This window comes from Sarcophilus harrisii, chromosome 6, assembly GCF_902635505.1.
Source record: "Sarcophilus harrisii chromosome 6, mSarHar1.11, whole genome shotgun sequence".
In the NCBI taxonomy this organism is placed as follows: Eukaryota; Metazoa; Chordata; class Mammalia; order Dasyuromorphia; family Dasyuridae; genus Sarcophilus; species Sarcophilus harrisii.
Genome location: NC_045431.1, coordinates 27,495,709 through 28,042,840, shown reverse-complemented (window position 1 = coordinate 28,042,840; position 547,132 = coordinate 27,495,709). Strand labels below are relative to the sequence as shown.

Here is a 547,132-nt window from a genome sequence, read left to right as displayed (position 1 = left end):
CCAAAAGAATATTATATGACCTTGGGCAAGTCACTTAATCCCAATTGCCTCAGCCAAAAAAAAAAAAAGAAGAAGAAGAATCTTACACATCTTTGTTATCCTAAGGCAGTGTGATATAACAATATCGTATTGGACATAATCTGTTTTCAAGTTCTTGCCTTATCAGACCAGCTATATTTCTGAACTTTAATTCTCCATTTTGTTTTTTACAATAGTAAATACTATTGTAAATAGTATTTTACTTTTCCAAATACACATAAAGATAATTTCCAATATTCATTTTTGTAAGATTTTGAGTTCAAATTTTTCTCCCTTCTCCTTTCCCTCCCTCCCTCCCCAAGATAGCAAGCAATCTAATATAGGTTAAATATGTACAATCCTTTTAAATATATTTCCATATTTGTCATGTTGCACAAGAAAAATCAGACCAAAAGATAAAAAACCACAAATAAGAACAAGCAAACAAAAACAAGTAAAAAAAGGTGAAAATACTATGCTTTGATCTATATTCAGTCTCTATAATTCTTTCTCTGGATATGGATAGCATTTTCCATCCCAAGTCTATTGGAATTAAAGGATGATAATTCTTGAAACAATTATCTTCCTCCTAAAGTGGTTGTAGATATACATAATACATATTTATATCCATATATACCCACATATATATGTTATGAACATATATATGTATAAATGCATATAAATGTAAATTCTTATTAAGGATACAAACAAATTTAAGTGACTGTTTTAATGTGCAGCTTCTACCAATATCTGCAGGTTTTTTCCACTCTCAGCTCTCTCTTATTTCTGACCTCTTCCTTTCCAATGCTCAGTATTCTACCCAAACAAAAGACCCTTCTGCCCATTTCAAATACAATCCCCTCCACAAATTTCTGAAGAGAAATTAGGAAAAAAAGAACCTGTTTTTATATCCCTATCCAAATGAATAGTTCTGCATCTAGGACACCAAAAAGACTGCTTATAAGTACCTCTCTCCCTCTTTTCAAACTGCTAATCTGAAGTCAAAGAATTTTGTTTAACCTTAGCACTTCCCTTGACCTCCTGTCTTTGTGTTTCTAACACCTGGCATATAGTAGGCACTTATAATAAATGCAAATTGAATTGAATTGTAGAATTTTAATTAAATATTAGAGAATCATGGTGATGGCGTGGAGAGAATACTAAATTTGGTTAGGTTCCATAAATGCTAACAACAATGAATATCTCCTTCTAGGCAAATCATAGTTTTTATCCTGGTTCTTTCCTGCACTAGTCAGACTTGATGCCAGTGTTAGGAATAACTAGGGGAACTACAGGAAGCACAGACTAATTCAGAAGATATTTTACACCCAGCCAAAAAATCCTATAAGAAGTGTATTTCATCATAGAGGACTAAGATTAAAAAGGTCATTCCATTTAATCTGAGATTAGCTCCCATTTAGTGTTCTTATTTGAATTATTATAACCATTGTGTATCTCCTTCTCCAAGATCTGCTTTCTTCTTTCTGACTTAATTCATTGAAGTCTTTCCATTTTTTTCTGAATTTCTAATTTTTTTTTGTTTTTTATGGCACAACAATATCTTTTTTTTACATTGATTTGTTATTTCATGATTTGTTCAATCAGTCCTTAATAAGTTCATGTTCTGTGTCCATTTTTTTGCTATTGCAAAAATTACTGTTGTAAATATTTTGGTGTGTATAGAAAATTTATGTCTTTGAACCTTGGGTTTTATGCCTAGTAGTGGGATTATTTTTCACAAACTGACTATCTTTTTGTGGTGCAACTAATGATATATGTCCTAGCATAGTAGAAAGAGCATTGGATTTGACATTTAAAAACCTGAGCTTGAGTCTAGACCCCAGCTACTTATTACCTGTGTTCCTGAAATAGATCACTTCACCTCTCTTTAATCTTTTCACCTACAAAATACATGAGAAAGGGCTATATGATCTCTAAGATTCCATCTAGTTCTAAAGTCTATGATATTAATAATTTCCTCTTTTATTTGTTTTCAAAATTCATATCACTACATTATATGTCATGTTTTCTAAAGTTGGATACATATGAATGCATCTATAAATGTCAACTTCACGAGGTAGAAAAGTCATGATTTATCATGATATCTTAACAGGAGATGGGAAGAACAACATGCTTAGAATCAATATTGAAGAATTGTTCTAGATCCATTCTGAAAGACTGTTGGGAACTATGTTGACTTATATTCAATTGTTATGCTTGCTTTAAGTTAAATTTAAATTAGTTAAATCAAGCCACGTCAAGTCTACAAGCATTTTTCAAGCTTCTACCATGTGCCAGGCCTTGTACTAAGCTCTGGGAATAGAAATAGAAGGAAAAAAGAATATCTCTGCTCTTAAGTAATTTACATTTTAGTGGAGTAATACTACACATAAGAGGGGTAGGATAGGTAATGGCAAAGTCCAAAGGTCCAAAGCAGAGCCAAGAAAAGAAGTAAAGGATGGCTGCTCTGAGTCATTCCTTAAAATGAGGGATCTCGGAGGAACTCACCAATGGGAAAAGGTAGCAGTAAGAGTGAAAGGATGTGTCAAAGTAAGAAGGCCTCAGAATAAAGGGAGCTTCCAGAGCCAACAGGCAGCTGAGGCTGGCAGTGAAATCTGGTGAATCAGAAACAGAGATGGGAAAGAGAGAATCTAATACAGTGGGCTGTTACGTTTCAAAATGAATGAAAATTTAAGGAAGCAGGGGTAAATGAAAAACAGTCAAAATAAACCATTGAAATGCTATTTATGGATATTGAAATATCAAACTCATAAATATGTGTTTTGTAGAAATTAAGGCAATAAATTAATTTTGTTGTTTCTGATGGGGTTAGCCTATTCATAATTAATGCTGCATGGTGTTATTAAAGAGAATATAAATTAGTAAGAATATTAAAATGTGTTTTAAAACAGATACGGGGGTAAAAGAAATATTTGAACAGTGAGGTTTTTTCCTGTTAATAGGGCTAGATATTAAGCATGTTTAGCCAATATGTACTAGAAGCTTGTATCATACATATAGATTGGGAACATCTGGGATCAAGGCATCTCTTTTTAATAAAATATATTTTAAAAATCTTGAAAACACAATTATTTTTTATTTCTTAATTATAAAAAGTAGTTAGCTACTATTTATTGGTAGAAATAATCGTTTTCCTTGCAAACATTTAACATTAGGCTTTACTTTTGCCTTTTAGTCTTTATTAGAAAATAAATACAGTAAGAAATGATCAAATCCTACCAACCAAATAAATCCCATTCCTCTCTATATTTGGGAAGATGCCTTTTAAAGTAAAAATTCATTTGTAAAAATTCCAGTGTTACATGTATATACAATATAACATTTAATAAGCTTAAAATTACACTATGATTTTTTTTAACATCCTCTAAATAACTGTAATATTATTAGTATAGGGAATGCTATGGAGAAGGGAAGAATTATGACAAAACAAGAAATAGAGAACATTATGAAATTCAAAATGGATAATTCTGATTACATTTAATTAAAAATTCCCCAACTGATTAATGGTCAAAGGATATGAACAGATAGTTTTCAGATGAAGAAATTAAAGCTACTTATAGTTATATCAAAACATGCTCTAAATCACTATTGGTTAGAGAAATGCACATTAAAACAGCTCTGAGGTACCACTAACCACTTATCAGATTGGTTAACAAGATAGAAAAGGAAAAGGACAAATGCTGGAGGGGAAGTGGAAAAATGGGGACACTAATGCACTGTTAGTAGAGCTGTGAACTGGTCCAACCATTCTGGAGAACAAGGTGGAACTATGCTCAAAGGATTCTAAAATTATGCAAATCCTTTGCCCCAACAATACCACTACTGGATCTGTATCCCAAAGAGATCGGAGGAAAAGGGAAAGAGGACCTATATACAGAAAAATATTTCTAGCAGCTCTTTTTTTGTGATGGCTCAAATGGGGAATGGCTGAACAAGTTGTGGTATGCAATTGTGATGCAATACTATTGTGTTATAAGAAATGACAGGAAGGGGTAGCAAGGTTTCTTTACAGAAATCTGAAAAGACTTAACCAAACTGATACAAAGTAAAGTGAGCAAAACCATGAGAACATTGTACACAGTAATAGCAATAAGTCATGAAGAACAACTGCAAAAGATTTAGCTGTACTCATTAAGACTGATCCAAGACGATTCCAAGGGACTCACCGAAAAAGATGTTCACCTCCAGACAGAGTTGATGAACTCTAAATGAAGATTAAAGCATATTATTTTTAATTTTATTTTTCTTTCTTTTTTTGCAATATGGCTAATATGAAAATGTTTTGCATGACTTCACATTTATAATGGGTCTCATATTGCTTGTCTTCTCAATAGGAAAAGGAGGGCTAGAGGGAGATACTTTGGAATTCAAAATTTAAAAAATTAATGTATATACACAGTATTATTTTCTTGGTGTTATAAGCTCAAAAGTAGTGTGATGCAGCTGCTAAAAGATTAATGTGATCTTGGGCTTCAGTAAAAGAGACATAGTTTCTAAGTGTCTCTTTACACTCGGCCCTGTTCAAACCATATCTAGAATAGTTGAAGGACATTGATAAAGTGGAGAATGTCCAACAAGAGAAAACTATGATGGTGAAGAGTTTTGAGTTAATATCACATGAGGATTAGGGGAAGGAACCTGAAAGCGTTTAGCTTGAAAAAAGCCCAAGTAGTAGGATTTCATAGCTATGGTGAATTTGGAAGGTTTTTGAATGGGAGATCAGATTTGTTCTGATTGGTTCTGGTGGACAGAACCTGGAACAAAGAATAGAAATTGCAAAGAAGTCAATTTAGGCTTGACATCAGGAAAAAAACTTCCCAATAATTAATTAGAGCTGTTCAAAAGTTGACTATCTTGAGTACAAAAGAGGACTCTGGCCTTGGGTGAATCTAGGCATTTATCGTAGAGGCAGAAATTATAAAGACTACTCCACTAAATTTCTGGTTACCACCCTTAATTGATTCACTTAATGAAAAGCATTTTGGTCTTTGATGTATCATCTCCCTTTCCAAGGGGCTTTTCCCAGGAGTTTGAAGGACTTTGGAGGAAAATATTGTTTCTGAATATTTCTAGAGAAACTTAAAAGGACTTTTTAAATATGTTTCTATATAGGACTCAGCAGAGTGTCTTGAGTGTAGTAGCAATAGATGTAATTAGTAAACAGTTGTTGAATTGTTGGATGCATTTTAGAGATAATTAGTACTTCACAGAAGAGGAAACTGAAGCTTTGAAGAGATTAAACATACTTAATGACTTGCTATTTAGGGACCTTTCCTGGGCTTTTCCCAGTTCTGTCTCACTTAAATCCAGTTCACCTGAAAGTCAAGATATCAGCCTCCTTGGTCATCTTGGAGCAGTATAATCAAGCAGCTTTGGTATACATAGAGAAAATGTCAAAGGGAAGTGTTCCTCGATCATCGTCTCCTTTTTTGTCTTATCAGTAAAATGCTATCCAAAGAAACTCTCATCCTACAACCATCATTGGAAATTTCTAAATTTAATCTACGAGTGATGAACATGTTTTTATTAGTATATTTTATTATGTAAATTTTCTTGATAAATGTAACCACAGAGAAAACAATTCAACTATAACTCTACCAGTATGGCATAAAACAAGATATATGTGTGTGCTCATATCTTTGTGTATGTATGTGTATGTTTGTATGTTTATATATATATATATATATATATATATATGTGTGTGTGTATTATATATACACTTATGTATATTTACATGTGTACATTTATATGCTGTACCTGTTTGTGTGTTTAATCTATGTATATTTATATATTATAAATGTTTATACATGATGCATGTTCATGTATGTTTATATAGCATATATGTTTATATGTTTGTTTATATATGTACATATGTGTGTACACATATCTTTATGTGTACACTCACACAAATGCATATATATGGATATATTTGCCAAAGGTGTTCACCCTTGTCAAGCAGGATATCCTGAGCAAAGTCCAAAAGGAAGTATTTCTCTTTTTTCTTTCACTTTTTTTTTAAGCTCTTGATTTTCAAAACATATGCATGGATAATTTTCATCATTCACCCTTGCAAAACCTTGTATTCCAAATTTTTTTTCCTTCCTTCCCCCAGTGTTTCTTTTAGATGGCAAATAATCCAATATACATTAAACATGTGCAATTTTTCTATACATATTTCTACAATTATCATATTGCATAAGAAATATCAGATCAAAAAGGAAAAAAATGAGAAAGAAAATAAAATGCAAGCAAACAACAACAAAAAAGTAAAATTACTATATTGTGGTCCACACTTAGTCCCCACAGCCTCTCTCTGAGTGCAAATGACTCTTTTCTTCATAAGTTCATTGGAACTGACCTGAATTATATTTCATTGTTGAGAAGAGCCATGTCCATCAGAATTGATCATTATATAATCTTGTTGTTGCCATGTACAATGATCTCCTGGTTCTGCTCATTTCACTCAGCAGCAGTTCCTGTAAGTCTCTTCAAGCCTCTCTGAAGTCATCCTGCTGATTGTTTCTTTTTTTTAAATTATAGCTTTTTATGTACAAGTTATATGCATGGGTAATTTTACAGCATTGACAATTGCAAAACCTTTTGTTCCAGTTTTTCCCCTCCTTCCCATCCCCTCCCTCTGATGGCAGGTTGACCAATACATGTTAAACATATTAAAACATAAGTTAAATACAATATATGTAAAAATGTCCATTCAGTTATTTTGCTGTACAAAAAGAATCAAACTTTAAAATAGTGTACAATTAGCCTGTGAAGGAAATCAAAAATGCAGCCGGACAAAAATAGAGGAACTGGGAATTCTATGTAATGGTTCATAGTCATCTCTCAGAGTTCTTTCACTGGGTGTAGCTGGTTCAGTTCATTCCCGCTCCATTGGAACTGATTTGGTTCATCTCATTGCAGAAGAGGGCCACGTCCATCAGAATTGATCATCATATAGTATTATTGTTGAAGTATATGATGGTATCCTGGTCCTATTCATTTCACTCCTGCTGATCGTTTTTTACAGAACAATAATATTCCATAACATTCATATTCCCTAATTTATTCAGCCATTCTCCAGCTGATGGGCATCCACTCAATTTCCAGTTCCTTAAGAACAAAAAGGGCTGCCATAAACATTTCTGCACATGTGGGTCCCTTTCTGTTTTTTTAATGATCTATTATCTACTGGACAAGTCCAGTAGAAACACTGATGGATCAAAGGGTATGCACAGTTTGATAGCCCCAAAAGAAAATATTTCTAATAAATAGTTGTCATTGAGTCAATTGAAATAAGTACAAACAAGCTCTCTCCAGGAAAAATTTAATATTCTTGAGCCATTTTTCAGTTGTGTCCAACTTTTGTGACCTGGTTTGGGATTTTCTTGGCAAAGACACTATAGTGTTTTTCTTCTCCAACTCATTTTATAAATGAGGAAACTAAGGTAAACAGGAATAGGTAACTTGCCCAGAATCACACAGCTAATGTGTGTTCAAGTCAACAATTGAACTCAGGAAGGGGAGACTTCCTGATTTTAGGCCTGATAATCTATACACCGCACCACCCAGATGCTCTCTTGACATCCAGAAAGGATCTCTAAGTGTTCTCATTTAGGTATCACATGGTGCTAATTTGATTCACCAATAGATAAGCATCTAAACCTGGAATGCTATTGGACCTCCAAAATGAAATTTATAGGAATTCAAAAGAGATTGAAAGGATAAACTGTACAGGTGAGGTAAAGATGATGATTATGAGAGTTGGACGCTAACATTTTGAAGTATAACATTTATGAAGCACCTAGGTGGATTGCTGTGCTACGTTCTGTGAAAATAAAAATTAAAAAAGTTTCTGTCCTCAAACAGACAAGTAAACAGATAAGTATATTTGAGATATTTTAGGAGGGAGTAAGAGCTAATCATGAGGATGAGGAGTGTGGGTTTGGTCAGTAAAGGCTGAATTCATATGGCCTACCTAGTTCATAGGACTATAAGACTTAGAAAGAACTTATTTTATTTTATTTTATTTTATTTTTTAAGATGCTGTGGCAGCAGTATAAAGTATTTTTATTTTAACACAAAGTGTTCTTTGCTAGGTACAGAGGAGTATGGTTTGTTTATATTTAACATGTTAGAATTCAGCTTCATTCACAAATCATTGAATAATGGGGTCTACAAATAAGTTACTTGGGTTTCACAGTTCTTAAGAAGCACTGACCCTTTATACTGGTGAAACTCTAAATGACTTGTTAAAAAAGTTCACAAGAGAACAAAAGATAGCTCAGGATTTAGTATCCATGTCTAGAAAGAACTTTAAAAGTAATCTAGTTTGAACTCCTTATTTTATTTTATTTCCTCATTTTTAGTTAGTCCTATGTATTTGAAACATAATATGAGTATTTTTATATAACAAGTAAGGAGATATAAAACGAGGGATTATTCCGATGAAATAATCTGTGGGAGAGCTGGGTGGATGGACACACTATGGATAGGGCTGGTAGCCGAAATCGGAAAGGTTTTTGATCAATTCTTGCTTCCAACACTTATTAGCTGTGTGGTCCTGGGCCTGTCACTTACCCTCTAACTCAATTTCCTCATCTATTAAATGGGGATAATAGCAGCCCAGCTCCTAAGGTGGCTTAATGAGATCAAATGAGATATTTGTAAACTGCTTCCCCGCTCTTATTTTCCTTTCCGTAATAGCTTTAAAACTCTCTCGTTGTAGGAGAGCATAACGCTGTTCCCTCGCACATCCCTCTTCCGGTGACCCAAGCAAGGAAGGGCTTCAGGGAGTCCGATTCTGCGCCGCCTTTGGGGCCCGGGGTGCAAAGGCGCTGGCGGGGTTCGCCGTCGCTTCTCCGGCCCAGTCACAAATGAGCAAACAGGAAAACAGAAGGGCCTCTGCCCTGGCGCCGCCGGCAGCTGTGGAAGTGGGGTCTGAGCATCTGCTGCTTGGGCTGACCCTGGGTGGGACCTTGTCTGCGTCCCAGAGGGGATGGATTGGAGCAGGGGTTCTTAGCCTGGGCTCTGTAAACGCGCTTTCAAAAATGGTTCCCGATGAACGCACTTCGACACGGCCGGTTTCTCTGGCAATGCCGTGTGGTTTGTTTTGTGCATTTAAAAAAGGTTCCTGGCTGCCCCGGCCGGCCGGCTGCGGCGGGGAGGGGCCAAAAACGCCCCAGCGGCCAGGAGTCCCGATCCGAGCCTTAAAGGCCTGGGCTCCGGCACAGCGGCTGCCTCGGGGCCTCGCCGGCCTCCCACAGGGAAGCAGCGGCGGCGGCGGCTCCGGCCCTCGGGCTCTCCTCCCCCCGCCTCGTTTCTTCCTTTAGACGCCTCCCTTCCCGACGGGAGCCCAAAGCCGGCGTCGGAGCACCGGGACCCACAGGGCAAGGGCTCCGGAGTGCCCGAGCTCCCGGCTGCGCCCCAGTCCCGCCTCTCCCCGGCGCTTTGTTTATTTCTTCTGCCCCGCCCCCTTTCCCCGCGGCGCTCGGGACGCCTCATGCAGGGTTGGGACCCCGCGCATGCTCACTAGCCATGACTTTTTTTTTTTTTTTTTGGTGGGATGGGGGGAGGGAGGGGCGCGCGCCGGAGCTGCTGCAATCTGTTGCGCCGGCTCCGGGAGCCGGCAGATCCGGGTCTCGTGGCAAGCAGTGACGTGGGCAATCGAATCAAAACAGAGGAGGAAGGCGGCGGTGGCGGCTTCGGGGCTGGCTAGCTGCAGCGGTCGCGTCGGCAGCAGCGGGGGCTGGGGGCCCGGGACTCGGACTGTCTTCCGTTCCAGCTCCTGCTCGGCCTGGCCGGGGTCCCGGGACGGTGAGTCGTGGCCGCCGCCCCCGGCCCGCTTGGGCAGCCGTCGGAGGGCCCCTCCGCCCCCTCCCCCTCCGGCCCGCAGCCTCGAGGCTCCGAGCAGCTGCAGCGCCCGCGCCCGCGGCCTCCCCGCGTGCGCCTCCCGCCGCTGCTCGGGGGCCGGAGGCTCGGGCCCCCGCGGGGCCCCGCCAGGCGCCCCTCCCCCCGCGGGGCCCCGCCGCGTCCGCCCGGAGGCTGGGCCCCGGGAAAGAGTTCGGGGAGCGGGCGGCGGTGCTATTTTGTGTGGAGATAAATAGCAGTGAGCGTGTGTGTGTGTGTGTGTGTGTGTGTGTGTGTGTGTGTGCATTTAGGCCGGAGGGGGAGAGAAAAGGGTTCCGAAGGGGAGGGGGGAAGGCAGGAACGCCCCCCCAAACCCTGACATCCCGGGGGGAGGCTTCTGCCACGGCCCCCCTCCTTCCCATCGCTGGGTGGGATTCCTTTGTTGGGATTTATCAGACACGAACGTTCTCTCCCGCTGTCTGTCTGTCTGTCTGTGCCCCTCACTCTGTCCCTATTCTCGTTTTCTCTTCCCTTCTCTTCTAATTCTCTTAACTTCTCTTTCCTTCTTTCCGTCTCTGTCGCCTCTCTTTTTTCTGTCTTCTCTCTTCCTCTTAATTGTCTCTCTTTTCTGCTGTCTTTTCTTGTGTCCTCTTTTCTCTCTCCTCTTTCTCTCCCTCTTCTAATTCTCTCCTCTCTGTCTTTCCTTCTCTCTCCTTAAATTCTTTCTCTTACTCTCTCCCTCTTCTAATTGTTTCTCTCTCTCTCTCCCTCTTCTAATTCTCTCCTCTCTCTGTCTTTCCTTCTCTCTCCTTAAATTCTTTCTCTCTTACTCTCTCTCTTCTAATTGTTTCTGTTTCTCTCTCTCTCTCTTTCTCTCTCTCTCCCCCTCTCTTTTTTCTCCCTCCCTCCTTTAGACTATAGAAAGCCAAATGTATGGTAAATCCAAACAGCCCGGTTTTCCTTTGATCTCACGAACGTGACCCTGTTGAAACATCCTCCTTTTTTGAGGGGTTTGCTGATGTGGAAAACCTCATCCTGCTGTTTTAAAACAATGACTTTTTTTTTTTTTTTTTTTAGAAAATGGGTGTTTTCTAAACCTCATTTAATCTTGGCAGAAAAAAAAAACCAACCTATGGCTTATTAGCTGTAGACGCTGTAGGGGGATTTCAGTTACTTGAGTTGCAATAGAGGATATTCCCTCTGAATAGCAGAAATTGTATTTATTAAAGCTCTCTTCTGTTTGCGTATCCTTGCAGCTTTTCTTTGTGTGATTAGCTTCAAATGGGATAAGTGTCTCCTTTTCCGTATAAGAGGATTCCAATAATAAGCTTGTCAGTACTTTTAACTAATAGAAGTGATAGATCAGGCTTACTACTAAGCACACTCCAGAGTGTAACATCAGTCAACAAGCATTTATTTAAATTCGTTTTTATTTTCACTTGGGAATTTTCTTCCAAATTCTTCCTTTGAAATTCATTGAAAAAGCAAGCAAGAAAATTATAAATATTTATAGTCAAGTGAAAACAGCATTTATTTATTAATCATCTGCCGGGTGCCAGGCACTTTGCTAAGCTCTGAGGATACAAAGAAAGTGCCCTCCAGCATCCCCCCCCCCCCCAAGGTTGTACACCATCAGGAACCTTCTCATTCTTCCTAGATTTCATTGGTCTTGGTATTCACACCTTATCAGTACCCTCTGATCCTCTGATTTGGAAGACTACAGGAGAGCAAAGGGCTGCTCTCTAAAGGGCCATCTCTCCATTTCCCATCTGCTTGCGCTCCTTTGGACACCATCCTCCTACACCCTCCCCGGCTTCCAGCTTCCTTTTCTTGGCTACTTTCATAGGAATCTAACCTCATTGGTCAGAGAGTAGTTCCTGGCAGGTAGGAGAAGCTGAATAAATATTTATTGACTGATGAAAACTCATGTTTTAGTAGAGGAGATTACGTGTACTAACAACTACGCATATACAGGATAAATTGGAGGTAATTTTCTCTGGGAGTGGGGAGAGACTTGAGAACAAAATGCCATTGTCATATCCCCAGCCCAAGGTGAGAGGACCTGCCAGAGCCAGAGGTAGGGAAAAAGAAAGATGTCATCTCTTGGTGGGGGGGGGGGGTCTCCCAGTCTCTAACTTTTTGTCAGTATATTTATGGATTCTGCCTTGCACTGGTCCCAACGTTACACACGGTGTGGTCTGCCCCTCCAGGGCCCCAGGCTGCCTATGGTCCCAAGACTGGATCCCATCCCTTTGTGTCCTTAGCTTATTCAGGAGAGGCTGCATTACTGACCCAGTGCTGAGAATTTCCTTTTAAAGAGAGGAGGGCAAATGTTCTCAAAAAGAGCTTTTTAGTCAACTTGTTTGCTACTGTATCCTTGTAGATACAAAGAGAAATTGGAACAAAATGGGAAAATAGTAAGATTGTGTCTTAAATCCAAGAAAAGATGATGGGTCCTTTTAATTGGCCTTGCCCTGAGCTCATGAGATCTTTACAGAAACTCTGTTTCTCTAGGATTCTGTGAGCCTCATCTCAACATAGGAATATATTACTTTCATATCATGACATATGTTACTTTTTATATAGACAGAAAATTTGATTTTTGATTGGCAAGAAATGGTGGAATTGCCTTTTTTTCAATTCCTATGCTTTTATGCTACCATCACTTTAGTGCTTTTAGCCTATTTGTGAATACCCTTCAGTGTTTGATCTAATGAGCCAACATGTAAAAAATTAACCTAGACATATTTACTTCCAGTTTCTATGTTATCTTGAATAAATTCTGTCTCTTAACTGAACAAACCTGGAAAGACCACCGCGTTAGAAAAAGCGACACAAAGAACTTGCATGTTAACACTGAACCTTGGGAAGAGAAGAATCGCCGATGGTTGGCTACACAGTGTCATAGGGCTGTGTTGTTGGCCCAGTGCAGTAGCTGATGGTCACCGAGGGATGCTTGTCCTCTTGGGTGTCCCCCAGAGGGGTTTTAAAGCTATAACCCCAAATGTCCTAATCTCTGTTAGTTACCTGTGGCATATCCGCAGTATGTTTATCTTTGTTCTCTCTGTTCAGCCTTATCTTTGTGACAATATGTTCCAGAAGTTTATGGATTTTGTGGGCTAGCCCTTCCAATTCTTATTTTATTTATCTCAGTGTTTAAAGGGGTGCCCCTTGTTCCAGTACTTTGAGGTTTGGTCCTGATCTGAATTTATCTTAGCCAAATGATTTTTTATTCCTTCTCAGCCTTCACTTCTCTTGATTGAAGAGTTCTCATCTTTTCACTATATTTTGTTGACCTCTGCTTTCCTGAATTAATAGAGTTGCTCTTCTCTGGATGGTTTCTACTTATGTTATAACTTCTAGGCGAAGGGGATGTCCAGGGTATTTCAGATAGGAAATTACACTCTGTTTGGTAAAGGGGAGGTTTAAGGATCAACGTTTAGAAGGTGCTAACTTCCTTTTACAAATGAGTACATTGAGGCGCCGAATCACTGGTACCAGTATGTGGTGGAACCATGCTCCCCTGTTTTTAACAACAGAGCTATTTCCACTGCGCATGTTTTCTCTTTTCGTTTGTAACACTTCTCTTAATACTGTTTTCACTTGGTTGGACAGACATTTGGATAAGTATCTTAGAACAGTTTGTTTGACCTCCGCAGCCATTTCCCACATTGTACTGATAGATGGAATTCATCATTCTGTGTATATAGTTCAGTTCCTTTTATATTTATTATATATAATATTATATATATTTATATTTTATAAAATTTAAAAAAATGTATTGATGACTTTTTGGTTTTGGATATTTTTTCTTTCTTTGACTACCAACTTTCTCTTTTAACAAAGATTCCATGCAACAAGTCAACACTTCTACTTTTCTGCCTTTCTGCCAAGTAAAAGGAAGTACATTTATCATCCTTTCTCCAGGACAAACATTAGTCTTAAATTTATTTTGTATCAGTTTATACAGATCTCATGCTTACTTAAATTCCTTATTCATCATTTTTTATGCCATAATTTTAAATTATATTTATGCACTGTTTTGCCTAGCTTCATTTGATGATTGACCATTTTTTTCCCAGTTTTTGGCCTCTGCAAAAAAAAAAAAAAAAAAAAAAAAAGGCTTCTATGACTCTTTTGTTCTATATGAGAGCTTTCTATCAAGGTTCTAGAATTATAGATCATTTGGTTAAAGTATAAGAATTGTTTAATGCCTTTATTTGAATAATCACAAATTATTTTCAAGATAATTGAGCCAATTCACCATTCTACCAACAATGCCTGTCACATTTGTTTTCTTATTAGTTCCGCAACCTTGCTTTTTTTTTTTTTTTTTCATTTTTTATTATTTTTGCTAATTTGCTGTCTATAAAGTCAAAATATTTCTCATAATTGATGCGGAGTAATCTAGCATAAGGTATTGACGATTTGCTTTTCTTTTGAAAACTACTTGTATCATTTGTCTTAGTCATGTCTGAAGATTTGAGGCTTTTCATTTCTTTTAACAATGATTCATCTTTTCCCACCTTTGCATTGAAGTCAAGGAGGGTAATCATTGATTGAATTTGGAAAGTCTTACAGAGTTCCGCATGGAATTTCTCTACCTCTTCATCTTGAGCAATTGATAAAGTACAATTAATTTCTTGATGGTCTTTTTGCAAGTAATTATACATATTGCAATAAGAGAAGACCAGATATCCCCTGATAATATTTTATAACTTTTAGGTATATAACAAAAACAGAGAGTTCCTTTCTTTGCCTCACGACTGTCTCATAACTCTTATTCTGATTCCATATTAGCAAGAATATGAAAATTGACAATTTACTTCCTCTGGCAGCCTGTCCTGCTCATGAATCCTTGGATAAGGAGCTCGCATTTAATAGTCAAAAATTATTGAAAAGCCCACACTACAATTCTTAACATCCTCTATAACTGAAGAAACAGAAGGGGAGCACAAAACTTTGAGGAGCTATAATGTGAAGGTTGTAAATGATATATAGGTTGGTATTTTTATGTTGCTAGATAACCCAGCAAAGATCACTGGTTAGCACTCCAGTTACTTAAGTCTTCCTGTTTTGTAACTGTATTTTTGGTAAGCCTATATTGTATCTATATTGACTCCTAGGTATTTTATGCTTTTTTTGTATTTATTTTTAATGGTATTTCTTAATTTCCTCCTTTTTTAGTTATTTAGAAATGCAGAAAAATTTTCTAATAATATTTTGCATCCTGTACCTTTACTAACGCTATTAATCATTTGTATTTACTTAGAAAATCACTATCATCTGAATGCTTCTACTTGTGTGCTAGAGTGGCTGTGTATTAACTCTATTATTAAGCATAGGAGCCACAGAGTTAGAAGGGGCTCTAGACATCTTTAGATCTCGCCACCTGATTACTAGATCCCCTACGTTGAAGGGGGGAGATGGCTTGCACTTCCCACAGTGCCCTCAAAAGTCTGTCGTACTCTTATTTCCCACGTGGTCAGACAGGCTACTCAGTTCATCTCTTAGAGATAGTCGCTGCCTTCTCCACTCCCAATTTCTTAGGGCTTTGGCCTTCAGCCCACACTCCATGAGATTTGCAGCTTTTCACTTACATGACTATCATAAGCCTCCTGGAAACCTCTCCTCCCTTTCCTTTTTTCATTTTTCCAATAAAACAATAATTAAGTATGGATGAGGGAAAATCTGCATTGCAGATTAAATTTTTAAGAATAATTTAAAACATTTGTTTTGCTCCAGACCCCTTCCCTCAACTAAAATGTGTTGGTTTCATTGACAGTCTGTGGACTTGGAAGGCTGATAATGAAGACTAACTTAATTACCATATATAATGACATTTACTTAATCCTGATCCTTCTTGATCTCTATAATGTTATTGAGGCATTTGTTTGGTTTTTTAAATGTAATGTTTGCCTGTAAAAATTCACCTGCATACTTATAAAATCTTTAAATGGAATATTTTAATTCGTTAATAATATAATAAATTTCAGTTTAAATGTACTGAAAATAAGTTGTATTTGTGAATTTGTGAAAAATGTTAAAATGTGGGAATAGTGGATTATCATGAGGGATAATGGAAATTAAGGAGTTGATTTAAAACAAAACAGAACAGAATACTTTGAATGATTTCATTAGTGCCTGGGACTGAAAAATTGGTATGGTGATTTAGTAAGCACAGCCAATTATGTACTTCCATTTTGATTTACGATATCTTTGTGAAATATCTTTGTTACTTAACAGCTATTAAAACCAGGTGTTGAAATAAATGAACTTAAAACTTCACCAGCTTAATTGATGCTTATTTAATCAGGATCAGATCTTGGAATGACTGCACAAAATGTTCAACATGTTTTTAAAATGAAATATATTCATTCACATTGTTTTCACTTAAATATTAATATTTAACAAGTTTCTTATATTTTTAAATAAAATGTTTTCAAGTGTTCATTTTTATCTCCTTTTAAAATTTGTTTTTTTGGTCTTAAGTTTTATAATGTATATAATTGATATAAATAAATGTACCTATACTTAGAATATATGCTCAGCCATTTTTAATTGTTGGGGGGTGTACAGTCAAAAGTTAGGAGACAGCTAGATAGAATTCAGTCCTCTCGCTTTTATAAATGAGCAAACTGAAAGCAGGAAAAGTGAAAATCAAAACCACATAGATACTAAGTGACAGAAATAGAAATGATACTGCATTGCTAGGAAGTAGCCCGTGCTAAAAAGCTGTGGTTAATGTCACAGTCCTATGTGATTTTCTTTCTAGAATTGCCTTTTCTTAAAGATAGGTTGAAATGATGAAAGACATATAAAATAATCATTAATGGGGAGATCCACCTCTCCTTGTAATAATGAAAGTATAGCAAAGTCTGACACAGTGGAAACAGACAATATTCTATCCTACGATTTGTCTTTTGCTTGGTTTCCCAAGGGAGAAGAGCATGTTTCATGATTTTCTCCCCTAAGGCTATTATTGGTATGTTGGTTACTCAGACTTTAAGCCTCATATATTATATGAAAACTTACTTAGCTAAAGGAAAGTCAAAATGTTTGTTAAAAACATTTTTATGAAAAGATGCTAAATTTATTCATGGCAAAAGTGAGATAACATTAAAAAGAACCAGTCTAGATTTCTATTAAATCTGAATTTTATATGCAATATTTATACTTCATTTTACCTTGTTTTGGAAAAAGTTTCTTTCTTGTTAATTATTTTCATACTGACTTTTTCATTTCCTATTTTTTCACATCTAGCTTCACAGCATGGAAATATTTATGTACATATCATATATGCAAACACACCTATATACAGAAAGTATATTTTTTAAAGCAACAGAATGAAACTAGTCGCTTGACTGAATTCAATTTTAAATAGCACATATGCAAACTACCAGACTTTTTATAGATAACCACATTGACTTAAACTGAGGTAGGAAAAATAGGACAATATTTTGAGGTGTTAGGGACCAGACTTAATGGTAAATATGCTTGCTGCTGTCATGTTTGATTTCACAACTTTTTAAAACATATAATTATTTGCGTTACAAGCAAATAAAGTCATGACTTCCTTGAAACTTAATATTACAAACAGATACTTTGCTCCACTCAAAGGATATCCTTAAATGTGACTGTCAAATACTTTTTCCTTTTCTTAACTTTTCCTCAGCCTGTTCTTTTAAGACTAGAACACTTTTCCCTCTCATCCTTTACTTTTTCTTTTACCTATCCTTTAAGAGCCTGTTCAAGTGCCACTTAATCTGTGAAAGTCTCAGGCTAAAGAGAAACATTGAAAGATGGCAGAATTTACTTTTTGTTGAAAGGAGTAAGAACCAGAATCTACCAGACTTTTAATAAGTCTTTGGTGACTTAAAACTTGGATTGGTTTTTGGGCTCTGAACAAGATTCCAGGTGACGCTGATCACTCCAGAGCCTATCTCTGTTGCTGCTGACTCAGCTGTAGATACTGGGCACCTTTCCACCTTCCTTCAGCCTCCTCTGCCCTGGGATGGTAGGATGGAGGGTGGAACCTGCCTGTAAGGAGGCCAGCTTGTAGACTTTCCAGCTCCCTCCACTTTCCAGCTGCTGTTCTGCTTGTTTTCAATTCTACAGAACAAGATGGGGAGCTTGACTGGGGATCCCCAGTGTCTCCTTCCTCCTTAGCCTCCCTCCCCCTTCCTAGCTTTTTGTCTTCCTTTATTTTATTTTATATTTTTAACATCCACAGTGCTTAACACAGGGATTGGCATATGTTAGGGCCCAGGGGTCCTCAAACTACAGCCCGCTGGCCAGATGCAGCAGCTGAGGATGTTTATCCTCCTCACCCAGGGCTATGAAGTTTATTTATTTAAAGGACCACAAAACAAAGTTTTTGTTTTTACTACAGTCTGGCCCTCCAACAGTCTGAAGGACAGTGAATTGGCCCCCTATTTAAAAAGTTTGAGGACCCCTGTGTTAGGCTTTAATAATTTTTTTCTAAATTGATTAAATTTTATTCAGTACTCATGAGTTTATATGCTTTAATAGTTGTTTTTGGTTCTTAGCCAAAACATATCCACCTCACTTTTGAAACTTGTGATCCTACAGTTAAAACTGTTATTAACTCAGCATTGAACAAAATCTAAGTATAATATATTGAAAGCTCTCACACCGATAAAAATAACTTTTTATTTTAGGAGGCTAATAACTAATTAAAATGTTAACAATCTCCACGAAATAAGCATATTTCAGTATAAAACTTAAAAATTAATTTCCTAAAATCTAATTTTGTTTATCAAATAGGAATGCTTTTTAATTTTGTAGCGCTTGATAACTATAGTATCATTCTTTTAGCTACTTATTACATATTTCCTTTGTGGCATTGGGAAAATCTTTTAAATTCTGTGAATGTATGTTTCATCACATGTATAAAATAGAAGGAAAGACCTGGAAGTTTTAAGTCCCTTCTAATTATAAAACTGATATTTCACAAGATAAGTGCTGAAGACCTTTTGTTAGCAACTTTTAAGTTCATAATCTTTTCCCCCCTTTTGTTTAGCTTTTTAAAAAATTTCCATATTTGTCATGTTGTGCAAGAAAAATAAGACCAAAAGAGAAAAAAAACACAAGAAGGGGGGGGGGGGGGAATGGTTAAAATACTATGATAGTCTGTTTATTAAATAAAATAAGCACTAATTTTCCTGTTAAAAGTTTAAAAAAAAATTCTCTATTTTGAGTTAGGAGGGTCCTCAGAAGTCTCTTAGCTTAAATTGTAGAGAACGAGGGATTTCCTTTACAACATTACCAATAAATTGTCATCCAAACCCCGATCTTCAGCAAGGAGGAGGCCCATGCTCCTTTTCAAGCAAGCTTGTTCCATTTTGAGGCAATTCATATTGGAAAGTTTTGCTCAGTTTCAAGCCTTAGTCTTCCTTTCTGCAGTTTTTTACCATTGTTTCTAGTTTGATGCTGGAGCCAAGCAGAACAAATCTATTTGGTTCTTTAATCATTACTATTTAGGACCTGAAAGCAGATTCCAAATCATCTCATCTTACGTAAACACCTCCAGTTGATTAAATGTCGCCAATTCCTTGAGTTTACCATTGTGTGCTGTGATCAGCTGTCACTCATTCTTGGTGTCCTAAAATGAGACACACAGAACTGAAAATAATATTCTAGGTATGCGCTCTAAAAGGCAGAATTCAAGAGTATGCTTCCTTGTTCCGGACACCATGCTTGTGTCTGTTGTCCATTCAACCCTAGGTTGCATTCTTTTTAAATTGCCACTCTGCTTTGATTAAGGGCAGCTAGATTGCTCAGTGGAATCCTGGGATACTTTTCTTCCCGAGTTCAAATCTGACTTTAGATAATAGTCATTTGTGACCCTGGATGCTTAATCATGTCTGCCTCAGTTTCCTCATCTATAAAATGAGCTTGAGAAGGAAATGGCAGCAATCCACTCCTTTATCTTTGTCAAGAAAATCTTAATTGGCGCCACAAAGAATCAGGTGTTGTGACTGAACAATAACAAACAACATTGATTCATTTGATTCTTGCACCGTGGTCATATTCCATTACTTTCACATACCATACATGATTTATCTACCAGTTCACCAGGAGAACACGGCTATAATTTCCAATTTTTTGGCTACTACAAAAAGAATTGCTATGAATATTTTTGTACACATAAATTCCTTCCTTCCTTTCTCCCTGCCTCCTTCCCTCCCTTTCCCCATTTGGTTTATAACCTTAATAGATGATATAGGTAAGTCCAAAGGTATTAGATTTTGGTAACTCTAATTTAAATAAATTGGGTAATACTGTCATTTTTATTATATTGGGTTGACCTACCCATGCACAATTAATATTTCTCCAATTATTTCTTTTTATTTCTGTAGTGTTTCATAGATTTATATAGTTTCTCAGGGAATCATAATAGATACTCTAATAAAGCTTCTGTGTTACTTTGAATGGAATTTTTTCTTTTTAAATTTTGTTAGAAAAAATGTAGGAATACTGAACATTGATGTGGCTTTGTTTTACATCCTGCAAATTTGCTAGATTTTTGTTTCCTATTTATGCTTGTCCCTTACTTTCTTTTTTTCCTTACCTTTTGCTATAGCTATATATATATATATAGCTATATAATGCTATAGCTAGTATTTCTGGCATTGTGTTGATAATAATCATTGGCATCTTTGCTTCACCTTGTATTACTGAAAAGATCTTTATCTCCATTACATAATCTCCATTATGAATAATGCCAGAAATATCTCCAACATCAGACTATTTGGGAGTGACAATTGATAGAATTTCACAATGTGATAGAACATGATTATCTAATTAAAATAAAAGTTCATCAAACAGGAAGGTTGTCCCTTAAAAATGACAACATTAAGATATTGTTAAATCTCAGAAAATCATTTCATAAACCATTCAAGCCTGTCGGGGTAAAGAGAGCAATGACTTTTAATTAGATTAAGGTATTTCTTAAATCTTATAATGATTCTTAATACATTTTCTGGGACCTTAGTATAGGTTCTTGAACTTTACCCAGTTTTCTAAACCAAAGGGGTTAGGCTTTTGAGAAAAAGACTAGAGTATTTAGTTTCAGGCATTCTTTTCTCAGATGGAAGTTTTCTTTGACGTAAGTCTGGAAAAAGCTTAAGGTTGAAGAAATGTTTATTTTTTATATTTTTTAATAGAAAAAAGGAAGAAATAATTCTCTTGCAGTTAGGCTAATATTATTAGTATTAGTAAAGTAAATAACAAAAGTCGTCTTTTTTCTTAGCAGATATATCTTGTATATTTTTTCCTTTATATTTTTACAGCTTTCTTGATCAGATTTGTCAGTCTTTAGGCAGGTCCCATTTTTTTAAAACCCTTATTTCATTAGAGGCACTCGGTTCCTGGCCATGAATTTGTGGTTTCAATATTTTGGTCCAGAAATCCAAGCCCTATTAGCAATTTTTAAAATAATTGCAACACTTCACTAATCTGTTTTATTTTCTTAAAATCCTCCCCTTCAGTGAGGAGTAATGAAATTACTACCTGCTCCAGTGTGGTTTTGGGTGATATATCTGTCCATTCAACCAGAGTCATCCCCTCCTTCGTTTTGAGCTCCATTTGCTTTCACTTCTCCCTCCCCCATAGCCATACCCATCTATTTGCCAAGTCTTGTCATTTGTACTTGTCAAAATAATTTACATCCGGCTTCTTTCCACAATCGCCCTATCATCTATTATTATTATTAGTTATTATCCATATAAATTGCTGGAAGTGGTTGTTAGGATTGAGAAATTTTGGCAGAAGTTAAGACTTTTTATGGATCTGTTCCCCAGAGTGACAGTGTGACCCCTCATTGTTAATGTCAGAATAATATTTGCTCACTTTGGTGCCTCTTATGGTAGCAGAGGTCTCCATTAGTAGTACCTGGAATCCTAAGGATCTACTGCTTTGTTGCTCTGTTGCATTTTGGAAAAGCTTTAAACCTGCACATAGTTCCAGAGATATCTTGTTTCTTTTTTCCTATTTAAAATAATCATAATGTTTTTTGGGGAAAAAACTCTTCACTTGTTTCAAAGAATCCTAATTCCTTTCATTTTCTCCAAGCTTTTATCTCCAAGAATTGCTTATATTTATTTTGTATACATTTACATATATTCATGTTGTCTTGCCCAATAGAATGAGAAAATAGGTACATAATAAATGTGGAGATTACACAATCCTTAAAGAAATGATTGGCCAATTGATTCTATTTTCAGGCATTCTATTATTGTTTACATGTTTTTCTCCCTTTTAAAAATAGTATTATTTTTCCAAATATATGCAAAGATAATATTCAATATTCACCTTTGTAAAACCTTGTGTTTTAAATTTTTCTTCTTCTCTTCTCCCCTCTTCCACAAGATAGTAAGCAATCCAATATAGATTAAATGTACAATTCTTCTAAGCATATTTCCATTTTTGTCATGCTATGCAAAAATATCAGATCAAAAGGGGAAAAATAAAACCAAAGAACAAAAAGGTGAAAATACTTCATTAGAGGTTTTAAAGTTCTGTCTCCAGATGAGGATGGCATCACAAGTCTATTGGAATTGCTTTGAATCACCTCATTGTTGAAAAGAGCCAAGTCCATCAGAGTTGATCCTCACAGTCTTGTCATTGCTATGTACAATGTTCCCTTGGTTCTACTCACTTTACTTCATATCCTTTCATATCTCTCCAGGCTTTTCTGAAATCTTCCTGCTGATTGTTTCTTATGTAACAATAATATTCCATTATATTCAAATTTCATAACTTATTCAGCCATTCCCCAACTGATGAACATCTACTCACTTTCCAGTTCCTGGCTGCTACAAACATTTTTGCACATGTAGATACTTTTCCCTTTTTCATGATCTCTTTGGGATATAAACCTAATAGACACACTGCTGGATCAAAGGGTATGGAAATTTAATATCCACATTGTTTTCCATAATGGTTGGATTGGATCAGTTTACAACTCTACCCAACAATGCAATAGTGTTCCAGTTTTCCCACATTCCCTCCAATATTAATGATTATCTTTTTCTATCTACTCAATCAATCTGAATGCCATGAAGTGATACCACTGAGTGTTGTCTTAATTTTCATTTCTCTAATCAATAGTGATTTTGTACATTTTTTCATAGGATATTATTTTAATTTCTTTGCTGAAAGTCATCTGTTTCTATTCAATAATTAAACTAACAAATAATATGAGTATATCAACAAATGCAGAAAAAACATTTGACAAAATCCAACATCTATTCCTATTAAAAACACTAGAGAGAATAGGACTAAATGGAGTTTTCCTTAAAGTAATCAGTAGCATCTATTAAAAACCATCAGCAAGCATTATATGTAATGGGGATAAATTAGAAACATTCCCATTAAGATCAGGGGTCAAATAAGTTTGCTATTCAATGTTGTATTAGAAATGTTAGCTTTAACAATAAGGGAAGAAAAAGAAAATTAATTAGAGTAGATAATGAGGAAACCAAAGTATCACTCTTTGCAGATGATCTGATGGATGGTATACTTAAGAGAATCCTAGAGACTCAACTAAAAATCTACTAGAATTAAGAACTTTAAAAGTTGTAGGATACAAAATAAATCTACATAAATCATCAATCATGAATTACCAATTAAGTCTACAGCAAGAGATAACAAAGAGAAATTCTATTTAAAATAACTGTAAATAATATAAAATATCTGGGAGTCTACCTGCCAAAACAAAGTCAGGAACTATATGAACACATTTACAAAACACTTTCCACACAAAGTTAGAACTAAACAATTGGAAGAATATCAAGTGCTCATGGGTAGGTTGAGAGAATATTATAAAAATGACAACACTACCTAAATTAATTAAACTGCTAAGAAATTACAGAGCTATAAACAAAATTTCAAAATTCATCTGGAAGAACAAAAGGGCAAGAATTTCAAGGGAATTAATGGGAAAACAAAACCAAAAACAAACGAAGGTAGTCTAGCTGTACCAGACATAAAACTACATTATAAAGCAACAGTCATCAAAACCATTTAGTACTAAGAAACAGAATAGTTGATCAGTGGAATACGTTAGGTTCACAAGACACAATAGTGACTGTAGTAATTTACTGTTTGATAAACCCAAAGATATTATAGCTTTGGCTAAGAAACATAGTTGAGCAGTGGAATACATTAGGTTCACAAGACACAATAGTGATTGTAGTAATTTACTGTTTGATAAACTCAAAGATTACAGCTTCTGGGATAAGAACTCACTATTTGATAAAAATTGCTGGAAAACTGGAAAATATGACAAACTAGGTATTGACCAACACCTAACATGCTATACCAAAATAAGGTTGAAATAGGTTCATGATTTAGACTTAAAGGGTGATAACTGTAAGTGTAGTTAAAAAAAAAAAAAGATAGTTTAACTCTCAGATCTATGGAGAAGAAAGGAATTTATGGCCAAAGAAGAACTAGAGAACATTATGATATTCAAAATGGATAATTTGATTACATTAAAAAGGTTTTGTACAAACAAAGCCAATGAAGCCAAGATTAGAAAGCAAGCAGAAAACTGGGGGGAAAAATTTTACATCCAAGGGTTCTGATAAAGGCTTCATTCCAAAATAGAGAATTGACTGAAATTTATAAGATACAAGCCATTCTCCAATTGATAAATAGTCAAAGGAAATGAAAAGACAATTTTCAGTCTAAGAAATTAAAACCATTTCTAGTCATGTGAAAAAATGCTCTAAATCATTATTGATTAGAGAAATGCACATCAAGAAGACTCTGAGGTACTGCTACACACTTTTCAGATTGGCCAAGATGGCAGGAAAAAATAATGATAAATGTTGGAAGGGATATAGGAAAACTGGGACTTTAATACATTGTTGGTAGAGTTGTGAACTGATTCAACCATTCTGGAGAGCAGTATGGAACTGTTCCCACAGGGCTATCAAACTGTGCATTACCCACATGTACAAAAATGTTTGTAGCAGCCCTTTTTGTAGTGGCAAGGGACTGGAAACTGAGTGGATGCTTTTCCATTGGGGCAGTCCCAATAGACTTGTGAATAGAGACAGCCTTCTGCAACCAGAGAAAGGACTATGGGGACTGAATGTGGACACCTTTTTTTTGGTTGTTTTTTGCTTACTTATTTTTTTCTTTCTCATTTTTTTTTGTTTGGATTTTTCTTATGTAGCATGATAAATGTGAAAATATGTAAAGAACTGCACATGTTTAATCTTATTGGATTGCTTGCTGTCCAAGGGAAAGGGTGGGGGGAAGTGAGAGAGAAACATTTCAAACACAAGATTTTGCAAGCGTGAATGTTGAAAACCATCTTCAAATGGATTTAGAACATAATAAAAAAATTGTTCATATCCTTTAAAATTGAAAAATTTTCTCCAGCTTTCTGCTTCCTTCTAATGTTGGCTGCCTTGATTTTGTATAAAATCTTATTAATTTAACATAAATCAAAATTATCCATTTTCTATTTCATAATGGTCTTCTCTTCTCTTCTCTACAAATGTGACTTAAACTATCCCTTAAATATTGTTTTTAAATTTTGAATTCTAAATTCTCTCTTTCCTTTGCCTTTCATCCCACATACTAAAATGGCAAACAATATGTCAATTATACCCGTAAAATTATTAAAAATATATCCATATTAGAAGTAGGTAGGAGGTACAGTAGATAGAATACAGGTCTTGAAGTAAGACCTGACAGTAGGTATGTGATCCTGGGCAAGTCACTTATAATTCCAGTTGCCTCCAAAAAGCTGAAATCAAATATATCCATATTAGACATGTTGTTTTCAAAAACAAACAAGAAAATAAAGTGAGAAAATTATCATGAATTCTTTAAAATTCTCTTGGATAATTGGATTGATCAAAGAAGTCAAATCTCTTACACTTGATCATCTTTATAATTTTGCTGTTACTGAGCTTAGTGATCTTCTGACTCTCACTTTGCATCACTTCATTTAAGTCTTCCTAGGTTTTTCTGAAAGCATCTGCTCATCACTTCTTACAGCACAATAGTATTCCATCACAATCCTGTGCCACAGCTTCTTCATCCATTTCCCTGTTGATGGCATCCCCTCAATTTCAATTTCTGGGCTGCCATAAAATGCTGCTGTAAATATTTTTGTCTATGTAGGTCCTTTCCCCCCCTTTTTTTGATGTCTTTGGTATATAGAAATGATATTGCTGGGTCAGAGATTAAGCAGTTTTATATAGCCTGTCTGTTTTTCTTATCTCTTCCAGCTTGTCATTTCTGATAGGAATGAGAGAGTACCTCAGAATCATTTTAATTTGCCTTTTTGTAATCAGTAGTGATTTAGAACATTTTTTCAACCGGCTATAGTAGAGGTGAGTTGAGGTTAGCATACATACTCTGAGACCTTGAAGGATCTTCAATGGCAAACAAAACGGACATTAATGGGACTAGCAACCTCTGGTTCTAACCATCTGATTAATTCTGCCAAGCCACCCTTCAAACCTGAAAGTTGTGAGGGCCATAATATTGTGAGCTAATGTGTTAGCATAGTCTTTGCTGGGCTGAAGACCTTACTGAACTGAATGTGCCTGATTGCCAACTTGAATGTGAATGTTGAATTTGCCAAAGTGAAACATCTGAATATTGAGAACTGAGTATATATATGTTCTCTCAATTCTCGTCACCAGAGGTCTTGATGGAAATCTAATTAAAGTTAAGTCTGGGGTATATTTTGATGATTTTAAAAGAATGAAAGAAGAAAGGAAGAAGGGCAGGTGGGGAAGAAAAGGAAAAATGGGGAAAACTTATCTCTCATAAATGGAGTCTGCAAAGTAGAACTCTATACAACAAGAAAGGGGAAACAGAAGAGGCTCTCATCTGAATTTGGAACCAAAAGACATACAGAGTGAAAATAATAAGGGGTGGAGCAATGCACAGAGAAGTGCATTAAATTGAAGTCCCAGCAGCCTGTCCCTTCGTTTTCAGAGGGCAGTCAAGATAGAGAGGTTTACAGCAGGGTCGCATATTAGTACAATGAACTCACACTGCCATTTGATACAGTGAAAAGCAAGAGTGAAGTTTAAAAAATCTTTGAATTTTTCATATTATTATGAAAAAGTAAATTTTATGAATTATATTATTATGAAAAATAAGTATCTAAAATTTATTAAACTGAGAGAAGCACAAAAGATTACAGAATTCTTGGGAACTACTAATGAAGAAAAATGTTTTTCATGTTACCAATTTTATTTTGTTTACTTATTTCATAATTATTCTTTTAGTAAAAGTATCTTATCAGAATTAATGTTTTGTTATAAAGAATTGTGTTCATCCAAAGCAATCCCAATAGACTTTGGACAGGAAATAACATCTGCATCCAGAAAAAGAATTAAGACCACTGAATGTAGATCAACATATGCCATGTTCACTTTTTTTTTTCTGTTTTTAAAAATCTCTCCTATGGTTTTTCCCGTTTGCTCTGATTTTTTTCCTCCCAACATGATTCATAAAACAACATGTATTAAAAATAAATTTATATGGAAAAAAAGAATTGTGTTCAGAAAATTGTGTGTATAGCAATATCTAGCTAAAGATTATAGTTTTTAGTGATTATAGGAGCATTGGTTCCATGTATCAACATTTCGTGTTTTTTTTTACTTTGATGCTATTTCCTAGGAGCTTTATTCCTTCCAAAATTGAAGATTGACTTGATCTTATCCCATGTAAGGTTGAAAGAGTTTAACCTGCTTCAATATCATGATTGCTTATTCATGTTTACTATTTTATGCTTCTCTTGTCTCCTGTGTTTGAATGTCAGATTTTCTACTTAGTCTTTTCATGAGGAGAGTGTGTAAGTCCTCTATTTCATTAAAGATCCTTTTCCTTTCAGGCTCAGTTTTAGATGAATAATTCTTGGTTGTAAGCCCAGATTTTTTGTCTTCTGGAATAGTTATCCTTTCCATATGGTAGGGTTCCAGGGTATAGTATTCCCATGATCAGGGAAATCCACATAAAATTTAGGTCTTCCCTTTGTACTAGAGAAGTCTGATTTTTTTTCTTCTCTTCTTTTTATGGAATGTTACAGTATCATCTTGTAAAATTCGAGTTAACTATGTGGTCATAGACCACATAGGTCATCTGCTGGCCTTTGCTAGTCATCTGTGGTTTCTGCAAAACTCCCCCAAAATTCCCACTTCATTTCTTAAACTGCCTCCTGATATCAAAACCATCATGGGAAAAGTCACTCTGTGGCTTGGATAACTATTCTAAACTCGTTACCCCTTTGTAATGGCGGTAGTAAAATCTTTTGAGATCCTGATGGTGGGGACTTTGTACTTGAAATCTTTCTGTATTTTTTTGGTTAGCGAAAGCTCTGGATTTTTACTATATCATATTTAGTAATTTTCATTTTCAGGTTTCTTTCAGCAGGAACCAGTGAGGTCTGGGTAAATTTCTTCTATGATCTCGATTCTAAGATCTTGAACTATAATGTCTAGGCTCTTTTATCAGAAAACAAGTCCAATGAATCTTAAATTATCTTTCTTCAATTTATTTTCCAGGTATGTTTTTGCTATAAAATACTTTAAAGTTTTCTTTTCCTTCAGTCTTTGGATTTTGTTTTCATGTTTTTTCATTTGTCATGGACTCACTAACTTCTCTTTGGTGATTTCTGATTTTCAGGGAGTAATTTTCTTAGGTAAACCTTTGTACCTCTTGTTCTTAAGCTGTTACTCTTTCCATATCACTTCTTTTTTCATTTCTTCCTCTACTTCTCTCATTTGTTTTTTGAATAAATTTTTGATATCTTCACATATGTACCTATGTTTGAATATATATGTTTACAAATATGTGTGTGTCTGTATGTATGTGTATATATAGTTTGTATATGTATATACATATCTCATCATAGCGTTTCATACACATCTTCTTTTTCTTCCCTTTGTTCAAATATCCATGACTTTTCAGTTCTGAGTGGGGGGGGAGGGTTAGGATTCAGTGGTCTTTGTTGTCAGTACTTCTTCATTGCATTTCTGGTGATTAGTGATAGTTGAGGGAAAGGTTTTTTTTTTTTTTCCCATCTTAACAATTTATTTTTCCTTTGCATTGATTTTATTCACTGTAAAGGCTTTAGCATTTTGTATAATATAATTTTTCTAGTTTGTCTCCAGTGACTATCTTTATCCCTTATTAATAAATCTCCCATACTTTTGAAAGGTACTCATTTTCTTCACTAATTTTTTTTTTTAAATTATCAAGTTGGGTACCCATTTGGAACTTCATGTGATAAATGAAATATTTTTCTAAACCTAGTTTCTTCTGACTTGCTTTCGACTTTTCCCAGCAATCCTCAAATAGGGAGTTGTTGCCTCACTCAGTAGACAGAGGTTCCTGGTTTGGTAACCATTGGGCTACTAGATTTTAATATCGTTCCTGGTCCTTCCTTCACTCTTCACGCTTTCTTACTCTTATCTTATTTTGTCTGGTTTTATGAATTACCATTTTGATATTTGATTCACACTAAATCTGTAAATTAGTTTATATAGTACTTAAATTATATGTCGTATGTTTTTGAGGTGAGAGGTAGAATTTTGAGATTGAGAGAAGCAAAAATCATCTATTTTATCTTGGAAGATAATTTATTTAATCCTAAATGTCTCTTTTTTTTTTTCCTGAGGCATTTGAGATTAAGTTACTTGCCCAGGGTCATACAGCTATCTAATTCTCATTTTATAGATGAGGAAACTAAGAGTGACTTTCTGAGATCAGTAGCTAGTATAAAGACGTATTGACTTCCCAATCTTATACTATACTACAGTTTCTTCTAAATTTTCTTATTGATAACATTAATGTGGCTTGAGATAGATTTTTTTTTGAGGAAATAAAGGAATAGTTTTGGCAGTAGAAGTAATTTTACATATTAGTAGACTGTAGTTACATTCAGATTTTTTCTGTGTACTATATGTACTCTTAACTTTTATTTTTAACTACTTATTATTAAAGGGCTTATCCATATGAAAAGTCACTAATATTTGACCCCTCCCCAAAGTATTTCTCAATAATTTGACCTTAACAGATAGAACAGTTTTGTTTGCTGAGTTGTAGCTGAACTTTATGGCTTGAATTCGAAATTCAGATATAAAACACCAGTTTAAGGAGAGCTATCCTTCTTGGAACAGAGAATGGTCATTATATGCTTATTTCCACTTTTCATGCTTTCTTTGCAGTTTTATTCCCTTTCAGGTACTTTAGGGTCCAGGGATATTATCCTTCTTGTCCTTCCTTGAAAAAGCAAAAATAACAAAAACCCCACTTTCTTCTAGACTTTTAGGCTTTTTTCATTGGCTGTCTACCATGTTGAAAATTCTCTTTCCTCTCTATTCCTTTGGCTTTCCTGACTTCCTTTTAAAGTCAGCTAAAATTCTGTTTTCTACAAAAAGTTTTTCCCAGTTTCCCTTCATGCTGTATCTTCTCTGTATTGATTATTTTCAATTTATTATGTATATATTGTATTTCTACATATTTATTGATATGTTGTCTACTTGGGGTAGACTCCAAGTCTGTCATATCTGGTTGATCATCACAATCTTTGTTACTATGTACAGTGTTCTCTTGCTTCTGCTCACTTCACTCAGCATCCGTTCATTGAACAATCATCTGGGTAGTTCCTACCATATGCCACACACTCTGTGCTTAGCTCTTACAAATACGATTTTATTTGATCCTCACAACAACTCTGGGAAGTGGGTTTTATTACCCTTATTTCACAGTTCGGTGAACAGAGGTAAACCAAGATAAATGACTTGCCCGCAGATATACATCTGAAACCAGAACTCAGGTCCTCCTAATTCCAGTCCTAGCATCCTATCTATGGAAGCACCCGGCCAGTTGCCTCTCATTGGGCATAGAGAAAAGACAACTGGAACACCAAAAGATGTAGATGATAGTTGTAGGTATTCCCTTTGGTAATACAGAAAGCAGCCTTGTTTGTCCAGGAGTTCTTGTTCAAGTATTCGTTTCATTTTGACGTAGGATATTTCCCCAGTATATTGGATATTGCAAGGATATCATTGGCTTTTAGGGGGTTGACCATTAGGTTTCTTTTGCAGAGTTATAATTATAGGAGACTGTTTTTTTCTTTTTTACTAAAGCTTTTTATTTTCAAAATATATGCATGGATAATTTTTCAACATTAACCCTTGCAAAACCATGTAGGAGACTTAACATTCTAAACATCAAAGAAATTTTGGTTTTGGGAAATTTGGGGAAATCTGTATTTTGATAGATATGTAAAAACAATTGATCATTTTCATTGATTAATTGATCATCCCCAAAATGAGATTATCCTTTATATAGGGACTCTCATTAGACATTTATTTCTCAGTAGAATTTAAGAATTCAAGAAAAAACAGAATATAGAATAAGAGGAAAATTTTAAAACTGTTCAATCCAGGTATAAATGTTATGCTGTTATCCTTAGATAGCTACAAAAATAGGTAAAATGCCAAAATCACTGGAAAAAAATAAAATTAAAGGTAGTATGACAAAATTTTAGAAATAAGACAAGGGAATACTCTAAAACTTTAAAAATATCTTCATATTACATAGACTATATAACAAAATTAATTACTCTGCACTACTATCTTGTAATAAACTTTTTTTTAATCTTTTCTTTCTGATAGGTATAAACAGTTTTATTGCAATCATCCTTGGTAATCATGGCAGAAGGTGGATTTGATCCCTGTGAATGCGTTTGTTCTCATGAACATGCAATGAGACGACTGATCAATCTGGTAAGATGAAAGGGAAATTGTTACCCTGAGTTACCTATACTTTTTTATTTTGATGTATAATTTCCATATTTTGGCTATGGATGTGCCATCCTGACTAGCAGTGGCCTCCAACTGGTGGGAGGCTATAGTTGAACAAATTAGGCTCGAGATAAGAAGGTCGGGAATCAAAGAGAACTTAATTTCAAAATGAAGAAAATAGGTTTTCAGACTAAAGTCCCCCTGAGAAGAGGACCTCCTTATATTAGGTCTGAAGTAAAGAGTTCCCACAGCAGGTGCTTTTGAAAAACAGATGTTCTTGGGTCCTGTGGGAACAGTTCCTAAGTTGATTGTCTCAAGTCTGAAGGGTCCTTCAACTGGGTACAAGACTAGAGTGAGTGTGGTAGGAGCACTTCCCTCAATGGTTACCAGCTCTGGAATTGCAAGACTGTCAGCATGTTGGCTGCCTCTGACTCTTGGGTCCCTGGGAAATAGGGAAGCTCCAACAAATCTAATGAGTTATCGATTTATGTGAAAATCACAAATCCCCCAGAGATACTGATCCAAACAATATATGCTGCCAGAGGGTGAGATGGGAAAGTGCAAAGAATTGTTGTTAGTCAACCTCAGGTTCAGCCTGCTTGCTGGGTCTTAGTGCTGGAAAAACAGGGTGTGTTTCCTCATATCTTGACTGGAGAGTTTTATAGGCTTATATTGAAATGTTGCCTTCAATAAAAGCCATGATGTATATACTCTGTGATTAGTAGATTTATTAATAATTAAATATCAATTCATTTTCTGATAGAGCTAGCCAAAATGTTCCACATTCAGTCTGTGTCATTTCATTCAAATAACCTTAGAAAACTAAAGTTTATTTGTACTCTTGTTGTCAAATTATTGTCTTAATTTTAATGTGTACTATAGCAAGATCTGTATAACAGGTTTCCAAGTCTGAGTTTGTGACTTACTAGCTTTACTTTTAGTATATATTTGTTAGAAAAGGTATTTGCAAGGACTATCTCATGGAGAAAGGGTTAAACTTGTTTTATTTGACTCCAAAAGACAGAACAGGAAATAATGGTAGAAGTTGCAAAGAAGTCAGTTTAAATTGATAGAAAATACTTCCTTTATTCCGCCATCTTGGTTCCACCTCCAGATTGATAGAAAATACTTCTTAACATTTAAAGCTGCCCCAAAGTTCTATAGACTTCCTAAAAAGGTGGTAAGTTGGAGGTTTTTGAGCAGAGACTGGTTTTTATTCACTCGTGAATATTTTATAGTAGAGACTCATTTCAGATATGGTATGGACTGAATTAAATGGCGGGCAATTAGATTGTTCAGTGCAGAGAGCACTGGGACTAGAGTCAGGAAGACCTGAGTTCAAATGTGGCCTTAGACATTTATGAGCTGTGTGACCTGGGGAATTCTGTTGGCTTTAATTCACCGGAAAACAAAACAGCAAACCACTTTAAAATCTTTGCCAAGAAAACCCCATGGACAACATTGACTTGCTATCGTCCATGGTATCACAAATAGTTGGACGTGACTTAATAACAATAATGAAATTAAATGGTTATTGCTGTCCCTTCCAACTTAATGATGTGATTTCTGTGGTTATGTATATATTGAACCATAGTTGGAAACCTTAGGAGAGGGTAGGTTTTCTTTTCCTACAACTGACATGGCAAAAAATAAGTTGTTTTCAGTATCAAATACAAAATACACTGAACAAATGAGGGTCTCAGAAAAATTAAAAGTATCTTCATTACTGGCTGAGTTGGAGCCAGGATTTTAGAGGAGTCCACATACAGTATCACAGTGTAGGATGTGGGATATAGACTATACCCTAAAAACTAATAGTGGACACATACCTTATCTAATTAAAATTCTTAAAACCTCTATAATCTTATCCTTTGTCAGAAAACACTTGATATTTTGAAAAGACCATTCCTCCAACTTCTTAAAATAAAGATGAAAAATCACTTTCAGAGGAAGAATACACTGCTATCAGCACATCAGTGTGTAGCTAGCAGGCTGAGAATTAGGACTCTTACGGGTAAAAATCTATCAAACTGAGCAGTTGGTCAGAAGTGATTCTATGTAGCATTGATCAGATTCTACTCCAAGACATTCCAAGGTTACATTCCCTGTTTTTGGCCACAGAATATTCTGTGACATCCTCACAGAAGATCCACATCCTGGATGAAATATTGCTGGTGGGTTTGTTCATCATTGCGTGTACAAATACATAAACACTGACTTATCAGCCTTGTCTCTGAAAAGACTCCCTTAGTATATCTTATCTGTGTGAAGGACCTCCACTTTAAAGCAGAGAAGAGATGAAAGAAGTTCAGTTACCTTAAATAATAATACAAGTATTAAAAATAATTATTGTGTAATTAGCATTTTTGTACCATTTTTAAGATTTACAAAGTGCTCTCTCAATGTTTAAAACAACCCTGTAATACAGGTTCTTTTATTATCTCCATTTTACAGATGAGGAAACTGAGACCAAAGAGTTTGGGTCACAGAGCTAGTAAGTGTCGGAGGCCATGAACATCTTTCCTCCGTGATAGGCTGGCACTCTGCCTCTGGGCTACTGGGGGGGGGGGCCACAAAGTGAGTCCAAGGGATGTTAGTTTTTAGCCAAGTGATCTTGGATTCTCCCATGAGTTGTCCTGTCCACATGTCAAATTGAACATGACTAAAACAAGATTGGCCGCCTTCCTCCTTCCCTTCATACCACGCATTGTGTCTGTCTTTCCAACAACCACGTGAGGTAGGGGTATAGATTAATTAACTGAGTCTAAAAGTAAACTTCAAGAGATCTGGAAAGGTTGAAAGAGACAGGTTATGAAGAGCTTTTAAGTCCCAATAGTGGACTTCAGGTTTGATTCTCGAGATAATAGCCACTAGAGTCGTAGATTGGTGTAGAAAGCTCCCTTCACCAATATGGATCATTCGCCTCCATTCTATAGTGTAGTGTAGTTGGTGAACGTGGAGAAGAAACAGTTACTGCAGTGATAAAATCAAGAGTAGGACCATGTGTGTGTGGAAAACTGAGAAGTTAAGAGTATTGAAAGCAGCATGATATTCATGTTGAATCCTCAAGTATGACAGCAAAACATAGAGTGGAGACAGACTGAAGCAGGTACTAAACTCTTTGAGATATAATGGGGAATATTCCAAGAGTTTGGTAGCCATGAGTATCTACATTGGATGCTAAATTTTGATAGTGTGAAACTCAAAGGAGGAGAGGTTACTTAGTGAATGTGGTGGAGGGAGAGTCTGCTGGGGACCAATGGAAACTAGGGATACCCTAATTTCTCTTTTTTTATTATACTTTTTATTGACAAAACATTTGTATAGGTAATTTTTCAACATTGACCCTTGCAAAACCTTCTGTTCCAACTTTTCCCCTCCTTCTCCCACTCCCTCCTCTAGATGGCAGGTAGTCCCGTTCATGTTAAATATGTTAAATACAATATACATATACATATTTATACAGTTGTCTTGTTACACAAGAAAAATCAGATTTAAAAAGAAGGTTAAAAAAAAATCTGGGAAGAAAAACAAAAATGTAGGCAAACAATAACAGAAAGAGTGGAAATGCTGCGTTGTGGTCCACACTCATTTCCCAGTGTTCTTTTCTGGGTGTAGCTGATTCTGTTCAATACTGATCACCCAATTTCTCTTTTAATGGCAGAAGTTGTAGAGGGGGAAAAGAGTAGCCAGCACAAGGTAGTGAGGGAAGCTGTCTTAGTGAGGAAAGGAGAGGAAGGAAATGAGTTAACTGTTCTGGAGGCATTCCAGAGGACACGGTGGAAGGAACTACCATGTTAAACGTAATTATTAAGTGTCCTCTAGGATTTTTGTTCTGTTCTTTTTATGTCAGATTTATAATCATGATTCAGGAAAACTTTAAACATTACCTCACTGCTGGGCTCATGTTTCGCTCTAAATTATATGTAATGTTTTAAATTTTCTTGTAAATTTCATGTTTTGACTACTACACCCTTTCCCAAGAGAACTGTTTTGTACATTTTGTCACCTTTAAGAAATCCAAGTTGTATTGCCAAGATTTGAGAGCCAGTGTTGGAAATTTGTGTTTCAGAGTTATTTGAACATTAGTTGTTAAAAATTTTGAGAATAAGTAAAATATGCGGTCCTATTTCTTCATTGGTTACCAAGACTTTGGTGCATAATCTGTATATTTAAATTGCTAAAGGAATAAGGTGATTTGGAATGACTAATTTGGAACAAGTCTTTCTGAGAAACTTTTCCCCCCCCCAATAGGTATTTTTTCATCCAGAATACTTTAGGGGGACCATAATGATAATTTAATGTTTACATAACCCTTTCCTCAAGTAACACTGTGAGGTAAAAATAGTGCAAATATACTAATTTGAATCTGTTGGTTAAAGTTGTTTCTGGCAGAAAGGGCAGAGGGACCTAGAGATGGGACATGAGGAAGGCTCCCAGCTGGGGTCAGGAGTGAGGAGTAAAGACCCTGGCTCGCTCCCATCCAGTCAGATGGACGAAGGGACCCCGGGGCAGGGGCTGAAATCTGTGAATCTGTGGATTTGGGTTGTTGTCATCCTGCAGAAAGATGAAGTTCTGGAGCTCAGAGCAGCCAGGTGAAGAATAGGGAAAGAGCAATGCTGTCTTGGTAAACTTAGTCTAGCAGCAGTTAAAGTAACAATCCAATAGCTAACAAATAGTATTTCTGTAACACTTTAAAGTTTTCGTAATGCAGTGGCAGGAAGCAGTGCAGCAAGGACCCCTCCCAAAACTCCTCTAGATGCTGAGAATGCACAAGACCCAATCCTGAAGGGGGAATGAGTCGTGATTCCATCTTCAGTCAATATGAGGAGGCTCATGGGATAGCGGCTGGTGTGAACCCCACCACATGTGCAGCAAACCAGTCTTCAGGGAGATTGTGTGAGCCAGGGCAAGCAGGGGTCCCAGATCCGTTCTGAGGCACCTCCAGACCTGTCAGGGAACCACAGGAGAGATAGGTACAAATTAGCAGTTCTGTTGCCCACTACTCAATTCCAGACCATAGATCTGAGGCAGTCTGAGGAGGGGATATATGCCCATTTTGCCAATTGCCTAGTGGTTTCAGGCTCCAGTCTGAAGCCTTAGGGAAGGGATCCCATACCAAAGGAGAATGTGTGTCTCTCTGAGCCAGAAGAGCTTTCCAGCTGGCTGCTGGTGACCAGGTATACCAGTGGGCTGCTATTGCTCAGACCCCAAACCAGGTCAAGAACTGGCAGAGAGCTTAGACCTGGGCTGCAGCAATTAACTTTTGCTCTACATCACATCATCTTGGAAGTGATGGAAATTCGCAGATCTGGAGCCTGAGTTCCCCTGAGATTCCAAAATAACATGATACTCAGTATCCCAAGAAAACACAGTGAGACCAGCCCAGACCTTCCCTACAGAAGTGCATCGAGCCTGGCCTTAATAGCAAGTCTGAAATCAGAAAGTCAGTACAAAAAAAAAAGCATCATAAAAGCCATGATGGGTGACTAAAAAGATAAAAGCAAAACCTTAAAGGAAAACATAGATTGAGCACAAATTTAACTTCCTGAAAGAGAAGCAAGAGTTTAAAAAAATATATGTTAAAAATGTTTTTGTCAATGAAATTAGAGTGCTAGAGAGGAAAAAATGGAAAAGAAATGAGTCACCAAAAAAGAACCAGAAAGGAAACTGACAGCCTGACACAAGAGGTATGAAACCAATCAGCATGTTCCTTAAAAATGGGAATGGACCCTCATTCTTTTTGTTGTTGTTCATTTGCATTTTGTTTTTTTATTCATTTTCTTTCCTTTTTGATCTGATCATCTTGTGCAGCAAGATAATTGTACAAATATATTTACATATTTTGGATTTAACACATTTTAACATGTATAACATGTATTGGATTACTTGCCTTCTAAGGGAGGATGTGGGGGAAAGGAGGGGAAAGATTGAAACACAAGGCTATGCAGGGATCAATGTTGAAAAATTATCCATGCATATATGTTGAAAATAAAAAGCTTTAATAAAAAAAGTGAGATAAGAAAAAATTAAAATTTAATTAATTTTTTAACAGTACTACCCTTAAATATTTAAAGGTTAATTAAATTTTTTAAAAAAATTGGAATGAACCAAAAAAAGCCAGTGACTACATGAGAAAACAAGAAATATTTTTTTTAAATTGGAGAAAATATTAAGTATCTCCTAACCAAAACAACAAACTGATCTGGAAAATAAATCAAGGACATAATTAAGACTCATTAGGCTGTCTGAACACCGTGGTCACACAAAAGCCTAGATGTCATTGTTTGCTGTTGCCCCTTGAAGAAAACTAATGACATCATGATGGGTGATATCTTGAGTCATTCTTGAATCATGGAATGTCTTCAGCCTCCCTCTTTCTTCCAGTGCCCTCAAAAATCTGGTGGCAAGAGAAAAAAAAAAAGTCAAGCTGACTGATGGTCTGGGGGTGCAGTGGCTGGCTATGGTGCCTCTGAAGTCTGGCTGAGTTCTGCCTCTCCACAGTCCCTGCTTCTACCTCCTTTAAGCCCATTGGAACAAGTTGTTCTCATCTGCCCATTCAGACTCAACATATTTTTTAAAATTTTGTTTTTTAATAGTAGTTTTTATTTTTCAAAATACATGCAAAGACAATTTTCAGCATTTATCCTTGCAAAATCTCGCGTTCCAGATTTTTCTCCCTCCCTTCCCCTACTGCCCAGACAACAAGTGATCTAATATAGGTTAAACATCAGACATAATATTTTTAAAAATTGTACAAGGAAACTGAACCCTTATCTTAGAACCAGAAGGTAAAGGGGAAGTAGGATTCTACTGGGCCTCTTCGAAAAGAACCCCCAAAATGAAAACTCCCAGGAAAGAGAATATCAAAATGAGAAGCTTTCTGGTCAAAGAAGAAGTACTGCAAACAGCCTGGAAGAATTCAGTCACGGAGAAGCCACAGTCAAGATCACACATATAATTTTATAGCCACCAACCTACAAGAGCAGAGGGCTTGGACTATGATATTTTCAAAGACAAAGGAGATGATAGATTTATAACCAAAAAATTACCCAGCAAGACAAAACAGAACCGACAGCGGAGAGGAAATGGACCTGTAATGAAACAGAGGACCTCCAAGAATTCCTGATGAAAGCACCAGAACTGCATGGAAACTTTGAGAGTCAGCCACAAGAGTTAAGAAAATCATAAAAGGTAAACATGAACATTAAACAAGGAAAAACTGTTTATATTCTAATATGGGAAGATAACATGTTTCTCCTCTGAGCCTTGTCATCAGGGATCATAGAAGGAGTCTGATATTAAAAGAAGAATAGAAAGAAAGGAGAGGAGAAATACAATGGGAAGTAGGGAGAAGTTTAGGGAAAATTGTCTCATATCAGCAGAATGCACAAAATATAAACATTGGTACAAACAAGGAAGAGATGGGTAAGATATTGAGTATACTAAGACTTTTTGGGATACCCTGTATGTTCTCATGGATCCTTCCCCAAACCACAGGAGGTGGGAGTCATTCTTATCTTTTCTTTATGGATTAGTTTGCTGAGGCTGAAAGGTGTTAATCCCAGAGTCACTGGCCAATGGTTCAAGCCAGTGATCATCCTGAGGTCTGTCTTATTCCAAGTCCAACATTCATACCCACTGTTGCCACCTGGTGGCCTCATTGTAGGGTAAATTATAGATTAAGGAGTAGGGAGCCATTTCAGTAATTTAGGGGTCAAGATGTTGGGAGAGGGGCCTAGTGGGCATGACTGTCAGAATGGAGGATTTTTTTTTAAGCCTTTTAACAATCTCTTTGAATTACTGTATAGTGGAAGCCATTGTGACAGTTGAAAATAAAAGTAGAGGAGTACCAAATGTTTGCTTGTTTAGTAATGATAATAAATGGAGACCTGACAGAACTTAAGAGAATTAGTTTTCCAAAACCCTGGCTTCTGTGATACTTAGAGAAAACAATTTAAATTCACACCATTTTGAATGATTGTCAGTCCTCAATAGATGTTGATAAATACATTTAGTGTGTTGCAAAGTCCCGTGCTAATCCTGGTGACACAAAGAAAAGCAAAAAATGGTCCTTGGTCTCAAGGAGCTCCTAACCTTTTTTTTTAATAGCTTTTTATTTACAAGTTATATGCATGGGTAATTTTTCAGCATTGACAATTGCAAAACCTTTTGTTCCAATTTTTCCCTTCATTCTTCCCCCCTTCCCCAGATGGCAGGTTGGCCAATACATATTAAATATGTTAAAGTATAAGTTAAATACAATATATGTATACATGTCCATACAGTTATTGTGCTGTACAAAAAGAATCAAACTTTGAAATAGTGTACAGTTAGCCTGTAAAGGAAATCAAAAATGCAGGCGGATAAAAATAGAGGGATTGGGACTTCTATGTAGTGGTTCCTAGTCATCTCCCAGAGTTCTTTCACTGGATGTAGCTGGTTCAATTCATTACTGCTCTATTGGAACTGATTTGGTTCATCTCATTGTTGAAGAGGGCCACATCCATCAGAATTGATCATCATATAGTATTGTTGTTGAAGTATATAATGATCTCCTGGTCCTGCTCATTTCACTCAGCATCAGTTCGTGTAAGTCTCTCCAGGCCTTTCTGAAATCATCCTGCTGGTCATTTCTTACAGAACAATAATATTCTATAACATTCATATACCATAATTTATTCAGCCATTCTCCAGTTGATGGGCATCCTCTCAGTTTCCAGTTTCTGGCCACTACAAAGAGGGCTGCCACAAACATTTGTGCACGTGCAGCCCCTTTCCCTTCTTTAAGATCTCTCTGGGATATAAGCCCAGTAGTAACACTGCTGGGTCAAAGGGTGTGCATAATTTGATAATTTTTTAAGCATAGTTCCAAATTGAGGAGCTCCTAACTTAATAGCATCTTTAACAAATTAAAAATTAGTAAATTTGATCCACTCTCCTTATAAAGCCACTTTACTTTCAAGGATCATCCAAGGATAAATCCACTGATAAATATCATTCAGAAAACAGTCATCTTTTAATTTTATATTTTTGTAGTTAGTGAAATCTCCTAGCTCTGGAATAATAATAGTACTAGTAGTGTTGTCCCAATTTTATAAATAACAGAAACTGAAACTCAAATTCAAATGAAGTCCTTGGTCACATTCTTAATAAATACTAGAGATGTAATTAATAATACTCTAGTCCCTTCTCTAGGGAGACTTTAAGACCAAGATATCTTTATCCTTTTTATATATCATCCCTTAAGAATCAGGATTGTTGTCTTAATAGAAAGCTGAAGATTCATTGATATTTCCAAACAGTGTCTTTTAGACCCCAGAGTTTTCATCTGTAGTATTGTCTTATGACTAAATACTGAAGATATCTATCATTCTTTCCCTCCCTTAATTGATGAATATATTTTTATTTCTTTAAATATTTCACAATTACATGTAAGATTTTCTTATCATTAATTAAAAAATTTTTTGAGTTTCAAATTTTCTTCCTCTGTAATGGGCTGAGGCTTGAGTTGATGCACTGAGGTCCCAAGCACGTGAGGCTAAATAGTAATTGGACTATACCCTATTGATATAAATGATTGGGTAAAGAATGGCCCCTGCCCACTCTCTGTGCAAGTCCTGATGTATTGTATAAGAAATGACGATTTTGGTGGGTGGAGGCAGAGAGACAGGAAGAGAGGCTAGGAGAGATTGGGCCTGGGTTCCATGCTCATAGCTGCTGGTCGTGTGGCTGCTGGTCTAGCTAGCTTCTTGACTCAGCTGCACACATTACTATCGCCCATTCTCTTCCACCTCTGATCTTTCTTCATTGAGAATAAAGATTGACGATTTTCCCCTAACCTGAATTCCTGACTCCGGCTGATTTTAAAATACGCGGTCTTCACATTCCTCCAATCTCACTTTCCTTTAAGAAGGCAAGCAACATGATATTGATTATACATGTGAAATCATGTAATATCTATTTCCATATTAGCCATGTCACAAAAGCAAGTAAAAAGAATATTTGGATCAGTTTACTCTTCCAAAAGTATATTCATTAGTGGCCCAATTTTTCTACATCTCCCTCCAGTATTTGTCATTTTCTTTTTCTATCATGTTAGCTAATCTGATAGATGTGAGGATGTTCTCACATTTCAGAGTTTTACTTATTTGCATTTCTCTAATGATTTAGAGCATTTTTTTATGTATTGATAGCTTTGATTTCTTCTGAAAACTTCATATCCTTTGAACATTTAACAACTGGGTAGGACTACTTTTTATAAATTTGGTTCATTTTCTCATATACTTGAGAAATAAAACCTTTACCAGAGAAAGTTGCTGTAAAACTTTTTTCCCTCTAGTTTTCTGTTTTCCTTCTAATTTTGGCTACATCAGTTTTGTTTGTGTAAAAACTTTTTAACCCATATAATCAAAATCTATCTTACATTCTGTGATCCTCTCTTTCTCTTGTTTGGTCATAAATCTTCTCCTTATCTATAGATTTGACTGGAATATTTTTCCTACACTTTACTTATGACTTCACCCTTTATATCTAAATCATTTAAACACATTGATCTTATCTTGGTATACAGTGCGAGAAGTTGGTGTATGCTTACTAATTGCCAGAGTCGTCTCTTTTCTCAGCAGTTTTTGTGCAATGATGAATGCTTGCCCCAAATATTTTGGATTATGTTTGGTTTTATCAAACACTGGATTACTGTGGTCATTTATTATTGCACCTAATCTCTTCCACTGATCTACCACTTTATTTCTTATCTACTAACAGATAGTTTTGATGACTACTGCTTTGTAGTAGAGCTTGAAATCTGGAATTGCAAGGCCACCTTCCTTCACATTTTAAATAATTGATTTCTTTGATATTCTTGACTTTTTGTTCTTCCAAGCAATTTTTTTTCCTAGCTCTATAAAATCATTCTTTGGTGGTTTGAACTGCTATCCTTTTTAGAGAATAACTCATGAAAGTCTGTTTTGTGCCTCCATCTGCTGGGTCTTGGTGAACCATATTGGAAGGAAACTAGAGTTTAAGTTATTTGAAGAAGCATTCTTATTTTGCTTTTACCTCACTGGAGGGATGAGATAAGATCTTTTAATTTTTGCTTTGACATCTATTTCATCCACATCGAGTTGGGACTTTTAAATTTAACAGCAAAGGTGATTCCTTCCCCTCTCTCTCCTTTAAAAAAAAAAGTCGTGTTTCTAAGGGCCAAGGATGAGGTTTGCATAATTTGCTTTGTGCAGCACTATTCGCAGGTTTTTGCTCCTTAGTAAGTTATGCTATAATGATTGTCCTAAATATTTTTGCATTTAAAAAGATTCTTGGTTCCATATGAAAGCCAGCTGAAGCAGACACGTAAGAAGTCTGGGAGGAATGATAATGTTTTCAACTTGCTCACCACAGATATTTGAGGGTTACTTTTATCACTATGAAAGTCCTTTCATGAAAGATTTACCCCCCCCCCCCCAAGGCATTTGGTGTTAAGTGACTTGCCCAGGATCACACAGCTAAGGGTCTGAAATCAAATTTGAACTCAGGTCCTCCTGACTTCAGGGGTGGTACTCTAACCACTGTGCCACTTAGCTGCCCCTAAAGATCTTAAAATAATAGTTTTATGTATTTTTTATATTACCCAATAGATTTTTTTTCTTCCTATTGATGTAACTCCATTCCTCACTACTATCTTCAATATCCTGATCAGTTAGCCTAACTGGGCCTATAGCAGAAATAACTTGCAGCAGCACATGGGGTGTGCTCCTCTGTCAAAAGAGGAAGATTTTGGACTTTGCTGCTGATTTCTCAAATATAGTTGGCTCTCATTTCACTGATTTTTAAAGTAGCTTACATAGAAATGACTAAAGAAAATCCCTCAAAGAGCCAAAAAAGGCACAAAGTACCAAACTGTGATTAGGAACATTAAGGGATACTAAGTTCAGTGTCAATATAGGGGGACTTGTGCATTTAATCCAAGTTGACTCAGAGTCACAGAGCTCAGTCAGTGACTGCAATCCTAACCCATAAATAATACTGTCCAAAGAGATTACCTTCTAAACCCAGAAGAAGGTTGTTTTTGTTTAAAAAACAAACAAACAAACAAAAAAAAACTTTACCCTGTCCCAAATAATTGATTTCTCTTTTTCGGAGTTCACTTTACATCCGGGATAGTTGTGAGTTTGGGCATGGGACTCATTCTTTTTTTTTTTAAATGTTTCTTCAGAATTATTCTTTATTTCAGAACATAAGAGGAGATTAGAACATTTGTTTCACTATAAGTATGTCAAGCCTTCTGGTTGTTTCAGAATGATCCTTTGGCTAAGGGCTTGTGTAAGGTGTTCCTAATACAGCTTCCAGAAGATGTCACATTCTGGCTTTTGGCAGCCAAAGTAGGAGAACTGGCCCTGTGTTCAGGCCATCTACTATGCCTGCTTGTCAGCAGGTGAGATAGTCATGAATCCATGGGACTCATTCTTGCCTTTAAATGAGTGGGTTGAAAACTTTTTCATGTATCAGTTACAGAAAAGTGGTGAAGACATTAAGCAAAAATGACTTGCTTAAATTGTCATTCAGAAGTTTTTCCTTCTGGGAGATGACTAAAAACCATTACATTGAATTCCCAATCCCTATATTTATGCACACCTGCATTTTTGATTTCCTTCACAAGCTAATTATACAATATTTCAGAGTCTGATTCTTTTTGTACAGCAAAATAACGTTTTGGTCAGGTATACTTATTGTGTATCTAATTTATATTTTAATGTATTTAACATCTACTGGTCATCCTGCCATCTAAGGGAGGGGGTGGGGGGGTAAGAGGTGAAAAATTGGAACAAGAGGTTTGGCAATTGTTAATGCTGTAAAGTTACCCATGTATATATCCTGTAAATAAAAGGCTATTAAATTAAAAAAAAAAAAAGAAGAAGTTTTTCCTTCATAATGAAATACAGAAGTTCTTTCTTGAAACTAGAAAGAAATCTTCAGAGATTGAATCCTGAATTTGTCATCAGTGATATACTTCCGGGGCAATGCTGAAGGAAAAGCCCAACCCCTGGCCAGTTATGGAAACCTTGGGCAAGACTTCGTGTTCAGTGTTGGTGTGAGGGCTGTTGGATATCATATTCTTAACGTAAGAGATGTACCATCCCCTGATACCTCATTCTCACCATTTCAGGAGTGATTGCAGATTAAATAGAGCAAAGATTTGGGTTGTAAATAATTTAGGGATAGGTTTGTATTTTATTCTCCATGACAGTTCAGTAAAATAATTAATTTTCTGAAAGCTCCAGAGGATCATTAGGATATGAGTGAACATTAAAATGCAAATGATTTAATGTAAAAATAATCATTTTATAAAATAAAAGCAAAACTCCTTTTAATATACAGTTATCACATCATTCTGTTTCTATAGCACATTTTATATTCATCCACTTCCCTTGCTAGTGCCAGCATCTTAGCTTAAGTCCTAATGGTCTCTCATTAACTTGCTAATTATTTTCCTTGCTTCTAGTTTGTTAGTTGTGTTGATATTTTCTCTGGTTCGGACAGGTTGCCCCTGTCCTATTGCTTCTAGGTTAACCTCTCATCCTGGAATCCGAGGCCTTCCACCGGTGGCTTTTCTCTCCTCATTCCATGGTGCTTCATTTCACATTTTCTGCATTCTGGTCAAACTTGTGCAAACTAGTTGATTCTTTTTTTTTTTTTTTCCCTGAGGCAATTGGGGTTAAGTGACTTGCCCAGGATCACACAGCCAGGAAGTGTTAAGTGTCTGAGGGCAGATTTGAACTCAGGTCCTCCTGACTTAGGGCTGGTGCTCTACCCACTGTGCCAGCTGCCCCCTAGTTGATTCTTTAGATCCAACATTCTATTTCCTACTTCTCTGCATTTCCAGAAGCTCTCCTTTATGCCTGGAACGCACTTGTCCTCACTGATACTTGCCAGAAGGTCTGGCCATCCTCTCTCTAAAGCTTTCCTTGATTTTTCCAGTGGTAAATGTTTTTTTTTTCCTTTAAATTATCTAATGTTTACTTATCTTTTTTACATTTGGTACTATATCTCTGCTTTCTAACCCAAGTGGAGAGTATAAGCTCTTAAGGACAAGCATGTTTTTTATCATAAGCACATTTGAAAGTCACATATTACTGCCATACCGAACAACACTTACCAAAGTCAGGAATATCTTGATACCGTTTTTTAAATGGGGCAGGGGAGGAGTTTGCAAACACTAGTTTGCAAGTTCATATGCTTATGAATCTTGTATTGTTTTCTTTGTGCATGTGTCTGCCTTTCAGCATTCTCAATTTGATATATCTTAAAACTTCATATGGAGGTAGTTCTTAATAAATATGTCAGGTTTATGCTTTTCATGAGCATAAGTAAATAGAGCTTAATATTGTAATGAAATTCAGTTTAATTGGATAGTGGATCATCTTCATGATCATTGTTGAATGCATGATCATTACAAATAAATAGTAAGTAATTTACATAAATGTCTATAATTAGTATACTAATACTAATAGTATACTAATATGGTATATTAATAGTAATAGTATACTACTTAGTATACTAATACTAATTGTATACTAATATCCAAAGCATATACACAGCCTTTTTTTTTTTTCTTGTAGCTTCAGTTGTACATTACCCTTAACCAGGGTGAAACAAGTTTAACTTTGATTAGGCAGCTAGGTGGCCTACTTGGATAGAAATTTATCTTACCTCACAGGGAAATACTTCATTGTCTATGGTACCTTTTAACAAGTTAGATATGATAGCTCTTTGGAGAAAATTGAAAGGGGATAGAAAAAAAAATCTCTTTTTTTCAATGGTACCTGGCACTTACATATAAATTGACCATGTATTAAGGCATTTAAAACTTCACAATCACATGCAAAAAGGCACAAATATTAAATGAATCTTTATGATACAATAAAAATTTCGTGTAATAAAGGATCATGGAAAGAGATTGAAAATAATTTGAAATTTAATAATCGTAAAGAATGAGTGGGTCAAACAATAAATCATAGAAACAGTAATTTTTGTCAAAAAGAGTGACAATAATGAGATAATATACTAGAATTTTTAGGATGCAGCCAAAAGAGTAGTTAGGGGAAATTTCATATCTCTAAGTGTTTACATGAATAAAATGAAGAACAGATCAATGAATTGGGCATACAATTCAAAAAACTAGAAAAGGAAAAAATTAGAAATCCCCGATTAAACATCAAATTGGAAATTTTGAAAAACAAAGGAAAGATTAATAAAACTGAAAGTAAGAAAACTATTGATCTAATAAATAAAACAGTTGGTTTTACTTTAAAAAGAGTAAAATAAATCAACCTCTGATTAAAAAAAGAAAACCAAATTATCAGTATCAAAAATGAAAAGGATAAATTTTAACCATCAATGGAGAGGAAATTAAAGCCATAATTAGGAGTTGTTTTGCGCAGCTGTATGCCAATGAGTCTGACAATCTAAGTGAAATGGACAAATATTTACAAAATTATAAATTCCCCAGATTAATGGAAGAGGAAATAAAATATTTAAATAGCCCCATTTTTTGGAAAAAGAAATTGAACAGGTTATCAGTGAATCCCCTAAGGAAAAATCTCCAGGGCCAAATGGATTTATGAGTGAATTCTAACAAATATTTAAAAAACAATTAATTCCATTACTATAAAAAATATTTGGAAAAATAGGCAAAGAGGAGTCCTACCAAATTCTTTTTATGACATAAATACAGTTCTAATACTTAAACCAGGAAGAGCTAAAACATAGAAAATTACAGACCAATTTCCCTAATGAATTTGATGCAAAAAAAAAATATTGAGAAAGAGATCATAGCAATTTATCACCAAGATAATGACCAGGTGGGATTTACACTAAGAATTCTGGTTCAATATTAGGAAAATTGTCAGCATAATTGGCTGTATCAATAACACAAGTAACAAAATCATATGATTTTTCTCAGAAGCAAAAAAAAAAAAAGCTTTTGATAAAATATAACACCCATTCCTATTAAATAACACTAGAGGGCATAAGACTAAATGGAGTTTTTCCTTTAAATGGTAAGTAGTATCTAATCACACCTAGCAACAAGCATTTTATGTAATGGGGATAAGCTAGAAGCATTCCCTATAAGATCAAGATTAAAACAAGGATGTTCATTATCACCACTATTAGTTAGTACTGTATGAAATGTTAACTTTAGCAATAACAAAAGTAAAAGAAATCGAAGGAATTGGAATAGGCAACAAAATTATCACATTTTGCAGATGTGTACTTAGAGGATCTTAGAAATTCTATCAACTGAAAAACTACTTTAAAAAATGAACAAGTTGAGCACCAGCTCTGAAGTCAGGAAGGATCTGAGTTTAAATCTGGCCTCAGACACTTAACTAGTCCTAGCTGGGTGAAGCTCGGCAAGTTACTTAATCCCAATTGCCTCAGAAAAAAAAAAAAAGAAGAATTTTAGCAAAGTTTGCAGGATATAAAATAAACTCCCATAACTTACCAACATTTCTTATGTTTTATCAACAAAATCCAGCAGGAAGAGATACAGAAATCCTTTTAAAAATAACTTTAGAAGTGCAGTTAGATAGTGCAGTGAATAGGGCACCTTCCTGGAGTTAGGAAAATCTGAATTATTCAAATTTGTCCTCAGACAACGAACACTTATTAGCTGTGTGACCTTGGGCAAGTCACTTAATTAAAATTGCCTAGCCAAAAAATAAACAAATAAATAAAATAACTATAGACATTATAAAGTATTTGGGAGTCTAGGTTCCAAGACAAACCCAGAAATTTTATGAACACAATTATTCTTTTTTTTTTTTTTAATAGCCTTTTATTTACAGGTTATATGCTTGGGTAACTTTACAGCATTAACAATTGCCAAACCTCTTGTTCCAATTTTTCACCTCTTACCCCCCCACTCCCTCCCCCAGATGGCAGGATGACCAGTAGATGTTAAATATATTAAAATATAAATTAGATACACAATAAGTATACATGACCAAAACGTTATTTTGCTGTACAAACAGAATCAGACTCTGAAATATTGTACAATTAGCTTGTGAAGGAAATCAAAAATGCAGGTGTGCATAAATATAGGGATTAGGAATTCAATGTAATGGTTTTTAGTCATCTCCCAGAGTTCTTTTTCTGGGTATAGCTAGTTCAGTTCATTACTGCTCCCATTGGAAATGATTTGGTTGATCTCCTTGCTGAGGATGGCCAGGTCCATCAGAACTGGTCATCATATAATATTGTTGTTGAAGTATATAATGATCTCCTGGTCCTGCTCATTTCACTCAGCGTATGAACACAATTATAAAACAATTTTCACAGACGTAAAGTCAGATCTAAACAGTTGGAAAAATATCAGTTGCTCATGGTATACAAGCTAATATAATAAAAATGACAAGTCTACCTAAATTGATTTACTTATTTAGTGCAATACCAATCAAACTATCAAAAAGTATTTATAGAGCTAGAAAAAAATAGCATCAAAACTCATCTGGAAAAACAAGAAAGAGGGGAAAAAATGTAAGGGAAGGTGGCTTAGCTATAGCAGATTTAAAATTAGATTATGCCATCATTAAGACTATTTGAATACAGGCTAAGAAATGGAGTTGTAAATCAGTAGAATGTTAGGTATAAGTTAGGTACACAAGTTAAGTACTATACCAAAGTAAATTTCTAATCTACTGTTTGATAAATCCAATGACTCCAACTTCTAGGATAAGAATTCACTATTTGACAAACATTTTTAGGAAAACTGGAAAATAGCATGGCAGAAATTAGGCATAGAACAACAATGTCATACTTTATTCCAAGATACCCAGTATGAGTATGTGATTTAGAGATAAAGGGTGATACCATAAACAAATTAGGAGAGCAAGGGATACTTTATCTGTCAAAATTTGTGGCAAAGGAAAGAATTTATGCTCAAACTACAGAAAACTTTATGAAATGCAGAATGGATAATTTTGATTTAATGTCAATTAAATTAAATATTAAAAAGTTTGCACAAAACCAATGCAGCCAAGATTAGAAGAAAAGCATAAAGATGGAAAACAATTTTTACAGCAAATCTCTCTGATAAAGGCCTAATTTTTCAAATATATATATATAGAGAGAACTGAGTCAGATTTATAAGGATATTGAGGGCTGAAACTCTTGAGTGGTTGCACTGAGGTCAGTTCAAGCACTTAGGGCTAATTATTGATTGGATATACTCTATGGGTTTATGTTTGGAAAATGGTCCTTCCCATTATCCTGTGCTGGCTCAATGATTGGTGTTTACAGAGGATTGTAGCAGGGACTTAGGGGTGGAATAAGACTAGCCAGAGTCTCTCTTTGCGATAGATGAGGAAAAAGGTGGTTGCAGAGATTCTGCTTTCATCCTATCCAATCCTACGTCTAAAGATCAAGAATAAAGACTAAGGACTTTTGCTTATCCTGACTCTGGCTGATTCTGGGGTGTCCTGGATGCTAGCATGGTCGTCACAGGATGTGTCATTCCCTAATTGATAAATGGTCAAAGGATATGAACAGGCAGTTTTCAGGTGAAGAAAGCTGTGTCACATGAAAAAAATGTTCTAAGGCACTATTGATTAGAGAAATGCAAATTAAGATAGCTCTGAGGTACCACCTCACACCTATCAAATATGGAAGAAAAGGAAAATGATAAATGTTAGAGAAGATGTGGCAGTATTGGAACACTAATGCATTGTTGGTGGAGTTATAAACTGATCTAACCCTTTGATCCAGCAACATTACACTAAATCTGTGCCCTAAAGAGATCATTAAAAAGGGGAAAAGATCCACCCACACTGTCTAAATATTTGTAGCAGGATTTTTTTTTCATAGTGGCCAAGAATTGGAAATTGAAGGGATGCTCATCAGTTGGGGAATGACAAGTTACGGGGTGTGAATATGTATTGGAATACTACTCTGCAATAAGAAATGATAAACAGGTAAATTTCAGAAAAACCTAAAAAAAAGAGTTGTATGAAGTGATACAAAGTGAAATCAGCAACACCAGAAAACATGGTACAGAGCATCTACAACATTGTGTAAAGATCAGCTGTGAATGATTCAGCTCTTCTCAGCAAATCAGGTCCTCTGGAAGGCACATGCTAGCCAGATAAAGAAGTGGTGGACTCTGAACGCAAATCAAAGCATATTTTTTGCTCTCTTTTTTTCTTTCTCATGATTTTTCCTCTCTTGTTCTGATTCTTCTTTCACAGCATGACTAATGTGGAAATAAAATTAATGTGATTGCACATATATTGTCTCTATAATATTGATTGTTCTTTTGGGGAGTCGGGAGGAAAGGAGAGGAGCAAGAAAACTTTGGAACTCAAAATCTTACAAAAGTGAATATTGAAAACTGTTTACATGTAATTAGAAAAAATAAAATAATATTATTAAGGGGGAAAAGTTTAAAGTGAAAAAAATTATAAAATCCCTTATAATAGTAATTTCATTGCTCCTCATAATGTAATGTTATAAGTATATTAGTCATGACAAATTTAGAGCTACATGTTGGAGAAACTGAGATGATATAAAAACAAGACATGAATAAAAATTTATTTTTTGAAGAAGTCCCATGATTTGCCTTTTAAACTATTTAGTGTCAGAGATGGGATTTGGCCCCTGACTTACAGTGTTTCGTTACACTGCACCTCCTCTCTCACAAAATTATAGCCATAAATTCAGAGATCAATTGTCACCAAGTACTTAATAAAAGCATCCATAGTATGTGACCTGCACAGTGCTAGGCAATTGAATTAATAATACAGGGAATGAAATAATCACTCCATTCAAGAAGTTTACATTTTAATGGAGAAGAAACTAAGTAGGAATAAAAACATATTGCATTAACATAAAGTTAATAAATGAAGATACATGCAAAGTAGTTAAATACAAGTTTGAGAGAGAGTGCATTAGCAGTTGTAGGGATTAGGAAAAGCTTCTTGCAGAAAATGGATTTTTAACTTCATCTTTTTTTATTAAATATTTTTTCCTTATTAACATTTTTTTCCTCTCACATTTTCTCCCTCCCTGCCAAGGAGGGGAAAAGGATTCTTGCATCGGCCATGTCCAAAAAATGTTTAAGCAGTCCTTGTCATCATTGATTATGGCACAGTAGTATTTCATTGCATACATGTACTGCTCTCTAGTTGATGGGCATCTTCTTCATGTATATCGCTTCACCCCTCCTACAAAAAAAGAACTGAAGTGATAATTGTGGAAATATGTGTAGAAGAATTGCACATGTTTAACATATTTTGGATCACTTACCATCTGAGGCTGAGGGTGGGGGAGAAGGAAAAAAAATTTGGAACACAAGCTTTTACAAGTGTGAATGTTGAAAACTATCTTGGCATATGTTTTGAAAATAAAAAGCTTTAAAATAAAAAAAGCTGAAACACATATTTTTGTGCACATGTTCTTTTCCTCCTTCTTTCCTCTTTGGAGTAGAGGTCTAATACTGGAATGACTTCTGGTGGTTTTATTACCGTTAGGGAAGGCATAGTTCCAAATTGCTTTCCAGAATGCTTGGTTCAATTCGTGGCTTCCCCAACATTGATTATACCTGTTTCTCACAGTCCCTGCAGCAGTTGTTACTTTCTTTTAAAATCTTTAATCCAGTAGGTGTCAAATAGAACTTCAAATTTGCTTTTAGTTACCATTTTTCTAATTAGTGATTTGGAGTATTTTTTGGTTTGTTGACAGTTTAAGGATTTCTTTCTTTTGAAACTTGCCTGTTCCAACCATTTATTTACTGGGGAATCATTCTTCTTATACATTTGATTTAAAATTTTATGTAGCCTTTATAAACATTTGATATTCTTCTGCCCCCTACATGCGCACTTACCAGTTCCAAGTTAGGCTGGCTATACAGCTCTTTCAAGCTTCAAAGTATACCCTTGAGGGGTTGGAGATAATTTTTCTAATACCAGTTCCCATTCTAGTGTGTTCTTCTCAATATTAACCTTCAGTAATTAGAATCCTAGCTTAATAGCCAATTAACATCAATTAACTTTTACAAAGTCATATTTACTGCAAAGACAGAGCAAGAAACAGCGGTTACAAAGCATTTCCCTCCAAACCAAGAAAGTCATAATCTCCGTCTATTGCTTCAGTGCCTAAGAAGGAATGGTTTTATATTTAAAACATTTGCTACAAAGTACTGAGCCCACCATGTTCCCTTAGAGATGTGTCATAGCTGATGGAAGAGTCCTTGTTTGGGCTCCCACCAGCCTGGTTTATGTCCCGGGGCCTGGCCTGTGTATCCTGCCACTCCAGGCACGTACTTCAGCTCTCAGACTGTTGGCTCTCACTGTTCTGACCTTTCAAAGGTCACAAAGTTTTGCCCTTCTCCACAAAGTAGGAAGACTGAGCAGTGACAGCAGCCATGGGCTCACGGACTTCTTGGCCGTGGCCTTGATGGGGCAGGAAGGGCCACCCACCAGTGGTCAGTGTCCATAAGACAGGCCGTCTGCATGGGTGCAGAATTGGACCCTTGTGCTAACTGAGGCCAGCCAGCCCTGTGGGAGGAGCTTGTTAGCCTCTTCCTGGTCCACACCAAGCAGAACACGTGGCACAGGCTCTGGGGATGAGCTTCTTGGCCAAGGGCTAGGAAAGACTTTCTCCAGGGACCTCTTGCAAGTCTTTTTGTTTTTTAAAGAGTTTTGACATTTGAGGAGAAGGAGTTTTGAGATAGGAAAGGGAGAATGCAGAGTACTGTAATGTGTGCTGCACTTCTATTCATGTGTCAGGTTTATTCAGTGTTTTACTCCAGGCAGCCCCCTGTGAGGGTAGTGCAAGTAGAGCCTTTTCTTTTTAGAGGGACTAGGCAGACTGGGAGGGATGCTGGGACTTAGCCACATCCACACCAAGCACACTCTTGCACTATTTGTCTCATAAAAGAACAAACCTGGATTGATGTCCTGTAGGAACCAAGAGATCAGCGTATTCCTTACTGGTGTCCCAGTGGTTTGATTGAACAAATACCATAATGGAAATTGTATGCAGCCCACGGTGCTTTTGTGGAAAAAGGATTTGTCCCTTATAGAATATTCAGACATTTAAAAGCCATTTTTAAACTTGGCCACTAACTTGCCTTTCCTCCTCTGTTCGTTTCAGTTGAGGCAGTCCCAGTCCTACTGCACAGACACAGAATGCCTTCAGGAATGTGAGTAATCATGCTTGTGGTGGGGGGGTAAGAGAGGGGGGACCAGTGGGGAAAGCCGCAGGGATGAGAGAGAAAGAGGTGACATCCCCTGGTTAGATGCCCAGCAAGAGCCCAGATTGGGGTAGTCTTGGCATTCTGGGATGTCTCAGCCTGGAAAAAGCCTGATCTGACACTGGCCTTGTTGATTGTTGCTTTTCCTCCACTTGGGCTTCGTAAGAAACTTCTATATTACATCTGGAGACAGGGCGTTTGTCTGAATGTGTGCTCTGTGTGCAAGGGATTAGAACCACGGAGGGAGGGCACGTGTGGACTGCCCTTTCGGGGGTCTGAATGGGCCTGACTTCAGTGGTGGTTGCAGTGTGACGGAATGGGGCCAGAACTGGAGTCAGAATGCTAAGATAGGTGAAGAATCATTGAACTTCCGCTCTCAGGCTTGTCAGGAGCAAAGGAGGTCACGTGACAATTTAAAGTTCACAGGGTTTTTCTAAAAACACCCCTTCCTTTTATGGAAAAAGCATCAAGTTCCCAGTGCTATAGGTCTGCAGAGGTGCTCATACCATTATTATCTCATAGGAAGAATTGTGCGAGACAACAGAATGTCTTCAGGATGACTTGGCAGAAGGCACCACACACAGATTAAACAAAGGCTCCATTCCGTCACCTGCTTTATTTACCGGTTGTTTGTGTTCCTTGCAATTCAGAACATCACAAGTCCACAGGTCATATCAAGATAATTTATGTTTTCAGTTACCTTTTCCTTCATCACGGAATTACAAGTGAGGTTTGCATTTGTCTACTGCAGGGGAGTGGCCACAAACTCTAGGAGAGTTAATGCAATCTCATTATTAGTAATGACTTTCTGAAGAAAAACTGGATTAGTAAAGGACCTGAGAAGGGAAGAGCTCTGAATCTCTCCCCAGATTACTGGTTATTAATGACTTGTCACATTGCCCCATGGCTAACTAATACGACAAAGGGTTTCCAACTGAAGGAAGACAATGTGAGGAGGAAAAGGGAAAGGTGGATAGTGCTCTGATACAATTAAAGGGGAAAACTCCCTGTGATAAGTAGATCTTACAGGTGAAAGGTGCAAAGGGAAAAAGTAGGCAGCCAGGTGGCATAGTAGATTGAACACCAGCCTTGGAATGAGGAAAACCTGAGTTGAAATCCAGCCTCAGACACCTGGCAGTAATAGAGTGACCCTGGACAAGTTATGAAACCCCAACTGTCTTGTGAAAAACCCAAATCCCCAAAACAGTACTTCATAGGTGGGCCTCTGTCTGTTCCTCTGGAAACATCTGATGTAGTCCTGTGGTTCTGGGGTGGTCTCAGAGCAGCTCTTCTCTCTCTGTCTCTCTCTTTTAAATAGTGTTTTATTTTTCCAAATTCATGCAGATACTTTTCAGCATTCACCTTTGCAAAACTTTGTTATAAAATTTTCTCCCTCTTTCCCCCAGTTACCCTTCCCAACATAAAACATGTGCAATTTCCATATTCATCATGCTACACAAGAAAAATCATATCAAAAGGGAAAAAAATGAGAAAAAAAAAACAAATAAGTGACAAGAAGAAAAAAGTTGAAAATACTGTGCTGTGATCCACATTAAGTCCCCACAGTCCTCTCTCTAGGTACAATTGCTCTCTTCATCACAAGACCATTGAAACTGGCCTGAATCACTTCATTGTTTGAAGGAGCCAATGGCATCCATCAGAATTCATCATCATATTATCTTGTTATTGCCATGTACAATCTTCTCCTGGTTCTACTCACTTCACTTGCATCAGTTCATGTTAAGTCTCTCTACATATCTCTGAAATCATCCTGCTGGTCGTTTCTCACAGAACAATAATATTCCATAACATTCATATGCCATAACTTGTTCGGCCACTCCCCACCTGATGGGCATCCATTCAATTTCCAGTTCTTTGCCACTACAAAAAGGAGGACAGTTCTTCTCTAGCTCAGGTCACCTGCAGAAATTGCTTCTGCTAAAAATTTCCTACAAATTTGATTTTAGACAAATTTAAATTTACTAATTACAATTAAATTTGCTAATATCCAGGTCAGGGGATGACCTTATGTTTCTTACTAGAAAATTGAATTTGAAACCTTTTAGACCAGAGAGTTTTCAATTTTAAATTGGCTAGTTGTCATGTTGAGATACACACACACACACACACACACACACACACACAGTTCAGATGCAAATAGAACATTAGAATCAAATTTTTATTTATTTCCCCATTAATAGAAGGAGACTTGTTAAGGGACAGGTCAGTTCTCCAAGACCCTCCACAGCTATGGATCATAACATCTGAAGGAGTTGCAGGGCAGCCTTTGCTGACACAGGTGCTGCGGACTGGGAATGAGATAAATTGGAGGCAGAAGATAAAACTGGAGAGAGGTCAAACAATGCAACGGCCTCTCAGAGAGGTCAGAGAACAGCAACTGCCTCTTAGTCTTTTTGTATCATCCTCTCCCAAGAGGAGATCCATTCTGAGTTGGATCTCCAGCAGGCACTGTCAGGTGGTTCCTGTGTATTTCAGCAGCTCTCCCATAAATTCCAACAGAGACTCCTTTACAGAATTAATGAAAGAACACTTTTATTTTTTTTTATTTTTATTTTTTTTTATTTAATAGCCTTTTATTTACAGGATATATACATGGGTAACTTTACAGCATTAACAATTGCCAAACCTCTTGTTCCAATTTTCACCTCTTACCCCCCCCCACCCCGTCCCCTAAATGGCAGGATGACCAGTAGATGTTAAATATATTAAAATATAACTTAGATACACAATAAGTATACATGACCAAAACATTATTTTGCTGTACAAAAAGAATCAGACTCTGAATTATTGTACAATTAGCTTGTGAAGGAAATCAAAGATGCAGGTGTGCATAAATATAGGGATTAGAATTCAATGTAATGGTTTTTAGTCATCTCCCAGAGTTCTTTTTCTGGGCATAGCTAGTTCAGTTCATTACTGCTCCATTATAAATGATTTGGTTGATCTCGTTGCTGAGGATGGCCTGATCCATCAGAACTGGTCATCATCTAGTATTGTTGTTGAAGTATATAATGATCTCCTGGTCCTGCTCATTTCACTCAGCATCAGTTAAGTGTAAGTCTCCAGGCCTTTCTGAAATCATCCTGTTGGTCATTTCTTACAGAACAGTAATATTCCATAATTTTCATATACCACAATTTATTCAGCCATTCTCCAACTGATGGACATCCATTCAGTTTCCAGTTTCTAGCCACTACAAAAAGGGCTGCCACAAACATTCGTGCACATACAGGTCCCTTTCCTTCTTTATAATCTCTTTGGGATATAATCCCAGTAGTAACACTGCTGGATCAAAGGGTATACAGTTTGATAACTTTTTGAGCATAGTTCAAACTACTCTCCAAAATGGTTGGATTCGTTCACAACTCCACCAACAATGAATCAATGTCCCAGTTTTCCCACATCCCTCAACAATCATCATTATTTTTTCCTGTCATCTTAGCCAATCTGACAGGTGTGTAGTGGTATCTTAGAGTTGTCTTAATTTGCATTTCTCTGATTAATAATGACTTGGAGCATCTTTTCATATGACTAGAAATAGTTTCAATTTGAAAGAACACTTTTAGAGAGATGGATTCTATTATAAGAATGAATTCATTTAAAAGTTGCCAGATTAACCAGTTATAACAAAAGGTTCTGGGGTGAGATACATAGATACATTAAGTGATCATTTTAAAAATAAGGCATATCAAGTAACATATGTTTTCATTTCCAACTTCTAGCTTTGTTCAAATGAATAAGTCCCAGCAAAAGTGGATATCTTTTGATGGCATTTGCAAGATAAACCCACAAGCTATTCTTCTTCTCAGACTCTGTACTTAATTCCTTCAGGACCAGATTTTGGCTTAAATCAATTCCAGATTTATAATCTCTAATGGTCACATTTTAACTTGTAGGACCTAGTACATTTAAAAAAAAAAAAAAAAGATTATCATCCATAAAAATCTATATTCACTCTCTTTTTTTTTTTTTTTTTAAGACATATGGTGACAGTTCCTAGGTTTAATTTCCTGTTCTGTTTCTTTAAGGGAGCTAGAATTCACTGCCTCTATCTTTTGAGACTTACCATCTCCCCATTCCCATCTTCCTGGAAATTTCAAGTTTTGTATATATTAGGAAATACATACAAAGTTTTACAAAACAGTTTAAAATCAGGCCTGCTGTAGATAAATAGGTTAGCTTAAAGGATTTTGGGCGGCCTAACAGACTCAAGGAATTTGATTTAGTGCTCAGTTTTACCAGAAAAAACTGAGCTTTCAGAGTTACTTTAATAATTAAATAATTGAACAAATTTGTATAGTAATCACAAACGACAATAATCTATATTTTTATCTTACTCAATATTTATCCAGTATTAGATTTAATAAGGCAGTCCTCCAGATTTATCCTGAAAGGTGGGTGGACATGATTTAATCAGATAATGTAACTTTACTTTTAGACTATTGCTGAATACACACTGATTTCTAAAAATCTTTTCATTTGCAATTTCTAGTTATTAATTGAAGTCAAATGATTACATGTTAACCCCTTAAGCTTGGAGCTGGATCCTGAAATCTTAAAATATTGACACTAACTCAGTTACTAATCTACTATTGATTGTTATTTTTTTCATATCAGTCATTTAACAGTTATATGCATAATCCAAAAGAACTAAAGAAATGTTCACATTTTAAATATCTCTAAGACAATAAGTTGTCAGATTAATGTTAGATTATCAGATTAATATTAATAACTGAGATAACTTGATTTAAAACCACACAACTAACAAGTTTCTTGATATAGTATAATAACAAATAATGTTTCACTCCAGATGAGACCAGAATAAATTCACTTATGCCAAATGCTATCATAAGAACCTCAAGTTATAATTTCATTTATATAGTAGTATATTTTACACAGTCTAGGAAGGTAGCAAATTAGGGAAATATGGGGAGAAATTATCTGACATTTATAGATAAGGGAAGAGTTCATGACCAAATAGGTAAAGAGGATCATGAGAGATAAAATGGATGGTTGTTAAAATTATATTAAATGAAAAAGGTTTTGTAAAAAATTAGAAGGCATTTCGAAAACTGGGGGAAAGTTTTACAGCAAGTTTCTCTGATAAAGGCTTAATTTCTCAAATATTTAAGGTACTGAACCAAATTTGTAAAAATTAGAACCATTCCCCAAGGGATTGTCAAATATGAACAGGCAGTTTTCAGAAGAAGAAATCAAAGCTATCTATAGTTACATGAAAAATGTTTTCAGTCGCTGTTGATTAGAGAATTACAAATTAAAACAACTTTGCACCTATCAGTTTGCTAAGGTGACAGAAAAGGAAAATGACTTGCTAGAGGGAATGTGGACAAATAGGCCCATATTAAGGCAGAATTGTGAACTGATCTAACTGTTTGGGATAACAATTTGGACCTGTGCCCAAAGGGTTGTAAAACCATGTCTACCCATTGATCCAGCCATGTTACTACTAGGATTGTACTCAAAGAGATTAAAAAAAAAAGGAAAAGAGCCTTTGTGTACAAAAATATTTGTAGCTGCTCTTTCTGTGGTGAACAAGAATTGGAAATCCAGAGATGCCCATCAAGAGGAAAATTACTCAACAAATTGTGGTATATGATCGTGGTGGAATACTATTGTGTTATTGAAATGACAAGTAGGATACTTATGGAAAAACCTGCAGAAATTTATGGGAATTGCTGCAAATGAAGCATGCAGAACTAGGAGAATATTATACACAGTAATAGTGTATTGAATTATGTTAACTTAGCTGTTCTCAGCAATACAGTGATCCAAGACAGTTTCAAAAGACTTAAGATGAAAATGCTGTCCACTTCCAGAGGAAGAAGTAATGGAGTCTGTGTGCAGACTAAACCATACTTTTTTTATTTGCTTTTATTCTTCTTAGGGCTTGGGGTTTTTTTGATCTGTGGTTTATTTTCCAATATGGCAAATTTTTTCATGGATCTAACCAATAAATTGCTTGCCTTCTCAAGAAGGGAGGAGGGGAAGGAAAGGGAAAATATATGGAACTCACAACTTTTAGAAAGAATGTTAAAAGTTTTTGTTCAAACAAGATTACATGATCAACTGTGATGGACTTGACTTTTTAAAAAAAATTTTTTTTTTAATTTAAAGCTTTTTAGTTACAAAACACAAGAATGGGTAATTTTTCAACATTGACCCTTGCAAAGCCTTCTGTTTCAAATTATCTCCTCCTTACCCCCCAGATGGCAGGTAGTCCAATACATGTTAAAGATGTTAAAATATATGTATACATACATATTTATACAGTTATCTTGCTACACAAGAAAAATAGGATCAAGAAGGGAAAAAAAAAAACTGGGAAAGAAAGCAAAATGCAAGAAAAAAATAACAGAAAGAGTGAGAATGCTATGTTGTGGTCCATACTCAGTTCCCACAGTCCCCACAGTCCTCTCTCTGGGTGCAGATGGCTCTCTTCATCACATGACCTGGAGCTGGTCTGAATCATCTCATTGGTGAAGAGAGCCACATCCATCAGAATTGATCATCGTATAGTCTTGTTGTTGCCCTGTACAATGTTCTCCTGGTCCTGCTCATTTCACTCAGCATCAGTTCATGTAGGTCTCCCCAGGCCTCTCTGACATCATCCTGCTGATCATTCCTTACAGAATAATAATATTCCATAACATTCATATACAATAACTTATTCAGCCATTCCCCCACTGATGGGCATCCATTCGGTTTCCAGTTTCTGGCCACTACAAAGAGGGCTGCCACAAACATTTTGGCACATACTGGTCCCTTTCCCTTCTTTATGATCTCTTTGGGATATAAGCCCTGAAGTAACACTGCTGGATCAAAGGGTATACACAGTTTGATAACTTTTTTTAACATAGCTCTAAATTGCTCTCCAGAATAGCTGGATCCATTCACAGTTTCATCAACAATGTATCTGTTGGACTTGACTCTTTTGGAGAGAGCATTCAGAAAGAGAACTGTGGAGATTGAATATGGATCAAAGAATAATGTTTTTACCTTTTTTTATTGTTTACTTGAGGTTTTTTTCTTTATCATTTTCCTCCCTTTTGACATGATTTTTCTGATGCACCGTGATAAATGTAGAAATTTGTATAGAACAACAGAATGTGTTTAACATATTGGATTACTTGCTGTCTAGGGGAAAGGGTAGCGAAAGAGAAGGAGGAAAATTTTGAACACAAGGTTTTGCAAGGGTGAATGTTGAAAATTATTTTTGCATGTATTTTGAAAATAAAAAGCTACTATTTTTAAAAGTTTTTGTTTACATGTAATTGGGGACAATAACATGAACATTAAATTAGAAAAAGAAATGAAGAATGCCATTAAAAAAAAATCCTGGGAAAATTAATGCAAAGTGAAGTGAGCAGATGTGGGAGAACACTGTCCCTCGTAACATCTGTTTTGCAGTGAGGTTTAACTGTTAAAGACTGAGCTACTCTGATTGATTCAGTGATTCATGACAATTTCAAGGGATTCATGATGAAAAAATGTATCCATGTCCAGAGAAAGAACGATAAACTCTGGGTGCAAACGAAGCTTTATTTATTAATTTTTTTTGGGGGGGGGGGGCAGGAATGGGAGTGGATGGGAGCCACATGAATATGAATTTTGCATGACTTCATATGTAGAATGGGTTTAATATTTCTTGCCTTCTCAGCATGTGGGGGAGGGGGGTTGAAGGGAGAAAAAGAATTTGGACCCGAGTATAAAAGTAAAAAGCCAAGTGATGGTCTGAGAATAATTTATTCATCGCCCTATGGGAATTATGAGCATGATCTCATAGATTTCTTGGGTTGTTTTAGGGGTTAATGTTCAGATCAGTTACACCAGTTGAAAAATAATCTTGAGTGCCTAGTATGGGATTTTTTTTTAATACATTTGTGGTATTTTGTGACCTTTTGAGCCAGCCACAGCTGGGAACCAAATAAATCCCCATTGTTTTAAATGAAAAGTCTCTTAATCTAAATTACATAACATTGTTGTTCTGTCACTTCACTCGGATCTAAATCTTCCATGACCCCATCTGCGATTCCTGTGGCAAAGAGATTGGAGTGGTTTGTAATTTCCTTCTGCTTTGGCAGAAAAGGAGACTGAGGCGGGGGGGGGGGGGGGCGGGGGGGTGATTTGCCTTGACCTTGCCGGTGTCCCCAGCCCCAGGCCCAACCCACCTCCCAAGAGGCTCTGTGGCACTGCAGCCTCGCTGGCTGGCTTCTCAGAACTCATTTTGGCGTCTGGCCCCGTCTTCGTTTGGCCGTGGCTTCTCCTGGTCCACAGGCCCAGGGTGGAGAGCAAGGGTGGCACAGCGTGGCCGACCGACACCAGCCTTTTTAGCCTCTGCTCTCTTACAGTTTCCAGTGTTGATTTTTGAGTGGATCTTGTGGGTTTTACAGCTCTAAGTTTTCTCAAGTGCCCGCACAGCCCGGACAACTGCTTGTCAGGCTCGGGCCGCAGACGAGCTCATGTCGGGGGGCGCAGCTGAACTTGAGGAGGAAGCCCCTGGTTCTGGCGGTCCCAGTGAGAGTTAGGGAAATGAACATCGGAAACGTGAAGCATTCTCCTGGATGTCTAGTCACAAGTCCCGGTTTAGAAGGACCATGCACAGGAACGGCTCCCCACCCCCTTCCCCACACCTCAGAAGGTTTCCTTGGGATGGGTGCCGGCCGCTCCTGGAGCCGCACGGATTTGCCCCAGTCTGGGGGCTGTTATGCTGGCAACCATTTTCATTTTGCCCAAAGCTACAGCCTTTTCCCAGTCTCCATGGGATCTCTGCATTTGACCCTGTAAGACACAGCCTTCTGGACAGGCTTTCCTGCATTTCCTTCTTCCCTTGCTTAATCACAGGACTTGGCCCTTGGCATTATTAATACAATCTCAGCCTTATGTTGATACTTCCCTATTGGGCTTGTAGCCCCCTCTGCAAAGTCCTCACCCCAAGTTTAATATGTAAAGAGGGCATGTCCTGGGGCTTCCGGTAAACTGTGGAGGAACCATGGTCCCTTTCCATTGTCGCCATTGCGCTCCCCCATTTTTCTGCTGCTCAGGCTTCTTAAGGGCCCCTGCTTGGGCCTCTGACCTCCCTGTTTGCTCCTGCTTGGGTCATTGCACCCAGCTTGTCTGGGCCATGGTTACCTTAGGGACCAGGACAGCCTCTGGAAACTTTGCTGGTCAGTTCTTAGCCATTCTTGTGAAACTGATGGCCCTCCAGCACTCCTTCCCAATCTACTCCAGAAACATAGCCAGGAAGAGGCCTCCCTCATGGAGGTATCGGACTCTTACTGCCATTATTCCTGACTGTGAATCCCTCTCGGGCTTAGCCTAGTCTCCTTCATTAACTCTTTGGAGCGTCTGGCTTAGAGAATCATGACAGCTCAGATTATTGAGGACCTTTCAGGCTTGTGAAGTGTTTTACCCTTGTTTTCTACTGTGATGTGCCCATTGGCTCATCTCGCTACACTTGACATTGAGGTTTAAAAGACTTGTCCAGGGCCACAGGGAGAGGAAGGTCTGAGAAGGGGTTAAAGCCTCTCTGCGCCCCAACACAATCCATCGTGTAATTAGTCTTTTTAAAAAGTCATTCATACTGATCTAGACCTCATCAGTACTACTGATGCTGAGTGAAAGGAACAGGACCAGGAGATCATTATAAACTTCAACAACAATACTATATGATAATCAGTTCTGATGGACCTGGCCATCTCCAGCAATGAAGATGAACCAAATCAGTTCCATTTGTTCAAGAATTAATAGAACCAGCTACATGCAGCGAAAGAACTCTGGGAGATGACTATGAACCACTACATGGCATTCCTAATCTCTCTATTTTTGTCCGCCTGCATTTTTGATTTTCTTCACAGGCTAATTATACAATATTTCAGAGTCCAATTCTTGTGCAGCAAAATAATTGTATGGACATGTATAGTTATATTGTATTTAACTTATACTTCAACATATTTAACATGTATTGGTCTATCTGCCATCTGGGGGAAGGGATGGGGGGAAGGAGGGGAAAAATTGGAATAAAAGGTTTTGCAATTGTCAATGCTGAAAAATTACCCATGCATGTAACTTGTAAATAAAAAGCTATAAAAAAGTCATTCATACAAAGAATGTCAATACAGCCTTATTTAAAAAAAAAAAAAAAAGCTCCACAAAATTACATCTTTTTTTGTCAAATATTGGGGGACTGCTGGGAAGCAAAAAGACTAATATTAAGTTGCACATAGATTTTACTCCAAAAATCCTAATTAAACTGATTAAATCTTAGCAAATTGGAGAACACACTTTTAATGGGAGAAAAAAATCAGGTTAATATATGTTCTTTACAAAACACATTTCTAGAAAATTTCCTTTTACAACAACTATTCTTTTGATTAAGTTTGCACATTTAAATACATTTAGTACTTTAAATGCATTTAAACAAATAGTCACAAAAATGTGGTTATTGTGTAGTTGGCTTTTAAATGGATATTTATTGGCTTGGTGGAAGACTGGTCATATTTTTCTTTTGCTCACTCAAAACCCAGGGAATACCCATCTTTTCTCCTCTTTGACAGTCGTAGACCATTTTATTCATAATCCTAAGAATATTTACATATAACATTATTTATGTCTGTAGGTCTTTTCAGTGGACCTTAAGGTTATGTCCAATCTTACAGACATTAATTGTAGAGCCAGGCACCTTTGGTTTTTAGAAGCAGGATTCAGTCATGCACCAGATCTTTTAGACCAACCTTACCCAATGGCCTACCATGATCTTCCCCCTGTGTTCTTTACATTACCTGCATCAGAGATTCTTAATGGTTTTATGCTACGGACTTTCTCAGAATCAAGTTTTTAAATAATTAAGGAAAGGGTTAATTGCAATTAGAGATTAGTGAAAATAAAAATGTAATGTCTTCCAATGGAAATTCATGGACCTCTTGAAATCTTTCCCTAACTTTATGAACTCAGGTTAAGAAGCCCTGAATTTGAATCTCTCCCCCAGCAGCCCGGCATTTATTTATGTTTGTTAGCGTCTCTCATGTGAGTTTTGTCATTTAGTTCCTTGATGACAGGAAACATCCTGTTTCTTATGTATCCTACCACAGTGTAGAGCACTGTACTGGGCACATAAAAAATAACCTTACCTTCATTTCTTAGATTGGAAGAAATTCCATGGAATCGACAGCATCTTAGAGTGAGCAGGTGGGCAATCAGAATGACGCCATCTGTGTAATATCCATCTCATTTGAGTTTTTATCATTGAAGTCTTTTTTGCTTTTAATGATTAAAAATGCTAATTTTCTTGGTTACACTTTAAGTCAGAATACTCCATTAGAGACACTTGGGTGACGCAGCAGATGGAGCTTGGAGTCAGAAATCCCTGAATCCAGCTGTGACCTCAGGCATGTAAGGTCATTTAACCTGTCTGCCTCAGTTTCCTCAACTGTAAAATAGGAATAATAATAATAATACTGACATTCCTAGGGTTGTTTTGAAAATGAGATAGCATTTGAAAAGTGCTTAGCATTGTGCTACATAGTGCTACGTACAAAGCAGGGGACTGAAAAATGCTTATTTCCTTTCCTTTATTTCCTTCCATTTTAGAGCACTGGTAAGAAGCAAATGGTAGGTCACTATTCAGCCCAAACTTTAGTATGTTAAAAACATATGTTAGTCTGCTTTGGGTTTTTCTAAATGTAGACATAATGGGTCATTTTTTCTATGTTTCTTTAGTATGTTTATGATGTGATCCTTTTATATCTAGGTCACCTCTCTGTTGAGAACTCACCTTGTTATAAAATGTTGGGCCAAATCTTAATTTCTTTCAAACTTCTGTCCACTTTTCACAAAGCTTTTCATCAGGTAGTGAAACCTTATCCCAGCATTTTCAAAGCTACTTCACTTCCTAGCAGAACCTCTGAGTTGTTGGAGGTACCATTTGGTCTGGCACTGGCTTCCACGAAGTGAGGGGGGAGGAGAGAAGAGGGTCTGTTCCTCATAGGCCCTATATTAGAACCCTGCATTTCCCCTCCTCTGCCCAGGCCCAGTGGTTGGAATTGGTCTCCAACTTAATATCACCAAATGATACTGAACATAGAACTCGGATCCTGGGATGGCGCCCACTACTAGCTGCTAATCCAGAGAGCTTTGGGGCTGGTTCCATCTCCCTGAGGTTGCTGATGCTGGAGATCCCCTTCCCCCCATTTCTGTGATCGCCTCTTTTTTTTAATCACTCCTGCTGTAGCTTCACTTTTCAACTCCATAGTTTGTGCTGTAGAATTAATCAGTTAAGTCTGTATATTTATATTGTCTCCTACCTTTGTACTTCTTAACTTTGCTCAACCCTGGATAACCCTTCCATTTGACTTCTATTTTGTTTGAAAGGAGAGCATTTCAGTAGCTTAAGGATTAGAATAAGAAAAGATTTTTTTAGTTTGGGGTTTTTATTATTTATTGGGTTTTTTAAAGGTAAAAAAGACTACTGAAAATCTTTATAGGAAGACGACAAGGCAATGCAGAAAGCGAAATTAGACATTCAAGAGAAATGGATGGTTGAGAAAAAGTAGCAAGAGGGAACATAGCCTTTGGGAGGAGGAAAATTCAGGTGATCCTAGGGAAATGTACATAAGAAGGAGGGGACAGAGGCTAGAGGACAAACACACTAAACTATAGAGGCTGTTAAAATAACAAGTACCAATTTTTTTCCTTTTTGATCTAATTTTTCTTGTGCAGCATGATAAATGTGGAAATATATGTAGAAGAATTGTATATGTTTTGTTTTTTGTTTTTTTTTCATTTGGCAAAAATAAATCTTTAATGACTTTAAAGTTATCTTCTCAATCCAATACACATGACTATTTGAGGTCATAGATTGAATCAAGCAGGTCCTATCCTGTTTGACAATGAAAAGTCACATTTTCAGCCTGTGACCCATTTGAAAACTCTATTGGATAGAATTAGGTGGGGGAAGGGTGAGAAATTTTTTATTATAGCTTTTTATATACAAAACATATGCATGGGTAATTTTTCAAGATTGACCCTTGCAAAAATTTCTGTTCCAACTTTTCCCCTCCTTTCCCCATCCCCTCCCCTAGATAGCAGTAGTCCCATACATGTTAAATATGTTAAAGTATAAATTAAATACATATGAGATTTAGAAAGATGGTAAAAATAACCTGAGAAGAAAAAATAAAAATACAAGCAAACAATAACAGAGTGGAAATGTTATGTTGTCGTCCATACTCTTTCCCAGTGTTGTTTCTCTGGGTGTAGCTGACTTTGTACATTACAGATCAATTGGAACTGATCTAGATCCTCTCATTGTTGAAGAGGGCCACCTCCATCAGAATTGATCATCATGTAGTGTTGTTGTTGAAGTGTATAATGATCTTCTGGTTCTGCTCGTTTCACTCAGTATCAGTTCATGTAAGTCTCCCCAGACCTTTCTGAAATAATCCTGCTGGTCATTTCTTACCGAACAATAATATTCCATAATATTCATATACCACAATTTATTCAGCCATTCCCCACCTGATGGGCATCCACTCAGTTTCCAATTCCTTGCCACTTTACAAAGAGGGCTGCCACAAACATTTTTGCAAATACGGGTCCCTTTCCCTCCTTTAATATCTCTTTGGGATATAAGCCCAGTGGAGACTCTGCTGGATCAAAGGGTAGAATTGTACACTTGCTGTCTAGGGAAGGGAGGTGGGGGGAAAGGAGGGGAAAAAATTTGGAACACAAGGTTTTGCAAGGGTCAGTGTTGAAAACTCTTTGCATATGTTTTGAAAATAAAAAGCTGTTAAAAAATTTAAATGATAATATAAAATGAGTACCTCTGGATATTTTAGGATGAGAACCTTTAAATATGAGGGGGGTTAGAATGCTGTTATTAAAAGGGGACATCATAACAAAGCTGCTTTTTTCCAGTAATAAAAATGAAGTCATAAAACGTGAGATCAAAACTGAATCACTGGCATTCCAAAATCTTCGTCACATGAAAGACGGATTTCCAAGGAATGATTCAGATCAGGGAGGCTTCCTCTGTAATGAGGAACATTCGCATCTCTGCCCATCTCGTCAGACACAGAGACGGCCGAGCCAAATGGACTGTTAGCACGTCGGGTGTGGGAAGCTGGGGCTTCTCACCAGCCAGCACACAGCCTGTTAGGACTTAACTTGGATTCCGTGCCTGCAGAACACTGTTCCAAGTGCTGGAGAAGCAGCAAGGAATCTTGGATAAAGGGCTAGAGCTATCAAGAGGCAGTACTGCCTGCAGGACTAGAAAGCCTGGCACAGAGTAGGAGCTTAATAAATACTTGTTGACTGACAATTTATTTCCTGTTTTTTTACTTTATTTTTCAATTAAGCAAGTGTTTTCTCTTCTTCCCCCATATTTTAAAGGACCCCCCCCCCTTTAAAAAAAACTAAACATACAATCAGGCAAAACAAATTTTCACATTGACCATGTCCAAAAATGTTGTTTTATTTTGCCTTTTGCAACTATCTCCTCTCTAATCAGGAGCTGGGTGTCATAAATCAGTTCTCCCAATTTGGTCATCGCATTGATCAGAGATCTTGTCTTTCAAAATTATTTGTATTTACAGTTTTACTGCTATATATTGTTTTTATACTTTATTTTACTGCAGTATTCATCAATTCATGTACGATTTCTCTGAATCCATCCATTTCATGATTTCTAATGACAAAGTAGAATATTACATTTTTATAACATAATTGTTCATTCATTCCCCAATTGATGAATATTCTCTTTTTTTTTATTTATTTAATAGCCTTTTATTTACAGGATATATACATGGGTAACTTTACAGCATTAACAATTGCCAAACCTCTTGTTCCAATTTTTCACCTCTTACCCCCCCACCTCCTCCCCTAGATGGCAGGATGACCAGTAGATGTTAAATATATTAAAATATAAATTAGATACACAATAAGTATACCTGACCAAAACGTTATTTTGCTGTACAAAAAGAATCAGACTCTGAAATATTGTACAATTAGCTTGTGAAGGAAATCAAAAATGCAGGTGTGCATAAATATAGGGATTGGGAATTCAATGTAATGGTTTTTAGTCATCTCCCAGAGTTCTTTTTCTGGGCATAGCTGGTTCAGTTCATTACTGCTCCATTATAAATGATTTGGTTGATCTCGTTGCTGAGGATGGCCTGGTCCATCAGAACTGGTCATCATCTAGTATTGTTGTTGAAGTATATAATGATCTCCTGGTCCTGCTCATTTCACTCAGCATCAGTTCGTGTAAGTCTCTCCAGGCCTTTCTGAAATTATCCTGTTGGTCATTTCTTACAGAACAGTAATAGATGAATATTCTCTTAATGTCTAATTCTTTCCTACAAGCTGCTATAAATATTTTTATAAGTGTCCTTGGAGCATAAACTTAATAGGGGTATTGCTGGGTCAAAGGGTACTCAAAATCAATTTACTTTTGGGGAATCGTTTCCACATAATTCTATCAATATATAATTCCAGTTCATTATTGTGGCTATTTCCCTTTAGCCCTTCCAAATCAAGGAACTAGCTTAAAGTGAAAAGAAAATTGTAGGTAGGGTTAAAAAGTGAATGAGACAGGTTGAGGCATACCATTTTCACTTTTTTCTTGTTTTTTCTTGTGGTTTTTCCATTTTGTTCTGATTCTTATTTCACAATATGTTTAATATGAATGTACAAGTAAAACATCAGGTTGCTTGCCATTTTGGAAAGAAGGGAAAGAAAGGGAAGAAGGTAAAAAATTGGAAATCAAAATCTTATAAAAGTGAATGTTGAAAACTGTCTTTATCTGTAACTGGAAAAATAAAATACTATTGGGGGGGGTGGAGAAAAAGTGAATGGGAGATGAGAAAAGAGAACAGAGAGTAAAAACAGTTTTTTTCTAGGAATTTGAAAGAAAAGAGAAAAGAGATAAAGGACAATAGACCTTAAGATAGATGGCAGAGTCTTTTCATACTGAAGAACCCACAGTCTTTCCTTCATACCATTGATCTTCAGGATTTTCTTCAATTTGGTTTGATTGGGTTTGTTTTTTAAATAAATTCTTTATTAAAAAACTTCTGAATTCAACAAAAAATAAATCAGTTCCATTCTCAGATTGAACTACCTTCTTCCTTTTTGATAAAGATATTAAAAAGAAAGTGGTGGGGAGGGTGAGAATCAGTTTAGCAAAACCAAACAATACCTCTTCAGTCAAGTAAAAGACATGCATTTTGTTAGCTTTTCTCTAGGGCTTTTGGCACATAATGTACTTTTAAATTTAGATTTTAAAACTCAATTTTAAATATTTCCATTTCTGAACATATTATCCTGTTCATTTTAGTTAATTGCATAAATTTTTCACAGATCTTTGAATTAGGTAAAAAAAACTTCTGTTGTGGAAAGATCAGTTTTTTCCCCTCACTAGTCCTTGTTCCATAATCATTTTCTATATACAATATTTTTTAAAACTGAAGTAGAATTCTGCTAGTACATTATTTATATTTACAAAAATATAAATATTATATTAAAGATATTGTTCTTTTTCAAATGAACTTTTTTGTTTGTTTGTTTTTAGTACCAGGACCTAATTCTTCTATTGACCCTGGCCTCAGTGTTACCATGATAATAATGTTCTGGGTGGCCATTGCAATGATCTTGTTCCTAATGAGACCTTTTAATCTGAGAGGATCCATCATATCTGGAAAACCAACCAGTCCACATAATGTAAGTGTTATGGATTAGGAAACCCGATTTGTTTATGTGTTGTTGCAGGGTGTGGTGGGTAGTTGGTGTGGTTAGGGGGAGAGATGGGAAGGGGAACTATAAAATATCTAAGTAAAATGAGTAAAAATGAGATTTAACTTTTATGTGGTCGTTTCTTTTATTAATGTTGTAATTTCCACTTGTCTTACAAGCATTAAGCGAGCTGACTTTGCCAGGGTGCCCATTTAAAAGACCATCTCCATTTTTATTTGCAGACTCAGCAGTAGAAATAGAAATTTTCAAAGCTGCCATTTTTTCAGGATTGTAGAAAGTGTCATTATTAGACTCAATATTCTGGCTCAATTTAACTTTTTCCATTTTGTTCAAATAATTTATTTCCCTTAGCAGATTTTTAAATTTTGCATGACAGTCTTGTACTTCCTGGCTTTCTTAGCCCCCCCTCCCTTCACATGTGATATTTAATAGTCAGTATGACTGGCCTTATTTCCCCCTCTAGTATTATTAACATTAAGAAAGAAAAGTTACAAAACTGCCTTTTATTTGGGAATGTTTATTTATGGACGATGCTAAGTTATTACTGAAAGTAATCACCTTAAAACCATAGTTTTTTTTATTTGTAAAAACCATAGGAAAAGTCCAATGGAAATTATTTTTTTTCCTTGTCAGTTCTCCCTATTGTGTTAGAATTGCCCATCCTGTAATTTCTGAAAAAGTTAATTTCATTATTTATTGGATTTTTTTTTTGCCAGGGACAAGACCCACCAGCTCCTCCTGTGGACTAGACTTTCTATGATAGAAAATGAAACAGCTAACACCTTGCACGACCAAATGAAAGAAAGCGACCAGAGTACTCTTAACCCAATTAGTACTATTTTTCCCTTTGCATTTACAGCATAGGATGGTATTGTTTTCATGAGTTACTAGAAATTTTACTGTGATCTGATTTTTTGCTTCCCATGTTGCCATCATTCCTATTTAGAGTTTATGCTTTTTTTTTCCCCTTAAAGGAGTCACATGGGATTCTGGGGTTTCTAGACCTTAAACATTCCACTTATTCTCTTTGTAACGGTTATGATTTTTGTGTGTGTGTGATAATTTCTGGCCTAATTGAAGGAGAATTGCAATCTCTGCATTTAAACTGATGAAATGGTTTTGATAGTTTTGTAAGATTGAATTTTTTTTGCATAAAGTATACTTTTGAAGTTATTTGAACTCAGCTGGGAAAATTAGAACCACATTGTATTTATACTCAATCTGAGAGTGACCCTCTCTGTGGATGGTGGTCTTCTCCCTATCCTTCAGACTTTTTAACCTGGAATTTTTACCATCAGTAGCAGAAGCCCATTAGAACTGACTTGTATGCTTGGAAAAAGAAAGAAGAAATTTTATGGTTGTTTACTAAGCTTTTATTACCTTCCATGAAATTATTTTACATGAAAAAGTTCAATAAATGTAATTGATAAATTACATATTTAACTGTCCCATTATATAAAATATTTGTAAGCCACTGAGCACTAGTCTTAAAAGGTTTATAAAAAACAAAAAATGAACCATTCCTAGGTATGCTAGGAGTAACCTATATTTTAATTTAAAACTATAATTTATTGTTTATGATGAGAACCTATTAAAATTGAAAATACTTTTTTGACTTCTTGGTTCCAGGTTTTTAGAACTAAAACTTGGATTACTGCTTTTCCTTTCTATGAGCATTTTCAAATATGGTTTTACTTGCTAATTCTCTTTCCTCTTTGAAAATTATTTTGACTTTGTTGCCATTCTAACCTTTTAACAAACCTCTATGAATTCTTTGTTGATTCCAAGGTGATATGGCAGATGGAGAAGAATGAGAGATGCTTGTTTTCTCCCCTGATTGTGAGTCCTATTTTAGCTAATGGGAGGAATGCTTTGTGGATATTAATTTAGGAGCATTTTTGAAATGTACAGAAAAATAAACAGTTTTATGTTTTTCTTGGTCAGTTTGGAAAATGAGTGAGAATAATATAAAGAATATGTGTACATGGCTGCCTCGGTTATTGAATTTTTCTCAGTAAGTGAGAACAACTTATGGGAACCTGGAATGTACACTTCTATCCAATATAAGACTTTTTTCATCATAAATGCAGTATCAGCATAGCCTCTCGTTGTATAGACTTGCACTTGTTGTATAAGGTGAATAAACTTCTCTATATCATTGTACTGTGTAATATAGTCTCTGATATAGTCCTGTGACACATAAGGGAGTATTTTTTTTTTTTTTTAAAGATTGAATTCTAGGCCATCTATACTCTGTAAAGTCATAATTTTAAATATACAATCTGATATTCCTAACTTGAATTCTTTTTTGTACATCTTAGTTTTCTGACCAACTTAGGGAAATACAACCAGCTCTTAATTACTTCTGCTAATAGAGGGGTGTCCTATTCCAGGAACTCTTAATTCCCCAAAACAATGGTTTCCCTCTGCTGTGATCCACTGGACAATCAGACTCTGCTTTCCCAACTTTTAGAGAGAGAATCAGGTGGGGCAGTGGCAGTTGAGATGAACGGTGGGGACCTGGTGCCCCTCATCTGCTCCCCCCTCAGAGCGCCGGGAGGCCTGCCGCTGTCAGATACCATTATCCAGTGTCAGCCTGGGCCCTGGAAAGGAGGGATCCCGTCTTATTCTAAGACCTTCCGGCCTGCCTCCAGTTGCTTTTCCCCCCCTTTTCTTTGTCTCAGGTTGCTTATCTAAAGAATAACCACAGCAGTTCTTATCTTCAGAGTACTGACACTAATTGTGTTGCTTCTAAGTCAGGGCAAGAGATACAGATTATTTATTCTGAAAACAACGCAACAGACGTAACCCTTAATGCTTCTGCATGATTGAGGCCTTTTTGTTGAACAAACTAGCAAGTCATTTGCCTTATAAGCATTAGCTCTCAAGACCATCACTACAGTCCTTTTATTTTTTGAATATTCTGGGGGGAAAAAGATTAGAGCCACATCTTTTAAAATCACCAGTGGCACTTAAACACTGCATATAGTGTGTTGTTGAGAGGTCATTTTGTTTGTCACCGCATAATTAGTTTTATTTACTCAAAACGATGCTTTTGGCTTTACATATGGGAAAAAACTAAGTTGGAAATGTTTTGTAGTCAAAAGTTTTATGACGTTCCAGGCCATGATCCCATGTTCAGCAAGTCACATTTTTAAACCTGCAAAAATTCTCTGAAAAAACCGTCAGAGACAGTCTATCACAAGGTTGTTTTTAGTGTCTTTTGTGATTTGTGAATTGAAAGTGTACCATCGTGTTTATATGGAATTTATATAGCTCACATTTTAGAAGGAACCTTGGAAGAGATTAAATATTGAAAGTCTTTCACTAATCAGATTTGTTTTAAAAACATTGCCAGCTGAATTCTCTTAAGGCTGGAATTCCAGCAACCTGAAAAAGTAATGAAGAGAGAGTTTACAGTTAATGGATTAAATCTTTGTTATTGCAGTAGTAGGTTTAGTCTCTTAATATATTATATTCTTAAATGAAGAATTATGTGTGTTTGTTACTATGTTTGGAGATCACTTTGTTTAAAAAACAAAAAAACTAAAGGAAAAGTTGTCATGTGATGTACTAAATGTTAATCGCTGATTTAAAATGTCTAAATTATGCCAAACAAATCATGTCTGTGCCATCCAGGGTTTCCTGTTAATCTTTTATTGAGTACTTGGATTGGGGTAAAGGGCTTGTACTATGCACTTTTTATTAATGAATAAATAGACAACATTAGTAACCCTCTTGTTTCTGTTTGGCTTTTGTGGTGATAGTTGTTCGTTTTAATTTGTTAAAAATCAGCATCACAGATGCTAATTGTAAATTCTACTCACCTCTTGCTAACTGAAATCAGAGTATTTAAGAATGAGAGTGTTTTTACATGTTAATACATTTTATTCTTGGAAAGACCTCAGCCTAGGACTTTGGAATGAGATTATTTCTTTTAATTATCCCTAACCTTTACTATGGAACAAGCAAAAATCGACTTACATGTGCAAAAAAAAAAAAAGTTTCTTTCAATATATGTGTGTTTTAGCAATAAACAAAGGACAGAATATGTACTAGCTCCTGTTTTTAGGAAAAGATTTAAATTTTTTACTGAGAAGCTAAGGGGAAAAAAAGGTCATCATGACATCCTAAGACTTGCTTAAAGAATAATCAGGAATTCTACAATGTAAATGAATTCTACAAATTGAGATTTTAATCTTAAGAATTTTTTCATCTCAACAAGCAGTTAGAAAACAACTCATTTCAGTAGAAATCCATTATTTTGAAAGGCAACTACTATGGATATATTTTCTTGGAATTCTCAGGTTTCTGTGACAGGTGTCAAAAATTTTCACATCTGTAAATCACACCCGTTAATGTCACCTCTGTGACAACTTAAGAGCTTCACAAAACTGTTTAGTTTAAAACCAGCTTAAGGATGTATCATGAGGAGACTGTATCATGTATTACACCAGCGCACCAAGACTGCTCGCATCAAGCGAAGGCCAGACCGCCTGCTGACCTGACAACCAGAAAGCAGAAGCTTGTCCACTTTTTTTGGACTTAGCCGCCCTTCACACATCATCCCAAAGGCAATTGGAAGTGCTCCACACAACAAAAATCTTCGTTTTGAGGATTGTGGGAATTCAAGTATGACATTTTCTCTAGAGAGAAAGCAAAGGGGACAGAAGGTGTCCAAGGAGGGCACAAAGGCTAGGACTTAGAACTTCAGGCAGGCTCACCTACAACATCTCTGGCCATAGGATCCTAGAATAGGGCAAGAAGTAAAACCTGGAAAATAAGAGCTTCATCCTCTGCAACCCTCAGGACCAGAGTAGATTAATGCCTGGTCTAGTTTTTTGTTGTTTTTTTTAATGTCAGTAAGCATTAATTAAGCTCCTCCTGTGTGCCAGGTGCTGTGCTTTCAAGTCACTCCTATAACCCAACTAAAGAAAAGCATCAACCAAATGAAATCAGGTTTCTCAAGTAAGGATAAAAATGGATAATGGATGGATCTTTAAAAAAAAAGTATTTCCATCACAGAAATGATTATATATCCTTTGTGATGTATATCAAAAGTCCAAAAACAATCTTTGTTTTTAATAGAACAAGATGTGTGTGTCTGACCAGGGAGGTCAGAGAACTGAGGCTTCTCAGCACGATCTAGAAGGCTTCCTATTTCACGATTTATTCTCTGCTATTTTCCTTCTAGTAAATTCATGACATTAATGCAAATCCTAGGGAGAAAAATCTTGGTTAGTCCCGGTCCCCCAAGCATTTCATGACACTGTACTTGGATCAATAATAAATCCGTGTCCCTTTCCTTGGCACAAATGAACGAGCTGAAGAATATAACGGGTACTTAGCCAGTTGTATTGTCAGAGTAACATGGCCACGAGTTCGTTGTTCAAGACAAGAAGGTATTTTCTACCATTTCACTCCCTGCTGTTTATGCCTTTTCATTTTATACCTTCCATGCTAGCTCCGCTTCTAGGCTCCCACCCACAGCTAAAGGGGAATGCAGTTGTTAGCTGATACTTTCCGCAGGGACCACCAAGCGATGGAAATTCCCAAGTCGCTACAGGATAGACCTGGGGGCTATGGAAGCAGCAGGGGCGTCTGGGACGTTATGGGGGCACAGAAAAAGCGCTTCTCCCTTGTCTTGGATTGTTGGACGTGCTTGGAAACAGGCCGGGCCAATCCTGAGCTTCCCTTGGGGCGTCCGCTGGGAGCCCTTGGGCGTCCCCTTAATTGTAGATGCTCATAATTTGCCGAGTGAATGCACGTTTTTGGAACCCCAAGTACGAGGAAAACTCTGGAAGCCGAAATGGGTTTGGCTTTTGTGTTCTTAGTGCCCGGCCAGGGTTTGCCCCGGTGTGATACCTGACCGTCCATTATTCCGTCCGGGGGCCACCGAGGAAAGCGGCAGGGACCGTACGGGAACAGCACCCCACGGGCCGCAACCTCGTGGCTCCGCGTCACACAGGACCTGGGGGTTCTTTCTGCCTGTCCTGCCTTGGGCCTTTTTATTCCTTCCTTTGGATCTCTCACTCGTTCTGGGCTCTTCCCGGTTCCCGCTGTCCCGACTCCTACCCGGGCAAGCTCCCATGGCCCTTTAGGGACCGGACCCCCCAATTCTCCCCTCCTTGTGTCCATCCCCAGACCATGACTAGCTTCAGGGTTTCGCAGCGCCCCGAATCCTCCCGCGGCACCCGGAATCCCGCCGCAGCACCCCGTGGCCGCCAGAGCACGGACGCGAATGCTGGGTGCGGCTCCCCCGCGGTGGTTTCCCCCCCGGCCCCGGCCCCGGCCCCAGCAGGCAGAGCCCTGCCCCACTTCGGCCCCCAGTGCACCGGAGTCCGGCCTCCGGGGGCAGATTAGCTGGGGATCCTTCCCGCCGCCAAAGGCCCCGACGGCCGCGGACAAAAACGCCCCGCATCGCCCGCCTCCCGCGCTCATCTGGGGGAGACTTTTAGGAATAAGCGCCTGGGACCGGAGCCGAGGCCCGAGGCGGTCCCCGAGGGCGGCCGGCCCCGCAGCTGGAGCCTGCGCCGGACCCCGGGGCCGTGTCCCGCGCCGCCCCGGCCCGTCGCATTCTCCGTTCCCTGCCCCCCCCCCCGCCCCCCCCAGCCAGGGCCGGGCCTCTGCGGCGCTCGGGCAGCCGGGGAGAAGAGGCCCGTGTGCTGGCTAACGTGCTCAGCCCCAGGGAATCCCGGGCCGGGCGCTGTGCGGCCCGCGTGCAGCTCTCCTCCCCCTGGGGAATGGAGCCTTCCTCCTCCCTCTCCCTCCGCTCCCTATCAACCCCCCCAAGGCTGCTTCTGTGTCCTCGCCTCTCCCGCTGCGGCCCTGCTGCTGGGCCTTCTCCTTGCCCAAGACAGCGGCTGGCATCCACACATGGTTCGCAGATAGCTCTCACAGGCTCCGAATCCCGCTCCGCTTGACTGATAAGTCCTCACTCTGGACGCCACCACTTCGTTTTTTAAAAATTTTCCTTAATTACACCTGAAACTTGTTCAGGATCATTTCTTAAAATTTTGAATTGCAGATTCTCTTCCTCCGCCGCCCCGGGCCCTCCCATGTGGCCCGGAGAAGGCAAGCAATTGGATGCTGATGGTAGCTGTGGAGTCACGCAAAACGTCGCCATATTAGCCGCGTTACAAAAGAGCCCGAAAAAGTGAAAAGTTCAAAAAGCGCGCTTTGCTTTTCATTCAGACTCTGGTTCTTCCTCTGCGGGTGGATGGACATTTGTCATCCTGAATCCTCCGGGGCCTTGGATTACGGGTTGTCTAAAACAGCCAAACCTCCGACAGCCGATCCTTGTGCAGCTTCGCTGTTACTGTGTGCGACGCCCTCTTGGTTCTCCCGCTCACTTCTCTTCACATCAGTTCGTGACTTCCCAGATTTTGCTGAAACAACCGCCCCCCCCCCCCCCCTGCCGCGTTGCCATTTCTTCTACCCAAGCAGGGCTCCCTCACAGCCCTGCGCTATGCCTTGTCCGTGCACCGCCCGGCTGAGGGGCGAACCCTCCATCTCCAACTCTTGGCCACCCGGGAAGAGCCGCCATCAACATTTTCCGCCGATCCGTCCTTTCCCCCTGTGGTTTGTTTAGGACGCGGCAGACTTAGGGGCGACTTTGCTGGGTCAGAGTGTGCCCTTTCCTACCCCCTTTAGCATAACTCCAAGCTGCTCTCCAGAAGGGTCGGATTAGCCCACGACTCCATCCGCAGCGAGTGCAGCGGGGGGAGCCCTCCCCAGCTCAGTTCTCTCTGGATGTCTCCCGTCTCCCCAAGAACATCTTTGCCTCGCCCCTTCCTCACCCGCCCTCTACGTTCTGTCTTCTTCTCCCAGGAAAAAAGTATCCTTAACACAGAGACTCGGGTTTTTGCTGCACGGGTATCTCCAGCACTCAGCACCGCGCCTTCACTTTTTAAAATTATAGCTTTTTATTTCCAAAATATCTGCATGGAGAATTTCTGACATTCACCCCTGCAAAACCCTGCGTTCTGGTTTTTTCCTCCCTTCCCCCCCTCCAGTCGGCAACGATCCGATAGATGGCTTTTTGTTTGTTTTTGCTGAGGCGATTGGGGCCAAGGGACTCGCCCGGGGCCGCACAGCTCGGGATCCAGTGATTGTTAAACACAGCCCCGCACCTTTAATGACCCTTATTCTGAGTTATCATTTCTTATGACCCTGGGCCGCTTGTGCGACAGGAATCGAGGCTTTCTCGCCTCTAAGCCCCACCCGGCCTCGGACCCCACCCGGCCATCGGGTATCGACTCTCGGTGTCAAAAGCAGCAAAGGGAGCGGGGCCTCGAGCCGCAGGCCCAGTCCTGGTCCCCGGCGCGGGAGGAGGGCGCCCCCGGCGCGGGAGGAGGGCGCCCCCGGCGAGGGCTCCGGTCCCGGGCCCTCGGCTACTCCAGGCCTGGACCGGTCGCTTCCCGACGCCAAGCCCTCGGTTCGGTTGAACGTGGGGAGTGACTGAGTAAACGTCCCAGGAAAGCGCGGCTTGCCCCTTCCCAGCAACCCGAGCCCGGCCTCCGGCCGCCTTTGTGCCCGTTTCCCCATTAAAGCGCGCCCCTCCCCCGCGCGCGCCGCCCGGCGTTGCTATCTGCAGGCCCAGGGGGGCGTTGGGGCGCCGCTGACTGACCCATTCATTCATTCTTCGCCTCAGTGACCGAGTGAGTCTCAGCACGTGAGGCTCTGGCTCCGGGGCCTTTTCCGCTCTATTCCCGGTTTTTCCTCACGTGAAGCCTTTTCTTCCGGCCCCGCTGGTCCCGGGCACGCCGGGCCTCTCCCCCTCTCTCCCGCATTTGGGGCGGGGCTACCCCTGAGGGGGCGCTCTCCTCACTCCCACCCTGAGAAAGGCCGAGCACCTTCTCCCGCAGGCCCTTCTGCCCCTGTGGCGGCGAGGTCCCTCCTCGGGGCGCTCGGGCTCAGACCGCAGTCAGGGGCGGGGGGAGGAGGGCACCACAGTGCGCGGGAGGGGCTGCCCGACTGGTAGTGGGGGAGAGCACTCATGGGGGGTGGGGTGGGCTAAACACGGGGAATCCGGCTCCGGGAATCCCGGCTCCGGGACCCGCGACTGTGCCTGGGGACCCCTGACCATCTGAGGAATCCGACGCGAGACACAGTTGGATCTGGGATCAGAGGAGGAGGAGCACCTAGGAGCAGAGGAAGAGGAGCACCTGGGATCAGAGGAAGAGGAGCACCTGGGATCAGAGGAAGAGGAGCACCAGGATCAAAGGAAGAGGAGCACCAAGATCAGAGGAGAAGGAAGAAGACCTGGGATCAGAGGAGGAGGAGGACCTGGGATCAGAGGAAGAGGAGCACCTGGGATCAGAGGAAGAGGAGCACCTGGGATCAGAGGAAGAGGAGCACCGGGATCAGAGGAAGAGGAGCACCGGGATCAGAGGAAGAGGAGCAACAGGATCATAGGAAGAGGAGCACCTGGGATCAGAGGAAGAGGAGCACCAGGATCAGAGGAGAAGGAAGAGGACCTGGGATCAGAAGAAGAGGAGCACTTGGGATCAGAAGAAGAGGAGCACTGGGATCAGAGGAGGAGGAAGATCTGAGATCAGAGGAAGAGGAGCACCTAGGATCAGAAGAGGAGCACCAGGATCAGAGGAGGAGGAGGATCTGAGATCAGAGGAGCACGGAGAATCAAAGCTCCTTAGCCAGGGAAGCGAGGACTTAGCTTCAGTCTTTATCCATAGTTGATCTTGATTTCTCTCTGACCCAACCCAGTGCTGTATCTGTGATCACCTGCCTAGCAGTAGCAACAAGCATGAAGTCAGAATGATAGAGAGCAACCTTTTAAAAAAATCCGGAGACTAGGCAAGTGGTGTCTTGGCGGAAGCCTTAATCACCCAGAGCAAAGACATCGAACTTAAATATGGGCCCACTAGTCTGTTTGTGGGATCTCTTCACACTGACTGAGCTTTAACATATGATGTATAATATAATGGATTAGCACATATTTTGACATGTTTATAATATATTGGATTACTTGCCATCTAGGGGTGGGGGGGAAGGAGGAGAAAAATCTGAAATACAAGGCTATGCAAGGGTCAATGTTCCTTTTTCTAATGTCCATCCTCCCCGCTGCTGCCTTTCCTGTTGTGTTTCCTGCACCAGTAGGCCATGTCCAGCTAAGAGCATCTCACTGCAAACACAGTCCTGGCATATCTGGTATGAATATATTCTAGAACACAGATGTCACAAATAAATTCCTCTTGAGTAATTCAATCATATTAAAAGCAACTGGGAAAAATTCAATAATTTACTAACAATAATTATCATTTAATAGTGTTAATTTCATCTTCAATAATTTGGTAATTTAATATTAAATTGTATACATTATGTAAGATCAAAGCATAGTATTTTCACCTTTTTGTTATTTTTCTTACTTTTCTATCCAATTTTTTTAGTATGTGCAAACATCTATATTTATATGAATTTATTATATAGATATGAAATAATATTTTATAAAATTATATATTAATGTTGTTGCTAGTCAGTTGTTAGCTCAACTCACTATGATCCCACTTGAGGGGGTTTTGTAGTCTTTTATTTTCAAAATATATGCAAAGATAGTTTTCGACCTTCATCCTTGCAAAACTTTGTGTAACAAATTTTCCCCTTTTCCTTAACCCCCTCCCCTAGAAAGTGAGTAATTTGATTTATATTAAATGTGTATAAATCTAATGTATTTATTTCCACATTTATCATGCTGCACAAGAAAAATCATGATCTAATTTTTCTTGCACAGCATGATGAATATGGAAATGTTTAGAAGAGCTGCGTGTTTAACATGCTTGACCTAAGAAAGAAAACCGAGGAGGCACAAACAAGGCAATATTGATGCCATCTTATTCAATTTAATACATAGGTTAAAAAAATAAGCTGTATATAATAGGGATCCATTATTCCAATTATATACAGCTTATTTTTTTTCTTTTGTTCTTGATATGTGGAATTGTTTGTTAGTCATAAAAAAGTGATCTTTCTTGTTTCAAAAAAAAATATATATATATATATATATATACACACAGCTGTGTCCAACTCTTCATGGCCCCATATGGAGTTTTCTTGGCAAAGATATTGGAGTGATCCCCAGATTCTGGAATAAGAACTCCCTATTTGAGAAAAGCTGCTTAGAAAACAATACGACAAAAGCTGGGTACATCTGTATGTCAAGATAAAGTTTGTGATTTAGATATAAAGGATGATACCACAAACAAATTAGTAGAGCAAGGATTTGTTTACTTGTCAGATCTTTGGAGAAGGGAAGCATTTATAACCAAACAAGCTACAGAGAACAGGTGAGATATAAAATGGATAATTCTGATTACATTAAATTAAAAAGGTTTTATACAAACAAAACCAAAGCAACTAAAATTAGAAGAAGAGAACTAGGGAACCATTTTTATAGCAAGTGTCTCTGATAAAGACCTCACTTCATAATTTAATCAAATTTAAAATACAAGTCATTCCCCAAATGACAAATGGTTAAAATATAGGAACAGGAACTTTTCAGATGAAGAAATAGAAGCTATCTACTGTTATATCAAAAAGTGCTCTAATGCAAATCAAAATAACTGAGGTACTACCTCACACTTATCAGATTGGCTGATGTGACAGAAAAAGAAAATGATAAATATTGGAGAAAGTGTGAGAAAATTGGGACACTAAGTCCCTGTTGGCACAGTTGTGAACTGATCCAGCCATTCTGAAGAAGAATTTGGAATTATGGCCAAAGCATCATAAAACTCTGTACTTTTGACCAGCTGTGCCCTTACTGGATCTGTGTCCCAAGGAGATCATAAAAGAGGGAAAAGGCCGTATGTGGACAGAAACATTCATAAGTAGCTCTTTTCGAGGTGGCTGAGAATTGGAGAGTGAAGGGTTGACTAAACTCTTCTCGCTTGGTGATTCAAGACAGTCCCAAGACACCTGATGGAAAGAATTGATGGGAGTTCAAATGTCCCCTGACATTTACTATTTTTTAGTCACTCTATTTGTATTATTCCAAACTTCTTCCACACTATCTTTTTTCCTCTATTGGCGAATCTTTCCCTTGAAACAGGGTGGTTAATAAACCCTACCAAAAATCTCCCATGGCTGATAGCCCTATCGTATTGAATTGGCCTTAAGTCGGAACGGCAATATTGAGTCTGTTGAAAATTGTGAGCTTGTTGAATTCTCTAGGAAACATCAATATTTTATGACACATCAAGATGACTCCCACATGCATAACCTAGCACCCTTCCAAAGTGACTCTGCCATCATATCCACAAGAAATGAAAACAGGATGTGGGTGGGGAGAACCCTGGGGACGATGAAGTCTAGACTTCTAGGGTCATGCATTACTAATTATGAATGTACCACTCCTGGAAACTGCTTTTATTGACCTCATAGCACAGATTCATCACAGCGGGGTCTCTGGTGGTTTTTGTCTTCAGATCTCAGGCAGTTCAGCATATGAGCCCAGCACATGAAACACCTCCAAGTTCATACAGGGGAAAACGTAATCTCAGATGCAAAGAGAAATATGAAAAGTTAATGAGACTCTTGCTTTTAGACTTTTTATTCAGACTCTTTTTTTCACGTGATCTGCTCTTTTCCAATTCATTTCTATTGACTTAAATATTATCCATGTACTTGGATGATACTTAAATGCTGAGATATATACATATAGGTAAGCATAATACAAGGAATTGGGAGAAGAGAAATATCACTTAACACCTGGGAAGGGTGGGAAAGGGGATCTTGGAAAGCTCCAAGAAGTGACACCTTGAGCTAAGCCTGGAAGACAGATAAGGTCAAAAATGAGTCTGTTCAGGGCTCAAAAAACAAATTGTGCAAAGGGACCAAGCCTGGAGACAGCGTATTTAGTTTCAAGAAGTTCTAAAAGGCCAATCTATCTGAAAAGTAGTTTATGGGGAAATATGAAGAATGGGAAGAGAGGTTAGAAGAAGATGGCTGAGGACTTTGAGTTCCAATTTGAGAAGTATGTAATTTTATTCCAGAGTTAATAGGGAACCAATAAAGGTTTTTGTTGTGTTTTGGGTTTTTTTTTGAGGAGAAAGTGATATTTTTAGGTCTTTGGAATTTGCTGGAAGCTGGCAATGAATATTTTCTCTTGGGTTCCCTCTGAAATGAAGTCAATTATTTCCCCCAGGAAGAAGTCACAAAAGCTGGAATCTGGCTCTACTACTTAATTGTATGATGTGGGTTAAATCAGTGAACTTCTCTCAGGCTCTATTTCCTAATCTGCAAAATGAACATATACTGCTTGAGCAACCTGCCTCCCAGAACTGTGAAGATTAAATGAGGTCTATAAGGGTACTAAGCAAATTTTATTGTGCTATAAAAATTATGGCCCTTAGACTATCTCTCAGAATTCTTAATCATCCTCCCCACCCCTAGGCTTCTTTCCATACATTTGTATGGAAATTACCTTTATTCCAAACACTACTGTGCAGTTCCATGTGAAACTGCCCTTAAAGAAGAGTCTGGATCTTTTGATAGCACAAGGTGCCTTATAAAAAAGAAGCATTTTAGCTTTTTTCTCCATGTCTAAGACAAACTTCTCCATTCATGAGATGCTGGTGACCATTGTGCCAAGGGCAGCTCTGGCACAGAGGACCAGGGCACATTTTCAGTGCGGTAGGTAAGGGGTGTGCATGTGTGTGTATGTGTGTGTGTGTGATCTCTGGGCTCTGGATCACACCATGATTCCAGCTTTTGTGAGCACACTGCCCATCAGTGCCCTCATACATGGGGGAGCTCACCCCTGCCAGTCAGAGTCAGAAGCCCCGGGTCCCCATCTAGGCTGCACTGTCCGAGTGGCCACCAGCAGGCAGCTTTGGTCTCTTCATCCACAAGAATGAGAAGGACCTGGATCATTGGTTCTCAGCCTTCTTGGATGGATTTCAGCCTCCTTGACCTTAGATGGGAAAAATATGTCTCAATTCCCACTAATATCTAACTAAAGTTCAGTATTTCCTTCAGTTATGGTTATAGGCCACAAGGCACTTTGAGAAGAGGCCCCCGTGTTTCATCGGATGGCCAAAAATAGTTAACATCTCCAAGATCTCTTCTAGCACTGGCAAAATGGATAGGTCCTGGTTAGTGTGAACCATGGATCCCCTGAAGGACTCCCATTTGTTCTTCTTTGCATTGTTTGAAGTTAAAATTATGCAAAATAGAATAATTGGTTCCAGCACAAATCAATCAACCCATATTTATTAAAGGCCTCCTATCAGGTAGGCACTGTGCTAGGGGTACAAGAAGGGACAAGAAGCCTCCACTCTCTGTCTAGTGCAGATCCATACAAAGCAAGTAATATACAGGATATGTGGGAAATAACCAACAGGGAGAGAAGATACTGGAATTAAGGTTAGGAAAGGATTTCTGTAGGAGGTGGATACTGGGGCTGAGATCAGTGAGGAGGTCAGTGATGGGAGTGGAGGAGGGAGAGTGCTCCAGGTGGGTTAGGAGCCGGTTGGATCAGAGATTGGGCCTTAGAAAGCGGGGCAGAGAGCACCAGGAAGGGAAGGGGGCTAGGTTCTGAGGTTCTTTAAACATCCAACTGAGCATCTCCTACTTGTTCCCAGTGGGGTAATAGGAGCCATGTGAGGTGGATGGCGGGGCAGATGGAGAAAATCATGGACTGAGATGGGGAAATGGGGGCAATGGCAGAATCCAGGCGAAAGAGCAATATTCCGGGGATGACAGGTTGAGCCAGTGGTTGTGGGCTAGAGGGCGTGGGAGCATGGCTGACAGGGATGGCAGAAGAGCAGGAGGGCGAGGGGGGCATTGGGAAGTTCGAGATGTGTGGGAGGCACCCGGAGAGGTCAGCTGCGGGGGAGCAGAGAGGGGCCAAAAAGGAGTATGGGAGGGACGGTATATGAGGACAGCGTGTGAGGGAGGTGTGTGAGGGACAGTGTGCAAGGATGCTGTGTAAGGATGGCTCAGGCACCTCCCAGAACCCCTGAGCCTCGGCTCCCCTGGCTCTCGGCTCCTCCAGGCCACCTTTCCTTCACAGACATGATAAGCTCCCTGCTGCTCTGTCCAGGCCCATCCCGGCCCGCCATATTGCTCCGGCCCACCATCTTTCTCCAGCCCACCATCTTCCTCTGCTCTCCAGGACATCCCAAGGCCTTTCCCTCAGTGCTCCAGGAGGCAGTAGGACAAACAGAGGGAATTTCTATCTTGGTCTAGCCGGTTTGGGCAAGGTAAGGACTTTCTCCATAGGGTAGGTGTTTTACCAACAGTTTACTGCACATAGCCGGGGCAAAGTTTTTGTATCTCCTTCAGCCACAGGTGTGCCAGTAAATGTTTAACAACTAGCTTTCACAAAAAAAAAAAAAAGGATGTCACCTTCAACGTTTAATCTATTCTTTTTCTCTAACTTCCTTAGATTCACCAAAAAAAAAAAAAAAAAAAAAATCAATCAAGCCCCAAGTTGTAGCATTTTCCATGTCCAAAGTGTCAATGTTTATGCTGAAAATTTCACAATCCAGCCAGTTCAAGCTACCTCCAGCGCTGGACCTTCAACCCTCAAGTGCCTGGGAATTTCTTCTATGTATTAATATTCTCCAAGAACATTTTTGCGGAAACTCACAAGTCACCACCTTGGAGTCTGCTCTTTGAGGCGTAGTTTTCCCCCAGAAGATGCATTTTTGGTGTTACTCCCAGAATGAAATGCTTTCTTTAGAACGCCCCACTGCCAAATCTTGTCCTGTCCTGCCACTGTTGATAGAGGCAACAGAGTGTCCCAGGCAGAAGATGTCCAACCTCCATTCAAAGGCAAAGGGTCCTTCTGCAAAGAACTTGAAGATGTAACTAGAAAATGTATCAAATCCTTGGGCATCCACCAACCACACACTCATTATAGAGGAATTATATGACTACCACTGTCAATCAAGAAACATTTATTAAATACCTACTACGTGCCAGGCACTATGCTAAGTTCTAGGTAAGTTCAAGTCTTTACAGAAATAAAAATGGATTCAAATAGACAGAGGAGCATTAATTATCCACCAGGAGGCTGAGTCAATGGGCAGCCAGATGGCCCAGTGGATAGTGTGCCAGTCTGGACACTGGAAGACTCCTCTTCCTGAGTTTAAAGTTGGCTTCAGACATGACTGGACAAGTCGTTTAACCTTGTTTGCCTCAGTTCCTCATCTGTAAAATGAGCCGGGAAAGGTAATGGTGAACCACTCCAATATTCTTGCCAAGAAAACCTCAAATGGGATCATGAAGAATCAGGATTGAAAATAACTGAACAAGAACAATAGGGTAAGTCGAAATAATTAGAAGGACAACATTAACTCAAATTAGCTTACTATTCAAAGCCGTACCCATAAAACTACCAAAGGATTACTTTATAGAATTAGAAAAAAAAAATGAAATTCACTTCGCAGAACAAATGGTAATGAATGTTGAGGAAATTAATGAAAAAAGTGAGAGAGAAATTATTTGGTACTGGTTAAGGAAAAGAGAAGGTAATCACTGGAACAGATTAGGGACACAGCATCTGGAAGCCAACGGATCTAGTGACCCACCTTCTGAAAAGCCCAGACGTGGGGGCTCACTCTGACAAAGCGGAAAGCAGGCTGGCCAAAACCAGCATTGCAAACATGGCGAACCAACAGGCTCCATATAGGATAAGTTAGAGATAATTGCAGAGGAAAGGCACTAGCTTGAAGGGGGAATGGAATTTTATCTTAAGACTTAAAGGAAGCTAATGAGGTTACAGCAGGACACAACTGAAGGGACACTATCACCACCATCACAAAATAAAGGAAGCAAGGAAAACCAGAAGGAAAAAATTACATCTTGATTTTCATTCATCTCTAATGGAAATTTAGCATTTAGAATGAATGTAGATTTAAAACATTAGTGACTGTCACCAACAGAAATGTCAGATATTTTCATATCACATTACAGTTATTGAATATATATTTATGCTTTATGCTTTGAATGACTAGTTATTAGCACTTTTGACTTGTCTATATTCTAAATGTTTTAAAATGTATTAATAAAGTACATAGATCATTACATAAAAATTTTAAGAAGTATCTTATATTAACCAATATTACTGATATATATTTGTTATGTGTTATATATTTATATATTACATATATGTGTTATATATGAATGACATACATAATATATAATATAATCTAGATTAATATATATAATTCTATATGCTATATATAATATGTAAATACTTACAAAATACATTATATTATAAAAATACTTTATAGCTGTATTTCAAGATCATTGGTTTCTTTTGAAATTCTATGCATTTTATCATATACATTTAAAAACCTTATTCTGATTCAAGCCATTCTTCAAATGATAAATGGTCAAAGGATATGAACAATTTTCAGATGAAATTAAAACCATTTCTAGTCATTTGAGAAAGTGCTCTAAATCTCTGTTGATCAGAGAAATGCAAATTAAGACAACTCTGAGGTATTGCTACACACCTCTCAGATCAGCTAAAGTGACAGGAAAAGATAATGATGAATATTGGAGGGAATGTGAGAAAACTGGGACACTGATACATTGTTGGGGGAGTTGTGAAGTTCCAAATTGCTATGCTCAAAAGTTATCAAACTGTGTATATATACCCTTAGATTCTAGCAATGTTTCTACTGGGCTTATATCCCAAAGAGATCTTAAAGGAGGGAAAGGGACCCACATGTGCAAAAATGTTTGAGGCAGCCCTTTTTTAGTGGCTAGAAACTGGAAACTGAGTGGATGCCCGTCAGCTGGAGAATGGCTGAATAAATTGTGGTATATGAATGTTATGGAAGATTATTGTTGTGTAAGAAATGACCAGCAGGATGATTTCAGAAAGGCCTGGAGAGACTTACACGAACTGATGCTGAGTGAAATGAGCAGAACCAGGAGATCATTATTGTACACGGCAACATCAATATTATACGATCAGTTTAGATGGATGTGGCTCTTTCCAACAATGAGATGACTCAAACCAGTTCCAATGATCTTGTGGTGAAAAGAGCCAGAGAAAGGACTGTGGGAACTTAAGTTTTCACTCTTTCTGTTGTTGTTTGTTTGCATTTTGTTTTCTTACTCATTTTTTTTTCCTTTTTGATCAGATTTTTCTTGTGCAGCAGATAATTATATAAATGTTTACATATATTGGATTTAACATATATTTTAACATGTATGACATAGATCACTTCCATTTAGGAGAAAAGGTGGGAGAAGGAGGAGAAAATTTGGAACACAAGGTTGTGCAACAGTCAATGTTGAGAAATTATACATATGTATGTTCTGAAAATAAAAACAAACAAAAAAATCTTACTCTGAGAAGGAATTCATAGGCCTTGTCAGTCTGCCAAAGGACTCAAGGGTCTCACACACACACACACAATTAAGAAGCTTAAGTTATTTTCTACTGCAGGGTTTCCAATCTGTTTTTGGCGCCCATCACCCCGTTTGATTTTCAGTAAACTATGAATTCCATTCCAAAAACATTTATTAAGTACTTAATAAATGCCCGGCACTGTGCTAGTTTCTGGAGATACAAGGAGAAAGTCTCATTTCTCAGGGGGACTCCATCTCATGGGGAATGTTAGTGTAATTCTATAGAGCAGATGAACAAATCTATAAGTCCCCGCAATGATGCGCTAGGCCCGGTGCCTGACGTTTAGTAGATAGATGTTCACTAAACTGAAAGTTTCCTAAAAGCCAAATGGGGGCCCAAGGGCAGCCTGCAATCCCAGCTATAGAAAGTAACTTCCTAGGCATCATAACTATGAAATGGGCCCTATGATAGTTACAATCAAAATTCATGATTCCGCACTGACAGCAAGACTAACGTGCTGACGTAATTGCGGCGCACGTAGAAGCTGCTGCACACATGTGCGTTCTTGACATCTGGGCGGCGCAGCGCAGGGCGCGGGGCTCCTCGGACACTGGCTACCTGAGGGATACCCGGCGGGTCCCGCCTCTCTGCCTGCCTCAGTTTCCCCACCCCCGCCGGGCCGGGCCGGAGAGGGACAAGACCAGCCGCGCTGACGTCTCTGCCCAGAGAACGGGGAAAGGGGTCACAGCCAGAGGGGCACGGCCGGAACGTACAATGTTCCTGTCAGTACAATTGCGCAAAGCCTCTATAGCGCGTGAGTGTGTGTGACTTTATATGTTACACTTAGTCTTCATACATACAATTACGAACAACATCCCGTAGTCTGCAGTTCCTGTGCTCTTAGTCACACGGACCCTCCGGACGCCCAGGTCCGCCGCAGGACGGGCGCTAGGTCCCTCCCATCCCCCCATCCCCGCCCTGCGTAAGCACGTAGGACCCCGGGAGCATTCCTTCACGTGCAGGGGCGGGGCCCTCCCGCCAGAGAGACCCCGGGGAGCCGCCCTCGGGCGGCCGCGCCCTCATATTCGAGGGGGAAGGGAATGCAATGGTGGGCCCTTCCCCCGAGCCTAGGCGGAGCCTCGCGGCTCCGCTCCCGGGGGCTTGGGCGGCTGCCGGGTGCTTCGGAGCGGTGACTCGTAGTCCCTAGGCCGCCGCCCGCCGCCAGGCGAGCCCGGGGGGCCCGAAGGACCGCCCGCCCCATGCGTAGAATGGGGAGGCGGGGCCCCAAGTGGCCGCCCACGATTGGTCACTGTCCCGGAGAGGGGGCGGGCCCAGGGCTCGGGCTCCGCCCCTCGCGGCCCGAGCGAGCGTGCGCGCCGTAATGGCTGCGGCGGCAGCGGGGGAGGGCCGAGGAGGGGCGGGCGGCGGGGCTGCGAGGCCGCCCCCGGCTCTGGGCACGAGCCTTTAAATTCCCGGGCCGGCCCGGGGTGCCAGCTCGGGAGTCTGCGGCTGTGGGAGGCTGAGCGAGCTGAGCAGCCCCCGTCTGTCCGTGCCGAGGCCGCCGCCGCCGCTGCTCTGCGACCCCCTGAAGCGTCCGCAACGCCGCCTCCGGTAAGCTGCCAGGCGGGCCGCTACGGCCGCCTCCTGGGCCCGGCCTCCCGTCACCCTCCTTGCTCCCAGCCTAGCCCCGAAGCATCCCTAATAACCTCCCCTTTGGAAGAACCGAGACCGCCCCGCCCCCTCCTGCCCCCTCCCGGAGACTGAGAGATGCCCGCGTCCTCCCGCTTTGATTGCCTTTGCCCGCTTTGCCCACCGCTAACCTTGCGGATTCTGCCACCTCCGAGCGCCCGGAGCAGGTCACGGGTTTGAGGAGCTCGGTTCTCCTTCCGTCCGGCCCCCTTTGTTCCCGTTAGAAGACCCTTCGCCCCGGGGGCCGGCTTTGCTGCCTCCCTCCCCCGCAGGAGCCGGCTCAGACGCCCCGCGGCCGGCCAGGCGGGCTCGCGGTGCAGCCTCTCGCTTTGCCCCGGGGAGGGGGAAGCCGCGCTGCTGGAAACCTCGGCGCCCCCAGACTTTGGCGGGGGGACCGAGGAGCTCCCGGGGCCGAGCGGCTCTGACACGTCCGGGCCTTGGGTGCCGGAGAGACCGCGACGTGCGGCTCCCCCAGAGACGGAGCCCGGGCGTCCGCGGTGTCCCCCGCCAGGCTCCGGGAGGGAGAGCCCCGCCCCGCCCGCCCCGGGGCTTACCTGTTAGCGCCGGGCCGAAGTGAAGCAGCCCCGGCTGGGGGCGAGTCCCCCCGCCCGGCGCAGGCACGCGAGTCCCGCCGCTGTCGGGCTGACTTAGATCGTGCCCGGCGGGGACAGCGGAACCACGGCCCGAGCCTGGTGAACAGCGGCGGGTGCCGGCACAGAAGCTGATGTGGGGAGCGGGGAGCGAGGGGCGGGTGATGGGGAATAAAGGCACTTTCCCTGAGCATTTGTATGGGGCGCCGCGGGGCTCAGCTGGCGGAGCAGGGGCGGCCCAGGGGGGACGGCGGGCAAGACCGTCTGCAGCCCCCTCCCCCTTTTAGGGCGGGCAGAGTGCCCGAGGGAGCTGGGTCTTCTCTGAAACTGAAGGGAGCAAAGGATACACATTTCCAACGGACTAGGGGAGGGAAACCGTGAGGGGAAGTGATTGAGTTAACTGGAGGTTGGCTGAGAAAGGACCAGGAAAAGTGGGATCAAGTAAAGGGAAGATAAGAGTATGGCAAAAAAAAAAAAAAAAAATAGGCCGCCTTCTAGTTTTAAAAATCTGAATTTCTGAATTGGAAGTTACAGTTTTTGGTGAAATGCAGTAGTCACAATGGTGACTAATTGGCTGCCCCGAAGCAGTGTTGCGTTTGGCTTCTCAGAAGAGTTAAGTCATTGTCATCCACAGTATGCATTTAATATCCTAGTGGAAAGACCCCTGGACTGGATGTCCTTGAGACCTGGCTTCAAATCCTGTCTTAGCCTTAAGTTCTGCTTCCTGATAACAGCAGCCTCATACAGCTGATTCGTGGGGCAAGTGAGATAATTCCCATAACGTACTTTGCAAAACTTAAAATGCTATAGACTTAAAGCTATTATTAAACACGTCTTAAAGCCCACCTAAACCACCAGTGTACTGGGAAGAGAAGCAGTGATTGTTACATGAGAGCCTAAATAGCTATTGATCTTTGCTGTTTTTTCATTGATTGATAAGACTGGCTGAAGTGGTTAGTCCCTGTACTGCTGCGTAAGTTTATTTGACAAAGGACTGGGCCACTTGGGGGAGACCATTCCATTCCTTCCTCGGCAGGGTTAGGCTTTGTGGCTAAGCCTTGTGTCAGGTCTGTTTGACAGTTGTTTATTTATGGAGTCCTCCAAATCAATGACCATTTGGCTTAGCAGGGAGGTGACGATTCTGCCCACAGAGTAGCTGTAGGATCATGAATTGCTGCTGTTATTAGGCTGACTTTGTACTCTATCTGGTCTGGTTTGAGGGATGCTAGGAAAGAAACCTTCCTTCTTTAAGATTCAAGCACCTCTTAATTTATCAGTGTGAATACCTTATCCACTGATGCAAATTGAACCACCACAGTGACCTGGATTTTTAATAGCTATTCATCATTCTGTGGACATCCCTGGAGGGATCAGGGAAGGTTCAGGATCTCACAAGTGTGCTGATGTTGCCCATCTCTGATGTTAAAGGCACAAAGAGAGAGGCCCTGGCTGTATAATCATGGAATTTGGACCTTTCAGATTTAGACTGAATGAGGATGGCAGGTTTGGGGCCTAATTCAAAGGTAGCTGTAAGATTCTAGGTTCCCCCAAATCAGATTTTTTTTGAACCATTACAACTACTGAATCTGTCTTCTATCTTGATCTCTGTCCTGAGCTACAGGACTAAGTGCCAAGCAATTAGCAAAAATCTCCTAACTTGTCTTCTTGGATTTAGTCTTTTTCCTACTTCAGATCTTCCCTGAATACAAAATATTAGTCTGTCAGGAACCTTTCTGTAGTTCATCCATTAATTAATATTTATTAAGCACTTGTCTTATGGCAGGCACTCTAGGACTTTGGTGTACAAGTACAATGAATTAAACAGCCTTTACTCTTAAGAAGCTTATTTTCTAATGAGGTAGGCAACAAATATATCAATCAATCAATCAATCAACATTTATTCAGTGGCTAGCCACGTGCCAGGCACTGGGCTAACAGGATACAAAGAGAGGCAAAAGACAATCCTTGGCCTGAAGGACTTTATAATCAAATGGGGGATACAGCATAAAAACAATATATAAAGCCCACTACACGGGGGATAAATGAGAAACAATTAAGAGGGAAACTCTGAAATTAAGAGAAATTAGGGAAGGCTTCCTGTGGAAGGTGGGATTATAGTTGAGACTTAAAAGAAGCTGGGGACCTTAGTAGTTGGAGCAGAGGAATCAGAGCCTTCCAGCCATGAGGAACAACCAGAAAAAAATGCCCATAGCCAAGAGATACTATGTATATGTGGAATAAATACAAAGTAATAAATGCAAGGTAGTTTGGGAGGGAAAGCAGTGGTGTCTGGAGGGAATCAGAAAAAGTTTTGTGGAGAACAGGGCTTCTTAATCTGAGGTCTATCAAATATTTACATATATATACATACATACATAAATATACATATATATAACTTTCAACATAACTTAATTCCTTTTTAATGCTCTGAATTTTATTTTATGCTTTTATAAATTTCATTCAAAAAAGAGGGGATCTGTAGGCTTCTTATTAGATGGCCAAAAAGATCCCTGAGATGAAAAAGGTGAAAAACTTTTTGTTTGTTCCGTCATTATATCTTGAAGGAAGAAAGGGTTTCTGTGAATCCAAGTGTAGACTTGCAAGACTTGATGGATAGCAAAGGCAGGGGACAGAGGAAGACTATTTGGATTGTAGATTATTTAGTGACAAGTAAAATTCAGTGAAATGTGTTGTAAAGGGCTTTAAAAAACAAACAGAAGAATTTTATCCTAAAGACAGTAAGGAGCTGTTGGAATTGATTTGTAGGGGAATGACGTGGACTAACTAATTCCTGCTTAAGGAAAATCACTGAGGATAGTTTGGGAAGCAAGGGCTGAAGTGGAAAAAAATTTGAGGCTGAAAGTTGTTGCAGTGATTAAGGGAAGGGGTGCTGTGGACCCTGAACCAAAATGGCAGCTATGTGGGTAGAGAGAGAGTGTTAGTTACAAGAGATGGCAAGATTTTGGTAATTGATTATTATGTGGGATAAGGGAGAATTAGGAGTCAAGAAAGCGAGCATTTATTAAATGCTCATCATGTGCCAGATACTGTGCTAATAAAAAGCAGTATTCAACTTAATGCTGAGGTTACAAACCTGAGGAACTGAAAGAACAGTGGTGCCTTTGATAGAAATAGTGATGCTTGGAAGAGGGAACCAGTAGTTCTACCTCCTCACGTCCCAGCTGCTTTCTAGCTTTCCCAGCAATTTTTCATAAGTAGTTTGTTTTCTGGGATAGTAATCGTTGGCCTATTGAGTTCCATAGTTTCTGATTCTCTTTTGTCTAGTCCAGTTCCTTTGATCTTTTCTGTTTTTAACCAATACCTAATGAGTCTGATGTGTGTTGCTTTATAAACTAGCTAAGACTATAATTTGCAGAGTAGTTGCTACTCTATTGATAGTTTTCTCACTGGAAATTCCCTGCAAGTAAATGGAGAAAAATTTTATAACATGATCAGCCTGAGTGTTGCGCTGATGAAAATTAATGAATGTTTAAAAACAAACAAAAAATCCTAAAGCAAAACTTCAAAGCATTCTGACAAAAATTAGGCTTAAATTAGTATCTTAAACTACATTTCACATTAAATTCAAAATGGCTACATGGTTTCAATATTTTAAGATTATACCATTTTAAAAAATGTAGGTAATGAATTAGAGACCATTATTGATCACAAAATAGAAAATTTTGATTACATCAAATTAAAAAGCTTCTGTACAAACAAAACTAATGTTAACAAGATTAGAAGGGAAGCAACAAACTGGGAAAACATCTTCACAGTTAAAGGTTCTGATAAAGGCCTCATTTCCAAAATATATAGAGAGCTGACTCTAATTTATAAGAAACCAAGCCATTCTCCAATTGATAAATGATCAAAGGATATGAACAGACAATTTTCATATGATGAAATTGAAATCATTACCACTCATATGAAAGAGTGTTCCAAATCATTATTAATCAGAGAAATGCAAATTAAGACAACTCTGAGATACCACTACACACCTGTCAGATTGGCTAAGATGACAGGAAAAAATAATGATGATTGTTGGAGGGGATGCGGGAAAACTGGGACATTGATGCATTGTTGGTGGAGTTGTGAACGAATCCAACCATTCTGGAGAGCAATCTGGAATTATGCCCAAAAAGTTATCAAACTGTGCATACCCTTTGATCCAACAGTGTTCCTACTGGGCTTATACCCCAAGGAGATACTAAAGAAGGGAAAGGGACCAGTATGTGCCAAAATGTTTGTGGCAGCCCTCTTTGTAGTGGCTAGAAGCTGGAAACTGAGTGGATGCCCATCAACTGGAGAATGGTTGGGTCAATTGTGGTATATGAATGTTATGGAATATTATTGTTCTGTAAGAAACGACCAGCAGGATGAATACAGAGAGGCTTGGAGAGAATTACATGAACTGATGCTAAGTGAAATGAGCAGAACCAAGAGATCATTATATACGTCAACAACGATACTGTATGAAGATGTAATCTGATGGAAGTGGATTTCTTTGACAAAGAGACCTAATTCAGTTTCAATTGATCAATGATGGACAGAAGCAGCTACACCCAAAAGAAAAAAACACTGGGGAATGAATGTAAACTGTTTGCATTTTTGTTTTTCTTCCCGGGTTATTTCTACCTTCTGAATCCAATTCTCCCTGTGCAACAAGAAAACTGTTTGGATCTGCACACATACATTGTATCTAGGATATACTAGGACATATTCAACATATATAGGACTGCTTGCCATCTAGGGGAGGGGGTGGAGGGTGGGAGGGAAAAATCGGAACAGAAGTGAGTGCAAGGGATAATGTTGTAAAAAAAATTACCCTGGCATGGATTCTGTCAATAAAAAGTTACTATTAAAAAAAAAAAAAGATTATCATCAACAACAACAACAAAAAAAAAAATGTAGGTAGATGAATTATATGTGTGTATGTATGTGTTTGTGTGTGTATATATATAATCAACTAGTTCCCAGTTATTTGTTAAATTTTATAATATTCATTTTTAAAAATGCCGAATTCCAAATTCTTTCCTTCCTACTCTTCTCCTACCCCTTGAGAAGGCTAGTGTTATATCAATTTTTCATGTGAAATCTTGCAAAACATTTCCATATTAATCATTTACAGAAGAAAATATACACACACCTGAAGAAGAATTAAAAACAAACAAAACATGATTGAATCTGCATTTAGAGTTCATTAGTTCTTTTTGGAGGTAAATAACAGGAAATGAATTCTTAAATAAAAAATAGACTGAATTACCAAAGATGAAGTAGACAGTTTTGATTTCATGAAAATCTCTGCACAAGTAAAATGAATACTTCTAAGAAGAGAAGTGATTGAGAGGAAAACTTTGTATCAAATTTTTCAGATAAAGTTTTTGTATGCAGGATACATATGAACCATTCACATAAACAAAATCCATTGCCTATTAGAGAAATGTCCAAATGATATGAACAAACAGTTCTTAAATAAATGTAAACTCCTGATAATCATGTGAAAGAATGATCTAAGTAACTAAATAAGAAAATTGCAAATCTGAACAATCTGAGATTGTTCTTTGAGAGCAACTAATGGGTGAAGCTGACAATAGACTTGGAGGATCTGTGGAAAAGCAGACAAACTAATGTATGTTGGTGTAGCTGTGAATCAGTATAACTATCCTGAAAAAGCAGTTTGAAATTATGCAAATAAAAAGGTTAAAAGATGCATGGTTTTTGACCCAGAGATACAGTTAACTTGTAACTCAGAGGCATAATTAACAAAGAGTCTCCAAAGATATAAAAATATTAATAGTAGCACTTTTTGTGATAGCAAAGAACTGGATTGGAAGATGCCTATTAATTGGGATAGCTAAAAAAATTTGTGGTACCGAAACATGTAATATTCCTGTGCCATAAGACAAATCCAAAATCGCATACATGTCATGGCATCACTTCCCTAATGTCATGGTCCTCTTTGAGAGCAAAGGATGAAACAAGAAGAAACTTTGAAAATTTGAAAAACAACAATGAAAGACCGGAGTGGAAAGATTTATATGAACTAATGCAAAAAGAAATTAGCAGATCCAGGAAAACAGTTTACACAGTACATTTACAATATAAATGGAAAAAAGAGCACACAAGAAATATTTGAAAATGAATGGTGCAGAAAACAACAAAAAAATCCATAGTCTTAAAGAAGAGATAAATAACAACTCCTGTTCTGTTGCAGAGGTGGGAGGTCCAAGAGTATGTAAATCTGCATGTGCAAGATTATTTTTAATGAATTGATTAGTTTTGCTACTTTATTTTCTTTTTCAGTTAAAACTTTTTTTTTTATAGTAAAAGGTGGTTTTTTGGGGTTTCATAGGGGAAGGAATACAAGGAGAAATCTAGGTGATATAAAAACACAAGATGCCATTAAAAATTTATTTTTTAAAACACATAATAAGTTGATACTTTTGGGAAAATTTATGAAAACCAATATCCTTTTGGGAAGATTTATAAAAACTAATATAGATATTGGTGATATAAATCCCTTGAAAAAATTATTTAATTCATTAGGTAGTCAGACTTTACTGAATTGATTCTTGCCTACCAAACTTATAAGAAACTGTATGTTATTTTATTCATTTATCCTGATACTTTTATAAGTTAGGTCATAATATTTGTGACCTGTCTGCTCATTTTTGTCACCAAAGTCTTATCTGAAAAATGAACTAAATTTAGGGTATTATTTATGAGAACCAGGACAAAAGCAATTGAATGCAATTTCAGAGAAGTTGTCATGAAACTAGGGCTTTCATATATATGCAAATTTCATATGTACATGTGTGGATACATACATCTATATACACACCCCCTTTTCTATAGTAGATATAAACATGTCAGGGTGACTGAAGAAAATTTTGGGCAGCTGACCTGGAAATACAGTAATGCATTTTAAAATTAAACTTTTTCTGCATTTAAGTAATAGATATAAACCAGTTTTCACACCTTAAAACCTAATCCTTTCCCCTTCTGATTCTCCTTGCTGCTTTTTCTTAGTCCCCTTTGCTACTTCTTTACCAGTGGTTTGCCTGCTAACTCGGTACTCCCTAAGGTTCTGTCCTGGACCTTTTTTTCCCCTCTCCCTCTTATCTAATGGGGGATCTCATCAGCTTTGAGGGTTTCAGTTATTATTTTTAACTAGATTACTCCCAGATCTCTGTATCTAGCTGCCAGTGCTATCCCGAGTGATAGCCAAATACATGCATCTGCCTTTTGGTCATCTGGGCCCAAAAGTCTGTAGGCACTTCAGGGTTGATGTCCAGATCAAAACTGATCCTTCCTCCAAAGGAGGAGGGCCTTATTTCCCCTTTTGGTCACCTAAGTCTTCCTCCTCAGTGTATGTCATCCTCAATTGTTCTCACAGCATATGTTCAATCAGTTGCCAGATCTGGTCATTGCTTCCTTCTACATATTTTCCCACTTGTACTGAGGTCACTGCTTCCGTTTCTCCCTAATTCCCTCCAGTTCAAGCTCTTAGCACTTGTTGCCTGGACTGTGCAACAGCCTTCCATATGGTGGCCTTGCCTCAAGACTTTCCACTCCTGTGAGTCACTAGGTCACTTTCTTGGAAATCTAATAATTCTGGTCGTAAGTCAATATCTTCATTTCTTACCTCATTTTCACAAAATAAGACAAATATGTACTTTTTCCAGTTATTTTTTAATTTTTCCCCTAAATTGTAATATTTATAATTTCTTTTGTCTTTCCTTTCTAGTGTAATCATGTTTGAAATCAAGAAGATCTGTTGCATTGGAGCAGGTTATGTTGGAGGACCTACATGTAGTGTCATTGCACATATGTGCCCTGAAATTAGGGTCACAGTTGTTGATGTTAATGAATCTAGAATCAATGCATGGAATTCAAACACACTCCCAATTTATGAGGTAAAGTATACTAAAAATACATCATCTTCTGCCCAGAAATTTTTTTCTTGTTGCTTTTGCCAATCCACTTAACATTTCCTTTAGAAATTATTATCTAAAATTGTAGCAGAAAATATGATATCATTTATATTAAATCCACTAATTTGAGAATCATAGTTGATGATCTTGAAAATTGCTTCATTGGAATTATGAGAAATTATACTGTTTTGGCAAATTTTCAGAGATTAAAAAAAAAAACAACCTTAATATTTCCAGATATTTAGCAGAACTATGTGTTTCTTATTTTCAACCTTTTTTCTCCACTCTGAGGTATTTGAGGTTAAGTGACTTGCCCAGGATCACATAGCTAGGGAGTGTTTAAGTGTCTGAGGCCAGATTTGAACTCGGGCCGTCCTGACTTCAGATCTGGTGCTCTATCCACTCTACCATCTAGCTGTCCCCGTGTTTCTTATTTTCAATCCTTTTAATAAGGGATAAGGTCTTTCTTCCAGTGTGATCTGGAAACACAGCAAGGAAATAAGTAAATATTACAATGTAGTACTTCCTTTGTATATTAATATAATCTTTTTGCAAAGAAATTTCATTATTCACAGTGTTTTCATAACCTTCACAGTGTCTGAGTATATTCTCTATGAGATAAATATTATCCCCCAGCTTCTCTGTTAGCCTTGCCACTTAATTTTATGATTGAAAATTGCATGAATCTGTAAAAGAGCATCCTCCAAATTGTAACCTTGTTAAGGACTTAATCATGCACTATGCTAGTTCTTCAGGATTGGATTTTATGTTTTTAAAAATTCCATCTTTTATTAGACTATTGGGTTTGGTGGGTATATAGTGTGGTGGTTTACATTTTTTTTTTTTTTGAGGGGCTACCATTAATTATAATACTACTTAAAATGCCTCCACTTGATATGCTTTGTGCAATGACAGTTCCAGTATGTCTCACTGCCCATTATCTTTATATTCTTTGAATTTTTTATATTTCTGAGGAAGAGAACACCTTATTAATAGTTTTCTAACTGATGACATTTCTACCCTGATCACAAATTATGAAATCCCTGCATTCTTAATCTGTATTCTTCTTGTTATCTAAGAAATGAAAGGCTTTTATGCATTTAATCAGAAAGGGCAAATATAAACTATATAAGAGTGAATAAACATTTATAGGAATAACTTTACGATGTGCTGGGTATTCTGTTGGGTTCTGGAGGTACAAAGAGGAAAAAAAAAGACAGTCTCAGTCACCTAAAAGCTTATCTTCTAATCACTACAACCAGCCTAAGGGAAGAAGGATTAGAGCCAGGAGTTTGGGTGTGGGGAGTCATGGTAAGTGGAGGCTGGAGAGCAAATGGAGCTCACTTTTACAGTTAGCACATTGTAGCCTTTTTGTGAAGGGGAGTGGAGATGGGGAGGGCAGGTGGACCGGATCTTGTTGGATGGTGAGCTGGGATAGAAAGCCTACTCTGGGACCTGCTGGATGTAATGAGTGGGTAAATTTTCATTCTACCATGGGAGTGGATTAGCAGGGGTTGGGGTGGCAGGAATAGGTCTCAGGATCTGGGTCCAGAAGATGGAGGATCTTGCTGGAAAGGAGAACTGCACCATAGCAGATGACAAGATTCTCCTATAGTTTAGGCCTTGGTTTACTAGTGGATGGTTGGATGGGATAAACATTTTTCTTGGCGTAATTAGACTTTATTAAGGTGCAAACAGAAAAGCACATCCTTCTTGAAAGTTAGTTTTTTTAGACTGCTAATTACTGGGGTTACTAATCATTGAATATTGAGGTTACTTAAGACAATTTAGGCTTTCAGAACTCAGGCTCAGAATCACTGGGTAGGGATGTGTAAAAATCAGACAGAACTTTCATTAAAATGACATGTGTTTTTAAAACTTCACTTTATTTACCTTGATGTGTCCATTCTTTGAGATTTCTATAATGTAATGTATAATATTGTTAAATGTTAAAAGTTCCAAATGGCAATGGAACAGTTCTGTTCAGTATATGCTGAGTCTGATGTACCTGTAGGACTTTCAGGCCAAGATGACGCATGTTTGATTATTGCACAGGAAAGCACTGACAGCTAGATATAGAGATATGGGAGTAATGTAGTTAAAGATAATAATTGAAACCTTCAAAGCTGTTGAGATAAGCAGGAGAAGAAAGGATCCAGAACAGAGCCCTAAAGAGCATTCATAGTTAGCAGGCATTCCACTGATAAAAGCCCTTTTATAATATATGGTTTTTAAAGTTATCTTTTACTGTGAACTACCACTTCCAGTAAGAAACATTTCTATCGAGTGAATCATTTGGGCCCTTGTTTGGAAGAAAAAAGAGTAAACATATATCTTTAGAATGTTTTTTGGCAAAGCTTTTCCTGTAACTTACAGATTTTTTTTTTAATGGCCTTCTTGAAATTCATTTTATAGAGTAAGAAAAGTATTTACAAATCAGAAAGACTAAATGGCAATACCTTATTAAAGAACTAGTTGAAGATCCATCTCACTTTCAAAGATAACTTTTTGGTCATCTTTAGTTATTTCCTAAAATGACAGTTCTCTCAAGATTCCCTTTAGATTAATGCATCAATTTGTTATAGACTCTTATATATATTCCCCTTAGGTGAGGGATAAATTATTAAATAAAAAATTCATGACAGCAAGTCTATATATACCGGCCTCAGTAAATTATTGTTTGGGGAACTTTTATCTTCTTTGATTTTACTTTATCCTTGTTCTCATTTGAAAAAAGACATAGAAAAACACATCTAATAATGCTTTGGGTACCTTTCTATTTACAACTTTATAATAATACCATTTAACATCTCTATGTATACAAACAACCAACAAATGAGGCTATTACAAGGTTTGGAGCTTAGGTTTTTAATTTAAACATCACAGCCTCATGTCACAAAAATCATCTTTGCTAAAAAGTATGATTCCCATATTAAAATTATATCAAATAGGGTTAGTATGGTGGTTGTTCCTAACCTCAGGTTTCTATTATATTAGTAAAAAAAATTATCCTATTATGACATTATAAGATGGTAATGAGAGAATAAAGTAATGCTCTTAAGAAGTTCCTAAGTAAAATAGTGCTTATTACTTTCCCTTATTGGTTAATTATTGCTTAGTCATTGCTTAGAATTTATAGCTGCCTACTGGGTACCAGGGATAGTACTGAGTGTAAGGGATGATTTTTCTTAATAATAGCTTTTTATTTTCGAAATATGTACAAAGATCGTTTTGATCATTCACCTTTGCAAAACCCTGCACTCCAAATTCTTTCCTCCCCCCTTTCCCAGACCCCTCTCCTAGCCAGCAAGTAATATAGGTTAAACATATGCAATTCTTCCAAACATATTTCTACAATTATCATGCTGTACAAGAAAAATCAGATCAAAGGGAGAAAAATGAGAAAGAAAAAAAACAAGCAAAAGCCAACAAAAAAGATGGAAATATTATATTGTGATCCACACTCAGTTCCCACAGCCCTCTCTCTAGGTGCAAATGGCTCTCTTCATCACAAAACCATTGGAACTGGCCTGGATCTGTTGAAAAGAGCCACATCCATCAGAGTAACCTCTATTCTTAAGTAGCTTACATTCTAAGAGGGGAAGAGCACCGATACTTAAGCATTTACAGAATTAATAGATAACAAATATGAAATAGTTAAGGTAATTTGGGCAGAAAGGCATTAAATTGGAGGGAATTGCAAAGGTTTATTTGCTATTTTTTCAAATAAAACCATAGAAAGGATTTTTAATTGGGCTGGGCAATTTGCTTTTTCTTACTTTGCAAAATGAGAGACAAATTCTGAAAAAGCTGCTGTATAAATACTAAGGGCTAATTATGATTATATGATGAATTAAAAATTCATGAAGAACTTCTTATATTAACACTTAAAGGCAGAGTAATGCTGCTTCTTATACTTTCCTATTATATCATCTTCTAATTTTCAAAAAAACAGCAGTTCTTTTTTGAGATTTCATGTTGAATGAAGAGAAGAATCATGTATAGTGGGTAAAGGGCCAGTCTTGAAGTTAGAAAGATCTGAATTCTAGTCTCTTATCTCTCACATTTTAGATGTATGACCACAGGCAGGCTTAATCAGCTTTCTGACACTACAGAAGACTTGCTGTTTGGAATTAGTGGAGGAAGTTTCCACACACCAGTGAAATCAGATATTCAAACAGATTTTTTAAAAAGTGTAGTTCTTGGTATGCTGATTTTCTTGTTGGTGGAGAAGTTTAATACCCTACAATTAGTATACTTATGATACCTTTTTAAAAAAAATTTTTTAGACCAACTATAAAACTGCAGTAGAAAAATAAAAACTTGTTTTTTATAAAGCAAGTGGGAATAATTTTCCTAAGGTAAAATAGCTTCAGAATTATGGAGGGGTGGGGGAGCAAGAGATGCAACATGGATGTTGTTCTTGATCTGTGGCGATTTGGTATCAAATTTCATTTCAAAACTTGGGTCTGTTTCTAATTCATGTTTGTCTTGTAGAAAGTTGTAGTTCTGTCTTCTTAGATGCTGATAAATCTCCACAAAATGGAGTGGGGGAAAAATTGTCTTGTTAGGATATAACAGAAATTTAAAGGACATTAATGACTGTTTCATAATCAGTATTTAAGGTCAAAGTTTAATAACATTCATCATGACAGTGCAAAATCCAATGTTGACTTAGAAAACACTGGTCTTCTGATTGGTTTCATAGATGTGAGGACTTTTTTTTTTTTTTTTTAAATAGCTGGCTCTAAAAAAAAATCAGGTACTTTTAGCAAACAGTGACACGACATTAAAGTTAATTGTTGCCCTTTTATTTTGGAAATTCATTTTTATTTTTATGGGCAAAGTTCTCTTATGAATTTTTTGTTAGCCTATGCAAACATTGATTTAATTTCAATGTAAACATTTGATTAAGCTTATGTTCTAGGTGTTAGAGTTCGAAAACCAAAGCAAAACACTCTGGGAACTTACAGTTAAGCAGAATGTTGGAAATAAATCTGGAATAGGGAACCATTACATATTGTCAACAGCAAAACTGGCTAAATAGGATCAGACTAGATCAGAACTGAAGATATATAATCATAAAGATCAATTTTGGCTAGAAAAGGCAAGATAAAATGTACCTTTCTCCTTTCCTTGGAGAGATGGGAATTGGGGAAACGGGATCTTTGGGTATCAGATAGTACATTCATCATCACTTGTGGTTAAGGTGTTAGTTGATTTAGTTACTTGGTTTTCTTTGTTAAAAGAGAAGGCTGAACTTTTTCAACATACTGATCTGTTGTGCTTATCTTTTTTCCTGTTTCTTTCTTTCTTAGTTTCTTTTAAAAAGAGTATTTGTTAAATGAGCTAGCTCTCTGGGAGGGGGAGAGAAGCACACAGTATGATGATGTCAAAAAACAAAATGATAGAAACTTATTTTAAAAAAACACACACACAAGCCAAGACTAGGGGGATGGAGGAAGGATGAGCCTGGTGGTATTGCCATGATATGGAAACTAAAGGTTTCAAATTGCTAATTTTAACCAAAAACTCCCTGGCATTAACTTTATGAGCTTTTTAAGAAAATAAAATTTGTTTATAATATTTGTTTCTCCCTCCCAGCCAGGACTAAAAGAAGTAGTTGAATCTTGTCGGGGGAAGAATCTCTTTTTTTCTACTGACATTGATGCTGCAATCAGAGATGCTGATCTTGTGTTTATTTCTGTAAGTATTTTTCTTTTTCTGTAGGATATGTACTGCATTCTCAGTCCTTTATAAAAATTAATAATAAATCACTGATGTAAGGGATGATGTAAGTTTAGCCTTGTGACATGTTTTATTTTCTGGTTTTGGGGATTTTTTATTTTTATTTATTTGTTTTAGTTTTCAACATTCATTTTTTTTCTCAATAGTATTTTATTTCTCCATATACATATAAAGATTTCAACATTCATTTTTGTAAGACTTTTCTGTTCCAAATTTTTTCTCCCTTTGTTTCTTCCCCCAACCCAAGACTGTAAGCAATTCATGTACAATCTTTTGAAAACATATTTCCATATTATTCATGGTGTGAAAAAAAAACAGAACAAAGTGGGGAAATTACAAGAAAGAAAAAAGAAAACAGTGAAAATGGTGGGCTTCAATCCACATTCAGTCTCCATAGTTCTTTCTCTGGATATGGACGGCATTTGCCATCCCAAGTCTATTGGAATTGTTTTGGATTTAGTCTGTTTTCTGGTTCATCTTTTATAATAAGCAGATCATCTTCTCAAAAGACATTAGAAAATCAAAGCAGGAGGGACTTTAGCTCTGTAATTAATTCATCTGGTCCAGGCTTATTTTCCACGACACTGCAGCAGTAAGGATATCGTATCCCCAAAATCACATGGCAGGGCCAGATTTAAACAGTAGGGGATGACCTCACTTCCGCCTATATCTGTACAAGAATGTCTTCTCTGCCCCTGCTGACTGGTGGGGTCATGAAGTCTTTGCTTAAGTAATCCATAGTGAGGAGGGGCATACCAGCTCTGAGGGTGGCCAGCCCATTTCACTTTGAGATGACTCTGATGTCATCAAGATTTTTTTCCTTATGTTCAACCAAAATGTGCCCCTTTACAGCTTACAGAAGCAAAGCATGTGGGGTATAGAACTGAAAGGGGGCCTTGAAGGCGTTCTAGGCTCACAGCTATAAGAAATGGAGGATCCGTGAGCTCACCCCGCCTGGTGGGTGTCAGAGGCAGAATTGGAACTTCGGGCTTGGAGTCCATCAGTTGATGCCCAGTGTGACGTACCTGCTGTGCCCACCAGTTATTCCTGGCTCTGCTCTCTGGGGCCGAGTAGAACCAAACTAATCCCCACTCTTTGACATGCCAGCCCTGCTCATTTTTGAAAATTTCACAAACTTTTATGTGATTATTAGGCCACTTTATCCACTCTGTCACTGCCTAAAGACAATGTTACTATTAATTTCCTTTGAATTAATTGAGATTTATAGAGGTTTGAATTGATAGAGCTTTATATAATTACTAAATAAAGTAACTGCTAGCTTGTTTTTTCCCTTCTCAAGTGGTTAATGGAGTTACTGCATTTATGAAACATTCTTAAAGGTCAGGAACATTTCCACGGTGCTTTTTTTCTTTCTAAACCTTACATTTTCATTAGGTTAACACACCAACAAAGACTTACGGAATGGGAAAAGGTCGGGCCGCCGATCTGAAGTATATCGAAGCTTGTGCCAGACGGATTGTACAGAACTCCAACGGGTACAAAATTGTGACTGAGAAAAGCACTGTCCCGGTCAGGGCAGCGGAAAGTATACGCAGAATATTTGATGCAAACACAAAACCCAACTTGAACTTACAGGTATGAGAAATGGAAACCTTAGATACTTCTTCTCTTGCCAATAATAATAAGATAATTTAAATAATACTACATATAGTAATAAATAAAATCTTGGTTTTAAAACTTTTCACCTCTCCCTTGATCTTAGGTGCTCTCCAATCCCGAATTCTTGGCAGAGGGTACAGCCATCAAGGACCTAAGGAACCCTGATCGGGTACTGATTGGTGGTGATGAAACCCCCGAGGGGCAGAAGGCCGTGCGGGCCCTCTCTGCCGTCTATGAACACTGGGTTCCCAAAGAAAAGATCCTCACAACCAACACCTGGTCTTCAGAGCTTTCTAAATTGGTTGGTATCGGTTTTATAAATGGCACATAAAACTTAGTGCTGCGTATTGCTCTCTCGAATCCTGAAACACCATGTAGAAACTTTTTGCGCGTGATTAAAAGACCATCTTTGGAATGTCGCCTTCTTTTACTTTGGAATAGATTGGTATTACTAAATAATTTTCACTTGGAATAGATCAAAGCAATGATTATTGTTCGATGGCTTTCCTCTTGCTTTGTTTGTTTTTCCTCTTTTATTCCCTTTTTATCTAAAATCATTTTTAGCACAAACCTGTCTCTAAGATGACCTGGTTGATTTGGCTCCATAGTTGTTAGTGTCCTCCCTACATTACTATAATCTTGCTTTTGCATCTCTTTTTTTAAATGCAGTCTCAGTGAATTTGTTACATACATTCTTGTTTTATAGTAATCTTTTTTTTTTTCTTTTTTTCAGGCAGCTAATGCTTTTCTTGCCCAGAGAATCAGCAGCATTAACTCTATCAGTGCCCTATGTGAAGCAACGGGAGCTGATGTAGAAGAGGTGGCAACAGCCATTGGGATGGACCAGAGAATTGGAAATAAGTTTCTGAAAGCCAGTGTTGGTAAGTAGATAATATTCTCACAGTTTATATGGGAGAGTGGTTTCTGCAAGGTACCCCAGTAGCTTAATGTAGTTTCATCTTGCTTAGGACTTTCAAGGTGAAATAGTGGCTATTGAGCATTATACTGTAAGTTTGGACTAGTTATATAAGGATGAAAATATTTCAGCATGTTAGCATTTGTAAGTGGTAAACAGGCAGGAAATATATGAGGAGATGGTTTGGAAACAGGTTAAGTATGAAGTTGCTTTCTATGAAAGCATAGAAAAAATGCTGAAAAAATGAAAAAAAATAGCTATTTAATCCAAACATGGGCCTCAGTTTCCTCAACTAGCAAATGATAAATTTGGGTTAGAAGATTCTCATTTAACTATAGCTTCTATGACCAAGTTGCAGGGGAGGAGGACCTACTTTCTATAAATGTTACCACCAATTTTTGTATCTTTGGCTGGAATGTAGGCTATTAATAGTCTTGTGGAGTAGTAAAAATTTACTGGTATTTTGGGAGGTATGTGTATATGTGTGTGTGTGTGTGTGTGTGTGTGTGTGTGTGTATTCATGTATGTATGTACATAGCCTCATGAAAAATTGAGAATAATATTCTTAAAACTATAGAACAGGGGTCCTCAAACTTCTTAAATAGGGGGCCAGTTCACTGTCCCTCAGATTGTTGGAGGGCCAAACCATAGTAAAAACAAAAACTTTGTTTTGTGGGCATTTAAATAAAGAACTTCATAGCCCTGGGTGAGGGGGATAATCGTCCTTAGCTGCTGCATCTGGCCCGCGGGCCGTAGTTTGAGGACCCCTGCTATAGAACATTGGTGACCTTGTAAAGATTTCCACTTACCCATGCCATCTCTCTCCCTCTATAATTTGTCTTCCTCCCTATATTTCTGTAATAGGAGTCTGGATTAATTTTTTCCTAGCTGAGAAGTAGTAGAAAAAAGAGCCAATTTTAAATAGATAGTCCTAAAAGTAGCCAAAATAAAACCTGAAAAATAGTTTTATTCAAGTATATTGTTAACTGGATGTGACCCTTACATATTTTATTTACAAGATTGAATTTATTGGTTTAGAATTCTGTTTTGGGGTGAAAATGTTTGGTTTTTAATTAAATTTTTTTTCATCAGGCTTTGGTGGGAGCTGTTTCCAGAAAGATGTTTTAAATTTGGTTTATCTTTGTGAAGCTCTGAATTTGCCTGAAGTAGCTCGTTATTGGCAACAGGTATGAATACTTGTGATGATTAATGGCTTTGTGATTCTGTCTCAGGAGGCCTGAAACCCTTTAAATCTGAAGTGTGTTTTGACATATTAAGTGCCTCACCTAAGGAGTGATATAGGGGGAAAGGAAGTAGAAAAAAATTGGAATACAGAATCTTGCGGAAATGAGTGTTGAGAACTATCTTTACATGTATTTGGACAAATAAAATACTATTGAGAAAAAAAATAAAAAGCAATATAGTTTTACTTATCAAGCTTCTAAACTTGTAGTATCTCTTTGTTGACCCATGTTAAAATTTTTGACAACTCATCATCCCTCTTCTAATTTTAAAATTGAACTTGTCACCAAACATTAATTACTTCCAGTTAATTTTGTGAAGTACCAAAAGTTCAAAACTCTTGTGTGTGTGTGTTTTTAGCCAGATGGGCACAAAACCATTTATTTAGTTTAGCCATAAGTCATTTACTTGTTTATTTTAGAGAAGCAGTTTGCAGTAATGGAGAGAAGATTGTCTTTGTCAGAATAGGAGTCCTGGTTCTAAGTCAGGCAGGTCACCTCGCCTTTCCATGGTTGAGTTCTGCAGTTTACAAAATGGAAATCATAATCCTCTCAATATCTCTGTCACAGTTGTAGGGAAAGTGCATTTTAAACTATAGATCATATTATATAAATAAGGCTGTTACTATTACTGTAATTTAATTTTGTTTCCTAGTGCTTCTAAATAGGGAAAGAATGAGCCTAAGGATTGTGAACCTAAAATCCTTAAAGAAAACTTGGAGAAATTTTTTTCCTTGAATCTTCCTTTTTTATTTATTTGTTTGTTTGTTTCTCAGATTTCAGCCAAAGATCTGGAGTCTCAAAAAATATACTTCCAACTAAAATTTTTCCCAAATAATCTCACCCAGTCTTTGCAGACAGTAGTTGCTATTAATTTGGTGTCCTGCATCAGTCCTTGTAGCACATCAAACGAAACATCCATATCTGAGTCTCTTTGGGAGCTTTTGCCTCATTTCTCAAACCTGCAGGTTATAGGATTGTCCTAGAAGTTTAGAATATGGTAGCAAAACCCACTCTCTGCTCGTCGTCAAATAAATGCATTTCATTTAAGAAGCACTCAGATGTATACTGTGTGCCAAGATACTGACTGATGAGTTGGTGGTGGGCAGTGCAGTTGAACTAGACAATTTTTGGCTAGAGGAATTAAGGAAGTCTTCATGGAAAATATTACAGTAGAGAATGCAGTTTAGTTATATGGAATGGTTTGCATCAATGGACAATTTGTATTTTATCTGGTAAGGATTGGAAAGCCACTGGACAATTTTGAGCAGGAATGTGACCCAGTCCCATTTCTGCTCTGGGAAGATTACTTTGAAAAATGAGTGAAAGATGGTGAAAAGACACATGAAGATAGAGAAATAGAGTGAGGATAGTATGAATATAGAAGAGTATGAGAGCCAAAAAAAGAGAAAGTTAAGTTAATTTTGAGGTGTTTGTTCGTAAGACTAACTTTATAACATTTAAAACGGTCTCAAAAATAAAACACTGAGTAATGAGTCATGTTATCATATTTTTACTATAATTATGCATACAATTATAGGTTATAGATATGAATGACTACCAGAGAAGAAGATTTGCTTCCCGGATTATAGACAGTCTGTTTAATACGGTCACTGATAAGAAGATAGCTATTTTGGGATTTGCATTCAAAAAGGACACTGGAGACACAAGGTATCTGTTCATTAAAATCATATTCCATTTGGGAAATATTCTGGCTCTTCAAAAGAACCTGGCTGCATGGCTCAATATTTACAACTGGATTAAAACATCACCTGTTATATTCTCAGTAATATTATTTTGAATTTATTATTTTTTGTATATTTGTGCTCGTAGTTATAATCAGAGTGACTAGAATAGTGACTTGCACAGTATTGTTTGGTTATTGATACATAACAATGTTGGTTAGCTTAATTTTCAGATTAAATCTAGTTCAATTAAAAAACATTATCTGTTAACTGAATATTGATGTGTTTTTCCCCCAGAGAATCCTCTAGTATCTACATAAGCAAATATTTGATGGATGAAGGTGCGCACCTCCATATTTATGATCCTAAAGTACCAAGGGAACAAATAGTTGTAGATCTCTCCCATCCTGGTGTTTCGGAGGATGACCAAGGTGAGTCTTTGATTCTCAATAGTGAACATTTCTTGAGGTCAGCTCTAGATCATATTTATTTTTTTCCCAAAATCCCTTTGATAGTCAATCTAGTTCTTTCCATGAATTAAATTCTTAAGTATCAGAGAGCTTTTGCACCAAAATTAATTTTGTCATTAAAGCCAAAACAGTTTATAACATAATGAGTATTGAAATTGAAATGGATTATGATTTGAGTTTGCAATTTAAGTGTTTACCAAATAAAGTGTCATTTCACACAGGGTAAAAATTTTATTAATCAACACGTGTTTATTAAACATCTACTAACCATGGGCTATGATCTACCCCGATAATTTATTTTTAATTTTTTTTTTTAGTTTTCAGCATTCATTTTTGTAATAATTTGAATTCCAGATTTTTCATCCTCCCTTTTATCTCCCTCTCCCCTTCTCAAGATAGCAAGCTTTCTGATTAGGCTGTGCATGCACAATCATATTAAACATATTTCCACATTAGTTATCTTGCACAAGAAAAATCGGAACGAAAGGGAAACTACCCTGATCATTTCAAGGAACCTCCTTCTGCCTTCTTATTTCTACTCTTCTCATGTTTTCAGTGTCCCGACTGGTGACCATTACAAAGGATCCATATGAAGCATGTGATGGAGCCCACGCTGTTGTCATTTGTACTGAATGGGATGTGTTCAAGGTGAGGTGACACAAACTTAAGACAGAAAAATGTGGGGGTGCTCTAATTCCAGTTGGCGTTGTGGTGGCTACTACATTTCAATGCTTTCCTTTGGGGCTTTACAGGAATTGGATTATGAACGTATTCACAAAAAAATGCTGAAGCCAGCCTTTATCTTTGATGGTCGACGCGTCCTCGATGACCTTCACAACGAGTTACAAACCATTGGCTTCCAGGTAAATCAGTCTTGATATTTTTTTTTTTTTTAAGGTTCTGGGACTTAGGATTTTTTTCTTTTTAAGCATTTTCTTTTTCTGTCCAGTGTAACACAGTGGCTCTTTGTACTCGGGGCGTATTACATTTGGTTTTCCAGGCTATTTCAATCCTTGGTTCAATTTAGCTATGGGGGATGGAGCTAACGTGGTCAGTGTTGCTTTGAATATGTGGTGGTGAGTGCCAGCATATAGGACTGGAAGCCCCTAAGTTAAACCTGGGATTTAATTCAGGTTTCATCAGTTAATAGCTATTTAAACTTGGATAAAATCAGTGACTCGTAGGATATTAGTACTTGGAGTTTCTTTGGAGATCCTGTAGTCCAAAGGTGTCAAACTCACATAGAAACATACTAATCCATACTAGATGATCCACCCTGTAGGCTACATATCGACTTTATCTGTGTATATGGTACTTTTCTTTTGTTAAATATTTCCCAATTACATTTTCATTTGGTTCAAGGTGCACAGGAGAGGTGCCCAGGCCACCAAAGCAGATGTCTCTGCTCTAGTCTAACATAGTCTCTCTGACTGAGCCTTCATACTATGTTCTGTTGTTAATATAACAGTGTTCTTTTCCCCAGTTAACAGATGAGGAAATTTATCACGGCTCATAGAATCTAGAACCAGGAAGGATGTTTAGGGTTGGGTCCAGCTTCCTTGTCCTGTTGCAGATGAGGAATCTATGGTTCCTCTAGGTCATTTGCCCTGGGGTGGGAGAGGTAGTAGGGCCCGCCACCAGCTCTGTCCCCCTTTCTTCTACACCGGATTGAATTTCCAGACGGATGCCCTGATGACTTTGCTGGTAAGCCTCGGAGCCCAGGTGTGGCCCAGGGCTTCCGTCTCCCTATCTGGCCTCCTTATCTCCACATTATGGAGCCCCACAGATGGTCGTGATCCTCCAGCAAAAGCTGAGGATAGTCCGGGTGTCCTGGAGGCTTCCATGCCTTAAAGCTGCACTGAGAGTTCGGGACCCCCTCAGTCAGAAATCCCTTTTTAAGCTACAAAGCACCACAGAACCCTCTTACTTCAGGGGCCATTCCTTCCCCTTCCCTACTTAAGCAGGTTTGTTCGGAGCTGGGGAAGCACTTTTCCAGCTTCCCTGGCTGGTGATTACCAGTGCCCACTGCTCCTGTCTCACCCAGATCCCCACTACTATGCCTGGGCATCGGGGACCGGAGGATGTCTGTCAGTCAGAAAGCATCCCTGAATGCTTCCCCATGCTCAGGGCTGACAAGGATCTGGTCCAGGGCGAATAGGACCCGAAGCCAAGAGGCCGGGGCCAGGTAGTTGTTAGCTGTTCCAAAGGCAAACTTCCCATAAATGTCACCTTCGTGAACGCTATTCCTTGCAGACTCTTCCTGAGCTTTGGGGGATCTAGTTTTTAGAGAGACAGAGTAATGAGCTAGTCCCAGCAGTTGGGGGAAGTGTAATTCGTTGTTGGAACTGAGGATCTTAATTTCTTGAACCACCCTTGTGGATGTTTTCAGGAATAAGCATAATGAGTATTTAAATTGAGGACTATTTCATGTGTTCACTTGAGACCAAAGCAGTGCTTGTATAAATTTTCTTTTTTTTTTATTAGGAGTTTGAGAAGAGGGATCCTTGTGCATGTGTCCATATAGGAAAAATACAACTTGGCTTTGATTCAGAAACATTGAGTGAACTAGAATAAATGAACTCTTTGCTTAGCCAGAGAATATGAACAGCTTATTTTGCATTTAGGGAAAATTAAATTTTGAAATGTTTTCCTCTTACATTCACTAGCTTACAGGATTTTCTTTTACCATTATAGGTTTAACATTTACAAGATGTATTTTCCAGTAACTCTTTTATCTGCCTTTTTTTTTTTTTTTTTTTTTTTTTTTTTTTTTTAATAGATTGAAACAATCGGCAAGAAGGTATCTTCAAAGAGAATTCCATACGCACCTTCATGTGAAATTCCAAAGTTTAGTCTCCAGGACCCGCCGAACAAGAAGCCAAGAGTCTAGGTCATGTCGTCGCTGCATTTTTAGTATTGCAGAATCATGAATACCCATATTATGTTAAATAGCAAACCAATGAAGTGTTTTTAAGGAAACAAAACTTATTTTTTTAGTGATTCAAATCAAGTTTTTAAAAGCTACATGGCTGGTAGCATACCTAGTCATCTTAAATCTAGAATCTATTTTCTCTATATTTTTATAATATTTTGTCAGTTGTCGAATGAGCAATTGGGAAATAATTATGTTCTTAATGGTATCGATTTTTGTAAAAATTAAACTTCAGATCTCTTATTTTAAAATATGTTCATAACTTGTGCTTCAATTTTATACCTTTCTGTGTTTTGTTCATCAGTGTATTTTTTAAACACTAAATGTGTTTTGTTGAGGACTTTACATTTTTATGTTAAATACCAAGCTGACTCTTTAAATGCCATGAAGTGAGACTAGCTAGATCGGCTGTGATTGTTAATGGTGTCTAATATGTAAACCACGGGCCTCTGATCACAGGAAAAGAGAGGAGACTGGACAGACTTGGATCTTGTTTGTCATCTTTGCATATGCAGAACATGTGCTTTCTTGGTTCTTCCAAGTGAAAAATGGACAAAACATTCCTTAACACCTTAGTGGGGGGAGTAGCGGGAGCACATTGAATTGCTTACTGTTGTTTCAAAGAGTCAGTCATTTTTTTCTTTGGTAAGTTAAAGTGTATGAAATATTCATTTTAAGAGAAAATAAATAAATAGCATGGTCTATTTGCTACATTTTTGTTATTAAAATTTTTTTCTTTTCTTTTTTTTTTTTTTTTTTTTTTTTGTGTGTGTGTGTGTGTTAGGCTATTAGGGTTAAGTGACTTGTTCAGGTCACACAGCTAAGAAGTGTTAAGTGTCTGAGGCTGGATTTGAACTCGGTGCCTCCTGACTCCAGGACTGATACTCTATTCAGTGCATCATCATCTAACTGCCCCCCAAAAGTTTTTTTAAAAACCCAAACTTAAATACCACCCCAAAAAGGAAGCATTTCCAAATACATAGCAAAATACAAAAAAGAGGATTATATATGAAACTGTGAATCTTAATTTGCAAACACTTGTTTTTTTTTTTTAAAGAAATATAAAATAAATTCTACACATTGCTTTCAAAACCACCGTGATTATTTGTGCTTTCTTCTGTCTACTTCTTAGCATTTTAAAAAAATGTTCCAATTGTCACCCCTACCCCACCCCCTACCTTTTTTGTCTTCCCTACTGCTCTTCCCCACACCCTATCATCAGTTCAGACCAGTTCACAAGGTGGTCATTTCCCAAAATGAGCTGCTTTCCTCCCCTTTGAATCCATCACTTCTCCAATAGGAGGGAGGTGGGTAACGGGCTTCATTGTACACCCTCCCTCTATTTTCTTTGCTTATTGAATTAATGAAAACTTTTATTTTCAGTGGTTCTTTGGACACATCTTTGCATCAGTTCACACTACCTAAAATTTCTCTGAAACCTACTCGTCGGTTTTTTTTTTTTTTTTAAAAACACCATAATTTGTTCATCTGTCTTCCAAGCTTTGCGGTTTCATTTTATTCTTTCTTCAACATCAGGAAGTTTGTTTTGCTTGTGGCTATTCTGTCAGCGATATCATTCTTCCCCTTAACTCCCCTATCTTTGTGTGTTTTTCCCTGTTGAATTTAATGTCTTCTCCATACTAATCAATGTACATATACACAGTATTTTAAAAAGTTTTTTATAGATTTGTAGAAACAGTAATGTTTAATCTTTTATGTGTTCATCTGATGCTCTTCCAGCCACTTTTTTCTCCTATTTTTGTATGCTTTTCTCTTATATTCTTTTTCCTCTTAAAAATTCTTCAAATATTACTAATCCAACTTCCTGGTCTTGTTTTTCTAGTTTAAACTCCCTCCCTCTCCCTCCTTTGAGGGACTCTTTTTCAAGGGACACTTACTTGTTTCTTTTCCCTCTTAGAACGTTTGTACATTGTCATGTTATCTTATTAATTTGCCCATCCTCTTCATTCTTGTATATGAATTTCAAAGTTCCTGCTTAATTTCTGATCTTGTTAGCAGAAATATTTGAAAGCCTCCTTTCCCTTAAGGTCCATTTTTTTCCCTTTTAGAATTTATTGGGTAAATTATTGGTTTGTAAAACTATATCTTTTAACCTAAAGAAATATAGTGTTCCAAGACCTCTCAACAGTTGTAGTAAATCCTGCCAGATCTTATGGGATCTTGATTTCTTTCCTTGATACTTGACTTTCCTTCTGGATACTTGCAATATTTTTTTTCCTTTGCCATGAATGCTCTGAATTTTGGTAATGATGTTCCTGGAATTTTGCCTTTGGGAATTTAATTTTTTTTAATTTAAATTTTTTTCATTTTATTTTCAGTTAAAATTCTCTCCTTCTCTACCCCTGCCCCATCCACTGAGAAAGCAAGAAAAACAAAACCCATTATAAATATATATATAGTCATGAAAACAAATGTCTGTATTAGGCGTATCAAAAAAGAAGGGAAAATACAGTATACTTTGGTTAGTCCATCAGTTCTAGGAGTGGGCAGCATGTTTTATCATTAGTGCTTTGGCATTGTGGTTGATGATTGTGTTGATCAGAGTTCCCAAGTCCTTTTGAATTGTCTTTACAATTTTGCTATTATTGCATAAATTGTTCTGGTTCTGTTTACTTAATTTTGCTTCAGTTCATACATATTTAAGCAAGGTTTTCTGAAACCATCTCCTTCATCTCTTACAACATCATATATTCCATCACCTTCACCTACTGTAATATGTTCATTTCCCAGTGAATAAAGGAGTGACTCGGTTTCCAATTCTTTACCATTGGGGTTTCTTTTAGGAAATGGCTGATGAACTCTTATCTTGCCCTTTGGTTCTTAGAGAGCTTGGCAGTTATTTATTTCTTCATTTGGATTTGGGTTTTGTTTTTAATCATAGTTTTCAGGGTGTCTAGTGAGTCTTTTAATACCTGACTTGCTTTCTGGGCCAGTTGTTAGCGATATTCGGTTCTTTTTTCATTTTATTTTGTTCTAATTTTACTGTCTGTTGGAGTAATTAATTTCTGTTTGGTCTCTAGTTTTCAGGGAGTTCATTAATTGGCTAATGTTTATCACTTCAATCTCAATTATTTCATCTTGTCCTTTTATTTCAGTTTTTAATCTTTTTTTCCAGAAATTCATGCAGGCTTTTCAGTTTCTGCTTAACCTTATTGTTACTATTTCTACAAATCTATAAAAAATATTTATACCAATGATGTGTTTTCTTTGATGTATTCACTCCTTGTGATTGGTCCTGAATTGGGACTTTACGCCAGGGCCAGGCTTTGCTCTTCTGTACTTAGCAGCAATGCTTAGTCTCTCCTGTGCTCCTGGACTGACTGATGTATACTTGCAGGCTTAGGTCCCTCTGTGTCTTTTAGGTGCAGAGCCACGGCCCATTGGGACCTTTTTTGACATTTCAGGACAGTAATAGGACATCCGGAGCCACCAGGCTGTGCTTGTCTGATCACTGATCACTAGTGAAGAATTTACATTATACATTACTGAAGAATGATTCATGTCTGCTTTCACCTCGTGGCTGGGGAGCCCTCTTCCTGCTTGTAGGCTTAGTTCTGAGATGAGAAAATTCACAGCAGCGTCTCATTGGATTTCTTCATTATTTGGTACTGGATCCTGTACGGCGGAGAAGGGCTAAGTCTGTGAAAGGTGATCATGGAACAATGTTGCTCTTACTGTGTACAATGTTCCCCTGATTCAAGTGTACTTTGTATAATGGGGAGTGTATGTGCAGTTCTGACTTGTGTCTCAGACCAGGCGCCTTGGAGCCTGGGACAGATCACTCCCTTAATTCCTGTGAACTGCAAAGGGCTTTGGGGAAGAAATGGGAATTCCAGGGACTCTATGGTATGATGCAATAAAGGGAGGAAACTTTGGAAAACCGCTCCACAAACCCCAAAAAGCTTCCAGGCAAGCGGATGAGTCACTATGTGCATAAGCTTCTGAGCTGGGGATGGAATAGTTTCCTGAAGGGGCTCAGAGAAATCCTTCGGCAGCTTTTTAAACAGAAGTGTAAATGTATTTTTTAAAAGGTGTGTAGTAATTGAAAGCTCTGCTGCTAGAGCAGCTTGGATTTAACTTCTGGGAAAAGTAGACTTGACTGTGTACTCCTTTTAAGTAATGGAAAAGGTGGATGGGAAATGAGCAGTGTCTTAAAAAGGGAAACTTCCACCCACATTCAAGCATTTGAGGATTTAAATGATCACGTGTTCGTTGCACATGTAATTACTTCTGTCTCTTTAAGCTCAGTCATAAAGATAAAATGACCAAAGGCAGGGAACATGGGACCTTTCCTCTGATTTTATCTAGCCAAAGAAATGAAAGCCTCTGGGACAAGAGTTCTTTACCTGAAATTCATGATCGATATCTCTCTCTCCTTACCTTATACATATAAAATATATGTGTATATATTTTATCTACATGCATATATTATATATGTAATCTTTTCAATTTTATGGGGTTTATTTGTAATTTTATATAGTTTATAATTTGAAAATATTATTGTGGGAAGGGCCTTTATCAGATCACCAAGGGAGTCCATAACAAAAAATAACAACAGAAAACTAACTCCTGTTCTTGGATTAAAAAAATTCAGTATGTTGGTCATTTATGCAAATATGCACAGACTGGAAAACTTGTCAACTAGAAATATAAAAATTCAAAGCGAGTTGAAAGTTTTTTCAGCTTAACAAGCTCTTTGGGATATAAATTCCGTAGTAACACTGCCGAGTCAAAGGGTATAGTTCCAAATGACTCTCCAGCCTGGCTAGGACGTAAGAACTCAAAAGTTTGAAATACAAATGTTTAAAAAATTCAGAAAAATAAAATATTAAATTAAAAAAAATGTGAATTGGTTTTAGGCCCAAAAAGAACTCCTGGAAAATCCCAAAAAGGATTTTAAAAATCAAAGATGAAAAATTGGGAAAAGAAAGAAGGGATGCTAGGAAAAAAGGTTTCCTTAGCCAATGCAAACAGAGAATGCTTAAGAAGGATATATATAGCACTTAGCTATAAGAAATGACAAGTAGGATGCTTTCAGAAAAATCTGGGAAAATCAAGCAGAACCAGAACATTATGTAAAAAGGATTGGTTACTGTAGAGTGATCTACTATGACTTATTCTTAGCAATACAATCCTATCCATCTCCAGAGAAAAAAACTGATGGAATCTGAATGCAGAATGAAGCACACTTTTTAAACTTGATTATTCTTTGTATTTTAATCTGCCCCCTTTTTTTTGCTGGTGTTGCAAGATGGCTGTTGTGGAAAGATTTTATGTGACTGTAGATGCATAATGTATTTCAAATTGCTTACCTTCTCAAGGAGGGGGAAGGAGGAAAGGAGACTATTTGGATTTCACCATTTTTAAGAAAGGAAACATTTAAAAAATTTGATTACATATAAGTGAGGAAACGTCTTAAAAATTTTAAAAAGGATATAACACTTAGCTTAGGCCGACTTGACCTCTCCTGTCTATGGAAATATCTGCTCAGCAAGGCAAGTAATAGTGACTTGGGACATTCTTCATTTGTGAACCCCTCTTTTATACTCTATGTGATTAGAAAGCCAGGTTAGCTCTCCAACCCCTTAAAGCCAATAAAATGTCAAGGACAGCTGCAATACTTTTAAGAGATACTAGCTTAACCTCAATGGAGCAGGGTCTTAGAAAAAAGTAATTCCGGTCCCTTAGTAGGGAACGCCGATGTGTGATATTGATGTTATCACACGAAAGCTTGTTGTAAAATGCTTTTCAGCTCAAGTTTTTGTTTTCTTTGAACTAGAATAATATGCAATAGATCAAGGCAGAATGTGTAAAAGCATTAGTTAAGAATCCATAAAATGGGGGTAGCTAGGAGGTGCAGTAGATACAGCATCAGCCCTGAAGTCTGAGTTCAAATCTCCCCTCAGACACTTAATGCTTCCTAGCTGTGTAATCCTGGGCATCAATTGCCTCAGGAAAAAAAATATTCCATAAAACGGCCCCTTTTCCTAATACTGTTGTTCTTACTAGTTTATTAATGATCTATGAATAACATCTCTTATAAAAAATGTTTACAACATACAGTGTTGGCAGTTTGAGAATCGTGAATCGTGCTGAGCAGAAGACTTGCAGTTGTATTCTTAAAATGAAACTCAAAGGTTACAATTTTAATTTTTAAGAAAGAAAACTCAATTATTTTAATGCAGCAAATATGAATAAATCTTGGAGTATAAATCTCCCTAAAGTCAAGAAAAATGCAAACAATTAGAACAGATTTACTTCAATTTACCTTTTGTTAAAAAGATTGTTTTAACAGAACGGGTTCACTGTATTTAATCTGAGTTTTGTTGTCTTTCTACATTGTATAGTGTACACTTTCAGACTAGATTTATTTACTCTTTCACTTTATGTGCACTTCTTTGAATTCTTCCTAGTTGTCATTTCTTAAAGTATAAAATTTTGTTATTTTCACTCACTACAATTGGGTCAACCAATCCTAATTGCTGGACATAAAGGTGTTTTCCCTTTTCAGCTCTTCCTTGCAACAGTGTGGCTGTTAATTATTTATTACAAATTCTATACATGTATAATTTAGTTTTTGAGATCTTCCAGTCATTTGCAGTTGGGTAAAATGGAAGACCAATGAATGAATCATTCCTTAACTGAAAAGGCCAGAAAGCAGTGACCAAGAAAATACCAAATAGTTGATAGGGACCTCTTATTCCTATGGTTCCCACTTCAAGAGAAGAGGTACAAGCTAACGTAGGTAGTAGGGGGTCTCCTGCCTTATGCAAGGGGAAGCTTCTTTGCACTGTTACTTCTGTGAAGTTTCTTGGGAATAAATAACTGAGGCTTACACTAAATAAGAGAGTTTAGAGAGTTGAATAAGTAAGAGTTAAGAAAATTAAAGATTCTAAAAGTTTCTGTGACTAATGGCTAAGCTGATATTACACATACATGATAAATATTAGACGCCTCAATTTTCTGCTCTTCCCAACTAAATGAGCTCATCGCCTGAAAAATCACTGTGAATATTCCAAAACTGTGGTGGGCCCACTTTCACCCTTGTGTTCCATCTGCACTAATGCTCTTAGTGAGAGTAATACTCTCACCACAGATTTACTCATAACCCCCTAGTAATATGGAATGCAAAGTAGCAAACAGTAACCCACCTCTGGTTCTTTCTTACCTCTTTCCCTCAGAAATTAAACTCCTAAGTTATTAAATCCGTGGTGAGATAAGATTTTATGTATTTTTTATGTATCTAACGCCTTGACTATATAAGTCATAAGAAAATAATCGAAAGGAAATGCAAAATAATTTTACAGCTATCTATGCTGATGTTTCATTATTTTTTTCTCACTTCTTACATATGGTTGTTTTTTAAAATTAAAAAAATTGTACTTTCCACTTTTCCAGTGATTAAATACTTTAATTGAACACCCATCTGAATAGATTTTAAATTGACATACATACATACATTACATACATAACTGACATTGTTAATTCTAAATATTTCCTGATTGAGAAAGAACTGCCAAAGTCTGAATACAGATCAAAGGACACTATTTGCATGTGGGGTTTTTTGTATTTTTTCCTTTTGGATTATGTCTTGACAACATGACTTATATAAAAATAAGTTTTACATGATTGCACATATAACATATCAATTATTGACTGTTTTGGGAGGAAGGGGAAGAACAGGAGAAAATCTCAATTAAAAAAAAATATTAAAAATTGAAAAGTTGTCTTTACCACTAGCTATGTAACTCTGGGCAAATCGCTTAACCCCAACTGCCTTACCAAAAGAAATTGCTTACCAAGCAATGAGGGAAAAAAAAATACTTAAAAAAGGAAAAGAAAGTTTCCTAACAAAAAAAAAATTTCCTGATTTACTTATTTCATCAGAATTCTTTTTTCCCCCCCAAGGCAACTGGGATTCAGTGACTTGCTCAGAGTCACATTGCTAGCAAGTGTTAAATATCTAACACTGGATTTGAACCCAGGTCTTCCTGACTCTGGCCAGTGCTCCATGCACTGCACTATCAAACTGCCCAATCAGAATTCTTCAAAACTCTCCCCACACACAACTTTAACAGTCCTTTTAAACTCTTCCCACAATTTAATAACAATGTAAAATTATCTTTCACAGTATAATACTCATACTGATGTAAAATCACATTCAAAACAAACTTTTCCCAAATGACTTCAGTGCTGCTGAAGGACAAGCATCTCAGGGTAAGGCAACAGTTCATGGTCATGACTGATGGTGAATATTTGCTTTAGAGCCTGTTTTCACAATTAAGATGTGGTAATGCATAAGCAACATTTGGATGAAAGCCCCTAATAGATTTTTAATTATGCTGTTAACATCACATTGTTACCAAGCTGTTTAATGGTTTTATTTCAGCAAGCTAAACTTCCAGGTGAAGATGAGGAAAAACTCATTCACAAAAAAGCCACCTCACTACTTGAAGAATGTGAAATAAAGTTGGGGCCCAATTCCATCAGATGTAATTGTTTCTGGTGTTAAGGACGCTTGACGGTGTGGGAGCAAATGTAAAAGAACGTTAAGATGTCTTATCATTTACAGATTCATATGGTTCTTGTCTTCCTTTTTGCCACTAGATTTTTCAGGAAAAATTCACCTAATGAAGGAAAATAACAATTCCTATTAATATTAAAATAAAAGCCAATCCTATTTGAAAAAAAATTTTTTAAGTATCCAAAATTTTATTATTGTGAATGGTTCCCAGTTCTCAAGATAATGCTATCTTGAGAAATTTTCCACTTTGTATTTGTATCTTCTTTCAAATCCCAAAGTCACTGTTTTCTCATCCAATATTTTTCCCATTTAATAGAATCGCTAGCTTTATCTTTCTCTGGCTCACCTTTTTGCCCCTATAATTCATACCAGCTCTCAATACTTTTCATAGTACACCCCCCTTTAATATGTTATTCCTTGCTATACCTAATAGTATAAATTTAAGACATATCCCTAGTCTGTAAATTTGCTGTCCTTTTTAATTTGCTTCATATAACTTTTCTAACAAAGTGTATTTCTCACTGACAAAATTCATTTTTGAAAACAAAATATATTACATTATTAACTAAGGTATAATGTTTTATAAAAAATTTTTGAGGCTGAGTAGACACAATTGGTTAAAATCCTAGTAAGTTAAACCTTCTTTATGATAAATCTGTGTTTGTTATTGTACAGCTGTTCAGTGGTGACCGATTCTTTGTGACCACACCAGGCCTTTCTGACTTGAAGAGCTCATCTTCCATCATCGTATCTTTTGAGTATTTCAATACTATTCATGTGGTTTTCTTGGCAAATACACTGCAGCAGTTTGCCATTTCCTTCTCTGATGGATCACCTTTTGTCAGAACTCTGCATTATGGCCTGCCTGTCTTGAATAATCCTGGATGGCAAAGCTCATAGTTTGAATGAGCTATGCAAGACCCCCTGCCATGGCAAGGATCAAATCAAACAGGGAGGGGTTAAATCTGTAGAGGAAAACTGACCCATTTTTAAATGGCATTATTCTCCTTAGAAATTCAGAATCAAGCTACTGTCCAAAGTCAGAACTGAATTTCAAAGAAAAAGCTTTCCAACAGGCTTGGGGTAGAATATGCAATTCACACCCAGAGAGAAAACTATGGAGACTGGATATGCATCAAAGCATAGCATTTGCACCTATTTTTGTTTGTTTTTTCTTTCTTTAGTGTTTTTTTTCCCTTTTGATCTCATTTTTCTTCCACAACATGACAAATATGGAAATATGTTTAAAAGGGTATATATTTAACCTATATCAGATTGCTTGTTGTCTTGGGGAGGGTGGAGGTAATGGAGGGTGGGAGAAAAATTTGGAACACAAAGTCTTACAAAAATGATTGTTGAAAACTATCTTTGCATGTATTGGGAAAAATAAAATATGACTGAGAAAAAAATTTAAGAAAAAAGGAGAGACAAGCTTTAAAGTTCTTTGCCTCTGGGGGGGAAAAAAGAAATGAGAAAGGTGAGTGTTCATACAATAATGCTATTTTTTTTTTTTTTAATAGCTGGAATTGATCCGATTGTGAGAACTTAAGAGATGCTGCTGGCATCATTTTCAAATCTGAACTTAGAAAGAAAATTGTTTATTTCCAAAAATATTTCACGTGGGCTATAAAAGAAACAAAATACCTAAGAAAAAAGTTCTTGGTTTAATGAGCAAACTATATATAAGAAATTCCCTTAAATATAGCATCTATCAATCCAAAAAAATTCATATAATATCCTAAAAAACAAAAATTTATTCCATAAAAATAGCCACAAGTGTAATTTGTTGTAGAGCTTTAGTTTGGGATTTTGTATTACATGTAAAGTTATAACCTAAACAAAAAAAGTGTCCTGAAGTCCTTACCTGCTTTATATGAGGAACGTACTAATGGTCCACTGGCAGTATAATAAAATCCAAGTTCCTTTCCTATTTTTTCCCAGTACTTGAACTTTTCAGGGGTAACATACTCTTCTACCTGTATTTAAGAAAGTATTTAAGATCAATTAATGGTGGTTCCTCAGAATCATAACACAGGAAAATAATGCCTGAAGTATTGAATTCTCCTTTTTTTTTTTTTTTTTTAAATCAGAATGAGTCTACTCTTAATTATTCACTTGATGTCCTAGAAGACTGAATTTCTGAGCTAGCCAGACTTTGTAAATCAGTCAGTCTAAGCTGTCCTAACTTCAGAGATGAGGACCTGAGGCCAAAAGAATTTAAGTGACATGATAACATTCCCACTTTATATACAGTAGGATTCTACAAACATGTAGAAGTTTGGTCAAATGAATGCTATAAATAATATGTAAAATTAAACATTTATTATTTTAAAAAAAAAAAAAAAGAAAGAAAGAATTTAAATGACAAGTTGAGAACCTGGTTTATTACTTTCTCATTCACTGCTTTCTCTACAATATTATATACTGCCCTTTATATTCTGGATTTTCCCTCTTTATTAGCTTGCTATCTATTTCTATCTTCTAGCGATTTGATATGCTCACCTTAACAGAGCTTTGGCTTTGAATTTATAATATTAACTGTCAAAGAATTATTTAATACCCTAGAAAAAACTAAAAAATTCATCTGAGCAGGGAAATAAGACCTGGCCGGGGCCCCTCTTAAAAGAGATTCTGAGTAGGCAGTATCAACTAGAGAGTTCTTGTTTGGTTGTTTCAGCTGTGTCTCACTCTGTGACCCCATTTGGGGTTTTCTTGACAGAAATACTGGAGAAGTTTGTCATTTCCTTCTCCAGCTCACTTTGCAGATGAGGAAACTGAGGCAAGAAGGAGGAAGTGACCTGTCCAGGGTCACACAACTGGTCATTATTTGAGGTCAGCTTTGAACTCAGATCTTCCTGACTCCAGGCCGGGCACTCTACCCACCGTAGTGCCACTTCCCTAGCTACCTTTTAGGGCCTAAGTACCAAATCTCAAACTGTACTAACAAAGCAGCAATCGTTAAAACTAGCTAATACTATTTAAAAAGTAGAATTAAAACTAGAAGCAATTGAGTTCAGAAACATAGTATGTGAAATCCAAAGACTCCAAATATAAGGATAAGGGGAAACTACTTGAAGAAAACTTCCTGAAAAACCAGGAAGTAATCAACTAGAAATCAGATTTAGATCAACACCTCCTAGTGTAGCTCAAAATAAACTTCAAATTAGATATAGGTATAAAAGTCATCACAAATTAGTCACAGAAAAGAAAGAGCTCTCATAAGAAAAAAGGTTCTTGTCTAAATAAGGACTAGCAAAATCTATAAGAGGTAAAACGGACAGTTTTGATAACATAAAATGAAAAGGTTTTGCTCAAAGTCAATGCAATTAGAAGGGAAACAATTAACTGGAAAAAAGAATTCCTGTAGCAAATATGAGAGATAGAAATGGAAGTAACTCTGAGGTTCTATTCCATACCCATCAGGCAGAAAAAGACCAAAAAAAAAAATTGTTTGAAGATAGGGACCCTAATACTGGTGCATTTTGCAATGAACTCTGGAGGGCATTTTGGAACCATACAAACTATCTGCCCTTTGACTCATTGATACTGGTACGAGGTAAGAGGGATCAAAGAAAAAGGGAAAGAAAGATCCTATGTAGAGAAAATGTTAATAGAACATTTTTTATTGCTGCAAAGAACTAGAAAACAAAGAGGATGCTCATCAGTTGGGGAATGGCTAAATAAATTATGGTATATAAATATGATGAAACATTATTGAGCTACAAGAAAATATAAGATGACTAATGTAATGAAATATGACGGTTCTATAAGAAATGACTAGCAGGCTGATTTCAGAAAAGCCTGGAAAGACTTACATGAACTGAAACTGAGTGAAGTTGGAGAACATTGTGCACAATAATAGTAAAATTATGTCATGATCTATTTAATACATATAGGACTGCTTGCCATCTGGGGGAGGAGGTGAAGGGAGGGAGGGGAAAAGTCGGAACAGAAGTGAGTTCAAGGGATAATGTAAAAAATTACCCAGGCATGAGCTCTGTCAATAAAAAGTTATAATTATTTAAAAAAAAAAATTACGTCATACTCAGCTATGACAGACTTGGCTTCTCAGCAATACACTGATCCAAGACAATTTCCATTGGGATGGAAAATGCCATCTACACCCAGAGAGAGAACTATGGAGACCGAATGCAGATCAGAAGATAGCATTTTCATGTTTGTTAGGGTTTGTTTGCTTTTTCTTTCTTGTGGTTCTTCCCTTTTCTTTGGATTTTTCTTTTACATGACTAAAATGGAAATATGGTTAAAATGACTGTACAATTTATAACCTGTATCAGACCGCTTACTGTCTTGGGGAAGAAGGAGGAGAAAAAAAAAATTGGAACTCAGAATCTTACAAAAATGAAAGCTGAAAACTAATTTTACATGTAATTGGAAAAATAAAATATTATTGAAATTTTTTTTTAACAAAATTATAAGATGGATAGAGTGAAGCATGTCAGGACTTGTATGAAATGATTCACAGTGAGATAAGCGGAAATGGGAGATCGAGGAGCTGCAGGTGGTGCAGTGGATAGAGCACCAGCTCTGAAGTCAGGAGGACCTGAGTCCAAATCTCATCTCAGACATTTAACATTTCCTAGATGTGTGACTCTGGGCAAGTCACTTAACCCCAATTGCCTCAGCAAAAAAAGAAAAGAAAGAAAGAAATGGGAGAACCATTGACACTATGACACAACACTGTAAAAAAAGAAAGAACAATAGCCAATGATCTCAACCCAAAGCCAGAGGGCTGACACCGATCAAGCCTCCACCTTTTAATAGAGAGGGAACAGTTTACGAATACAATGTGAAACACACATATTCAGACATGGCCAACATGTGACTGGTTTAGTTGATTTGATTTGTTTGGTGAGGAGGACTGACATTTTTTCTGGTGCGGTTGGTTACAAAGGAATGGAGACTAGATCAAAAAAAAAAAAAAAAATCATCAGTGAAATATTCAAAAAATATATAGAAAAGAGCAGAAGGAAATTCAGAAGGGAACAAAGACAAGCAGGGCAATGTTGGAACTACTGTGATAAATTACTATGTATTTCAAAAAAAAAAAAGTCCAACAGAGAATCACAGAGTCACATATAATCCTTTCTGTTGTCCTTTGCAGAAGGAAATGTCCATCTTTACTGATGTTAACAAGGTCAAACAATTTAAAAAAAGGAAATTTATTAAAAGCTTAAAAAAAAGAATTCACCAAGTCCGGGTCACCAGCAGCAGCCCTTAAGACAAGCAGGCTGGGCTGGGACTAGGAACATCTGTCCTCGGCTCCTGCTTCCAGCACAATTCATGTCCTCAGTTTGTTCCCTGGTCTGGCTTGGGAGGCAGGACACTATGAGGGGCTCTTCCCACTCCCTTTGCAGCTGCACATTCTAATATCATCAACCTTGGCATGCGTCAACAGGTCACTGTGATGGAGAATAAAAGGAACACGGGCCCTCAAACTCTCCCAGTCTATCACCCGCAGCATTGGAAGTCTAGTGCCCAAGACACCGTACCTTGAGGTGACGCTTGGTTGGCTGCATGTATTGTCCGAGGGTCAGACAGTCCACCTCTGCCTCGCGCAGCGCTGCAGACAGAATAACAGACAGCCTTAGCATTACACATCCAGGGCTAGGGCTTCCTCCCGAGGGCTCCAGAACAAGGTGGAAAAGAACTCGAAACGATCTCTAACTGGTGATCGGGGCAGACCTCGGCCACACTCAATCAGCCAATCACGTCATCACAGGTTTTGACTGTATGAGGTGTTCACGTTGGGGAGGGGGGGAGAGAGGGAGGGGGAGAAACATGGTATGACCTATGATAACTACTTGAATGAACTACTTTGAAGAGAATTTTATTTTAAAAAGGGTTAAGACTGGTAAATTACCCAATTTTCAAAATAAGTGACCAGACAAATGTTGTCACATAGAAAACGGGAAAAAAAAATCAAATTATAGTTTTATAAGTTACAAACCCCAAAATTAACACATAAAGTAGACTTTTAGGACCAGACTTCAACAAAACCCAAAGCTCTGGGAGACTATGAGATTAAACTAGTGAAGACTAATGTTATGTTTTAAAAGACATTCAGGGTTCAATGACAACTTTCAAAGTTAAATCTGTGTTTACTTTTTGTTATTCATTGTGACCACTTTCTACACAAAAGAGTTATATTTATACTATAGAAATATGAGAGGCAGCCTGAGTATCAAAGGACCTTCAATGTGGACTCCTGTCAATTTAAAAAGCAAGGTTTCCCAGCTTTTTTTCTGCTAATTTACCTTTCATTGTAGAATACACTTGTTCATCAGTCTCTCCCAGGCCCAACATTATGGATGTTTTGGAAATGACGTCAGGCTGAACCTTCTTGGCATGTTTCAGTACTTCTAGAGATTGGTTAAAATTCGCTCGAGGATCACGTACTTTCCTTTAAAAAGAACAGTTATCAATGAATCAATTAAAAAGAAGTTCAAGAACTGGAAAGACCAGAAAACTGTACATTCTATATGTTAGGTAATTCAGTAGGAGCCCTTCTGCATAAATGGTTTACTGTTATACAAGAAGAGAACCAGGTGTTACTGGTAGCTCGTGATCCTGCTTGTGGTAAAGGAGTAAAGAAAGACTGGGGAAAAACATAGCCTGGCGTCCAAGGAAGGTGCTTCCCCCATCATATCCATGTCGGTACTAAAAAACTCAGCCAGTAGAAGCTACGAGGGATAAATAAAAAGAGAATGTGTGGGGAAGTTTGGAGAATGTAAGGGAGGCCTAGTAACTGAACAAAGAAAAAAATTAGGCTGAATCTATGATTCTAAGATATGAGAAACTTTTATGCACATTCTCTCTATAAAGAATAAGCTGCCCTCTGCTGGTAGAAAAATCCAAAAATTTCCAGGCTATTCAAGGGAAAAAAGTAGAGGATTCTGGAATTTTCAATGAAAAGAATAATGCTCCTTAAGTAGAACTAGGCAACTGGCACCGACTGCTGGTGGGAAAACTGTTCTTGGCTGTATGCCAAGTATAAATGGCAAGAAAATTAAAAAACTCTAAGTAGGCTCTATACCAGAAAGTTGCTAATATAGAAAACTTTGTAGTATTTTCATATTAAATTTTGTTGATTTATATAATATGAAACCAATTAGCAGGAGAGAAAGAAAAATTTAGTGACTGTAAAACCACAACAAATACAGAAAAAGACTAATTACTTCTGAAAAGACTTCTCTTCTGAATTAAATTAATTCCCCCATATGTTTGTGATTGAGTTAAAATGCTGATAATTGCTTGCAATGGTTGCTCCTTTCAAGTTTTAGGCACTGGGGAATAACAGGAACAATTCCACAAAATCACTTGCAAAATGCTTTCCCAGAACCCAAGGAAATGAAAGTGTTTCAAAATTAATTCTGACTCAAGGTTAAAAGAATGTTTTTAACATCCAACACAGGTTTAAATATGGAATGTTAAAGGTCCAGCAATTGTTTCTACATTGAATAAGAAGGAAAAAAGGGGCTATTGTTTTTTCTAAGACAAAGTTCAAGTATATATTTTTTAAAAAAAGACCTTTTCTTTTTTTAGGTATGAGCTTTCTTTCCTTTTAAAATTCATTTATTTATTTATTTTTAATATACTCTGCTTCATAAATCACATTGGGAGAGAAAAATCAGAACAAAAATCAGAAAAAAAAAAAAAAAAACCCAGAAAAAAGAAGTGAACATAGCATGTGCTGATTTATATTCAGTCTCCCTAGTTCTTTTTCTGGATGCAGATGATATTTTCTGTCCAAAGTCTACTGGGATTACTGAACCACTGAGAAGAACCAAGTCATACTAGCTATTATTGTGTACAATGTATTCCTGGCTCTGTTTGTTAGCTCAGCTAAGTAATGTAAATTTTTTTTTTTAGCAATGCAAATATTTTATGTAAATTTTTCCAAGCCTTTCTAAAATCGGCTTGTTCACCACAAAAAGAGAGGCTACAAGCATTGCTTGCACATATGGACTTTTCCCTCCTTTATGATTTCCTTGGGATACAGAACCAATACAGCAAATGGCATTGCTGAGTCAAAGAGTGTGCAGTTTTATAATCCTTTGGGCATGGTTCCAGATTGCTCTCCAGAATGGCTGGGTCAGTTCACAACTCCACCAACAATGTATTCGGGTCTTAGTTTTCCCACATGCCCTCCAACATTCTCCATCATCTTTTTCTGTCATCTTAGCCAATCTGAGAGGTATATAGTGGTACCTTAGAGTTGTTTTAATTTGCATTTCTCTGATCAATAGTGACTTATTTTTTCATATGACTATAGATGGCTTTAATTTTCATCATCTGAAAATTGTCTGGTCAAATAGAAAGGAAAAGTTCTAATGGGTTCCTTTGCATCATTAAAGAGAAAACTGCCTTGTTCCTTAACCTCCATCTTTGGAATTATGACTAACTGAAGGTGTGCTGCTTTAAAAAACATACTTTGAAAAATAACACAATGATCTTACAAAGGAACAGCCTGGGCCTCCAAAGTCAGCAGGCCCAGCTTCGAGTGCATTCTCTACCTGGGGCAGACTCTGGGCAAGTGACCTCAGGAATTCCCAATGCTGATAAAAATCACAGGTCCATCCCAAATATAAAAGATTATGTATTGGGGGGAGGGAGGGCAAGAGAGAGACAGAGAGTGAGACAGAGAGAGAAAGAGAGAGAGAGAGAGAGAGAGAGAGAGAGAGAGAGAGAGAGAGAGAGAGAGAGAGAGAGAGAGAAAGTGTGTGTGTCTCTCTCTCTGTTGTGTAATCACCTCTGTAATTCTGGAACAGTTTCCACATTATGGGCATACACATCTAATCCTGATTGTGCAACTATCTCGACAGATTTAAGATCTCCTCGGAAATCAGGGGTCAGGCATTCCACTAATATATTTGAATTCCTAGAGAAAAATAAATAGGAAAAATAAAAATGACGAACAGTGAATTGTTAATAAAATCAATGCTCACACCTATTATTTCTACAACTTACTCAATGGAATTTTTGCAAATCCTTTTGTTCCAACTTTTCCCCTCCTTCCCCGCATCCCTTCCCCCAGATGGCAGGTTGACCAATACAATTTAAATATGTTAAAGTATATGTTAAATACAATATATATATACATATGACCATACAGTTATTTTGCTGCACAAGAAGAATCAGACTCTGAAATAAAGTACAATTAACCTGTGAAGGAAATCAAAAATGCAGCTGGACAAAAACAGAGTGATTGGAAATGCTATGTGGTGGTTCACACTCATTTTCCAGAGTTCTTTCGCTGGGTGTAGCTGGTTCCCTTCATTATTGAACAAATGGAACTGATTTGGTTCATCTCATTGCTGGAGATGGCCAGGTCCATCAGAACTGATTATCATATAGTATTGTTGTTGAAGTATATAAATGATCTCCTGTTCCTGCTCATTTCACTCAGCATCAGTTCATGTAAGTCTCTCCAACCCTCTCTGTATTCATCCTGTTGGTCATTTCTTACAGAACAATAATATTCCATAATATTTATTTACCACAATTTATTCAGCCATTCTCCAACTGATGGGCTTCCACTCAATTTCCAGTTTCTGGCCACTACAAAAAGGGCTGCCACAAACATTCGTGCACATACAGGTCCCTTTCCCTTCTTTATGATCTCTTTGGGATATAGGCCCAGTAATAACACTGTTGGGGTCAAAGGGTATGCACAGTTTGATAGCTTTTTGAGTATAGTTCCAAATCAGCATTTATTTTTATTATATTTTAAAATTTATAATAATAACCTTTTGTTTTTCAAAACACATACAAAGATAGTTTTCAACATCCATCCTTGCAAAACCTTATGTTCCAAATTTTTGTCCCTTCCTCCTTCCCTTCCCTAGACAGCAAGCAATCCAATATAGATTAAACATTTCCAATTCTTCTAAATACATTTTCACATTTATCATGCTGTGCAAGAAAAAATTTGCAGGGCAGCCTTTGCTGCCACAGATGTTGCAGACTGGGAATGAGATAAATTGGAGGCAGAGGGAAGAGAAGAGAGGTCAGACAACCCAATGGCCTCTCAGTCAGAGAGGTCAGAGAACAGGAACTGCCTCGTAGTCTCTTTGTATCATCCTCTCACATGAGGAGATCCATTCTGGGTTGGATCCCCAGCAGTCACTATCAGGTGGCTCCTGTGTATTTCAACAGCTCCTGGTAGCATAACAGATCGAATCATTAAAAGAGGAAAATATATACTCACACAATCACCCTTATGATCTTTGTACCCTGATTATATTTTCCCTTTATATCTTTTCTCTTATTTTATCTTTCCCCTCCCACAGTGTATTCTTTTTCTTCTCCCTTTCATTTCATACTTCAAAATCATCACAACAAAACAGAATCCACACCTTTTCAATTAAGACTTCTCCTAGGAAACATTTTTTACAGTCAAAGGTTCTGATAAAGGCCTCATTTCCAAAATATATAGAGAACTAACTCTATAATTTATAAGAAATCAAGCCATTCTCCAATTGATAAATGATCAAAGGATATGAACAGAAAATTCTCAGACAACGAAATTGAAACTATTGAAACTATGTTCCAAGTTATTAATTAGAGAAATGCAAATTAAGACAGCTCTGAGATACCACTACATACCTATCAGATTGGCTAGAATGACAGGGAAAGATAATGCGGAATATTGGAGGGGATGTGGGAAAACAGGGACACTAATACATTGTTGGTGGAATTGTGAATACATCCAACCATTCTGGAGAGCAATTTGGAACTATGCTCAAAAAGTTATCAAACTGTGCATACCCTTTGATTTAGCAGTGTTACTAGTGGGCTTATATCCCAAAGAGATCTTAAAGAAGGGAAAGGGACCTGTATTTGCACGAATGTTTGTGACAGCCCTCTTTGTAGTGGCCAGAAACTAGAAACTGAGTGGATGCCCATCAACTGGAGAATGGCTGAATAAATTGTGGTATATGAATGTTATGGAATATTACTGTTCTGTAAGAAATGACCAACAGGATGATTTCAGAAAGGCCTGGAGAGACTTACACGAACTGATGCTGAGTGAAATGAGCAGGACCAGGAGATCATTATATACTTCAACAACAATACTAGATGATGACCAGTTCTGATGGATCAGGCCATCCTCAGCAACGAGATCAACCAAATCATTTCTAATGGAGCAGTAATGAACTGAACTAGCTATGCCCAGAAAAAGAACTCTGGGAGATGACTAAAAACCATTACATTGAATTCCCAATCCCTATATTTTATGCACACATGCATTTTTGATTTCCTTCACAAGCTAATTGTACAATAATTCAGAGTCTGATTCTTTTTGTACAGCAAAATAATGTTTTGGTCATGTATACTTATTGTGTATCTAAGTTTTATTTTAATATATTTAACATCTACTGGTCATCCTGCCATCTAGGGAGGATGGAGAGTAGAGGTGAAAATTGGAACAAGAGGTTTGGCAATTGTTAATCCTGTAAGTTACCCATTATATATCCTGTAAATAAAAAGCTATTAAATAAAAAAAAAAAAAAAAAAAGAAATGACCAACAGGATGATTTCAGAAAGGCCTGGAGAGACTTACACGAACTGATGCTGAGTGAAATGAGCAGGACCAGAAGATCATTATATACTTCAACAGCAATATTATATGAGGATCAATTCTGATGGACGTGGCTCTTCAGCAATGAGAGGAACCAAATTAGTTCCAATGGAGCAGTAATGAACTGAACCAGCTACACCCAGTGAAAGAATTCTGGGAGACGAGTGTGAACCACTTCATAGAATTCCCAATCTCTCTATCTTTGTCCGCCTGCATTTTTCATTTCCTTCACAGGCTAATTGTATACTGTTTCAATGTTCGATTCTTTTTGTACAGCAAAATAACTGTATGCATATTTATTTATATATATGTGTGTGTATATATATTGTATTTAACTTATACTTTAACATATTAACATGTATTGGTCAACCTGCCATCTGGGGGAGGGAATGGGGAGGAGGGGAAAATTGGAACAAAAGGTTTTGCAATTGTCAATGCTGAAAAATTATCCATGTATATATCTTATAGATAAAAAACTATAATAATTTAAAAAAAAAAAAAAAAGAGAGACTCCTCTTAAGGCCATAGTGTGACTGACTCCAACAGACAAAGATAGGAATAAAACAGTCATCAGAAAAATTCTGAATTCCTCAATCTGCTGGCTCTCCATTTCTCTTTTCCTTTTCTTAAATAACCCTAATCACACTCAATCCAATAAAACACAGACCCAAAGACGTTCTAGGGCAATAGACCAAGTCCTGGGCCTTGGTCTTCTCAAGGTCAAATCTGGCCTCAGACACTTACTAGTTGTGTGTTGACTTCACCCTGTCTGCCTCAGTTTCCTCGTCTGTAAAATGAGCTTGAGAAGGAAATGGCAAATGCCTCTGATATCTTTGCCAAGAAACCCCCAGATGGGGTCCTATATAGAGTTGGGCACAACTGAAAAATGACTGAAGAACAACAAAAAAAGATATTCTGAGACCCATCTGATCTGATCCTAAACTTCAGGAGAAATATAAAATCAACTCTTCTGTGTCCCCTCAGTTTGTCCATTTTTTTCTAAATGTATGTCAGGCCTTTTTGTCCAAACAATACTCCTTCTCAGATTCCCTCCATGCATCATGTATGAGCGTAACGTACATTTTCTCCTGCCTAAATACACTTAATCCTCTTAACTCCCAGTTCTTTACCAGGCAGGGAGAGTGAGACTTGAGAATGACAAAATAATGAATGGTAGTCAAAATGATCCATAACATTAGCAAAAACTGCAAACAAGTGTGTATTCTTCAACTGGGAAACTACTGTGCACATAACAAAACATACAGACTGCTATTTTGCTATATGCTATGATGAAAATGAGGGATTCAGAGACCACAGAAGAAGTATCTGGAAATAATATAGAGATGAACGTTCACAGTGGCCCCAAGAATCCTAAAGGAAATGACACTAAAAGGCAATATGATTCGGGTCAATGCAATGACTAATCTTGCTTGTGGAATAGTCATGATGGAATACAATTCCTCCCAGGACATAGGTGGTGGACTATGGGTAAGAAATAAGACACACACTGTCAATGTTCCAGTTTGCTTTGTTTCACTGTGGTTCTTTATTAAGAAGGAAGGTTCTCTTGAGGATGGGAAATGGGATTGGGAAGGGACAGCAATATTAAAGTCCCCTAAAAGCATGAAGAAGCATTTTTTTAAACAGAAAAAGAAAAAAAAAAATTATCCAGAGGATGAGGTTTAGGTTCTGGATACATGTCTACCCTTTTTACATCATGGATGCCAATTCTCATGTCTCCCACAAAATATTCCTTGGCATTTCTGCAAGAAAAGTTTGGATGCTATGAGACCTTAACATGATTCTCTTTCAGGAATACAGAGCGGTAGCAAAATGAAGTCCGTAAGGCTGCACATCAGTGGGATTTAGTGTAGTTTGAAAAATGTAGCTATTAACTTTACATTGGAACCATTAATCACCCAGAGAACAATTTACTCAAAATATCAGTATATTGACATGATTCAGTTGCCAAATGGGAGTCACAAGTATGCATTTGGTGTGACATCAAATTTTTAGATTTTGTTTTTTTTTGCAACCGTGAAATCAAAAGGGAAAACACTCACCTTTCCTTCAAATGCGAAACTGTCTTTGCAAAGTGTTCAGCACCCCCATCAGGCAGATCTAGAAAGAAAAGAATCCATCGGTTAAGAAGCTGTGTCATGTCACAGCATGCAAAGATCTTCCATCATGGAAGAGACTATTGAACTAATCATTAGGGCGCGTGCATATACACACACACACACACACACACACACACACACACACACGAGATTTGGGTTAAAGAAATGGCTCTGCTATTATATGATCTTGGAGAAATTCATCAACTTCTCTAAGCTCCAGTTTTTTTAATCTATAAAACGGGAAAAAATTTTTTTGAAAAAACTATCCATATTCTAAACTCACAAGATAGTTGATATAACTTATAAAGAAGAACATAAAGGACTTTAGAGGCCATTCTTGTACACCTAAATGCTGAAAGGACCCTAGAGACAACTGAATGCAACTCTCATTTTACAGATAAGGAAACTGATATACACACTTTTATGTGCTCAGGGTCAACCAACCATCAATCAATGAACACATATTTATCAAGAATTGGCTATGTGCCTAAGCACTGGAGACACAAATACAAAAGGAAACAATCCCTATGTGGAAGGAGCTAATGAAGAAGACAAGAAGTACATATAAAACATTTTGCAATACAAAGCTTATAATACAAATATGTCAGCAGTAGTTGAACATAAGAGAACTTGGAGAACGTCACTAGTGGCTGAATCCAGACAACAGTGCTTAACCTGTGTGTGAAAGGGAGAAAGAGAGATAACAGGTAGGGAAGGATCCACTCCAGACAAGGGGTGTGGCCAGAAAAAGGAAGGGAGATGGATGTCTTCAGTACGGAACAGGGAGAAATCCAGTTTGCCTAGACTGAAGATCGTAGGAAGGAAAGCAACTTCTAGTGAAGGTGCAAAGAGAGGTGTAGGGCTCGAAAAGCTGCCCTGAAGAGTTCCTATCATAGCTTAGAGCAGGGGTCCTCAAACTTTTTAAATAAGGGGCCAGTTCACTGTCCCTCAGACTATTGAAGGGCTGTACTATAGTAAAAACAAAAACTTTGTTTTGTGGGCCTTTAAATAAAGAAACTTCATAGCCCTGGGCGAGGGGGATAATCGTCCTCAGCTGCTGCATCTGGCCCGTGGGCCGTAGTTTGAGGACCCCTGGCTTAGAGTAAGAGGGAACTGCTAGGATTAACGGAGTGGAAGAATCACCCAGTGAGTTCTGTGCTTCAGGAAAATGACTATCAGATGGACTAGAATGGAGAGACTAGAGCCAGGGGAAGCCAGTTAGGAGGCTATTGCAATAATCAGGTGAGATTAGTACTGCCTATCTATGTGAGCTTAGGCAAGTCACTTAACCCCAATGACCTCAGAGGAAAAAAAAATCTAGGGGAAAGATTATTTAGGTCTGAGACAAGGTGCTGAGGAGAGAAAGCCACACAGTGATGTGAAGGGAGAAACAGAATGGTTCGTTAAGGATTGGTTATGTGAGACAAGGAAGGGCAAAGAGCTGAACCTAATGTAGAGGTAACAAACCTGATTGATGAATTCTTTCTCTATGGAGACCCATTAAAAAAAAATAACTCTAGGTAATTTTCTTTTTTGGGGGGAGAGCAAGAGAGAGAAAGTTCAGACGGACACACACACACACACACACACACACACACACACACACACACACACGATGAAAAAAGTAAAAACAACTAGTAAAGGAGTTGGTCTGCCAAAAAAAAAAAAAAAAAAAAAAAAAGGCTACCTCTCTTCCAGAGACTGGGAGAAAGTAGTAAAGAGTGATGTCAATGGATTTTGAGATAAATTAAGAAATGGAAGAACAAAAAGTTCCATCAGATAGTGATATAAGTCCCTCCTCCCCCATAATCCCTAACCTTAAAGAGCTTATAATGTAATTGGGGAAAGCAGACACAAGTATATTTAAAATTAAACAACTACAAGCCTTAATTAATACAATGGGGAAGCACTTCATAATTGCTTAACCTTGCAAAATAAGTGATTATTATTATGACTAACCATCTCGATCCACAGATGTCAGCACAACATAATCGAGTCCCCACTCTGCAATTGCTTTGGCTGTATTATAGGGCTCATTAGAATCCAATGGAGGTGGTTGTCTTGCAGTCTTAACAGAACAAAATCTGCAACCTCTTGTACAAGTGTCCCCCATCAACTGGAATGAAAATGTTATAATAATTATCAAATTAACTCAGCATCAAAACAATAAATATTTACTGAGATTCTTTTTGTATAAGGTACAGTAGGAAAAGACATAAGATGCAATCCCTATCCCTATGGATTTTAAAATCTACTTAGGGAAATTTAAAAATAAATATGCTCAAAACCAAACAATAAAAAGCTTAGTAAGTCATAAAGAAGTACAACTGCAAAATGATAAGGCTAAACAGTAAGCGCTATATAAATTTTCTAAGAAGAGGGATCATCCTGAGCTGGAATATTGATAATATTATCAAAATTTTTCTTCAAATTCACCAAAATAAAATTAAAAACCTACACAATGGCTACATTACTTTAATCTATGGTTCTGCAGAGGTCACAAAATGTCGGTTTTCTGTCTTAAGCAGAAAACTTTGGGAGAACAAGACCAGGCTCACCATGATTGTGGCCGTAGCAGTGGCAAACTCTCCCCCTCCCCAACACTCCCCGATATTGGGACACCGTGCTTCTTCACATACCTATAATCAGAACAGAACATGACAAATGGTAAACAATAACTTGAAATTATTTATCAAATAAATATCTAATGATTATGAATTTCAATGTGACAGCAATAATTTTTAAACAACCATCGTTTCCTTAGGAGCAGAACAATCACTTCAGGCTCAAGTTCCATTTTATCCCATCAACTGTGAAGCAATTAAAACTTTACATATCTTCTTAATGTTGAGTAGATAGCTCTATGCAGGATTTATGGTAAAACACAAGGATTGCACAGGTTGAGAATGTGTACAAATTGAACCAATAAAAGGAAAACCCACATTAATGAAATCAAGGATCCAATGAAGAATAGATCCTTTGGGACTCAGTTTTGAAGGAAAAGTATTAAATTCATTTCCATTCTGTATAGTGAGACAAAATTTAAATTCCTAAAACCAAGGAAAAGCATTTGACAAAGTAGATGGAGCACTGACAGTAGCATCAAGAAAAAGTGAATTCAAATCTTGCCTACGGGAAAGCATGCTAAATGGAACCCCATGGTAAGATACAGACAAGAGTTGTAATATGATCTTCCTGAAGGAAAAACCTATAACAATGAAATCACAGATCCATTAGTGCATTGGAATATGAGATTAATGCTAAGAAAAATACCTTTTTTTAGATGGGAAACTAACAAGATATTACATACTTACTGTATGGAGATTTAAATTCCTCAAAGTGTTTTTCAGCTTATTGTAATTTTTTCCAATAGGAATCTCTGTTTTTAGCCATGGTGGCAAACTTAGCCTAAATAAAGCCAAATAAAACTATTAGAAAATAAAACTCTTCACAAAAACTGCTATTAAATTATTTTATTTTGTATTTCTATGGTAAGAAAAAATTTCCTTCATCCTAGATCTTTCCTTCTAGTGGAAGTTGGCACTTTTACCACTTCTGAGTAATTTAGGTCACTTAATGAATTTTAATAAAAAGGGAAGGTCCCAGTCTAGACCTAATACTCACTCAACACTCAAAACTATAACGAAAGACAAAGTATTATGCCAATGTAAAAGACGTTCAGATTGCTTGCAATGATAACTTACCTCTCTCCTTTCTGACGTTTCAAATTTCCTTTATATTCAGCCCAGGTATTCTTGTTTGAAAGGTCACCAGATATGAAATCTTGAAGATCTGGTCCATTTTGTAGGAGCTCTTTCTTTTTGTCTGGCAAAGAACTTAATGTTCTGTACTGGCTATACAAATAGTTTCCAAATACCTAGAGAGGGTTAATTATGTTATTTTTTTTTCCACACAAAGGAGCTCATTAAATTTATCTAATAATTATCTCAGCAATAGATTATATCTACTACCCAGCATAGAAACTATTTAGAAAAAAAAAAATCTATCTCTACTCTAGTAGTTCACAATCTAAGACACAAAAACACACACTGCCAATAAATACTAACTAAAACAGAGGCAAAATTTATATGCCTGGATATATATATATATATATATCACCTGGCTATCACTTATATAAAATACTTATCACCTGGATCCTAAGCTCAATTAAAGTTTATTTTGCTGTTGAATTATGTATTTATCAAAGCAAGTTCTGGTTGCTTAGAAACATTCTGTTGGCTTTGTTGAAGTTCTTGTGTTAATGTAGATATTTGAAAGTAAAAAAATTTCCTTATACAGAATTTTTCTTTTTAAGTCTCATGTAGTTAAATCTGAAGTTAGTACTTCATTATGTAAGAGAAATGAATAAACTACTGCAAAAACACAAGTTTCACAACTGGAAAGAGCTCACTGGCCATCTTGACCAACCCATTCTTGAAAAAGAATTCCTTCTTTTAGATAAATACTATTTTGATTCTGTGATATATGTGAAATTGCTTTAAAAGTTATCTATTAATTAATTAATAACTATACATCTAAATAAGGTATTTTTTTCTCCATTTATGTTTAATAGCAAGAGTCTGCATTTTATAAAATCAGAAACCTGGTACAAACTGAAGAATACTATACACATAAGAACATTATTCTTCCAAATTAACTTATTATTACGTCTACCATGAGCCTATATTTTGAACAAAGTAAATATTCACCAATAATCCCACCTGGCACACTAGTTGAATGACCATGGACAAGTTATTTCATTCCTTTCATAGATCAGTTTTTTGGTTGCAAAATGGGGATATGTCTCCTTGTAGCACTAGTCTCACAAGATTATTTTAAGAACTCAACTATTCATTCAAGAAACATTTGTTTTAAATGCCTACTAAGGAATGGTATTAAAGGACAAAAGACAAAAATGCAGTCTCTGCACTCAAAAACTTTACATTCATTTAGGGGAAATAAAATGTACACATAGAAATTAAACAAAACAAATATACAAAATACAAAAATACAAAATAAATAAAACAAAACAAAAAAAATTCACAGAATGAATGCACCCAGGAATTGGGGGGATCAGGAAAGGTCTCTTGTAGAAAGGACCTATAGAGCTTTATCAGGGATACTAAGAGGTACATGTGGCCCATAAACCTGGCTTTTAAAAATTATTCTGAGAGTTTACTGAGAACAATCTAAGGTCATTTCCTTTTCTGACAGGATTGCCTGATTGGTATGCTGGAAAGACTGTTAACATAGTTTACTTTTCAGGAGCATTAAAATATTTTAATGAGTTTTTAAAAAAAGAATTAATTTAATATTCTTGGTTTCCTTTGTATTGCATTTTATGCATTTTAAAACTTATTATTCTAAGGAATCCATGGATTTCACCAAGCTGCCTAAAGAGTCTAAAAACATCTGTCAATAAAACGTTATTATAATAAAAATAAATAAATAAATATCCAAAAAAAAAAAAAAAGAGTCTATAAACAAAAAAAAAACCAAGGTCAAGATAAAGATCGTGAATTCCAGACAAAAGGTATATAATAGGGACACAAGAGATACAATGTTACATACAAAGAACATATAGGTCAGTGTATGTGAGATGTATTAGTTAGCTTCATAAGGTGGGCAAAATCCAGATGATAAAGAGCTTCAGATGTCAGAAATGTGCATTTTATCCTAGAGGCCACAAGGAAAACACCCGAGTTTCCTGAACAGGGGAGTAATAAGATCATATTTCAAGTAAGATAATGTACTTCCCTTACAGATATTAACAAATCCTGAAGGTTCTATAAATATGTTATATTAATAATTTTTTAAAAACCACATCCTATCTCACTGCTTTGTTAGGATTAATAACCTTTGTTAATTCTTGTGTTCTCTTAGTGACACTTTATTTCCTTAATCATTTTGTGTGTGTATGTATCTATGTACATACAAATATGCATATATTTGTGTATTTATATATGCAATACACACAATCACGTATATTTACTCGTACATATTTGTGTGTACATGTTTATATACCTGTTTATTCATATTATAATTTGTGCACAATATACATATTTATGCACATATTTTATATGCACATGCATGTTTATGTATTTGTACTTAAATTTGCATATGCACAAATATCCATGCATATTTATGCATAAACACTTGTGTACACACATACCTAGACGCTTTCATTTGCATATGCACGTATACACATTTTTGCATACACATGCGTGTTTCCATACACATATATGTATAAACATAGAACTACGCGCTCACATTTACTCTCTGTGTCTCTCTCTCTGTACACACATTTACCTGCACTTTATTATTTGCCCAGCAGTGGCTAAGCTGCACTCCTGACCCAGCCCTCTCCCCAATGACATGCAGGTTTTTGTGGCTCCAGAGTGCGGCGCCTGGCCGGGATCTGACCAGCCGAACGAGGGGCCTCCCTCGGCGCCTCAGCGAGACACTACGGGGCCGCTTTTCCTCCTTCCCGAGCCCCTCCTGGGGCTCCCGCCCTTCTCTAACAAGGGCCCTACCGAGGACGCGGCTCGGGCTGGGGCGGGAGGACAGACCCCTGGAGGAACGGGGAGAGACGGGAAACCGAGCGGGGCCGCTTCAGACCGGACCTGCCCGCCCTGGCGGCCTCTCCGGGGTCTCACTCACCCGGGACCCGAGTACGCCAGAGACGCCGCCGCGGCGGAGAGACATGCCGGCAGAGGAGGCTCAGAGCCCCGGCTGGCCGGGCCCAGGCTCCACCAGGCTTGTCAAACGGAGCGGGAAGTGACGCCAGCCGGAAGTATCGCGAGTCGGAAGTATCGTCCAACCACTTTCCGAGGAAGGCAGAAGCGCCGGTTGTCTCAGGACAAATGCGTCATTGCGGGGCGGGAAGACGTGAAAAACAGAAGATTTCGCGATAGGAGAGGCCCTCAGGGATTGGCTCCTATAACCCCAGCTGTGTCGAGCTGTTATGACGCAACACGTAGCTAGTATGCGTACATACAAATACGTGATGACGGAAGACGTTCTCTCTTTGGCCATTTCACCGCCAGGTGAGTCGCTCCTCGGTTTATGTGAGTTTTCTGCATCCGAGTCCATCGCTTCGGGGAAACCAGATTTTGGGGATCGGTGTCTCCACACCCACCCCCTGGCTCTTCTCCCGTGCAATAACCGTTGTGCGGGTCTTCCCACTACCGCTAGGCCCTCTAACACGACCTTGTTGGCCGCCGCCTGGGAGCCGGCATTAACTTCCGGTTTGAGCTCGGGCTCGGCGGGGAAGGAGCCGGGAGCAGTGGCGGCCGGAGCCGGGGCCTCCGCAGGCGGACCCGACCCTCGGCCTCTCCCGGGCCTTCGCTCTGCGCGTCTCCGGCAACGTGATTTCGGCTTTTGTTTTTCAGAATGAAGACCATCCTCAGTAACCAGACGGTCGACATCCCGGAGAACGGTAGTGCCCTTTGTCCCTGTTCTCGAGTTTTAGTAAATAAGCCTTAAATAAATGTGTGAGCGCAGCCGCGCGCCGGCCCCGTACAGTTGTCAAGGCCCGCTCGGGCCCCCGTACGGATGCCAAAGCCGCAGTGCCCTAAGTTACCCTTGCTCTCAGAGTTAGTAAGGATGCACACGCGCGCGTGCGCCGCTTGTAGGAGCCTCGCCGCGGGGTGGGCCCGCGCTCCCGGGGAAAGGGTGCAGGGAAGCGCCCCGCCGGCGGGCGGCTCCTCCGCGCGCTCACGCTGGCCTTGTCTTGTGTCTCCTAGTCGACGTGTCTCTGAAGGGTCGGACAGTCATCGTGAAGGGCCCCCGGGGAGTGCTCCGCAGGGACTTCAACCACATCAACGTGGAGCTCAGCCTCCTTGGGAAGAAGAAGAAAAGGGTAACGTGGTTATCGCTGGCGTTTCAGTGTGCGCCCCTGCCGGGGGGAGCTGATGCGTTTCATTTGCCCTGTAGCTGCTTATGAAATGTTCGGTGGCTCAGTTTCTAATTTAGAGAGAGGTACCTGGACAATCCAGGTCCAGAACATGGTGGTCTAAAGTTTCAATTCTGCCACTCGGCTGTTTCCTAATGATCCTGTGTTTCATCCTATGTCTCATGATGCTGTCTTTCTAGCTGCCCCTTTTATTATCCTTATTTTGGGGTCAGCTCCCATAATCTCATCACCACATAGATTAATCTTAATCAAGAGCAATGAATCGTTAAATGTTTAGTATTAGGCTTGTGCTTAGTTTGTATTCTAAGAAGGGGTAAAATTTCAGTGAGAGCTGGAGCTATTTTATTTTTCCTTGTATGCTCCTTGCTTTTAATAAATTTTGGCTTTTAGTAGTAAAGTTCTGAATGAAGGGCGGATAAGTGTATATGAAATAACTTAAAAGCTATAGAAACTGATTGTTTTGCTGTCCCTCTATAACTTATGTGTTTGTACTCCAGTAAAGTAACCAACTGGTGTTTGAGCTTCCATTATAGGTTGCTTAAGTGTTGAATGCCGTATTTAGTTTTATTTTGTGTTGCTTCAAACGTGCTTGTTGTTCCCTCATGTGTAGTCATTAATTCCTGTCTTTTTTCCTGCTGGTGACAGTTTCTGTAACGTTTAAAAACCACTTGAGGTCCTAGTCCCAATTTTTCTTTGTGCCCTGACTTAAAACTGCTCACTCTGGTTGGGCTGTGTCATATGTAGACTAATACATGCCATTCATTGGGCAGAGAGGTTTTTAACTACAGTATCTTTGAGAGAGTTGTAGAGGGATTGGGAACAGAAAAAATTGATGGAGAGAGTTTTCAGGTCTGTTGAATTACAAAAACTAGATCAGTTATCCTCTGGAAATGGTCTTCTGAAATGATGTTCTGTTTCAGCTCCGGGTGGACAAGTGGTGGGGAAATCGCAAAGAACTTGCAACCGTGCGCACAATCTGCAGCCATGTACAAAATATGATCAAAGGCGTCACCCTGGTAAGGGGGATAAATAACCTCAACGATTGATGGGTTGTGCACATCTGGATTGGCAGAAAGTCTGGCACATAAAGACTTATCCAAGTTTGGAACTCCAGGGGTTTGAGCGGGTTTATTTAGGAAGAATTTCTGAAGGAATGGTGGTTAAAAATGGAGGCTCTTGATGATTATTTTGCCATCATTTTCATATCCATCCTTTTCTTTCCCCTCATAACTCCTAGTTCAAATCCTTGAGTTCTCTTCTGAGTTGCTGAAGTTGCTTTCTAATATCTCCCTGCCTCCAGTCTGCCCACCTGCTACTACAGTTGCCAAAGTAATTTACACATTTCTGTGGTAGCATTTAGTGAAAATTAATTTGAAGAGTGCTTATTTGTTTTGCAAAGTTCTGCCGGTCTAAATTTATTGGTTTTAATGCAGGGTTTTCGTTACAAGATGAGGTCTGTGTATGCTCACTTCCCCATAAATGTTGTTATTCAAGAGAATGGCTCACTTGTTGAAATCAGAAATTTCTTGGGTGAGAAATATATCCGAAGAGTACGCATGAGACCAGGTATGTCTTGTGGGCTACATTTCCAGAAAAGATAAGATTTATGTCTGGTCATTTCATCATGGCAATTGAAGCTAGTGTAGTATAAGCTTGCTGTTGTTGTACCAACTTTTGTTAATGGAGGATAATCTATATTGGGATTTTGTATTCTGTGTTATAAAAAGTATGTGCAAACAAGAGAACTGTTCGGTTCTTCTGCACACATATATTGTATCTAAGATATAATGTAACATATTTAACATGTATAAGATTGCTTGCCATCTAGGGGAGGGGGTGAAGAGAGGGAAGGGAAAAGTCAGAACAGAAGTTAGTGCAAGGGATAATGTAAAAAATTACCTATGCAAGCAATTAGCTTTGAAAATAGAATTTGCTCTCAAAACCCCAGCCTCTCTTGGCTTCTGCTCTAGTTTCTAGGAGTTTCCTTTATTTTCTAAGAGGATCTTTGAGGGTTTTTCCTTATGTATAACACTGAACAGCTTGAGGTCTGAAAGTAAGGTTATTGGGTGCAGTTAGTCTTATGATATTTATCAAATACTTATTCTGCAGAGGTTAGGAGCAACAGATCTGTTTCTGAAGCTGTATTCATGTTTTATGCAAGTATTTGATTTGGGGGGGGGGGAAGCCCTTGTGTCAGGCTATTAAAAGGAAAAGATGTGTTCTCGATGCCTTACACACATGGGACTGAGTAATTTAATAATTGGGGCATTTGCTCCATGGCACTTTGCCTTTGGATACTTCAGTTTTCCCAATTGTAAGGGGATGAACTGAATGATCTCTGGGATCAATTTCACTTTGATAATGTAACTTAAAATTTTTTTTAGGTATTTAAATAATAAGCAAGACTTTAAAGTGTGTGGCGTTTTTGTGTGGTTTTTTTTTTTTTTTTGTCTTGTTGAATTATTTCTTTGTTATAATAACCTACACATAAAAAACTAACATTTTGGAGGGAGTCAGCTCTAATACTCAATAGCTGTGTGAACTAGGAAAAGTCATAGCATCCAGAGGTAGATGAATCTGGAGCTGAAAAAGACCTTAGAGGTTATTACATCCATTTCCTCATTTTACAGATGAGAATATTGGAAAGGTTAAAAGAATTGCTCAGGATTGATTACATACTTAATAAGTCATTGAGATGGGATTTCAACTGAAACCTTTTGGCTTTATATTCAGTTTTCTTTATTTAATCTATTTTCCTGTCTCTAAGTTGAAAAATAACGCTATTACCCTATAATACACCTATGTCATTCAGTTTTCTTTATTTAATCTCTATTTTCCTGTCTCTAAGTTGAAAAATATCACTAAATATCCTATAGCTATTACCCTATATACCCTATAGTATATGATGCCCTATATTGTGAAGAACACTCTTTATGAATCTTAAAGAGCTACCATGTACTCACCCACTCACTAACACCAGTGTGTTAGCTGCTTTTGTAGTTGTAATTTCCCTATGACTTGGTAGATAGTGTTTAACTGTTTTCTGAATATTTATTCTCAAAACTTTTCCAGCTTGGTGTACTTTGCCTTGCAATTTGTAGTCTGCTGGTATAACCCCCAAATCCCTTTTATTAATCCAAGCTAGGCATTAAATGTAGAAACTAGTGGACTTTATTAATTGTACTTAAGGATTGTATAAACATATTTTTTCGATTTTTTTTTTTTTTTTCATATTAGGTGTTGCTTGTGCTGTTTCCCAAGCCCAAAAAGATGAGTTGATTCTTGAAGGAAATGATATTGAACTTGTGTCAAACTCAGGTTAGTATATTTTTGGTTTTAAATGTATTTTGACCTGTGTCGTATAGGTTAATGTATTCAACGTAGTACATCATTAATATTCCCATAAAAATGCAGGAATGAACTTAATTTTAGGTCCAACAAAATTATAGTGGTCCTTACAAGGACCACTGGTTCTGGGTTTTATTTGATAATTTCTGTGTTTCATCCCCTAGAAATTTTAATTATTAGCTCATGTGAAAAAAGAGTGTTTTGCTTTGTTTTTTAAGGTTTTTTAGTCCAGGTTGAGGAAAGAATATATTGGTTGCAATGTTGATTTGACTAATCTTGAATTCTTCTTTTTCTCTTGTATTCTTTTAGCTGCCCTGATCCAGCAAGCCACCACAGTCAAAAACAAGGATATCAGAAAATTTTTGGATGGTATCTATGTTTCTGAGAAAGGCACAGTGCAACAAGCTGATGAATAAGTTGGGAAAGGTAAAGCAAGTAATGGGCTTTTATGACATAGTAGATAGCGAAGTTTTCCAAACTTCTAATGATGGGTCAAAAGATTTTTGTTCACTTTTTCTAAAATGTTAATGAGCTGCACTTTGTCTAATATAAAATGTTAATTACTGTTTCTAAATGATAAGATGGCTAAGGAAATAACATAGAAAGTCTATTGAAAACTTGGAAGCACTGCATAAATTGGTGGTCCTCAAACTATGGCCACGGGCCAGATGCAGCAGCTGAAGATGATTATCCCCCTCACCCAGGGCTATGAAATTTCTTTATTTAAAGGCCCACAAAACAAAGTTTTTGTTTTTACTATAGTCCGGCCCTCCAACGGTCTGAGGGACAGTGAACTGGATCCCTATTTAAAAATTGAGGACCCCTGACATAAATACTATATTTCCCATGGCTGTATATTCTGTTACATAGACAAAATTGGGGCATTCTTTGTTATGGGTTTCCAGGTTCCTTTCAGTGATCTGCAAATGTTTCCCATGTGTATTGGCTTGTGTCAGCTATATAAGAATTTTTCTTTCTGCAGATGCCAAAGGCCACGTCCTGAGGAGTCGACACTTATTCAGATGTCAAAATAAAAATAATTTTTGTCATTTGGGGACTTTTTCTCTTTTTTTTTCCCCCCTTAAATCTGTGGTTACCCTAATAGGTATGGTTTTATATTGAAATATGTTTAATTGGGCCATTGATACAAAGAATTGGGCAAGTGAGCCTAAGTTTTTGAAGGCCAACCCAGATGATGCTTGAAATATGGAGGTTCTTACTTAAGCCAAAATCTTTGTTCCTGCTTGGAATGAAAAGTAGTGCTCTTAGAACAAAGAGAATGAAAATAGTGTATGAGAATGCTAAAGTATGAGATAGAGGGGAGGGAATGGCCTGAGGTGGGGGAACAGGAGGAGGCTTCCAGATCAATCCTTGGAGACATTGGGGTAGATGTTCTCGATTGTACCGATCATTATTGTTTGTGTCACTTGGAAGATTGTAGTTTGGGTAGAAAGAATTTTGGATTCTGATTTCTGTTACATGAGAAAGAAGGAAATTATAGAGCAGCTGAGTCAGATCAGAGGGAAATTGTTTTTAAGTCTTATGAAAAATTGTCTTGTTTCTCTTAACAATGCATAATAAGTGGTATTCCCTTTTTAAACTGAATCTGAGATCATTCACCAATTTGGTAAAGTGAATCATAGTCTGCTAGGAACAAACCGTGTGTATGTCTTAGTGGAGTCTTTCCTGGCTGAATTTGGGGAGAATACTAGAGGGATGAGGGCTGGAATAAGAGGGTGGTCAGAATAGAGGGATTTTTTACCACAGTAAATCATTTAAGCGTAGAGGTCTTTGGCCAGACATTTATTTTCCATGACAGCTATGGAGCAGTGGTTGCGACATGCAAAACAACATCTCATTTGAAGATGGCGAGTGTTTGTTCGTGAGGTCTGGTGCCCAAGCCCCAAGTGTGTACGGCTGCGAGCACTCCATGGGCCTGGCTCTTGTGGGACTCGAAGTAACCCACCTGCTCCCCATTAAGGCCTTTGATCTCCCCCTTCTTGAACTTGTCACCCCCCCCCCCCCATTCCAGTGACTCCCAGGGTGCCCTTTTGGCTTCCACATGGATTGGGTTTAAGTAAGACAATTATGGAAAGTCCTCACCTTCTCTCCCAGAATCCTCAAAGGGGAGGCAAGGTAAAAGCCAGGAGGATCTTGGGATCTTCCATGTCTGACCGAGTTCCAGGAGTTGTGGCTGTCTTAGTGGCTGCCAGAGCGAGCTGTGCTGAAGGAGATCTTTGCATGTTTGGGGTGAGAAACCCCTAACTCGCCCCATGATTCTGAGGGCTGGCAGTGACCCTCAGCCTGGCTGGTGCAGTCCCTGCTGTTCCCTGGCACTGAGGGTATATTGGGGGTGGCACTCTGGGTGGCTGGAGAGCCTGGGAGTCTCAGTGGGGGCCACCTGAACAGTTCCCTCTGGGGTATTCGAGTGCCAGAGATCCAGGAGTAACCATGAGAAGTAGGCTGTAGGTGGGCCGGGGCACAGCAGTTCTGCCAGGAGGGAGGAGACGACAAGGCAGGCATTGGTCCTCCAGAATGAGGGCTCGGGCTCTGCTCTTTATTCATGGTCAGTGCTTCCAACCTTCATTCTGCCCAAAGTGTTGCCCTGGAGCCGGGCAGGCTCAAAATAGCCTCCCAAGGATCCTCCCTGTTCCCCGACCTCCATGAGTGGAGACTGGTGTCTGCCCTGCACAGCCTCACCTCACCCATCCATGGGTTAGGATGAAGTATGTGGTCCCTACCCTCAAAGAGCTTATCTAAAATGTCATAGTCAGAGAAAGCTCTTGGAGCTCAGGCTCTGCCAATAGTGTCTTGAGGTCCTTAACCTGGGATGAGACCTCCCAGGAGGAGGCAGCACTTACTGACTCCAGCGTTACCTCCTCCCTTCCATCCTGCTTCCTTCACCCTTTTCATTGGCTTTTTAACCGCACCCAGGTGCCTCAATTCCCCTGAGATGGGACCTCTCAATTCCAGCTGTGAATCCTCTGTACACTTCTGTGATTCTTCCCTTCCATTTTCACTTAAAACCCTCCCAGCAGAACCCATCCTAGGTCCTCCCTTATCCAAGTTCCTTGATGCATCTTGAAGACAAGATTCTAAAGGGACATTTGCTTTTTCTTCTCCCCTATGAGACCTTGTTACTTTGTCAATACCTTCCCAATTCCAAGGTCTGCATTTAATCTGAGATGTGAAAGGGAGAAAGGTCCTTGATCATCTTAAATAAATCCATACTCATGGGAAGATGGTTCTTACATAATCAACATCCCAAACAATGGCTTCATTCCTTTACCCTTCAAACATCTCTTGTGATGAATAAAGAACTTAGTGTAGTAAAGTGTCAATTTCTGGAGGAAGGATGCATTGGTAAATATGGTCCTTGGAAAGTTTTGTAAAATAATAGATTGTCTCAAAAAATAGTGAAATTTTAAGTTTCAATGACTTCTGAAGGATAAATGCTACAAAAAAGTTATTTACATTTCTTTTGCCCTTAATTTGATTTTGTGAATTTTGAATGATGTTGTTATAAGGTGGGTGGACACCCTGCCTTATGTTGCACAATAGTTTGTGGATAATACCTTGCAATTATTGGATTAGTGGAGAAAGAAGGTCCTCCTCCTTGGCTACCTCGTTCATGGCCATTAGTCTTTCTTGTGGGATCATATCAAAATTCATGCATCAAAACATTCTTTGGGTGATCATAAACCTAAGGTTCCTTCAATCCTTTCAATCACTGAGCAACAAGTTAGGAAAGTTTTTACCAAGTTTGAAAGTTGTCTAGAACTATATAGCATAAAGTGATGGTTATGTTGTAAAACAATATTTTTAAAACTAACATTTATCCTTTTGAAGTTATTAAAGCTTAAAGCTACACTACAATTCTTGGGATACTCCATATAATAAAAGCTTGATTAAAATCTTAGTTGTATATTTTTGATTGGGTCTAAACTAAAAGCACATAATAAAATAAGATTATTGTGTGTTTAAATCAAATAATAAAACATAATAAAATATAAAATAAAAAAAATAGGCAAGGAGTGCCAAATTAAACAATTTGGAAGGATGATTGCATTAACATTGACTTTAGAGAGGATACTGTTTTTTCAAAACTATTGTGGTTTTTTTTCTCTAGATAGGCAGTTTTTCCTACAAAATGTGTCTGACTTTATGAAATAATTCGCAGTTATGTAGTGCAAAAAGGCTTACAAAATTTCATAATTGTATGAGGTAAATAGTGGAAGCCCATTTTATAGAGTTGGAAATTAAGACTTTAAAGTTGAAATGACTTCTCATTCCCACACAGCTAGTCTGGGAGATTTAAGGCCAGGCGTTCATTTGACACCCACACGTGCTAGGTTACAGGCCTATGAAGCTGGGAAGGGAGGATTATTCTCTACCAACATACAAAGCAGACTTAGTGCAGGCAATACTTCAAATATTACATGGATCCCACGATTCTATCCCACGCCTTTGAATGTGCCCCTCTACCTCAAAAGGGAAAAAGAAGATTTTACAGGTTTAGAGAGTGATTGAGTCAAATCTGATGGGGCTGGATAGAAGTAGTACACAATTTATTTAGAATAAATTACACCAAAATTAAGCACATTTTATTAACAATGCACATGACTTTTTCTCTCCCAGAATCTTTTTTAAATGTTAAAATTGTCCTGTAGTACTTACATATATAACACCTATTGGTGTCAAATCATTATAAGGTCAGTACTTTAGTGCACAAAATGTAAACATAAGTAATTTGACTTCCTCAAAAGGATGCATGATTATAGCAAATAGGCATACAAAAATAACTTGGCCCAAAGACCATTTTTCTCATCCGCAACGGCCTGAATTCCCCTTTCAGCCCTTCATTATGGTCCTCTCCATATACTCTTTTCTAAATGCAGCATGGTGGCTGATCCACATCTTAAAACTTTAATGGTTTTATAAGCAATTGATATATTTTGACAGTAATATTGATGACTTAAGTAGAAAGTTTTAAATCAAAAATTTGCAGAATGGTGACTGAAATTGGCAAGAATAAATGGCTGAATAAATACTGGTACCAGACAAACAGAAAACAGGAAAAGATGATCTTTTTTTTTCCATTCTTAATAAAATAATAAACTTTAAAATAAAAATTTTGAGAAGCAAACCATATGATCAAGGTAGTTGTCATATCGTGAACTTAAACAGGGTAAATTAGAAGCAGCAAAATCTTTAAAACTGAAAATAATTTAGAATCTTTGTATTACTTAAACTTGAATATCTGGTAAAATATAAGTTTCTGGAGGGCAGGAGCTGTCTCACTTGATATTTGTATCCCTTACCTCTAGAATGATACCTAGAACGGTGACCCGTTACAGGAAGGAATAGACCTTTAGTAAATGTTGAGTGACCTTTTTTTCATGCATGTCACAGTAATGACATGTTATTTGACAGCTTGATTATTTACAGACAATATACTTGGGCTCTAGATAGGGTTGTGTCTCTGTGACATCAACCACCAATTAAAAAGTGAAAATTACCTCAAAATTGCTGCTTGCTTACTTCTTACTATCAGGTGCTCATGTATTTGTTCAGTGAGTGAATCTAGGCCTGTTTTCGTGAAAATATTAACAGAGCTATTATGAATATTCCTCACTTTATAGTTTCTTAGGCAAATATTGCTGTCATTCTTTGGGCCTGTTTCCTTTAACAGGAGGAATTTAAACTAGGCCTTTGAGGATCCTTTTAAGGCTAAATCTAAAATCCTCTGAGACAATAAGGTCCCTTTCAGTCTTTACATTCTATAATTTTGTATTACATACTCAAATTGGAAGAGGATCTGTGAACTTGGAGGAAAATTACATCTTTATCTTCAATAACTTCTAAATGAAAAATAACATTTTAAAAAATTATGAAGGCAACAAACCAATGTGATATTAACAGTACCTACAAACTTTGTCACTAATATAAGTCACAGATATTTTCATATCACATTACAGATGTTGGACATATCTTAAAATAGCTTTAATTCTCATCACTACTTCAGAATTACTGGAGCTATTAGTATCTTACTTTTAAATGTTTTATCTTGTTAATGCATTAACAAAGGAGCACATATATCACAATTATTTTTTAATACTTTGATAACATTTCAATATAGTTGGCTTCCTTTCTAATACTATGTATTTTATTTCATGCACTTAAAAACATTTTATTAATATTTTATTTTGTACATTTAGATTGTGAGGAACTTGGCTTTACTTGACTTCCAAAGGGGTCAATGACACAGCAAGGTTAAGAACTTCTCATCTAACAAGTTTGTCAGCTACTGATATTCAGCCAGTGTTTCAATAGAGTTGGTGTTTAATAAACTCTGACTAAAATGGAGAGCTATTCTTGTGGTAGAAATGTATAAGAAGGATCTATAGGACAGCACAAGGTCAAGGTTTCTATTAATTTTGCCTTAGAGACTTAAGAGAATATAGTGATCTTTGTCTTGGAAGTTCCTTTAGGAAGCGCTCCTTTTTAATACTTTAAAAAGAACCTGTCTGATTTTAGTTTCTAGGATTTTAAGTTTCTTCTAAGCTTTGAAGAAATTTAGGATAAAAGTCAAATAATAGGGTTTGAATCCAGATAATTACATTTTTAATTGCCCTACCAAAATAACAGCTTTCTAAACTAGACTAGAGTCTATATCTGGAGAGAGGCCAAATTTGAACAAGGGTTTAGAACTAGTCAGGGAAAGGAGTCATTTAATAATCTGGTTTTATTTATCTAATTTATTTAATCTAGATGGTTTAAAAAACACTTTACATATGTATGCTGTTTTTTAACTTTTCAAAATACTTTTTAATCTTTTGTCATTACTCACCTTGTAAAGATTGTTAAGTATCAACATTTGTCAAAGTAAGAAATTAAGGTGCTTGCCTAAAATTATCTAAGAAAGAGTGGTAGGACCAGAACCCAGCACTCCTTACTCCTAGTCTTATGGTCTCCTATGTACCCAAAAATGCCATTACACATTTTATATTTTGAAATCAGTGTCCTCATAAATTTAATCAAACGTAACATTCAAATAATTGACATTGTTTTCTTATGCTCTTTTCCCCCAGTGGGAAAGACTATGAGAGGAGATGTTCTGTTTTGACCAAAGTTTAGAAAAATATCAGTAAACTAGAGGGCATCCAGCGCAAGACAACTACGATGGTGGAAGACCTTAAGATTTAACCATTTTGGGAGTGGTTGACGGAATTGAGGATGCTCTACCTAGAGAAGGCAGGATAGATCAGCAGCTTTCTTGAAGTATCTGAAGAGCTTACAAGTAGAAGAGAACTGAGATTTGTTTTGTTTGTCCCCAGAAAACAGATCTAGAAACATTTCAGCTCACCTTGATGTCCCTCAAAATTAGAGCTATTCACACATTGATTGGGCAGCTTCAGAAGGTAGAGGGCCTTCCATTGCTGAGGGCTTTTCAAGCAATGGCTGGATCTCATTCAAGTACAGATTGGACTAAGGTCCCTTCCAATTCTGTGACTAAGGTTTTAACCTGCAACTATCTAGAGAACAGCCAGTTTATGTCTCATACTTTTAATTTTTTTTTCTAATAATCTTTTTCTTGAACCATATAGGAAATTACTCTGACATAAAGAGAAAGTAATTTGTGGAAAGTGGGATTTATAAACAAAATATATTGCTGCTTCTCTGGTTGAAGAAAGAATTAAAAATCTTTGCTATAAAATTAAACTAAGAAGGCAATTTTGTATCTTAATGGTTCTGCTTATATTGTAACCAGAAACCCACATCAATTCATATAAATATAGAGTAAACAAAAGAAACTTATTAGTTAGGTACGTGGCACTTTTCACAGCTTAATGTCTGCTTGAGTGAAGATTTTTATCTTCAAACCCCACCACTATTAATTTGTCGACATCAACCCCTATAGGAAAATTAATGTGGATCATCCTGCAAAGTCATGGTCATTCCCTTGGTAACAACCAATATCCCAACATTTCTTTTTCCTACATGCATTTGTTTCCTGTAACCTACTTGGAATGGGGAAAATGGAGTGAATTTATTCACTGCCTTTTGAAGGCAGATAGAAATAAGACCAGTTTAGCCGAGAATACCCTTATGACCTTTTTTCAATGGTATTGCAATGTGGTGTTGCAAGTTCTTTCCCTTATAATATTTTTTTCTCTTCCTCTTTTGGAAGATGGTAACTGTTAAAAGTAGGACCAGGCTGGAAAAGAGACAACTACTAAAGAATATCAGTGGTTTCTTCTTCTCGAGAAATAAACACAATTTGCACTGTTTGTCACGGCGACTCTCCCCACATCCCAAGCTGGGGCGCTCAGAAGGAAAACCTCTGCTACTGATCAGCTGGTTGTAAAACTGGATTGAGGACTTTGCTTTTGAATCAGATGTGAAGAATCCAAATCTGGGTTTAAATTTTTCTTCTGTCAGTTTAAATGCATAATAGCCTTTTATCTTGACTTTATCAATTAAGTAAGCTGAAAACGAGAAGATTGGAATGTTAGTAAATCATAACCATTCTTCAAAAAATACATAGAAAATGTAAACCCCTTCCTTCGGAGAATGGAAATTTCCTTGACAATAGATTCAATTTTGTGCTTTTGTTTATACCTCAGCACCTCGAACAGGACCTAGTACTTAATACTTGATGACTGATTATTTTATATGGGTAGAAGATGTACTTTCAATAAATAAGCTAGAGTCATAATCATCAAAGGACTCATCCAGTGTCTCTTTGACAAAATGATAAGCAACATTAATATTGCTTTGAGGTTAGGATGCCATTGATGCATAACTTCCTCTGTTTCTTATTATTTCTGGGGCAAATCACTTTACTTCCCTGAGCTTCTGGGTTTTTGTTTTGAGCTATGCAACTTATTAGCAAATCATGTATTATAAATAGGTTCAAAGTTTTCTCAGTAGGCACAAAGACCTCAAACACAGATTTTACACAGATTTTTATACATTAAAAGAAAACAATGAATGGAATACAACACAGAATATAGGACTAGTAACTTGATTTCTTGTTGGTGGAAAGATTAGAGACTTTTCAATTTGGTCGGGAAGTTTTTCAACTGAAAATGAGGTGCTGGACTAGACAGTTTCTGAAGTCCCTTGCTCTAAATCTATTTATTCTGCTCCATAAAATCACAGAATATCAGAATTAGGAGAGACCTCAGAGATTACTTGGTCTGATTTATATCTGAACCGTTATCACCAAAATGTACTTAGCTGGGTGCTGCTTAGTAATGGGGCTTTTACTATGTACCCTTTGAGACTGACCAATCTGCCTTTAGATAGCTATAATGACTTAGACAGTTTTCCTTACTATAATATGGTCTTTAGGTCTCTTGTTCTCTTGGTTGCCCACCTTTTTAGGACTCGGGTATATCAGCGTCCTCTCTAAAACTTCTGATTTCCAGATGATAAGATCATTTTTTTAAAAAATGGAATCCCAAACCACCAGAGGGAATTGATCTTGCCCACAATTTTTCTTTTTTCTCTTTTGCCTTTAGTCAGACATATTCAATACATGTCATACCTGCCCTGTTAGAGTACAAACTTCAGCTAGATAGGCCTTTGTTTAGTTGCTGTTGTATGCAAGGTATTGGGTTAGGCCACTGGATTACAAAGACAATGAAAAATTGCTCCACCTACTCAAGGAGCATGTATTGTTTTGAGGGACAGCCTATCACAGAAAGGAAACTTGATAATTTGAGCACTAAAAGAACACTAAAGACATAGAAATTGGGAAAAGGTTCCCTTTAGTGGGTGTCTAGGAGACCCAGAGAAAGAGCTAGAAGAAGCATGAGTTCCTAAGGGTCAGAGTTGAGAAGGGTCACTCTAGGAACAGGGGGATGGACACCTTGGAGGTGGAAGGGGAGATGTCAAGATCACAGCAGACAGTTGAGGAGGGTCAGGACTGTGTTCTTCTGTTCTTGTGTTCCTGGCACTCTCCTCCAAGATCTCTACTCTTTATAGCTAAAGCCCTAGAAAATGCTGTTCTTTATTTTGAAAAATAAAAGGCTATGATAATTTTTTTTAAAAGAAAGAAAATGCTATTCTTAATAGCTGCCTCCACTCCCTCTTTTCTCTCTTAATCTCTTACTATTTGGTTTCTGATCTCATCATTCTACTGCAGCTGGTTTTTTAGGAGTGACCTTATTGTTAATTGTTTTTTTAATCATGTACAACTCTTCATGGCTCCATCTGGGATTTTCTTGGCTAAGATACTGGAGTGATCTGCTGTTTCCTTCTCCAGCCCATTTTACATATGTGGAAACTGAGGCAGAGTTAAGTGACTTGGCCAAGGTCATACATTGGTAAATGTCTGAGGCCAGAGGCCAGATTAGAACTCAGGTCCAGTGCTCTGCACACTATGGTCTTCCCTTCTAGGAATTCTTGTTTATAGTAATGCCTTTGGAATGAAAGAACTTGGATTCTAGTTGTGGTTCTGCCACTGACTTGTTATACAATCTTGGGCAAGTTTCTTTTCTTATTCTTAATTTTACTTACCTTTAAATTGGGTGTAATAACATCCATGAAGTTGTTGGGGGGCTCAATAGATGTGTGTAACACATGTGAAATGCTCAGTGTGAATGTGAGTTGCTAAGTCCTTTCTATTCTGGTGGGCCTAGGATTTCTTACAACCATCTTCTTCTGTTCCTCCCTGCTCACTCTTTTAGCCATTGTTGGCTAAGGACCTGCTTCTTGGATCCTTCACTCAAACCAGAACATTCTGCTCTTTTCCCCCGGGATTGCTTTACGGGATTACCTTTTAAAGCTTCCTGGATGTATTTTTCCAAGTAGTATTTTCGGAGCTCATCGTTGTCCAGGGACTGGTCATCGATCCCGCTGGATGTGATGTAGATGTCCACGTCACCGTAATTTTTCTGGATCCACTTGAGAATCTTTCGCTCTCCCCATGGCATCACTGCCTGGCGGCTTGGGGAGCTGAGGCAGGTGATGTCCTGGAGAAACTGGACATCTCGGTCAGAGGCATACTGGCTGCCGTTCTGCTGCTTGTGGATGACAAACCTCGTGGTGAAGTGATTGAGCGCGTAGAAGTCGGCCGAGCCCTTGATGAGCTTCCTTTCCTCGGCCGTGAAGTGGGGCAGCACAGAACTGGAGAGCCCTTCCTTGTTCTTGAAGGCGATGTACTCCTTCATGGCTTTGGGGTAATCTCCCGTCTTAAAGATGGGTTCCGCAAACCACGCGATCTCAAACTGGAGAAAGCGCTCCGCTGCTTTCAGGTGGGAGTCGGCAAAAGGATTGGCAGGTTCGGCCCAGTCTGCGTGCAGAGACAGAGAGACCGCCCCGCGCTGGGAGGGTCGGTACCGGCTGTCGTAGACGTGCCAGACCAGGGCATGGGCGATCAGCAGGTTGTGCGCCGCCTGGTACGTGTCACTGCTGCTGCTGTTGTAGATGTCACTCAGCCGGTTGGGTTCATTGATGGTGATCCAGAGTTTGACCAGATCCCCGAGTTCCTGAAAACACAGATTTGCATAGTCCCGAAAAGCATGAATGGTTGACCGGTTTAGCCATCCCCCGCTCTGAAGCAAAGGGGCGGGCAGGCCCAAGGAAGTGTGCGTCGGATAGTACAAGGTGACCATGGAGGAAATGTTGAGTTTCAGCACCTCGCTGACCACACATCTGTAGTACCTGAGGACTTGCCGGTTAACTTCCGACAGATCTCCGTTGGGCAGAATTAAGGACCAGTCCAGGGCAAACCTGTAGTGGGTGACTTTCATTTTGGCCAACAATTTAAGTTGGCTTTTGATGCTGACAAAATCCGTGCATTGAGCATCTCTTGTTTTTATGGTCACCCCTTCTACCCGATGTAGCAGTCCGTTGCCAGAGACGTTCCAGGAGTATAAGTGAGGGTCTTTGAACTGGGGTGAAGAAGCTACTGTCTCAGCCTGTGAAATGCAAGAAACACATTCAGATGAGGCAAAGAAGCTCGGATGGACAAAGACACTCTGATAATCCTAGAAGGAAAAGGCCATGCCTTTATTTTTCTTTCTAACTGAAACCTGAGAAGGAAAATATGCTTCTCTCATCTCCATGATGAGACCAGTAGAAGTGAATCTAAGTTCTTAACATTTTCTTTTTTCTTTATTATTTTTTATTACTTTTTTAAAAAAATCAACAAGTCCTTAATCTCCATCCCCCCAACTGAAAAAAAAAAGAAAAATAAAACTCTTTTAACAAATATACATAGTCAAGCAAAAGAAACACTTTCCCTGGCCATATCCAAAAAAATAGATGTATCAGCTTGCACTCTGATCCATCATCTCACCATTAGGAAGTGGATAGCAAGATCCTTGATCTCCAGAAAATGTGGGCATGGAACGACTCCCTGGATCTGATTTGGGAAACAAAACTGTTGTTTCCCCTAGAAATTACTGAAGAGCCATTCCTAGGTTACACTTTCCTCCATGCCTTTTTCCATTTTTACTTGTCTTGTGATCCAGGCTAAGGCAAAATCGGGCATTTGGCTTTTTGCCCTGATTTAAAAGTTGTTAAAAAATTTAAAAACAAACAACTAACTCTAGAAAGCTACCACAGGATGAAAATGTGAAATTGGTTAATCACAAAGAATTTAATATAGGTAAAGGGTGTAGAAATGCTTCCAGAGGCAGCTACGGCAATAGCCTTGGCACAGTGGATCTAGTGCTGATTCAAGTTACGATGGCCTGAGTTCAAATGCAGCCTGGAACTGGCAACTGCTATCACTTAAGCACACTTAACCTCTCTCTGCTTCAGTTCTACCATCTGTAAACTGTTCTGTAATCATGTACAATGTTCTGTAAGCCCCTAAAGCCCTATGATGATTTTGTAGCACTAAGATCCCAGCTATGTTATCTGAACATGGGCTCTATAATGACTATACTATATACTAGTGCTTCCCTTCTTCACAGAGGAGTAAGACAATGGAGTTGCACACCAGCCTGCTTTTTAGAAAGATCTCTGAGGCTCTGAGCTGCTTTGACATACCAGTGATCCTTTGCGAGGGAAATCTGGCCGAATTTGGAGATCGCCTGAAGCTGCCAGAAACCACAGACCAAGCAATGGTGAGCAACAGCCACAGAATCAAGAACTTGCTCGGGTTTTCCAAAAGTCCTTATTGTGTCTATAGATTAAGTTTCTAAAAACTTATCCCACCTTTTTCCCACTCCCCCTTGAGCAGCTGAAAATTCTCCCTCTCTGCCTGCTTGCCCAAGTTCTTCTCAGAGCTTTGTAATCAGTTTTATTTAAGATCCCTCTTTTAGGGCTTGGGTGGGGATGTGTGTAATTTTCTTTTAAAGTTATGAAATAGGATAGTATTATGACAGTGCCCTAGTAGTCTTTGTCTCACTTAAATCGGACTTAATTTAATCAGTCTTTCTTGAATGGAAGTCTTAATCCGTTTGAGGGAGGGTCTAGATTCCTAAAACTGAAGCAATCTTTTTATGACTTCCACACTAGTAGAAATGTCTATTTAATTTGATCAAGAAAAGTATCTCTTCATCTTGAATCTGATTGAAAGGATAAACAAGGTGTAATTGGTTTCTGGAAGATATTTCTTTGAGGTATCAGCATTAACATTACTATTGGTCTATTTAAGTAAATTAGAACACACTCAAGTTAAACTGCTTTTTTTTCTTTTTAACTTTGCTGTAGTCATGCCTTTTATTTTAGAGTTACTACAAAACATAGGTGGAAATTTCTTGGGAAGGATAGCATTAGGATTAGCTCGGGAAACTTTGTTGTTTGGCACCTCTCTAAAGAAGAAATATTTCTAGGAAGAAGGATAGAAACTGATTTGTGATTCCATTGATCCCAGGAGTATCCAGTCAGCCACTCTGTCTTGAGAGATTTGCTTGGAGCATTAGTTCCCTCTTAGAAGAGGGACTGGGAGCCACTTCTTCCTGGCTCCAAAAGAGCAGTCTGTTCATTAAGCTACCTTGCTGCTAATATTTGTATGTTACAATGAATTTTCCTTGCCAACTTTGGCTAAAACACAACACAGAGTTGGTCTCCCAGAGGGCCCCCTTTCAGCTCCTCTCCAACTAAATTGTAACTTGTTACTGTTCTCCCCACAACAAAGGAAACAGCAGGTCTTAACTCATTTCTCTACAATCGAGACACCTGCAGCTACTTGCGGGCAGGCACATCATCAGGCAAAGCAGAACTTTTAGAACTCAGGACCCCATCAAGCTTTTGCTAGTCTGACACTTTCCTGGCTGGAGAAGCTGTTACTCAAGCTCTAGGAGGCTTAAACAATTAAACCCATCAGAACATGGCTTAGGAGAAACATTTCCCAAATCTGGTGCTAATTAGGACACAATTCCTCATGTGCTGAAAAGCTCTCCTCTCTCCACACCTACATCCACAAGTAGAATTAAATGTACCTCTTTTAAATCATAATTAACTCTTCAGTAAATACCTCCCTCACTGTATACTCCACTTCCATAACTTGATTATGAGCTTTCACATTTGCCATCTGTCAAATAGTTATTTAGGACATTAAGGTCCAAGAACATTGATTATTTAGGTATACATTAGCCTAAATTTGTGTGTACATAACTATTTAAGTAAATTTCTAGCCTGGATCATGGCCAGGTTCAATGCTTTTTGAAAGTTTATGAAAGCAATATTGGAAACCGGTCGCTAGAAGTCCTTGCCCATTATTTTCCTCATCTCCCTTTCCTCAGACAGCCCTACATTTAAACCACCCTGAAGAAAGACTGTTGACTGAGAATTTTTCAAAAATCATCATTTGCCCATTAAGGAGATTGTACTTGTACAAAGCCAAGGCATTTAGCACAAAATTAAAGGAGACACACGCTGATCACAACCTCAGCGAATCTGGTGGGTCCGAATGAAGGAGAGAAGGATCCAGAGGAGATGCCGTGTGCATCTTCCTAAAACACTGTTTTCGTTGTGTTGTTAAGGCACCTTTAAGGACTCTTCAGTACGAGATGACTTGTACTCTCTTTAGACAATCACTATATGGCATTCTCCGGCAAACCCATCTCCTGTTTTCCTACACGAACCCCATCCCTGTTGCAGTCAGATTGGCTTATTCCTGCCGCCCACTCATAACTGCCTTTATTTTGCCACGACTCCTTTCCGGGGAACATTTTCCCCTTTCAGATCCTATCCATCCTAAAGGATTTACCTAATCATTTCCACAAAGCCTTCCCCAAACACTCCAGACTCGGGCTGGCTGATTCTCCTCCCGGCTCCCCTGTTATCTGTACCTGCCCTTCATAACATACAACTCGGGCCATTCTTCCTGTGGGGACATCTTGCTCCCCTCCACTCAATCGTCAGTAAGTTCCTTGAATTCTGGGGCTTCTGAACCTTGCTTCCCGTGACCCTGAATGGGTGAGCCGTGGTGACTGACTGATAACAGAACCTCCAGCATGAGAAAGCTGGGTGGGAGGAAGGCCCGCAGTCGGGGGCTCATGGCTCACAGCTGCAGAGCCCCAGGGACTCGGTGATGCCCGGAGCGCGCGCGGGAGTCAGATGCATTGCCCGCGGGCATGCTGGGGTTCGGCATCACCGAGTTTGGAAGATCGCCTCTGAGGCCGTAGAAGGCGCTGGCAGTTTCAGATAGGAGCGGGGCCCGGCTTTGTGCCAACGGCTCCCGGCGGGAGGCTTTCTGGCTTCGTTTTAAAGCGTGCTCACTTCCACGTCTGACGTATTGTTAGGGTTTCGTTCACTATTTCCCAACGACATTTTCGTTGGATTCGGCCTCTTCTCAGGCCCACGGGTGATCTGCTTTCCGAGACCCTGTGGGAGGTTTAGGGCCAGTGAAAGCAGCCCTGGGTTTCCCGGGGGCCATTTCTGGCTGCCCACGGGCCAAGCCTTCCGGAACATTTTCTTTTTCTTTTTTTTTTTTTTATTTAATAGCCTTTTATTTACAGGATATATACATGGGTAACTTTACAGCATTAACAATTGCCAAACCGGAACATTTTCCTGAAAAGGCTTCCGGTCAGTTTTCTGGGGCAGAGCTGCCTGGCTGGGAAGACCTGGACAGGTGACTTCCTTTTTTATCTGTATTAAAAAAATGATTCCTTTGGAAAACAAAGCTGGTTTGGGGCCTCTTCGGCGGCTAGGGGGCGCCCTGGTGCGCAGAGTCGGGAAGGCTCCCCTTCCTGAAAAGTCCCAAAGTGGCCTCAGTGACAGAACTGGGATTGATTGGCGGGTAGCGTCCCCTCCCCCCCCTCCCCCCCCCGGCGCCCCCGCCCCCACCGGGCAGCAAACATCCGTCAAGGACTCCCCTCGGCTGGACCAGCTACAACTCGGCTCTTTCAGCTCTCTCTCTATTTCTGTCTCTTGTTTCTTTTTCTTTCTCCCCATCAGCAGAATGAAATCTTGGTAAAGCCCCCCCCCCCCGAGATTGAATGCGACCTCCGGCCATCCAGCCATCCTTAGTGTGTGAAGATGGAGCCTGCCTCTGGGCGGAGCTTACGGGATGCGGCCCCGCCCTATGCCGAGGCCCCGCCCCATCCCGCGGCCCCGCCCATTCTACCATTTAGCTGCTTTAGCTCTTAGCGGCTGTCTAGACCTGGGCCCAAGAAGAGCGAGAGCGGAGAGGCCGAGGTCAAGGATCTGGAGAGAGAGATCCGTATCAGCTCATTCTGAACCTGCGGCGCGCGGCTTGTGGCCGCCCGCTCGGGGACCGCCCGCTCGGGGACCGCCGCCGCCCGCGCCGGAGAAGGGCCTCAAAGACCCGCCCCTGGGCTCACGTAGGAGATGAGAAAGCGGCAGCCGGGGCTTCCGGGGGCTGCCATCCCCGACGGCCTCCCCGAGGGACAAGCGCTGCCCCGGCTGCCCCTTGGATGGCCCGCCGGAACCTCGTAATCCTGCTCCATCACCAGCAGTTAGAGCTGGGGGGGGACGTGCCGGGGAGGAAGGCGCAGAGCTCTCCAATCGCCGCCCGGCCCTGCCCGCTCCAAGCCCGGCGGGGTCTCCCTGGCAAGGTCAGCCCGTCTCCCGCCCACTCCTTGTCGCTGGGAGCCCCCCTCACTGATCCGTGGGGGGAACCCTCCTCACTGCTCCACAGCGGGGAACCCCCCTCACTGCCCCACGGCAGGGAACCCTCCTCACTGCTCCACGGCAGGGAACCCTCCTCACTGCTCCACAGCGGGGAACCCCCCTCACTGCCCCACGGCCGGGAGCCCCCCTCACTGCTCCACGGCAGCTTACCTTCAGGACGGATTCAGTGATGCCCCAGGAAAAGTCACAGGGGAACTGCCCCTGCACATCAGGCGTGGACTCTTTGGAGAGGAATCCATTGTCCTCTATGATTTGTTTGTAGTAGTGCGCGGAGGACTTGGGCTTTCTCTCCTTCTGTTTGCTTCTGAAGTCCACATAAAATAGGCCCCGTCTGGTGCTGTAAGCATCTTGCCACTCGAAGCCGTCCAGCAGGGACCACGCTGTGTAACCGAACACCCTTATTTCATCATGTTTTATTGCTGCAGGGAAAAAAGAAATTGGAATTGATTTGAGTGCCCTCACATCAGTCAATAAACCGGTATTAAAATAAACATGGTTACAGGAGTAATATGTGCCCGGCATTGTGCCAAGGGTTGAAGATAGAAAGGCAAAAGAGGAACTTCCCTCAAGGAGCTTACACTCTAATGGGGGAGGCAATACATACAACTATGTATAATCGAAATCTATAAATTGGAGATAATCAATAGAGGGAAGGCACTAATTAGTTTTAAAGGTCTCACTCTCGTCTTAGGTGTGAAAATTCATCAACTGTGTCCATTATGATATAGGGCATTGCATGACATAAACTTAATTTTCTGAGCAATAATCACTTCCAAAAAGTCACAGTTCTTTTTATCCAAAACATGTCACCAATCTGTGTATATTATCCTTGCCCAATGGATTTCTAAAACCTTGCAAAGTATCTGAGGATTTATGAGCTAGATTTTTTTTCTCTTCTCTACTTATTTATTCTATCATTTAAAAAGAAAAAATTGACAATTTTTGCCTCATGAACTCTAACCACATTTCTAACCCTCAACCTCTCAAATACCACCAAAATCAAATCCCTAGGAGGCCTATGAGACAAATCAGCACCGACAACCATCATCATCCTCCTCACACTCCTATCCCTAGGAGGCCTACCGCCTCTCACTGGCTTTATACCCAATTGACTGATCTTTCAATTTATGATTTCTTGAAATACAGCACTAGAAAACCAGTCTTTGATAAAAAATCATTGGAATTTGAATGAAGCTACTTGACCTTGTCTTAAATGACTCGTTCTCACTGTTTGGCCAACACTGGGTCCCAGTCCAAGCCTCCCTGGGTCATTTTTTGGGTTTTGATGGCATAGAGTGAGTGTAAATAACAATTGTTTCTGTTCTGGCCAGAAACCCTGAGGGTCTTCCCCATCCAGATAGATTTTTACTTTGAATAGGTAAAAGAGGTCATTTTGGAGCTTCTTTTCTTATTTAGCCTTAATCATTAAATAAATGGGTGTTGGCTCAGACAAGTGGAGACTTGGGAAAGGTCAAGGTCTCCCACTGCATCCTGGGACATCTCCAGTCCTTGGTATCTAAGTCTGGCCACTGGACCCAGATATCTCTGCAAGAGAAAGTGAGGCTGGTGACTTTGCACAAAATCAGTCTCGATTACATCCAATTGAAAGTCAAAACATCACCTTCCTGTTGTGAGTTGGTCCTCTCTGAGAATGAAGGACAAAGGACAAATAATGAATTAAATATGTACTATTTTCTATTAATATATTGTTTTGTATCATTGTATTATTATTTTCCTGAATATCTTATTTTCCCTATTAGACTGGAAACTTCTTGATGACAGGAACTGGAGTATATCTTTATATTTTTCACTAATGGGCAAGCCAGTGAATTAATTATAGTGGGTACTTAATAAATGCTTGTTGAATGAATGTGCTTTGTCTATTTAGGGGACATGTTTTCTTATATCTTATAAGAAATATGTATTTCTTATGTCTTATATATTCCCTATTTTATAGATAAAGGTATTTTCGAACCCTTGTTTTGACTAAAAATTTCTTCTTGAAAGAGCTAGTGTGATTTTTGTCAACGAAAAACTCCCTTGGACAAGGGTGAGAGAGAGGGGAAGAAATATAATAGAAAAACTTTTGACCTTCATTGTAGTCCCCAAATCTGCAACTTGTAAGCATGAGCAAATCCCTTAATCTCTGCAGGTCTCATTTGTAAAATTAGGGGACTAAGCTAGATAAGGTTTCTTCCTATGCTAAAATGCTATAATTCATCAACATTAATGGCTTGAGTAAGAATTAAATATTATTATTATCCAGATTTATGATTTAACTGGCTTAGGGAGCTGTACTTCTTTGCCTCAGAGATTTGACTGGGGATACTGAGATTAAGTTTAGATTTGTCCGTTAAGTGATATAGGCAGTATGTGTTAGAGTTAGGATTTTACTTCTCACCTCCAAACCATCTACTGTTTTCCCAACTCTGAGGCAAAGTCTATGAAGAATCTTTATGAATGAGTGATAATGTCTGGTAGAATGAGGCTACATATCTACATTTTTAGGGAATATCTTAATTCTCCCAGCTCTCTTCCTCCACCCCCCCCCTTAAAAAAAAAATAGACTCCAGGGAGATGAACACATCAGTAGAGATCTTTTAAAAAATCTGCTCTTTTGGTGCATTGTGACCTTGAGAAGAATTCACCTACTCCCTTTGCACTCCTAGAGAAGATGTGTGTGTGAGTTCATCCAATAGGCACTGCCCTAGATTGTCAATACTCCTCATCCCCACAGGCACAGAGGATCGATGCTGCAAGGAGACTTGGAAGCTCCTGTATGTGTCTCTTCCTGGCACAGACGTTGCCTTTTCCTTTAGGGTAACAGAAAACATATTTTCTAGTTCCACTAAAACCTTGTAAATATTATACAAGGTATGCCAGATTCAAGTGATTAGCTAGTATTAAGATCTTGTAAATTGTACTGAGATTCTATTAATTTGAATAAGTTGGTACACAACTTTCCTGGGGAAACTAGAAACTAATTCCTTTCATCACATTACTGTTGTAAAAAAAAAAAAACAACAACAACAACAACAACAACAACAAGCCTGTATATGTCACTATACACATGATGGATGGAGAATGAGAAGTAAAATATTAACCATCAGACCTACAACTATCATATTGATTCTTTCAAGATTATCTCCAATTTATCTTGCATTTATTTTGTTTATACATAGCTTTTTGCATCTTATCTGTACCATTAGATTGTAAGCTCCTTGAGGGCAGAGATTGTTCTTGCCTGTTTTTTTCCCCTATATATCCTTGGAATTTGACTCTGGGCCTAGGACATAACAGGAATTTATTAAATAAATGTTGACTGATGAGTCAGGAGCCCTATGGCTATATGGAAAGGACAAACATACAGTTTTGTCTTGTATATTGTACATTCCTTTTCTGGTACTTGGATCCCTATCAGAGTAAATGGATTTATAATTTTTAAAAGTTTATGAAACTCTTTCCTAACAATAACCCTATGATGCAGGTAATTTAATGCAAGCATTATTATGCTCATTTAACAAATGAGAAATCCGAGATCAAATAACTTGCTCAGGAGTCACATAGCCAATAAGTGAAGGGATGAAGATTCTAACTTAGGTTTTCTGATCCACTATGGCATGCTGCCCATTTTTCAAATATGTTTTTATTAATTTGTAATAATGAAACAAGAAATAGTAACGTCCTGCCTTCTTGGATGTTTTTCTAGCATCAACTCAACTCAGCAAATAGTTGTTAATATTTTCTGCTATGTGTCCTATTTCAATCTTTGTCATAGTATATCAAAAATCAACTTCTCAATATCTAACTTATTGTCACTTTGGGGAAAAAAGTATCCCAACCCCCAAATTCTTTAAGTACCTGTGATGTTAACATTTAAGAAATTTGGAGCTGATGTTCAGCCTACCTTGAAGAACCTTATTAAGGAAATTCTTCATCATGTAGATTGCTGTTGTATCTTCTGTTTTCACGTGATTGTCTGTGAACCAGCCATTCTCAGTTATGAGGATCTCTGGGTTGTTGTATTCCAGTTTAATCCACTTTAGTACTTCTCTTAAATTGAGCGATACATTTTGTCCCATTTTTGACATGGTGCTTGGAGGTTTGAAATTATTGGGTCCAAAGGAAAAGGCAAAAAAATCAGCTGTACCCCTCACTTGAGTTTTCTCAGCTTCAGAGAACTGAGGGAGAAGTGGAAGTAATTTCTTCATTATTTTTGGATAGTCTCCATTGCCATGGATTGGGTTGGCAAACCATCCCATCACAGAAGTCATGGATTGTTGGCACTTAAGGACATCCAGATTGTTTTCTGATTTGTTTGGTACAATCCAGTGGGATCCCAAGGTGATCGATAACAAACCTTTCTGATGTGGCCGAAAGTTTATATTGTAGTTATGCCAGACTTCGGCGTGAGCCTGATAAGAAGAAAGTATTATTAGAACTTATTGTAGTACTACGTCAATAAATTTGTTTATGGAATATCCCTTCGTTGGCTGTATTAGCGACATGGAAATGGGAGGGAATTTTCATGGGGAATCCTGCATCGGACTGAAGTCTACAACTTCTGGCCCCACCTCTCTTGAAGCCAGAAGTGTGAAGGTGAATCTTATTTAATGAAAGAATTACACAGGGATATTCTTGCCAAGCCACAATCAAATCAATTACTTATTAAGTACCTACTGTGTGCCAACCACTATGCTAAACATTTTACCTACATGATCTTATTTATTCCTCACAACTATCCTGTCCCATGCTATTATTATTCTCATTATACTGTGTCAGAAACTGAGGGAAATACAGGTAAAATGACTCATCCAGAGTCACATAGTTAGTGTTAGAATTTGAATTCAGGTCTTCCTGACTTCAGGCCCAGCTTTCTGTGCATTATGGTGCCATTTAACTGCCTCTGTTAGGGAATACAATAAAGAAATAACATTTGTATTGGTCAACCTGCCATCTGGGGGAGGGAAGGAGGGAAAGGAGGGAAAAAATTGGAACAAAAGGTTTTTGTCAATGCTGAAAAATTACCCATGCATATATCTTGTAAATAAAAAGTTATAATAATTAAAAAAAGAAATAACATTTGTAAAAAGCTTAGCACATAGTAGATGCTTAATAAATGACTATTCCTTCTGTCCTTTCTTTAATCATTCAAAGAGTATTATTCATTAAACCCTGTAATAATACTAGACAATGTGAGTCACTTATAGCAAATGAATCAAACACTCAGAGGGATTGGGACAAAATTAAAATGTAATTGGGAAATATTTAATGAAGTAAGCAAAAATACAATAGAATATAGATAATGTTACTATGTATTTTTCTAAGTCAATATGTAGGCAACAGGACTCTTGGGTATGACTGAGTTTCTCTTTTTTTCTATTTGAGTTTGGCTAAAATGGTTTTCTTTGACATTAGGGATTTTAAAATATTGTTGGGAAGATAGTATTCAAATTCACTAAACAAATTAGGGAATAATATGATAATAATTTATATGTATAATAATAGCTTTAATATTTGCAAAGTGCTTTATGTGTATTATCTTATTTGATCCTTTCAGTTACTCTATGAAGTAGGTGTTGTTATTCCCTATTTTATAGATAAGGAAACTGACGTTAAGAGAGTTTCATCTCTTTAGATCTAGAAATGTCTCATCAAGTCTAACTCCTCATTTTACAAATGAGGAAACTGAGGCAGAGAAGTTAAATGTCTTATGTAGATTTACATAATATCTGAGGCAGAATTTGAACCCCAGGCTTCCCAAGTGTAGTTCCAATATTTGATTAATTAAATGCCTGAAACTTCCTATACTAAAACATTGAAATGAAAAACAAAACAAGATGTCAAATGTACGGCACAGATAATAAATGGCGATTTGGGTGGTGAAGGAGGGAGGGAATCATTGACTAAAGTTACCATGATAGGCTTTATGAGAGAGACAGCTTGCCATGTCTCACTATACAGAATCTGAGAATTCACATACTGCTTTAAAGCTGTATACATTAAGTAGTATATTATTGTTGTTATTTTTTCGTGTTAAACTTCCAGTGTGAGATTCTGAGATTCTAGGACCAGTTCTGATTGGCTCTGAAGTTCAACATTTAATATTGGGAAATTATCTCTATATAACCATATATCTAACCATACACACATTCTCATTCTCTCTCCCTCTCTCTCTCCCTCTCTCTCTCTCTCTCTCTCTCTCTCTCTCTCTCTCTCTCTCTCTCTCACACACACACACACACACACACACACACACACGCAGCTAGAGAGAGACAAAGAGGTTCTTAGTAAGCCTCCTGAGAAGTAGAACTGATGATCTTAATGGAAGCTTCCCTGTTCTATGTTTGGAATCACTACTGATATTTAGACTTTTTAGTAAGAATTCAAAAAATTCTCTGTCTTTATTTTATAAATCCGTATTTGTCCTCAGCAGACTTAGGTATTTGTGGCTGGTTTTAGCCATAGTAAAGATAACCTGAACAATGAGATTTTAGTCTCATCAGAGCTTCCTTCCAAATACTAAGCTTACAAGGCAAACAAGAGTTTTCAGGCTGAAATCCAAACAGCATCATATTTTAAAATTTAAGCTGTTATAGAACTAGTTCTGGCCATCGCAAGGCTTCTTGAAAGTTTCTTGTTTTGTAAGCTTGTTGGCTTTCCTCTGCTATTAGATCCCAGACTCTAACCCCTAGCCCACTGTTGAAAATCTTGAGAATATTCTATCCCACACAAATGTGAGACACAAAGCAAATTCATCACCCATTCCTACTAGACTTAACATGAATCTCGTGGTAGCTAATGATGTTTCCTTCACTGGGATATGTAAAAGTTGACATGCAAGCAGAAGGAATGGTAAAACCTTGGTTCTTGGTTGAAACGCAGCAAGCATTGGCTCCCATAGGGCTTTTCCAATGAGCTTTCTAAGAAAATTATCTACACTGTATATACTCTTCACTGGGTGACCTTAATGTACTTTGGAGTTTCTTTCACCTTTTTTTTTTGGGTTATTTGAAGAGGCTATCACTGTATCTAAGGTCATCTTTACTTTGGATTGGAGAGAGCTTCTCTATTCACATGCAAAGAAGGGGGATGGGTTTGGAAGCACCCTGGTAGAAGTTTATAGTATTTGCCAAATATCAAGGTGAAAGTATTCCTTACAGATAATGAGTTTGATATTTTTAGTAAAACCTATTTGCTGCTTCTAATCTGTAGCTCATCAGGTGGTCTACAGGGGAAAAAAAATTTACTTCTGTAATTTTGTACCATGAGCATTACACAACAGCTTTTTTATGATTCCCCCCCTCCCCTCCCCAAGGTTACCATTTCTCTTGTACAAGGCCATCCACCTTTGGAATGATTGATTTAAGTTAGCTTCAACCTTTGTTCTTTGGATTCAGTAGCTTAAAGGGGAAGTTAGCAGGATTTTTTCCTTCAGCTGGCTGTTAGGTGCTATGGCATCAGAGAGACTGAGTTAATTTCTCATCCTGTTCTTTCCTATATCAGTATGGCAGTTCCCTTTGATGTTGTTGTTTGTTTCATGGCCAGATGAGATCAAGTAGCTAACCTGATCTTAAAATCAGAAGTGGAAAAAGGGATGGGTATCAGGAAGAAATCAGAACAATTGGGTGAAAAGGAAGAGCTGTGTAAGAGATGAATTTAATACTAAGGAATTCGTCTAAATCTGACTTGGGCATATTTATTGAGCTCTCGGTTTAGCCACCTTAATACCTGAGGAATCTTGGGTAAATCACTTTACCTCCTTAAAACTCAGGTTCTTCCTTTATAAAATAAGAGGATTAGAGCTCTATGGCTCCTTGAAGCTTTTAATTTATGATCTATGAACTCAAATGTTAAAACATTTAAAGGTGCCCCCAATCATTAGTCAAAAGTCAAGTCTCTAAATCTAATTATTTTGCTCATATTCAAAATTTCCTTAAAAATAATTGCATTTCAAGTGTAATAATTAACATTTGACTTGCTTTTGGAGTTGGTTTGGCTCTGCACTTAAACGCCAATTCCAGTGAGGGCCAGCCAGGACTCTGTCTTATTTTCTCCATAGCATCTAGCACACTGCAGTACATGTCAAAGGGTAGAGATAGGAATGGGATCTGTGATTTCATAGGTATAGGGAACTTTCTGGTGAGGAAACTCCCCTCACTAAACCAGATCAACACTTTCTCTGCAATTCAGTCTTGGTTGCCTAGAGAGTACTAAGAGATTAAGTGACTTTCCCAGATGTGTGGGAGAACTCACAGGGCTTAATGTGTTGATTAATTGACTGATTGATTTGTTAAGTGAATGAGTGAGTGAACAGATAAATTCATGCAGGAGAGAGAGTTACTTTTATATAGTTTCTTTCCTTTGGCACTAAAAGAACAGATATAATGCCTAGAAAACAAAGCCAATGTCACGAGAGCTGTTTTTCTCTTTACTGTACTTCTAAATCTTTTTCTTTTTAAACGATAAAATTTATTTATGAAAATATAAACCTGTAAAACTGAAATGTTCAATTCAGGATAAAGTTACTTTAGCTATAAGATTTTTTTTTTTTAATGAGCTTAAGCAACTTTTTAGGGAAAAAATTAAGAACTTAATGTACATTAAATTATTTACATTATTTCACTTTCTCTTCTGATCTTTGTGTGAATACATTTTTACAAAACTATAATAAATATGAACCAACTACATCCTGCTCTGCCTTTTTTACTTACATATTTCTATTAACAACATAGTTCAAGTCATTTGTGAATCCATTTTTAAGTCAGTACCTCAGAACATCAGGGCAGCCAAGTCTGAGTACAGACAACTGGATACATACACAACATCTGACATATTGGGCTTCTATGACCGGCTGCCTTCCAGCTCCACATTGGGTTTTGCACAATCTGTTGATCATTTCTCCTTATTGATTTTTCATGCTGCCAGATGCTTTAGTAAATGCATGTTAATTCATTCTCGTGAAACACTTTTGATGAATTTCCAATATGATAAATTATATTTGGAATCAATGGCCAGCAAAATCAGTTACAGAGTGAAATTAATTGTCGCCAAAGGAGGAAGTCAAAGCAATTTCATTTACTTTGACAAAATGGTGGTAAGATTAAAATGATCACGAAAATTTAGCAACTTTTTCTTCATCTTTGCCTAATTGAGGTTTGTAGGTGGACAACTTTGGACTCATCGCTTATTTATTTACTTATTTATTTTGGGGGGAGCCTTTTGATTCCTTGCTTTTTAATTTTTTAATTTAAAATTTTTTTGTTATTTTATTTTTTGATTTATTGCTTTAAAAAAATTCAGTTGATAGAGTTGTACATCTTTCTTTACTGAAATTGCTTCATTTCTTTTGATTTATTCCACCATCTCTCACTCTCTCACTCATTCAGTATTTCTGAACCTAAAGTCTAGACTCACATTAATTACAATTGCTAGTGGTGTATCAAAAGCTAGCCTGGAGTAGTTACTATTAGATGCTAAGTCCCGAAAGATTATGGGAATACTGTTGCCTTAAATGTTGACATGACCTTGAAATTCTCTTTTCTCAGCAAGAGCTGTAACTAGTAATCATGACAAGTGAGGCAAAAATTGACAGGAGGAGGGGAAAGAGGAGACAGGCCTCAGAAAAAGGCTCTGGCCCTTGGTTAGAAGGCCCATTGCAGTGGCAGAGACCTTGGGAACACCTAAGGCTGCTCTTGAAGGAGGGAAAACCAGTAAGTGGTTTTCATGTGAGTCACTAGGAAGGAGGTGCATTTGTACTGAAGAGTGGGTAACCAATCAGTCAACATTTATTAAGTGCCTACCGTGTCCCAGGCCCTGTGTTAAGTAATGGGCGATAAAGTTACAAGACAGTCATCCTTCTCAAGGAGGAGCCAACCTTCAAATAATTATGAAGGATCAGATCGATTCAGTTTATTCATGGTGGATGGAATATATTAGGAAATACTTCTTTGCACTAGCTGAAGGGTCCCTGAAATGGGATGAAACAATATGAGATATTTTCTTGTTTTATCGGATTCATTATCTCAAAGTGGCTACCTTCCATGAGCATAGTTCGTAACTCACACATGTCTTTTCATTCTGTTTGATTCTAGTTCATAGCTTCCCATTAATCTTCCCTCAAAGACTCCTAGGGATGCTATAAGGCTCCAGTGAGTTAGTGGACTTAAAGCATTTTGCCATCTTCAAAGCATTATGTACATACCAATTGTTATTATTTTAATTACGATTATTGTTATTGTTTTTAGTGGCTTATAGTCACTGTCCTCCAATCTGATGATGGCTTTATTCCCTGTGCCTGCTGAGCTCACCAGTGCTTATAAGAACAAGACGGGTGTTTTAGAACATGTTTATCAGCTGGGCTGTCTAGGGGAAAATATGCATACATATACTTTTTTTTAGTACATTGGTATTATAACATTTGTTAAAATAATGCTATGGATTAATAGAAATAGCAGAGAACCAGACAATTAAAATGTAAGTTATATAAAATCCCAACTAAAACCCAAATGTGTCTAATGTATTCGTTCAATAGCTAATTCAAAGCCCAAGAAAGATAACACGCTCAATATGATAAAGTACTGCAAAGCAATTGGCAATTTTCAGTTATCAAAATCATACATACTCTTTTAAACTTAATCTGCATTATTAACACTTTCATAAATCTAGACAATAAACAATGCAATAAACTTATTACCAATAAGCCAAGTCCTTTATAACTTGCAGATTTCTGAAATGTAAATGCTCATTTTCAAAATTAACAATTGGCTCTCCCAATCAGCTGAGAGCTAGCTCTGGGACACCCTAGATGATAGTCATATTCATTCACCCATTTTCAACCCATTACCTCACTCCCCCCTTTACCCCTCCATTAAACCCACAGTCCTCTGATTCCTAATTCCTTCGAGGAGAAAGAGCTGAGAAAAACAAGCTTAACAATAGAAGAGAGTCTTTTTTGCGATTATCTCCCTCAGTATAGCAAGAAAATATAGCAGGGTAGCAGCCTAGGGCCAGGGGGGCACAGAGGAGAGGAGTAATAGCAATAGGATGAAAGCCTGAGGCAGATGAAGGATTAGAGCATCATTGAAAGTTCAGGGTGTGGAAAGGCTACCAAGGATGGAAGAAGAGCATCAGTTGATGTAATGTCCCATACCCCTTGTCATGGCTCTATTCTCAGAACAGTCAAAATGTAAATTTTAAAAAATCTTTTAGAAAATATCCCTGTATCTCAATAATTTTATTTTGAATCTTCTAAATTCATGTTTTCTATTTATCGATTCTGTCATAATTTTTAGTTTTATATAGCTTTCCATTGCTTGAGCCTATTCAATCATCTTATTGATCATTTTCCTATAAATATATTTTCAAGTTATGTTTTGAAATATGTTGCCTATCCTTATTTTATTTTTAAAGATTTCCCCTGCAATCTCGTGGAAAATTAAGTCCTAACACATTTATTGCTTTTGAAATGATCATCCTACCTTGTTATCTGAAAGTGTAGTCATTATAGAATTCAAATATCAGTTTTAAGAGGACTGAATTGATCAAATGACTGAGTCAAAAATTAATTATGATAACAAACAGGAAAAAAGGGAAGAGAGTCCATAATTTAATTAAGTGAAGCATCTGTGGGTTTTCTCACATATTAGGAAACAGAGTAATAGAAATCAATATTAGCTAATTGATGCTTTGCTGAAGTTCTCCTTTGCCTAAGGGGCATTTACTTGCCAACTTTGTATGAGGTTTTAAGTTCTTTATTTTTATTATGTTAGTGATTATGAACTTGGTGCTCACAAGACAGAGCTTCAATCAGGCCAAATTGATCTAGATGGGCGACCTGAATGAAGCTTCTCATGGCAGCAAAAATAAAAACTAAAAACAAATAAATCATAAACTGTCAGCCAGTTCCATGTTGAACGACCTAGAATTTCAGAGTTGGGCACATATCTCATCTGCTCCTTGCCAGTTCTAAATTTTCTCTTTCAGACAGGCACTTTATCTCTTTTAGTCTCTTTTTTAAATTTAAGAGAGTATTTTATTTCTGTCCTTATTTGATTTTTAACAGAGAATCGAACAACTCAGTAGGTGATTCGGCTACGCTTCTGATAACTGGCATTACCCACCCAGCCAGAGCTTAGTCTCCAGGAGAACAAGATTTCTGTGTGGCCATCTGGCAATCAGAAGCTTTTTGGAAAGACTCCAGGAGACTCCCAGGAAAGTTAGGACTTTTGGCAAGACTAAGTAGCCCGGTTGTTAGTCTTGTTTGGGGAACTCTCTTGAACCGGAGATCATCTGAAATCACTAGAGTATTGCTATATCTCACTATCAATAGAATGACAAAGTTCAATAGAACGACAAAGCTGGATTTCAATTTGGACGACAGCTCACTTAGAAAATCACTGAGAGTTATGATTTTTTTTTCCCCTGAGGCAATTGGGGGTAAGTGACTTGCCTAGAGTCACACAGCCAGGAAGTTAAGTGTCTGAGGTCACATTTGAACTCCGGTCCTCCTGACTTCAGGGCTGGTGCTCTATCTATTGCCCCACCTAGCTACCCCAAGAGTTATGATTTTGATTTTAACATTTGATATACACTGTGGTATTATGCCTTTTCCACTTTCCCCACTCCTGCAACAGATGGGGTTCCAGTTTAGCACTCTCTTAAAGATAGAATTTATCAATGGTACTTTCAGTTCTGGACAGCCCTGGAATCATCTTCCTGAATTCAAATCTGGTCTCAGATACTTACTAGCTGGGTGACCCTGGGCAAGTTACATAACTCTGTGTGCCTTAGTCTCCTCATATGTAAAATGAGCTAGAGAAGAAAATGGCCAATTACTCAAACATTTTTACCAAGAAAATCCCAAATGGGCCACAGAGAGTCAAACATGAGTCAAAAACAACTAAGTAGCCATAACAACTTTCAGTTCTGCTGTTTTCTAAAGGAAACATATAGACTAGTAATGAATAAAGTAAAGCAATTACTCTACATTTATCTAAGTTCCTTTCAGTTCCCCTTATTTTCTCTTTCTTACTGCCAGCCATTTTATTTGAATAATCAAAGCTAAAGATTTAAAAAAAAATTTTTTTTTTGTACCAAAACCAAATGAAATCTAAGCTTTCTGCCTGTGAGCTTAATTGCCTTAATCTCTCATTTTCATCTGTTCTCTCCTCCCAAAGTTTCACACCTTTCAGAAAAAGACCAAGGAAGGATGGAAATCAAAGTCCAATTAGTCTCCATCCTAATCTGGTCAGTCATTTTTTGTCACTCCATAAAAAGTCACATTGGCATCACAAACAGGAAGCTAAGGGACTTGATGATAAAAGCATAAAAATAGCATCCAATAAAATGAAAAAAGAAATAAGCAATAAACTTCTAACCTTTTGTTTAAAACTGTCATAAGCTGTGCTGTGATTTCACTGGTAGGTGGTACTTCCAGTTTTTCCTATTGCAGCCCAGCAACTGTTCTGTGATTTACAAGGTTTGAGAGCTTTCTGGAGGGCTGAGAGATTGCACAATTTGACATTGGTCTGCTGGAAGCTGAAATAAATTCTTTTTTTTTTTAATTAAAATTTTTTTACTTTTTTTTTTTTTTTTTTTTTGTTGTTGTTGTTTTTGAGACAGATTCTCTAGAACCTGTTGTTAAATTTTTATTGTGAGGCTCAGGCACAGGCTGTACATCAGAGCTTGATTTATTGTTTTCTTAATTTTCTAGATTTAAGAAAGTGATGTTTGACAAAATATAGATTTAATGCAGATTAAATTTACAAGTGTGTCCTGGGTTACAAAAAGATGGTTGTTAATTATTTTACTAGCACACCCCTGACTTGAACCCAGATGTCCCTGATACTAAGGAAAGCTTTCTAACAAATAAACATGAGCCTCTCCAGCTATATATTTGCTATTACAAATACCAAAACAATAGAGTACACCCAAATATTGAATCTAAAGTTTGATGTTTTTTAATAACTGGCTCAAATCATATTACTCGATCTGATTAATCTCCTTAATTCAGGGAATTCCATAATTAATACTTCTTTCTAAAATTCTCTACTTGCAGAATATGGAACTATGGGATGAGTGCTAGATTTTGAGTGAGTGGTTTTAGGTTTAAACCTTAGCTCTATTAGTTATTACTTGTGTAGCTTAGGGTAAGTTCTATATCATAAAATCTCTCTGGGCCTCAGTTTCTCCATAAAATGTCTGAGATGGCTTCTGTGGTCCTCTCTAGTGCTATGATTTACAGTTTGAACATCCCATTGTTTTTTCTACCACTAGCCTAAACATGAAACTTTGTTAATATTCAATAATTCTGATTATATATTTTTCTTTAAACATAGAGTTTTCTTGCTAAGTTCTTTTTTATTGAATATTTAATTATTTCTAAGACTGAGTTTTCTTGCTAAGTTCTTTTTTTTAATTAAATATTTAATTAAAAGAATTATCACACAAATATTAACATACTATTTTTCAACAGTTCAACACTTTACTATATAAGCCCCTTTAATAGCTGGTACATTTTTCCTTATTTATTCATGATATTTTCTGATCCAGTTGAGCTCAATTTTTTATGAACACTTATGAGAATGTTCATATTGAATCAAGCTGTTTAAATAGAACAGCAATATCATTCACAGCATATTTATAATTACATTTATTTAAACTTTTGTTAATCATTCATCTAACTACAATTTTTTTCTACTTAATGGATAGTTGGAAAGAGTAAATGTTGCTTTGCTAAAGGATTTATAATGGTTTTTTGTAGTCCAACTGTAGCCTATTAATTTCCTACCTGAAATGTACATAACTAAATGTGGAATTTTGATGATTGAAGCCACCTTTGGGACTTTTATCCACACAGCAAAATTTAAGTCCATTTATGCACATTTGACTAATAAGCTTATGGTTGTTCATTAGTTCATTTATTCAATAAATATTTATGAAAGGTATGCTATAATACTGGTTTTTAACCCATTGGTCATTAATTCTTGGTGATATATCTGTAAAGTCTCTTTTCCCTGGAGGCCTTTAGATATTAAGAGGAGTGATTGAGAAGCTTTTAAACTAAAAGTGAAGAGTAGGGAGAAAATTATCACATATATCACGAAGCTAAATATCGCAGAGAATCCCAGGTACAGCACAGAGAAAATAAACATAAAATATCTATACCATTGTCTCTCTGATATGAAGAGACAATCAAATTCTGCATCAAAAAAACGACTAAAATTTCAAAAAAGGTGAGAGGAACAGTTATTCACAGGAGATAAGCAAGAAAAAAAGGGGACAGAATTAGAAAAAAATTTGCCCAAGTAATTTGGAGGCAGGTTTCTGATTGCTGGAAGGAAAATTTCCTAATAATTATAACTGAAGTTATTCAAAAGTGGTAGATGGCTGCCTCAAGAAGGGGTGAATTTCCCTTTACTGGAAGCCTTCAAAGAGAGATTAGACCACAAATTGGCTCTATCATAAGGGGCATTTCTGTTCAGCTGCAGGTTACATTACACGACTTCTAAGCCCATCTAATTCTGAGATTCTCTAAATTTCTAGTTCTAAATGTACTGTGAAGTAAATATGGTACTACAAAAAAAAAAAAAAATCCTCCCAAACAAAAACTAAAGGATAACTAATTAGTATAATACTTTAATCAGCTAATTGATATAAAAACATATACTGTCAAAGACCTTGGGTCCTCAAACATCATTTTGCATCATATTTATGAGAACTTAAAATTTTTATCAAATAATTAAAAACCATAATTAGGAGATTTTGTGCCTTGAGCCAAAAATTACGTACTTTTCTCTAAACAAGTGGCCTGAATTCCACCTGTCTATCAGCCCTGGATAAAGATACTACCACATGGGGAGGTGATGAGTGTTTCCTTCAGGCCCATCACTTAGTGGACATTTGTTTTAACTAAGTATTCTGGTGCTGCTGAAGGACCATGAGTGCTGGAAATAGCCTTTAAATTCAACACCCAGAAGAAAAACTCTTGTTGAATATGATCAACCATCAGTCTTGATGACTGTGATCCAGCTGCCAAACATTTCCTTTTGTTTAATATCACAGTAAGCATTTTTTTTTTAACTATTTGGAATAATTGTCTGAATACTTTTAATTTTACATTAATTTACTGGCAGATTCAGCAGGAGACAAGTGTCTCTCAGTTCTTGTCAATTTTTTGGAGGGGAGTGTAGAAAATAAGAAGTTCCCTTTTTACTATATCATTTGTTGGGAACTGTTCCTCAATGACAGGAACAAAAAGAAGGAAACAAGTATTTATATTTATTGGACTCCTACCATGTTTCAGACATTGGAATATCATCACAATTGATCATCAAAACTACACTGGGAAGTAGGTACCTTTATTCCCATGTTAGAGTTGGCAAAACTACTGCAATTATTATCTCGTTTGATCCTTATAACAACACTGGGAGATATCATCATTTCTATTTTACATATGAGGAAACTGAGGCAGACAGAGATTTTTTTTTTTAGTGACTTGCCCACTAAAGAATGTATGAGGCTAGTTTGTCCCGAGGTCTTTGTGCTTCTAGGCTCGGCCTTCTATCTGGCCATCCAGCTACTTAGGAGGCACACCTATTAATTATTTAGCTAAACAGTTTTGTACACAGCCCATTAATCTAATAATCCAGTAACATCCAGAGTGGATTCACAGTTGGTAACACAGTAGACAGAACTCGGAGCTTGAAGTCAGCAAGACCAGAGTTAAAATCCAACCTCAGACGTAGCACAGTGTTAGGCACATAGTAAGTGCTACACAAAAGGTTAGCTATCATTATTATTTTATGGCCTCATTTCCTTGTGCTATTTAAATTTTAAAAAAATTAATATGACAATTGTAGAGTTTTTTTCTTTGTAACCAGGAGCTGACTGAAAAACGAACCTATAAATTCATTTTAAATTATTAATCCCTTATTATGAATGTTAGAAAGTGCTAGGGTGCAATGTGAACCCTAGGGTGCTAGGGTTTAATTTTATTCCTTTCAGGTTCCCACCTGACATTAGATTGCAATTCTTTCTGATCTGTGGATAGTTGTCCAAATCAGCTTTATTCTGTAGCAATAAAACAACTGGTTTTATACTGCTAATGGTATTATAATACTAATGATATTTGCTCTCTTATTGGCAAAATGATGTGATAGGTAATATGTATATTATTATGGTTATTTTATATCAGAGAAACTGGCTTCATGAGTTTGAGTGATTCTCCTAAGGAGATGAAGTGAATCTCCCAGTTCATAAATTCAAGCTTCTGACTCCAAGACCCAACACATTTCTACCCTACTTCTTATGAAAGCCTCTCTTTGACTGCTTATTGGTGACTAACACAACATATTACTTCACCTTATTTCTAATGGCTCCAGAAGAGCCTGGACTATACTGGCTTATATATCTTAATGTATTTCTGAAACACTGGCAATGTTATTATGTGGTAGCAAAAGGCAATGGCAAAGAAGGCTTAAGCTTAAATCATACTGGTAGTAACTTCACAATTGTTAGTTTTCTCTTGAGATTCTTACACCCTATTTTTAGTAATATTACCATAGTTTTAGGATGGATACAGTATGAAAATATTTATCTTAATAATAAAATTATTAATAGAAAGTAGTGACTGTGATTTGCTTTTTACATTTTGAAACAAACCATTTATAACAAGTTCAATATAACAATGTGTATTGATGCATATGCGATTCAATCCAAGTATTTATTGTTTATTGGGATAGCCTGATAAGTATTGACACAGTCCCTCAAAGAATCTAGTTGGAGAGAGGCAAAAGGAATAAAGTCCACCCAAAGACTAAAGAAAATGTAGACAGGCTTAGAGAGGGGGGAGGTAAGGGAAGGACAGAGAAAAATTTAGAATACAAAGTTTTACAAAAATGAATGTTAAAAACCATTCTGCCGTGTTTAGAAAAATAAAATGCTATTTAAAAAAAAGAAAATGTAAACAGAAATGACCTATTTGGTGACAAAGCTTTATAAAAATATAGAGAACTCTATAATTTATGAAGTGGACTTTATGATTAAACTATTAGCAAACTAGCTAGGTAAAACTAAAAACGGAGGAAAATTTCCCCATTGAAGTAAATGCAAAGTATTTTCACTAAAAGGCTCTAGTGTATACAGTAAGTAGCTTCTCTGGTTACTTCTACAATGTAGGCTTCTTAAATGAGGAGGTCCTGAAATAAATTAAGATCATAGTAGAGAATCACAGACCCATCAAAAATATTTGTAAGCTTAGAGGAATTAACAATAATGCAATGAAAAGTAAAGTTGGAAATTGAGATTAGATATTCTGAGAAGCCAGGTTTAGAATGTCATTCCTAAACCACATTTTTTAAGAAAAATGCATGGCAGAATACCTTGAAATTCCATGATTTTGTGATTTTTAAAGATAAGAATTGGCCAAGAGTCTAAATTTTGGCAAATGAGTCTGCAGAGCTTCAGTAAGAGCATATTGACTTTAATAAAGTTAAAATAGTCAGCCTATTTTGTCTAGTAATCAATCTAATCTAGAGCAGCCCAAGAATTATAGTTCATAAATTTCCACTATCCCCAGGAGAAAAAAATTCTTCACACACAACAAATTGTACCTCAAGTTTGCTCTGCTTATTCTAAATCTGTCTCCAAATGAGGGGAACTTTGGTAGGATTTTTGTTAGTAGTGTTTTTGATTTCTGAAATGTGACTTCATTACATGGTAACTAATTCTGGGATTAGCAGATACAGACCAGCTCTGGGTAAACAGTAATTTAGAGAATTCCCTTGAAGGTGTGGTGGTGGATTTAGATCTGTCTAATCAAGTCAGTTAGTTACACAACCACTTTAACCTATCCTGTGTCCTTAGGACCAGGACTAGATTAGGCCTATGTTAAGAAACTATCCCAGTGGGGAAGGTGAAGATCACTCTTTGCTGAATTCGAATGCCATCTCTTTAATTGACCTTGAAGTCCTTATATCTTGAACTGTAGGGGTGATGATCCCTCTATCTCTGTTGCCAGTAGGGTCTCCCTGATTTCCTGGAGCTGGTGACAGGTATCTTTACCCTTTGGTTTATCAGAGACAAAGACTGGGTCTGGCACCCAAAAGGAAAGGAGAAGAAAATTCGCAGTGGATTTTCAGTATCCTTCCCAGGTCATATTCTGTCAGCCAACAAGCAGTTATTAGTGCTTACTATGTGGCAGGTATGGTCCTGAGCTCTGGACAAAGACAAGCAGAAAGAGTCCTTGGCCTCAAGGAGTTTACATTTTAATGGAGGAAAACAACATATAAAAGGAAGCTGAAAGGGGTTGGGGTGACGAGAAAACATTCATATGCACAAAAATATGTATGGAAATTTTTTTTTGTGGTAATGGAGAAGTGAAAATTAAGAAGATGCCCATCAATTGAGAAATAGTTGAACAAATTATGACTTCCATATAATGTCAAAAGATCTAGAAGAAGGCCTCCAATCTATTGGGTGGATCCCTGAGGAGAATTTACAGGGAGTCACATAAGAAGACAAGATGTGATTGGATTTCAGTATGCATTATTGGAAGAGATATACACATTGATAAAATCACAGTGCCATCATTATCAAAGTATGAAATTGATGAGCTTATAGAGCCTGGAAATCTTAAAATATTAACTACAAATGATCAGTACCAAGGGATAACCAAGGCCATTAAGATGAACCACTAAGGAGGAGATCTCCCATTTCACCATGTGGAATTAGAAATTTTTTTTCTGTTAAAAATCACTTATCCTATAATAAGTCCTGAAGGAATTTCCCTAAGGGGAAAGGGAATTGGGACAACCTGGAGGCTTAAGTATCAAGTCTTCTTGGCATTTCAAATTATGAAACCATTAAGCTTTCTCTCCATTCTTCTTTGGTGTAGTCTATCACTAAGTAAAGTAACATGTTTCATGATATAGTTTTTATTGACCCAGAAATTATAATTCATAATCTTTAAATTGTGGTCAATTAAGTTTATCATTTAGGATTTTTAAAAAGATAAAAGAAATACTATGGAAGGCATAGTTGTTATTAAAATAAATCCTTGAATTTCAAACTATTAAAAAGCTTTCAAGGAAATAGAAATCTTAATTAGTTTAGAATATATTCTTTATTGTATGTCTATATTTAGATATGAGTGGATTAGTTTTTTTCTGTTAACTTTATTCCCTTTTGAAATTTAATTTTGTTAAATCTTAACATATTTATTTATACTCTAGGTATATGAAATGGAGAGGTATATAACAATCCTTTTCTATGCAAAGCTGATACTATCTATGAGATGGTGACTGAAATCACAACAATCTACTATCTACATAGATGGGTGTGGCTGGAAAGTGTGTGCATGGATACTTTTATGTAATAATTTTGTATTAATTATGTTATAATTAAGTAATATACAGAAAACATAACTAGAGTTACAGATCTATATGTTGAAAACTTATAAAGGGAATGATATTTTATTGTTCTTAAAACATTTTTAGTTTATATAATAGGCAATTAACTATTATAACAGAATTTTAATCTATTACTAGATTATATCACTTTATTATTAATCCTTTTTTAACCTCATTATCAAAATGTTCCAGATCTGATGCAAAATTTTAAATCTTTTTTCCTAGCCATTGGTAGATTAAATATGAAATTAAATTTTAGATTTTCTTTTTGCCATTGGAAATTGTGGAACCTCTTTTAAAAAGTACACTTTTACAAACTTTTCACATGTAATTATATAATTATTTTATAGAAATAGTATCTACATTCCTGTTTTTGTTCACATTTTCTCATTAGAATTGTAATAATTTAAATGTCTTTAAAAAGATGTGGCTTTTGATGTTTTCACTGCTTTAAGATAATAATACCCCAATATAGCCTTTCCTCGCTCACTTTACAATTTTTACCTAACTTTAACTTGAACACTTGAATTAAATGGAACTCACATTTTTTCTATTTAATAAAAAGCAAGGCAAATTAGAAATAATATAGTTCCAGTGTCTACATATAGAATTTTATACATGATTGCAGCTAAGCATCCCTAATCATAAACTAGAAATCATAAACTGCAGATTTTTAAGCATTTTTATTCTATCAGAATTCTGAAGTGGTTGGTTGGGGCTCTGGCAAGAAAAGATTCTTTTCTCTTTAGGAACAGAACTTGTATAACCTTTGCAGTGATCCTGCAGATGAAAACAGACATTTGTACTAATATCATGTGGAACTATGGATAGAGCTATGGAAAGAGCTTCTTTTAAAAAGCATAACTCAAAATAATACATTTTAAGAAACTAACATTAGCATTAAGAAATTGAATTTAAGACAAACTACAATTGAAAAAGACCAGAAATAGACAGTAGGTAATTCTGAAAAATAATGGCAAAGGGTGATGGCAGTTAAAAACAAATTTAAAATAAATCTTTTCCTAGCTTCATTCTCTAGTTCCACTAGACAATTACATTTTAAAAAAATCTGACGCTCTAACATGAAACCGGCTCTACTGTACCTTGATCAGGTTGTGTGCCACAGCATAAACAGCTGCTAAGTTCCCTTTCTCTCCTGGTGCATGCATACCTGTACCATAGCCGTGCCAAGCAATTAGATACGGGTTGTGTATTGTAATCCAGTATTTAACACGGTCCCCAAATGTCTGGAAACAGTAAGTCGCATAGTCGTTGAAAATCTTTATTATGGTTTCATTTTTCCACCCCCCATATTTTTCTTGTAATGCTAGAGGCAAGTCCCAGTGGTATAAAGTAACTATAGGCTCAATGTTTCTATGGACAAGAGAGTCGAGGAGGGTGTTATAGTATTGAAGTCCTTTCTCGTTGGCATCTGCTACTATCCCATCTGGAAAGAGCCTGGGCCAGGAAATCGAAAATTGATAGAAAGAAACTCCCAAAAACTCCAGCGCAGACAAATCTTTCCCCAGAAAAGCATAGCTGTCACTGGAGTCATCTGTGTTATTGACATCTCTGAGGTGTGTGCTGATGAAGTGATCCCATATCGAGGGTCCCTTACCATCTTTTTTCCAACTTCCTTCCACTTGAAATGCTCCAGTTCCTACACCCCAGAAAAAGTTTTTTGGAAAAGTGTCATAGAGAAACATCTGAGTTGCATTCATAGGATTCAAGATACGATCTTTTTTCCATATAGATTGTCCTTCTCCTGGGAATCCAGTAATGGTTCTTGTGAGGAAAAACGCCCAGAGGATGACAGAGCCTTTCAGTCCGTAGATGAACATTGTTTTCTTGTAGTGTGAATTTTTATAGTCAGTTTTCTTTCATTGTGCCTGAAGAAAATCCATTCATTCCCTGGAGATCCTGCTGCACAGTCTGCCTTCATTTGCCTCTAACTGCTGGACTGTCTTATCAAACCTTCAGCAAAAGCTTGTGATTGTAAAGGTCTGTCAATGATTAGCTTGAACTGTGAGACCCAGGATGAGTTACATAGAGCAATGTTATTTGACAGAGGTAATCTTCTTACAGTAACTAAGAAGTCTAGATATTATTTTATTATAATGGGAAATGTTAAACTATATAAATATAAAAATACTACCCTTGATTTTTTGTATGTTTAATTTGAGGTTAGAGAATCAATGTATTGAGGATGAACAAGAAAATGTCATGGATATTTTCTGTTCAAGCTTTCAAACTGACATGATTGAAAAAAATATTTTAGCCAGTTTTGAAGCACGATTATCAAACATTTCCCAATTTTACAGTTTTTTTAGGGGGAGTAGCTTGATAATTTTATCTTTAGGAAAATCTTAATATCAAATACAAATACTTAAGAAAAGCAAATTCTAACAAAAAAATTAAAGCTACACAATTTCTCAATATCTATTTGTGATAAGCTAATATTTCAGCACTAAAACATTTGTCTTCATTTGGAAAAAATAAAGGAAATAGATAATTGCCAAGGAATTGCTATTACATTGATTTATCCAGATAGCATCTAGATAAAATGTAAAGTTATTTACTAGTTTCATATTTAGAAACATGAAAAATATGAAGCTACTAGGAAGAAAAGAACAATTGTCTTCCAATGAATGTGCCTCGAAATTTATCATAATTATCATAATTTATGAATTTATGAAAGCAAGCTTTATCTAAGAGACTTGGGTAAAGTAGAATAAGGGTAAAACTAGTATAAACTCTCAGTTCACCTGTTCTGCTCTTGATCAATAAATGTTTATCGAAGATTTCTGGCTACAAGAGAATGTATTAAATGAGTATAAGATTCTCTGCTTTCCAGAAGCGAACAATATGGGTGAGGCTATAAGACACAGACAAAGAAAAGATAACTAAGAATACAAGGCATTATTTGTAACAGAGCTGTTCCCAAACTATTAATAATTATTTCTATAGTTGTAGACTCATGATTATAAAACTGGAAGGAAGCTTGCAGGTCAGTCTAATCCAGCTTGCTCAGTTTGCAGAAAAGGGAATGGAGGTCTTGAGAGGTGGTGACTTACCCAGGATCATACAGGTAGTCAGTGGTAGAATTAGATGCCAACTTTATTCTTTAATCAGTGAGGGCACAGTGCTTGATAGTCATGGGACTCCAGGTCTGAATCCTGAGTTTGTCAATTATTTCTTGTGGGACCTGGGACAAGCCATATAACTCTTTGCTGCCTCAGTTTGCCAACTGTAAAAAAAAAAAAACAAAAACAAATCTAGTTGATATAAAAAATCTCCTCTCTCTATCTAAACCTGGGATCCTGAGATTTCTCTGAGCTAGGTTACTTAATAAGATCTATTTTTAGTCCTAGGTTGCTGAGGTTATAGTGAATATTCTGCTGATCCTGGTAGCAGAAAGAGTGACAAGACGCTGTCTTAGGGCTTGTGTGCTGTGTGATTCTGGGCGAGTCATTTAGTTTATCTGTGCATCAATATCCTTATCTCAAAATGAAACGATTGGACTGAATGTTCTCTATCTCTATATCGGGAATAGTTCAGACCAGTGTTGTCAAAATGAGATAGAAATATTCCCTGTGAGAAACACAGATTAGAAAATAGCACATGACATTTATTGTATGTTCATTTATTTTATTAAATATTTCCTAATTACATTTTAATCTGTTTCAGGGGGAGAAGATACTCAGTAGTATCATGGGCCGCATGCAGTCTTTAATTAGAATGTTTCATTTATATACAATCTACTTTTTATAGATTGTGATCACTATAGTCTATTCAAAAACTATGTGACTAGCCAGAATTTATGGGATTTTTATGGAAACTTAAAATATTTGTTTACCAAACATGATTGAAATGGGGAATAAAGTTCTTGGTAGGAGTCAATATAGTAACTTTTAAAAATGATAGTACGATTATTCTTTTTTAACAGTGATTTTATGTTTGATTTTTTAAATTCTTTATTTAATAAATACCATCTAAAGTGAACATTTCCACGTTCCACTTTGATTTATCCAGATAGCATCTGGATAAAATGTAGTTATTTACTAGTTTCATATTTAGAAACATGAAAAATATGAAGCTACTAGGAAGAAAAGAACAATTGTCTTCCAATGAATGTGCCTCAAAATTTATCATAATTATCATAATTTATGAATTTATGAAAGCAAGCTTTATCTAAGAGACTTGGGTAAAGTAGAATAAGGGTAAAACTAGTATTAACTCTCAGTTCACCTGTTCTGCTCTCAATCAATCAATAAATGTTAATCGAAGATTTCTGGCTACAAGAGAATGTATTAAATGAGTATAAGATTCTCTGCTTTCCAGAAGCGAACAATATGGGTGAGGCTATAAGACATAGACAAAGAAAAGATAACTAAGAATACAAGGCACTATATGAGAAGTACAAAATGAATAGGACAGACATTACAAAGTAGAAGAGAAAAAGAGAATTATAAATGAGACCAAGAGAATCTGTATAATGTTTATATAATTTGCTTTTTTCTTCAATTTAGAATGACAAAATCAGAGATTTTGAGAGTGGGAAGACCCCTCAGCAACTTGCTAGCCCAATTCATACACACAAAGAAATCCCAACTATAACATTTCCCACAAATGGTCTTTCAGCCTTTTCTTGAAGACATTCAAGGAAGGGTAATCCACCTCTTCTCCAGGAAATCTAAATCATTTTTGGGCAACTCTAATTGTTAGAAAGCTTTTCCAGACATTGAGACTAAATTTTCCTCTTTGCTACATTTACCCATTATTCCCAATTTTCTTTTTTACCATCTGAGCTTAGTTCCTTTTACACATGACAGTCTTTCAAATATAGAAAGGCAACAATAATGTTCTTTTTGAATATTTTCTTTTTCTACCTCAACTCAGTTTCTTTCACTGATTCTTACATAGCATGGATTCAAGATTCTAGATTATTCTGGTTATCTGCCTTTAGAAGTTATCCGGATTATCATTGTCCTTACATCATCATGCTTAGAACTCAACCCAGATGAAGTCTGAGAAGGGCAAAATACGGTGGTTCTATCATATTCCAATTCCTGGAAGCCCCACCACTGTTTAGCACAATGTCTCTCTATTCATACTTCTCTCATCTTACACTTTATGAAATGGATTTTTTAATACCCAAGTGCAAGATTTTACATTCATTTCTATTGGATTTCCTCTTCTTAGATTCTTTCCAAAGTCCTAGTGTTTCCAAATTCTTTGGGGCCTGACTCTGTCATATCTTGTATTAGCTTTCTCTCCAAACTTTGAGTTCTCTGAAAATTTGATGAATGTGTCATGTATACCTTTACAAAAGCTATTGATAAAAATCTCAAGTAGCATAAGTTCAAGAGATCTCTGGGGAACTCCACTGTAGATCTCCTGCAACATTGACAATTGAACCTTTAACAACTATTCCTTGAGTCTGGCCATTCACTAGTTTTGAAATCATCTGATTGTATTATCATTTAAACCATACCTCTCTATCTTCTTCACAAGAATAGCATGAGATACTTTATCAAAAGCTTTGTTAAAATTTAGCTAAACTGTATCTATAGCTTTCTCTTCATCTAATAATATAGTAGGCTAGTTCAAAAAGAAAATATAACTTCCAAAGCTCCTCCTCTTTCCCTTGAAAATCCCTACCCTTCCATTTAAAAATTGTCATAAAACCAAAAATAGTCAAGCCAAACATTCCCACATTGGTTTTATCTATAAATATATACAGTATGTCTCATTCTATAGCTTGGATCCATTAACTCTTTTTCTAGAGATGGGTAGCATGTTTCTTCATCAGCCCTCTGGAATTATGGTTGGTCTCTGCACTGAACTCAGTCTTAAGTCTTTCTACACTGTTTTTCTTCACAGTGTTGCATAAATTTAAACGGGATTATTCAAGTCTTTTCAATTTATGTCTCTCAATAGTATTGGTAACTCTTCATAACCTAACATAGTCCCATTATAATTATTTTTTAACCCTGAAGCAGATTTTTAAGACTTGGAGAAAATCTTTTGCTACCTTTGTAACATTACCTTGTTCATGTAATCTACTGCTAAAAACAACAACAACAACAACAAAAAACAATTCCAATGAATTGTTTAGACTGGTCTACTCCCAGAAACTTTCCAGTAAGCTCTTTAGGGATCTGGCCTCTAGGTTGAGACATTATACATATTTATCAAGATTGGCAGTCTTGTGTGGTACATAGAGGTCTAACTTTGGAGTATTACAGAGCAAGCTTCAAGTTCTGCCTTGTCCTTTTTTTCATTACCATTAGCAAGACACTAAATGTCTCAGTGCCCTAATTGGCTCTCCAAAGTTAGGGATGAGTTGCAGGTTTTCATTTGGTGAAAGACATTTTTGCATGGGAATGTCAGTAGACTGATGAAGTTATAGGTTAAGACAAAGAACAAAACCAATGGAATATATCATTATCCAAGATTAAGTTCTTTTGATTAAACCTTAGTGTTCCACATCCTTTTCATGTCATTTGTTACTTCCCAAGTAAAAAAATCACAGTTATATCTGGGAAAATTTTCTATCTTTCCTTTGCAAGGAAAGAGAGTACATATTCTCATTCTATAAGAAGTCAACTATCAGGCAAGTTTATACATCTCCAGATTACTCACACATAATCATATTAAGAACATTATTTGGACTTCAATTCTGCATTAAGATAAATGATATACTTAGTATTTAATTTCCTAAAGTACAATGCATGAACTCTAATAGTGATAGATTGTGACTTAATAATTCTTTTTGTGTATAAATAGATTATATGGGCACTGTTGTTGGTCTGGATCTGCAGTCACCACAAACATAGAAAAGGACAAACTGGTTAATCAATTCTTTTCTATAAGGAAAATGTTCTAATAAACAGATAAACCAAGACATCATAATATTTATCCAGAGGACAGGAAGTCACAATTATTGCAGAATGAAAATTCCAAAATGAATACAAATTCTCAGTTACTTCTGGTTTTCGAATTTTTGAATTCTGCAAATGTGACCTATTCTAAAAGGACAGAGGACTTTAAATAGTTATAGATAAATTTTATCTTTATTATACAGATAATTTCACTGAGGCAGAGGCATTTACACACAAAGAACTTATACTGCTCATTTCAGTTAATTTGCCACTAAAACACTAATAGAACCACTCATAAAGGGAAATCAGAGTTCAATTTTTATCTGTTGTATTCTAATCATTTGATATACAGTTCTTTGTTATTTCAAAAGGTCAACGCTTTCCCTTTCTCTGTATATTTTATGGAAATAGAGTATTATATTTTTAACTTGTTTATATTTCCTATAAAAGCAAAGTTCTGCACCCATATCTTTATTTTTACAGACAAATGCATACTAATTATATTGAGCCCTGGAACATAAAGTCTCCCCAGTAAAATCCTGACTTACATGCATACAAACTGGTTGCAATATGTTATCTAGGATGTTTGCTTTAAAATAGCAATAACACTCATTCACATGTGGTTGCAATATGTTATCTAGGATGTTTGCTTTAAAATAGCAATAACACTCATTCACATGAGTTCAAATCTTACCTTAGGTACAACCCTGGGCAAGTCACTTAACCCTGTTTGCCTCATTTTTCTCATCTGCAAAATGAACTGGAGAAGGAAATGGCAAACCACTGTCCTTTGTTTCATTACCATTGGCAAAGCACTAAATCTCTCAGCACCCCAATTGGCTGTAAGTTAAGTATAGTTGTAGGTTTTCATTTGGTGGAAGGCATTTCTTCATGGAAATGATAAAGTCATAGGTTTGGAAAAAGAGCAAAACCAATGGAATATACCATTATTCAAGTCCAGTGACTTTGTCAAGAAAGCCCCAACAAGGCTCTCAAGACTTGGATATGACTCAATGACAGAGTATATGTTTAGTAATAGAATCTCTGGTTCAAAGGGTAGTGAAGTAATTTTATTTGTATAATTCCAAATTGCTTTCCAAAACGATTATATTGATTTTAAGCATCACCTTATAATAACGTACTGGTGTCTGGGCATTTTCATCAGCTGTCTCCATGCTTAGAATATTTTTTCTCCTCATTCCCCCTTTTTAGTTTTCTTGGTTTCCTTCACGTTCTAACATCCTTGGGGTGCACTGGTGTTCATGGGGTGAGGACTTTTTCAGGGCTGCTCATTTACCTTTGGTGTCTACCTGACACTCAGTTCTCACCTGTGGCTCCAAGAAGCTGTAGCATGCACAGTGGCCACACCCTGGTAAAAGAATCTTTGCAGATGGGCTAAATCAGGTTGAAGGTAACCATAGATGGTAAGGTAAGGTAGTCCAAGTTGTGGAGACTTCCCCTAGAAGAATAGGTAGATGAGAATGATTTGTTCCATTGGCCACTGGGTCAGTGACTTTGGAAGAGAGCTGTGTCCAATTATATCCAATTGAGGCTGGAGTCAAGATTATCGACCATCCAGTGAGGTCGTGGTCCTCCCTGAAAAGGAAGGACTACCTGCAACAGCTAAAGTTCTTCCTCCTGCAAGATTTTCTGGATGTTTTTCTTGACTAATTCTTTCCTTCTGGGATTATCTCCAATTTATCTCTTATCTTGTTTGTACATAGTTGTTTGCATGTTGTGTCCTTTAGATTCTGAACTCATCCAAGACTGACTGTTGCTTTTCTTTGTGTCCCCAGGGCTCAGCATAGTGCATAGCACACAACAAGTGTTAGAGGTAGAAGAATGGGAATACTTCTGCCTATTGCAGCCTTGTGGTTTATCATGTATCAAGTTTTTTTTTTTTTTTTCTTTAATAGCCTTTTATTTACAGGATATATACATGGGTAACTTTACAGCATTAACAATTGCCAAACCTCTTGTTCTATCATGTATCAAGTTTGAAAATGACAAAATCCTCTGAGATGAAGCTATTACAATTTATTTTTTTGTACACTTCTACTCACTTTGATACTTTTTAGTGCTGTCTCTTATGGAAAACAACACTGATGAAAAAGCAATTGAAAGCTTTCGTAAAAGTTGATGTGATTATTTTTGGGGAAAAAAAAGTTTGTGGTAGAGATTAGTTTTCATTTACACTGTATATAGCAGTGGTTCTCAAACTTTTATTGTCAGTATCTTTATATTATTAAAAGGTCCAAAGAGTTCAAATTTGAAATTGGTTTTTATTTCTAATATAAATATATATACAAATATTTACAACATATTATACATGATATGCAATAAATATAATATGTAAATATCTATAGCATATATCACTATATTAGATATATAAATAACATGTGATATTTAGTAACCATCACATATAAATATCTAACATATACTATTATATATAATGCATAACTATAATATATAAATGTCTATAATATATGTTATATATATATGCAATAACTATAATAGGTAAATTAATATATACTTATGACACATATTACTAATGGTATTATATATATATTATATACCTACATACTATATGCATTATATATACATTATATGTGTTATACATACATATGTGCATTATATAAAATATATGTCTAAATATTAACATGATATATAACTATACATAAATGTTTATAACACGTTATGCTAATGTTAATTATAATATATATCTCTGATTTATAACGTATAATATAGAAAAACAATATATATAAGTATCTATAATACATATTTTATATGATATACAATAACTATATTGTTATACATATCTATATGTATCTATATACATACAAATATATATTTATAATAAATGTAAAATCTATAAATAATCATCTCTCTATAGTTATATATCTATAAATATAATCTATATAAACAAAAACTTATATTTCTAGATTAGAAATAAAAACTAATTTTGGATTTGTAAACCCTGAAATTCAAGGACCCTCTCCCCCTCCCAAGATGTTCTGGAGCACACTGAGAACCACAGGTACCTAACTGAGCAATTTATGTGAACGTAAGATCCCTGAGGGCAGGCCCCAAACTTTCAGGTTGCTTAGCTGCTGCGGCACGCTTGCGCAGAGCGGTCTCGTGCCGAGAGGGAGGCCGCCGGGCCAATCTCGTGACCTCACCCCGAGCATACGCAGCGCGCACTCCTACGTCATTACGGGGCGCCGCCGCCCGAGCCCGTATTTCGCGGGAGAACTTGTTGGCGCGAATGGAGGCCGAACCCCGTTAATGGTTTTCCTCCGCGGTCTGCCTGCCTGACTCCGCGCCCCCCGGCAGCCATGGTGAGCAGCGGGGTCTCCGTCTTCGGGCCCCCGGGCCGGAGAAGGGGGGAGCCGCGAGGGAAGGGGGCGATAGGTCCTGGGGGAGGGGTGGTGTATCACGGAGAAGGGGGCGGTGTGTGATGGGGGAGGAAGCGGTGGGAAGGACCGACACCCTTTGCCTACCCCGGCTCTCGGCCCTTCTCGGGGCGGGGGGTGTAGGCGGGGTCCGCGGGAGACGGCAGTCAAATTGGGGGCGCTCCCCAGCGGGGCTGTTGGCGGGAGTTCGGGTCTTCCCCCGAGCGGGGAGGGGGAGGGGATTTGTCCTCTGGAATCCTGGCTTTGGGAGGGAGGGGGGGGCAGGGCCCCACGTTGCTTTTCTTACCTTGGCCTCAGGTAAAGCGTGGACTTGAAATAGATAAGAGGATGTTGGGTGCAAATTCTACTCCCGATTCCCGTAATGGGAGCATCCTCAGGAGTATCAGTGCTAAGCCCCACCTGCTGACACTTTGCAAAAACTACTTTTCTTAGTAACCCCGGCCCCGGCCGAGCTTTGCAACCGCCAGGAGATTGATTTAATTAAGTCTTAGAAGGGAGGGAAGGAAACTAGCAAGCTGTGCGGGAGCCAGGGTGCAAGAGCTCCGGACTGCCGGGTGCCGGGAACCCCCTCCTGCAGCAGCTCCGGGGGGGGGGGGGGGGGAAAGGGCGGGCGGGCTTCCCTCTTTGCCCAGCCGCGTTTTCTTTGGTCAGAAAATGAGCAGTGCAAGCTCCACGTGGTGGGTTGTGGTTGCAAGAAACAACTTTGACAGCTGCCACTCCACCTGGTCCGGATGCAGAGCGGTTGCAGAGCGGTTGCAGAGCTGGAGATGATTCTTATTATTTTTAGAAAAGAGGCTAAGAAAAGCGAGGCACAAAGAATTTGGTTAATATCTTCCCCAAGCGTGACATTTAGGAACTATGAGAACGTGCGCTTGGGTTTCTGGAAGGATAGGTGCATCTTGACAGCAGCAGGTAGCTTTTTACTTTAGGGTGGTTTATTAGTCTACCTTATTATTACTATTGCCCGAGTGCAGTGGTACCACAACCCACTTTTGCCAGATGGGTAACTGATTCACAGATACTCTATTTAAAGACTGGCAGATTTGTGAATTAATGTTTTGAAGCACAATGCCAGGCTTTGAAAGGGAGGGGTATAGTGGAAAGAACACTGGATTTAGAGTTCACCAACCCCTTTGCACTATGTAAGGGAGAAAACAAAAAATGCAGAGAAAAAGAAATGCAATGGGAAAGTCTAAGGGGAAGAGAGAGAAACAAGAAAGAATAAATAGAAAAGGACAAGTAGCGGTGCAGTAGTCACATGTCATCTACAGGAAGACTTGTGTGAATCAAATTCCATTTTTAAACTTTTATTCTGTCTGGTTTTAAATTTCTAATTAATTTGTGCTTCTTAGGTAGATTGAACAACATGCTGCTTAAAAAAACAAAAACAAACAAAGACAATAAAACAAACCAAATACTTCACGTCATCTACTGAATTTTGACAGTTTTATGACCTTTTATTTTCGTGATACTTTTGTGGTTTACTTTAAACAACTAGCAACGATAAAGTGCAGTCTTGCTTAGTAACTCAGAAGTGAAACTGATGTGAAATTCTTATTTCCTTCGTAGCCATTGGAGCAAATAGTTGGTCACCCGAAAATCAGTTCTGTGCAAGATATAGTTCAGATTGTTGCTTAATTTATCCTTCATTCTCATTAAGTGACTTAAAATAGCCCAGTCCCACAGCTGAATTACCCATATGGCCGATTAGCCAGTATTTTAAATTTAATTAGGTTAATTGGTGATCCTGAGTGACTAGGTAAGTATGCTATTAGGAAAACCTTTAAATATGTATTTATTTGCTTAAAATCAGTCTTCCTTTGTGTCAGAGGATTGTTTACTAGCTTTGCGTCAGAACTTGTATTTAGAGCCATTGAGCTCTTGGATTTTGGAAGAAATAAGAAAGTAGATTGGAAATTACTTCTAGAAGAAAATGACTTATCCTGGCATTTGAACTAGAGGTTTCATTAAGTAAGCTATACTATAACAAGGGGGTAATAGAGAAATTAGGGAATTAAAATTTAAAAGGATAGGAAAGAATTTATTGAAGAGAAGCATGAATATATTTTTTGTAAATTGTAGTCTAAATAATTTGAGTTAATTCCCCCCAATAAATTGTTAGCGTTTTGAAGCCAGTAACTTTTTTTTTTCCTGCCACCTAAGGTCATTTTAAGGGAGAGATTGGAAGCCAGGGACAGAAAGTAATTTCCAAAGTAGTTGCAGAGCTCTGACTTGAGCTACATTACTTTGATATCAGTGCTTTGAATTGCCTACTAGTGCTTTGTATATACGATATGCTTTATTATTTTTGTTGCTATATAATTCAAAGTAGGTCATGGATTTAAGTAGGAATTCAGTTTTAGTTAAGAATTATGCATTGGTGATTGATAAGAATGCTTTATAACATATATAAGGGAGATTTTTCTTTGAGGTTTTAGAGGATTTTTTGCAGAAAAATATTTTCAAGACGGTTGTTACCAGTGCACTAGATGTTTATTATTAAGAGTTCCAACTTAACTGGAATTTAAATTTGATTGTATAAATTCTATTAACCCTTTAAAGAAGGGTTAATGTTTTCTGATTGGTTTTTTCCTTAGATGATTTTGCACAAAGTATGGTTACTGTTCAACAAATACATCTTGGGCTACTTATATGATAATCATGCTATGACTAGCAAATATTTTATTTAGATATTTTTACTAAATATTGAAAATTAGCATAAATTTTAATTTCTGGGAATTGCATTCATTTATCTTAATTTTTTTTTTTACTGGTCACTTTTCACAAAAAGAATCTTTGTAATTATATAATAACAGAATAAGTCAAAGGGAAAACACCACTTAAATATGTTCTTTTGCTGTATTTGAAATTGACATCTTGTACATTTAAAGTTTAGGACAACTATTTTATAAATGTCTTTTTAAAATTTTAGGATATTCGGAAATTCTTTGGGGTTCTTCCAAGTGGAAAGAAACTTGTTAATGAGACAGTAAAAAAGAATGAGAATACAAAGACTGTTGAAGGAACATCAAAATCAAAAAAAGGAACAAAGGAAATCAAGGTCAGTTTTCCAAGTAATGTTTTAAATGACTTTGTAAAGACAGATGCTACACTATTTCCCAAATTTGATTGTGTATCTGATATTAGTACTAGTTAATAATAAAAGCAAACATTCGTATACTGCTGATTATGTGGTAGGCATTGTATTAAGCATTTTACAATAATCTCATTTTCACAGCAACCTTGTGGGGTGCTATTACCATCTCTTGTTTTACAGCTGAGAAACATGAGGTAAACAAGTAATATGATTTGCCCAGCATCACATAGCTGGTAAGATTATGGTTTTGAGCTCCTGATTACAGGCTCACTACTGTACCACTTAGCACGTTTATACTATTTAAGGTTCATGAAAAAGCAGATTATTCTTTAATATTTCTAATTAAAGCAGCCTACCATATTCTGAATTGATGTAACTTTTTTCCAAACAAAAAATAATGAATCGCCCCCAGATAAAACTATAATTATTTTCCAAAATGAAAACAAACTGAAAAAAAGTTAAACCCTCAAAACAGTTGAGTAAAAATGTGAAGTCATTGCACATAATTGTTTTATAAGAAATAAATGACTATGTATTTGAATTTAGGCAAGGTAGCATTGATGTCCATCATTTTTACCATGAGTTTTGCTATTTTTCTTGCTGAAATCAGTTTTTTTCCTATTTGTACATTTAAAAAATTTTTCTATCACTCACTAAATTTCTTTATATTTTTCATTCTTTGTAGCTGGTATGCTTTTGTTTATGACTTGTTGATGTTTATTTAAGTGTATCATTTTTAAGAATATTTAGGAGTATCATTCTTAAGAGTATTGCAACTCAGAATCAGTGCTGGGCATTTTCTCTGGTTATTCTATCATGTTTGGAATATCCTCCCTTAATATTCTGGCTTCCTTCCTGTTTCATTTAAATTTCCCTCTTCTCCAAGAAGCTTTTCTCAAATCCTTTTTACTTCAGTGCCTTCCATTATTTTTGGTTTATTTTGTAAAGAGTTTGTTGATATTTATTTGCTTGTCGTCTCCCCTTTGAGATTGAGAGTTTCTTGGAGGGCAGAAATTCTCTTTCTTCTTTTTCTTTCCCTATCTCTTATCACAATGTCTTAAGTCAAAGTGTTTATTATATTTGGTGCTCTCTTTGTCTTCTACTTAACCTTTTATAGTTGCTAGCTTGGTTAATTAAGCTGTCATTTGTAGGTGAAAACTTCTTCCAAAGAAGATGATGTAAAAGGAAAGCGTTCAAACAAGAAAAAGAGAGTCATCTATGATTCAGGTAATGGTTCTGACGAGCAGGCTTTGAAAGTAGTTTGCATTCTTTGTCACTTCAATTGAGTTATAAAAGACATTTTATTTTTTGCTTCTTTGAAAGGTGTAGCATCCTTCATCTTGAAATAAAAATAATTTAAAAGGCCTGGCTTCACAAAATAAGGTAATGGAAAGCATTGGCATTCTCAGAAATGAAAATTTTTTTTTAAGGTAGCAATATAACTTGGATTCATTGATGATACCACTCCTTTCCTTGCTTTGGGGAAGGGCTGAACAATCTAATATGAACAGTTAAAATTCAAGGGAGACCTGAAGAATTTATGGATCTTTAGGACTTTGACGGACGTGTCAGAAAGCCCTGTTCAGGCAGTTGAGTACTTGTGTGACTAGAGCGTGCCCAACATTGGTATGTGCTGTGTGTTATAAAAGAATATATAACAAGATCTGTCATAACCTGAGCAGAAATGACAGGAGGAGGTTCTACTCTAGTCAGATCCTGGGGGGACACTCACAGTTGTGGGGGTGAGAACTTGAGCCAAGGTGGTAGCAGTAGTTAAGGATTGTGGTGCAGTAGGGAAACAATTGGATTTTAAGTCAAATTGACTGGATTTTAATTTCATCTATGCTGCTTATTATCTTTTTAAGCCTAATGCCTCAGCTTTTTAAAACTTGTCCAAATCCTATAAAACTTTGGCAGAGATAAGGGTTGGGTTTTGGAGAGACTGCTGAGATAAAATAGAAAAATCATTGATTAGGAGGTGAAGGGTCATGTTTGGCTTTTCAAAATATTTAACATGGGTGACAGGGACAATAGTTATGTCAATAATTGAAGTAGAGAAGTCATGAAGGAGAGGATGTACTATTTTTTTTTTTTTTTGGCCAGGTTGAATTTGACCATGTGGTGGGGCATAGAGTTTGAGTTGTCCAAGCACTAGAAATCCTTATATGAATGGTGGGGATGCAGATAAAGTTTGATATCATTTTATAGCTAGCATTTACATGATGCTTTAAGGTTTGCTAAGTGCCTTAGAAATACTATTTTATTAGTTCCTTAGAAGTCTGAGAGACAGGTTTTATTATTATTCTCACTTTCTGGGCGAAGAAACTGAAGCAGATTGAGGTTGTGTCTTACCCAGTGTCATTCAACTAGTCATTAATTGGTGCCAAATTGAAATTGGCTCTTTCTATCTAAGGTCCAGTACTCTATCCATATAAAGGTGATAGTTGAAGTAGTGACAAGTGATAAGGCCCTCAAAGAAAAGACTATATAAAAGAAGATGGAGGTTACAGCCCCAGCAAAAGAGAAGGGGGGGGGGGGGAAGGAATTAGATCATCAGAGAACTAAGAAAAAAAAGATAAAACTGTCACAAGAGCCAGTTACAAGAAGTAACTGATAGTAAAAAGTAATATGTCCCATGGTATGGAAATATCAGAGAATAAGAATTGAGAAAAGAATCTGAGATTTGAGGATCATCAAAAATCATCAGCAAACATTTCCATTAGAGAAAATAATTTTTTAAGAAACCTTAATGCACTAAATGCTTATTTAAGAAAGCTGTGTATCCAGTGATCCAAGATGATCCCAAAGGAATCATAATGAATATCCTTCTTAGGAAAAAGAACTGATGGAGTCTGAATGCACTCAGAAGCATGCTATTTTTCACTCCCTTTTTTTCTTTTTCTTTTCTCTCTCTCTCTCTCTCTCTCTCTCTCTCTCTCTCTCTCTCTCTCTTTTTTTTTTAGATTAAGTTCTCTTCCACAAAATAATGGATATGGGTAATACATTTTACATGTTACCCATTTTTTTTTTTTAAAACAACACCCTGTATATTTACTAAATGTATTTTTATCCCAATGCAGATTCAGAGCCAGAAGACACAGTACAGGTAAAAAATGCTGAAAACCAGTCAGAGAAATTGCCGCTGTCTTCTAAACCTCAGAAAATTCTAAAACAGGATCCTGTTACATATGTTTCAGAAACAGGTAATGATGTTGACAGTGTTTAATTGCTCATAAAGGAGTCATGTGTATTAGATGTTTGAACTTACACAATAAGTTCCACATAAATACTTCACTTCAAATTTAAAGAGAAAGATTTTTGAAGAAATGCTTTGAGGTAGTTCATCATTGCCTATTTCTAACAGAAGACAAAGGAACTACTTTGCATTTTTAGTTTTGATAAATACTGTCTTTCCTGCATTTCAAAATAGTTATCAAAATTATAAGCAATAGCCGCTTAGTATTTTCTTTAACTGTATAATCAAAGTTATATTGTTTTAGGAAGAATTTTACTTTAAAAAAATTATTGATTTTTACATGAATTTTATAATCTTTTCCACTGTACCTTTCCTTTTATTTGTTCAAGATTAAAAAAACAAAAAACAAAAATAAAATCCTCATCATAAATAGTAATATTTTTGAGTAAAACAAATTTTCACGTTGACCATGCCTGAAAATGTATAAATTTCAAGTTCATTATCTCTGACAAGAGCTGAGTGCTGTTTTATCTTCTATTTTTCAGACATGTTTAGCACTAAATTGATCAGATTTCTAAAGTCTTACAAAATTTCTTGATCATTACAATGTTATCGTTTTTAACTTTTATTCTCATAATTCTGTTTACCTCATTTTGCCATCAGTTCATAGAGGTTTCCCCAGATTCCTCTGAAACTATCCATCTTATGGCATAATGATATTCCATTTCATTCATGTGCCATAAATTATTTAGATGCCCTTTAGTTTCCAGTTATCTACCAATGTGTATTGATGTATACTTGTTTTCACATAACCCCTCCTGTGTTTTTCATTTTGTTCTTGTCATCTTTGCCAGTATGATATGTATGAGGTGACACTTCAGAGTTGCTTACTGATAACTTAGATTTCTTTTTTTTGAAAACTGCTTGTTTCTATAAAATTAAACTTTGAATAGAATTTAAATATCGTCTAAAATTGCAACAAATTTTCTCCATAAGATACTAAAAGTTGATGCACATTTTCTTTATAGACACGTAGAATACTAGAAAAATAGCTAATAAAGGGGAAGATGGGAACAGTAGAGGGAGAGAATTTTAAAAAGTGCAAAGATCCTGGCAAAAATGGTAATTTAAATTTAAAGTATTTTTAAATCCCTCTCTGAAATAAAATATTTCTGATCAAAAAGAAAGAAAGGAAGGAAAAGAAAAGGAAGAAATAAAACTACCTAATGCAAGAATTTTTATTTTTTTAAAATTTGCTAATTTTGGCTAATTAGATTTGTGGGAAAAAAAATTTTTTTAAAATACGTGCAAAGATAGTTTGCAACAGTTGTCCTAGCAAAACCTTGTGTTCCAAATTTTTCTCCCTTCCTTCCTCTCCCTTAGACAACAAGTAAGTCAGTGTATGTTAAACCTGTGCAGTTCTTCTAAACATATTTCCATGTTACCATACTGCACAAGAAAAATTAGATCAAAAAGAAAAAATAAGCAAACAAACAACAAAGATGAAAATATTGTGTTGTGATCCATATTCAGTCCCCATAGTTCCTGAACCACCTCATTGTTGAATGAATTCCTTGAATCACTCCCCTTCTCTATCCCTTGGCTGAGGCAATTGGGGTTAAGTGGCTTGCCCAGGGTCACACATCCAGGAAGTGTTAAGTGTCTGAGTTCAGATTTGAACACAGGTCCTCCGGACTTCAGGGCTGGTGCTCTATCCAATGTGCCTCCTAATGGCCCCCTGTACAATGTTCTCTTGGGTCTACTCACTTCACTCAGTATCAGTTCATATAAGTCTTTAGATTTTTCTGAAATCATCCTGTTAATAATAGAACGATAATATTTTATAACATTAATACACCATAACTTATTCAGCCATTCCCCAACTGTTGGGAATCCATTCAGTTTCCAGTTCCCTGCCACTATAGAAAGGGTTACTACAAACATTTTTGCACATGTGAACCCTTTTCCCTCTTTTATAATCCCTTTGGGTTACAGGCCCAGTAGTGAAACTGCTTACATCAAAGGGTATGCACTTTTTTATAAAAAGCAGGGCCTGTCTATTACTTTTCTTTGTATCCTTTTTATTTCTAACAGTACTATAATAGGCACTTTTATTGACCAAATATGATTTGTCTAATATGCTGTTTGTAGCTTACTTCGTAATTTCTTAATTAAAATTTTTCCATCAGTGAGCATTGATGATAATAGTCTATAATTTTCTTTCTTTGCTATGTGTTTCTTGTTGGCCCTGTTATTAAGACCATATTTTTATTATAGAGAGTGAGGGTTTTTTTTTCTCCTGTATCACTGCAAGCAGTTTTATATAGTACTATATTCTTTGTATACTGTGTTATCTTTGCTTGTGAATTATTTTTTATTTCTGATATGAGCAATTTGGTTTTTCTTTTAAAGTCAGATTTGCTGTTTTTTAATTTTATTTTTAGAAAATAGCTCTTATTTTTATCTTTTAATTTAGTGGTTCTTATGCTCTCAGTTTTATTGATCTCTTTAATTTTCATAATTTCTGCCTTGTTGCCTTGGTGTTTTCTTGCTCTTGTGAGTTGCTTGCTCATTTTGTTGCCAAAATGTTTTTCTCTCTTGATGAAATCCTTTAGAGGCATAAAATTTCCCTTCAGGACTATATTAGTTGCATTGTATAAGTTTTGGCATATTATTTTAATACTGTCATTTTCTTTACTATTCTTTGATTCACTAGTCAATTTAAAATTACATTGATAATTATTTTAAAAATTTTAAATATACTTTTATTTTTTTTTAGTGTGCTTTTTTTTTTTAAACTTTATTTTTCTTGAGTTTTTTATGTGTTTTCATTTCAACATTTCTAATATGGAAATGTTTTACATGAGTACACATACGTTAAACTATATGAAATTGCTTGCTTTCTCTCTCTTTTTTTTTTAATAACTTTTTTTTGACAGAACCCATGCCAGGATAATTTTTTTACAACATTATCCCTTGCACTCACTTCTGTTCCGATTTAAATATACTTTTATTAAAGTTTAATATTAAAGATATGTTTAGTGTTTCTGTTTTTCTATATTTTTTGGTGAGAATTTTATGCTGCAGTACATTTTTTTTTAAATAAAGATACCATATATAGCTAAGAAGTAATGTAAATTGCTTTCTGTTCCCATTCAATAATTGCCAAAGATCTATTAGCTTTGATTTTTCTAAAGTCCTATTGAAGCCCTTAACTTCTTGTTTATCTTTTCTTAAATTTGTTTAGACTTGAAAAGTATAAAGTCTGTCTTTATAAATGTATTCTCTATTTCTTCATTTACTTGATTTCATTCTTCCTTGAAGTTTTCAGATGCTATACTGTTTGGTTTCTATATATGAAGTATTGTTAATGATTATTAATTGATGGTGTCTTGGTATTTTTCTTTTTCTCATATTCAGATTTATTGTAGCCTAATCTGAAATAATGATTGCTTCTTTTGGTTTTTAAATTTATCTGAAGCATAATAGATTTTGTTCCAGCCTCCAAGTTTAATTCTATGTGAATCTTTTTGATTCTTGTAAGCAGCATATTATTGGATTGCATTTTCTAATATATTTTACTTTCCTTTTCCATTTTATAGATGAGTTCATCCCATTCATATTCAGGGTTGTTATTGTCAAATGTTTATTTCCCTTCTATCATTTTGCATTTTTTCCTCTCTTTGCTGTCACCTACTCTTTTTTTTTTTTTTTTTGGAAGGTTTCCCTCATTTATTTATTTATTTATTTACAAAGCATATGCATGGGTAATTTTTCCAATATTGACCCTTGCAAATCTTTTGTTCCATATTTTCTCATTTAAAAGTTGAGACAATTTTTAGTACTCATTTGTACAAGATTTTGAATTCTACCTCCTTGCCTTCTCATCTTTTGAAAATGGTAGGCAATTATATATATATATATATTTCAAGTATTGTCATGTAAAACATATTTCCATGTTAATCACAGTTGTGAAAGAAGAAACTCATCAAGAGGATAAAAAACATGAAAAAGAATAAAGTGGAAAAATTATGCTTTGATCGGCATTTAGAATCCATTAGTACTTTATCTGTTATGAGTAGCATTTTCCTTTGTGTTTGTACTTGGATCATAGCGTTGCTGAGAAGAGCTGAGTCATTCATAATTGACAATCACACAGTATTGCTGTGGTATACAAGTGCATTGTTTTTCTGGTTCTGGTCATTTCATTTTGCATCAGTTTGTGCAAGCCTTTCCAGCTTTTTCTGAAATCTGCCTATTCATTTTTTCTTATTGCATAGTAGCATTGCATTATACCACACCTTGTTCAGCCGTAACCCAAATCATGGCCATCTCCTCAGTTTTCATTATTTCGCCACTACCAAAAGGGCTACTGTATTATAAATATTTTTGTTGCAAATTTTCTTTTCCACTTGCTCTTCTCTTTTCCTAAGTTTTTATTTTTTCCCTCTTATGTTTCTTTATGTTTCTCTTTGTATTTCTTTTTTCAACAATTTAATTTATACTATTGTTATTGTGGGTGTGTGTATTTGGGGGGGGGTTCTGCTTTACTACATCAGTTTATACAGATCAGTTTATACAGACCTTATCCTCTGTAAGGATAATTCATAATTGTTATTTCTTTTAGTCCTATAAAATTTCTTTTGGTATTATCTATAGATTTAATTTAGTTGTGTTCTCCCAATTACATGGAAAACTGAAAGTCAACTTCGTTGTTCTTTGCTTTAATGATATTTAGATGTATACATTAGTTTTCTTGTTTAGTTTGTATGTTAGCTTGGATTTAGTTAATAAGCGGTACTGTTCCAGGAAAAGGACTGAGTAGAAATAGAAAGACAAGATATGTCTTTCAGGGTAGTACTTGAAAATCAAGTGTAATAATTAAAAATAAACATAGGATGTGACAGAGTTGAATATGAAATTACTCTTTAGTGTACTATTACCTAGAAGAATTTTTTTTAGCTGTTACAGTTTCTGCTCAGTCACATTGAATTGGCTTGAGGTAATGCAGTCTAGATTCAGGTACACATGTGGTATGATTGATGATTGTTTTTGAAAATGTGGGAGGAATAGGTAAACACAGTGAAGTGATAGGTGTACCTGAAAGTGGTGTGATCCGAGATTTCCAGTGACACCCTAGAACGTCAGTCAAGGTTAGTAGTGAGTAGATAGCTGTGGCTCTTGACTACAGTTCAAGGTTACCATTATCTTTTGATTTTGTACACAAAGGAATCAAACAATTTAGTTCAGGTCATAGAATTTTTTTTTAACGTGAATCACAGGCTAAAAACATTTATGATGTTGTAGAATCAGGATCTGTTAATTTATGAGATGTTTGGTGTTTTTTTTGGATTTTTTGCAGTGAATGTTATTAGAATGTCTGTTATTCCACAAATGCATTACTAGGATGTAAACATTGACTTTTTGTTTTTGTTAACCGTAGTGAAGAGGTACAATTGGGATGTATAGTCTTTATACAGGTTTTTTTTGTTTTTTTTTTTTTTTTTTTTTTTTTTTGTCAAGACATGAGATGGGGGAAGAAATCAGCTTTACTCTATATTCCTTCCTCTTGCAGGATTAGAGGAGGAGTATTGAGAAATACCAACTTATTCAGTTTTAATTATTTTAAAATAAAAATGACTTGAGAATTTTAAAATATGGATGTGAATTTTATTCCCTATTCCTTGGGACCAGCTTGGTGTCTTTGGAGACCAGAGCCTCTCTAGATATCAAAGATGGAATAGGTAATAAAAATGTAATTCTCTGGAAATGCATTGTATTTTTTGAAAGAAGTAAAATAATCAGTTTTCAATCAAATACTGATTTTGTATTTTTAGTCACAGATAAATTCATTGGCCTGTTTTTAAGACCTTTGTTTTTGCTTTCTATTTTATTTTTTCTGACTCATCATTTTAAAGCTCATTGAATGTAATTTAGATTGTCTTTAGGTTCTTACATTTGTCTGTTTTTTCATATGTAACCTTGACTTGAACATATATTTGATTCAAAGAAATTATATTTGAGCAACTTAAATTTTTGTGGATATCTGTTCAGGAAGTATTCCTTTCTGTGGTAAGATTCGTACTGTGTCGTCCACGGGAGGTGTTTGTCCCACATGTTGGGGGCCTTCCTGCAGATCTCTTAGCATTGCATGGAGAATGGTGGACCACTCAGGCTGGCCATTGCTTTGTTTCTCACTGCTGCTACTGGGTTTACCCAAAGGAAACTAGATTTTGGAAATGGTGATCATGTTTTCTATGGTGTTATTTATGCTTCTGTCCGTTAATGTACATTATAGGTTTTGTTACTATTTAATTCCGTAATAAGTCTTTTTCATCATTCTTCACATCATTAAAACATTAAGATAGATAAATAGGATAAAAAAATAAAATACACTAAATTTATTTTATTAATGGATTTTCAAATGGTTTAATAACATTAATTTCTCAAGTTATAGGAGCAGGAAAGGGCTGCTTATAAATATCTTTATTGCTAACCATTGACTCTGGTAAAATGTTCCAGTAGGTTGGTCAAAATCCAAATACTTGTTGTACTGGGTAAATGTATTTACTCTTTGTTGTTCAATGAAGTGAGAGACCTTGAGTTTTGTTTGGTGAAGATGACCTGTTGTTATGCTATTTCGTCATGGCCTGTGATTTTTATCCCAACTGGTGTATTTTTTTCCTCTCCTCATTGGGCATTTAATTGAGCACATAATTGTGTAAGCAAGTTAATGGGCTTGAAGTTATCTAGGGCTACTAAAATCAGCTTTTTTATTTTATTTTATTGAAGGGAGCAGATATAAAGTAGAAAAATATTTTGTTTTTAAGGCTATTGTAGCTTGAGTAAATTGTGGAGGAAATGTAGCAAAAGGTAGTGAATATACAGAGTCCTGTTTTTTGCTATGTAGAATCCTTAATATAAAGAAGTAACAATGTTCTTTATGGATTCTATACATCTTTTGTTATTCTTATGAATGTGGAGCAAAAAACTTGTTAGAAGTGAAAGAAAATAATTTTTATAAAAGTTCCTTTCCTGTGTCATGTATAACTATACCTTTTACATTAAGTCAGTGTTTAGTAATCAGCATTTCATTGATTTTGGGTAATCAGGAGATGCTTGTAAAGAAAAATTGTATTGTAAAATAATATGTATATTTTTATTTTGTTTTTCTAATTCTGAACTTGAAACTAAAAAAAACCACACTTCTATTGATAAACTAGAACATAAAAAGATTGTGACAAGTATGTTCAGCTTTTTTTTTAAAGAAGCATGAAATAAATTTAGCATGTTACTTTCAAAGCAATTTTGCTGATCTATAACAGAATATTTATGTAACTTTTTAGAGAGTAGTATTTCTTGAGTTCCATTTGCTTTTTCAAGACAAATTGTTTCTTTGAGTCATTGGCCTATTTTTAAAGTTTCTTAATTCACTGACTTCTTATGCTAGTAGTTCTGTTGATATAACTTGTAATCTGTAAATCCATAAGAATTCTCTAGTCATTGGATTAGACATGGGTAGGAATGTGAATATATCTCAGCAAGTTTCTCAATTATCAGAGGGATGAAAAAAGATACTTAAATTTTTTTTTTTTTTTTTTTTACTATAAGTTCACCACTAGTATAGTGCCCTATTCTGTATTCACCTTTTTTCTCATTAAAAACCATTTAATTTTTCCTTCTAAAAAGCACTTGTCCTTGTCTCTTTTGTTCTTGTACTATAAAAATTATTAGAGTCATAGTTAAGAATAGAATAGACCAAAAATCTCAAGACCAACAAAATTTTTTGTTTTGTTAAGCAGTGAGAGAGAGGCTTGTAATTTCTCATCAACTGATTGATGTAAAAACTGTTGCCATTCAGTGCAGCTATTAAAAAAAATTTTTTTGGACTGTTTCCTATAGCCATATACGCTTCCTTTCTTTTGAGGGGATAAGTCTCAGAAAAAAGGAGAGTATAGTTGGCAGTGTTCCCCCACAGGGCTAGGAGTGATACTGAACAATCTGCTGATATCACTCCTAACTCACCAGGATCTTTCAGTAGCATTTTTCCTTTAATTCTTAAGTAATTATAAAACTTTAGGAAAATAAATAGCTACTTCTAATTAGAGAATGTTAATTGGTTTATAGGGTCATTTGCTTTGTAAAAGTATTACTTGGCATAGCTTTAAGAACTACTAGTCTAAAAAAAACCAATTGATTCACCTAAAAAAGTAAAGTAATTCTCATGTTCTTAGAGCTTCACATTTAATAAAGCTTGAATATGAGATAAATTAATTTTTCAATTAAAAGGTAATTTTTTTCTCAAATGACGTATTAATTTCCTGACAACATAGTTTAATGACAAAAATAACATAAAATCATTATGAAGTTTGCATTACAAAGACTAGTGATTGGTTGTTTTTTCTTTTGATGTCATAATTCTCCTACCAAGAAATGAAGTAGAGGAAAATACCAAATACAAAAGAACTAGAAGGAAACTGCCCCTCAATACTCCAATGGGTATGTAGGATTATCACCTTTTTGTAATGGAACACTGGTCAGGTGCCAGCCACTGTTCACCTGGCAAAAAGAAAAGTAATTTGTAGATACTGTTGGAAGAAAAATGGCTTTAATTTTATAAATGTTCAACTTCAAATTTTTTTTTATAAATTCAATCAATATAATGTACTATGTCTTGAGTTATTTATATGGCTTCAAACAGTAGCCATCCAATATCCAGCATTTTTCTTATTCAGAAAATTTCCTTTTTTTGTTATTGTTTATATAGGTGTATATGAACATTATTTTTTGATTTAATTTTTTTACTTATACATGCACTTTTATTTTTTTTTCTTTATTTTTTTATATCTTTTTATTGACCATACATATGCATGGGTAATTTTTTACAATATTATCCCTTGTACTCACTTCTGTTCCGACTTTACATGCACTTTTAAAAATATCCATATGAATAATGTTGGAAGAGAAAAATCAGAACAAAAGGAAAAACCACGGGAACGGGGGAAAAGGTGAAAACAGTTTACTTCAATCCACATTCTGTCTCCATAATTTTTTCTCTGGATGTGGGTGGCATTTTCTATCCAAAGTTTATTGGAATTGCCCTGGATCACTAAATTGTTGAGAAAAGCCAAGTCTGTTATAATTGATCATCACAAAGGCTTGTTGTTGATGTGTGCAATGTTTTCCTGGTTCTGCTTACTCCACTCAGCATCAGTTCATGTAAGTCTTTCTAGGCTTTTCTGAAATCAGCCTCTTTGTCATGAAACACTTATTTTAAAGAAGTAATTATTTTTCAGAAAACAGGATTTTTAAAAACGTTGTCTTTCTGGTATTTAGAGAGAGGAAAATTTGTGATACAAGAGCCTGTGGAATGATTACTTTCATGTAGTAACAGTTCTTTATGACAGAAGGTGTATTCCCATGGTGAGAAATTTTGTTACTCATGTAGAGGAAAATGAAATGGTCAGCTGTACTTTAGCAATATTAATTTGGCAATAGTATGTAATATCAATTGAATAGAGAGAAGACAAACTTGAGCCTGGGAAGTTTATATTAGATTTTTGTTATAATTTTGGTGATGAGGGTCTGAGCAAAGGTGATAACTTTTTTTTTTAAGTTATCTTGATGGTTTATTTTATTTTTCCAAATACATATAAAGATAGTTTTTATCATTTACCTTTGCAAAACTTTGTGTCCTAAATTTTTCTCCTTTCCTCCTTCACCACTGCCCTCCATACTCCAAGCAATCTGATATAGGTTAAACATGTGCTATTCTATATTTCCATATTTGTCATGTGCCACAAAATTCAGATCAAAAGGGAAAAAAAAAAACCATGAGAATTAAAAAAACACAAACCAAGCAAATACCAACAACAAAAAAGGTAAAAATACTATGCTTTAATTCTCATTCATTGTCCATCCTCTCTCTGGATGCGGATGGCACTTCCTATTCCAAGTCTATTGGAATTACCTTGAAGTTGATGGTTGTTTATTGAGACAGAAAGGGGGTGCATGTGAAAAATGTTAAAGAAATAGAATTGAGAAGACCTAGCAACAGATGGAATGTATGTGAGGGAATGTGCATTTCTTCAGATGCAGTAATAATATGGCTCGTCTGCACCCCACAAAGCAACTTGTAGAAAAGACCTGGAAAACGAACTTGCCATTTGGGAAATGGATGGGCAAAGTATAATTGATGGTTGTACTGTTGCTCCATAAGAAAGGATGAAGACAATTTCAGGGTAACCTATGAAGCCTTATGTGAACTGATGGCATCATGAAGTGAGCAGAATTGGGAAAACTATATTGTGACATCAAAATGAAAAAGACATGGGTTAGTGAGAGTGGGATAATTTTGAGGATGTAAAGATAGATATTTAATAGAAGTAGCTTAATTTTGGAAAAGGAATGAGTTTCAGAGGAGTGAATGAATTAAGGTTTGTGTATATTAAGTGTGAGATGCCCATGTGCTTAGTGGAATGGAACTATGCTTTCTCTTCTTGCTTGTACCTTCTTTTATCCATCCAAGTCATTAGAAAATGCATAATACTTTGTGCTAGTTCCTGAGCAACTCTTAAAGGCAAAATAAGAGCTAGGTTGAGGCATCTGGATGAAGAAGAGAAAGGGGAAGCTTAGGAAAGAAAAGATTTAACAGACTTCCTGTGGAATTTTTGACTTGCTGTTTAGAAAAAGTACTTTTGTCCTTGTTATCTGGTAATCCAAGTTAGTCTATAAATAATTTGATTTCTTCATGTTACAGACTATAGGAAGGAAAATCAGAGGAATTTAAAGATTCTCAGAGATCCATTTGTATTTACCCTATCGGCTGTATTCACCCCAAGAATTAGATTTTCTCTCTGGTTTTGTAAATCGCTTTTTATGTGAAACTGCACATTATTTTCCTTGACTTTTATTTGTTTTCCTTCTGTTAATGCTCCTAATTCAGAATGACAAAGCAGTATTCCTTTTAAGACAATTACTCTGCTCAGTGTTGGATGATTCCAGTTAGCTTTTTGTTTGTTGTTACCACATTTAAGGTAGTGTTCCATATAAATAGAAATAAATGATTTTTATAAGCAGACTGGTATCCTGAGGGGAAATTCTGGCCTTTCTGTTGTCCATGTTTTTCAACAAGGTTTCAGAAATCCGAGAAGACTTATTTATATTATTACATTAGAAATATTTTGGGAGAGAAGAACAAAAGTTTGCCTTTGGCTTCTGACAATTTAGGCTTATTTGAAACCCAAGAACAAATGAATACTAAAAATACTTTATCTCTCTATAACTTTAATGACATTCGAATTTTAGAACATTTGTCAATGTGTCAATACACATTTGTCAATATATAATCTGCAGGTAGCTATGTTAATTTAATGTGAAGCTTCTTATTCTTTATGCTATACTTATGCACTTAATCATAAAAGCATTATCGCTGCTTTTATCCCTGATTTTTTTTGCAAGCCTTTGTAAGATTTGTATTTCTTGGTTAATGGTGTGGAGTTTTTTTTTTCCCCCTTATATCAGCTTTTTCCATGTACTAGTGTGGATGGCTTCCCTTGAGAACAGTCTGTTCATATCTTTTGACCATCTGTTATTTGGAGAAGGGTTGTTTTTATAAAAATAAATTTGAGCTTTTAATTCATGATTTGTATATTTCCTTAAGATAATTTTTCCCCTCCAATTATCAAGCATTTTTATGATTTTTGAAGATTTTTTCCTTTCAAAAAACACTGTTATAGAAAAATAACAAACATTGGAAGAAAGCTTGGTTTTGATAAACTAGAAAATGACAATTTGACAAAATGACAAAAAAATCTTCAGGAACTGTTTGATTTACTTTTAGGAATTACCTAACGCTTTTTTAAATTTAGATCAACTATGATTGTTTCAAGAAGCTAACAGTGATGCTGATAAACAAGCAGATAATCTGTTAGTAGAAAAGTTCAATTTCAAAGAATTTCAGGATACTTTCTAAATTCTAGAATTTGTGAAGCACAATGTTAAGAAATGCTGATTGTAATGTCAGATAAATTCTCTAAAATATGGATAGTGATTTCTATACTTGAAGATTTAAAGAAGACAGTTCAGTGTATATTGATTGAGTAAACTACAATAACAGCATATTCATTTTATCATCAGTGTAAGTTTATCTCTAGGTATGATATTCAGTAATTTAAAAAAATTTTGTTTTAACTGTATTATTTTGTAGGAACCTTGAATCAGAAATTTTTTCCTTATCCTTTACTGGTATGTTTATGTTAATGTTTGCTGTTATATTTTTATTAATAAGTAGATTAAAAAGCCTTATTTGTAAGAATTCATTATATGTTTCTATTAATTTGGAACCAATCGCTACATTTTACATAGGAATTATAACTGAATAACATGGAATAGGGCACAATTGAATACTATAACTATTAATAGAATTCATTATAGTCCTAACTATACTTTTTCTCTCTTTCAGAGAAAAGGAAGGAGAGGAAAGGAAGGAGAGGGGGAGGAAGAAAAAATATAATACCCTTGTGTATTATATAATAATATAGTAAAACAAAACAAAACAAATATTACATTGATCATACTCAGTAATGTGTTTCTTATTAGTCTTATCACCTCTCTGTCAGGCGTTTGACAACATTCTTTATCTTCATTTTCAGTTCTCTGAAATACAATTAATTATGTTGATTAGAGTGCTTAAGTCTGTCAGAATTGTTTATTTTTTCACAATATTGGTTTTATATATAAATTATTCTTCTCATTCAACAGTCCCTTATTCAGTCTCACAGGAAAGCTTCTCTCTATGCAGCTTGCTGTAGGCTAAATCCTGGACCCACTATTTTTTTAGATTTTTTTTTGTGACAACTCACTGATTTTTTTTCCCATGGATTTTCCTAATCAAGACTTCCAAGATTTTCCCAATCAAGACATTCCACAAAATGGAATGATTTTTGTGGAATGATTGTAAGAGCTTAGCTCTGTTATATTTTTTTCTACAATGGTTAATTCTTGGTATAAATTTTAGGATGCGATTGGAGATTGTTTTAGTCTACTTTCTCCTGTGGTTCAGAAGTATTGCTGTAGTCTTCCATCAATGATTTCTTGTAATATAATGTTCAGGCTTTTTTTGTTTCTTTCAGAACTCATTTCATTTTTAAATTGCTTTGTTTCTTTTGGCTATTAATGTATTTTTTGTGGAAAATTAATTTTTTCCCTTTAAATCTCTGCCGTTCTTACAGAGTTATTCTCTCCTTTAGGAATATCTGTGGATCTATAGTAATGTTTTTATTCTTGTTGGTGTTTTTTCTGATATGCTTGGTTCTTCAGTTTTAGTTTGTGACATGGTTTTGTGCCACGGTGGCCCTGCCCCGCTGGGCTTTGGAGTGAGGCTTTGGTATCATCTTGGTTTCCTTGTGTGTCTCCAGGGACCTCCATGTTTGAGGTTTTAGAGCCCCTTACATCTTTGAATTACAGAATTGTGGATCTCCAGGGCCTTCGAGGACATTTTAGGACAGAGTTTTAGGGATTGTGCCAGGCTTGGCTGGCTCTACAATTTGTTGAGGATTGTAGAGCCAGCCGAGCCTGGCACAATCCCGTTCTGTGGGTGATTTCCTCAGATTTCCTTGGCCCCTTGTATGGGCTTTCTCTGGGTGGGGGTGGGGGTGGGGGTAAGGCTGCTTCACTCCTTTGGCCTTTGGCTCCGAGGGTCTCTGACTCCTCTCTGATCCTTCTGGGGAGCGCTGGCTTGGGTGGGTGGCTCAGTCCTCCTTTCTTTTGGCTTTAGGCTTCTTGTGTATTGTAGGGTAGAAGTCAGTTTTCTCATGGGCTTTCTGGATCATTTCGTGGTCTTGTGTGAATCTCAGGTTTTTTCTGGGCTGGGCTAAGTTAAGACCTGGATCCTCTGCCTCTCTTCAGGTGGCCACCTTGGCTAGAAGTCCTGTCCTTTTCTGAGTCTCCTTTTCTTGGCCCCAGTGGGGAAGTGCTGTGCCACTCATGGGCCCAATCCCTGCATTAATTGACACATTCCAGCCTTTGTTGCTTCTTTCCTCCCTTTGTTCTCCCAGCATCAGGAGATGGAGAGCCAAGGAAAAAGCAAGCTTCCCAAGGAGGTTCTAGTCCCCAAACCCACTCATCTCCTCTAGACTTACGGACTCTGCCAGCGTGAGTCAGCCGGGGGGGTCCTCAGGGCCTGGAGTCTCTCTGCTGCCTTTGCTGTCTCTGTGTCCAACACCGTCTGCCCTTGGGGAGCTCCTTTGTCCCAGCTCCGTGCTGGGGATGCTGACCGCACATTGTTCCCCTCCCCTCATTCTCTGACTGTCTCTCCTTCACCGCTTCGCTTCCTTCTTTCTGGGGTCTCTCCAGGAGACCCCCAAATCTTGTGCTGTGGCCCTGCCAAGGCAGCTGCATGCTAGGGAGAGCTCAAAGTACAGTACAGCCACTCTCCACTGCTTGAGTTTTTAGTTAATACTTTTGTATGACCTGTGAGTGATGTAATAAATATCCAAGTGCCCCTTGGTGGAAAAAAGGTTCCCTTCCCCTGGTTTATAGGGTTATCTCTTAGAATATAAGCTCTTGGAGGGTAAGACCTGTTTTTGCTTATTATTATAACCATTGTACTATGCACAGTTCCTGGCAAATAGCAAACACTCAATGAATGCTGTTGGTGATTGGTTGCACTTACTGTTCTAAATTTATATTTCCATTAATATGATAGAAATGAGTAAGTTCAAAATTTTAATGTATAGATTTAAATGATGTGAAATGGTGTAGGTTGAGTTTTAAAGGCTCCATTTTACCACTTGTATTTATTGCAATCAAATAGGGCAATGTCTGTTTTTCCTTTTGTCTTTATATTTTTAGTGCTTAGTAGAGTGCTTTGAATGTAGTTGGCATATAATAAATCATTCTTAAATTGGACTAATTAAATATAGCTGATAAGTATTCTTACAATGGTGATTGGTACTAAGGTTAATTTGTGTGGTTAACATTAGAACTGCCAATATTTTCAAAGTTTACTCAAAACCATTGAGTAAATTTTTTGATCAGCAAAGCTATATATAATTCATCATTAATGCTGAGTTTCACTTGCTATCAATTGCTCTTTAATGGCTGTATTTATGAAATATAGGCCTGGATTTGACACAGCTTTGAGCTGCACTTACCAATTTTTTCTTTATTTTGTTACCTCCTTATTCTTAAGTAAAATGTTGCTCTTGTTCCTGTTAAAGATATTGTTGAAGGACAGACAGCAGAGCTAGTTGACCTGTAGGCTTTCAGCATTTCAGGCATGCCCATCTGTCAATGATCGACTATTTCCTGCTGGATTTGTAGTCTATCTATCTTAATTCTAATTCTTTAAATGAAATAGAAGATGACTTCCAGACGATTGGATCTTCAGAAAAATTTTCTCCCCTTTATCCTTTACTCCTAACTTTCTCAATAGAGAGTGGAAAGGATCCTCTCATTATACTGAAGTTTGGCTTCAGTATTGTGCTGGGATGTCCTGATCCCACTTGTCCATTGAGAGGGTAATGGTCATGTTTTAAAACAGCCAGAATAGCTTGATCTGATGACTTGAGATTTAGAGAGGGAATATGGTAGGAGTCCCTAAAAATGTAAAAGGAAATCAACTGATCCATAAGAAGATTTGGTCTCATTTACACTGGTTTAATCATCTAGAGGCAGACTATCCTCAGACACTAATGACCATTGCACAGAAGGTAAGAAGAGGAGCTAATGAAAGAGTAAATATTTATAAAGAAATTTGAACAACCATACATATAACAAGGGCTTGCTTCTTTGTGCAACTTGAAAGTAGGTTCATAGTGACGTAGCAGCAGAATTCTGCCTTGTTAACATTTTTGTCATTGATTTGAAATTTTTGAGGGGTTTTACTTTCCTTTTAAACACTCATGTCATCACTTCAAAATTGTTTGCTATACTTTTCCAAAGAAGAAAGATCATAACAACACAATTTTTTTTCTTTGTTTTGAAGTAGTTATTATGAAGTAGGAAATCGGTGAAAAATGAGCATTTCTGTATACCATAAAGGGTAGAATTCATATTGAGTTGTAAACAGGAATCTAGATAATTTGCATTTAAACAATGTTATTTCTTTTTTTCTTTTTCTTTTTTGGTAGGTAATGGGTTTTTATTTATTTATTTATTTTATTATAGCTTTTAATTTACAAGATTATGCATGGGTAATTTTTCAGCATTGACAATTGCAAAACCTTCTGTTCCAACTTTTTCCCTTCTTCCTCCTACCCCCTCCCCTAGATGGCAGGTAGACCAATACATGTGAAATATGTTAAAGTATATGTTATATGTATATGTATACATTATGTGTATACATATCCATAGTTATTTTGCTGCACAAGAAAAATTGGACTTAGAAATAAGGTAAAAATAACCTGAGAAGGAAATCTAAAATGCAAGTGGACAAAAACAGAGGGAGTGGAAATGCTGTGTTGTGGCTCACACTCATTTCCCATAGTTTTTTCACTGGGTGTAGCTGGTTCTTTTCATTAAACAGTGTTATTTCTAAAATTTAGCATGATATTGCAAGCCTTGTTATTTGCCTGGGTCATCTTCTGGCTGTCCTTGTGCTACTTTCTAGTCTGATTTCAATCAGAACTTTTTCTTTCTTTGCTTCTTTTTTGTTGCTATCCCTAAACCTGATTACCTCCTGCCCCTTTCATTTCCCCCAACTAAAAGCTCTCCCTTGTAATAAATAAATAAACAAAACCCATTCGTTTAATCCTTTCTGAGCCTCTATGTCCCCTGCACTTATGGCCCGTTACCTTCTCCCCATTTGTTGAGACACATTCCATTATCAGACTTCTGGAGTCTTGCTTGGTCAGTGCATTGACCATCATTAAGCCTTTCACAGATGCTTTTTTTGTTGTGGTGATAATTTTCTAAACAATTCTCTTGATTCTTCACTTTACTTTGCATGAGTTCCTACAAGTTTTTTCTGGTTTCTTTGAATCCATACCTTTCATTTCTCATGGCATATTCAATGACCTTCCAATGAGAGCAGCAGGTTGGTGGAGAGAGAAGCCAGAAAGACCTCTGACCTATACTAGAACCTAACCCAGTGCTCCAAGCACTGGGGTGGGAATGGCCTGACTCAGGAATCCCTGGCCGGGGTCTAGTCCCTGATCTTTCTATAGTCATGTGCCATAATTGATGCTGCAGCAAAAAGCAATGCTTTAAATATATTTTTAGACACTAATTTTAATATAAAACTTAACATCTCTTCTAGCACTTCAAAAGGTCATCATTTTAGATCTGACAGAACTTTAGTGATCGTGGAGTTCAGTCCTCTTCTTTGGCAAATGAGACCCCCAGATGTGAATAATTTGTCAAGGGCCACACAGAGAGCCATGCGGAGCTGGTTCTGTTCTGTCGCAGAAGCAGATGTTATCATGTCCCTAACACACTGAAGCCTTGGATTGTCTGGGAGGTTAAGAATCACTTAGCTTCTAGCTGTATTTTTCTGATGGTATAAGGTCATGTTACTGGTTGCAGTAAGAAAGCATGATGTGGCTAGAAGTGCATAGAACTAATGTTGGTAAATGTGGGAAGATATCTGGACTAGACTTAAAAGTGAACTGATACAAAAAACTTATGAAATTTTTGGGAACTTGTTTATAAACCTTGCAAGGACTGTGTTTTATATAAAGAAAATTTGTTTAGAATATTATACAAAAATAATTGAATATCTTCCATTTAAGATGAAGAAGATGAATTTATTTATAAGAAGACATCCCTTAAACCAAAAGAAAATGGAATATCTTCAAGTAGTCATATTGGAGCATCAAATGGGAAGAAAGCTATTGGGAAAAAAACTCAGATTAAGAATAAATCTTTGTCACCAATAAAACTCACACCTACATCAGTGCTTGATTACTTTGGAACTGGAAGTGTTCAAAGATCAGAAAAGAAACTAGTTGCAAGCAAAAGAAGAGAGGTAAGTATTTGCTGGTGTCTTAAGTTAGGAATTTTCAAAGGTATTGACTCTGATGACTATTATTAACAAGAGAACTCAGAATGTTGTTAAGTGGGCAGATTGTTGTATGGTAATTGTTTCTATGAGTGTAGATTAAAAAATAGATTAAGATAGAAATGAGCTTGCCGTAACTTCTTAGCTACAAATAAAAGCTCATTTAAATTATGAGGAAAAGAAATTGAGATTGAATTTACCAGTGTTCTCTTTTGCAGCTGACCTTTTTAGAAATAGAATCAATTCTTGGTTATCCATTTTAGGAATAACATGTGGTACATTTTCAGTTTCTGCCTGGTTTTCTTTTCAGTGCTGCTGGGCTGCTTCTTATCATCAGTTGATGTGTACTCAGATAATGCAAACTTGCATTGTTATTAGCCTAAGCCAGACAAAATTGAAAAGTAAGTTTGCTTCCCAAGGATCATAATTATATACCTTTTAATGGTTAAGTTCTAGCAAGCATGTGATGTGCTATTCGTGTTCGTGCACAATTCCTTTTCTGCTTGGGGCTGTGACCATCTACATACTAGTACATAATCACTGTAATGATGCCCTAAGTTGCCCATAGTGATCTGTGCTCTTAAATATGAGATAGATCATTTTATTAGAATCTACACCTTTGAGACTGATTCAAATGACTTTCCTGCAGGATACTTTTCTGTTAGATAATCTAGGGCAGCTCATGTTTACATAGTGCTTTAAGGTTACAAAGTGTTTTCTTTACAAACCAACCCATGAAGAATATTTGACAACTCCTCTCATCCTTCTTTTATAGATCAGGAAGCAAAGGCTCAGAAATATAAAATGATTGATCTGAGATCCCACTTAGTCCTGAGAGAGCCTAACTTGCTTCCAAGTCTTCCTGCTCATAAGAACAGAAAAGCAATATGAGTCAGGCAGTAGCGATGTAATGGTCGTGATTTTCTGGTCTATTGTTTTACACAATCTTTCATCAACCATTGCTTTATATCTGCTGTCACGCTACAGAATGAATATTTTGTGGAATGTGGTTGATGATATAACCTAAAGACTTGACTATATTATTAATGCTTGATTCTATTTAAAATATAGCCTTCGCAAAATACAGCTGATTCCAGATTAAGTGATGAAGCTATCGCTGAGCAGCTACAAATTGAAGAGAATTTAGAGGTATTACCATTTTATTAAATCATTACTATATCTTGGTGGAGGTGTATGAACCAGATATTTACATAGACAGATTTTTAGATGGATAGTTGAGATGAAGTCTGAACTGTTTAATAACAGTACTCCACAATTGTGATTAATGAATCAATGTGTAGCGTAGAGGTGGCTCTCATGGTCTGGGGCCTTTGCTTTTGGCCCTATTTCATTAAACATTTTTAACAGTGAATTGGAGTAAGGTGTTAGAACAGGAGGCTGGCTAGACATTTGTCAATAAGACTTGGATGTTTTAGTGAACTGCCGTTTTGAAAGAAGTCAGCAGATTTTAAAAAACAGTTTAAAAAAGCCAATGTGATCTTAGGTGAGATGAACATTTATTCAACAAATATTTACTAAATGCTTACTATATGTAATGTTCTGTGCTCTACTTTAGTTTTATAAAATAATTAATGCTTTCTTTTCTCAAAGAATGAAGTGGGGAGAGGAGTAGCAAACATGTATACAAAATATTCAGTTATTAGATAGATTCAAGAATGATTGACTTGTCAAAGTGCTGGTTAATTATTCATTTTCAGCATATTTTAAAATGCTCTCCTAAAAGTGTTGTATTCAGCATTTTGTCTGACTTGATTGAACACATAATTGACAAGCTTGTTATGTTTAAGGATGATATTAATCAGAATGGATATTTCTTTTTAAAAAGCCAGATTTCGTGAGCTGTTAGTGTAATTTAACTGCTGCAAAAGCTAATGTGAACCTAAACCATATTATTAAAAGTAATCAAAGAGAAGTTGTTAATATTTCACTCATCAACTTGGCAAGAGGTCTCTGGAATGGCCTGAAAATTTGTGTTTGGTTCTCCTGTTTTAGCATTTTTATCAATAATTTGGATAAATGACCTGGTGTCAGACATTTGTTTTATGGTTTATAAAAAGGCTTTGTACATTTTCATTTGATAATCACAACCACCCTAGAAGGTGAGGACTAATTGTTTTCTCCATTTTAGATATTTAGGTAGACAGATTAAACAACACAAGTTAAATGATTTGCCCAGGATCATGCCAATATTAATTGTCTTGGGCCCAAATTGGACTTCTGGGTCTTTCATTTGCCACGTCAACCACTGTATCCATCATACCACATAGCTACTGAGTTCATCAGATTTGAAGGGGACACTAAAGTGGAAGGGATAACTGAGACAATGGATGAGAGTCAGGACCTAAAAGGACCTTCTCAGGCTGAATTTCAGAAGCGGAAATTCAGTAGAGGAGCTCCCCTTGAGAAGCATGGGTTAGGAAAGGCACGATCGGAGAGCAGCTTGCTGAAAAAGGTCTGGGACTTTGAGAGCATTACATTCTCCATATGACTCAACAGTTTGGTGTAAATATTGAAAATGCCATTGTCCCTTGGAGGTGAATTACGAGAGAGACACTTCCCAGTCATCCAGGGACATTGGATTCTATTGATGCTGCCCCATTCAAAGCCTCCTGAGGATTCTGTTCAGTTCTGGACAGCCCAGCCATATCAGGATAATGATCAGATTTAAAGAGCCCAAAGGAAGGCAGACAAGAGAGCGAAGGATCCTGTGTCTGTAATTGCGGGACCAGTTGATGGAATTGGGGTTGTTGAGTCAAGGGAAGATAGGAGTGGGGTCCAACTTGATCTTCAAGTCTTTGAAGCTTTGTTAAGGGACAAGAGCTGTTAGCGTTGTTCTGTGGCTCCATGTGACAGAATTGGAACAATAGCTGGAAGTAGCAAAAGGCAAGTTTAAGTTTGTTTTCAGGAAAAACTTGTTTGACAGCTGGAGCTGTCCAGAGATTTCAGGAGAGTGTTTGTTTGATTGGCTCAACCTCCTTGAAGCTCTTCAGTCAGAAGCCTTTGATCCATTGTCTGGGGAGATCACAGTAGAGATTCTTTTTACACAAAGGTTGGAGTATTTGCTACTGAGGTGGAGTTTTTCTAGAGCCTGTTTTTCTGAAGTTTGTTATTCAGATTGAAATGGCAATAGTCTTGTTAAATTATGACAGTTCAATTAGACTATACAAGTATTATGTTTATTTCTCAGCACAGTGTTTTAAGAAGGATATTGAAAAGTTGGAATAATTGCAGACGTGGGTAACCATAGTGGTAGAGAACTTTCAGTCAGAGGAACCAAGGATGTTCTTATGAGGGGGAGAGGAAGAAACATATAGAGTACTCAGAGATTAGAAATTGTCAACATTTTAGAAATTTTTGATGGTTAAAATTTTTAAAAATGTGTTTGTATTTATATCTATTTGCTAAATGCATTAAGATTTTTTATTATTAACTTTTTGATTTATTTTCATACTATGAAATGTATATTCAGATAATTTTTAGCCCCTCTGAGGCATTTGGGGTTAAGTGACTTGCCCAGGGTCACACAGCTAGGAAGTATTAAGTGTCTGAGACCAGACTTGAACTCAAATCCTCCTGACTTCAGGATTGGTGCTCTATCCACTGTGCCGCCTCGCTGCTTCATGATAATTCTTTAGTTTAAAAATATTTGCCATTTTTAATATGCTCAATTTGTATATCGTGCTATAGCAATTTAGGAATATGCATCCTGATATAGTTAATAAAATAGACCTCAGAGTTGATGTCTGCTTTTGGTAAAAGCATTTGTATGTATCATTTTTTGGAGGAAATGTCTCCTAGTTTTCTTGAGGAATATTTTGTCATTATGTAATGTTACTTTGATTTTCATTAAAAACAAAATTAGAATGTATTTTTACATTTCTTTTGGTAGCTTGAGAGACAACTGCACGAGGATGAAGAATTTGCCCGCACTTTGGCAATGTTGGATGAAGAGCCCAAGCACAAAAAGGTGACTTATGCTGGGGGGTTGGGGATAGGGGAACACATCTTGTACTTGAAATAGAAAATATGTGGAAGAGCAGTGAAAGGAAATGAGTCTCTAAGCTGCGTCCCAAAGATAGCCTCGATTTTTGAAGGCCGGGCTGGGCAATGCGTGCCTTCTGGTGCATTTTGGAGAGGGGCCTGGGCAGCAGACGGAGATCTCATTAGCTCTGGGCCGGCTTCTTGGTAATGAATCACTTATGAAACAAAGCAGCCCTGAGGCCTGTGAAAAGGGACAAGAAGCTTTTAGACAGTTTATAAACATTGACTTATTGTTAGAATTAGGGAGAGCCTAATGTCAAGAATAGTCTCTTCAGCATGAAAATTGGGAGTCATTGAGCATGGTAATGACCAAATAAGGATAGATTAAGAATTGGATTTATGCTTTCCTAGGGAATTCCCAGATGCTACCAGCGCAGGTTAACCAGCACCTTCTCTGCCTTTGTAAAGCACCTCTTCCTAGACAAGGTGCTACAGTCTGCTGTCTCATAATTCGGGATTTTGCTGATCAAACTTGTATTTCAGGATCTGGAATTATTTCTTTGTTCTTTACTCTGAAAAGAAATGTGTGCAGGACATTGTCTTGATTAGGAAATTTAAACCAAAACCAAACTAAAAATAATAATAAACTCTTAATAGTTTAAGCATTGCTTAGTTGAAACACCCCTGTCAAATAATATTTTTTTGAGAAGTGAAATTGACTACTAACAGACAGATGATGACTGGTTGGGATCTTTTCTGAATTGGTAGATTGTGAGCAGATGGGCTTGTGGCTTGTTAGTACCGAGTTCAAAATCAGTACCACATTACAAGAAAAAGAAAAATGAGAAAGTTCCCCCGAGGTTATTCCAACTTAAATTATTTGTTGATGACAAGATGCCAAACTGGTGTTACAAGATTATAGAAGAAGATAGGGACAGTTGTCCCTTTCTGCAAGTTCTCATTATGCAGATTCAACTTTACCTAAAACATTCTGAAAGAAAGCCCCATTAAGCCCCTAGTCTAGTACTGGGCTCTCTCTCCCCATGTTTGTACCTCAGTTTGGTATTCTGGGGCCTCTGCCCGAAGGCCTCCAAGTGCAGGTAGAACTGACGCGGAGGGAGACTGTCCCTACCTTGTCCAGAGGAGGCTAGAGACATCTGGGGTGGGCCTGGCCATGCAGGTCCTGTCCCTCCTAGGTGTTCTTGGGCCTGCTCAGACCTCATGTGGCGGACTCTGGCCCCCTCGAGTTCTTGTATCTTGGGTAAGTTTGCATCTCTTAAAAATTGTCCACTTAGAATGAGAGCTGTCTGTACTGAGAACTGTCACCCTTGGCAAAGGAAGAAAGTTTATCTGGTGTGAAGAGATTACCCAAATGAGCCCATAAATCTAAAGAGTCTCTAAATTGGAGGGTCCAGCAAACGCTTGATCTTCTTTCCCACTTGAGCGATGTTGGCCGAAGGCAACGTCAGTTTGGAATATAGAGTAATGTGTAAAGTATTAGGGAGAAGGTCGGTAGATTGAGTAGTAATTGCCTCAAAGATCAGTAAGAAGCAGTGGAGGGAGGAAAAAGATTTGTAGAAGGATTGATTAAAAAACCCAACTAAATCAGATTGTTCCACTGATATTGAACCGTGAAATATTGAAAACATTTGCAGATAGTATTATAACAACTCCCATCCGTTAATGGCAGTGTCACTACAACATTGGGAGTCTTGACTTTATATCCTCACTGTGCTTAACATGGAAGTAGAAGTTGTACTAAGGCCAGCTGAAATGTAAAAGAGTAAGACCAGGTAGTCACAGAGAGTCTTTGTTGGGCTTTGTGTAATTTCTAAGATCAATTCTTTTTTTATTTAATTTTATTTCTTTTGTTTTTTTATTAATATTTTATTTTTCCAAATACACGCAAAGAGAGTTTTCACCATTCACCTTTGGAAAACCTTGGGTTCTAAATCTTTCTCCCTCTCTCTCCCTTCCTGCTTCCCCAAGATTCGCCATGCTGCACAAGAAAAATCAGAGAAAATCAGTTCTTAGGACAGCTGAAGGGGACAATAAGAAATGCTTGCAGGGGGAATCATGAATCTTGATTATTACCCTAAAAAGTGACTAAGAAAATGCCATCTGATCTGTACTTTTGCAACTCTACAAAATCTTGGAGAATAATTTACACATTTGTAAAGGTTTGAGAGATAAAATAGCCTTGTACTAACAGGATATCTACAGTAGGGCACACCTTTAGAGTTATACTGAAAGGCATAAAGAACAAAAGATCTCTATTTTTTATTCACTCTAAAAATTTATTTGATTCAGTAAATAGTAGCTTAAAGGCTCATTTCCAACAAGCATATGTCTGTTTCATAAGAAATTTATTGAAATATGTAAGAAAAATAATTTGGCCACTCACTGTCTGATTATTAGTATGATGTCAGACAGCAGGGAGTTTTCTGCTCATAAAAGGCATGTGCCCCTGTCATTGAAAACTGGATACTCAATAAGAAATCTAAATGAAATCCTTAGATAGTGAGGTCATCCAGGTTTTTCTGTTTATGAATAACATACCTCTGTCTTCATTGAGTCCTTGAAACTCAGTTTCTCTTCAGTGAAATTCTTAACCACTGAGAATTTTTACCTAACAATTTTCACACACAAAAAAAGTGGATGACAAATGCCTGTTACCCAGACTGCTATGCAGTTGAGTGATAGCCTGTAATATGGCTTTTTCTTTCCATCATATCTTAGTCACTAGAAATTGCCCAGTGAACTGAGCTCTTTGAAAAATAGGAAGTGGATTGCCTTGGGAAATTGAACATAATTTCTGAAGAGTCTAAGCTTCCCTTTGTAATAAAGGTCCATCTTTTTAACATTAATATCCTTCCAGTGGTGAGTCATGGAACATTACAGTTTCCAAAATTGTGTATCACTCAAAAGGGTGATAGTGATAGACTAGTGTGTAATGGGTAGGAGTTAGCTGCATTAAGAGTTGCATAGGAGGAACCTGTAAGAGATATCATTAAAGAAATATTGAACTGATGAAGGATATAGCCAGGTCATACAGAAAAAGCAGAATATTGTGCTCCAATAGTTTCCATTCCAGTGTCAGGAGATAGAGGATTAGATTCCTTTTTAGAAGATATATGAGAGAATATGAACAACCCTTGTGCAGGATGAGAAGATGTGGATTTGTACCATTGGAGGCTTGATGATATAGCACTTACTGACATAGCAGCTTTACATTATAAAAACTGAATAATATATAAACATCTTAAATATATCTATTGTCATAAATGTGTTAGGAGTAAGTAATGCCTTTGAAAAATCACCTTGCATATTAGCTCTCCTTTCGGTAGGGAATAAGAATCTTTTCCCTTCTAGGAGACAACTTCCTCTATACAATTTTAACCCTGCTTAGTATTTTCTTGATGGTAGTTCTCATAATTCTTACAGAAAGAAGCTATTGTTTTTATTATTAATAATATTACTATTATTAGTCTTTGATGGAAGTACATTGGTAATGTTTTTCTTTTTAGGAAAACTTTCTTTTTAGAAAGTTAATGCAACTAGAATAAAATTGAAGCTTTTCACTTAAAATTTTTGAGAAATTTAATATTTTAGAAAATAGAGTATTTGGGAAATTTAATCAGCATCTACCCAGAGAAGTTTCTCTTAAATTTTGGTATGCTAATCAGTTGAATGCATATTTCTTAATAATCTTTTTTGGAAGCATAGAATAACTTTAAACCCTATACAATCAGACAGAACAAGTTTTAGTTTTGATTCCATCCTGATTATGTAATTACATCATATTCTTCATTATCCTAAGCTTTTGGATTCTATGTGAGATATATAAAGTAATTGATATTTTTTTACTCTAAAGATCAACCCATTATATTATACTGGTGAATCAAGAAATTTATTAAAATAATTTTCAGTAGTTGATAATTTTAGATGAGCATCCTCTTTTTAAAATGATTGCCTTAAAAATGTAGGGGTTTTTGTTTTTGAAAGGGTGATACATTTTTTTGAACAAGGGCTTATGTTTAAATCTTGACATAGAATTCAAGGTTGGTATTTTTATTTAAATTACTTTTTTGATTTGTTTCTGACTGCGTTATAAAATGTCATGAGATTTTTGGTGAAGGCATAGAAGGAAAACACAGGTCTGTTGATTTACAGGATAGGATACTGTTTCCAAAAGTACTTGTAAATGTGTTTGTAAAAGGCTTATGTCTTTTTATTCCTCTGTAAAACGAGGCTAATAAAAGATGCTCTATATATCTCACAGATTAAAAGTAAAAAGAAAATTTATGATAGTATTTTCCTAGTATGGATGATAGCTCTTTAAAATATTTTTGGTGGTATCCTCATTGGGCATAGTCATTTTATAGATTTGGTGATAATATTTTTTTAAAGTTCTGAAAATATTAGCTTCTTAGATTGCATGTACATTTTATTCTTTGTACATTTGCATAGGCCCGAAGGAATTCAGAAGAGAGAGAGACATTTTCATCTGACCGAATTAATTCAAGTGAATCAGAAAAGCACAAAGGTAATAACATTAGGAGAAGGGAAACTGAAAAATTTGTCTTATGGAAGAAAAAAATAGGATAGTATTACTCAAAAAAAAAAACCACTCATTAAAATGATATTATGCTTATTGTATTGAATTATTTCTTAGCTTTATTAGAGTGTGGTTTGTTTTGGTGATTGATATGGAAGAAGACCACTTGGAAACTTTTGGCTAGGTCTGTCTCTTCTTAGAGTGTTAGTAATAAGAAAATTCCTGAGTATAATAAATACTTTAATATGTGATGAATTTAACACATAATTTAATGTATCATTTTAAACCAGATAATTCGGTTAAAATCCTGTCAGTGCTATTTAAAACATTTGTGATTTTGGCTAAATCACTTAATTTTTTTGGACTAAGTTTCTTCACCTGTAAAATTGGGAGATCCTTTGCAGATCCTATGGTCTTTTGATCCTTTTAAGATGATCTAAGATTATTTCAGAAGAGGAGCCATTGTTGTATGTAATCTGAAGCTTTCCTGTGAATTGTTCTCAGGTTGATTCATGGAAACAGCAATCAGCCCTTACCTATTCCATATCATAAAACCACAGATAAGCGTTTGGAAGGGCCCTGTGAAGTAGTTGAGTTCAGCCCCATCACCTGAGTAAGACTCTGAGAAGTAAACTGACTTACTCCAAAATCCATCCATGTTTGTGGCCTCTCTACAGTTCCCACAGTTGTTGGGCAGTGACCCCTGCCTAACTGGATCTTTTTTCTGCATCTTATATCCCAAAGAATTTTGGTTTCTAATATATTTTACTATCATTTAGTTGGATGTGACAAGAATTATATTGGTTAGATAATTTTAAAATCCCACATATTATCTACTTTTAAGATCTCATTTTCTCACTTTTTCTCCTAATAGAGAATTTCAGATCAGCCTTGTTAGGTGACAGTGATGCATGAAATATTTATTCAAGCTTGAAAGCAGTATTTCTAGCCAAAAAAGTCTTTGGGCTTTTTCCTGTAGTTGGCAGGTTTCATTAAAACCACATGTAAGAAGTAGCCTTTGGTATAGTTGAGAGTTTCAGGCTTGAGACTGATAGCACTCTTTCAAGGGACCCAAACCAGATTAGAATGTCATTGGAAAATGTTTAATGAAATAAATAAAAATACAGTACAGCTTAATATGAATTTGTGATTTTCTAACGTAGGATACTACCTACAGGAATTTGTTTCTGAGTTTGATTCCACTATTTAAGTAGATAGGAAGTTGATCTAAAAGAGGCAGGAAGATCTATATTCAAATCTCACCAGTCAGTGTCTTTAATTTGGTCAAATCATTTAATCTTTTAATACCTCAGGCAATTCCCTCAACTTATATAAATTGTAGAATAGGAATTCTTGTACCAATGAAATCATAGATCTTGTTCCCAATTTTGCTGCTTCCAGTTTGCCATGGGAGATGGTAACAAGAATGAAAAGTGATACACTGTTAGATAGTTTTTTATAACTTTTGGGAAAATGTATTTTGATGTGGATAAGTATTTGTTGTTAAATGTCTATTATGCCAAAACAGAATGTATCAATTTAAAGTAAAAAAAAGAAAAAATACCGTTGATCTCCTTAAATAAGGAAAAACATAATTCTAATATATGTATTATATGTAATTTTTTCTTTAATTCTTATTTAAATTATGTATATAAAAACTTATGCAACTGAAAGCTTACCTTGTAAATTTATTGAACTCATAGTACAGTAAATTTCATTAAAGTTAGCTAATTTAATTAAATATAGTGAAAGATAAGAATTTTGTTCAAATAGATGTTTAAGGTTTGATTTCAGGAGCAATGGGAGCTGCTTACAGCGGGAATTTAACAATAAGTCCTTGAACATGAAATTATTGAATGTTGGAGGCTGTTGTCTAAAATAGTTTTTAAGTCTGCAATTGTTTTTGCTCTTTTTTTTCCCCCAGTAAAACTGTCAAATTTTTCATATGAGAAGAATTTGAACAAACAGTCTAAAAGTGAAGATTCAAGAGGTTCTCAACCCCCTACAAAGTCATCACCCCACAAAGGACCTGATAAAATAGAGGAAGAACCTTCCGCTTTGAAAGTCAGCTCTAAACTGGCACTCTTGAAAAAAAGAGATGAGAGTACTTACCAAAAAAGAGAATCCACAGAGTCAGGGAAAAAAAACCATGAAGTTGTAGTAAAAGAAGAGAGGCAGTCTCCTAAGAAAAATAAAATTTCTCCATCCAAAACACAGGTAAGAAGTGTGGAAAAGTCGGCATGGTGCTGATAAGGGGTTTTGGTTATTTTCTGTTTTATTCCAAAGCTAGTTTTTCTTTGTGAACTTTCTGTTTATATGTAGCTGGAAGCCTAAATAAATAACAAGAAAATTTAGGTTTGTAAATCACTCTTAAAAATATTTCCTAAATTCATTTACAGTAATGCTACTTTTCATGTACAAAGCTGAGATGCCAAAAATGTTCTAAGGAAAATCTGTTAGGATTAGTATATTATATTGAAATGAACACTGGCCCATGAGTCTGAAGTCTTGGCTACCATTCTGATTTTGGACAATTCTTCTTTAGCCTCAAGTTTCCTTTTTGGTCATTGAAGGGGGCTTCCTTTGTGATCTTAGGGGCCTAAGGAATTCTAATACAATTTAAGTTATATAGTTATTCTGTAAATTTCTTATTTTTGTATTTGAGAATCAAATAGTATCTTTGTATCTGTATTGTAGTACCACCTTAATTTTAGAAAGATAAAATAATTTTTCATTCCTTCTTACCTTTTAATCATTTAAAATTATAAGAATATTATTTTCAAATTTTCACCATTATAATGTTTAGTTTAGAAACTGAAATAATAGCATTTTTTAATCCAAAGTGCTTCTTACTTTAGCAATTCATTATTTTTCATTAAAATATTTATCTGTTGCAGCCTGGGCTCTGCTCCAGGAAGGCTTAAACTTGGAGTAGAGGTGTATTTATTCTTATGAATGTTGAAATGTCTATATGTGACCCTTATTTTTCTGAATGTTTTCATAGTGGCATAGCATTGATTCTTACAGCTTTGGGACCTAGATGTAAAAATAGTGATGTAGTTATTTTGTAGTCTCAAGTTCATCTCTTTTGTAGATTAATAGCTTATTTATGATTTATATCTTAAATATTTTCATAAAGGATTTGAAGATAAATAGGAATAAAAACACAAGAGACCTTTTGAGGAGGGACGATTAAATGTACATCACCTCTGTTAGGGTTTAAATGTGATTTGTGGGACTGGAAACTGAATGAATGATTAGGGCATTTATTCGGGGAAGTATGCCATTTTGAGATGAATAGATGACATGGCTTCAGGAACACTTCTCTTTCCTTTTCCTACTTCCACCTTATTGGAATGATGGCTGTGGTCCTCCTTTCTAACTCAGAAATACTTTATTCTCTAGGTTAAATTTGCACTTTAAGATTGTATGTGATGTTTCTCTTAAGTGCAAGGTTTGTACAAGTATAATTCAAGGACCAAATACAGGATAAATGTAGATTTATAATTTTGGTTAGCTGTAGAGGTCTTTGCTTTTTTTGAGAAAGCTTTTTTATTAGAATATTTGAGATAGCAGCCAGGTTGCAGCAGGTAAGGTACTGTGGAAATGGAGTCATCATATGTAGATATTATTTCTGGTAAACTGAACTTTTAGCATACCCTGATGATATTTGTGCTCCTGCATCTGAACTTTTATCGTTTTCTTTCATGCTTAACAATCTCCCCCACCCCCAAGTCTCCTAATTCTTTTAAAAAAACTTATTTTATATTTATTAGATTTATTGATTAAATTTATCAAAATATTAAACTGAGGGCATTTTCTGAATATTTTTATACATGTATACCCACACATATATATTTAATTTTCAACATTCATTTTTTTTCCTAAGATTTTGAATTCCATATTTTTCTCCCTCTGTCCCTTTCCTCTGCCTTTCTCAAGACAGTAGGGAATCTGATACAGGTTATTTATATATATATGTACAGTCCTATTAAACATATTTCCACATTCTGATTCTTTAATGTATAATTCCAAATCTCCTCTTCCCTGAAGCAAGCCTTCTCTGATTCTTTACTGAGGAGTAATCTCTCTCCCACTTTATATTTTCTCCTTTCTTGGCTTCCACGGCATCCTGTTGTCCTTCTCCTCTTACCTCTCTGGGTAAACTTCCTCTGTCTCTTTTTCTAAGTCTTCTTAATTCCAGATCCTCAAGGTCCCCCAAGATTCTGTCCCTTAGACCTTCTGTCATGGTTTGTGATGAACATCGCATCTGCAGTCATAATTTCAGCCTCTTTTCAGATGACATACTTGTATTTCTGATCTCTCTTTTGAGCTTCTGTATTGAACAAATCAAAATATAAACGTGAACATTTTCCCCTTCTAATTAATTTTTCCTTTTTTTTTTTTTTTAAATTTCATTTCATAGTCTGTAAGTCCTGAAGATACTGAAAAGAAACGTACTAATTACCAGGCTTATCGAAGCTACCTGAATCGAGAAGGACCCAAAGCTCTAGGCTCTAAGGAGATTCCAAAAGTAAGTAATAGGGTGGTTGTAAATATGTGTCTTATATCTGTGTATTCATTCAATTAAATAGAATAAGAACTTATTAGGTATTATGTGCAAGGTATATGTATTCTAATTGAAAAAAAAATCTATAACATAAAATGATTAATTACATTACAAGTTTTGATTTTTTTCCTTTCCTTTTTTATTGAAAATGTAATTATCATTGGATTTTATCTGTGTTAGAAATATGATTTAATCATCAGTAGACCCTCATACATTTACTTTGAATTAATTAAATGAATTTGAAAAAATTCTTAGAGCTTTCCAGAATTGAAAAGTTTATCAGAGATCATTTATTACAGAGGTTCTTAATTTGGGATTCATTAACTTGTTTTAAAAAATATTTAGATAAATGTTTCGGTATAATTGGGTTCCTTTATAATTTTGTATATTTTATTTTATGCCTTTAAAAACTTTCTGAGAAAGGGTCTGCAGGCTTTACCAGATTGCAAAAGGGGATCCTGACACAGAAAGGTTGAGAACCTGTTTTCCAGGCCAACCTGTATCTTAGTAGGCATCACTTCCTTATGTAACATCCATCTCTACTTGAGTATCTCTTTTGATTGGAAACCCACTGTCTCCTGAAACATCCCATTCTACTTTTGAATATTTGTATTTGTTAAGAAGTGTTTCCTTATTTTGCTCTGAAAAATGGCCCTTGGCAATGTCTTTACATTTTCCCCTATTCTGTTTCTCTGAACTCAAATTGGTTAAGTCTGATCTCTCTTGTAATACTTGTTCTGTTCTCCTCTAAGTCTTCTCTGGATTAAGTCCCAGATCCCTTAACTGATGCTTGGATATCATGGTTCCTCGGGTTCTTCAGGTCACTCTGCCTGAGACTCAATTTAGTTTGTCACTATCTTTCCAAAAAATGACACCCAGAATTGATCATATTATTTCAGAGAAAGATACAGCCAGGTCTAGACTGTAGTAGAAGTGCAATTTCCTTTTTTCTGGGCATTTTTGGTCTATCATCGTAACCCAAATCACCTTTTTTTTGAGGGGAGGGGCTCACATTATTTACTTATTTATTGTTTTTGTCCTATTATTGACTCATGATGAACTTGCATTCCATTAAAACTTAGCTGAATTTATAAAGACAAAAATGAAGTGGCCCTTGCTGTCAAAGAGCTTGTGTTTTTATTATAGAAGAAACTGTGTAAATATATTTTTGTTTTAGGGGTAGGAGAGGAAAGCTTAAGAGCTAAAAGGGAGAGGGGGGGAGAGTTAGGAAAGTTTCCCTGAGAAATTGGAACTTGAGCTGAGCTTCTGAAGGACACTCACTACATCTCCTTTAATGCCACTTTCTAGAATCTACTGAACTTTGAAATTTAATACATTCTCTTCTATCTATTGCCATTTTTCTATTATTTATGGTTAAAAATATCATTGGCAGCCCTCAGTGATCGCATTATGTCAGTTTTGGGATATGACTTGAATACACTGAGACATCTAGGTGCTTGTAATTTTCTTTATCTTGGAATTCCATTTTTTATTCAGATATCTTTTTTTTTTTTTTTTTTTAATTCAAATACCTTTTTCTTTCGGAAGCTTATTCTTCATAGATAAAACCAGAATTTTCTTAAGAATTGAGTAATTCTATCTTTATTGTGTTATTGATTATTGTTCTATGTACCCCAACAGACACTCCTCCTTGTTCTTCCTTTTCTTCCTACCCTATGTTGTCTTTAGCCTTCATTGGGAGTCATAGCTGCTGTTGAGCTTTTATCTCTCCTAATGCAATTTTTATTGTGTCACTTTTAATTGATCTCTAGTTATCTAATCTTTTCTATATTTTTAAAAAATCGAAATTGGTCCACAAGTGCCCCTCCATCTTTATCAGTCTCTCCATTGCAATGGAATACATCTCTTCTCTTTAGAATTTTGTTCTTGAGAAACCTTATCTTGGGCCAGTTTCTCTTGTTTATATAATTTTAGGCTTGGGGATGGTTCTTTTCTCTGATAGCTTGAAATTTGGTCTTCCTTCATTTAGGATTTGTGTCAGACTATGTTGTCCAGCGTATATTTCCTGTATCTTTTTATTCCTTACTTATAAGGTGAAATTCCCTCTCAAGGTTCCAATAATTTTTTTTTTCAACTAAAATCTTTTTCCATCCCCCACTGAAGAAGAAAAGAAACACTGCTATCCAAAGTGGTGAAACAGTTACATATGCACAGTCCGAACAAATCTCCCCCTGAGCTTCATGCCCCCAAAAGCCCCAGACAGTGCACGCTCCGAGAGTCCATCACTCCTGGTTAGAGGGTGGGGCATGTGCTTCATTCTGCATCCCTCAGAATCCGGATGAGTAGATTTGGATCTCATTGTGATGATGTGATTGCCTTTTGCTTTGTTGATTTTTTTAGTACGCATTTCTGGGAGAGCACTGAGAAAGGACGTCCCCCACATAGTTAAAACAGATAGAGTTTGCCTCCATAATGGTCTTTTCCCCCAAGATACTGTTGCAGATTTCCTCTGATTCAACTTTTTTTTTTTTTTTTTTTTTTTTTTTAAAGTTGTGGGAGAGATGACATGAGCTTGTTTAATGCAATAAAGTTTGTATTTTGCTTCCTGTGATGTAGCACTGGAAATTCATCTCAGTTCAGTCTGCAACAGTATGACAGCTAGAGCTTCTCTCAGATAACAGCAAGTGGGCAGGTCTTTATCACCTCCAGATGACAGAAGGCCCGACAAGGTGCATAATATTATAAAAGAAGAAGAAGAAAAAATAGTGATACCTCAGCAGTAAAATCATCATAAGCTAGAATTTGGCAGACTTTTTGTTTTTTTGAGAACTTACAAAGATTTGGGAGAATTAGATTATGATACAGGGACAAGTAATGGCCAGGGGTTTGGGCCTAAGACGTGAACTTATAAGACAGTTACTTACAAGACAATTGTAAGATTTGCTGCTATATAGAAGAAATGAAATGTGCATAAGATTGTAGAACTGTCTTTTTAAGAGTTATATTGGGCATGGGTATAAGGCTATTTGTTTTTTGTATTTAGTGATTTACTTAGTTGTAAAAGTTAAATGGCAGTTTAAGTCTTTCAAGAAGCCTGATTTTTTTTTTTTGACTGGGGGGATAAGGATGGGGGGGAAAAGGGGGAAGGTGAATGAATGTGTGACATAGATAACCTCACTAGATGTTTTTCGCAGCGATGGAGATTTGAATTGCATTGCTGATTTTATATTGCCATTAATTTCTTCACCGATTATTAAAAAATAGTTTTGTGCTTTTTTGAAGCAAATTTCTGTTGAGCCAATCATTCATGCTAGGGCATCAAATGAGAAAAATAACGTCTTGTCATTAGTAGGGCTTCGGTGTTTCTTTAGAATGCTAACACGGTTTCCCTTTTGTTTCTCAGGGAGCTGAAAATTGCCTGGAAGGCCTGACATTTGTAATCACCGGAGTCCTAGAATCCATTGAACGAGATGAAGCCAAGTCTCTAATTGAGCGGTATGGGGGAAAAGTGACTGGAAATGTCAGCAAAAAAACGAGTTACCTTGTAATGGGACGTGACAGTGGGCAGTCCAAGAGCGACAAGGTGTGTGCATCTGGCGCGGTGGCAAGTGGAGTAGAGCAGTTTGTGGCTGTTGCTTTTTCCCTCAGAGCATCTGGTCCAGCTTCAGACGGCTTCCTTCCCATAGTTTTTTAATCTCATCTTGCTTTTTATTTACTTGGTGAAGTTAGATTAGCCTTTTATTTTGAGAATTGTTAGAGAATTTAAAATTTTCTTCTGGTGATAAATGTTTCTCTGTGTGGAACTACAGGCTCCCATTTTTATTATTTATTTGAAGTCTAACTCTTCAGAGTTAAGTCTTTAGAGTTTAAGTCCTTAATTTATAGTTGCTCCCTATCTGCCTCAGCAGGAGTTTCCACAATGGGAGTCCCCCATATCAACGGCATGTTAGAGGCCCAGACCAAGACCTCCCCAAAAAGACGGGGAGGGGGTTAGATCGTGGGAAGGGTCCTTGCCTTGTTTAACCTTCTCTTTGGGGTGTGAGTAGGGAGAATCCCTTAGCAGCTGGCCCTCTGAGTACTCCTGATAATCAGGGCTTATGCTTGCAAAGCATGTGATGGCCAGGAGTCCTTTTGAATCCTCACTGTGGCCTGTGAGGTGTAGTACAAGTACTATGAGCCTCATTTGGCAGGAACCCCTTCCTTATAAAGGGGTGCTTCAGTGTTTTATCTCCTTTATGTTGAGACTTTTGCATTTGTGTTTTCCATAGTTACTACCCAATGAATCATCTGCATCTTTGTGTATCTGTGTATTGCATTAAATAATTTCTGTGTTATTTTTAAAAATTAATCTCTAGAATGTATTTACAGAAATCAATGATACGTTTTTCTATTTTGATTTTTTTTTTTTTTTTTTAAATTTTTAAGGCTTCAGCTTTGGGAACAAAAATTATTGATGAAGATGGCCTATTGGATCTCATTCGAACTCTCCCTGGCAAAAAGTCCAAATATGAAATAGCATTTGAAGCTGAGGTTAGTACGCAGTAACTTTTGTTATTCCTTTTTAAGTTAATGTTTCTCTGTTTTGATGTAGAGGAAGTTGCACAAACCAGTTTGTAACAATTAGAATGATATAACTCTTCACTAGAAAGTAATCACACCCTATTTCCTCTCTAGCCAAAGGGCTTTTGCTTTGGGGTGTGATTTGATAGGATGTCTGGTTATTTTTTCAAGCCTTTGAAGCCAAGTCTGAGAATAAAGGAGGAGCGATGTCTGGTCATCATTTAGCTTTTATTTTCTTGGGTGAACTGCGTCCAGTTTCTTTGAACAGAAGCTTCTTGACTTTTAAATCACGGGATCCCAAATCTGGGCGGGGCCTCGGAGGCTTATTTACAGAACTGGGAATGGAGGTGGGGACACGGTCAGGGACTTGCCCAGCACTCACACCAGCCGGCTGCAGAGCCCTGGGAGCTGAGCTTCCCTCTGCAGCATCTTTGTCTGTCTGAGGTTTGTCCCTGTGGGACTGGGAGCTCCTTGAGGATCTGCTCCTAACTCTCCTGCCTGTGTCCCCAGCCAGCACGTCAGGCTTTCTGCCCCAGACACTTAACACCACCTCATTGAGGGGCCAGGCCTGGCTGTGGTCCTGCCCCAGCACCAGAGCTCGCCTCCTGTGGGGATAGGGCTGAGAGGGGCCCAGGTCTGTCAAGCACTCACTTAGGTTCAAGTGGAACAGGCTGTGAACGAATGAATAAGGCCATGAGTTAAATGGTGGCGAAGCCTTATGTTAGTAAGCAGTAGTGGGATAGTTTGTAGCTCCTGGGTCCTGCCCATATGCTACCCCTTAACTTAATTTAGATAAAAATGTTCCAATCATTTTGTTCAGAGCTTGCCCAAATTCCCAGGTCACCACCAAAACCAAACAGGCATTTCAAAGCATCTGGGACTTAAAGAAAGGAAAGAAAAGTTTCTACTTCCTTGCTTTGGCTCATGTTGTTTCCCTCACCTAGCAACGAATCATCCTTTTAATCTGCCATTTGTCCCTTTCCCCCCAAAAAAACTGAGAACACATGTGTGAGTGTTAAAAGTCAAGGCTTAATTTCTGTTGTTGTTTTTTTTTGTTTTGTTTTTTTTCATGAGACTTTGACAGATGACTTCAGGCCATCATAGTCTCTAATCAGCAATCCTCTATGGCACTTGAATATCCCCTTCTCACAACTGGGTCCCCTAAAATAGGTGTCCAGTTTAAGATACTTTGTGGGTTGTATCCACCCCAAACCACCACACAAGCCCCTATCGATGTGTTACATTTCTCTGGTCAGGCAGAAGTACATTAATTCAAAGTAGAAGGAATTAGTGAAATAGCACCGTGAGAAAAAAGTGAAATGCTAAGTCTGATCCTGGAGCATACACTCATAAACTGTACATTCACCGGTGGTGAACCTCAGGCGTATGTAAGGCCCCGTGAAGATAAGACACACAAGGAATTCACGTGGCCAGGGCCTGTTTGGAGGCACTCCCCGGCCTCCGAGGCTCTGGGGCCACAGAGGAATTGTGCTTCTTGGCCTGACACCCTTGGGTGTGTGGTCAGGTCCTGCCGGTCTCGGGGTCCCTGTTGGGCATGTCATCTGCGGGGCGCTTCTCTGTTGGCTGTAGGTTCGGTTCTGTTGTGACTTTGGGTCATAGCTTCTTGTGGCCACTGCTTTCTGTTAGACGTTTCTGGGACTCATCTTGCCCTGTCCCTAAGTGTAAGCTTGATTGTGCTTGCCTGTGTTTAGAGCCTCCTCCTTATATTAATTAGTCTATTATAGCCAGCAAAAGGTGGGCAGGATGCGCCCCCCCCCCCCCCCCCCCCCCCCCCCCCCCGGCTAAGAAAGTCAAAGACCAAAGTTATAAAGTTTTGGTAACTTTTTAGTTAGAATTCAGTTTTCCCCAAACTTTCAAATGCCCATCTCCCTACTACCCTCCCTTCATCTGCCTCATAAAAATACTTGGATTTGTGAGAATTGGCTTGTGCTATAGGGAAAAGTGATGGTAAGGTGGTCAGGTCCATCTTCTCAGTTACTAGTCATCTTTAAAGTATAAAATATTCTCATCTCCCTGATGAAGTCTCAAAAAAACTGAAAACAGAACACAACACATTTTTGAGAGTGGTTATATATGGATTTGAGATCCTGCTTGTTTTTCAGATTATTTAACTTTCTCTAATGTAAAAGGAAACCACATTTGTGTTTTAAAGTATGCATGTTGACAGTTTTGTACCATTTGATAAAAGATATTTTTCTAAATGTTTTCACTAGCAACAGAAAACTTCCTGTAAAGATAGTAATGAGCTGGATACTTAACTTTTACAAGTATGAATTGTAAGATGGAAATTCTACCCACTTTGTCATACTCCTTCTAGAAATTTTGTCTTTTCCAATTTTAAGGTAAAGAAGGAAAAATCAAAATTGGAGAAAACACCACAAAAAGCTAATCAAGGAAAAAGAAAAACGAGCCCAAATAAGAAGGATTCTGAATCTAAAAAGAACAAATTAAGTCCTAAAAAAGACATTTCCATGAAATCGGAAACCAGTGAATTTCGAAGAGGCCTCAACTTCAAGCAGGTGGATGGGAAGAAGAAACCTGACTTAAGTCCAGAGAAATCTGTTGCTGACCAAAGCAAAGACAAAGCTGAGGGTTTGCTTTGGGTGGATAAATATAAGCCCACCTCTCTTAAGACCATAATTGGACAGCAAGGTGAACAGAGCTGTGCTAACAAACTCTTACGATGGCTCCGCAACTGGCACAAGAACATGTCTGAAGATAAGAAACATGGTGATTATAAAGCTTAACTTGATGGGTCTGTGTTGACAGAGTCCTCATGTGATTGTAGTTAATGTTTCTCCATCAGCACTCTGGGGAGCAGGATTCAGAACTGAAAAGGACCTTAGAGCTTGTCTCTTGCAGCCCCTCTGCCCCTTTTACAGGGAGAGAAACTGAGGCCCAGAGCTCTTTGGTAACTTGTCTACAGTAAAAAAACAGAGGTGGATTCTAACTCGGGCCCTTTGACACTCACTGTGTCCAGAAACCTCCTCCCCTGGCCATTCCCTCTGCTGATTTTTGTACCACGCTGCTAAATTACCCCAGAGCAGGGAAAGTAACATTCCTGGAGGACATCACAGTAGATATCATTTCAGACAAGCTTTAGAATGCTGTCTGTGCCCATTAGTACATTCTTTTTTTTTTTTTTTTTTTTTTTTTGCTGAGGCAATTGGGGTTAAGTGACTTGCCCCAGGGTCAGGAGTATTAAATGTTTGAGGTCGGATTTGAACATGGGTCCTGACTTCAGGGTTGGGGCTCTTATCTACCGGGCCACGTAGCTGCCGCAGTTAATGCAATTTTTAAAGGGACTCTGAGAATCCACTTTATCTTTTCTCTCAGAATGTCCTTCAAATAGAGAAACCAGCATTTTGTTTGGAGCCAAATGCTTTACTTCTGAAAATGGAAAACCCTGGTGTAAATTTAATCAGCAGTATGGTATTGACCTGGGAGTGCTAGAAGCCTTAGGTCATAAATAGCAATCTGCTCTTTATCTGTGGGGAAAACCCACAGACTCGGGCTTTCTGGAGAGATTGTGGGGATCTTGGTAGCCACTGTAACTTTGTTCTGTACTAGCAGAGCAGCAAGAATTATAATGAATTAATTCCAAGGATGAAAGATGACTTTGTGGTAACTGGATGGTCAAAAGAATTTGAATCAAGGCATGAGATAGTTTTTTATAGTTCAATAATATATAGTTATGTTACATAGTTACATAGTAATTATGTAGTTAGATTTAGAAATATGTCCTATCTTTTTTCTCATCAATTTGACTTAAATCTTTATTTTGGAAGATTGGAAAACTTCTCATTATAATGTTATCTGGAAAAGACATAAAAATTTTAAAGCCTCGAAAGAGTTAATTGCCAAACGGTCATCGGTACCTTGCAAACAGCTTTTGTAACTGTTAATTACCCATTTTTCTTAGCTTGCTTCTTTTTGTGTGACGGTGGGGAAAAGAACTGATAGTTGTTGCCTGGAACAGGAAGGGATTGTCTTTGACCCAGAGTTTCACTGTTACCACCTACAAGAATTCCCTGACTTGGGCTTTGTGCTTTGGGGCTTTTGTTTAGATAACTTGACGGTGTCTGTTCTGTTTTTTTGTTGACAGTTAAAGCTGGTAAGTTTGGGGGTAAAGACGATGGCTCCAGTTTTAAAGCAGCCCTGCTCTCAGGTCCCCCGGGGATCGGCAAGACAACCACGGCTTCCCTGGTGTGTGGGGTAAGTGTCGCTCCCAGCTGCTTCCTGCAGCTGGGGAGAGGCCCCTGGGGCTGCTTTGTCCCGTCCTTACTCCCTTTCCGTTACACTGTTAGCAGTTACACTGGTAACTGAAGTTCCTATCACCTTCCGGGGCAAGGAGCCCAGGGATTCCCCTGCTGCAGAAATGTGGAGTTCCCACATACCTGCAATTATCCAGGAATAGAAAGTTGAAGGAGCTGGTTTTAGGCCCACTGCCTGATTTCTTTTTTTCATCTTGAGAACGCGCACCTCCTTTGTTTTTCTATATTGATTTGACAAAAATAAAACCTCGTACCCCAGAACCGTAAAGCATCAGACGCTTCTTTCTTTGCCTATGTTCTTTTCTCTTTTTATTTTCAATAATTGAATTGTTAAAGCTGAAGAAATTTATTATTTTAGAGGCTGACAACAGAGGGATCAGTGAAATGCAATAACTTTGCACTCTTTTGAGTGAAGGAAATATGTATTTTACTAAACTGAGGAAATAATTTTACTTGTAATGATCGTGCCTAGGTAGTTCATTTAGTAATGTTGTGCCACAGTTCTCTTTTATTGTTCTGACTCAGTTTCCCTGAATTGTTCTGCTTCAGTTCCTAATTGTTCTGGTCCGTGCTGCAAAACCACCCCTCCCTCCTAATCATGATGATCCAGATAAGGAGAAAGACTTTCTGTCTTAGACATCATGACCCCAGCCCTTCCCGACTTATCAGAATGCCTCCCCTCATCCTGTCAGAACCAGATCGATAGTCCCCCTCTCAGCGCTCTGACTCCGCCCCTGTCTCGGTCTGAGCCACATGTATATATGTCATTGAGAACTCACATTGTTGGCTGGATTCTGGGAGACCATAGTCTCATTCAGCCCTGGGGCCAAACCATGGATCCATCTGGTCCCAGTAAATCTCTCCCTTTCAAATAAAATATTATAACTCCCTAATCTCTATCTTGCCTCAGTTTCTCTGGCATTACATTTAAGGCTCAAAATGTTCCCTTGTACTGCTGTTAGGTAAAATAATTGGTCTTGTGCCTATGAATCCTGAGGTTAACAGGCTTGATTCTTAATGTTTTATGAGCCAGAGTCATTAAAACTGGTCAGATATATTCTTCGTATATATATTTCACCAAGTCTACCAAAGTTTCAAGGTACTCTACTGATGTTTAGATTTAAAAATAAACCAAAGTATTATAAGCGGTCCCCCTAGGAAGCATGTATTTAAAAAAGCCAAATCTGTTTTTTAAGACTTAAAAGATTGGTAATTTTATCAGATTTTCATACTCTTTTCATTTAGACACATTGCAACCTTCCAGGCTTCATTAGACATTTTTTCCTGAGTGGGTAATTTGTGATTTAGGGCTTCTCTGAGTTTAGGTGGGCCGCTGCCTAAGGGAGGACTCAGCCTGTTGCAAGGCCTTTCCGGCTTGATATCAGATAGAGTCAGATCACGTATGCCCAGGCTCGAGCGCGCCCTCAGCCAGTTGTATGTTATCAAGTGAAGGGTGGGTGCAAGTTATGTGAAGATAATCTGAAACTAAAAGTTTCTGAAACAATCTTTTTTACCCTCTTTTTTCCTGTGTCAAATTTTTGAGTTAGTTTTGTAATTATAGTGGTTTCTTGTATTTTAATTAGGAATTGGGGTACAGTTATGTGGAATTGAATGCAAGTGACACTCGGAATAAAAGCAGTTTGAAAGAAATTGTTGCTGAGTCGCTGAACAACACCAGCATCAAAGAGTTCTGTTCAGGTAAGGTCGTTAATGGGCATTTAAAGCTTGGATGTTAGGAACTTGGGAGGAGGAGTTAGAGGGAAATACTGGTTCTAGAAAAAATAAGCACTTGCATGAAGCACCCATCAGTGTTCAGACATAAATAGAACAAAAGATCTCTGGGGTAACTGAGTCTTTTTTCTTATTTGCTGTTGTGCTTTGCAGGAAATACATTCTGATCGAGGGATGAAAGACCTGTTTTTTGCAAATCTGAAACTTTATTTGTAGTTGAAAGAGGTCATGGGAATAGTTCTGCAACAAGAACAAAGAGAGAGAGAGAGACATTATAATAGAAATCGTGATACCCAAACTAAGGGTTAGTTAGACATGGCTTGGGTAGGAGTGTAGAGTTCTTTATATTCAGTGGAAACCTTGTAGCTTCCACTGCTAATTTGTCATTCTTTAAAAGTTTTTCAGTAGCTCGATTTTATTGTCTTTTGAATATTTGTCCAATTTTGCTTGGGGTCACAGGCTCAGGCGCAGCTCATTCAGGAGGCACAAAACACGCTCTTATCATGGACGAAGTAGACGGCATGGCAGGCTCTGAAGATCGGGGTGGGATTCAGGTAACGAGCCTCCTGAGCTTTCAGGCCATTGGTTTTGAGCCTGTATTTTTCTTTTTTTTTCCCCTCTCTCCCACTAACCCCTGCTAGGTGCCTGGCCGGGGGTCAGGAAGCCTCCTCCTTCTGATCCGGCCTCAGATGCTTGCTGCTGGGTGGCTCGGGGCCGGAGCTCCTCATCTTCACAGCTGAAGGAAACGGCAGACCCCTCCAGTGTCTTTGCCAGGAAGACCCCAAATAGGGTCACAGAGAGTGACAGCAGTGAAAACAACTGAACAGAACAAATTTTCGCTGCTCAGTTCTGAGTTATAATGATTAGAGATTTTTTATTTATATAGAAGAGAATTGTGAATTTGAACAGTGGTTTTTTTTAATGCAGTAGTGTAAAAACATGGCTTTTTTTTTTTTTCTGTGATGATTTTGATGTTGCAAATTTGTTTTTTAGGAACTGATTGGCCTGATCAAACACACAAAGATACCCATTATTTGTATGTGTAATGATCGAAATCATCCAAAAATTCGCTCCTTAGTGCATTATTGCTTTGATCTTCGATTTCAGAGGCCTCGGATTGAACAGATAAAGGTACAAGGATTGTTTCTTTTTCAAGTATTTGATTAAAGATATTTGCTGCTGTTGTTGCATATTTAAGGTTTTTATTATGTATTATTTTCAGGGTGCTATGATGTCTGTTGCTTTTAAAGAGGGTTTAAAAATTCCTCCTCCAGCTATGAATGAAATTATTCTGGGAGCAAATCATGATATTCGACAGGTATGTAAGACTTATATACTGCAACTTTTATAATCTAAACAGTGTTGGTAATTTGCTCACTTTTTTATTGCCCTTTTAGGGTGTATTTTGCCCTTTGCCAATCACTTGCCTTGTTGTGGATTTTAGGTTTTGCACAATCTTAGCATGTGGTGTGCAGAAAGTAAAGCCCTAACCTATGACCAAGCTAAAGCTGATTCCAGCAGGGCCAAAAAGGATGTCAAACTGGTAAGAGAAACTTCTATTCCTTAGCTGGTGTTTGACTTGCCAGTATTTCTCTCTGCTAATAAATAGAAATAATCAGAGAAATTTAGTAATCAGGTTTATTTGATAAACTCACTAATCTGTAGAGAGAAACTAGGAAAACAGTACCAGCTTTAATTGTAAGGAAGAAAATTAGCTATCAAAGAGTTTGAGAATTATAATACAAATGATTTTTAAGGACTAAGGATTAAATATGGTAAATTACTAAGCAGGTATGAATTTTGAGGTATCCTATTACTTAGGATCTCTTAATACTTCATCTTATATGTGATTTCCTGCAGGGAGGAGGGATTGCCGAACGATCTGTCAGGTGATCTAGATTCTTAACTTTTTTTTTTTTTTTTTTTCAGTTTATTTCAGCTTACCATCATTTTAATCAAATTGTTTTGTGATGAAATTGTAACAGTGTTCTTGTGTTACAGGGTCCATTTGATGTTGCCCGGAAAGTATTTGCTGCTGGAGAAGAGACTGCTCACATGACGCTTATGGATAAATCTGATCTTTTCTTCCACGATTACTCCATAGCACCTCTTTTTGTTCAGGAAAACTACTTACATGTAAAACCTGCTGCTGCAGGGTCAGTATTTTAGAATAATGGGAAAGATGGGATTCAGAGTACTGGGAAAGGCACCTGCACAGTGCCTTTTAAGGACTCATATCCTGTGAAGAGTCTCGTTTTTTAGGGGATGCTCATAGTAATAGAAATTTGTTCTTTCCTGCAGAGGGGATGTGAAGAAACACTTGATGCTTTTGAGCAGAGCAGCAGACAGTATATGTGACGGTGACTTAGTTGATAGACAGATTCGAAATAAACAAAACTGGAGCCTTCTGCCAACACAGGTGGGTATGTTGCTCCCCTCAAAATGCATACATTTACAAAGATAGTAAACTAAAAGGGCCTTAGATGCTTCAAGTATTGAAAATGCCAGATAAGCTTCATGAATCATACAGGGGTTTTTGGACCATATTTATCTAGGCCACAGTTTGCCATAAACTAAAACACAATTTTCACTGATTCCTTAATACTAGATCATTTTCCAAACGTGCTTTGGACTTCATTTTTTAGGATAGACAAAAGGAACAGTTAAGAATAGATTTTGATTGTGACTCAGAATATGAGTAAAAGGTTTCATTAAGACACACTTCTGATTAGATTCTCAACTTCTTGGAAACAAAGAACTAAGTCTAGATAATCTTTCCTTGACTTTTTCTGATAGAGCCATAGCTGTAAAATGGTCTCTTCCTTTAGGGTGTATGCTGTTTTGAAGAAAGATTTTGAGAGAATTCATCCAGCCCTCCTACTCCCTTTTGCCATTTAAAATAACCTTTTTTTTTTTTTTTTTTTTTTTTTTTTTTTTTTTTTTAATAATAGCTTTTTATTTTTCAAAACACAGGCAAAGGTAGTTTTTAGCATTCACCCTTGCAAAACTTTGTGTTCCAAGTTCCGCCCTCCCCCTTCTTACTCCCTTTCCTAGATTGCAGGTTTAACATGGGCAATTCTTCTACACTTATTTCTAGATAAAATAACAATTTCATAAAAGATTGTAGTGTATTTAAGTTGATCTCATCACTAGAGAGTTGGTCACTCAGTGATGATTTTTGTTTTTGACTTTCCCTGGGACGTAGGGTTCCTGTCCTAAACATTCACAGGTCTAATCATACTTCCCTGCTTTATTATTTAGGAAGTTGCTAATTCTTATATATATACTTCAGAAGAAAAAAACCAAACACTTTCCTAAAAAATGACCGTCTCGTGAAAATGTATACAGGTTTGAATCAGTGGCGGGAATATCCACATAACAGTTTTTTAAAGTGTGAAGTTGAAGCATTCTTGATGATTATTTTACTTAAAGTAAGGATTGACAACCTTTTAGGAATGAAATGCTTAGTTGAGAACTCTTGGGTAATTGTGTTACTAAGATCTGGAATAAAAAGGTCTCACATGATCACACTCAAGCACACATGCAAACAGTGAGAAATTTTGTTATTATATATATTGTTCTGCTGTGCCTACTTAATAACCACCTCTTTTAAAATGAAAGTACTTTTAGAAGCGATCTCAGGGTCCTGATTGAAATGTGCAAGAGACCTTAGAAGATATTGCATTTCTAGCTAACATTTAAACTGTACTATCATTTAGATTGCTCAAAGAAGGAAAGAAGACATAGAAAGAGATTTGGACATGGAATTACATTTCACTGAAAAGGGAAAAGTTAGAAGGGGGGATAAGAAGGGAAAGGATTGATTTAGGGAGGAATTAGTCTTAAGATAAATTAGATTCTGTGAAAGGAAAGAAACTTATCTTTCCACTAACATATCTAAATATAGCATATTTGGGATTTTGTTTAATCCGAACTCATTTTCTTTGCTTGACTTTTCAGGCCATTTATTCCAGTGTTCTTCCCGGGGAGTTGATGAGAGGTTACATGACTCAGTTTCCTTCTTTTCCAAGTTGGTTGGGTAAATTCTCATCTACAGGCAAACACGATCGCATTGTTCAAGAATTAGCATTACACATGAGTCTTGAGTAAGTATAGTCATTCCAGTCTGGAGTTCTATTGTTATGGAAAGTTTACTTTTTTATTGAACAACATGGCATAATGTAATAAATACTAGTCTAGAATAAAAAAAGACCTGAATTTTTAGTCATGATTAGCCACTAATATTTTAGATTGGAAGTTCCCCTAATTTTTTTTTCCTTCGCTAAAGTTTTTTGTAAAATGGGAATGTGAGCACCTACCCTTATTACATTTTAGATTGGATAAAATTAGCTATTTAGGACAAAGTTCAAAGTGATATGTAACTCTGAGATGATATTGCTTTTACAGCAGTACCATTTAGATTCTGGCTATTTATTCAGTAATTGTTAATACTACTGATAGCAATAAATTCTAATTCTGTGTGAAAAACAGTGCTAGGTACTATAAGAGAGGTAACACATGTAAGTAGGGCAGTAGTCCACCCTGTACTTTCTTTGCAGGGGAGGCGTGATGTCTATACACATAGTCTTTTCTGCTTTTTTTATGTATGCACACATCCTATTCAATGAAGTACATACAGCCTGTGTGGCACCTGCTCTAGCACCCAGGACACCCCAGAATCAGCCAGAGTCAGGATAAGCAAAAGTCCTTGGTCTTTATTCTTGGTCTTTAGGGGTAGAAGTGAAAGGGGATCTTCTGCAACTTCTGTCTTCCTCATCCACAGCCAAAGTACCTCTGGCTTATCTTACTCCACCCCCTCGTCCCTCCTACAATCCTCTGAATACACCAATCATTGAGCCAGCACAGGATAGTGGGAAGGACCATTTTCCAAGTACATGGTTATAGAGTATTGTCCAATCAGTAATTAGTCCTAAGTGCTTGAACCGACCTCAGTGGGATGACTTGAGAGTTTCAGCCCTCTACACCTGTGTAAGCAAGGCTGCAGAGGATTTATTACCAAGAATTAGTAATTATATGTTAGGTTTCTATGGCACTTTACAAAATTAAAAAAAAAATAACTTTTTATTTCTAAAATATATGCAAAAAATAATTTTCAACATTCACTCTTGCAAAATCTTGTGTTCCAAATGTTTTCTCCCTCCCTTCCCTTCACCCCTCTCCTCTGAACAGTAAGTGATATATGTTAAACATGTGCAGTTCTTCTGTACCTATTTTTCTTTTCTTTTTTTTTTTTTTTTTTATTTAATAGCCTTTTATTTACAGGATATATGTATGGGTAACTTTACAGCATTAACAATTGCCAAACCTCTTGTTCCAATTTTTCACCTCTTACCACCACCCCCACCCCCTCCCCTAGATGGCAGGATGACCAGTAGATGTTAAATATATTAAAATATAAATTAGATACACAATAAGTATACATGACCAAAACGTTATTTTGCTGTACAAAAAGAATCAGACTCTGAAATATTGACTGTACCTATTTCTATAATTCTCATGCTGCACAAGAACAGATCAAAAAGGGGGGATAAAAAGCAAGCAAATAGCAACCAAAAAGGTGAAAATACTATGTTGTGATCCATATTCAGTCCCCATAGTCTTCTCTCTGGATACAAATGGGGCCTCTCCATCACAAAGAGCCACGTCCATCAGAATTGATCATTTTATAATTTTGTTGTTGCTGTGTATAAGTCTCCTGACCCTGCTCATTTCCCTCAGCATCAGTTCCTGTAAGTCTCTCCAGGCCTTTCTGAAATCCTCCTGCTGGTCATTTCTTACAGAACAATGTATTCCATAATATACATATACCATAACTTATTCAGCCATTCTCCAATGATGGGCATCCCCTCAGTTTCCAGTTTCTGGTCACTACAAAAAGGGCTGCTGCAAACATTTTTGTGGGTCCCTTTCCCTCCTTTAAGATCTCTTTGGGATATAAGCCCAGTTAGAAACAGTGCTGGGTTAAAGGGTTTGCACAATTTGATAGCCCTTTGGGGATAGTTCCAAATTGCTTCCAGAATGGTTGGATAGCACTTTCTAATTTAAGCTTATTGTTGGACTATATGGATGAAATACAGGGAACATTTTAGTTACTTCATTTGCAAGATTCCCAGTTGTTTTCCAAAGTATTTGTATTATTCACACTTTCAGCAATGTGTCCATGCGCTTACCTCCCCATAATCCCTCCAACATGGACTATTCTCATAGTTTGCCAGCTTGCAAGGTGTGAGGTGGGAATTGTTTTGGTTTGCATTTCTCTTATTAGTGATTTGGAACATTCTTAATGTGATTGTTAATAGTTTGTGGTTCTTCCTATGAACGAACATGATGCAGGAAAGAAAATGTAAAAGTATGGAAAGAAAGAGTGCTTCCCATGGGTGGTGGAAAGTATAAAAATATTAATATTAGAAATATGTTGCGACTTAATAAATGATAATTGCCTTTATGTATTAATGTGGAGAAACCATTAATATGGAAGGCATGTACAAAATTAAACCAAGAGTGGAAAGGGGAGTAAATAAATAAGACAGGTTTGATAAGCCATAAAGAAAAGCTTCATGACTATGTAATAAAATTCACTATGGAGCAAACAAAATCTTCATCTTTACTGTTCATCTACTTAATGCTAATGGCTATGGCTTTCTAAGGGCCCTTATAACTCTGTTATTTTATGAAGCCGCTCCGAGTTCAGATTGTTGTGTTGTATTCTGAGAAAAGGTTGCCTTTAAGCTCTCTTTATGCATGAATCCTACACACAGTAGGTACTCAACAGGGGTTTGTCAAATGAGAGGATGGGAGGATGGATAAATGAAAAATCATAAAAACAAATGTCAAACTTAGATAATTGTATAACTTGGGCTTAGGGTAGAAGTAGAGAAGATGAATTAGGATGTAAAGACATTTAAAATAATGTTCTCTTGTTTCCTTCTGTTCTGGGAGGAAAGGCCTTTGGAGGGAAAGAGAGAATGTTGACAATGGCAGGATGAGAAGAGTTGATCCCTCTCACTCGCCATTTTCCGGTTTAACAGATCACTGTCATCATCACTGTCCCTCCAGAGATGATGTTGGGGAAAAAAATTCTTTTTAGAGATCCATTCTTGCTGCCATAGCCTGGAGTGTGGTACAATGGGAGGAGCCAAAGCCGGCCTTTGCATTGATCTCTTTATTAAAGCAAGTTTCCCGAGTACCTGACCACTGTATTTGGAAATAATGATCTTCATAACTAGTTGGAGCCAGAAACTTGAAATTTTTGTTGTAACCTCAAGCTTTTGTATATGAATAAACACAACCTGTGCTGATACTAAATACATTTTTATTAGCATTGAATCACTGCCTGATTAGTACTGTTGATCATCTAAAACGTAGATTGGTGATTTTGTAAAACTGACCTATTCCATGGGCTTTCTCACTTTTGGTAAAGAACTCACTCCAGCAAAAGGACTGTCAACCTGGACTACCTTTCACACATGCGGGATGCCCTTGTTCTTCCTTTGACCTTACATGGGACCGAAGGTGTGCAGAATGTTGTCGAACTTATGGATACCTATCATCTCATGAGAGAAGACTTTGAAAACATCATGGAAATAAGCTCTTGGGGAGGCAAACCGAGTTCCTTCTCTAAACTGGATCCCAAGGTAACATTCATAACTACTTGTATTTATCAACAAAGCTCAATCTTAAAAATACAACATTTAGCAATATTAGGAAATCTAACTTCTCTATCAGTCCCAAGCAGAGGAAATAGTGCTGATTGAGTCCTCACTAGGAGCAATATGGTGCGATGAAAAGAACATTAAATTAAAAGACAAAAAGAATCTTTTAAAAACTTTTAAGGAAAGTTGTATTGGTCCCTTGTGTTTCTTTTCTACAGTTGTTTATTGATGTAGCTCCCTCTTATAAACCCTTCCTGGCAAGAAAGCAGAACGCCCGAGCAAACCCAAGAAGCTCTCCACCTTGTTTTCCGCTCGTGTCTCCTTTGGCGGCTGTAGTTTGGACTCTTCCTCTGCGCCGAGGAGGGAAATGTGCTTTGTGATCAGTGGTTTTGGTCAGGGGTCAGCTGCTTTTCAGTGACCTTTTCATTCCCATTTGAAAAATTTCTGCCTTTACTAGGCATTAATTCGTACAGGTTTCTTTTATTCTGTAAAATCCCTAATTTCCCTCTCTGTTCCCGTGCCACGGTTTGCTCAGTGCTTTGCTGACTTTGTTTCAGTTTTGGATGCCCAGGTAAATATGCAGGACCCTTATGGGATGGAGGGGCCTGGGTTGGCACCTTCTGCCCAGACGGGCCCTGAGTTTGCAGCCTGGCAGCAAAGGTTGGGGAGGGGCAGAAATGCTCCCCAAGCGCGAGCTCTAGGCTGGTTGGGGCGCGTGCGAAGGGCCATGTGAAGGGCCAGCCAGGCCTGTGGCAGGCAGAGTGCTGGCCGATACCCGGCTGTGGGCAGTGTCCGGGGGCTTCCGCAGTCGCGCAGAGAGATTAGGGGCTCATGCTCTTTTCCTGACTCTGCAGGTCAAGGCGGCCTTCACACGAAGCTACAATAAAGAGGTGCACTTGACGCCGTATGCCCTTCAGGGGCCCAAGGCCCCCAGGCAGAGCACAGGTTCGTCCCTGGGCCTGGACTACAGCGACGACCTGAACGAAGACGAATCCCAGTTGGAGGAGAAGGACCCAGACGGCATTGAGACCGACGCCATGATCAAGGTATTTCTCCCTTGGTTTCCAGGTGCTGAGCCCCCAGGGAGGGCCAAGCATTTCCCAGGTCCGAGAGGCGCCCCTCACCCTTCCGGAGTTGGGGCCTGACCCGGGCCTTCTCACCTGTGAGATCAGCCCCCCCCCCCCCCCCCAAAAAAAAAAAGTCCTTCCCCAACCCTGCCCTGTCCTCCTACAGAGCCCAGAGCCGGCCTTCTCCCCTGAGCAGCTCTGTCCTGTCAGGCGAAGGAGGGTTTTAATGAAAATGAATGCTAGAATTTAGCAACGGTCTTTTAACTTATAGTAAAATAATCACATGAATTCATTTGTTTTTAAGATTACACTGCTGTTTTTGTTGTTGTTGTTGTTTTAAGAGAACAATTTAATATTTTGTTTGAAAGGGAGAGATTTACTGGAACTAAATGGACCCTTGGTTTGGTCCCAGGGCTGAATGAGACCATGGTCTCCCCAGAATCCATGCTGCTGTTCTCTTAAAGCTGCACCAGCTCAAACTCCCGGCTATGATTCCCTCGTGGTCGCTGGTTTTGGAGAAGGCTTCCATACATTTTAGTTTTTACCTTTTCTTAGCTTAGAAAATGGATCCCAGATGCAGGCATTTCTTTTGTATATTGTCAAATGTTTCACAAAAGTGGATCTATTTGACAGTAATTTTAATTTGCAAATTATAAAGTGACTCTTAAGCATGATGTAATGATACTTTTGGACTTTTTTTTTTCCCAACAGAAAAGGACAAAATCTTCAAAGGTTTCAAAACCAGAAAAAGAAACAGAGAACAAAAAAGCAAAGGGGAAAAGCTCCAAAAAATCCTAACTACATGGAGATCTCCCCTATTGCCAACCACGCTGTAATGACTGAAGGAGGTTGGAACTTCTGGAGCAAGCCTCGTGTGGTTTGGGAGGGTGGCTGGCGGGTCCGAGGACAGTGGGCACGATTCGAAGGGTTCAACCCGTTGGTAAACAGTGCTCCTCTTATAGAGGGAAGTTTGACTGCTTGTTCTTCCTCAATTACATCATCGTGTGTAACGTTCTTCCAAAGTGCAGGCGTTGGGGTAAGGTGTTAGTAGTCAGGTAGTGACCTGCTGAGCTGGAGCAATAACAGTAACTTTGACAGACTTGGGAGTGGAATGCCTTCTAATAGCTTTCATAGAGCCAATGTCTTTTTAAAAAAACTAGTTACTATTATGATGTGGTGAAATTTTGTAAATAGAACATAAAACCACTACCCAGATGTGGGTATTTCCTTTGTACATTGTCAGATATTTCACAAAAATCTACAATAAAATTACTTTTACATAGTAACTTAAAAATCCATTTGTTTCTTGGCTTATTGTGGTTATGAGATAGTGTTTTAGCATATATCCGATAAATCTATTTTGTCTGTAACTTGAAAAAAAAAATTTAAATATATTTAGTTCATATCTGGTTTCTCTTCATATCGTATAAATCTTTCGCCTTTTAAATATATTTAGTTCTAATTATTATTGGGTGAATCATAAGTTCATTGGAATTTCTATACTACAAATGGAATTAGGCTTTATAAAGCTTGTCAGAAAATGCCAAAATCTCTTCCCTGTCTTTCACCAAGGCTTTGTTTGATCCTGTCTGCTTCTGGTTGCTCCCAATTAATCTAGTGACGTTGTAAGACTGGAATACATCTTTATCATGTAGGTGTTTTATGGTTATTAGCATGTACATTCATTGTCTTGTGTCTAGTTAAGATTGTGATCCCCAGGACAGGGACTCTATTAGTCACTAGTTTTAACCCTTTTCTCTTTTAATACAGAGTTTACATAAATGTTGCCTTTCCTCAGTCACTGCTTTCTAAATATTTAAGCTGCCATCAAAATGTCTCTTCTTCTCTTTTCCATATATCTGTACCTCTAGTTAACCACTATAGTAATAATCTTTTTTGATTGAGTTAAGGAATAGGACTTAATTCTTTTGGCCCTCTGGTAAAAAAAACAGTCTTGTTTTTATATTGCTTTTTTATAGTTAATAATTCTCTACTGATATTTTTTTTTTTTACCATGACTTGGTAAATACTTGTTGTGGCTGAAATTCTTTGTTCTGCAGCCAACTGGTGCTGGACTTCTCAGAGCCACAGGCCGGTCCTCAGATGATGGATATCATCTAGCCCCTTACTCGGTTTTTCGAGCTTACCTAGAATTTGCCCAGAGCTTGTATTCGTTGTTCTAGTCTAATCTTTGAAAAGAGGGTTACCTTTCCTTCAGGTCACAGAGAGCCATCGGAGCGCATAGTATGGTATGTCAGGTGAGTTTTGTTCAGTTGTAGGTCATAGAATGATTCAGCAGTGAGAGTCATTTATTAATATTATTTTAAATTAAGGTTGGTCAGCAAGGTATGGTAATGTTTATGTACATTTGAGTTTTTTTCCTCCAACTAAAGGAACACTTTCATAACCTTCAAACTCAAGAGAAAAAATATGAAGAACAAAAAAGCAGGAAAAGTTTAAAAAAAAAAGTTAAATTTTTAATCATTGTTCTGATGTTTTATGCTTCTCAAACCTGATGATGTGCTCCCCTTTAGAGGTCAGAGAATAAAAATAGAGATCAATTTCAAATATTTGATCATCACTTTAATTTTAAAGTATATATTTTATATATAAAAATATCAAAATGTAAATGTTTACAAAATCATAATACAGGAGATTATAATTGAGGGGGGAAAAGCTTATGCAGTGAAAAACATACAACAGATAAGAAATTATGAAAAATAGGAAAGACGATCTTTGTTTCTTTGTTTTCAGGAAAAATCATTCACAAAGCTGCTTCATAGACATTTCAGTTACTTGGGTGCAAATATGATGTAGTTCCTAATATCTATTATATCTGAGTTTTTAAGTTTTCTATCAAGACTTGCTTCCATTTCTTTTATCTCACTTGGAGGATGACTGACTGGGGTGTACTCTTCTAGTCACTTGGGGCAATAAACTTGAACAGAATTGGTGGAATAGACACGGTACTGAATGAACCTTTTTTATTCAAGAAAGACAGATAAAATATGTAGGAAATCATTAAGGTACAAAGAATTGATAAAAGGAATGAAGTATTGAGTGACGATTGATATTAAGTTGGGATGGAGTTGAAAACAGTTGGCTTTTAAGAGCTGCTAAATTACATTTTTCAGTGAATCATTGAAGCAGAACAGAAATTATTATTACCTTTAAGGAAGCTTAACATTCCTTGGGGTAGCTGCTTCTTGAATAAGGAGACTTCAAGAAAGAATGACTTTTTTCCTTTAAAGAATAATTATGAATCTCTGATACTCAAAACAATTTTTAAAATTTGTGCTAATTCAATCTGGTCTGGATCTATTTCCTCTAACTTCCTTATGAAGAAAGTATTACTATATATTAATATAAAAAAAATGTGCAGGGGTTGGGGGAAATGAAACTCCCCTCTCTCTCACTTGTTGATAAAAATGGTGGTTGTTGTCTAGTCTTTGTTTTGTAGACCTTTAGTCATGTAAGGTAAGTCACAGAATTCGGAAAAAATGAATATGTATATTTATGTAGTTGAGATTGTGCCTATAAAATAGAACTGGCATCTTCCTAACTCGATTCAGTACCACTGAATACATGTGGAATGTTGAGAGTTTAGCTCAGGGCTTCTTAACCTTATTTTGCATCAGACATTTTCTCTCATAATGTTTTTAAAATCAGAAAATAAGATCTATGTAGGCTTACAGAGAAACCAATTCTATTGAAATACTGTTTATAAAACAAGGTAGAAGGGGAAAAAAATCCCCGAGGTGCGTGTTAAGAACCTTTGGTGCAGTTTCCGTATTACTTGCTGGTCATAGAATTGGATTGCTGAATATAAACATCAGCTCTACTTTATTCTGGCGCAATTTCTGAACCTTTGACAATAGCCTCATTTTCAGGGAGTTGGGGAAACTCCGTGTGTGTTGTCATGAGCCATTTCTGTCGATCAAGTTGTCTTTTAAGTACTTACTCTGTGCACTGGAGAAAGACCTCAGGGAACAGTGTCACTGCCCTTGAGAGCTTCCATCGGCAGAGGTTTTCATTTTTTAGTACACAGGCTGTGAAGGCCTGATTGACATTGTGCAGGGCTCTGAGCAGCTGGGGATAGCTTCCATTCACTCTGCAAATCGCAAACTCAGTTTCAATTCAGTGAGCACACAAGCCCCCAGGCCCCGTGAACTTGTCTCAGGCTCTCAGGATCCTCAGGGGCTGAGCGTGACGCTGCTGGCAGGACAGGTGCCCGCCTCAGCTGGCGCCCGCCTCTTGTGCTCTTCTGTGCTTGTGCTTGGGCATCCCCCGGAGAAGTTGGCTTTTTGCGGGCTGGCAGCAGGGCCCCTTGCACTCAGTCTGGGCTGGGCTGGGCTGGGGAGTCGGGAGAAACTGTTCGAATCCCACCTCTGACATTGATGAATTAGCGGCCGTAGCATAATCACTTAACCTTTCTGCTTCAGAGCCCTCACCTATAAAATGGGAAAAATCTGTAGAGTTTGTTTACCTTCTACCTTACCTTATCAGGATCCAATGAATAAGTTATAAATATTAAAGTACTATGCAAATATCAGGTTTATTATTATTTTTTATAAATTTAATGCTTTAGTGTAGTACTTTGTATATATAGCAGGGGCTTAATAAACATTTGTTGATTTGAAAAAAGAGACCTATTTTCTTGGATGATTCATAAATTGGCAAACGGCAATCTAAAAGAAAGAAGTCCAAAAATGGTTTAAATAATAGCATCACTACTGAAGAAGATAAATCTCAAGATGTCTTCTCATTTTGAAGGTTAATCCTCAATGTGAAAGCTGTTGAAAAAATAGCACTACTAGATAGATAGTCCTCACACATCTTCCACTGGAGTACTCTTTGGATTTGTCCCATTGTAAGTATTTCTCTCTCTTTTACCCTGGGGCTGTGTGTACTTGTTGACTGGTTGACTGAACTACTTTAGTACCTGAAAGGAAAAAAGGAAAAAAAAAATTTGGAATGGATTAATTTTAATTTCTGCTTTTAAAAAAATTATTAGGAAATTTTAAAATATAAATTGAATATTGGAAAGGAAAAGAAGGAACCTTTAATAAGTCAAAATTTTTATCATAAAATCTTCCAGTTGAGGCAATTTAAATAGTTAAAAATCTGTTACTTGGACAACTTTAATTGCGAATGATTTACAGACCATTACGATTTTGCCAACATTGAAATTAGGTCTCGTGTATTCCACTTTGGATCTATCCACTGTTCCTGATATTAAAAATGTGACATCTGTCTTTCATAAGGCTCTAAGAAATGCATTCTATTAATGTACATACACTCAGGGCAGCTAGGTGGCGCTATGGATAGAGCACCAGCCCTGAAGTCAGGAGGACCCGAGTTCAAATTTGATCTCAGACACTTAACACTTCCTGGCTGTGGGACCCTGGGCAAGTCACTTAACCCCAACTGCCTCCAAAACACAATTTATACACACACATACATACATACATATACATATTTGTTTGTTCTCTAAATTATGGCCCAGAAATCTCAGAATGGAGAACTCACTGTAGCATTTACCTGGATGTATCATCACTCATTGTTCCACTTCTTTGGGGTGTGGTGTAAAATCTGTTGGTTTTGGAAGCTGATCACTGGTTAACCTCTCTGAACACATAGGACATGTGTTCTCTGTAGCGAGCATGCTGAATGGAGGCAGTGAGGATAAATTAGATCTGGAGCATTTTGGGATCTTTTGCACTGGTGTAAAAATAACTTATGGTTTATGTATCTCTTGACATCCATTCAGTTTTTCATCATTTATCATCAAGGAGATTAAAAAAATGAAAATTATTTTCATGCATGTTATATTTTATAAGCACAACTCTTAAAACACATTCTCAAAATTCATGAAAGACTGAAAATAAGTAATAGCCATTACATATCAATTCACACCCCCCTAGGATTACTAATTAATTCATTTAAAGCAAATTGCATTTAAAAGCAACATGATTTTTACTTACATTTTGAATTCTGAATATAAAGCAGGAAAGTCACAGTGTGGACACACAGTCCAGTCATTTTTTAGCATATGCCGACCCTGGATCAGGTATAAGTAAGAGAAATTTAACATTTTAAAAAATTATGCTGTTTTTTAAATTATTAGACTATATGTATATAGTCTTAGGTAATAACACTAAAAGATTTTATTAGAAGCAAGACTCTTATGTTATTGCTATCTGTAACAGATACCCTTACAGTGTTTCCTAGAACTGATTCTATATAGACAAATAATAGAACAGGCAACAAATCACCAAAATAAGTAGATAGCACTGAAAGAACTAAAGTTCGTATGACTCAGTGACATTTTTGGGGTTAGGTACAAAAAGAAAGGAATTCTTAACTGAGATTACATTTTTAATTTAAAAAATATTTTAAAGACAAAATTTATGGTGCTCTCATGATTAAAAATAACTTGGTATTTAATAAGTATTTCTAAAAGTGAATCTTAAGATATAGTAGTACTTATTCTATTTATTATTAAAGATAGTAATGGCCAAGGTGTTACAGGTCAATTAATGGGATTACTATGGAAAATTTAGAAATTAATAAAAAGGATTATTCCAGGAGGCAAAGATAGTGTGTTAACATTTAAAAAATATTTAAATCAATGGGTCATATAAAGTATGTAATATTTTTTAATGAAGCTTACAGTGGCGATGCAATATGGAATATTATTTTTGCATCCAGGGCAGAGTAGTTCAGACTCAGGGAGCAGGAATTCACAAAATGGACATGGTGTTGAGACTTCTTCAATTTCTGATGTGTCAGGTCGCCTGTGAGGAGGAATCGCACATTATTTACAAGGACGTGAAATTAGAAAAGCAAAATCAAGGCATCATATATGCATGTAACCTCAGCTTTGAGGTTGGAGATACTGTAGTTGAGAATTATATGCCATTTCTGTTTAATTTTTCATGCAAAACAAAAGACATTAAAAAAATTTAGGATACTGGCTAGTAGTGGCTATTTCTGTCAGTGAGACTATACCATATGTGCTTCTGGGTTCACTCATTTATGAGAGGGTCTAGAAATTGCCCATTTGATGCTCCCTGAGGTACACAGTTCTTATTCCAAGAATGGCTCACTGGTCAAAGCAGATAGTTTCTGTCATTCATCTGTCATTCATTTCTTTCCACCCCTTTATGGTTCTGTTACATTTAAAGACTGATTTTGGGTACACAAATCAAAGAAATAATATTCAACACTCACCTCACCATTGCTTCAATTTTCTTTTTATATTTGATATCTATTTTACTGCGATACTCGGGTCTCATCAACATAGCAGCAAAACTGAAAGCAGAGTTTTTTAGGCCTGCTCGGTGACACTCTATGACTGTAGAAGTCAAGATAGGTACGATGTCTGTGATACAAATAACATAGAAAGAGAATAACATGTCATTGACAATGATGTAAAAACAACACAGACTTTCTAAATATAACATTAACCTATTCTATCTAAGCAAATGACATCCATTTATAAAAGTAGTGAACATTGTCACAATGGATAATGGTAAAAAGAAATGATTAAGGATACATAAATTGTTAATAATCACATGAAATGCACACAAACCAATGGCTAGAAAGGGGGCCTACTGACAGGTAGCCTAAAACACCTCATTTTTTATATAGAGAGCCTGAGAGAAGTAGAGATTGCATACATAAAACCTAGCTAAAGTATAACTGCCTCCAGTTCATTCAGGTAGTCACAAACTTCTAGTAATCATAGAGAAGTACAAATGAAAAATAACTCCAAGGTTACACTTACAGGGCTGCAATTTAGTGTTGGCAGGGATTTAGGAAAACATTAATTACCATTACTAGTGGAGCTGTGAATTAGTATGATATGGTATACAGGAGAGCAGTATACAGCCAGCATTACAAAACTGATTATACCCTTTGATTCACTGATTCTACTACTACAGACTTATTAAAAAGGGGGAAAAAAACCCTCTTGCTGATAATGAAATATTCATAATTGCTTTATTCATAACTGAATTATTTCTTATAAATCAAAAAAGTGGCTATGCAGTACCTGCAAAACTTATCCTAAATGTAGCTGAACCAGATTGAAATATAATTGGGAAATATTTAATAAAATAAAAACATAATGGAATATAAATTTAATATATAGTTTTCTAAGTCAATATGTGCCAGGAACCTTATTTATAGTTTAGTAGTCCCATTTCAATTTGAGTTGGACATTTTTACTGTAAATTTTTAGTTCCTTGTTGGATCCTAAATATTGCTATTTTAAAAAATCAGAAATATTAAATACAAAGATTCTCCTCCCCCGCCAACTTCGCTGTTTTGGATCATTTTTTTAATTGTGCAAAATTTCTTTTAATATCATCAGATCATTTATTTTGGCTCCATCAATCTCTTCCTTTCTCTTCATAGAATTTTTCTTCAAACACATACACATAGAATTTAGCAAATAGTTGAATAAACTGGTATATTATTATAATGGTATATAATATTATGTCCTAAAAATGACAAATACAAATATAGAAAAACATGAGTGAAGAGAGTGAAAAATTTGAAAAGCTACTCACTGGTAAAGTTATATTAAAAAAGAATCACAGTACCCAATTACTCAAATGGAGAAGAGATCACAAGTAGCTTCAGATGACATATATTTTGTTGAAGCTTATTTTTCAAAACTAAAATACAACCCCATTTGGAATTTATGATTTAATTTGGAATTTCATTTCCCATTCCATTTAATTCATCATATCCTGAGATCATCATCTAATTTAAAAAGGTATTTTAAAAAACAAAGTTTGCCAGCATGAGCAAGCCTTCAAGATGATTTTATCTATCAGAACTAATCTAGTTTAGAGACTCAAGTCACAGTGAAGTTAAAAGGCTCTTTATCAGGAAAAGGTGGACTTTGTGGCCATCCCGTGCTTTAACTCTAACACTTGCTTATAAGACTGGGTGAAGGCAGTGCACGTGATCTTGACCAGAGATGAGAAAATGGCCCAACCTTCTCACGAGGCAGCCCTGTCAGTCCCCAGGCCCACCTGCCGCAGAACAGCCTTGCCAAGCTCCTCCCTTGCTCCTATTTGCTGAGGAAAGGCTGAGGCTGTATTCTCTTCCATGCCCCCTTCCAGAATTTTTCTGCTGTCCCACAGCACCTTCATTTCCATTCCCCAGATCTCCTTTCAGCTCCCTTCTGTGTGTTCTCCCCAGCTAGAAACATTAGGCTTCTTACAGTGCTGGACACTTCCTGTCCTTCCTCCCTTCCTTTCTCCATTCAATTATTCCTTTTGAATGTATATCTGAAAAAATGTGTACCTGAAAAAATTATTTCTAGAAGATCTAACTTGCATATTTCTTTTTCTCTTGAGTATATGTAGTTTTGATCCATTATGCTGTTTTAAAAAACCAAGTTTTGGTTCAAGTTCAAGTGATTTGTTTATTTTTCTCAACTGAAGATCAGTTTTTAAAACTCTAGTGACTCCTATGAACAAGAGCAAGAAAACCCACTAGAGAATGGCTCTCGTGGAGCCGTCAAGGGTGTTTGATGAGGCTTGTCTTGACTATTTTTGCAACAGCAGATAGTACTCACGTGATGGGAATTTGCTGATGTTGTTGGCCACTCGAATAAGCATTCGGGCTCCCTTCATATGATCTCCACTTTTAACATGAATCTGAAAGAAATTAGATAATTTATTCTGTAATAAACCTCCAAACATACATATACATACACACATATAATCATACCCCTTAAGTCAATGCACATCAGCAAATACATGAACTTTTAAAAGTTCTTTTTTTTATGTTTCTACAAAAAAAAACTACTAGAACTTTATAATTTCCATAATATTTAAAATCTAAAAGGAAAAGATGATAAATAAATGAATTCCAAGAAATAGACAGTAAAACTATAATTGTGTGTATGTAGAAAAGACCTCAGTATAACCCTCTCAGAGCTAGAGCTAACCCCAAAATAAGTTAAAGTGGAAAAATTTTAGAAAATTTGGATATGATAGAACTCTGGAGAATATGGAATGGTAACAGAAATATACAACAGAAAATCAGAGATTAGCAAACCAAATTGAAAGTGAAAAAAAAAACAATCTGTTACATTAATAAAAGTAGGAGCTGTTTAAAATATAATAAAATAGCCATTAATGAATTAAGTTTTCTCAATTACATGTAAAACAATTTTTAATATTCATTTTAATAATTTTTCAGTTCCAGTTTCTTCTTCCTTCTCTCTCCCCACTTTGAGAAGGTAACTGGGCATATACTTTGACCTGGCAAAATTGCCATTAAGTCTATACACTAAAACGATCAAAGAAAAACGATTGAATGAACAGTTACTGTGTTCTATATGCTTACATGGCATCCAAAAAGAAGCAGTCCCCATCCTCAAAGAACTGATAATCTAATGGAGAAGACAACATGCAAACAAATATAGACAAAGCAAGCTAAATACAGACTATATGGAAGGGAAGTAACCGAGGGAAGATGCTGCCATTAGGCACTGGGGTAGGCTCCAGGAAAAGCCTTGATGGGACAGAGAGCGACTGGGATGCACGAGGGGGGAACTTTCCAGGCATGGAGTCGGGCGAGAGAACATCCTGTTGGTGGAGCAGCCAGCGCCACTGGTACGGAGCAGGGCCTGAGGTGGGAGAAGGCTAGATGTGGATAGGGGGCCGGGACACGGAGGGCTTAATGTCTGATAGACATTCTGGTTTGATTGTGGTGGCATTTACTGACTAGAAGGGCTGAAGTGCTGTGGTCCAGGCAGGAGAGGCGAGGGCTCACCCTAGAGTGGCTGAGGGACCACGTCCGTGGCTGAGCAGCCTTGGCAGTGGCTGGCATCTGGGCAATGCAGGATGTGTCCCAGGGAGTGAGGCTCGGGGGCTGGAGGGTGGGGTGTCCTCTGGAGTCAGAGGAAGGGACGAAGGGGACAGTATTTAAAGGGAAAGACTGGTTTTTATTGTAGACTTAATGGGAATCCACAATGTGAACTTGCTCTGTTCTGGTTTGGATCCTGTGGAAGCCGGCATTCAGCTCTGGGAACATGTTGGAAAGAACACTGACAAACGGCTAGTCAGTGGCAACCTGGGAGGCAGGAAAGCTGTAAGAGAGCTGGAGAAGGGGGACTGAAGATGGCCTGAGAGCTGTCTCCAGGGGTCTGAAGGCTGCTGTAGGGAAGAGTGACTACTGCTCAGCACGGGAGGACTGAGGAGAAGTTTCTGAGAAGCAGAGTAAGGTTGGGTACAAAGGAAGACTTCCTGGTAAGTGGAGGTGGTTTGGAAGTAGAATGGGCCGTCACGGGAAAACCTGAAGTGGAACCTGAAAGATAGCCCGCTAAGCATGTTACTGAAGCAGTTTCTGCCTAGGTATGGACCCGATAGAGTCCCTCTTGATTTGACAAGGAGATGATCTCTGAGATCCTTTCAAATTGAGATTTTTTTCTCATTCGTGCCATGGAGAAGGAAGTTAGAGGTTTTAGGTCTAATCGACTGGTCAAAGATCACACAGCTAATTAGTGAGTGTGGAAGGATCCCAACTGCTGTGACTCTGATTGCTGTGAATGAGAGTGGGAAATGACAGTTTTAACATTTCATCTTGTTCAATTCATTTATACAGTACCTTCACTAAAATGTAGCTGTGCAGAATCATGAGATTCGTAGCCATCTCGGAAGGGATCTGGATTTTCTGGGTTTTTAACTCTGCATACATGCTGAAGAGAACATCGTGGGCATTTCGATAGTTTCCTTGAGAAAGAAGAGTAGAGAACGCAAGACATATTTACAAGGCACAGGATCTAAAATTTGAGGGGGGGGGCGCAGTTAGTTTTTCATTTTACAAATAAATGACCTATATATGTCCTCATTATGCTAAATATTTTAGCTGACAATCAATTAGATCTGATACAGGGAAGAAAAGGCCGAGGTCTCCCACTGCATCTGGGGCCATCTCCGGTCATCTGGATCGCTTTCTGGTCTCTGGCCCAGACGGCTCTGGAGGAGAAAATGAGGCAGGGGACCTTACCCAGCTCTCCCTCACTTCAATGCAATTCACCTACATATCATGGCGTCACCTCCCCAGGTCATGGCCCTCTTCAAGAACAAAGGACAAACAACAACAGGAAGAAAAAACTTATGCACCCTCAAAGTGAAAAAACACCACCAGACAAGAAAATACAATTAACTATAAGAGGGGAGGGGAGGGAAGGGAGAAGCAGTTATATGACACCCCCATGTGCTGGGGACTGTGCTAAGTGCTTTAGAAATAGTCCCTCCTCTGGTCCTTAACAACTCTGGGAGGGGAGGCTGCTATTTCCGGGTTTTACGGTTGAGGAAACTGAGTTAAACACAGGTTTAGCTGACTTGTTCAGGGTCACACAGCTAGTAAGTGTCTGAAACAGAATCTGACCTCTCTAATACAATTGTTAAAAGGAAACAGTGAGCATTACTTGGATTTGTTCAAGGGAACTATTCCTTTGAGTTGGAGTACTAAGGAAAAGCTTGAGAGAGGGGTTTGGAGTTGGGATGAACTCTAAAGAACATCCACATCCAGACAGTAAGAGAGGAGGAAGGGGTGCAACCCAGGTAGGAGAAAGGTTACAAATGAATAATTCCTAAAGGAATAATTAAAACATTTTCTGTGATGCTAAATTGATTGAATTCTTGGAAATCTAAAAAAAGGCTTATAGGAGGGACAGCTGGGTGGCACAGTGGATAGAGCACCAGCTCTGAAGTCAGGAGGATCTGAGTTCAAATCCGGCCTCAGACACTTAACACTTCCTAGCTGTGACTCTGGGCAAGTCACTTAATCCAGTTAACTCAGCAAGCAAAAAAAAAAAAAAAAAAAAGATTTGTAGCCCTCTTAAATAAGAAATTCAAACTGAAACTAGTTTTGCATTTTCCCCATTATTTGCATTGCATTGCATTGCAATGGGAATTATAATTCCCATTATATTGCTCCTCATCCTTACCTCATAAATAAATGACTGTAGAAAGGAAATATTAAATAAAACATGAACTTCACTTGCCTTTTGACTAGAGAGAAGCCTTCTTTCAATATACTTTTTTTTTTTTTTTTTTTTTTTTTTTATTTAATAGCCTTTTATTTACAGGTTATATGCATGGGTAACTTTACAGCATTAACAATTGCCAAACCTCTTGTTCCAATTTTTCACCTCTTACCCCCCACTCCCTCCCCCAGATGGCAAGATGACCAGTAGATGTTAAATATATTAAAATATAAATTAGATACACAATAAGTATACATGACCAAAACGTTATTTTGCTGTACAAAAAGAATCAGACTTTGAAATATTGTACAATTAGCTTGTGAAGGAAATCAAAAATGCAGGTGGGCATAAATATTGGGTCAATATACTTTTTACAACCTAATATGCAATTCTTTTTGAGGTGGAAAATTAAAATGATGTCATATCAGCAAAAACAGTCTGAATCACAAGGTACTCACCTGCTGATTGCTCTTCTCTGGCAATTATAATAGCAGTCCTAGCAGCTTCTCTGTATTGTTTCAGAGCCATGTACAAGCGGAAAAGATATTTGGCATCCTTAATCAGAATCATACAATAAAAGCTATAATTAGAGAAAATATCCCCTTATGTACAGATAACGAGCTAAAAGCATATAGCTGGAGATAAAATGAAAATGTTGCAATTCACCTAGAATAACATCCACAAATAGCTGAGAGTTTGTTTTGATTACAATTAATTTGCCCATTATTTTAGAAACCTTCCAGCTAATTTATATCTAAACTTTCCAAAGTATATTGTTTTATGTAATGTCATCTTTTCAAATAGTTTAAAATTCATTACTCATGTGAAAATTATATTTCACATATAAAATCTGTTCTTTCTTCAGCCATTTATTGGCACAATTCTCTTTCATTCCTAGACAAGTGCTCACTCTTAGACTGCTTTCATGTTGTTAAACTTTAGAAAATGTACATAATTAAGGAATGCTTAGTAATTCCTTCAGAAACAGAGGTTTATGAAAAGCAAATTTTAAAAAAAGCAACAGAAGGGATGAAATAAGTGTGTTATTCTGGGGCATTTCTGGATGCATATGGATCAGGGAGAATTTGTCTGTCTCTTTTAACAAGTACTCAAATATTTTTTCCTTATGTTTTAAATCTTAGAATAGAGAGTTAGGAATGAGGGGAAGAATTCTAAAATATAAACTGTAATAATAATCTTTATGATCTCAAATTTAAATGTTTTCTAAAATCATTAACATAATTAGTCTCTTATTTAATAGTTTTGAAGACACTAGTAAGTTGTTATGAGAACAGCAATTTAACTAGCAATTTATGTTCTTAGAATTATGGAAGCTGATTAATTCCTACCAACAATCTTAGCAAACTGGTTTTTGCTCTTATTGACTAACAGGTTTGAAAGAAATGTTTCCAAGTTATCAACAGATGGATACAGAAGTTGGATCCTGTGTGTCACTGTTAAACTTTATGACACTTGGCTGTCATCCTGGGTTAGAGGACATTATCTGTGCTCCAGTTCTGTTCTTGAAATGTTTCCATCTTATTTTTTTTTCACCTTTTGCATAATCTAAACTATTTATTTCAGGTTATTCTATGATAATCTTTTCTTAATTCTTTCCCATAGTTCTCAGCTACTAAAAGCAAATATCAAATCCATGGTAGTAAAAAGTTTTAGAACAGTCTAGTTCTTGAGAATTTCTTTTAACTTTTTTGAGGTGACCCAAGTCCCGACTATTCATTGTCAAAGAAAATCAGCATAATCTAGAGAACATAACTCTTCAGGGCTTGCTGTTACTTTTCATTTCTCGCCTACATAAGGATTCTTACTGTGCTTACTGATGGAACAAGGTGAACCTTCAAGGCTGATCGAGCTGAATCACTGCAGTACTTCAACTTTAACTTTTCTATATTAGTCATTTTGTATATGAAGATTTGAGTACATAAAAAGGACGAATGAAAGAAAGGGAAAATTGCATACTTCAGTATGTACTAAGACGGTATGCTTCATCATTAGTCATTGGGGTTGTCTTGGATCACTGTCATTCACAGTTCTTCATCGTCCAATATTGCTGTTACTGTGTACAACATTCTCCTTCTGCTCACTTCACTTTGTCTCAGTTTATGTAAATCTTTCCAGGTTTTTCTTAAATCTTCCTCCTTGTTATTTTTTATAGCACAAAAATATTCCCTAACAATCATATACCACAGCTTGTTTAGCCATTGCCCAAATAATGGACATCCCTTTTTTCTTTTTACAAATAGGTTCTTTGCCATCCCCACTTTTTTGTGGCATTTTTGGGATACAGATCTATTGGTGTTGCGGCTGATCAAAGGGTATGCAGAGTTTGATAGCCCTTTGGGAACAGTTCCATACCGTTCTCCAGAATGGTTGGATCAGTTTACAACTCCACCAACAATGTATCAGTGTCCCTGTTTTCCCACTTCACCTTCATTCCTGGGACTTTCATGTAGGAAGTCTTTATTCATGCTCTTCCAGATACAGAGTAATTCAGACTACAGGCATTTCTTTTTCTTTTTAGTACAAATAGTCAAGCTAAAGTATAAGAATTGTGATTCTTGGCACCTGTGTCACCTTTTCCTTTTTTTCCTCCCTCCCTCCCAACCCCACACCAAAAGAGGGTAATATTTGACACACATATTTGTGAAACTATACAAATCAAAGTCTCATTTTCAATTCTTTCCTGGAGGTGGGACAGGATCTCCCTTTATGGGTCTTTTGTAGTTAAATATTCATATAACTCAGAATAGCTTCATTAATTCCATATTCTCTTTGAACTGTTAGTGAATAAAATATCCTCATTCTTATTTCTTGCAAGTCTTTCTATGTTTTCCTAAATCAACCTGCTCATTATTTTTTTATAAGACAGTTATTTTTGACTCATCTTCAGTCACCTTGGGAAGATTATGTTATTATAATCATTCACCTAACTTTCCTATTCCTCATGGGTTTCTAATTTTTTTAAAGTAATTTGAAGTGAATGAAATCACTGTAGTTTTCTCATCGGATCATTATTTGGTCTAGTGTTGTTTTTTAGATTTTTCCTGAAGTTAGGTAAAAATTTGGCTCCATTCAAGCAGCCAACTTAATATGAACTTTCGATTTTTTCTGTTTTTATTTTTTTTCAGTTTTTAAAATTCTGAACTTAAAAAATATCAAATAAAATGCGCATTTCCATATACATTATAAAACAGAAGGAATGACTTTTATATGAAACTGAGAATATTTTTTATAGCTTTTTATTTACAAATATATGCATAGGTAATTTTTCAGCATTGACAGTTGCAAATCCTTTTGTTCCAACTTTTTCCCTCCTTCCTCCCACCCTTTCCCCCAGATGGCAGGTTGACCAATACATGTTAAATATGTTAAAGTATAAGTTAAATTATACATACATATACACATGTCCAAACAGTTATTTTGCTGTATAAAAAGTCGGACTCTGAAATATTGTACAATTAGCCTGTGAAGGAAATCAAAAATGCACGTGGACAAAAACAGAGGGATTAGGAATTCGATGTAGAGGCTCATAGTCATCTCCCAGAGTTCTTTCGCTGGGTGTAGCTGGTTCAGTTAATTTCTGCTCTATTGGAACTGATTTGGTTCATCTCAATGCTGAGGATGGCTAGATCCATCAGAATTATCATAATTTAGTATTGTTGTTGAAGTATATAATGAACTCCTGGTCCTCCTCATTTCACTCAGCATCAATTCATGTAAGTCTCTCCAGGCCTTTCTGAAATCATCCTGATGGTCATTTCTTACCAAACAATAATATTCCATAACATTCATATACCACAGTTTACTCAATCATTCTCCAATTGATGGGCACCCACTCAGTTTTCAGTTTCTGGCCACTACAAAAAGACCTGCCACAAACATTCTTGCACATACAGGTCCCTTTCCTTTCTTTAGTATCTCTTTGGGATATAAGCCCAGTAGAAACACTGCTGGATCAAAGAGAATGCACAGTTTGATAGCTTTTTGAGCATAGTTCCAAACTGCTCTCCAGAATGGCTGGATGTATTCACAATTCCACCAACAATGTATCAGTGTCCTGAAACTGAGAATATCTACTGTTCTGGTCCTGACTTTATAAGTACAGATAAATTCCAGGTGTCACTTTAAAGTCTGTTTGGATTTCCTTTTATTTTCTCATTTTGGAGAGAAGGGAAACCCTGATCTAGTCCCTCTTCTTACTCAATTATTTCTTCAAGTCTTCTTTCTTTAGCCAGTTTCTGGTCCCTCAAGCTCTGGAGTTCATGTCCATTGGCTCTGATACACTCACGCTCCAACTCTCCAATGCTGTCTGAGCTGGTGTCTGAGTCTGAGCCTCTGCTATAATCCTGCTCTATACCCTGTCATCCGGGGAATTATGCCACGAATTGTCCCCATGACTTTCCAATGAGAGTGACATAGATTTGTCTTCATGGAGCCATCCTTAACTTCTCTCCCTATACCCCCATATCCGATCATTTGTCAAGTGGTGTTATTCTGACACCCACAACATTTTTCATGCTCATCCTTTTCTCCTGATTGACACAGTCTCTGGCCTAGTTTAGTCTCTCCTCATCTCATCAGCCATCGAACAGCCATTGAACAGTCCCCTTACCTTTAGTACCTCCCCCCTCCAATCCATCATGCATGTCTGCCAAACTGATATTACCAAAACATGGATCTGAACCTGTTACTCTTTCCATAAAAATCTTCAAAGGCTCCCTTCCATCATAAAGTCGAAATTCTTCAGTGTAACATTCAAGTCACTTCAAAAGTTACCTTTCTGTCCCCTTCACTCACTCTGCTGCTCGTTTCCTGCACACATATTCCATCTCTTGTCTCTCTGCTTTGCATGAGTCATCCCCATGTCTTGAATGCTCATCTTCCTCATTGCTGCCTCTCTAAATCTACAGCTCAGGTACTGTCTCCTACATGAAGACTTTCTTTTTCCTCAAAGTTAGGGATTTGGAAATTTTCTACCCATAATCTCTTTTTGTCTGAGAAATATTGATTGACCCCAGGCATATAGGTATATAAAATAGGCATACAAATTAAACATTCACTCATAATAAACCTTAATATCGCAGCCTATCCATTGAATTATGTGACCCTGACCTACAGTTTATAAAGCCTTGCTCTAAATAATGGGATTTATTTTAATGGAAATAACTTTGTGTGTGTAATACTCAGTATTGTGCTCCCTCGGTAGAATGTAAACTCTTTCAAATCAGGTGATAGTTGTTGTTCTTGTGCCTAGCAGTTTATGCAGTATCTTGTACATAATGGATACTTAAAAAATAAATTTGTTGAGCTGAATAACCTAGTACTTTTCTTTAATAATGTATTTATATTTTATGCTCTTCCTAGAATATCATTCTATGGCTTCTCAGTGAAGGAATAGAATATATCCTTGCCAAATAGCATTCTGTCTTTTTTCCTTGTAAATTTTGAATTTAAAACAGCATATATTTATGTGTTTAGCCTAATTAGCATAAAATTTTCTGATATATTTTCAAAAATTATTTTTTAGTAGAGCTATCCTTTGAACTATCTCAGTGTTATCTAGAAGATTTCAATATGTTTCATAAATTTTAATGTCCATTCTAAATGACAAATGAACTAAAACACAGAGAACAGAACGAAATAAAATCTCATAAACAAAATCCCTAAAAAGTTATGTGAATATACTTTAACATATTTAATATGTATTGGTCAATCTGCCATCTAGGGGAAGAGATGGGGGAAGAAGGGGAAAAATTGGAACAAAAGGTCTGGCAATTGTCAATGCTGAAAAATTACCCATGCATATATCTTGTAAATAAAAAGCTATAATAAAAAAAAGTCATATGAAATAAATGATTGTAATTACCTTAGGCATACCATCACTCTCACCCAAGAGATGATCAATTAGCTGATTAGTTAAAATTTCATCCTTAGCATGCCCAACCTATTAAACAAAATCAAAGAAAAACATGAATCTCTTCTAGCACACTATCATACAAAGCATGCAGAGAAGTACATGAAAGTGTCTTCATTATTATATATCTCAGATTTACAGGTAGCAAACACAAAATATTTTTTAAAAATCTTATTTAAAATATTTGACTCTATTTAGATCTTATACACCTAGAAGTCACTGAACATGAGGGTTGGAAAGGAAATTAAACCTCATTTAGTCAAATTTTTCTAATTTTGGTTTGAGGAAAATGGTCTTCAGAAAGATCTAAATGAGTGCTCCTGACCACACAGGGAGTTAGCCAGTGTCATGTTAGAGCCTGGAAAAGCAATCGGCTTTGGGAATTTCCAGACCAATGCTTTTTTTCGCTTCCCTGCACTAACATGACCTCCTCTCCTTGCTGACAGCATCTAGGACCTTTCCTGTCATACATAACATCCAGCCCGTACTATGTAAGTGACAATCTTTTAAAAACTCTGCTTGAAAACGTTGTGATGTATGACAAACACTAAAATGTGACTTCAAAATTTTTGTATTTTCTTGGAAATAGATAAAAAGGTTAAATGACTAATTACAAATATAATACCTAATATTAAATGCACAATGAATTCTATCTTGAAAATATCTTACTAAGCCAGAGTTGGACAGATTTGGAGAATTGTGACAAGCTTTAGATCTCACTTGAAAAAATCTGATATTCTTCATTAACTTAAATAAGACTTTAAGTGGGGAATAATTAGAAAGTTGTTCTAGACCTTGATTAAAAAGTTCCAGCTTTCATACAAACTGGTCTTGTGATCCCAGATAAATAGCTTGAATTTTCATTGTCCCAAGTAAGTCTCTAAAACTAGCAATGGCAGAGAAAGTGCTGTTATATAAAGGAAGAGAAATTTCCTCCCAAAGAATTTCCTACATCAGTGAAATCCCAATGAAATAGCCCATATCCCTTGAAAAACATTAGTTTGGGGGCAGTTAGGTGGCTCAGTGGATAGAGCACCAGCCCTGAAGTCAGAAGAACCTGAATTCAAATCTGGCCTCAGATATTTAACACCTCTTAGCTGTGTGACCCAGGCAAGTCACTTAACCCCAATTGCCTCAGCAAAAACAAAACCAAAAACCAAAACCCAAAAAACATTAGCTTGAAAAAAGTTTCTTACTGTTTCAATGGCCATTTCTATTGCTGTATTATCTTCTGTGTTGGGGCATTTCAAGAATTGTTTAAGTGCCTGAAAGAAAAGAAGATTGCCAACGGTGACCTTACAAGTTAGTAACTAAATACTAGTATATAATAGCAATAGCAAAAAACATGTTTAATTAGTTTTGTTATTGTTTAAAGGCATAATGAACTATTTTTAGAAAATATATATGGAAAATTTCAGCTACAAATTAATAAATCAAAGTTCTAAATACAAAACCAAGATTAATCTTTTTTGCTCTTAGTTTAGTCAAGTTAAAATCACTAATATACTATTAATAGCATATTAAACAATGATTTAAAATTTTTTTCAATTAATAAGCAAATATTCCTTCTCCCATCTTACTGTCTTATCCCTTTGGGAAAAAAAAAAACTAAAATATATCTATTTATATAGATACACACAAGATACATTCTGTACCTTGAGTCCTTAATTTCCTTGTCAAGAGCTATGTAGCATCATCAGTCCCTTGGAAATATGATTAAGGCACTAAATTAGAATCTAAAGTCTTACAATGTTATTTCTCAGTCTAAATTGTCTTACTGATTTTGCTAACTCTCCATCAATCATATAAGGCTTTTCCGATTTCTTTGGTACCATCTCTTTTGTCATTTCTTTGGGCAGATCGTTATTCTATTAAATTCATACACTGTAATTTGTCAGTCATTTTCCACTTAATGGAAACCCTCTTAATCTTCAGTTCTTCACCAGTACAAGAGTTGTACTACTATATTTTAATGTATATGGGTCCTTTCCCACTTTTTTTTTTTGATCTTATAGGGATTTAGATCAAATAATGATTGCTATGTCAAAAGCTGTGCACAGTTTAGTAACTTTGGGGGCACAGTTCCAATCTAAAAAGCAATGATTTAAAAAATATCACTGAAGATTTGCAGTTTCATGGCATTTTACAGTTTTCTTTCTTTTTAAAAACAATCTGAACTTATGCACACATAAAAGAGGATTTCCAAATGTATAGCAAAATGCAAAAAGATTGTATATGAAATCATGAATCTCCATTTCATGTAGCTGAAAAATACGCATAGACATATAAATATGCATATATGATAAATTCCACCAATTACTTTCCAAAAGTCTTGCTTTTCTCCACCTCATTCAGTTCTATTTTGTGCATTAAAAAAAAAAGTTTCGATGGCTCTCTCTCTTTTTCTCTCTCTCTGATACGCCTATTGATACCCTCTTCTCCAATTAAAAATGAGGGAGGAAAAAACCCTTGTGTCACATAAGCCTCATTGAACAAAATGAACCCACATCTGGTCATGTCTCTGCACTTTGTTTCCATCACTGGTCAGGAGGTGGGTAACATGTTTCATCACAGTTTCTTTGAAGACATGATTGGTCATTGCTTTGAAAATAATTAAGCCATTCAAAGTTGTTTTTCTTTATAAAAGTGTCATATAATTATTCTTATGTCTCTGCCTATTTCCCTCTATATCAGTTCATGCCACTTATATTTCTCTGAAATCATCTCTTTTTTCATTTGTTACAGCTTAATAATATTCCATTATACACATATGACAGAATTTATTAATCCATTTCCTGATGATGGGAACCACCTACCCCGAATTCTAGTTCTTTACTTTTTTCCCCCTTTTAATTCACACTTCAGGACCAACTCTCCAAAGCTGAAGTTTGTGTGGCTTATAAAACTCCGTCCCAGTCGCTCTCCTCCTTCTTTACCCTGCCTCTTGCCCATTTGAGATTCTGTTAAACCTTCCTATGTCCATTTCAAAAAAGAGTGAAGTGATTCTAATGTCCATTCTCCCTAGTCTTTCTTCCATGTTTGTGTATTCTTCTACCAGTTCCAAGAAACAGCAAGTTCCAATTCTTCCTCCTTGATACACGTGGCATATTTCTTTTCTCTTCCCTTCTCATTCATCTCTTAACCATGCTACCCCAAAGGACATCTTTTTTTCCTTTCTTAACTCCATGAATGCTCCTTGAAATCATTCAGATTCTGCCAGAAGAACAACTTATACAATAAAAATATTGTAAAGACAAAATACTTTGAAAGATTTAGGAACTCTGATGACACACAACCACTAACACAATTCCAGGGGATTCATGAAACAGGCGACCACCTCTTGAGCAAAATGATGGACTCAAAGTCAGATTGAGACATAGTTTTGGGGGTCTTTTTGACATTGCTACTATGGGAATTTGTTTAGCTTTCTGATACTTGTTTATAATGTTATTTTTTTCTTCTTTCTTTCTCCATTAGGGCAAGGAGGTAAAAAGGCTTCTCTTCATGCAGTGCAAATGTCTACCGGGAATCAAAGTTTGGTTCACTTTCAGGTTTTACCAATTTCACTCTGTTCCTTTTTTCTTTTTTAATTTGGCCATTTGTTTATAGCATGTCTCTAGATCTCCACAGTCTTTCAAAGATTCCCACCAGTTGTTTAGGAATTCTACCTGCCACTTCCTGAATTACTCTGAGATGTATGTGTACATGAGATTCCCCCCAAGAGAATGGAAGCACCTTAATGATAGAGAATACTGTCTCTGATTCAGAGCACCTAGCTCAGAGCCTAGCACACAGTCAGTACTTAATAAATGCTTCTTGATCTTGAAGATTACAGATCCCAACCATCACTTGAAACAGCACAGGCCCCAGATCCCAGCCCCGTCCACAGCTCATTGTCCCGAGAGCCAGTCCTTGCGGAGGAGCCATCTGCTGATCCTTCTCCCTTCACAGCCATGGCCACTGAGAACCCTTAGAAGCAAAATCTTGCCACCAAAGTGTTTGTGTGGCCACGTGGACCAACATCTGAATGGATACAGCTTTAACAGGGAAAAGGGATCAGCTCGGCACTGCTGAGGTCCCCACTGGAGTGCTGCCATGTCCCCTGGCTCTGCTGGGTCATCTCCCCATTTTAGACTAGGGGCTCTCTAGCATTGCCCTTTGTGTGTGCACTTAAATGTTGTGCCTTGGACACAGTGATATGCTCAACAAGTATTCTTACATGTCCATTTATGAAAGTGGTATTTTAGCAAAACTGTCAGCAATGATGTCACTCAGTAGGAAGAACAGAAAGGAAGCCGTGATAAAGCCGTGTTCAGTGAGGCAGGAGTCTGGCAGAACCATGGAATGGAAAAGGGATCAATCCAACAGACATTAGGAAAAACAATAACTGCTGGACAAAGAATTGATCCAAGAGATTTTGATTCTAAGTCTGGGACAGTGAAGGGAACAATGAATTTTTCCTTGGAAATATCAATTTTTTTTAAAAGACATTCCTTTGAATTCTAACAGCATTTCCCTTTGCAAATACTAACCCGTGCATATTGGCCACATAAGAAGAAGAATTTTCCAGCTTGAAGATGCTTCTTCTCTCCTTCAAAGTATACTGCGATGCTCTGATAGTCTTCATTACTAGTGTCTGCAGAACCTATAACACAGGGCCAGTGAATAAAACATTCTCAAATTAATATTTAATAAAGTTTTGGGAAAAAACCACCTATAGAATATTTAAAAATTAAGACATCATACATATTGCAATTTTTAGTTTTATAAAGTGGGACATGTCAGCTTTGCTAACTAAAAGTACATTCTCTCCCTTTCACATTATTTTTAGTCTATGTAAAGTAATAAATGATGGGGAGGATTTATGAGAATCTGGCTTAATTAACTATCACGCTCAGGAATTTTCATGAACCTAAAAATTTCATTTTTATTTACAGATTTCAGCACTTATAAGAAACAGCAACTTAGGCCTAATTTCTTCCCTTCTTTTAGCAATTCCTTAAATAATCCTAAGAATGGGAGACAATCTTTAAAAGGCAAAATTTTATATATTGTATCAAAAGTGTGTGTGTGTGTTGTACAATAAGGTCCCTGGTTTGGTAATTAGGAATTCTGACACTGTGTACTTGGGAATCACTTAAGTCTCTTGGACTTCAGTTTTCTCATCTATAAAATGAATGTTTTCAGAGCTTCCTTAAATCAGCCACCTTTTTTTCCTTTCGTGTTTGGGTCTTTCAGCTCGGAGGAGAAAAGTTCATGTAGTTGCTACAGCTCTGGCTCACAGTCTGAATCCTCTTTCTGAGCACTCAGGATAAATGAGGTAGAGACAGATGGAGGAGAGGGTACTAAGGGAATGCCTTATAACTCTGCTATTGCCTAGAAGTATTGTTTTTAAAAATATTTTTTCTTTGTCTGATCTGAGAAGAGCAAAACACATTTTGCTTAGGGGAGGTTCTGTTGGCAGCAGCGGCTGCTATTTCAATAAAGTATAAACTATTATGACTGAAGGAGGAATTACATAGAGAAAAACTTTTTAATTTTCTCTCAAAATATGTGTATAAGAAGGAACAAGTAGGAATGTTAAAATTTCATTTTTTTTTAAATCTAAGGACTACAACAAAATATATTATACTTGATGTACTTTTATTTCAGTTAGTAGAATACCCCATAATCCTCTCTAATGGAGACTAACATGTTTAGGGTATATCCATGTCCTTAATTGATACAGATTCCCCCTGCAGAGAGGCTAAGGAGCTTGCTTCTGGGAGAATCATGGCAACATGGACTGAAAGGGCTTTGGAAAGACGAAGGATTACATATCTGCGTCCTGTAACTGGACCCAACTTGCCACCCATGTGGTTAGGAGGATCCATTTTCTCCTGGCAGTGTAGCCAGAACTGAAGGTGAGCTCAGCTTAGAACACCTCATTTCTCACCTGGCTGCACTCTTTGGGCTTTCTCTGACTTTTTAGCTTTTTCTGGAGAAACCTCATCTTCTTGTAAGATCTCATCAGCCTTGATACTCCCTCATCTGTCTTCTCCCTCTCTGACGGGAGGTGGAGCCAAGAACTCCCAAACTCTTAATTAGGAGGGGAGCTCAGCTCTGAACATCTCTCATCTGGCTGGACTACTCTGGGACTCCTCTGACTTTTCTACAAATCTGGCCACATCCCACCCCACTCCCCACCCTTTCACTTGCTCTTTGGCTTCTCTGTGTCTTCCCCCATTAGATTGTAAGCTCTTTGAGGCCTTGAGGGCAGAGGTAGCTTCCCCACCCCACTCCCTTTCATAGTTGTATCCATAGTGCTTAGCACATAAAAGGTGCTTAATAAATGCTTATTGGCTGGTTGACTGGTCTCTTTGGCTACTTTTTCTCTGGCCGTGCTCATGGCTGGACTCCACTCAAAGCCCCGTGATAAGAGACAGTGCTCTGAGGAGCATAGGGCCTTGGTCCTTGGCCTCTGCCCTTGTTCTATTTTATTCTAGGTGAAGGGGGTAGAGCCTCCAAACTTTGAGTTTTGAGAGGTCAGAAGTGGGGCCCCAGGACGCTGGCAGTCCAGAGGGTGGGTCTGCAGCCGGTGCAGCATCGATGCCTCTGGAAGCAAGGAGTGGTTTTCAGGCCCCAGACCACCGGAGCTGCTACTTTTGGAAATGAATTTGGTAAGGCGAAGGCGATGCAGAAACTGGGCTAAGTTTGAATCTATTAACTGTTACATGAGCAACCTGCTAGTGGCTGCTGGGGATCTACTTCTGACCAGCAGAATGGATCCCTTCATGTGAGAGGATGATAACGATACAAGGAGACCAGGGGCAGTTGGATTCTCTGACCTCCCTCCTCTTCCCTCTTGCCTCCCAATCCACAAGCAACATCTGAGTCAGTAAAGGCTGATTTGCAGTTCCTTCCAGTGTGTGGAAGCTATGGGGGCTTAGGAGAACTGACCGGCCCCTTCACACTTAGACGTGGTCCTTAACAACTGTCCCCTAGCAATGTAAGCAGAACAGTGGGAGTTTAAGCTAATGGTAACAGGAGAGACTCTCCAAACCACTCAGGGTGGCCTAATGTGCTGAGATGCTGTATTTGGGAGAGATCCTATATATGTGCACACTTGTAACCCATGCAAATTCATGTAGCATAAACAGCACATTTGTGAGGTTCGGGGGAGAGATTCTCTACAGAATGTCCATATGCGCTTCCCAGTCTCTCCAAGCCTCTCCTTTCTCACATTATCACAGCCCTTTGGGAAGCATGTTAATACGCTCTAAGCATTTGCTCATCTCCATTATCTTTCATTATTTCTCTGAACAATGAATCGCAAATAATAAACTATTGTAAAAGCTAAAGGAATCTAGCATTAAGATTTTTTCATTCTTATTTTAGTTTTTTTTTTTTTTAAGAATTACATGTTTTTGATACTCAATAACTATCTGAATAAAGTTAAATCACAATGGTACAAAGTTTACTTGATGACTTCCATTTGTAACTGGAATACAACTTTCCCCCCCTAAACCCTCCTATTCGTTGCTCCTTTTCCATTTTTTTTTTATCTGTTTCCAACCCTATCCCTTCCATTTCCTACCTTATATTTGATTTCTTCTTTCTGACTTTATCCTCAGTCTTCCTCATGGTTGTACTTTTGTTTTTAACTATTGGGCACCTATCTTTCTGCAATCTAGGCACTTAGGGAAAGATATTAAATTAGATTAATTCAAGATAAGAGAAAAGAAGGTTTTCTGATTCTTTCTAGATTGTCACTTGAATGGTAAAGGGAATAGAAGATAATTCAAGATTTTTATGAACTCTCTCCCTGAATAGGGATCATCGGTTCATAGATCCAGAGATCAAGCATTAATGATTCAACATTTGTGACACCACCCATACATTCGTCATATCCTTCTCTTAATGACCCCATTTGGGATTTTCTTGGCTAAGATTCTGGAGTGGTTTGCCGTTTCCTTCTTCAACTCATTTACAGAGAAGGAAACTGAGGCACAGAGGATGAAATGACTTGTCAGGGTCACACAGCTTGGCAGTGTCTGAGGCTGGATTTGAAATCAGGAAAAGGAATATTCCCGACTCCACACTTGGCTTGCCATACACCACGCCACCTGGTTGCCATGAAGGTCACAACATGTAATTTAATGCCCTATTAGATATAGGGCAAAAATATTCTCCAGGTATTTGAGAATTATAATGTGTTTCTGGATACAAAGAAAAACAAACCAAAACACACACGAAAAACCTACCCTCTTCTCCTCACGCCCCCAAATAACCTCAACATAAAACTTGTTTCTATTTTTTTTTCATTAACCCCATTGTTAACCACTTCTAACATTTTGTCACAAAAAGGCTTTCTGGACATTAAATAATGGCTTATGATATTAAGACGGAACTTTAAAGATTTCAACAATTTCTAAATATACTAAGAATATGCAGTTAGGAATTTTGAAAATGAGAAGTCTTTCTTTTTGATTTTATGGTAATATAGCTTTATTAATTGACTAATTTCTCCTTCATACCAACCATCACCAATACACTCCACAGATCACCATAAGATGACTCTTTTGCTGACTTATTCATATTCTTCAAATTAACAAAAAAAAAGTCTCACATCAAAACCAACACATTTTCTTTATTAATCAGGAGCTTTACTAAGTCATTATTATGTACCGCTTAGGTATATCTTGGCTTACATCCAATAGAACTAAGTAACTGAAATAATAAATGGACCAAATTATAAAGTGGTCTCATTTATAAGGTCTATTGATGAGCATGAAGATAGCATTAAAATAAAGCATGTAGGAAACATAGTATACATCTTTAAAGAACCTATCTGATTAATTAAACTTCCATTATCTAGTTTTTTATTTTTAAAGTTAAAAGTGTAACTTTAAAAAACACTAAGCTTACCAATGATGTCTGCATAGATCTCCATCTGATTGTGCTGCTGGGCTAGGGTAAAAGCCTCATGATTACATTTGGACATAACGAGAAACTGGATAGCAGAGCCATAGTCACCCAACTGAAGAAAGAATCTATAATAAAATAGTTTACTAAAATTAGATTATGGTTTGTATTGAAACATAATCAGTGATTTATTTAAAAAAACACACACACATAAAAACTTTTTGAGCCTTCAGTGTGATCAACTGTTTAGATAAATTATATGAAACTTTATTAGTATAAGGGAGGGATTAACTATGTCACAGAATGTAGACAGCAGGATGAAGTTTTCATGGGTAAATAAATTTGTGATGTCCCACTGTGATGCCCTTCCATAAAAAGAGAATAATAGGATGGGATAAGCAAACAATTAGCCCCGATCCTAAGAGCTTTAAAAGTAAGCTAAAGTGAAAAGAGATTTCCTTCTTTAAGAAAGAAAAGCCTATAGTTGTTTGTGGAGACCCTTAAAGGGATTCAAGGGAAGGATTAAATTTCTTGGTTTCTTGCATCAAAAAACGTTCTACTAAAAGCATTAATATCTTAGAAATGTCCCTGTCCTTAGCTCACTTCAAAAAATTTTAAAAAAACACCTTATTTTAAGCCAGGGGGCAAAGCAACATTCACAGGAATAAAGATGTTTACATCAGAATCAAATCTGTTCAGTCTAATTTTTCCATTCGGAATCCCTATCAAAAAGACATTCTGAAGAGGTTATGATTATAGGATCATGGATTCATGCTAGAAGAGATCTCAGAAGTTATTAGCCCAATTATTTCCTTTTATATACCCATGTCTATGACTCCAAAGTCACTGCTCTTAAATGAAGGGATGTTGGAAGAAACGAGGCTCTTCTGGAACATTATGTTCCATGTTACAAAAGATTACAGGACATCATACTCTGAGAGTTATCTGGCCAGGAAAATGAAAATAAGCTAGGTAAGGTGTGACATTTGAATAGGAAGAGCTTCCAAAGTAGATGAAAGACTGAACCTTATCTAGCTGAGAGTTAGTTCTTCAAAATTAGGGTGCTGGGCCACTAACAGGGGTAAAACAAGAAAGCAAAGCTAGGCAAGTGTGGAATGTTTCTTTTTTTTTGGGGGGGGGGCAAGAAAGACTAATTTACCTGACATCTAGAGAAGATCCAGGAGATTAATTGAAATAGTTTACCTGGCTACCATTTTGGCTCCATCGAGAGACTGGGTTTCTCTGACAATTTGGACAGCCTTTTCGGGATTATTAAGGTGATCCAAATAGATTCGGATCACACTGTTCCATTGTTTTGCATTTTCATAAGCAACAACAGCTTCTTTATACCTGTAAGAAGTAAATGACCACCATACAAGCAGACTTTCTTAATTTAAAAAAATTAGATTTTTACGGATGCTAAATTTTTTTATATTATTGTCATTTCAACAGCTCCTCCACCACTGAACTTCCCCCTGAGATAAAGAAAAATGAAAAACATCTGATACAGCAATCACGTCTGACAAAGTCTAACAATATTATATTCTTGTAATATTCTCCTCTGCCATGAGATAGAAGGTAGCTTTCATTATCTATTATCTGAGATGTTTGTTGGTTTTCAAATTTTCAGCGTATGACTTCCTTTTAGTGATCCTTTGATCACTACTTACTGCATTTTATTCTTTTGGTTCCACTTATTTTGTTCTGCCTCAGTTCAAACAAATCTTCTCTTATTACTCTTTATTCTTCATAGTAATCATTTCTTAGTACACAATCATATTACATTATATTCATAAACTACAGTTTGCTTAGCTATTCCTTAGTTGATGGGACTCGTTTTGTTTCCAGTTCTTTGCTGCTACCAAAAGTGATTTAGAGCATGTTTTCATTTCATTTTAAGTTCACAGATCTTTTTGTGAGAACTATTCACATCCTTTAATATACTTTATCTACTTGGGAGTGGTTCTTGGTATTTACAACATTTTAAAAGAGATTTGAATAGAAATATTCCTTTGCTTTGCTCTGCCTCCCCTTAAGTAGTCTATATGTTGGTAGTTAACTTTAAAACTTAGACCAACATAAAAATGTACATAATCTAGAAAGTATACAAACCTTCCATCTGCTTCTTTAGCTTTGGCATACTGTAGATGGATCTTAGGAGAAGAAACGTTAGGCAGAAGCTCACCAACTTTTGCCCTAGATAAATGGCACAATAAAAATCTAATTATTCATTCACTCAAGTTAAAATTAACTTATCACTATGGATTCTTGATTTATGTTTTTAGAATCACCATGTTTTCAAAATCTTAACTGCTGATCATATTGTGGAGTCAATAGCTGGTTTTTTTTTCTTTTCTTGGTACTAAGTAGTTGGGAGGAGAAAGAGAAGAGAGGATTTATTCATCTTTTTTGGATATTCAGTGATTTATCTTATTTAGGATTTTCCTACATCAACCACCACCTTCAAAAACTCTTATTTTCAACATCCAATACTTAGTTTCAGTCGAATTTTATCTGAGGTACAAAATGCAGAGAAAAAGGTAAAAAATAAAAACAGGGGCGTGGGTAACAAATTCTTGCATGAGCAGGACAGTTGAAGGACTGGGGGACTTCCATGATTTTCTCAAATTCTTAGATCCTATAAGTCTATGGAGATATTGGTAGAATGCCAAGGTGGGAAGAGTAATTTGAAAATAATATGGACAAAGGTAGAAAAGTATTCAGGTGATTACTTTAGAGGAGAGGTGGGTTAAAATATATTTCTAAATATTATATTGGCAAATCCTTACCAGTTTTTACAGCGAATATAAACAGATGCTGCTTTGTCATAGTACTGCCCTTTTTCATACAGTTGGGCTGCTTCTGAGAATTGCTGCAATAGGAGAATATTAACATTTTGACCTTTATGAAGAATAGGACTGATTCATTTTCTTTAAGTGAATATTTATGTAAATGAAAGAATACCTTCATATTTTCCAGAATAGCACCACAATCCCTTTTCAGGAGTCGACTTGGATGTTTGACAGCTTGGTTAACTCCACGGCGAATATCTCCCATTCTAATAGACATTTGAGCCACTCCAGCTAGACAGGCCTCATCATGTTCTAGGTGCTGGAATTAAGAAACAAATACTTAAACCCTAAAAACAGGTTATTAAAAGAAAAAAATATGAAAAACCACCAGTCTCAAGTTGGGGCAATGATATTGTTATGAGCAGATATAGCTTATGAACAGTGTTTTGAGAAGGTACTAAAAAAAAAAAATTAATTATTTTGCTTCACATTTGCCAATTGTCAGAGTACTAATTATTTTGCTTCTTCAGGAAACTGATTTTTAAATTTTATTCTTATAAATTTTAAAATTAGATTTGTCAGGGTCTTATCTATGATGCGGTATTACATTTTACATAAAATTCAGGACATAAAACACATGGGTCATGAAAAAGTATATTAATAAGAGGAGAATGATTTGTCTATCATTGGATTTCTTTTTCTTGTATAGACACTTATAAACAGTAATTGCAACAAGCAGGTTACTAGGTGTGATGCACTGTGATGGGCACTGCGTATACAAAGACAGAATGTAAAACAGATAATTTGGTGAAAAAGAGGCAACAAGGAAGAGCTTTCCATCAGAGATGGAACGTGAAATGAACCTTGAAGGACGTTCAGGAGTCTAAGGTGGAAGGTAGAAGGGAGTGCGTTATAGGCACAGGAGACAGCTTGTGTGAAGGCAGAGGGACAAGAGAAGGAGGGCTGCGTTCTGCAAACATGAAGCAGTTCAGGATGCTTGGCATAGTGATTCCAGAATGGGAAGTGATGGTCCAATAAGCCTAGAAAGGTTGGCTGGAGCCAGATCGAGACAATCTTCAAATGCCAAGTTGAGAGTTTTGTATTTTATCCTGAAGGTAATAATGAGTCACAGAATTTTCTTGAGTGATCAGGGAGAAAGCGGTAGACTGGTTCAGATCTTTGCTTCAGGAAGATCACTTTGGCAGCTGAGTGGACTCTACAGATTGAAGACAGGAGGGAAAGCACGAATGGGATAGGGAGTGGTTTTAATAGGTCAGGCAAGAAGGGATGAGGGCCTACATTAGAGTGGTGGTCATATAAGTAGAGAGAAGAATTTATAATTATCTGGTCTTTATTCAAAGTTACCTTATCATCACCTGTTATTCCTTTCTCATAATGAGCCAAAGCATTTACATAATCACCCCTAAAAGAAAAATCACAATATATTTTAGTAAAGTAAAAATATTATGTCCATATATCTTATATTAAGTTCTTTATTCCCATATCTTCCCAGAAAATGTCAATACGTCAAGACTCTTTGATTTTGTCTGTGTAGGCTCCTTTTCCAACAATATAGTTCAAAAATTCTATAATAATTTTGTCAACTAGTCAGTTGCCTGAGGCTCGGGGTAATTTCTAGGAAAAAAAGCAATACTATTTGGTTGAATCCTGCTACTAATATTTGTTTGTAGAATAAAGTAGAAGTTGATATGCTCCCTATCTGGAGAATAAAATGATTCTTGGAGAAAGAACAATTCACTTTCCTTCAATTCTCTTTAATTGCATTTAGCAAGTGTTCCCTTTCCACCCAGTGCTATAGTAGATAACACATTATTGTCAGAAATCCAAAATAAATACACACACAGTTGGATGTCAAACTGCTAAATGCATTAATGATGCAATCAATCAGAAGCACAGTTAAGACTGTGGAGTAGCAAAATGAAGCTCAGCAAGCTCCCCACCAAAATTCCTTCAAAGAGATCTAGAAAATGTACCAGACCAAATCCTGATGGGAAAATCCATACAATTATCACAATGAGTCACTGTTCCAGTCCAGGTAAGGAAAAAAAAATCAGAGAGGTCTGTGGACACTTGGGGAATGGTCTGACTGGGAGCAAAGTCACATGGAGTGCTCCGACACAGGGAGAGGTTAAGGACTGGAAGCATGAATAGATTCCATACTTGTATTGGGCATTGAGCTGGGGACAGGTGCTACTTCTCATTTCTGGGGGCTTTTCAGATAGGAAGCAGTGAACCTGAAGAGGAGGTCAAGGGCAAGCACCATGGTGAGGCTGGGGTCATGAGGATGGAGAGGGTCTTGTTTCATCTGAAGGCTGCATAGGAATAACCAGGGTAGGAATCTCAGACCAAAGGAAAGCCTAAAGTTCTCTTAACCTTTGAACCAGAAGAACTTCCCGATGGGCTGACGGAAGTCTAAGACTGGCTAAATCTAGGAGAAATCTACCAGTACATAGCCACAATCCCAAATCAAGAACTTACAGAACTCAGACAAGGGGGCAGCAATCATCATTTACTATGGTTCACATCCTTTTGGGATTATGGAAAGTTTGCAGATCCCCAGTCTGAACTGTCCCTGAGAATCCAGAATAGCACAATATCTGATATTCTAGCAAAAGGATTTTCTCACTAGTAGTACACAGAGATGCCCTAATATAAAGTCCAAATTTGGGAAACAGGCTAGAAGAATGAACAAAAAAATCCAAAAAGAATTCTATCGTAAAAAGATGTTACATCAACAGAGACAGTTAAGGCAAACCTCTCAAAGAAGATAATGACTAAAACATCGATAAGCAATGCCTCAAAAGAAAACACAGAGTGGGCACAAATTCAATCGGAACTTCTGGAAAAGAAGAAACACAATTTTAAAAAATTATAAATGAAAGAGCGCTAGAGAAAAAATTGGAAAATTGATGAGAATTAGGGAAGAAAGAATTGGAAAGAGAATTAATACGTTGACACAAGAGATACAAAATCTTGTGCAAGCAGCAAACTGCCTGAAAATCAGAACAGACCCAACAGAAGCCAGTTACTCTGAGACAATAAAAAATGTTCTTAGAAAGTTAAAAGAAAAGAAAAAAAGAAGAAAACAAAAAGTATTTCACAGTAAAAACAACTGACTTAGAAAATAGAAGAAGGAAAAAAAAATTGAAGAATCACTGGACTAATTCAATGCCATGACCACAAAGAATCTGGACATCATATGTCAAGAAATCTTAATCTCTTAGATTAAGATCTTAGATTAGATCTTTTAGAACCAAAGGACAAAGTTGAGATAGAAAAAATCTACAAGTCACCTCCTAAAAGAAACTTTAAAATGAAAATCCTCCAGAACATGACTGCTCAAATCCACAGGTTCCAGTTTGGAATACAATATTCTAGAAGATAAAGGATATAAGCTTATAGCCAAGAATAACTTATTCTGTAAAACTAAGTGGAATTCTACAGGCAAAATTGGACTTTACTGAGAGTAAAAGGTGCTGTATTCTGTGAGCAAAGCAGAACTGAATCAGCCTAGAAGAAATGTGAGATGTGCAAAGTGAGAGTCCACCCCAAATGTTCGTAGAGATTATTTGTGTCCAACCTGTGGCAGAGTACTCCGAGCTTATGTTGATCTGATCAGCCACAGTCGGACACACTGGAACTCGACTCTAATATAGTGATGTCATTTTGATCCTCTTCAAGAACTAAGGACAACAACCAACTTTTTTGACAAATTTTTTAAAAAATGTATTTGTTTCTGAGCTTACGGAATAAAACAAACATTTCCATAACACAGTAGAATAGGAAAAAAGATGACTGTACATGAAGCTGCAAATGTATTACCTACTAATATAGAGAACTTCTAAGCATTCCTAATGAAAAGATCAGAACAGAAAAGAAAGTCTTAAATTCACACCCACGAGCCTAGAGAAACATCATATGGTCAACACGAATGAGGGAATAAACAAAGATAAGCTGTTTGCCTTTCTTAATGCATGGACTTAGAACGCTATCGCTTTTTGGTACTAATTGAAGGCAGCATATTTTTCATTGCAACTCTTCCCTAAGTCAGTCGTTGGTATTGCATCAAGCTTTGTGATAAGCTAAATTAATTCATATAAAGATTGGTTTTCAGTTAAATATCAAAATTTCACGATGCAAATTGAGTGGTTCTTTCACCTCACTGATAGGCTCTGATGCTCTTACCATGTAGAAAAGAAGGTAAACTCTTTGTGCATCTTTAGATAATGTATCATTAATGCTAATGTTAACTAAAATTTTTCAGTTTCCTCAAGGCTCAATTCTTTTCCTTCTCATTTTGGTTAAATGTTAGACTGTAACTCATAGCAAGATACAGTTTGCTTTTCAATGACGCTTTTTCAGAAATGCAAAAGTAAATTTCCTTTACAGAAAAACCAAAAACTCTATCACCATAGAGAGTCTACTTAGACAGAAAGCTGAGAAAAGTTCTGTGAAGTCTTGATGATCTCAAGGCAAGAGGAATATTTTGGAGTGGAGGTTAGGGAGAATTATGTCACCTAATCAGGATGCACAAGTAGGCTCTGTATAAAAAAGGAGAGAGTGGGGGAAGTGGCTGACCCTCAAGTCTCATCTTCATATGAACTGGTCACAAAAGGGAAGAACGGAGGTCAAAGTATAGAAATACATTTTGCTCAGTAGGGAAAAGGGAAAAAGAGGAGGAGTAGCATTAAGGAAGGGATCTGTCCTAAGCAAAACCAACTCTAAGGATGTATAAAAATATTTATAGATCTTTTTGAAGTTGCAAAGAATGGGAATCTGAGGGGATGTGCATAAACTGGGAAATGGTTGAACAAGACTTGGTACATAAACATGATGGAATACTATTATGCTGCAATAAGTGATGAAAGGGATGATTTCAGAGAAACCCAGGAAGACTGTATAAACTGATACAGAGTGAAATAAGTAGAACAAGAACAATTTCTACATTAATAACCATATTGCAAAGAAAAATGATTTTGAAAGACTTGAAAACTCTGGCCAACATACCATTCATGACTCCTGAAGACTGACAATTACATGCCTGCAGTCAGAAAAACCACAGACTTGAGGTACCAAATGAAACACTTCTTTGGACATTGCCATTGTGTGGATGTTTTTTTGCTTGCCTATAGTGATTTGCAAAGGCTTTTGGTTTTCTTCTGCTCTTAGCTGGGTGGGAAGGTGGCAGGAGGGGGTTAAGGGATGAGGGGAAAAGATAGGTTTTTGTTGGTGTTTTCCTTGTTCAGGATTTCTTCTGATGTTACTTTAAACTGTCTTGGAGCAAGGACATGTCTGAAGGCATGGAAAGAGGGACTGTGCCAATTTGGACATTTCTTCAAATAAGTAAGAATGCTCAGACATTAGACCAATGCTAAGTTAATAAAAATGGCTCCTGGCAGACTTGTGCTTAAAAGGAAGAGCACAGTAGGATGGTTTTTCTTGGGCATCCTCCAATATCCCAGCTCCTTCCACTGTGCTCTCCATTGTACTTCCATTGCTCCATTATTAAACTTGCTGGTGGGTCTACCTCCCTCTTTCTTTCCTTCTTCCAATTAATCCTTCATTCAGTTGCCAACATGATTTGCACAAAGTGTAGGTCAGACTGCGCCATTTCCACTACTCCTCAAACTTCAGTGGCTCCCTACTACTCTCAGGATCAAAGGAAAAATCTTTCTGGCTCACAATCCTTTCACAGCTTGGCCCCTTCTTACCTTTCCTCTATTTTTATAGACAACTCTTCTCTGATCACTCTACATTAGGTCACACAGGCTTACACCTAGCATGCTGTCTCCTGCTGTCCCTCACGCCCTCGAATGCACTTTCTCTTTACCTGAGCCTGTGGCTTCCCTGGAACCCTTCAAAATTCAGTTGACCTGTGAGAGACCTTTCCCAGATTGTCCTGCCCCTTCTCCCTTCTCCTGCCCCCACCTCCCTGCTTCTTCTTTCCCTCAGAAACAGACTTCTAGTGCATGTGTTGTGTATGTACAACTTTTTGAATGCAGTCTTCCCTGTGACAGGGTGAGACCTCTGAAGGTGTGATCTGTGTTTTTTACTTTTTTGTATCCTCATTGATCAAGTAAAGTGTCTATTGGCAGTGAGTGATGTAAGACTGGAGCTCAGACAGAGATTAAGGCTGAATATGTGGCTGTGGGAATCATCTATATGGAGATGATAAAGGAAACCATGGGAGCTGCTGGGATCACCAAGGGAGGAAGAAGAAGTAAAGACAGAAGGTCCAGGAGTAAGATGAGAAGAAGTGGAGGTAGAGAAAATGGACAGCTTCCTCAAGAAGTTTAGCTAAAAAAGGAAGGAAAGATAGAGGATGAGAGCTGGTAGGGACTCAGATCAAGTGAAGGTTTTTGTAAGGATGGGTTTTGTGAGGCATCAAGAATAGGCCAGTAGAGAGGAAAAGTTAAAGATAAGTGAGAGAGCAGAAAGGATAGAGGGGGCAAACATTTTGAAAAATACAGAGGGATAAGATAAGGGGTGCATCGTCAGAGGTTTGCTTGGCAAAGGGAAGGGTTACTTAATTGTGATTTTGTCTGGCTTATTCACTTTGGGATCATATATGATAATTTTAAATCAAAAGTTGTTTACAACTTAAAACTACCATTTGTGTTACCACAATACTTTAACTGAATGTAGTACCTATATATTTGGTAATAATTAAAAGAGTATTTTATACTATTATTAAGTGGACATATAAAGCAGATAACATACGTGAACTCAAGCTGAATAGCATACTCCTTTGATATGAATGGTATTTGTTCTGGAGCAAGACGTTTAGCAAGCTGTAGCGCACTGTCCCAATGTTGTAAATCTCGTCTCATCTGTTATTAAAAGAGATGCCTTAAATGTGGTATGGAGAAAATTCGCATGCAAAAGTTGGATCATCATAAATACTATTTAATAAAAGAGTATCAACAAAATTATATTAAAAACAATATTTGATGGTAAGATAAACTATGTGATATCACACAGGAATTTAAACATACACAAAAATCACAGTAGATCAGTGTTCAAAAAACAAAAACAGTTTACTATTCTTAGTCACAAATCCAAAAGCATAAGTGATCACATGCAAAAATGATTTCAGGTCCTGTATCTTATTCAAAATTAAATAAACACTCATTTTAAATTATTTTTCAGAGTTCTCACGTGATTTGTGTAGAAAGAATATTTGATTTGGAGTCAGGGGACATAATAATGTGACTATAAGGAAGTTTCCTCATCTGTAAAATGAAGGGGTTGGAATTCAAGTCTTTTCATTTTATAATTTTTTTTTTCAGATCCAGGAGATTACTGTTATTATACACATTTGGGCAGAGAAGAAAGAGGATTACTTCTTTCTCATTACTCAGATGTGCTCCAGAAATTGACCCAGTTGCAAAAGCAGATCTATTCCTATATTAGTGAGTCTTAGCTTTAAATTTTGAAATTCAGAGGACAACTTCATTTTTCTCAAAGGATGTTATATAAAATATCAAAGAATTCATTAAAGAAAGCAAATCTAACCTCAAATTAGTCTGAGATTTCAATAGATTCAGAATCTCATTAGTATGGTTATATTTCTACTACCAACACAAAATGCCACATTTTTATATATTATCTTTCAGCTCACATTAATTTATTTAAAAAGTGTATCTAGTATAATTTTGTTTATTTATTTGTTAATATATATACAATTTGTCAAAATAAAATTAATCTCAAAGTAGGTAATATATATAGAAGTAGCAACCTGTGTCAATGACAGAAATTACCACTATATATACATGAGCATATATATTCATGAATCATATTTTATATACATGAATATATACATGATTTAGGAAGGTAGGGAAGAAAATGAAACTTCAAATAAATAGGGTATTGAAATACCATATATATGGTCAATATTGCTTTACATTTTTTAATGCTTCTTTCCACATAGATCATGTTAGATACATTACTCTTTGGGATTTATGCAGAGAATGAGAAGCTGTGGAGGGGGTACATTTGAGTAAGTGGAAAATATGACTACAGATATGAGATCAGATGTACCAAAGGAATATCAAAGTCTTAGCTAAGTATTCATTTTGCCCTAAAGTTTCAAAATATAAGTTATTTTTTCTCAATAGTATTCTATCTTTCTAAAAATATATATAGACAATTTACAACGTTCACTTTTTGGTAAGATTTTGTGTTCTAAATTTTTTTCCCTCCCTTCCCGAGAGAACAAGCAATCTGATATAGGTTATATATGTACAATCATTTTGAACACATTTTCACACTAGTCAAAACATGTTATTTTAAAAAATAAAAACAAGAGTTAATATAAGAATTGAGGATAAACGGATACCTCCAGTGCAGCAAAGGGATAGATAGATGACAAATAAAGATCCTGAGCCAGACTGAAATTATTTGAAAACATGGCAAGATGTCCTGCCAGCAGGTTATGATCTTCTATTCCCTGAAAACAGAAGTATTTTCAAATTACAAATATTACATGGATTTAATTTATTAAGAAACTATGCTGAGTTGGATGTGATGATTCTAGGAGTTCATGTACATAGAAATCAGGGAAGCTTTGGGCAAAGAGATGAGATTTTCCTTGAAAATATTTTGACATGAAGAATGAATGAGTCAGAACATGACAGGCCTGACATGTTAAACTCTTATCTTCATTTGTAGCTAATTTAATCTTAAGATTGAAACTGTCTTAATATTTTGGGAAAATATGATCTCAGTCTCTGGTGCTAGAGGACTTGCTGGCACTAACCCAATGCTTGGAGGTCAAACATTATTGCACTGTTATTCTGGATTCGTTCACTTTGGACTAAACCTTTCCAGAGTCAAAATCCCTAATGGAACTTTCTGAGCTTCATTTAGACAACCTTTGGGAAGGAGAGGGAAAGTTCTCTCAACTGAGATAGTCATCACGTGGCTGTCCCCTCACCATTACTGGCTCCGTAGAGACTTATGGATAAAGTCATAAAGACTTAGGGATTTATGAGAGTCTTTGACATTCACTGAGTCCATTTACTTGGCAGGAAGCTTTAGATACCATCCCTTAAGAATGTCTTTCACCAGTGATGGGGAATTCACAGCTTCATGTTATCAACCACTTCATTTTCGGACAGTTCTGTTGGTTAGGAAACGCAGCCTTTTATTGAACTAAAATCTCCCTCCTTGTAATTTCCACTCATCAGTCCCAGCTCTACTCCTTAGAATTACACAGCCAACTCATAATTCTTCTATAAGAAATTCACTTCTCTACATTTTTTCTTCCTCACTTTAAACATTCCTAATACCTGGCTGTTCTCAGATCACACTCCAATTTCTGTATCATTTAAAATATAGCACTTGAGACTAAGTACAATACATTATATGTGGTTTAACCAGTGCAGAGGAGAGGGGATGTGCTTGATATCATACTTCCAGTCATGTATCTATGATTATATTGTTTTATTTTTTTATTGAATTTTTATTTTAAAAATATTAGTAATAAAGTGAGTGTGATTACATTAACATTTTGGATAATCACAGTATATGCTTGACTCACATTGAGTTTGTCGTCAAGTAGGATTACTCAGTCTTTTTCATGTGAATGGCTAACATGTTACATATTTTATTCCTGTGAAATCCATCTTGTTTGAATTGAGGAACCAGTTCAGAAAATCAAATGTTGTCAGGAAATGAATAGACCATATCTAAATACACAGCCAAACTTTGCAAAAATTAAAACAGATTTCTGGATTTTTTAATTTAAGAGCTTAAGCATTTAAAATTTGATTTGGACAAATTAAATAATCGAAATATGAAATGGTAAAATAACAAGACCAAAATTGATAAAATTGAATAAGAACACATATCTTTAGAAAAAACAGAAGAAGAATGTTATTATTTTTCTCATCCAAATATACACTAATAGAAAAAGGAAATAGCTAAAACATAAGGGTTTAAATTACTTTAGCGATTTAAGTGAAATCTTGGACTGTCCTTTCTTCATATTTTACCTTTACTTGTTCCAGAGACATCACCATGCCAACATTTCCAATTGTCCGGTAAACTCGGATCGCAAACTCCACCTCCATGTGATGTAGGCAGGCTCTGGCAAGTTCGTTCCAAGTATCTTGATCATTGAGGATTTTGCACAATTCCCATGCATCAGAAAATCTACAATACAAAGTCAAAGTGACTTAAAATTATGCAGAGATCAGAGATTCTTAACCTGAGGTCTATGGATACTCAAGTGATTTCAGGCAATCAGAACTTGTATGGGGAAAAAAAATACATTTTTATTTTTACTAATATCTAATTGAAATCTAGAATTTCCTTAAATTATAAACATAGTCAATAAGCATTATATTTAGGAGTTTGTAAGCTTTACCAGACTATCAAAGAGATACATGATACAAAAAAGGTTAAGAACCCCTGCCAAATATGATTAAAAAAAAAGCCTTCTAAGGTACAGCATATATTTTTTCCAACTCTTCTTAATCTGTGATATTTTTTTAGAGCTTACTCAAGCAACAGGAACCATTTTCTTTTTAAAAAAAATATTTCTTTGTATCTTCAGATCCTTCCTTATGATCTTTTTTTTTCCCCTAAGAAAGATATAGTGCTTTATGAGGTAATCACTTAAAAAATTATATTCAAACCCTTAGAGTTAATCCTATTTTCCACTTTTAATAATACTTCAGAGACAGGTAAGAATGGACACTCATTCCTCTATCTTTCTGAGAAAATGAACATGATTCTAACTAATTATATTAATCTGACACCTAATTAAACACATAAATATATTTAGGAATTTTTGCTATTCATTTGTTTTGGTCATATCTAACTCTTTTTGGCAAAGATCTGGACTGGTTTGCCATTTCCTTCTCCAGTTCATTTTACAGATAAGAAACTGAGGCAGATAGGGTTAAGTGACTTTCCCAGGGTCTCATAGCTAGTTAATATCTGAGGCTGGGTTTGAATTCGGGAAGATGAGTCTTCCTAATATTGTACATGTTCTATCCAACTTGCCACCTAGCTGCTCATTATTTAGGAATACCAATATAACAATGTATATCATAACAAAATTTCATGATATTGGCCAAATTTCTTTACAGTGAAACTGAAGAACTGTTCGAATTTTTGGTTATGTAGGAAATCTACCACACCCAATACAACTATACCATAGGCTAGTTATTGGATTGGGCCTATATATTTATTTTCTGTAGCCACATTAAACATTTTAAATTGTTATCTTGGAAATTATAACATCCAGAATGGAATCAGATTCACATCACTCCAAAAGCAAATACAAAAGTTACAAAATTTTGTGTGCATTTGCATTTATTTATTTATTTAAAATCCTACCTTTTCAGCATTAAAGCCTGTGTCAGCATTTGTTTCAGTTCACTGGGCTCAGGCTCTTTTAAACTGCCAAGGAAGTTATGGGTGGTAAGATAGATATTGTTGGTTTTTCCACTCTGTGTCTGGCACGTTAATTCTCCATTATATAACAGCAATGGTTTATGAGAAAATGGAACTTTGGTACCACCTGACAAAATTATCTTGGAACCTGGATTATAGAAACATTGTTTAAAAAAATTAAGATTTTTATATTTGTAACATTTTTAGATCTGTTTTTTGAATTGAATTGAAAAAAAATCCTGAAATCTGTTTAATTTTTGCAAAGTTTGGCTGTGTATTTAGATATGGTTTATTCCATCATTTTAGATACATCTGACAAAGCTGATGGCAAACAAAAAATAAATAACTGAAAGGTTAGAAAGTCAAAAGAAATCCTATTAATCACTAAAATCACAAAAAAAAAATAATTTAAGTACCTTGTATAGTATCCTTATGAAAGACAAATGTATACACCTTGTCATCATCATAGGCAATAAATACACCTTTATCCAAAGGCCAGTTTTCCCAAAGAATACCTTTAATAGTTGGTGGGAAATTTGGAATTTCATAGCTGATATCATTAACCTACAAAAAAAGCTTTATTAAATTAGTCCACAATTTTAAATCATTTCATTAAGTTTGGAAAAAGAGTTTTTATAACTCCATTCCAACATGGTTCCATCTAAACCCACATTCAACTTAAAATACCAGAGAAACAGAGAAAAAGCTTTCACATGATAATTTGACACCTTGGTGTTGCCATATAATATATCAAAGTATCTAGATAAAATCAATAATTCTAGGGACCTGGGGGGGGGGGGAGAATTATTATGAGATGTACACAAATGAATCTTCATACTAAAGATAATAACTGGGCCAGGAATGACAATTTTGTAGCTTCAAGTTTTTCAAAATGTAAATACTCTCTTTAGAAAACAAGAATAAATGGTTGTGAATTAATTTGATTTAAATAAATGTCAGTAGCATTTTGTTTCAAAGCCTGTTTGATAATGCATTCTAATAAATGTAAAACATATCTTTGTATGGACATGAGATTTAACAAGCAAATAAATATAAACCCATAGAATGTGGAACACAAAAGGTCTTTTGACTATCCTGAGAGAGCGAGAGCAAGAACAACAGAGAGAGAGAGAGAGAGAGAGAAAGTATATGTCTGTATGTGCAGAAACAACTTCTTCCTACATCTCCTTCCCTTGTGTGCTTTTAAATATGAGAAAACTTGTGAAGAGGCCCACTGGGGGTTATTGTGCTGGCAGAAGAATTAATAAAATAATGGAATGGCTGCTCTGTCAACTGACAGTCCCAATAGAACAGAAGGATGAATTCTTCCTCCTCTAAGGCAGTAGAAAAAGCCATCATTAGACCTGCTTCCCTGCTTCCTATCTCCACAATGGAAAGAAGCAGACTGAATAAATACATATTTGAAAGAATGCAGGCAAGTAAACAGAACAATCGTGTGCAGTGGGAGCTGAAGAGTGAGGTATTCTCATATGTATGCAAGAGATGTGGTTTCCTTTAAGTAGGTCATAAAGCAACAAACTGTGAAGACTGAGCATACAGGGAGAGTTTAATGGAATAAAATAAAATGTACGACAAATTTAATGGGACATATCTGATGATATGGAGGATGGTGATGGGCACCACAAGACAATCAAGCAGAAGTGACTGCGATCTATTGTTTTGATGTAATTCAATCCATCAGTTGAGAAAGGTCACAGACTGAGAGGCAGAAGGCCTGGCCATCGACCCAGATTCTACCACGGACTCCCTGTTTGGCCTGGGACACTCATTTCACTTTCTAGAATCTGGATGTTTGTTCACATGATTCTTAGGACCCCCCCCACCCCCCCCAGCTGTTATATTTTATTATTCTACCTTAAGATTTCAGGGGTTAGTGAGGAGGGGAAAGGGAAAATGGCCAGAGTTTGAGACTTAGGCAGACATCTGGATCTACAAGGCTGGCGTTCTGACACTCATGATTCTTCTCTGCAGCCCTGTGGCTGCTCTCCCATAATGTGCTGGGAGCCAGAATAGGTCCGAGGTGAATGAAATTAAAGTAGGGAGATTGCCTTGTGGAGGCAGTGAGGTACAATGGAAGAAGCCATGGGTTTGGAGTCAGGTGGTAGGGTGCAATGGAAGAAGCCATGGGTTTGGAGTCAGGGGATCTGAGTTTGAATCGTAGCTTATTACCAGGATGGCTGCTTTGAGCCACACTTCGCCTTTTGGCTACAAAATGGGGACAATGGGCTTGAGGAATGTTAAGGTCTCTTCTAGATCTAACCCATGCTCCTAGGGGCTTTTCTGTTTTGTGAGGTGAAGCTGAGAACTGAGGCGCCAGGTGCTGATCCTCCACCAGGAGCTGAGCAGGGGAAAAAGGGAGCATGACTGGTACTGTCTCTGCCTGAATGCTCCCTTAAGCATCAGGGTTTCACAGTCACAAAACCTTTCCCTTCTTGACACATTCATTTTTTTTCTTTATTAAATTTAAGAACTTAAATATACGATTGAAATGATTTTTTGAACTTACAGGACAGTAGACAAATCCTTCACTTTTTTCATCAATGAATACCAATTTTGTCCCATTAGGGTCAGGAAAAACTTTTTTCACACCAACAGGATGTCGATATTCATTCACATATTGCCAGTCTTCAATAAAGAAATACCTAATAACACCAGTCTAAAAAAAATACAATCGTGAAAATATTATGAGACATTTCCTATTTTTAAAGCAAATGTTTCATATCTTAAAGAAATATTTAACTCAAAATCCAAGCAATTTTGCTAAATCTGATATTTTAAATTATATTTTTGGTATCAATACATTTTAAATTCTGTACTTAGAAGAAATCTTAATCATTTGATATTTCTATATCGATGACCTTAGGCATACACTTTAGACTAAATAAATAAATATATTTAGCAAGATTTTAAAATATGAAAACAAGCATAAAAATTTGGGGATTAGAAATATTAGTCAATTATGGGATTACTGTAAATAGTAACTCATTAGTAGATCACAGTTGCTACCTTTGTTCTGAAAGTTTAACAGAGTACCATCAATTTATATGACACTGCATACAAGTAGGGGAGAACTGGTTATAATTATGCAGTAAATGACTTTTCTTGCAAGGATTTTAACTTTCTTTACTTACAGTTCTTCTGAGAATCAAAATAGAAAGATGTGACAGTGCTTTGAAAAAAAAGTATTTTCAATAAATAAGGCATTATGACTGTTGCTCACACTGTTCTGTATAAAGAATATAAAAAAAGTATGCCTGATACCAAAAAGCATGAAAACATTCTCAACATGCAACATTTTTCCTACCATTTTTTCCATCGAAAAGAATTCTTGTGACTTAATAATGAACTTAACTTCTCTTGTACTTACTGGCATTTTAACATTTTTCTCATCTTTTTCAATATTTTATTTTTTAGTCTTTTCTAAAAACCAGTAGATCTTATTGTTTTAATTATGTTTAATTTAGTGTCTTGAAACACCAAATGTCAAAGAACATTTGACTTCTATACCCTTAAATTATTAAAATCAATGTCTTACATATAAAATGATCTTTTACATTTTTATCATCAGTTTGTTTTCACTTTTAGCTGTTTAGCAAAGGCTATATGAATTTCAGATACGCAAAGATGAGATTGAGTTCATGCTATAAGGAAACTGCAAAAAACTAACAAAAATGATTAAGCACATTGAGAACATTATCTCCATGTATGTACTTGGCCTTATGTTTATGAATTCAATGTCAAAAATAGACAGGGAACCATGAGCTATACTATATGATCAATTAACTAAAAATAGAAAATTTCTAAATATTACAACCGAAAGAAGTGAAAACAGAACAGTACATACATCTGTGCCATAAATCAGGAAATCTCCAGTTAAAGCATGGCACAAAATTCGACATCTGTCATCCACCTCTGGAAAAAGTCGAGTCTCACGTTCTTCTTCGGCTTCTAAAATCTCACTTTCTATCTAAAATGGTAATAACAGTCATTTAGAATGCTACAAGCTTGGGGAGGGGGGGTTCCTTCCATGTCATACAAGGTCACTTAGCTGGAAGCTCCCTGGTCCTACTAAGTTAAGAGGTGGGTATGGACGACCCAGGACACTGCCAGCCCAAGGAGAAGCCCTACTCAAGGACAAGGACAGTAACAAAAGCACACCGCAGTCCTGTAGGGGCAGGACCAGGAGTGACACAGCCGAGAATGAGGAAAGCCAATTGGACAATGCAAAGGGTGTGATTTTTTGAAAGTCCAATGTAAAGGGCAGGAACTTTGAAGAAAAATACTCAAGGCTCAGTATCATTGATTTAAACAAGGTGTTAACTCAGTGGAATTGATAAGACAATGGTTATCTAGTTTAGCTTGAGTTCTCTAGTTCAGGATGATTGATTTAATCTTTTGGACTTTATCCCTGATTATTCTAGTGGTGATTATTCTGATGAAAACAAGGCTGGTCCCCAGACCTCCAGAAAGCTAACCAGAACATTACAGTTGAGTTGTGGAGAAAAAGGAGAACAAGGAAGGGAGAGAACCACCTTTTTTAACTGGTGGGCTGGAGATGACAGAAGCCTCAAGAGGAGGCAGAGATGCTCATTTTCCTCTGTAAAGACAAGGACTGGACAAGGACAAACCTGGCTGGGAGGAAGCTAAGATCCAGGGAGCGCAGCCACAGTGGGGAGGATATGATTGTCCTGGATGAGTGTCAGTCATCTGGCCTACATCCCTCAACTGCTTGGGCTGTGAAGTCCCCGAGATGTACCAAACACAGCCCCAGACATGAGAGATAACAAACATCCCTGCACTCCAGGAGCTTACACCCCTATGGGGGAGGACAGTCCCTACATTGCTGATGTTCTGTGGGACCCCACCGGGGGTTTTCTTGACAAAGATACTGGAGGGTTGGCCATCTTCCAGCTCCTTTGGTAGATGAGGAAACTGAGGCAAATGGGGTGAGGTGACCTGGTCAGGGTCACACAGAGAGTAAGGGCTGAGTCCAGATCTGAACTTGGGACAAGGAGTTTTCCTGACCCCAAGCCCAAATTCTGCCTATTGTGACAACTGGTGGTCCTGTACACACACACAAAGACTCACTGCATACCGACACATACATGCACACACACACACACACACACACACACACAGTACAAGTATTTTCGGTAAGACGGGAGCCTGGGCAGGGGCCAGGAGGCAGTGTAAGGAGAAGGGAAGGTCTGGTGCAGGTGAGACAGGAGCCAAGTTTTGGGGAAGCAAGGAGCCCTGGCAGGTGGAGGTGAGCAAGGAATGATTGCTTGGCCTGGGGACAAAGGCACAGAGGCTGGTGACAGGGCACTGTGGGGCCAGATTAGAGTGGCCAGAAGGGCGCTCCATCACACTGAAGGTCCTCGAGGGAGAGGGGCTTGTAATTTCAGCCAGGGCCCAGCCCACCCCGGCCAGGCACTGAGCCCCTTACTCCCTAGTATGAAGGCCAAAGAGCCTGGAGGTGTCAGAGGCCGGCTCTGAGTGTACTTGGTCCTGGCCTGAGGCCCCGCCTTCTTCCCTCAGGCCGTGCTACCTCTTGGATTTTAGACAAGGGATGAGGGGAGTCACAGGAGCTTACTGTGTGTCCAGGGGCAAGATCCAACTGGTTTGGCCTCAGTTTCACTCTAGCTCCCAAGTTTTCCTTACTATTAGGCCTTAGTCTACTCTTCTTCTGTTCCCACTTATCCCAACTCCACAGGCCTTCAGATTCACAAAATAAGACTCACCATATGTAACTGAATTTTGCCCTCAAAAAGTACAGCAGCATAGTCAGAATGAAGGCACATATTAGCGACTGTTCCCAGATACTCAACGTCTTTCAGTTTTTTCACATCTGTAGAAAATAAGAAGACATTAAAATATGGCATTGTATTTCACACAAATGCTGCAAAAAATTCAAACTAATTAAAACTTAAATTATGACTATCAACATTTCAAAACTCTTCTAAACCTTGACATTTTCTTTCATCTTTTTTCAAGAAATTTTAGCTGCTTTGTGAATCTGCATTGATGACACCCATGAAAGTTTATACAAGACACAAACCTAAAGTAAATTATCATATGTAAATCCTAGTAATAGATAGCTCAATGAAAATGTAATGTCATTTTCTTTTTAAGTAAATCATACTCTGTCATGCTTTATGACAGAGTATCTCCAGTGGGGAAGTGTGTGAGTGAAGAGAATGTCTTTTGTTTTCAATTCCCAATATTTGAAGGGGAAAAAAGCCAAAGGAGCTGTGAAACAAAGAACAAAGCTGTTTTGGGAATTATGAAAATTAGGACAATAATGTTCAAAACCTTCTAAGCTAAGGAACAATGCTGTATGTACTGCCAAGAAGGTACACAAGAGAAAAGGAACTTTCCTTCAGGCAGCCCATGAAGTTCTCCCTTTTCTCACTTGTGTGTCATAAGGAGAGTTAAAGTAGCAAAATTGGCTTAGACTTACAGCCCTCTCCAAGTGCATAGAACCAGGCCCGATTGTTCATCCCCACAGCTAGATGATAAAGACCAACAGCTAAGAAGTTGGGCTCCACTTCAACAGACACTGTAATGGGTAGCTCCTACAAGAAAAGCAGTCACTGGAAATAAGCTGCTAAAATTACTCTGAATTTATCTATAAATAAAATAAAAATAATGTATTTGTCATACTCCTTCGACAGGATTGGCTACTGTCACTTCGAGGAGGGAGGTGAGATATGCAATCCGTGTGCTGCAGTTGTCCCCAAGAACAGGAAGTTTGGTCAGGAAAACATGGAGTGAGCCTCTTTGAGTAGACACTGCCAGCAACTGGCCATCATTTGTCCAAGACAGACTACCCAAGCCTGAAATGAGTTTTTTCAAAAGCAAACTATAATTAATGAACAAAACTTCTACAAATTATATTTATTTTAGTATTTCAGAGGGGAAAAGGTAAATTTAAAAATATTTTATTTAATAATATGAATACATTTTTTATTTAAGTCAATGACAGTTATTTTCAGAGTAGAAATTGTTAGTTTCATATAAATATATAAAATGATTCAACATCCAATTAAAGAGTAAAGTACATTTTTGCATTTGTAAACACAGATTGCAGTTCACAGATTTGGAGTGGGAAGGAACCTGTGGGAAGCCAGATGATGAACGGAGTCCAAGAGACACCAGTGACTTGCAGGGTGACGTAGCTCAAAGCTTCTTCACCTGTGAGTCACATTCCCATATGGAGCTGGGTCACTGAATAGGGGGCTGCGCAATGATAAAACGCGTGATGAGTCTGAGGTGTTTCTGGCACCCCTCGCCCGTGCTGCATCGCACATGCTCACTGGGCTTTGGGTATGAACGCACAACACGTGCACTCTGCCCTGCACATGTACTAGCACCACACAGCACCGGCAACCGCTATCAGGAACACCTAGCTCAGATTCACTACCAGATTGGGTGAAAAGGGGTTGCAAGTGGAAGAAGTTTAAGAAGCCCTGATCTCCCTGATCTGCACTAAGGCTATAAATAAGTCCAGCACTCTATCCTCTATTATGGTAGCACTCTATTGCTGCCAAATCAACTCTAATAAAATCCATAATAAATATTTTAAACATAGGGACTCCTTTAGTTCAATTTAGGTAGCATTAATTAACTAAAACAAATACAAATTAATTCAAGAAATGAAAATTCAAATAATAATAATAATTCAAATTTAAAATAAATACAAGTAATGTAAAGGTACAGGATATCATATCTCAAGCTTCCTGTAATAAATAGAAATACTAAAATAACAAACACTATAACATTGTTAAGCAAATGAATTCAGTGGTAAACTATCTTAAGAAATTCATAAAATACCTTTATTTTCATCATCCATATTTATTATAGCATACATTTCTTTTAGTTCTGAGAGGTCATGGATTTTAATACTGAAAAACAAAATAAAAATTATTAGTTTTATCTAATATTTTAAAAATGGAAAACTACTAAATAACACTTGATTTAAGGAAAAGCAAAGACATCACTGAAATACAGAACTTACCATCATGTTTTCAAACACAGATTCAGCCTAAGTAAAGATGTTTAGATTGGGCACATTGAATTTGCTATGGACAATGACAAGAAGTGGGATCTTTAAAATACCAACTCCATGTTCTATGGTATTATCTTAGTAACCTGTCCAGTTAGGTTAAGTTCTTTTAACTCATAATCTCGATAAAACTCAACATTTATTTCTTAAAATGTCTTTGTTACTATCACAATTACTAAGACCCCACCCCCCAAATTAAGTTGTATCTTGTAGCAAAATATAATAATCAATCATTTTTGATGTTAATTTATTTATTATTAAGATACTGGATTTATTTAACTTTTCTCTGGGAATACATTTCTAACATTTTGAAATGTGTGTTAACTCTTTCATTTCATGCATTTAATAGGATTATAATATTATGAAAATTAATACAGTTCTAAAAACTAAATGTCTCCAAAAATAAAGGTAAATGTACCAGTTTTATTATCCACCCACACAATCATGCCCATTGTGTACATCAGTACCTGTTTTAGCAGAATTGATTAGGACATGGCCAGAAAGTCAGAAGCAAGTTACTTTTACCTTGTTCCACAATCACAGACTGTGCCTCTATGTCCAGCTACCTATCATGCATATCTAATCAGTCCTAAGAACCAGAAAAAGCAATTTAACTTAATATGTCTCACTGAGAGTTGATACATATTAGACGAGATTTTAAAGAACTTGAAAATGTCAAGATTCTATGATTTTTATGACATTGACATAAATTTGTACTAGTTAATTCATAACAATTCTAAAAGAGACTTTACCACAAAATTTAATGTAAAAATCTAAGCAAATATATTTTAGGTCAATATTCAACACTTTCATTACTTCATAATATTTTTAAATAAGATATATGCTAAACTGTAACTCAAAATGTTTATATTCTGGAATTTGTTTCAAATATTCTGAAAAGAAAAAGAAAACACAAATCAAAAAGCAAATTAAATGAAGAAATAAAGTTTCAGAGATTTTCCAGTCACAAAATGTATGAAATGTATGGCAAGGGTTTCGAAGAAAATTCTTAATAATAATAATTCAGATATAGGACATGATAGTACTTAGCACAATGCCTGGCACACAGTAGGTACATAATAAATGTTTATTGAACTAAATTAATATTTATAAAATATAATATTTCTCACATTAACCTTGTGGGATAAATAGCACAAATATTATCCTTATTTAATAGGTGAGAAAACTGATTCTTAGAGAGAATGAATGAAACGCACTACTTGTGGAGTGGTAGATTGATCTATTATGGAAAGAAATTTGGAAATATGTTCTAAGAGTTACTAACCTGTGCAAACCCTTTGGCCTGATTATAACACTACTAGACCCACACCTCCAAAGACATTAGAGAAAGAGCCATCTAAACAAAAATATATGTAGTGACTCTTTGTTATAGCAAAGAATTGGAAGCTAATATAATGAAATATTATTGCACAGGAAAAAATGATAAAAGAAATGGCTTCAGAGAAACCTAGGAAGACTTGTATAAATTAATGTAGAAACAAGTGAGCAGACCCAGGAGATCAATATACACCATAATCATCATGCTGCAAAGAAAAGACTAAAGGTTTCTAAGCAATGTGATGATTAACCATGAATCCTTAAGGCCACTGACTGCAGATATGTTACCTTCTCCCTGAGAGAAGAGTGATGGACATAAGGTACCAAATGAGACATGTTTTTGGACATGACTGATATGGGAATGCTTTATTCGACTATGCATGTATGTTATAAGTATAACATACTTTATTTTGGGTGGGGCAGGTGCAAAGGGAAGGTGGATAGTGATAGATTTACCCCCCAAAAAAAAGGAAAAAAAGAAAAGAAAATCAGAAGGAAAGGCAGGTAAGCATTCCAGCTTTGAAACTTCCATCTTTAATTTAATGTACTTGCCAGGAAAAGTAAGATGCATATACTGTAAGTTTCACATAAAATCCCCTCTTTTGCTTTTATTTTGCAAATTGAGATGCTCATTTTATTTGATGTTTGTTGAATTTAGAATTCTTTTAAAAGAGCAAATAGAGGAGTAATAATTCAAATAAAGTTCTCAACTCTAATACCAGAGTTCCTCTGGCTGGTAAAAGCAACCACTCTTGGGTGCTAGGGTTAGTTTAATATAATCAGATATTCCTTTCACCAATTCAGCTTCTCTTCCTGTGTTCTACATTTGCTATGACATTACTTTTGTCCCAGTTATTCAAGTTTGGCAATTCAATTATTACTTAATCTTCCTTCTTTTAGGCCAATAAACAGGCAATCTAAATAGAAAGTTTTGTTGGCAAAAATCAACCTAACTGGAACTATGTTTTTGAACTGGGGAAAAAAGAGCAGAACTACATAACTGGGAGATGTATGAAGTGGTGGTGAGGAAGAAGTCTGGAACGTGTAGTTGGAACATCTGGCCAGGGGTGAGGTTAGTCCCGGATAAAGCAGAGGCTGCCCTCCCCTTGTCTATCTCTCTCACCATATACAATCCTAATTTCTAAGGTGTATCATTTCTACATCCAAAGAATACAGAGCACTGAGGAAGGAACATGAAGAACCAGACAGGTTTGATGCACTACATATTCATCTTGCACACTTTCAAACAAATTTCATTCCTGCTAGATTTAAAAAAAAACGATCTTGCTGGTTCTGTCGTGGTATTTTCTGGAGATTTTACTTAAGGACTTAGATGTGTAACTTACCAATTGTCCCCACACGTGGCGGCTTTGTTAAGGGACTGTGATATTGCAATACTACTTAAGTTATCCTTGTGGTTCCGAGCCTGAAAGATCTCTTGACCAATTTCTCGAATATGAGTTGAAATGACAACAAAAATTCCACGTGAGAAACCAATCATTATATAGCCATCTCCGTACCTGTAAGCAATACAAATAGCTATGTAACAGAGACAGTGGGCCAGTTTGTCAAATTAAAAGCAGTTATAACTAAAGTTTTCAATAGTTTGGGGATTATCATTATCACTGGTAAACCAGTAAGTATCTTTTAAATAGATAATTTTAGAATTAAACAATTGAAATTATTAATGCCCTGCCAGGTCATTAAACACTGCTAGGTATCAGGGATACAAAGACAAAACATCCCGACCCTCAGGGATCTTGCACTTGAATGGAGGAGGACAACATGCACATCCAACAGCAGATACAGATATACACAGCCTCGTTGGTGGGGAATCAAGAAAAGCTTCATGTAGAAGGTCGAGCTTGAGGGATTCTATAGACCTGGCCAACAGCCAGTCCAAAGGAACAGAGTGGGATGTAGTGAGAGGAAGAGCAAGAAGGCCAGAGTAGCTGACTGACACAGTACAGGAGGAGAGTTAAGTACAATAAGACCAGAAAGATTCATCTCAGCTAAGTCTGTGAAAGCGTTAGAAGCCAAACAGATGAGTTTGCATTTGAGCCTTCAGGCATTGATGGCCATTAAAGCTCACTGAGCAGAAGAATGACATGGTCAGACTGTTCTTAAGGAAACTCATTTGAGCAGTTGAATGGAAGCTAGATTATAGTTAGGAGAACTTGAAAGTCATTTTTAAAATTCAGACTTGTCTTCACTTTATATTCTTGAAAATATTAATCTTATAAGACATAAATTGTACATGAATGAATGAAAACAGATAAAGGAAAATGAAAGGTTATTACTAATTTGGAAAAAGATTCAGATTTTTATTTGCTTTAAAATTTTTGTACTTACCAACTGTAACAAACAATGCTGCCATAACGCTGCTGAAATTCCAGATCAATTGGGCTATCTGGATCATTCAGATTGAAAAGAAATAAAGTTTTCTTGCCAACCACCACACTTATCTATCAACAAAATACAAAACAGAGTGAAACAGAAGACACAGTGCTTCATGAAAAAAAATGAATGCTATTTATACGGTAGAATCTGGTGTCCTCCACCATCATTTTGTTGTAATCCCTTACCGTGACCCTGACTCCTGAAAGCTAGGCCAGAATTAGAGTAGCCCTGGCAGATCCTGCCAGGCAGAATAAACACAGAGAATAGTCCCAGCAATGGACCATTTGGTGCCTCAGTTGACCATGACCTAGCCTAGCTAAGGTCAGAGATACTCATCATCAAGTTGGTTTTATGATGGTTCATTCTTCCGGTTACGACAATTTGTAGGCTATCTAACCAAGTCATTGAGGAGTTGTGATTGACTTTGGTGGAGGCAATATCTATACTGCCAAAATTGTGTATCTATGAAGAATGTAAATAGGAATATGACTTTTGTGTACTAAATCCTAAAATAAATTATGTAAGATATGTAAAATGTATCAAGTTAATGTACTTTGGGAATCTGAAAAGACTTTAATAACAATTTCAAGATATTTTATTGCATATACCAAAGTCAACTTTCTGGAATGTTTTTAAATGAATGATGTCACTAAAGTGCTGTGTATCTAGAATATCTATGGGCTCTAGATAATTATAGTTTCATACATCAGTTTTTTCCCATCCCCACAAACAAGTGCAATTTTTGCTCACACTGTAAATATAGACCTAGACCAGGTCATATATAAAAGGTTCATGATAAGGGGCAACTAGATGGGGCAGTAGATGGAGCACTGGCCCTGAAGTCAGGAAGACCTGAGTTCAAATGTGATCTCAAACACTAGAAGTGTGGCCTTGGGCAAGCCACATAACCCCTACTGTTTCCCCCAGAACTACACCCCCCCGACTAATTAAACTTCATGTTAAAACGGTATGGCCCAAAATGAATTGTGCTAGCTTCTTAGTAGCTTTTCAAAAGATACCATCCATTTTCCATTATACATTAGTAGCAGTTTGTGATACTATAGAAAATCTCTTCTAGAATTTATGTAATTTGTGAAAAGTATTGCTGATAGGTTCTTGAGAAGCACTTCTGGTACTTCTTAAATGCCTGGAATTTATTTTGTATTCTTCTACTATGGTGAAATTATTTTTGTAGTTTATTTTTGCTAATATTCTAGGGTTTTGTCACATCTATCATATCTGTAAGTAAGGATAATTTTGTTTCCTCTTTGTTAATGTTATGCCTTTAATTTCCTCTGGTAACTTATCACTAGTATTTCAGAAACTATTAAATGATAATCCTTGTCTTATTTATAAGGAATTTATTTAGCCATTGCAAATAATACTAGATTTTGGTTTTAGATATCAAATCCATGTCTAAAGCATTTTTAACCTTTTTTTTTTTTTTAAGACAAATGGGTTCTATATTTTTAAAGTTCACAGAAACACCAAGGTGATCTGAATACAGACTTGATTCTGAATTCTTACTGTGCTTTCAGAAGTAGAGTTTCTGTCATCAGTCTTCATTGTTGAAAACTGCATATCACTAGGCTCTGATCGGACTGGAGTCTATGAAATAAAAATAGAAACAATTATGACTAATGATGAAGATCAATGTGGACTTATTTCATTTTTGGAAATGCCATGGTTTTCTGGGCTCTGGCCCCGTCCATCTGATTAATGTCCCCACTCAGATCTCAATAATTCTCAACTGTAGGATGTTACAAACTTTGTATCCTGGATTTAGAGTACCTTTCCTCTTCATTTTTGATACTTTCTTTCTGCCTTCCAGATTAGGCATATAATTTGTGACAGAAGCAAACGAGAAGCCTAATACATGAATGTAAGAAACTAGGATTCAAAATCTCAATGGGCAGGAAGAATAGGCTAAAATCAATAAGCTATAATTTAATGGAAACAAATTTGAAATTCTGCACTTAAAATTTTTTAAAAATCACCAATTCACATGGAAAAGACATGGGACTTTTGGAGGACTGTAAACTCATAATCTTAAAAGTTTGCTACAGCTGCCAAAGAACTAAACTTATTTAGACTGCATTAAACAATGACATGTTCAGAGAAAGAGAAGCAATAGTCTCTGTGTACTCTGCAAAAATCAGATTATATTTGGAGTATATATTTAGAGTTCTGGGCGGCCCAGTTTTAAAGGAGCAGGGAGTCCAGAACTCAGCTAGCAAGATGCTGAGGGGCAGAGAATCCTAAAGTTTGGGATTCCACTGCATCTTGGTGTTAAGGATCATGTCTGGGTGAAAGGGCAGGGCAGTTCTCCAAGAGCCTCTGCCCCTGTGGATTGTGACACTTGAGGGAGTCCTGGGGCAGCCTTTACTGACACAGGTGTTGCTTGTGGACTGGGAATGAAATAAATTGGAGGTAGAGGGAAGAGGAAAGAGGTCAGACAATGCAATGACCTCTCAGTGGAGAGGTCAGAGAACGGCAACTGCCTCTCAGTCTCCTTGTATCATCATCATCATCATCATCATCATCATCATCATTATCATCATCATCCATTCACAAGAAGAGACAACAATTCCAAGTACTGGTGTCTAGATTCGGGAAACCACAAGAGCTGCAGATAATATCTTGGAGAATGTAGTTTTCATTTTTGTCTAGCATAGTGCTTTGTACACAATTGTGGCCAATAAATGCTTGTTGAATTAATTAAAAGTTTCTCATTAGATTTCATGGCCAGGATGGAGAGACAATATAGTAATATGGATTCATAACTGATTGAATGATCAAGCCCAAAGAATGATAATCTCAATCTGGAAGGAGAGCTTTAATAAGTGCCATAATAATAAGTGCTTCTTTAATTTAATAAGTGCTTCTTGGCCCTGTTTGGTTAAAAAAATTACTGAATAACTTGGATGAAAATACAGATATATGGCAGGCTTCTCAATTTGATTAATTCCCTTGATGATCTTGAAGTTTTGTTCTTCAAATTTTGTTTTTTTCTAGATGAATTTTGTTATTTTTTTCTAGATCTATAAAATAATTTTTTGGCAGTCTGATTGACATAGTACTGAATAAATAGATTAATTTAGGTAAAATTGTCATTTTTATTATTAGGCTTATCAAATTTGAAAAAAAAGATGGGAAAGACAAGCTAACTTTTGGAAGAGTGAGGATCAGTGATAAGCCCACTTCTAGGAATGTCCTTTAGGTGGACATAGATTAATCAACTAAAACTTTGGGGTTACTAATTCACCTAATTCTATTATTTAAACATTATTTCTCCATTTTCCCCCACAAGGTTATTGTGACAAATTTTGCCAAATGTCTTTCTATTTCTAAGGAATTCCTCTGATCATATCAAAAAAGGAAATGTTATGAATATGGAAGGACTCAAGTTCTTAATGAACTCACATTAGTATCTAGTGGTGCCTGATCGCTTTTTCAACACATAAAAACCATTCTTTTAGTAATCCATTCTGATATGGATATTATCCTTACTGGTTTATAACTTATGGATTATAAATCATTTGCATTTTAATGTTTAAGTAGCTTTCCATGAGTTGTCCCAGTTTACTAACGATAATCTTACAATCATATCTATGAATTCTTTTAGTATTCATCTTTGTCAGGAGTACTGAACTTATTTAAAATAGCTAAGTGTTTTCTTAATATTTCTTTGCCTTCTTGTTTTTTTAACGAACTCTTAAGCATGTTTGTTCTTTTCTATCTAGTTTGAAGAAAATTTCCCTCGTAAAATACTTGTGATTAAATGATTTCATGGAAAAAGAATTAGTTTCTGAGTTAAGAGGATCTGAGCATAAATGCTGCCTAATCATAAATCGCCTATATCAGCGATATATATACCTGGGCAATTCCCCTAACCCCTCTCTCTCTCTCTCTGTCTCTGTCTCTCTCTCTCTCTCTCTTTCTTTCTCTCTCTCTCAAAATAATTGACTTATTTTAGCATTTTTTTATTTAAAAATTTTTTTTGAGTTTCAAATTCTCTCTCCTTCTAACCCCTCTACCCAGTAACAAGGTAAACAATACAAGATCAATTATGCATGAGAAGTCATGCACATATTTCCATGTTAACTATGTTGCCAAAAAAAAAAAAAAGGCAAGAATTTTTTTTTAAAAGAAACTATTCTACACTTACAGGTTATCAGTTTTCTCTTTGGAGGTATAGACATTTCTTATCATGGTCTTTGGGATTGTCTTTCACAGCTGATTGTCATTATGGTACTACTGTCACTGGGCATAGTGTTCTGGTTTTCTCCTGGTTTGCAAAGTGTTCACTTTGCATCAGTTTATATATCATTGTACTGTTCAAAGGTCTAGGTAATTCTAGGTAGCAGAGAAGATACATACCTGTATCTATAAAGGGAATTTCCTCATCTGGGAATTTGATAAATCAACAAAATCACAAGTCCAGTTTCTAATGCTCTGGCTAAAGTGAATTCTTGATTACTGAAAGGTGGCTAATTCATTTAATTCTAAAAGTTTTGTTTTTGTTTTTTTTTTGCAATTTTTATTTCCCACTACATGTTATCATCCATAGAATCCAATTATATTAAAACCTGGAAATTTAATGTGAGAAGTGTCAGAAAAATGAAATAAATGATGGTGTTAAATATGGCCTTCTAATATCATAGAATATAAATTATTAGGAGAGGTTAGAAAATCTATATATACATTTATAAGTTTATCTTAAAATCTCCTCCAAATCCATTGTCAGAATACAACCATAAGGAAGGTAATCCTCTTCAAATATTGCTGAGATGAAATAAGAAGGGAACAAGTATAATACCAAAATCCCATTTCTAATATGTAAAGGACTTTTGGTATTTTCAATATGAATTTAACAGCAAATAAATTGAATATTCATATCCTGCCACAGGGTACAAGAAGTTTGGATCATAGGAAAAATGTAAAATTTTGTATATTATTTATATGGACTAAGTTTTTAATAATGGTGAAAATTTGCATTACCTGTCTGAGAGTGTCCCCTTCCTGATTACTAACTGTTATCATTTTATCTTCACTTCCTAAGGCCAGTAGATTCTCTGAACTCCAACAGCCACATGTAATTCGCTTCGTGTGTTTACCTGAAAAGCAAACAGTCTTAGGATAAATACTTTTTTTTTTTTAAATCAATGAAACACAGCCAAAACCTTTAACGGCAATGAAATCTGAAAGCGTTAAGTGGATCACTGAGAACTGGGGCCAACAGAGAAGGAATTAAGAGTATCTTATGAAACTAGTGTGCTGTCACACTTATAACATTTCCAATGAAAGCATACTATCAACATTTAATACATATTTCCATCAGAAGTTACTAAGAATAGGAACTCTTTCTGAAATGTGATTATAAATAAGACAATGTAATATTTATTTATTTAGTCTATTTTTTTTTCCTTCAATAGTATTTTATTTTTCCAAATATATGTAAAGACAGTTTTCTGTAGAGGGCCGAACTCTGAAAAGGTACATTTGAATCAAGGATAGCATGGTGCTTATAGTTAAGCTCCTACTTAGTGTGAGATAATGGTTCTCTATGTGATGATATAATGGCTCTCCTAACAGTTGGTGCGTGGTCAGTGTGCTGAGGTATTTAAGGGAGTCTCAGACATAGAAGAGTCTCAGCCACAGACACAGAGAAGACTTCAGGCAATGCTAGACTCCATCTCTCTTGCCTCCTTCACTTCTCCAAGACCAAGACCTGGGACCCTCCAGAGTTAGCCCTGACATTACAGTTTTCAACATTTTTTTTGTTTGTTTGTTTGTTTTTGTTTTTGAGTTTCAAATTCTCTCTCTTTTTGACTGAGGCAATTGGGATTAAGTGACTTGCCCAGAGTCACACATATAGGGAGTGTTAAGTGTCTGAGATCAGATTTGAATTCAGGTCCTCCTGACTTCAGGGCTGCTCTATCCACTGCACCACCTAGCTGCTCCTCAGTATTCATTTGTTATTAAAATTTTTGTGTTCCAAATTTTATTCTCCCTCCCTTACTCTCCCCTCTCCAAGAGAATAAGCAATCTGATATAGGTTATACATGTACAATACTTTCAAACATGTTTCCATATCTATCATGTTATAATGCTAATATTTATAATATGGATATGAAACCTAACCCTAATATCAGAATGATATTCAATTTCTAGTTATATTTCACCAGTATACTATTATATGAATTTACTTCCAAGAGAAATAGATCCTATAGTTAAATTCACTGCAATGCAAGTTCACAGAAGGTATCAATGCAAGTTTCTCAGGGGCAAAGACCCTCTGTTGTCCCCATTATCACCTAGTACAGATAAGGCTAGGGATAGAACTAAAACCTGTGATTTCATTGGTATAGGGAGCTCTAAGATGAAGAAACTTCTCTCCCAATTTAAGCCTTACCCTCTTAGAGAGAGATGCCTAATGCACTGGGAGGTTAAGGAACTTATGCTGGGTAAAACAACCAGTTTGTGTCAAACAGGACTTGAACTTTGAGGTTTTAAAACCAGCTGTTATTGGTCACTTTTTACTTCTTCTGAAAGTGCTGATTTGCTGCATGTAATAAATATCCATTAAACTGGTTCATGTAAGAGAAATAAAGAATGCCTGCATAAATGAAGGCCTGTGAGAAGCCTAAGAACAATAATAGTCTTTGACTTCTAAAGCCCTCACATTTATTAAATAACCACTGTCACTGTCTCCGAACTTCATTAATCCCTGGGAATTTCAAAATAGATGCCATTGGGGTTATTAATGAACAAGAAGGAAAAAAAAAAACTTAACCAATGAAAATATCTCCATGTTCAGAAGTAAAATGAAAAATTTCCATTACAGATTCATTATAGATCATTTTAGATCACAAGCCACACTCAGCTTATATAATTCTAGATCCTGAGAAAACCTTCTTTTCCAAATGGTCAGGGTAGTGATCGTGGGTTTAGGTGGGACAGGAAGGGCACAAAATGACGAGTGTCTGAAGTCTGGAATTATTCTACTCAGAGGGATACCAAATTGATGGTTCAGTTTGTTGCTTCTAAAGTGGAGATCCAATGAATAACCCAAATGAATAACCCAGGGGACTCTGGGGAGGAAAGTGAGTGTTACTTGGGTTACAGCTGAGACATGTTTTTGTTTGCATGTTCTGAAGAAGTTACCATTGAGCATTTACTAGGTACCTACTCTGTGTTAGGTACTGAGCTGAAGATACAAAGACACACACAGGCCAGTCCCAGTTCTTTAGAGAATTCCCGTGCTATCAGAAGACACAAAAGCTATGTGTTACAGTAGTTACAAAGTAAAAACGAAATAATTTGGGGTGGAGGAAATGTAGTTCAGGGAAATCAAAAAAGGTTTTATGTAGAAGGTGGTACTTGGATAGAATTGTGAAGAGAATTAGAATTCTTGAAGACTGATGTAAAGGAGGAGTGCAATGTAGGCATGGGGGCCAGCTAGTGCCAAGGCCCGGAGTCAGGACCCCAGGGGCCTGAGAAGAAACAGCACAAAAGCCAGCTGGGTGAGACCCCTGAGCACACCCCTCTCCATGGTTCTGGAGGGCCATTTTCACTAGTCATATATTGTGTAGGACAGCTCTGGAGATGTAAAATCTATCATGCCAAAGAGTATTTTGTCAAGATTTAATATATTTTCAGTTACAACTTACCAAGGACAGGGATCTTTCTAGAAGTCTGACGATTATATATAAGCAAATTTCCCTTCACAGTTCCAGCAGCTAAGAACGCTCCATATTTTGACCAAAGAAGAAAAGACATTTGATCCCTGCAATATTTAAACATAACTATGAGGGATATTCATAGTAATAATCTTTAGGTAAGTTAAGAATTATTTCATAATTTTAATCATTTGACTCGGAAGGCAGATTTTCAAATTGCAACTTATTCCTTCAGGATAAGAGACTTGTAAATTAGAAAATTTACTATAAAACCAGATGACTGATCTAAGGTTCAGCCAGCAGTAAAAGAGACTGCACATTTCATTTCACAGAGGTACCTCAAGTTTAATGTGGATATGATAAATCACTCTTCTGGTTCTACTACAAATAATTAGAGATGGGAAGGGAAAACAGGTGACTTATAAAGTATTTATAAATTTAAGTTTTAATTGATAGCACATATATCTACATGTTTATTTTTTTAAATGGAAGTAAATTTTAATTTAATATGTGTCACTATTTACAAAAATGTCAAATTATTTTATTGGTTTAGATGTAGGTTTCATTTTCTTCAAATCTCACTTATACAAAAGACAAATAAAACCTGTTATTAAAAGTATTTTTGGTGTATATCTTTAAATCTTTTCAAAGTAGATCTTACAGTAAGAGTGTGGCCTGGTTGAGAGTAGTAGCTGCTATTTGGACCAGTATAGTATTAGCATGTGTAAGAAATATTTGCTCTTGTTGGTCTGAAAGCAATATGACTGATGCTTTGATATGAGTTATGATTAAAGACAGTCCTTAAGTAGGAATGGAATGACTGAAAAACCAAATGTGTGTGCTCAATTTTATTATGTAGGATTAGTAATCTAGGTAGATTATTCATGGTCTTAGCTTCTCCTTGTCCCCTTTTCTCTTAATGATCATGTAATTTAATTTTTAAAAAGCACTTTCATTCAAGAATAAGAAAGTCAGTTTTCCATTTCATTTATAGATTTTTTTTTTTGTTTTTTTGCTGAGGCCATTGGGTTTAAATGACTTGTCCATGGTCTCATAGCTAGGAAGCATTAAGTGTCTGAGACCAGATTCAAACTTAGGTCATCCTGACTTTAGGGCTGGTACTCTATCCACTGCTCCCTCTAGCTGCCCCTCATTTATAATTCTTTTAAAAGTTTAACTTGGGAAGACAGAAGAAATAATAAGAAAAAAGTGCAGAAATGTTTCTGCCATGGAAATATTCACAACTGGCTCAAGGAACCTGGATTCAAATCTTGGCTTTGTCACTACCTAGGTGACCTTTGCCAGGTCATTTGCCTTCTTTAAGTCACAGGGTCTTGATTTATAAAATACCAAAGCTACCTCAGATGGCCACCCTGTTTTCCTGAGCAGAGGTCCAGCAAGCGGGCTGTGCCCTGAGTTTGGGCTAACCAATTCCCTGCGCTCACGCTCTGGGCAAAATCGCAGAATCGTTTCACGTACTATACTGCTTTGACCAGCACCAGGTATTCTATGAGCTTGCACAAGTACCGGATTAGAGCCCGTGTTCCATTCGTGAAGTCCTGCTATGAATAAACTTGTTTCATTGTTGCTGCCACCCTTCATTGTCAGTGCTACAGCTCACTGGGCAGCCATTGGTATAAATACTGACTGGTATAAATACTGAGATATCCCCACTCTGCCTCGGGCCCCCTCACTCCCCACTAGCAATGACCCATGTCTAATCTGTCTCCTCCCTCACTTTGAAATCAAACTTGTGTTCGATTCTGGCTTTTGCCGCTTCCTAGCCTGCTTGGTCCGGCTCTTGCTGGTTTAGTCCATCTGATGCCACCGAGGTCCCTTCAGTTCTAAGTCTCTCTCGAGATAACCCCAGAAATGAACCAGAAGAGACAAGAAGGTATTAGAATACAGACTTCAGGATAAGAGACTCATAAATTTGAATAAGAAAAGTTCAGCAAAATCTGCCAACAAAAGAAAAGCATAAGCCAGATAACATTTTAATTACACAAATATATCTTACTTTTTAAAAAAGCATATTAAAATAAAAGTACAGTAAGAAATAAAAATTAGGGAAAACATTGCCAGTATCCACATATAGTATATGATATGTGATACTGTCAAAATCAAAATCAGAAGAACTATAAACTCTTAAGGAAAGCTTTTAACAATGAAAAGTTATTCTTACCTCATGCCACTGTCCAATTGGCTAATTTTATTTGTACTGGCATCCCACAAATAGATGGAACTAGATTTCTCAGAAATCACTGCTAGGGTATCTCCCTCTTTATCCCAATCCATAGCAACACAGTTACTTTTTAAAAAGAGAAAACAAATTGTTAACCATAAGCACAACCAGAGAATGATAAGAAATTGTCAGTAAAGTTTTTATCCCACAGTCTAGTTGTTTGTGACTATTCAACCTGGAGAATGAGTCATTTTGCAAGGATAAAACTTTTTTTTTTAGGAGAAAAAAAGCTGTTTATCTCTTATAATGAAATTATAATGGTAAATTATGTTTCATATAACACATACAGATATATATTTATTTTTATATGTAAACATAAGAATCTTTATTTACATATATAAATGTATAGGTATATATATATTATATAGGCAAATAGATTATAAAGATAATATAATTATTCTATATGAGAGTAGATATAATATTATTTCAACAGGTTAAATAAAATTTGCTATTAGGTGTTGGGAATATAAAGGCAAAACCGGATATTTAGTGTACTCAAGAAACTTCCAATTCTTGTTCATACAATAAGGTTCTAGTTATATATTATGCTTCATCTTTATGATCTATAATTATTCTATGTATGTTTAAGTAGTTATGGTATCTTTCTGTTTCTTATGACTGTTCAAGCTGTCATTTTAAGATTTTTTTTAAAGAATATATCAGAGTGTGTGTGTGTGTGTGTGTGTGTGTGTGTGTGTGTGTGTATAAGCTTTAGTTAATATTTAAAGAAAGCCTGCATATTCAAATTTTTAAAAACTATTTTTACATTGTTTTTTTTTTTAATTTAATAGCCTTTTATTTACAGGTTATACGTATGGGTAACTTTACAGCATTAACAATTGCCAAACCTCTTGTTCCAATTTTTCACCTCTTACCTCCCTCCCACCCCCTCCCCCAGATGGCAGGATGACCAGTAGATGTTAAATATATTAAAATATAAATTTATCTTTACATTGTTGAAATTTGTGTTATGATTAGATCCTTAAAATCACTCTCTCAAGGATTTGGGAAAAATATATTTCAAGATATGCCTTTCATTAATCTACATTGGATCAACAAGTTTTTTGTATTTTTTTTTTTTAAACAGTCTATTATAGAGCGTGTACTAGGAGATAGTAATACGGAAAAACATGAAATAGTTCTTGCCCTCAAAGAAGTTACATTTTAATTAGGGAGACAACAATTACACAAATAAATATATACAAAATATACACACACACACACACAAAAGCACATCTATCTGTATATGTGTGTGTGTGTGTGTGTGTGTGTGTGTGTATAGAAACACATACCTACATACATATATTTGATAGGGAGGGCATTAGCAGTTAGGGAGGACATAAGAAAGGTAAAATTTCAGCATTTTTAAAGGACACAAAGCATTCTAAGAGGCCTCAGTTTCCTACTGGGATGATCTCCTAGATTTCTTCTGCTTCTAAACTAGGCTCCAATAACCAATCTCCATCTGGTTATATGCTCTTCCACTCCCAAAGTCAACCTTTTAGTCTAGCAGTTCATCTGCACACAATTCTCTGCCCCCTTACCTCTTACTCCTTAACCTACTGCTGCTCATGAAATGCCAGCCCCAAGCTTGGATCACTGCCGTCATCAGTTTTCTCTAGTCCTCCTCCTCAGCTGTTGAATAAAGCTGGAAGAAGCTACGTGATTGTGCTAGATCCACTCTATATTCATATTATTGAACCTTAGTCTATCTTTTCACTTGTTCCCAATGGATTCTCTCTTCTACTTCCCTTCCCATCAGTTGGGGACTCCATGGTCTACCCATAGCATCACCTCAGCTGAAAATCAAATTTCATAATTTTATTGAAAAAAAAAAAAATAGAGACCATTCACCATGAGCTTCAGTTCTTCACTTCCCAGCTCTCAATCCCTTAACATCATTTCTCACTATCTCCTCCTTTGGTCCAGAACCTTGCCAAGATCAGCCCTTCTATTTATTCCCTCAATCTTCTCCCCTCCTAGTTTGTCTAGCAGATGGGCTCCATGATCAGAATCCCTTTTTCTCTAATCTTTAGTTTCTTGCCATGTATTGATTCCATGCTGCCTACAAACATGGTGAAATCTCTTTCATCCTTAAAACTCCTCACTAACCCTTGCCTTTGCTCCAAGCTGCTGTTCTTTTGTCTTTTTTTCCCCCCTCTGCCATACTTCTTGAAAAAGCTGTCTAGGATTAGTACCTCTCTCTTCTCACTTGGGTATAAAACCTCCAAATGGGGTCCTGACCTTGTCCAAGTGAAAATGCTCTTCTCACATTGCAAGGATCTGTAGATTGTAAAACCAAATGGACACTTGTCAGTCCTTGAGTTTTCTGTAGCATTTGACATTGTTGAACATCCTCTCCTAGTGGATATTTTTCTTCTCTGGCTTTTTGTGACTCTGTTACCTTAGCTCCTATAGCTCTTCAGTCTCATCATTCATGACATGCCCTCTAAAATGTAGGTAAAGCTGTCCTGAAATGTCTTATTTCTCTTGGAGAAAAGAAGACAATTTACTTTCTCACTTGGTGACTTCAACAGCTCGCATGAGTTTATCATTTTTATGCACGTGACTCCCAGATTTATAGATGTTGACCCCTATCCCTTGAATGTACAATATACTCATCCTCTCAAAACCCTCCGTTTCTTTCAAACTCAGCTTCAGTGTTACTTCCTAATCACATTACTAGTGTCCATTCCCCAAGTTGTTTTGCATTTACTTTATATATAATTTGCTTTTACTTAAGCATATGTTTTCCTCTAACAGAATGTTCTTAAATACAAGGACTGCTTCATTCTTGTCTTTCTCTTTAGTATCTGGCACATAGGATGCCTTGAAATCTTGTTGAACAGATGAATTAATGAAAAAACACATATGGAAGTGTGACAATAAAGATAAATGCTTGTTATGTAATTTTTGGAAGTAGGTTTATTATTTTATGTTCGCTTATTTTTCTATACACAGTGAAACGGATCTTTGATCTTATTGATTTCAGAGTTCCCTTCACTGATGTAGATTGCAGCTGCCCATTTTGAATGGATTGTCTCTGTCTTTCCATAAGGTCCACTAACATAATGTTTTCGAGGCCTTCCTTGAGTGTCCTGTACCCTGATTGTTCATTTGTCGTTCTTCACCTCTTCTTCCAATTGCACAATTTCTTGGTGTCATTTTTTACTTCAGTTTTTCTTCTGAGTCTGGTATTGTTGTATTGTTTTTACATCGACTACCTGCTTCTTTTTTATCCTGTAAGATACTGATTTTTAATTCTTTAGGGATTATTTTATTTTATATCTTGCTGTCTAATACTTTTCAGTACTAGCAGCAACACTGATATGATCTTGTTATTTGAAATTACAATTTTTTAAACAAATATTTGTTATTATATGATCTTTCCATTTGACTTGAAGCTGAAACCTTCCATATGTGTGGTTTCCTTCATTAGAAAGTGATCCCCTTGAGACCAGACACTCTAACTTTTCTATGTGTATTTCTAGGGCTTCTCACAATGTTTTTACACACAGTAAACATTTTATAAAGGCTTCATTTACTCATTCTAGAAGTCATTTATAGGTCATTCATTTGGCAGATAGTCCATTCAAATGCATGTATTGACTTTGTCAATAGATACCCTTCATTTAGTCAATCCTATTTGTGGATGTTTGTATCACGTTAGTTGTGGACGTTAGTTCAGGCAATCACAGATTGATTCTGGAGGCTCTCCCGTGTTACCATCAGCAAAATGGTTACCTAGAGAACCTCACCATTCACAAGGCAGTCAGTATATGTGGCAAGCATCTCTTTGTCCTATGTCTTGCTGAATGTTTGTGATCAAAGGGTTGCTGAACAATTAGTTCTATTGTTCTATCTTTCAAGGAAGCTTGAATAATTCAATACTTTGTTGAAAAGTGTTTTTTTCTACAGTATTAAATTCATAATCACACACTCACATACACAACTTTACTTTGCCATGTTTATAAATTTAAATCTTTATTTACAGTTAATAGTTTACCTCTGAAATGATTATGAAATGACAGATAAAAGGCATAAAATTTTATTTAATTGTAGTTATAAAAAAAATTTTAGTTAGCATCCAGCAGTAACCATATAAAAGGAACAAAAAAGCTTAAAAAAAAAAGTTTTGGATCTTTTTTTGTACTTACCCAGGCAAAATAATTTCACTTCTTTTTTGACCATGACGATCAAAGATTTTTACAGTATGGTCAGCTCTAAAATAATATTAGAACAAAAAATATAAGAAGTTTAAAAATGAGACAGTTCCTTTCCTCAAGGAGCTCACATTCTATTATGGGATACAACACACATGCATTTAAATACATAAAAAGTAAATACAAAACAACACTAAGGAATTTCAAGAGGGAGAGTCCTAGAAAAACAGGAAAGGGCTTGTGTAGTAAGAGGCACTTCCAACTGTGTTTTGGAAGGAAACAAGGAATCTAGGAGACAAAAATGACGAGTATTTTCCAGACACGAGGGATCTTTTATGGAAAGACATGGAGGTAGGAGATAAGATATTTTATACTGAGAAGAGCTGTTAGTGCATTCTGAATGGAACAGTGTACCAAAAGGGAGGAATAGGAAAAACAAGAAAAATAAAACTCAGATCATAGAGGGTTTTATATTGCTTTTATCAATTAAATTAATTTAATTATTTTAAAAATAAATTTACTTAACTAATTAATCAATCATAAATTAAATCAATATTTATATTGATATTAGGCTTGACATTGCAGAATTGTTTCATTCTTATAAATACAATCGACAAGATTATGTTTCTTACCCTGTCACTGCTAGGTAGTTTCCCAACGTCTTTTGCCAAGTGAATTGTAATGGAGCGCCATGCCAAGACCTTTCTAATAGAGTAAAAACTTTCTGGAAACAACAACAACAACAACAACAACAAAAGTTTAGTGTCAGATGTTCAAAATATATATATTTCAGGGTCCATTTTGAAAAAAATATTAAATCAATACAATGACAATACTGGAAAATATGCATTGTAACCTCATTAGGAAAACTAGTCACATAATTATTCTAAACTAGGCATACTTTAAACTTCATCTAGGAGGTTTGGAACTGAAGGACAAAAGAACTTTGTTAGAAGGCAATTTCAATTTAAGTTGGATGTATGGTATCTACCTCCCAAATACCAATATAGATAAGACTTTTATACCATATTGATTTTTTTTTTTTGCTGAGGCAATTGGGGTTAAGTGACTTGCCCAGGGTCACAACATCTAGGAGCTAGGAAGTGTTAAGTGTCTGAGATCAGCTTTGAACTGAACTCCTCCTGACTTCAGGGCTGGTGCTCTATCCACTGCACCATCTAGCTGTCCCAATATTAAAATGTTTTATAAAGCATCATATCATTAATTTTAGAAATATAATATTAACAATTCAGAAGTTATGCTTAAAATTTCAACTATGAAGTTAACTAAATTTGTGTCATACTTCTTTTCCTTTCAGTTATATTTTGTGCATTATTTATCACTTGGCAAAGTCTTCATTTTTCCCTTCTGTATGATCCATTTGCCAAAGGCTCATTTCTTCCTTTTTCACCCAGACATTCTGAAACAAAGCAGTGACATAAGAGGCTTGGAGGCACTGCCTATTAGATGTGTTAAGTTCACTGTAGTACTGAGGTGTTATCTCAGTTTCTTAGCATAATCGACAAATGGTGATCATATTATATGTAAAAGTAGGTATAAAAGCTTGAACCCAGTAAAAATGATTTCATGTGGGTTTGGACAATGGCAACATATTGTACTCTTTCAAAGATCAAAATGGAACATTATAACCAATGAAGAAAGAAGAGGAAATTTGTTATTCTTTGTTAAAATTATACTATGATAATAATACCTCCAATGTATATAATATTTCTTATTTTTTTTAAATTTCAAGATACTTCAAGAGTAGGAAGAGCTTCTAACTTCAGCTTTGTAACTTTGTATTATAATCTTTGGGCTTAGTTTCCTAATGTTAATACAAGGCTAATATCTGTACTATGTATCTTATAGTGTTGCTTTGAAGATACTGTAAACCTTTTATAAACAGGAAACTTTTGACCTTTATTCTTAATTTTCCATTATGGTTGAGCATAGGCAGGTATTGCAAATCCGTAAAAGAATCCAGGACTTGGGGTCAAGAGACCCTTAGGCTAAAAGTACACTCCTGGGGCTTATCAGCTGTGAAATTATAGATAAGGAAACCAAAGCTCAAAAAGACTTTGTGACTTATCTGTTAAATGAGGATATATTAGTATACCTACCTATGGGATTATAATAAGAATCAAAGTATGTTGAGCATATGAAGAGCTTTATAAACTTTTAAAGCATATATAAAAGTCATTTATTATTATTATTCATGCAAACAAAAAGGAATATTACCATGGATACTTTAAGGCTGTGTATAATTGAAAAATAGAGTGATTATTTATTTATCTAGACAGCCAATAGACGATAGGTTGCTTTTTTCCCCTTCCATGATCCCACCAGAAGAATAAGGAAACTATTCTTCAAAAATCCATTAAAAAGCAGCAGATTAAATTAGTTATTTAAGGGGTTAAGGATAAGGGCTCTCATGCAAAAAAAAATGCTGCTTAGATTCTGGGGTGTCCTATATATATAGGACTGCTTGCCATCTGGGGGAGAGGGTGGAGGGAGGGAGGAGAAAAATCGGAACAGAAGTGAGTGCAAGGGATAATGTTGTAAAAAAATTACCCAGGCATGGGCTCTGTCAATAAAAAGTTATTAAAAAAAAAAAAAGATTCTGGGGTGTATGTTCAATGAGGATAATGGATCTTTATAAGAATAATTGTGCTATGCAAATGAAATGAGATAATACAAACCTTATTTTGAAAGTGGGAAGAATGAGAAGACTGTGTGGCTAAATCAATCCAGTACATAAATCAGAAAATTTAAAATTTCATGGGAAGCACCGTAAAATGGAGTCTTCACATATGGAAAATTGACAGCTACTAAGCATTTTCTGACCTTTCTAGATCTAACAAAATGGGATTTTATGACTGTACTGTCTGAAGCTATTCGTTCACAGCTGTGCATCAGGGGTTGATGAGGGTCATGGGATAAGCATTACCTTAAATCTGCTGAGGCAGAACTAAGATACAGAGTAGTCTCTGACTTGCTCTGCAGACCAGATTCTGAATCTAATTTAATTACTTTTGACGCCACACCAGAGCATCCTCACTTAAAGATATTTAATAATCCACTTTTTTTTTTTTTTTTTTTTTTTTTTTTTTTTTTTTTACTAAAGCTGTTCTGTGATAGGCTGACTGCCCCTTACACCCTTACACATTTCTGACGCTGGGATGGTTGCGTTGATGCACAGCTCACTAGGTAACTGTGCGACCTTCCTCAAGAGAATAATTCCCTCATGTACTTTCATCCATATAATAAAGGGGACTGGACGCCACAGCCTCCAAAGTCCTTCTCCTAGGGCTGATGTTCTAGCATTTAGGGGCATAGGAAGGAAATAATAAAGTCCGGCTCTCCCGTTTGACAGATGAGGAAACTGAGGCCGAGAGAAAGTGACCATTTCAAGCTCACATAGGAGTCGGTTGCAAAGGTTGGATTCGAATTCAAGCCCTGCAATGAAGTGCATACTCGGGGCTCTGCTTTCCCCCGCATCCTCAGCAGCTCACTCTTCCCGCTCTGCTTCCAATTTGGAAAACACCCCAGAGCCCCCATCAGGAGGGGGAAGAGCCCCTTTTGTTCGTCCTCTTCCCCGTGGCTAACCCAAGCCGCGCTTGTCACCCTCGGCCCGTCGCGCGTCACCCCCCGAGGGGGGGAAGGGAGAACAGGCCCCCCGCCCGAAAGGCAGCTGGGTGGGGGAAGGAAGGGGATGCACGGGACGCCCAGGCCTGCTCCCCCGGGGCATTTACCTTCATCTTTGGGCTCCACCAGCCGCCTCCCGAGCGGGCCACTGCGCAGAAGCATACCTTCCCGGCGAGGCGGCGGCCGCGTTCCCGTCACCCAGGAGATTCTTCGGTGCAGCCAATCCGTGTCGGCCAGGCCCGGGGAGGCGGGGCTCTCCGCACGCGACAGTCGGAGATTTCGCGAGATTTTGCAAACTCTAGCCGAGCGACGTAGGCGAAGGGGAAGGCTGACGCAAAGCCTGGGGGTGTGGTGGTGGTGGTGGTGGTGGAGGGGTCACGTGATCGAAGCGAAGCCTCGCTATAGGACAGAAGGTCCGAGTTCTGGAGGGGCGGGCGGCGCGAGCCCCGGGGCTGCATCTGCGCAGTGTGTCCGGCTTTCTGAGGCAGTGAGCGCCGCCGGTGTCTTCGGAGGTTTCTCTAGCAAGATGAAGGTGCCAAGTGACGGTTAAACGGAGGCGGGAAGGGGCACGCCATCAGCCCGGCCCCTCTCCCTGAGCCCGAGGGTGTTGCTCTCCCGGCCCCGCTGAGGGAGGCGGCCTAGCTCGTCCGCCCCTCTTCCCGGCAGCCCCTCGCCCCGGTGGGGAAGGGGTTCAGAGGGGCGTCGCCCCTCCCCTCCCCCCGTCCCCGGGACCCTGCGAGACTTGCGACTTCCCCCCGTGGAGCGAACTTCGCCCCTTCCAGTGTTCTCGCAGCCCCGGTGTTGGATGTTCACCCCCTCTCCGAGTACTGCGCCGCTAATTAACTACAGCGGTTCTGTCGCGCCCCCTCGCCTCTCCGGGTCATTTTACAGATGGGGAAACTGAGGCAGACAGGGTCACACCGCTAACAGGGCCCGCCGAATTCTTTATCTTTCCCTTCCTTCCCCAGTCCTTTTTTTCCCCCTCAGTTCTTTTTAACATTAGGGGGAAAAAAAAAAAAATACTACGTTTCATGGTCTCTTCTCAGGTTTGGAGATTGATCATTGAAAATAATCAGATCTTAGTTATTGAGTTGATCTTGGGACCTTAGTTTTTATTTATTTTTTCTTTAGCTAGCCTTGGCCTCTTTAGAAGTCATCTAGTCTTAATTCCCTCACTTTTTGTAGTTGAGTAGAAAAAACAAATGAGTCGCTCAAAATCATGTATATAGAGAATACAGGCAGAGCTAGAAATCATATTTCCAATACTGTTGCATAGCAGTATGGCTTGTCTTTCATTAATTATGCAAAGGTTATTGCAAAATGTTCCTTTAAAAAATCCTTGCACAGCCTCTTCCATAATTCTTTTTATTTTGGGGGGATAACTTAAGTCTTTAACCATCTTAGCATATATATATATATATATACACATACATATATATGTTTCTATACTATTTCTTTTCTATTAGCTTATTTCCTACAGGAATAATATTCTGTCTTAATACTGTGCTTTTCTTAACACATTTAATTTTCATTGTATCTTTTTTTTTCAATCTCACAAACCACCTTCAAAATAAAGTATGACACAAAACCAATAAAACATTACATTGTTGTGTATGTGTCTATATATACAGAATATATGTATTTTTCTTTCAGTATAGTGCACCTAGTAGGTTTTTTTTTAAATAAGGAAACTTTAGTGTATTAGAATTTGAGCTTGAAGCTTGAATTCTCAAGTTATAAGCTAACCAAATTTTAGAAGTCTTCTGAATTGTTGTAGAAATGCCAATTATAGTCTAAACTTGAACTTTCTTTCAATTAGTATGAGTTTTAAGCATATTTGTGAGAAAACCTGGGAATGTAATAAAATCATCCTAGTAATATAGATTTTTTTTTACTTAGGAAGAATAGAATAATTAACATGAATTTCCCCCATTTAATCATTTCTCTGTAAAAAGCAGAGATACAAAGGGAATAAAATTGTAGTATAAAACACGTGCTTATATGTTTTATATATTTATAGTAGACTTTATTATGCAAAAGTTGCACAATTTTCTGGACATAATATGACTAATGATTTTCTTCTAACTTGTAAGAAATCATCCCGTTTTACAATTCTGAGCTATTTGGCAGGTCCCCTGTTCTAATTTAAAGATGGAGTGACATGATCAGAGCATGATTCGGAAATGAACATTGGGACTCAGTTTTGGATTTTCAGCATTGCTTCAGTATTGAATTTCCATTGCTGAAAAAATATCCACAAAATTATGGATTAATAATTTCTTTTAAAGACCTTTTTAATGTGAAATATGTGAAATGCTATCACATTGAAGAGAGTTTAGACATGGTCTACTTGGTATCAGAGGGCAGAACTAGGAGCCTCAAGTACAAATTGCAAATCTTTAGACATAAAGAAATCTAGCTTCCTTTAGAATCACTGTTCTAAACCTTGGGCACAGACACACCAGAGGAGTCCATTGATAATCTAGGAAAAAATTGCATATATATTTTCACTAGTTTTTAAACAAAATTTAGTATTTCCTTCAATTATAAGCATAGGCAACAAAACTACAGTTGTTTTATCACTGCCTGTGACTTTGTCACCAATAGAAATCATACGTATACATATATATATAAATAGCTTTTTAGTTTTCAAAATGCATGCAAAGATATTTTCAACAATCACTCTTGCAAAACCTTGTGTTCCATTTTTTCCCCCCTCTTTCCTGCTCCAGACAGCAAGCAATCCATTATAGGCTAAACATGCAGTTCTTTTACACATATTTCCACATTTATCAGGCTGCACAAGAAAAATCAGATCAAAAGGGGAAAAAACGAAAGGGAAACACCCCACCCCACACACCCCAAGTTGAAAATACTATGTTGTGATCCACATTCAGTCTCCATAGTCCTTTCTCTGGACTGGCTCTTTCTATCACAAGTCTATTGGAATTGCCTTGAATCACCTCATTGTTGAAAAGAGCCAAATCCATCACAGTTGATCATCACATAATCTTGTTGCTGGGTACAATGTTCTCTTGGTCCTGCTCACTTAGCATCAGTCCATGTAGCTTTTTCCAAACTTTTCTGAAATTAGCTCAAGACAAACATTTCAAAATCTACATACGAAAGAATAAAATGGTGAATATTGACTGTCCATATACATTTCTTCCTATCTTACAGATTATCTAACTCATAAATGCCACTTAATAAATATGCTGATTAATATTTTGTTTTTATTTATTTTGATATTTTCTTTCTACTTAAGTTCTTGATACAGAGACCAAAAAAGACATGAAAGGGGGAAATGGAGAATTGAGTTAATTTAAAAGTTAATATATTGTTTATTTCACTCAAAAATTGTTTTCTAGCACATTACAAAGGTTTTAAGTGTTTTAAACATGTTGCAGTATTGTTTTTTAGTAAAGTTTACTTCCATGCTTCTTTAGCAGTTTGGTAAGAGTCAGTAATACCACTTAATTAGCTGTTTGGCTTTGACAAACTATTTGACCTCTTAAGTCTCAGTTTTCCTTACTGTAAAATATGTCATAATACCCATCTTGTTTATCTTGTAAGGTTGTTGTAAAAATGCTAATAATTTTGGTTTCAAATTTTCTAGAAAATGGAAAGCCAAAGAACATAATTGGGCCATTTGATAAAAACGTTTTAATTCTACTGTATTCTGAATTCCTTGTTACTATCAACATTTATTCTAGGCAGTTTTATATATATATATATATATATATATATATATATATATATATATATATAGTTTCATTAATAAACAATGAAAATTCTGGTAAAAACAAATAAGGTATCAGAAAAGCAGTCTTCTGATTGGAAGGCAAGTAGTGCCACATGACTTGTAGGCAGTCTGATGCATTTGTGATCTTTCATTATCACTGAGTTTTTCTACTAATAAGAGATAATTTGCAATTCTATCTTTTTTCTCCTTCAGCAAGTATTTATTCTCTTAGAAAAGTCTTTGCTTGGTGCTCCTATACAGTTCAAGTGGCAGAAAGCACAAGGAAATTACATTGCGGTTACAGGGTAAGGTAACCAGCATGTTAAAAATTACTGTCATGTTATTTATTTTACTTGATATTTATGTATGTAATACTAAGTAATAAATGTAAAAGCAGTTCAAAGGATATTTCACTTTAGCAATAATTATAAGTGAAGCATAGGTTGATTGGTTTGACCGACCTTTGGAAAATTTTAGTTCACTTAGCATGTTACTAACAAAAACATTTAAGTTATATAATTTTATATTTTAAAGATCTGATATTGCATTTTTAGAGCTGATCATACAATAAAAATCTTTGATCGCCATGGTGTAAAGAAAAATGAAATTAGTCTTCAAGGGTAAGTATAAAACTAGAATCAGGGTTAATTTTCCTAGAATGTATAAATATGGAATAAATAAAAAGGTACATTTTAATTTGGTTTGGAAAGAAGAATTCTGTATTTGCAAATCATAGCTCTGACATTTATTAATTTTGTGACCCATCGTTGTTACTTCATCTCCCTGAGTTTCATTTTGAAAGATTGTATGATATAACAAGGCTGTTCTTTTATTTTTCCCTATTTGATTGTCTATATCAGCCCCCAAACTTTCCTTTTGAAACATTCCTTAGTCAATACCTGTTACTTTGTCACCGATAGAAATCGTGTGTGTGTGTGTGTGTGTGTGTGTGTGTGTATAATTTCTGAAACCTTCCTTTTCCTCTTAAAGCTTTTCTCTGTTTTTCCCTGAACACACCTACCCTCCCTATCTGAGAGTCTTAACTTTTTGACTAAGAAAATTGAAACCATTTGATGTAAACTCCCTCTTCAGTTTTCTTCATCTCAAAACCTTGCATCATCATCTCCCATCTCTCTTTTTTCCCCAGTATCTGAAAAGGGGTAGCCTTTTCAAGACCAGTCCTTCTACATATATACTTGATTCCATTCCCTCCCATATTCTCCAGCAGAATTAGTCTTCTAATATTCTCATTCTCTTGAAGTGCTATGTAAATGTCACATCAGAAAATAAATTGTAGGTTAAAATACACAAAAATAAGATGCTTATTTTTTGCAGTGAAAACAAACTCTGCTTTTATTTTTATATTTTAATCAGTGAAAATAGGAGAACATTCTAATGGTGACTGGGGTTTCTATTCATGTCTTGATCTCTTGATTGAAACCTATCGGTTTCTATTGAATGAAGTAAAACAGTGATCATAGATTGTCATTGTCCAAGTGGAAAAATTGAAATCAAATTTAAACAAATACTTGAACCTCTTGGGATAAAAATGTAAAAAAACTTGGCTTAAGGTAACAGGTTAAAAGTAGAAGAGAATGGGGAAAAAAGATGTAAATCAGAAGATTAAAGATTTACTTTCTATGAACTCTTAGTCCCTACTACACTGTAATGCATTATGACAAATTATAACTAAAAGAAGAATGACACTTCATTTGTTCAGCTACTTGCAAGTTTTAAAACATTTTAATTATGTTCACATCTCTAATTTTTAAAGCCCCTGTGTTTCCATGGACTGGGATGTAGATGGAGACACATTAGCAATAATTGCTGAAAAATCTGCCAGCATTTATTTGTGGGATGCTAATACAAATAAAACTAATCAGTTGGATAGTGGCATGAGGTAAGAAAAATTATTCTTTAAAAAAGAAATGTTTTATAATTGTATTTGTTCACAGGCATCCTTAATTCTATGGTACCATAATTCTGTGGTATTGTTGTAGGGATTTATAAAATCGTAAAACTTTAGAGTTGGAAGGGGCCTTGGGTTCATATACTTTAAGTCTTTACATTTTCAGAATCTCAGAATTGAAAGAGATCTCAGAAACTATCTTAAATCAACTGGTACAAGAACCCAGAATAGTTAGATGACCTGCCCAGGATCACATAACTAGGCAATGGCAGAACTGGAATTAGACTCCTGATTTCCAGACGCTTAGTTCTGACTCTTTCCATTTGACTTATAGTTATATTATACTTTTCTATAAAAGTCTTCATGCTGCAAGATATTCCTTTATTTTGAATGAATTATGGACTCTGGTTAGCTAATAAAAGTTAAAACAGTGCTGTGGTCTCATGAAATAACTTTTTTTTTTGGTGGATGCAGAGCCATAGAGTATCCTGAGCCTAGTGTACCTTTTCTGAGAAGGGAGTACCTGGAATATTACGTAGTAGGAACTCACATGCTATGGTTTTGAATAGACGTAGTTGTAGAATGTGCCATAAACTTGACATTGCTTGCTTGAAGGCACCTATGTGTGATTAGATGTGCCCAGAAGCTACCTATTAAAAATCATTAAATATATAAGTACACATAAATTGACATGATGAGCCAGGCAAGAAGTCTTTTAGATGCTGTGACATGGGTTGGAGAAGCCCATATGAGAGATGAAAAATAAATAGTATCTGTGATCTCATCATATTCCTGTGTAGGAGTACACTTCAAGACCTGCCTGGGTTTCTCGCTATTTCCAAATACTATTTAGACAGAAATTATCTGAGAATCCATTGATTATGTATTGCAGGCAATCATGCTATTAACAACATAAGAGATGGGAGAAATCCTCATTTTATTATGCTCAGTGTGGGCATCGCTGAACAAAAAATTTGAATTCTTTGTCTTGGTTTTAAGGTACATTATATAGGTTTCTGTTATATAAACATGGTGGGTTCAGTGACATTTCAGTGAACAAATCAAAGAAGATAATGATACGTTTAACCTGTATTGGATTATTTGCTATCTAGAGGAGAGGGAAAGTGGGAAGGGAGGGAGAAAAATATGGAATACAAAGAAGATTTTTATCAGGTAAAACAAGAAACTAGCCAGTAAACTCCAGAACTGATACCTCAAACTCTATTTTGCAGACTGGTTAGGACATTTTCATCTATAAGTAAGTGATGATAAGAAATTTAAGCCAGAAAATCTCTCATCATGCCATGAAGAGATAACCCAGAAATCCCTACAGTTGTAGCAAGTTTCCCTAGCTATTATCCATGAATAATAGATACCTTTTATATTCTATTATGGAGGCAGTGTTTAATTGGCAGTTTAAATGATTGTTCAGACACATGAGGTCATAGTAGTCATTTGCAAATAGATATTATAATACTTAGTACATGACTTATCCTATTAAATAAATTTGCTTTAAATTTGTATTCATCTACTTTGATTTGGTAAAGGAAGCATTGGTACTGGCTGGTGACTTTTGAATTTATTTAGTTGAAAAGCCCAAAAGTCCTTGTACTTAAGCGTACTTGGGAAGTGGGGCACATCAAAGTTTTGAGTGCTTTAGGTAGTAAGAAGTAGACTAAACACTTTTGAAAACTTTTTAATCCAGTTTGCCTATTTAAAAATTTAAATATCTGAAGCCATTAAAATTCACTGAATGATTAAGGAGGGAGATGGGGATGACTATAGGAATAAGCAATAGTAAAGCATGAGCTATAACCATCTTGGTAAATTAAAAAAAATGTATCTTATAGGGTAGAGCCACATCCATTACAGTTGATCATCACACAATCTTGTTGTTACTGTGTACAATGTTCTCTTGGTTCTGCTCATTTCATTCAGTATCAGTTCATGTAAATCTTTTCAGGATTTTCTGAAATCAGCTTGCTTATTTCTTACAGAAAAATAATATTCAATTACATTCATATATCATAATTTAGTCAGCCATTTCCCCAGCTGATAGGTATCAGTTTGCAGTTCCTTGCCCCTTACAAAAAGAGTTGCTAACAAACATGTGTGCACATGTGTGCCCATCTTTTTTCCTCTTTTATGATTTCTTTGGGATACAGATTCAGTAGTGACACTGCTGGATCAAAGGGTATACACAATTTGATAACCCTTTGGGTATAGTGCTGATTTGTGTTTTTTTTTTAAATTAAAAAAACCTTTTAGACCAATAAGTTATATGTTAAAATTAGGTTAAATTTTAGAATGACTATTACTAGTCCTAAGTAAAAAAAAAAAGTTAATTATTTTTTGTTTAATATTTTTTCCCCAGTTACATGTAAAATAAAATTTTACATTTGTTTTTAAAACTTTTGAGTTCCAGATTCTCTCCTTCTCCACTCCTCAGCTTCCCATTGAGAAGACACATGTGAAATTGGGCAAAACATTTCTGTAAATGTCATGTTGTAAAAGAAAACAGATTTCCGCTCCCATCTTGGGGGAAAAAACCTTCAAGAAAAATAAAGTTAAAAAAGTATGCTTCAATCTGTATTCAGACGCAATCAGTTCCTTCTCTGGATATAGAATGCATTTTTCATTATGAGTCTTTCAGAGGAGTTGTGCATCATTGTGCTGCTGAGAATAGCAAAGGCATTCAGAACTGATCATCCCACAACATTGTTGCTTTTCCTTTGAGCACAGTACATTTCACTTTGGACTTTCCAGGTTTTTCTGAGAGCATCCTGCTCATCAAAAAAAAATGCTAATTATTAGAAGCCAGCATAGCTTCATTAAGAAAATATCTTGCCAAATGAACCACGTTTACTTTTTTTTTTTTTTTGGAGAAGGAAATGGGAAACCATCCTTGTATCTTTGCCAAGAAAACCCCACATGGGATCATGAAGAGAAAGGTACAACTGAAACAACTAAAGAAAAACTGTCTAAAGAAAAACTGTTTAAAAAAAAGGCACAGATGGTGAAGTGACTTACCCAGGGTCACACATTTAATAAATGTCTGCACTGGATTTGAATTAATGTTTTCCTTACTCTAAACTTGGCACTTTGTCTATTGTATTACCTAGCTGCCCCATACTTGAAAATTAGAGGATGCATTGCATTTGGACTTAAGAAGGCATTTGATAAAATATATTACATAGTTAATCATTTCAATAATTCAGTTGATCTTTGATCTTGTTGATGTGTGCCCTCTCTACAGCAGTGCAAATCTCAGTCCCGCCATGGCTTCATATTTTGTAGGATTCAGATCTGTCTTTTTCTGAATTCCTTTAAATCCCCAGTAGGGAGATGCCAAATCTGCTGAGAATTTTTCTCTAGATTTCTCTATTTTAATTTAAATAATACTAATGCAGCATGTAGGTAAGTCCATTTGATTTCACTATCAGACAGACTCAATTCCTTCAGTCATAGTTCTTGCTATTTTTCATTAACATTCTTTTCATCATATCACAGATCTAGAAGTAGATGGTACCTTAAAACCCACCTCTAGTATAAGCTTCTCATTTTACAGGTGTGGTCACTGAGCTCAGAGAAGCTGTGACTTGCTTAAGATTACACACATGTAGTAGTAGAACTGGCATGTGAACCTAGGTTGTCTGACACCAAATCGAGCCTCCTTTGCTTTGCCTCTATTTTATTGATTCTTGACACTATTATATCCTAAGATCCTTCCTCTTCCAATAGCCCCATATTGTTAATGTGTGATTTGTAACCCACCCAATAAATTTCATAGGTCTCTCAAGGTAAAAAGAAAAATTTTTATTCGTTTCTTATGAGAAGTAGGCATCATCCCCACCATACAAGTGGTAGAAGTGAGACACTGAGCATAGGCAGCAAGGGCAACATATATGTTCCTTCATACAACATTAACCCTCCCTTCTTGCTAGTTCATCTTTGTTAGCTGAGAATATGGCCTTATATTCTAAATTATATTAGAAAGCATCAATCATTAAAACAATCAGTGCTGGCTGGGAAAACAGGCGTTAGATCAGTGGAAAACCGGAAACAATACATAAGTTTAAGACTTGGACAAAGACATGTCTTTTCCAGACCCCAAGATATGTGTTCTCAACACATGGACTGGATAGATAAGAGCCAGGTCAGTTTGTTCTATATATTCCCAGAGTTGTTCTATTCACCCATATTCTGGGAATTGTTTGCCAGGGAGGGAAGGCAGGGGAAAACTAAAACTATGGTTTAGTTAATTTATAATTTTCCTTTTGAAGAAATATTAAAATTTTCCCATTCATTAACAAGGAAACTTAAAGAAAACAAACAGATTAATGACTATTGATAGTATCTTTCAGTCGATGTTTTAATGTAATTGAGTTAGCTTTTTCATTTAAATACTTGAGCTCTGCCATTTTGTGCACACACAGTTAACACTGTTATTGTTTCATTATCTCTTGATACTTTAAAACATAATATAGTTACCATCTTTTCCCTTTAAAGATTCTGTTTAGTTCCCTTTCCCCCAGTGATTAGAAATAATCAATTCTGTTAAAAGTATTTTCTCCCCTGCTTAGCTAATAGGTTATTAGTTTTGAGTACAGGTTATTTTCCTTTTGCCTTTTGATATATTCCAATTTTTTCCTTTCCTTATAGTGAAACTGTCAGAGAAAAATTTCAGAACTGAATATTACCCAAGAATAATTCAGAAGTATGGAGGGATTTGCTAGGAACAAGTCTTTTACTATATATGTAGACAGAAGTCCTCTGACTGAATTTTTCTAAGCAATCTTTCTAAGTTTTATTCAAACTTTTTATTCACTTGCAAAAAGAAAGGAAATGCAAAGAAAACTGGCACTAATACCTGAATGGAATGTCCTCAGATTATAAACTTCCTGTAGCTAATTTCTCCCTCCTCCTTTATTAGCCAGGTCATGTTTAGTGTACAGTTAGGATAATGGAGTTTAATTTTTCTCAGAGAAGTATTTATTTCCTTATGTATATATACAGTTAAAGTAACCAAGTTTACTTGTGTTAAAAGGTAGTCAGTCCCTTAGACTTCTTTGTAGCTTGCTTTACAATTCTGGTTGGAATTCTTCCTATCTGATCTGATCTAATCTCTTCTTGGTAATGAATCCATATCTGGTGTAGTTATCCAGTAAAATGGACAATCCAAATGGGCCATTTTAGGGTTAAGATATGCCATTAAAAAAACAAACTAATAATCCCTAACTAAAGAATCTTAAAATACTAGAAAACAGTTCACAAAAGATAAAGCCTTGTTTAAGGAAATCTTCTGGGGTCTTAGGAGCTGTGAGCATCCTAGAGCATTCTTTATGGAATCCAGAAGACCCACAGCTGGAGTGTATATCATTCTGTCTGGGAGCCAAATTAAATCAAACTGCTTCAGGCCTGTTTTTTGGGTTCACTATAGCTCCAGTAGGCAGTATGAGTGAGGGTGAGTGTGGGTGTGATTGAGGGTGAGTGTGAGTGTGTGGGTATGGGTGTTGACTCAAGTTCCAAGTGGGCAAATCCATCTGTCCACTTCTAACTAGCAAATGACTCAGTTGTGTTACTGCAATTGGCAAAATCAATATTAAACACCTACTGTGTGTCAGGCACTGTGCTAAGCACTGGGCACACAAAAAAAGGCAAAAGTTCTGTCCTTCAGAAGTTTACAATCTAAAGGTAAATCACAAGCAAACAAATATATACAAAACAAGCTACACACAGGATAAATAGGAAATAAATAACAGGATGCAAGTACTAAAATAAAAAGAGGTTGGGGAAACTTTATGGAAAAATGGAAGTTTAAGTGGGATATGAAGAATTCCAGGGAAGCCAGGAGGCAAAGAGAGTATTCCAGGCCTGGTCCAGAGCCTCTGGAGACCTCTGTAAAGTGTAAGAAGCTTAGGAAGGTAGGAGGGGCTAGGTTAAAAAGGGCATTGGATGCCAAATAAGGCATTTTATATTTGTTCGTACAGATTGTGTGTAATGATATGATCTAGTATATGACATCACTAGAGAAAACATGTTTGTTTCTAACTCAGACCAATGGTGACCTTTGGTATAGGGGTTTGGTAGATGATACTTGCTAATTGTGGCTCAAAGGCAGCTGAGAAAACTAGCATTCTATTGTCTGCTAAGCCTGGTATAAATAAAGCCAAATCTATGTCCAGTGGCAGGAGAAGCCAACCAAAGTAAAGGGAGATTGCCAGTGGGGAAAAAGATGAGAAAGGAAGAAATGAGAAATGGTTTGAAGTTAGTGGTCCAGTGGATAAAATGTTGGACCTGGAATCAGAAGGCCTGAATTTAAGCCCAGCTTCAGAAATTAGCTGTGTGACCCTAAGCAGCCTTCTGTTTCAGTTTCCTCATCAGTAAAATGAGGATCATAACAACACCTATTATGAGGATAAGTGCATATCCTCACCAATGTGAGGATAAAATGGGGTAAAATGCTTTGGAAACCATGAAACCTTATAAGACCTTTTAGTTGTCAGCTTTGGGTAATTTCTTGCTTGAGGGCTTTGCTAAGAATCTACTAATTGTACATAAAAGACAGCTGAGCAAGAGCTACTAAATATAAATCCTTGGCCAGGATGGTGACTGAGCCTTTGGTGAATAGCTGAGGGCAATGGGCAGTTTCACAGAGTAGTCAGAAGAATGACAGAACAGACAAGTGCAGAAAGTATGTATAAGGGGGGAATTGCAAAATGATTGCAGAGAATTATTTTTTTTGGGGGGGGTACTTCTGGCAGTGTTGAGAGACATCAACATTTTTTTTTGGGGGGGGAAAGGCAAGTTGGTCTTTTATTAGAGGAATAAGTGAGAGGATTGGAAAGATGGCTTATTTCTCCCTTGGTTATTAGAGACAGATGTTTGTTGAATGTATATAAGAGTTTCAAAGGGAAAACATATTATGAAGAGGCATATGAGAATTCTGCCATATATTTGCAAGTTTGAGGATTGGAAGAGTGTCTCAAAAAAAGGAAAGGAAGAAGGAATACCAATCTTTTGCAGCTTTATAATAGAATTCTGTTTCCTGTATATATTTTTATATAATTGGGATCCCTATGTAATTTCCTGTAAAGATGGAACATCTGACTGGGAAGAAGCTCTCTGCTTCAAGGAATGATATTGGGAATCTCTACAGGTGTTGTTAGGAAAGTGGTCATTCAGTACTGATCAGAAAAAGAAGAAAAAGGTAGTGATCATTGGTGATATGGAAATATCCAAGGATTTGTTGGCAAGTACTACTTAAAGTTGTACTTATCAATGCGCAAGAGATAGCCTTATAAAATAAAACCTATTTTTAAACTATCTAAAATGGCCTCTGAGCATCAGATAAAGTTTTTATAAGACTATTTATTCAGTCTCTAGTTTTTTTAAAAGATATAATTGGATTTTATAGCTGCCAAAAGGGAAGAGTAAAGATTTACATTTCAAAAATAAACTTACAACATTTATAGACTAATGGAGAATAAGGAGGTTTACATGTCAAAGATAGCAAAAAGACAACAATTGCTTCAGGCCAAGTTGTAAAATGATTAAAAAATCTTGAGGTGAATTATTTTGGAAATTAATGGTTTAATAAAAATAGTCTAGAAGTTCTTTTACCCTTAAACACTTAATCATCTAGAGTAAATTACTGAAAATCTCAGCTAAATTCCATCCTATAAGAAAAGCCTCAGCTTTAAAATAAATAAAATAAATTGTTGAGCCAAATAAAAAAAGATATTAAAAACTTAGGACATAGGTCATCCCCTTCCCAAAGGTGCCAAAATTATTCTTGTATCAATAGTAGAGAACTATGCTGTTTTCCTGAGGCAAGTATGTGTGGCATATGGTGGAGAGATTTTTGAGACTCATAAAGCCTAATGACTACCATCAGGTCTGGATGATTTATGTGGGGACAAATGATATTTGCAGAAAGAAATAAAGAACAAGGACTTCACACTTGTTAATTTGGAATTAGTTGTATTTACTAATACCAGCATAGTACTGGGATATAAAACTAAGAAACAGAATCTGACTTCTAATTTGTGGGTTCCATTCATTAGAAACAGATGAAATTCAAGGAACTGAAATAACTAGTGTATATAATTGCGAGACACTTGCCAATTATTATTTAAAAAAAAAAACTAACCTTAGCAGAGCCCCAGCCCCTGTTATTTCTCATTGATTGCAACAGTTCTGATGCCCCAGCAGTCATGTAGGAGATACTTGCCACTGGCATTGATCTTGCCTCATTTACTTCTGTGTGGGAGTCTTTAACATGAAGAAGTGGAGATCACTGCTAATCACCAAGGGAATAGGACACCCCAGGCTGGGTTGCCATAATTAACATAGAACACTTAATTGGTGAAGTGGCAAAAAAAAAAAAAATTCTGCAAACACAGCTGATGATGCCAAGCAACTTTCTGGTTGCAAATTTAATGAGAGGTAGATACGAAGAATTGGGTTTTTCACTGAGATGAAGGATGTGGGCAAGTCTAAGCTTAAGTGAAGAGCAAAGGAGAACCCAAAATCTTCTATCGAGAACTGGAGAATGCTGTGGATATAGTTCAGTGTAGAAATTAAAGCCTTTGGCAGTCTTTTATATTAATTTTTTTTAATGAATTAGTTCATTAAATGATACTAGTTCAGTTTATGGAAGGCAAAACTTTGCAAATGGGCAAACCTAAAAGCATCATTATTAATGTCTTGATGTTGCCCTATAAAGGGATTTTTAATTCAGCATCCCAGGGATCTGAACTGTTTAACATTTTTATTGATGATTTGAAATAAGTCCTAGGTCAAATCTGCAGTTTTCACAAGATTAGGAGAGATAGCTCACATGTTGAATGATAGGGTTTCGGAACATCTTGATGGACTAGAACATTTGACTACATCTAATAAGATGAAAATTATCCTATGATTCCAGTGGATTTGTGATCTCATCAGGGTTGGTTTACCTTCCAGAAATGTGACTTTCAACTCCTCCATACCTCCTAAATCTGTTTAATCTTTTCCCTGACCAAAGAGATTAATGGTGCTGCTAGCTAATATTTACAAATATTTACTATGTACCAGATCCTGTGCTAAGTAATTCACAATTATTATCTTACTCGGTCCTCACAACAACCCTGATAGGTAGGTGCTATTATCATTTCTCATTTTACGGATGAGGAAACTGAGGCAAACAGGTGACGTGACTTCCCAGAGTCAAAGGTTTTGTTTTTGTTTTTTTCTTTAATGGATGCGGGACTTCTGACTCTAGGTTCAGCACTTTATGCACTGGGCCACCTAGGTGCTTTATATTATTTATAACCTGTCATGATGTGAGTGATGATTCAGCAAAGCAAACTGAAGGAGTAGACCTGAGAGAGAATAGAGATAGCAGAGGCAGGCCTGACGTCTTCTCAATGTTAGTTCAGGTTTGCTTTTGAGATAAAATAAGATAGCTGGAGACTGTTATGTCAAAAGATATCAATAAAAAATGTTTAAAAGGCACTTTAATCTTTATTGAGTTTCAGTCACTTTTACTTTTTGAATGGCAAATCTAAATTATCAGATTATGAATTTTTATATAGAATTTATATAATGACATTTTTCTGATATAGCATATTCCTCCCTTCTCCCTTACCCAGTTTTAAAATAATTTTTTTAATAGGAAAAAAGCAGTTCAGTAAAATTAACCAATTTGTTGACCTTGTCTAACAAGAAATAAAGCATTCTACAGCCTTTATAGTAGTAATGGTAGTAGCAATAATATAAAAAATGATAATAGTAATTAACATTTGCATAGTACTATGTGCCATGCTTTGTGCTAAATGCTTTATAAGTATTGCCTCATTTGGTTCTTAAAAACAACACTGGAGGTAGATATTATTATAATCATAATTTTATAAATGAGGAAATTGAAGCAAACAGGTTAGGTGACTTGTCTGTGATCACACGGCTAATAAGTGTCTTGAGAGTGGATTTGAAGTAATTTTGTCTTAACTTCAGGCCTAGTTCTCGATCCATTGTGCCATCTAGCTGTCCCTGGTTTCCCATATCTACCATAAAGGGAGGGTGGTACATTTTCTCAACTCTTTTCCAGAGCTATTATTGGTCACTAGTTATTTTTGTTCTTTCTGTTTATGTTTTTGTAGTCATTGTTATTTTCTTGGCTTTGCTTACTTTACATTACTTCATGTCTTCCCCTGTGGCTCTGAGTTCTTCATATTTGTCATTTCTTTTGTACAGCAATAGTCCATTACATCCATTTACCACAGTTTTTAGCCCTTTTCCAATCAATGCTTGACTTATTTTATTTCTAATTCTTGTTTAGCCCTCTCCCAGTCAGTGAGTACCTCTTTTGTTTCTCATTTACATAGCAAGATATCTGATTCAAAAGTTATGAACATTTTAATTACTTTTTAAGTGTAATTGCAAATTGCTTTCCCAAATAGTTGTACCTGTAGTATTCTAGTGTGTTTGTTTTCCTCCATTGCTTTTAACATTGTTTTCACTTTGTATTATCCTTGCTAATTTAATCGGTTTCAGGAAAAATCTCAAAGTATTTTTGATTTGTAGTTCTCTTATTAATGATCTTGTGTAGTTTTTCATTACAGTTAATAGTTTGCAAAAAGTTCTTTTGATAATTGCTTTTGTTTGAAACAGGACTTATTGCACTCCTTCCCCTTTCTAGATTTTGCTATTTCTATTGAAGATATCCCCAGATTTCCAATCACTTAAGTTTGCAACTTCTATATTATACTATGCTCTTCCTTATTGTACTTTAGTGGGTTGCCAACTCCTGTTGTTTATACCTGCACAGTATCTCTTATACATGACAGTTACCTTATTTCAAGCCTGTTTCACCTTCAAAATTGTTGAAGTAGCCTTTTACTTGATTTTTTTGTCTTCCTGTCTTTCCCTACTTACCTATCCCATGAAAGTGAATTTCCTAAAACATCTATCATTGTGGCTACCCTACTCAACAAACTCCAAAGTTCCCTAGTGGCTTTGAGATTATAGACTTCTTTGGCTTTTGAATTCCTTTATAAACTTGGCCATAACCTACCATTCCAATCTTTGTTACAAATTTCTTCCTTGAGAGACTGGCCTTTTTGCTGGTCCTCGCTTGCAGCATTCATAGTTGTGAGAAATGATGAAAGGACAAATTCAGAGAACTTGGTGAGGTGATGCAGAGCGAAGTGAGCAAAATCAAGAAAACAATTTATACAATGACTACAACATTGTAAAGAACAAGAATTTTGAAGGAATTAAAATATCTGATCAATGATCAACCACAACTCCAAAGTACCAGATATGCTATACTTACCTATCACTCAATCAGTATTTAAAATACCTGTGTGCCAAGCACTGGTGATACAAAAAGAAACCAAAGATGATCAATCCTTCAAGTAGCTTACAATTTCTGGACACATGTTGGACTAGACATAGCGAATATTTATACTTCCATATGTGGCCAATGTGTGAATTTTTTTAAAATTAGTATGCTTATTTATTATAAGGGAGGGCTAAACATTTTTTTTTTTTGGTAAGGAGGGAAAATGGAGAAGTGAAAAAGTTCCAGCATCAGCGATGCAAAAAAAACCAAAACAAAACAAAACAAAAAAAACCCAACCCAAAAAGAAAATCTTAAGTACATCAAGAAAGCATTTTAAAAATATATAGCCAAAGAAAATTTAGAAAAATATAGACAAGTGGAATACCTTTGGAAGTAACTGTGGGATTTGCAATATTTGAATTTGTGAATTTGTAAAATTCTGCACATGATGATTTTGTGTAATCTTTTTCTGTTCTTTGCATGTAGAAATGCTCATATTTGTTGGTTAAGTTCATAACAAAATTTTTAAAAATTACAAATTACATTTCATTTGTATGTACTTAGATATGTGCATGTTTCCCACAGTATAATCAGCTATTTGAAAATGTAAAGACTATTTCATTTTTGTATTTCCAGTGCTTATAACAGTATGTTTAGCCCATAGGAAATACTATTCATGTGTAGATATTTTCTGACCACTTATCTTTTGGGTAATGGTTGTCAGCCATATATTTGTGTTAGTTTTGTTTATATCTTAGATAGTGGACTTCTATTTGATTCAAAGATTTTTTTTCTCTTCTTGTGATATTTTGTAAGCAAAAGTCTTATCTTGTAATTGAATGATCTGTTTTGCAGAAAAAAAATTATCTGTTCCTTTTTTGGATAAGCTTTCTCATTTAGTTGTGAAAAGTACCTGTTTTCATTCTTGTTTTTTCTAATGTTCTTGCCATTTCTATTTTGATTGCATAGCTACTGTAAGCTTTTTAATCATGTATATATATATGTGTGTGTGTGTGTGTGTATTTACACACACACAGTCACACACATAGATGTTTTGTGTGTCACATTTTTGACAAATGATGACCATGTAGAGGAGCATTATTAGATTGGTGAGGGACATTGAGATCATGCCAAATGAGAGACTGGAGATGTTTAGACTGGACAGGAGAGAAGATTTTGGGATCATGAATGTGGTCTTCAAATATTCAAAGGGTTATGTGGAAGAAGAATATGATTTATTATCCAGCTTGGCTTCAGAATGAATGCGTAGGAGGAACAAATGGAAATTACAGAGAAACATTTTGGCTTATTAAAAAGCAGCCCTTTAGAACAGTGAGAGTACTTTAAGTGCTTTGAGAAGTAGGGGTTCTCTCCTTACTAGAGATCTTCAGAATAAAAGATCATATAATTACTTGCATTGTTTTCATTTTTTTTGGGGGGGGCTAGGTAATTGGGGTTAAGTGATTTATCCAGGGTCACATAGCTAGTAACCTGTAAGTGTCTGAGGCCATATTTAAACTCTAGTCCCCCTGACTTCAGGGCTGGCATTCTATCCATTGCACTATTTAGGTGCCCCTGTGTAGTTATTTGTTGAGCTTCTTATGGAAAGATTTCTTGTCTAGGAATAAGTTGGATAAATTCTCAAGTTGCTTTCAACTCTGAAATTATAAGAGATAGCAGTATTTAAGAAGAGCATTGTTAAAAGCAAAGGGCCACTGTGACTTCTGAAAAAGTGGGGGCTATAGAAATGTAAGATCAGTCAAACACAGTTGTTCTATAGGTTATATAAGAATATTTATAAAACTAGAAAATTAAATATTTGCTATGGCTACTGGCAAGAGAAATCATATAAAAGACAGATACCATCAAAGATAAATCTGACTGCAAAGAAGGTGACTTGGTTACATTTTGTAGCTGTAAATAACTGATATGCAGCCCACCTTCTCTTTTGCTAGTAAAGTAACATCAAGAGAATTCAAGGAATGCTCCACAAATGTTGAGATGGATCATCTTGGTGATTTATTGGAGGATATGGACGAGTTTCACAGAGATATAAAGCTTATATATGTTGTTTATAACTTGAATAATTTGATGAATTAGCCTTAATAAATTAGGTCACATAAAAAATTAAGATACACAAAATAAAATTAAAAGAATGTCTAGAAGGCCCACAGACAGAAAATTGTTACTCGCATGCTTACCATACACTTAAAATTAACTATTAAAAGAAAATTTACTATTTAGTATATAATCCTTGTTTTTGTTCCTATTTAAATATGAAGCATTTGTGATTATTAATAATAGTTAAGTTCATAAATTAAAAGTGGTAAATAAATGAAAAGGAAAATTCTATCAAAAAGATTAAAAAAATCAAAAGCCAAAAGCTTCAGATGGCTATAACTAGATATACAAAGTACAGGCATAATCATGGTAAATGCTTAATGCAACGAGGTATATTCAATCTTATGGAATCAGATTTGAGACAGAATTTATGTTTGGCATAAATTTATATTTGACAAGTCCAACTGGGGATTTTTAGATGGTTTCTGAAATCTTTCTAATTGTAAGATTCTGAGAATAATAAATTTATGTGGATGGTAGTTTGGTACATATATTCCAAAATTAGACAGTATTTCAGGGTTTAGAAAATATTATTCTGGGGGGAAAAGGCAAATATGTGAACCTTTTGAAAGACTTTGATTTTTTTCTTTGTAGCCAGAATATTTCATAAATAGTCACTGAATTTTTGTTGAATTGAATTGAATTTTGCCTTTAAGGAATTAATAGTCTGAGTTGCATATTTAGTTTAATAATATGAGAAAATGCCTTATTGGGGAAATGATGCTTTTTAGAGTGAGGAGCTAAGTAAGCTACTTGGCTTTATTACTTCCTATTCTGAGACCATTTTTTCATCCTAGTTATCTTCTATCCTGAAGCTTCTACTCTGAATTCCAAATTGAACTTCTAAATAGTATGCCGAAGAAGAATCAACCACTTGTCTTTTAGACTTTGCCCCTCATTTCAACCCCACAGGAAGGCTAAATGGATTTTCCTCCTCTCTTTCCTCGTCTTGTTTTGAGAACTAATATGCAGTCAAATACTATCATTTATTCTGGTAGAAGCATGTCAATCAACAGCTTTATTTTACTCATTATCCATGACTTTCCAGAGCCAAATATTTTTCAATGCTTAGAATTGTGTTTTTTTGGAATAAGAACCTTGAACAATGAAATTTGCATTTACTTACCTGTTGTTTATACTTGGATATTTTGACAGATCTATGATCTCAATGTGGGTTCTTCCTCCAGTAATGTAGATCATAAGCCACTTAGTCTGCCTGTTTGCTAAGAACATGTTTTAAAGAATACAGTAAAAATGGATTAAAGAAGATTTAAGAATAATATTAAATTTAAGAATGAAAAGATGGCAAAGAGGAAGACAAAAGAATTGAACAGAGGAGAGTTCATTCAAGAGTGCATTTCTTTAATTTAAGAAAAAGTGCATTTCTGTGCCAGCAAATCATTTCAGACTACCAGTATTTAAGTCTCCAGGTTCCTTTCTGGTTTTGAAAGATCCTAGATTCATATTTATAGATATGTCATGTCACATCCAAGAGACATTTATTTAATCCTTGCTCTGTGCCTGGTAGTTGCAATATAAAAAATTAAAAATCACAAAAATAGTTCCTGTCCTCAAGGAGCTTACATATTAATGGGTGAGACAGCATGTTAAAAAACAAAGTACATTTAAGATACAGAGTAAAAAGAAGGTAGCCTTAATTGGAAAAGCCTAAATGAATGGGATTGGTAAAGGATTAGCAAGACCTACTGCAAAAAAGTAGTCTTTGAGTTGAATTGTGAGGGAAGCCAGTGATGTCAAAAAATAGAAGTGACAAGGAAGAGGTACTGGGGATAGCCAGTACAAAGTTATGAAGTGTCATGTGTGAGGAGTAGTAAATAGATCATTTTAATTTGTTTTATAGTTTGTAGAGGAATAATATGAGAAGCTGAAAGACAGAAAAGTGAAATGTGAAAAACCTTAAATACTAACCAGAGCATTTTGTATTTATTCCTAGGAGTAATAGAGCTCCTAGAGTTTATTAAACAGTGGGATGATTGGTAAGACCTATGTGTGGGACATTCACTTTGGCAACTGTGGAGAATGGAATGGAATGGAGAGAGACTTGAAGTAGTAGCAAGACCAGGTAGAAGGCTATTCCTCTAGGTGGGAGGTGATAAGGACCTGAACTAGTGTGGTAGCTTTGTTACTGGAAAGAGTGGGACATAGAAACATTGTGAAGGTATAAATGAAAAGAGACAACCACTGATGTTGGGGGTGTCAGAGTGAGGAGTTGAGGATATCACTGAGGTATTCTTGGTTGGGTAATTGGGGAGGTGGTAGTGTTCCTGACTGTAATAAAGAAGTTCAGAAAAAAGAGTTTTGGGGGAGAGAGAGTGAGTTTGAGATACAATAGACATCCAATTTCAAATGTCCAGTAGACATTTAAAGATGAAGTATTGGAATTATCATCTGCATAGAGATAATTGAACCCAATGAGTAATATGGAAGCAAAGAGGAGGAGGAATTAGCACAAAGCTTTTGGGATTTTCCACGCTGAGGGAAGATGATGAGGATGGAGGAATTCAGCAAAGGAGACTGCCAAGGAGCAGACAGGGTGGAGAACCAAGAGATCGAGCAGGGACATGAGAAGTATGCACTAGAAAGTGATCAGTAGCATCAAATGCTGCAGAGAGGTCAGGAAGGATGAAGAAAGAGAAAAGGCCTTTAGCTCTATAATAAATAAATCAATAGTAACTTGGCCATTACATCACTCATTGCTCATGTGGTCTTAGTCCTTTCATTGCTTCTGGGTTTCCATTTCCTCAGATGTAAGATGTAAGAGGCTGTTGTTACACACTGAAGAGTCATACTGAAGGTCTGTTCTAGCTCTAACATTCTGTGCCTCTGCTCATACACACTTTTGGCTAATAAACAGATCTATCAATTGTTATGTATAAAAATGTTGACAAAATGTGAAATAAAGGAGCATTCTTAATTATGCTACAAAACATCCATTTAAAATTTGTAATTCTTCAAGCAGAAAGCTTAAATTTTTTTTTTAATTCCAGGGATCAGATGTCCTTCCTTCTCTGGTCAAAAGTTGGATCCTTACTTGCTATTGGAACAATTAAAGGAAACTTATTTATATATAACCATCAGACTTCTCGCAAAATTCCTGTATTGGGTATGTAGTGTCAGACTATTGATTTTCTTAAATGTAAATTTAATAATGATTTAAAAGTCAATCAAAAACCCCATCATATATATATTCTATGTTTTCTGTATGTAGTATTATGAATTTTTAATCTAGTCTTTGACATTTTAATAGATAAATCGCCAATTTATTAATAATACAATAGACACATACTTTAATAACTTAATAGTTCAACTTAATAAACATTTGGACATCACTATAATACTCTCCATTAGAAAGGAATTCTGAATCCCGTTTTAATCCTAGAATATAACAAGACTTTATCTATAAGGTCATAGATCCTGGGGAAAATGTTGCAGCCTAGTTGTAGTGTATAATGTTAATTTATTTTTTAGGTAAGCACACTAAACGAATAACATGTGGATGTTGGAGTTCTGAAAACTTACTGGCCCTAGGTAGTGAAGATAAAGTTATAACAGTTAGCAATCAGGAAGGTGATACAGTAAAACAGGTAAAAAGTAGCACCTATATATACACTTTTTTATTTCTTTTTCATCTTTCATTGCTAAACTTTTAGAACACTCTATACTTGTTGCTTTCATTTCTTTACCATCCTCTCTCCCATTAATTTAAAGTAATTTGGCTTCTACTCTAACTTCTCTTCTTCCCTTTACTTCTACTCGAAGTACATTGTTTAAAGTCACCTAATTACCAAATCCCAAGGACTTTTATTATTTTTCAATTATTTCCTTGATCAATCTGATGCATTCAAACCCAAGTAAAAAAGAATATTAGGAAGGACTATAGGCCTGAATATGGATCACAATGTACTATATTTCACTTTTTTTTGTTATTTTCTTGCTTGTGTTTTTCCTTCTCATTTTTTCTCTTTTGATTTTTCTTGTACAACATGATAAATGTGGAAATATGTTTAGAAGAGTTGCACATATTTAACCTATATTGGATTACTTGCTATCTAAAAGAGCTATTATATTAAAAAAAAGTGTTCTCTGAATGGGGGAAAAAAAAAGACTCAGCTACTCTGATCATGTTCCAAAAGACTCATGATGATAAATGTCATCTACCTCCAGAGAAAGAACTGTTCTCTTAATACCAATTGAAGGATATTTTTTTTTTTTACTTTTTCTTGGATTATGGTTTTAGGGGTGGAGGCTCAAAGGGGCAACTAAGCTAAAAGGAGATGTTTTGCATGATTTCATATATATAATTGTTATCTTATTGGTTGCCTTCTTCCTGAATGGAGGAAAGACTGGAAGAAGGGATATAATTTGGAACTCAATTTTTTTAAGTGAATGTTATAACCAAGATATAAGGGATAGATTAGGAGTGATCTCAGAGAGAAAGGGACCAAAATTAAGAATTACAAAGAGCTTCTTGAAGTGGGACTTTAATTAAAATTTGAAGCAAAGAGTCAAAGATAATGAGGAAAAGCATTCCAGGCAAAGGGCATAGCCAATGAAAATGCCTATATTTGGGAGTTAGACTGTTGTGTCTGAGGAACAGCAAGGAGGCCAGTATTACTTGACTATACCTTATCTTTCCGGTTATTACATATGAAATTAGATTCAGGAAACCAAAATGATGAGATTAGGGTTCCTGGTGGTCAGGGAGTTAAATGATGAGGTTAGTGGCAGGTTTGGGTTCAGGGAACCCAATGAAGAGGTTTGGCTCCCCCTAAGTCCCCTTGGGATTGGCACAAGGTAGGGAGTTCTAGGAACCCCCTTTTGGCAGTACAGAGGTACTTTGTGAAGGAATTTATAAACCCAAACATCTAGACTGATAAAAAGAAGTTTATTATAGGCATTGGGAAGTCAGCCTTTGCTGTGCATGAAGAGAAAGGCTGAATTACTTAGTGGCAAGGTCCCAACAGGGGAGTAAAGTAATGGAGGAGTCCTAGAAGTAATTCTCAAATTAACTTGTACAGCCTATCCTCAAGATCAGTAGCTTTGACTACATATAAATAAATTTCTACATATATTTCTATTTCTACATATAAATAAATTTCTGAAATTATTGTCTATAATTATTTAACAGCAATATATGAAAACTTAAAGGACTCTTTTCTGTCTCGTGTTTTTGTTTCTGTCTGTCTTCTCTGTCTCTTTTCTCTCTCTGTTTCTCTGTGCATATATGTATATTTCTTAAGCCAAGAACTAGTTATAATAAAAGTGAGTAAAGTTTATTTTGTAATGCCGGGGAAACTGAGGCAGGAGAGAGATTAGAGTTTCCAATATTTTGTTAATTGGAGAGTATAATTGACTGGACAGGACTCTCATCTCAAATTATTCAGTCAGATAGAGATAAAGATATACTGGGACCAAGGAAACCATGTTGGTCCCAGGACTGGGGAGACAGTCATCTCAAAGAATCTAGCAATCAATAGGAGCTGCCCAATTCCTTAAATACCCCTAGAAACAAAGAACTAGAAGGCGGGAAGGCTTCTGTCAGGATGGGGGGGGGAGACCATAAATCCTAAAAGCCCAGAGACAGGATGTCTGAATACCCAGAGATAAAGATGTCAGTGAGGTATCTTGGAATATTTTAGAGGGATATTGTAAATTCTTGAGAACAGGAAAGGGTCAGGAGTTCTGCTCTCTTGTTTATCTTGCTTGCATTAAAAATTTACAACCTTAGAGCAAATAGTTCCCAATCTTAATGGACCAGAGTAGGTTTTTACAGCTTAGGGGATTTGAAAGAACAGTTAAGGAAACTGAGTCAAAGGAAACTAGTTCAGGGAAACCGAGTCAGAACAGTTAAAGAGAACTGGGGCATAACAATTTAAACTAATATATCAAGTTAGTGATACATCAAACTGTTAAAGGGGTTATTTTCTAAAACCAGGCAAAATAGCAAAATTCATTTGATGGGGCAAAAGATTTAGAATCTCAAAGAATTAATGGAAAAAATTGGAATTGAGGTGGCATATTAATTCCCACATTATAAAGTAAAAAGCTCAATAGATTTGGTTAAAAATAGAAAAGAATCGATCAATGGCATAGAACAGGTTAGATAAACAAAACTGAGAAGCAATGGCATACACTTATCTGTTTGGCTTAAATGTTTTTCTTTGTTATAAGAGGATTCAGTGAAGGGAAGGAGAAAAAAGGGAAATGAGTATGCTGTTAAAAGCAAAGGCCATCAATAAAACTTAAAAAGAATGAATAAAAATAAAATGAATAAAAATAAAGAGAATAAAAAGTTAGACTCTTGGGCTAAATCTAACATGAAATTTAATTGGGATAAATGTAAGTTTTACATTCTAAAACATATACTCCAATAGGATTTTGATTGTCATTTGCAAAATGCTAGAGAACACTAATCAATCGATCAGCAATTTGGTAAGCCTTTATTTGGCATGCTGTACTTGACCCTGGTATAGAAGAACAAAAAAATGAAATAAATTTTGATTTCTAGCTGGGAAAACCACATGAAGAGTAGATAAATAAATGTGTATAGAATAAATACAAGGTTAACTAAATCCAGGATAATTAGGGAAGAAAGGCACTTGCAGTTAGAGAGATCAGAATATAAAAGGTAGCACTTGAACTCCATCTTGAAAATGGTGAGGAATTCTATGAAGAGGTACTGGTAGAAACACGATTTGGCTATTGATGGCATATGGGGAGAATGAGGAACTGCAGATAATTTCAGAGATTATAAACTCTGTGACTGAAGGGATGATAACACTAGCCTTTGATGAAAATTGGAACATTCCCTAGAACTTCTGCATAGCTTTCCAGTCTCCTGCTTTTAACCGAATTTAGCTTACAAACTGTTCCTCCAAGTACATGTTAATAGTTTTCAACTTATGTGTTTTTGATATCTATTTTTTTCCCTGCTCAGAATTCCATTCTTCCTACTTTTCTGCCTACTAAATCCTACCTACCCTTGATTATTCATCTCAAGTACTCTGTCTATTCCATACAATTTTCCTGACCACTCCAAATAATGTTTTATTGCTTTTTCAAGTTCTTTTGTACTTATTTTCTCTAGTCCTGATAATTTAATCCTTTTATTTCCATTTGCATAAAATATCTTCATTTGTATTGTTATTATCTAAATAATAAATTATGAATAAATTATTTGAATATTAAATTCTATTGTTATTTGACTTTTAATATGTTTAGAACCTCTCAACTAGATTTAATCTCCTAAAGAGGCAAATATTTTGTCTCTTATTACTTCTTGTTCTCTTTCATAGGATTTTCGATATGGTAGGAAATCAATAAATAATTAATTAAACTTTAAGGTTTGAAATGTATTGTTCAAGACATTTTAAAAAATGATTGTGCATTTCCTCCTCTAGGTTCTTATGAAAGCAGAGCTTAGTGACATGCAATTTTCAGTGATGAAGAGTGAAAACAGAGCAGTAACAACTGAAAATACTGTAAGAACTCAGTTTGATACCAAGATATCCTTATGTTATTATCTTTATGTGTATGGATATTGGCAAAACCTGACAAAACATGCCTTATCTTCCCTGTTAGGTTGTAAGTTCTCTGACACCAGGTATTACATCTTGGGCATCTTTCTCTTTATGATAACACCTCACATAGTAATTTTCATATAGAAATATTGAGAAATAGAAGAAAAGTTTGGATCTAGGAGACAATTTAAAAATAATTTTGTCTAGCCCCTTTATTTGAAAAGTGAGGAAACTGAGTTTTGATGAGTTAAATAAGTCGCCCAAGTTAATAGAGCCTTGCTATCCTGACTCTGACTCTTTTCATTATATGATGAAGCTTTCTATATGAGCATTAAATGACATTTATTTCATGAAAGAGATAGAGGAGAGTGTTGAGATACTTTTATCTATTTCCTGTCCTTTTCCAGTCATTACTTATCCTATTCATCTTGGTGAAGCCTTTTGCAAGGACAGAATAGCTACATGTTTTTTAGTTTTTATGACCATAAAAGTACTGTTCACTGTTGGAATCCTAGTGTTAACTCAACTTGAAACAAGGTGATGACTCAAGGGAGATGTTAGAATCCTAGTGTTAACTCAATGGAATTGATACAATGCTTGTGTTCACACCTTTAGAGAACTCATATAATCAAGAAGTATTTAAGTACTCATTAGAGTTCACAAGTATGATTCACAAAGTTAACACTTTGTATTTGTATTTGTGGAGGATGATCTGTGAAATACTTATGCTTAAAAACTCAAAGTTCATAGGTATTATTGAAATATTGACATGTTTTGGCATTAAAAATATCTTGGGCATTATAAGAATTCACTTCTTTGTAGGTTCTTTTCTCATAATGATCCTATGAAAACTGTGCAAATATTATTGTCTCAATTTTACTGAAGGAGAAATTGAGGGTAAGAGACATGAAGTCATCCATGATGATATGAAAAGTAAGTGGTTGATCCAGATGTAGGACACAAATATTATGATTTTAAATCCAACATTTTTTCTCCTGTATCCCACTGGCTATCCCTACTGTCTCAATTATTCAAGTGAATCCTAAATTTCACTACTGACTATTAATTCCTTTTTTTTTTTTTTTTCTGAGGAGTTAAGTGACTTGCCCAGGGTCACACAGCTAAGAAGTGTTAAGTATCTGAGATCACATTTGAACTCGGGTCCTCCTGACTTCAGGGCTGGTGCTCTATCCACTGAGCCACCTTGCTGCCCCCTGACTATTACTTCCAACAACAAAGACCACAACTTAGCAGGCTCTAGTTCACATCCTCTCAAAATGTGGCCTTCAGGAGTCCTGTCAACATGCTGGGAGTTTAGTGAAGAGGTGGAGTCTTCACTTCTCTGGAAAAGACCAGCGAAATATATTGCTTTCTGGGCGTTGTCCTTCATACTTGGCATTCTTGAACTTCCTCATTTGCTTGTACTTTTCTTTTAGGATATCCTTCACCCCAGCTCTCTTCTATAATCCTATAATGGGTTGCAACTTACTTGTACTTAACAAGTACCTCGCCATTGTTCTTGAATAATACTCAGTTTCTGTATTTTAGAGATTATAATGTTGTATGTCTAGCAGCTACACAGCAGCACTAGTAGAATATAAGTACTGAAATGGTGAGTCTTTGTTTTAAGGAAGTGTTTGGAGTCATTAAAATAATTTTGGTTTTGTTATTGCCAAGTGGTAAGATACAATGAGGCAATGTGATGAAGTGGATAGAGAGCCAGTCTCAGTCAGGACTTGACTTCTTATCCCCTCTCTCAAACTTAGTGGATGGGTGACTCTGAGAAAGTTACCTGATTTTTCAACATAACAGGCAATTATTTATCTAAGACTCTTAGTATCTGCTTTGGTTCCCATAGTGCATTATTTTTATAGTAGTTTATTATCTTCTGGTTTTCGAGCCCATATTATTTTGTATACCACTGTTTAATGTTTAATTTTATTAGTTTTTGTAATTTAGGTTGCTAATACTTTGTTCACTGACAGATAAGTGTGGTGGTTGGCAAGAAAAATTTGTTTCTGTTTAATGTGAATTGTCCAGAAAATCCAGTTGATTTGGAATTCCAGCAGCACTATGGCCAAGTTGTTTGTTATCATTGGTAAGTCATTGCCATCGTCATGATAACGAATTTTTTTTACTGACTTTTTAAACACTTCAATTATTTCTTCAGCTGAAATCATAGATTCTAATCTGGTCTCTATTTTCCTGCTAAGTTATGATGGCTTTTCTTGATCATGAACTTATTATTCCCTACCCAACTAAGCCTACATTTTGATCTATCAATGGCTCTATGATCTGTATAGTTCTATAACTGTATAGATTGCAATTTTCTCAACTTGTGTGACTAAACTCCCCTACAAATCCTTCACAGAGAATCCTTCTAGATCTTTAACATTTCATAGGTGATTTTTCACTCTCTACATAAGCAGCTAACTTTCTTGTCCATTTATGCATCCATTTGATGATATCCTTTATGATACTCTTGTGTATCTCCTGATTTCTCCTGCAGACTGTTGTCCTCAACTACTATCTGGCAAGGATATATGTCTTGGTGGATTGATTTTAAAGATTGTAAATTTTTTTCCCTGTATGGATAATTAGACCCAAATCTTTTAAGTGACTATGCACTCAGTATAATCCCAGAAAAGGAATATCTGCATGACCTAACCATCTATCGGGACTATCTGTTCAATTTAAGATTGTCTTGAACAACCTTTATTGGCAATGACCTTTGCCTGTTTTCTGCTTCACTTAATGTGAATAATAATAGGCTCATCAAAGAAAGCTATTGAGGAATCATTTATTATTTTCAGGGTGTGGCAGACACTTTGTGGGAGGAGAGTCTTGAAGATAATGTTTTGCTTTATGAAATCAATTATTGTCAACAAGCACAGTGCAATCTTTGATATTCTTCACTATTCAGTCAATTGTGTAACAGTAAAGATAAGCCCTTTTGGAGAAGTATGCTTATGAAAGTCTGCTTATTCAGTTCTCTACCAGTTCACTGGCAAGAGTTAAAAAAATCAGTACTTCAGTTTGTGCTTACCACTAAGGGTTAAAGAGGTGTTATTGCTTATTTGGGAACAATGAGAAAATTAACAAATCTCCCTCTTCTATAACCATTCAGCAGTCATAACTATCCCAGGTCCAGTGTCTCAGCTATAGGGGAGAATAAAAAAACAGCAGACTTCCTCTTCCTTACCATTGGGATGGATTCAGAAAGAAGCTGCCACTGCTTACTGGGAAATTTGAGAAAATCAACCATTGTATGGCTAGCAAACTACTTTTTTCCCTCTACTTCTTTTGTGATTCAGAGTTATGACTCAATTAGGTGAATTTCTCTTGCCATCACATCCAGTTCATTCCCATCTACCTTGAGAGAACCATTATCTTGCTCTACTTTTCCCTCTCACAATCTTTTGATGGAATCTGTGTTCTTTCATCAATAAGCATCTTTTCATATTAGGTCTCTTCCTTTCATAATTGTATCAATGAGTGAAAAAATTATTAAATTTCTACTACACCAAGTGTTAAGAATAGGATACAGAAGTGATATAATCCCTGACCTAAAAGCTTGAGTTTATCTTCTGATATGGGGAGGTAACATAAAAGAGAGTGGTATCCAGAGAAGGCATTTTTCATCTGGGGAAATTAAAGAAGTAAAGGTTGTATTGAATTGATTACTATTCTCAAAAGAAGGGATGGAAAGCAGGAAAGAAGGATTGTATTATTTATGCACATTGGGACAAGACGACTCAAATCAAATCAGCTAGCATTTATTAAAGGTCTACTATGTAATAATAAGCACTGAAAATACAAAGAAGCAAATAAACAGTGTCTGCTTTTAAGGAGCTCAAAGCCCAAAGGGAGAGACAACATGCAGATAAGATACATACAAGATACATTGGGAACAGTCTCCTAGGGAAAGCATTAAGAAGAAGAAGGGCTGGGGAAGGATGGATGGCAAGATGCCTGGAGAGTATGACTGGATGAGATACGGAGCATAGCCTGCGACTGGCTAGATACAGTAAGATAGTTTGACTTGGCATTTACTCCCTTTCCATTAAGGGCAGCATAGCAGATCCTTACATTCTTGGAAAATGCTATCCTGTGTGTGCCTTTGACTATATTCTACCATACTGGATGTCCTGTAACAAATGGCCAGGAGGGAAGAGTAAACCTTTGGTCACTCACTCTAACTTCCAGTTTCACCCTTTGAACTTAATACTCCACAGCATCTCTTTTGGGGCTCATTCCATCCATCTCTGTGACCCTAGAGATCCTGACTGCTATTGCCTATTAGAGCTCAAGGAATTAAGCTCCTGTCACACAGTCATCCCCTGCATGCCAACTCCAGCTCAAATCCTATAGGAATTATTTTCTTGATTATCCCAGTTTTTAATTTTTGATTTGCCCCCTGAAATTATGTTTTCTTATCTGTGTCCATGAGGAGAGTATAAGCTCTTGAGAACAGCAAGTGTTTTGTTTATGTCTCTCTTTCCTTGAAACTCAGTGAGAGTCTTATACACAATATAATATAATTAAAAATATATATAAAGTATATATTATATAGTACAACATAATGTAATACAATATAATATATAATATGATAGGGGCTGCTAGGTGGCACAGTGGATAGAGCACCAGCCCTGAAGTCGGGAGGACCTGAGTTCAAATCTGAACTCAGATACTTAATACTTCCTGGCTGTGTGACCCTGGACAAGTTACTTGATGCCAATTGCCTCAGCAAAAACAAACAAATAAATATATAATATGATATAAAATGTTACATATTATACAAAATATATGATGTAATAAAATATGTAAAACATCATATACTATATGAAATATTATATAATATAGTATACATTATATGTAATATAAAATGTTATAATATATTTGTATTTTATATCATAAAATATTATATAACATACATATACATTATATATCATGTTATATATGTTATGCATCATATATTGTGAATTATATATGTTATACATTATATATAATATTATATAGGTTATCATCATAATATAGAACATTTTGTTATATATTATACATGTATATAAATATAAGTATAAAAGCTTATATATTCACAAATTTTATAGAATTCAAAAATTACCCACATAAGATGGAAGTTACAAATATTACAAAATGCCAGTCTTTTAGAGAGGTCTAATGCCCAAGCCATTAGTGGTCTATTCTCTCAGCTCTAGAGTAAGAGTCAATTTACCCCTTAATAGTCTTAAAATCATGTTATCCTTCAGCCCAGAGTTCTTAAGTATATACTGTCTAGTTCAGCTAGCTCTTCTTCCTGTCTTTGTTTTCTTTAGTGGCATTTGTTATTTCCTGATGTAACCTAATGGGATCTGTGCTACTGAATCCAAATGTGGTGATGCCTCTGTCATTTATAAGAAATAAAAAGTAAAAATCCCCCACAATCTGGAACTTTCCAGCCTTATTTTATATTATTTCTCTTCTTTCACCTTATAATCCCACCCAGACTGACCTCATTGCTGTCCTTTGTGGATGACATTTCCTTTAGTTTCCCTGTCTTTGTGTAAACTGTCTCCTATGCCTAGAATGTTCCTTTCGTACCTCTCTAATTTGTAAGTCCTAATTTCCTTCAAAAGTCAATTTAAGTTTTACTTTGAGGTCTTTTCTAGATGGTTCCAGTTGCTAGGCCTCCTCACCCTGACAAAATCACCTTGTTTTCTATTTTGCATATGTGTTTTATGTGCTTATACATATAATTGTCTCCTTCAATGTATGTTAACTCCTTGAGGGCTATTTATTTTTGTCTTTGCATCCACAGAAGCTTCCCTAATACAATTTTTGAAACATTTGAAACACGTACTTAATAAATTTTTTAATTCCAAAACAATCTCAATGGACTTTGGATAGAAAATGCCATCTGCATCCAGAAAAAAGAACTAAGATGACTGAATGTAAATCGACACATGCTATGTTCATTTCTTTTTTCTGTTTTTTTCCTCTTCTATGGTTTTTGCCTTTTGCTCTGATTTTTCTCTCCCAATATGATTCATAAAGTAATGTGTATTAAAAATAAACAAATTTACTAGAAAGAAATAATTTTTTTTGAAATATGAGGCAATATTTCTCAGAATCTTTCACTGTCCTCCAATCTTTAAAATGAGTTTCTATTAAACCAGCATTGTCCCTAATTGTCCTATCTCTTCACTTGGTGAGGAGATCACATTTGCTGGCTGAGGCATTCTAGGCTATTTTGGTCTCTTTGTTATACTGCATATATGTGTGTGTGTGTGTATATATATATATATTTATATAAATTGTTTATATTAGTGACATCATTGATTTATATCCTTAATTAAGCATCCTTAGGAATAGTGACAATCTGTATCAATATCAGTTCTTTTAATTCTTTCAGTATCAACTGATACTGAATATAGGTCAGGTTGGAGTTGACTCAGTTGTATGCCATACTCCCTCATTTATTATTTTCTTCTAGATTATTATTTATTTTTCTAAAAATGTAGTGGTTTGACAGACAGTTGATTCAGAAATGATTTGCTGTTCCTGGAGAAACCTATGCCCTGAGGCTCTACTCTGTTGATTGGTGACTGGCTGTCACTATTTCAGAAAAGTCTTCAGCCATAATTTTGCTAATATCTTCTCTTTCTCCTTTCCAATCACTTTGCACCAAATCTTCTCCATCTTCCGAGTACCAGCTCCTATTTATGTATTATCTTTCCCATTAGAATGTAAGCTCCCTAAAGGTAAGGACTGTTTTGCTTGTGTGTGTGTGTGTGTGTGTGTATATAAAACCAAGACTTAGATATGCTTTCTGTGTGGTAGGAACTATTCTATCTATTCATTAAAGGCTAGTTATTTCCTGTCAAAATAAAATACATTTCATTTGGGGGGGGGTTGATTTTATTTGGGCTTTATCATGTCCTGAACCTCCCAGCTCTCTTATTTAAGAAAATATTTTTAAAATATAGGAGTGAAGCTTCTATATTGGCCATAAAATTCTTGACCTTTTTTGTTTTAAGAAAAAATGTTTTATAATATTTGCACATATATACATGTGTAAATATACATATATTCCATCTTATGACCAATTTTACTTCAAAGTTACAGAATATTAAAAGATGTTAATTATTTGTATGATATTAAGTTTTTTAATTAGCTTCTCTACATCCTAATCCTCTGCAACAACTATTAAAAAATAAATAAAAAGATTTTTTAAAGAGTCAGTGGGTTAATGGATAGAGAGCATGGCCCAAACATTCTCTGCTCCTCTTAAGGTGAGATGGTGTAATATAGCATAAATTGGCTCTGGAGTTTAAATCTTCACTCTGACTTTGCTACCTGTGTGGCATTGGGTGAAACATTTCTCTAATTAAACTGCCCAGCATTCCAACTCTACTGCAGAGAGCACAACTCCATTCAGCTAGCCACTTTGTTCAAATGCCAAATGTATGCTTCCCCAAAAAATTATTTTATGGAAAACTCACACAGAGCAAGCACTCACAAGGTGGTCAGTAAAAGTGATGCAAGGACACTCTCAACGTCTCTCTTTGGAACTGATTGTAGGAAATGGGAGAAATTGGTACAAGTCCGTATCAGAGAAGATACTGTGTCTATGGGCAAAGCAGAATTGAATTAGTTCAAAAGAAACCCAAGATAGCAAAATTAGAGAAGCCACCCAAATATTCATGTGGACTATTTATGCCTGACTTGTGGCGGAGCATTCTGACCTCACATTGTCTGATCAGCCACAGTTGGACACCCTGTAACTTGACCTAGTGACGTCATTTTGGTCCTCTTTGAGAAGTAAGGATTACAACCAACCAACCAAATATGCTACCAAATCGCTTACAAATAGAAACATTTTAATACCCCTCTTTTTAAACTAAGGTACACTCCCCCCCTTTGTATTGTTAACACTTCTCAACTTGATATCAGATAGTTTCTTTAACTGTCTTGAATGCTTTTATTTATGTTAAAATCTCTTACTTTAGCATCATTCTTTGCTCATGTCATATTCATTCAGTTCTTAATTCCTGTCAGTTCTTCACTCATAATTTTCATTCCTGCAGCAACTAGCTGAAAGTAAAGATCACTCTCTCATGTAATATGTAAAATAAAATTCTACTGAGCATCTTGAAACAGTGTGGAATTATTATAATCTTGTTATTGGTAGTGATTTTTTATTTCTACAAAATTTATTTGTATAAATCACTTAAACAGGAATTTTTTTGATAATAAAATTACATAAGCAAATTTAATCTTACCTCTATCTATAGACTCTATTGCTAGGGCCTAATCTTAGAAGAAAATTTAATGACAATCACTTGAGAATAATAGAATTTATTGATGTATTGCTCTTGTATTTTGAAACTAAGCAAAAAAAAAAAACTTGTAAAATTTTACCTTTGTGTTGCATACCTAATATTCATTTTTAATTTAGGTTTGGTGATGGCTACATCATGATTGGTTTTTCACATGGGTATTTTGTGGTTATCTCAACACATTTTCAAGAAATTGGTCAAGAAATTTATCAAACCCGTGACCATAAAGATAGTCTAACCAACATTGCAATATCCCAGTCACTAAATAAAGCTGCATCATGTGGAGACAACTGGTGGGTAACAATCAAATTATTTTAATTGCACTAAAATAGTATATGTTTTCATATTAAGTCCCATGTTTGAACTTACCAAAAATTTCATTACAAAGTCATTTAGTTAATTTTTCTTATAAATCAGATCAGTCATAATTATTGTTATACCTTCGTTTAGAAAAAAAAAATACCACCAGAAAGAAGGGATTTACTGAATCTCCCAAGTTTCCTAGAATCCTGACTCAAAAGTCTGAAAAACAGTAAATAACCATTCTGGATAATTTAAAAAAAAGATATGTTGATTTTTAAAAAATTGCCATTTTGGTAACTTATGCAGATAATTGTAGACTAAATCTACTTCATTTTGCTTTTGTTTAAAAAGTTTCCCAGTTTTTTCTGATACTTTAATTCCCAAATTCATTGAAAAATAGTTTTTATTTTTATATACCTTTTAGAAATTTCATTTTAATTATTTGTCAGGTTTTTTTAGACTTAACAGGGTCACTTGTGATATTAATATTTACATTTAAATAATTGATAGTGACCCTTTTCTTGATTTAAAAATTTTTTTCTTGTCAATTTAGTTGTCTTCTTCTTGTCTGCCTTTTAATTAGTTGATCACTTAATTTAGTAATAATGAAAGTTATTTTATTATTAATTTGAAAGGCCTATGATTTAGTGAGCTTTGGTAAAGATCAAAATTCTTTCATTAATTGTGGAAAAACAATCATTTGGTCAACCTTCTGGTAAATGGGATTGAGTAAAATTAATATCTGTTTATTTATTTCAGTATTAAAATCCATGATTTATCAGAACTGAAAGAAATGTATGCCATAATAAATCTGGATGATGAAAATAAAGGTATAGTAATAGCTTCTCAAACTTACTAGTTTTTTTTTTAATTAAAATCAATTAAATCAACTTGTCTCCATTTATCTTTGCTTTCCCTAGTGGTTTACATTAGTAAATAGTAGACTAAAGAAAAATACTAACTTCTCCTTCAGTTTTAAAATATTCATAGTATAGCTCCCATTTTTTCATTTGATTTTCCAATTCAATGGCACCTCCCTTCAGTTTTGGGAAGGAACAGTATTGGGCTATTGGAAGCAATTTCCTTTTGAACAAAATTAATTCATAATGACATTATTTAATCTTTGATTTTTACCACTATTGTATTTTTAGATTACATAGTATATGCTTCTTTAAATAATTTTTATAATAGATGCAAAAGAATTTCAGTAGAAATTTTTTTTATTGTATACTGAAAAGGCTTGAGCTTACTTTAAAATAGTCTTTGGATTTAGCAATTTTTTCTGACCCATATTTATTTTAGGAATTTAAAATTCTATGAAATGTTAGTTTTATCTTCCTCTTTGCCTACATCAGGATAACTCAGCTTTGAATCTTCTTTGGTACTCCAACTAAGTTAAACCTGAGAAAGAAGATTAAATGAGTGAGAATACCATAGACATTAACTTGTGCTATAATTTTTGATGTTGCTGGGTTGGGGGTGGGCACACCTTTCTTCTTATATTAGAATATTTGCCAAACAGTAGAAATCACTACCTATGTTCCTAGCCCTGACAAACTCCACTGGAAGAAGAAAAAAATTTGAGGGGGCAGAATTGGACATTGTGTTCAAATAGTTGAACTGTTGTCATGTGTTAGGGTTGAGGCTTATTTTGTTTAACTCTATAGATTAAACATTAGAATTGGTGCTTCAAAAGTTATTGGGGGCAGTTTTTGTTTGGCCCAAGGAAAGGAAAAAATTCAGTGGCTCAAAGTGGAATGAAGTGACATTTACGAGTGTAAAAGTATAAGAAGTTTTCAGACAGAACTGGATATCTGCCACTTGGGGATATCAGAGTGGTGAAGTATCAAACACAAATAGAAATGGGGCCACTAAAATATGTATAAGGATCCCTACACATTGACTTAGAAAACCACATTATCTGTGGATATTATGTTTTCATTTGTTTTATCAAATATTTCTGAATTATATTTTAGTCTGGTTTCTGTAGGCCATATGTCTGCCAATTCTATTGTAAAAGACATTCATGTTTCAAATAAGGGAAACTGCTATATGAAAATCGGTGTATAATTTAGTTATATAGTTTAGGCACACATTATAAGTACCTCTTTTTTTCCTACTTTCTCTTTTTATGTTCCAATTATTTGAAAATATTAAACTGAACTGAGTATTCTTTATTTTTGTCATTAATTAGGAAATTACTTTTTCATTTTGCATGTCAGCTGCATATTGAAAGATGGGCATTTTTATCTGTTCAATCATTGTCATAATGATTGTCATATTTATTGATTATATTGCTACCCCAAATGTAGAATGAATAATGAAAGAATGAATTTCAGATATTTTATTTCTGATTTCTATATCATATATTTTATCATCTCATTCACTTATGAGTATGTTAATGGGAATATTAGGATAGAAAATTTTTAAAGAGTTATAGAAATGTTAGAAATTATTTAGTTTAAATGTATGATTATAAAATCTAAACAATCTGAGAATTTAAAATATTATTGGAAAGTGATTTTTTTTAGTTATTTTGAGTATTTTTTCTGAAGAAAATTTATATCTCTGTTTATGTTTTTGTTTGTCAATTTTTTTTAATAGGTTTGGATTGTATGGCTTGGACAGATGATGGACAGTTGTTGGCAGTAGCTACACAAAGAGGCTCACTCCATGTTTTCCTGACAAAACTTCCAGTCCTTGGAGATACTTTTAGTACACGGATTGCTTACCTTACCTCCCTCCTTGAAGTAACTGTGGCCAACCCTGTTGAAGGAGTATGAAAACTGTATGATATTTCAATTTTATTTAAAATGATAGAGCTCTCAAATTTCTAATAAATAAAAGTACTTATTTTTATAGGAGCCAGCAGTCACTGTTTCTGTTGAAGTGGAACCTACCTTTATTGCAGTAGGCCTTTTTCATTTGGCAGTTGGGATGAACAATAGAGCCTGGTTTTATGCACTAGGAGATGCAGGTAAATATGGAATTGATTCTGCATCTTTAATTTGATAACTATTTGGTCATTTAATAAGAATGATCTCATTAAAAAAATGATCTTATGACATTGTTGATTGTTACCTTTTAAGGAATAAAGTTGATTTTTATTTTATTGTGTTCCTTCTTTGCCAATATTGCTATAACAAAAATATTTTTCTAGATTTTGATTCATCTAAAATCAGTTGATTTGTATGCAGACTTAATTCTGCCATTCTCTGTAACAAAATTAAGTGAATATAAAACCCTAGAATATCCTGTGAAGTCTAGCAATGGGTACATGTTGTACCCCTGCCACTATTCTGTCAAAGAATTAACGAGCGTGATCCATTCCTTTTGAAGCCATGGGAAAGACAGCTCGGTGCCCAGAGTGCCACCTGCTGTGGGCACAGAGGACCAAAGCATCTCTGGAATCATGCTGCCCCAGTGTTGGAAAAGAGCCCGAGGACATGAAGCCCAGCCCCTATGAGAACAATCCCTTTGCAATTGTGACATGGCTGATAAATGGCCACGCAGCTTTCAAGTGAAGAGCAAGCTGTCACCTGCTGAGGGAGGCTTTTATTTTGGAATAAATCTTACTGTTATTCTGACATCACCCTTGAGTTTTCACCTTGTTTCAAGTTGAGTTGATACTAGGATTCCAACACTGTTAGGTGATTTTTCTTACATCGAGTCATGATGTCATTCTGTTCCTCATTCTACTCTCTAGAGGCAAGCAGAATTCAAGACCTCTTTTTATGTGATGGCCTTTGCAATCTAGGGAGAAAGCTATTATGTCCCCAAGAAGTCTTCTCAAAAATGACCATCTCTGTTTCTTATATTGTCTTCTTATACGGCATAGTATCCATCCATCTTGGTGACCTTCCTCTGGATATGCTTCAGCTCTTCCCAAGTGGTGGTGACCAGAAGAGAACAAACATGGCCTAGGGAGAAGTACCCTAGGACCATCATCTCCCTTGTTCTCGGTCTATGCTTCTCATAGTAAAGCCTGCCAGAGCACTAGCTTTTTGGGTTGCCATATTTCACTGACTTATGTCTTATGACTTTGCTTTATTCTCACCCATAGGCAATTAAGACAATTTACTGGTGTTAATCTGGAACAGAAAACAGTCTTTGTGTTTCCATGGGGAAACGGTATGAAATAATTAGCCTGAAAGGAACCCTATTCTTTCCATTTTTCAAATCTGGGGGATCAGCTGGCTTGCATGATCTGATCAAGTTGCTAAGAATGATTTGGGGAAGGTCACATTTCAACACATTCAGCATTGCCAGAATTATTGCCCAGAGCAGGTCTGTGTTGTATCCATCCAGCCATCCAGATTTGAAGCTAGAACTTCCTCTTCAGCAGCAGAATTATGGAAATATTTGTAGTTAAGTTGAGGTACAGAGGTTATTTCATATTTGTAATACAGTTGAGGCACAGAGGTAATTCCACACAGTCCATGTGGTTTTGCTGTTAGGGTAGCCCTCAAAGTCCAAATTTCTGGATGCATCTACTGTTGATCAGGATAGAGAAGACAATTCTAGGAGACTTTTTTTTTTTTTTTTTAAAGAAAACTGAAAGGGGGCTTTCATCTGGTTGTCTTTCAGACTGTTATTTTGTTGTCATTCTTAGTATATTTTCTATGAGACTTTAGTACCTTGAAAGCCTGGTTTCCATCATGGATTTCAGTTAGTTAAAGTGATATTCTTGAGGAATTATAATTGCTGACCTCTGGTTTATGTTTCATTTACATCCTTATTTTGACTGTACCTTCCTTTTTTAAAATAGATTTTTCCTCTGGTTCAGTGATTGTTTGAATTCCTGGCACAGGTTATCCTCCCTGAACATAAGAAATCTGTCCTTATCTAGTAAGACCTAGTAGTGCCAAGAAATAGGTTACTGGCTCCAATTTTTATGCACACTCTTCAGTGCTTTTTTTGGTACCATATGATGTGCCAATTTGTACTTGCATAGCTCCAGTTTTGTGCAGGTTTTTACCAAAGATCACCTATTGATTTCAGAAATATTGTTCATAAGTGGTTGTTGGCTCTTCCCTTCTTTGGTCATTAGTGCCTCAGTTAACTCTTAAAATTCAAGCACAGTGTTACTAGGCTAAAAGATTTTTATTTTTTTGTTCAAGAGATTTTTAAATTCTAGAATCAATAAAAATAACATTTAGTTTTTCCGATTCTTGATGTGAGTTTGGAGTTAAGAATATTAAGAATAAATACTTCCTGAGATCTTCAATTTATCCAGTATATATCTTGTTTGTGGTTGTTTGGACATTCATTTCCTCATTAAGTTGTGAAATCCTTGAGAGCAAGTACTATTTTTTTTGGCCTTTCTTTGTATCCTCAGTGCTTAGCACATAGTTTAATAAATACTTGCTATCTGAGAGACTGAAACCAGTTTCTTTAGTTTAAAAATTCCTAAATAGATGAGTACAACTTTAGCTTATAATTTTTGACTATTACAAAAAGAACTGCTATAAGCATTTTTGTACATATATCCTTTTTCTCATTATTTGATCTTTTTTGGAGTGTAAGGCCTTGTAAAGGTTTAGGCAGCTAAAAGGGTATTCACAGTTTAGTAACTTTTGGGGCTTTGTTCCCAGTTGCTTTCCAGAATGACTAATCCAATTCACAACAGCTCCTGCAGTATACAAATGACTGGTCCAACAGTTGTCATTTTCTTTTTTCTGCTCATCTTTGTCAATTGGTAACATCTCAGAGATGCTTTTATTTGCATTTCCCTCATCATAGTGATTGGAACATTTTTTATGTGGTCATTGCTGCTTGGTATTTTCTTCCTTTGAAAATTGCCTGATGGGAGCAATTGGATAGTATAGTGGATAAAGCACTGGCCCTGGAGTTGGGAGGACCCGAGTTCAACTCTGGCCTCAGACACTTCACACTTTTTAGTTGTGTGACCTTGAGCAAGGTCACTTAACCCCAATTGCCTTGACTCCTCTTCCAAAAACAAAAATAAACTAACCACCACAAACAATACTTGCCTCTTGATATCATTTGATCACTTATCTATTGGGGAATAGGTCTTAATCTTATTAATTTGAATCTGTTCTTATTTATATCTGAAATATCTCTTATTTATTTGAATCTCTTATTATCAGTGAAATTTGCAAAGATTTTCCCATGTTTATTCCCCTTCTAATTTTAATTGCATTAGATTTGTTTGTGAATGCTTTTAAATTTTAGGTGATGAGAATTATTCTTTGTATCTTCTGTGATCCTTTCTATTGTTCCAGTAGTCATGACCCCTTTTCCTATTTATAGATCTGAAAGATCATTTCTTCCTTGTTCCTCTAATTTGCTTATGATAATACCTTTTATGTCTAAAGCATGTATCCATTTGGAATTTATCTTAGTATATGGTTGGATATATTGGTCAATGTCTAATTTCTAGTTTGCAGTTATTTTGAAAATTATAGCTAATATCGGGGAGATTCTTCTTACCACCTATTTAAACAATAAAATCACTAAGTGAGTATGCAAAAAATTACCTTTTTAGTCATATATGTGTTGTACCTGGAAAAAACAGAGTTTTTTTGAATGTTGAATTATATAATACTTAGTGTAGAGTGAAGATAAAACTTCAAAATACTAAACTGCTTTTTTCTGATTTATGTAGGTGTCAAAAAGCTGAAAGATATGGAATATCTGGGGACTGTTGTCAGTATGAGCCTTAATTCTGACTATGCTGCTGTGCTCTTTGAGGGAAAAGTTCAATTACATATGGTAAGGGTATACTATATTTATGCCCTGATTATAGAATGTCTAGGATGGCTCCTGAAAATCTTCTGTTAGGTAATTCTGCCAATGGAGCCTGCTAAATCATGTTTACATTCTGTTGTTTTAATCCCCTAATCCCAGTCATTTGGTCTCACTTCCTTGGGTACAAATTGTTTACCCAAGTAACTCCTTCCAAGGATTTACTCTTATTCTATTTGTGGCTGCTTCTGTCATTTCATTATGACTTAGTTCAATTATTATTTAGCTCATTCTAATGATCTCTTTAGTGATCTGGATCTGTTGTTCATAAACTTCCTTCTATTCTCAAAAATTGTAACTGATAGACCATTACCTTTTTTCTGTGTTCCAAAGCCATCATATTACTTGCAATTATTGAAAAATTAACCCAGTATTTAGCATTTTCTAGTTTAGCCAAGGCAATTTTTACCACTTGTGACCACAAAAGAAGAAGCAAGACTACAGATACATACTAACAGTCTATAATGGGACTCAGTTTAGGCAAATATGCATGGAGACAGGAAATTGAAGATGATGTATGGGAAACAGCAAGTGAAACAGTTTGACTCCAATTTAGTGAGGGCATAAGAATATAATATGCAGTAAACCTGGATTATGAAGGGCTTTAAAGCCTTAATTAAAGAGGTTGTGTTTTATCCTAGAAGCAAAAGAGAATCTACTAGAGCTCCTTGAATGGAGGAATGACATAGTCAGACTGCTTTAGGAAGATAAGTTTGGCAGCAGTCTGATGGAAGATGTATTGGAGAGAGGAGACTCTGGAGGCCCATTTAGATGGCTCCTTCAGTAGTTTGGGGGATAAAGTGATGAGGACCAGAAACTAGGGTAGCAGTATGAAGTTTAAGGAGATGAGGTGGAGTTAAGAGATGTTGTGGAGGTAGAATTGATAAGACTTAGTAATGAACCACTTAATCTGGAGGGTAAAGGATATGAATGAGAGGGAATGATTGATGATAACACTGAAGTGGAAAAGCTGGTGGACTGAAAGGCTGGGGAGAAGTTTAAAAAGGGGGTTATTTCACATGGAGAAAGATAATGAGGTCTGTTTTGGACATGTTGAATAAGAGGTGCCTATGGAAGCTAAGTTCAGAATAGAGAGATTGGTGCATATTGTATTCTGAGGGTTACTTCCATAGGGATGACAGATGAACCATGGCAACTGATGAAATTATGGAGAGAGTTGGTAAAGAAAAGAGAAGGTCTAGAACAGAACTTCTCAATCACATGAGATGTGGATAATGATTTAGCAAAGAAGACTGAGAAAGGAGCAACTGGGTAGATGAGAGGGGGAGAAGGAGCAAAACACCCTTCTCCAGGTACCTGAAATTTCTTCCCTTCTGGCTGTTCTCCTTTCTCTCCCTGTGAACCTCTTATGTTTTCTTCACTTCCTTAATGTAGTTGTTCCTCAAGAGGCTTTCCACCTAGACATCAGATACTATCTACTTCAGATAATCAAGATAGTTTTGAGGAATAAAATATAATAACCTATCTATCGAAACTCTTCTTTTGGCTATTTGGTATTGTGTTGCATAATGATCAATTTACTTATTACTTATATGATCTTAAAAATTACTATTAATATTAAAATACAGTATGTAGTATCTTAATTTGCACTCTTTTTGACATTTGACATTTTCACAAATGAAAGTTTTATTTTTTTGTACTTAATATTTCACCATCTATAATATTTCAAATTCCATGACTTTCAAAATTGATTGAGCTCCCGGCACTATAAGGGTGAGTCCATGTACTAGTTAATGAGCTAATCAATAGAGTGATTGGGAATATCAGGAGGAAGGAAAGAATCCTCCTGAGGCATGATTCAAGGGGAAAAACTCACAAACTCAAATTCCATGATGAGATTGAATCCAAAGTATAATGGCATGGCAGAGCTGAAGGGTGAGGCGAGAGCCAGAATTTCTAGTAGTGATTCGAAAAATCTGTGGAATCAGTTTGTAATATGCAGTAGTGGGAGAATTAAACAGAATAGCAATAGACCTGAATGAGCTAAGTTTTCATTCATTAACTTGTTACAAACATAGCCTTTTTCCATTTTGGCAGCATGCCAGCCATGTCCTTCCATGCCTCCCCAACATTAGTATTATTGTAGGACCAGTTGAATTCCCTGAGATTTAATTTACTTTGTTATTGTGTTGTTCCATTTCCTATTTTAGATAGAAAGTGAAATTTTGGATGCTCAGGAAGAAAGAGAAACTCGTCTTTTCCCAGCAACAGCGGATGAGTACAGAATTTTGTGCCACACGTTAACTGGGGACTTTCTGATCTATGGGACTGATGTATGTATGTTCATTTGTTATCTGATTCATTATGTAGGAACTGCCAATAACTTATAAAAACCCAACTGTCTTACTTGGCTCATTTACGTTCCATGTAAAGAATTAGATGACTTGGCCTCTTGAAATCTCTCTATTTTTAGAGGGCTTTACAACTTATTTTTCTTACTCAATGCTTTCATATAATTATCTTTTTTAACTTGAACGGTGTTTGAACCTGGGAGTTTCAGGTCACTGTTGAAATATTTGGCATATTGGAACAATAACAATGAATTATTGCAAGAATACTTTTCATCAGTTAAAGTTTTAAAGAATTGAACTATATTAAATTCATTTGAACAAACATTGATTCAATACCTATTAAGTGAAAGGCATAGTTCTAGTCTTTGAGTTATAAAAGAATAAATAACCCACATTTTCTGTCATCAAGAAGCTTATGACTGAGTTGATTAAACTTTATGGCTGTGTAAAAATGCACAAAGATTGATTACCAGCAAGATTCGATGTCCTAACTCAAGAAGGAAGTTTTGTTGTTCATTCGTTTCAGTCATATCTGACTCCTCCTGACTCCATTGGGAGTTTTCTTGGCAAAGACCCTATGGGGTTGGTTATTTCCTTTTCCAGCTCATTTTACAGATGAGGAAACTGAGGCAGGCGGGGTGAGGTGACTGGCACAGGGTCACAAGTAAGTGTCTGAGGCCAGAATTGAGCTCCAGAAGAGTAGTTGAACTGACTTCCAGGCCTGGCGATTGCTCCATTGCATCAGCAGCCACCTGTTCAGCAAATTTATCACTAGGAATTGACAGGGACCCATAACTTTTAAGGAATTAGGTAGAGGGAACTCTTCTTTCAAAAGGTAAAATCTAGATAGAGGGAAGGCATCATTGTGGTACAATATCAATACATATTAAGAAGACAAAATCATAGAAGGAGACCTAGGAACCAGAATGGGATTTCATGAGGGATGAGGAAACAAAGAATATTGTCATTGGGGCATACTATGGACCACCTGGACAGGAGGAAGAAATAGATGAGGAATTGGGAAGGATCATCCAGCTAGCATGGCAGCATGGTATCTAAATGATGGGGACTTTATAATTATCCCTCATTTATTGGAGCTCTCTTGTTCTCTCTGTTTTTCTGTCTCTGTCCCTTTGTCTTTCTCAAAAGCAGAACAAGTAATGCTTTTTTATCTTGCCTTAATGATAACTTAATCAGTGAAAAGGTAGAGGAATGAATGAGGAAAATGTTCTCAGGTAATCAGCTCAGAGTTCAAATGCAGTGGCTCTACTATCTTTCATGAAAAAAAGTGATTATTAATGATTTTAATTTAATTTAATTTTAATCCTTCATGAGATTTAAAAAAATTTATGATGCAATTTAAAAAAAAATTTAAACTAAACTTAGATATACCACTCCACATCGAACGCTCCTTAGTAAGAAGGAAAAAAGTTACATTAACTGCCACTGTGGCTTAGTCTGACAGTTTATATAAAATTCTACATTCACAGCCCTTTACCTCTGCTGAGAAGAAATCTTTAATTTTCTGTTTTCTGAGGTAAATATTGATCATTACAATCAGAAATTACCTGCTTTTAAGTGGTAATTGAGCTTATAATGATTGTGTACATATTGTCTTCTGGCTCTGTTTACTTAACTGCATAAGTTCATAAAGGCTTTCCATCCTTTTTTTGGAGTTCCTCTTATGTGTCATTTCCATGGTCTATATGATAGATTATTATGATTCATAATGCAATTCAGCTAAATATTCCTCAGTAATTGGACAAACTTTGCTTGCATTTTTTCTACCACAAAAGTGTTACCATAGATATTTTTTAATGCATGAGGCTTTCTTTTCAGTATTTGACTTCCTTGAAATAAATGCCTACAAGTGATGTTGCTGAGTCAACAGTATAAACAAGTTAATAACTTATTTTTCATAATTGCAAACTATTAATGTACTCATTCTTCTATAGTATTTCCAATATTGATTATTTCCATCATGTTTGCCAATCTGATAGCTGTGAGATAAAATCTCAATTTTGTTTTAACTTCTTTTACTATTGATTTAATGACTGCTTATATAGTTCTGTTGATAATTTGCTGTTTTCTTTTTGATCAAAAGATCTTGATTTTACAATATGTGTTTGTATCTTTGTAGATTTTGCAAATGTATTTATATTCTAAAGCAGTGTTATTTTTGGTTATTTATATAGTTTCCCTTGGCAAAGAGACAAGTACTCATTGATTGAGGTAGTTCTAAGCTCTTTTATTCTCCTCAGTATATTACTTCTGTTAGTAAATGATGATAATTCAAGCTGATCATGAGAGTAAGGTTGGCCTTTAGGGCTCTGTCACATAATCTATTTCTTTAACTCTTAAGAAGGAATTTAATTGTTTTGTCTTTGGGTGCCTTTTAAAAATTCTTTTATGCATTTACCATTTTTTGTGGGTGTGTCAGAGTTCTTTATTTCTGGGCATAACTGCAGATTAGAAAAGTGATCAGGTCCTCCTATCCATTTCTCAAGATTCAGCAGAAAATGCTTTCTTAAATGTAGTGTGAAAAATGTCATTAAAAAATTAAAACTAAACTAAACACATTTATATTCCAATAGAGTTAATTGAAAGACATGAGTTATTGAAGAAAATAAATTTTATATCTGGCCAGATCTTGTATTAATGGTCCCTTTAGATATTTTTGCAACATGAGTCTATTACTCTCTCAGTCTCCTTTGTTTTAATACTAGCACCAGTATCTGTGTGTGAATTGCATGATGAGTCTTGGGGAGCAATGTAATTTGAGTCTGCATTGCTCTTATAAAGAAGGTCTGATTCTTGTCTTCTTGTCAATGAGACCCTGATTGTACAGTGTTCTTCAAAATTTGAGAAGTCTTAATAGGCTAGGGTATATATGCTCACCTTTTTCATGTTCATGATTTAGATAACTCAGTTATGATACATATTTTAAATTCTTAGAAGCTTCAAATGTGGTGCTTTGTTGCCAAGGGCATACCTATAATGGCTGGTTCTTCAAATTAAACTAAATATTATGTACAGTGAATATCTTTGAGAGACAGCAGTTATCTCAAATCTGACAGCTTTTTCTTAGATATCGATAAATGTCTTGAGAATGATTGTGATAAAAACCACGTGGGGGGAAAAGTAAGAAAAACTAAAGCCTTTTGAAAAAATTATGAAGGGTAAAAAAGCTTGTTGAATTTTTAGTACACAAATTTATGAGACTACAAGTAGTTCTACTTCAAAGAAAATGATTAACTCTTAAATATAAGCAAAAAGATTAAATTATACTTAATACAAATGTTTATTTTGCTTAGGAAAGAAGTCTACCAAAATGGGGGTTGTCCTTACAGTTTCAATAAATGATAATAGTCCCTTCAAAGCCTAACCTTTCACCTATGCCACAGCAAGTGTAATGGCAGGGCTATCCAGGGAGATTTCCAGTAGGGATTTGTGTGTCCTGAGGACCCCCCCCCCCAAAGCTTGTAAATTGGGATCTGGTGATACCTCTTAAGAATCAATAAAATAGGTACTACTGATGGAAAGGTAGAGGATTGTAGGTAGGCCCTATTTAGGACCATCACAAAGATATTTGACTTAGAAAACAAAGGACAAAAGAACAGATGATGTTCCTTCATGTTTTGATACTATTAAGAAATCAAGATATGCTGGAACAAATCAGAAACACAATATTCCAACCAGTGAGAAGTGTTTCATTGTAGGTGGCCCTGATCATTAATGCAGGCAAATTACAAGTGCCTATGAAATGATTTGAATTCAGGCATGCTCATTATGTATCATATGTGTACAGTATGACAAAATTGAGAACAGCCCAAATTATCATGGGTAAACACTTTGTTGTAGACCAAGGCAGGGCAATTGTGAAAAATTCCTTCTTCCCTAAATCCAAAATAAATGAAATAAGATCTGAAGTTGTAGAGATACTAAAATTTGAATGGGAAAAATTTAAAAACCTGATGTCATAGAAAATTGCCACTTCACACAAACTTCAGAAATTTTACTTAAGTGAGAAAAAGATGATTTTCTAAACAATGCTTGTATCTAAAATGATTTTTAAAATGGATAGGAGTACTTAGACTAGAATTTCAAAAAGGCTTTCTTAAATTTGAACCAATAAACTAACTGTACCAAAACAAAGAGATTAAAAACTTTTGTGATAATCATTGGGAATGAATGTATTCTGAAATCCACAATGTTTGAAAGAAAGTAAAAATGAATACATTTTCTCTAATAGTTAATAGAAGGTATTAAAATATGAGAATACATGTATATATAACAACTTTTGTCATGATAAGAACTACAGAAAAATGGAATTAAGAAATATTCTTAAGGACAATCATCAAACCAGTCATGGTAAAATTAACCTGAGAAATTAATTGCAGAACTACAGAAAAACAGTAGAAGATCATCATCTATTGATAATAGATAGCTGGCATATACAGTAGAAAAATGAAACATTTAGAAAAGAATGTGGAAAGCAAAAATGTACTAGAAATTCTAAATTTGCTTTCAAATGCTTATTAAAAGTAAAGTCAAAAGATGAAGGAAATGGGAGTCAGAGCAGTCCAAAGAACACAATAAACACTGTAAAAAAAATCTCCAAACCTTAACTTCTCTTAAGAAATAAAGAAGAGGAGAGAGAGCCTCTGAAAAAGGATGTGGAAAATTTGGGTCATCTGTCTAGTGTCAAAAAGTTATAACATACAATGCTGAAAAATTACCCATGCATATATCTTGTAAATAAAAAGCTATAATAATAAAAGAAATCCTTCAAAAAAAGAAGTTATGACATATCTATTTATTAGAATACCAGGGAGTCTTCAAATATAGACTGGTTATGTATTTATGTAATTTATTCAAAGCTCTTAATGCTTATATCACTTATCTTTGGGAGACCCACTTGTGAGGGCTGTCCCTATTGGTTTGAAAAGAGGTAGAATAGACATCCCTATCATATTCTCACAAGAGAGATTTGTATTTCTGTCACGAGGAAAAAACTGGGTCTGATCTCCTAAGAGTTGAAAGGTACTCAGCTAGAATGATATTTATCTGTTCCTTTAAATATTATTTATCTGAGGATGCAATTTAATCCAATTTCTGGTTGTTTTGTCATTTTTAGGGAGGGAAGGAAGACCCCAAGCTGTATATTCAAGGTTTTACCCCCTTCCTATCAAATACCAATTTCACAATGGACACATATTAAAAATTAGCCAAGAAAGCCCGTTTATCCAGATTTGGTAGCAAAACAAAAAATCTAAGAAGGTATACATGGGCCGATATGCACAGCAGACTATAAAATGAAGGAGATTTTTCTCATTGGAAGAGAATTAACTTGGTTGAGCCAAAAAAGAGAAGACTTGATCCTCACCCAAAGGGAATTCTCTAAAGACTACTGTAGCAGACCAGCTCCTTTCATGTCTTTCTGAAGTCTTTTCCATCAGTAATCTGAAGTGGACTTGGTTTCATCCATCTTCCCTCTCAACACTGGAAGTCATAACTAAGCTTGCAGAAGACCTGAAGCTTGAGGAATCCCAAAGAAGGCTAAAGAAATCGGAGATCTTTCTATGCATCAGTTTCACTCTGATATAAAGTAATGCATGTATCTCCACTCATAAGGAAATATTTCATTGCATTCAGATATGATATCTTTTCAGCCACTTCCCAATTGATAAACATTCCCTTTATTTCTAGTTCTTTGTTATCCCTACACAAAAATCTTTTATACATATTTTAATTCATTTGAATGCTCTTCTCATTCTTTGATCTCTTTAAGGGTATAAGCCTAATGGTAGAATATCTGGATTAAAGGTTACATACCCCAAATGGGGTTACGAAGAATAGGGCACAACTGAAATGATGGAATAAGTTATTAGATCTCTGTGACCATTCATTTTTGTTGGTTTCTCTTCCTTCCTCAAACCCCCCTAACTCTTAGTTCTGAAGATTTTTTTTTTTTTATTCTTGGCCCTCATTTCTTTCCATACTTTTTTTCTTAGAAATTTCATCTATTTCCACAGCCAAGAAGTATATCTCAAATTATATCTCTGAAGTCATTTCTTAGCTCCAATATCACATTTCCAACTGACAACTCTATTTTAGATGTTCCACTGAGATCTAAAATTCATTTTATCTGAAACTGGATTCTACTACCTTCCCCTCAAACTGCCAGTCTGGTTTTCTTTCTGCTTTTCCTGTACTATAACAGTTCTGTGATTAATCTAGTCACCCAGATTTGAAATTTTAGTAGTTCTCTTTGGTTCTTCCCTTCTCCTTATCCTACACAAATGATTTGTTGATTCTACTTCTGAAATGTTTTCCTTATTGTTTTAGAAATTATTAATTTTTTACTTAAATTTACTTTTTTATCATGAACATACTGATCATCACAAATACATATCTCTATGTATAGGAAAAATCACTTGTATAAGAAATGTGAATTATTATATAAACATTTCATTTTAAGAAATGTAGGGTGCCCCAAAAGTCTTAGTGCAATTTTGATACCCCAAGCATATAATTTAACAAAATAGTAACAAAACTGCTCTATTTATGTCCTATTTTATAATTTTTAAATTCAATTTTGTGTATTTAAAATGTATATTTTTATGCATGTTAGCTTTCAATCCAGTTTCTGTGATTTTGTGAAAACTTTTTTCTTCTGACTTTTAAGATTATACAGTAACCTGGTTCCTCTCTCTCTATTCTTTCCTCCCCCTTCCAATTAATCTACCACTCTTACATTTCCACCAAGTAATAGTTCTTATTTATAATAAATAAATTCAACAAAACAAAAATAATTAGCTATATCTGAGGACAGCTATCTTATTTTGCATCTCTTGTTCATTAGTTCTCTGTTAAGTGGGAGCTATGTGTTTCATCTTTAATCTTTTGAATGTCATTTGATCTGAATTCTGATTGTTTTCTTTTTTATGTTATTCTTATCCATGCTTATTGTTCTGGGTATGCTCATTTCACTCTGCATCAGTTTATTACTTTCATTACTACTGCTATCATCAAATGTAGTTCCTCTGTGCCTCTTGCTCCAACTATTTTAACAGTTTACTAACTAGTCTCTGACTTCAGTCTCTCATTCTTATATTCTGCCCTTTCATGCTGCCTTATTAAATCTTCCTAAAGCACAATTATGATTATATCATTTGGTTAAGTCAATTAATTTTTTAGATCACCATTTCTTCATATATAAAATGAAGAGGCTGAATTGGGACACGACATAGTATGATGACAGGAATGCTAGATTTAGAGTCACAGATCCTGACTGAGAATCCCAGCTATCACCTCTCTGAGAGTCAACTTTTTTATCTCCCAAACAGGAAGAGTTAAACTTGATTATTTCCAAGGTTCCTTCCAGTTATTAATCTACATTTATCCAAGGTCTTTTAGGCAGTGAACTACTGAGTTGAAATTTGAATTCATATATTGTAATGTAGTGCTCATTTTAACTTGCTCTACTAGATTATAAACTCTTTGAGCATAAGCCCTGTTTTTTATTCATCTCTGATCCACATCATGGGTTATATAGATGATAATAATAATTAAATAATTTGCTTTAGGTAATAGAAATCCTGTGTTGACAAGTGGTAGATACTATTTTGTGGGTTATTGTTTTATATTAAAATTAAAGATACTTTTTGTTTTTTATTAGGTTGGTGTAATTCACTATTTTTATATTGAAGACTGGCAACATGTGAATGAATATCGGCATACTGTCAGTGTTAGAAAGATTTTTCCAGATCCAAATGGGACTAGGTTGGCTTTCATTGACGATAAAAGTGATGGCTTTCTGTATTGTCCTGTAAGTCCTGATAAAAATAAATATGGACACTATTTGGATTTTACAAAAGATAATTATCCATGATTCTTTTTGTATATTTTTTCCATTTAATATTTTTTCCAATTGCATGTAAAGATAGTTTTCAACATTCATTTTTATTAGATTTTGAGTTCAGATTTTTCTCCCTCCCTCCCTTTTCTTTTCCTCACCAAGACAGCAAATCTATATATTTATAGATAAGCTTGTACAATCATGTTAAATATATTTCTACATTAGTCATGTTGTGAAAAAAGGGAAAAACCATGAGAGAGAAAAAAAACAAAAAATAATAAAAATGTGAAAGTAGTATGCTTTGATCTATGTTCTATTCGATAGTTCTTTCTCTGGATGTGCTCAGTATTTTCCATCTCTAGTCTTTTATTTTGGATCATTGTGTTGCTGAGAAGAGCTAAGTTTATCAAAGTTGGTAACTGCATAATGTTGCTGTTACCATATACAATGTTGTGGTTCTGCTCACTTCACTCAGGACTAGTTCATGTAAATCCTTCCAGATTTTGCTGAAACCTGCCTACCCATTCATTATTTCTTACAACACAATAGCATTGCATTACATTTGTATAGTACATGTGGATCCTCTCCCCTTTTTATAGTCTCTTTGGGATATGGACCTAGTAGTGATGTTGCTGGATCAAAGGGTATGTATTGTTATTTTTTTTAATAGTAGTTTTTTGTTTTTCTAAATACACGCAAAGATAGTTTCAATATTCACCCTTGCAAAATCTTATGTTCCAAATTTTTTTCCCTTCCTTCCCCACCTTCGCCCTTCCTTAGATAGTAAGCAAACCAATATAGGCTAAACATGTGCAATTCTTCTAAATGTATTTCCATATTTGTCATGCTGCACAAGAAAAATCAGATCAAAAGGGAAAAACAAAAGGGGAAAAAACAAACAAACAAGCAAACAAACAACAACAACAATAACAAAGGTGAAAATACTATGCTTTGATACATATTCAGTCTCCATAGTTTTCTCTTTAGATGGGAATGGCTCTTTCCATCACAAGTCTATTTGAATGTATGCATCGTTCTATATCTCTATGGGCATAGTTGTAAATTGTTCACAAGAATGGTTGGATCAATGCAAAATTCTACCAACATAATATTTTAAATATAAATATATAATATATATATTTCATTCTAGGTAATTGATGCAGTATATGAAATTCCAAGTTTTCCACCAACTGTCAAATGCATTCTTTGGGAAAACTGGTCAATGGATAAAGGTGTATTTATAGCTTATGATGATGATAGAGTGTATACTTATGTTTTTCACAAGGATACTATACAAGGTACTATAATTTCTTTTTAATTAAAATATTCAATGCCATGTATTCAAACACATTTTTTTTCCTTTTAAAAAGCAAATTTGTTTTTCTTATATTTTAAATTTTAAATTGTCTTTTTTTCCCCACCTTGTACTAGAAGAGGAATTTTTCCTTTTACTTATGGATTTAGTAATCATAAGCAAACACAAATATTTAATACAAAAATCATGAATTTTTGTTATAAATGGTTTGTTTAAAAATATATATATGTATGATTGAATAAAGTACTAAAAATAGACTTTTAATGTCCCTTTCTGACTTTTTTGTTTTCTTTTAGTATTTAAAAATATTTTATTAATACTTTCTTAGTTTTTCAATTTTTATCGCTTCTCATTAGCTGTCCTTACCTACTTTTAAAGAGATGCTTTCCCTTATAATAAATGAGCGCGATCAAGTAAAGTAAATCTATTGTTTAACCATATCTTTGTATCTGATTGTGCACCTCTGGTTCATAATCTTCTTTGCCAAGAAGCTGGAGTTATATTTATTATCAGTCTTTCAAAATCATGATTGGCTACTATATTAATTCTGAAACCTTTCAAAATTGCTTTTCTTTATGTTATTGTGGTTAGCATTTAAGTTTTCCTATCTGCTTATTTTACTCTATCTTAGCGGTTCAAATGAATCTTTCCAGGTTTATCATTGTCAATATTTGTTGGTTCTTAATGTGCAATAATACTCCATTCCATTAATATACCACGGTTTCTTTAGCTGCCCACTATTTGATGGGTGCCTACTTAAACTGCCACTACTTTACTACAAAAAAATGGTGCTATGAATATTTTTATATGTGTGGACCTTTATTCTTTGAACTCTTCTGGAGTGAATCTGTCTGGTATTTCTGGTATGGTTTAGTGATTTTATGGACATGTTTCCAATTTGTCAGAATGTTTGCAATAATTTAAGTTATATCTAGAATAAATTAATATACTTGTTCTTCCATAACTCTTCCAGTGTTTGCCAATGTCACCTTTTGTTATTTTTATCAATCCAGTAGATATGAAGTAGAACTTCAGAATTGTTTTAACTTGCATTTCTCTTTTTGTTTATTAATGATTTGTAGCATTTTTCATATAGTTGTTGATGTATTACATTTCTTTTTTTTAACTGCCTGTTAATCTATTTTGGCCATATAGTCATTGGAGAATGGCTCAGTTCACATGTTTTTTAATATAAAGCTGGATATTAATAAGATTTTGTCATTGCATTTGTACATTATTGTACATGATATTTCATTGTAAATTTAGTCTACATTTTCTGTCTGAAACATTAATCCTCAGGCTATTGATTAATCACTCAATGAGTTTATAATAAATTCCCGTTATATCTAATACTTGGATAAGAATTTCAAATTAAGTGTGACGTTTTTGTTCAGTGTATTGAGCAAATGATCACTGAATGACATTCAAATTAAGAAAAAATGTCAGATTTATGTTAAGGATTGATGACCAATTTGAGTTAAAATATAAGTTTGGATAATTCAAATCTGATCGACCAGATTTGCTCTTTAATCTTTTTTGTCAAAATATATCAATGAATTATTGAAGCAATTAGGATTAAGTGGCTTGTCCAGGATCATACAGCTAGGAAGTCTTAAGTGTCTGAGACCAGATTTGAACTTGGGTCCTCTTGAATTCAGGGCTGGTGCTCTATCCACTGTACCACCTAGCTGCCCCACCATGAAATATTTTAATTCAGTGGGAGCTCATTATAATTCTATCCACTTGATCAGTGATGTGTGGGACATCTTCATAGATAAGATTTCCTTACTCTATAACAACTCTTTTGATGGCATTCAGAACCAACATATCTTTTAAATTATTTTAAATCACATTTATTAAATATGAGTTCTAATGTTGTAAAAGAGAGAAGGTAAAGGTTTAGCTAGAAAGAAACCGGACAATCATAGGAAAATATGCCTTCCATTTAGCAGGTACCTACTATATTTCTGTTAAATTTTCTTAGCTAAAATATATGTAAAAAGGAAGGATGATGGAAGTGAAATTTCTCAGTATTTGAAGATTAAAACATTTCTCTGGCTGTCCTCAGTGATCAACTACTATATCAACTAGTATATTTTATATTTTATTAGATACTTGGGAAAGATTAGATATAAAAATTTCTAAAAATAATTTTCTGATTTTATAATATAGGGTCCAAGGTAATCTTGGCAGGAGGCACAAAAGTTCCTTTTTCCCATAAGCCTTTGCTCTTGTATAATGGAGAATTAACCTGTCAGACACAGAGTGGAAAAATAAACAATATCTACCTTACCACCCATGGCTTTCTCAACAATTTTACAGAGTCAAAAAGTAATGAGCTGAGACAAACACTGTTAAAAACTTTGATGTTAAAAAGGTATGTCATTTTTATTTAGTCAAGAGTAATCATCTATTTTTGTTGTCTAGTATAATATTATGTATGTTATTGATTTATGAAATGACCAGAAAATAATGATTACAAATTAGCTTAAGTTCCTCAAAGTTTTAGGTCCTCCTTGAGTTCTAATATGTAAAATAGAGATACTGTTTCCTGGCTTAATTGCTCATCGATTAGAATTTATAGTACTCTGAGCCCTTTTTATTCTCTATTTGTGGTCAATAAAATAGTGAGGTGCAGTCTAGGACAGCACCAAACATGGAACAAGACTCTTGTCTCCATCACAATTTCCCATCTTGCTTCTTTTTCCTTCTGTGTCCTTCAGTTGACCAAGTTATCTTTTGTGTTCAGGTTTTCCAGTGCTCCATAATTATGGTATTTCCCTCACTCAGAGTTGGATTTGCTAACTCCTTTCTCATCACATAATCAGCACAAGATGGGGGTGGAGTCAGGTTTATTATTTTTATTTCCTTATCTGTTATGGAATCTCTTGAAATCTAATACCTTGGTTGTATTGAATCTTCTTTGAACACTTGAAGTAGTTTTGCAAGTATCTGTGATCTAGTGAAAAACGTTTGAATGGTGACAGTTATAAGGGTGGATAATTTTGAAAAGAGAAGTTGGGACAAGAAACGGGAGAAAATCTGTTGGACCAAGTAGCCCCTCCTGTCTTGCTCTAGGTGATTGTTTTTGGGGAGAGCTTAGTAGTCTGGCTAACTGATTCCCTTTGAGGAAATCAAATAGACTCTGTTCTTGTTCTTTTAGCAGCTTCATGGAGAATAGACAGACATGAGGAAAGATTTTAGTCAGGGAGATCAAATAGGAAGGTATTTTAAATAGTCTACATAAAGGTGATGTGGGCCTGAAATACATGGTAGTTTTGTGAGTAGAGAATAATGGTGTTTGGCAAGAAAAATTTTAGAGGTCAAGATGACAAGATTTACCAAGTGATTAGATAGTGGGGTGAATGAGATGGAAGAAATGAGGATATTGCCTGGGCTGTGAACTTGGGTGATGAGTGACTGAAGTCCCTTTACAGAAAGAGAGAAATTTGGAATAGGGGTAGTTTTTTGGGAAAAGATAATGAGCTCTGTTTTGGACCTATTGTTTTGAGATGCCTGTGGGACATGTAGCTTGAAAAGTCTCATAAAAATGGAGCTCAAATGGAACTTAGAAGAAAATAGGGCTAAATATATAGTTCTGGGCATTATCTGCATAGACATCATTATTAAATCAATTGAAGCTGATGAGGTCACCAAATGATAAAGGGTAGAGCTAGAAGAGGGCCAAGGTCAGAGCTTTGGGGATATACCCACAATTGTCTATGGACTAGTCAGATAGGTAAAACTCAGAGGAAATAGGAGTCCTCCAAGAAAAATATTGAGATGAGAGTATTCATGAGGAAGGGGTGACTAATGGCCTCAAATGCTTTAGAGAGTTTGAGAAGGAAGACTGAGAAAAGCCCACTGATATAATTTTGTTGAAAATAGTTTCGGATGAGTCAGAAGCCATTATTAATAAAATTGGGGAATGAGAAGTGAAAGAAATAGAAGTCAGAACTTAATGACTTTGTTTTTGAAAGGAAGAAAAGGCATAAGACCATATAGTTTGAGGGAGTTGGTAGGGTTTAATGAAGATTTTTAAAGATTAAGGAAGGGTGTTTGCAGTGGAAGGGCAAGGGCCATTAGAGAGGGAAAGTTAGAAATTAAGGATAGAGACGATGAGGGTTACTATGATCTAATAAAGGAATTTCAAAGTTTTTGATTCTAAAAATGGAAAACTGTTAGTTGTAGAAGTATAATCATTCCTATGTGAAACGGGTGGAGTGGAAGAGTAGAGAGCTGAAGAAATTGAAGAATTGAGATGTTAAGGAAGTTGAGGGAACAGCAACACGGATACTGTGGTTCCCTAACATAAATGGATAAATTTCTTCTGCCGACTATAGATTTTCTGAAGCATGGGAAATATGCAAACTTCTAAATGAAACATCTGCTTGGAATGAGTTAGGCAGTGCCTGTCTGCATCACATGGAAGTGGAATTTGCCACGCGTGTGTATCGTACAATTAGAAATGTTGGGATGGTGATGTCATTGGAACAAATAAAAGTAAGTTATTGGAATTTACATATGTTGGGGGTTGTTTAATTATATTGCTAGTCATTGAATATAGGCACAGCCCTACAAACAGGAAGAATGAGAAACTGCCTCTGTGAGGTGAATTTGAATGGTCTCTAAAGAATATCCTATCTGGTTACATTTTTCTCCACTCCTTGAATTTCTGTTTTGGGGATCGTTTCTTGAGGGAATTCTTGAAAATATATAGTTTTATTGTGTCAAATGTGTTTTAGTGGAGAGAATATTGGATTAACAGTTAGAAAACCTAAAATCCATTTGTGATCTTGCAAAAAGCACTCCGAGCCTGAATATTTGCTTCTATAAAGCTCAGTGAGTTTAGAGTAGATTATCTTTAAAGTTCCTTCCACTTCTAACATTCTGTCATTTGTGTTATTAGATGACCTCAGAAGGACATATATCAATTAGCCAATGTGTTAGCATAGATTAATTTATCTGGTTTAAATCCATTAGCATTAAGGAGAGAACAGGGCCTGGAGGGATTATCATTAGAGGAAAAAGTACATTTTAATTAGGGAAAATAAAAATGGAAAGTTTGAAAGAATGCCCAAAGAAAGGTGTTCTCTAGGTCACTGAAGTGGGGAACCTATGAGTAACTAAGAGCCGACATAAGGAATAGAGAATGTCATGGGAAAAGGCCTCATTAAAAAGGACCACGACTGTCAATAAATGAAACACTTGACATCTATAATTGCTTTTTTCCCCCTTAGTCGCAAGAGGTGGAAGCTATGTTTTATCATTTATAATCTAGAACAGAGGGTAAAAACTCCTGGCACTCCTAAAAGACCACAGGTGGGCTGCAAAACTCCCAAGTTGCCTGAAATAGATTTAAATGTAATTGGGAAATGTCAAACACAGTAGATAAAAATACAATAAATATAGATAATGTTCATTTAAAATTTTCTAATCAACATGTGCCTGCAGCTATCCATTTCTATTTGAGATTGACACATTTGATCTCGAACCAATAATATTCATTGGTTTTAACCTGAATTCATCTGCCTTAGTATTTTCATTCACATTGTTATAATCACTGAATATTGCTCCCCTTCTGCTTTCTTTCTGCATTAATTTAGACAACTTTTCCAAGATGTTTCTTGGAATTTCTCTTTCCTTTTATCCCCCCTCCAATTTAAAAAGCAGTTACTAAGCATCTGTCACACTGTGCTAAGTGCTTACAATACAGAGACGATCCCTATCTTCAGGGGGCTTGCCACTGTATCAGGAGAATATATATCCCAGGATAAATAAATACAAAATACACAAAAAATACAAATAGTAGGAAGGTACTAACAATAGAGGGATTGTGATAGGTCTCAAATGGATGGCATTTGACCTAATTCTTGAAAAAGGCCAAGGATTCTAAGTAGCAGAAGTTAATTTATTTGTTGTCTCCTTTAGTGTAATAATCTTCAAACACATTCATATGCTACATTTTGTTCAGCTATTTCTCAGCTGATGTGCTCATATTTTGTTTCCAATTGAATATAAACTCTTTGAGGGCAGGAATGGTTTCTTCATTTTTATTTTTGTAGTTTGTAGCACAGGGCTTGGTACATTTTGTTGTTCAGTTTTATCTGACTATGATTTTCTTGAATTTTCTTGGCAAAGATGCTGGAGTGAGTTGCTATCATCTTCTCTAGCTCATTTTCTGTATGAGGAAACTGAGGCAAAAAGGGTGAAATGACTTGCCCAGATAGTGTCAGATTTTTAACTTGGGATTCCAGGCTTGGCCCTTTTATCTGTTGGGCCACCTCAGTGCCGCCGGGTCTGGTGCAGAGCAAATGCTTCATGAATACTGGCTGGTTGCTTTCCAGTGTTTCAGTACTACAAAAAGTGCTCTCTGAATGTTTTAACTTTTGTGGACGTGGACATTGGATAAAATCCTTTAGGACCCAGTCTCCTGAGCTGTGTTGTTGGCACAGTGCTCTAGAAATGTCTGGAAAGGTGGCATAGGATTGTAAATGAGGTTGGACAAAAGTCTTGTTTGCTTATTGTAATTTAAAGCACTTGACATTTCCTATTTGTTTTAATTAAATTATTCATATCCTGAACCTATTCTTATAGTTCATTTGAATAAAGTAGAGTTTTGAGGGAAAAATTGGACCGAGAAATCTTAGACTCAGTAGAGTTTCTTATGGTTCATTTGAATAAAATAGAGTTTTGAGGGGGAAATGGGATGGAGGAATCTTGGACTTGGTACAGTTCCTTAAAAACAAAATTCAGCTATGGATTGGATAGCTATGTGGTGTGAATAAGGAATGAGGCTAACATTGAAACCATGTAATTGTAAAAGTGATAGTTTTCAACAGTAAGAAGGACATTTAGAAGAGGGGTAAATTTTTTTTGGGGGGGTGGAATTTTGGCCGAGCTATTTAAAAACCTAAAAAGATGATGCTGTGAAAGTGCTGCACTCAATATGCCTGCAAATTTGGAAAACTCAGTAGTGGCCAAAGGACCATGTTACATCCCAATCTTAAAGAGAGACAATGCTAAAAAATAAAATTTAAATAAAATTAAGAAAAGAGGCAATACTGAAGAATGTTCAAATTACTAAACAATTGCACTCATTTTATGTCCCAGCAAGGTTAAGATTCCACTAGCTAGTTTTCAGAAATATGTGACTCAAAGAGTCGGAGAAACTAGAAACCAAATGGTGAAAGCAAGAGAGTTCCAGAAAAACACCTACTGCTTCACTGACCACATTATTGACTATGTGAGTCACAATAAAATGGGACTCAGAGACAGGAGAACCACCAGATTGTCTTATTTGTTTCCTGAGGAACTTATTTGTGGGCCAAGAAGCAACAGTTAGAACTGAACATGGACCAAATGACTGATTTAAGACTAGAAAAGGAATTTGACAAGGCTTTATATTGTCACTTTATTTTATGCAGAATACATCGTGTGAAATGTAAGGTTTGATGAATAAAAGCCAGAATTAAGATGTTGGGAGAAATATCAACAGTCTCAGGTCTGCATATAACAACACTCTGATAGCACAAAGTGAAGAGGAATTAAGAAGCTTCTTGAGGGTAAAAAAAGAATGTAAAAGCTGGCCAAAAGCTTAACATAAAAAGACTTAAGATCTTGGCAACTGGTCCATTACTTCTTGGCAAATGGAAGAAGAAGAAATGGAAGCAGAGTTCGTCACATTATATTCTCAGCTCAAAGATGCTTCTTGAAAGGAAGGTTGTGGCAGATGTGGACAGCATACTAAAAAGGAGCGACTTTACCTTGCCAAAAAGGACCATATAGTCAAAGCTATGGTTTTTTCCAGGAGCCATGTATAGCTATGAGAGTTGTAGTCTAAGGAAAGCCAAGTACTGCAGAATTGACACTTTCAAACTGAGGTGCTAAAGAAGACTTATGAGAGTCCCTTGGACAACAAGAAAATCAGTATTTAAAGAAATTAATTCAGTTTGTTAACTGTAAGATCAAATACTAAAGATGAAACTTAAATACTTTTGCTATATAATGAAATGATGGAACTTACTGGAAAAGATCCTGATATTAGGAAAGAGAGAAAATAGAAGGAAAAGGGGAAGGCAGAGGATGAGATGGATAGGCAACGTCATGGAAACAATGAACATGATTTTGGACATTGAGAGATAGTAGAGATCAAAAAGGACTGGTATGTGATGGTCCTTGGAGTCACAAAGAGTCAGACGCAAATGAATAACTGAATATTACCAAATGTTGAGGAAAAATAAGGAGTTTTATTTTGGACATGTTGAGTTTGAGATGTCTATGGGATATCCAATAAGAAATATGCAACAGGTAGAATTAGAACTAGTTCTAATTCCCGTCCTGTTTATTAGTGCTTTTCCGCTTATATTAAATTGCATTTACTTATCTGTATAAATATTGTATCACCTCACTAGAATACAAATTTTTTAAAGACATGAATTGTTTATTTTTTTCTTTGTATTCCAAAGCCTTTCATAGTACTTAAATTTTAAAAAATCATTGACTTGAATTGAATCAACTTCATGCTTTTAGGCATTTCTCAGGCTTATAATAAAAATGGAATATAGCAAATTACATAATGACATGTCAGATATTCTACATGTCAAGTGTTGTACAAAAATATATACAAGCAAAGGCCCTATGATTTTATTACTTATAGGATGATAGGCTTTAGAGATCATCTAGTCCAGACTCCTTATTTTATACATGAGGAAATAAGAATCAGAGAGCTTATAGGATTTGTCCAAGGCTACAAAATTAGTACATGGCAGAGTCTGAATATGAATGTAGGACTTTTGACTCCAAATTCAGAGCCTTTGCTACTGTACCATGAGGTCTCTTAAAAACTACTTTTTATACTAAATCTATTTTCCAAAGTGGAGCCAACATGGTAGAGAAAAAGCAACAAGTTGCTTGAGCTCTCTCTAATTTCCCTCAAAACAACTTTAGATCAATCTTCAAAATAAATTATGGAGCAAGAGAGTCCACAAAAGGACAAGGTGAAACAATTTTCCAGTCCAAAATAACTTAGGACTGCAGAAAATGTATGGCTCACTTGGGTAAAAAGGAAGCACAGCCCGGTGCAGGCTGTGTCCAAGCAAACCAGCAGGGGCCCCTAGCTGCAGCACAGATCAGTAATCAAGGTTTTGTCTGCTCCAGAAGCCAGCAGCACAGTGTGACAGTTGTGGTCTCCAGCCCCAGAGCAACAGGCAAGCATCCAACTTTGGAGTTCTTCCTTCTCCTCTCAGCATAATCCTTCCCTGATCCTCCAGCACAGTAAGCCAGTGACCAAGCCTTTGGTCCCTAGCAGCAAGCTTGCAGGAAGGTTGAAACAGTGGTTTTGTACTTCAGGAATAGAGCTCAACTGTAAAAGTCCTGAAATGAATTGGAAAATGAGCAAAAAAAAAAAAAAAATCCAAAACATAAAAGCCTGACTATTGTGGTGATAAGGAAGATCAAAATACAAACAAAATACAAAGACGACAACAAATGTCAAAATACCTACATGAGAAGCATTAAAAATACAAATTGATCTCAGGCCCAAAAAGTCCTCCTAGATGAGCACAAAAAGGATTTTAAATCAAATAAAGGAGGCAGTAAGAAATATTGGGAAAAGAAATGAGAGTTATGCAAGAGAATCATGAAAAAAGACTTAAAAACTTGGTAAAGGAAGGACAAAATATGAGGGAAAATGTACAAAAATTAACTTGAGGAAAATGATTCCTTTAAAAGTATAATTGATCAAATGGAAAAAGAGGTACAAAAGTTCACTGAAGAAAAGAATTCCTTAAAAATTAGAAATAGGCAAGTGGAAATATCAAGAATCAATCAACAAAATCAAAAGAATAAAATAGAATAAAATGTAAAGTACCTTACTGAAAAAATAACTGACCTGAAAAATAGACCTCCTGGAAGCCCTGATAAAAAATTACAACACCATCTTTCAAGAAATTATCTTGAAAATTACCAAGAAAACTGTCCTAATATACTAGAACAAGTAGGGAAAATTGAAAGGATCCACCAAATACCACTTGAAAGACATCCTAAAAATAAAAATACCCAGGAATATTACAGCCAAATTTCAGAACTTTCAGGTCAAGAAAAAAATACTGTAAGCAGCCAGGAAGAAACAATAAAGATATTGAAGAGACAGAGTCAGTAATACACAGGATTTAGTAGTTTCTATTTTAAAGGATCTGAGGAATTGGAATATGATGTTTCAGAAAGCAAAAGGAACTTGGATTATAACTGAGCATCAACTATCCAGCAAAATTGAGCATAATCATTCAGGGGAAAAGATGGATATTCAATGAATTAGGAAACTTTCAGACATTTCTTATGAAAATATTAGAGCTGAACAGAAAATTGTTTTCAAATACAAGATTCAAGGGAAGCATTTTAAAAACTTAATTTAAGAACTCAGTATTTGACAGAAACTGGTAGAATAACTGGAAAATAGTATGGCAGAATCTAGTATAGACTAAATCTAACACTGTATACCAAGATTCTTTTGTTGAAATGAGTACATGATTTAGAGATAAAGGGTAATATCATTAGCAAATTAGGGGAGCAAGGAATAGTTTACCTGTCAGCTATGGAGAAGGGAAAAATTTATTATAAAACAAGAGAGAGCAATAAGAGTTGTAAAATAGGTAATTTTGATTATATTAAATTAAAAAGTTTTCCCAGAAACACAACCACTGCAATCAAGAGTAGAAGGAAAGCAATAAGTTGGGAAACAATTTTTACAGCAAGTGTCTCAAATATGTAGAGAATTGAATCAAATTTACAAGAGAAGTCATTCCCTAATTGATAAAATGATCAAAGGATATGAACAGGCAGTTTTCAGGTGAAGAAATTAAAAGTACTTGGGAGTCATATGAAAACAATTTCTAAATCACTATTGATTAGAGAAATGCAAATTAAAATAACTCTGAGATACCACTTCACACCTATCCAGTTGATTAATATGGCAGAAAAGGAAAATGATCAATGTTAGAGATGATGTGGGGAAAATTGGGACACTAATGAATTGTCGTGAACTGATCCAAGTATTATGGAAAACAATTTAGAACTAAGCCTGAAGGCCTATCTAACTCTGTAGATGCTTTGGTCCAGCACTGTCACTACAAGGTCTGTATCCCAAAGAGATTCTAACAAAGGGAAAAGGACTTAGTTGCACAAGAATATTTATAGCACCTCTTTTTGTGGTGGCAAAGAATTGGAAACGGAGAGAATCCGTTAGTTGGAGGATGGCTGAACAAGTTGTGGTGTATGAACATAATGGAATATGATTGTGCTCTAAGAAACATGAGCAGGAGGATTTCGGAATAACCCGGAAAGACTTGCATGAATGAAGTGAGCAGACTTGCAAGTGAAGTGAGCAGAACCATCACACTGTCCACAATAGCAACATTGTGTGATGATCAACTATGATTGATTTAGCTCTTTGCAGCAATTCAGTGATCCAAGACAATTCAACATGACTCATGATGGAAAATGCTAAACACATCCAGAGAAAGAACTGATGGAGTCTGAATGCAGATGGAAGCATACATTTTTCACTTTTTAATTTTTTCCTTTTTTCTTTTTTTTTCTTTCATAAAATGACCAATATGGAATGTTTTACATGATTGCACATTTATAACCTGTATTAAATTGTACATTTTCTAGGGAAGGAAGAAGGAGGACATTTGGAACTCAATGTTTAAAATTGAATGTTAAGTTCTTTACATGTAATTAGAAAAAATAAAAATACTGTTAAAAAATCTACTTTCCATTGCAACTAACATTTATTTCTATTTATAGGGAATAGAAGATCACAACTTGTTAGCAGGCCATCTTGCCATGTTTACTAATGATTTCAATTTGGCACAAGATCTATATCTGGCATCCAGTTGTCCTGTTGCTGCACTTGAAGTACCTATTTAATCTCTCATTTGCTTATTATTAGTTGATAATTTAGGGATTTCCATACATTTGTGTATCATGTTAGGTGGAAAATACCTTTTTTTCTTTATGTTACAAAAAATTCATTTTCTTTTTCTATATTGTTTCCTTTATTCCTGTGTCTGAAGTTATTCTGTAGGTCTATCTAAATGATGAGATGAGAAGTAAATTATCATAAATTCTGCCAATATAACACATAATATTTTGAAAACATGATTCAAGGAAGATTATTTTTATTAAATTTGACTTACTTTTTTCCTGTTTTTTGTTTTGTTTTTCTCTTGTCTGGGTATTGTTTTTTTTTTTTTTTTAACAGATCTTTGTTATTCCTAATATATTTTGCTTGCTTAAATTTTTCCCTTTGCCATGCTTTTTTGTGTATTGAATTTAAATTTTGATAATAAATATCTCTTTGGATAACAGATGAGGCGAGATTTGCAGCATTGGGACAATGCACTTCAACTAGCCAAATGTTTGGCCCCAGATCAGATTTCATTCATATCAAAGGAGTATGCTATTCAGTTGGAATTTACGTATGTTCTATTTTATTAAAAGCACTGTATCAAAAACATTTAAAAAGTAATATTCTCAGTATTACCTCTCTCTTGGTGGTAGATAGCCTACATTATTTCTTATAGCACCATAATATTCCATTATATACCACAATTTGTTCAAACATTCCCCAATTAATGGGTATTCCCCTCTATTTCCTAATTGTTTTAGCTTTTAGTTCTCTATTCAGTAATGATTTAAAGCACTTTTTCATATAACTATAGATAGCTTTAATTTCTTCTGAAAACTACTTGTTCATATTCTTTTACCACTTTATTAATGAGATAATGACTCTTATTTTTGGCTCAATTCTCTATATATTTGAGAAATGAGGTAAACTTTATTATTAGGTAACTTTATATTAGGTAAACTTTATATAAAAAAGTCTTTTCACCAGTTTCCTACTTCTAATCTTTGAATGCATTGATTTTCTTTATTAAATTTTAAAAATTTTAATATAATCAAAATTATCACATTTTATTTCTGATCTTCTCTGTTTCTTGTTTGGTCATAAACTCTTCCCTTACGCACAGATCTGACAGCATTTTCCATGATCCCCTAATTTGCTTAAAATATAACTTTTTATGTCTAAGTCAAACACTATTTTGACTTTTTCTTGTTATATGGTATGAGATACTGATCTATACCTAGGTTCTGTCAAACTGCTTTTCAGATTTCCCAGCAATTTTTGTGAAATAGGAGTTCTAGCTCCAAAAACTTGGATCTTTGGATTTATCAAATACTTGAATACTAAAAACATTTACTACTATGTATTACGTACATAATCTATTTCAATGATCCCCTACTTTATTTCTTAGCAAGTAACAGATTGTTTTAATGATTACCGATTTGTAATTTATAGCTAGACTGCCTTCCTTCATGTTTTTTTCATCATTTCCCTAGTTATTCTTGACCTTTTGTTCTTCCAGATGAATTTAATTATTTTTTTTTGCAGTTCTATAAATAACTTTTTGGTAGTTTGATTCATTTGACACTGAATAAGTGTACTAATAATTTAGGTAGAATTGTCATTTTTATTATATTGGCTCAGACTACTCATGAACAATTAATATTTCTCCAGTTGTTAAAATATGTCTTTAATTTTGTGTAAAGTTTTTTGTAAGGTCTTCATATAGTTCTTGAATTTGTCTTGTCAGATAGGCTTCCATATATTTTATATTGTCTATGATTATTTCAAATGGAATTTCTCAATCTCTTCCTGCTGTACTTTGTTGATAATATATAGAAATGCTGATGATTTGTGTGGGGTTTATTTTATATCCTGCAGCTTTGTAAAGTTGCTAATTGTTTCACTTAGTTTTTATGTCAACGTTCTAGGATTCTCTAAGTATATCATCTTATCTACAGAGAGTGATAGTTTTGCTTTCTCCTTGCCTATTCTAATTCATTCAATTTCTTTTTCATTTTTATTGCTAAAGTTAGCATTTCTAGTACAATATTAAATGGTAGCGATGATACTGGACATTCTTGCTTTACTTTCCCCCAGTCAGTTTATTTTCATTACAGATGTTTACTGATGGTTTTAGAAATTACTTATCATTTTAAAGAAAACTCCCTTTATTCATATATTTTCTAATGTTTTTAGTAGGGATACATGTATTTTCTATGTGTTGAGATAATTATGTGATTTTTGTTATTTTTGTTGTATATATGGTCAATTATGCTTATTGGTATACAGTCACAGTATATGATCACTGTGATATATTTCTTTAATCTCTTTGCTAGTGTTTTCTTTAAAATTTTTACATCAGTGTTCATTGTGACTACCGTGCTAGCACCCAGGACACCTTAGAATCAGCTGGAGTCAGGATAAGCGAAAGTCCTTAGTCTTTAGGAGTAGAAGTGAAGGGGATGAAGCAGAATCTCCCCAATCTCCTTCTTCCTCGTCCACCGCAAAAGTGACTCTGGCTATCTTACTTCACTCCCTAGTCCCTCCTACAATCCTCTGTATACACCAGTCATCGAGCCAGCACAGGATAGTGGGAAGGGCCATTTTCTAAGCATATACCCATAGAGTATGGTCCAATCGGTAGTTGGCTTCAAGTGGTTGGCTGTCCTGACTTCAGTTTATGGACTCAAGAGTTTCAGCCCTCTACAATTGATTAGAGAAATTAGTCTATAGTTTTCTTTCTCTGCTTTTATCCTTCCTGGTTTAGGTGTCAAAACATATTTGTATCATAAAAGGATTCTTTCTTTACCTGTTTTTTCCATACAATTTATAGAGGATTGGGATTATTCTTTAAATATTGGTCAGAATTAACTAAAATCCATCTGGCCCTGGGGACCTTTTCTTAGGTCATAGCTTCAAATTAAAAAAAAAAAAAGGATTATTTAAGAATTTTGTTTCTTCTCTTATTAATCCTATAATTTATATATTTTTAAAAGATTCAACCATTTTAATTAGATTATCAAATTTGTTAACCTATTAGTCAAAATAACTCCAAATAACAGTTCTTTTCTTCTTCATTAAACTCACCTTTTTATTTTTGATATTGATAATGTTTTTCATCTTCCTTTCTTAAACCATTGATTAACTTAATTTTTATCTAGTTTGTTTTTTTAATGTAACCATCTCTCAGTACCTGATACTAACTTTCTATTAATAAATAAATAATTTATATGAATAAATATCTAATATTCTTTTTAGGGGTGATTATGTAAATGCATTGGCTCACTATGAGAAAGGAATCACTGGAAACAATAAGGTAAGACTTAAAGGATTATAAGATTCAATTCAATTTACTCTCGGGGTGTACAGAAATGCATAAAAGCAGAGATTTGTATATTAATTATTTTGACAGAACTGACTTTGGATATAAACATGGTTATATCAATGAAATGAAGTCAAATTACTTATTTTTTCAAAGATGACTAAGAAAGACAAAGAAGAATATTAGTTTGCCTAACCTCTGCTTCCAAAGTCTAATTCTTAGTCAAACTTTAATTCATAGATTTAAATTTTAATTCCTGTTTCATCTGATGGCTCAGATTGATCATTTCATAACTTCCAGTTCATTACAGCAACCTGTCACTTGTTTAATAATTATTTTTGAATGATGCCTGTGTTTTAACATCCCCTTTTTAAACATCCCTTTTACCATTCTCCCTGGGAAAACAAAAAAAAAATTAACACTCAATTCTAGCCTATCTAGCCTGTTTTGAAATCCTTTTCCCATTCTACAGCTGACAAAATCTCATAGAATTGTAGAGGCTCTTGAAGGGACCTTAAAGGTCATTCAGTCCAAATCCTTCATCTCATAGTTGAAAAAACTTGAACTCAATGAAGTTAAGTGACTTGACTAAGATCACATTGTGATATATCCAAGATCAGAATCTTTTGCTACCCCTTTCAGATTTGTACCCCTTTACAATCCTGCCTTACATGCCTCTTCAGGCTCTGCCCACCATTGTGAAACATAGCATCCCAGTGAACACACCCAACCCTTTATTTGTCTGAAAATTAAGAGTTCTGGTCAGCTTTTACTACCACCTGGCATTTTTCCATACTTCACACTCCATCATCAAAATTGACCTCAGAGAATATTTCTTTAACTGTTCCTTTTTCTCATAATGCCTTCCCCTCTGTTTTTCTCTCTCTGATTTCTATCCCAAAATAAAATACTAAGTTTTTTATTTGTTCATTAAACATATATTTATAGAACTTCCACATAACATGCAAAGAAAATACTAAAGGAAATATCTTTGTTCTCATTAGAATACCTAGAATCATTCTTCAAACGTGGTCATTATCATGTATATTTGTGTGAATGTTTGTATGTGTACATGATTGGCAAACCATTAATTTTAGAAAACTTGCTCTGATCCAAATTAAACTGAATCGAAAACTAGATTTACCTGAGGTTCACTTTGGCTCCCTACATCTATAAGTAAAATCTCAGAGATTAGTATATTCTGAATTACAAAAAAGAATGCTTTGAGAAATGCTATCTATGTAAACCCACCAGCAACTTTAGAATCAACATATTTTCAAAGTATTATGGGACAATTATTTTGGATTTTGATTAAATTCTGTGTTCAAACAGGAAAATAAAAGAAAGTCCAGGGAAATTATGCTTGAAAAAATTACTTTTATATGACTAATTAAAAGTTTTATAGAAAATAAAATAATATAAACTTATTTGTGTTCTTTTACAAATGTTTTCCTATTTCCATGAACTTAATAGCAACAATTTTTTTTGTACAAACAAAATTTTAAAAAAGCCCCAAACTCCTGAAACATATTTCTTCCCTCTGAAATTTAAGTATCAAGAACATGATGAAGCCTGTCAAGCTGGAGTAGCTCAAATGTCCATTCGCATGGGAGATATTCGCCGAGGGGTCAATCAAGCCATTAAACATCCCAGCAGACTACTGAAAAAGGACTGTGGAGCAATTCTAGAGAGCATGAAGGTATTCTTTGAAAGTTATATAATTAAATGCCTACCTAATGGATTTGTTCATTACAAATAATTTTCTTTTATTATAGCAATTTTCAGAAGCCGCTCAGTTATATGAAAAAGGACAATACTATGATAAAGCAGCATCTGTGTATATCCGATGTAAAAACTGGTAAGGATTTGTTGCGGTTATGTGTAGGGCAGAGTTGTTTATAAAAAAAAAAAATTAATTAAAATGCTCCTTTCAGAACAGAAGTGTTGTCTCAGTATGAGGGGAACGGTGTGTAGCAAATGATTATACTAAGATATGTGAGGTAAGGAAATGAACAGATAATGACATTTTAAAACCATTAGATATTAAAGAGTAAAAGGAGCTTTCCCACCACACTGTTCTCATTGTTTTAATTAGCTCAAGTATTTCTTGATGACTTCTTTATTTCCTTATAATATATTTGAGTTTATGAATTTCTGAACTACTACCATCTGATGAGTCACCTGTTTTATTTTAATCAAGTTAATCTGCTGAATCTGCTGAAGAGACAAACTCACTGAATAGTGAAATCGGGGGAAAAAAATAGGATCAGGTCAGGTTAACAACTTCAGGAGTATCTCTAATTGTTTTTCTCTCTCTTTTTCTGGTGCCCCTCTCCTCCCTTTCTCTGTCTCTGTCTGTCTGTCTGTCTCTCTTCCTTCCCTCTCTCTTTCCCTCCCCTCTCCCCCTCCCTCTCTCTTTTCTCCTTTTCTCTCTCTTCACAAGGCAAAATTTACTATTATTATCTTGTTTCTTAAATCACTTAAGTGACAAAAAAAGATCTGTGACATTTCCATAAGTGACAAAAATGATATGTAAGATTTTTCTAAGAACTTTATTGCTGTTATATGCTTTAAAATAAAAAAATAGTTACACATTAGTTTGTGGATATAGGATATAAGAAAAATTCAAAAGCAACATTTAGTTCTGATATGACAATTTTTTAATTCCTATTTTCCAGGGCAAAAGTTGGTGAGTTACTTCCACATGTGTCTTCTCCCAAGGTTCACCTACAGTATGCCAAATCTAAAGAAGCAGATGGCAGGTAAATTTCATTTCAGAAAGAAAACAAACCTTTTATTTTAACAAAATATCAAATATATACATATAATATATATAGTTAGAGATAATTCCATTTTTATGGAAATATTAATATCTTTCTGCAAATGAATTTATGTAGTATCTTAAGATGGTTTGTGATACCACTTCCAAGTATTATTTATATTTTAAGTTGTTTTCATGAATAGCTAGTTCTAGACTGAAGTTAATAGACACTCACTTGGAAAATCTTTTGGTTTGGTTAACATTTTGAAGATTCTTTAATTTGAGATTTGATTCTTTCTGAATTAATTATTTGGATCCCTTCTAAAGAGTTCTAAAGTGCCAAGCAGGGACCTGGGGATGTTGTCTCTGTGGCCTGGTCTTCTCTCCAGGCAGACTAGGAGAACAAAGGGAAAGCACAGCAAATGAGTGGGGAAGGAAATGGGGGGGATGGGAAAATGGGGGAAGAAATGTAAAGAGGAGGATAAAATTTAAGAAGAATAAAGGCAATGGGAAAATTAGAACAGTGGTATTAGATAAGTAAAGAAAAAAATCACATTTGTGATTATAAGCCTCTAGTTCTTTAAACAAAATATTCAAAATGTGAATTTTAAGACATGCTCGTTATTTATTACAGATATAAAGAAGCTGTGGTGGCTTATAAAAATGCCAAGCAATGGGATAATGTAATACGTATATATTTGGACCACCTTGGGAATCCTGAAAAAGCTGTTAGTGTTGTCAGGGAAACCCAGTCCCTTGAGGGAGCCAAAATGGTAGCCAGGTAATATAATAGTCATATTGTAACTTCTTGGGGGTAAGAATATCTAGTACTAAAATGGCCAGACTTACAGGGTATAAGATGGGACATGTATTCAGGATCTCACAGTACCATTCTCTCAGTCCAGATTCGTGATTTCAGAGTCATCTTGGACTCTTATCTTTTTATTCATATCTTAAATTGTACTTGAGTTTGTCTCCCTAATAGCTTTCATATTCATCTTCTCCCTACCCACCATCCTAATTTCATTGAAATAGGATCCCAATTTGACTCTGCCTCTTATTTTTCTACTCTTACAGACATATAGAATAATCTTCTCCAAGCTCAGCTTTTTCAAAAATCCATAGTGACTCCCAACTGGATCTAGTACAAACTCCCTTCTTCTATTGTTTGTAGGTGCTTCACAATTCAGCTACAACTTACTTAAATGATCTTAACATATACATTTAAAATTATAAAATGGACCATAGCATGGAGATTTGGAAAGAGCACTGAATCTGGAAGCAAATGGCTTAGGTTCAAATTCTACTTCTGGTGCTTCCTTCTTCCTATGTGACCTTGGGCTTTAGCAAAATAGAAGGTTTGTGCTTTGTGGCCTGTGAAGTCCCTTTTAGATCTGTGATCCTATGACAGTACCCTAACAAAACTTGCAGAATATTAATGAAACACAGGAAACATTGCCCATTACAGGATAGGGAAAAATTAATACTTTCATGCCAAAAAAGAAGATTGTTAAATATTCTTTTGTTTTGTTTTGTTTTGCTGATACAATTGGGGTTAAGTGACTTACCCAGGGTCACACAGCTAGGACGTGTTAAGTGTCTGAGACCTGATTTGAACTCGGGTCCTCCTGACTTCCGGGCTGTGCCATCTAGCTGCTCTGATAAATATTTTTAAAACCCATGAATAGTGGACCTGGTGAAAAGAAATGGTAGAGACTATGTAACACATCACTACAGGGCTATAAACACTGAGCACATACTGAATATCTAGTGAGACAATCTTGGCTACAATTACACATCAGAAGCTTATTATCTTTCATGGACTAATATCCTAAATCTCTGTCCTTCAAATATAAACCTCCAAAAATCCTGGAAAACTCTAACGAGAACTCTGTTATCACAGAATGAACCATTGTCCCAGTATCTCATTAATAATATAGATCCATAAAAACTTAAGAATATTTTAAATTCAGATAGTCATTTTACATTTTACTGCTTTTATTCAACCACAAAAGAAGCTAGCTATTTTATACACCTTTGCAATAATCCATAGAATATTTGGTATAATAGAATAATAGCAGGATAGTTACTACTTATAATTACTTGTCCTCAGACTTCTATTAGAACACAACTGAAAAGTATGAAAACAAAATAATTAAACATGAGAGAGGATAACAGTAAAAATTTTACTCACATTTTTATAATTCTTTGAAGTTTACAAAGTGCATTACATAAATTAAATCTTTTAAGGCTCACGATAATCTCATCGCGTAGGTAGCTGTACTAATGATATTATTATTCCCATATTATCGATGAGAAAAAGACTCAGGTTAAGTGATTTTTACCAGTGATTACACAGCTAGTCAGGTGGAATTTAAACCCAGTTCTTATTGACTCCCAAGTTTAAACATCATGGTTAGAGTGTACTGTGTCTTCAATTTTGTCAGTCAGGAATCTTACTATTCTTTTAAGGCCCAGCATAAGAACTACTTTTTCCTCCATGAATCTTTCCCTGATGCCCTTAGTTATTAATGATCTTTTCTTCCTCAAAAATTTCTGCATTTCTGATTTTTCCTTTTGCCCTTTAACTATCCAGCAATATTTGGCTTTTAGTAGAATGTGAACTCCTTGGAGGCAGGGACTATTTTGCTTTTGTTCTCTTATGCCCAGCACAACAGTGCCTTGTATGTGACAAGGTCTTGGAACTGAAGTATAATTTTAAAAAAAGTAATTTGAGAGTTTAGATGAGAGATCATTTCAATTTGACAATCAGTATTTGAACTAAGCTTTAAAGAACAGTTAGAATTTTAATAAATGGACATGGTAGGGAGGACATTCTGGGCCCTGGATATATCATGAACAAAGATGTACAGTTTGTAGTAGCTGTTTAATAGTCTTTAAGAGATTGGGGGGGGGGGGAGAAATATTAAGTGATTTGCATATGGTCACAGAAAATGTTGAAGAAAGGACTTGAACTCTATTCCTGCCTATGAAGTCCAGCCATACCTTGTTTGCTCTCAGAGAGTAATAAACTGAGAGATGTGTTTGGGAAATAGCAAATGGTTTAGTTGACTGGAACAAAAAGTGACTGAAAAGGGACTAAGTAAGGTTAGAAAGATAAATATGTAGAAGCCAGAATGTGAAACATTTTAACTATCCAGATAATGAATTTGATTTTTTTATACTTGTTCAGTTGAATTTCCCCCAATAAATATTTTTATGATGGAGGAAAACTCATAGGAAACTTTGCATTTAAAATGTAGAACTTTAGTAGACATTTTAAGATCAATCTTACAGGGTACTTAATATTTCTGATTTTTTCATGAATGAAATTATATTAAAATACAACTGATACTATGTAAGGTTTCATATCTATAGATATTAAGAATACAAGGATATAGTTGTGGATGACAGAACCTCAGTGATGAAAACTTTTCTTTCAGTTATATTTTAAGGTATTTTCAAAGGAAAGCTTGTGTTTTGAGTGAAGATTTATGACTCTAAATGCAGTGTAAATACTATTGGATTTCAGTGGGATATAAATGTCATGCAGCCAAACTGGTTTTTTTTTTTTTTTTTGGGCTGCTGCTTCTTTCAGTTCTTTGAAAGGCAGATTATAGAAAGAAGAATTCCAAGAAAATGGAGGGATAGAAGTGACTAATACACTCACATTGAAAAATTTAGAAATACAGAATGATTCAGGGAAAAGGGAAGAAAAATAGGAAAATTCTAAGGAAAATGACATCAAACATTTTCCCCTGAACTCTTATTTTTGTTTTTTAAAATGTTTAATCACAGTGCTCCTGAACTACATACTCTGCTCATCTTACCTGTCTCCTTATTCTTCTTCTTGAGACTTTTCTTCTGTTTTGAAAGTTACACTTCAAAGGAGCTATAGTTTCATCAGTTTAGGAGTACTTTCCCCACTAGTTTAGATCATCAACTCATCCATACATTTTTATCATGTGGTTCTTGTCCCGGCCTTTCACGCAAATCCTTTGCGAAGGATTTACCCACTGTAGTGTATAGCCTCTTTTAAAGCTGGTCTGCTTCTTTTTTCTCATCATGTTGTTTTTTACACTTTTTGTATGCAAATCAATCAGTTTACCATATGTCCTTTGTTACTTTTTAGATTCTTCACAGTTTTGCTTTATTGGAGAACATAATGATTTGCAGAATTCATGCCTGAATGATTTGTGGATATATAGCTTCACCTCTCTGGTGGTCTTAAAAACAAAAAAACAGTTTTTTTTATTAGAGAACATCCTGGCATTTTTGAAGACACTGCACAGTTTCCCAAAATGCAATTTAGGCCATTCTCCTCCTACTCGGTTCTTGGCCCACTTCATTTTTTTTTTTTTTTTTACCTCAGTTCCTGTCCAAAATATACCTATATTTGAAAGACAAATTCAGTGTACCACATATTTAATTACTAGTCATAATTTAGAGAATAGTCATTCTTCATTTTTTGGTTTTTCTGGTATGAGTTACAAAGATCTCTTTAGATCTCTTTTGAATATTTAGGGACCACATTTAGTGAAGCCTGGAAAAATTAGATGAAAAAGCTCATTTTGGAAGTTTGTTTTCTTAAGTTTTAAAGTTTGTCACTAGCAAGACATTTTTAGCCTTTTAAACATATTCTACGGTAACTCTAGAGACTCCAAGGAATAATCGGTTTAGGGTCTTATTCTTTTTTCTTCCACATCTTCAATGAAGGAATTGTTTCAAATCTAAGTCTATTACATCCTGAATGGAAAAGATAGAGAATTCAACTTTTGGCTTGGGGAAACCATCAGATATGATATTATTATGAGTTAATTTCAGGGAAACTTTTTTGTAATTGGGTGTTTGGATAGAAGTGAGAGCTATCATTGACAGTGTTTAGATATATATATTGACAGTTGAATTTATTCATAGTTGCTGCCTCTTGTTTCTTATATATCAGAGGAAGGCAAGAAGGTTGAGCTATAAAGATGGGGGAGAGTTCTGGAACCTGAATAGCATGCTTTCAGCCAATTCTGTGCTGGGTTTTTAATTCATTTTTATGTCATCTGTATCTGTATTTGAATTAGATTCTTCCTCCAGCTGGGTGACTATGGTTCTGCTATACAATTTCTGGTAATGTCCAAGTGCAATAATGAAGCTTTCACACTGGCCCAGCAGCATAATCAGATGGAACTTTATGCCGATATTATTGGTAAATATTGTGAAACTTTAATGGGACAATTTTCATTTAAATGTCACATAAAATTTTGTAAGTGTCTTCAGTATAAAAGCATTTCTCCTTTGTTTCCATATTCTGTTTTCTGTCCTCTTATTGTGATTCTCTTTTTTTTTTTTAATCAGTAATTTCTTCTCTATTCTTAATTAAAGTGAACCCAGTTCCCTGGATAGAGCAGGGAAATAAAAAAATTAGAACATTACATTTTTTTTCTTCCATTTTATATTTCAACATTACTTCTTTATATTCCCTGGAAGACTTGGGCAGATATAAAACCCGCATAGACCATTTTTTGCCTTGTCACACTTTATGGCTGAAGCTATCACTTAGGTCTTTCTCTGCTTCCTAACTCCATTGGGACTGAATGATTTTGGAGGTGGGTAGGAAGAGTTGGCAATGTTAATACACTTCTGGGATTGAAGATGTAGAATTATATTTAGTCTATCTCTGTTGTAGGTTCTGAGGACACCACCAATGAAGATTATCAAAGCATTGCTTTATATTTTGAAGGAGAAAAAAAACATTTTTCAGCTGGAAAATTCTTTTTGCTGTGTGGCCAGTATGCACGGGTCAGTCTTTAACTGAAAACATCATTGGCTTAATTTTAGAGATAGTTTTGGGAGAAATGAGATCATGAAATGTTGTATGCATAATTTACTTCCAGATTTTCCTTATGTCTTTCTGCACATCACTTTGGGTAATCCCTTAACTGATTTCTATTTTTCCCCTTTAATAACTAGATTTCTCCCAAGATATTACGAAAGCAATAACATTTTTCCTATAGGACCTCTTTAGTGTGCTGTTCCCTCCACTCCATGCCATTTGAAACCATTAAGTTATTTGCCTTCTCCATCTCCTTTAGTTGCTTGGCCTAGGCTCTCAGACCTTATTTTTCCAAAATGCCAAAAATTTGGAGAAGAGACTATTCAAACTCGGTTTCCTATTCCCTTTTTCCTCTCTAAGATCCAGCTCCAGATTCAGCTTATTCATTACTACCCTCATTAGTACTCTACTTTCTTGTCCTAGCATTTTTTTCATTGCACATTGTCCAGGAATCCCTAGTCTTTTTTTTTTTTTTATTCTAAACTTAATAAAGCAAGCATTTATTTATATTTATCTTTGATTATCAGTATAGGAACTTTGAAGTTCTTTAAATGTTAAAGTTTATATTTAGTTCTACTTCTCTTATTTTTGTATTTAGTGTGCCAAAGAGTGTTAAGTTAGCAGAGATCCTGGGACTTTCTTTTCCTTTTAAATTCATTTTGAGCCATTGACATGTAATGAAATTGTAATTTGTTCAACATTCCAATAACTGTCAGCTATTTTAGTTTAATTCAATTAAACAAATATTTAGTAAGAACATATTTTTTCAAGGCCTTCCTCACTAGTATAAGTAATTATTTTAAGGACAAACAAATTAAGAACAAACAAAGGATTAAGGAGGAGAGCCACAGCTGGCAGAGAAAGTTATCAGCATGGTTTAATCCATATGAAAGGATTGGAGTAAAAATGTGGATAGAATAAATTTCAAGAGGAAGGCAATTGGGGTGAGCCATGACCAAATAAACATGACTGAATTATGGAGCCATTTTAACAAATGTTTATTGTTCTCAAACCAATCTGAGGGTCAAACAGGTATAAAGTATTATATTACTAAATAGATGACTGACTTGTTAGGTAACTTGGTGGGATGATTTACAGATCAGTGAAATGGTTCAGGCTGAAAAAACGGTTAAGCTCTTTTTATTTTCTTGTCATTTTAGCCAGAGGCAGATCAATCAATGTTGGCATGCCAGCATAGTCCAGGTAGGGTAAGGATGTGTTCTAAAATTCTGTCCTTCAGGCCCAGTTTAACTGGCCCCAAGGTTGACAGGAAGTTAAAAACCACACAATATTGTAAACTGTGACACTGGAGCTAAAAGCATACTTCAATTTTTCCTCAAAGACTTTTTGACTTTTTCTTGATCAGATTATTGCCTCAAGTCATTCTCCTGTTTCTTTTTTTCTTTTCACTACCACATTTCTGAAAAAAAAATGAGTCTACTAGCTCTATATTTTATTTCCTCACAGTGTGCTAACTGTTTAATCACTTGATGCATCTGAATTGACTTTTTTCTTTTTTCACATCCCTGAAAGGTTGCTGGACAGTGATATAACAGGGTGAATAAACAGGGAGAGACAAAAGGTGTGAGATGACTGGTTATGAAGCTAAAACACTGAATTGGGCAGGTGGTTATAAAAAGAAAGAATGAGAAGGATCCTGACTATGAGAGGTGAAGTTGCTCTCACTAGAGGTGGAATCTGAACTTAGGCCTTAACTGTCCCATGAACCTTCCTCTTGCTTATATTCAGAGTCCCTGCCTGAGAGATTTCAGAGGTGGGAGCAGCAAGCTGACAAAGGCCCATATTCCTGCAGACCCTTTCTCTCACTGGCAAATTCTATAGGACCCTTCATTTTAAGGAGATTTCTTCTGACATCCTCCAGTCCCATTTCAGTTCCCCATTAGAATGTAAATTCCTGAGCACAAACTGTCTTTCTTTTTGCTATTATTTGTATCTAGAACATTTGTCACAGTGTCTGGAACATAGCAAATGCATTTTATCAAATATGTCTATTGACTGACTTGACTGACTACTGAAAGTGAGGTTGAGGGAAAAGTCAGGCAACAAAGTTAACACTGAATTTTCAAATACAGTAAAAATTGTGGTGCTGTTGACAAGGGCAGAGAAATCCAAAAGATAATCAAATTTCTGAGTAATGTTTTATCCATGTATTAAGTTAAATCACCATTGGAACATTCAGACTGAGTTGTTCTATCGGCATTTAAGAATATGTATCTAGAATACATTTAGTGTCATGGAAACATAAGGAAGTAGGAGACAACCAACAAGGACAGTTGCTGTCTAGAGAAGTCAAAGGGAATTAATATCAATTTTTGCACCAGTAGGTCCTTGTCCTTTTTTTATGATCTCTCTGGGATGCAGAACCAATAGTGAGATTGTTGGATCAGTGGGCATGCACAATTTATAGCCCTGTGGGTGTAATTCCAAATTGGTCTCCAGAATGGTTGGATCATTAAGAAGTAAATTTGAGAAGACTGGTTGAGGCAAGAATGTGAAAGGACTTTAAATGTTAAACAGAGTTTAATATTTTGTATTAGAGACAATAGGGAGCCATTCAAGTTTCTTGAGTTGAAGTAATGATGTATTCAAACCTCTGCTTTAGGAATATAAATTTGGCATATGTGGAGGATGTATTAGAGAGGGGAAAACCCTCCCAAACTCAATTATTATCTCTTCACTGAGACAGCTGAGTTGCTGGTAATTCTTCTAGAGGGATTAGTTTTATGCATCAGGCAAAATAGATAACTCGTTATTACAAATGTGCTTCATAATTTCCTACTTCAGTGACTTTGTTAATTTCATTTTCTCTGCTTGAAATGTCTTCTCATTATAGCTTTAGCCATTGAAATCTTATCCTTTCTTCAAGATGAAGTTCAAATTCCATGAAACTTTCCAAGAAATCCCAACCACATGTGATCTTCCCCATAATACTTTGTTCTTTTCTCATGGCATTTATGACATCATTCCTTTTTATTTATATACTTTTTAAAATATATACCTCATCCCTCTACTCCACATTATAAATTCTTTGAGTACTAGATCTTTGTCATGCTTATTGTTATATCTACTCATTCTCATGCGCTCACTCTCTCGAGCCCGCTCTCCCCTTCTCTCCCCCTCTTTTCCTCTCCCCTCTTTTCCTCTTCCCCCCCCTCTTTCCTCCCCCCCTCTCTTTTCCTCTTCCCCCTCTTTCCTCTCCCCCTTTTTCCTCTTCCCCTCTTTTCCTCCCCCCTCTTTCCCTTTTCTCTTTTCCTCTCCCCCTCTTTCCTCTTCCCCCCTCTTTTCCTCTTCCCCCCTCTTTCCTCTTCCCCCCTCTCTTTTCCTCTCCCCCCTCTCTTTTCCTCTCCCCCCTCTCTTTTCCTCTCCTCCCCTCTTTTCCTCTCCCCTCTTTTTCCTCTCCCCCTCTTTTCCCTTTTTTTCCCTTCCCCCTCTTTTCCCCTTTTTTTTTCCCCCTTTTTCCTCCCCCCTCTTTTCCTCTCCCCCCTCTTTCCTCCCCCCCTTTTCCCCCCCTCTTTTCCTCTCCCCCCCTTTTCCTCTCCCCCCCTCTTTTCCTCTCCCCCCTCTTTTCCTCTCCCCCCTCTTTTCCTCTCCCCCCTCTTTTCCTCTCCCCCCTTTTCCTCCCCCTTTTCCTTCCCCCTTTTCCTCTCCCCCCCTTTCCTCTCCCCCCTTTTCCTCTCCCCCCCTTTTCCTCTCCCCCCCTTTTCCTCTCCCCCCCCTTTTCCTCTCCCCCTTTCCCTCCCCCCTTTTCCTCTCCCCCTTTTTCTCCCCCCTTTTCCTCTCCCCCCCTTTTCCCCTCCCCCCTTTTCCCTCTCCCCCTTTCCTCTCCCCCTTTTCCTCTCCCCCTTTTCCTCTCCCCCCCTCTCCCCCTTTCCTCTCCCCCCTTTCCTCTCCCCCTTTTCCTCTCCCCCCCCTTTTCCTCTCCCCCCCCTTTTCCTCTCCCCCCTCTTTCCCTCTCTCCATCTCTTTCTCTCTTTCTCCTCTCTTCTCTCTCCCCTCTCTCTTCTTTCTCTCTTTCTCTTTCTCCTCTCTCCTCCCCAATTCCTAAAACAGTGTTTTGCATATATTAGGTTCTTAGTAAATATTTGTTGAATTAAATTAAGTGTAAAGTTTTAAATTTTGTTTAAAACTAACCTCATTGAGATTATCCCAGATTAATCCCTTATATCTCCTTGTAATTACAAAGTCCTACTTCTCTCATTCAATATTTTTACTCTGAAAAACATTCTCAAACTATATTTTATTCAAACATCACGGTATATGAGAATTTATGGGTAAAAGCAACTTAGAGAAGAGTGGAGAAAATTTCCTTCCTTTCATTCATTGTAGAGCTAAGATTCTATATATTTTCACATGTGGTTGATATACTGGTTATTATTTATTGAATTTCTTTTTTCCCCTTTTAAATGTATTATATACAATGACACCATGGTCAGAGAAAAAGAAGGGATATGTTTAGAAATAGGGCTATATAATATAAAAACATTAATAAAAATTAGACTTTTTTAAAAAGGAAAAAAGTGAGTAAAATATGACTACATAAATAGTATTAATTATTTATTCATGGAGAAATTGTAAATGACTAGCCTTGACTAATCCTTTCAGATCATCAGTAATGTAAACAATGAACTGATTGAGCCCTGTGTCAAATATGTCTATACTACTATGGAAGTAGAAAATTCACTTTGAACTCAGACAGACAATATTAATAGATAAAAATCTTCACAGTAAGAAATTGGCAATTGGAAGTGAGTTGTAGGTATCTCAGTATAATCAAACAGCTCATAAACTAAAATTGTTATATATTTTCCATTACTGCTACGATAGACTACTTCTTAAAATTGTGTCTGTAATTAGATATTAATGTTTTATACTTACTTTATTCACATCTGTTAGACTAAACAATTATGGAATAATTAATATAGATCTAATTCTTTATACTATTTGTTAATTCTTTTTATGTAATTATGATTGTTACAGGCCTTAAAACATTTCCTGAAATGTTCAAATACAGAAGATAACATGGCAATAGAAATGGCAATTGATACGGTAAGAAATGTCGATGATTAGATAGAATTAAGAAAAAAAATTATCATTCTATTTTGAGTAATCCCATACTTAGTTAAATGCATTTGTCATGTTAATGTAGTATTTATATTTCTATGAATCACAAGAAATGAATAGAATATGTGGATGAGGCAGGGAGTAGTAAGGCTAACCCTTATCTAAGGAAGCTCTTTGAATGTTTTCCTTGTGATATTTTTCTAGTTGTAATTCCAATAGGCTTTATCATTTGTCAACAAATATTAGGCACCGTTATAGGTGCCAGTGACTATATTAAGCAGTTAGAATACAAAGGCAAAATTTTTTCTTGCTATTAAGGAGCTTACATTCTAATAGGTGGAGGCAACTTGTGCATATATAAGAATATACTTAATAAATGCAAAATTAATACAATGTAATTTGGGGAGAAGGAATATACTAGTATCTTGGAGGAGTAGAAAAGCCTTCTTATAGAAGTGATAGCAGAGCTGAGTTTAAGAGAAAATGGGGGCAAGGATGAGAAGAGACAGCCAATGCAAAGATATGCAGATGAGATGGTAGGCTTGTCTGTTTGGATCATAAGATTTAGGGAGGGAAGAAATATCTAAGAAGGCTGGAAGAAAACAAAAGGGATACGTTGTGAAGACATGTAGATATTAAACAGAAAAGTTTATTTTTGATAAGAGAAGCAATAGAAAATGACTGGAGTTTATTGAATTTGTGGGGAGGGGGAAGTGTTCCACTGTCAGCCCTGGAAAATTCATTTTAATAGCTGGAAGGAGGATGGATTGGAGAGGGGAGATCAGTTACTATTATGATAGTTTAGAAGGCAAGTAATGAAGCCCTGAACTAAAGTGGTGTCTGAGAATAAGAGGTGATCTCTGCTAGAAAACTGGTAGAGAGCAAGTGAAAGTTAGAAAGTGAGGATGACACCAGGGTTCCCTAGGGGATAGTATTTCTGCTGGGATAGTAGTGGGGTAAGTTCAAGGTTCTTTTTCCATCAGTCCTACCTCCCAGTTCTCACAACTCTATTCTCTTCCCCTGTAGACCTAATTTCTGTAGGGTTTATAGCACATTATCCAGTATAACCTTGGATCAGAAGTTGTGCTTTCCCCTGCAGCCTATCAGTTCCTAACAGCAATGCTTTTTCACTTGCACTGTTACTAAATCCATAATCTTTTCTGCTTTCTTTTTCCTTCTCCACTTAATAATATCTTATTTTTTCTCAATTACATGTAAAGATAATTTTCAACATTCAGTTTTTTGAGTTTCAAATTGTTTTTCTCCCTAATTCCTTGCTCTTTTCCCTCCCCATAGATTATATGTGTATAATCATATTAAATATATTTCCACATGTTGTGAAAAAAGAATCAGAATAAAAGGGAAAACCTCAAGAAAGAAAAAAATGTTAAAATAGTATATACTTCAATATACTTTCAGACTCTATAGTTCTTTGGATATGGATAGTATTTTCCATCACTTGTCAATCTTCTCTGCTTTCAAGGAATTTTCTATTAAAATCAAAGTGCTGAACACATAAAGACAATTTATTTCCATTTTCCATATCCTGGCAATCCAGCTTTGATAAAAACTGTCATCAAAAGCCGGGGGATACTGAACCTTGCTGTATTTTTAGTCTCCCTATTAAGCTTTTCTAAAGCATTCATTGCTTAATCCTAGAGAGTCTAAAGACCTTCTCTTTATCCCTTGGAGAGGTCTCCTTATCTATTTTCAAGAAGACTACAGTCACAGGCTACCAGAGCCCCATCTCTGCCTATCCAGTCACTTGGGACTCCCTTTCTTCCTCTCCCTCTTCCTCTACTTCAATACTGAAATGAACCACCAATTCTTCTTTGCTAATTTCTGCTGACTAATTTAAAATGTTCTGGACTAGGTCCAGGTGAGGCAGTACAGGGATTCAGGTTCAGAATTAGAATGCAATGCAGTGCAATAAAATGCAAAAAAAAAAAAAGTACTTAGGAATTGTGTCTTTACCATTATTCTAATTGCTAATTCAAATAAAACACTGCTCCCTTTCATTTCTGCATTTACCACAATAGCAGCCCAAGAACAGAAAGCCATCCCCAAAGAGTGATTTTCCTAAATTTTTGGCTTGCTAGTTCTCCATAGACATAACTTAAATGGCAAAGAAAACCAAGCAGGGGAAAGCAGCTCAGTCCACAGAAGAGCTTTCTGGCCCCATCATGTAGGGTGGTAAAAGAAGGAAGGACCAGGAATGGCAGGCCAAGAAGGCAGCTCCCCTAGAGCAGGGTCACCGAACCCTGGAGAGAGGAGGGATGTTTAAGGGAGTCAGGGGGAGCACTGAGGCAAGCCATTCTGAGGTACCTTTGAAGAGGGTCATCTCAGCTAGTATGGGGCGGGAAATCAGATTGCCTGGGACTGAGATTGGGGAAGGAGGCCCCCAAAAGGTCATCTTCATAAGGAAATGACCCAAGAGAGTGCAAGTGGGCAAAGAGGTATCTAGCTGCAGTTTTTAAGTGTGGGGGAGACTGTGGTGTCTCTGGAGATAATACGGAGGGAAACTTAGAATGGGAGAGAGAGCAGATGATAATGGGACCGGCTTATCAGAGAAGCTAGGAGCTATGTAGCAGCGGGCAGACATTGCCCATTGCAGCCACCATCCCCGGAGAGATGAATCCTATGTCTCTAGCCACATGCAGGACACAGTTGGGAAGCTCCAGCTTCTGCAGTCAGCAAAACTTGAATTTACATCACTATATGATCTGGGGCAGCTTAGTTTACCTTGGTTTGCCTTTGCTTCCTCCACTGTAAAATGGGGACAATAATGACATCTGTCTTTCAAGGTGGTAATGATGATCCAATGAAATATTTGGAAAAGAGCTTAGCAGAATAACTGGAACATAGTAGATATTCTTTAAATGTTTAATCCTTCCATGCTTTCATCTTAGAGCAACTGTCTATAGGAAATTTCTTATTGATTTCTTTTGCTTGATGTTGAACTTAATGTAACCACAATGGAAGTCAATATCTTCCCTTTTATGTGCCTATTTCTGCTGAAGTTGTCACTATCTTTCTAGCCAGTTCATAATTGTGACATCCTCAACTCTTGATTCCACATACCCAAATTAGTTGTCAAATGTTGCTAAAAGTTAATTTTCCTGAAGTTCAGACTTCAGGAAAGTCCATAATTAGGTCCAGTGGCTTCCTTTTCCTTTTAGGGTAAAATATAAATTCCTCTGTTTAGCCCAAATCCTTCAAGGTTATGAAAGACAGGCTGTAAAGTATCACCAACTGCATTGGACATGATGACCTCTCCCACTGCCTGATGCTTCATCCAAATTACCATTCTCTCTATATTTCACAGAGTATCCATAATGAAAATAGTTCTTACTGTTGCCTGCCTGTTCAGACTATCTGTGAAATATTATGTTTTGTTCTGTATGCAATATTTCAGGAATAACAGTGAAAAAATTAAACTAGATTCAAAAGCGAGAGTGAGTAATCAAATTTAGCAGGGAACTTAAAACCATGTCATAAGGATCATACTGAGGGAACTTGGGATTTTTTAGCCCAGAGAAGAGAAGACGTGGGAGAACATGGTACATTGCTTCAAGTATTTGAAGGGCTGTCATATAGAAGAGAAATTTAACTTATTTCACTTAGCCCCAAAAGAGCAGTGAAAACTGCAGTGGTAATGATTTATCCCCATATGTAAGAGAACATTTCTTTGCAGTTAGAGATTTCTAAATCTGAATGGACTCCTTAGAAGGTAAGGTGCTCGTTCTCATTGGAGGCATTCAGGTGGAGCCTATCTTGATGGATTCTGTAGAAGGATTTTCCATTCTGAGGTCTCAACGAACTTCTAAGATTTTGTGATTTATTTTTAACTTTAAAAGAAAAAGTTAATAATTTAACTTTTTTGCATGTTAGCTATCAAAAGATGACAAATTCAATATCTTTTTTTTCCTTCTCTTCCCTTGCTTTTCTGGTATCTTTTTATGGAAACAGAAAGAAGAGCACTATTCATTATCAAAAACCTTCATTTTTAATAAAGGAAAATTATATTTAATTTCTCTCCCACAATTAAATCCTTATATGACATGATCAAGTCACTCAAAATGAGGAACCTAAATCACATATATCAATTATCAACTCATACTTCATAGTTCTGTGGGAGATCCATTTGACCATCACTTATTCTTTGTACCTTATGCTTCCAGAAAATAACATGAAAGAAATTTAAGATTGCCATGATCACACATTCTGACACTGAATTCTTTTGGGATTGGTTTAATGGCTTTGTAGGTGTTAAATTCAAGATGTGTATCTAGAAGTGTGCAAAATTAGTTTCTTCTGCCCCTACCACTTTCCTTCAACCTTAGATAACTATTTCCACTGGACATGCTTACAGAGAAGGAGAAAGTGGCAGTAATAAATTCGGTGAAACATGATGACCTCTTGATATCTATTTTCATTGATGATATATCTAGACTGATTTCTATTTAATATAGTTAAAAACAATTACTTTTAATATTTCTCTCAAAATTCTTTAAGCTTTATTATTCAGATATAAATTTGTTTTCTTTTAATAGGTTGGACAGGCAAATGATGAATCACTGACCAATCAACTCATAGATCATCTTATGGGTGAAAGTGATGGTATGCCCAAGGTACTAAAGTCATCTTACTTGTGCTAATTTCAGAACTATTCTGTTATGTCAAATGCTTTCACATAAGTTTCCTACCAAAATGAAATCTATTTGACTCCCATTATCATAATCTACTAAAAATGGTTAAAAAAAACCTTCCTAATACAGATAAATGTGGAATGAAAGAAGTAATTTGAGTTGGTTTTAAAGTTTTAAAAGAAAAAGTTTAATTAAAGCTAGACCATATAGAAAACTTGTCAGTTTTTAAAGATTTAAGTACACAAGTTGAATTTTGTAAAAGAAAAGGTAATCTTACTGTTCAAAACGTAGCATTTGTGCATGAGGTAGGGAGAATGGGGGTGGGAACTTAGTCAACCTCTTACCCTTAGTTATCTTGATGTTGTATCAGAAACTTAGGAGCAAAGTAGGGTAAAGAGTAAAGTTGAAACTTTAGTTTAGTTTAGTTAGTTTAGTTTAATTAGTAGTGATGCTTTTAAATAGTTAAGTTGGCCTAAGATAGTTTTATATGATCAAGATTCTGTGCAAGATATTAAAAGCATCTAAAAACATAACTGTAATGGCATTGCAAGACAAAACAGATGATAAAATATATTGAGAAAACAACAAGCAAACAACCATAAGGAGAGAGATGGTATTGACAAATATGTTCCTCTAGGGCAGAATCAGTATATTAAATATCTTTTTTGTCCCCAAACTCCAAACATATAGTAGACTTTCCACAATATTTTTAGCAAATATTTTTTCATAGATGGATGAAGTTGACTAGTGTTTTGAGAGAGAAAACATATGATGATTAGGTTTAACAATCTTTGTCCAAATTTTGTTCTATATCCAAAGTATCAGAAGTTTTGAAGTAAAATTAATGAAGCTTCTTTGCATGGGATTATTTCTTTTTGCTCTGGAAAATATGTTTGTTGGAAAATGGCACATCAATTAGGTCAGTGTAGCTGTATTTGAGTATGTGAAGGCAAATAGAATTTAAGGAGACTGAAAAGAAAAGAGGCCAGGAGGTGAATAGCCTTAAATGTCAAATAGAAGACTTCATATTTGATCCTGGAGGTAATATGGAGTCACTGGCCTTTATGAAGTAGAAGAGTGGTATCTGTGCACCTTTGATTTAGGAAATCCACTTTGGTAGTTAAGTGGTAGATGTACTGGAGTGGGTAGAGACTTGGGAGAGAGAAAGGGAGGGCAGTTATTTTAGTAACCCAGACAAGAGAGGCTCAAGACTTAAAACTAAGTTGGTGGCTGTGTGAGTGAAGAAAAAAACGGGTATGTGCTAGAGCCAGTTCAAATAGGCTTGAAGGAGCTGATTGTTAAATTTTCAGAGCTATCATTTACACCTCGTATCAGTAACCGTGGCAATTCAGGGCTTAACTGTTTTATTAATTGTCTAGATCTCAGAAACACCTAAGGCACACCTCTCCCTTTCTCCCTCCACATGCGCGCACACACGCACACACACACACTGTACACACACACTAGTAGGGAAGTTGGGAAAAAGGAATGGTTTGGGAGGAAAATGTTTTCTTTTGGACTTGCTGAGTTTGAGATATCTGAAAAAGTTCCATTTTGAGAGAAAGTTGGTAACATGAGCCTGGAGCTCATTGAGAGCTTAGAGGTAGCTGTGTAAATCTGGCAATCGTTTGCATGGAAACAATAGGAGCTGATGAGATCACCAAGCCCAATTGAAGAAAAAGAAGATTCAAGAAAAGAGCCTTGGAAGATCAGTCAGTGATTGTGGGCATTACAGGGGAGAAGTAAGAACCTGCAAAGATGCCTGAAGAGCATCCAGACGGGAGAAGAAGCAGTCCAAGAAAAACCTGGACATGAGATGGTGTCCCAAAGAGTGGATTAACGGTGTGAAGGGAGCTGAGAGATCAAAAAGGAAGAAAAGATGATTGATTTGGTAACTTTGGAGAGCTGAATGATGAGGTCTGAAGATGGATCGCAAAGGTATTATAAGTGAGCAGGGGGAGAGAAAATACCTGCAGTAAGGTATGAAGCAGAGGAGAAATGTAGGACAATAGTGGGGACTGCAGGTAGTGTCAAGTGAAGACTTTTTAAGGCTGTGGAAGACATGAGCATCTTTTTTTTAGGCATCTGGGAAACAATCAATAGGTGGAAAGGAATTGAAGATAAGAGAGTTAAGTCAACAAGCTTTTATTTAAAGTATTGTTCTAGGCACTTTGCCAAGCCCTGGCATTGCAAAAGAAAAAAGAGAAAAAAAAAAGAAAGAAAAAAAGTATCCCTGCTCTCAAGGAACCCATATTCTACTTGAAAAGACAACAGGCAAAAGTTTGACGTATAAAACACACACACACACACACACACACACACACACACACACACACACTATCCAATTTGATATATCTAAGAGGCAATTGGTGATGTGAGACTGGAGCTCAAGGTAAGATATATAAATCTATGAATCAATTTTTCCATAAAGATGATAATCGAATCATGGGAGAATTCGTGGTATAAACCTTTGTGATATATTGCTGTAATTTCCTTGCTAGTATTTTATTAAAATTTTCTGTACCAATATTCATTAGGGAAATTGGTCTATAGTTTCCTTTCTCTGATTTAGTTTTCCCATTTAAGTATCAATCAATATCTTATTTGTATCAGAAGGAATTTTGTAGGACTTATTTTGTCAAAGAATTTACATAGTATTGAAATTAATTTAATTATTTGGAAGTATTGTAAATGCATTTGGTCCTGGGGATTTTTCTTAGGAAGCATATTTATGGCATGTTCAATTTATTTTTCTAAGGTAGGGTTACTTAAGTACAGTTATTTCTTGTGTGTTGTGACTGTCTGCCATCTTGGTTTGCTCAGGGAGCTTGAGTGCCAAAAGTTGGAAAGTGTGAAAAAAGAAAGTTAATTTTGGATTAGACATTTCAAAGGGTACAATGGAGGTCCGTGTGTGTGAGGATCTGGAATAAGACTCTGGAGAAGGTGGATTTGAGGTAGATAGGAGAAGGGAGGATGCAGTTGTGAATGATGAAGTGGGCTTACATAACAATTTGTACATTCTGGGATCATTTAGAGAAAATGAGTATAAGTAGGCTCAGACAATGCTTACTATTGAAAAATCAGTTTAAGAAGAGTATCCGTGGCTGATGATTTTTCACTCATTGGCTCAAGGTCCAAACACATGGCAAATGGTGATATATTCTCCCTGTAATAAAAATCACTCACATTTCAAGAAAAACATACCCAGGCTATCTTGAACATATAGTATATGATTTGAATTTCTGGGATAAAGGGTAGGATGGTAGGTTGGTATTAGTGAGCAGACAGGTTCATTGCTGAGCAAGAGAAGTCAGCCGACCTTAATGGGAGAAGAATGTTCTGGGGCTCCTTTGTTATCGCTACTGGTCCTGTCTTGTAGCCCCTGTCCTGAACCGGTTCTGATGGAGGCAAAGACTGTACCTCTATTCTGGGAACAGCTGGAGGAAAGGGAATATAAAGAAGGGGAGAGAAGTCTTAATCAGGAAGCAATTTGGGGATGGGGATGTGGCTACCAGTTCTTCTATATCCAATATGTGTGTGTATATGTGTATATGTGTATAAACATATGCTTATACGTAAAAGAGATATGTGGGTTTGGGACTGCATCTCCCTATGGTTTGAACACAGGCTGTATAATTGGTACTGAATGTAGTCTGAATCATATACAGTCTTAGGACATATATAAAGATCGAGCGTTACCAACATAATGCCAACATATTTTATTATGTTATTTAATCTAAGGATGCCAAATATCTCTTCCGTCTGTATATGGCATTGAAGCAATACAGAGAAGCTGCTCAGACTGCCATAATAATTGCCAGAGAGGAACAGTCTGCTGGTAGGTAGCCTTATTATCATTATACCCAGTGCTTCCTTTTTTTTACTATGTCAAAGGCAAAGGATTTTTTTTTCTTTCTTTTTTCTCTGCTAGTCTGTTCAAATCATAATTTGTCTTAATATTAAACACATTGTGGCAAGACGTTATATTGGAACATTACCTGAGGATCTAGGTGGTGTTTTGCCTTCTTGGAAGGTCCACAGATGATCTGACCTCTTGATAAAAAGCGTGTATGACCTGAGGTTCTTGGTTAGTAGGAGCCAGGAAATGTCTTGGACAAGACTCACACAGAATGGACTGTGATGTGTACTTGTGAAGGAAGTATTTACCTCTATGAAATAATAATGGATTCATGGAACTATCACAGTTTAAGGATTTAAAAGCAAATTCATTGAAATTTAAACAATCATTGCTGTACACAGGCCTTATTTGAATCCTGTGAAAATGAAACAATGTAGTGATAATAAAGATACACTACATCCAAAGATTTATAGAATTTTAACTGCATATCAACTGTGAGAAGAGATTTAATTGCTCAGTACCAGAACAATACACCAAATATAAAAATTCAATTTGTAATAAAGTAGTCGTTTAAATTTTAAAAGAACAAAGGGACAAAATAAAACTACAGCGTGGAGTCAGTATTAGATAGTAATTACCAAAAATGTTGTCATTCATACCCTTAGCAAGAAGCCAGAGCACATATTCTTCTTTGTACTGAATATATAGCTCATGTGCTCAGCTCCACAAGAATTACTCCAATCCAATCTTCAAATACATCATGATAATCATTTCTGATTTTAGTCTTAATTGAGATCACTTTTGACACCTTTGATTTTTTGCTGAAGCAAAATATATTCTATTCCAGGCCCTTATCTTAACTTTGTGTGAATATTTAGATTTAACAAATGTTTCTGGATTCATTTTGATGTGATACTTACAGTAGAAACAAAGGACAAACATTTCCCCAAATAATTCTGAGAAGAATTGCCTCAATTCCTAGGTAGCCTTTGTAGTTATCATGGGCTGGTTGGCCGGTCTGTTGGAGGTCACTCATTGCTCCTCTGGCCATTGATGTTACACTGGCTCCAAGTATGAGCTCTGGAATGCTTTTGAAACCACAAGGTCATAGGCTCCCCTCCAATCTCTTAATTTCCAATGAGTTTCCCATAATTTCCCCAAAGAGGGTCAGGGAAGCCCAGAAATCACTGAAGCAGACAAGGTATTTTGAATGTCTCTAAGAGTCAAAGAAACTTCTCTTTACTTTGAGGGTAGCTGTCCAGAACCAGTTGAAGAATATCTACATATGTTTTTCAGTCTATTCAGAGCACTTCCATTTTACATACTCAACATTCTAGAAGGACGAGAGAGGTTACCCAACATCTCTACAAGGAAAGATGTCATTGGCGGTTCTCTCTGTGCCATGGCCCTGTTATATATAGTTGGAGTCATCCCATCCCACTTATTTGCCTTCCCTCTTTTCACTCAGCCCAGATACAAGTCTCAATCTTTCTTATCTTTTCACTTCCTCTTTTATAATCTGTTATCTGTAGTTAGATTGTTTTGCTTGTGATTATTCCTTCCCCAATTTTAGCCTCTCTTAGGTTATATCTCTTTCCATTTTTTTGTATCTGCTTATTTCCCTATTGATTTTATTGTAAGATTAATTTTAAGAGTAAGATTCATGAAATACCTATTCTCCTCTACCATCCCTACCTCCATATTTATGTTCTTCTGATGTACCATAATTGCATGAAATAGTAAGCTCTTCCTTCCTCTTCTTGTTTTCCTTAGTATATTTCTTTTCTTTTTCTTTCCTTTACTACTTTAAATAAAGCTAAACAGTCCAAAATTATAACCAAATGCAAATTTTGGTCTTTGCTGCTTCTTTGTTTCTTTAATGATAGTAGGGTTTTGATGAAACACTGATTTCTACCTATTGGCATATAAATATTTTATTACCTTTTAGCCCTTCAGTGAGCTCAAATATATTTGTCATTCAAGATTTCTCTTATCTCTTATGTTTGCATTTCAGAGATTCTACCTAGCTTCAAAATAGACTGAAATGTATCTCTTTTACTAAAAGAACATTTGTCTCCTGTGGAATTATACTGGAATTTGAAGAATAAGTTTTTTTGTTTGGAAACTTTTTTCTTCCTTTCAGCTCTTGGAATATCATATTCCAAGATTTCCTTTTATTTATAGGGGATCTGTCTGTCCGTCTGTCATCTATCTGTCCATCCATCCATCTATCCATCTCCCGACGATGGTCCTTTGTATTTGTTCTGTTTATTTCTGTCTGCTTATAATATTTTTCTTTAAATTAAAAACTCTGTTTTTTTAGTTATGACATTTCTGGATTATCGATTTAGGGTTTCTTTCAGGATGTTACTGGTGGATTCTTTCTAATCTTCACTTTTCCCTCTGCTTCTTAACCTTTTTTGTTGGCAGACAGTACAAATGCTTAAACAACTTAATATTTAATTTACCTTAGTAATAACATTTAATAATGGATAAAATGTTAAACACTTAAATGCATAAAACAAAATAAATGAGATTACAAAGAAACCAATTGGTTTTATATTAAAATACAAAAATTTAATTTATTAGTTAAAATTAAATTTAAACTTAATATTAATAAGCAATCATATTAATAATCAATATACAATAAATAAAATTTAATATTAAAATATAAAAATATTACTATAAAATATAAAAATTTAATTTATTAGTCGAAATTAAATTAAAACTTAATAAGCAATCAATATTAACAATTGATGTGTCAATAAATAAAACTTAATATTAAAATATAAAAATATTACTATGTACCCACAGGGACTCTGATGTCCTCTGATTAGAGGATGGAAGCTTCTCTTCCCAGAACTTCTGTTTAACAAGGGAACTTGAGTCATCTATCTCTTCATTTCCCAACTGGCTGCACTCCTCTGGATTTCTCCTAGATGTCCCCATTCCAGATACTGCTTCTCTTCCCTTCTCCCTTTACTCCTTCCTTTTTGTATGTTATCTTCTGTCTTAGTGTATAACCTTCTTGGAGAGGTTAGGGACTGTCTTTTGATTATGTTTGTATCCTTAATTATTAGCATAGTACTTGGCACATAGTAGGTGCTTAACAAATGTTTATTGACTGAATAATCCCATGATATTATGATTAGAGTCTTCAGCAAAAAAAATTTATGATCAGAGGACCATAATTTATATTTTCTCTACTCCTGCCTTTTGAAAGCAAAGGATGAAGAAGAGAAAACTGATTTGGGGAAAGAACATATAACTAATAGGATGTTTTCTAAAAATAGGATTTGAATTTCTGGACTACCATTTAAAAACAGGAATGACAGTCTTTTTACTACAGATGGGGTATACCTAATAAATGCTGATAAAAATGTGCTTGTTGGATATCTTGAAAAGTGAATAAAAAACTAATATAATGAACTACATCATAAACTAAAAAAGCATGGATGGGGAAAGAAAACTATATACACTCACCATTCTTGATTCCATAGTGGCAGCTCCAATTAAGGAAAAATTGCAATTGAGGTACTTGAAGTTCATAGTTCTGAAAATCCAAGAAAAGAACCAATTATATGAGGAAATCTAGGAACCAGAGGGGCAACCATAGTGGAAAGCATTTGGGTGGAGATTTCTCTAGAGACTACAGACTATCTGGATAGAAAATGAATTTGTTCAGGAAATGGATCACAAGCCTGGCTTAGAGGCAGTGATATCTTAGTGACCTTTGAGTTACAGAAATAATTGCTAGAGGTCTCTTCCTGTCAAAGGCAGTGTAGCTAATAATTTCTTGACTTAAAGATAATTTCATCCTTTAAAAAGTAGAAATGTGATTCTCACTAATAAAGAATAATTGGTTGTTAGGCTAGAAATTATGGAGACATTGAAGGGAATTAACCATTCCTTCCTAGAATTTGTGACAGAAGATAAGTAAGCTTTATTCTTATATGGTCCGTCAATTTTGAGAAAGTAGAGTTTAAATGGATCAAAAAAAGGATAAGTAGAATTCCATGGACTAAAGTTCTACAGGAGAAGCCCAGGAAGGATGGGAAACTTTGGAGAATGAAATTATGAAGACAGAAAGGGGGAAAGAATTTTGATGAGTAGGAAAAACAGGAATGATGTGAATGTGGGGGAATTCACCAAACCTTCATCAGCAGATAGCACTGTGACAAAGGGCAAGTGATAAAGGACATAGTACATGGCATGGTCCTTTAACAGTGGTGTCTAAAGCTCAGAATGAGCTGAGGCTGGTGAGGGAAGCTAAGGACCCCCAAAGAAGAACTGAGTTATTTGCAGCAGCAAAATACTGGGGAAGGAGGAGGTTTAAAAAAGGGACAGAACCTCAGGGTGGAGGAAACAATGATGGATGAATGGCAGAAGGAAGGTAAAGCTGCATAATTCTTATTTTCCTTCTGTCTTTATTGAATAAGAAAATGATTTTTTATATTATAAATGGCAAAAATAACTAAAAGGGAGTTGATATTCAAATGAGAAAATATTCAGTTAACTTTTGTGAATTCAGGTCACTTCTTCAGATGTTGGATATATGATTCAGATGAACTGTACACACACATACATACACATACTCTCTCTCTCTCTCTCTCTCTCTATATATATATATATATATATATACACACACTCTATATACTCTATATGTATGCACACATACACCCACACTCTCTCTCTATATATACACACATACATTCTCTCTCTCTTTCTCTCTCTCTCTATACACACACACACACACACACACACTATATATATATATATATATATATATATATATACACACACACACATACACACACTCTATATATACTCTATATGTATACACACATACACTCTATATATAACACTCTCTATGTATACACATATATACACACACACTCTCTATATATACACACTCTATGTATACACACATATACACACACACACTCTCTCTCTATACACACACACACTCTCTATATATTCTATATGTATACACACACACACACTCTATATATATATACACTCTATGTATACGCACATATACACACACACTATATATATACACACACACTATATATATACACACACTATATATATATATACACACACTATATATATATATACACACTATATATATATACATTCTCTATGTATACACACATATACACACACACACTCTATATATACACATACACATACATTTTCTCTCTCTATATATATATATACACACATATATATGCTTTCTCTCTATATATACATACACACACACACTCTCTCTATATATATATTCTCTCTCTCTCTCTCTATATATATATATATACACACACACACACAATATATATATATGTATGTGTATATATATATATATATATATATATATAGATGTATATACATATATAGCTGTATAATGATATGTTAAAGAGAATGGTTTCAGAGACACCTGAGAGGACATGAGGGAGAGAATAAGATCATCTATAAGATTATAAAGGATAAAGAGAATAAGTTAAAAAGTTAAAAATTAGATTGAGAGAGGACTAGTTCATTTGAAGGGGGTCAGGAAAGATTTTGTGTAGAAAATGGTATTTAAATTGTGTCTTGAAGGAAAAGGAAGATTCTGGGACTGCATTCAGGTATGTCCTCAGATGTGACCTGTGTAAAACCATGAATATGAGACAGGGAGTGTCATGGATGAGGAACAGAGAAGACAGCTGGGATAGATCGAGGAGTGCAGGTGGAGAAGAACATTTAGTGAGACTGGAAAGATAGGCTGGAACCAGGCTGTAAAGAAATGTGAAATATAAATAGAGGAACGTCTACATTGTACTAGAGGCCACAAGGATATGGTCATATCTGTACAGACGTGAAGTCACTTTTGTAGAAATGTGTAGGGTAGACCAGAGTGCTGAGAGATCAACAAGGAGACTTAAGGTGACTAAGGCTGCACTATGGTGTTACACGTGTGAGGAGGAGGAGAAGATATAGGAAAGAAAGAAATTATAGAGTGAGAAACTGTAAGATGTGGCAATTGCTGTGTGGGGTGAGAGAAAGGGAGGATTCCTCATTAAACCTGGGAGACTGGAAGGATGGCACTACCTTCCACAGAAATAGGGTAAGTTTGAAAGAAGGATTTTTTTGAGAGAGATGCTGAATCCTGCTTTGGACAGATTGGATTTAAATTTGGAAAGTGAGAAACTTAATACAGAATTGGAGAAGACTATGTGACTTTTCTTTGCTGGCTTTGAGTAAAGAGCTCAGAGAGGGGTTTTGGAGGCTGTGCTTCTCCCCCTCAGAATCTCGACCTGTCTTGCAGCCTTTTCTGTGTTGTGCTAGTGTTCTTATTGTCATGCTTGTTAGCAATCATCCTATATCTCACCTTCCCTTCTCAGCAAAACTCCTTGGGGAAAAAATCATTTATACTGTGTCTCTGCTTCCTATCCTTTCCCTCTTTTCTAAAGCCTTTGTATATTTCATCTGATGTTATCATTCAATTGAAACTGCTCTCTGCAGAGTTATTGATGGTCTCTTAGCTGCCAAAGTAATGACTTTTTCCTTAATGTTTTTGATCTGTCTGAAGCTTTTGACAAGACTGATCATCCTCTCCTCTTGAACAATCTTTCACCTCTAGGTTTTCACAACATTGCTCTGTCTCCTCCCCTTCACCATTTCTTCTCAGTCTCGTTTGCTGGTTTTTCACCCATCTCATACCTATTAACCATGGGTGTCCTTTAAGACTCAAGCCTGAGCCCTGTTCTCTTTATGCTGTTGGTGGTCTCATTGATTCCCATGTGTTGTTCAGTTGTCATCTCTGAAGATGATTCCTTGAGCTCAATATATCGACCCCTGTTCTCTTGAGTAGTCTTGCATAACTTTTGATGTTCTGTAGGTATCTCAAACATGTCTATAATTCAGCCCTGCCTCCTTGTCCCCCATTACTATTGAAGATACTACTCAATAACCCAGGTTTGAAACCTCATTGTCACCTTTGATCCCTTACTTCATTTACCCCATCTAGTCAATCACTTGCCAAATCTTATTTTTTCTATTTTTATAACATCTTGCATCCACTCGCTCTTCTCCACTCATCCAGCCATGAACCTAATACAGGGCCTTCATCTCTGTTCTGGACTATTCAAATTGCTCTCTTACATTCTGAAGTGATTCTCCTAAAGTATAAATCTGTCCATGTCACCTCTCTTTATTAAAAAAATTCCAACGGCTCCCTCTTACCTCCAGGACAAAATATGAAGTCTTCATTTTGGCATTTAAAACTTTTCTCAACCTGGTCCCTTTCTATTCTGTCATCTTATACTCTATATCCTTCCATACACTGTATCTATGCTGTATGTGCCTATCTACCTACATGTTATCTCCCCATTAGATTGTATGCAAGAGGTCTTTAGTTGAATGCTTCAAAAATCTGTATTTGGCCCTTTGCTATTAAACATTTTCTTCAGCGAATTGGATGAAGGCTCATATGGCAGATCTATCAGATTTGCAGATGCAGAAGCTAGGAGAGAGAGCTAACACACTGGGTAAACCAGTCAGGAACCAAAAAGATCTTAGTTGAGCACTGCAAATCCAAGAAGAAATTCAGTAGGGAACAATGTAAATTTTACACTTGGATTAAAAAAAATTTATAAGTACAAAATGCAGAAGGTATGGTTAAATAAATGAAGTCTTTAAAAGGATTTTAGTTTTCAGCAGCCTGAAAACTCATTGTTTAGGTGAAATGTGGAAGCCCCCCAAATCATTTCATTCTGAGCCACCTGAAAAGAGGCAGTAAAAAGGCACTTTTGCTGCACTTTGCTCTGGTCAGACCACATATGGAAAACTGTGTTCAGTGGTGGGCACCACAATTTAGGAAGGAGGGCACCATAATTTAGGGAGGATACTGACAAGCTGGAGAGAATGATCGGTATTGGTAAAGAGCTTCAAGACCATTCTGTTTGAGTCTTTCATAAAAGTACTAGGATGTTTAAGCATAGTACAGAGAAAATGCAGGTAGGAAGGGGATGTGATAAGATATGGTTAAGTATTTTAAAGGGTTGATTTTGAAAAAAAAAATAGACATCCTATTTGATTTCACAAGGACCAGAAGCAATAGGTTGAAGTAGCAAAGAGAAAAATTTAAGTTTGTTTTAGAAAAAGTTTTCTAACAATTAGAGCTGTCAAAAAATAGAATGAGCTGTTTTGGAAGATGGTGAATTCTTTTCTTTTTGAAGATATCCATACAGAATCCAGATGATCACTGAGTAAGAGGGAAATTCCTTTCTTATCTAAGCTAGACTATCAAACATCCCAAGAGCCTTTTCAATTCTAAATTCTGTGATTCATTTAAGTTATTTTTTAGGTAAAAATATTATATGGGAATTAATAAATATTAATGAATAAAACATGCTTTACTGAATATCTGTAACAGAAAAGATATGAGATTTTATTGGTTATGTTTTTACGAAGGACACCATGTTTTATTCAAAATTGAAGAAATTGTGTGCTTAGCTGCTTAGATTCTATTATGTTTTCAAAGTTCCAGATTTGAACTTTATATTTTGCCATCTTGTGACTTCAAATGATTACATATATTACAAACCATTTTTCCAGGAAATTATCGAAATGCCCATGATGTTCTCTTCAGTATGTATGCAGAACTGAGAAACCAGAAAATTAAAATTCCATCTGAGATGGCCACAAACCTTATGATTCTGCACAGCTATATTTTAGTGAAGGTAATTTCATTAGAAATTTGTGACTTGCACATTTTAATAAAACATAAACATTAAATGTTTTTGATATTCATAACTGAATTCTATTTGTATATTTATACACAGCCATTAAAAATTTTGTTGAACATATTGCATAATGTATGAACCTTAAGCATATTTTATGTTCCCCTTATGGATTTGCCATGTCTTATATTTATTAATTTATAGTCTTATCACCTTGAAAGCAATAGGGTCCATATCCCTTTCTATTCTTCAGTGTCTACACCGGGCAAACTAATATATCCTCCAGTGAATGTAACCTGGAGTCCTCTCAACATGGCTCCCTGAACATGGCCTGTGTCTAGGTTGGTTGTTCTCTTTGGTACTCTCTGTTTATTCTTCTAAACCATAGCTATTTATAAGCTCCCATTGGAGGTTTACCTTTTACCAGACCCACAGTATTTAATTAGACAGAATAACAGGGCCACTGACAAGGGAAACGGCCCCTCCACTCCCAGAAAGGCAGACAATCTCAAAGAGTCCCAATAGCTCCTGTTGCCCTGACAGGACTCTGGTTCTGTCACTGGTCCCTGAGCATTCAGCAAGGACAGTTTTTGGGGGGTTTGCTGCTCTGACCACCTGCAGCTTCTCCATTAGTTGCTGTTGTTGGCCAGCTTCTTTCTTTCTCCAGAGTTTTCCACTCTAGTGAGCCAGCTTAGAGCCTCAGGGCAACAGCAGTTCTAAAGTCACATGAGAATAGCCTTGTCTGCGGAGGGCAAAGAGTCCAATTCCTATTTTACCTAGAAGGAAACTAAGACCCAGGGAGGTTATGTGTAATACAGTTAATATCAAAAGTGAGATTTGAACCCAAAATATGTCACTTGACCTTGGCAGCGAAGAGTTTTTTGGCAAGTTTTATCTCAGGTTTCTTTTCTATTTGTATTGAGGTAGCATAAATTCCTTTCAGTTTCCATCAGCCTTTTGGTTAATATTACAGGTTCAAAACAACTATACTGAAGGGATGAAGTGGAACTAATGGCCTCTGCCCTATATTCCTGCAACTATGTTCAAACCACCATCCCTATATAAATCCATTATTATCATCCATTAATTCTTGTTTAATACCCACTGAAAACATACTAAATGGAAATGGAACTTTTTAGGAGAAATAAGAAATAAAAAAGCCATAAAGAGTTTGAATATCTGCCACATTGATAAGCAGACTCACTTGAGTTGGGGGAAGAATACAAGTCTTACACTGCAATGACATCATGGTGATACACCAACTTCAAAGTACTTTCTCCGAGGGTATATCTTTGGTATATACAGATATATATCCAGGTATAAAGTCAGCATATACTGAGTAGGTAACAGATGAAAACAGCTTGTTACTGACAGTGCTCATCTGATTCAGACAGTGAGTCCTTCAAGGGAATTTTAATCGGTTAGAAGCCATTAGTCAGTGTTCTCAGAAGTTATAGTTTAACTAGAAGACATCTAAGATCCCTTCCTCCCTGTAAATCTGCAGTTCTATGGACAGTTTGTTCTCTGTTCAAATAAATGAGAAGAGGGAGGGGCTTAGAATTTTTCTTTTCCATGATTCAAATTCACATATTATATAATGTGGAGGCAAAAAATTAAAAATTGAGAACACACCTCTATTATGTCATATTTTTTTAAACATGGAAAATTTAATGAATAAAAGACTCCAGTGTGCTCCAGAGAACCCAGATCTTCAAGAGTAAGTCCAATAACAAATGCAACCTTAGAACAGTTCTTGATATTTCTTGATGTCTCTTTAGCTCAGGAATGAGGAAGGATAATTCAGTTCCATTCCATACATAGCCTGTCACCTTCAGAGTACTGTGTGAGGTGTTGGGAAAGATAAAAAGATATTAAGACACAGTCCTTACTCTTATAATTTAGTAGGCTAGGTAGAACACTAGAGAAATACAAATTGCCTTTTTTAGGAAGGAATCCTCCTTTTGCACTGGGCAGGAAAGTGAAGGCTTTATAGAGAGTAGGTAACTTTTGATCTGATTCTTGAGAGGAGTTTTCACAGATGGAGTTCAAATCCAGGGAAGAACCCAAGCAAAAGACATGGGGGATGTAGCAGATCTTCAGACTAACTTGGACACTGACCTACACTTAGAACCATCTTTGAATCTCTGATTATAAAGTCAGGTAGAAATAGAATTTTCCATTAATTGACTTGTTGAGCTGGATTATATTAATGTTTTTTCCTTTAACTATTTTTGTGACTCTTCTCTGTCAACCATTTATTTAAGTTTCTTTATTTTATTCAATTGGGGAATTATTAACTCAAATGATACTTTAAAAAGGCCTGAATGGTTCATGTTACATTGATAGAGTCACCCCATAGTTGATTATAAAATCTTTAATAGATTAATCTCTCTGTACAAAATCATGGGTAATTTAATTGTGCTGAAAGTATTTTTGATTATGTACTCCTGAATAATGTTTGTATGAAAATATATTCCCAAATCCATCACCACTCTATAGTCTTATAAATGGAATTTTAAATTTTTCTGTGTATGTTTGTTTGAAGCACTAATACATGCCAATAAAAACTTTAAAAATATACTTCATATAGATGGTAACTGTCTAATAGACTAGAATATTTCACATTGTATGTTTCAGATTCATGTTAAACGTGGAGATCACTTAAAGGGAGCACGTATGCTTATTCGTGTTTCCAATAACATCAGCAAATTTCCATCACGTAAGTGTCAAATACATTGTTTTCTTTACCAGAAGTCTGTGTGGGACTTCTGGTGTGTGTGTGTGTGTGTGTTTTGTGAAAAGTTATCCAATCATTTTTTTGGGTGGGTGAGGATAATAACATGAATTATCTTGATAAAATTAGAAAATATGGATGGAAGTGTATGGTATTTTCTGGGATTAGCAGTAGATGAATTTGGAAAGAATGTAGAATATGTGTGAAAATAGCGAGTAATGAAGTTATAAAAATTGTGTTGGGGTCAAGCTGTAGACACTTTAAAGCATCAGTTTAAAGTGATTGGATATTATTTGTTAAGTAATCTAATTTTTAGCAGAAGTATGACAAATCGAAAAGTACTTTAGAAAGACTTTCTGGATGTGATTAATTGGAAGGGGAAAGAGAGGATATTGAATTAGTCCAGGGAGGGGAGTGAAAGAGATTGTTTCCCTATTTCAACTTTCTTCTACCTTTTCCCCCATTCATCCATTTGTCATACTGATGCTAGACTAACCTTTATAATGTGCAAATCTGATTGTATTACTGTATTATTTTAAAAAAATTTAGCACCCTTATCCCAAGTCCACTACCTTGCCCACATAAATAACATATAATACTATTTTAACATTTAAGATCTTTCACAATTTGGCTCCTTACCAAATCTGTAATTTTATCAACACAATTCCCTTTCACATAGCCACACGCCAGTTCCATGAGCAATAATCTAAGTTTTCAATGATTCCGTAATTTTGCTCGGGCTATTTTCTAAGCCTTTCCTCACCACTCCCATCTCTTGAAATCTTAGGCTTTCAATGCTCTTGTTAGATTATCTGGTTCTTTGCCTTTGTTGTTGTGGTTCAGTCATTAAATTGTGTCCGAGGCTTTGTGACCCCATGGACTACCATATGCTAGTCCTGTCATTGTCCATCAAAGTCTGTCCAAGTTCATGTCTATTGCTTCCACAATGCTACCTGTCCATCTCATTCTTTGCCATCTTCTTTTCCTTTTGCCTGCCATCTTTCCCAAATTCAGGAGCTTTTCTAGTGCATCCTGTCTTCTCTTTACATGGCCAGAAGATTTAAGCTTCAGTCTTTGACCCTCCAGTTGTTAGAAACAAGCTGACTCTGAGTCAGGTAACAAATTTTTTTGAGATACTCCAGAGGAATTGGACGTTTCTGGCCAGAAGTGGGCTTCGCCCCTCTGATAGGAAGAGGGAGCCCCAGGTCCAGAAGCGGACAAGCTTTATGTTGTTAGTTCATTTTAGTTCCCTCCCCCAAAATGGATTGGTCAGGTCTCCTTAGGGTCACATAATTTCTTACCTGCTACTCCTAAACATATTCCCCCTCCCTCGTCATATTTACATCCCATGTTCTGTTAATGAGATTCTAATTCTCTTTGGGGTGTGGCTTATATGCACAAGGCTTATGAAGCAAGCTCAATAAAGAAAAGCCTTTTCCTAGGCCTTGGACCTGGTCAGTTTAAACCAGTTTCTAGCCTAGACAACTTTATCAGAAGTTTGAAGCCAAGTGAGTCTCTTCTGAAAGCTCACTGGTCAGAAATATTCATTTTTTTACATTACCTCAAGGCTTACAACTCTGTGGAAACAGCTTTTCATCTTTCTCAGTGTCTGCTCCTGGTTTCTGAGGAATTGAATTTTAACTGTTCTGTGGAAACTTAACCCTAGTTTGTCTCTTACACAGTGAAGAACTTGAATTAATTTCTTTAATTACTGGTTGATTCTCTGATTCTCCAGTACAATGCACAGCTTTCTCTGCAGTCACATGGCCACTAATCCATAGTTTTGACTGCACAGACCTTTCTTGGCAAGGCCATGTCTCTACTTTTTAGCGTGCTCTTCAGATCTGCCATTGCTTTCCTTCTGAGGAGTAAGGTTTGTTTTTTAATTTCATGGCTGTAGTTGCCATCTGCAGTAATCTTTGAGCCTGAGATACAAAATCTGATTCTTTTTCTATTTCTTTTCTCTCTGTTGCCAGGGAGTGATGGGAGCAGTTGCCAAGATCTCAGGTTTTTTGATGTTAAGCTTCAAGCCAGCTTTTCCCCTCTTCTCCTTCACCCTCATCAAAAGGTTTCTTAATTCCTTTTCGCTTTGCCCTCAGAGGGGCTTCCATCTGCGTAGCTGAGAAGGTTGCTATTTCTCCCAGCATTTAATTTTAGCTTTGGAATCATTCAGCTTGGCATTTCACACAAAATACTCTACACTTAAGCTGAATAAATAAAAGAGTTTCTTTCCCTCATGTTGGAGAGGGAACCCTCCCATCTCATCCTGCACCCCGCCCTGTCTCCCAGCATCCCTGCATCCAAAGCCTATCACTTTCCCCGCTGCAGCATCTTTCCCATCTGCCCCCTTCCCTTCTATCCTCCATGCCCAAGTTCTTACAGTAGCTTGCATATGGGCCAGTGGGTCTCTAGTCTTTCCCCACTCCTATCCAGCTTTCTCTCGGTCACTTCAGTGGTTTTCTGCAAGCGCAGGCCTTTTGTCACTTTAGCCATGTCACTTTAGCAGCTTCCTCTTGCCCCCAAGATCTGATCAAGCAGTGTGTGCTCAGCATTCAGAGCCAGTCCCCACCTTCCTCCCCCTTTTCCCCCGACCTTCTGCAGCTCAGCCTCCTGACTTTCCTCATTCCTTCCTCTGGGCCCAGTAACCCTGGGCCTCTGGAGTGACATCACTAGAGCCACTGGTCTAGGATGCTCACTGGGCATTACAAGGTGGATACCTCCCTCCTTCCTCCACTGAAATCCCACCTGTGTAGGAAGCCCTTTCTCACTTCCTTGATCCGAGGGCCTTCCCTCTGTTAACTAATCCTGTGCATAACTTGCTTGGTGTGTTTGTCTGCCTGATGTCTCCCCGGTTAGATTGTAAGCTTCTTGAAGGCAGGGACTGCCTTTTGCATCTTTGAATAGCTCCAGAACTTAGTCCAGTGCCTGACACATAGTAGGCCCTTAATAAATGTTTATGCTAAAGGAGATCTCAAAAAATTATTTCGAGTAGTCATTATAAGAAGAATATTCATGTGATGAGATATTTCTATACTTTATAGCTTACTTCATTAAGTTAAGCCTAGTTCTTTAATTTTTAGTTTTATGAAATGATTTTCCTGTTTTCCCCTTATATTGCAGATATTGTGCCAATTCTGACTTCAACAGTAATTGAATGTCACAGAGCAGGTTTGAAAAATTCAGCTTTCAGTTTTGCTGCCATGTTGATGAGACCTGAATATCGCAATAAAATAGATATCAAATACAGAAAAAAGATAGAAGCAATGGTTAGGTGAATTTTTTTCTTTGGCTAATCTTCATTTTATATATGTAGATGTATGTGTGTGTATGTTTTATAGATAGAGATATATAAATATATGCAATAGGAGAGAGGCATAGTATACTAGAATATAGTGGAGAATACAGTGGAGAGTCAGGAGGTCTAGATTTTTAATTTTGGCTTTTTTTAGACCATTAATTGGATGATCCTAACTAAGGAAGGCTTTAATCTTCTCATGTGGAAAACGACAGGATTGGACTCAATGATATCTATCATCTCTTCCAGCCCTAGGATATTTTTGTTGAATTTGGTGGCTGCAGAGTAAATTGCCTCCAGCAGTCACTCTGAGCTAGTTTTAGGAGAAAGAGTTGAGTTGTTTTTAGACATACTGAATTAGAAATGGAAGCATATATAAGATATCCAGCTTGAAATGTCTAGAAGAAAAGTGTATGTATGAAACTGGAGTTTGGAAGATAGATGAAGTCTGGAAATAAAATGTGCGCATCTTAGAAGTGGTGATTGTAATCCTAGTAATTAATGAGGTAACTGAGGGAAAATTTGCATGAATTAAAAAAATACCCCAGAAATAGAGGAAAGTTTGATGGAACAAAATAAAAACCCGATGACATGAGAACACGAGTGTGACCCAAGTGGGTCCAAATCAGAGTTATACAAGTCAAAGAGAATGACTTTGAAATTAAAGTGCATGAGGCAGCTGAGTGGTGCAGTAAACAGAGCACTGGTCCCTGGAGCCAGGTAGAACTAAGTTTAAATCCAGCAGAAGACATTTACCTGAGTGAGGCACTTAATCAAAATTGTCTTCCCTCCCTCCCTCAAAAGAAAGAAATTAAAGTGTGCAAGAGTAATGTAAGAATCAGGGTCTTCCACAAATCCACCATCAAATAATTGGCCTAAATTTCACAGTTAGAAAATAATACAGAAAATTTGGAAACAGAAAGATAAGTCAGAATCCACAAGATGTTAAGAGACCAAAGTTTAATTTCAACCCCAAGAAAAAGAGTGATAAAATTTTACTTTTTAAAAATTTCAAACAAGTATTGGAGGTAACCAGGAAAAAGTCCTTCGTATATTAAAGAAATAAATTTGGATTTCTTGAGCCATTTAGGCTTATGTAAGAGAACAACACAGTTCATACCAATGTCTAAAAAAATGTACTAAAAGCTGAGAAAGAAGACATTCTCCCACATTCATGGGCCAAATATGGCACATTTGTCCAAACCAGAGGTGGATGAAGGATGAAATAGAGGAGAGAACTATAGGTAAATTTCACTAATGAATATTATAAACGAAATTTAAATAAAATATTAGCAAAGAGATTATAATAATTTTTAAACCAAATTATTCATTATGATTAAGTTGGATTTAGGCTAGAGATGCAAGGTTGGTTCAATATTAGAGAAAAATTATTATGAGTAATCACGTCAAAAAGACCACCTGGTTTCATCAATAAAATACAAAAAAATGTTCAGTTAATATAAAGCTCACATTACAAATTTCAAAATGCAGGGAAATGGAAAAGCCCTTTGTTGTACAATCAAGAGCATACATCTACAGCACAGAGTTATCATTATTTGCAATGGACACCCTTTGTAAATTTTACTAGTTAAGTGCAGGAATAGAATAAGGATATTCTCACTCCCCACTATTATTTGACATCATGAAGGGCAATAAGATAAGAAAGATAAGATTCTGCAGCAGGCAGAATATAATTGTGTATGTTAAGCACTGATCCCTTACTGACCAGTCATTACTTCTCTGATTCCAATTATAGTTTAAAGTAATAGCTTAGAAAATGAACAACAAAATCATTAGTGTTTATATATAGTCGTAACAAAAACCATGAAGAAATACCAGGGAAAAATTATGTTCAAAATAACTCTAAAATGTATAAAAATCTAGTTTGTTGATGTACCAAAACACTTCATTTAAATTTAAAAGACAAATAATGAGAGATTCATTCATAGTTGGTTTGTGATTGAGTTAGCTGTCTAACATAATAAAAATTATGATACTTCTTAATTTATAGATTTAGTGTAAATCCTTGATAATTCCTTGGTGATGATAATTCCTTGGTAGATGGATTTACACTAATAAAAAATACACTAGAACAAAATAATAGCAATTCTTTTGATGGAGTAAAAGGTCAAGAATTTGAAGTAAATAATTTTTAAAGGTCCCACTAATGACACATTTTGGCTATGTTATAACCTGCACTAGTCACTTAGTTTCTCAATGTCCTATATGCAACTCTCTTAAAACTATAAATTGTAGAGTAACTGCATCACCGATAACATTATATTATCAGATCAAAAAATACAAAATAAACTATTAGCAGCCGTGAAGCATTTATAGTATCATCAGTTGTAAACAGTATAATGCAGCAACCACCAAAAAATTTGAAAGTGGTTAAAAAACTAAAATAGACTAATGAATTGAAACAAATGAAGATAATAGCCTCGTATTTGATAAATCTAACTAAGAACAAAAATAACTTGGTAAAGTTTTTTCTGTTGAACAAAAACCTTTAGTTAAGTTGAAAAGCAATTGGACAAAAGATAGATTTAGACTTAGCACAAAATAATTTCCAAGTGACCTAAATGTCAAAGGTCAAATCTTACAATGATGCAAAGGTAGAGAATTAAGGGAAAAACCAAAAAAGGGGTAGGGGAAATAAAATAAAGCAGACAATTTAAATTAGATGACATCAAAATACAACAAAAGTCAGTGCCTTCAAGCATAGTGTGGTGGAAAAGAATGCAGGATTTTGAGTTAGCAGAGCTGGGTATAGATCTCAGGTCAAAGTTCTCAGTACCTGATTATAACTTTGAGCAAACCACTTGAATCTCAGTATTTCTTTTCCATCCATAAAATGAAGGATTAGATGCTGTCCTAAGTCTGTTCCAACTCTAAAGCTATTATCTGTAATCGTATAATCCTGTAATAAGAGATGTTGAGTTGAAACACAATTACCTCACTTCTCTGATAAAAGCCTAATGTCATATATATAGGGAATTGATACAAAATATATATAGAGAAAAAACATTCCCTGATGGATAAGTAGTCAAAAGATATGGACAAAGTCTGAAAGAGGAAATACAAATAACGAACAGTCATGCGAAAAAATGCTTCAATTCATTAATAAAAAGAAAAATATAAATTCAAATGATTACAAGGTAGGATGTGATAACAAACTTCAAACCATTAAAAAATTGTAAAGTAGATTAGTAAGCTGAAACAAATGAACACTGAATTGGCAAAGATGACAAGGGATAGAAATAGTCAATGTTGTATGGGACTGTGGGCAGTCAGGTACAGAACTATATTCTTGGAAGAGATATAAACCGGTAATTTGTTCTAAAAATAATTTTGGAATTATGCATGAAAAGTTATTAAATGTCATATTCTTTAAACCGAGGGATTTTGCTACTAGGAATATATCCCAAAGAAGTATGTTAGAAAGTCATAAGGACCTAGGGATTATATGGGGCTGGGAAAAAAGCATTATTAAGAGCTAACTGTGATATCTCTGTTGGATAGAGTGGTAATTGACTCTAGAAGAAAGTTTGAGAGACTTATGTGAATTTGGAAGGGTCTAGAAGAATAGAGATGTTTTTGAAGAAAAAGACTTTTGGTCTTTGGTATGGCCTAATGAACTGAAAGACATAGAAGGAAGTTTCAATCAATGTAAATAACTTAAAAATCCTGTGCAATAATATTTTTTCCTATACGATTATTTTTAAAAATTTCACATTTCTTTGGATGAGTTATAATATGCAATGAGAAAGCACAGTTTGAAACTTGTAGAACCTAGATTGTACAACAGGAAATCAGAACTGGAAGTAATAATCAAACTCACAAAGAATGTCTATAGTTTTCTTTAAAGTGCTACTATTCTTAAAAAGATATGGTCTTATTGCTCACACCCAATTTTAGAAGAGATGAGGTATTTTATTAATTTTGAAGTTATCCTTTACTTTTTTAATAGGAGGCCAGATACGTCAGAGACAGAAGAGGCGACCACACCATGTCCCTTTTGCGAATTTCTTCTCCCGGAATGTGAACTCCTTTGTCCAGGCTGTAAAAACAATCTCCCATACTGCATTGCAACTGTAAGCTTCTAGAAACATATTTTATACAGAAAAGTGGTATTAATTTAGAAATTTTTTTCTATTAATTTTTTCTTTTTCTTTTTCTTTCTTTCTTTTTTTTTTTTTTTAAGTATAAGCCTATCACTGTCTTTTCATAAGGAAAGTCAAAACATAAGCTGTTACCACTATTCTAGACTTAAGTCATTTAAAAAACCATTTGATCAATGTTCCAGATTTTAAAAAGAAATGGGCATGGATTTTTGAAACTCAAATAATTATATTCAAATTCAGATCAAAGTAATTCTCAATTAAAATAAATAACTCATATAGTAGATTGAGATTTAGAATGCACCAACTTTACAACTATTTTGTGATAGGTAGTAGAAGTGTTAATATTCCCATTTTACATATAAGGAAATATGAGGCTCAAGTTAATGTCCATGATCCTGAAACTAGTGAGTGTCAGCAGGGAGATTACACTCAGGCTTCTACTGAGTCTAAGTCCAGCATTCTCTCAGTAGAGAATATTGTTTGTCAAACTAAAAAAATCTCTAGCAGTTCTGAAAGTTGAGGATTTAACTGAAGTATGGATTATACTCAATCAAATATTTACTAAAGTAGTTGCTATGTGCTGGGTGCCACATTGGGTATTCAGAATAACAAAATGAAAAAGTTTGCAATGAATTTTTTGTCTGGAAGCTTATTTCCTTGGTGAAGAAAGCAAAATAAATTTGACCTCAGATACTTAACACTTCTTAGCTGTGTGACCCTCAGCAAATCACTTAACCTCAATTGCCTCAGTAAAAAACAAACAAAAATTTATTGGAGTGTTACTTAATCAACATATTACTATTTTTTAATTTTAGATTATTAAACTCACTGTTAAACTCAAACAATAGGATGTCTTTCTTTACAAAGCTCTTACATACTTAGAACTTTGAATATATAATATAAGACCATATATGATGAATATCCATCACATTAAAGGTAATAAGTTACCTTTATGTACCTTTATATATTATCCCACCATTGATTCTAGTTTATATAAATGGAATAGAGCAGAACAACGCTTAATTTTACATACACAAAACTTGAATAGGATAAAATCTACTTCATTTAATGCAATCAATATATTCTTACTATTATTATTCCTAACTAAAAGTTGTATGTGAAATAAGGTTGAGAACTTTTTTCACTCTTGGCTTTTACACAGGAATATTTACTTAGCACATATGATGAGAAAGAAAGTCAAACACATTCCCCCCCCCCCCCAATGTTTCAGAGGCTCATTCTCTTCCATACCACTTTAGTTAGATTTTGAGAAGATTGGGATCAAACTCAGAAGTTTTTATATAGTATTGGTCCCACAAAATTCACATCTCAGTGCCATATTCTGGCTGGATAAATTCCTAAATTTCTGTCTCATTTATCTTTGGGCTGGCTATTGAAGATTGTTCTTTATTCTGCAGGGTCTTAGTGCTAATCTGGAGGGCAGAAAAGCCTGACTTGGACTCTGGCTTGGACTGAGGTCCATATTTATGGGCCATAAGTGAGCTTTGGATGGAGGAAACCTGAAGCTTCCTCCCTTAGAGTATTAATATTCTCTCTCTTTTCCCACCAGAATGTAGGCAGGCAAGAATTAGAGTAAAAGGTGGGGGGAGTCACTGTTGGAAGGTGATTATGGAGTGACCTGTTTATGAAGCAGTTTAGATTTATTCCCTTCACTCCATAGGGCATTTTAAGAACCACAGGGAGAATTTTCAAGGAAGTGGATTTTAAACTTAGTGTAAAGATGTTCTTAAAATTATAGCTGTTCACTGGTGGAATGGCTTTTCATATGAAGAGAAAATTCTACATCATCATTGGGAGTTTTCAACTAAAGATCATTGTAGGAAGTTAGACTGTCACTAGGGAAGAATAAGACCTCCAAGATTAATTTCATTTCCATAATACAGTGTCACTCTAAATAAATCATCATGCTAATCTTTTTGTTTAAAAAATCAGTTATTCATTAGTTTTCTCTATCTTCATAAATCTATTTTAAAATTTGTCAATCAGATATGGTCTGTCAAAAACTTCACCAACTGAAATATAATAATTTGCTTAGTACAGAAGACTTGATGATCTACTTTTAAGCATTTTAATTCCTAAAATGTATTATTTATTAGCTGTTAGCTGAATCTGACATTTAATTTTAAAATGGGGAATTACACTGTTACGATATTTTACAATTACATTTTTTTTTAAATCAAGAGATATGAAGTAGTGAAACTTAAGGAAACAATATTATCTGACCATAGGACATGGCAAGGAATTTTGGATTGGTAGACTATATATAGATGTAGTCTGAAATAAATTATTCAATCATCATTCAAATATTTTTTCTGTAAAATTTTTATTTAAAGGGTCGACATATGATAAAGGATGACTGGACTGTGTGCCCCTATTGTGATTTTCCTGCTTTATTTTCAGAAATGAGAATGTAAGTTTGAACTATTTTAATTCTAATATTTTAAAACCTTCCAAATGTTACACTTAATCATTTCAAACTATAGAAACCTCTATACCTTCTTTCTGTTTCTCTTCTCTAACTGCTTTTTGCAATTTTTCAGGATGATTCATGATTTGATATCATAATTAGCTTCATATCTTACAATTTCTACTTGTTACTTTACTTTTGGGGCTTTTTTATACAAAGAAATTTTATTTTAATCAGAATTTAAATTTTTGTTGGCTTTTCTTGGGGTGTGTCAGTAATATCCTAATAGCAGGCACAGGAAAGAAATTTCTCCCTTGCTTTTCTTAAGGGATTTAAATTTTTTTATGGCATATTAAAACATATGAAAAGTACTTTGAAAACCTACATTTAATATATAAACACAAGGTCTTATACTTCAATGTGGATACATTGGAGAAGATTTATGATTACGCAATCAGTCAATAAAGAAGAATTGCACTATTGTACTCTATAGTCTGGAGGCTGGTGGGTGACTCAGGAGAGAGCGCTGGGCCTTTAATCAGGAAGATCTGAATTCAAATTTGAACTCAGATATTTATTAATTGTATGATTCTGAGTAAGTCACTTAACCCTATTTGCCTTAATCTGCTCCAGGATGGTTTCCAAGAAAACTTCATGGACAGTTCTTCACAACTGAGTCCCATCAACTACATAAAAGGTGCCACGCCAGGCGTGGCATAGGGTACAGAGGACATAGTTCTTGGCGTTGATGGGCTTGCATATTTTTCCTTTTGATAAAGCTACATTGAGGAAAAGATATGTTTAGCAGCAAAGTGAAAATCCTTTTTGATACAGATTGAGTTACTATAGTAACAGGTATATGTCCTTTTCTGCTGAGTGCTTCAGCCTCAAGGGGATGGGTTGCTAAGGCAACTAATGTATATTTTCTTCACTTACTGCAAGAAGCATAAAATCCTGGTGATTGGTGAGGAAATAATTTTGGCAATATTTCTCATAAAAATTTTTAAGAGGATGAATTGCTACAACTAGTAATGGAGTTTTTTTTTTTTTTAGTAATTGGTAATAATAGTATTAGAGTTGACCCAAACTCATTGTCCTGTGTATATAAAAACAGTAAGTATTGCTCTATATGTATATGGGACATATTGCTGTGGTAGGCACTATGGACATTTAATGAATGTGTGTTATGGGTCAGAACTTGAAACAAGGTGTTGACTCACTGGAATTGATGGAAGCAATGCTTGTGTGCTTGGGTTTGCACTTTGAGAGTTCACATATTAGCTCACACACATTAGTTCACAAGTTTGGGAGATTCACAAGTCAGAATTCAGTATGAGATTCACAAGAATGAGATTCACACCTTCCATAATCCCACTCTCTCAGAGGAGGAGTCAGCTGTTGGGTTCACACCTTTAAGAGATCATATATAAGAAGCTCTCAGTCTCAGTGAGAAATCAGTTGGGAGATTGAGAAGCCGTTGAGCTAAAGGCAAAGGAGTAGCAACGAGAGCTCCCGGAACCAAAGAAAGCTAACTGGGCTATTTTGGAAGAGACAATAAAAGATTTGAACTTTTATTACCTGGCTGCATTTGAGGTGATTATTACTCTGAACTGAAACTAAGGCTGCCTCCAGAAAATCTCCCCAAGAAACCTGCTTCCCAGAGAACCATCATATATTATACAAAAGAAAAGAACACTACAAATGTGGGGAAAAATCTCCACTATTAACTTAAAAATCTACATGACAAAAAAATAGGGCTTTCTAAAACATCAATTTAATTGCCAACGTGTATTTTAATGAAACCAATCTCACTGATACAGAGACTTCTGTCCAGAATAGAGTTTGCTGCCCAACTATACCTTCTTCTCTTGTGTGCTTTAGAACTTGGTGGGACTGGGGAGAAGAGTTTTTCACTGGAGGTGGAGGTGGAGGTGGCCTGGACCTTATTCTGGGATCTTCCTTTTGAGCTCTGGACTTTATGTGGATTCCAGGTTGCCACAAAGCTCAGGATGTGTATTCTGAGAGAGAGGCTAAGTTGTAACTGCCTTCGCCTCCCTTGGGCCTCTTCATTGCTCTTTGGATGATCTACAACTTTCCATCTTCAGAGACTATGGTATTCCATGGCTTGCAACCATTCAGTATCACTGAAAAAACACTGTGATTAAAATTAAAAATAGCCTTTCGTTTCAGGTTGAAGTTTGGTGATCATTAAACAATATTGTACAGTTCCCCAGAGATACATACAGCCCTTCCTAGTCATCTGTGCCCCAGGCCCCTCATCTGAAGTTTCTGTTCAAGATACTTTGTATCAGTGGGCAGGTTTTATGATTTGTGCATATCATATTCTGGACAATCAACTGTCTTCATGTGTTTTTTTTTTCCTTTGAAGAGAAAGTGAACCCTTTTCAATGATTAGGGGGTCTTATTTAGGTGACTATTTTTGCAGGGATTAGTGTAATCAGCAGAGGATTATTCAGTGATGGGAAGTATGTGAAGAACTTCACTAGATGAAGATATATAGAGAGGGAGTTCTTCCATTTGGACTCAAGTTGAACCTTTTCCCACGATAGTGGCAAAGACCTTTGTGGAGCATACATCTGGCCATTTTAGGCCTTGCTTAGGGTTAATTAGAAGGAAATTAAGTGGTTTTCTGTTAACAAATGTGATCTTTTTTGTGTGTGATGTTATTTGATGCCATCAAGTGCACTGGTTCCAAGCTCTCCTCTCAGAAGAAAATAGCAAGGGAATATACCTAGCTAGGCCTTTGGGTCCCTCATTCCTTACAGGCCTATTTCCCAGGGTATTTTAGTTTCTATGAGCCACCTGTGCCCACCTTGGCAGGGAAGTCACTGAGTGCGAAAGGGTTTATTGATTAAACTTGCAGAGTCATAAGAGGTTCCTCCTCTTCTTCTGCCGCAGTTGTTGGTGCATAAGCTGCAGGTTTTGTGTTTGTGAGCATTACAACAGGAAGTAATGGATCTGGTTGCCGAGGGATCCACCAATTCTGCTATCTTGCGTTCCAAGGAGAGCCGCTCTTTCATTGAGGGGAAACTTCCGCCCTCCCTTGACGCCATTTATGGGGAAGATGTTAACCCCCCCTGATTGACTTACAGCAGAAATAGGTCCCTTTGATGGGCAGGCGTGGCCTCCCAGCAGCCAGGGCGGGGGCCGGAGCCGGCCCTGGAGCTCTCGGCCCCTTCAGGCTCCTCTCGCATCCCTCTTGTCATGGAAAGTGAAAGGGGCTGGCGGAGGCCCGGGCTCTGCTTTGCGTTCATTTGCCTTTGTGGATGCCCACGGCTAAGAACGAGTAGGGGCCAAAGTGTGAGGGCCGGCTTGCGTTTTTGTCTTTCTTTTTTTTTTTTTTTTTATTTAATAGCCTTTAATTTACAGGATATATACATGGGTAACTTTACAGCATTAACAATTGCCAAACCTCTTGTTCCAATTTTTCACCTCTTACCCCCCCCCCACCCCCTCCCCTAGATGGCAGGATGACCAGTAGATGTTAAATATATTAAAATATAACTTAGATACACAATAAGTATACATGACCAAAACATTATTTTGCTGTACAAAAAGAATCAGACTCTGAATTATTGTACAATTAGCTTGTGAAGGAAATCAAAGATGCAGGTGTGCATAAATATAGGGACTGGGAATTCAATGTAATGGTTTTTAGTCATCTCCCAGAGTTCTTTTTCTGGGTATAGTTAGTTCAGTTCATTACTGCTCCATTAGAAATGATTTGGTTGATCTTGTTGCTGAGGATGGCCTGATCCATCAGGACTAGTCATCATCTAGTATTGTTGTTGAAGTATATAATGATCTCCTGGTCCTGCTCATTTCACTCAGCATCAGTTCGTGTAAGTCTCTCCAGGCCTTTCTGAAATCATCCTGTTGGTCATTTCTTACAGAACAGTAATATTCCATAATTTTCATATACCACAATTTATTCAGCCATTCTCCAACTGATGGACATCCATTCAGTTTCCAGTTTCTAGCCACTACAAAAGGGCTGCCACAAACATTCGTGTACATACAGGTCCCTTTCCTTCTTTATAATCTCTTTGGGATATAAGCCCAGTAGTAACACTGCTGGATCAAAGGGTATGCACAGTTTGATAACTTTTTGAGCATAGTTCCAAACTACTCTCCAAAATGGTTGGATTCGTTCACAACTCCACCAACAATGAATCAATGTCCCAGTTTTCCCACATCCCCTCCAACAATCATCATTATTTTTTCCTGTCATCTTAGCCAATCTGACAGGTGTGTAGTGGTATCTTAGAGTTGTCTTAATTTGCATTTCTCTGATTAATAATGACTTGGAGCATCTTTTCATATGACTAGAAATAGTTTCAATTTCTTCATCTGAGAATTGTCTGTTCATATCCTTTGACCATTTTTCAATTGGAGAATGGCTTGATTTTTTATAAATTAGAGTTAATTCTCTATATATTTTGGAAATGAGTCGGGACGAGTCGGGGCCAAAGTGTGAGGGCCGGCTCGCGTTTTTGTCTTTCTACTCCAGAGGCTCCGCGTGGAGCTCCACGAACACTGACGGAGTGGTGGCGGGCTGACGTCCGCGCGCTCTGGGCCAGCTGGGAGAGCCCCTCCCTGCTGGGACAGGGCGCGCGGGAGAACCCTCGCTGAGGGAGGCCTTGGTGGCGGAGGGCGTGGCCACGTTGGGAAGTCCCACCCATCGGAGCCTCGTGGGGAGGGAGGGAGGGCACGTGGGGGCGGGAAGGGCGGGAAGGGATCCTCGGGAGTGCGGCAGGGACTTCTTGCGAGGCTTGCGCAGTGTGATAGATGGCTATGCGCTTGTGGAGCCTGACGCGTGTGTGCGGATAACCCGCTCTCCTAGCGGCGGCTGCTCTCGGGATTCTGTTCCTTTGAAGAAAGTCTGTCTTGGAGCAGCAAATGGCATACCCTGAATGCCGCCTTGGGCTCTCGTCCTTGTCGGTTCCTTTTTCAGTTGTTTTTTGGGCAAAGAAGCGGTGTGGCCTCCAGTTCCTTCTCCGGCCAGTTCCTTCTCCGGCCAGTTCCTTCTCCGGCCAGTTCCTTCTCCGGCCAGTTCCTTCTCCAGCGCATTTTACGGAGGAGGAAAGGGGGCAGGCAGGGTGAGGTGACTCGCCCAGGGTCACTCGGCTACTGAGTATCGGAGGTCAAATTTGGACTCGGGATGGTCTTCCCTACTGCCGACCATCTGGCTGAGGGAGATCTGGTGGTAAATCACCCCCAGGCTCTTGTTGGCAGAGTTTGCCAAGGTAAAGAAACAGTATGGCTAATGGGAAATAAGACAAAGTCATTTTAAAAAGTAAATATTTTAATTTAATGTTTTAAAAGAAAAGGGAAATCTCAATAAAACAGGAACATAATCCCAATTAGGTAAATCTTAACATTATTTACTTTCATATTTTTAGAATAAAAAGGTGAGGGGAGTTAAAAAAAAAATAAGACTATCAAATGACACACCATGACTCATATTTTACTTTCAGGAGAAAAGTTTCTAGCTGTACATGTGTACTTGGCAGCTTAAGAGTGAAACCTGTGGGCTGTTTTATAGCAAGGGTTGGAAATTTTAGGGACCAGTGTAGGCTGAGCATGGAGAGAGCTAGGGAGTTAGGACCACCTTAAGAACAGCTTTTCTCAAGGTATTTTTCAGAATTACAACTACATATGGAGTGGGAATGAGAACAGTGCTAGGCAAAGGAAACCTTGGTCTTTTTTCTTCTCCCAGTTAGGAGGAAGGGACCCAGCGAACACCCAGGGTAATGGAAATGAGGGTAAAAGTCCTTCTCTTGGGAATGGTGTTCAGTGAGAAGTTGTAGTTAATGCTCTGTAATTTCTAGCAAAACAAATTACTAATGCAAATTGTTTTTAAAACAGAATGCTGCATACAGAAAGCAATTGTCCTATGTGCTCAGAAACTTTGAACATTGGTAATATTAAAAAAATAATTGACTCTACACCGTATCTCAAGCCAGAAGCAGGGGATCATTGATGATTTCAGGTAAATGTTGTGGCAAATGTTTTATTAATAATGATAAAAAATCATTTTAAAAGCTGTAAAATGTATTTTAAAAGTTTGTTAATTTTATGTCAGCCAGATTACCTAATAGTATAAGGGAGCTGTGAGGTAATGAGTTATCCTGATGATCACCCCTTTTATGGACATAACACTGTTTGGAAATTTGGAGTATAGTAAAATGAATCTCTCTTTCTAATGAGCTTAAAATCTCTGGCAGGAGAGAGATCTAGTGCTAGCAAAAAAAGGATTTAGACTAAAGTATATATTGTGATCCGTGTTTTAAAATATGTACAAGAGTAAATGGAGAAGAGGGATATAAATAATAGTTAATGTTCCGAAATGCCTATATTTCATGAAGATCATGGGATATAGGCAGTGAATTGAAGATGATATTTTATATGTTAAAAGTTGATAGAGTAAGATTACAGGAATACTCCAGTCACAGTTGTACCTTTTCCAAAAGGGATAAAAGCAGGAAGTTACTATCGTAGTACTGTACCTAGACTTATGTGCAATGATACTTTGCCATCCCACCTATTTTTCTGTTAGTAAAATATATAAACCCCTGGTATGGCTGACACTGCCCTAAATTTTGGGGATATAAAAAGAGGCAAAAGACAGACCCTGTCCTGAGGAGCTCCCAGTCGGATGGGGGAGACAACAAAGTGTGTTCAGGAAGAAAGGAAATAATTAAAGGGGAGAAGGCATTAAAGGGGGGGGGGTGAGAAACACTTCCTGCAAAAGGTGGGATTTTAGTTGGGAAGCCAGGAGGGCAGTGCTGAGGAAGAGGAAGAGCCGGAGGATGGGCACAGAAAACACAGAACTGAGAGTGTCTTGTGGAGAGAGGGAGTGCAAGGAGGCCCCTGGGATGGCGCTGCTTTCAGCAGTAATGGGAAAATAGGAAGGGGAAGGCAATGAGCTCTGGATCTGTTGGAAGGAGGTTCTGGAGATCAGAGAGGTTAGCCCAGGTAGGGGGGGGATTACATTATGAAGGGCTTTGAATGCCCAAACAGCATTATTTTGTATTTGCTCTTAGGAGTTACAGGAAGCTGTCATTGTAAGTATGGTAGACTATGGTTGGGAGCTTTATAGGAGATCTGTGGGAGCTGATGAGATGACCCAGTGAAGAAAGAGATGGAGCAGAGAAGGTCCAAGAAAACCTAGTGGGACCCCTGTGGTTAGAGGGGGGTGATTGGCTGTATAGGACTGAGAAACAGCAGGGGAATTAGTGGGATTTTATTTTTATTTTTATTTTTTATTAAATAACTTTTTATTGACAGAACTCATGCCAGGGTAATTTTTTACAACATTATCCCTTGCACGCACTTCTGTTCTGATTTTTCCCCTCCCTCCCTCCACCCTCTCCCCCAGATGGCAAGCAGTCCTATACATGTTAAATAGATTACAGTAGATCTTGGATGCAATAGATGTGTGCAGAACTGAACCGTTCTCGTGTTGCTCAGGGAAAATTGGATTTAGAAGGTATAAATAACCTGGGAAGAAGAACAAAAATGCAAGCAGTTTACATTCATTTCCTAGTGTTCTTTCTTTGGGTGTAGCTGCTTCTGTCCATCCTTGATCAACTGAAACTAAGTTAGATCTTGTCTTTGTTGAAGAAATCCACTTCCATCGAATACATCCTCATACAGTATCGTTTTTGAGGTATATAATGATTTCCTGGTTCTGCTCATTTCGCTCAGCATCAGTTCATGTAAGTCTCGCCAATCCTCTCTGTATTCATCCTGCTGGTCATTTCTTACAGAACAATAATATTCCATAACATTCATATACCATAACTTATTCAACCATTCTCCAATTGATGGGCATCCATTCATTTTCCAGCTTCTGGCCACTACAAAGAGGGCTGCCACAAACATTTTGGCACATACAGGTCCCTTTCTCTTTTTTAGTATCTTTTTGGGGTATAAGCCCAGTAGAGACACTGCTGGATCAAAGGGGATGCCCAGTTTGATAACTTTTTGGGCATAGTTCCAAATTGCTCTTCAGAATGGCTGGATGTGTTCACAATTCCACTAACAATGTATCAGTGTCCCTGTTTTCCCACATCCCCTCCAACATTCTGCATTATCTTTCCCTTTCATTCTCAGTGGGATGTTTGAGATGACACTGTTGGACTTGGTGGAAGGCAGCCTGTAAGGGGTTTAAGTAGTGAGGGAGGGAAAGTTGGGGGCCTTCTTGCAGGGGAGAGGGCCTTATCAAAAGGGATGGCCACACAGAGCGGAGGAAGTAAATATAGGAGCATCATTAGCAGGGATGGAGGATGGAGGGGGGGATTTTTTGGAGGATGAGGTAGAAATGGCCAAGTTTGTGGGGAATGATCCAGTAGCAAGGGAGAGATGGGAGAAGTGTGAGAGAATGGGGATGACCCAGAAGGCGATCTGGAGGAGATGGGAAGAAGGAAATCTCTTGTGTGTTCTCCCAATCTGAGAGGTGACTCAGTAAGCAGTGGGGACGCTTGGCTGTGGGAGGTATCTCGGGGACAAGAAATGGGGAAGCAGAAGAGCCGTGACAATTAATCGGTGAACACTTATTAAGCACCTATTATGTACCAGGCACCAGTAACTGCTGGGAAAACAGAAAGAGGTAAAAGGCCTTCTTCCCCGTCTCAAGGAGCTTACTGCATCTGGGGGGGTGGGGCAACAGCTGGGAAACAAAGCCACCCAAAGCCAGTTGTACTTCAACAGGAAGTAATTGGAAGAGGGTCAGTGCTGGGCAAAGACGGGTCAGGGAAGGCTTCCTGTAGAGGGTGGGATGGGTGGGATTTAAAGGAAACCGGGAGGTCAGCATTTGGGGCGGAGGGAGAGCACCCAGGCGTGGGAGATGGCCGGGAAATTCTGAGCCAGGAGGGACGGCCGGCGTCCTGGCTGGAGATGCACGAGGTGTACGCGGGCCCAGCCGCCAGGCCAGGGGATTAGTGTGTGAAGGCTCGGAATGTCCCAGCCGCGCTGTTTTGTATTTACTCCTGGAGGCTGCCGGGAGCTATGGGCGTTTATGGAATGGGGGATGGGGCACGTGTGAATGGGGGGATGCTCAGGGCCTGTTCTAGGGTAGTGGGCGGGGCTTGCTGTGGCCAGTGGAGAAGGAGGGCTGGAGGTGGGGAGGGGGAGGAGCTCTGTAATGGGCTTGGGGGGGGGGGGTCTGAGATGTCTGCTGGATACTCAGCTCCAGGTGTCTAAAAGGCGGGCGAGGGGGCAAGACCGGCAGGGAGGTTGGGGCAGCGCAGGGAGAACTGTTATAAAGGGGGAAGGGAGCCGGGGGTCGCACACGGGGAAGCTCAGGGGCTCAAATGAACGAGTGTGGAGGGGGAAGAGGTGGGGCTCCTGGAGAGACCCTGGAGGTCAGAGGCCACGAGGCGGAGGAGCATCCAGCGAAGGAGACTGGGGGAGTGCGGAGGGAGAGAGCGGGGCTCCCGTGGGGTGGGGAAAGCGGGGCTCCCGTGGGGAGAGAGAGCGGGGGGGGGGGGAGGGCGGGACGGGGGGGGAAGCGGTCAGCGGGATCCAAGGGTGAGGTCGACCAAGAAAGAGGGAGAGCAGGCCCCTGGGCGGGCAGCTAAGCCATGAGGCTGGAGGTCAGAGCGTCAGGGGCTGAGGCCGGGAGGCGCCTTTGGGCCTCTTGTGGGACTTTGGCTGCTGGCCCTGGTGTTGTCGGAGGCTCCAGCTTTTTGTGCTGCTCTCACCCCGAGGTCTCTATGTTCCCTGCGGGAAGGAGGAGAGGAGGGGCGTCCCTGCCTTTTCTCCGTCATCTTGGCCCCTAAGGCTACTTCAGGGCCCAATGGGGGCGGGTTCAGCTGAGGTTGCAGCGGCCCCCTGGCAGGGTGAAGGCCACAAGGGGCACGGGTCCGAGGCTGGGTTTTGGCTTGATGTAATGTGGGGTGATATGGAGGCTCAAGAGGGAGGAGAGGAGAGGTCGTCTGGGGGTAGGGGCTGGCCGGAGGGAGGAGGCCCAGAAAATGGGCCGGGGTCCCTGCGGGGGTGGAGGACCCCGTGACCGGAGCAGCTTTGAGGCATCTTTTTTTTCTGGGCCGTGAGGACTCTCAGCCCCTCTCCCCAGAATCCTGCGTCATCCTTCCCTTGCAAGGATTGCTTCGCTGCTATGGGGGACCAGGGAGAGGGACAGGGTGGCAAAAACGGTCTTAGAACCAATAAGCTCTAAGGGGAGTTCCAGGGGCTGAGTTCTGGGGGGAGTTCTAGGGGTTTCCAACTTGGAGCACCCAAACATCCCGAAATGACGGAGTCCAGAAAGCACCGAGAAAGCGCCCAGTTCGGATTGACGAGTCAGCCACCTTTGAGGAGCTGTGGGCAGTGATCGTTGTCCCGAGGGGGGAGACGCAAGGGACCGCCTGTGGGTGCCTTTTGTCCGGGTAGAGCCCTAGAACAGGAGAGGCAGAGGACTCTGGTACCGCCGGGAGGCTCCCCAGGAGCCCGCGGGCTCGTCCCGAGATCCTGTGGACCAACCATCTTTCCTTTTTTTTTTTTTTGGGGGGGGGGGTTCGGCTAGAACCAGGGGAATGTCACCATCTCCATGTTGCTAATGTCAGAAAACAAAGGGAACGGGGTGGGTTGGGAATTGGGCCACTTCTTGATCACAAAAGCCTGTTGCTCATGGATCCCTTGTATTCCTGAAGGGGTGGGGGTCTCTGTTGGATCGCTGTCTCCCTCCACTCTTGCCTTCTGCTCATTTCCCTCTACTCTTCTACTCGTCTTTGAGGAACAGTTTGAAGAGAAGCCCATGGGCCCACTTTTAAACAAAGATCCTGGCAGACTAAGGCGTTCTTGCCAGCCTCCCAGCCATCAGACCTCCCGATTGGGGAGGGGCCTGGGAAGCTTCCGATTCGGCCCAGACCTAGAGAACCGACCTTTTCTGATCATCCGCCTGGGAAGAAAGCCGTCCCCCTTCTGCCTAAAGGTCTCACCTGAGGTGGAACATCCTGGCTCTTGAACCGGCCTAATCCATTTTGGTTATTTCTAATTGGGGAATTTCCCCTTACGTCAACCTTAACTTTGCTGCTTCGCAATTTTGGAAAGAGTAATTGTCTCCGGTGGAGTTTTTGGTTTCCCGGCTGCCCATCCCTGGGTTTTCTGGCACAAATCCGTGACCTTTTTACTTGCCCGGCAGTCGCCTTCCTCTGGGTATCCTTAGCCTGTCGATAGCTTTCCTAAAACGTGGCTAGAACGGAATAGTCCTTCTGTGGCCTGACAGCGGAAACATGTAAAGCCTCCTCTTCCCACTTCGCCATCTCGGGCTCCCTCGATGCGGCCTCCGTTTGTGTTCTCCGTGTTCTTGGCTTCCTCGGCCCAGAGCCCGGGTCTAACCCCTCTTCCCCAGCCTTTGAATCCCAGCACGAGACATTTATTTCTTGCCCGTTTCATTATGTTATTGCCTAATCGGAATCTGGGAATCTGATCCCTGATCCCCTACTCGGGGAATCTGAAATCGGGGAACCGCTTGTGGGCCCTCTGGCCCTTCACAAGAGGGTCTCTGGGGGGAGCTTTAGGCGGAGGCCAGTATACCTGGCTAGTCTCGGGTCTTTATCTGGGTCGTTTTGGCATCATTTACCCGAAGACCGACTGGAGGCCCCACCTTCAGTCAGGAATGGCTCCAAGCCCGGAGCCGGCTCTGAATGATTACTTACACCAGAAAAGTGTCGGGAGGGAAATCACAGAGGAAATGTGTGACCAGGGGGACGGGGAGGGGGGACCGGACAGACAGGAGCCGGCCTCATACTGGGCGCCAGGAAAGACTGATTGGGGCGGGGGGACCAGGCCCACGGGGGTCTGCACCCTGGGATGATGAATCCGGCTCGGAGCTGGGGGGGGGGCGCTCTTCAGCTGGGCCCCATGGGGGAAGAGCAATGGCGTCAAATATCTACGAGAAAGATGTGAAACCTCCCGACGAGCTTTGTAAGGCGAGGCGTCCTTGGGACGTGATGGGCTCCCCTTCCCGAGTGTTGGAGTGATGGTTAGATCACCATCCTTGGGAGATTTCTCCTGGGGCGTTGGCTGGAACGGGCCGTTTCTGACTTTCCTTCTGAGACGCTGCCGGTTTCAGCCCACGTGGGGAATCTTGTGTTTTGTTTGGGGTGTAACAAGTGAAGAATGATGACAGAATGAAAGATTTCAGGGGGAACCTCGCAGCTGCCTTTCAAATATTTAAAGGGCGGTTCTGTGGAAAATCAAGCGACTCATTCTTTATCTAGAGGACAAATAGAAGGGAGAAGAAAACTGATTTTGTTTGCTATACTTGATTGCAACATATATTAAGTGCCTGCTTAAGGTGGCCCGGTGGAAGGCTACTGGATTTGGAGTAAAGAGCCCCCAAACCCAAATTTGTGAGTTGTGAGATCCTTGGAAATCCCTGCCATTTTGCCTCAGTTTCCTTGTCGGTAAAACAGGGATCAATAATAGCACCTACCTCTCAGGATCAATGAAATAATAATTATAACGCACTTGGCACAATGTCTGGCACATAATCTGTTACATACCAGCTGCTATTATTTTTATCATCATCATGGTCCTGATTTTTATCACCATCTTTTCCTCCCCAGGAGAGCTATCTGAGAGTATAACCGATTGCTTTGCTAGGTAATTAACTTCTTGTCAGGCAGGAGCTGGAGGACTCCTTATGGATCTGAGAGAGCAAGCATTCAGGTCAGGGAGTAGATACTAAATGATCTCTGAAGTCTCTTCCAGCGCAAATTCAATGTCATAAAAAATACAACTCCTCAACACATAAGGTAATATCAACACTTCACTTAATACGTGCATTGTGAGATTTCTGTTCCGTATTTCATGAAGTGATATATTCACATCTACATTTAATGATAACAGAAGGTACAGAAATACAGCATTTTCATTGGGAATATACTACTTTCTGCTGATCTGTCCATCACTTCAAGACCCAACTAAGTTTCTTTTCCCCAGGAAGCTTTTTAACAAATTAATCTTGCTACAAGAAGACTTTTATTCCATAAAGCATGGTCATCTTGGGAGTTGTGAGAGTATTCTAGTTTGGACGGTGTATGTTGGAGGAGATTAATATGAGGTAACGAGGGGGAAGGGGATAGCACTTTGAAATCCATTTAGCGTTCATTCAGTATTCTTAATGTGTTGTCTCTTTCCGTGGAAATACTTATTTACTATATTAACATAATCTTGCAAAATACATCAAATGGAAAAAGATATCAAGTTAACACAGTTGACGTTTATTCTTAAAAGACTATCTGCCCTTCGCTATCTGTTCTAGTTGTAGACCGAACCATCAGGCCTAAACCAGAAATTTCAGATTGATGAGGGTCCAATGTAATATTGATATTACTACTAAAATGGCTTCTTAAAAGGAATTTGAAGTTTTATTCTATAGTCCATTTAGTCCATAATCTTTCCATCTTAAGGAGTAGATTGCCAGGATCCAGAGAAATTTAAAAAATTGACTATGAGTATAAAATTTTCACACAGAAGGGGAATCTATTGCTTGACATTTTTGCTGATACTTTTTGCTAAAGCCGCTTACTGCTTAGTCTTCTGCTTTAAAATGCTGTAACAAACAGACCTTTTGAGGCGTTAGGGTATGAGATTGTGCTAAACACAGGTTGGTATATCAGACTTTTACGGTGTCATTGTTTGATGTAGAGTACTGTGATGTTCCATTCAACCACAGCCAAATCCAATGGTAAATAAGCCATAATCAAAATACTCTTCTGTTGTGTTTTCTTTGAGAATCCAAACACTTTTTTTTTTTTCAGATCATTCAGCCCAGCTCACTGAATTAAGATATCCTCCTTAATTTGATCTACTTAAAGAGAAAATGAAGTTTATTAATAATGACTTCTTATTTTTTCACTGTTAATCTGTTGTTAATTGCTGGATAACATTTGTATGGCATTTTATTGGTTTATAGATGAAAAACAAGTTATAAATCGATAGGCATATCATTTGTTATGTGTAAAATTTTCTTAACTATTTTTAAATCAAACAATTTTTAAGTATAAATAAATATTAAATTGACTAAATTGATCAAGAATGGTGTTTTTGAAAAATTCCTTCAACAATCCCAAGTTTTCTGCCAGATTTTTTATATCCTATTAAAATAATACAATTCAAGCAAACAAGTTTTTTTTTTTTTTCTCTATAGATTGACGGTCCAATTCAATCAGCCCTGTTAACTTTTGTTAATTAAAAAGAATAGTAATTTGGAATGAGAAAAGGGAGTCAGCAAGGGTGGGGCGAGGCCGTTAGCTGACTTTCTATGATGCTTTAAGCTGTCACAGTAGGTGATTTGACCTTCACACCAGCCACATGTATAATTATCCCCATTTTACAGATAGGAGCCAGCTCTTCTGCCACCATGGAGCAAGTTGATGCCCATGTGTCATGATGCTTGAGGCCTGGCTTTAGGAGAGTGGTTGCCACGAGGCTACCCTGTGGGTGGACCTTGATGCCAGGCAGGAAAACAGAGAGATGAGTTAATGAATTGATGACATTTTGGCAAAAAGATCCTTAAAGAATCGCCTTTGACTAGCTCTCCAAACTATGAAGGATATATATAATTTAAGCTTTATTTGACAGAACTTTACATTGGCATTCTATAGTGGAGATTTCTGACATAAGCAGAAGAGCTTTCTTCCAAATCCCAGGTTCTGATAACCTCGTGTATATATATTATAATATTGCTCCCTAACCAGGATGCCCTGGACAAGGAAATGGCGAACCCTCCAGCATCTCTGTGAGGAAACACCAAATGGGGTCGGGGAAAAGTTGGAGCAGAAAGTTGTACAAGGGTCTCATATTCCTTTTCATTTTCCCACAAATATATTCAGGACAAACAAGAAAGCATGTTAACCGTAAAATTTTATTTAAAAAGTTTTTTTAGTTAATACTCAATATTGATCATTACATTAAGAGATGAAGCTTTTTATCACAAACATCACAAAATTTTCTCTTTTTTTTGGGTAAACAACAATAAATAAATAATTCACTGAAAGCATGAACAATTCACATATGTACTTTAGTTTACAGATATACAAATACTGTAGGCATCAGGCACCTTAAAAAAATCTTCCAATCAGATATGGAATGTTCTTTCAAATTGTCTTTTACAATGAAGTACAATAATGAGTTTATATATATATATATATATATATATATATTTATAGTGGCAGAACGTAACAAGGCACAAGAAGCAAATACAAATATAAAAAAAAATACATGAAACAACAAAGTAATTTACTTATAATAATATCAAAATATAAATCAAAAAGCAGTTACTACCTGTAGTAAGAGGGGGAAAAACTACTCCATCCCGATATTTGAGACGATTGCCTTATGATTGGTTATCTGTCATGTATGGAGGAGTAATATAGGAAATACACATTTTTTCCCCCAAATAAGATTGTATTTCATGTCTACAAAATCATGATTCAAGTGCATTCTGCAAACATAATATGTAACTCTTATTCCTCCAAAAGTCCATATTATAGTTTTATTGGGTTTTTAGACATTTTTATTGGCTAAGTGGAATAAATGAACTTTTTTTTTATAAAGTTCCCATCTAGTGCATATATAAGAAAGTTCTTTTCAAAAATATTAGTTAGAATATTGTTTAGCACGAGCTGCTGCTGAGGCTTTGGCTAAATAAAAAAAGTTTCTGAACCTCAGGTATGATGAAAAAGTGCCATCCATCCAGTCAGCAGGATGCATATGCATATATATTCAGTTACAAGGCAGAGGCGTTGCGAGCTCTTCCGCTTGGTATGTTTGCATTATGAAAAAAAGTACTACTCAGGTCATGGTTTGTAAAGCATGTCCAGCTAGGAATAAACAAAATTCTCGATTGCATTTGTTTCTGTGTGGAAGTTAAGCTGACAATTAGATTTCAAATCGGTTTACCTGTATTATGTTTCTCAAGAGAATGATGGAATATTATTTTTTAAAGGTGCTTAAATATTTATTTCTCCCTCCCTTTATTCATTTTCAACTTCACGTCAGATAGATGCCTTCTACCTGACAGAATTCAGGCTGCATTTTCCTTAAATTTCCTTAAAATGTAATCCATTTGTCTTAGGATCTGATAAAGGAGGAGAAGGATATCTTCATGGATAAAATAATTAGAGTTTTACAGTCACAACACATGCCCCAGCTCTTCCTAGGCACAACGGTGCAACCTAAAATAAAAAAGAAAACAACATGACAGCTCTATTATTTTGAACTAAATGAAGATGTTAACACTATAATGTTTTCGTAAAGAGTCATCCATCTAGCATTTTATTAACTGCAATAAACTAGTCTTGGCTCAAGGAGCTCATGGTCTAAGAATGGGTTATCTGTTTGTCATGGGATCTCTTGTTATCTTTAGTGGCCACCGAGGCATATTTGACCATAAATACTGTAGTGGTATGCTAGAGAGAGGGGCTAAAAGGAACGTGATTGACGGCCTTTAAGTATCACCCACTATTGGTTCCTGCATACTTAATAATTGGGAACACAAAAATGCACGAGGATGACATTGTGGGCTTGCTGCCACCTCCTGGAACGTCTTCACTTTAGGACACGGGATCTTCTCTGTGCTGCCCAGGTCAGCATGTCTGGGGTATCCCCTGGCACAGGACAAAGAATGCGATCCTGCCCTTCAAAGATGTCGGGGTTCAGACCTTGGCTTTTGCCTGCGGGACCTCTATAAAATGTGAAGATTCCAGACCTAAATCTAAACCTATGATCCTTGGACATTTTGGTAGATTTAAAAGGCATTAGCTTTTTCAGAGTGGTTTTAATGCGAAACAACAGGTTTACTTACTGTAAACGGTTATTAATGTACCATCTGACTTTCCTAGTTTTCCAAATGTAAATTTATCAACTTTTCATCCCTCAGCTCGCTCCCCATCCCTCTCTCTGCTCATGGTATCATATAAATAAGACAATGTAGGCAATGGTAAGTTTTTTTTTTTTTTTTTTTTTTTTTAAAGGTTGCTTTGAGTAGAGCCATCTGGAGAAGGTACTTAAGATGACAAAAAGATGGACACCTAACCCTATTTGAGGAAAAGTTCAGTCTTTTTGATTGAGGGAATATCTCATTTTCCTTCCCTAAAGATGTTGGTGAAAGGGTTTCGTGAGGTGAGGACACAATGCAGCATCACCAAAAGGTTCTGACATCCTTTATCTAAATATACACCATAGAACAATTTTTTTTCTTTTTTTTTTTGCTGAGGCAGTTGGGGTTAAGTGACTTGTCACTTGTCACACAGCTAGGAAATGTTAAGTGTCTGAGGCCACATTTGAACTCGAGTCCTCCTGACTTGAAGACTGATGCTCTATCCACTGCACCACCAAGCTGACCCCAATTTTTTAAAAATAAGTGCAAATAAAATTTATTTCAGCCCTCTGCTTGCCAGGATGTCAATCACTTATATGGAAATTACTGAAATGAATATAAATATTTCAATGGAGAGCTTTTAACCCAATCACATGGTTTAGTCATTTTATTCCTTACTGTATGTCTTTGAACAATAAAACAGCTATATGCAATTGCCATCGTTCAAAAGAATGACTCTAAATGTGTCCAGTCAACAACACTTCTGTCAGTGAAATTCAAATGTCCAGCTCAGTGATACTTAATTTCACATTTCTGAATTGTAAAGGTTGTCATGGCAACTATCTAGAAAATTCAGTCTGTATAGAGTTTAATGCCATCTTAAGCTTTGCATGTGAAAGCTGATGGGAGAGTGGGATAATTTTAAGAAATACCATATGTATTCATGAATGTAAAACACCTACTCCGTATGATCTTAATATCGTAGCCACCATCAACTTCCTCCCTCTCCTTCCTTTCACTACCCATTTTCTATACTCTGGCTATATTCCCTCACTACTTACTCTTTCTTTCATTTCCTTTCACTTTATCCAGTTGAGGTCCTCAAATACAGTGGCCTTTTTCCTCAGTAAAGATGGCATATGATGTTCTCAAGCACCTCCCAACTGAGAAAATGCTTTTTGTTTTCTACAGCACGGAACTATCCCATTCCTTTTCCTAAATTCGGATACAGTTCCTGCTTAGAAGGCTCATCCCCCCCATTCACCTCCCAAACCTCGGTGCACTATCCCGCCCGTATGATTAATCTTAGCTTGGAGTCAGAAATGCTGGCTCTGAACAATTTGTGCAACTTTGGAGAAGTAATTACACCTCTTTGATCTGGTTTCCTCTTCTAGAAAATGCTTTCTTTTATAAAAACATAGTTACTTGTACTATCTATTTCAGATAACTGTAAAATGTTATCCAAATGAATGCCATCATTATTATTATCTCACTCCTTCCATGGCTCAAACAGAAATGGTATTATGGCAAGTTGCTTTCCTCCAATTATTGTTCTATTATGTTTAATGCTCTATAGATAGGTTGTACAGGTAGGTAAAATTTACTTTTTGTAACGGAACAAAAATTATTCAGATATAATATAGGATAATAGAATATAAGCTCCCCCCTCTGCTGATGCACTAAAAGCATCTTCAGAGTACCTCAGCCTATTCTTACAGGATTATTCATCTTCTCTGTTATATTTCTATATTTTCAAAGCTTTCTGCTCCATGAAGATTGGAGATTATGAATACATGGCATAGCAATATCTATTTAAATCATTCTTAGTTTTTTTTTTTAATGGATCAGTACTATATTGTGGGAACAGCTTAGTGCCTGTGGTGATGGTCTGGTTCAAGGCTGAAATCTTCATCAGCATTTTTGGGTCTATATTATATGTAATACAGGGAATTCTCATTTGCCATCAAAATCCATGAAACGGTTTGAGTTTTTGATGTGACATGGTAATCACCAGGTCCCATCTTCTTAGATATTGAGGAGGTACTGAATTTTTATAGTCTTTAGTGGTGTGCTGAATAGTTTTGCCATTTTAATTTATGTTGGGTCATTATTAGGACTCTCTGAAGACAAACTTTTATTGGCAATAACTATGTTCCTTGTCAACATGTCTTGTTAATATCCATATAAACTAGAAAGATATTAACCAGAAAGGGGCCTTTTACTTCCATTATTAGAACTTCTATTTAGAGGCATATCTTACCTTACTCACCTATCTGGAGATAGATTTTTAACAAATCCAATAGTATCTTTTATTAGCTGTAATTTTACTATTGCTCAATGAAATGTTTGCTTGTTCCAAAGGTTATTAGGTTTGTGAGCTGTTTGTACTCCTAAGAATATGTATTAATCTTCTTTCTACAGTATAAAATATTTCAATATCTGCCTCTGGGTGATATGGGCCTCAGATTTCATTAATATTGTATAAATCTGGCTACTGTGTTTTCATTATTCTAAAAATATAAAACTGGTTTGTTGTTTTGTAGTTATTGTTTTGAATGTGTTGTTCTTATCGGTCTTAATTTCAGAGTATCAGTTAAGTCTCAACATATTCAGCTGCAACCTTCTCTTTAATATTTTTATCCTTGATGTAATAACTTTCTTGGAAGAAATCAAAAATATTTCAAGATGCCTTCTAGATAATCTTTTGTTGGCATATGTTAAAACCCTTTTTAAGTCTGAATGATTTTTTTTTTGATTATTAGAGGGAGATCCCAAGGATCATCTTAATGTTCTTTTAGGGGATCCATTTAGTTTGATGTCACCCAACTACAAGTGATTAATAAGATGTTTTGGTCTAAGTGCTTTAGGGCCTTATTTCTGTTTAGAGATATTGAGAAAAGATTTAAGGTGAGCCATCAATGGACTTAAAACGTGCCTTGGAATAATGCCATATTTTATGTAATTTTCTTGACATTATAATGTTACTGGGATAGTTTCAATCAAGGAGGAGGAACGTTTTTTCCTGCCAAGGCCATGTGGATATTTATAACACCATTCGCCTGTCAGACGGCGGGAGCTGGTTGTGCCTCGCTTTCATGTCGTTGCCCCTGTGGTTGCTCTATGGCCAAGGGCTCCATCTCATCCTGAGGGAACAGGCCTGGTGCTGAGGCCCCTGCAGGGACTTCAGGGGCCGTGTGACCCGATTCAGTGTCGGGACAGCCTCGTGCCCTTCCTCCCCACCACTCCCTAAGTTTCATGAGTGGCTCCGTGGGCCAGAGCGAGCCCTGCCCCGTCCAGGCAGAAGGGTGACTGCTGGTACCGGTGGCTGGGCAGGCCCTGGGGTCTCTTTTTTCTGCTTTGTCTTTCTCTACCTGACCACAGGGCACCAGAGTGACCCTGAGAAGCCCATTTGCAGCCATGGAGGCCACCTTATCTGATAGCTCCTGGGAGGAGCCCATACTCTGGCCTGGCTGGCTAAATTTGTGGACAATGGACCTTGAGAGACACAATTCAGAGCCCTGGCCAAAGTTAAAGGCACATGAGACAGATCCACAAAGTGTACCCCATCTTAAATGGCTCCCTACTAGGAGAACCCATGACCAGTGGTATGGAGTAGTTGCTGTTTCCTCTTTCTAAGTCTTTGGCATTTGAGGCGATGGGGTCCCCAGCTCCTTCTGCTTTCTTTTGGGGACCTTTCTGCAGGAGCCCCACCAAAGCCTGCGGTGCTTCTCCCAGCGCTTTGGGATAAGGCACATACAGAGCCCAGCGATTTAAGGAAATGAGCTTGAGTTCCCATTGGGAGGAAGTCTTTCCCAGGACTAAGGCTGGATCTGTGTTTGTGGGTCTGGGATAAGGGTGATTTCAGAGGGAGAAGGCCGGCGGCCAGCTCGGACATGGTGCACCCAGCAGTGCTGACCGCCGAGGGCTCTGCTAATAACTCACGGGCTGCCGCCAATCTGCGGATCATGAATTTGGAATTGTTTCTAGGCTCAGCAGTTTCCAGCTTTTTAGGGAGGCTCGTTTCAGCCCCACCTCTCATCAATACTAATATTGTATGGAACTTCTTACAGCCACATGGCTAACCAGAATTTTCCATAGTTCCTCCTTCAGAGGCTCTTTTCTACCTTTCCCTGAAGGAAAGGTTTTGATTGATGTCATATTTATTTTATTCTTTGAATAAATAAGTCTATAAAGGAATCAAAGCTTCAGACTTTTACTATTAATTTCTGCTTAAGGAAGCCTGGAATTTCTGATATACTTCTGTCATCTACTACCAACTACACGTTCACGTAATCTTGCAATTCCTTTCTTAATCATGTCCACCTTTTTCGTATTTGCTGCATCTACTTAGGGCATCTTTTCCAGCACTTTCCCCTTAAGGTATTGCCAGTGGTAATGGCTGATAAAACCATCTGTATACAAGTATATCAGCACAATTATATATTACAACTTGTTCAGCCATTTCCAACTGATGGACACCTTCAACTTCCATCTTTGCCATCAGAAAAGACCAGCTCTAATTCATAAAGATTCAAGTGATTATGTTGACTGTATATTATGATCACATATAAATCTAATTCCAACAACATGTGAAAATGAGAAGTTACAAATCATTTAAAGAAAAATATAACTGGGATCAAAGGAAGAAATTAAATAGCATACCTGCATCCATTCATTTGTTTGGGGATCATAGGCCTCCACTGTGTTAAGGTAAGTTTGTCCATCATATCCTCCAACTGCATACAATTTGTCACCAAGTAAACATACTCCAACTGCATCTCTACTAATGCTCATAGATGCAACTGAAGTCCACATATCAGTTTTAGGATCATATCTGAAAAATAATTGTAACACTAGTCTCACAATTTCTCCCAAATTAGAAATGTAAAAAGCAGGATTTCATGACATTTCTTGGAAATTAAGAATCTGGGATTCTTCTTATGAAGAATACATAATTTCTAAAAAATGTATTGTTACCTATAGAAAGAGAAACTGAACTACCTGAAATATTCCAGGTATAAATAAGCTTTTATAAAATGGTAGCATGATGTTCTCTATTTTATTTTTTATGTCCTAATGCCCTCTACGTTTTTGCTAGGAAAACTGCACAGAAATTGAATCTGGACCAGCACCTCACACCACACACTAAGGGGCTAATCCAGGGTCACCTAGGGCCAGGGCTGAGAACATGCACTTCTGAAAGGGAAAAGCTCGGCCTGACCACCGACTTCGCTGCAAAATGGACTCCAATGGATGGACAGAAGCCACCTGTTTCCTATTCCTTTTTTCTAAGTATTCCTGGAGATCAGAGATGAGTGGGACCTTTCAAAGAACAAATACAAGGTAAAAAACAAACGGAAAGGGGCCAAGCAGGCCAAAGGGTTTGTTCACAGAACCAGGAAAAAGAAGGTCAATGAATACAATGGGGGTTAGAGGGAGAAGATGACCCAAAAAAGGGTCCTGGATTTCCTCCTCCTTTGAGCTGGCTAAAGAAGCAACCGGTCCCCTTAAGATAGCTATCCCAGGGGAGTTGGATGGGTAAGAAGGGGTCAGCCGACCCAACCGTTCCCCTCCCCACCCTACGCACTGTCTGCATATCACCCTCAAACTGGGCTCCTGGGATCGCAGTGGACCAGCACTCCAGATCCTGGCCTCACCCCCGACAGGCCACCTGGCAGCAGGTCCCCTCGATCCAAGGCTCTATTATGTGGCTCTGTATCAGAACCACAGCTTCACTGGTAGAAATGAAGTTAAAGATGAACCTTCCCTGGTTTGTACCCCAAGGCCCACAACTTCCATTTCCCCCCTCAGGGGGGTGAGCTTCTTGCTCACTTGCTATTCTCCTAAGGTGTGTAGCTCCCCCCACCCCTTCCTCACTTCTACCTCCATCATCATCATGGCAGAGCAGCACCCGTGACCCTGAACAGAAGCTCCCCAAACCCCTCTTCCCCCAGGTTGGGCAGTACCTTTCCACACAGTCCGAGAGCCTGGAGGTCAGGTTGGAGGCAGGGGCATCGTGCCCCCCTATGGCGTACAGCAGCCCGTTCCAGGTGGTCACTCCGACGCCACCCCTCCTCTTGGACATCTGGGCACAGAGGGTCCACTTGTTCGTGTGGGGGTCAAAGCACTCTACAGACTTGAGACACGAACTTCCATCACGGCCCCCGACAGCATACAGTCTGTAAGGAGACAAACCAGGAGCCAATGAGAAAGGTGCCTGCATGTTTTCTGGGGTGGGGGCTGAGGGCTGTGATGTGGCGTGGATGTCGGAACCGGAGGGTTCTGGGGCACAGAGCCAGACTCAATTCTTTACTTTTTGGTAACAAGGAAAACAACCCCTTGGGCTTACACAGATTGTTCCCTCACCACCAGGAGCCTGCACGGTCCACCTGAGCCGGGCTGGGGGCTGAGAGATGTCACATGGTGGGGAAAGGGCCAGGAGACCCCAGGGCCGCAGTCTGGAAGCAGATTAGCTTGTAGCTCGAGGCACATGGTGGTCGAGGAGTCACTAACAGGCCTAGAGCCTGGGCTTCCTTCCACTCATGTTTTTTGTTTCAAAATAACTTATTATCTGTGGATGTTCACTTACACATACCCTCTCTCCAACTTCCATTCCATCTTGGGAACCTGAGCCAATCTTTTCAAAGTATTACAATTAAGAAAAAATTAATGAAATGATGGTCTAAAATTATACACAATATCACTGGTTCTGAGAGTGCAAAGGTCACAAGACACTTTGGCTAGACCTCAAGTCATGGGGAGAAGAGATGTAAAAGTCTGGCAGGCTGATGGAGCCAGGTTACACAGAATTTTTTAAAAAGGTTTTGTTTTTACTCAGGCACACAGAAAGACAATTTTGAGTTCCTCCACCCCCTCCCCCAAAGACAGTAAACAATTTGATATGGGTCATATATGCCTGGAAAGATTTTAGATACCAAAAACAAGTTTGCATTTTGTCCTAGAAGCAAGAGAGCTGGCCAAGTTCTGGAGCACTTCTGACACCGTGGTCCCAGCCCCTTTTAGGACTATCTACTGCGGCAGTTCCCATGAGAGGAGATGAAGGTTTGAAATGGGGTGAGCACCGTATGGGAGGGAAGGGGCAGTGTGGGATAGCCCACGTGGGGGGTTTGAGGGGAAGACAGAACCGAGAGTGGGCCCAGACTCATGACTGGAAGGATGGTGGCCACTGGTCAGGGGAGGAAAAGGGGCCTCTTGGGGATGTGCTGAGTTTGAGACACCTGGGGACATTACAATACAGACCAAAGAGATGGATGCTGGACAGATTTGGGGTCAAAGATCTTGGAGCTGTTTTTTTTTTTGCTGTTTTTTCTTATAACCGTATTTTAGATAATTTAATTTTTGCCCAAGTAACTATTCTAATTTAATAGCTGGTATATACGAGTATTATATTTTGTATACATATAAGATTTTGTCATTTTAAAAGACTTGTTTGCATATGCTGTTTTGCCTTCATCACCAATTAATTGTGAAATAGGTTAAAGAGAAACAACTGGTGTTTTAGTGTCTGCCAAGAGAGTTTACATTTTCACAAGAAGATTCACTTTTAATCCTTGCAACAAACTTGTAACATGGGCAAAATGAATCTCTCGTCATCCCCATTTTACAGAGGAAAAAACCCAGATAAATCTGATTTGACGCAATTACTCATCAAGACATTGATGATTTTTTGTCCCCAAACTGAGGATTTTGTTTGCATTTACATGCAAATATAACAAGCACTACATATATTTATATCACTTATATCTTTATAAAGATTTACTATAATGCCTGGCACAAAGGAGGTGCTTAATAATTGTTTATTAACTGACAGAGAATGGGGGAGAAGAAAACAATAAGACAATAGTAGTAGTGCAAGTGTCCTAAACTAAATTATCATATCAAAACAATTGCAATATAGAAACTGAATAGGAAAGTATGTTTAAAATATTATATTAATTTATATATTTTTAGCACATGCCATTAGCATGAAGAGACTTTAAGAGTCCATTGACACGGTGAACTCAATTTCATTAGACACAGCTACTGAAGAATCAATACTGTAGAATGTCGTTTGAATAATGGAAAGTCTAATTAAAATATCACTTCCCAAAGCATGGTGGGAACAAGACTTCTAATTAATCATTTTTATCTTCTCTGACAAACTATTGCATCCCAGATTAAAAAAAAAATAAAGAGGTAAGCTATGAAACAACAATTAGAAGTTGAATAAAATATTTTTGAAAGGGAATCTAGATTAAATCTTGAGCTATTTACAAATGTACAAGGATGTGTTTATGTTTGTCAGTACACTTCATCAAAAGGCTTTCAAGGATGTAATTTATGACTGACTGATTAAGTCAGTAAGTCAGTAAGTAAGTACCTCACTAATTTTAGGACGGTAGGATTGGGAAAAATCAATCACCTCCCCCTTATACTATGTAAGGAAATGAAGATCCATTTAGGATTGTCCTGCTTGCTCCGTGACAGTTATCAAACAACTTGGAACATTTAGCTCCTTGTTTTATGCCTTGATTAACAATGATGTCCTAAGATTATTAAACAAAGTTCTTGTTTTTTTACTTAGGACTCTCAAGAAGTCTTTATGATTTTTGCACATGCATGGGAGATAAAGATTTAACGGAGGCTATGTCAGGGGCAACAAGCTCTATTAAGTCAAATGCTTCTTATCAGCATGGGAATTGTTGCCCTGGGCCCTGCTGGATGGATTACTAACTCACAGGCCCAACGTTTCTGATGTCATAACCTCTTCCACATCCTACGTTCCCAAATGCTGTAGTTCTAGAATTAGAATCAAATACTGGCGATTTCTGCCCCTGCATCTATCATTCGATTCTTTTCCAGCTCCATTACCTTCTTGGGAGTGTTTTGGACCCAAATGGCTCTCCTTGGCCGCTGTTCTTGGGCAGTGACACCCAAAGAAAGGCACAGCTGAATCTGCACCGGGGGCACATGCTGTCTGGGATGTTCCCTAATCAGGTTTTTAAAACACAGGAGAAACTATTCTTCATTCCATAAATAGAGTACAGTTATTTCAACAGAAAGGCACATGGCAGATGTGGACTAGAATGCAACCTCTGCCTAGGAATTCAAGAGTTGCGCTCTTGGCAACTTTCTGGTGAGGTTTCTGCTACAGACACAGTGACGGACACCTTGTGTGCTCTTGCATTTGGGCCTTTTTTCCTCTTACCTAAAATTAGTCTCTTTCCACTCTCTGCTATCTGAATCCTAGTTTCCTTTAGTTTTTAAACTTAAGTACCAGTCCCATGCTTTGTAAAGTTCTCTCTGACTCAGAATTTTAGAGTTCAAAGGGACTTAGTGTATTGGAAAGAATATCTGGAGTAAAAAGAATAGGATTGACAATCTGGATCTGCCACAATAGCTGTCGTGGGCAAGTCAGAACCTCCTCCATAAGGAGTAGATGGCGTATTTGTTTTCAAATTAAAGCTTGGATTTTTTTCCTAAAATTTTACCTGAGGTAAAGTTTAGTAAAAAAGCAAATAATGATTGTATTATAGTAATATTACAATATAATAATAATAATGATAAAAGGACATTTCATTTCTTCTAACTTCCTAATAATTCTGTAAAAGGGAAGACAAAAAAACAGTTACCAAACAAGTGAAAATACAGACAACCCAAAATCCTTATTAATTTGTGTAAGTTCCAATTTGAAAAAAAAATACTCACTAGTGTTTTCCACTTTCTGGTGGAGAAGCAAAAGGAGTGTAGCCATTGGCTTGTAATTAATAACCTATCAGGTTTCATCTTATGAACAACAGGGTACTGAAAAATCATAGATAATGTAAGTTATTCCCTGAATAATCAAGAAAAAAGATTTTATCTTTACACAACTTCCATCATCAATTCTTTCCTAAGGACAAGAAATCACTGAACCAGCAAGAGAAGGAGGAAACCAGGGAGAAAAAACAGAAGTGTAAATTAATTAATTCATTGAGATGTTTTAGCATTAAAAATAAAAATTTTAAGAGCAGAGACCACTAGTTGTTTAAATACTGTTTAACAATGGATTATGTTATATAATTTTCTTTACTTACTCAGGGTTACTAGAAATTTATAGTCCATTTCAGGATTTAAATGAAGAATATTTTATTTTATTGCTCTTTAAATCTTTAAATTAGGCCTAAAATTGAACTCAACATTTGAGTATTTGATGCTATGGTTAAGAAACCATAGCATTTGAAAGGTTTTGATATTTCATAAGTAACCTGTTTATGTATAAAACCTGGACTTGAAATATACTTAATGGCAAAAATGGATGTTCTGTTTTTCAAATCCCCCCCAACCCCCCGCATTCGTTTTCTTACTTTCCACTTAACACTGCGACACCAACTGTGCTCCTGGGCATGGACATGCTGGCGACGAAATTCCACTGACGAGCTTGGGGGTCCCACCTCTCCACCGTGTTCAGGTAGCTCCAGCCGTCATGCCCCCCCACAGCGTACATAGGACCTTCTAATACAGCTACACCTGCAAAGAGGGAGAAACGAGATGGCTGAAAAGCGGCTCCTGGAGCTAAGAGCATTCGTTTATGCTCAGACTCAGGCATAGGGATGTCCTGGGATGAACATACTGTCCAGGGATCAACCACAAGCAGAGGCGACTCCAACAACTCATGGGCCAACCTGGGGGTGGTAAATGGCGCCGTACCTGCGCTGATGTTCTGGACCCACCCTGATGCTTTATGGGCAGCACTGCCTGGGCTCTGAGTATAATCAATCAGTCCTCTCTCTCTCCATGTTATTAGACAAGTAGGAGGACTTATCAACAAATCTACTTACAATCTGGTCACCGTTATTGATTGATTGACCAACAGGTCCTGAATTGATCAGGATGCACCCATATGACTCTTTAGATCCGATAATGAAGCGAATGCTTATAAAAGAGCTTCTTTTCCTTACCGAGGCCATGCCGGTGAGTGGACATGGGTGGCATCACACTCCAGGTTTTTGTTTTGGGATTGTAACACTCTACAGTATTCAAAGTCTTCAGTCCGTCTCTACCCCCAACAACGTAGAGCTTATCATCCAGGACTGCAACGCCAAACTGGAGTCTCCGTCCGTTCATATTGGCTACTGGAGTCCACATGTTTGTACGGAGATCATATTTTTCGATGCTTGTTGCTCCTTAAATCATAAAATAGATCATAATTACACTTAATTTTATTTCATCATAATTGGAACTTTTAGTTGTCATTCATATATAGAAATGATATTGATTTAGCATTAACTGAATGTATTAAAGATATTTTAAACATTTGAGATCACTGAGGCCATTTTCAATATTCACTTATAATAGTACAATATCACATATATTATAAAAATAGAAAATTATTTACAACTATTAGAAAATGAACAAAAACTATTTCCTAGCAGATGATACATGAATACATTTGAATCATCCAAAATTAATTCTCCAAATTTTCCTCAACACCTCGAGCCCAAATTCCCTGACATGCAGAGGGGGCTTGTGTGACTTTGGAAAGGCGGCTCCCAAGTAATGAAAATTCCTGACTTTTCTTTCTCTACTCCAAGTAATTTTGGGGTTTTTTAAGCTCTGGGCCAGATATATGATGACTGCTTAAACTTACCACATGCTGCTGCTCCAGGTGACCTTTCTTCCAAAAGGATGAATCTGCTACTTTTACAAAAACAAGTACCATCCTCGTAGAATATTAATAGTTACTGATTACTAGGGATGCATAAATGCAGTCACGTTTATAAACAGCTTTGTTAATAATCAGGATATGCTTTCATCTACTGTTAGACTCTTCAGGTATTAGAAGCTCTAATCTCAGGCTTTTCCTTTCCATGCAAACCACCTAGACTAGCACGGGAGGACTAAAACAAAGAACTCCTATCAAAGGGACTTTGTCCTGAAATGGGAGAAAACAGCAAAAGGCCATTTTCTTGGCAATAGCCAAGTAGTGTAAAGATGGAATACCATCCTCGGCCAATTGTTGATTATTCTGCACATCTAAGTAGTTTTAATTGCTTCTCACCATTTCCTGCTTTCTACTAGCCATGAAAGTCTTGTCCTTCAAACTGTGACGTCATAGGTGAGGGTAACTTGGGTCAGGAAGGCCCCCCTCGGATCACAGAACAGACCTTGCCATTTGCCTGCAAATGAATCCTATTTAACTGATTACAGCGACTGAACACCTCAAAGGTGCGCTTCTCAAGTTCGTGTCCCAGACATCCCTGAACGAAACTGGAAAGCTGGGAAGACAGCTTCAGCATCCTTCTTGCCCTACTTGCCCCTCTGCCCCGCCACCCCACAAAGGGCTTCATTTATCCTGCGGCAGTTAGGCCTTTGGAGGTCTCCATGGCCTCTGAGGACCACGCTTCTGCACGCTGTAGCTGAATGCCCATTTCTTTCCCCCTACTCAACACGGACAACGGTTTGTTCACATGGAGAAGTACTTGGGCCAAATGTGGGAATTAAATGGGCAGAAGAACTCAGTCCATTGTTTCGTTCATGTACGTCTCACAATCCCAAAGAAAGAACATTTCAAAAGCAAACTGGGTGCCGAGTCAACCCCAGGATGAAAGCAAATCACTTTGTCTAGAAGGAACCCTTTAGGATTCCTAGCTAAGTTAAAAAAAATAAACTGAGGCATCTGAAATGCAGCGCCCTGAGCTCCTCCCCCCCCTTAATGCTAACGCTAAAATTCAGCTAGAGGTTCCCTGGCATCTGGATGGTGCTCAGGAGGGGACACATTCCTGTGGAGAAGCCCACAGCACCTGGAAAGCAGAGTCCAGCCATCCCTGACATCTACCAGCCATGGATGGCCATTTACAGGCCAGGCCAGCCTCCCTGAGGCCTCTACCTCTGACTGAGCCAACCCAGGATCGTGGCCCCCAAAGCCTGGGGAACAGTCAGGCTTCAGAGGCCCTCAGATGTGACCATCCTGGGAAGCGAGCCCTGCGGGAGCAGCCACCAGTACTAGAGGTCCAGAAAGAGGCTTCTGTCTCCAGATTCCCTGGTGCTGCCCAATGAGCCAGCATTGGGGAGATGACTTTACAGCAGCGTCCCTTCTGCTGTCATCACGCCCCACGGACCACAGTCTTGTTCCCACAGATGGCTCTAGCCCAAACGGCCAAGGCTTAGACCCTGAGCACCCTCATTCTCCTTGGGGCCTGGCTTTTACCCAGAATGCCTCCTGCTCCCCTTCCTGCTCTTTGAATCCCAATCAGGGTTTGGCTCCAGGCCCATGTCCTATGGGGGGGTTCCATCCAATATGTAAAACTTTCTCTCTTCCAGCTGGGCCATCACACTACTCATTTACCTATTTTCTGAACATGTTACCTGCAGCAGGTACAAAGATTTATGAAAATTTCCTTTCCTCAAAGAGCTTGCAGCTTAATTGTGGACACAACATAAGTTATACAAACAATGATGTGCTACAAGAGGGACGAGAAAGCGTCGGGAGTTCACAGAAAGAAAAAATCATTGTGGCCTCAAGTGCGCAGGCCCCAGCCATCCCGGGGTCAGTCAGTCAGGAACCCCAGGACCCGGCCCGAACCGGCTCAAAGGCAGAATGGATGCCTATCTATTTTAGCCTATGGTGAGCACAACTACATGAGAAAGAACAGAAGCAAAGGACCCAGACTTGGGCACCTACAGGGTAAGAGCTGGGGCAGTGGGAAGGGCAAAGACCCTGAGGAAAGAGGGCTGATCCAGGGCCCAAGGCAGCTCAGGACAGACAGACCTGACTGATGGAGTGGCCGGCCTTGCAGTCAGGAGAACCTGGGCTCAGTTTTGGCCATAGTCAAACCCGAAGCAAATCGTGTAACCCTGATTGCCTTCAAAAAAAGGCCGATTTTGAAAGTCAAGCTAAAATTTAAGTATTTGAGCAGGGAGAGGATATGCCAAAAGTGATGGTTATCTACCTACGTGTGTGTGTGTGTGTAAATTATACTTGGGAACCAGGCCAATCCTCAGCAGTGAATAGCAGGACAGTGTGATTTTCTCTGTTTTCTCTTACGAGTCTTGGAAAAGCCCCTACCATGGCCAGAAGCACGGGTCCCTCTAAATAAGAAAGTCGCGACTCTGGGAAATTCTTTCTCAATTGAGGCCCTGATAGCTACTATATCAAATGAAATTTTGCTAGTCATTTGCAGAAACAAAGCACTTCCCTGCTAATTCTTAAGAACTGGGCCATGTTCAAAGGGAAAGGGTGGGAGCCATTGACCAGGACCTATAGTCACAAGCCTTGAACACCCAGCAGTCCCAAACGGCCTCTGAAGGCAGGTCTGTAATAATCTGGCAAGAGTTTCATTAGTAATAGTGGGAGCAGCTATGCCTGAAGTGAATGTGCTTTTACTGTTAGTTACTGCCTCAATGTTTAGCATTCACCCACTAAAACTGAACATTTCACAATCACACTAAAGAAAATAATGTGCCTGGATTTGCTCCAACTAGAAAATAATCATGGTTTCTTAATATGCCCAAATCCACCTGGCAAATACATTTGTGGGAAAAGGGAAGGAGTTGAGTAAAAGCTGGGACACCAGATAATTTTCTAGATCACCCAAAATCACTGCCCCTTGTTAAGGCGTTTCAGGTTCCTTACTTTCCTTGGTAAGATCAGTTAATAACCAAGACCTTACAGGTGCATCCCCTGCTCTGCCCAGTACATCTGATGACCCAAACCTTCTAACTCACAAGACAGGGAGAAGAACTGTCCAGGAGCCTGGTCTCCCCCTTAACCCCCAGGAGAGTATGGTTGGAATGGGGAGTTGGAAGTAGAACAAGCCCCCACACTCTAACTTAATTTCAGCCACGGAGATGATCCCCAAAGGCCACAAAGGAGAGGAGGTTTTCCTATCCCGGAGAGTGAACCGGGGAATCTAGGCTCTCCTGGTGTGTTTCTCTTGACTCAACCCTGAGGCTGCAGGAGAGAGCAAACTGTGTCCAGTCCCCTTCTTCCAGACTTTAACATGCAGAGGGACTGTGAGGACTCCAAGGAGGCAGAGTGGAGGGACCCCAGTCTGAGGGCACATGGAGGTTCTGCAGTTGTGACCGTGACTTCCTCCTGCCTCTTCTCCCCTTCTCCCCTCTCTTGGTCTGTGGGGGCCGTGAGGGAGGGTGGTCTGGAGCCCAGCAGCTGAAAGTTGGGGTGCTTTAGAGTTCCACTGCTTCTTAGCACAGATAACAACAGATAAGAAGTTAACACTGCTCTCATTTTATCCTCATCCCAAGCCTCACAGAGGGTGCTCCTATTACCATCATTTTACAATGAGACTAAGTGAGCATCTGAGATCACATGTCAGAACTGGGGCCTCCTGGCTCTGGGTCTGGGACCCTGACATAGCTGCGGGCCTGTGCATTTCTCAGACTGCAGACCTGTTACACGGATGTCACACAGATACCTCTGCAGGTGGCCGATCTGATGGCACTTCCCTGTATTCTTGGTGATATATACTGTACTGTCACGTTTCTCTAATAAAAATCTTTCTCTCTGGAACAAAGTTTGTTTTGGGGGTTCAGTAGGGAAGTATGTTAAGCCTAAGGCTAAAAGAACTCAGTAATACTGGCAAGACATAGGGAGATATGGAAGGTCATTTCTTCCTATTATTTTGGATAATATTTTCTCTCTGCTCAGTCGGTGTTTGTATTTTGATTTTTGGGGAGCCGACTATGAGCATTTTTCCATTCAGATTTCCACTTCTCTTTATGGTTGGGCATTATCATGTAAAGGGGTGGCTGAGGAAAGGGGGCTTGGATTTCTTGATAAAGCAATTATCAATTATATGCTAATAGCAAATAGGCATTTGTTTTCTTCTACCAAATAAAGGAACCTTCTTCAAGATACCTTTTGTTGAATCCATTCCTCCAACTGCAAATAATGTGCCAACAGTTGACTTTCTAGGTTTTGTGCGAGGACTTTGTAACATGGGCCGTCTTTCTGGCAACAAATGGTATTTCATCGCTTCCATGATGAGTTTCTGACATTCAATGTCATCACGAAAGAGCGTATTATTTTCCATGTCAGCAAGGAACTAAAAAAAGTGATGAGAAGCAAATAAAAATAAAAATATGTAATTGACAAAATAATATTATGCCCTATTTTAAAATGTATAAGGCCTAACAACCATTCTGTAGAATGAAAATAAATGCAACATTCACAATTTAAACCCTTTAAAAAAAAAGTGATAGAGGAAGCTGATACAATATAAATTTGAGTAGAATCTATTTAGCTGATTCCTATTAAATATTCTTCCTTTAATATTTCTTTCTCTCTATCAAAAAGAAAAAAAAAAGAGAACATTCACTTTTATTCTTCAGAAGCTATAAGGAAAAGCCTCTGAATGTTCTCAGTAAATGCTAACCTAAAATGGCACCTACTGATTTCTTAAAGGAGTAAATGGTTGAAAACTACAAATGTCAAATATTCTAAGAAATAAAAAACTCTTATATGTATACTTAAACAAATCCTTGATTTTAAGGGTTTTATTAGAATCGGATAAGATGGCTACTGAAGTCCCTTTTAATTCTAAAACTCTGTGATTCAGTGAGACTAACTAGAATTTAGTAAAACTCAATAAAATGACAAGAATGGAGCTCATAGGGTCCAGGACATAATGATCTAAAGGAACTTTGGGAATTGTGTTCCAAGAAATGCTCCTAGAATGAAGATTCTAAAATTGAGTACTAATTCAATTCAATTCCAACAGAAAAGAGAAGTTCCATGGAAGTCAAGGAGTACATACAGAAAATAGTCAAGAAGAAGGGCTGATCAACAGAATGGTCAAGGTAAATAAGGACTGAATCAAGTCCACAGAACTTGTCATAAGAATTCCCCTGTAACTTTGGACTATTTCATTTCAGTTGTGGTGGGTTCAGAAGCTAAACTGAAAGGGATTCAGAAATCGGTAGCAAGGTTAAGTGTAAATTATTTTTTCTAAAGAACTTGGCAGTGAGAGGGAAAATACAAGACTAGATGATAGTTCAAGGGCATAACATTTCAAGTAATTTTTTAAAAGATGGAGATTGTAAACAGTTTTGGAAGTGTGAAAGTTACTTGAACAAGTATTTTATATGGTTTCATTTTATGACAGCAATAGTTATACTGACTCAGAATTTCTGACCGGATGAAGTCAGACCTTGAAAACCAGGTAAAAATCAGACTGAGCTTTAATTAACCATCAGCATAGCACTGGCTTTTGTACCATCCACATGGGGTTCACTGTTCTATTTTGTTCTTAATCCTTTGGTTTTAACAACTGATATTATTCCAAAGAAACAGGCAAAACTTGAAGCCATTTTAAAAAGCCCTTTGATGATTGTTAGAGAAAGTACAGTGGCTCTCGGAGGGAGGAGAGGTTCCTCTTTCCTACCCCAGGATAGCGGTTCTACCCATGCACATGGTCTCATGCTCTCATCTCTTTCAACAGACTGCAACCTCAAAATCTTTTTTCTCTAGTTCTTAGCTGTGTGTGTGCGTGTGTGTAAGAGAGAGACACAGAGCATGTGTGTGTGTCAACAACTCCTTTGGCAGTTTAGTGATATCTATGAACTTAAGAGAGTAATGTTGTTTTTTTAAAATTAATAATCAAAGGAAATGCTAAATTTTAGTCAGAGGTTAGTGAAAATTAAATAATTTTTTCTCATTCAAAATCAGAGCCCCCCTTGAAATTCTCCATAGATCTTTTGTGGAGGGCAATGATGGTCCATGGATGTCAGGTTAAGAATCGTTGCTCTGGAATCGTTACCCTTTCCCTAAATAATTCACTAGACCTCATATTCACTCCCTGTCCTTTCTTGTTCCTTATAAAAAGCTATCTATACTTGCAGCCTTCACTTCTTCTCCTCTTACTCCTCAACACAAATCTTGGCTATCTGGCAATGTGTCCAGTGTATACTTACATTCAAAGGAAAAAAAATATGGTTTCATGACAAAGAGATGAAAGTATTATGCCAAATCATGTAAAACATATGATGGCAGAAAGGAAGGATATATTGCCTATTAAAATTTTTTTGAAAGGCTCAAAAATCAGGAGTTAGAAAACTATCTTTGAATAATATTTGAAAATAAAAATCTATTATTTAAAAAAAGAATTATGAATCAAAACATTTAATTATTGTACTTTGTCCTAGTGAATTCACATACCACTGTGGTAGAGAAGTAGACTGTGAGTAAAGTGGAACATTCACCTTTTCCTCTGAGAAAGAGGAAAAGGAAATAAGAATGGGTGCAATTTTAGGGAAGTTTTGAGGGATGAAGTATAAAAGAAGTGAAAATGCATCTAATAAATGATCTCTATTCTATGCTGAAAGTGAAGTTATTCAAGACAAAGTAAAAGCCCTGGTGTTAGGGTTGTAGAACAGGGGATGTAAAACAGACCTTCTTGGGATACTGGGGAGCAATGAAAGGAGATCCAATTGGGAAGCTGAAAAGACCAGCCTTCGAAGACCTGTCTGCTATGAGATGGCATGAATTCTGGAGATTCGGTAGGCTGTGTGACATCCTCAGACAGGAACAGCCCTGAGCAGCTTCTTGGGAATGGAATCAAAGAAGATACATAACAGAAGAGACCTGGGGCTGAGGATTTATAAGGATTTACAAAAGGAAACACAAGAGAGCAAGAAAGACCAGCAAATAAAAGTGTCCTACTGAATCACTTCACTAAAGTGTCAAGACCGATGAGAACACAATTCGGGGAAACACAGGAAGCCATACCCACGCCATGCATGGAACGGTGACATCGGCCTCAGAGACTGCTGCTTTTTTGCTATGCTCCTCTCACCAGTTGCTTGATCTTAATTTAGATCTCCCCTCAACCCCCCGCTCCTCAGGACCTCCAGATAATCATCCCTTAAGTCTGAAGAGGCCTTTCTCCCCCCTTTGCCCATGTGGAATCTTATCACTGCTGCAGTTCCTGCCTTTCCAGCTCCCTACCTGCTCTTTCTCTGGCTCCTTTGCTGGAAGCCCATTCAGGTGCCCCCAACTCACTGGGCACCCCCCTGAGTTCTGTTCCACTCCCCCCAATATCTCACCTGTGATCTCGGCTGCCTGGGGTCTCGTCTCCCCCACATCATCTCACATCTGCCTATTCTGACTCCTGCTTTCTGTTGAGCCCCACTCCCATCTTCCCCTGCCTTGCGAGCTCTCAAACTCATGTCTAGGAGACAAAACTCATCATTTGTCCTCCTCTTCCTCCTTCCCTGCCACCTGTGACTCAAAAATGGGAGGCCCTGGGACCTCTCTCCCCCCAGCTTTGCACCATCCATCTTCTCATAAGCTGGCCTGAGCAGGCCTTTTGCACTAGTCCTCCACAAGCCACCCATCAGCACCCTAACTTTCCTGGGTTGGTGGTCACTCTGCTGCTCCCCAGCCCCCCAAGGACCACCGACAAGGTTCCCTCCATGATCTGTCTTCTCTGACCACCTCTCCTCCCCTCCCCCTTCGGCCCAGTGTCAACCAAGACTCTTCAAAGATATGGAACAAGCATGCGGCTCACAGCACTGGATGGGGGCTGACTCCATGCGACTGAGACCTCAGAGACCCTCCAACTCCTCCCACACAGGAACCTCTGTACCTCCTGAACTGCCAGGGTTCCCCAGCCAGGAGGCCCAGAACCCGATCACACTTTGGTACAAAAAAGGGCTATGCTAGTTTCCCAAAAGTAAGTGGAAGAAATGGCCCATGGTCTTTAGAAATGAGCAGAGGAGCCAAGGGCTAATTGTCAAATTAAACGTTAAATCCTGGGGCAAATGTCTGAACATACATTTTGAGTTTAATCACTTCATGGTATTTTCTTCTTCCTGTAAAATATGAACTAAATTAAATCTGTCGAGATTAATGTCCACATGCCTCACATTCGGTTTGGTAAATGTAATGAATGTGGCTCACTTGAAAAACAAACGGAAAAAACAGTAAGAGGAAACTGCTGAGTCAAAACAATGGTTGCAATTTGAGACAAAAAAATGTGGGCCTGAGTCGATTCTCTTAAAACTAATTCTCCTAAGGCCAGCTGGACAAACACTGACAGAAATTTGCCAAAACATGCCAAAATACAATAAATATACCAAAACACACACTGCCTCGCTGTAAGGCAATGACTAAAATTTGTGTATATTAAAATATCATAAATCAAATTTAAAATGAAAAATTAAAATAAACAGAGAAAAGACAGAAACCAATTTTCATATTATAGTGTTTTAGAAGGCAAGATCTTAAATACAAAAAATTATTAGGTATGTATTAAAAATAAAGCTAAAAAAGACACACTGTTGCCCATATTCAAATTGTATTTGAATCAGTCTTTTTCTGTGTATAACTTTATGTGTTATAAACACCTTGAAAGCAGAAACCAAGTATTTAAATATTGATTAATTCCCATCTTCTAGGAAATCTAAAGACAGAGGCCTATGATGTGCAGCTCTCTAATTTTATCCCAACAAATGTTTCTACATATGATATCTAATGTGAACAATCAGAATGTTCCGCTAGTACCCCTGGAATGTCAGGAGAAAGCGAGGAAGAAAAAACAACAAAAAAAAAAATCCCTCTAAACACGAACAAATAATTGAGGAAAAGTTCCAGTGTGGTGGGTGAACTTATTGAGAGTCACACAGGACAGGCTGGCATGGATGGATAGCTTTCTGGCTTTTTGGAGAAACTTCTAAATCAATGAAATCAAAGATCTATTTGAGTTCTGAATTAAATGAAAAACAGATATGAGATAATTTAGTTATGGCAACTAAAATGACTGTTCTCTGCAAATCTGCACTTTCTCCTGACTTCCCTTGGTTTCACTGGTAGTACACTAATATATGAAAAATTGGTACTGTCTAGAAATTCTCCTCCTTTTTTTCTTATATTCATGTTGTTACCAGATCCTATGGATTCCAAATCTTGAGTATTTTTCTCATTCCCATTTCTACTACCACTGTACAAGAACAGATTTCCTTAACTCCCCTTCTTGTCAATCCCCTTTACCTCGATAATTGCCTCTTAACAGATCACCCTCAAGGGGGGATTCTTATCTTTGTGTATGAGGTCCTTCCAGCGGTCTGGCGAAGCCTACGGAGTCATTCTTAGAATATTTTTTTATTGGGTAAAATAAAGTACATAGTGTATCACAAAGGAAAAAAATATTTTGAAATGTGATTATTAAAATTTTTTTAAAATTCACAGACCTTAAGAATTACTTCTCTTAAGAATCTCAGGTTTAGAGAAGAAATAGCCCTCCCAGACCACAGAGTTCACTCAGAGAGATTCAATGACTTGCCCAAAGTCATTCAGGTAGCAAGTGGCAGAGGGATGGTCAGTCCTTTTCCCATTCCTCCTTTTCCTGCCCCTGTTGCCTTTCCAACATCCTTACGTACTTAGAACAAACCTTCATTTATTACGGACTTTATGGTGCTATGGACTGTGGCTAAAGGCTTGTGGCACAGGCCTGCCCTCTATACCAACTTCCCATCCCCTCAACGCTTGACAGCATCACTCCCCTGCTCCTCCCCTACCACCTTGTTGATACTCCTATCACCATCAGGTTGGGATGTTAAGATTTGACTTTGATCCTACAGAAAAGATAAAAAATTAATCCTTTCTAAGTACAGGAAAAGTACATAGAAGTAGTCTCTTTGTTCTCTGTCCTCAGATTTGTTCATAAAGGTACTCAAGAAACAAATGACTTTAAAATACAGACTGGTGAATTCACTCAGTACAGACTAAAAAAACAAGATCTTACTGTACAGATTCTTCTCAAAATGCATCATCACTATGAGTCTCTATTAAGCAAATATATAATCAAGTTTCCTCACAAATAGAGAAACAGTAAATAATAGTCTTTTGTATACAGAAAATTAACAAATATTGCTAACATTTTATAAAAAGTACAAATAAAGATAATCTGGAAGTACAAGCATTGACTTTACTGAACTTCTATAAAAGTTTAGAGTTACTAAAATGTCTGCTTACGTTAATTCAGGGCAATAATTTTGTATTTTTGCCTTATAATTTGGAGTGGGGAAATATATAGTATTCCCAAAGTATTAGTTTGTTTCCAAGCCATTAAAGCTACCAAAGCTTAGAACTGCCGTAAGACTTTGGGGATAACTTGTATAGGAATAAATATGAAAATTTAATTCCTATGTACGAGGTAGAAACCTTCTCAGTATACCCATTAATTCTTATTGTTAGAATTGGTATGAAAGAGTCAGATAATATAGCTAAAGATCAAATTTTATAAAAGTTAGGCTCCCGTATCTTCTGGATTTGCTTTTGAGCAGAAACACCATCTTTTTACTTCTACCATCTATTCACAACATTCAATTAACCTTGAGTTTTAAATAAATAACTATCTCATCCATTACAACAGGCTATTAAAAACCAGTATAAACGTAAATACTAATTAACAAAATGGGCACAATCAAAACCCAGTATCGATTGGTAAATACTAATTAACAAAATGGGTGCTTAATGTACAATATGGTTATAAAACATTTTTAATGCTTACCTGTGGAGCAAGAAGAGGTAGCCTAATATAAGCCAAAAGTTTACTGAGATCTTTTTGTCTCTGCTCTAAATCATGACGGACCCATGTAAGTAGTGCGTTTAGTATTGTCTCTTCATTAGGTATATTCATATCATCACTCGCTAAGAGCTTTGCAATTTCATTAGCTGGTAATAATACAAATTCTTGGTTTCTTATTACTTCCATGAAATGCTCCTGGAAAAAATGAACAATGCAGACTTTTTTAAAAAAAATTCTTCCTGTAGCTTATTTAATAGAAACCCCAAATTTCTGAAAACCATTTGACAGAAACACCAAAGCACAATATATTCTTTAAGCCTTTCATAAAGTAAATGATTATATATAAGGAAATAATAGACTCAATCATTTTTTTAACAAGTAAAATTTAACAGACTAGTGTGGAAATATTTTGTAGTTATATAGCACCATGTTGGTACTGCTCTTCCTCAGGATGGGAATGGCCCAGTAGAACTTAAATGTGAACATTTTCTATTTATTTCATTCCTTCAGAAGCTGGAGTGTTATTGAGATTTCTTTTAAATTTGGGCCTTTCCAAGGAGACAACTCAGTATATACCCTTATTTTTAAATACTCTAGAACCAAACTTTGGATGTGTTAGTAGATATTAGCAGAGTTTAGAGCAGTTTAGAACAAACTTGGAAGGAGGTTCCTCCTAGGGATTTGTATATATTATAAGATGATTTCTATATGGAACTCTTTGGTTCTGTCTGATGTCCAGCCCTTAGCACAGCAGCTAGAACAAAACAATAGAACAAAAAACAGCATTTAAGAAATGTTTATTGACTGTAATAAGACTGACCCAAAGAGTGGCTCTGGAATGGGGATCTGGATTATCAAGTGTTCTGGAGAGAAGATAATAAAAAGTCTGACCTCAAATTGGGAACCAAGTCCCTATGATTGTTCTATACCTTATACTAAGTTATACAAATGGTCTTAAGTTTGAAGAGTAGCTTTCCCTGTCTGAAAAGAATCAAATCACATTTTTATTATACAAAGGTGCTAGTTTTCAACTAATCATCATCAACTAATATATAATTACTATGATCCTTTCATTTTGTAAAAAAGAAACAAACAAACAAACAAACTCTACTCTACTTTTCTTTTAATTCTCTTATCAATCCAGTTACCCTGTCTCATCAGGCAGTTTTACAAGATCAATTCTTTGAACATAGTATTTAGGTATTTAATGAATGATTGTTGAATTGAAAACCTCAGTCTTTTGAGATAGTTGTTGAGGATAAAGAATGTAAATCTGTCATCTGAAAGAGACGTAAGATTACTATCATCTATGCACTATAGCTATCTCTATCCATATATTACACTTAGTATCTGTGTGTAACAGCACCTTTAGGTAACAATCTAAAATATTTCTATTGGTCTGCTCTTCCTTTCAGCTGTAGTCCATCTGTCTAGTGATCAACTGAGACCAGTCTATATGTATACAGATATGCAGATAAATAGGTATTTACTCACCACTGACTCCTATAGGAACATTGGACCAAGTGAAATATTTTGAATTATCCTAAAACTAGGGTGACTATAAAACTATATAGTTTATATCTACATCCACATGGGTTGTGCATGTATATATACACATACACTCAGTATATATACACATACACTCAGCCTTCCAAAAAGAAAAAGGACAAACAAATGTATTATTTGAAAAAAAATCATATTTTGGGTCAGTGGAGCTTATTAAAATTGACATTCAATTAATTTTAAGTGCTTAATATTGACAAAATATGTTATTATAAACTAATTAAAGGATTTTTAAAAGGGTACAAAGCAGGATAATAAGCTTTAAGGCATTATCTAAGACAGTCCTGTTTCAAGAGGAAGTACTGACACATGGCTTCCTTACATAACAATATGAAGTTAATGGTAATGACTCAAAAATTACCAAAGAAAAAGACAAGGACTTTGGTTTTATAAGGAGATGGCAGCAAAGGTCTATTAATTTTATTTTTGCTAGTAAAATAAGAGAATTTTATTTTCAATTTTCTGCCTAAAGGCGTACTCAAGTTACATCTGAAGTTTTTAAAAAACTCAGTTTTATAATAATGTTTTATGAAAACTGTGATTTTATGAGATTTGATGAATAATATAAATTTTATGTATTACCCTAACAATGTAAAGAATGTCATTAAAAATGGTAAAGATAAAGAACAGACATTCTGGAAACTGTCCAGGCAAAGTCAAATTCTCAACATGCATGACAACTGTAGCTTGTTCTACCTGCAGATGTATTTAACCATATTCCTTTGATGATAAATTGACCAACAATAACAACGCTAACATTAAGCCCCTTCATATTTGTCAAGTGCTTTCTATGTTATCTCTTCACAACAAGCCTGGGGACAAGGGTCAACTGTACAGCTACTGACCTAGGAGGAAAGTGAGTTGAGACAAGATAACTGACTTGTCCAGGGACACACGGCCAAGGAAGGGTCAAAGGCAGAAACTTAACTTAGAATTTCCTCATTTCAAGGACATTATCTACAATACCAAACTAAACTGCCTCTGCTGTAAAGCACTGATTAGTTTTTGTAAAATTTAAATTATTTTACATGTAAAAGGATATTCAAAGCTTCCTTACAAAATCATTTTTGTGTGGCATTGATGGAAATCATGCTCATTAATGGAAATTGTTCATTGAGAAACAGGCTTTTTTTTAATATAGCTACATAATCTGAGATTATTCAGTATTTTATTTCACTCTTTTGGGGAAATATCCATTCCAGATAAACTGTTGGGTTTTAAAAGTTTACTTTTAAAGGTTATTTAAGTAAAAATCAGTTATTCAAGAGCTCATAAAACATGGCACATTTTATCAGGAAAAATCTTCAAAAGAACTGGTTAAAATTATGTAGCTATTTTAATTACTTATTATTTGGAGAGTATCTGAGTTTTTAAAAGTCTTCAACTTAGCATTTATTTTCTCTTCTTCCCATTTTACTCCCTCCCCCAAATAATCAAAAGAAAAAGAAGGCCCTCATAACAAATAATTCTAGTCTAGAAAAGCTACTTCTTGCTTTGGCCAAGTTAAAAACAACAACAACAAAAAAAAACCCCCAACATGTCTCATTTTGAATCTTTACTTCTATCCACTTGTCTTCTGGGAGTTGGGTAGTTTACTTCATCTTCAATCCTCCAGAATTATGGTCTGTCACTGCATTGATCAGAGTTCTCAAGCCTTTCATAATAAACTTGTTCTTGTATAAATTATTCTCCTGGTTCTGTCCACTTTATTCTGCATCTCCAAAGTCATCTGTTTTTCCATTTCTTATAATAATATATCATTATATCTTTATACCATGATTTGTTTAGCCACTCCTCAACTGATGAGCAAACTATTAGTTCTCAGTTTTTTTTGGTTATTACAGTTATCTTTTGTACATATTCAGAGCAGGAATTAAATCCAGAGATTGCCTGAGTCCCAGGTCACATGACAAAAGAATGCTTCATGATCTCCTTATTTATCATTGCAAGATCCATGCATCGCGAATATCATTTTCATACCTGAATTGACCAGAAATGCCATGGAGGTTTTATTCTTTTTGTTTTAATTGTCTTTTACAGAACAAGTAACTAGAATGCTGCAAAATGCTAGAGAGTATTAAAAAATTTTTTTAAATGGTTTTTAAGCAAATGAAATTATTTGGGGAAGTACTTTTAACTGAAGAGTTGATTTAGCTATTATATACATTTTTATGTTGTTTCCATAGTAACATTTAAAACCAAAGGATCAACCTCTGAATTACTCATTATACTAAAATTCAATTTCATGTTTCTGTTGGAATGAAATAAAACCAGAAGATGGCCTTGGGAAAAACCATCCACCACAACTAATTAGTTATGAAAATAGCTTTTAAAAATCTAACTCATTTAAATTTCATTCATGTCAAAACAGTTTTTCTCTCTAAAATAAACAGTAACCTCAATGTATACAAATATGATCTGTGTACAGAATTCCTTTCTAAGAAATAGATGTTTTGTTTATTACCCAATCAAGATGAATATTAAATGAAAAGCCAACTACTATCGGATCTGTAGGTATTTAAGATTAAAATCTTAAAAAATAAGGCAGGGAGAGAGTAGTGGTTGCAAAATATATCTGCCAAAACAATTTTCTTAAAACACGTTAAGCTAATATATTGTGCCAGTTTTTAAATTGTTACTATAGTGACACAATTTCTCGTTTCAAAATTAAGGTTTTGTGACCCATGACCCATATTCTTTGTTTCATGGTCAACTCAATTTAGTATCAGGAAATGTGAACATCTTGTTTTCAGTGGAAAGTGCCACCATTCTTCTGTATGGCATATGACTTGTAAAGAAACATTTCTGAAGACAGCAGCAGGGATTCCCCTCCAAACAACTCAAACATAATGCCTCAACTGGACTCTGTAGTGGAAGACTCTCCAGAAGACAGGTGTGAGACGCCCCTCAAGCCCAGGACAACTTGGGAGGTTGGGGGTTAAGGTCTGGCTTGGTGGGTCTCGGAGCCCAGGGCCCAGCGGGCCCTGCCAGTGGCTCGTCATTGGCAGCAGCTCTGCAGGGCTGGGGATTGGGTGCAGTGCTCGATGGCACTGTCCAAACAGCCTGTGCTGCAGTGCTAGACCTAATTAGGAGATCAAGGGATAGTAAACCTGTTAGAGTAAAAATAAAGGGAATCTATTATGTTCCATCTAATGCAAAAAACAAAACAAAACAAACAAACAAAAAAAACCCAGGGGTAATCAATTAGGATCTCAGACAAAGCAAAAATAGATTAAATTAGTAGAGATAATCGGGGAAACTACATTTTACTGGGACCAGAGATAATGAACTAATAATATTCAGTATATATGCACTAAATTGTAGAATATCTATTTTCTTAAAGGAAAAGTTAAAAGAGTTATAGGAGGAAAGAGAAAAACTATATTAGTGGGGATCCTCAACTTTCCTCTCAGAACTAGATAAATCTATTCCCCTAGCATGTGTTGACACCAGTGGCAAGCTTGACCCCCTTTCTGCTCCTTTCACATGCTGCAGTCTGGGTCTAGGAGGGTCCAGCGCCTCTCAGCCTCACCAGGCTGGAAGCATGAGTGGGCATCTGAGGCTGGGTGGAGTGTCTGGCAGCTGCCCCAACTTCCAAGTCTTTAGCCAACGGCTGACTAAGGGACCACCTAACTTGACAGCAAGGTCTCCCTCTTTGGTCCTGGGGTCAGGACTGTGATGGGGCTCTGTCCCAACCCCAAACTCCTCGAGTGTTTCTTCCTGGCAAACCAAGTGGCAGATAAAGAAGCACGTTCCCCTTTCCTCTGGAGGACCAAGCCGCATCTGGGTGAAGACTGTTAGACAAGCAGAGCTGGTCCATGACACAAGGGTTCTATTCTGAGTACCTCCCATTCATTATCAGATGCATCTCCTCTCCACCCAATTTCTCTCTGTTTATTTCTTTGTCTTCCTTTTCCCCAATCTTTTTCTTCTTTCTTGTCCACTGCTTTAAGTATATTAGGAACACCTAGAGATATTTACAGGCATGGTTACTCCTGATGGTGGAACTTAAGAGGAAAAAGAACTTACTGTTACTTGACTCGAGCTACAAGTATGACACATTTCATTTGTTTTAGACCAACAAATCTTTCCTGGACACATATTTTTATAAAAACATACCATAGTATAGTTGTGAGCCACTTTGTGCAAATCTGTACAACCTTGTGCATCAGCAAAAGAACGAATTCCAAGGCAGTTGGAGGGGTGGAGTTGTTTCATTAAGAACTTGCAACATGCTTCTACAACCTGAGACAGCTGAAGAAGGCAAGCTGTAGATAACAGGCACTCAATATTATCTTCCTTTAATTCAAGATGACCTTAATAGTGAAAAGAAATCCAGTTAATTATGAAGCCATATTAACTGCATTTAAAAACCAACAAAAACCTGAAGTTATATGCAATATTTCTAATAAGAACTCTATTTTCTCTTTGGTTATCAAATACTTTAAGGCATTCTAAAAATAAATAAAATATTGAATAGAAAAATAATTCTAGCTCCCTGGCTTCTTTGCTAAATCAGAAGATTCCATTAATGTTCCATTTTCCACAAACATTTAATTATGTAATGACCCTAATTACATAACTATTTTGTGATTTAAAAAAAATAAATGCTTATGAAACACATTTAAAAAATCTATCCTCCATTAAAAGTACATAGTTTTGTTTATTTTAAATTGGAATATCAATTAGAGGACTTTATGGCCCTTTACTGCAATATATGGAATATAATATTTCAATGTGGTAATAATAATTGAAATATAAAACTATCACATTCTATGGAATCTTCCTGATACAAGGCATGAGAGATTTAATGATAGAGTATGCTTTTTACTCAGTAATACAAATAAAATGAAGATAAATTTCTGTTAGCTGTTTCATTAAAATTTACTACCTGTATATGCATACTGAACCAAAGCCCAAAGTGAATTTGGCTCTACACCTTCCATTTTGATTTCTTCTTGTCTTGCTTCCCTTACATCATTAGTAAACATGGCAGCAAAATAATCAGACACAGCAGAGAGTACCAATCTAAGAATACATTAGGAGAAAAGAAAAAAAATCAATCACCTTTTTCAAGCTAATATCCATTACTAAATACTTCTATTGAAAAAATCCTTTGAAAGTATATTATTCTGGGGGATTCATTTTAAATTTAACAACTGCTTCATGATTCAGTTCCCCCTTTTGAATAATAAATTTAACATTACTGACACTACATTTTTTGCTGAGGTAAAAGATTTCTTTCAGTGTGTAAATCTATCTGTAATCACCAAAAGGAAAAAAAAATACCACAAAGAAGATTAAATCAATTACAATAACAAATGAAACTGGGAAACAATCCTGGGGTATTTTAAAATAAAAAAAAAAATCAGTGTTTCATTTAAAATGTGTTTTAGAAATACATTGTTAGAGATAGTAAACAAAGGGCAGAACATTTTAGGATAGACTTAATTTAAAATATTAAAGAACTAGTATTTTACTTTTTTATTGTTTGTATTTTTCCATTCCAAGCATATGTCATGTAATGTCACTGTTTAAATAACACTGTTGGGATGAAATAAACATAGCCCATCAGTATAGTTGGGAAGGCCCTTTGTAACATCATTTAGTTGATTATCTCTTTATTGTCCCTTGCCATTGAAATGCCTTCTTTTCATATTATTTTCATAAAATCATTTAATGACAATATATAAAATATAGCTATTAGATATCTGACTTTTAAAATGAAAATCAGTCATAACACTAGAAGTTTTGAAGGTACTAACAATTAAGAAACTTGGCTAGTTCCTTCACTTGTGTGATAGTGGGCCCTAAAGTTCAATAAATTTTAGCTTTCTCACTTGTAAAATGAGAGAATTGGACTAGATGATTTTTTAACATTCCTTGAAGTATAAAAATCTTTTCCCTCTGATGACTCAGCAACTTTGTTACCTTGAAATAAATTACATAAGAATGACTTCATGCGATCAATGCTTTGAATAATCTTTTTCTTGAAATTTCTTAAAATTTTTTAAAATTTCAAATCATTGCTGAAACATAGCTACCTGGTAAAGGCAAGTAGTTATAATCCTGACATTTGGAAAACTTGGTAGTGCATGTTGTCAGCTATTCCAAAGACACTCCAATTGCCATGATCTATCTTCACTCTATCTTAGCTACACACAGGGATGGTGATATCCTTGATTTTATCATCCACAAGGGCTCTATGTGTGTGTGACAATTTAACAGTTTTGACAAGTTTTTCATGAAGAAAATGAAAATTTTTCAGACTATACAAGATTTTACATGAATTAGGAGGTGAACAGTTGTCACAGAGATTTTTAAAGTGCATATTTAAAACAGACATCTGATTAAAAACATTTTCTAAAAAAAATAATTTTTAAAAAATTGTACCTGTGAGCTGGAATCCTTCGATCACCAGCAACTAAAATCACATCACATAACTGTTTGTGTCTCAAATAATTTTCCATCTTTTTAAATGTTTGTTCAGCATGGTTAAGAGCCTGGAAAAATTCATCCGATGAACACGGTTCCATGTTATGGCAAGATGACAATGTCTGACTGCTGTTAGAGGTCCTTAAAAAAATACAGAATATAACTGGCTTGAAATGTCACAATCATATCTACACATACACACACACAATCCCAAACCAGGAGGCCCACTGAAATTTTAAAAAAAGCATTAAATAATCTATATTCCTGGCCATTTCCTCACTATACTTGCTTACTTTTAATATACATCATCCTTATCTCCCTCCCCCCCCACCCCAGGATGGTTCTGATATGTGAACTTTTAGTTTACTTTACCCAGAACCAGGTTACCTCCATTCTACTTCCAAGATATCTCCAAAAAATATTGCCTGTTCTTTGGACACTGAAACCTTAGGCTTGGCTCTGATAGGTGAATTTTCACTTTTTCAAACCAGGCCTCCACATGCCCCTGGTCATCTCCCCTGTGTGAATATCCCCATTCTTACTACATCCACTATCTCCCTCAACTTCAGTTATCATTGAACTTGTCATCCTTTGAGATAGGTTCATTTGTACATTTGTACACCTTTATTCACTTGTACTATAGCCATCTGAATATTCCTAACTCTAATTAAATCAAGCAATTGTAGACCTAAAAGAGGTCGGTCATCTAGAGTCTATTCATTTGTCTCACAGCAGGGAGGCAACTAAATTAATTCAGAAAAATAAATACAGGTGGGCCCTAAATTATAAATTGCTTTGTCCAAAAAGTTCATTTTATCCATTTATAACTTAGACGAAATGTTATAATAGAAGCAATACGATAAATGGTATTTAAATTTCCAGGTCAGTCCATAAAAACTCCACTTAATTTGTAAATTTAGTCTCCATTACACATAAAATGCAAAAAACTGGAAAAATAAATTTGGAGTTGTAAAGATAACCATCATTTGTAAGGCAACGGTCACTTTAATTCTTCATGGTTTTTACAAATTGAGGAGTATCAAATGATCAATTAAAGGTATGTTCATTTAATGGGCATTTAACAAACATCTATTGTTTGTGTGCTCAGAATTACATCTGCCTTAACCATGGCAAAGGTTTCTGGTAGTTTCCAAAGTCACTCAACTCCCAGAAACGAAAACTATTAGAATGAGAACTGTATACAAAAAGTAATACATACTAAAATATTTCTAGAAACCCTTAAAACACTGAGGAAAAAATTAGTATATTCAGGGTGAGAACTATGTACTAAAAGGAACAGATGTGTGTATATATATATATATATGTATATAAAACATCTTTTATACTACAATTATATATAACATGCAAACCAAAATATTTCCAAAAACCCTTAAAATATCGAGGAAAAATATAAATAAATTACATCAGAAATTTCCCAGTGTTTTTTTGGTATGTATAAAACGGACACTTTATATTATAGTATGCATTATATTTATATTAAACTTGTTTCTCTGAGTACTTTTTAAATAGCACATGAAAAGTCAGCATCGATTTGGATAAAGGCGTTAATTACGCGCTCACTGAATCGGGAGACGGCACAAAAAGAGAAGGAGCTAAGGCGCCGGACGATAGAATCAGGACCCCAAAAGCTCCTGAGAAGCTGGAACATCGGGCCCAATCAAATAAAACGCAATTCCTTTGGGATTATCGATGTAAAACTACATACTTGGAGAGGAAAAAGATAAATCTCGAAACGACCAGGGCAGGCCGGGCAGGCTTTGGGGGACTCGCGCTTCAATGGGACCCAGCAGAGACGCGGAGCCCAAAGGCTGGTGCGGTGCCGGGCGCCACGCGGAGGGGCGGGGCTTCCCGGAGAGGCGGGGCTTCCCGGAGAGGAAGGGCAGAGCTAGCAACCACCCTGTCACGTGACTTGGGTGAGACCCGCTTAAGGCCTGAAGGCAGGCACGTGGGACCAGGGACGGCACACAGGAGGGGGAGGGGCTGGCTCCCTGGGGAACCACGTGCCTCCGCCAAGGGCCCCGGCTCGGGCGCAGACACCGAGGGAGGTGGAGGGAGGCCCGGCGGGCTGAGGCCCCCCCGGGCTGAGGCCCCCCCCGGGCTGAGGCCCCCCCCGGGCTGAGGCCCCCCCCGGGCTGAGGCCCCCCCCGGCAGGAGGGCAGTCCCGCAGCCCCAGCAGGGGGCCCCGGGAACAGGGAGCCGGCCCGGGGCCACAGATCACCTTCGTTCTGCGGGCGCCTCAGAGGGCGGAACGGGCAGAGAGACACGTGTAACGTGAATGGCGAGAACACCCGCCCATCCCCCCAGGTGCGGAGGCACAGCCGGACGCCCGTCGGGATCCCTTCTGGGCGCAGGCTCCCAGCCGGCCAATGGCCCATCTCCCAACCTCCGAATCCGGGAGCCTGTGACCGAAGCGTGAATCCCGGGGCTTCCGTCGGTTTGCTCAGCTGCAAAAGGCCGGCACTGGCCTGGATCGCCCTTAAAGTTCCTTCTAACGCAATCTCTGAGTCTAGGAAGGCGTCAGTAAATGACTGAAAATCCAGGGTTGAAAGAAAAAACAAAATGAAGAGTTTATACAATCAAACTATGAATAAATAAATACATTTAAAACAAATGTAATCAGGAGCATCTTGATCAAATTACACTCAACTCTCACATAAAAAGCATCCTGATTATGAGTTATTTTTATTATTGTTAATAGTAAAATTAATTTAGAAATAATTTATTATTTTTAGCAAAGGTAATTATTGAGATTTTTATACATACTGAATAGCCTCACAATACAAATTTAAAATATGCAATTGGTAAACATTTAATTTATGTTAATTATGAAACTTGGCGACTATATCTCCATATAGAGCATGCAAAAGTAATTTGGGCTTCTGTTATTATAATACCTAATAAAATGATGCCATGCATTTGTGGTCTAAGTGAAAAGATCCAGACAAAGGTTTCCATCACATTAGATGGTACTTTATTAAAGATATTTGGAAGAACATGAAGGATAAGAAGGAATAGAAAAGTTGCGATATTCACCAGTGGAAGGAGAGCCCATACTCATAAAATCACATAGGAAGTGGCAACAACGGCACTAATATTTCTGATATTTTTACTTGTTTTCTAAGTAGAAGCAGTTTTAAAAGATAAAGTTTCACATGCTATCTATCATTTGCTAAGCGAACACATTCTCTGTTTGTGACAATTAATTAAGGATTTTCCTGTTTCTTTTACCAGTGGCTTCTGTGTGCATGATATGCTTATATATCAGACTAGTGTTGTGCTACTGGAGCTTCCTCCAATTCATCTTTTTTTCTTCCTGGCTTCAACCTAGACCCATTAAAAAAAAAAATCCATTGTTAATATATAATCCTATTCCTAAATTTCACAACCTTATCTATGCCCTCTCTATTTGCCTTTGGCTCCTTAAATGCATCTCTCCAAACTTTCTGATCCAATAAGAATAACAGCTAACATTAGTACTTGCTATGTGTCAGGTACAAGTATTTTAGTATTTTACAATTATCACCTCATTTATCCTCACAAACCCAATAGAGGTAGGTGCTAATTCTTATCCCCATTTTACAGATGAGGGAAACTGAGGCAAAGGGAGATTAAATGACTTGCCCAGGGCCACACAGTAAATTGCTGAGGTTGGATTTGAACTCGGCTCTTCCAGACCCCAGGCTCCATCCATTACACCACATAGTTGCTCCTGCAGTCATTGGGGCCTTAGCTGCTGCCTTGTGCCAGTCTAAAGTTCATAACAACCATTCTCAGAATATGGAGCTTGTTGGGCAGGACAAAGAAATAGGATGGACAGATTATCACTCTATGGGATTACCCAAACACCTGTAGGTTTTCTTTGATGGAAACTCAAAATTCATTATATATGCCTATAAAACCAAAACAGATATAACAAGAGGTTTCAGAATTTGTGGGGACTCGGGTAAGAATTCATCTTTATCTTCATTTTCTAGAGCAAATACTAGAAAATACTATCTACTTAAGTTTCCAAAAGCATTCAAAATACTGCTGAAATGTCTGCTTATATTTACATATAAAACTGTGTATATTACATGCCTATTATAGGAGGCCTCAGGGCAGAGATTATGAGAATGAACAACAAAAAGCCATGTAAGTGGCACATATTTCCAGCTGGAAAAGCAGATGTTAAAACTTGGGATATTATGTCTCAGCCTTGACCTTCAGGCCAGGCCCTTGTGGGGATGGCAGCAAAGGTGGCCCCCCCACTTCAGTACTTTTCCTCTTGAAGGCTATACTAGTGCTATATTGCCCCAGGGACCCTCAGGGGTGATGCATGGCTCAGGCCAGAAGCAGGCCCAGAAAACCCTGCTATTCTCAAGACTCTGGGCTTCCGGGTTCTAGGGCCGGAGCTGGCAGTGATGATATTCTGCCTTGACTAGGACACAACATCTTCGTTCTCTCCCTCCGGGTACCTTGTTGCTGTGGTTACCCTTTGACTTATTGATGATGAGCTGGTGATTTCTGCATTATGGAAAAGAAAATAACATCATGTGGTCAGATTCTTTGGCCTCTGGGTCCATATATTCTGTTGCTTCTTCTCTCTTCCCTTCCCTTCCTTTCTCTCAACTACTTTAGATGTAATGAATGAGCCTTTTAAAGAATGCTTGCGATGACTTCATTCTTGAACATCCTTTTTTTTTTCCTTTTATGGTTAAGCTCAGATCTGCTGTTAGGTCACCTTCGGTTGCAAGTGGAGCTCCATTGCTCTACGGAACACAATATTCCATTCTCTTCTACGATTTTCACTGGGTGCTGAATAGGCATATTAAATTTTCCTTTATACTTGAAGGTCTTTCTCTTGGTCACTTGAAAATATTGTTTTTTTCTCAATGGAATTGTTAAATTAAACATATCTGGGAGTTTGTAGCCCTGGGTTTTTTCCTACAAGGATTCCTTTTGACTGGCATTTTGTTTTCTGTGTTTAGAAGTTCTAGGCAGTTTTCTTATATTATTTCTTGCATTATGATGTTCAAGTCTTTTGGCTTGTAGATCAATGTAATACAATAGGTCTGGTATTTCTACAGGTAAATATGCCCTGCCTGCCTCATCCTCAAAAAACTCTCACTGATCCTTCCATCCCTGATAATCATCATCTTATATCTCTTCTGTCCTTTGTGACTAAAGTCCTTGAGAAAGCCATCGATTTCCTCTCCTTTCACTCTTAAACACTCTACAATTAAACTTCTGATCTCATTATTCAACTGAAACTGCTCTCTCCAAAACTACCACAAATCTTTTAATTACCAAATCCAATGACCTTTTCCCAACATTCATTCTTCCCGACCTTTCTGTAGTCTGTGACATTATAAATTACCCACTTCTCTTTGAAACTTTTTCCTTTCTAGGTTTTCAGGACACCATTTGTTCCTGGTTCTCCTACCACCTCTTTCAAACATTCCTTTTCAGTCTCCTTAACTAAACCCATTTACTTAGATCATGACCTCTAAAAGTAGCTGTTCCAAAGGGTTCTGTCCTAGGTCCTCTTCTTATATCCATTTATACTACTCTTCTCTGGTGATTTCATCAGTTCATTAATGATCATCTCTAATGTAGACTCTCAAATATATTTAACCAATCCTAACTTGAACTGTTGGAACTTCTAGTCTAGCACCTCAGATTGAATGTCCAGTAGACATCTTAAATTCAACATATCCAACAGTGAACTCATTTTCTTTTCTCATAAACTCTCCTCTACCTACCTCCTAATTTCTGGAGAAGGCCATGTCATCTTTCCTAGTCCCTCAGGCTCACAAAGCTCACATCCCCACCACCTGTATCCCAGCAGTGGCCAAGGCTACTGAGTTGATCTTGGCAACATCTCCTGAGTAGTCCCATTTCTCCCCTTGGTCATGGCCACTGCTTTGTTGCAAGCCCCCAACATCTCACACCTGAACTACGTAATAGATTGTCCATGAGTTTACCTGCCATGAGTCTCTCCACAGTCCGATCTATCCTCCATTAACCATGAAATAATCTTCCAAAATCACAGATTCTATCATGTCACCAGCCTACTTAATAAACCCCAGGTGTTCCCTATCACTTCTGGGTTCAGTCAAAGCCCTCTATGGCCTAGTCTCCACCTTTTCAGCCCCCTTCCACCTCACTTCCCTCCCAGGTATTCTTCTGCAACACCAGTCTCCTTGCTGCTTCCCCCTGAGACATTTTCTCTGGCTGTATTCCATACCTGGAATTTTCTCCTTCTTGGTTTCCTTCCAATTTCAGCTAAAATTTCCAGCCCTTCATTTGAGCACTTTGCCTGTTGACCACATCCAGCCTATCCCGTTAAAGCCTGCTTTTCTGCCTCTACTGGCTCGTTGCCTTCTCTGTCAGACTGTGAGCTCCTTGAGGGGCCGGAGCTATCCGCTGCCCGCTTCCAGACTGGTCATGTCAATGTATTTGCATTCCCAACCAGCAATCCTCTCAGCAGGCTGCTCTACCTTACAAATGAGGAATTAATTACACAGGAGGGCGGGAATAAAGGGTTCCATCAAGGAAAAAGCAGATCTGTAAGAAATAAGAGGCCAGGTATGCAAATGGCATAAAGTATCACCAATGAACCCACCATATATACGGGCAGACCTTGTTTTACTTTGTTACCCTTTGCAGATATTATGCTTTTTAGAAGTTGAAGGTTTGTGGCAACCCCGTATTAGGAAAGTCTATTGGTGCCATTTTCCCAACAGTATTGCTCACATCATGTCCTGTTACCTGTGTTGTGAATTTTGGAAATTCTCACAATATTTCAAACTTTTTCATTATTATTGTATCTGCTACAGTATAATCTGTGATCAGTGGTTTTTGATGTTACCATTTTAATGATTTTGGGGTTCCAAGGACCCCACTTATGATGGCAAACTTAACAAATGCTGTTGATTCTGCTTGCTCCACCAACTGGCTGTTCGTCTCTCTCTTTTTTAGGCCTTTCTATTCCTAGAGGAACAACAATACTGAAGTTAGGCCAATACATAACCCCACTATTGTGTACTTAGTAGACGATGGCATATATAAACATAACTTTATGTACTAGGGAACCAAAAAATTTGTAAGACTTTCTTTGCTGTGATATTTACTTTGTCATGGTAGCCTGGAACCAAACCCACAATGTCTCCAAGGTACGCTGTATTTCACCGATACCCATGTAATGCCGGACGATGTGAGAAAGATCCTCTAGAACACTGGGTGTTCTCAATGATGGCAATTTTATGGAAGGACATAGATAATTTAGAATGGGCAGGTATGGCTGGGTTGTAATTTCCTTTGTTGGAGGGAATATTCACATTAATGAGATCATGGATCCATTGGAATATTGGAATACTACTAAAAACCATTTAGATTACAGAAGTCCAATAGAGTATATGAGGAGTTCTCGTCTTAAAAATCCAGAATTCTATTTTCTTCAAAGTAGGAATCTAACTCTGATTCCTATCATGATATATTATACAGGTCCCTAGGATGACACTGCATCTCCTTAGGAAGGAGAACCAAGAATCACTGTCTATTTATGGTTACTATGATTTTTTTTTTAGGGGGATATATTCTATGGCATTAAATTAGGGCTGTTTTGAATTTAGCTAACTCATACCCTAATAAAGACACCGGGGAGACACCAGATATGAATAACTGGAGGAGGAACACTGGATAGAAGCAAAACGAGCTACAGAGATATGACTTTTGGAGGTGCGCCCAAGACTGAACACGAGTTCAGACCCAAGCCAGGCCAGAAGTTCCACCCAAAAACGTACCCCCTCTCCTACCCATATCCCCAGGATTAGGAGTAAAGTTGAGGCTAGAATCTTTCCTTAGCTAGCATGCAACAATATATCATTATTCCTCTGTGTGGTTGAGAATAAACACAATGCAAAGAAAGAAGGTAAGACCCAAAGATCTTCCTGGCTTGCGCCTTTTTTGCAGATTCAGACTCTCAAACCGGTCTACGCTCTCCGCCAGGTGGGCACTGCTGCCAGTACTGCCCATGAGGTCCAGATCTACCCATCCTGGGAGATTCTTCCCCAGGGACAGGCAGGAAAGGGCCATAAGTCTCCTTGTAATGGCCAGCACCTGCAAGGCCCAGCACAGCAAGTATTTGTTTTCTGTGGAGATGAATTGAATTTTGCGACCTTGGGCAAAAACCAAGGAAGCTCTGGGTGGCTGAGCCTTCCCATCTCTTAGATAGCGTAATGTCTGTCCCGCTACTTCTCCATTGTTCTGAGGGTCTCGTGATACATGTGAAAATGCACCCAAGGAGCATTATTCACACTAGTGCTGGAGGTGTCTTGGTTGCAGAATAATGGCGTCTCTCCCCCCATCTTCTCATATTACTTAGACCAGTTGGCCCAAGCCCGGCATTAAGTAAGTGACATTTCTTAGAAGACAACCAATTACACACAAATGCTCGAGACTTCATCTGAAAAAGCCACAACAACAAACCAGGATCCCACTTCCCAGCTCTCCAGGCCACACTGACTGTGGGACAGATGGAGTGCAGGACAGTCAGCGCTTCCAACGGCCTGTGTGAGAATGGGCTCGACAGTGGTTGAAGGTGGACCCCCAAGAGATCTGCTCAACCAATCAAATGATAATGGAAAGGAAGGGGATGCCCCATAAAAACTCTCCTCCTGAAACAGGCTGGAGACCCAGGCTCCTGGCTGCCCAGAGTCACCACATGGGCTTCTCCCTGGATTAGGGAGCCACCTTTACACGGCACCGGTGACATACACACTTATGTCTAAGGTACACCCCACTGGGTGAGAGTCTTATTTAAACAGTGGAGAGACTTCAGCTCCCAGCTGTGTGAGGCAGGGCAAGCTGCTGGCCTCAGTTACTTCCTCTGTAAAATGGGGATAATGATAGCATCTGCTTTATAGGGCTATTGTGAGATCCATGAGATCATATTTTTAAAGCCCTTAGCCCAATACCTGGCACACTCTTGCTACTGTTATTATCATTATTATTAACTTTTTAAGGGGGGAAATGGTGTCTTTTTCATCCTTGTGATAGTACAGTATCTCTCAAATATTTATTAAATGGAGTGCTTTTAACATATAAGAAAAATTATGAGAAGCTAGATGACACATCATATATATGTAAAAATGACCTTTTCTAAGTCTAAGATGAAGAAATATAAGATTTTTAAAATTAATTGTAGAAGAAATAACACAAATCACAAAGAAGAACTGATTGACCAACTGAAAAATAACCAAAGGCCATAAACAAAAAAATTCTCCAAAAAAAAAAAAAAAAGAAAAAAAGGATTTGCAAATTATTAACAAACTTATGAAAGACTGCTTCAAAATACCAACAATAAGAGAAATATAAACTGAAACAACTATGAAAGCTTCATTTTTCAACAATTTGATTAAATCCAGCAGATTGATTAAAATGAGGGATGGAAATAGTCAATGTTGGAAGGGCTGTGGCAAGATAGGTACACTAATAACTGTTGCTGAAGCTGTGTATTGATTTAACTAGATAAGAAAACCCATTAAAACCATTTAAAATACTAAGAAAAAAAGTGATCAAAATATCTCTTCCTTTTTGACCTAGAGATTTCACTTGTAGAAATATATTCTCAGAAAGGCGTAGAAGAAAAAAGGCCTATCATAAACTGAAATATATACAGTAGTACTTTTTTGCAATAGAAAATAGAAATAAAATGGTATATAAGAGAATATAACCCATCATTTTTTTCCCAAAAGAAACAATTGATTTGAAGAATTCATAAAAGTATGAGAAGACTTGCATGAAACATTATGAAGTGAAATAAGCAGATATAGAAAAACAATAAATATAGTGATTAAGAAAATGTAAACAAAAAGAAAAATGAAGCTGTTTAATTATACTAACTATTGGTCCCAGAGAAGAATGCATTTCCCTCCATTTGTTGAAGAAGTAGAAACTATGGATATACAGTGTTGTATATTATTTCAAATATGATTAATTTTTCAATTAGCTTTATTTATTTATTTATTTTTCACAAAGACAGGCTCACAAAATAGGGTAAAGAATACAGTTGAAAAATAATGATTTTAAAAAGGTACAACAAAACTATGACTCAAAAAAGTAAAGAAGGATATTTCAATTATCTTATTTTTGAGAAAGTACAGTTCAAACCTCCCCTCAGCATTTTATTTATAAAAGTGAACAAGATTCTTCCTGCCTGTGATTCACTTATTCCATATTTATTTACCTAATCCTTGTTTTTTTTTAAATTAATACATTAAAATTTTTGTTTTACATGATTCCCTTTTTAAATGGTTCTTTTTTTGTTTCTCTACTTTTTCTTCACAAATCAAAATGTCTGGCTTATTCTTTAAATAATTCATTCACCAATCTCTCAGAAAGAGGTGACTATTTTTATATCATTCTAAGAATATACCAATAAGATGATTTTTCATTACAGCAGAAGTTAATTAGGTGTCATATTAACTATGGCAACTATTTTTTACGGGGAGAGAGAAAAATCATCACATCTGTTCAAATATATGTACATATGAAACACAATCCTTCTCAAAAAGAAGTTACATATTAAAAAGGTTTTTCCAGCTACAATGACAGATATGCTTCCTTGATTTGTAAGCAGTGGCTTGAAAATTCTTAAAAATGTTTTTCATTACATCTTAATGGCATACTATGTTATTTTCTAAATAGAGAACTGTCATTTGATTTTGGAAACAAAAAGATCAACTATGAATACTACCCCTTCATTAAATAAATTATTCTCTATAATATAGTAAGTTTCTAAAAGGAACAGAAAACATTAAAACTATATTAACTCTATTGCTCTGTCTCTAAATTATCAGTAACACTTTGACCCGATGGATAAATGTTTTACATAACATTAAGTGATTGAATTCATTTAAGAAAAAATACCTGTCTGCTTATGCAAAAATATAATGCCCTTTTCTCTTTTAAGTTCAAATGATTTAAAAGTACAAATAATTATAATTCAGTAGTGCACGAAACCATCAGCACATACAAACGTGCTGCAAAAAATCCTTATTCTATCATTATAATAAAGAGATGCTAAAAAAAAAAAAGCCAAACAGCTTATTTTCTACCAGTTCCTTAACATTCCTTTTGCAATGACAGTCAATATATATTCTAGACAAGTTTTATGAAAATCCAAAAAAGGAATGTCTGAATTAAGATGCATTAGAGATATATCTTAATCTTTTACTTAATTACAGAATCTTAATTACATCTTTCATGGATGACTTTAAGAAAAACATTCTGAAGGCATAATCAAGATTTTAGGGAGCAAATGAAAGGAACAGCAAAGACTCTGATCCCTATCCCTTTTCTCCTTCCCGTTTCATTTTCCTTTTAACCCCTTTTTTGTTCATTTTCCCCTTTCTTGTTCTCTTCCCAACATCTGATAAGCTATCTTCCTAATACTCTCTTAAATACGAAAATGTCACATTCCACTCAATAATTAGCTGCAAATTGCATTGAAAAAAATGTACCATGCATTAGTAGCTGTCATCTTGGGAAGAGACATGTTACTATATTCTGTATCATCTATGGAGCTACACATAGGACAAAGAGAGCTTTACAGAATGAAAATATTATTGAGAAATATAATCCTAATAAAATGACATCTCTAACCTTTCATTTTCATAGAAATTAAAAATTGGTCACATGGACTTCTTATGATTGTAGAATGTAATAGGTGGTACAAATTTAAAGCATCTTATCTATAAAAATGCCACTTTAAATTTTCAAGGCATTGACAAATGCCTTGTTAATTGTTATGGATATGAGTCAGATGCAATCTATAAAGATGTTTCAAAACATGCATGCTGTATATACAGATTATTAAATAAATGAATATAATATCTGCTTCCTTCATAATTTTACTGGGAAATATCACATTTTAATGCCATATTTATTTGTCCTATCCAAAAGCTGTATGTTTTGGTCAATTCAGCATTATGTTTTTTTTTCTATAACAGACATAAGAAATAATAAATGCTAAAGTATTTTAAAACGTTAGCAAATAGCAACTTTTAACATAAGAAAATAAGCATTAACCTGCATGAACTGGTGTCAGATTCGTTTTCTTCTTCACTAGTTCCATCATCTACTTCTGGTCTATCAAGCCAATGTGCACCTTCACAATCTTCCGTCGTAAACTCAAATGCAGGGACTTCAGAGGTAGATGCCATTGGCCAAGAAGGTGAATTCTGAAAATCTAGTTGGCCGGACCTTCGGTACCCGATTGAAGCCAATGGTAACTGTAGGCTACATGGATCTAAAAACTTTCTGTCACCGTTTGTTCCGTTTTGTCCTCGATTCCAGAAATCTCCCTGTTGGCTGTCACTGGTAGAATTAGGAGATGATGCCTGATGGCCAAACCATCTCCATCTGATTTTTAAAATCTGCTTCACATCAAACTCTTTACGAGAACCAGACATCCTCAGAAAAAAGCAAGTGATCGTCTAGGCAACAGGACAAGAAGCAGTGCACATAAAAGATTTGTGCATCCAACCAAGACAAGAAAAGCACATGCTCTGCTGTCTACCGCAAGCAGATCTGGAGGAAAACAAATTTCATTCACATATGAATTTGAATTCACTTTCATAACACTCTTATGATGCTACAAAGAACAAAGGATAATGAAAAAAGGGCAGAGAGGGAGAGAGCAAGAGAGAGCGACGAGGTAGGGCAGTCCCAGTCAGGCAAAGAAAACTCTCCGGAGCCCATCTCGGAAAAGCCAAGGCATTTTCTCTTACTCTCCTCTTCAATGCTGACCATTAGCTTCCCAAACACTGACAGCATTCATTAAAATCCTTTCAAATGCAGAACACCAGCTCCCTTTCTTAAACCACAGAGACAGAGAGCACAATTCCTATGATGTATCTCAATCTCCACAGCTTTCTCTGTTAACTCTTTTATTGCTGACACAGGAAATTTATTTGACAGTCATTTCCCTTATAGGGACCAGTAACTTTGATAAAGTCACAGTATTCCGAATGCTTTCAGGTGAGAGGATTTAAAGCCGGCAGGTACCTTGGAAACCCTTCACAGACAAAGAAACTGAGGCCCACCAAGGCTGTGACTGGTTTTTATAAAAAATCACCACAATCACCATCGCAGGCTGGGTCATTGAGGGAGAGGCCATCACGGATCAGGGTATCATGGACATCGCAGGCGGGACCATAGCGGGTGAGCACATCGGGTCTAAGAGCAGCAGGGCCAGACAAGGTCACCTGCCCAGCTCTCTCCTCTAGCTTGGCGGCAGAGGGTTCGAAAAGTCCAATACAGATGATTCTACATCAGGGGGACCAATGGACTAAATGCTGCCCAGACAGGTCTCGCACTACCTTTGGGACTCTGGACAAGTCACTTCCCTGTGGGTCTCAGTCTGGGTCATACAGAGGCATCAAGAGTTGGGTGTGACTGAAGTGACTCCACAGCAAGGAGAGGGAGTCACTGTCACTTATTGGGGGGATGGGGTAGGGGGAGAAGGCTGAAGATGAAAGAAGGTATGCTTTGATCCACACTCAGTCTCCACTGTCCTTTCTCTGGGTGCAGCTGGCTCTCTCTATCACAAGTCTATTGGAACTGGCCTGAATCATCTCATTGTTGGAAAGAGCCATGTCCATCACAGTTGATCCTAACACCATCTGGTTGTTGCCGTGTACAATGATCTCCTGGTTCTGCTCATTTCACTCAGCATCAGTTCGTGTAAGTCTCTCCAGGCCTCTCTGAAATCCTCTTGCTGGTCATTTCTTACAGAACAACAATATTCCACAACACTCATATACCATAGCTTAGCCATTCTCCAACTGATGGGCATTCATTCAGTTTCCCATTTCTTGCCACCACACACTGGCTGCTATAAACATTTTCGCTCCCTTAATATCTCTTTGGAATACAGGCCTAGTAGAGACAATACTGGATCAAAAGGTTTGCACAGTTTTAGAGCCTTTTGAGCATAATTCCATATTGTTTTCCAGAATGGTTGTAGATCAGTCACAACTCCACTAACAATGTATTAGTGTCCCAGTTTTCTCACATCCTCTCTAATGTTTATCATTATCTTTTCTCATCATCTTAGTCAATCTGAGAGGTGTGTAATGGTACCTCAGAGTTGTCTAAATTTGCATTTCTTTAATCAATAGTGATTTAGAGCATTTTTTCATATGACTAGAAATGGTTTCAATTTCTTCATCTGAAAACTATTCATATTGTTTGACCATTTATTGGTTAGAGAACAGCTTGTATTAAAAAGTTGAATCAATTCTTTATAAATTTTAGAAATGAGGTCTTTATTAGTAACCCTTGGATGTAAAAATTTTTTTGCCAGTTTTCTGCTTCAAAATCTCATTTCTTTGAGCTTATCATTCCTCCTAAGATTGTTCCTAGGGGGAGTCTGAGGCTGTAGTCAGTCAATAAGTATTTATTAAGTGTCCACTATATGAAGGATACAAAGACGGTAGGGAGTACACTAGAATTTACTGAATATAAAGATTACATGGTTGGTATGCTGAGTGAAGTGAGCAGGACTAGGAGAACACTGTACAAAGTAAAAGCAATATTGTGGGGATGATCAACTTTGAGCTAAGACAATTCTAAAAAGCTCATGGATGGAAAATGCTATCTATATCCAGAGAAAGAACTATGGAGTCTGAATGCATATTGAAGAGTACCATTTTCAATTTTTTTCTTAAGATTCATGTTTTTTCCCTTTTATTTTAATTATTCTTTCACAACATGATTAAGGTGGAAATGTTAAAAAAAACAAAAAAAGATTACATGATTGGGTGTGTACCAGGATATTGAGAGAAACAGCTGTGAGATGTTATATAAAATTGACAAGATTTGACAACAGACTGTATATGGGGGATGGCGGGGGGGGGGGGGGGGGGGGGGGGGGGGGGGGGGGGGGGGGGGGGGGGGGGAAGAGAGTGAGAGTGGAGAGTCAAGGAGGATACCTAGGTTGTGAACTTGGGTGACTAGGAACATAATTGTGCCCTTTATAGAAAAAGCAAAGTTAGGAAGAGGTCAGGGCTTAGGGGAAAAAATAACGAGTACTTTCTTGGATATCTTGAGTTTAAGATGGACATTTGAGTTTACAATGTCTAGCAGGCAGTTTAGAGATTCAAGTGTGAAGGTTTGGAGAGAAATCTGGTCTGGATAAGCAGATCTGAGAATCCTTGGTTCAGATGACAGTTGCATCAATAGGAGCTAATGAGATCACCAAGTGAGATAGCATGAAGAGAGAAGAGGGGCCAGGACAGAGCTTTGAGAGATTCTCACGCTTAGTGCTCAGGATCTGAAGATCCCACAAAGGAAAATGAAGACACCATGAAATGGGAGGAAAACCAAGAGAGAAAAAACCATCATGGATGAGCTCTGCTGTGGAAGACTCTAGAGAGATCAGGAGGAGAACTGAGGAAAGGTCACTGATAACTTCGCAGAAAGCCACATCGGCTGAACTAGAAGGTGAAGTGGTTTAACTAGTTAATAATTTTGTTTCTTCATTGCCTATTCTTCCCTTTTAATTCTTTTTTTATCCTTTTTTCTTATCTTATTGCTATAGCCAGCAGTGCTAATACAATACTGAATAACAGTGGTGATAATGGACATCCTTGCTTCAACTTGATCTTATTAGGAAGGTTTCTAGTTTTTATCCTCATTACAGATAATGCTAGCTCTTTAAAATCAAGAGCAAATCAAGATTTGCTGAAATCTTATTGATATTTTTAAAATTTTGTATCTATATACATTATAGAAATTGGATTATCATTTTCCCCCCTGTTTTTGCTCTCCCTTGGTTTAAGTATCAAAACCAAATTTGTGATATGAAAAATTTGGCAGGAGTGCTTCTTTACCTGTTTTTTTTCCCAGAGTTTACATAATATTGGAATTAATTCTTCTTTAAGTGTTTGGTAGAATTCATTTTTAAGTCAATCTGGTCCTGGGGATTTTTTCTTAGGAAGCTCATTTATGGCTTGTTTATTATAGCTTAGTACTCTTTCATTATATTAATAGCATATTTTGTTTAGATGTTTTTAAATAAACAAGTATTTACTTTGCTTAATTTTCTCTGCTACTAAAACATTTTGGTGCTGATGGGGCCTTTTTTTTTTTTTTTTTTTTGGTCCACTAAAACTTCAAAGGACTAATGATAAAACCACCTCCAGATAGAGACGTAATGTTCTCAATGCAGACTGAATCCTATTTTTTCTTTTTTTTTCAGAACATGGATAAAGTAAAACATTTTTTTTCTGATATTTAAGACATCACATTTAGTTATTTTCATTAATATATATTATATATAATGTTTCAACTGAAGATCAAATATCAACAATTGTGAAAAATAATGAGTAGACAATAAATTTTGTATATTGTATTCTCATTTTTCATATAATTATTGATCTGTGATTTGCATTTGGATGTATTTATTATTCATGTTGCCATTATTAAGTCTCTGTTACATCTGAACTTTTCATTTGTTTCCTGTACTATTTTTATTATACAATATACAATTATACAATAATGAGTAAAGGGGATATGTTTAGTACTTCTTTGTTTCTATATTTGTAATTCCTCTATTTTTGCTGTGTTTCAAGATAGGTACATTCTTTTATATTTGCATTTATTTGCCATAAGCCTTTCAGCTTTAACTTTTAGAGCTGTGTTTCCCCCTAATTTGTCTTTTTCCCCCCTATGTATTGTCAAGAAACAATCATAGTAATAGAGTTATGTGAAAACCAGATTAGTAACTGAAGGAATGAACCCACATGTGGAACCCAAGGAGTTCCCAGTTCTTACAGAGAACAACAAAAGGAGGAGAAAACACGAAGAGGCCTGGGAGGGGAGGGAAAGGTGCAGTAACCGCTCCCAAAGGAGAGGAGCCAGGCAACAGCAGAGCCGCCTTTCTCCCCTTGGGAACTGCGTGCCTCTGCCAGGGACCCCAAGTGTACACACTGGCCCAGACTGGTAGGTACTGTCTTGCTTCTCAAGAACACCAAGGGGATCCAGTTTGGGGTGCAACACCAAGTGATGTCAGCTAGGGGGAGGAGGCTTTGTCCTTGACACATTCAGGGCCTCCTGCATGTTCTGGGTCTAGTGAGAAATATGGCAACCCAAAGAGAAGTTCAGGGGAGCCCTCCACCAGTAACTGCAAGACTACCGGTGCACGGCTGCTTTGGGGGGCAGGGGGATGGGAAGGTTGGAGGACTAATGTGGTTTGAAGAGAGTCACCTTAGCTGCAGTCTTGTAGATCATGTGACCCTCTCTATGATCACGCCTCCTCTTATGTGGATGGAACACAGGCCACAAGGCAGGGAGGCTCCCACTGCCCACCGGGTCACAGACTACATGATGTCTAAAACCCAATCCCTTGATGCCAGCCTCCCTGGGGCCCTTATCCTCCCCCACCACCATCCTGGCTGTCTCCAGAGCAGCTGCTGCCCTAACTCCTAGGACAATCTTGGGCTCACACATCTCCCTCTCTCTACCTAAGGGTAATCCCAGGAACATCATGAAGGCTGCACACAGTAGGGAGAGGTAGAATTCTGAAAACACTTGAGCGCTTTTGGAGACTCTTAGTTTTGAGAAACGGTAAAAGGGAAAGGCTATGAAGTCAAGAACAGTTGAAGGAATCTGCTCTCAGAGGCAGAATCCCCAGCATCTGCCTATGTTTCGGAGTAGCTCTTCTGTCCCCAAATCTTTCTCCCACAACTCCAGAAAATCTTCAGTTAACTGTGTTGTGTCAAATGAAACTTCACTGATGAGAGATTCATTTGAATAAATGGATTTCCTTTTTAAAAGTGCTAGTACCACTGACAGAATTAAATGGACAACTCTCACACCTTAGTATAAATGAATTACAGTCAATCCTCAACATTCACGCATTTAACTTTTGCAACTTCAAGTATTCCTGTGATTTTATTAGTAACCTCATTTTCACTTCTGCATAGACACCTGCACCCATTTGCACAGCTATATGCAGTAGAGAAAAAATGAGAGGGACAATGAGCCCAAATTTGTGAAGCAGCTGGTACTCTACTGGGACCTTCACTGATCTTCACCCTTTTGTTGTGAAGAGCTCTCGGGGGCATATTTTCCTTGTCTGCCTTTAAAACTCAAGTTTTGCATTGTAATTATGCCCCCAAACACCGTGCAAATCCTTTGGGCTCTAAGTCCAAGTGAGCAAAGTCAGTGATGTGGCTTAGTGAGAAAAATTCATGCTTGAAGGTCTGCAACAGTGTCACTGTGATTTTGTGTTAATGAATCAATATAAAGAAGGAAAGTGTTTATGGTACTTTAGATGTCATGTGTTATAAAAACTGAATATTGTTTGAAATAAATTTTTTTTTAACTGAACTATTAGCACAAAGGGCCACAGAATTCTAGGCAGTTGCTAATGAGAAAAATGTTTTGCATGTTACCAATTTTATTTTGTGCACTGTACTTTATGGGTTATTTCATGATTATTGTGTTAGAAAAAGTGCATGTTTTGTAACAGAGGATTGTAAATGGAAAAGTGTCCTTCTAGCTATCTCCAGCGGAAGATTAGTTTCTGGTGGTCACAGGAACCTAGCCTCCTATTTCCCACAGGTTCAACGTATCAACATTTGCATTTTTTTTTTTTTTTTTTACTTTTGTGGCATTTTCTAAAAATGTAACCCTGTGGAAGTTGAGGATTGACTGTAGATTGTTTTCTTCTTAAAGTCTAGCTGAGGAAATAGTCTCTGGACTACTGAACACTTTCAGGAAGGGGAGAAGTCTGGATAAAGCAGTTCCACTGTTCAGCCAAGTAGAGGCCTGGAGTCAGGCAGAACTGGATTCTAACCTGTGCCTTTGGACACGCACCGGCTGTGTGAGGCTGGGCAACTGTCTGCCTCAGTTTCCTCAAATGTAAAATGAGGCTAACAATAGCACTTCCCTCCCAGGATTCTTATAAGAAATAAATGAGATCCTGTGCATCAGCACTACACAGGACCTAATACCTAAGTGCTTAACAAAAGCTAATTTTCTTCCTTCCTTGTGATGAAGGGCTCTGAGCAGCATTTAAAGTTAAGAGTTAACATTGATGTAGGACTAAAAAGCACTTTCACATTCATCATCTTATTCAAATTTCCCTAATCAATGATGAAATGGGGCTGGCCTGGGACCCATTGGTGGCCAATCAATGAGAAATCAGGGTGGTTTTGATTTAAGGCATGGTCCTTAAGAAAGAGATCTTGCCAGTAAATTCCAAGATATTTTGGGAGGGAAGGAGGAAGGAAAGAGGGGAAGGAGGAAGGAAGGGAGAGAGGGGAAGGAGGAAGGAAGGGAGGGAGGGAAGGAGGAAGGAAGGGAGGGAGGGAAGGAGGAAGGAAGGGAGGGAGGGAAGGAGGAAGGAAGGGAGGGAGGGAAGGAGGAAGGAAGGGAGGAAAGGGGAAGGAAAGGAGGAAGGAGGGGAAGGAAAGGAGGAAGGAAGGGAGGAAAGCAGGAAGGCAGGAAGGAAGGAATGAAGAAAAGAAGGAAGTAATTTCCCAAGTGATCAGACTGAATGTAAACTAGTCATTTGTGCTTTGGCCAGAAAGGCAGAGGGTTTTTCCCTTCCACATTTATGTATTTAGAGGTTGGGTTCTGGTTTTTTCCTGGGAGGAAGAAGAGATGCTCTGCCTCGCTGGCTCCCCAGCCTCATCCCTGAACCGGTGTTGCCACGGTCACTCTGAGACTTGTGGGAGGCCTTGGCTCAAGGAGGCCCAGGTCTCCCAGTGCTCTGGGAATGACAGGGTCAGCCTGCTCTCTCTCTGGCCCCATCTTGGGCCAGCACTCCATCGCATCCTCTGGGCTGCCTCCTCACCCCCTCCCTGCTGCGCACCCCCCCCCCAGGCCTCTTTGAGCACCTTCTCACAGTCTGGGGTGGGGATTCCAAGTACTAGACTGGTATGTCTGCAGGAAGCCCCGAGTTCAGATTCTGCCTCCGACAGTCCCAGCTGAGTGGTCCTGGGCAGGCCCTTTCACCCTCATGCTCCATCTCCTGTCTCTAAGATGAGCCAGAGGGGAAGCCAGCAGACCCTCCTGGATCTCTACCCAGAAAGCCCCACACGGCCTCACCACTGTGGCTGCATTTGGCACCCCCCTTTCTAAACAAGGGCCAGAGAGGCTGGTTTTGAGTCTGGGCACGTGGCAGCAGTGGCCAGAAGAGCCCCGGAGCTAGGGGGGCAGGGGACCCCGCCTCGGTTCTCAGATCTGCCCGAGCCCAGGAAGGTGAAAGAAAACTTCCTTTGCCTTTACAATCTGCCCTTCTGAGGAGCTCACCCTGAAAGCAGCCTGTGTATTATATAGAGAGGTTATTTGTACTTTAGAATTTCAGTCAATGTGATAAAAGGAAACGGATTTCCAAGATCTTGAGGAAGACAGTTTGGAGTAACAGGATTGTCTAAATCATACCATGGGTAAATAGCCTAGTTTTTCCACAGTTAAGGCTGAATCTGATCCCAGTCTGGCAAATCAAAGAGTTTTCTTTTAACAAAGAATTATCCCAGGAAAGCCCACATCCACTTACAGATTGAAATGCCAGCACTTGAGGGTGTAAGTCCCTGAAATATTTAGAGTAGCTTTTTAGAGCAGTTCTCCTAAATGGTCTCTGGGAGCCACCATCAAGTTCATGTATGAAAAGAATGGCGAAATCAACATTACAGAATCCTGTCAGGCTGTAAGAATGGCCTTTCAACATCTAGGAAAAAGAACAAGGCTGCAGTTTCTTAATATTACTCATTTATAATATAAAGCAAGGCTGTCCTAAGAATATGGCCAGAAAAGTTATTGAGTAAATGTAGAAATGGGAGTCTTGAGTACTTGAACCCAAAGAAAAATTACACAGTGTTTTTAGTCGAACAATGAAAATGTCCCTTGTCCTTGGATAGAGGGTTAAGAAGGTTTAGGTGAAACTTGGGACTGATAAGGAGTAATAAATGTGGTATATTTAAACTACGTATTCTTAAACTAAAAAATAATTCCTGTACTTGCTGGATGGCCATAGTGCTTGAAAAAATTCTTCCTTTCAATTAATACACTAATTACCTTTAGTAGGAGGCCCCCATTAAAGTAAAACAATTATGTAATTAAAAAAAAAACCTCTCTACTTACCCTCCCTGGCCCTGTTTCCTCAATTTTAGAAGGGTGAGGAAGGGAGAGTTAAAATTCGATCACTTCCAAAGCTCCTTCTAGTCCTAAATCTATTATAGAATTTGTGATCCTAGAACATTAATGCCTTGATTGTATTTGCCTTATTCAAAAGAGTTCTAGCAAAATCCTTTGAAAATGAGTTTTCACATATGCAAAAATGTTTATAGCAGCTCTTTTTGTAGTGGCAAAGAATTAAAAATTAAGTTGGTGTCCATCAACTAGGGAATGGCTGCATAAATTATGGTATATAAATGTGATGGAATTTTGACTGTACCATAAGAAATGACGAAAAGACAATTTCAAAGAAACTTGGCAAGACATGTATGAATTGATGTCAAGGGAAAGTGAGCAGTACCAAAACAATTTATACACATACAACATTGTATAGACAAACAACTTTGAAAGACTTAATCACTTTGATCAATGCTATCTATCTCCTGACAGAAGTGATATTTACTTGACTATTCACATTTATCACAATGATTTTTTTTTTCTTTTTCCAATAAAGTGAGGAAGTGGAAGGGAAAAAAAAACAAATGCTTAATAACTGAAAAAATTAAGATAAAAGTTACATTTTTTAAGAAAGAAAAAGGAGCTCTAGTAATGTTAGTGAGTGTAATATATGAAAAATATTGATGGGGGATCTGGAATTTTTAATAGAAATCCTGGGTAATTTGTAAATCAGTGAGGAAAGTCTTGCCATTTGAAAGCCAAAATGTGATCATACTGAACAATATATTAGAAAAAAAGTATTAAAGGTACAAAGTCAACAGAGATCTGATTGCAAAGTATTTTCAACCTTTTTTTAAAATCAAGGTTCACTATAAAAAATCTTTACTTTTTTTGAGCTGTCTCTATTTGTACTTCTCTGAATATAGACTTTAACTCATTCTCTATGCTTATTTTCTTTTCCTAGCACACATTCAGAAAATACTTCATGAAACTAGTAACCTCTGCCCTCTAATAAACCTTAACTGCTCCATCCTGTATTAATATAACCAAAAGGCTGTAAGTGCAACTATTAGGAAAGGACATAATATGATTCTAGTCTTTATGACTAAAAAGGTGAGGCAGAGGATACTTCAAAACCAAATTTTCTCCAACATTTTAATAACCATTTAATAGCTATTTTATGATGTTACTTCACAATTTTGTCATAGGGTTTATCCTAATATATGATTACAATCTTAGTGGAAAGAGAAGATAGGGAAGTTACCTAATCATTGATGAGCTGAGCTTGCCTTTGTTCTGATATTTTAATTGTCCATACCTCTTTTTAAAAAGTGAAGGATATATCAATTTGCATTTGATTCAGAAGACAAAAGGCAATTCCTCATTAAGTTTCCATGCTTGTGCTGTGCCCAAAATTATCTTATGATCTGAATTCTTAGGAGAATGGGCTTTTTTTTTTAAAGGGGAAGAAAAGGTAAAGTGATACTTCTGTGATAAGTTACAAAAAAAAAAGTAAATAAAAATAAAATAAAATAAAAAAAGCAAGCCTGTGAAGACTGCTTTTTCTATTATTTTTTTTCCTACCTATAGAGGGTAGTAGGGAAGACTCAGGCTGGTTCTTGAAATACTGGAACATAGTTGGTCAATGGGAACTTACTGTGAAGCTTGCATAGTTCTGAGGTTTTTAGTTAGAAAATAAAAGAAATGTAAGCTACTATTTTCAAAATGCGATCATAAGAAGATCCTGATATACAATGACAGAAACTTTTGATTACTTTGTCATCAGAAAAATTCCGAAGCATACTTTTTGGTAGTTATGTTTAAAATTATGATCTCAAATTTTACATTTTGTCATTCTAACGTATAATCATTGATACGATACCTAAATTAGCATGTTTTTAAAAGTGACACTTCTGTCAGAAAGATATAAAATCAAACACTACTTTTCTTTTTCCTTAAATAACCTTTCTGTCCTTCAAGTTGGGCCTAAGGGAGAAGAGCTCAGCTGCTCCTTAGAACATGGTTAATATGTAATTTAAGTGTCAATTAGGAATGAAAATATAAAAATGTAATTAAGGGATCCACGTGCAATCCTTGCTTAAAATATGCTCAATAGGCGTTTTGCTGTGGATTAGAATGATTACATTATATAGGATAATAATTCAAGTATTGAAATGTCAAAATTTGCCATTATTAGGCAACCCAAATTGTGATTAATATTTCCATTTAAACCCTAGCGTAATTTAAGTCAGGTAGATTAGAAGTAATTTGCACAAAAAATGGTAAGTCACATTTATAAAGTGTTTTAAGGTTTATAAAGTATATAAGTAGTAGCAACTAATATTTATGTAGTACTGTAAAGGTTTGGAAGCACTTTGCATGTATGATCACATTTGATTCTCATAACAATCCTTAAAGTTTGATAATATTCTTTTTTTTAAATTAAAGCTTTTTATTTTCAAAACATATGCATGGATAATTTTCAACACTGACCCTTGCAAAACCTTGGGTTCCAATTTTTCCCCTGTATCCCCCCCCACTCCCTCCCTTAGATGGTAAGTAATTCAATCTATTAATATGTGCATAGATATTTATAAAATTATCTTGCTGCACAAGAAAAATCAGATCAAAAAAGAAAAAAATGATAAAATAAAAGGCAAGCAAACAATAACAACAAAAAGGGGGAAATTTGCTAATATTCTTTACCCATTTCTGCATCAGAAAAACCTTGCGATTCATGAGATCATAGATTCGGAACAGGAAGAATGTTAAAAGATCCTCCAGTCCAATGCCATCATTTTGCAGGTGAAGAAACACAGACCCTGAGAGTTTACCTTTGTAACTACTTGCTGAAGGCACATGCAGGAAAATTATAGAGCCAGGATCTGAACTGAGGGTGTACCCCCTAACACAGCCAGGTGAGAAAACAAAGACTTGAGAGCACTTGTTCAAGGTCATAGGGCAAAAGAGGCATCAAAGCCAGCCCTGATTTCTGGGTCCAGGTTCAGAGGATTTTTCCTCCTGACAGTGTGAATCAGGTGGTTTTCTTGGGGGCTTAGTATAATTCCCACACCCATGATGAATGGGGATATATTGCATGGAGGGCAATGTAAAGGGAACTGGGTTAGGAAGCAGAAGGCAGGGGTCTAATCTATCTAAACTGGGGAAATCACGTAAGTGCTCACTTCAATTTCTTAATATGTAGGAGTTGGAAAAAAATCTCTATAGTGCTTTCTAGTTTTACAATTCTAGAAGAATCTATAAGATTAAGAATAAAAACATAAAAATACTTTATCATCATCCAATATTTTTTATATCCATTGTGCTAAATAAAAAGAATTACAGTGCACCTGTCCAAGGACTTATATTGTAGGCTATTTAGAGATATAGTATAAAAATCAAAGTATTTCTATATTAAAGGCCTAATGAATTGTCTACACAGTAATCACTGATTTAGAGAAAATAAGGCCAAAAAGCCTGTATGTCCCTATCTGCTTCTGTTCATCAACTTCATTCTCCATATATGCATATAATAGTTGCACTGATAACTTATGAAGTTACTAAACAAGAAGGTGTGCCTAGTTCTTCTCTGGGTATTCACCAGCAAGGACCATGATTGGCAGGCAGCAGGAACAGGGCGTTAATCACACTTTTAATAGCCACAGTGGACATAAAGGCATAAGTGTTTCTCAAGGGAAACACAAAGAAAAGCGATGACAGGCTGGGATACAGAGGCCCACCAGGCTGGGATGGGGCAGGGGGGATGAGAGGCAGAGGATAAACTCTCCTGTAATCACGGATTAAAGTTGGGAGCACCAGCAGCACAGCCCCAGTGGAGACACAAGAGACCTGAGGGGAAAAGAGTTGGAGGTCTCATTTTTAGAGGGATTTTGGGGGAAACCGACCAACTCCTGTCTGTGCCACCTAAATTGAGTGACCTTTCCCAAAGTTATCAGTAAAACTTCCAAGTTATCATCACTCCAAACTGTACCGTGAATCTGGACTGTGGAGGACACAGGAGCAGAATTGGTACATATTAGCAGGATATTTTAGCCCATATATGATGCAATTTGAAAATTATGCTTCTTTGACCTTTGGGATGATTTGTACATGACTCCAGGTTCCCCTCTACACTTATTTCCTGTTAAAACTAGAAGAATAAGGGGTGGTGGTGGTGGGACCAGAACAAAATGCAATTTTATCACAATGATTTTATACTTAACTAATTCAGGAAGATGAAAGAAGTGTAGCTATTGGTTGGTAGTTGCTGAGATTATCTCAGCAGACCTTTAAAGAATAATAGTTCATGATTTTTCCATTTTTTAGGTCTCAGTTATAAGATTTTGAAAAGTAAGTTACAAGTCTCTTTGAACTACATTGCCAATAGCGTAGATTGTTTTGTGAATTTAAGGCAAATTAATCAACATTTATTAAGCACTTACTATGTATGTTTTAATCACTGTGCTGGATGCCAGAAATACAAAGAAAGGCAAATAAGCAAGCAAACAAACAAAACCCAGTCCCTTCCCTGAAGAAAGGCGTATATTCTAATGAGAGACGACATATTAAAAACTAAATATATACAAACATATAAGAGTAGATAAAGGTAATCTAAAAGAGGAAGGTATTTGTAGTTGAAAGTGCCAAGAAAGAAAGGCCTCCTGCAGGAGGTGAGAGTCAAGCTAAGTGCTGAGGAAGCCAAGAACTAAAAAACAAAGGTGAGAAGAAAGAACATTGTAGACTTGGGGGACAGCCAGTTCAAGGTGCAGGAGACATGAAATGGAGATTAAGTGTCTTGTTCAAGAATACCTTCAAGAAAGCCAGGATGATTATGAGAGCAAGAAAGGGGCTAGATAAAGGGCTAGAAAGATCAGGAGTCATTATGAAATCAAGTAAACATATTGATTACATATTTATTATATGCCATGTACTATGCTGAGGATACAAAGAAAGGCAAAATTACAGTCCCTGTCTTCTGGAAGCTTATCATCTAATGGGAGAGACAACATGTAAATAATCATTTATATGGATATATAAGATAGACACATAGAAGATGGCAGAAATGCCAGAGGGAAAAGGATTAGCGCCTGGGAGGACTAGGAAAGGCCAACCGGAGCTGAGCTAGGAAAGCAGCCAGCAAAGCCAAAGGGGAGCTGAGGGGACAGAGCATCCCAGGCAGGGACCGTCCCAAAGCACAGCTGCCAGGTCCAGCTGTGGAGGGGGCATTGGAGCCTCTGCACAGGAGGCACAGAACCAGACCCTTCAGAAAAGCCACCCTGGCAGGGGAAGGGAGCGCAGACCCCAACGAGCCAGGACAGGAAGGTGAGAAGGCCCTGACCACAAGGGGGAACGCAGTGGAGGGCCGGGAGTCAAGCTGGTGTGGGGGCAGCCCGGGGGAGGAAGCGGTAGGGGTCTGGAAAGGTAAGAGAACCCTGAGGACGATGCTAAGTGTCACCTGGGATGGCCCCTGTGAGGGAGCAGGAAGCCATCGGTCCTCCAACTGGCAAAGACAGAAGGATCCCCCAAATGCCGGGGTCCAGAGTGAAGGGAAGAGGGTGTCCTGGGCCCCAAGGGGAAACATGGCCCTCAGGGCCTGCCCCCACCTCAGACTGGGAGGTGGGGCTTTGCTAACTGCCCCCTTTTCTTCTCCTTCTCATATATAGGCCTGGTGGTAGTGAGGGGGGTACATTTCTTGTCTTTTTTTCTTATTAAGTCTAAAGCCATGGATTCTGGGTTCTGGCAACAGTCCTGTCTGGCCTCTGGTTCCCTATACAGCATCCCTCCCTTCCTCCAACAGGGGACCAGACCCCTCCCCCACAACCTGATTGTCATTCCCCTAATCTCTGCAGTAAGGACAGAGGACTGAGGAATTTAACTCTCCTCCTCAGTATCTAGGAGAGCCCTCTCGCTGCAATTATCTAGTAACGCATTTATTAAAAATTAATCCTCAATGAAATTACCTCTAATATTAAAAAAACCCAGAAAATGGATGAGTATCTACAAAATGTAAGATACTGAAATTAATAAAAATATATTTAATCCAATTTCAAAAAAAGAAAATAACTAAGTTATAAGATATATGAAAGAAAAAAATCAAGCACAAAAACAAACAAAACCTTGTCCCAGATAGATTTACAAATGACTTCTCTTAAATATTTAAAGGGCAATTAATATTCTCAAAATTATTTTATGAAATAAATATAATCCTGATACTCAAACCAGGGAAAGAGAAAGCAGAGAAAAAGCTCTAGATCCATTTCACTGCTGAATACTGATGCAAATGCTAAAATATAATTCTGCCAAACTATAGCAAATAGATAAAACATAATTAGCCATGATCAAATCAGATTCATGTCAGGAATGCAAGGATGGTTCAACAGGTTCAATGAAATCAACATACACCCAAGTATATCCAAAGATACAGAAAAGATCATTGATAAATTATAACATTCATACAGTTTGCCACTTTTTCTCCAGTGAGTTAAGGCAAACAGGGTTAAGTGACTTGTCCAGGGTCACATGGCTAATAAGTATGTGAGGCCATACTGGAACTCGTGTCTTCCTCAATCCAGATCCAGCACTTTAGGTTTCAGAAAAACATGGCAAGGACAATATCAACTCATGCAAAGTGAAGTGAGAATTGTGCACAGTAACAGAAATGGCATGATGATCAGCTGTCTTGGCTACTCTGGTCTATCCAAAACAATTCCTAAAATTTTATCTACTTCTAAAAAAAGAACTAGCAAACTCTGAATGGAAATTGAAGTATAATTTTCTTACTTTACTTTGTTTGCTTTTTTTGCAACATAGGTAATAATAGAAATATCTTTTCTGTCATTTCACATGTATAACTGATATAGTTTACCTTCTCAGTGGGGGAGAAAGGGTGGGAGAGAATTTAGAACTACAAACTTAGAAAAGAATTTTATAAATAATAATTTAATTAAAAAAACAATAACAACAAAATTCATAAAATATGTGCAGTGGAACGTACCAAAATGTATTTTAGATATATAAGTACAAATATAAATTGCTCCTTGCAGAAATGAAAACCAAATAATTAAAGACAATTAATAGTCATGGTTGGTCTAAGAAATATAATAAAAATGGCAGTATTACCTAACCTAATTTGCAGATTTAGTACTCCATCAATCAAATTAGAGGAAGGGCATTTTATAGTACTAGATAAAATAATAATGAAATTCATTTGAAAGAACAAAAGTCTAAAAAACCCTCAATGGATACGATGATGAAAAGGTATAAAGAAGGTATAGTATTATCAGACTTCAAAAGCTATCTTATAAAGTAAATATGCTTATGTGATTTATTTGCTATTGATTAAAAAGGCAAAACCCAAAATAATTAAGGCATGTTAGATGAACAAAAGCAACTGAAAACAATAAATTAGTATTTAGTGAATCCAAGAACATAAATGACTAAGGCATGATTCCTTATTTGAAAAAAGCTGAATAAAAAAAAAATTAAAAAGCATTTTGTTTTAGACAAGAATCTTTTATACAACAATAAGCTTCAAGCAGATATCCAATTTGAAAATAGATACAAGTTCACAAAAAAATTTGAAGTGCACTTCGTAAATATGACTGGAGAGGAAAGAGGTCATAAAATATAAAATGTAAAAACATTTTTGGTACAAAAAGTTTGAAAAGTTTTTGCCTGACAAAATCAATGCAACTAAAATAAGGAGAAAAAAAAACTAATGGTGATAGAAAATCTTTGCAACAATTACTGATAAAAATCTGCTATCAAAGATATGTAGGAAATTGACACAAATATGCAAAATCAAGAGCTAATCTTCAATAGATAAATGGTTAAAGTATATGAACAATTTTCAAAAGAAAAGCAAACACCCTCATGAAATCATGCTATAAATAATAGTAAGAAATCAAAAAAAGAAAACAGTTCTGAAGTAACCTTATTAGCAAAATTAGCAAATTAGCAAAAGTACAAAATATGAAATAATTAAAATTAGAAGATCTCTTCTAAACTCTGCTGGATTTCCAACTTCTTTCTCCTTTTGAGAATAGAGACAAGCTATAAAGATTTTTTTAAAAATGTGTACATTGCCATCTATGCTATTGGAAGGGATACCTTCTAATCATAGATCCAGAGGAGATCCTAACTAGAAATCAATTTTGACTTTCACTTTTATCTAAATTCTAGAATAACTAAAAAAAGTCATTTCCATTCAAGATAAAGTCAATTTCAACATAATATTTGGTGCTTGATTGTGTCTGATACCTCCTGACTTTTAAAGATAATATTCGTCAACAACAAATGTCAGGTTTCTGAGAGCAACCACTCCCCAAACCTTAGCCTATAATTTCTGAATTCTAAATGTATTTTACATCTTAACCTCCTACGTACTTACCACCTTCACACTAAAGTCAATAAGTATCAAGGTTTTGATTGGCTTAGTTTGGAGAGTCTTGTCAAGTTATCTATAGAATTTTTCTATGTCTTCCTTCTCTATGACATATGGTTGTCCATAAACTGGACTTATCTACATGGTGGTACCTTGCCCATGCTCATCACGAGCACACAGAGGAAGAGGAACAATTATTTCATGATGTCTCTTCTTGCCTTTGGAGATGTGATTAAACAAACGTTGCCAACTGCTTTATTTATATTCTTACAGAGAATTATGAGCAACCTTTGGTTTCACTTATAGCAAGAATGTCAATGAAGGTATCATTCAATTCCTCTACCAGTGTATCAATTCACCAGCTGCTGAACAATGGTAGAATATTAAAAAATAATGTTTTTATACAGCAAAACAACCATGGAAAATGTTTTTATACAGATAAAAACTGTGATTCTTAGCACTATATCCTGTCTCTGTAACCACTTCACCAACCATTACTGAGGAAGTGGAAGATGATAGGAGTAAAGATTATTCTGTATTTTGATTTTTTTCATGAGTTTCCATTAGTGATTAAAGTTCAGGAGAGAAATAAGAGTGGAATATGTATATGCTTGGCAATCATCTGCATAAAGGTGATAACCAAACATATGAAAAGTGATAAAAATCATGGAAAGAGGAAATAAAAGGATCCAGGGTAGAGGCAAGAGGGGCACCTGGGCATAGTGGGTGGCAGAAGAATGATGCTCCACTGAAGAAGCCTGAGCTGCAAGACTTGAAGAAGCATAAACCCAGAAGAGAACATCAAGGGCAGGGGTGGCTCTTAGACACTGCCAAGTTTGAAAAGGTCTTGGCCTGACTGCACTCGTATCCAAACAACACGGGCCTACAGCAGAAAGTCCGGCCTCTGAGGGGGCAATCTGGGAGGCCCCGACCTCATTCCATAGAAGCTGGTTCCCCTTTCTCCTTGACACTTCTGACTGTTCAGACCTGGTCACCAGGGCGGAGGGCCTCTGACCTTGGAGCTCTCCCCAGCGGCTGGAAAGTCCTGTCTTCTTCCCCCATCTTGTTTTCAGCTCTTTCCCAATCCCAAGGTCAACTCCTTGCCCCCTTTCTTTTTGTTTGTGTTTTGAATATCTAGCCTGGTGCAGGCAAATAGTAAACACTTAAAGAGAAGCTTGTAGACTGCAGAACAGATTTGCACCAGTGGAGGGAGTTTGCACCTTGAAGAGATCACTTATCCATTAAATTGAATAAAAAGTCCCACGCTCAGAAGCATACAAAGATTAAGACTGATGGAATCCTTGCCTTCAAGGAGCTTACAACCTACATATTTATTATATGCATATAATGCAAAGTAGAATGTGATCACTTTCAGCTTGGGTAAAATCAAAGAAAAAAGAGATCAGAAGAGATTTTTTGGATCTATGTTTCCCCCCCCCAAAAAAAAAACTAGACTTTAAATGAAGAAAATCATTTCAATAAATAAAGATGAGGAAAGAACACATTCCAGATAGACTATGTGAATGTTTGTAGGCAAAAACGGCAGAAAATACACAGGGAAAAAAAGTACTTTAGTCTGTCTTGAACTGGGATGTATAATGAATGAAAGGAGGAAATAAGGTTGAAATGTCAAGTTGGAGCAAAAATATTAAAGGTCTTATATATCAAATTAAAGCATGTCTTTTTTGATCTACAGACTGAAGGTTTTAAAGGAGCCAAAGTGATCAGATTTGTATAAAATTGAAATTATTACTTTGGTAGATGTGGGAAGTGTGTCTCAGAGAAAAGAACCAAAAAAGGCCTGAACTAGGGAAGGGGCAGTGAGCTGACAGCTCAAACCAGGTGGTAAAAATGGACAGCCTTGTTTCATCCTTGATTTTTTCCCTGCTGAGGCAACCAGAGTTAAGTGACTTGCCCAAGTTCACACAGCTAGGATGTGTTAAGTGTCGGAGGCCAAATTTGAACTCAGGTCCTCCTGACCTCAGGGATGGTGCTCTATTTACTGCACCACCTAGCTGCCCTTTCATCCTTGATTTTACTGGAGATGATTAGATTCTAGTTCATCTCCATTACATATCATGGTAGATCTTCGCTTTAGATATACTATCTTTTCATTTTAAGGGAAGGATCATTTATTCAAATGTTTTTTTTTAACAGAAATGGATACTGTATTTTGTCAAAAAGCTTTTTTGCATCTATTGAAATAATCATGATTTTGTTGATGTAGTTAACTCCATTTACACTTTTCCTAATATTAAACCAACACTGCATTCCTGACATAAATCCAACAGGGTCACAGGACATAATCATTGTATTACGTTGTTCTGGCCTTTTTGCTAATACTTAAACTTTTTCCATCAGTGTTCATTAGAGATACTGATCTATAGTTTTCTTATTCTGCTTTAATTATCTTGGTTTATGTATCAAGACTGTATTTGTATAACAGAACTAAACCAGTAGGGGCAGTCCTTTTTTTATTATTTTTGCAAACAGTTTATATAACACTGAAAAGTAATTATTTTTTGATTGCTTGATATAATTCATTTGTGAATAATATTTATCTAGTCCCAGAAGGTTCTCCCTACCCACCCTAAAGTTTATTTATAGTAAACTTAATTTTTTCTGCTGAAATTATGTTGCTTAAATTCTCTTTCTTGTTCTATTAACCTGAGTATTTCATATTTTTGTAAATATTCACTTATTTCATTTAAATTGTCCATGTGGGAGGCATATAGTTGGGCAAAAGTTTCTGACAAAACCTTATTTCCTCTTCATTTGTTATGAATTCTTTTTTCACTTTGGATATTGGTCATTTGGTTTTTCTTTTCCTTTATTTTATTGACTTTTAAAAAACCTAGCTCCTAGTTTTAATAATTAAAATATTTTTTGTTTTGCTTTCAATTTTATTAATTTCTGCTTTGAATTTCAGGATTTCTTTTATTACTATTTAATTAGTAATTTTGTTTGCCTTCCCAATTCACTAATCTGTTGTTTCAATTTTTTGTTAATAAGATTGTTTGGAGACATAAATTTTCTCTTTAGGCTTGTTTTGGCTACATTCCCCAAGTTCTTTTATTTTGTCACACTATTATCATTATATTTGATGAAATTACCTATTGCTTCTATGAGAATAATTTATAAAACACTTAGTACAGTGTCTCGCACACAAATGACATTATGTAAATATTGTTGTTAGTTCTCTGACTATAATTTCTTTAGAATTAAGTTATTTAATGCAAAGGTGTTCCAAATCACTATTGATCAGAGAAATGCAAATTAAGACAACTCTGAGATACCACTACACACCTGTCAGATTGGCTAAGATGACAGGAAAAGATAATGACGAATGTTGGAGGGGATGTGGGAAAACTGGGACACTAGATACATTGTTGGTGGAATTGTGAATACATCCAACCATTCTGGAGAGCAATTTGGAACTATGCTCAAAAAGTCATCAAACTGTGCATACCCTTTGATCCAGCAGAGTCTCCACTGGGCTTATATCCCAAAGAGATCTTAAAGGAGGGAAAGAGACCTACACGTGCAAAAATGTTTGTGGCAGTCCTTTGTGTAATGGCTAGAAACTGGAAACTGAGTGGATGCCCATCAGTTGGAGAATGGCTGAATAAATTGTGGTATATGAATGTTATGGAATATTATAGTTCTGTAAGAAATGACCAGCAGGATGATTTCAGAAAGTCCTCAAGAGACTGACATGAATTGATGCTAAGTGAAATGAGCAGAACCAGGAGATCAATGTACATGGCAACAACAATACTACATGATGATCAATTTTGAAGGACGTGGCTCTCTTCAACAATAAGAGAATTCAAATCAGTTCCAATTGATCTGTAATGAACAGAACCAGCTACACCCAGAGAAACTGGGAAATGAGTATGGACCACAACATAACATTTCCTCTCTTTCTGTTATTGTTTGCTTCCATTTTTGTTTTTTCTTCACAGATTATTTTTACCTTCTTTCTAAATCCAATCTTTCTTGTACAACAAGATAACTGCATAAATATGTATACATATATTGTATTTAACATACGCTTTAACATATTTAACATGTATGGGACTACCTGCCATCTAGGGGAGGAGGTGGAGGAAAGGAGGGGAAAAGTTGAAACTTAAGTTTTTGCAAAAGTTAATGTTGAAAAATTACCCATGCATATGTTTTGTACATAAAAAGGTATAATACAAACACACACACACACACACACACACACACACACAAAATAAAATAACTAAAAAAAGAAGTTATTTATCCTTCCATTGATTTTAACATTTTTCTGAGACTCTTTAGTAATGAGAACATTAAAATAAGTTCCCCTAAAAATCGTCTTCTTCAATAACAACTAAATAGCTAACAATAAAGCAGAAAAAAAAAGTACCCACATGCTGATGGCATTGAGTTTCCTTGCCTTGTAAATATCATATTTTGGGAACTTGTAGCTAAGTCTTACATATTAAGTGCACTCTGGAGGATCACTGAATAAACTGTGGTGTCTGAATACAATAGAATGTTATTATACTTATGATAATAGTACCATGGTGCCTGTCATATATTAGATTTGTTATAATAAATTATGGATATGATAAATTCAGAAAAATATGGAACAACCTGTATGAACTGAGGCAGATAGAAGAGAGTGAAAATAAATACAGAGATTAAATGAAAATGACACCAACAAATCATAAAGCAATTTAGACGTATTGGTGGATTTGCTACTGGCTATGAAATAGAGAAGTCAATCAGTGGAACAGGTTAGAATCACAGGATAAAATAGACAAAACTATAGCAGTCTAGTGTTTGACAAACCCAAAGACCCCAGCTTTTGGGATAAGAACTCAGTATTTTGACAAAAACTGCTGGGAAATTTGAAAACTAGTATGGCAGAAATTAGGGCTTGACCCACACCTAACACCACGTACCAAGATCTAACTGGGTTCGTGATTTAGACACAAAGAGTGATATTATAAACAAAACAGAAGAACATAGGATAGTTTACCTCTCATATCTGTGGAGAAGGAATTTGTGTCCAAAGAAGAACTGGAATTCATAATTGAACACCAGATAGATAATTTTGATTATATTAAGTTAAAAAGTTTTCGTACAAACAAAACCAGCATAGACAAGATCTAGAAGGGAAGCAACAAATTGGGAAATCCTTTTTACATTTAAGGGTTCTGATAAAGGCCTCATTTCTAAAATATGGAGAGAACTGAATCAAATTTATAAGAATTCATCAGGGGCTACAAGGAGGAGCCCTCAACATGTTGGACAAGGCAGCAGTAAGAGTGTTCTGCACAAAAAGGAAGAAGGTCAGGTGGAGAGCCTCATCAGTCAGAGTGGGAGAGTTTTTAAAACCCTGTGGCTGCCTGGTCCGGAGAAGCCTCCCTGTGGACCCGCCCATTGAGAGGCAAACAGAGGCTGGCTGATGGGGGCTAAAGGAAATGAAGAGGGAGGAAGTCGGGGTTTACCCAGGGAGTTCTCAGAAGATTCCTTCCCTGGAATATTTGACACTCGATGGCCCTCCCTTTCCCTTCCTGATAACTGAGCAACCAGGAGGCAAATGCTGTTTTTCATGGCCTGAGCCCTTAACCAAGGTGGGGGCTCAGAGACTACCTATAACCAGACATCATGGGCATTGGTCAGGATGACCTGGGTCGTCAGTAACAATCTGATGAACTGTCTGTACTATTCCCCTATCCTAAGTACCTTCTGATGGCCATCCCACTCTGAAGGTGGGTCATTCATTCTGATAGAATGTTTTAAACTTATTTTTCTTTCACGATATCCCATAGTCACGGTGCTTAAAGATTACTGAAAAGTGACTGTGAAAATCACCAAGGGGAAGGTTCCACTCTGGATGCTGCATTTCCCATATAGTGAAAGTTAACAAACCAAAAAAATAACCTGACCAAGGTGATGGTTGGCGTCCCAACCTATACCGTCCAGACGTTTATGACTGTGTCCAGTCCAACACGGGAACCTGAATGCTAGCAACCAGACAGACAAATTAACCCTCCTTCCCAGGCTTCCCAGTGGCTTCTCCACTTAGGCCGACTAGGGGTCTGTTGGCTGTGAGTCTTTAATGTGGCCAAACCTAGTTTTCCCTTCCCCCACTCCCCCACCCCCGGCCCCTGGAATGTCTCAGGGGCAGTTTCTCTAGGGGTGGACAGGACACGCCCATCCAAGGCTCCCCTCTGAGGCCTGCAGGTCTCCAGATGGCAACGCAGAATGCCATCAATCCCACTGGAGTCTCTGAAATGTTGCCAGCCACCAAACAGAAGCCTTTAGAGGCTTAAGATGGAGTTTGCTGCTGACGACCGTAAGGGGCTCTGCCCAAATCATAAGGCCCTGAGGAATGGAAGGCAGGGTTAGGCAGGGTCTATTGGGGGTATGCAAGTGGAAGGTAAAGGAAGCCAAACTTGCCGTTAGTCTAGTCCCTTATCTGACATTGTATAGCTGCTGCTTTTAGGTGTTAGTTCTGTTGAGTTATAGCAAACAGGGAAGGGGGAAGTAAGCGAAAGGAGGGTTTGCACAATATTTCACAGCTGCTAGTTTCTGGGTACACAAAGGCAAGGGGGGAAGAGTTTCTGGGTCACCCAAATTCAGAGTTGTTCTTTTAAGACCCAGCTTGCCCAGGGGTCCAACATGCTAAGCACTTCACAAATATTTCATTTGATCCTCACAACCATCCTGGGAAACAGGAGCTGTTATTTGTAGAGGGCTGTTATTTGATAGTGGGGAATCCTGGGCAAGGTATAAGACCCTTTAGTCCAAGGAACCCAGCTGAGTGTCTGGTTTGGCTCCCCATTCCCCCGGGGGCGTCTTAGCCCTCCTGAGAAGTTGGGGGCGCTGACAACCTGTGCTGTAATTAAAGCAGTTATACTAAAAGGACAAGGAGACATCAGCACATAATAGCAAGTTGTTTATGTGGCCCATCAGGCGCACAGTGTGCTATAGTTATGTAAATGTATTAGAGTACATAAGGCTAAGAGAATCTGGAATAAAGGGACTCCTGTTTGACCAGATATCTATGTGAGTCCTGCCTCTTCACTCCTCACCCATGATCAGGATTCAGGTTGGTACCAAATCCTCCAGACAGTTATTATTCCCATTTTACAGTTGAGGAAACCAAGATAAACAGTGCTTAAGTGACTTGCTCAGGGTCACACAGCTTGCAAAGCATCTGAGGTCAAACTGAATTCTAGTCTTCCTGACCATTCCTTACACTCTATTCAGTGCATTTCCTACCTGAAAAAGCATATTTCAAAAAATGGTAGAGATCTAAGAAAGGGAAAGGGGAAAAATCTAACTTGTAAGATGAACAATTCATATATTCTACAGGAAAAGAAAGGGGTATTTATTCAAGTTGATATGAAAAACTAAAAATTATGACAATTAAAAATACTGTACCACAGCTTCATTCTTTAAAAAAAAAAATCATGTTTTTCAGGAAAAAATGAACATGTCTGGCCAAACTCCAAAATGAAAAGTTACAAAAAATTACAACGTGACACTACTTAGGTCATTAGAAAAAACTTACAGTGAAACAATGACTTTTCAGTTTTTTTTAAAAAAAGTCTTTAGTATCAGTGGCCCTTTTTAGCACAATCCCTGTTGGAATCCTTACAAAGTGTTAAGTCATTAGAATTGATAGAGACAGTAATTATCTAATTTAGCATGGTTCATTCAGTATGATTGATCTGATCCTACAAGGAGATGTTATGGGCCAGAACTTGAAACAAGGTGGTACTAAGTGGAATTAATGGAAGCAATGCTTGTGTGCTTGGGTTTGCACCTTTAAGAGTTTACACATTAGAGGTCACACATTAGAGCTCACACATTGGAGTTCACAAGTATGGGAGATTCACAAAGTTAACATTGTAACTTTGTGAATTCACACCTCCCATAATCCCACTCTCAGAGGAGTCGTCAACCTTTGAGAGAGCATAAAAAGAGCTTCCTTCAGTCAGTCAGACATTCAGTTCAGCAGATTGCCAGGAGTCGGAGTTGAGCTAGAGGCAGAAGCTGGAAGAGCACAAAGACAAGCTGCAAGAACTCTTGGAACCAAGCAGAGAGAGGCCTCTAAGAAAATTAACCAGGCTATTTTTTTTTACATGATCAAACTGTTATTTTGCTGTACAAAAAGAATCAGACTCTGAAATATTGTACAATTAGCTTGTAAAGGAAATCAAAAATGCAGGTGGGCAAAAATATAGGGATTGGGAATTCAATGTAATGGTTTTACATCATCCAGAGTTCTTTCTCTGGGCGTAGCTGGTCCAGTTCATTACTACTCCATTGGAAATGATTTAGTTGATCTCCTTGCTGAGGGTGGCCAGGGCCATCAGAACTGGTCATCATATAGTACTGTTGTATATAATATATAAGTATATAATGATCTCCTGGTCCTGCTCATTTCACTCAGCATCAGTTCGTGTAAGTCTCTCCAGGCCTTTCTGAAATCATCCTGTTGGTCATTTCTTACAGAACAATAATATTCCATAATATTCATATACCACAATTTATTCAGCCATTCTCCAACTGATGGGCATCCACTCAGTTTCCAGTTTCTAGCCACTACAAAGAGGGCTGAACCGGGCTGTTTTGGAAGAGACAATAAAAGATTGGATTTTAACTGCTGACTGCATTTGGAGTGATTATTACTCTGAACTGAAATTAAGACTCCCTCCAGAGAATCTCCCCAAGAAACCTGCTCCCAGAGAACCATCATATATTATACAAAAGAAGAGAACACCATATAATCCCCTTCTATGTGAGTAATAAAAAACCTAGTACCCCAAGTTTCAGTCATGTAATAAAGGAAATGTAAGAAAGCACATAATTCTATTTAGATTCTATAAGTATAGGGTGAACTAAATATACTCTTGAATATATGCTCTGACAAAATTTGGGACAATTAAAAACCAAAGAATAAAAATAAGCACAGCAAAGTACACCTCATACAATAAAATAGGTTTAACACAATTATTGTAAATAAGGACTAACAGATGACTCAAAAGACAGAAGGCATCTGCTCACCCTGGGCCAAGTTCCACAAATACATGTGATTGTTTTCTCCTCTCTGGCAACCCTCCAAATAGTTATGGCTATTTACTGAGAGCTTATAGAGCATCAGTAGCGTAACATGAAAAACAAATGGTCTTCTGAAGTATCCTTGAAACTCATGGAAGTTCTAATGCCTGAGTGGTAGGCAAATAAAATAATGAAAAGTTGGATGAATAAGATTCCATATATTATTAAGCAAGCCTACTTTGCCTATTACTCCAATCTATGCAAAATTAATCAAAACTAACTTGCCAATGCCATTAACAAGAAAAATAGAATTCAACAAAAATTTAAATGGCTAAAATCCATAAATATTCCTTATATTCATTGGATTGTTATTGTAATATGTTTAGTTTTGGGGATATAACCATAGTCAAAAGGACAAAATGAAAGCCTCCAAATTTGTGTTTTATTAAGTTTGGCTTTATGCATGGCTTTGTGCTGGATTATTATAAACAAAATAGTACTAAGTAGTGGGCACATGTAGCCACATGGACCACACACAAGACAACATTTATTCTATGTTACTGACTTGAACCAAAACCAGTTAGATTTGGATTCTGCCATTCATCTGGAGGATGATTCATTATTAGAAAAAGAAATCACTCTCCATGAGAGACAAGTACAATTACCTAGATAGTTTAAGTCTTATAGAGAGTGCCAAACTCAAATCTATTTGGCTCCCCCTTGAGAACTATAGCAAATTTGATAAAACCTTTAGATTTGGCTTTCCTGAGTTAGTGTTTCTCTGATATGCAATATCCCCAGGAAATCTGGATCAACCTCCTTATGTCCAGTTTTGAGTTCCCTTACCAGAAACTCTATCAACTTTAATGTTACTCATACTGGATAGTAGAAATCTAAAGTTACTGTGAAGGTTCAAAGTGTTATGATGGGTGTTTTATAGCAAAAAAGACCCATGGAATTAACACCACTCTCCACTTTCCTCCAAACCTGCATGACAGTGTTAATACACAATAACTATTCCCATCCCTCATTTTGCCTTCTTTGGGAGAATATCTAGATTGATAACATTTCTTTTTCTTTTTAAAATAAGTTTTTATTGATATCTTTTGATTATATTACCATAGTTTTTCCCTGCTTTCTAGAACTTGGCTCTCTCAAAGACTTTAAAGTGAGAATGAATTTTCCACAAGGTCTATATAAGTGCCTAAAAGAAATGAAGCAAAGGATTTTAAAAATGAAATTAAAAACTAACTCAAAAGGAAAGGATTGAAAGGGAGAATGGTAAACCTTACCCAAGAAACAAAAGTCGTTGAATATTAGAATAGACCAAAAAGAAATCAATGAGTATGAGACATCAAGAAATATCAGAACAAGATTGAACAATAGAACACTAAATAGTTGATATCAAAACAACTGGAAATAGGTCAAAGAAAGATCATTTAAGAATCACCAGACTCCTGAAAGTCCATGATTTAAAAGCAAACAAACCCTAAATACAATCATGAGGTAGAACCAGCTCAAACTGGCTAAGCTCATGGCTTAGAAGTACCAATTGTTAAATTTTCAGTGTGAGAATTTATACCTCAGAATTTAGCAAACTCTGCAAATCATGGCTTGATTTATTGTTTTGTTGAGTTCTGGACTCTTAAAAAAGTGATAAAGAAAATGTTAATATGCAAGTTAAACATAAAAATACACATTTCCCCCCTGCATATATCCTCTTCCTCTAACCTTCCACAAAAAAGTTATTTACTAGCAAACCATTGCCTCAACACTGTATTTTAGGAAATCATACGGGAAAACTATATATGTTTATTAGAACCAGAATACAAATTATAGAATGCCTTAATTCATATCCTAAAAGGAAAAACCCCAGGAATATTATAGACAAAATTCAGAGACAAAAAAAAAATACTGTCAAGTACCCAGAAAGAAGAAATTTTAAATACTGACAATTCATGATCAGTATCACACAAGACCAGATACAATTACTACAAATAAGAGGAAGCCTTGGCGTACAATATACAAGACGAATATAATGTTGCAGGAGAAAGGTACCTTTACTGGAATAAAGGATTTTCAGACATTAAAAGAAAAAGACCAAAGTTGAATAAGAATTTTTAAATTCAAAACACAAGTGTCTAGAGAAACTTAGAAAGATAAGTTTATTTTAGTAAATGTAAAGAGTTGATGGTGCAGGGCTAAGATTCTAAAAGGGGGAGAAGAAACAAGTATCCCTTTAAAACTCGAATGTCTTTAAAGGAACTGAGGGAATTACTAAATCAGTAAACAGTAGTCCAGGGATTAAATTGATTCTGCTTTTAAGTGTTAGAGAAGGGGAAAGAGATAGCAGGATAAAAGAAAGCAACTACTATAGAGGAAGGAAGAAGAAAGTGAACTTTTAATTTTTCGTAACTGAAACGCAGGAGGAGAGACTAAGGAGAAGAAGAAAAAGAAAAGAGGAAGAAGCATTGAGGGGAAAAAATAATCACAACAGAATGGGAAAAGGATAAACTATAATACCATTATGTATGAGATATTATAATATATGCTTTCCCCTCCTCCCCCCTCACCTTCCTCCCATTCTCCCTTTCCGTCCTTCTCTCCCCCACCCCCCATCCCCCGTTCCCCTCTTGTGAGTCCAAACCTGTAAATTCAGGGATATGTAGGGATCCTCTGACCCCAAATAAGGGAGAAATGACCCCGCTCAGGGAGTGGTGCAATTTAGGCTCTGAGCGGTTGCAGCAAGAAGTGGATGTGAAACTCAGAGGGAGCCCCAACCTTTATAAGAGTCAGAGCTCGGCCTAACAAAGCCCCGTCATCTCCCTGGTGGTGGGGGTCCCCCCTCCTGCTGCCTAAGAGCCTTATCACCTTCTGGGGAGGAAAAGTTCACATTTATGAAGCAATTAAGCCCAAGCATTCTATCCAAGTGATACCTTGTCCTGCTTTTGCCTTTTTTATAACACAACTCCTGACCAGCTTTACCTACTTCCAATTGGTTTCAGGAGGTCCCTGTTCCCCTCCTCTTAACTACTCCCAGTTTCCCTCCACTAGGAGGACATAACTTTGTTTTCTCACATCAACCACAAAGAGGAAGAGAATAGCAGAATGGATTAGGAATCCACAATCCAACAATAGGTTGTTTTAACATTTGACACTAAAACAACTAAGAATCACAATGAGATCATTTGCTCATCTAGAGCCAAGTCAACAATATAGAATTGCAGGTCAGGAGGGAAACTGACACCGTAGGGAGACAGAAGAGGGCCCAGGAAAGAGCCCCAAGGAATATCCACACTAGTGGTCTATTGGACAGGAGAATGACTAGTGGCAAGCACTGCCATTTAAGCTGGTGAAAAGCAGTGATACTGCCAAATAGCAATTATATGCAACAAACCCCATATAGTTACTCTAGCAATACACTCAAACATGCAAGAATACTTGCTTTAAACGTTTTTTAAAAGCAAAATGAATCCAAAATTACTCTCCCCTAAAGTTACAGCATTGTGGAAAGGATACCAGATCAGATTCCTGTTCCTTGTTTGATTTTGATGAGGACGTCCAGAAGAGCATCTGCATTCCCTGGGAAAGACTCTCTTCCCATATGCACCTTTTGGATGCAAAACCTATATTCCCTGGGAAAGACTCTCTTCCCACACATTATGCACCTTTTGGATGCTAAATCTAAATTCCCTGGGAAAGACTCTTTTCTCACACCCTATCTCAAGTATGTTCCTTTCTGATGCAAAGCCCAAATTGTTTCGTTTCTGTATATAAGTAAGCCCTGAGAAAATGTCTCTTTGCAATTCTTTGACATTGCCCACTAAGAGAACATCTTAGTATCTTTCTCTCTTTAATAAAGTGCCTTTTCTTATCACAGCCTTTTGTGTAGCGAACCCGCCCTAACTTGGTGTTTTGGAGAACTAGGAGACCAACCCATATTCCTGCCACGATCCATACCTCATTAATTTCAAATAGCTGTAAAACCTCAGAAAAGTGGCAAAGTCAGTTCTTACACTGAAAATTCTGCATTCACACTTTAAGCACCACTCTAAAAGTTTCAATTGAATTAATTCCCCATTTGTCATTTCCCTATAATATCTCATTACTGAATACTTAAGAAAAACCAAAAGACAAATAACCATCTCTGACATTGTATGAAAAATCCTATCCTCAGAGTCTCCCACACCTCTAATGACAAAAGTATGTTTCATCATCTATTCTCTGGGACCAAACCTGGTTCATTTAACTTGAGTTTAGCTGACTGTTAGTGTGATATAATATTAGTTATAATGTTTATTTTAAAAACTTAACCATTAGGGAGTCCCAGTGCCAAGATGGCAGAGTGAAGAAACCCTCTGAAACCCTCACAGAGTCCACTCCAAAGAACTAAAAAAACCCTCCTCAATACTGGTCTAGGAGCAGGGAAGCAAATTACCAGCCTGGCAGGAAAGGTCTATCTTGTGGGGTGGGGTGGAAGGGGAGTGGGGTCCAGAAACAGCGGCAGCAGCTAGCCTGGGCAAAAGGGCAGTCTATGCAGCACAGCCGGGTCCCACCCCAGTGTCCCCATCCCAAGCCAAGAGGGAGGGCTTCACCCCAAAGCCGATCTGCCTTAGGGAGGGGCCTACAGTGAGACCCCACCCTGGGGGCTTACCAGCAGAGGGGTCCTGTTTCCTAGCAACCTAGCAGCAAGGCCCTCCCACTGCAGGCAGGTCGATGGAGAGGTCATATATGTCTCCCAGCATAAACCAGAACAGCAACTTGTGCTCCAGAGACAGCATGTAGCTAACTAAGCCCTGAAATCCAAGCCAGAGTCCCAGCCCAAAAAGCATAAAAACACCAAGACACACAAAAAGCAAGAAAAAAAATGAGCAAAAAACAACCACCATAAAAAATTACTGTAGTGATAGGATAAAAGCACAAATTTAGAAAAGGATAATATTGTCAAAATGGCTGCAATGTAAAAAGAAAAATGTGATTTGATCTTAGGTCCCAGAAGAACTCCTGGAAGAGCTTAAAATGATTTTTAAAAAACAAATTAGAGAAGTAGAAGAAAAATTGGAAAAAGAAATTAGAGTAATGTGAGAGAATCATTTTTAAAAAGTCAATAGCATGGGGAAAATTATACAGAAATTTATTGAGGAAAATAATTCCATAACAAATAGAACTGGCCACATGGAAAAAGTATGAAAGCTCACTGAAGAAAATGATCCTTAACAATTAGAATCGGACAACTGTAAGCTAATGACTCTATGAGACATCAAGATATGGTAAAACAAAATCAAAAAAGTTAAAAAGAGAATGTGAAATTTCTCATTGGAAAATAAGTGACTTAGAAAACAAATCTGGAAGTGTTAACATAAGAATTATTAGATACCTGAAAGGCATAATTAAAAAAAAAAAAAAAGGAACTGGACAACTTAGAAAACAAATCTGGAAGTGTTAACATAAGAATTATTAGATACCTGAAAGGCATAATTAAAAAAAAAAAAAAAAGGAACTGGACAACATCTTTCAAGAAATCATCAAAGAAAAACTGCCCTGATATATTAGAACCAGAGGGCAAAATAGAAATTCAAACACTCCACTAATCACTGTCTGAAAGAGATTCCCAAATAGAAAACTTCCAGGAACATCACAGCCAAATTCCAAAGCTCATAGATCAAGTAGAATGCACTGCAAGCAGCAAACAAGAAACAATTCAAATATCATGGAGCTGCATATAGTCAGGATTCCATAGGATTTGGCACCTTAAAGCTGGAGGGGTTGGAATATGATATACCAGAAGCCAAAGGAGTTAGGATTACAACCAAAAATTACTTGCCTAGCAAAACTGAGTATAATCTTTCAGGGGGAAAAAATGGATATTTAACAAAATAGAGAACTTTCATGAATTTCTAATTAAAAGATCAGGATGGAATAAAAATTTGACCTTTAAAGTCAAGACTCAAGGGAAACAAAAAAGGTAAAAAAGAAATGAGGAAGCATGAAAAATTCAATAAGGTTAAACTATTTCTTTATATAGAGCAAGATAATATTTGTATCTCAACTTAATAACTATAAAAGTAATTAGAAGCAATATATGTTGATAGAGAGTGTGGGTATAAAGTGACATTGATACTCCCTAAAACAAACCGAAGGGTGAGAAAGAAAATTGCACTAAAAGAAGGAAGGGGGAGATGGAATGGGGTAAATTATCCTACATAATTATAATGGAAGAGAATATAAGAGGTAGGGTGGCAGGCAAAGCTTAGAACCTTATTCTCTTTAACATTGTCTCAAAAAGGCAGTAACATAACACATTCAGTTGGATATAGAAATCTGCCTTATCCTATAAGGAAGCAAAAGGGGATGGGGGGGACTGGTAAAAGGGAGGGTATATGGGGAAGGCAGTAAACACAAGGAAAGCACTTGGGATGAGGGAAAGGGTCGCCTGAAAAGGGGAAGGGGATAAAGAAGTGAAAATACCAGGAAGAGAAATACAGTTACTGTTCACAACTATAAATGTGAATGAACTAAACTTACCCCTTAAATAGAAGCAGATAGCAGAAATAGATTAAAAACCAAAATCCAACAATATTTATTTACAAAAAACACATTTTAAGTGAAGAGATACATATGGAGTAAGGTAAGGGGCTGAGGTACAGTCTATTATGCTTCAGTTAAAGCAAAGAAAGCAGGGATAGCAATCATAATCTCTCAGAAAAATAAAAAATATATCTACTTGATAGAGATAAAGAAGGAAATTATATCTTGCTGAAAGGCAACACAGACAATGAAGTCATATCAATATTAAACATATATGTACCAAATGGTATAGCATCTAAATTTCTGAAGGAGAAGTTGAATAAGTTACTAGAAATAGATACTAAAACCCTACTGGTGGGAGATCCTCAACTTTCCCCTCTCAGAACTACATAAAGCTAACCAAAAAATAAACAAGAAAGAAGTTAAGTGAATAAAATTCTGAAAAAAATTAGATATGATCAATTCTGCAAAAAATTTAACAGAATAGAAAAGAATATGCCTTTTTTGTGGCAGTACATACCACATACATAAAAATGACCATATATTAAGACATAAAAACCTCCCAACCAAATGCAGAAAAGCAGAAAAAGTTAATGCATCCTTTTCAAATGAAAATGCAATGAAAATTACATTCAGTAATGGACAATGCAAAGAGATTAAAAACTAACTGGAAAATAAATAATCTAGTCCTAAAAAAGAAGTGTTGCTGTTAATTACAACCATTTGTGTCTGTTTGACCCTCCTATCCCAATTGGCTTTTGAAATTCTGATGAACTTTAAATTTTTAGAAAAGTATAAACAATGAAGGAATACCAATATTCTAGAAGAGGGAGCAGAAGTAGATAACGTCTTTGTTTTCTGATCTTCCATACAGATAATATGGGCCTATCTTCCAAGAAAAAAAGTGAAAGAACATTTTATTTTTCTCTGAATTATTTATTTTCTACCCAAACATATATAACCTCTAAATGAAGGCATCATCAATTAATCATAGCTGAGATTTTTAGTTCATAAGGAAAAGGTAGACATCTTGGATAATTGTGAAAAAATATAATATACATGCTTACTTTGAATTATCGTTATCATTCAAGCCCTGTGGTTAAAATTTAATGGATAGTAATAGCAGCTTCCTCAAAGTCAAATCTATCATTCCTACTATGAGGAGTGAGAGGGCAATGTCAAAAATCAAGGTAAGGGAATACCAACTAGGATGATGACTGGCAGGAGACACTTCATGTATATACTCAAACCGCTATGGCAGTTGTGAAGACCTATCCAAGATGCTACTGGATTCTGACAAGACCACTGATTACGTTAGCCCTCCAATTTTTGTGATACTTTCGTCAGAGGAAGGCAGGGCAGCACAAGGTTACAAACTGGCCCTATGAGAAACCTTAATAATGATCAGCGGATACAGGAGACAGGAAAAGAAGTAGTCGTACCCTTGTGTTCTGGCGTCACAATCAATTAACAAACATGCAATTTGTAATCACCTACTATGCTCCCAAAACACGAAAGCAAATCATAAATACCAATATTCTACCTGCTAGGAATGAAATGCTTCAGTGCAGATAGCACTCACCATTTAAAGGAGAAAGCCCACAGGTGCAACTGAAATGGACTGAAGATATGTTTTCCTTATGTGTCAATATTATAGCATAACAAACTTTGAAATATCTTATGTTACAGGTGACTTTTGGTCAAAGGTATCTAACTCCATTTCATTTTGAAGACCAATCATGAACATCATGAAAAATAACCTCATCCCTAAACCTAGATTAGACAAAATAAGAAATGAAACTAAGCTACCAAAAATCTCAAATATTCACTGCAAATTGAGAAATTATTCCCAACATATTTACCCACTTTATAATAATCTACAGAATAAGAAACATGAAACAATAATAGCAAGTCTTGGCTCATCCCTGGATTATCTCCATTTGAACCCCATTGAAAAATGGTAAGAATGATTATGATGACTACGACAACATTTTCATCATCTGAGTACAGTTTTATTTACTTTGCTTACAAAGCCTGTCAATACCAGATCTGAGATTTACTTCCTTACATCAAGACTTCCCTTTCCCGGGAATACTAAATTAGGCTTTAGCAAAGATCAGGCTTTAAACACTACTCCTGTCACCCACTAGACCTATGATTTTGGGCAAGCCATTAACCTCTTAGAATGAGTCAGTTTTCTAAGATATAAATTTGCTGAGGAGGTGCCAACATCCATTGGTAAAAGAATACGTACTTAATTAGGAGTTCCCTACACCAAAAATAAAGGCAATAATGATAAAAACTGGCACTTATTTCGCATTTTGAAGCTTGCAAATGGAATCTCATTTATATTCACAAAAACTATTTTGAGCTGAGCCTGACTCGGGCCAGTCTCCTGATAGTTTAGTTTCACTATCAGAACAAAATGAGATACTTGTTAAGTCATTCAGCAGTTAACTAAAATAAATTTACTTAGCCGTAACAGTAGATGGATGTTCCACAAGCGCAAGCATTGAGGCCATCTTGAGTTGTTCAGCTGAGCAAAGGGGTCCTCCTTAAATTGCCCATTATGACCTACCAGCCAAGAATCAGAATACCCCCAGAATTCCTATTGGCTGCTTTGTCCTCAGGTGACTAGGCTATGTTAAAAGAAATCATCAGTATCAATCGTGAATAGACAGATTATCTAAATTTCCCAGTCTTTACACTTCGTTGCTGAAGGTGAAAGTCCCTTGATACATATGGATAATGAGAGCCCTGCTCTGCCAATCAATAAATAACAAGATAATTAGAAAGTTCTTTGAATAGATACTCCAGGGAGAGCCATTGTCCAATTATTAATTTCTAAAAGAAAATGACTTTCTAGCTAAGCACAGAATTAGCCCTAATCATCTATCTGTAACCCTGACAGTATTTCCTCTAGGGTTTGAAAATGTATTTTGTATCTGCATCTGACTGACTCATGAAATGTATTATCAGGCCTGTATATCATGGTGGAAGTATCTGGAACCTAATTTAGCTAGATCAACCCAATGCTTAAAAAACCAGCAAGACAATTGTGGCTATTAACAAGAATCTAGAAACCCCAATCTTTCAAGTGGCAGACTTGGGAATTGTTGCAGATTTAATGTTTTTCCTGAGATGACTAAGATATTGAAGAAATAATGGAAGCTCCCGTAGATCATGTTTTGAAATGAGACATTACCCAAAATCACAGAACTCATTAGCATTGCAGATGTCATGTGGAAAGCTTGGACAACTGATTTCAGATAATTTGTTTTAATCTAAAAGGTGCCAGAATATCTCTTATGGGAAGAGTCACATTTTCCTTTGAAAATTAATTCTTCACAGAAACTGGAAACTGAGTGGCTACTCATCAATTGGAAAATGGCTGAATAAATTGTGGAATATGAATATTATGGAAAATTATTGTTCGGTAAGAAATGACCAACAGGATGATTTCAGAAAGGCCTGGAGAGACTTACACGAACTGATGCTGAGTGAAATGAGCAGGGCCAGGAGATCATTATTTACTTCAACAACAATACTATGCAATGATCAGTTGTGATGGACGTGGCCATCTCCAGCAATGAGATGAACCAAATCAGTACCAATAGAGCAGTAATGAACTGAACCAGCTACGCCCAGAGAAAGAACTCTGGGAGATGACTATGAACCATTACATAGAATTCCCAATCCCTCTATTTTTATCCGCCTGCATTTTTGATTTCCTTCACAGGCTAATTGTACACTATTTCAAAGTCCGACTCTTTTTATACAGCAAAATAACTGTTTGGACATGTATACATATATTGTATTTAAGTTATACTTTAACATTTAACATGTATTGGTCAACCTGCCATCTGGGGTAAGGGGTGGGGGGGAAGGAGGGAAAAAGTTGGAACAAAAGGATTCGCAACTGCCAATGCTGAAAAATTACCTATGCATATATCTTGTAAATAAAAAAATTAAAAAGAAGAAAATTAATTCTTGAGGGGCAGCTAGATGGCACAATCAGAGCACCAGCCCTGAAGTCAGGAGGACTTGAGTTCAAATCTGACTTCAGACACTTAACACTTCCTAGCTGTGTGACCATGGGCAAGTCACTTAACCTCGACTTCCTCAAAAAAAAAAAAATAATAATAATTCTTGGTTCTAAACATCATCATTTTAAATGTTTTCTAATTCTATTAAAACCAATAATAAAACACTGACATTAAAAAATGTCCAACCCAACAAATCAATGTTCTAAACAGGAAAAACAAGCCACAACAAATTTCTTGTGTTTCACAAAATATTTCCCTTCTCCCTCCCTCCCTTTATTTCTGAATGGAAAACATTTGATATTTCTTCAATAAAACTATAAATTTACCAACATATGGGTTCATGTTCTTGTTTTCCTCTGCCTTTCCTCCCGGGCAAATAATTCCCAGAATATGAGTGGACAGAACAATTCTGGGAAGGTATAGAACAGACTGACCTACCTCTTATCTACCCAGCCCATACATTGAGAGCACACGTCTCAGGGTCAGCAAAAGGTATGTTTTTGTTTAAATTGGAATTTATGTGTTGCTTCCCCATCTGCTGTACCTTTGGAGTTTAGAATGTAAGGTCACATTCTCAGTCAATGAGGGGAGGGGGTTAATGTTGCATCAGAGAACATATATTGCCCTTGCTACCTGTGTTCGAGCCTTACTTCCACCTCTTGTATGGTGGGGGTGATACCCGCTTCTCATGAGAAATGAATAAAACTTTCTCTTTACACCTTGAGAGATCTCTGAGATTTATTGGGTGGGTTATATACCACACATTTCCCTCCCTCTGTTCTCAATGGATATCATACCCTTCTCTACAGATGCTTTTTTTTAATCTTTGAACCTTCCCAAGTCATCTGGGGTTTACTGGCTAGATTTCTTTCTTAAGGACCAGACCTTAAAAGAACTCGGATTCTCATTGGCCATCAATGGTCCCAGGCCAAGCTCCATTTGGTCATTGTTTGGGTCCAGAATGACTCAGACTGAATGTTAATAACAATCATTTTTGCTTTGGCCAGAAATGCTGAGGGGCTTCCCTTCCCAGATTTATTTGTTTACTTATTTAGTTTAGTTTTATTTTTTGACAATGTGAAGGAGATTCTTTGCCTTAATAGCTGAATTCAGTTGCATGTCATGGTGTCACTTCCTGGATGTCATGAAACTCTTTGAGAATGAAGGACAAACAAGGCAGCAGAATATAAACTATTCCAGAACCTTTAAAAAAAAAATGAGCAGCTGCATCATCTCCTGATGTCATCAAGAAATAATGAAGTTTATAAAGTTTAGTGTGAGACCTAATTTAGCTAGATTAACTCAAGAACATTTAAACATAAAATATGAACAAGAACAGGAAAAAAGACAGAAAATTAAATTATCTAAAACATCAGTAACACACTCTAACTATTGATATATTTGGACTCAAATATCAATCTCCATTGTGAGATGTGTGTGTGTGTGTGTGTGTGTGTTTGTCTGTCTGTCCATCTATCTGTCTGGAGAAGTGACAATTGTGGTGCTAAGAAGGAATAAAAAATAGGATGAATAGATTGGACCAACCACAAGTAGAATAAACCCATATTAGAGGTGACATAACTCGGAAAGCATCAAGGGATCAAGTCTCAAGATATGTGAAAGAAAATAAGATACCAAATGATTTGAAAAGAATCCAGCATGGTAACAGTACCCTCAGAAGGCAATGGAACATAAATAACTACTGACCTACATGTCTCCTTTCTTACTTTTCCAAAAACTTCTTGAGAATGGGTTTACACAGAAATTTAGGGTATCTCTGAAGCAAATATGAAGAGAAAAGGCATCTTTTTGTCAATGATTATTATTATAACAGATCACATCTTCAGTGTTACATGGCTGAGAAAAAGGTACACAAAATATACCATATTTACTGTTTATTGATCATTAAAAAAAATTGCTCAATACAATAAAGTGAACTTTAAAGGCTCTCCTCTAACAAAGTATCTCCTTTCCATGATATTGGTGCTATCCTTGATTGCTTACTTTTCCTTAAACAACCTCACCATCCATTGCAAAATCTCAGTCATTTTTCTTTGCACACAGTCACCATCCGCATTGGGCTCTCGTCCTCTCATTTGGACGACTGCAAGAGGCTTCGCTCCCTCAAGTCTTCCTACTATCCAGTCCATCTTGCTGTTCCCACACTACATCTCCCATCTCCCCACCAGGCTCTGGCTGCTTTAACTGGAATGCTCTCCCTCTTCAGCTCTAACTCGCAGACATCCTATTTCTTTCAAAACTCTGCTCAAGGACTTTCTTCAAAGGCTTTAGCCTTTCCTGATTCCCCGCAGCTGTCAGTACCCTCTATACCAAAAACTTACTTTGCATTTGTCTTATATTTTGTACCTGTCATCTCTTCCAATGGAAAAGTCAGTTTCTTGAGGGCTGTTGCATTTTTTGCCTTTGTTCAACTGTACCTTGAACATAGTAGGCACTTGAAAATATCTGGAGACTGATTTACAAGATGCGACAGATCAGACAGAGATAATGCTGTACAAAAATTACCTTATTGGGATCATATGAGACATAAAATAAGGAGCTATATGCTTTCCAAATATATGTCTGTATGTAGTAGAGAGTCTACGTGAAAGAGGAATCCTGCAGATAGGCCTATTGGCAAATGACACTGAAGTTATTCATTAATTCCCAGAATACTCCCAAACTCCTTAATAAAAACCACAAGGACTTAAGCATTCAGTCTGAACAGTGTGAACAGAAAAGGCAAGGGTATGGCTGGGTATGGCGGTCTATGCCTACAGTCCCTGCTGTTGGTGGACAGTGGGGCTAAAGATAATAAAGTATTCACCCTTGGGACTTAAGGGCCACCAAGTTCTCTAAGAAGGCAACGAGGCCAGCTAAGGAAGGAAGGAGGGAAAGGAAGGAAAGGAAAAGGGAGGGAAGGTATGAAAAATGTCTACAAATGCAACTAGATGATCAGTGTTACCAGTGAATAGGGACTTCAAGCTGGCAATGAGCTAGACAGAACCATGAACTGACTGGGACAAAGAATTGGGTTGCATTTGTAAACTTCAATGCTTACAAGGATCCCAAGCTGCTCACTAATGCAAAAACATTTTTAATAACAGTTTTCTGATGATGCTGTATGGTGATGAACTGGAGAACAACACAATTTCAAAACAAAATCGTGGGTATTCCAAGGGTAATTAAGAGATGTAGTCACTGTAAATAAATGCAGCATATTAACAACAATAACTTGTTCACTAAAAGTGAGACAGAAAATCTGTGTTTGTAAAGCAAGTTTAAAAGATAAAGTCTGAATGAATTTTGCAGTGACAACCAAGGAATGTTAGAAATCTAGAAAAAATCTTTAGCATGTAGAAAGATCCCTCTATGGAAGATTTATACAGGTGGATGTGGATAAAAGCCACAATGGAGGTGGTGTAAATAGGTAGTTATAATCTATGCTATTGATAGAAATACCCATAACAATCACAGATTCTTTGAAGTTTTGAAGTACTTTATAAAATGAATACTTTAAAAATTAAAAAAAGGCCAACAAGCTCCTACAAAGTTAAGGGCTGCCATCCTTGCTTGTTATTAGATCAAGATCATCCTGTTCTTTTGCCTCTTTTTATATCTCCACTGCTTACCACAATGTCTGGAACACAGCAGGCACTTAATAAATGTTTACTGCCTGTAGCCGAATGTCTTCAAGATGATATTTTATTGAGGTCTTGAATCTGCAAAAGTCATTTACACAACAACTTTAACAGTTAAAATTCCGCCTTGTCAATTGTATCTCTTCAAGATTCCCTGCAAAGGGCACCTCTATCTCTACCAGAGCCTCCTCCTCCTTTGTAAGCTTTCTTAACGTAAAAGTAATGTGGAATATTAAAAAGAATTTTTCTCAGAATAAAACACGCATTTTGATGTTGAAGTCAACAAACACTCACTGCGCTCCGATCCAGGCAGAAAGAGGAAAAGCGGACATAGTTCTTGTTTTCAAAGAGCTCACAATTTATTGGGCGGGAAGGTCAGGACACACAAATAAATGAAACAGAAATATGTTAGGCCAGGAGCAAGTACATGAAACAAGCAGTATTCTGAGAAATTTGAAGAGTGAAGGATTACTTCTAGCTAGAGAGCTCAGGGAAGTTTTCATGGAGAAGACTTGCTAGGTCGGGAAAGATTTCAATAGGCAGATATATATATATACACACATACATCCATACAAGCATATGGATCTATCCATATGTGCGGGGGCATTACGAAGCCTAAGAAAGGGCCACTTTACGGGTACAGAATTTACAAGTTACAACTACACTGAGCAGCGAGGTGATCCGGTTTGGCCAGAGCATATGGCTTGTGAAGGGAAGTACCACGGGATAGAGCTGGGCAGTAAGTGGGACCAGATTGTGATGGCAATCATCCATGTACAGTGGGAAAGAGAAAGCCAAGAGGTTGGTGTGACCACCTAGGAGAGTTCAAGAAGGCAGCTAAGGACAAAGTCTTAGGGAGACAATCAAAGCTACTCTTTTAAAAAGAAGATTTAGAGCAACGATTCAAGAATATGTCAACCAGTTACAGCAATATTTCTTTCAATTGCGACTTTACAGGAAGCAGGGGGAAGCGCAGAGAAGAAAACTGAGTAAGATACCAAGGGGATCGAACCTTAACTCCTGTTCCCTGCACCCATGGAAACAGGCCGCCCAGTACACTTTTAGGAGGTGGGGGGAGGTTCGGATCCCTGCAGAGCGAGGGGCAGAGCAGGGTGGCCAGGAGAACGGGGAGACTAACAAAGAGAGAACCAAGGATACCAAACAAAAGACAAACACGTACACACACACGTTCATTCTGGGAAAACAACTATTGATACCAATTTCTAAACAGCTCACAGCAGGCACGTCCTGGTTTAAGTTCAAGGGGAAAAGGCATTCCGCAAGAGGCTACACCTTCACACCGTAAGCTGCTTGGGCTTTTTCCCTCTTCTAGAAGTAAATCCTTCATATCCCCTAAAGCACACAACCGCGGCGCTCTGCCTCCGGGAAGCACACACACCTCAAACACGAATGCATCGCGCGCGTCAAAAGCACGGCCCGCCCGGAGCGTCCCGACCCCCTCGTCGGGCCGAGGCGCGTCAGAAGGACCTCTTCGCTGCCTCCGCCAGTCCCGCGTTAGTCCCACGGCGAGCTCCGGCGCGCGCCGCTACAGGGCCCTGGCCCCCACACCCGGCTTCTCCGCGTCCACAGCGAAGTTCACCCGACACCGCCCGGACCCGAGACCTGCCGTACTAGGTCTTCTCCCGTTGTCAGACAACCTGCGGCGGGCAGGCGTCTGCTCCACAAGCGGTCCTGACAGCTGCGGGCGGTAAAAATAGCGGCCCGTGGCAGCTTCCACCGCCCTGCAGGTTTTTCGCCCCCAAATTGCGCACACAAACTCCGAGCGCGCGTCAAGCGCGCTGCGAGGGCTAGGTCCCTTCGATCTTTCGGGAGGGGGAGGAAATACGTTAAGCTACGTTTATTAGTGGTGAAATGACATTATTTTACACAAAAAAGTTCGAACTTATTAAAAAGAGAGCATTCCCGAAGACGCCCAGGCGGCATACAGCAAGGGCTTAAGCAGTGCCGGTCCCCCTCCCCCCCCCTCCCCCCCGGAGCGTCCCGCGGTAGGACGGTCCCGGGCTAGGACGGTCCCGCACACCGGGGGGGTTGCTCCGCGCGCCCCACCGGTCGGTCTCGGGAGCCCCCGGGCCGGAGGGGGCGGGGCGTGGAGGTAAGTCCGCGCACGTGGGCTTCGTTGCCCGAGGAAGAGAGTCCCGCCGCGGGTCCCAGCCCCCGAGGGGGAGGGAGGCACTTACCCAAGGTCCAGCGTCCCGGGCAGCTCCGCTGGCTGAGGGGAGGGGGAGGGGACGGAGGGGACAGGGAAGAGAGGGGAGAGGGGAGGGGGAAGGTGCAGGAAGAGGGGGACCGAGGAGGAGGAAGAAGAGGAGGAGGAAAAAGAGAGAGAGGGGGAGGGACAACGGGAGGGGGAGGAGGAAGAAGAGGAAAAGGAGGAAAGGGAGACGTAGAGGGAGAAGGAAGGGGGCGGGGAGGAGGAAGAAGAGGAGGATGAGGGAGAAGAGGGGGAGGAAGATGGGGAAGAGAAGAAGGAGAAGGAGGAGGAGGATGAGGAGGACGGGGAGGAGGGGGAAGGGGAAGGGGGAGGAGGGGGAGGGGGAGGAGTCAGAGTAGGGATGCTCTTCAGCGTCTCTGGGGCACCCCTCACCCCCCTGGCCCAGGAGGGGAGGGTCCGGGGGCTACTCCACGATAACTTCCTCTTCAGGAAGCCTAAGCCCCTGGGGTCGGGGGGACAGTGGCGCCACCGCGGCACCCCTCCCTCTCCCCCTCAGGCGGACCGCGCGGAAAACGGAGACGGAACGCTCTCGGTGGCCCTGAGGAGCGAGGGGGAGGGGCGGGGAATTCGGTCCCGGCAGGATGAGCCCCTACCCGCCCCCTGGACGGCCCCACCCCCATCCCGGATGGCCCCGCCCCCTATCCGTGGTGCTCCGGTGGGCGGGGCTGAGCGCTGGGCGCGAGGCCGGTTGTAGCGCGCGGGCGGTGTTCTGTTTACCCGTCAGGCCAACCGCTGTTGAGGGCGGTTTGTGGTGGCCGCGAGGATGGAGGGGGAGGGGGAGACGTCACGCGCGAGGCTCCTCCCCTTCCCTCCCCTCCCCCAAGCAGAGCCGGGCATTCCTAAGAGGGAGGGGCAAGAAAGGGTACCTCCTGGGGGCTGAGGGAGAAAGGGGCGAGCCTGCGAGGGTGCCCGTGTCAGAGGCAGCCCGGGGGCGGGACCGCATTCTCTTCCCTCCCTCCCGTCACGCGGAGGGGAGGACGAGGGACCGGGCCCCGCCGGCAGGGGCCCTCTCCTCCTCCAGCCTAGCTTCTGTGCCCCCTCCTCCTGCGTTTGCGGGGAAAGCGGGAAGTTCAGGAGGGGCTCCGCCCAGCTCGGGTAGCCGCGGGGGCGGGGCTCAAAGTAGCGGGAGAGAAGCGAGTCCGAGGCTAGCCCCTCCCCCCCCCCCCCCCGTCCTAGCCGGGAGGGGGCGGGGAGCTGCGGCCTGTGGGCGGAGCCAGCGCCCGCCGCGTGCCCCTTGCACGCCTATGGCTTGACCTGGCGCTCCGGGCCTGGCTTTATTCATCTGTCAGAGCCAGAGGCCCCTCCAGCCCTACTGCGGGACTGTCCGGGGCGGGGCGGGCCGGTTCCGGTGCTGGAGGCCCGTCGGGAGGGCCCTTGGGCAAGGCTCCGCTCCGGGCTCTCTGGAACGGGAGGGATTCCAGGCCTGGCTCTGCGGCCCCGCTGCAGAACCTGAGCAGGTTCCCGTTCTCATGTGCCACGATCCGCGCCGCTGCCGCTCCCCAAAGGAGAAAGTCAGTGCCACTTCTGGGGAACCCTGAGCAGAGTCAGAGGCCCGAGCACCATTAAGCCTAGCACCGGCTGGTCCCCGAGAGACTGAGCCGTCAAGGCGTGGGCCCCGGTTCCTGAGCTTCCCGCCACAGCACGGACCCGCTCCATTGGGGAAGGGCTTGAACGAGGCTAAGCGGAGGAAACGGCATTAACTGCCCGGAAGCGACGAGGGCAGATGGAGTGTGTGCCCCGTTAGAAACCGGAGCCCACGGAGCTGAGAGCCCGAAGGCCGAACGTGGCAGGCTCTCCTCCGGCTCCCGCCGCGAAAAGCGTCCCACAGAGCTGCAGGGTGAAAGACACGCGCCCGCGCAGATCACCTGGGGGTGATTAGTTTTTATTAGTGTCAATTTATATCATTATTTTTTATGATTTTACTGCACTATTTTTAGACATTAAGGATGGAAAGACAAGGTCACGCACCTTTATTAATCTGATGCTACTTTTGGGCCTCAGCATCAGTATCTCTATGGGAGGCAACTTCTATAGGCGGAAGGGTCAGGGATTTCACTGACAGGAATTCCCTCCAGCAGCGCGTAGGGCCTTTCTTTCTTGCCCCCCCCCCCATTCTTGACCCTGTTCTTCCATAAGAACTGCACAGATGCCCCCCACTGTGTCCACCAGCTATCCTTGCATTATGCTCTGTTATTCACAACTTTAAAATCCTTAGGAATTGTGGTGTTCCAAGACTTGCAGCCTGAGAGCGCTACCAAGAGAGCATTTGTTTTGCAAAGAAGGCTGTGCTCCATTTCCCAAGTTCAATTTGTCTTGCTCTCTTTCTTCTGTGCCACTCCGGGCCAGATTCATCATCTAGTTGTAGTTTCCACTCAGGTATTTGTACAGCACTAATGCGCCAACTCAATGAAGGGCTGGCTAAGGTGTGTTACGCAGTCTGGACACTGGGCGTTTCTTCCATTCAGACTTCCTATGAAGAGTGGCAGGCTGCTTCCTTCTTGATGTCTTCATTCTCCTTATTGAAGAGGCCCTGTAATGGTCTGGGGATTGCTGAAGGGTGGAATAATGGAACAAACACTGGCCATGGGATGCCATGTCCCATATTCAAATCCTCCCTCTAATAACTTATCTCCGTGGCTCAGGCCTCGGCTCATTCATCTGTTGAAAATGAGGAATTAGACTAACTGACCACTGAGGTCCTTTCCAGGTCTGGGGCTTTGTGCCTAATGAACAAAAAGCTTTTGAAATGAAGTGGTTACAGGGAAGCCTGGATGATCTTAACACACTTTGCTTTTTTGTGTAATCAACATGGAATAAACAGCAGGATTTTGTAGTCCGGTGTACGGCTATCACGATCTGGTCCCTATCCTGCTGACAATTCTTCATGAAAGCCTGCTTGTTCCCTTTTCATCTTTTCAGCCCAGATACCCTTCAAAAAAGACAATGATAAAGGCAACTGAATCCGATAGAAGTTTGCAGTGTGACACAGAGAATTTTAACAGTCCAAAGATCTATGATTTTCTTGGTCTGCTCCCCTTTGTAATGGGGGGCCTGCATCTGCATCTAGCATAGAGGTGATCTGATATAGCTCCTAGGGGGGACAGCGATGATTTTAAGGCCCCCTGACCTTAGGGGGGCTTCTGTTCTAACAGTAAGTCAGTATTGTGTGTGTGACCCTGTGCAAGTCACAACTAACCCACCAAAAACTTAATCCAAATGGAACTCATGTGCAGGGGGGGCCCCTTCTTTTACTTTTACTCCCGTACTTAACATGAGAATGCCTGCTAGAGGGTACACATTCTAAGCCTCTTTAATGGGCTTAGAACCGGGGAGGGTGGAGCATTTGAACTCACCTGGCTTTCGGGAAGAAGGGGCACAAGGTTACACCTCCCTAGATGTACGGATCAGGGGATAATCATTAAGCGTTGTTGCGCGTGAAAATTCACCTTCCTTTGGCCGCCCTGACGATGAGCCTCTCTGACTCATCCTAAGGTGATAGATCTGTTTGCAAGCTCATAGTCAAAACCTTTACATTTTGATAGACCCTTCCAGAGCATGTTCTGTTCTGCCATAATCTTCAGGAATCCAGATTCAAGCAAAGTCACATTAAGTCTATCACAGTTTGCTGGCTGAGATGGATAATTATGAAAAGGTAATATTTCTCATCTCCTCAATGTGAAGAAATAAAAAGAACCCATTAAACATAGCATGATCCCAAATTTTAAACCTAGATTCTCTTTGTGCCTTGTATAAAATAAATAAGTTCATTGACTTTTTCCATCACTGCAAACCTAGATGTTAAATTATGGTTCGTTATGAAGTTCATAGCTTCTACCCCCCCCCCCATCAGAAATGGGGAAATTCACTATGAAGATCATATGGCATTTTATAGATGAAATGCTTTGTGCCCATTGCCTATGGCAACCCTTAAAATGTCTGAAACAATGCCAAAGAAAAATATAGATACTTCTACAATTTGTAAGTGGGCTTTAGTTCAAATTTTTAATTCTGTGGATTGATAGTACTAGTCAGCTACATCATGGATTAAATAAGCAACTGGTTATAAACCTGGGAGCCTTAACCTCCATTTTAAATATTTATGGAAAAATGTGTTCCTGAATTCCTTAAAATTTGGAATGCTAGTAATAGAGAACCTTAACCCTGCTATCCTGATAAAAAGAATGAAGGTTCCGTACCTCTATTGATAGAATAGATGGGCAAAAGAACCAACCTTTCCTACCATGAATCTGGGAACAGAATGGGGATTTCTGCTCCCTTTCTCTATAGAACAACACGCTTAAATTATTACTTGGGGCTCCAGAAATGAATTCAACATGACTTAAGTTAACTTGAGAACAAGGGAGGATTCAGAAGTTGGAGACTGCTTGTATCATGGACTCTTATTAGTGTTCCATTAATTTTAATTTATAATCATGTCGATTATGAATCTTTTTACATGATTAAAGAGCTTTATTGACAGTTGGCAAACAGTCCTGCCTCTTGGTGAATGGGTACTCTAGCAAATGAATGGTTTGGCACTGGTCCCTTTGTCTTGTTTCCCAGACAAACAAAAAATATGTAGAATATTGTTATATCAGTTTTATTGGCAAAGTCAAAATCCTAAGAATTGAGGCCAACTGAGGAAGGGGACTACTATTCCATTTCCTGCTTAGGATTTGGTTTAGGAAGCCCTTTTTCATTCAGATTCAACCATCAACAAACATTTATTCAGTATCTACTATATAGTTATATATTCAATATCTCTATAGAGAACTTGTAGTAGCTACTAGGGAAGATAAATGTTTCTATACTTCAAGGATATATGATTTTATCCATGAGGATATTCATTGATTCAGATGATTTCCACCCACAATAGATGGTTTAATGAGTTACTCTAAAGTGAAAAAAAAAAAGCATTTGTGCATTAATCTAGTAATGAGCCTTTCTAAACTAATTTTTGGGTAGTAGAATATAGTCTACTCTCTGGACCTGTACTCTACAGAGTTTTTGCAGCTTGAGAAAATCTTATCAGTTTAGACTCCATTGTCCAGAAGCCATCATAAATACTGATGAGCTTCTCTGAGCAGATTTTGACTCAGTTTTCCATAAACCCTCAAAACTAACAGTGTCAAAGGCCTTGGCAGATTGCCAAGCGCTGTACAGACTTCTGCCCTGCTCCTGGAATCGTCGGGCAGTAAACACCCTATCGGGGTTCCTCGGCTCCTCCTGGAGCCACATCCGCTCTCAGGTAGATGACCTTTCTCCAGCTGTAGGATCAGCCTTTTAAGGAAGACTCTGGCAAAAATCTTGCCAGCAACGACTAATAGAGAGACCCCTCTGTGATTGATTGTCACAGGACAATCTATTCCCTTTGCCATTTAGAGATGAAACTGCTCTGTCTCACTTAAATCCAATTTACAAATGGATCAGGAGATCCCTGTATTATTTTATCATTTCTACCCTCAAAGCCCTGTGGTAATGGGCCAGTGATGAAACAGCAGGTAAGGATTCACTGGGAGCTGTGGTCACAACTCTGCACACAGGTGGCTCAGGCCGTGAGGTGGTCTTCAGACTGGGAGCAGCTGTGGGATTCGGCAGCCCCCTGGGTGTCGGAGCAGCTTTCTGAGGATTGCACCCCTCATCTCAGGGGTGGGGAAGGGACTGGACAAGGTGCCCAAAAAACTGCTTACCTATCCCTGGCCTATTCTTACTCTCCTAAACAGTATTCCCAGTTCCCAGATCACTAAATCATGAATACTAAGAATGTTGCCACAGTCTAGCAAGCAATGGTGCTGAGAGTGGGGAACAGAAAAGCCTTCATACTGTCTCCAGGGCCACTAACTGAGATATCAAACTGCATCTTTTGACCAGAACTAATTCTTAACTCATCTTTAATCCTTTGGCCACAATCATAGATTGTGATAAGGCTCAAAAGAGATAATATATAGAAAATAGCATATTTAAATACTTAAGGTTCTACAATATCATCAGGGTAGCTACTTTGTCCACCAATGCAGATCACAAATCCCCTATGTCTTGTTATTGAGAAATAATGTGTCTGGAGAAATCACTTTGAATTTAACAAGACCGGGGCTGAGATGAGACAGGCCCAAATTCAGCACCCTTCTGGCTTAGTCGTATTTCTCTGAGCTTGTCCTGAATGGTGTACTGTGTTGGCTTGGTTTTTTATAAATGTAGGACACCACGATGTGACATGAAAAGAGAACTTTAGGACAGCCTTCTGGAGGTTCTGACCCAGAGCATTATGGAGGTTCTGACCCAGAGCATTATGGAGGTTCTGAGCCAGAGCATTCTGGAGGGTCTGACCCAGAGCATTCTGGAGTTCTGAGCCAGAGCATTATGGAGAGTCTGACCCAGAGCATTCTGGAGGTTCTGACCCAGAGGACACATCTGACTCAGAGCATTCTGGAGGTTCTGACCCAGAGAGCACAGCCTTTTGAATATCCACAATCTGCTCTGCTTGGTGGCCAACCCAGCGGGAACCTGATTCTGGAAATGAGTAAACATGCAAAATGTTGTGTGACTGCTTCCTTGCTACTTGCTGCACGGTGAGGAAAACCCTTTTAACTGGTTTTGAAGCCTGGACGGAGGGTATATACAAATGGGGGAAGTGCAGGGCTGCCTTTCCAGGCTTTATCTTCCCCAAGTTTGCCGGGAAGCTGGTGGGGAAACCGCTGTGGTGTGGAGGTCTGGGTTGTGTTTCATTCTTTCCTGCTCCCAACAGGAAAGCTTAGGAGTGCTGGAGACAGAAAACTTGTGGCTTCGGAGACACACCAGGGGCTAAGACCTGGAATCAGCAGCAGAGCTTGATGGCAGCTGGGAATCCTGGGGAGCACTTGCTTGACCCAGTCCGGCAATGGATCTACCTAATTGCCGAGACGCCATTCCCTGAAAGCAAGGGAGGGACTTGTTGGCTGGTTGAGCCTTACTTTAGCTTAGTGAGAGCAATGTTTCACAGCCACCACTACAAGCTGGAGCTCACTTTCCCTAGAGACTGGGAAGTTGTGGGGAAAGAATACTTTGACTCAGGGAAATGTTTTGGGGATTTGGTTTTTACTACATCTTCTCAGCAAATATCTCTTTACAAAAGCTTTTTGATATTAATAGGACAGTAAGGATATTGCTGGTCAAAATTATATTGGGGACTAATCAGCAGTTAGATGACATTGAGAAGATGTTAATTGGACAATTGATATTGAGAGGAATGTGTTGGCTCAAGCTAATAACAGGAAAAGGCACCTCAATACTTTAGTTACCCCTACAGTTCTAAGGGAGAGATGTAGCTGAATTCTGGAGAACTACTTTGCTGGTACAAGTTGAGTTGGGATGGGAAGAGGGAATCCTGACTTATATGGACTACATATAAATTAGTTATTAATATCTTTGTTTCTGGCATGTCCTAAATAAATATTTTTGAATTGAATTGAGCTTGACTTTAAAACAAGAGAAGTTGAATTATCACTAATTGTTGTTTTTCTTTGTTTGAAAATTTTGTTTTTCTTAGAAAATGCTGCTCTTCAAAACTACAAAACACTTTTCACACAAATTAAGTCTGATCTAACCAAATGGGAAAATATTAAATGCTCTTGGATGAGGCAAGCAAATATAATAAAGATGACAATACTACCTAAACTAATCTATTTGTTTAACACTATACCAATCAGATTCCCAAAAAACTATTTTAATGACCTAGAAAAAAATAACAAAATTCACATGGAAAAACAAAAGGTCAAGAATTTCAAGGGAATTAATGAAAAAAAAAATCAAATGAAGGTGGCTTAGCTGTACCAGATCTAAAATTATATTATAAAGCAGCTGTTACCAAAGCCATTTGGTATTGGCTAAGGAATAGATTAGTTGATAGTGGAACAGGTTAGGTTCACAGGACAAAACAGTCTAACTATAGCAACCTAGTGTTTGACAAACCCAGAAACCCCAGCTTTTGGGATAAGAACTTACTGTTTAACAAAAACTGCTGGGAAAATTGGAAACTAGTATGGCAGAAACTAGATATTGACCCACACTTAACACTGCACACCAAGATAAAGTCAAAATGGGTCCATGACCTAGGCATAAAGAATGAGATTATAAATAAATCAGAGGAACACAGGATAGTTTACCTCTCAGACCTGTGGAAGAGGAAGGAATTTATGACCAAAGAAGAACTAGAGATCATTACTGATCACAAAGTAGAAAATTTTGATTATATCAAGCTGAAAAGTTTTTGTACAAACAAAACTAATGCAGACAGGATTAGAAGGGAAGTAATAAACTGGGAAAATATTTTTACAGTCAAAGGTTCTGATAAAGGCCTCATTTCCAAAATTTATAATTGACTCTAATTTATAAGAAATCAAGCCATTCTCCAATTGATAAATGGTCAAATGATATGAACAGACAATTCTCAGATGAAGAAATTGAAACTATTTTTAGCCATATGAAAAGATGCTCCAAGTCATTATTAATCAGAGAAATGCAAATTAAGACAACTCTGGGATACCACCACCTGTCAGATTGGCTAGAATGACAGGGAAAGATAACACAGAATGTTGGAGGGGATGTGGGAAAACAGGGACACTGATACATTGTTGGTGGAATTGTGAACACATCCAACCATTCTGGAGAACAATCTGGAACTATGCTCAAAAAGTTATCAAACTCTGCATACCCTTTGATCCAGCAGTGTTACTACTGGGATTATATCCCAAAGAGATCTTAAAGAAGGGAAGGGGACCTGTATGTGCAAGAATGTTTGTGGCAGCCCTCTTTGTAGTGGCCAGAAACTGGAAACTGAATGGATGCCCATCAGTTGGAGAATGGCTGAATAAATTGTGGTATATGGATATTATGGAATATTATTGCTCTGTAAGAAATGACCAACAGGATGATTTCAGAAAGGCCTAAAGAGATTTACAC

General features: G+C 37.1%; 8 protein-coding genes and 1 long non-coding RNA gene across 16 annotated transcripts; 5 read left to right on the top strand and 4 right to left on the bottom strand.

Moving 5' to 3' along the window:
• The first annotated feature begins 9,696 nt into the window (after positions 1–9,696).
• SMIM14 lies at positions 9,697–74,470 on the top strand. 2 transcript variants are annotated; one of them, XR_004230343.1, is made up of 6 exons: positions 28,116–28,212; positions 28,307–28,451; positions 31,572–31,682; positions 53,850–53,898; positions 70,556–70,704; positions 71,454–74,470. It is a non-coding gene; the product is annotated as a small integral membrane protein 14 (long non-coding RNA). The 2 variants fall into 2 exon arrangements; XR_004230342.1 differs by lacking the exons at positions 28,116–28,212; positions 28,307–28,451 and adding an exon at positions 9,697–9,852.
• Positions 74,471–90,400: 15,930 nt separating this feature from the next.
• UGDH (UDP-glucose 6-dehydrogenase) lies at positions 90,401–114,599 on the top strand. Its single transcript, XM_031944178.1, has 12 exons — positions 90,401–90,679; positions 99,095–99,263; positions 104,886–104,987; positions 106,425–106,625; positions 106,753–106,950; positions 107,383–107,530; positions 108,658–108,752; positions 110,347–110,477; positions 110,789–110,922; positions 111,518–111,609; positions 111,714–111,824; positions 113,741–114,599. Exons 2-12 carry the CDS (start codon positions 99,102–99,104, stop codon positions 113,849–113,851), a joined length of 1,485 nt encoding a protein of 494 aa, XP_031800038.1. The 5' UTR covers positions 90,401–90,679; positions 99,095–99,101; the 3' UTR covers positions 113,852–114,599.
• Positions 114,600–121,304: 6,705 nt separating this feature from the next.
• LIAS (lipoic acid synthetase) lies at positions 121,305–143,015 on the bottom strand. Its single transcript, XM_003773311.4, has 11 exons — positions 142,824–143,015; positions 139,868–140,040; positions 139,478–139,571; positions 138,722–138,802; positions 138,123–138,279; positions 136,107–136,164; positions 131,212–131,340; positions 128,717–128,862; positions 127,952–128,022; positions 124,303–124,414; positions 121,305–122,541 (listed from the first exon to the last, which is right to left on the bottom strand). Exons 1-11 carry the CDS (start codon positions 142,866–142,868, stop codon positions 122,489–122,491), a joined length of 1,119 nt encoding a protein of 372 aa, XP_003773359.1. The 5' UTR covers positions 142,869–143,015; the 3' UTR covers positions 121,305–122,488.
• Positions 143,016–143,152: 137 nt separating this feature from the next.
• On the top strand, positions 143,153–148,480 carry RPL9 (ribosomal protein L9). Its single transcript, XM_003773312.4, has 8 exons — positions 143,153–143,209; positions 143,555–143,601; positions 143,909–144,024; positions 144,999–145,094; positions 145,512–145,644; positions 147,316–147,396; positions 147,736–147,852; positions 148,409–148,480. Exons 2-7 carry the CDS (start codon positions 143,556–143,558, stop codon positions 147,840–147,842), a joined length of 579 nt encoding a protein of 192 aa, XP_003773360.1. The 5' UTR covers positions 143,153–143,209; position 143,555; the 3' UTR covers positions 147,843–147,852; positions 148,409–148,480.
• Positions 148,481–151,977: 3,497 nt separating this feature from the next.
• On the bottom strand, positions 151,978–187,478 carry KLB (klotho beta). Its single transcript, XM_003773316.4, has 5 exons — positions 186,005–187,478; positions 168,398–168,905; positions 164,641–164,909; positions 158,213–159,356; positions 151,978–155,915 (listed from the first exon to the last, which is right to left on the bottom strand). Exons 1-5 carry the CDS (start codon positions 186,740–186,742, stop codon positions 155,518–155,520), a joined length of 3,057 nt encoding a protein of 1,018 aa, XP_003773364.4. The 5' UTR covers positions 186,743–187,478; the 3' UTR covers positions 151,978–155,517.
• Positions 187,479–194,964: 7,486 nt separating this feature from the next.
• On the top strand, positions 194,965–253,195 carry RFC1 (replication factor C subunit 1). The gene is made up of 25 exons (XM_031944263.1): positions 194,965–195,123; positions 198,131–198,259; positions 199,447–199,522; positions 201,376–201,498; positions 219,224–219,459; positions 220,564–220,641; positions 223,403–223,480; positions 227,965–228,040; positions 229,977–230,269; positions 232,479–232,586; positions 235,987–236,166; positions 237,009–237,113; positions 239,507–239,894; positions 241,270–241,379; positions 243,022–243,136; positions 243,629–243,723; positions 244,163–244,300; positions 244,392–244,487; positions 244,614–244,712; positions 245,171–245,325; positions 245,471–245,588; positions 247,130–247,275; positions 250,611–250,824; positions 251,697–251,888; positions 252,621–253,195. Exons 1-25 carry the CDS (start codon positions 195,121–195,123, stop codon positions 252,705–252,707), a joined length of 3,438 nt encoding a protein of 1,145 aa, XP_031800123.1. The 5' UTR covers positions 194,965–195,120; the 3' UTR covers positions 252,708–253,195.
• Positions 253,196–254,878: 1,683 nt separating this feature from the next.
• Positions 254,879–323,763, bottom strand: LOC100921809 (WD repeat-containing protein 19). Of its 2 annotated transcripts, none has more exons than XM_003773317.4 (37): positions 323,646–323,763; positions 320,526–320,617; positions 319,888–319,953; positions 315,671–315,796; positions 313,480–313,595; positions 310,808–310,923; positions 307,334–307,414; positions 305,759–305,871; positions 304,753–304,926; positions 301,837–301,907; positions 300,667–300,839; positions 300,464–300,578; positions 299,745–299,851; positions 297,848–297,970; positions 296,510–296,659; positions 294,399–294,546; positions 293,926–294,130; positions 292,575–292,734; positions 290,918–291,028; positions 289,300–289,409; positions 283,924–283,981; positions 282,731–282,877; positions 282,556–282,638; positions 281,879–281,962; positions 280,970–281,116; positions 279,770–279,894; positions 275,395–275,507; positions 272,059–272,127; positions 270,815–270,892; positions 265,389–265,485; positions 263,544–263,668; positions 261,505–261,586; positions 259,143–259,293; positions 258,583–258,706; positions 257,894–257,970; positions 257,451–257,575; positions 254,879–256,851 (listed from the first exon to the last, which is right to left on the bottom strand). In XM_003773317.4, exons 1-36 carry the CDS (start codon positions 323,649–323,651, stop codon positions 257,467–257,469), a joined length of 4,032 nt encoding a protein of 1,343 aa, XP_003773365.1. In that variant the 5' UTR covers positions 323,652–323,763; the 3' UTR covers positions 254,879–256,851; positions 257,451–257,466. The 2 variants fall into 2 exon arrangements, with proteins under 2 accessions (XP_003773365.1, XP_031800122.1); XM_031944262.1 differs by lacking the exon at positions 323,646–323,763 and adding an exon at positions 321,197–322,350.
• Positions 323,764–323,931: 168 nt separating this feature from the next.
• LOC100922072 (WD repeat-containing protein 19-like) lies at positions 323,932–450,546 on the top strand. 3 transcript variants are annotated; one of them, XM_031944260.1, is made up of 37 exons: positions 323,969–324,070; positions 327,494–327,585; positions 327,835–327,900; positions 329,055–329,180; positions 345,645–345,760; positions 346,126–346,241; positions 350,058–350,138; positions 352,163–352,275; positions 358,633–358,806; positions 359,576–359,646; positions 361,421–361,593; positions 361,679–361,793; positions 365,445–365,551; positions 367,756–367,878; positions 375,578–375,727; positions 376,908–377,055; positions 379,245–379,449; positions 381,416–381,575; positions 388,881–388,991; positions 389,445–389,554; positions 392,242–392,299; positions 393,858–394,004; positions 394,081–394,163; positions 394,984–395,067; positions 395,701–395,847; positions 400,139–400,263; positions 400,744–400,856; positions 405,889–405,957; positions 410,526–410,603; positions 414,363–414,459; positions 423,079–423,203; positions 425,841–425,922; positions 429,058–429,208; positions 433,203–433,326; positions 435,711–435,787; positions 441,674–441,797; positions 449,578–450,545. In XM_031944260.1, exons 1-36 carry the CDS (start codon positions 324,065–324,067, stop codon positions 441,786–441,788), a joined length of 4,038 nt encoding a protein of 1,345 aa, XP_031800120.1. In that variant the 5' UTR covers positions 323,969–324,064; the 3' UTR covers positions 441,789–441,797; positions 449,578–450,545. The 3 variants fall into 3 exon arrangements, 2 of the variants coding, with proteins under 2 accessions (XP_031800121.1, XP_031800120.1); XM_031944261.1 differs by lacking the exon at positions 388,881–388,991 and having other exon boundaries at positions 323,932–324,070; positions 449,578–450,546; XR_004230444.1 differs by lacking the exons at positions 429,058–429,208; positions 433,203–433,326; positions 435,711–435,787; positions 441,674–441,797; positions 449,578–450,545 and adding an exon at positions 423,457–423,544 and having other exon boundaries at positions 323,932–324,070; positions 425,841–425,920.
• Positions 450,547–450,658: 112 nt separating this feature from the next.
• KLHL5 (kelch like family member 5) lies at positions 450,659–538,359 on the bottom strand. 4 transcript variants are annotated; one of them, XM_023506052.2, is made up of 11 exons: positions 495,257–495,763; positions 483,122–483,304; positions 481,620–481,756; positions 480,848–481,044; positions 475,148–475,360; positions 468,496–468,682; positions 463,580–463,804; positions 462,986–463,148; positions 458,606–458,818; positions 457,302–457,473; positions 450,659–451,995 (listed from the first exon to the last, which is right to left on the bottom strand). In XM_023506052.2, the coding sequence occupies exons 1-11, from the start codon at positions 495,637–495,639 to the stop codon at positions 451,939–451,941; spliced, it is 2,130 nt and encodes a 709-aa protein (XP_023361820.1). In that variant the 5' UTR covers positions 495,640–495,763; the 3' UTR covers positions 450,659–451,938. The 4 variants fall into 4 exon arrangements, with proteins under 4 accessions (XP_023361820.1, XP_031800125.1, XP_031800124.1 ...); XM_031944265.1 differs by lacking the exon at positions 495,257–495,763 and adding an exon at positions 538,161–538,359 and having other exon boundaries at positions 450,660–451,995; XM_031944264.1 differs by lacking the exon at positions 495,257–495,763 and adding an exon at positions 530,748–531,587 and having other exon boundaries at positions 450,660–451,995.
• Between the last annotated feature and the right edge of the window lie 8,773 nt (positions 538,360–547,132).

What these genes read in the sequence shown, in the direction of transcription:
- RPL9 (XM_003773312.4), top strand. Translation starts at nt 143,556, where the DNA reads ATGAAGACCATCCTCAGTAACCAGACGGTCGACATCCCGGAGAACG. An exon ending in TTGGGAAGAAGAAGAAAAGG is followed by an intron (nt 144,025 to 144,998) that starts GTAACGTGGTTA and finishes GTTCTGTTTCAG; the next exon opens with CTCCGGGTGGACAAGTGGTG. An exon ending in TGATCAAAGGCGTCACCCTG is followed by an intron (nt 145,095 to 145,511) that starts GTAAGGGGGATA and finishes GTTTTAATGCAG; the next exon opens with GGTTTTCGTTACAAGATGAG.
- LIAS (XM_003773311.4), bottom strand. Translation starts at nt 142,868, where the DNA reads ATGTCTCTCCGCCGCGGCGGCGTCTCTGGCGTACTCGGGTCCCGG. An exon ending in GACATCTGTGGATCGAGATG is followed by an intron (nt 136,165 to 138,122) that starts GTTAGTCATAAT and finishes TTTTCTTTCTAG; the next exon opens with ATCTGCCTGATGGGGGTGCT. An exon ending in CAACCAAGCGTCACCTCAAG is followed by an intron (nt 124,415 to 127,951) that starts GTACGGTGTCTT and finishes TCTTAAATACAG; the next exon opens with GTAGAAGAGTATGTTACCCC.
- KLB (XM_003773316.4), bottom strand. Translation starts at nt 186,742, where the DNA reads ATGTTCATCTACGGACTGAAAGGCTCTGTCATCCTCTGGGCGTTTTTC. An exon ending in TGGCACACAACCTGATCAAG is followed by an intron (nt 168,906 to 186,004) that starts GTACAGTAGAGC and finishes TCTTCTTATCAG; the next exon opens with GCTCACGCCGAAGTCTGGCA. An exon ending in TCACTGAATCCGTCCTGAAG is followed by an intron (nt 159,357 to 164,640) that starts GTAAGCTGCCGT and finishes TGCATTTCACAG; the next exon opens with GCTGAGACAGTAGCTTCTTC.
- KLHL5 (XM_023506052.2), bottom strand. Translation starts at nt 495,639, where the DNA reads ATGTCTGGTTCTCGTAAAGAGTTTGATGTGAAGCAGATTTTAAAAATC. An exon ending in GTCGCAGTGTTAAGTGGAAA is followed by an intron (nt 458,819 to 462,985) that starts GTAAGAAAACGA and finishes GTCTCCTTACAG; the next exon opens with ACTGTATGCTGTCGGGGGCC. An exon ending in CTCTCGGACTGTGTGGAAAG is followed by an intron (nt 457,474 to 458,605) that starts GTACTGCCCAAC and finishes ATTATTTTTCAG; the next exon opens with ATATGATCCTAAAACTGATA.
- LOC100921809 (XM_003773317.4), bottom strand. An exon ending in TGTCTCTGGAACAAGTAAAG is followed by an intron (nt 291,029 to 292,574) that starts GTAAAATATGAA and finishes TTCTGTTTTCAG; the next exon opens with GGAATAGAAGATCATAACCT. An exon ending in GGAGCCAAAATGGTAGCCAG is followed by an intron (nt 279,895 to 280,969) that starts GTAAACTATTTC and finishes ATTTTATTATAG; the next exon opens with ATTCTTTCTTCAGTTGGGTG.
- LOC100922072 (XM_031944260.1), top strand. An exon ending in CAATTCTAGAGAGCATGAAG is followed by an intron (nt 394,005 to 394,080) that starts GTATTCTTTGAA and finishes CTTTTATTATAG; the next exon opens with CAATTTTCAGAAGCCGCTCA. An exon ending in CATCAGCAAATTTCCATCAC is followed by an intron (nt 425,923 to 429,057) that starts GTAAGTGTCAAA and finishes CTTATATTGCAG; the next exon opens with ATATTGTGCCAATTCTGACT.
- RFC1 (XM_031944263.1), top strand. An exon ending in TTTCTCCATCCAAAACACAG is followed by an intron (nt 230,270 to 232,478) that starts GTAAGAAGTGTG and finishes TTCATTTCATAG; the next exon opens with TCTGTAAGTCCTGAAGATAC. An exon ending in TCTCTAAACTGGATCCCAAG is followed by an intron (nt 250,825 to 251,696) that starts GTAACATTCATA and finishes CTGACTCTGCAG; the next exon opens with GTCAAGGCGGCCTTCACACG.
- UGDH (XM_031944178.1), top strand. Translation starts at nt 99,102, where the DNA reads ATGTTTGAAATCAAGAAGATCTGTTGCATTGGAGCAGGTTATGTTGGA. An exon ending in CTTCAGAGCTTTCTAAATTG is followed by an intron (nt 106,951 to 107,382) that starts GTTGGTATCGGT and finishes TCTTTTTTTCAG; the next exon opens with GCAGCTAATGCTTTTCTTGC. An exon ending in TAGCTCGTTATTGGCAACAG is followed by an intron (nt 108,753 to 110,346) that starts GTATGAATACTT and finishes ATACAATTATAG; the next exon opens with GTTATAGATATGAATGACTA.